General features: G+C 41.7%; 2 protein-coding genes across 5 annotated transcripts; both read right to left on the bottom strand.

The window, feature by feature from the left end:
- Positions 1-110,842: 110,842 nt before the first annotated feature.
- Positions 110,843-448,626, bottom strand: THSD7A (thrombospondin type 1 domain containing 7A). The gene is given in 31 exon segments (XM_078860548.1): positions 110,843-116,430; positions 117,124-117,211; positions 120,079-120,292; positions 121,232-121,314; positions 122,279-122,374; positions 123,896-124,069; positions 129,737-129,917; positions 138,039-138,184; positions 138,994-139,111; positions 151,019-151,134; positions 153,226-153,367; positions 160,640-160,793; positions 178,953-179,086; positions 189,965-190,143; positions 192,331-192,594; positions 196,473-196,670; positions 202,249-202,373; positions 206,847-206,976; positions 208,976-209,091; positions 217,910-218,156; positions 222,631-222,822; positions 248,718-248,966; positions 267,079-267,237; positions 268,343-268,411; positions 272,479-272,660; positions 276,858-277,121; positions 293,687-294,019; positions 294,844-295,456; positions 404,466-404,714; positions 404,717-405,931; positions 448,191-448,626. Coding segments are annotated over 30 exon segments (5,319 nt in total). The 5' UTR covers positions 404,739-405,931; positions 448,191-448,626; the 3' UTR covers positions 110,843-116,348.
- Positions 448,627-546,235: 97,609 nt separating this feature from the next.
- LOC144934586 (eukaryotic translation initiation factor 4B-like) lies at positions 546,236-576,306 on the bottom strand. 4 transcript variants are annotated; one of them, XM_078860545.1, is made up of 14 exons: positions 576,215-576,306; positions 572,000-572,134; positions 571,313-571,521; positions 567,439-567,555; positions 567,234-567,288; positions 566,898-567,053; positions 566,010-566,465; positions 564,996-565,215; positions 563,670-563,746; positions 557,903-558,068; positions 554,743-554,813; positions 551,451-551,553; positions 549,554-549,620; positions 546,236-547,202 (listed from the first exon to the last, which is right to left on the bottom strand). In XM_078860545.1, the coding sequence occupies exons 1-14, from the start codon at positions 576,225-576,227 to the stop codon at positions 547,137-547,139; spliced, it is 1,911 nt and encodes a 636-aa protein (XP_078716671.1). In that variant the 5' UTR covers positions 576,228-576,306; the 3' UTR covers positions 546,236-547,136. The 4 variants fall into 4 exon arrangements, with proteins under 4 accessions (XP_078716671.1, XP_078716669.1, XP_078716670.1 ...); XM_078860543.1 differs by having other exon boundaries at positions 576,200-576,295; XM_078860544.1 differs by having other exon boundaries at positions 563,676-563,746; positions 576,200-576,295.
- Positions 576,307-576,716: the final 410 nt, after the last annotated feature.

Genomic DNA, 576,716 nt, shown 5'->3' with positions numbered 1-576,716 from the left:
CTGGACCACACTGTACACTGTAATTCTTGAAACTTACCAAAATCTATCCACACTGCTTTTTCGTGCTCTGCAATTTATTCCAGGTGCATGCACGGAATGTATTTAGGCTTACTGGACTTCTTTTATTTGATGGCCAATATAAATAGCTAATTGTTCATGCATTTCAGGTATTCAAATTAACATATGCGTCTGCTCAGCTTCTACTGGAGCAACAAATGTTTTCTTCACATAAAACTGAATTCGTAAAAAAAAACATAAATGTTAAAACCGCACTATGAAAGGCATACCGTAGTACAGCGATGCAATGATTTTTTAATGCCACACAACTGTGTCTGCTGCGAATTCCCCAGATGCCTGGTTATATCAGACAAATGCATGCAGTGTCCTCTGAGGGATAGAAACTAATGAGGGCCCACCACGTAAAGTAGCAGTGTCAATAAGGAGAAGAGGATATCTCACAGACTCTAGAAATATATTCCAGCAAGACTCGGGATCGGTGGCTCTCAAACAATACGTCAATGGGAGGCCTTGTAAGACAAGGCTGCATAACGGCTGCCTCATCGATTGAGAAATGATGGACCTGTCATGCGTAGGCAACTGCCAGGGACCTTAAAAGTGCAATGATCCAACCTCACCTGAAATCACAACTACACCGACTTCCATGGTTGGCAGTCGTCACTTCAACGATCTGTCTGACCCCATCACCACAATTGCATACAATCGACTGTGCACCAATGCAGCTGCCTGTGGAAATGCAATTGCAGCATGAAGAATTTTGAAAGAACAATTGTACTGCACAATTCGATTTATCAAAGCTTATCTAATTTTTTATTTATATAGCGTTTTTTACCAAGGCACTGAACAAAGACATAGCTATTTTACCTAGCAACATAGTGTGGTGATATTAGATGAGTTGATGGGAAGGATAGTTGTACGTGATTATGATGATGCGTCATGGTGAGAGTGACAATGACTGGTTAATGACGAGTGAGTGAGTGTGATGAATGGGTAGAGAAGTTGGGAAGGGGGACGGTGCTAGTGATGGGGAAGGGAGGAGGAAGGGGGGAGTTTGTGTAAGCGAGGAAAAATAAGTGAGTCTTAAGGGAAGAACGAAACATAGGCAGTGAGGCTGACTGTTTGACGTGTCGAGGCAGCTTGTCCCAGTGTAAGGGGGCCAGAAGTGAGAAAGCAGGGAATCGTGATTGGGCACAAGGAGGAGGGGGAACCGACAGACAGAGACAGATGGGAATGTGAACGCAGAGGCGGGTGAAGAGCATCGAACGAAATTCTCCCAATTTTTTCGCTATGATGACCTTCATAGGAACTTGCTAAGATCACTTGACCCAAAAGTCCAAATACCGATAAAAGGCATCATTTGTAAGCATAAGTGTGCATGTGATTTTTACTTATAGGATTATAGCATGTACAAACTTTGTACAATGCACCAAGCAATGTTCTGATTAAATTGCATGCACAGTGCCAGTTCATTTTTTTTTTACATTATCATCAGATGGAAGTTCTCGAAAATATGAAAATATATCGTACGGGTCCGTGCACAGTGAAAAAGGTATCTTGAGGAATCCAGCCGGCTTTATCTTGCTGAGACAGCAATGGTGTAACAATGGCCGTCTAATGGAATTACTTACGACTTGCTGGGCTCCGCAGTTACGGGCATGCTGGGTAATGGAATGCGTTGCAGGTACAAGGGCTCATGTCCTGCTGTCGCGAATGGTACAGAAATTCGTTGCCACTTGCTTCCCGACTGTGTACGGCTTTTACAAAGATGCCACCTGCAGTGCCATCTTGGAGATAAATCACAGAGAGTAGCCTCCGAGCTCATTACATGCACAGTAATCGCACTGCAGCCTCTGTCAAATGTATGACAAAGATCTTCCATTTTAAAATCTGAGACCGGGTTGATTGGGTAGCCCAATGCCACCATTATTACATACTCTTGTGTGCTCATGCCACCCCTGACAGAAGGGCCTTCACCAAAGGGAACGCTCGAGATCTCCCCTGGAGGATATTTGGCCTACTCTTCCATGCTGGCCAAAACATCTTGGAAGAGGTGGGAGTAACCACAATGTACCCCACCACACACGGCCTGCTGATTGACCAATTGTGATGCACCCATTTATACTGCTGGGTGGAGAGAGGTGGGGAGATTTAATACATTTACCTTTTGTTTTAACCACCACGCTGGGAAATCTAACTGGCAAACTCAAGATTTGCTAGTACAATGTTCTAACAATTACACCATAGCAGCATTCATGCAAAATAATGCCCCTTTGGGAATTTCTATGAAAGAGATGTATTCTTAGCCCAATTATAGGTATGATGTTTCAATGGTATATTGTAGATTGTAATCAGAAAAGCAATTAACATATTCATAGCAAACAGTATAATGAATACACAACACCTTATACTGTATGAACACAACTTAATTATACGTGTTAAACAGTTATTAGGCAAAAGGATTTATTATTTTGACACGTTATATTCTCTGTGTTTTTTCCCATTATGGGTGTATAAATAAATATTGTAAATTTGTCTTCACCCATTTGGCCTAAAATTGTTGACAAACTTAAGTACAATAACATATAAGTCAATCAGTGTATAATGGTTTTACAAACAGCTACGCATTATACATCTGAGTTGTTCTATTTTATTGGTTCGGCTTCATTTATCACATAAAAAACAATACTAGCAAGATTACTCAGAGTGTCTAGTGTAAATGTATTGGTGCAGCCCTGCAATGTTTTGACCATTCTTGAAGAAGGGCCTCCACTTGAGGAAGTCCTAGTGGAAGCCCCTCTATGGGACATTAGGCCTACTCTTCCATGTTGGCAAGAAGGCTTGACAGAGGTGGGAGTACCCACACCGTAACCCACCATACATGACCCATCGACCGACTAATGGGGGTGTACTCATTTATACTGCTGGGTGGGCAAAGGTGGTGAGGTTTAATAAACTTTCCACCGTTGAACCGCCAAGGCAGGTGATTGAACTGGTGATCTCTGGATTGCAAGTCCAGTGGACTAACCATTACACCATCGCGGAAGCTTACACCAAGGCGGCATCCATTATTATATCATGATACAGGAGTATATGATGTCTATATGATAGTATGTAGATTCCATAATTTTATTTCATCCTTATAATGTCCCACTATGATGTTGGCGACAAACATTTTTTGAAATTTGAGAATATCATTTCTGATGTTTTCTAAAATTCAGGTGTCGTTAAGTTTTTATGCTTCGGTGAAGTGTTGTTCGATATTTATAAAAAAAAATATTTATATATACAAAGTATAAGGAATATGTTGTACAATGGATATGTTGCCAACATTTGAGCTGCACAGTTCAAGCAGTTGTCTAATTAGAATTGTTTAATAATGGTAGAGATCTTGACGGACGCCCAGTATATTAACAATGTCCAATGCAAGATGTGTTATCAGATCCATAAATGATGAGAAACCCCATTGTAACAATGGCCATGTGTTTTTACGTATCTTTGTGTCTTGTTTAAAAGCAATATGTTGGCCAATTAAGCATATTATAGTTCAGTGAGTTCCACCAATCGTTTCGTGTGTCTGTCTATGTGCGTGTCAGAGATGCCCTATTATCAGTGTAAAACAGCAATAGCAACCAACACTTATTGGCAAATGTAAACCTTACTTGGTGAATAATCTGAAAAAAGTCCACTGAAGATAATTGCAGAAAATTGAAGAAACCATATTTTAAAAAAATGTAATACACAAACACTACAAAGTATTGCATTGCAGCCATTCTGGGATAAGGAAATGTATATTTTATTGGAACAATTCAACACTTTAATGAGCATATACAGTGTATTCTCTTGTTAACCATGATACGTGAAAGACATGTGGAAATATTCATACATTATTTGTTAGACGCCACAAAGGAGTTAATTTTTGATTTGCCTGCCATGCAGAACAGCGTGCTCATTTTTAGGCATTTTTTTTACGCCACCAAATCTCGTTTCCTTCCCCAAGGCTAATCCTCCAAACAACTGGCGAGACTCAAACTCACCATCTGTTCTATTAGCGATAATGCTCTGCCGATCTAGCCAGCGTAATGACACGCTTTGCCTGCAGCCTTCCAGTAATTCCAGACTTATTTCCCCTTCTTTGGACATTTAAAACACCGGGGTATTGTCCTAAAGACATTGTGGGTCACAAAGTCAGCCCGCGAAAATAAAATTGGGCAATGCGTTGCATACGGGCATGCATAATGAAAACGTTTTGTCAGAATTACTAAATATTAAAAATAAATCGTAAAAACGTTATGTGGGACAAACAAATGGATTCTAATATGGCATACCTCATGAAGCTTAATTAGCAAGACATTATATTATTGGGTCTTTAGATAAAGTAAAATTATTTTATTTGAACCTATCTACGTGACTTTACCGAAAGACCAAAGAATATGAATTCCTGCAGTCACGAAAGCTTTAAGTCAAGATTTAGCAAGACATTCATGAACAATCCCGTTATATTCTTATTCTTGGTTCTTTCGGTAAAGTCACGTAGAAGGGAAATAATAAAATAACACTAATATAAAACAATAAAAATTCTCACGACGTTTCGACTGCAACACAAGCAATCATCATCAGGTGTGAAATCCACAGAAAGAAAATTTGAAAAAAGTGGCGGTTTTTCCTAACGTCAGCACCATAGACAGCGATTTGGCAGTTTGCCAGATGGACGAGTCCATCTATGTTCGAAAAAGAGGAGGGGGGAGCAGAAAATGGAATGCGGTCTGAAAGTCACCGTAAGCGTGAACACAATCAATTAAGACCCGAAATCGTTGATTAAATCCTTCCAATGATTGCCAAGCCAGAATCCATCTTCTCGGTTAAAATTGTCTCTGTGTTTGTATATGTGAATAGCCTCATGAACGAACCTCTCATGGTAGCCAGATGGCTTGCAAAGAACCTCTGTCTTCCCGTTGTTCATGAATGATTATTTATATCAAAAGTGAATACTCTAATCTTCAAAAAAATAATTCATAAAAACAACACAATAAGTCTAGATGTGGTGGTGCATTGCTGGCATCCAGCAGCTTAGAGGCAGTGGATGAAGACAGCATGAGTCCATCTTGGGCATATAACACCCTCCCTCTCGGACAATTAATTAGTAAAGCAAGTGGAATAGTATTTCTATAATAATAATGATAATACATTTCACTTAACAACGTGCACTGTATTCACTCTCTCTGGAAGAGAGAGAACGATTCGGAGGCAGGAACCACATGTTTGTATTTTCTCAGGACACTTTTTATTCCTCCTCACAAAATAAAAAATAAATTACCAAATACGCTGAACCAGAACCCTCCTACAAATTCGAATTAAATCTCAGAGATATTTCCATGGGTAATTACAGAGATACAACAAAGTTACAAATATTGTATGCAAGGGGACCAGTGGTGCAGTGGTTCGTGCATTGCACTATGGAACCCAGTGACCTGAGATAGATGTCTTGGCCATGGCTAACGTCAGCACCAAATGACGGTTCCACCTGAAGACGGAAAGCTTGTGTTGCCTCCGAAACGTCGTGATTTTTATTTTATTTTACTTTTATTAATTTTAATTATAATTTTATACCTACGTGACTTTACCGAAAAAAACCTAAGAATATGAATCCTTGCAGTCACGAAAGCTTCAAATCTAGAACCAAATGCTATCTGAATATATCTTGGGCCCCTCCTCCTTATACAACTCACACTGTGCAGCATGCCAAAATACCGCCCCACTACCAACATAGCATTTGGTGGCCTTCATCCAGCAGTACTATTACTATTATACAGGGTGGTCCAGATGTCTTGTGACCGCCATTTAATTGTTTTTTTTAAAGTAAGGTTTATTTTATACATATTCTTTGATTCTTTCGGTAAAGTCACGTAGATAGAAAAAAATATTTTAATAAATTAAGTGACTAAAAATAGTACAAATAATAGAATAAAAAACAGAAAAACACTAATGTAGACTGTAGCCTGGTTCTTAATCGGAGTGAGTATACTGGCAGTCTATAATGTAGACTGTAGCCTGGTTATTAAGTTTGGTGAGTGTACTGGTAGTTTATAATTCGTTTTTTTGTTTTTATTATTTTATTATTTATAATTTTTATTCACTTTTTTTTCTGCCGACGTGACTTTACTGAAAGAACCAAAGGATATTAATTCCTGCAGTCACGAAAGATTTAAATCGAAATTTATTTTCATTATACAATGAATATGCAAAGAGAAAAATGTTAGTGGTCAATTAATTGTGGGTCACAAGACATCTGGAACACCCGCTATATTACATGCCCTATATATGTTTGTGTACGGCCCGCTGTTTCAACATGAACAATGCACAAAGGCTCGGACATTGTTCAGTCACAATCCAGAGGCATCAGATTCCATTTATGGTTAAGACTGTTGGAACCTTGAGCAAATGTCTTCATCTCACATGTCAATGAGCAATAAAAAGGGAGTCACTACATTGTCAATTGGTTGGTTAAAAGCAGTGGAATGAGAGTGTTGGTACCATATTGCAGCCTCTTCCAGCCCATCTGGTCAACAAATAAATGATGGTTAATCATGTTTTGTACAGTGACGTTACCACAATTATTATGGTGTATTATATATGCACACGCTAAGTTGCATGCATATGCATTTCGTTATACATATTATAATATGTAAGCGAATTTCCCTATTCTCCTCCTCTGGGGGAAAGCACTTATAGATGCATAAAATACAACACGAACAAAATAAATATCCTAAAAACACACCTATTGATAATTGGTTACCATTGTCTACACTTACCAGCAAACACTTTGGTAAAATGAGAAAATGCAATAAAAATTATGCCTCGAATAAAACGTCCATTCAAACTACATATTTATTGTTTTTTTTTATCAAAGCAAGTGGAAATATTTCAGTGTAAGTGGCCATGCAAACATGGATAGTGATAAAGGATTTAGTCTAAGCGGCAGTTACTTTGATGACACTTCACACTACTAAATGCAATTGATATGCTTAATACGCTTATATTTTCCCTATACATTTCCATGCGACGATTTCACTGAGCAAAACAATGGTGTGCCAGCAGAGCAGTAAACGCATCAAAAGTAACTTCTGCAGCCAGAAATGTAAAAAGCAAAAGAGCACGTAAAATAACTTTAAACGCTTTCTATTGCCGGGCTATTACGGAAACCGCCCGTCTGTGCATTTGTGCACTTTTTCCTGTTATATTATACACTGTAGTGCTTTATAGTGACTCACTGGGTTGGAGCACCCTAGACGTAGCAATTCCTGAGCAATCATGCACCACTCAGCAACAGATTAACACTCACGGTCAAATTATTCCTGGAAAGAAAGCACGAACAATCAAATACGGTTTTTTTTGTGTGAATAATTTTGACCGTTATAGCACACTTTTTGCCAGCACACATTGGGGCTGTATTCATCCAGCCAAATTTGACGTTTGCAAGTCAGCTGCATTTAACAGTTGGTTGTACAATCACAATTGTCGCAATTCCATCCCTCACACCCATGCGTGTGACCTCTAAAGGAGAAGTGTTTAGTTTAGTTTCATTCCAACTGCTGGTTCACATTGCAGTGTATGTATCCAATGTGTATGTGTATGGTCCAGTTTATGGGATTTGTGTATGGACAGTAATGACAGCGAATGTCACTGCATTTAGTGGGCATGGACAGTAGCTGCTGCACCACTGTAGCAGTCATGTTGCTGCAGTGAGGCATCGTGGTGTGCCAGCTTGAGGAAGATTCTGGCTTTGACTGGAAGGTGCACTGCGAGCAGTAGGTAGAGCATGACACGTCCCATTTGTGCTCTTGCTCAGTTCCCGTTTTGTCACTGTGTGATGTTGTGGTTTGTAAAACGTCGTGGTGGCTTTATTTTTTGTTTCCAATTGATTTTATAAAAGGTTTGTAATTGTATTTGCACCATTGCTAATATGTTCAGAATTCCGGCTGGACCCTTACACCTGCACATGTTATTGTTTGTGTGCCCATCGCAAATTTTTCAGCAACCTTTATACATCGACATATTTGTAGTGGCACGTGTGATTGCTTTGCATGAGCTACAACTTGTTCAACTTAAATGTGTCCAGATATGATCAACCTTGTGATTGGGGTCAAAATTATTCATGGTACTAGAAGCCTCTCAAATACTTTAGATCCTAAGACATAATATATTTGGTAAATAGGTCGCATGCAATATCAGGTTTGATTGGATTTGGGTTTAATGAGATTTTTGCAACAGAAGAAAATCAGAATCAGTTTCAATGTGATAATTGGATCTGATGATCGGATCAACAGAGCATAGATCATATAACTCCATCAACATTGGGTGAATTTCTGATCAGACCACGCCTGATCAGCAGAGTGAAAAATACAAATGAATTAATACGTATCTGTGAAACATTATTTGTCTTAGAATGTGGACATTAAAAGTAGTTCCCAACAGCCATGGACAACGTATTGCAGTGCATTTACTTTTCCTTGTTGAAGTAAAAGGTGGTAGGTTTGAACCAGTGTGGGTGATGTTTATCATTTTATTTAATTAGCAGTAAAATAACATTAATTTCTTGCAATGAAAATGAAGTAATATTGTTTCTGGATTCACATGTTGATTACAATAATACAAAACGTGTTTTTTTCAGTTCTTCAAAAACTAACTATCCACAGTTTGAATTCGAACCTGGGACCTCTGTTTGTACTTATAACCTCAACCCTGAAAGCTATTCACCAGGTCACAATAGCAATGGATGTCAGGGAATATTGTTTACATAAAATCCGGTCTATACCGATCATATTTTGCCGCTAAGAATATGGTACTGAGGAATCGTAGATAAGATTCGATTCGGGATAGGATTCGAGTTGCAGTCGCCTAACGAATGCAGTGAGGTCCCCTTGTAACTAAACTGTGCACCCCTCGGAAACAATGGGAGTAGTGGTGTGAAAAATAATCACGTGACAATTGTAGGTACGTCATTTAAAATGTGTCCTTAATAACAACAACAAAAAACATAACTGTTTCTCAGTTACATCATACAATAATACATGACTAAATATGACAAATGTATGATTAATTGTAAATTCATGAAATAGACATTACGACAATACTCATGCAAATAGCGAATTTCAATACACATGTATTTTAAGGGCACTTTACACCTATCGTGTTTTTATCTATCGTCTCAGCATCTCATTGCTCTTGCCAGGCTTTATCACCACACACGTGCTAGCCTTGCTCGACACCAAGATGAATGACTTATTTTCTAGACTGTCAGGCATGAATGCAGCAAAATAGGCAAGTATAATTTCAACCTCGTTCTACTCGTATTACCAATACAGTAGAGTGACAAAACATAATGGGTTGATATGAGCCAGAGTGATGCGATATGTAAATTGTAAATGCAGTCGTTAGAATTAAAAATAATTATATGAACGCGATCGAGGGAATTATTTGAAACAGGCAGTTTATAGTTTGTCTGTGCTAAGAGGAAAAAAACCTGCATGCACATGTGCCATGCCTCATTAGGTGGCTCATTTATTCCCTACGTTTCCTGCTGCACATTGAAGAAGGTCGACATGGTGGTAATCAATTAAAAAAACGGGTGTTCCTACTAATCGGATCAGACCACTTGGCATAACAACATCAGTTGGTTAGTGAAGAGAGAGAGCGCAAGGAACTCCTATTGTGAATGTGTATAAGTCAGGTTGCATATTCAAACATATAAGTCTGTGCTGAAATTCTGTGAATGAGCATTCTGCAAAGAAAATGCAAAGATCTTCTCTAAACAAGTAGCTTATGGGTGTGTGATCATGCCAATTTCACTGAACTGCTGCAAATTGTGTCTCGGAGGCCCTACTTACACAACATGTGCATTTTGTTTCCAGCTCTGCGACTGCAATCACGCGACATTTAGAGGAGCATATTTGCGACTTACACGCCTGTTTTTAGCACTAATGTCTGTAGGGGAGGTGTTGAATTCACCACATCTATTCATTTCTCATCTATGAAACAAATTTTCACCTCCATTAATTTATTTTTAATCTCACCTTTCTCATAGTACGATGGAAATAATTTTAATCAGCATGCACTTAATGTGTCCCTGGGGGGGTCTAAAGTTTAAACATTGCTGGAGTTTAAAAAGTATTGGTTTAAATTTGACTAAGTTGCTAAAATAAGTTTCATTGCAATTATCATAATAATTTTAGGCCAACATCTAAAATATTACATTTTGGCCAGCTGATACACGAATCCATTTCATTCCTTGTGACAACACACCAGCATACATGAACAAATTAACAAGACACACTGCCACTATAGTCCAGTCATTCTACCCCTGTTTAACATTTGAATTTTAATCCGCTGCTATATTCTTACACGTTAATATGTCGCGCCAGTAAATAAATAAAAATAAACATTCACACGAAATTATATCTGTGGCCTGAAGCCAAGTGGCGTGGTGCTATAGCAACAAATTAGCTTTAAATTTCACACAGCCGGAGCAAGCTGCTACACGAGTGTAGCTGCCAAGTACACATAAGGGAGAGAGCATCAAAGGGAGGTCCCTTTGATGCTCCAGAGAACTCTGCGCTGGAATTCTCTTGGTAAGGTCAAAGGGATTCTGAAATTTCCAATTAACTAAAACACCTCGCTTTTCTTTTACTGTGCATGGGCACATGCCATAGGTGCAAGCAAGCGTACAGTCAATAATTGTTTTATGAAGTATGTTTGCACATTATAGATTTAAAACGGGATTTGGAAAGAAAAAAATTCTTACGGGCAACAATTAGATTGCCTAATTTATACAGTATATATATAGGATGGTAGGGTCCCACTTAGAAAATTGGTATGGGGGGCGGGGGGGGGAATAGAGTTTGAGATGTGTAAGAAATAAAATATAAATGCTGAAAATTGTGCACCTTCATCGTAAAAAGGTTCCCATTAGCCGTAATGGGGCGTTTGCCCACTCGAGCTAATTTGTTCCTTCTCGCTGTGAATTGTGCCTGCGATTCACTGCAGGAATCTCGCTCCCATAGGCCTGATCATGCAATCACTTCATTACAAGGCAGGGTTTTCTCCGGCATTGCAAACTACACACACTGCACTTATCCCATGCAACATAATGGACTATCGCGGGTGTGCGTACGATTGATTATTTTAAGGGGTCGCAGCTTAAGAAAATTATAGATTGCGTGCGCAAATAAGTGTTTACGGTCATATTTTGCACTTGGCGCGGATATCAAAAGGTGCCATTTTTATTTCGACCAAACGGGCTGCAAGCTATGTTGATGCCATCAATAAGTAAACCAGTACTTTGGCTAAACATTAGTCGATATTGATCTTGTGATATTCCATGCTGTGAAAGGAGCTGTGTGCACATGTCAATCATCTCATACCGTATATATTCACATATTGTAGAGCTGTGAATGGGGCTAGGAGAAATTAAGTGAACATTAACATTTTAAATGGTTATCTTGTGAAGAGTGAAACAGTGGTGCAATGGCTATAGCACAATAAGCTCTGAACCTGGCGATCCGAGTTAAATTTCTGGGCATGGCTAGTCTCAGTGGTGAGTAATAGTTCGAAACCATTCCTTGACCCTTCAACAACTCATCCTGACAAGCGTGGTGAAATCTCGTTTAAAACACCCCCAAAACATACATGGTATGGCTAAGGCCTTCATCCAGCAGTAGATTGACAAATGGCTGTCAAAAAATAATTCGTGTTTATGCTGAAACACTCAGTTCATTACACTTGGGAACCTGAGTTAATAAAGTGTAACTGCATTTCTATAAAACGGGAATTTCAGTGGAGCGGGCTCTGCTCTGAAATAAATATTTGTCTCCGAAGCCATTCAGTCAATTCGTGTTCGTCCAGTTATATAGCCCAAGGTATATTACACTGAAGTACTAAAGAGTAAAAACTAATTTTGATAATATCTTGCAAAAAGTATCCATTAGAAAAGTTAGAAAATAGGATCTTGAAACTGGCAAAACTAGATAGCGATTTTTTTCCTATGATAATTTCAAAATAACATTTCCAAAATACTATTTATAGATAAACTAGAAATGTGCACCCCTTTCATCCTCAACATACTTTTATTTACCATTCTTGAAGCTATGTCTATCTTGTGTTGCATGTGAATCTCTAATGCTGGTTCATTGCTTTCAGTCTTTTGTGTCATGGGAATCTAAATTAGACCTACACACGTCAAGTTATTCACGCTGCTTCCCTTTCGGTTATCTCATGAACCAAGTACCTTCTCTATAATTCCATTACTCAAGTTGCGTTATCCAGTGTATGCGATTGCTTAGAAGTCAAATTCCCCACAACAAGTCAATTTAATGTATTACTTTTGAGGATCAAACACCAGGCTTCGGTATTTCTTTGTTCGTACACAACTACTTTGTGTAATTTTTAGCTTTTGCATTACATTTTCTTGTCAGTTACAATTTTTACAAGGCATGTCAAGGATTTTTGCAATATGCTTCGGTTAAACGCATTTTATAAAGGCAGATTGGGTATGTGGCCTTGTTAATAGAGTTATGTTTTAAAAAAAACACACTCCTGACATCTCCGAGTTTTTCCTCTCGCAATAAACTGTTGTTCTAATCTACTTCATTGTTTTATAAAGCTGCAGAACAAAGCTCATTCCAACACTGGAACAGAAGGTTTAGATTTTCTCACATCAAGAAAAATTGCTGACAAGTGTGTTAAGATAATTACTCAAGGTAGGGCACTTGACACTGAGCACATTTCAAGGTTGAGCAACTTTCGTCTTTTACTAAAACTACATGACATACGCATATTGAGTGAGCTAAGGTAACGTCAGGAGCTATATATGAATAAGCATAACAAACATGACCTTTCCAGTAGGTTCAGACAGTTACAAATAATCACTTTAGACTCGAATATCTGTTACAAATGTATAGAACCGGTAATGGTATCCCGTTAAATTCTAGTAACTGCGCAGATTGGCACGCGCAAATGTTCCAACCGTACGGAGCTCATCAATCACCACGTGGTACGGTCCAATAGACACACACAGCGGTAGATTTGTGTCTTGTTCGACATTTCGACCATCATCAGGCACGCTCAATCCACTGCTGGATGAAGGACTCCCCAACCCCCTGTCAACGCTTATTCTGCTCTACCCTCTTAATGGTCGTACCACCAGGCACATTGCCTCCTTCGGCTACCACTCCATCATTATTCTCGACCACTGACCATCGTCCTTTAGCAATGTGTTCTTCCCAAGCCTACTTACTTGTGTCAACCGTTTGAATGATGCCATTAACTATGTTGGCGGTGTACAGAACGAGAAAAAAGATGCTGGAAGGTGACACTGACGGCTGCTCTGTGCTTCCAGTGTTCAGAGGCCTGCTTAAGGCGCGGCTCCGGCAAGAGCACGCATACCACACACATGTCGGTGATGTGCACGTTTTCTTCGAACGCTGGGGAGCCGGAAAAGCCCTCTGTACTAGCGTGGACGGCACCCTCGTGTTCACCTTCTGAAGCGGCGCTTGTCACAGTGGCGTACGCGATGACCACCACAACCACCACCACAACCACCACCACGTGACTTTTCTTTCGTGTTGTGCGCGGTGCTTTGAGCGCCACAGCTCGTGGATTTGTAGCGTTAAGTTTCATTTGTTTGCTGGTGACTGTTTATTTCATATCGAAATCGCCTCCAGTGCTTTTGCTGCTGGCGGCAATAAAAGTTGTTAAACAGTCAAAGTCTGTCTCTCAATAAACAAGCATGCATCTCTCCATGCTTCTCTGTACACTGTCATCGCAGATGATGCATTTTGATTATAAAAAATAATAATAATGATTTATTCCCATTTCATTACCAATTTCCAAAGACACTCAAAGTTGCTTTCGTCAGTCTCTTAATTTTGTAATTTTGATTGTGGACTGCTTACTCGTACAGTACTCGGTTGTGTTTTCGTTGTTTTTTTCTGAAATATATATCCAGTTTTGAGTGAACTTGTTATACATAGCCTCTGGTTTACTCGGAATTATCCTGGGCCCTACTACGCAACCTTTAGTTTGCTGCACCATTGAAATACGTGCAGTAAACCATGCTTTTTTAAACTAGTCTTTGCACGAGATTATTGGTAATACAAAGAAAAAACTATTTCAGCAACGGTACTCAATAGTTTTACACGTGTTTTTTTCATTTCTCAAATCAAACGCAATTTCCAAATACAAGAAACTTATATAAATATACTCATTATATAAACATACTTAAAATAGAGGTTTAAATGTGCCCCACGCTTACTAAATGTACATTTTATGAACACACACACACATACACGTGTGCTGTATAAAACGTGTACATATTATGCATTTTGTTGGCATGTAAGAAGATGCTGATATATTTTTTTAAGCACTTACATAGTTTGCGGTGGATGACCAATTGGGCCACAACATGCCCCACGACAGTATACCATTCGCCAAGAGCATCGAGGGATATTTAATGTCCTCAAGCAGATGGGACAGATGGCTTGAAGTCCTCTCCAAAGGAATGGTTTGTATGTTCTTGCACGCTACACCCACCGCACTGTGCTGGAATGCCAACATTTAGTGCACGTACATTTCGGAAACAAATCTCAATTGGAAAAAAAAATCAGTTTCACCTTGTTAGACCAGAAATGGTATTAAAAAACGTTATTATGTAACAAAAAAAATAGTTAAGTTCAACAAATCTAATTACATGCCATATGTAGTTAAAATAGTTATTGACTTCAATCTTGCTGTTTCTTAGAAACTTGGGAAAATTGAAAACCTATGTCATAGCAAAGCATATGATGTTGACTTTACATTAAAGTTCAAAAGCTTCAAGAGTTCTATTTTGGATCCTTCTTATCTAACAACCGTGACACATTCCACTATTTTGTTAATATTATGAAGATATTTTATCCAATGTCATCACTGCTATTCGTTTTGTTTTGCTAAACAATGCAGTCTCATGAACGACAATGTGTTGGCAAAGACACATCCCTACATATGGATACTTTTCCATGCATACTTATTGGACACAATAATTTCGTGCAGCATATTATTTCCGTAAGTTTATAACCAGAGTTCGAGAGATTTGCCAATCTGTCAATTTTAGAATATGGTGTTATTAATCGCAGCGTAACTTTTACATAATAGTAAATCTTATACTAGTTATTCTTACAGACACAAAACAGGTGCGGAGTGGTGGCAAAGTGGTTGGTGCACTGCGCTAAAAGCACCCAGTAAACTCTGGCTAATATTTGTGGCAAGTGATATCTCAAACATTCATGGTCCCCACTTCACCAATTAACACCAACCAGCATGTTTAAGTGAGGTTAAACAAAGGGCTGTAAATTAGTTTGAATGTTATATTATAAATATGTATTTAATGACAAATACATTGGCGGTTTTGGGGGGATTTCTTGTGACATCATGGCCCCGAGAAGTATTCTCCTCCTGGGCTACATCCCTCGGATGGAGGATCTGAAAGTGGGTAGTCACACCAATTACCCCTTAAGAGACAGTGGCCATGGAAGCTGCGACTACATCTGGTTTACGGATGATGGATTACATCTCGCCTATGACCAAATTACCCACGACGTATCCCATCTCATTTAGATCTAGGAAGTCTAAGCTGCATTAAGCCTCGATAGTTTTTGAATGGGTCACTGCCATGCATAAAACAAGTGTCATAAGCTGCAGTATGGCTACATTGTCAGCAGAGAGCAGTGCAGCAAATACATTGTAAATTAATGCTCTGTCTATGCTCCCACTGACGAGCATGGTGAAGTATAGCCAAATTATCCCCATGGCCTTCACAGCGTGAAATCAGCGCAGATCACGAAGTCCTCCAAGAATAATTAATCTCCTGGAAGCAGCTGATGAAGCTATCAACAGACTGGATTTTGGGAAATGCCTTTCGCCAAAATTGAACTCTATGGGATTCGTCACAGAGGAAACAAATCATATTTTATCAAGTGGCTATATCCTTCGTGAAAAGTTAACAACCTCTAATGCTTCGATGCCACGAGTTTTATGAAAAAGACACTCCTTTTCCCACTGTGGAAGTTGATGTAAACACACCTCCATGTCCGTACTCTCATCATCACCGTTCATTATTTATCTATCATTATTATAACCATTATCACTGCTGCCATCATCATCTTCTTCTTCGACATCGGTCCAGGGCAGATCTCGTATGCACATCGGCATGTTTGCAGTTGCCTGCGAGACCGGTGTTGTCTAATTGGTCAGATCGAAACGTCAATGGATCGAGCGTGCCACGAACTCTTCTCTGACCGCACACCACCCTACTTGTGTTTGTTTTCGTGGAACAGGGCTCCAGCTATTCCACACAACAACAAAATAACTGCGAAAAATACTGATGCCAAGAATTGGCCAGAATTAATCTGGAATAATGTGCGGAATCAAGCGGTATATGAATCAGGCCTTTGGTCTCTTCAGGGGCTAGTGTTGGCCCAGTTTTACAATGCTCAACTTTCCTCACTCACTGGTTTTCATTCCTCTATTTAACCTAAAAACAATCCCTTCACTCGTATAAAATTGGTGGAGTTACATCGTACTTAAGGTCCGAGGACAAATTTATTCTACCAGGATTAGGGTTTAACATGCGCATGCAATCTTGATTCATCGTTTTTAGAACGAGTTGCAAATGAGGAGCATGGCATTGTTCTTTTCATTCGTATTACCATTCTCAAAGCCTCTTGAGGAATGATCGAGCAGACCAGCGTCTAATAGAATGATCTCATGGATATACACTCACTGCTCCTTCTTGAGAAGTCCCCACACAGAATCTCCAGCAAAATCTTTACGAGAATAATTATATATACCTGGTGGAATCCAAGAGCAAGATGGGCCTCTCATCTGGATTGTCTCTGTTGTGCTCTCTCAATTTAAAATTATCCACGGTGTATATTTCACAAATGCATGAAGGGCCAAATTTAGACCCAATTTGGACCCAGACTGTCTCATATGCTCACACTCAATTTAGCAACCAAATAAAACACATTTCTTGCTCATACCTAGATGTGCATACTATTTATCCGTCCTTTATTCGATACTTTAATCTCGTATTTTTTGCATAGGCCGTTCCGACCTCGTTGTTGGATCTTCTACCTCCAGTAGTAAAGATCAGAAACTGCTCCTTATGATTTCTTGTTGTCAGGCTTACGATATTCCATAAATGCAAAAGGAACGTAATATACCAAAGTTTAATGTGTGGCAGCTCGAGAACATTTGGGAACCTCTATCCGAGGGAAAATTAGCATTACATTTTTTACCTGATGACCTTATTTAAAGTTCTAATAAGGTACCCCCAGAACAATGGATTATTGTTCTTTCTTTCCCATTGGTACTGAAACTGTTAGTTAAGCAGGCGTTTTAGGACTATTCCTTCTTAAATACGTAACTTTCAAGTCCAATAGCACAGGTTTTTATTGGTGGGTGTAACATTTCTGAATGAAGTCTTACTTCTTCTGCCATTGACTTCATTCTGCATTGTGAATTGGAGCAAGCCGATGTTTTTTTTGTTTTTCATAGCAGGATGTGATAAAAACTGGGTTGAATATTCTTCACGTTTTCCATCTCTGTATGTCACGTTTAAATATATACGAATCCAACATTGGCACTTGTTCATAGACAAGACAAAACCAGGAACAATAGTTAAGAAAAACCCCAACAATGATGAATATAACTAGTTACTCAGAAAACTGTGTAGGTAGCAATATACATTACCAAAACAATGCATTAGGTACCGCAGTAACAAAGAAGGAAGAATATTTATTAATCATGTTTACACAGTAAAGTCTTAGTCTCAAGACTCTCCTTCAGGAGGGTCTTTTCACACTTTTCACAGTCGGGGGTGATGTTGATGTGCAATCCCAATTGAGTAGATTGCAGGTAATTCGTTCAGCATTGGAATAATTGACCAATACCAGTTATATTGTAAACTTTTGTTTAAGCTGTGGAAGGAAACCCGGGAACTCAGGAAACCCATGCAGAGCAGAAGGACATACAAACTCCACACCAGTAGGCGTCCGAGCTGGGAATCAAACGCAGTTCTTTTCGACACGAGGCACGAGTGTTACCATTGTGGCACCCTGATGCCAAGATGGATGATGGCACCTTATTCGAATGAGATGCAGTTTCTCGATGGATCTGCTATCAATAAGGAATGTACGCAATATGTTAAGCTTTAAATGCACAACGTATTGAGATATCCATAAAACTGTATTTGACATTGCTCATTGGCATTACAACGAACCAACCTTTCACGATGCCAACATTTGTGAAATAAATTTGCACCCAAGACACCGTTACATTTCATAATGCAAGTCAAGCCAAGTATTGTATAATTTACCGCGTTCAATTGCACTGGATTTGTATTTACGTTTGTGAAGTGGGTGTTTCTGCGCTGCAGTAATTGAATGTGTTGTGTGAAGTGCTTAAGAGATTATGCGCATTAGGAATGGCAAAACTTTTTTTTCCCTTCACCCAATGCCAATATCCGAGGTCAACGAAGGCGGTAATTATGGAGAGTGAGCGAAAGTATGTAATTAGAAATCAGAGGCACAGCAAACATGAGTGTTGGCAGACAGCTGCTCCACTGGAGGCTACGTTCGCTTCCTTTTTAAACGAAAGTTTGAAAACATTTGACTATTTATCAGCAGGGAGTGCAGAAAATGTCACAACACAAAAAGGCATTTGGATCCACATCCTGTCAACATGGGATATTCAACCCATGCCGCCTCTCTACGTGTTTTAACATTCCATGTTGATATCCAAGCCCTATTTGTTTTTAATTCACAAGCTGATTTGGTACATTGAACACAATCGTTGTAATGCCGATACATGCAGGATATGTTCAAAAGTGTCATTACAAATAGACACGCATGAGGCTGCTAAGAGCTTCAACAGCCTAAACAGTCCATTGGAATGCATAAGTTTTTGCGGATGTGCCGTGTGTATATGTGTCTCTCTCTGATGTGTTACTGCGTGTTATCCGTTGTAATATCCGACGTTTTACAAAGTGTGAAAACTTCACTTACTGAAGAAGCTCCCAGCACATAGAGTGCAACATCTGACATTGCACCGAACATGCGGCACCAACCTGAAACACCAAGGACACACACACACACAAACATCGGGGATCTGTAAACTTGTTTCCGGCTTTAAATGTTCCCCTTTGTCTTCAAGACACAATGCGAAATAAGTCAAAAAAAAATTTCTCACCAAAATAAATTGAAAGTCAAAGGGTTGAAGTGGCTTCACTTTGCCGGGGGGGGACTAACTGGGAGGGCAACGTCTTATCTGCAGTACACGCTGCACATCAAGGACGACCAAATAACACCACACTCCTATCTGTCCTGTCGTATGCAAAGATTACAGCATCGATTGCGGGTTTGGGAGCCCTGTGACCCCCTCAAGTCCGACCCGCCGAGTCTGATCGGAGCATTCCCCCCTCTGGCGTCTCCAGTTACCTCTTTATCTGGAGCAAAACAAGAGCGCCGGTGGCGTCAACACAACGCGCAGCCTTTAATGAGGTCTGAAGTGTCACCCTCGTCATGTAGGAGAAGACGAATAATGAGATGTTTGACTCCTGCCTTGGGTAAGAAGGGCAGCGAGGTTGTGCGGGAGGTGATACACATTTATTTTTTAAAACTTTTACTCATTTAATATTTATCACAATACTATTTCTCATATATATACACACACAAACACACACCAACAACTACCACGTGTGCGTGTGTGTATGCGGGCTTGCTTGCCTGTGTACTTGTGTGTGTACGTATGTTATTTCTCTTTTTCAATGACGATTTGATATAGTGAACAAAACAAAAGATGTTTTTGAAGTGGGCAGCAGCATACAGAAATAAAGTAAAAATGTGTTTAAACACACGAGGCTTCTGAGCACAAATCAACCGTAGTGCCAAAGTGTCGATCCTCAGGGCCATGTCCTCCTTAACCCTTTTGAAAAACATTTACAATCTGTCACATTCACATATTAACGTTTCAGCTCTCACCGCTGCTAAAACCCGTCACCATCTCCACTTAATCTGATGCTTAACAAAATCCGACTTTGAGATCCTAAAAGCTGGAATCACAAACCACTCTATATAGCCACTTGTGACAACAAAAAAACACCCCTAAACAGAGTTTGATTTTCCAACAGCTTACGATGTGAAATTTGCCTTTGCTTGAGTCGGTATTTTTTTTAAAGCTTTCCCAAAAAGCTTCCGAGGCCGCGATGTTTTGGGGGGTGGGGGGGGTTTGATCACAGTCCACGGTGGTAAAGTATTTGCCACTGGCTAGAATGTTCTTGGCATGTCCACTGCGTTTCCGACGATAATTAATCTTCCCGAGGGGGGTGAAGGCGTTGAGAGTCGGAGTGGGGCAGGGGCAGGTGTTGAGTGGGGGGGGATGAAAGCGGCTTGCGCTTAGTAGGGGTTGGGGTGGTTTTCGATGTAAAGCTTTCGTGACTGCAGGGATTCATCTTCTTGGTTCTTTCGGTAAAGTCACGTAGAAGGGAAATAATAAAAATAAAACATAATAAAAAAATTATCATGACGTTTCGGCCACAACGCAAGCAGCCGTCCTCAGGTGAAGACCAGGTCTGTCGGGGAGACAGCATCTGAATGAAACAGCACCGTGCTTGGAGCGTATATTTAATCTGGATTGGAAGGGGGGGAAAGGGCGCCTTGACAAAAGAATTTGCATATCAAGAGGAATTTAGCATATTTATGGGAAATGCAGGTATGTGATTAGTACTACTTATGCCCGTACATTATGCAGGATTAGCAGCATCAAAGGGAGGGGATATGGGAAATGCAGGTATGTGATTAGTACTACTTATGCCCGTGCATTATGCAGGATTAGCAGCATCAAAAGGAGGGGGTAGGGCTAGCATTAATAAAGGGAAGGAGTGTTAATATAATGTAGCTGCAGTAACTAAAACCACCACGTAAACAACTAAAGCATAAACTACATAGTATCATCAGTATACTATATATACTCTACAATAAGCTGAGTTACTAACAGTAAGTAATACATTACAATTCTACGTCGTAAAAAATATAATATGCTTCCATCTAAACTTTATTCTCTTACATCACACGAGTCTACATCATACTAACGTTAAATTATATACTGTATTGCTATTGCTATAAACCATTGTAATATTACACTATGTATTATTCTACCCACCATAATGTATATCACACTGCTGTATATGGTACAGTGTATAATAACAAATAGTATACAATTTATATGCTTAATACAATGTACAAAGTAATATATAGTATCGTAATTGTATAGTGAAGGATGTAGAGTGGAGTTTGTCTGGTGCCAGGATGTAGAGTGGAGTTTGTCTGGTGCCAGGATGTAGAGTGGAGTTTGTCTGGTGCCAGGATGTAGAGTGGAGTTTGTCTGGTGCCAGGATGTAGAGTGGAGTTTGTCTGGTGCCAGGATGTAGAGTGGAGTTTGTCTGGTGCCAGGATGTAGAGTGGAGTTTGTCTGGTGCCAGGATGTTGAATGGAGTTGGTGTGGTTTATAGCAATACAGTATATAATTTAATGTTGGGTTTGGCTATGGCAGTATATAGTACGGTGTAGACTCATGTGATGTAAGAGAATAAAGTTTAGATGGAAGCATATTATATTTTTTACGACGTAGAATTGCAATGTATTACTTACTGTTAGTAACTCAGCTTATTGTAGAGTATATTTAGTATACTGATGATACTATGTAGTTTATACTTTAGTTGTTTATGTGGTGGTTTTAGTTATTGCAGCTACATACCATTAACACTCCTTCCCTTTATTAATGCTACCCCTATCCCCTCCTTTTGATGCTGCTAATCCTGCATAATGCACGGGCATAAGTAGTACTAATCACATACCTGCATTTCCCATTTCCCCTCCCTTTGATGCTGCTAATCCTGCATAATGCACGGGCATAAGTAGTACTAATCACATACCTGCATTTCCCATAAATATGCTCAATTCCTCTTGAAATGCAAATTCTTTTGTCAAGGCGCCCTTTCCCCCCCTTCCAACCCAGATTAAATATAAGCTCCAAGCATGGTGCTGTTTCATTCAGACGCTGTCTCCCCGACAGACCTGGTCTTCACCTGAGGACGGCTGCTTGCGTTGTGGCCGTAACGTCGTGAGAATTATTTTATTATGTTTTATTTTTATGATATTATTATTTCCATTCTACGTGACTTTACCGAAAGAACCAAGAAGACGCTTTATTCATATAGAATACTCTCAAATTGGGCGTTTAGGCTGTCGACGACTCCGTCCTCCATAACCTCTTCGTCCCAGTCATCTTGGTCGATGGCGAACTCATCAACAACCTGATCAAGTTCGTCATTGCCATCATCCTTGGACGGACGACAAGCAATAAGATCCTGCGCCGCTCCAGCCCAGTTAGACGGAACCTTCAGGCAGCCGGCCGTGATCCATGAGCGCAAGCACATGGACTTTATGAAGATCGTCGTTGACAGCGACTGGCGAACGCATGTGAACTCCCGCCCGGCTCCGCTATTCACACGTTCACAGGGAGTTGACGTCGCCGGCGCTCCCAAGTAGTCGCAGGCCATCTTGTAGTGGGCGGGGAGCAGCTCTTTGCGGAGAAACCACCACTGCATTACGTCAATGAAGGCGCTGGCGGTCGTGACGCCCATGCTCAGAAAATGATCGACTTCATCGCCGTCGTCTATGGAGTTGCCGACGTTGCTTAACAGGGTGCTGAACAGCGACCGCTCCTCCATATGGGCAGCAACTGCCGTCGGCAAGATCGTGAGCACGTCCGAGTAGCGATGCTGCAGGACAGAGCGGATTGTGGCTTTCAGTGTAGCCAGCTCGTCTTGGTCTGTTGCTTTCGGCAGCTGTAGATTCAAGTAGGATGTCACAATGGCGGGTTCCTGAACCAGTAGGTGGCGGTACCGCACCAGTTCGGCCTTCATCCCCGTCGCAGTCAAGGGCTCATCGATCGCTCTAAGGGCGGCTTCACCATGATCGCAATGACGGACGAGGTGCTCCATCGTCACCGGCATGAGATCCAATGTCGAATTGTGGTCAGCCGACAACGAGGCCATGACCTGGCGCGGCATTCGCAGGAATGCTGTCACGCCCTCGATGTTTGCCCACTGCAGTTCAGATAAAGCACTGACACCGATCACATCCTGGAAACGCGCCATGATAATGTCCAATGGGACACGCTTCTTGATGGCGTCGTCGCCCATGTCAAACGTCGAATGCCACCTGGTCGGCGAGTCCTGGTGCGTCGGCTCCTTGCTGGCGAGCTTGGCGATCTCAGCCTCGCAGCGGTACGACTGCCGGACGACCTTGCTGCACCTGATATTGACGAGCGCCTTGCGCAGTTCGGCATTTGTTGACTTGATCAGTTTTAGAACTTGGACGACACCGATCTGGACGGAATGATCCGCACATCGAATATGGTGGCAAGCCCGCAACTGCTCATATCCGGCGTCCACGTTGACCAGGGCGAACAACGTCTTGACAGCACTGTTCGCATCGGAGCCATTGTCGCTGGTGACAGCGAGCAGCTTGGTTGAGATATTGTGCCCGAGGCTTTGGAGGTGCTCAAACAGAGCGGCCCCAATTATTCGCCCTACCCTTACCCTACCGGGTAATTCTTCTGAGCTACCTTTACCCTACACTTTACCTTACCCCTTGGCATGTCAAAACCTTTACCCTTTACCCTTTTACCCGGTAATAAAGGTAATTTACCTTGCCTTGCCGAGGCCTACTCTCAATGGCGTGTGTCTTCCTTTTTTTCTTCCCCCGTCTCGCTGCACCTGTGCACGTGTGTGTGTGTAAGAAAGGGCAAGGGAGATTGCAGTAGGAAGACGGACAGAGATAGAGAGAGGGAGACACGTTAAATTCTACTGCTGACGATGCTGAAATGCTCTGCGGAAAGGAGCAGCCAAGATAAGACTATCGGAGGTTATACAACGTGCAGTATTACAGCAAAAGACGAAAACATATAGCCACTAATTTAAGTGCATGCAAAAGCAATGTTTGTGAAGGTGACTTATTCCCGCTAAGCAGATGGCCGAGTGCATATGGTCGAATAAAATGGAAAGAAAAGTGGGACACGCAAAGCCACCACAAGCGATATGAAGTGTCACCTGAGATTCCCAATCGGTGCCGAGCACTAATTGAGAGAGAAAGAAAAAGGCAAGACAACGATAAGCCAAGTAATACAATTACTTCGTGATGCTCAAATAAATACGTACTGATTTGCCATCGTCAGCGAAATGAAAACAGCAATAGTAAAGAATTACATGAAGCTTTAATTTATCGTCAAATATAACTGAATATTTGCTTTAAAATGTGTGTTGCACTGTGGTGGTACAAATGGTAACGCATTCGCACAATTGGAAGATTCAGTGTGAAAAGAATGTACAATTTAATTTGTCCTCAACAAATTATACAAAAAACCCATACATTTGCACTTAAACATAAGACTGGATTTTAAACCATGCAACACATATAGTTCAGTCATAAAGAAAATATTAGAGGCATATAAAATGTATATTACATTCTCTTTGGTTCTTTCGGTAAAGTCACGTAGGTATAAAATATAAAATAAATTACGACGCTTCGATTGCAACACAAGCAATCATCATCAGGTGTGAAAACTACAGCAATAATGTTTTATTACATTGTATAAAACGATAAGCACTTAATATACTGTAATATATTTGTTCTAATTAACTACGAAAATGAACCCATTCTCTCAGTGGATAGCACACTGTACTACGATCCCATCAGTGGTCAGTAATATCTAAACTGGATCTGGACCCTCTCCCCTTTCACCACGTGCACATGGTCAACACGCGTTAATGTAAGTGTAGTGACATATATTGAGTCACTACGGCGTTTAGCAGCAGTTACTGACAGAAGAGTTGAACTGTGCGTGTGAGAGCCTCTCTCTGGCACCAGAATATGTATGGCATGGAAGGGGGCCCGAGGGGGCATAGTTCTGGTGACTGTCAGAGAGAGGGAAGTTGAGGACTTGACAGTCTAGGTGAACTCGAGAGGGCACGTGACCAGGACAGGATAATGAGGGGGGCCAAAAGGTGCCGAGAGGGACACGTTATGTATGGCCCAGAACCTTCTGGTAGGATCCAGAAGGGGGCGTGGCCGAGGGCAGAGCCAGGCCACACTTAGGGGCATAAAAGGGAGGTCCCAATAGCCGATCAGGGCTGTCTGTTGGAATGGAACCCGTCGGTGCTACGTCTCTTCGATCCTCGGTCTTCAGTTGTTACGCTCGGCATCGTGGGTCAGACAGTGTGTTACTGACGACCCGGTTATGTAGTTACCCTGTTGTGGTCTAGTTACCCCGTTGTGGTCTAGATAACATGTTGTACATTTATGTAGTTACCCTGTTAGGGTGTGAGAATAAACGTGTTACCTCTAAGTCCAAGTGTGTGCCTCTGTGGAACCCACTACATAAGTGTCACAGTGTCACCCACCGCTCTTGTCAATTCCAGAGATGAACCGGATGAGAGTTCTCAAGGTTATCATCTCACCAGAGGTTTTCGGCCGAACAGCTAAGGACAAGACGATCGCCCTAAATTAATGCTACGTTTGTAATGTATTTTGAACGTGCCTGCTCTGTTCTAAGTATCCACCTTTTACAGATGGCCTGAATTTGAGCTGGGGAACTGCAGGCGATGGAGGCCATGAATACGCTTGTCGGGTTGGCTCTGATGGAGGCCTGTGAGGAGTTGTACATATCAGAATTGTTTCAGGTGAGAATTGCATCACGTGAGAATACTATTCTTCAGCATGCTGGTAGCACTTTATTGCGGGTCAGCAGACCTTTGACACTGATCAGAATCTACCATTCCTGTACGGTACTTACATTTCCAGAATAGCTTGGCCCTCGATAGAGCAAAGCAAAATTGCCATTGCTACATACAATTTGTGTACGTTGCTGTCAATGTCAGATTGAAAACAGGCAAGTGTAAAACCAATTGGGAGCGCGATCCTCTGATTTAGATGAAAACCTGAAGCTGCTTTGGCAATAAAGGAGGGGTAGCAACCCTGCAATTTTGACACAGCCCTGAAGTTGACATCAAGCATGGCCCTAAAAATTATTGTAGGACAAAAGAGGGCAAAACGCGTGTGAATCTCATAAATGCGTGAGTGAACTGCAATGCAATGCACGCTGCCACTTGCCTCATCGCACATAAGCAAACGTATGATGGCATGACAATGACTATATGTGATAAGCTGCACTGGTTGCCAGTTCAGTAGAAGATCTATACCAAGCCGTGCATGCTCATCCACAAACGTTCACATCAAAATCTGCACCATCCTATCTGCCTGATGCTCACGCAATTTTGCCTGCGCCAGCCACCATCTGCTCCAGTCAGTAGCACACGGTGACCTCTGATCATCCCACGTACAGAGACATCAAGATATGCCAACCACAGTTTTGTGGCGTCTGGCCCACCCACCCACTTACCAGAGGTGGGACAAAGTCATTGTTATGCAAGTCCAAGTCGAGTCGCAAGTCATCAAATTCATGACTCGAGTCTGACTCGAGTCCAAGTCACATGACTCGAGTCCACATCTCATAGGTGGGACAAAGTCATTGTTATGCAAGTCCAAGTCGAGTCGCAAGTCATCAAATTCATGACTCGAGTCTGACTCGAGTCCAAGTCACATGACTCGAGTCCACACCTCTGCCACTTACCCACTCACTCACTCAGTCGTTCACCCACACTCACTCACCCACTCATCCAGCAACTGGCCTATCTCCCCCTCACACACATTAGTGGTGTTTGGCCCATATAAACGTGGAACTCACTGACGATCACGGTCATGATCTGTCTCCCAAATACTGAACACCTTTGCAGTAAACTGAAAGTGGCGAAATATTCTGTAACGCTCACAAGGCATAATCATAGCGCCTTTGTGACAACGTCTGTTCCATACCAAATTGTACAAATACGAAATTAACTTATTTTCTAATTGTTTTATTTTCTTTTAAGGCATACAGGGTGCAAAATGCCATCTTGGCAGGACAATTCCCAAAATACAAATTGTGCAAGTGTGCGAAAAGACTGCAACGCAGAGGCAGGGCACGTGGAAGGTGCCTTGGTCCAAGTGGGCATACGCGCGTGGATTGCATAAACACGCAGGTGAACTGCAATGAAGCATCCAATCAGCACGCAGCGTTTTTGTGAGAAAGGTTGCCAAAACACGTGGCTTGCAAGCATATGCGGGCTGGCCCCAACAAGGTGGATAGATATATTCGATGAGAAAACTCTGTGGTAATAAGGGCAGAATGAATGTGAATTTTTTTAACAAATGAGCCTAAAGGTGTTCAGTCTTCTGGTAACTTATGATGTAGACATTAGCTTACTTGTTTTTGTTGTCATACTTTGCATTGCCGCTTGCCTCTTCCGAGTTGCAAGTCTAACTCATTACTTATATGGTGCATACATTTTAATTTGATGCTTTCACGGCCATAAATGTTCCTCTTACCTCGTGGAGCTATTACCTTTGATAAATTAAACAAGTATTCGCTCTTGATGTTTGGATTGCATACGCTGGGCTCAATGCAATAAAGACCATGACGAGACTGACGCGATTCCGTCAGTGGAGACATTTGGCGATTCCTGACTGCACCATCTCTTGCAGGGAGAGGGAGCTCCTTGGAAAGAGAGCGCCAACTCCGAGTGACTCTGCACACTCGCTATAATCACATTGTAATCTGTAAGACCTATGGAGTAGAGTTGGGCTATCCTAGTATTTAAGCAATCGATTACTCTACCGATTATCTGGTTAATTACTTGACCAATTGGATAACGTGTGCCGCTGGAAGGGAGGCGATGGTGCCGTGATTGGTGGCGTCATCGGGACCAAGTTATCGATTTCACGTTGCCAATCAACTCATCGACTATCCTCCCAGCTGCACTACGGAGCTTTGAATGCACCTACACCATGCATATATCACATCGAACTGCAAGTGCCTAATGTGCATGTATGTAACTATCATTTTTATTTGTTTTGATGACATCTGGCTGGTAGTGTATCCAAAGCCACATAAGTTATTATTTGGTATTGGTCAGGATAATAGTGAGACAGTGTACACTCTTCGTATGAGTCGGTATAGGGCATGATAATCACACATAATGGAATTTATTTATTGGAAGGTACAACGCAGTGTAATATAGTGTAGGATGCTGCACTGCACCTTGTGGCTATAACAGCAGAAAATGTATATGGTGCCGAAGATAACTTCCAACATCAAACATAATTTCAAGTAATTATCTCATCCTTGTAATAATCTTCATCATCAACTTCATCAATCATGAGGATGATCATCATTGCTACTATAATTGTTGTAATAATAATCAGCGTCCAATTATTATTATAAACATTGCAACCATCATCCACTTCTTCATCATCATTGCATTTATCCATAATCATCATTTTCATCATCATTTTAATCTTCGTCATCAACCTGCAGATTCTGAAATTGGAATCCATTCTGCAATGCTATACTGTATCCCATCATATGGATGCAGTTTGCTTTTTCTCTCCTACATGCTGACCTCTCTGTGAGCAGTGAGGATGCCCACTTTGGTGAGACATCTCAGGTGTCAGTGAATTGCAGTGGCAATCGCAGAAATTGATGACCATTATCTCCATCATAACAAACCATCGACAGTGGTGCAAAAGCGTGCATAATTGGAAGGATCGTGACCCTATGGATATTAGGAGTTGTGGATAACACGATCAAGGGTTATAATCAGTATAAGTGGTGCGCTGCTGTATATCTATACGAGTAACAAATAATTATAACGCACTTTGCCATGTTACTTTGACCTCTATTCTCTACCATATGGCTGGCATGAATGGCATTAGTTTCTAAAAATGTAATCAGACAAAATATAAAATTGTTTCCAACTTGCCACAATTACACGGTCTCATTTCGTTAAAGATGGTGCAAATTCATTTTAAATGCCCACGTGCGGAAGGCATGCCATTTTAAATGGCATGATATTTAATTTACACTACAAGACCTTTTTTGTTCTTATCAAGAAAAAAGTTTCATCCCATGAAACCTGAAAGATAATTATTTAAACACATTTCATACCTAAAATGTACCATGGATAGTAAACTGTACTCGATGTAAATGTACGAGACCCATTAGGTGCACACTTATATTTTTGGCATTTATAACATGAGCTATTGCTACCAGCATGTCACTGAATAGGTTATAGAGACCAACACTGCGAGCGACGCCTTTGACAAGTATTTCAAAAACGGCCCTGGGTAATGAACAAAGGAGGACAGGGGGCTGCTTTATCCACTCACAGCAATTGTTAAAGACTCTGGATCCTCCAAATGACACTAATGGAATCAGAGAACGCCACGTGTGCCCACAAGGGAATATTGAGTGGCTCGAGATTCTGTGTTCGTCACCTAGATAGTGTTTACATGGTCACCGGTTTGATTTCCCACAGCTGCCTGCTAATTCTGGCTAATATGGACTCTGATGTGTTTCGAATGGGCCATCACCTGGCTTTAAATAAAGACTAATGAAATGTTATATACCCAGTTCCAAATATTCCACTTCCTATGCATAAAGGTATTATGTACCACATACATGGTTGCATGTGTGGTTGTAATGACATCACGAACTGGTTTTGAGAAAGTCAAATTTGGTCTGTCTTTAATCGTTCTTGGCTGAAAAGCTGTTAAACAAGGTTGTCACATAGAAATATAGACATATAAAATATCCCGGACCAGGAAAAAACCATTAAATGCATCACACTTGCTACACCATAGATAAAAACTGGGAGACACTCCCCCACAATTTAGCCATATTTAAACTGTCCAGATCTCAAATGATAGCCTTAATAATGCTTCCTCAATAAAACCCTTTACAATGCAGCAGCTGCCCACATATAGATGTCTCAAGTTACAAATGAAAGCATTTTCCCTTGCATATTAGTTACATTGACATACCGTTCTATGATTACCTGCAGTATTCCTTGCAAGCATCTTGTAAAATGTATACGAGTAATAATCCTTTTGAAATATTTCTTCCAATTCAAAGACTGGCAGTTGTATCATTATTTTGGCAATACTTTAATTTTGATATTGTTACTAAATGGTGTGTGAAGGTTTGTATGGCATGATACATTGCATTAAATTTGACACTTTTTTGCATATCGTACAATGTTAATGTCGAGACTAGGCATGTAATGAGGCATTGATTCACCATCTACACTTGTGAGACATACATAAAATTATGCATGTAAGAATTATTTCTATGTATATAATAAAATTAACTGGATTATATACAATCCACTTCCTCTGTAACATTCGAGATTCTGCATGTCCCACCATAGCTAAAACTATCAATTCACAATTAAAATAATGAGCCTGAATATTGTCAATTTATTAGATCACCCGGGACGTGAATCATTGCGTGTCTAGTATATATATACACACAACATGGGATCACATCGCTAGATATTGTATCGTTGTGGAGGATGCACACCATGAGTGGAGATGATCCATTGCTTTGAGGGCTGGAGTCCTGAACAGTGGAGTGGAAACCACGGATCCTGGGAGGCAGAGGGGCTGCAGAGGTCTGGAGCGACCAGATGTGGCCAGAAGGCAGACTAATTGTACAAACAACATGCTGGCAGGCTAGTTTCATGTATGCATATACATACATTGAAATCCCTTGTGCTTTCAAATATAATTTTGAATGTCCATAAACTTTTGATAAATATACAGCATACGAAGGTTAACTCACGACTGCAAGGAAGTTACAGGTAAGCATTTTGCGTTCTTTTTTAACAACGGTTTCTCATAAAGAAAATACGAGGTTTGGAGTTTTAGTGTCTCAACTTGTGCTCATAACCAAGTGAAATAAATACATACCCAACTTTTAAAAGGCATCCATTTATTAAGAATTCAAAGTAATTATTCCGACTCAACAAACGCGAGGTGACGACACAAATAATAGCTAATAATAGCTAAACATAATAAAATTAAATTATTTAATTGTATTTATTTAATTTTATTATGTTTTATTTTTATTATTTTATTACTTCCCTTCTACGTGACTTTACCGAAAGAACCAAGAAGATGAATCCCTGCAGTCACGAAAGCTTTAAATCGAAAAATAATATCATCATTTTATCATTGTCTTACAAGAATGGAGGGAAAATTATCTCCTTGCTTCTTTTTAACTACGGCATTTGCAATGCACCTATTTGAAACATGTTCAACCTTTGAGTTCATAATATTTATGCATTTCATTGTTTTTGAACTGTGGGTATATACATTTTCTGACACTTGGTTCTTTCGGTAAAGTCACGTAGAAGGGAAGTAATAAAATAATAAAAATAAAACATAATAAAATTAAATAAATACAATTAAATAATTTAATTGGTTCTTTCGGTAAAGTCACGTAGAAGGGAAGTAATAAAATAATAAAAATAAAACATAATAAAATTAAATAAATACAATTAAATAATTTAATTTTATTATGTTTTATTTTTATTATTTTATTACTTCCCTTCTACGTGACTTTACCGAAAGAACCAAGAAGATGATATTATTGTAATGGCCACACATGGATTTTTACGTCTTATTTGTGTCAGGTCAGAATGCCCCACACTAATACATAAATGAGAAGTTTAAGATTTAAAATGGCTCTCGGAGTGCATTAAAATATTGTGCCATATCTTGTAGCAGTCAATTCCGCTATTGATTTCCCACTCTTGAGGCATGGTTATTTCTACCGAATGTAAAAAATCAGAGCAAGTCTTAAAATATATTTCTGAATATGCTCTGTGTTATAGGCACGTATGATGTAAATTAATACTGGAATTGCATATATGGATGCATATATTGTTTTAAGTGTATTGTCAAGTAGGATTTTCATTAAACAGATTTCAAAATACTGTAAATATGTTGGCAATTTAACTAACACAATAGTTTATTATAAAATGTCTGTATGTATTTTATCTGTCAGTGTATACGAATTCCCTTTTGTAAAAAGTGAGCATTGTTATTGGATAGACAAATCAATTTACAAGTGGGATATGTTTGATGATAAAACATATGTATTAAATTTTTCTTAGTAACTTCACCTAAAACACGTTCCTTCGGAGTGGGCAGGTAGGAACTTGGTTGGACAGCGCATTCGTGCACGACAGAAAGCTCGCGGTCACGTGATGCACTTCAACCAATCCGGGAGCGTATATGTTTGGGAGGGGCTATGCACGACAAACAAATAATCCCTGGTGGGCAGTGTGGAACTGTTGTTCCTATCTGTAAAATGTCATTATTTCAAATGCCCTGTATCGGATAGTATTATTATTATTTAGAACAAATTACAAATATTAACCACGTGATTTTAACCACATCCAACAACTTTAATAACGCGGTACAATTTGGATTTAAATATGACCACATGTCAAGATGGTGTACAGAAACAGTGCACATATTTGGTCTATATAGAAGAGGGGGCAGGCAAGTCAGTCTTAGGCCGAGGAAAATCATCTTGAGCCTGGATTTGAACAGGGACAGGGAATCTACAGCACAGATGGCTGGTGGAAAGGAGAATGTAACCTTTTTTCAGAAATTGTTGACTGCTGGAGACCAGAGTGAGTGAAGAATACGATGACAGGAGAGAGGTATGGAGGGATGAGTCCATGCAGGAGTATTTGGAGATGAGGAGTGCGATCTTAAAACTAATACGAGATTGGATTTAGATCCAGTGGGGAACTTGGACTATCGGGGTGATGTAGTCTCATTTGCTGGTGCGGATTAGAAGTCTGACAGCAGAATTTTGGATCACCACCAGTTTGCAGATGAGGGATTGGAGGAGATCATAGATGAGAGAGTTGCAATAATTGAATCGGAATGGAATGAAGCTGTGGATGAGGATCTCAGTGACGGTTGGGACAAGGAACAGAGAGCAGTTTTAGTTGAGTGGAAACTGAATTTTGCTTGATCAATAAAAGCACGTTTAGGTGTTTTGAGGGAGTTAAGTGTGCGTTTCTTCAAGATGACAGTGAGAGCATCAGTCATGAGAGCTTCAGGAATGATATCGAATAATACAGTTCTAGATTTTAAGCTTTCGTGACTGCAAGGATTCATACTCTTGGGTTTTTTATATAAACGTCACGTAGGTAAAAAAATATAATAATAATAAAATAATAATAACTTAAAATAACTCAATTAAAATCACGACGTTTTGGAGGCAACACAATTCTCTGTCTTCAGGTGGGACTGTCACAGCTAAATTTATTGTATCAAATGAAGAGAAATCCAGTACTCTTAGGTTTTTTTTTGGTAAAGTCACGTAGTTAAAAATAAATAAGAAAAATAAATAATAAAAATTCTAGAAATAATAATAGAAATAAAATAATAAATCACGACGTTTCGGAGGCAACACAAGTCTCCAGTCTCCTCCGAAACGTCGTGATTAATTATTTTATTTCTATTATTATTTCTATTATTTGTTTGTATTTTTTATTTTTAACTACGTGACTTTACCGAAAAAAAAATCTTAAGAGTATGAATCCTTGCAGTCACGAAAGCTTGCCAGATAGAAGGGTAAAAAAACAATTATCATATTTTTTACTGGCAAATGAGGTTCCAATGGTGTAAATTCCACTTTGTTGTTATTTGGAGATCTGCATATGGTAGTGGTTGTCAAACTCGTCCCTCTATGCTTCCCCTGGGTGCATATTTTCATGTTTAGCAATGTTTCCATTCAAATGTAAATGAGTTAATAATGCATTGCATGCATCAGTTGATTTATAAAATATCGCGTATTGAAGGGCAATAATCTCATTCTAAACCTCATAAAATGGAAAAGCGTGAAAAAAATAATGGAGTCTTTACAATGTAAGGTGTCAAATGGCACTTGCTTAAAATAAATCATCTGGCTTGGAGACGTACAGTATCCAGTAGGACATATGCATTGCAAAGTCTACCATTTGTGAACAAATTTTTTTTTATTGTAACCGTGAGTAAATTATAAAAAAAAATTCGAAGGAAAATCTTCACTTAATTGCACTGACCAGTTTAGTGAAGTATCGTCACACAACCCTCACAACTGACACAGCCATTGGGAGGTCTTCATTTAGCAGTGATTGGCAAATGGCGATAAGTTATCATTATCAATATTATTGTTCTTAATAGTGAGTTCAAGTGACACAATACTTGAATCAGAAGTTTAATAATATCAGATCGAGCCATATTGCTATGCATTTTGAACTTATACGCACCATATGAGGCCATCAGAGGTGCAACATATTGATAATTAATCCTGCAGTAACATTTTAATTACCTTATTATTGTTTTAGGTAATTCATAGGGGTGATCTATTCTTAACATTACGAAAACACCACTTACAAACATAAAACTAAAATACATTCCTAAAAAAAAAAAATATGGAAAAATATATACCACATTGCAGCTAAATAAATAACTGTAAAATACTACGGTACAACAATAAACTATTTAGAATTTCTCAAAAACATAATCTCGGAGACCAGAATAATAAAACACACCACCGCAAGCCCCGAGGAGTTATTCACTATTTTATGTGGTCTCTCCCTCATCTGTGCTGCAAACTGTAAAGCAACTGCTCGTCCAGTTGCTATTAAACCCACGAGGGGTGGACAGGCTGTCACTTGTTGTGAACATCTCCCGGAAGAAAATGATTACACGTGACGAGCATGCCTGCGTCGGTGAGGCCAGGACACCAATGCCACTGTCTTTGTCGAGCACTGGGGAGCGAGCCACTCGATTGGTTCCGGCACCCCCCCCCGGCTGGGAGTTCATTTCGTCGTGACTCAAGCGCCTGATAATCATCTGTCACGATAGCTTTACCTTCCACTACATTACACGCCACTCCTTGGAATGCCACTGGAGCGTGGGGTAAAACAGGATTTTTGTGAAGCCCATCTGCACGACACAGAACTGTGTTTGATTTACAGATGGAGTGGAACTCAGAATGTAAAGATTAATTGTACGGTGCCACTACTTTTTGTTTTTAAACCCTAAGCGTACAAAATTAAAAACGCATTGACTTAAGTAATGTACACGGTGTGATGATGTCAGTTGAATACATTACACTAACACATTTGTTCTCGCAACTTCATCATCATCATCATAGGCCCCAATAAATCTACTGATGATGTAGGCCACCCTGAGCTGTGGCCGGGAAAACACCAAGCACCTGCACATGAACTCATTTCATCGCTCCATTTCCTTCGTGGTCATCCACTTGGATGCATTATCCCCTGGCTGCCACTCCATTGTGACATGTGACCATCGGTCATCATCCTTTCTAACGAGATGTCCTGCCCAAGCCCAGATATCAATAGACTGATGTCTTTATCCTGTGTATGTTTAACACGTAGGCTTTCACGACCAATATAAAAAAACGATATTATGGGTTATCTTGTGTATGTTGAAAAAGAATAAGAAGAGGCTTCACCCTTTCTGGCAATAAAACAGGTGTTAAGATGTTCAAACACCACATAGATACCGATTGCAAGGTATTACGTCTGCATTAACCACACATACTTGTGGCAAAACATTCAAACAAACATCCTCTGATAATATATGCATTGTTTCAAAGACAATTTATTTGGCGTTTGAACATGTTAACGCCTGTTCTATTGCCAGAACTAGTAAAGCCTATTCATATTTTGTCATCGTTTTGATACTGGCACATTTTTTACAGAGATGTAACTGTGTAGTCTACGTGTCCCCTCTGTCTCTCAATGGCATGCCAACCATGCATCTCTCCATGAATATTTTTCACAGTTTCTGGTGAATTGTTTATTTGACTCTCCATGTTTCTGGTCCATGTCAGAGCTGATAGAATGCATTGCCTAAACATTTATTTTTTCTTTTCGATCAGCTTTCCAAAACCGGTTCTCATATGCCGAAACGTCATCATTTGAATTATTGTCAGTTTCACACCCTGCTGTGTTTTTCAGTTGTGTCCCGCCAATTATTGAGAACTTATTTTATATGATAATTGTTTTACTCACATCTATACCCAGCCCAACTTTCCAGCCACATTTGTTATGTTATTTTCAAACTCTGAAGTGCTTTCCCGTTGGGTGTTACCCTTGAATATTTATGCATTTGTTTATCCAAACCAATTTTAAAAAAATATCCTATGTCATTGTAAATAACTTTTCTGCAATAAAAAAAACAAGATTCATGTTTGCCCACTGAAGATAACATGATAAAGGCCTCAATGTTCATAAATAAATTAGAACTACCCTATTCTACTTAACAAACGCGAAATATTGCATTCAGTTGCCATCCCAATATGTACAAAGTCGTACTGTGTATTAGCGTTGCAGTCAATAGGTTTCATGCTGCATTAAAATTATATAGGCTCTTAACATTGATTTAGCTACCCATTCAAATGGACAATTCGATTAGCCTATTTTGTTAATGTCACTCTCATGTTTGTGCTTACTATACATCATATATATCCACTGACACTCTACATATATGCTTCCCTGTCTGGTGTTTTTTTAAAAGGGACCGCTATAACATGCATCAGTCTCACTTGTCTTGAAAAAAAACAATGACCGAAGTGTTATTCCCATTCAAATATTTCAGATACACGCCGAGACATCTGCAATCTTCACACGAGCTACACTATACTTACTTTGCAAAGCCCACATCTGCTGCCGGTACAAAGGCAGGCTCATAACGAAGCAATTTTACTGGTAGGAACCTCCTGGTTACACCAGCCCACAGGGGATTATTGTGTCCGTCGTGCAGGGAGGGGCTGGGTGGGGAGGGGCTGGTCACCCCGTGGTGCCCTTATAAAACTCAACGTTTAACCTACTCACGCCGGCTTGTGCCCGCCCTCACAGTCGGGCATATTTGCGGAATACACCACGCCGCCGTTGACCCTGGCCATTGACCGAGCAACCCAACGTTCCTACCAGCTCCCTCCCCGCAGGACAATGTGCTATATCACTGTTGTTCCTGTGCTGAATTGAACATTCCACAAAGTAAAGACGCCTGCAGGTTACAATGCGCATGTATAACAAAGTTTCACACCATACATGGGTTTTACGCCCACTTTGGTTATGCACCAACTCTCGTAGCAAACATTGAAACACACAGTGAATCTCCATTTGTACATACGTGCTTGCATTCCAATTTAATAATTGAAGCTTTTAAATGTACATTATTTTGCACATGCAGGATATACAGCTGTTCAAATAATTTTCAATTAAATGTCCCTCATTGCATTCTAGTGTGGCACCATTACATTGAATTAGTACAAAACGATCAACCCTCTTGCTATATTATTCATGTTAGTCTTGCCTCTTGACATTTATTTTGCAGTCAAAATTCACAATAATGTCAAAACCATTTCCCCCGTTCAGATTTGTCGAGGTAAATACACAATACGAAGAAGGTGCATCTCAAAATGTTACGTTATAACGGGGAAAACGCTAATTGTTATACCTATATATATTTATACTTACCCAGGAAGGCCTCACTGAATCTCAAATCTTTCTCAGGAGGTGTTTGCCAAGGTACCCAGTAGGGAGCAGTGAGTGATATTTGCTTTCCCTCGAGTACTTTACAAGAAATATGTTCCAATTTGGCCAATTTGGACCACGAACCCAGCACACAGGGCCTACTCTTTTCAAATAACGTCACAGGATATTTCAGATCCACTGTGGAGCAGATGGCTAATATTGTTAGGGTCACTATGCGTGCAGTATAAACCATGGTGGCTATGGGGCTCCAACCGCTCGGAAACAGCGCTTACGACTGGCCCATTGCACGACTCCTGATAAATGTAACTATGCCCGGTGATCCATTATATTTTGGATGTGTCATACTGCTTTTTGTAATTGAAATTAATTCAAACTGTACAAACATTGTCCTATATATAATCTAGCATTTAAAAATATTATTTCTAACATTAATGCTTAAAAATACAATCCTCTATATGTTCCCACAAATTTATTATCCTTCGGTTTACGACTTAAAAAAAAGAACATTAGCAAAAAAACGTAATGTGAAAACGGAGCTGTTGATTTAGAATGGGTTCATAATATGTTTTGGTTTATTAAACATAAATGCCACAATTAAAATGCAAGCAAGATAAGTGAGGAACAAAACCCATAAACACACACACACATGCGCACAAGTCCCTTAAGCGCCCATCACCCACAATGAGAGGGCATCGTTTAAAATCACTTGCCACTCACGACTAGGGAATCAAAAGTGAGATCCACTGAACACATTTGAAAGTGCAGATCAGTGCTGGGTTTCACTTTCAAAAAGCAATCTCGCAGATGGGAACATTTGAGTGCGCCGTCTCTATGGACACCAAGTTCTAATATCACAAATAACAAACATTACCTAGGAGCCAATGTTCAATTTCTAAATATGATGTCCGTGTGCTTAACAGGTAGGTAGCAAGTAGATGTACGTATGAAACACTCAAATGGAGAGGGCACGGAGTTTGCATACGTATATCCTGTGACATGACATACAAAAACTTTGGAATTTCACATACTGCTTGTTTACCAACAGCATGTGTTCCCTTTCCTGCACAGGGTGTGGATTTTTTTTTTGTAAAGCAGCGTCAATTGTCAACAGGATACATTTTGGTCCCTCGCTGTGCTCTGTGGGTGGGGGCTTCTCAGCCGGCAACGGGGGAACAGCAGCTGGTATTTAGTGGTATTTGGAAGAGCACTAAAGCCCAGTTCCAACGAAATGTAAAAATGTCACCCCACTCCTCCCACGCCTGCAGCGAACCAAATTTATGGATTTAATTCATGCATCCACGCGGTGCTTTTGTTCCCATTCTATTGTCAAGAAATGTTTGTTTTTGAGCAGCTTCAGAAGGGGTTTTTTGTACGTTCTCTTTCAGATTGATATAATTCGGCTTTTAGTCAAACTTGAGCACAACATGATTCCAAATGGTAGCACTTCCTTATTTTATCTTTTGAAATATGTTTTATTCTGGTATTAAAATGTGTGAAAGAAGTTCCAAATCCATACAAACTTGCTGTACAATACTGTACCCACAAAATAGCTTTTATCTAAAATGAATTTGCATTGAAACTTACCCTTTAAAGTGTTAACAAAGTGTGAAGTGTTAGATGTGTTTAAAAAACACAAACATCCATCAAATCTGTGCCAAATACATTTAATATAATTAATATTCATGAACACCACCTTCATTGATAGGAATTATTTTTTGTGGTCGAAACATTTATAATAAAAGTAGAAATTATTTTTGTTTATGCAGCCTTTGTGAGTAATCAACCATTTTAAAATAACTATTGTATTCCATTAAATTATACGATTTTACATGATAAAAATAAACAAGCAATGTGAAGATAAATTAAATTATATCATGTACAGCTATACTGACACATTTTACGTGCAATGTCTTTTAATTTCAGTAAATAATATCAGCAGCAGCAGCCATTACCTACCTACTGGAGTATGAATGCCACCCCACAATGAAACGAGACACGTGCACACAGCAACATTCACAAACCATGTGGCTTCTGCGCAAGAGCCAATCCATCACTCCATCTCCACCGTGGACGTGTCCGCCTCTGGCAAGTCCTCTCTCCTTTCACTGTCATTCTGTCACCAGTTCTAACTATCGACCCTTCGAAGCCTTCCAGTAATATCACGACCCAAGCCCACTAAATTTCCATCAGTCAATATGTTATCTATAATTTGCACTTGTTCTTCAATCTACGCGTTTCTATTTCTGTCTCTCCGGATAATTCCCGCGATGCTTTTTCGCGAAGTTTTCAGCCTTTTAATTTGTCAGTAAATCATAAATCTTCGTCAGTTTCTTCATCCATGTCATAGCAAATAATATGTACTGAATGACACTTCCTCTGAAGACACATTTGACTGTTTCTTTTAAAAAATCTAGTTCACTATTTTATTTCCAGTCTACCTTCAACAGTTGCCCCAAATGTACACATTCACTTGTTTCCCAGGTGTCCTTCCAAGGATTTAGTTTTGTTTAATGATCTTGTACATGACTTGTTTTGCTCTTAGTTATCTTAGTCCAACTAAGCAGCCTTTATTTGTAAAGTGTTTCAATCATTTTCGGACAAACCAAGGTCTTCATTAAAAGACGTTTATATTATCAAAAATGTGTTAAAAGTACATCTGCTACACTGAGATTGCATAAAGAAAGTAACAGAATACAAATCAGAAGATGATTTAGGCAAGGAGATACTCTCATCAGGGCTATGCACAGTGACATAAGGATAGACTTTTTCCCAAAATAGGAGAAATAAAGACATAATGGATGGAGATAGTATTAACCATCTCAGAATTGCTGATGACAGCCATGACAACCAACAGAAAAAAATAATCTACAGTGAAGAGATAAACCGTATAAAATTTAGCATTAAAACCGTTAAAACTAATGTGCTTAAGTGTCACAACACATTTCTAAAGGACCGTGGGGGTCAATGTGTAACTTCAAATAGAATTTACCACGGTGTAGAAAAAAAATAAACTTAAAATATAACATCCTAAAATAACAAACCGCCAGAGTTCCGTGGAGATTTGCCATCGGGAGGACCTTTTGAGTGAGATGCTCCTCGGCTGTCAGACTCAATCCCGTTTTATTAGCCACGGGAAGATAAAATGGCTGGAGAGCGAAATTTGTGTAACACGCTGGAGTGATGCATTTGCTGTATAATTTAATTTCGAAGCCAGCCGAGCGCGTTTTCTCATATGGTTGCTCTCGCGCTGCATGGCTCGGCGTATGGGAGCGCCCCTCCAAAATGCCATTTCATTATGCAAAACAGCCACGCATTTTTACTGCTGCCTTATCAGCCGCTCAGTTCGCAAGCACTGCCACAATATTTCACGTTTTTTTTTATAGGCAGAAAAGTGTGGTAATTTAGGGCTGCATTTATAAGCGCATTTAATGTACACGATGCCAGAATAGTAGCTGTTAAAGCCACCTTCATCTGACCTTTGTTGTCAATAGGCTGACAGTCCTTTGGCTTTGGAGAGTCAAATAAAAAATGGTATACACCATTGTCATGGGATTTAGTGTATTGATTTTACAGCTTCCTTCCTGCCAAAGTGCTTGTAACACATGAATGGAGGTAGGCACTGTAAAACATCCATCTTTGCTTGACCAGTTCAATACTGCAAAAGCGCATATAGATATTTCCCATTTTAATTTGGCGTTCATATTTAGCACAGTTTACGGTCAATTGTTACACTGCACATCATATGAATTGTGTACAGTGAATCAATGTCCAGATATATCTATGAAGGACACACTGTGCACTGATAAAACTGCCCTTGCAATAAGCATACAGTATAGCCTCTTGAAGCTGGAACATTTAGGGGAAAACCCCTTTAGGTGATGGAGGATGCCTGGTACACTACAAATAACTACACAAGTATATTGGAAAAAGTTACATTATGTATGATGAACTTCTTTCGCACCATACGTAGCCAACCATGTTATTACATTTACATGTAATTAATTCCCAACATCCAATTATAAACATTAATACAGTAACAGGCAAACAATTGCAAAGTAATATTCATGATGGTGGTCCTTCATGGCGATGCCGACTCATGTAAAACTGCAGTGATGTTTGACTGCACTACGAATACATACATCTGTACTCCTTCACAATTAGTGGAGAAAACCCGAACCATTCCTGGGCTCCTCCTAGGTCATCTCAGTCGTAAATGAGTACCTGGCGCAGCATGAACACATCAGCATTGGGGAGACAAAGGCAGCAGAGTGTGGTGTTAGCCACACCAAGCCCTCGTGCGCCATGATGGTCTTCGTTAGGTGTTCGTAAACAGCACTCAACCCAACAGTCTGCGACGTTACACCCGGGATATTTGTTTGTCTTTGTTAGTAACAATCCTATTAATGTACTCGATTAAAAGTATTGTTTTCTTACTGCTGTAACACTAATCTCAAGAAAGATGTATTTTATTTATATAAAGGAGTACAATTATTTACGAGTATAATCCTAGTTTGAATATTTTCTAGACCTCCAAGTTTTGATCGCTTTCAAAATGCATTGCCTTGATCCTATTGTATAATTCCAGATACAATATTTACGAACTGAATACATTGTGACCGTGCCTACTGTCAAGCAACAAGCATGTGTCTCTAAGTTCAAGTTTACTTTGTTTACCTCCCAGGTAAGAGCTCGCAAGGAATGGATAAGTTTCACTAGCAAGACATCTGGGGCTTAAATTTGCCCCAAATGGCATGTCATTTTCAAACTTGGCAAATGTGGACCCTGATGCCAGCACACAATGATCTACAAAGATGGTAACTGCATCACGCACTTTCATTTGCACTTCTGTGGCCGTCTGAAACGCTCTTCCTTCTGATATTAGGAAGCCACTGGAGCTATGCACTTTGAAATCTAGATTGAAAACGCATTTCTTTAGAACTGCTTTTTGTGTTTGGTTTGCTGTCCCACCCCCTCCTCCAATGAGTATGGTTGGCTACGTACATACATTAATTTTCTGTACTGCCTTCTGGCAAGCCAGGATATGGCACCTCGACGTTCACAGGAAGGAAGTTTCACTACATTTCTGGGGATGTTTGCACACAACGTTGATATACAGTGTTTTTTTTCTGGAATATTTTTACTGGTTTTCCCTGGATGTTTCTGTTGCAAAACGTCACTTTAAGATGTTCTTTTTTCATTATTTGTTTGTTGCGGTTGCACCAGAGCCAAGAGCCTCATGGCTCACAGGGCTATACCTAATAAATGAAACTGAAAAACTCTCGCCTCCACAGTTCTGTATTACAGGTACACACCACCAGAGCCCAGAAATATTACGTGTATATTCATCAAGTATTTTATGGTATTGCCCACATTTTACCTCATCAACCTCTCCTGCACACAACCAAGCAAACATCAGTGCTCTGATGTTTGCTTGGTTGTGCAGAAAACGCATTTCTGCCTTCGATACGTGAATAAAGCACCTTGTTCGTTCTATCCGTGAAACCGAAATCTACTTTTATCATCGCATTCATTGATTCAGGATGTCAATTGCTTCTGTTGCATAAAGCCCAGCAGGCCTTTGACACACAAACACATTTAGATCACTTGCACCTCAAGTGCCCAAACCCTCGCGCCTCTCAGTCGAGTCACCCCCCACCCACACCTCAGTGTCTGAGCAGGGCCAGGTATGGAACCTGAACACGCTAAACAGGAACTAAATGGTAAAAGGTGCAGCCCTGCAAGGGACTGTCTCACTCCACTGCTGGCTGAAGGGCCTCTGCTAGATGTAGCTTTAGAGAGCCAATGTAGAGGTTATTTGGCCTACTTTTCCACAAGGTGCGCAGACATCCCTGAAAGGGGTGGGGATTACCAATGTTTACCCCACCACGTGTAAACTGCCGATCTACGAACTCTGGTGAGTAGTGCTGCGAGATTATCATTATTTCTTAGTCTGAAAGCAGGAATCTATTTGTGTCACTATTTGTTTTTTTCCCAGGTAAAGCACACCGAGCTATTGACACATTTTTCAGAGGTGGCCTGACCACACATGATAGCTAATTGAAGTGACTTCTTATATCGTCATAACACGTGGGAATATATAATAGCAGGCATATCATTTAAAAACACACGTTTCTTAACGTAGAGGGAAATACCAGAGGACCCTAACAGGAAAATCCATGCACCACGGGGAGAAAAATGCAAAATCCAAATATACAGGCATCAGGTTTGGGATCGAACCTATGAACCTCCCGTACTACCAGGCGAGAGATAAAACATCTTACCACCAAGGGACCGAGTTGGAATAGGAATCCTCATGGAAGAATAAATTAATCGTGGGAGTGGGCTGCATGGTAGACAGGAAAATCCATGGGGTCTGGCTCTTGCCTCAGCTATACATGACACAACTAAATGAATATCTTTATATGAACGTGGGGCAAGTAACATGTATCTGGGTACAGTATATGGTATATCTGCTTAGCTCCATGCATCCTGGCCAACCATGGGTGTGGATAATGACAGTGCAAGGAATGTCCGCCATTAGGCCATCCAGGCCCGACGGGCATTTCGCTATTACTTGAACATCACGCTATAATCAGCGGAGAATTGGGCCAGTTTCACACACGAGGTATCGGTAATGCATTTCAATGGCAATTATTAGCCAGAATCACCATTCTCACCAGCTCGAGCCAGCAATGGCCATCTAGGCTAAACCAAGTCGGAGCGTAACCAAGCTAAATTGACAAAATAATTGCATTAGAATCTCGCTATTTTGCACGCATCTTCAATGGTAGAATTTATGATGGAATCCCAATCAACTTACAAGCACGGACATCACCCGTAGAAGAAGAATAATTCCAACAAAAATCATCGATGGATTTACAGTAAGGTAAAACGGTTCCTACAAGAATCAATCGCCCCGCAGTACACATTGTTAATTTTAAGTGCAGCGTATTAACTAATGGGCAATTGAAGACGTACAGCAGGTGGTTAATTGCTCAAGACGATGCGCTGATGCCATCAATAGCCTGCCTATGAGGAATGCAGTGGGACGACACATTTGTGCACAATGAGTCTGCTCGAGGAAAGGAGTCAAAACCAGAAAATGTAGCATTGCGTGGTACAACTTAATCACACATCTGATCCTTATTAGTCACGAGACTTAGCTTGTTCTGCCCGTCCCAGGACGGAAGCTGTAATATTTACGAAAAAATTGTCCAGAGTATAATTGTATCTTGTGTAGATTTAATGGCAGTGAATCTTGCACGAAAGTATGTCAAACACTTCACTGCATTTCACTGTAGCACTGTATTAATGTCAGTGTTCAAATTCACCGCTCTGATACTTTATTCCCTTCTGCTTTCGGTCGCTGGGGTTGAAATACATTTGATTTGGATACAATATCTGGAAAATCACCGAGAAATAAATACACCAAATCCACTTTGTTGCTGCGTATAATTATTTAATAGATTCACTTTCAATAAAGAAACGTCAAACTTAAAGCGAATTTGCAAAAATATATATTTCCGCTCGACCTTCTGCGTGAGTGTAAATATCGCCCGCTCATGAATATTAATGATGGGGGTGCGGCATGTGGAGTGACGTCACGTGCGTTACACACAAACAGACATTATTGGCTCATTATAGTAGTGATGCCCCACACATAAACCACAACCAGACAAACACATTCCTGCGGAGGGAGCTGGTAGGAACGTTGGGTTGCTCGGTCAATGGCCAGGGTCAACGGCGGCGTGGTGTATTCTGCAAATATGCCCGACTGTGAGAGGGCGGGCACAAGCTGGCTTGAGTAGGTTAAACGTAGAGTTTTATAAGGGCACCACGGGGTGACCAGCCCCTCCCCACCCACCCCCCACCCAGCCCCTCCCTCCCCACCCAGCCCTTCCCCACCCTCCCCTCCCCACCCAGCCCCTCTCCACCCAGCCCCTCCCCACTCAGCCCCACCCCTTCCATTTTTGGATACACGACGGACGGACGGACACAATAATCCCCTGTGGGCTGATGTAACCAGGAGGTTCCTACCAGTAACAAATCATTGGCAGACGTGGATCTATACGAGACTGTGTATAACTCTGGGTTTCCCAAAACTCCAGTGTGATCGCGACCCACCATGCCATGTCCTTCCACGTTTACCAATTTATAAATACAGTCCATTCCACATCAACTCAATCCCTGCTGCACGCGCGCCCGATGGTCAATGAACACGTCCCACGTGATGTGCCGAGTAATTAACTTTGCCCGCGTTAATCGACCCAATTCAAATTTAGATGAAGATCTCTCAGTGTGCGCGCGTGTGCGCGTGTGCTCCGTGTGAAGCGGATAGTCACGTGGGGCATGTTTAACAATCATCGGGCGCGTGCAGCGTGGGCCGATTTTTTTTATTTAAACGGGGCGTAAACTGATAAACACGGAAACATGTAAGCATGGTGGGTGGGCCGCGAGGAGTTTACGAAACCCTGGCCTGAGCCGTTAGTTGCAGCAAGGAGATTGGCCGTCAGGTTGGACACCCTCGCAAAAGAGATGCTCCATCCTGGAGGGATTTGTTCTGTTAATTAAAAAAGACGGTGCGCAGACTGCACATTTGTTTAAGAGCATTTGATAAACAATATTCTGCAGTTTCAAGGACAATGCATATATTATCATAGTGTGGGTTTTTTTTGTTTGCATTTGACTGCAGGTATTGTGGTTAATGCAGACATGAATCCTTGTAAAAAGGTTTCAGTTTTGTTGCCAGAAAAAAGCGGAAAACCCTATTATTATAATATTCTGCATGTGCTATGCATTGTCCAGATTTTATTTTAAAGCTTTACTTGAGGACTGCATAGCGCTCACAGGTGTTCGTGTATCGAATTCTCCATCCTCACCAGCAAACGCCATGCAAGCCATTTCATTTTACCATCATATCAATAGTACGTCGAACATCATGACACACGCCCATACGCAATATTGAATGATACAGTGTATACATATTTATAATATACAATACTGAAAGTGTAATTGTGCTCATGCACTACATGTGATCTACCAACAAATGCCTATAAGGTACAATGTTTCCCATGAGTCTGTTAGTAAAGGGCACGAAAACGGTGCCACTTTCAAAGTGTTATTATAAGTAACTCTTCAAGCCATGGACCACAAGAAACGCAAAACAGTTATTGTGAACACAAACCACAGAGACCAGTCAGCCTTGGGGCTAATCAACTTGCTGACATTTAAGCCACTAATAGGCACATTAACATTTACATCACTAAAGTGCTCTTTATATTAGGTATGAAACTAAAAAAAAATTATTGTAGGTGATTTATTATACATATGCATTGCAAGAACAAAATGAAAAGCAATTACTTTTTTATGTTTTCAGGATTGGCACAGGATCTGGCATGACCAGCCTTATCAAATGCCACATTTTAATAAACATGAGGTTTAGTGTATACGTTTTAAAAACCTTGTTTTACTGTTGTTAGCTATTAAGTTAATTTATTGCATCGTACACAAGTGATGTAAATATATACGACAATCACAAGCCACTTCAAAAAAAAAACTCGCCCACCACACGTCAGCCATCCAATTCGACATTATATATTTAAAAAATCTTACAATGAGTGATGCAAAACGCAAAGCTGCTTCGTGTAAGAACTGTCCACCTCGAAAATTACTGCCCATTGTCTACAAATCTCCCGACGGGCTTGTCCCATACATTTGCGGGTATCGCGCAAAGTGGGTCGGGGCAAAAGGACAAGCGTATTACCGGTGGAGGAATTGGAGTTTGAAAAATGGATGTCAGACCCGAGGGTCTGGCATTGGGCTCTTAGTCAGATTTAGAAATTGCATGGTGTCCCAGTGTAAATCAGCACCTGTTCCGAAGTGGCTGTCAATGCAGTGCCCCCGTTTCTTCTGGGCCCATCAACCCCTCGGGTCTGATTACTCACTGTCAGCGATGTGTCCTTCCGTTGAAATAAATAAATATCTACGACCGAAATACAATGCACACATTTCAGAGCTTTTGAAATTAGAAACGGAGCGGGGGAAATACATAAAACTAAGTGTGTTAGTGCGAGCCCCCATTGGATATGTCGAAGTACAGGTCCATAAACCCTGCTCATGTTATAAAACTAAAATGGAAAAAATAAATGTTGATACATTTGTAGTTTTTATATATATACACCGCTATCCGATTAGCGCGGTTTCTACGTACGGTGCGAAAGAAGTTCAACACACATATAATAAAATACTGTATACAACTCATTGAAAACAGTTAACAATTAAGCGTAATCGATGTGAAATTATACAAGTTTCCCCATGAAGCTTATTTAGCAATGTACAACAATTATCCTAAATTTAAAGCAGTGTACTATCACGGTTTGATTAGATAAGGTACTGTCGAACGTAAGTGTGTTTTAATCATCTGCCACACTATAATACTCAAGGGTATCTCTATTTGCAGAGCAAGTACATCAAAGCATGCTGCAGCAAGGTTTTATGCAAACACAAATAAAACACAACACTATAAAGACATACAGAGCAATCATATATTGTAATCACAGACTGTATTCTGCACACATTCACCATACACATTTTCAATACAGAATTACGAGCAATAATACAAGAAATACATTACTGCATTCTGCATTAACGGTGTTACACGATTATATTTTCAATATAATTCTGCAAGTGCATGGATTTGGAATTCGTATAATACACAATGTACTTTTGTATTTGTATATGCAAGTTAAAGCTCATGTGTTAACACCACATGGCTAAGAATGCTCTGGGCTATGGCCTTACTCGACTGGATCAAGATGCAATTACAGTGGCATCCCCCCTCCCATCATCCCAGTACAAATTCATCTTTCCCCAATCAAATTATCTCTCACCACAGGAGGCCTTTTCATTACCAATTACTGCTAGTGACAGGACATTCAAAAAAGGGGATGTGGGATTACTGAGGATCAAAACAAAGCAGAGGGACCTGGCACCATCACATTAGTAGAATGCAGCAAGCAAAAGGATTCTATTAAAGTGTTTTGGCATGCAAAATGTAAAATGCCTTCAAGCATGAATTTTTAAAGGCTCATTCATAAACACCTTCAGCTGTGTATTTATTGTTTTAGAAGTGTGCATCCTTCCTGCAAAAGGCCTATATATTTATTTCAGTGATGACCAGCCAAACAATCAGATTTTAATTCAGCAGGGAAGAAAGTGGCCCTTTCTAATCCCAGCTGTCGGCACAGGGTGTATCTCACTACTGTGGCTGATGGACTCTGACATGGCATCAGCTCTGACAGGGCGATCTAACTCCTGTCATCGTACATCAAGCGCAGAGCCCCAGAAGGACCCTAGTGCAATTTGTACCCACCAACCAAAGATGACGTACACTCATTTCCATTGTCCGTCACACAAGCCGCAAAAACCTGCACATTTTTCACTTGTCTAAAAGCCAACAAAATAATTTCATTGGTATTGTTTATCTTCAAATCTTCCCCTGCTCCTCTCCACAAAACCAATATTTATGGAATGTTCAAATGAAAGTGACATTGCCAAGTGTTTTCCTTCAGCTGTTTACATATTTCAAACTATATGGGATCATACAATCTGCAATGCCATGTGAAGGAAACATATGCAGAATAACAAAAGGCAGCAGGTAATGGAGTGTTTGAATACAGCCCAAGAAATTAAATGAAAGCCAAGATTTAGGGTTCCTGGCCAATCCATTTCCCGTGCAAAGACTGGAAATAAGCTGTCAGATCCACTTTTCCCCACTTAGCCATTTCCAGTCACACGTCAGTAGCAAGCGCGCGCACACACACACACACATTTCTCCAGAAGATGTACATTCGCACACCAAGGCTTAGGACACACACACAGGCATGTGCACAAATACACTGCTGCACACATACACGCGCACAAATTATACCACCTCCACAGCTACTGCACTTGGTAATAATAGAGCCCAGAGTCAAACCCCTGTGACCCAAACCGAGCAGAAAGACTGGAACAGCTTGTGGGACAGTTGAGTTTTCTGCGCACGTCCATTAAAAAAACATTTCATCTGTAGAAACAAGTTGTTGCGGAAAAGAATACGTCTATGTAATAAAACGCTTAAGATATTAAAAGTAGAACTGCGTACACTGTACACAGTGCGATACATATTTGATTTAAAGTCTATATATGCAACCACTTATATGTATATCTTCAGGTATTTATTAAATGCTATATATATGAATATTACAAATTCAATGAAAGTGTGTAGATTGTGCAGTCATTCACTGCAGAATACTGTTCTGCAATTTCCCAAAAGATCAGTTTATTGCTTTTGGTCATTATCAAATCAATAGCCATAGCTGCAAATTAATGTAGATCAATAAAATGGTAACCAGAGTCAAATATATTATATATAGCTTTTAATGCATTCTTTTTAATTTAGTGAAAGTTCATAGTTCATGAAACATGAAAACATGAAATTGATTATGTATAAATTATTTTGTCGACATTTTAATTGATATTGACACATTGATGCATAAATGGGCTAAACGTATAAAACATACAGTATATATCAGCTTGACTATTTTTTCAAATGCCATAAAATATTACGAAACATTACATTGCTTTATTAGGAATAACTTTGATATTCGATTATTGGCCAAACTCACAATTCTACAAATATGCACTTGCATGCAGAGATATGCAGATGAGCATGTCCGTATGCACAATACCAATTATATTTCGATAGCTCACCTGCTGCTTTCATAATGTGATACATGGAATTTAATAACTTCAAGGGCTTGAAGAAACAGGCATGCTGCAATGCTAACAAAAAATAGTTTATTCCTCTTGACTTCATGATCAGTAAATCTCCAATAACAATGACAGGCACAGAATTTACAAGAGCCCCATTAGACCAATTTATAATTCCATGGAGAGAATATAATAACATTTCTTGCACCTCCTGAAATGCATTACCAGCTGAAGAAAAAAACAACATTACGCCACAAACAATGTCATTTTTTTTTACCACAGCATGAAATCCAGAAAGACAACACGAGCCCTTTAAGGGGGAATGCATTTTTAGAGATTAGATGTTTCTGAAATTGGTTTATTTCTGTAAGTCAATTATAAAGTAAGAGGGAAAAGAGCATTTTCAGAGGCTCATTGGAATGGGCCGAGTATAAAGCCACCACCTGTGACTCTGTGATTAAGTCAGACGGAAGACGCCTCTTAGTTTGGCAGGAGGGGGGTGCACACGATAAGGCTTTGCTTTGCACCATGCCGGCTCAGAGTGATGCTGGCTTGTGTCGAGAAGACCTAACAGCATTCACAATTGTAAGAAGTAAAAAAATTGCCTCTGGTGTGGACCAATCAGTTTCAAAGACAACGAATATACTGTTAGAGCATGTCCTTTGTTTGTATTTTCACCACGAGTATATGTGGTTAATGCAGATGTAATGTAGTAACTCCACGGGAGACGACTTCACGGGTAACACACTCTTTATTTTATCAAACTTGGTTACAGGTGACTAACACCTACTTTATATCTCGGGTGACAAACACCCACTTAGCTGCTTGGCGACTAACGCCCACTGAGCTACTCGGATGACCAACATCCACTTAGTACTCGGGTGACAAACACCCACTTAGCTACTTGGCGACTAACGCCCACTGAGCTACTCGGATGACCAACATCCACTTAGCTACTCGGCGACTAACGCCACTGGGCTACTCGGATGACCAACATCCACTTAGTACTCGGGTGACAAACACCCACTTAGCTACTTGGCGACTAACGCCCACTGAGCTACTCGGATGACCAACATCCACTTAGCTACTCGGCGACTAACGCCACTGAGCTACTCGGATGACCAACATCCACTTAGCTACTCGGCGACTAACGCCACTGAGCTACTCGGATGACCAACATCCACTTAGCTACTCGGCGACTAACGCCACTGAGCTACTCGGCTCCGTCTTCGGGTCTTCAACTGGGTAACTCTCCCCGAGTGCTCTCGCGCGTCCCCCTTTATACCCCACCTGCGGACGTCGCTGCGAGCACCCACTTATTCGACCAATCGCCGGGCGCTGGCTACGATCCTCTTTTCCCACATCTCATCGTGCCTCACCACTCACTCCGCGCCGCCCCGTCATCTGTCACTCCCGGCGCGCGCGTCCACACCACGCCCACAACGCGTGCCCAACCCCGCACCCCGCGCCGCCCCGTGATCCATCACTGTCACAGTCGGCGCACGTCAATACCACCACTACATCACCCCCTACCACATAGCTCGCAGCCGCCCCGGCTGCTATAAAAATATACAACCCCCCCTGTGTGCCCCGTAACACAACACAACAACAAGAACAACAACTAAGCTAACAACACAACACGACGCGAACACTAACATCCGCAACCCTCAACCAATGCCACCGCGACAATAGAACAATATATACAAACCGGCGAGTGACAATAGCAATGTGTATGCAAAAAAAATAAATGGAAAAATGTTTTTTTTTTCTTTCGACTCGTGCAGTGTCCCCTTTTCTTCCGAGCGTCCCTACAACGGGACATTACCCCGGCAGAGGGGAACACCGGGCGAGCTCGGTGTAGAGCAAAAAAACCGTCTTCATGAAAATTGTTGAGACCTAGCCCGAGTCCGCCTTGCCGGTCCGTCGTACGGCACCAGACGCGGTTGAACGTCCGGTGGTGCCGGCGGTTCAGGAAGACATCGGCCAGGCATCGAGGACTCGTGCGTGCCCCGGGGTTCAGGCTCTCGACGGTCAGCAGCCGTCAAGCCCGAGGCACCTGGGGGTGGGTCAGGTGGAGACACGTGAGGAGCAGCCTGCGACACCTCCCTCCCCGAGTCGACGGTCACATCACACGCCCGGTCGTCACGGCACAGAACGGGGTCACACGGTGCCGCATAGGGCTTCAGTCGGGAGGGGTGCACATACCAACGGCGTTTCCCCCATTTAATCTGTATACTCTGGGGTCGTGCAACCCGCACAATTTCCACCGGTCCCCTCCAAGGTCTCAACAACTTGGGGGACGTAGCCAACGGTGCATGTGGACAATGCAGCCAGGCCTTATCGCCTGGTTTCCAATCATGCGTATGCACCCTCCGCTCATGCAATTTCTCGTTTGCAATTTGCCGCGACCGCGAATTCAACCTTGCCGCCTCCCGCGCTTCAGTCAATTTGGCGATATTAAATTTGATGTGGTCTGCCAATTTAGATTTTGCACGTGGCTGGGAAATCCCCAGTTGGACGTCCATGGCCGGATCGGCCTCCCGCCCATACATAAGAAAAAATGGGGAAAACCCCGTCGCCGCATGAGGGGCCATTCGATAGGCCGCGAGTACCCCCGGCACCTGTAAGTCCCAATCAACCTGATCGTCGCAGACCTGTTGGCACAACATAGACGTAATCGTCCTGTTCAGACGCTCAACCATCCCGTCAGTCTGCGGGTGGTAGGGGGAAGTACGCACTTTCTTTGTACCCAACAGGTCGCACACCTCGCGCAACAAAACGCTCGAAAAATTCTTCCCTTGATCCGTCAGCAAGCGTTCGGGGGCGCCCTTGTCCAACACATAACCCTGGACAAAGGCGTCCGCCACCGCCGCAGCCGACTGGTTGGCGAGCGGCCATGCCATAGGCCATCGGGTGAAGTATTCCACGCCAACCAGCAGGAACCTATTTCCCCTTGGTGTAACCGGAAAGGGCCCCAAGATGTCCAACGCTACCAATTCGTTTATACGCGAAACCTGAATGGATTGCAGCGGTGGATTAGCTGCCAATGGTGGCGGTTTCCTTTTTGCGCACCCTACGCATCCCTTAAGAATATTCGCCACGTCGTTACCCATCCCCGGCCAATAATAGTCTCGCTGGATTAGGGCGAGCGTTTTGTGAAAACCCAGATGCATGAGCCGTTCATGAGCTGCCAGAACAACCCTACCCCGCATAGCAACAGGCACAACGAGCACGTGACGCCGGGACATGTTGTCCCACCTCATCAAAAGGCCCTGTCTGCACACCCAGGAACCGACCCGCGCCTCCCCTTCTTCGGGAGCGCCAACTTTCCGACGCAGCGTAAGTAGGGAGCTGTCGGACATCTGGAGGCGGCCCCACTCAATGAGGGGCAACGACAACAGCGAATCCCTCCCCGTGGGGGCGTCCTCTCCCGGGGTGTCAGTGGCGGCGAGCGCAACTCCCGGGGTGCCGGCGACCGGGGGTTTGCACCGCGCTGATCCCAACAAACATGTGCAGTCCGTGCACGGCGGCAACCGCGACAAGGCGTCCGCGTTTGAGTGCCGCAACCCCTTGCGGTAAATCGTCGTGAATTGGTAGTCTTGAAGGACCTCCAACCATCGGGACAATTGGCCCGATGGCTGTGCCACGCGCATAGCGTATTGTAGAGCCGCATGGTCCGTCCGGACCGTAAAATGACGGCCGTAAAGATACGGCCTGAATTGCTGTGTAAAAAACACGATGGCTAACAATTCACGACGAGTTACGCAATAGCGTTGTTCTGCGGGGGAAAGAACCCTACTACCGTAGGCGACCACCCGTTCAACCCCCCCGACCACCTGTGAGAGCACCCCCCCGATACCCGTATTGCTGGCGTCCGTGTCAAGCAAAAACGGTTGTGTGAAATCGGGGTAACACAAGGGGGGAGCCTGCACCAAAGCGTCACGGAGGGAGCAGAACGCAGCCTCCTCTTCCGCCCCCCAGTGAAACCTCACACCCTTAGCCGTCAAAGCGTGCAGGGGCTTGGCTATGGTGGCAAATTGCTTGACAAAACGACGGTAATAGGAGGCAAAACCAATGAAACTACGAACCTCCGTGACCGAGGTTGGCGTTGGCCATGAGCTGACGCAATGCGTCTTAGCAGGGTCCGTCGAGATCCCTGAACGACTCACGATATGGCCCAAATACCTGACCGATTCCCGAAGCAGAAAACATATAGCCGGTTTAAATTTAAGCTTAGCGGAACGCATCCTGAGGAACACCGCTCTCAGTCGCTGGAGGTGCTCCTCGAAAGTCCGACTAAAGACGATAATATCGTCAAGATAAATCAAACAGGTATCCCATTGGAGCCCCGACAAAACCAATTCCATGAGTCTCTGGAACGTGGCGGGAGCGGAATGTAAGCCCATGGGCAAACGGTTGAATTCAAATAGGCCCCCAGGTGTCCGGAAAGCAGTTTTAGGTTTAGACTCGTTATCGAGTGGCAATTGCCAAAATCCAGAAAGCAGATCGAGTGTGGAAAAAAACTGCGCTCCCGCCAAGGCATCCAGCGACTCATCCATCCTGGGGAGCGGATACGCATCCGCCATCGAGATTTTGTTTAAGCGGCGGAAATCGACACAAAACCGCAAGGACCCGTCCTGTTTCTTTACTAGGACAATAGGAGCACCCCACGGACTAGAAGAGGGCGAAATGATATCTGCCGCCAACATATCATTAACCGCCGATTGCACATGTTCCTTCTCGGCCGGGCTGAGCCGGAAGGGATTCTGACGAATAGGGGCCGCGTCCCCTGTAGCTATGTGGTGGCGCAACAGGTCAGTGCAGCCGATATCGTACTTATGTTTGCTGAACACGTCAGCAAACTCGATGAGCAAACCCCTCAATGCTCCCAATTGCACCCCGGACAAGTTAGCAGAACCCGCACACAGCGAGTCCAACCACTCAGTCCCCTCATCACTTTGAGGATGCGACTTGACAGTGAAATCTGCTTGAGCCACGAGCCGTTCCTCAACGGGTAGCGGCGCGGCGTGAGCCAGCACCGTTCCCTGCGCAATTACGGCCGGCCGCGACCCCGTATTCAGGACCATTACGAACGGCTCACTGTCCCCTCTCACCATGGTTTGAGCAACCGCTAAGTCGAGGCCCTTACTGGCTCTGTTTGACGGCCCCAACAGCACCCCCTGTGCCTCCGCACCCACCTCGAGTGGCTTCCTGAACCGAAGGGGTACTAACATTTGCGATCCCGGGGGCACCCGTACAGTGTGAGTCGCCAGCGCCTGCACCGTCGCACAAACCGTGCGCACTTTGGTAGGGCTCGACAAGAAGGCAACCCGCCGACCTGACGGAAGCTCTATGCAGGCCTGATCTATAAGAATTTTGATGGGCATTTTTGACAAAAAGTCCGTACCTAGCAAACAGGGAACGGCCAGCGACGATGATACAAAAATAGGGCCCGCTAATTTAATGTCACCAATGCAAATAGTCGCCCGAATCTGGCCGATGATCCCCAGGGATCCCCCATTCGCCGCATAAAATGGCACGTCTACCGGCAGAAGGGGTCTACTTTGGACGGGAAGAATGTTATAAATAAGGTCCGAGATGATGGTGGCCGACGCACCCGTGTCAACAAGCACCCGGACCTCAACCCCGTCAATGAACCCCGTTACCACGGACGACCCGGCCGACGCAGCCACGATCCTGTGGGCCAATTCGGACCACTCGACTGCTTGCGGGCCGCGTACGGACCCCCCTCGCCGAATTGAACCCCCGGCACCCAGCCGCGAACCCCCCACCGCGAAGCGGCGACCCGAATGTGCCGTGTTTGTGGACCGAACGTGTGAGGTGCCGCGACTTGCCGGGTTTTGTTGGGATGACTTGTGGCCCTGGTCGTCGTCCCGACGTGGTCCTGCGGCGCGCTGACGCGGGGCCCGGCACCCGGCTGCGACGTGACCCCGAAGGCCGCAGTTGTAGCAGACGACGGACGTCGTAGGTTTCGGTTGCTCCAGCTTGCGGGGCGAACGTGTGGGCGAACGACCTCCCGTTCTCCACTCCCCCGGACGCGATGCAGCGAAGGCCTGCTCCTGCACCGCAGCTGGCTGAGGTTCGGCGATCGTGGCGGCCAGTGCCGCGTTCCCCGGCCATTTGCAGACGACCCCCGGCTTGCGTTTGAGGACCTCGTACGCGTGAATGCTCGTGGCGATCGCCAGGGAGCAGATCTCCATCTCGTCTGCCACGTTGATGGGGACCCCCAACTCGTGGGCCAACACCAGCAGCTGCTCCGTCACCATGACGTCCTTCCCCTCCTTATCCATGCGGGGAAAAGCTGCGTCCGCCAAGGCGAGTAGTGCCGTGCGGTAGGCTAGCGTCGTTTCCCCAGCCACCTTCCGCCGATCGTAGAACTGGTGGCGACACGTGGAGGGCGGCCCGAACACCTTCGCCATCAGGTGTAGTGCGGCCTGGAGCGTAGAGCGGGACGACCTTGCAGCAGATGTGAAGGCTGCAAGCGCGTCGTCGTCAAGCATCGCTGGCAACGCACACAGGGCAGTGGTGTCGGACCACCCCGACATCTCCTGATGAGCGAGGAACCTTCGTTGGAAGGCTCCCCAGTCGCCCCCATCCGCCTTGAACGCCGACAGCGCGGGCAATCTTTGCTGGAGGACCCGATCGTCGTCGACGTCGGAGAGATTTTCCCGCGCTCCGCTGGAGTTGTGTAAAATGTCGGCTCGGTTGTCAGGCGCAAAATGGAGGGCTCCGGCGCGCGCTGATGACGTGGGCTGCGCTGCGCGGAGGTGTCCGGCCACGTGGCGTCCGTCTTTCCCGCCAATCAATGGCGGCCCCTCAAAAACGGCGGGAACTTCCAGACTTTTGGCGCGAAGCGCCTTTTGGCGGGATCCCGCCAGCCTCGCTCCTTCCTCCAACCCCGCAGCCGTTTTCCCGCCCGCTGGAACGGAGATCTCGGCCAAGATTGCAGCGGCGGCGAGCAGCAACTCCGCCAACCGGGAGTGTGCGTCTTGGAGGCTGGTGTCGGAGGCAAGCAGAGCGTCGGCCATCACCGCGAGGTGCTGCATCGGCGGCCACTCCTCGTCCTCTCCTCCCGAGGTTGGTGTCCCCGGTACGCCGTCGTCATCCCGACCTCGCTCGTGGGTACGGGTAGTCTTCCTTGTGTCCATACTTCTTGAAGACAGGTTTACTTCTGACGCCAGTTGTAATGTAGTAACTCCACGGGAGACGACTTCACGGGTAACACACTCTTTATTTTATCAAACTTGGTTACAGGTGACTAACACCTACTTTATATCTCGGGTGACAAACACCCACTTAGCTGCTTGGCGACTAACGCCCACTGAGCTACTCGGATGACCAACATCCACTTAGTACTCGGGTGACAAACACCCACTTAGCTACTTGGTGACTAACGCCCACTGAGCTACTCGGATGACCAACATCCACTTAGCTACTCGGCGACTAACGCCACTGGGCTACTCGGATGACCAACATCCACTTAGTACTCGGGTGACAAACACCCACTTAGCTACTTGGCGACTAACGCCCACTGAGCTACTCGGATGACCAACATCCACTTAGCTACTCGGCGACTAACGCCACTGAGCTACTCGGATGACCAACATCCACTTAGCTACTCGGCGACTAACGCCACTGAGCTACTCGGATGACCAACATCCACTTAGCTACTCGGCGACTAACGCCACTGAGCTACTCGGTTCCGTCTTCGGGTCTTCAACTGGGTAACTCTCCCCGAGTGCTCTCGCGCGTCCCCCTTTATACCCCACCTGCGGACGTCGCTGCGAGCACCCACTTATTCGACCAATCGCCGGGCGCTGGCTACGATCCTCTTTTCCCACATCTCATCGTGCCTCACCACTCACTCCGCGCCGCCCCGTCATCTGTCACTCCCGGCGCGCGCGTCCACACCACGCCCACAACGCGTGCCCAACCCCGCACCCCGCGCCGCCCCGTGATCCATCACTGTCACAGTCGGCGCACGTCAATACCACCACTACACAGACATGATTCCTTGCAAAAGGTTTCAGTTTGGCGTTTTAACATCTTAACACCTGTTTTATTGCCAGAAAGGGGAAAACCTATTCTTGTAAGAAGTTGTATTACAATATTTTAAACAGCACGTGGAAGGGAGAAGTAAAGACAATTTTAGAGGAAAACGCAGTCATTCACTTGTAACAAAAACTTTTTTCCAATAATATTTTCTTCATGATGTATGTTGTGCTTGATTACAAGGACGCATACATCTGTTAAGTATTCATATTTTAAAGTATTCATATTTACATTCGTGGCCATGAAAACATATTTACCATAAAACTACTCGGCTTCAGGTGTTTGCTGCTTTTTCATTTTGTAAATATAAACAGCATTCAAATATATCATTGTAAATGTTTACACAACAGTTGTGTGTTATTTCTGCATAACAAATGTGATATACGCCGTCTTCTTGCAGACAAAATACAACAACAAAAATATTTTACAAAAAATGTTTCACCACTGAATATTATCTATTCAATTTGCAGCTACCTACTGCTCTTAAATATTAGGTCATGAAACACCAACGTAGCCCTTTTAAACACCAGCGTAATTGCAAGTAGGGATGAACCACTTAATTGTCTACCAATTTATACATTTTCTAGGAAATTATGCAATGCTGTAAACATCTGCCTGGCCCTCAAATTCTAATCCTGATCCACAATAAAACAACAATACCTTCAGATGCATGCCTTAATGGCGATTGCTAAAATGTTACGAAACAACGATTACACTTTTTTGTTGTTGTCGGTAATGCAAATGTAACGTTATATTCCGCTGTGCGCTTTAATAATGAAATGACGGCACATTGACAGCCATGCCGGTCAGTGTGGATTGGTGATGGGGACACTGAGGACCATTTCCAATATTGCTCACTACCAGTGCTGTTTGTAGCGAGGAATCGAACTCTGATCGCCCTTCATTAGCAAGGTGCGAATCACTGCTGTCCCACTCCATGCATCGTTTTGCTTTGAAAACAAGTATAACATATGTCACATGCTTGTGTAAATAAACAAAAAAAACTGTCAAACAAATCATAACGTAGCGTTTTGTCTCTTTGAATATACGATTGTTTACGGACAGTGTTATCTCTGAAAAGAAGCTCATAATTTATAGACAAATAATTCTCCGAGATTGTAGTGAGGTTTTACGTAATATTGTCTTCTCAACGTTTGCCCTCTGGCAAAGCGGATGATAGATCGGTTACAGATTGAGGTGGTGTTGGCACTTTTAGCTGGGATTGCCCCAGTTTTGGTCTCTCTCTCTCTCCTGTTGGTTTTGTATTCACTCAACTAGGACAATGAGATTTCCTAGATTAATGCATAGGCACAACCACAGTGAATAGAGTGGTTTTACATCTAAAAAGTGACGGAACGACAGAAGAACATTTGTGTTTTCGACTGAACTTTAATAGGTCAGCAGGTGTTAACTGGAGTAGATCATCGAATCACATTACAAGTGGCTGAAGCAAATAACATTGAAGGTTATTATTGTTCATCGTATTTTACCATGACCCAATTCTCGGGTTTCCAAATGCCAAAGCAAAAACGACAGCCTTGCACTTTTCGTGACGAAAATGTCCTTTCAAAGTATACATTTCTCATTTAATCTAAACTGTAAAATTACATTTGCCTCAACACTGAAAAGTTCGCCGCATCCACACTTCATTAAAGCGTACTAATTAACATTGTACACGTATAATTCATTAAAATAACCAGCAAGGCGATCGTGTTTATTAAATAAATAATTCCAAATTCGAATTCGTTGCCACACGGACTGCATTGTGTACCTCCCATCTTTGCTTGCAGATCGGGGAAACCAAAAATAGCGAACCGTTTTGCAACCAGTGGCGGTGCTAGACCATTCAGGGTCCTCAGCAGATATGATTTTGAAGGGCCTCCTCTTAATGTATCAACTCCGAGATGACAGAAGCGATACCGACGAGAGATGTAGACGTGAGATACGATAATGTAGACAAAAGAGCTGTTTGGGAAACAATCTACAGATAAGAGATGAATTTGCTTTCACGTTCGTATATTTTGTTGTTTACCAATATTTGATAATGTTTTATATATCTGATACACTCCAATTTTTTATTAATCTGAAACATCTTGAGCTTTTTTGGGGGACCAAAGCTTTTGATCGGTTTGCTCGTGCCTAGCACCACGACTACATGCAACAATGGGGCCCGTACAACACGTTTGTGATGAGAATGCTCAAGTGAGACGACTTCAAGCTCTGGGTGCGATTCAAACGTCTAACCCGAGTGACGGACTACGCTTTAAAAAAATGTAAACATGCACAAACATAAATAAAACATGAGATACAGTACAATGCACTTAGGCAATTCATAAATACATATATTCTATTGAACCAATCTAGATTTAAACCCCTCAACGTATAAAATTATATCGAGTATAATGCATCATTATAAGTGCACAAATACATGTTGTAAACACCACGTAGAAGTAAAGCACTCTAGCCGAATAGTCAAACTCAACACTAAATGTTTGTATGTATAACTTTTTTCGCACCGCACATAGCCAGCCATGCTAATCAGAGGTGCGGACACTACAGAGCGGAATGCTACACAGCATGGAAGGAAGCCATGCCCCATGCATCAGAGCAGCAAGCTTGGCATGGATATTCAGAATGTTACTCCGAGGACTATGAAGAGATGCAGCATTTTCAAAAGGCAAATGCATGTCTGGTTTGATCCTGGTAACTCAACACTGAAACAAATCTGTAGCGAAAGAGATGTTGCGGACATAAATGCAACAGGTGCATATTTAATAGTTAAAATTGTATTTATTGTCCACTCTACTCGCTGTCTGTCGGTGTTTTATGATTATCGCTTCAATAGGACAAATTACCACAGCAATTCTAATGATCACTGTTTGACTACATTAACTTATCTATCATAAAATTATATATATCTGTAAATGAACACGCAATAAACACTTTGAAAACACACTTAATCTCACGGCATGTATTTATTACCGTCCAATTTGGTGCACATTGGGGATTTCTACAATCAAATCCACTTGTTAAACAAGCGAGCGAAACAGTCGCCAATGCTGTTTTGCTCGATTCAACAGTGTCAATGAGCCACAATATATCTGCCCATCATTGGGTCTTCCCACTTTCTGTACATGCCCCGGATGAATGATCAATACTTGGAACGTGTTTTTTTTTTCCTGAAAAGAGTGAAAATTAGATTTGTGCAAACCCATCGTATGCACCTTACCCCGAGGACCCAACTCATGGAACATCTGCCTTGACCTTTCATGTGCACCCCAATCTTTGGAGCTCGACTCCAAAAGGAAAAAAAAAACCCTATCGGACTCGCCGTGCAGGGGGAGCCAATCGAGAAAGCTGCAGAGGTCAAGGCATGTTTGTTCCGTCACTGTCCCCAATGCAGTACCCTACGACTACAACCCGCTGACAATTGTTTTTTTTTAAAGGCAACATGGTCCAACATCCTTATCTATAGATTTGCTCGACTTACAATGACAGATGCAGACAGATGACACGAAATGCTATTGGATACCCGACACGGGCCATGTGGGATGCCCAGTATTTCAGTACCAGATTACATTGCATTAATCCTTAAGGTTTTGCACAAATTCCATGCATTACACGTCCTGCTCCCGCAAAATCTTCACATTTATCAATGTTGGCTGGTGTCACGCAGAGAGGCATTATTGATGATGAAATGATCCCAGCATATGTCCCCACAGGCGTGACATTCAGCAGGGCTTCTAAAACACAATATGCCACAATCAAAATATGGATTTATTCTTTCACTTTTATTTGTAAAGGACAGTCCTTGCACACTTGTACTTTGCAATGCTTTCAAATAACTATTATACTACTGTATATATATAAAGGATGTATAGCCCTTTGGTCAAGCCACCGCCGAATGAAGGCTTTCCTCATGCTGTGCCGGTCACGAGGGTTGTTTGACCCTACACCGCTGTACCGGTGGGCATGGATTGGCCAAGGGAGGATACAAAACTGGGTCAGCGATCGCTCGCCAACGGTGCGTGTTAAACTCTGGTCATCGGGTCCAGTACAGTGAGGTGACCATTTTGGCACCACTCGCCCTGCCCCCTTATTGTGTTTTTTGTCCTATACTCTTGTTTAAAATGGGAAGCTTTTGATGCAATGGTACTCTATGCATGCGGAGGATATTTTTTGCCCAAATATGGATACTGTCCATAACATGTTTTTTAGGGTTAGATCACGTAAATATATAAATGTGTCGTTAAACCCGCCACCACCAGGGTTGTCACGTAAACATTGGCACGTTTTGTTAACGTGACAACCCTTACTAGTTGGCTGTGTCGGGTGGTGGCGGGTTTTAATGACACATTTATATATTTACGCCATCGAACCCAAAAAACCTCTATTATGGATGATATTGGTCGCGAAAGCCTACCTATTAAACTGTGGATACTGTGTTTGAATTCTAATGTTACTCGTTCCTTGGGCTCAGCTAGGACATGAAAGATAAGAGAACCGACCTTTATTAGGTGGTGCTTAAACATGTTTCTTCCGGAATTGCTTTGCAGTTTTCATAATTTAAAATATTATTCGAGGTTATGCAACCAAACCCACCCACCCATCCAAACAAAGTGACACATTTATAAACTTACATTACAATGGGCTCTTTATGAATACCAACCAATTTTCTTAAACTAGATCAAATTCATCAGAACGTTTTGGGGCAGAGCTTTGAAAAATCAATTGATTACAGCTTCTGTTTAAAATAGCGTATTTAAGGAACTTGTGTACTACAGTTTCCAAGGCATTAAAAGACGAGGTCAATACTAAAACCACAGCAGAGACACATTTGCAGTCATCAAGAGTTAAACAATTCCGCCTTCACACGTTTAAATCTAATCTCAATGAATTGTCTACACTCCCTTAGGCGCATCTATTTGTCTCACAGCATGACAAAATATGAAGTGGAGTCTTGCACACTGATAAAGCTGCCGAGGTATTCCCATTATGGTTTGTATAATCGATGTATACTAAAATATTTATCTAAAAGCAATCCATGGGACAGCACACCACAACAGCCAGGTTCTTCTTTCTACCTCTTGGAACATCCTGCCTGGGAGGCTAATTGTCGAGCTGCTACATGCACTGCCATTGTGCAACATAACACAGGTGATTAGGAGGCATTTGAGAAATCTGCGCTTTATACATCCAGCGAAGTGAGATTAACGCAGTCATTGGGAATGATATATTTTTTTCTTTCAGTTATTTCCGTTTTACACCCTCTAAGGCAACAACGATCTCATGAGATGGCAGGCTCGTTTACATAGCTCCAGAACACCATATCTTAGTCACAGAGTGAAAATATTGTGCAATGTTCTCCCACATGCACGTTTCAATGCCTTGTATTATTACATCATTACAGAATTGTTGCTATTGCATGTGGTCTATTCCCAAAAATAGTATTGCTAGTCCCCGACTAGCAATACTATTCTCTTCTTTGTTTAACTATACTGTATCAACACAATGAGGCTTTTTGTTTGGGCTGTAAAATGTATGTGTGTATGTATGTTTAACTTCTTTCACACCGTACGTAGCCAATTGTTGGAATCGGAAGTGCGGGATAATTAACAGTGTTTTAATTTACAAAGGCATCAAGAGTGTCAATACATTGAATTCAGTCGCATTTACATGCAGTGTTATTACTTGCTGGACATGTCGAATTAATGATTGGTCCCAACACTCTTAATGTGAATAAGTTACATGTGTAAACACACGTAAGTAGCCAAATGAGCACCTCTTGTATAGATTTCAGCTATTGACTACAGATCCAACTTATCTTGATAAATATGTCCAGCCATCCAGTAACTTCCCACAAAGTGACCAAGTGGTCTCACACTGTGCTCAATTACTACTACATTTTAAAGAGATTGGTTCATTGGCTCTAACAGGGTATAGGATATCAATCAAGTTAGAGTAGAGCTCAGCTTAGCAAGAATACATCAGGTGTGATTTATTTCGACGATAATTTCAAAGTCTAGACCGAGCTCATCATACGAATATAAATATAGTAGAATATAAAAATTAACAAAAAACGGTGTGTAAGATGGTGTTTATAAAACAAAATTATTGTTACATTATCTATCTAGGAAATCCTCACTTAAAGTCAATACTTTTTTTTATTAGGAAGTTTGTTTGGCTAATTATAATATTTTTATATTTATTTTTTATTGAGGCAATGTGCAGGCCCGTTACATCACGTTATGACGCACACACACACACCACACCGTCAGCATAAGCGAACCGATTATGAAAAGCAGGGAAAAAACGATGGCGATCGGACTCGCTACCCCACACATTTGGCCAATTATTTCAACAGGTGTTTTTCAAAATAAACGTTTTTGGGTTAGATCGCGTTATATATGATTGTGTCGTAACCCTCCACCACCCGACACGGCCAATCGGCAAAAAAGTGCCACGTTGACAAAAGACAAATAGGTCACTACTTTAGCCCACCGGTGTGTTGAAGAGTGAATCCACAACATTTACCATTTTTGAGTACGACGTTTCGCTGGTAATTACATCCAGCATCATCGGGCAATTTGCTGATTGGCCGTGTCGGGTGGTGGAGGGTTACGACACATTTATAAATAACGCGATCTAACCCAAAAACGTTAATTATGAATAATATTGGTTGCGAAAGCCTACGTGTTAAACTAACAAGTGTTTTCCTGCATTTGAGAGGAATCAGAGTACCAAAGTGATGGGATATTATTTTTAAAAGTTGCATAGATGGGTTCACAAGTTTAATTGCTGAAGTGCATTTCGAAGTCCAGCTTGCAGCCCAGTAGATTTTTTTTAAGTTTCACAAACCTACATAATCCAAGCTCTCTCACCTCCATGGCACCAGTTTTACAGGTGCTCACGGCCGCGCCTGTAAAAGGGAATTGGTTTGTAACCAAGTCAGGTGACATGCCAATTGTTAACGGATGAATGCATTTACACCTGTACACCACCCGTGATTTTACTCGAGCTATTTTAAACATCACCTGCCATGGTGCTATCGATAGAGAAACCATTGGACACAAATGCAAACAGAAAATGACAGGATTTATGAAGGATCACAGAATGTCTTCTTCTTGGTTCTTTCGGTAAAGTCACGTAGAAGGGAAATAATAAAATAATTCTCACGACGTTTCGGCCACAACGCAAGCAGCCGTCCTGAGGTGAAGAACAGGTCTGTCGGAAAGACAGTGTCTGAATGAACACCACCAGGCTTGGCAGCGTATATTTAAGCTGGGTTGGAGGGGGAAGAGCGCCTTGACAAAGGAATTTGCATATCAAGAGGAATTTAGCATATTTATCGGAAATGCAGATATGGGATTAGTCACTACTTGTGGAATGCGTAGGAGGTGGCCAGGGGGTTTCAAAGTCATATTATGCCTGTGCATTATGCAGGATTAGCAGCATCAAAGGGAGGGAAAAAGATCACAGAATGGCAGATGTAATTGGCCGACAAGCAGCAAAACTTCAGTGTCACTGCAGGACATGGCTGCTTCTGTAAACAAAAAAAACTGTGTCATATCTATTAGCAGACCTGTGTGCAATCCTGACAAGCAGAAAACCACTATCATAGTACTACATCTGCCGTAACACCATGGTCTTGTTTATGTTCAACTGAATATTGCAGACACCTCCATAATTTTGAGGAAGAGCTACTGCCGTAAAGCAGAATATATTCATAGTTTATATATTTTATATATATCTATATATATCTATATATATCTATATATATAAAACCCCTGTGTCAATTCACTGCTGGAGGAGGGCTTCAGCATGCCGTGTGGGTCATGGGTATTATTTGATCATACTTCACACTGCTTAGTGTGGGTCGGTGAAGAGGGGAAATTACAGGACACGACATGATTACTGGATGTTGCACTGCCCTCTCTTTGCAGCACAGCACTGCAGCTGCCGATGGCGAACTGTGAGTGCGTGGTGGTTACCCAGCCAAGCAACGATTCGGGCTCAACGCTGCCAAGTTTTGGACATCGGGCCCATTCAGGGTTATTTGTTCGAAAGCATTTTCATAATCCTGCATAGGTTAAACATTTTGTTTTAGTATTATAAGAGAATGACAATGCACTATTAAAGTAGTATATATGTGTGTGTAGTTTTAATGGACCTGTCGCAGCATAGAGGTAGGAGTTAATGGAGAGTGTGTAGGTCTGGTTGTAGATTTTCCTTTTTTTACTTTATAAACTTCTACTGCTTTTTAGCAGACCAAAACATTATTAATGTTTTGTTCACAAAGCAGCAATGTCCCGCATAGCTTTTAACAGACTGTAGGGGCAAGTGCTGTAAGCGAATACCTATGAAGGTCGGCATTGCACACGAGAGGGTAGGTTTGCCAACACCACTCACGGCTGCCTTTGTCTCCCCAGTGCGGATGTAGACACCGCACCAGCTACTCGTTTAAGCCCAGGACTGGTTCAGATCAACGTCACCTGGTGTTGGCCGTGAGCAAGACTTGAACTCAGGTCTCTGGGTTCGTAGCACAGCACGCAAACCACTACACGACCGCTCCAAACATACGTGTGAAGACATGCTTGCAGTTCATCATTTCCCTTTAGCATCAAGCACAAAGTGTTTTAATAGGCTGTTGTCTCGGTTGGGGGTTGTTGTATTTGGATCTGAATAAATACACTTTCTATTCCTGCCTGTATTAATAGAAATAACCTCCAACAAAATATGTATAAATAACAATTCCTGTGCCAACTGCATATGTATATTGTAATATAGTGTGTACATTTATATCTGGGGGTAACTGTAAAAAAAGAAATACGTTTGCGTCTGTATCGCATTTTAATAACTTAAAATAAAAAAAATGCCCACAACCTAAGGAACATGCAAATCACCAGAGATTAGATTAATTTATGAAGAGGTGATACATGTAACAAACGATGCACGCATTTTTTTTTAAACCAAAAAAATGATAAACTTTACACGAGCTTTATTGATGTTGGGTCCTGCTCGAAAAGTTAAGGATGGCTGAAAAAGCTTTATCTGAAGAGGTCACAATTCAGGATGTCACTGCGAGAGTTTTATGTGCAGGTCACAGCCACTGATTTGTGGAATTACTGGCCTACGGCTACGTGAAATCCTATTCATAATCTCCAAAAATCAATTTCTCCTTGGGTGAGGCGAGCTCATCATTTTGCCCTAAGCTGCACATTGATGGCTGGGCTTTTTTTTGTAGCAGTTAGTGCTGGTGGAGACAAATTCTTACCGAATGAGTGAGGGATACAGACGCTAAATATACAGCTGTTGCTTCAGATTTAAAAGGTGACTTCTGAACTTACATTTGAAAAACATTGATTTCGGAAAGCCATATTACGAGATCAAAAAGTCAGATTTAATCCAGGATTTGATAGAAAATTACTTGGAAAAAACAGGGCATTATGAGTGAAGCAATTTTCTTTTGTCTATTCAGCCTAAGGGTATACACTGGAACATTGGATTACTCATGTTAAAAACTAATGTATAATTCTAAGATGAACCAATGGATTGACCAAGACTTCCATTTTCTGTGTAATATCGGCTTTAACTTATTAAAGCCTCCCCAACTGTTATATTCATATTTAAAAATCATTGTTCTCGATTCAAAATCCATTTGTGGGTACATGTACTGGCAGTGTTGTTTAACTGGTATATATATAAGAATGTTTATTACTGCATTTTACTAACATATGGAACATATGGCTGGATTAGAAGGCATGCGAGTGCAAAAAAATACATTTTAAAATATAATAACTGTTCTTAGAGGCGGATGTTTTTTTGAATTAAATGAGATCGGATTTAAACATTCCATCTTGACGAGGTACCTTCCACAAGGTACATTGAGAGACAAATTCAATGTTTTTTAAAGTGCATAGATTGAGTGATGGTGCAGTTGATAGGCACACTGCAATCTGAACCCAATGGCCCTTGTTTGATACCTGGTCACGGTTGACATCCAAATTGCTGACGACAATAGGAGTTAAATAGAGGAAATGTTGGAAGAAACTTAATAAAGAAAGCTGCAAAGTTGTGGCTCAGGGTAAATAAAAGCAAAAAACAAATAATGTGCAACAAGATCACAAAACAATTGCAGATATCGGTCAGAGAGACGCAACTACAAGATAAAGCGTAATATGTATACCGAGGAGATATGCAAATGATCAAGTTGTTTAGTTTAATTTGTATATTTTTATATTTGGTAGCAACAGCTTGTACCAAGGTAGCTACAACAAACAGTTATGACGGTTAATTTAACCTGTAAGTACAAACGAACGATTTATTTATGATATTGTGAAAAGGTGCCTTTCAATGACGATTAACAGTCGTATGTTTAAGAACCATCATATGTATTATTGCTAGATCTGAGCGTAGCACACTGACCTTCCCTAGATGATAATGAACAAAGAAAATTAACTTAATTAATTGCATTTGCTTCATCAGAAAAAGGGGTCAAAAAAATGTCAAGTGAGCGTCGCTTAATAGATTATATGAGGCTGTCAAAGTGTGAATACGTAACACAATGCTATGAAAGCAGCCTCAACATAGCACTTAAATATTTTACTATCATACATTAAATAATAATGGCAAGTAAAACAGCAATGAAGTTTTCACAATGCATGAGCTTAGACTAATCACATAAATACAATAAGCCATTGCATTTTTCTCAAAGGAGACACAAACTCAAATCACTTGGATGCGATCACACTTTTTAAACTAATCTTGCCATACCCTAGTTTCAATAGTTTAACTGCATGCTTGAAAAAAAAATAGACTGATCACATTTAATCCTGTTCAGAGTTAAACCATTTTTACAAAGGTTAACTACTATCTGATCAAGTTTCCAGCTTCACACTTGAGGTGCCAAGGACTGGCAAGAGCCCCTTAGTTTTATATTGCAAACTTTCATCAGATCGAAGTGGTTGCCCTTGTTACAGCAGCGTGTCAACTCTCGTTAGGCGGGCAAGCGGAGCAGGTCGGTCCACGCTGTCCGATCCACTCTAGGCTGACGAGCCCCGGCTTGGAGGGTGATTAATGGCCAGTGCCGTTAATTAATAGGGCTGTCAGAGTTAGTGCTGTGCACGACACTTATTGCATCGCACGGAGCCCACCGCACGGCGTGTGTGTGTGTGCATGCACGCCATGCTCTACCCTCGATACCGAGATACTTAATCACAGCAAATAGCCGCCTGGAGTATTGGACCATAGCCAGGGGCAATATACTGGCCTATACTTGCTGATTGCGTTTCTTAATTTACAGTACAAGGCTGTTTAATCAATGAATACCTTCGTTTTATGAAATGCTCGCTATTTTCGTGGTTGTGCAGAATTGGATTAATTTCCTGTAAACAACATAATCATTGTCTTTTTTTTCTCCCACCAAGATAACTTTCTAAGATTAAATATTAAAACTGTGTGCCAAAAAGGTTGCCGAATTAAGTTATGATTAACATAGGTAACAGTAGAAAATTATGTTATCAAGTTAACACTTTAACTTGCAACATATTGGCAAGTCTATTTTTTCCACAGAGGACTGTTTTAGCTGTGTGTCAGTGTCGAGTTACCCTGTGATCTCCCCCACTATTTGGCAATGAGAGCTTTTAACTCCTACAATCACATGGGAACCTGTTATAAATGGGTCCGCAATTTAATCTTTGGGTACTATTAATATTGGCCACGTTGTGCGCTCTAGTTTCCTGCAGTGCCTGAACAACATTATTAATATGGCACTTACAGACCACTTATATGGATCTAAGTTTTCCTGAGTGTGTTGGAGTGGAATTAGATATTACTGTACTACCACAGGCTCTGACATATTTGTTTGTCAATGAGAATGCATTCCCTCGGCAAGAAAACAACAATCGCCGCCACATCCTTAATTACTCTGAAGTTTCAGTTTTGGGAATATTCACTTAAGCCTCTACCTGCTACAAACATTTCTTAAATTATTTTTCAAATGAATGCACCCCCCGCACAGTGAAATTGCTTTTTATATATTTAAAATTACATTGGCGTTAGTTATGCGTTGATTTATTAACATGTTTGCCCTTTGGGTATGTCATTTCTGGTGAGACCATTTGTAGAGTTTTACAATGTATTGCCAGTAAGTCAGTAGATTTAGCGATTTATAGCTTGCAGCCTTGTAAATGTAATAACATTTTACAGATTAATTTTACATCTAAAATGTGTGCAAGTATATGAAGGCACTTCATAAGGTCCAACACAATTTATCTGACATCTAACCAGTAATCAATACCAGCAGTCACAATTTTGTACAGTGGAATGAGAAAGCAGTGTAGACACATTTTTATATATTCACAAACACATCAACGGAAATATTTTAAACGGGAGATTGGAAGAGCGACAGTGTTTTCAGCACATAACTGCAACGAGCACCGTCGTATTCGGCTCAATGCCCTTGCATTATGAATGTGCTTGCAAGAACATTGAGCGTACATCATTAGACGTTTGAACAATAAAACATGTCACAATTTGGTCGACCTTTTCTGCTCATGTACAATACAACCTGCATGGAAGTTGAATAGCGTAATGGGTTGGTGGAATATATCTCTGGTGTTTGCAAAAGTGATGCATGATACATGGGAGGAGAGATAGTTCAGTGGTTAGCACATTGCCACTATGAACCCAGCGCCCTGAGATCAATTCTTGGCCATGGCTAACATAAGTGGCAAGTTATATTTTGACCAGTCCTGGGCCCACATTTTACCAAACCACACTGACCAGTGTAGTGAAGTATTGTCAAACAACGTCATTGTCCAGCATGGTATGGGAAGCGCTTCATCCAGCGGTGGATTACAATGTGCTGTAAATTATCATTACGTACATTCTACTTGTTACATCAGCAGCATGTGTACAATGCATACTTGTAAATAATGTATGCAAACATTGCATAGATGCTTACATACAAATGCATATGGGAAAACATACAGAGACGGAAGGTAAAAAGTACTAAAAGGTAAGCCTAGCGCATGGCTTGAAATAGCAAACGAGGTGGCTTTAAGAGTAACACGAGAGACTGCACAGCTTGTGCCAGAGAAGCAGGATTGTTTTTTGTCTACCAACAATGCAAACGCATTACGAGAAAAAGCCACGTTTGGTTTGTTGATTGAGAACGTTCTGGTCATTGTTCTCATGTAAGCAAAGTCCTCGTGACAATGATGTAATAAAAAAAGGGATTGCCCTTTGATCGCACTGGTCGTTGATAACAACTCCCTGTTGTAGTAGCATTGGCTGCAGTCAAGAGATATTGCACTACACTCGCTGCTGCAGGCGACGCCAAGCTTATGTGTTCTTGCCTTGGGCCGGGTCTCAGCCTCGTAACAAGCAGAACAGAATGTCATGGTTTATTTAGTGTCCCCCTCGGTATTAAATAAAAAGTCTTAGTTTGATCACGTCGGACTGCAAGCTTGCCATCACAACCGCGGGTAGTGTTATCATTACTCAGTTTTTTGTTTCTGTGCGTTGCAAAATGAGTGTCCGTTGCCGACGATTTTTGGGTGAATTGCACTACGCTGATGCAGGATCCCCGTCAGAATATTTTTTAAATTTTAAAACACTTTGTAAATGCTCTGCTGTGTAGCCATTGATTGAATATACACATTGCATGCAATAACCATCTTACATGAAAGAGACAGTTTATCACTGGAACCTGCATACCATTTATTATACCCACAAACATTGTAGATTTGTCACTCAACTCCCTGCAAGTTGTATTCCATTTTCAAAATATACTGCATTTGAATAATTATTTTTGTCACATTTAAAATATAATACTGTAGTCATAATTAGATGTTTGCATTACAATATATATTGCTTCTATTTTTTTACATTTACATTAGTAATGAGAACATGTGAAATTGTATGTGTGTAGAACTTCTTTTTGCACCGTACGTGGCCAACCGTGCAATTTCTCGTGCTATAATGGTCCCCAACTCAACAAAGTGTTAAGCTGCAGGGGCACGGGCCTGCTGTGTGGCAAGGGATGGTTGGGAAGTCCACGGCAGAGCAAGGGTGGGGGCTCGGGCCCATGCTGGGCAGACGTACACGGGCTTCTCTACTTACGAACATTCGACTTACGAACTTTCAGAGATACGAAAAAACCTGTCCGTATGTTCAGTTGCCTGTTTGGACCGAGAGTCGTAAGTTCAACCACTGTGCAATAGATGGCGGTGGTGGCATCTACATCTGCAGAACATGAAGAACCAGTGGCAACTACATCTACAGGAGATTATACAAGTTTTAAAGCCATTCCCTTATATTTAGTCTGCATGCCGTACAACATTTTTTGGAATCGACAGGAGTAAAGTTGGATTTATGAAACAAATCGACTTCCGAAAAATATCTGGAACCTAAGTCGTTCGTAAGTAGAGGAGTCCCTGTAATAAGATGAGGTGGGCTGTGATCGGCTGGTGGGAGCATGCCAGGTGCTGGAGCGAGGACAGCATGGAGGCAATTATCAAACAGCACATGTGCAGGGCGAAGACCCCGGGGGCCACCCCAGGGCACGCCGGCGGAACTATGTCGCTCGGCTGGCCTGGGAACGCCTGGGAATTCCCTAGGAAGATCTAGAGTCTGTCTCTAGGGAAAGGGAGGTCTGGACTGCCCGACTCAGCATGCTGCCGCCGCGACCCTCACCAGGACAAGCGGATTGAGAATCGAACGGACAAACATGTGCGGGTGGACTTGATTATAGAAAACTCTAGCAATGTTTAGGCAATGCAAAGGGAGGGGGGGGTTATGTGGGAAGAACCAACAACTGTAGTCGACCACACACACACAGAGGAGCTTGGGGTGCATTCAGGTCCTGTTAAAAGCCACGGATAATATCTATGCCCCTTACTTGACCGCGGTCATCCTTGATTCCCCTTCATCCTGCCCGACTGCCCTTTGATCTCACCCGTTACAAGGACATGTCTGGACATGACTTTGCCAAGTCGGTTCAATTATCCTCCTCGTGTTGTGATCTCTCCTCTCTCTCACTCCCCTGTCTCCTCATCGTACAGCTACACAAGTCGGAGGCACTGTTACACGACTACAATAAAACCCTGGCCTGCAACACACGCTGATTTTAATGCACCATTATGCGAGCCTGTATGCATGCATACTAAACGCATTGGTTTCATTTTGTCCAGGCTGTATGCACTAACTTTGAAAAATGCGGGTAATCAAACAGTAAACCCTTATGGTCCCCTCGAGTTTATACATTGGTAAAGTGGTCCACACAGCCCATCACCAGCATTAGTATATGCTATATACACTTACATTAGGCATACATAATCGGTTTTCAGTACAATAATGAAGTAAAATACTCAAATGGCAAACATTACATTGAATTTAAATTAAATGGGGGAACAAGAGTAGAGCATACCATGAGATGCTTTTGTTTTATTTATTGTGACCTCCAATGTTTGTATGTAGCCAATTGTAACGCTCCGATCTGAGTGAGCTAGTCCCACAATAATATTTGACAGCTCATTGTCAATCCTAGATTTGAAGCTTTCGTGACTGCAAGGATTCACACTCTTAGGTTTTTCGGTAAAGTCACGTAGGTAAAAAATAAATAGAAAATTATGTAATTTAAAAAATAATAGAAATATCCGTTCCTGCACGAAGACCTCCCCCACATCGCTGCAGTCATGCAGGTTTCTTGACCATACTTTACCACGTTGGTGAGTGCGGTTTAGCGAAGGTGGGAAGGGGGGTGGGGTACATGAACACGTTCACGTAAATTACTCGCCACTAATGTTGGCCGCGTCACTCGGGGTCACCGTGCAGTGGTGCTCGCCACTGTGTTTGAGCCGATTTGACATAATGTTCGAAACATTCGTCTTAAATACTGCTATATCACAACAAGAGCCTGGCACCATGCTAAAGAGCAAATATTACGGGTCACTGGGTATTCTCATATTCATCAATTGTCCGCCCTCGCCCCCACCTCCCTTTTTCTGTAAATGTCCAAACAGTGGTGGCGCGTCAAGAAAGCACTTTAAAGTGTGCACCTCAGAGGCATTCCAGTAGTCCAGGTGGTCGCTTGCTCATCTCATGGGAGGAATGCACTTCAACCAGGAAACCTATTCTCCACTCGCATAGCTCTGCGATAAAAAAACAAATGCACCTCGATTCCCAGAACGAAAGTCATGTCCATTTCTGGCATCTGATGTAAAGCGTTGCTGAACCTTTGTGTTCAGGGTAACCAAAAAAATCTCCCAAAAGTGTGTGTGTATGTGTTTGCAAGATGTGTATTAAATATGAATATAGCGCATCTCCGGATGGAAAATAAACATTTTATTCTTCATCGTGATTTCTTCTCAAGTTACTGGTTAAAGCATGAATCAAGTATGATCCCCAGATATTTTGACAGCCTCCTCTTATCAGGTGCAGCACAAACCCTCGTTTTCATACTAAATATTCTAAGCTTTACCCACAAATGCATTCCCTTTGTCTCAATGGCGTTATCTGGAAGACTGCAAATAATGAAGTCTAAATTGGAAGAAAAGATGAATTAATGGCACAGGTGTCATATTGAAGCTGGCTGAAAATCTATACAGGTCGCGCTGATGTGGCGCACTGATTATGGGAACAATAAAAAGTGATTATGAGGAGGAATTTCTCTTCAGCCAATGACAAGTGCTGCCTTTCCAACGCGCAGGCACACGCTTTGTAATTTGTACCGATGTATAAAATAAGTATTTCATCAAGGTAAGATTGCTACTTTTAAAATGTCACTAAAACAAAGGTAAAGATTCGTAAAAAAAAAAAATCGCGCCCTTGGAGGTAATGTTTCCCCGTGTGTGAAGGGCAAGGTTTACTTTGAACAACTGTTATGCTATATGCCCGAGGCAACTGCATGCAACATATTTTTAGAAAACGAGATAAAAGAGAAGCAGGGGAAATATTAAACATTCGTGCTAAAATTAGAACGTCATATACATCCCGTACACTACGTTTAAAAATGTTTTGCTGCGCAGATACAAAAATGTGTCCTCTTATTGTGTCATGGTTACTATCTTCTAACAACGACAAACAACGTTTCCACTCACTGACTTGAACAAGTCTTCAATTGTATTTGTGTCGAAAATATACACGAAGCGTCGAGCATGCACAGTCACACGAGCAAAACAAATCCAGGTAAGGGCAACGAACCGCTGGCATGTCTACCTGTGACACGTGATTGCAGTGTTATACAGCACATCAAAAGCAGATTCGGGAGCCAAGTCTCCACCGTTACTCCAAAGAATTCCATTATCGCTTATAATTATCACAACTCCCCATCCTGTCTTATCAGCCGGATGCATGCTGGTCTTGGGAGGGGATAAAAGGTGACCCCTTCGCACACCATTTGTATGCAACTGGTCGCTAAAACACAACTTCATTGATCAGTTTGCATCAAATAACCTTCGTTGATCAACGATGTTTTTTTTTTGCAAAACCAAAAACGAAGTGAGAAAATGAAAGCTCTAAACCAAAATGAGCCACACCACTATGCTAATCTTGCCGTCCACTTGTTTAAGGGATTTGTTTACACCCCAGTAATAAAAAAATACATCTCTGTGCCGTATTATTATTCAAAGGTTTTTGTTTATCTGTATGCTAGTCTGTGCACGGCACTCAAGTAAAAATTACTCGTAATAAATGCACATTTACTTCCACTAGTTTCGAATAAAAAACCAATACATTTAGTTAAGTCTTTAAAAAAAACATGTTTTTTGTAGTAAATGCAACGCAAAAGAGCTGGGGTTTTTTTTTGCCCTCCCTCCCCGCGACAGTTCACCATAATTGTGCTGAAAATGTATTCCAATAGAGTACTGTGTCCACAGTAATAATTCAGCAGATCTAATAAAGCCATTTTGAGCTTTGCTAGCAGAGTTGAAGCCACAACCGCCTGTTTATACAGGGGCGGCGAGGGTCGTGACAGCAATTTTCCCAGCAGTGCTCGTATCCTGAGGATTATCATGATCGTGCTCCTCAGCTATATTTGTTCACGTGCGTGCAAGTGTGAGTGAGGTGACTGGGGGTGACATTTCACTGATATTTTTTTAGCTCTTTTTTTTTCCTAAAGCGTCATGCGCGTCAGTGAATGTTTGCCGTGCATTTCATTATTTTAATTAAGTTAATTTAATTTCAATTGAATTCCATTTTTTGGGGGACGTTTTGAAATGCATATATTTGTAGATTGAAACGCTAGGATTACACAAGTTGTTTATGTTAATTATTTTGGTACGTTACACACGTCTCTTAGATTTAATCAATTTTCAGATTACAGTGTATGGTAATACAGTTTCCGCACGCAAACTGCCAGACATGCACACATTGATGTGTGCACGCAAAAAACGCACATGTTGTTATAATATATATTTTTACATATTATTTCCATGTGTACTGTTATTTACATGTTATATTGTATATATGTTGTGTTTTTATTTAAAGTATGTGTTCCATACAGATGAAATAATAACCATAAACATGAATTCTTCAAAAATCACATCTTGGCCCCTTATGCAGTAGTTCTACAACACGAGAAAATGATGTGCCTTGCCATGACTGTTTTAGTGTTAAATAAAACTCGTATTTTGTTATTATATTGACGATCAATGTATGACAGTCCCACACCACATTAACATGTCAGTGAACACTTTGAACAGAACATCCAAAAAGGTGATAAAAAGTCATTTATATTCAGTCTGCACTCAATCTCTAATAATGCATCATCATTACCACTCATTATATTATATGGTACTTTTAAGTGTTGTTGAAAATCTAGCCAGGTGGATCATTGGTAGAGTGGATCGCAAGTGGACGGCTGCGAGTTCATATCATGGTTGGGGTTGACTCAAGGGTCAATAAATAACTTCCATTTTGTGGGGAAGTCAGTGGTTTTCCTATGGACAGACTCACTCCCACCATTATAATGTGGAATTCCACCTCAGGCTCAGGATTTTCATCACCGAGATTTTTGACATGTATTATTTTGTTTTCCACAAAAGGGCTATTTAAACAGCAACTAGGGGGAGAAATATGAATAAGTACATATAGGGAAGTTTTTAAAAAGGCAGACCGAGATCAAAATATTGAAATAAAGAGAGAGAGAGATGAGAGCAGCAACTTAATAATGCTCAGCAACATGTCAATGTGTCAAAAGAAGAAAGGTTTTAATCAATGTGTATTACACTTGCTGTGACATGGATCAGAATCCAGGGACATTTATGAAGAAGATAGGGCTAGAAATTATTAATGCACAAAGAGGCATGGAGACGTGCACACTTAGGATTACTCTGAGAGACAATAAGAGGCATGCGTGGGATTACAGAACATAAGCAGGTTAAAGACGATCTTTACTGTTAATAAAAGTGGGCTTGTGCAAGACACGCCGCTAGAATAGATGACGGCCGACGGTTGAAAATAATGATTTAGTGGCAGCAAAAGGAAGGAATGCCTCCGAGGTCATGTCTGCCCCGGAGATGGAGTGATGAGAAATCAGCTCGTTTGCAGGTGCTTAGTGGATTTATACATCACAGAATCCTGAGAGGTTGGTAGCAGCCCAGGCATACTTAATCCAGCAATACTAGATTAATTATGGCTGATGATATAAACATTTTAGGCTGTCACTTTCAAATTGAGTTGATCAAAGGTCATTCAGTCTGAGATATTATAATACTACTGCATTAGTATTAGCCACTCTTGAAAAATTATCATCGTGTATCTATTTACATTTTACTCACTGAAAATGATTGATCATTTGAGTGGATTTGAGCTCCACTGCGCGTGTGGCCCCTGAGAATGTATGTCAATGGTACTGCAACAGAACACCAAGCACACTTAGAACATATATTGCGAACTGGATAATTGGTTAGAAAAAAAACGGGCCATCTTCTGGCAAGAAACTGCCCATATGCCCTATTCCACAGAGGCATTTGCCCTAAAGCAGAATGTGCCAAATCGTGTAGCGCCACGATTCGTTGATGCCTCGTAGCAACTGTAAGTGGCCAGGTGCAAACCAATGAGTGGTTTTACCGTCTTATAACAAGGCTTTGTATGCTTACTTGAATATCTGCATTATATTTTCAAATGCGATTTAAAAGTAAGAAATGTATGCCAAGCAGTTATATAAATTGTACAGTCACTGACATTTGTTTTCCTAAGTATTAAGTGCTATTTCACATGCATCTCATTTTTTTTTACTTTCACTCAGAGACAGTAATATCCATCCTTAAGATTATTAATAATATAATTATTTCAATTCATGAATTGCCATTAAAGTATAGTTTTCAGGACGCTATTAAGCTTGTTGCTCCAGAAAGCCACACTATCTCAAGAGGGTCCTTCCAAGTTCAGTCAGGAGTGATGTTGCTGTGTGATGTTGCTTTGTGTAATTTCAAATGAGTAATTTGCAGGTTATTTTTTCAGAATCGGGATGTTTAGCTCATACCAGTTATGCGTATTATTTATTTTTGCTTTTGGAGGAAATCAGGGAATCCAGAGGAAACCCAAACAGAATTTGGAGACAACATACAAATTCCACACAGAAAAGGGGTTCGAGTCAGGAATCAAACCCAGGCCCTTCTTGCTTTGAGGCACAAGCACTACCAATGCACCACCCTGCAACCCTATAGAGACCAATTAACTTAACCAGAACCAATTTACTCAACCTGAACATTGCACACCATTCTAACATGAATTCGTTATTCATGACAATGAGAACAAACCAATATTTCTTTGTATTTACATCATGCAGATGTTTAATTGAATGTATAATATTACAAAATTCTGAAAGTGGGATTCAAATCAAGGGAAAAAAACAGTTAACATTTTGGTGGACTCTCAGCACATTGCTTCACAGTTTTAGCAGTGTCTGTGTGGTAAAAAAGGAGTTGTATATGTTGGGTGGAGATGTTTATCCTACTACTTTCTGGATCTCCAGGAAGTGGCTTGACTTTCGCTGCTGGAGCCTTTCGCATTGTCACAATATCCTAAGAATGAATAACAAAGTCTGGTGTGCCTTAGGCAAACTCACAGTTCTTAAATACGGTAGTGTTGAAGCACTCAGTTATTTTTTTATAGACCATTTATTATAATTTTCCAGTGATTGTGCTATAATGTGCATACGTGTTGGCTTTCTGTTCGATGCATCACAGGCTATTCGCGATGTGGCGCCATAGTGTGGTAGATCCCCCTTATTTATTGCCATCGTGTGAAATTGTGATTTTTTTGATCACAACAACTTTGGAAAATACGTGTTAGCAATACTCTTATATAAGCGCACAACTTTATCTATCGGTGATGGACGCTGCACTTTCCGTCGTTTTCATGCAGGGGGCGCTGCAAACCTACGCGCCCCCTGCATGAATGACGGAGGCGCAGGGACAGACGTTCGATTTCGTTGGAATCGATCTGCAGATGGCGGTCTTCTCGCACGACCAGCTCTATGTCGCCTTATCTCGATACCGCAATCCCAAAACAGGTGAAAGTCCGCATCGAACCGAACCCCCAGCAAGGCCATCTACTGAACGACGAGAGAAAATTCACACAAAATGTAATTTTCAATGAAGTCTTCTAGATGTAAAATGATAAGCTTTTAATGAAGAAATACAATTGTCTTATTCAAAACATAATACAATTCAAAGATGTTTCATTTTAAAACTTCAAAATGGAGCATCGGGTGCTTGCGTGAATGTGTCGTTCGTGTGCGATTTTTTTCGTGACTTTCCTGGACGAAGGCCATAAATGGTTGTGAGGGGCGCCATAGGTGCCCCCGAACAACCCCTAGTTTCAAAATATTGAGCGTCACGAAACACATTCCTGCGGAGGGAGCTGGTAGGAACGTTGGGTTGCTCGATCAATGGCCAGGGTCAACGGCGGCGTGGTGTATTCCGCAAATATGGCCGAGGGCGGGCATAGGCCGGCGTGAGTAGGTTAAACGTTGAGTTTTATAAGGGCACCACGGGGTGACCAGCCCCTCCCCACCCAGCCCCACCCCTCCCACCCCCCACCCAGCCCCACCCTCCCCATCCAGCCCCTCTCCACCCGCCCTTCCCCACCCAACCCCTCCCTACCATCCCCTCCCCACCCAGCCCCTTCCTACCCACCAAGCTCCTCCCTCCCCACCCAGCCCCTCCCTGCATGACGGACACAAAAATCCCGTGGGCTAGTGTAACCAGGAGGTTCCTGCCAGTATAATATTCAGAAATCTCAATATACGAGGTATGGATGTGGGAGATTTAGATATATACACCACACACTGCATATGTGAAATCTCCAAAAGAATGTTTAATGTATAATAATTTCCATTATACATTAAACAAAAAAAATCAAACACTTGTCACGAAACACCCGTCCCTTAATCGACTCGCGTGTGCCTCAGTGTTCCCCATCGGGATTCCACGCGATCCGCACTCATAGTAACACCGTCATGCAGAGCCCCCTTTGCCGCTGCGCTATGGAGAGTGACAAAGTGTCCCTCGTGGCTCTCACTTGCGCCTTCTCATGTTCCATCACTCTAATGCAACGCAAGTCACTACAGCGGAGACTGAGAAATGTGGACCCTATAAAGGCAACGGTTCTGTATAATGGCCTGTTTAACTAACGTGGCATTGGCAGCATGGTGTGTAGTGTGCTGCTGCACTCTAGTGCATGAATGGCACCGATGGCTAGCAGCTACCACGCTCCAACATTCGTATACCTCGATTTAAAGCTTTCGTGACTGCAGGGATTCATCTTCTTGGTTCTTTCGGTAAAGTCACGTAGAAAGGAAATATTAAAATAATAATAAAAAACATAATAAAATACAATTCTCACGACGTTTCGGCCACAACGAGGACAGCTGCTTGCGTTGTGGCCGAGACGTCATGATAATTGTATTTTATTATGTTTAATTTGTATTATTTTATTATTTCCCTTCTACGTGACTTTACCAAAATAACCAAGAAGATTCGTATACCTGTATGCACAAATGCTTAATGTACAAGGTGCTGTATAATGGTGGATGCGTACCATCACATGTACAGATGGAAAGCCAACAGATGTGCCAATGAAATGACTAATACACATGCAACAATTATTTAATACATTTGTTTTTGTGCACTTCTTATAGCATGGGGAAATCACGAAGGTGCTTTGTTTCAAATATGGATATGGTCAGCCAGTAGGGAGCGATGTTGATCTGCAATCCCAATTGAGTAGGCATGTAAAGTCAGTGCAACAATGTATCAAATAATAATTGGGCAAATTGATAGGAAAAGCATACAGGACAACTCATCATTGAATAGTCCTCATGCAATTTTGGGTATGCATGAACAATTATTACGTAATTCAACACCAGCTTTGTATTCATAGTAATAAATTTCAGCTCTGTCAATCCACTGCAGGATGAAAGACTCACCATGCTGTGTCGGTCACGGTAGTTAACTGATACTTCACAACAAGGGTTCATTGTTAGCCATGGCCAGGAATCAAGCACAGGTTGATAGGTTGGTTCACAGTGCAGTACGATAAACACTACACCACCGCTGGTCCACTTCATAGTTCTTAAATCACGTTATTTTTCAAAGCGTAGTGCAACCCCTTACATCAATGTACTCAATATTTTGTACGAGCAAAGACAAAAAAACAGCACAAACTTTAAAAACATGTTTAATTTTAGGTTAGTGAAATAAATAATTTCGGGAGCTTATTCTTAAAATTGTTTTAACTACCCAGTGCACTTTAACTTTACTAAACAGCCAAAAGCAAATTGCTAAAATCAAGTCAACGTGGGTTATGCATCAAAAGCCTTAATTTATTTTGGTTGAATATGCCCCCAGAACTGTAAGCACCTAAACTCAAATCTCCAGAATCGGCTTTTCTACATTGAGAGCAGTAAAAGACAGATCGTATAATCAAAGCCAAAAGCCCCAAATACAATTCGGATTTCACGCAAGGGTAATTAAAGATATTATCTGCGAAAGTGTGGTATGTACATCTCTATTATTTCTAAAGATGCATATGCAATGCTGCTCAAGTGCAACAACTCAATGCCGTTTTAATATATGCAATTACAAAACACAAATTTGGCGTAACTTTTGAGGAAAGAAAGAAGAAAATGAAAAAATACACCAAAGCATGTTTTCCTGCGTGTATGTCATACAATATAGGTCTTCTGGGGGGGGGTTTGTGGGGGAGAGAGAGATGCAGCATAACATTTTGAAATATTGCTGCAAGCTACATCTGCCAAGCCCGATGCATTTACTGCCATCCGGCAGGGTGAATCATCTTGGGACTCTGTGGCACTTCAATTTTAAGGCCAACGGCTTGGCAGATTTACGGAGGTTCCACGAATACTCTAGGCTGCAGGCGGCTTGCCGTGAGGCACAAACTTTTCCCCACACCACATCTCCCTGCCTGGTTGTATGTCATTCCTTGGTGGCACCCAAATTTCAGACAGAACTCGAGTGCACAGATGCAAGGTCAACAGATCTGCCAACCGCAAAGAAGAAGGAAAAAAAAGTGAAGGCTCTTTTCCGACATAAATCTGTAGTAGTTATATTGAAATAGCTTCCCTCTTGTCCTTTATGCCATCCCCACAGGAAGTTCAAACACAGGGCACTTATCTTCTAAGTAAAAAAAATGTATTGCTGTACCAATTTAAAAAGAGACAAAGGCTGCGTGTAGACAATTGCCAGGTTTTACTTTTACAAAAAATCCAATGTTACAATTTTGAACCACATTTTAAAGGCGCTATATGTCAACATAAACAGATTTGAGATAAAGCTTCATTTCGTTTTGTATACAATTCAGCTATGTATTTGGCTCCAAGTAATGTTTATATAAATTTGCTTAAACATGGAGAATACCAAGGCAATAATGTCGAATGTTACTCTGCATATGCTCAAAACCTCTACGAGACCACATTTCCCAGCCTTGGCTCCCTGTTGAAGTGTATTATTGTGTTTTGTGCAAAAAGCCTGTATACCTGCACTACATAACTGTATAGTGCATTTATTTTTATTATTATTTCGAATGAAATGGATCTCCCCATTCATTTTCATTACAATGGAATTAATAAAAATTTCTTAAATTAAGGACTGAAAATGTACCTCTATTGTATCAAGCGCACACTACAAATGTGCCATGCATTATTGGCAACGTTCAGTAGATTTGAGAGGATCTGAACTTAGTCAGTTTGAAGTTATTCCAAAAAGTAATAAGTTCCATAACATACAGATGTCATATTAGCTATCACCATCATGCTGCATGAACCCTCTCGTCCAATGGGGCTACTTTACGTTAGTAAATTCACATCCTCACATTTTTAGATGCATTATAAAAAATAAATCACAAATACATGCCCCACAGTAATATCACAAACTAATTACCAAGAAATTTCACTTAATTATATTAGGTGTACTCTCTAAAAGCATATGCATGTGAATTCAGCATGTATACGAATGAGTACATTAACTGTGCCCTCCCATGGTCAGTCAACTGCCTGTAATAATCGTCATGAAATGCGAGACCACTGAGTACGCATGAATAGACCTGGAACTTGCGAGTTCTTTTGAACTCCATTCAAGCTGTTCACAGGCTTCAGTCGGGGTTGAATTCGCATTGCTTAAGGCTAAGCGCATGGGTCCAAAAGGACTTTGATGACGAGGGATGTTACCGAGGGTCCCGATGAATGATAAGGTGACCGTTTTCCTCGATTCGCACGACTTGCCGGAAGATTACAGCGGATAGGGTGTTGGGGTCGACTTGAAGAAGGTTCCATTGATACTCCACATTGCAGTGTTCAGTCGGACATTAACAAGTCGAGTGTGTCTATTTCTGGCCCATACTGGGGCAGTATTCTGCTACAGAGTACAACAAAGGCCATCGTTGATGTCCGTTGCACTGGTGCTGATTCTCCCCAGCTTGTGCTCGCCGGTTTCTGGACCAGATTCAGATGAACCCCTTGTTTTGGTCTTGGCTGCTACCTTTTTCACTTGGTCATGGAGGTTAGCACATAGTCCAGCTTCACTCCAAGATAGGTTGGAGTGGGGTCGTGTCGTACAATGTCGCCACAGAAGGTCACTTTCAGAGTGTGCTTGTGATGAAATGCAGTCTGTTTTTTATGGGAATTTGCCTTGAGCATCCATTTCCGGCAATATTCCCCCAATGGTGTGGAGGTCTTTGTTCAGTGTGGATTCGATGTCGTTGAAAGTTGCTGCTTATATTGGGCAGGACACTTGCAGTCTGGTATTGTTTGGTTAGCAGCACCCAGATGTCGTAGTATGGCCCAGGCACGGAAGCTCGGGTGTGTGAAGTCCAGGCCTTCAACACTAAATTCACCGGCGATGTCTGGCCGAGTCTGAAGACTCTAGAAGGGCCTTTCCAATCTGTGGGCTGCTTGCCTGTTTGTACAATCAGAGCAGGTGCCGAGTCTCTTTTGTCCAGCAGGGAGTGGATTCTTTCCGTAAGCCTTGGGGAATGCTCTTCTTGACAGCTGCAGTAAGGAGGCGAACAAACGATAACATTCTGGTGTTGCGGGAATTTGACTCGCCACTCTTTCTACAGCCTAATTATTCGTGGTCCCAGTCAGCTTTAACCAGGTTCTACCTTGGTAATCGTTTTGACAAAATCACGGGGATTTTAATGCGGATGTGGGTGATGATGGCCCGTTGACTTTTGGGGAGCTTGGGAATATTTTGCGGGATGCGTGAAGTGCGCTTCCACTTTGATCTTTGGATACAATAGTGAGGTCCGGGTTGTATTTGCGTTTCCAGCAAGCAGAGTGGAAAGTTTGTTGAGGTTTCGGATGGAAAAAATCAAGTGCTGGTTTGGGCTTGAAACCAAAACCCCAAAAGCCCAAACCCTAAAGCCAAAACCCTAAAGCCCAAACCCTGAAGTCCAAACTTAACAGAGTGGGCCGCATGAAGGCTGCCATACTTTCATTTAAGCAAAGTGGTGGCACAAAGATTACTGCAAATGCACCATAAACCCAGTCATCGCTTTCCAATTCCCAGCCATGGCTCCCATCAGTGGCAAGTAATACTTGAAATGGTCCTCGCTGCCATTACTTCACCAATCCACACCATCTACCATAGTGAAGTGTAGTCAAGCAACACGTACGGATAACATGGGGTTGGAGAGGCCTTCATGCAGCAGTTGATTTAAAGGGGCTGTAAAAAATTAACCCGTAAAAACAACAGGGTTTTCACTATAATTCCTTTATATGCGTGGCATCGGTTTTATTTTATTATTCATTTCTGTTTTTCTTGAGTAAGAGTATCATTTTTATCACATTGGTATTTTAAATTAAATATAAGGAAAGTCGTATATAAGGATTATACGATTTTCAGTTTTTGTATGATTGTTTATATTGTACATTTTTGTTGCTTTCTTGAATAATTTTCTGTGTTTAGGAAAAATATATGATTGTTAGTGAAAAATTTTTTTTCCTAAAAAGTAGAAAATTTTGGAATATTTTTTTTCAGGAAAATAAATTGTCACGCACAACGAGTCTGTGTGCAAAATGTCAGCTCGATTGGATCACGGGAAGTGGGTTAAAAAACGACCAAAAGATTTGCACGGCCGTAAGCGCACAAGCAAGCAAGTGAACTTAATATAAAGTATTTAACAAAGGGCTTTACTCTTTCTGGCATAAACACAGGTGTTAATATGATCAAACATTAATTAGACACCTATTACAAAAAGGCATCAAGTTTGCATTAACCACATACTTTTGGAAAGAAAAGCAAACAAATACATAATAGCTGATATTTGACCATCTTAACACCTGTAGATATGCCAGAACATGTAAAGCCTTTTTTCATTCAATATATTAATACTGGTGAAAAGGTCCCATGAAGATAACTGCTCAACCCGAGCTCATAATGAATTGGTATTTGCATTGGCCTTGTGCTATTCACCTTTTAGTGGCCTTTGGCCCGAGCACTGATGAGGCAAAGCCACGAAAGAGACATTCTCGGGTATAGGCCAATCGGTTCCAAGGAAATATAATCAAAGTATATTTGTTTACATTATTCTTTTTTTACCACAAGTAATGTGTGGCTAATGCAACCTTGGTGCGTTGTTACAGATGTCCATTTGGTGCATGTTCTCATCTGTACTCATGCCAGATAGAGTAAAGCCTGTCATAATTCAATATCTTGATACTTACAAAGCATCCCAATATACATAGGGCTGTACAATTTTATTTTGTATTAAGAGCCACTCTAACAGTCACAACCAACATAAATATGCAGGCTGTCCATAAAAGAACATATCCAATAATTATAATTATGCAGAATTTGAGTAAATTCAATAATATTATGAACACATTTGGTGCTGTGACGTTCGTCAATTGGCTTTCATTCACATTAATACTCGAAATGTTCACCATGCCAACATCTTGGATGTGTTGTTGAAGATCAGCGATTTTTTTTGGCATAAGCTTTCTTTCACAATCACATCCTTCAAGCGTTTACTTCAGACGACTGCTGTAACGTATGATACCTTTACAAATCATCATGATGCTGTATAACTGATGCATGCACGCCATCAAGTGTTATAATCATTACGTATGCCCAGCAGAGGGCAGACGTCTCCTAGTGAATTAGACTGGCATGCCACTTTTTGCTTGAGTCAACGCAGATACAGCATGCAGTGACTTTTCAGGAATATAGGGGATGGTTATTAGACAGACTCTGAATCACTCATGCATTACTGGAAAACATGCCTCTGTGACAGAAATGGTTACGACTGTTTAAATGTATATCACCTAGACCAGAGGATGCCAACCACTGTTTGAGACTAGGCTCTAACGAAAGCTGTCTCTTGTGTGGACCAATCAGTTTCAAAGACAATGCACATACTGTCAGAGCATGTTTGGTTAATGCAGACATGATTCCTTGCAAAAGGTTTCAGTTTAGTATGTTAACATCTTAACACCTGTTTTATTGGCAGAAAGAGTAAAACCTATTATATATGCACAATAATATCGCTGAACAAGAGGGACTCACCTGGGAAAAACCCCCAAATATACCCTTGGGAAATTACGGAGGGTGGTCCGGGAACAAAACTCTGAAATGAGATGAGCGAGAGCATGAGGGAGCGCTTTTAAAAAGTTTAAATTGATCATGAAAAACAACATAAATTGGGTCAAAAAAGCCGTTTTGAAACTGTGCATACTACCATGCCATGGACGTAAAACATGCACGTGACAGAACATGGAACACAAAGATGAAATCTGGGAATTAAAATGAGAAATAATGGGGAACACTTTGATTGAAAAACATATGCAAATTAGACATAATTTTGCCGATTACAATAAACTGAGCTTGAGCAGGACCCATCACTTGAAGGGGATGAGAGAAGATGGCAAAACATATGGTGGTGGAATGACAGCCACAGGAGGGGAACACAGACAAGAGGATAACCACCACGGAGATTAGATCAGCGCATGCGACGGAATGAAATGGAGTGACATTGCAGGGCCGTAATAAACGGTGATCATGGAGGAAGGCCTTTATCCAGTACGAAAGGGTAGAACATGACCGATGAAAACGATCAAAATGGTGACAAAATAGACGAAGGCAGGATCTTTAACCTACCAAAACAGGAAGCACTTCGAGGTTAAGATGTATCCTTTTTGTTTAGTTCATGAAAGTGCAGAACTTTTAAAAAACGTCTTCCTTTAAAGACATGCCGTACAATATACATCAATGTTGTTATGGACTCACGCAACAGAGAGATCAACGAAGGCGCTACTTGCTGTTTTAAAAAGAGACTGTCAAATACAGCAGCCCTGTTGTAAAATTGTTGCTGCAATTCTTGAGCCATTGATGCCACCTAGTGGCTGAACGTGAACGCGAGTCGATTCGCAGATTTGGAAATATGAACGAATAAGGGGCCGTCCGTAAATGACGTCACGCACCTAGGGGGGGGGGGATCAGACATTTGTGACGATGTGTGACGTCACATAAAAATGCGCAACTTTAAATAAATACAGACAACACGTTGTACTTAAATAAATAGACTGTTTAATAAATGGTTTTTTTCCTACAACAGAGTGCAGCGCCACATTAAATACGCACTACAATGACAATAGTTTAAAGCGATTTGAAGCATTTTTTATTGGGGGGGGGCAGAGATTTGTGACGTCATATTTAAGGGGGGTCTGACTTTGTGACGCCGTGTGACGAGGGGGGGGGGTCAAAAATCGTTCAAAATCGCGTGACGTTATTTATGGGCGGCCCCTTAACAATAATTATCGATGCAATAAACGTGTTTAATAAACTTGTACACAAACATAAAATGAGAACAATGCATTGTCTAGCACGACATAACCATCACTGAGTAATGGTTTGTTTCTAGATTAAAAATTTAAACGATTAAAATAGTGTTACAACATATATGTTGGTGGGGTTTAAGGAGTTTCAAACGTCAGTCTAAACGACTACCCATGTTTCACTTTCACCATTCAGGTTCATAATGGACGATGCTGTGAACCACAAACAGACTGGTGGAGCATAAGAACAGGAGTGTTTAAGCCCCTAGCCAAACGTTCCACGTTTCATTACCATCATCAGCCATGATCTGTTTCCTGTTGCGATGGTCACAGTCCATCTCGCTCCCGCACGGACCGATCTCAGCGTCATCTCTACCAGATTATTGTTTTCTTGGGAGTGTTCTTTCCTTTGGTTGCCATTCCATCAAGTCGTGACCATCAGCTTATCATCCCTTCTTGTGATGGATCCGGCACAGTCAACAAGAGGTCCCCCTAATTTGTACGAGTTATCCGACCAATGGGCTCCCTCTTATGGTCTCAGTGTAACTACCAACACGTGCTTCTTAACGTACTTTTCAGATGTTGGTCCACGTTCTCTGTCCGAGTACACGATTACCGTACATTCCATGTCATGGCAGGTGATATGCACCGATTTAATTATTAAGCATTGAAAAATGTATTTAACAGTATCAATACATGGATTCTTTCAAGTGTGAGTGTTTCGGATTTACTGCTACTAAAGCACTTTACTAAACACTGTTCCAACAGGACTACCATTAATACGCATCATTATAAATTATAAGTCCTAAGAAGCAGGGAGGTGCGGTCAGAGAAGGCAGGGGAGGCAGACCCTCACCTGTCATACTCCAATGAAAATAGCGGTTACGAAAAGCGTGCGAATCTGGCTCTGACACGAGCCAGTGCCTACCCAGCCATTGACCTCAACGCACGTCACTGCTAAGAAGTAATGTACGCAGTGGGTTCCATCCCACCCCCCACATCGGAATATACAATTCAGCAGATTTGGCTCACCCATTTCAAAACCCATTTCTTCCTCCCTTTTGTTTCATTCCGCACACTCTGCAGACTCATGCACACAGGGTTTTTTCATTTTTTTGTATAAATGATCCAATCGATTCGGCGTCAACATTTTCTGTGAAAATATACCAAATGATCTACAATGCTTGCAGGAATAACCGTTTCCCGAATGTGTCTGCAGTCCCATATCTTGCCCAGGTTTGTAAGAATGGTTTCCAATCTTAAGAATTGTATGACATTTTTTTCTCATCTCTTGCAGTTTCACAAACCCCTCATGCATGGACAAATAGGGCAATATCGGTCATCACCAACCAAATGCATTTTAAATGTGACAGTAATGCATGCATGTGTATTTTATAACGGTCAATACATCTTGTAATTACAGATAGTGAAGATTATGCTTTTGTAAACTGTTAAAATATTATATTATTTTGGTATTTCGGTAAAGTCACGTAGATAGATAATAAAATAATTAAAAATAAAAATAAAGTGAATAAAAATAATAAAAATATCACGACGTTTCGATCGCAACAAGCAATCGTCAGCACGTGAAAGAAAATTGTTAAAATATTAACGTGGTAGTCGATCATTCGGTTGCAAGTGGTGGGATACAGTGTGGCATGTATTGCCAGCATGGGAAAATATACCATTATCCTCCAGAGGGGGTCTCCATGGCTCTACTCAACTAGTTTAAACAATAACACTTTTGTATTTTACCAGGTAAGGCTCACTAAACTATAGATCTCGTATTCAGAAGAGACCTGGCCGCAAATGATAACTCAAAAGGAGGTGGCTTGTTACGTGGAAATGTATAGCAGCCAAATACTCTAAACGCATGCTTCTAAATGTGTAGAGAAAAAGCGGAGGCACGGACAAAAATTCACGTGACCACGGGGAGAACATGCAAACTTCAAATATGCAAACTCCAAATATGCAGGTGTCAGGGTCGGGATCGGGATCGAACCCACGACCTCCTGTATACCGGGCGAGGTAGTTAACATCTCGCCACCGCAGCACCTCCTGGTGCAGGAACCTTTGACTAACGGTAACACAAACAAATACCTCTACCTAACAAATTCACATACCACACACGCGCGTTATGAGCATGTTTTTACTCACAACGTAAATAGTAATATGTATATGCAACATGCATATGTCGTGTAATTCTTATTATCCGCACATCCAGCCATTCACACCATTAGAGCAAGTTAACATCCAACATCAAAACCGTCCTGATATTTTTTAAACGTGTTTTGTTTGACACTGGATAAACACAATGGAAGATTAAAGCAGCCGAGTTTTCCATTGATGGTCAAAAAACAAAAATCACAGGGATACACCGTGGCACACTCTATAGCAATGGTGATAATCTAACGGGAGGCCATAGCCGTGACATCACCACAGGGCAAAGGTTGTTAACAGAAAGCACACATCATATTACGCTTGATCGCACACTCAAACTGGAAAAGTTCGCCAAGGTTCGATGACTGCAAATGTATGGTTGTATGGTCCCCCCCCCCCGTGCTCACTGGATCTCTGACAGTTGTTCTGAAATGCCAGTGCCAAGATGTTATATAGAATACCATGTCATAGCAGGTTGACACAGCACAACGCCGAAGCAGAGGTGCTCCAGATTTAAACCTCGAGGAATTGTTTCGATATTTGCGTGTTCTTCTGTTGTCGGTATGGAAATAGACTACTCTTTGGTTCTTTCGGTAAATTTACGTAGAAGGAAAAGAAATTAAATAATAGAATACGACGTTTCGATTGCAACACAAGCAATCGTCATCAGGTAGAACCAAATTTGAGAGGAAAGACAAAACACAGACACGGAGACACACAGACAGAGGGAGACACACAAGCAGAGAGCGACAACACAGAGGCACACAGAGACCCAATGCCTCTGTGTCGTGGCCATAAATTAGAGAGAGAGGGGGGGGGCAGAGAGAGAGAAAGGTGAGTCTGCCGGAGCAGAGAAATTAGTATGTCAATGAGAGAGCTGTGTGGAAATCCACGTGACTTTACCGAAAGAACCAAAGAGTAATTCTTGCAGTCACGAAAGCTTAAAATCAAGTTTTATGGCAATAGTTGTCAAGACGAAAAAAAATGAATGCATAAACGATCATCCCGTAACATTCGTGTAACAGGTGTACATTACTTAAACATTATCCCCCACCTGTGGAGATATGCTTCACAACAATACATTATATTGTAGATCTTTTGGAAATCCACAGCTGGATGAAAGTCTCTTTCAGTCATGGGGATTTTTTGACTGGTCAGTAAGGGTTGAAGAGAGAGACCCGGAACAGTTTCATACATCACCTCGCCCCTGAAGTTTGCCATATCCAGGAATTTAACTCCAACCACTGAGTTCATAGCACAGTGCACGGAGCGCTATGCCATCATTCCACTCCCTTATAATACTTGCACGGCATGCCAAGAACACACAAACAAAGACAAGTGTATAGAAACACGACAGTACTTTAACCGCTTTAGATACGCAGCACTATCTGACAATACAGAATCACAAAAGACAAATACGTAGCATCAAACTTGCATGGCGAAATACACTATTGTGCTGTAAAATGTCTGTTCGGAATGTGTCATTGCATTATGTATCGATTCCCGTTATTAAATATCGGTTATTAAATAGCAGTCGGCTTTGATTAATGTCAGTCTACGTTAAATTATCACTCATCACCTAGGAGTTAACTTACGGAACCATATGCTTTGCTGCCAGCCTCCAGGCTACCACCTGAGGAGCACGAACAGATCATGTGATCGAAATAAAAAATACATATTGTAAGTAAAGCGTTATGCAGACTACCATCATGCAAGAGATAAATTAGCAAAAGCAGGAGTTACTCAAGAATAACACTATGTAACACATTTTTTGTTCCTGGGTAGTAAGTGTTATTTCGTAATTGCTTATGCCTAAAAAGTATAGAAAATGCCTATTAATCTCCACAATCTTTGCTTTTGTGACCAGGACAGTGATATTTTGAAATGTACCTGTTTTCAATGAGAAAACTGGCGAAATTGTGTCTTTTCGTTCACATAAAGTCAGAAAAAACCCCAACATGAATAAAAATTAACATGTATTTATACTAAAGTAATACAAAAATTACTACTGAATATTTAGACGCCAAGGCGCACTACCACGGCGGGACTGGCCACAGTGGACCGAGTTCTCTGTGGGGAGGAACAACGTCAAGTGGGAGCCACTGGTGGACCCCCGGAAGGTGCCGATGCTACCACTGCGCATCAAATTGGGCCTTATGAAACAATTTGTCAGAGCTGTAGATAAGGAGTCGGCAGCCTTCAAGTAGCTTCAAGACTTCTTTCCTCAGATGTCTGAGGCAAAGGTCAGAGCCGGTGTCTTCGTCGGACCACAGATAAAGAAGATCCTGGAGTGCAATTAATTCCCCAAGAAGCTCACTAGTAAGGAGAAAGCGGCTTGGGACAGCTTTGTCGCTGTGGTTCGTGCTTCCTGGGCAATCACAAGGTCGAAAACTATGTAGAGCTGGTTGAGACTCTGGTGAAAGTATAAGGTAAACAAATCACTTAAAATATATTTTAACTGCTTTATCTTACCAGGTAAAGCCCACTGAGTTATCAACTTGTTTTTTAGAAAGGATTTGGTTAAAAGTTATCCTTCAACAAAGTGGCTGTCCAAATTTATAGCAGCGAAATAATCTAAATGCATGTTTGCAAATGTGGAGGGAAAACCCGGAAGATCCAGAGAAGAAATCCACTTGACCACGGGTATAACATGCAAACTCCAAATATGCAGGCGTCAGGTTCAGAATCGAACCCCCGATCTCCTGCGTACGTGGCGAGGAAGACAACATCACACTGCCGTGGTGCCCCTTTAATAAATCAAGCATATAAGTTCACATTGCATCAGTATATGAATGTCCACGCTTGGGGAAGGCCAGTAAAGCAACAGCACAAACAGTCCCAGACGACAACAAGACGACGACACGCATTTCCTCAATAAAAAGTGCACATCGATACATTGTAAGGATCAAATTTACAAATGACATTTGCAAATATGGCTGTATCCAGCACTACTGCCGCCTTGATGCCTTGCAATTGGTGTCTATTCTTGTATTACATATTAACACCTGGTTTTATGCCAGAAATTGTACAACCGTTTAATAATTCAATATCTTGATTTTGGCGACAGAGTCCCAAAGTTAAACACAATATCCACCATATAGCCGAGGTTGTATACCTCTCATTCAGTCACTCAAACCATTTTGGAAGCCCACATTATCATCAAAACGTTGTTATTTGCAACTCGTCTTTGCAGAAACTTGACTTTCAACTGTGAGGAAATGGAATAATACACATTGTGATGACCCTGATATAGCACGGAACATTCAGCTCCACTTTCCTTGCACTCCGCCGAAATATCCTGACTTGCCCTCGCTACTCTACCCATCAAGCGACCACTTGAACACGCACAGGAACGGTTAATACAAGACCCTGGTGTTTTATGTAATAAACATTATACTTTAAAAGTACAATTCTTTAACTACACAGTGTATAGTGATGCAAGGCTACTACGTACGCATGTTGAATTTCTTCTGCGCCGAATGTAGCCAACCTTGTTATTCGGAGGTGTTCTCCCTGGTCAGCTGCTCTCTCCACTGCTGGCTGGATATTGGGTAAAGCTGCTTGTGGCTGGAGACCTGATGCCTGTGGTTCTTCCAAGCGTCTGCATTCTGCGTTGGAGAGCGTTGTTTGGATGTAACATCTGGGCTGGGTTGGGCTTGCTTAATTGATTAATGTCTAGTGAGAATTAAGTCCTACATCTGTTTGGAACAATGCAGTCCATTATTGTCATTATTGTATTTTTTTATTCTGCATACGTTTGTAATTAAAGTACCACTCAGTGCACGTGGTTCCACTGCTAATTAATTACTCACAAATGACTTCACCATCTTCCCTCCCACACTCAAACGTGTGGTCCCCATCCTCCACACTGCGCATTTTGAAAATCTTATCTCGAGTGCTGTGGGGTTTTTTTTATTGTAGCCTTTGTGTTAATTGTGCCACGTAATATAAAATTGAAGACACAGGTTAATTCTATCATAAATTGTGCGTTGTAATAGCTGCCAAATCGCCCTCTAATATCGCTCAGAAGGGCTGGTGTAGCTAAGCATCAGTATATAATGATATATTGATGCTTACCATTTTGCCCAGGAGCGGACAACTCAATCCACTTTACTTGTTAATCTATGATTCAATGATTAATGCACATCACTCACACTACCTCATGGTACTTGTTACGATAGTATAGAAAGTGCACGACACAATCCACTTCCTATACATCAGAAATATGATTTCTCCAACATTTAAAATACATATACGCTATGTCCTTAGATCATAAAGGAATACATATCAAAATAGGAATACAATGAAACAATTTAAAAAGGAAATGTAAAAAGAACAAAAAATTATGATCATTCATACATGCTTAGGTGTTGATTTACTGGAGACAATGTGTTAAATTCAAGGTTGATAAATATTTACACGTTTAAATATCATTATCCATTCAGTTAAATGACCATGCATATATTCACAAGTCTTCAAAAATAAATTGTCTCTAATATGGATAAAATATTAATCATGTTTCACTGGTGTCCTACAAGTTCACTCCGGGATATCCCATAATTAAGACACCAAAGCCCACCATGCGCACGATTTTTTAAATCAACATCATTGATATTGTGAAAATAAATTAGGGTTGAAAGCATCTCTGTTCTCCAGATATAACAAGATTTATAAAGCCTACGTGTTAAACTATAACACTGTTGTTTGATGTATAATTTCCTGTATGAATCGATAGTTTGCATTTATCTTTCATGAACAAAGTAATTATGTTGGCTTACCCTGACCTTGACTTAGCTAATACCGACAATATCTTTCAAAATATTTCACACAGAGTACTTCATTATAATGCCATCCCTCTGGTTTCACCGTTCCCATTAAAGATTGCATTAGAAAACAAGGATATAAGAATAGGTTTTACCGTTTCTGGCAAAAATAACAGGTGTTAAGATGTTAAAACACCAAACTGAAACATTTTGCAAAGAATCATGTCTGCATTAACCACATAAACTTGTGGTGAACATGCAAACAAAAAAATGTTAAATGAATCAATGAATTATCACACCTCCAATATACAAGAATAAACAAACTCTTCTTACATGTATCCGTGCTATTGGGGAATCATTTAAGGTGGATCGTGGTATTAATTTCGGTATATCTGTGATTACTTATTTAAAGATAAGCACGGCTAAATGAAGAATTTGCAGCCAATTCCAGATGACTCCTCCTATGTCTAGATATTACTTTTCAGATGTTATTATCCGTTTACTTTAAGACATTAGGATGCATGTGCTGCCTCTTCCGGGCGACTCATTTTTTTATCCTCAGACAATTGAGAACAATGGGATGCATTGTGTACTTCAAGGAGTTCTAGATTTGAAGCTTTCGTGACTGCAAGGATTCATATTCTTAGGTTTTTTCGGTAAAGTCACGTAGGTCGTCTCGAGAAGCTGTGACTTCTTGTCTCGATAGGTGGAATTCCTTCCCGTAGAGGGTATTAATTCTAGATTCACGAAAGCTTCAAATCTATAATTAATGCCCTCTACGGGGAGGAATTCCACCTATCGAGACAAGAAGTCACAGCTTCTCGAGACGACCTACGTGACTTTACCGAAAAAAAACTAAGAATACTTCAAGGAGACTCGTCAGCCAAATTAGCGCGGGTAATAGGGAGGAGTCGATGTCGAGAATGGAATTTTCCCAAGATCGATGCAGGGGGGCGTGGATAATACAAGGAGCGGATAATAGGGGCAGGGCGAAGAGGAATTTTATAGTACAAGGGTGGTGCAGATGTCTCGTGACACCTCCCCCACTCCTAATTAATTTACCCCTAACATGTTTTTCCTTTGCATATTAAATTTCTGTTTTGAAATAAACCTTACTTTAAAAAAATATAGTTTTAGAGAATTAAATTGGGGTTCACAATACGTCTGAAGGTCAACTCGAGTATTGTTAACGCAAACGTGGTTTGTATCACACAACACTAACTTTATAATTCGTTTTCATTTCATATATCAGCATGCGACATTGTTAGAGTATCATGTAATATTGGTTATTGTAATATATTTCAAATTAAACTTGCTATCGCTGTTCTCCAGTGTCGAGCATTGTTCAATGTATTGAAGTGCTCTTATTGTGAGGCGAGAAAAGGGAGGTTGCTTACATTTCACCGAGAGATGATTAAGTGGCGTAATGGAAGTCCACTGCAGAACTTTTTCCCCCAAGTTGTGCAAGTCTCCGTCATATTGCTCAACTTGCACGTTCCATATTCTTAGGTTTTTTCGGTAAAGTCACGTAGGTAAAAAAAAGGAAAAAAAAATCACGACGTTTCGGAGGCAACACAAGCTTCCGTCTTCAGGTGGAACCGTCACAGCCACGACAGCTGTATCAAGTGGCTGTGACGGTTCCACCTGAAGACGGAAGCTTGTGTTGTCTCCGAAACGTCGTGATTTTTATTTTATTTTACTTTTTTTTTACCTACGTGACTTTACCGATAAAACCTAAGAATATGAATCCTTGCAGTCACGAAAGCTTCGAATCTAGAATTATTGCACGTTCCAGTGAGAGCCGTTTCACGACCAGCTATCTCCCTTCATGGCTCATATCCATTAATCCAAGGGACACTCGTGTTACCCTCATCAGCACTCTTTAACAACCCCCCCATGTTATTTAATTGTGACGACAGGGGATTTAATGTTTAATAGGTTCAACTAACGCATTAAATTGTGTTCCTTCATTTGCACGTTCTTACGTGTTTTTTTATGTATGCGTATCTGTATAAACCCACAGGACTGCATCGTTCACATCGTCAGCATATCAAACAGCCAACAAACCTACCAACACATTCTCCCCAAGCCATTTCAGCTTAAAGTATGAAATAATTTCCCCACAAAAGTTTTATTTTTCACGTTTAAAAGTTCTACATTTTAAATAGATTTTTCAACACGAAAAATGTCTAAAGTTATTGCTATTCTCACTCCATTTCATTATCGTCAAAATGTGGAAATATATGCTACTGACATCCGATAGAGCACAGTAGAGTACTTTTGTCCGTTCCAAAGGGCATATGAAGCACAGTACAATCCAGGACAAAACCATTATATTTTCATAACTCCACCATGTGAGGAATTCTTCCATCGGAACTGACAAGAACCGCTTCTGTGCTTTTAAAATCAAGCTTAAAACGTTCACTTTGAACGTTTATAGTCAACACAGTCGGTGTTTTAGGCAATCGCGTTTTCTTTATTGCATTCGACTCCAAGGAAATTGTTGTAACTGGTCTCAGCTGTTATACATGCCTAATTTATTTACGTGGCTTCTCTCTCTCTCTCTTGTTTCACTTCGCATACATTCGTTTTACACTAATCGGGGTGGCGTTCAACTCAGTCATAGGTTGGTGAGCAAAGGCCAAATGCGTCATGTGACACTCATGCTTGGCTTCTTTTGAGTGTGCAACTCTTGTTCACGTGTAGCTATATATTTCATGCATCAAGCCGCCCGTTGTAAAGCCATGACTTCGGTCACCTGCTCGAAAGGAGCTTGCTATGCTGAGCCGATCTCCACGAGGTTGCTGCCGTCAGCGTGATGTCCCAGTGCAGTAAAACGAGCAGCGTTTGACCGATGTTGGTTGACGTTGGGCCAACGCGTTGCGTTAGTTCCGAATTTGTATCTTCGCGGGCAGTTTATGAAAGATCCATACGTTCTTCAGAGAATACTAGGCATATTACTGGAGGTCATTCATGCTGCCTTTAGCGAACGAATTCCCAAAATGCCGATATTGAATGCTCGAAATCAATTACAGCCGAGGGGGTCTTGCCCATATTCCCACAAGCATCGGGAGGCAGGCGAAGCATCCCTTGAAATATTTCTCAACTGCTCTCTGGCCAAGGATGTCGAGGGAGAACATGTTCGCAGCTTCGGCCCTTCGTCTGGATTTCAACGTTCTTACCCGCCCCGACTGGATATATGTGAAAAAGATCTTCATCGCTCATCGGATTCCTCCGGTATAAATAAATATTCTGATTCTGAACCGGGGCCGCAGCTCACCGTGCTCAGACCCTTGCCTTTCCTGCACCTCCGATGAACACGGTCGCCTACGTACGGTGCAAAAGAGGTTCATACGTACAACTGTGCTCGAACTTCCCACGGACGCACGTCTACGCGTGTGGGTTATAATCGTTTGAAAATGCTGAGCCCGAATCAACTCCCGTGTCAAGTTGTGAACCACTGAGTCAGAGTGACACAATTGGCTTTCTCTGTGTGCCACTAATGGTGCGCAGTGCGTGCACGATGCATGCTTCGCGCGCGCGCGCGCCACCACTCACAGCGTGCGACCGTGCAATGTTCACTGGGTTCTCACAGATGGAAGTGCTTGTCAGAGTGCGCGCCTTAGAAACAGGCACAACCCTGCGGAATGTCCCATTTTGCCGCACAATTGCTATTTTTTTGTTCCCTAAAAGGGAGCAGCACGAGTCTGTCGTGTGTCTCGCTCCGCAGCGATACCGGGTGCCGTTATGATTATGTTGCTTTGCTCACCTTACTTCTTGCTGCTCATAGTTGCTCTGCATTGGCCCTACAGAGTCGTCATCCTCGTCGTCGTTCGGCTCCTGGGTGCGGCTTGACGCACAAATATCGCAAAGTGCGGACGAATGTTGCCCACGGTTCCTCGAACCGCGCGATACGATGAGCGGAAATTCTGAGCTGTCCACGTTGTCTGAGCCGCATCAAGTTTCAACTCTGGCTCGGCAAGCAGATTGTCGGAGTATCTTCTTGGTTCTTTCGGTAAAGTCACGTTGAAGGGAAGTAATAAAATAATAAAAATAAAACATAATAAAATAATTCTCACGACGTTTCGGCCACAACGCAAGCAGCCGTCCTCAGGTGAAGACCAGGTCTGTCGGGGAGACAGCGTCTGAATGTTGTCTCCCCGACAGACCTGGTCTTCACCTGAGGACGGCTGCTTGCGTTGTGGCCGAAACGTCGTGAGAATAATTTTATTATGTTTTCTTTTTATTATTTTATTACTTCCCTTCTACGTGACTTTACCGAAAGAACCAAGAAGATGAATCCCTGCAGTCACGAAAGCTTTAAATAAAAATTGTCGGAGTACTTGTGTATGTATGCACGCCGAACTTCTCACGCGCCGAACGTAGCCAACTTCACTCTGCACACAGGATGATCCGGCAACATAATTGCAAGGGTATCGCCAAACCTTCAGCTAAAACTTTCAGCTCTGACGGGCGGCAAAGTTCAACGGTGTAGTCCACAGTTGCTGTCATTTGGACATTGATCACGTTTGTCGAATGGAGAACAATGAGGGTGCGGGGTTCAGATGTGTGTTTCATCATCACGACAACATCCTCGTAATTCACCTTTAATGGAAGCTCATTTGAAGCAAAATAACGAATCATGTCACGTGTGGTTGAACCGTACACAGTGAACAGAACTGTGCACGTCTGCTAATCATCAGAAATATTGTTTGCTTCGAAAAAACAAATGCAGCCTTTCCCTGTACACCTCCCAAGTATGCATTCTTCAATATGGCCCAATGTTGCGGTCGTCAAACATATTCCTTCCCAATCTAGTTGGTATTTAAACTGGCGAGGCAGGCACACTGCGTTGATCACCATATTTGACTTTTAAAAAACAACTGCTGACACTGCTGGTTCACCTGGGACGCCACGGTGGTGAGATGTTTACTACCTTGCCTGGTATACAGGGAGTCGTAGGTTCGATCCCGGTCCTAACGCTTGTATATTTGGAGTTTGCATATTCTTCCCGTGGTCGTGTGGATTGTTCTCTGGGTCCTCCGGGTTTTCCCCATACATTTAGAATCAACGTGCATTTAGAGTATTTGGGCTGCTATAACTTTCCACACGATGTGCCACTTTTGTTCAGCTATCATTTGTGGCAAGGTCGCTTCTGAAAAATAGCTATATAGCCCAATGGGCCTTAACTGGTAAAATGAAAAAAAAAACATAGTTCAGTTTAGTGCGAGTAGAATATAAATGCTTTCAAAGTAGCAGCGCCGTGGTGCAGCCCAATCGATAGCAATTTATTCTGCTTGTAGTGTTTGTCCCCACGCTGCACTCCGTTACCCAGCGAAATGCAGCTGCACGTTGCAGATGGGTCCTGGTTGTTCACATTGTCCCCAGTATTATGTTTCCATGCGAGGATCGAAACACTAATCAATGACTCTTAACAACTTGTCGAGCTCTTGTGGCTAAATCAACTGCATTACAGCGGTACACATGGAGACAGCCTTACAAACTGCATCCATTACCTCCGCCGTAAGGTTAAGTTCAACTTCTGAGGCGTGATTGCCTCAGCATGCGTCAATATGCAAATGCGCCACATTTGCCGATGCCGCCGTACTCCACGTTAATGGCATAACGTATCTGTGGACAAGTCAAACAGCGGAACGTTGCAAACTGTGTATCGATAGCAAGTTAACATGCCGAATGGGTGGTACGGCTCGCATTCATGAATCGGTTGGCTTATTGACAGATTGTTTAAATCACTGACATAACACCCACCCTCCCCCCCCATTCATATGGATACGCTTATGATTTGCAATGAACTTTTCACGGAGGTGACCTCAGCTTCTTGGTCACGAGGATTCATTTGACAAAAGCCAGCGTAGGGCGAGCCTGAGCTCTGGCCATAACGGCAACCATGATCACATTTAATCCGCTTAGTTGATAAATAAAGTAAACCTCCCCTTGACTCTGAGGTCACTCTCATCAATATTCTTGACAGTTTGAGGATTTAAAGGATATAACTTTTTAAGTAGACGCGCTTACATCTTTAACAATGGCCCAGTGGGTTTTATACATTGATTGCTGCATGCCTAAGCTGTTAAACATGGCCTGCAAGCATCTAATGAATTCCTGCAGTCGGCTTATAAAACACAAAACCTACCGCTGGCAAGGGGAAAGTGCACAAGCAGAATATAGTGATATATCCAAAATAGGTTCAAGCATTTATGTTCGTGTTTCCATGGCTGTAATGGATATAATAACAATTCGTTTATCATGGTCCAATCCGGTCCGTTGCTGTACGAAGGCCTCCCCATGCCAATTATGGATGACGATTTGATGCGAGGAATCAATTCTTCTTTAACACCGGTGAATGTTGCAGTCTCCTGAGGCTGCAGGGGTCACAGGAATCCATTACAGCATTTACAAAAAAAAATCCATTATTGCTCACGGGATTCGATGCATGTATGTGAGCTTAAAGATTCAATATTATTCGATGAATTAATTTATCGTTGCAGCCTAAAAAAGAATACTCTACTCATAAAAACGATACATCTTTTAAAAAAAGATGCAACAATGCACTGAAAATAAGATGTTATACGAAATAAAATACAACACGATCTTATTGCCGATGTTTGCAACAACTCTTTCAAGCGACAATATACATCGCTTACAGTATTCACAAAATAATGTTACGTCTAATTGCGCATGCTATTTTGAGGTACAATTACGTTGTACATTCTCGTGCGGTGTATGTAGCCCATGCCCCAGGTTGCTGAGCCACTCTTGTCCGATCCGTCGGAGGTATTGCACAACCATGAGCCAAGAATTTCATCACAGCAGTCACGTCCGTGCATGCTCAATGGTGGAGGCTTTCCTTACTGGCAGTCTTTTTAAATTGGAAGCTGTAATGACACTACATTTACAGAGGGTGATGTGCGGCTCGTGCACGTCGGTGCTATCCTGTGTGTTCTTGAGATGTTGTGATTGCATAGTTAATATCATGAAACCATCCGTAGTATTATAATATATCACATTGCACGATTTCCTTAGCCTACAGCTTAATGTTTGACGTATTGATCGGACACCACAGTTGAATACGTATGTATATTGGACAACGGAGCCAACCGCCATAAATACAATCTGGGGTGCGGGAATCAGGAGTGCACGATCGTTATTCTTCCACCAGATGGTGCAGTGGGTGCAGTGAAATGCTCTGCAGCATTGCACCTTTCGCAACAGATCACAAATTCAATGCAGTACTATACACAGACGGACATTCAGCAATGCCGGACACATAATATATCCCTTTTATTATTTTATTGTATTTTGTTCTCTGGTGTTGTACAGCATCTTAACATGCCTTTATATTTAGACACTTTTTAATAAAAACAATGTTTATATTATATAATGTATGTTGAACTTCTTTCGCACCGTACGCAGCCAACCATACTCAACGGTGGTGTGGAGGCTAAATAAAATGTTTTCTGCCTTGGCTTACAATCATCATTATTATTGGCCATTATCTCTCCACTGCTGACTGAAGTGCATACCCCAATGTTTCACCAAGCTGAAATCCATCTGGCATGTACACGGCACGCCAATTCCATCGCTTTGCCTCCGTGGTGGATATCCTCTGAGACGTGTTCCCTCACTCTCCCTGTGCTGCCATGAGGCGTACAGCTGCACTTGGGAAGCCGGAGGTCTTCTTGTCCCACTTGCAAATGACACACTGACTCAACGTCTGAAATAATAAACGGGGGACGTGTGGCACTTCCGTTTTGCCCACTCTCATGACATCCGACACAAAATATCCTGTGAGACTTTGGGATAGAAGTTTTAACTTTTAATAATGTCCGTGAACTGAACTGCAGCGATATGATATTGTTAAATGTATAACAACTACTGGCTACTGTCCTGAGCCTACTGTTCCATGCATTACTGTGTATTTAAAGGTTCCGTCATAATCAGTATTTAGGTCACCTTGTCAAAGGGAGAAAATGCAGACTCAAAAAGACCGTGATTTTTGGCAAAAAAAAAAATGTGTAGGTGTGTTGTAGCCATTATCGAAAACGTCGTCGGTATCCAAAACCCCCACGTCATCAACAACGGCGGCACATCGGCTGCCACTCTGTCGTTCGTGTTGACCACCAGTCACCATCTCTTCAAGCGACGTGTCCTACCCAATCACGCACCTCTAATTATCACGGTTGACCATGCACGGTGCGAAATAAGTTCAACATACATACAAGCCCACTTACTTTTTTGATGGTAGGGCTTTTGTCTCCCTCGTCTGGTGAAGCAGGAGGTCATGGGTTCTGTTTATTTGGAGTTTTCTCTGGGTCCTACGGGTTTGTTCTCCGCATTTAGCAACATACGTTTTAAATTATTTGGCTGCTACTATGAATTCCCACATAGCATAACAAGCCACCACGATGAGCTCTCGTCACGTATGGCCAGGTCGCCTTTTGATAAGCGCTAATAATTTAGTGGGCTTTACCCGGTGAATTAAAGGCGTGTTGTCGCATCCAAGTGATCTTCTCATCACATTTCTTCACCTTTGTTCCATTTTCCTTTACAGGTATGCGTATGATCCACATGGCAAAGCAAGATAACACAATTATTAAAATATGTATTCTTTAAGCACATTCATTACGGCCAATCAGTTGTTCCAAAAGCACTCCAATCTACTCTTGTCCGCCCTCCTCAGTAAACATGTTTTTATCTTGTTCTGCCTTTAAAAACTGCCCTAGGTGTACGTGGTCTGATGTGCATTCCAGCTGTGCCTCTCCAACATATCTTGAATAGTTTAAGAGATTTCTCGCACATTACTTACTCCTTTGCTCATGCTAATGTTGAGCCTCACTTTGCAGCTTTCAAGATTACGTTCCTCAATCATTTCCTACACAGTCCGGTAGTTTGTTTGCATTGGTTGTTATAATCACTGCGGCAGGTAAATATAAATAAGGGGAGTCAGGCAAGGCGATACGCCCGCATTATTCACAGCAACATCAGAATATGATTTACAAAAATTGGATTGGCCTCCATACGCGATTCCAATCGTAGATCAGCGGCCGTTTCTCAACCCACTGGCAAGGAAGCATCCCACGCTCCGTCAGTCATGGGGGGTGGGGTGGGTGTTTGACCAAACCTCGCCATGGGTTTGGTGAAGAGGGCTGGGTAAGGGCTGGTTAAGATATCGCTCGACACCGATGACAGACGCGGTCGGGAATCTAATGCAGGTCGCCGGCGTCATAGCGCAGTGCAGTGCACGAGCACTATGCAGTGCCCCATTGCTGCAACCTCGCTGCAATCAATAGGCATGTTTAAATCTTGTTCGATCAATGGGTGTGGGCATCAGTCAGTGATAAGATTTAGAATCTCGCACAGCAAAGAGTGCACGTGGAATTATGCATGTTAAATATACATTACAATGAAATACCATTTGTATGTATGTGTCTAAATGTGACTCATAAGTGGGGGGAACCACTACACCTACTGGTCCATTGTATACATGTTAAGTGAAATGTATAATTCATAGTAAAAAAAAACTCAATATACAAGTATGTTCTATGCACATTTTAAAGGTACATTGCATTGTTGTGAGCTATTTTTGAACACTGGATGACAGCACCACCTTGCTAGAGCTGCATTACAATACAGTGGAAGCTTGGTATAAAGCAGACCTTGTATAAGCATAGTTCTGATGTAAGCAACGCATCTAAAGGCAAAATGCAACTTCTGATACAAACACATTCTGGCCCTAAACACAGCCAGCCTTTTTCCCAATGAGTGTACATATATACAGATTATACTAATTGCATCCACATACAGTTTAATTACCCCACTTTTAATTACACGATTCTCTCGCTACTCATTATTTCTTTTTATCCATTATCTTCGTTGCTGCTCCCTTCCATCGCTCTCGTTGTCGCCAGTTTTGCCGTCTCTCAGTGCCATGTCCTTCCGAAGTAGTCTACTGCCCTTCTGCGCATAGATGAATAGGCCTGCAGCATATGCAATTAAACTATGAAAGCTGCAAAAAGCATGCAACAGGGCAGCCTTATATTGTATTGACTGCCAGCAGAAAAAAACATTCTGCTGAGATGCGTTTGTCTCATTCCTGGTTTGGCGGGGGGTCTTACAAACACTTTGCATAAATGTATTGTTTCCGTCAAGTTACTGTTTATTTTTGTTTGTTTAAAAAGGCAACTTTTCGTTGAGTAATTCATTTGCGCTTTATGAAATAACTTTCGCGAAGGGTATAATTTAAACGGTACTATATTGGGGGAAACACGAATCTTCGGCAACATATTGTAAATAATTTATTTGCTGTGTGTGATGAACTTAACGACATTTCCCCTCTCTTTGTCCTATTAGCAGCAGAGTTGTAGACAAGATTCATATCACCTTTGTAACATATTCTTAGCATATTTTAATGAAGTCAAGGAAAGTGGCTGTAGGGCATTTTTGTTGCACATGAGGAAAATGTGCTTATTAGCCTGGGCAAGACTAAATAGCCCAGAGTTGTAAAGATTAAGTTAATAGCGATGGCTTTTTTTATCCATTACCTGGGTCCATAGTGGCCTATTATTTTCAGTATATTCGGACTCTGGATTTATTTTTAAATCCCCGTTCAAGAGCCTCCCCCCATCTGGCAGTGGATAACACGAGTGTGCATATGTCATTTCAGCAGTGGGTAAGTTCATTTAAGACTGAAACTCTACAGGGAGAGTTGCAGAAAAACAGATATCCTCTTCTCTCGTTGCCATTTAAATCAGGATTCTGTGTCCACCACAAGATGTTAAACTGTGACACACAATGCTCGTTAAAATTTTATTTTAATATCAGGAAACATAAGGAAGAAGGGAATGCCATTTGGTAAGACAAAATTGAAAATCAAAATAAGTTTTTTTGGGTTCGATCGTGGAGGTATAAATGTGTCGTGAACCCGCCACCATCCGACACAGCCAATGAATAAGGTTTGCCACGTAAACAAAACGTGCCAATTAATTGCTACTCCAGCCCACCGGTGTGTTGGAGAGTACATCCACAACATTTACAATTTGAGTACGATGTATCGATGGTAATTACATGCAGCGTCATTGGTCGATTTTGCCAGAATTGTTTACGTGACAAACCTTACTAATTGTCTGTGTCGGGTGGTGGCGGGTGAACGACACATTTATACTAATGCGATCTAACCACCAAAAAACCGAAGGCTACGTGTCCAAAAGTGAAAATGTCTGCATTTCCGGAATTCGATGCAAAAATATAAATTGAATCAATTGGCATTCCACATAATGTTATGACATTGCTTTGTGCAGATGATTGATGTCTTGTCTGTGGTTGTGACATTTGCAACACCTGCCGAATGGGTTCACAGCCGCCCGGCAAGGGGCAATAAAATATACAGCGTGACGTACGAACGTGAATTAATCAATACATGTTTTCAGACAACATAACAGGACTGTCTCTAGGGTTTGCACGGGGCTGTTGGCCAATGTCTCACGCACAACGCGAAAAAAAATCAGCTTGCGTAGTTGAGCACAGCAAATATGCGGTGTATAATTATCATATTTCATGCTAGACCTACTTGTAAAATGTGCCTAAATGCACGAATTGTGTTTAGAGAGTGTAAAAGAGCGGTCAAAATGATTGAGGCATTATAATATCTCGAAATGACCTAACATTTGGCTTGTTTTTTTAAGCATCATTTACGTCTCAATTCTTAACCTTGAAATTTGAATCTTAATCACAGATAATATAGAGGTATAAACAAGACATTTACAGTTCTTGGTCAATACACTGCTGAATGATGGCCTCCCCATGCCGTGTTTTCATAGGGGTTGTTTGGCGATACTTTGCCATGCTGAGCAGTGCGGGTTGAAAATGTGCTGCAGGTCTAGCTCGTATATCACCACTGATGGCTGCCTTGACTCAGAATCAAACTGAGATTGCCAAGGTCAAAGGGCACTCCGCTGACCACTGCACCACTGTCCCACCCCAATATGCAGTTATTCTTGCAATGTTAATTGCATTAAAATATTTACACGATGTTTTATGAGCGGCATTCTCTTTAGAGTAATGCCTCATTCTCATTTGTTTTACTACCCCCATACATGTTTGTTACGTCAGTGTTTGCATGCACATGCATGTGCCAGAGGCAGTTAGCGCTCTGCAACAGATGTGCCTTGTGGCTTCAAGTAATATGTAACGTGCAAACAAGCTCCCGGGCAGCGCAATATACGCTGAGCTCTCCGTCTCTGTATACAAACATGTACGTACGATGTTTAAATTAATCTTGTGCATTTCGTGGTCTTGCCGTACAAACGTAGTGTATAACCATTCAGCGGTGTTCTCGGATGCTTGGGCTGCAGGATTAAATAGTAGCAACAGGCAAGTGACATCGTCATGCACAGTATGTGACAAAGCTCAACAACGCTTCGTGAGCGGTCAACAAACGTTGGATTGTGTCTCAGTAAAGAGCCCAATAGCACATTGGGCTTTAGTTAAAATAGACACGTGTGTAAGAATCGTGGAAACGCTCTTAGTATTGAAGAGCAACCCAAGAGATTTTTGGCGGCCTAAATGGGAAATGAGGAAGAAATCTCCAGCTACCGATGAATGGTGTCCACCACCACCAATAAACACAAAGCCTTTCCCACAAGACAGTTTGTCAAATTGTATCATAAATCTGAGTCCCTCTTTATATATATCTACAAATGCTATTTGTTGCCACTTTATTGAGCAAACACAAGTCAAAAAACTGGTGAAAGGCTATTCATTCACTCCAGTGCGTGGCATAACTCATTGGTTGCGCACGGGCACAGGGCACCCACTGTGGCCACAGATTTTGATGACGATTAATACTCACATAGCTCACCCAATACAGAGTACAAAGCTGCATCTAAAAAGTAGCCATCTGAACGTTTTTTTCTACGCATTATAATGCTCCATCCTAAATCGTTAGACAAAACTAACTTGTTTCAAGGGTAAATACGAAAAAAACAGATCCTTAAATAAAAGACCCTCAGCATATCCTACCCAATGGGCCATGGTATTATGGATGTCTACTTTCTCATTGGCGAAACTGATGATGTTAAATCACTAGGTGCTAGATATGGACTGTGAGGTGATTTAAGCAGCACAGTCCATGACCAATGTTTTTAAATTGCGGTGGAGCGGTATAATAATTATCAAGCATCAATGTCTATCTTGCTAATGGCGTCAATTCTGAATGCATTCAACGCACAAACTACTGTGCAATATAATGTACACATGGCACAGCCAACGCGAGTGTGGATTACTGTACTTGAAAGTGCACATGGATTTGGAACGAATGGCATTTATAAAGGTGACCAGGGGGCTTAGAAGCTTAATGCAATATGCCAAGAATATAGAGTCAGCATGACTGCCGTCCTGAGATTTAATCTTTGTGATGAGGTTGACCATGGACAAATTAACGTGAAAATGTATAGTATAATCAATCTAGATGGGCTTTTTATATAAAGTGAATGTAATGATCTGGACTATCACCAATTACAGCACAATACAAGCACGTGACACAACTTCAATATTGGGGACAGTGAGTATATATTTTTAAGATCATGTATAACTCAATGAAGATAGCTGGCCATCTTACTCATAAAACATAATATAATTTAATCCAGTGGGTACTCTTGCACATGGTAAGGTTCACTTGACAATAACTGCAAATGTAATCAGAAAAATTCTGTAATGCAGTTTCTGAACAGAACTTTGCATTGCTTGGGTCGCCTCAATTGTGAGAATGTGGTGTTAAGTGAAAAGTATTCAACATTTTTTTAATTGGTTTGTGTTGGTATATTGGTAAAGGTGATTTCGCACTGAACAAATATCTAAAATAACAGTTTAAATAAAGCTGCCGCTGAATGCTCAACATTTGGGTGACTGGCATTCTTGATTAAATAGCTGCCCTTTTGGAAGTGAAAAAGGCGAATCGGACAAAATGTTGGGATCTTAACTATCTATTTTACTTACATGGTAAAGCCCACTGAGCTATTATCTCTTTTTAAGAAGCGACCTGGCCACAAATTATAGATCAACAAAGTGGCTTATATCATGTGGAAACGTATAGCAGCCAAATAAAGACGTTTTCAAATGTTGAGAGAAAAACCAGAAGACACGGATCAAAATCCACGTGACCACGGGGAGAACATGCAAACTCCAAATATACAGGTGTCAGGGTTGGGACGGAACCCACGACCTCCTGTATACCAGGTGAGGGAGATAACATCTTGCCACCGTGGTTTTATCTTCCTTTTCTCTCAGTCACATAAAATACCCAGTTATTACACGCTTTATTTAACTCACTGTCTGTTGTTGTCGTATCCTCAAATCTTGTAACTCAATTTTAATCCACTTCCCAATGCGGTATCGACTGCAAACTTGGTATACTTATGTCATACTGATGACAATACTATATTCTATCATAACAAATAAAAAAACAATCTATTTTAAAACATTCTTTTATGCGCTTTTCATTAACTCACTGTCTGTTGTTGTTGTTGTATCCTCAAATCGTGTAACTAAATTTTAACCCACTTCCCAATGTCGTATCGACTGCAAACTTGGTATACGTATGTCATACTGATGACAATACTAAATTATATCATTAAAAATTAAATATTTTTAAACATTCTTTTTCATATGTTATGTTTCGGCTTGGGTCTAATTGTCCACGCTCAACTGACGTTGGCTGTACATCACCACGGTCCCTTACGTTATGGCAAGCTTCGGGGCCACTTCCTGGAGTCGTGGAGTTCTGCCATTACTCGTACGGTACATTTCATTAAAGCGTGTTTTAAAAAAAAGTTTATTTTTAAATATTATTTATTTTTGTTGAACCTGATATCTTATTGTCAGGTGCAATTGTACATAAAGTGTTTGGAAACTATGGTTTATTTGTTTGGATGCTGTAGAGATTTGATATTGGCAGTGATGTGTAAGATGACCGATCATGTGCATACTCGAATAAAATAAGTTCCCATTGATATGCATTGTCCAGTTTCTTCTGCAGCATACTTGATTAGTTTCGGCACTGAATAATGACGCATAATTGTCTCCGAGTGCCTCCTCCACCTGCCCAGCCCATTAGTTTCCTCTTAATTGAATCAAATTACGGAAAATGGATATTTCCATCAGTCCGTAAAAATGTAAAATATACATCACACACTTTTATTGGGAAAAAAAGCTTTTACTTAAAACATTAGCCATTTGGACAATTGTTATTTTTAAACATTACCTAAGTTAACACGTCATTCATAACACAGTTAAAGTATTCACAGTACATAGCTGAACATATATAAATGAGAAGTCAATGATTTACTTTATACCATAGCCATGTCTTAAAAATACACCAATAAAGTCCCTTTCAAAACTAAATAAATACAAAACATAAACTGTTCCCTTTGTATATATGAAAATAAATGTATTGCACAAATGTTAAAATACATAAAAAATAACAATATTTAAGATTGGAACAATTATTCACACATTTAAACGTACAGCACATATAAATTAAACATGATAAAAAATATATCAACAGAATTTAGATATTTATATGGTACAGAACATGAGACCATGGATGGTAATAAAGATATAACTTCAATCAATGCATTACCAATAATCTCATGTTATATTCAGCTCCAGAGTAACAACATTCAACGTTTTTGTGGTTTACATTTTTATGAACTGTCAAACGTGGTGAATACAGTACAGTATTCTTGTGTTTTTATTGTCCGTAACGTTGCAAGAGGGCTAAATAAAAATGAATAATTTATGAACTTTCATTCTCCTTAATAGTTACAACATTTAAATGTCAGTTTCAGATTTAAAAAAATGGTTTTAGCAATATATATTTGAATCTTGCACTGCTCAGCAACCAAGATCAGAATGCAAAACATTGAGCGGTACCCGAAATATACAACAGTTGACAAAATGTAAGCAGTAATTACGACCATACTAAAAAGGTCTTGTGCATTACATGTGTAGTGGCGTAACGCGCGGGGTTAGCGAAAAGAGGGTGCAACTGAGGTCACGCAGGTGTAAGCGGGGAGACGTGGATCAGGCGCCAGAGAGGCGGCTGTAATTAGGGGGAGAAGCATGAATCGAACGGGTGCATCTGGGGACGAACAGGTGCAAAGCGTTGGAACACGGGGTAGATGCCGGAGAGGCGGGAGATGGAGACTATAAGAGAGAGCACGTGCTGGAGGCGCCGGGGAGGTGCCAGCTTAATTGGGGATGAGGACCCCTAATGAGGGAGATATAAGGGAGTGTGTGGAGTAACACGGGAAGATGGTTGGTTGGTGCTCAAGGGATGAAGACACAAGAGTCGGGGAGAAGACGCCTGGGACTTCGCCCTCCTCACCTCGTCCTCCCCAGCAGTGTTGGCTGATCCCCTGCTGGGGGCAGGGACGAGGGTGTAGATGTGAGGGAAGCAGGAGAGAGTTAGCGTAGTATTGAGTGAGAGAGTTAGCGGAGTATAGCGGGGAGTTCTGAACAAGGGTGTGTGTATTAGTGTAAGTGAAGAGCATCCACACTGGATGCGAGGTAAAATAAAGTGACACAGGAGAAAAGATAAGAGTATCCGTGTGAGTACATTACTAAACTTGGTGTTAGAAGTTGTCAAAAACCTACGTCGCCGTCATGTCAAAGAAAGCAGCTAAGAAAATAAACCTACCCGTCGACTTCTCCGATGACGAAAATGACGGAGACATCGTTCCTGCCACAGCCCCTGAAACTGCAAATTAGCTGACGGGCCCAAAGGACCTGCTGCCACCGGCGCAAGAGGGAGAGCGCGTGGCAAGCCCGGTCCGTCTGACAACGAAGGGTTGGTGGGACGTCGCTGCCCATATGGAGAGGACGCTGTCAGCGGTTACTTACCTGTTCGACAAGCTGACGGCAACTCAGGCGACGACTTTGGCGGCTGCGCTGGCGGATGCGCCGACTCTTCCCGCCATTCCACGTGCGGAAGCGGCTTCCACCATTTCAGCGACCGTGCCAGATTCTATGGCTGCTTCGCCTGCTGTGCAGCGTTCTCAGATGCGCCGGTTGCCTCCGGTCAGCGCTTTCTTTGCGCCTGGGGGCGATTGAACGGCGTTCCGCCGTCGCTTTGAGTCTGCATATCATTCGGTGGACTGGTCTACAGAAAAGGTGCTACGGGCCTTGCTGACGGCCCTCGATGATGATTCTTTGGCCGCTTTCTACTTCATCCCCGAGGCTGATCATTCTTCGTTCACCGACGCCTGCTCCGCGATGGCAGCAATCTTTGACCCCTCATCAAATATCCGTACAAAACTCCTGCTCCAGAAACAGGGGGACACTGAAATGGCCCTGGTGTTCTGCAGCCCTCTCTTGGACAAGTGGCCCACCCTCCATGGATCGAGCTGCCCTCGACTCGCTCGCCCTAGAGCGGCTCTTCGCGCTGGCAAGGGAGCTTGGCATTGTCCTTGCCATCGCAGACGATCACATCCCTCCAAGTCGCTCGAAATATACAAGCTCACCTGAGCCTAAGAGGATGGCCTGCAGCGATGGTGTGCACTGATGAAAAATGGGACTTGGAGTCCAGCGATGGCAGTTCAGCGTATGCATCCTGAACCCAAGATCAACGGCGAGGAGAATGGCGAGGAAGCTGGCCACCGATCGAGTGGACACCAGGGAGTGCCCCGCCGACTGCGCCCTCTTCGCGGGCATGCTTCAACTAAGGCCGGACGGGACACATCACCAGGAATTGCCGTCTTCGCTTCGGTGGTTCGCCCAGGCCCCCCTCAATCTCTAGTGTCAGCACCTCCTCTTCCCAAGGACCAGCAGGCGAGTCACGACGCACCATACACACGGCCGTTTTCCTCCCATCACTCATCCACATCGCACCTCGCGTCTATTCACCCTGTTACTATTCATCCCGTCACGTCGGAAGCTCGCCGTGTTGGGCCGTTGGTTGCGGGACTGCGGGACATTGAGCAGTGGTGTGCATTGGCCTATCGAGTGGTCGGTGCCGCGGCGGGTTCGTCAGATGTAATAGGCCTTATCCAGGGAGTGCAGGTCCGGGTGTTGTTCGACACAAGTGCATCGGCCACCTTCATTTCGTTACCTATTTTCCATTCATTGCCAGCGTCACCTTGGCCTCTGGAGCAGGTTGATGGGCCATGTGTAGCGGCGAATGGTGGTAGTGTTGGTGGTAGTGATGCTGGTGGTAGTAGTGGCAGTGCTAGTAGCTGTGTACACGTGGTGGTGCGTATACGACCAACTCTGGCTGCTGGTGGTGGTGGCCGCTGAACCTGGACTTGGAGTTCAACCAGAGTGCGGGGAAACTTGAAACTGACAACTCTGTGGACTCACATCAAGTGAAACGCAAGAGATCTAAGGGAATGACAGCGTAGCCACTGACGCCGCTGAACCTGGACCTGGAAAGTTACGTTTAACCCGAGAGTTATGACAGTTACGTTCCCACATGACTCGCCGTCAGTACACCGTTCGCCATGGAAGGGACATCGTTCCTGGTCCAGTTCTGGCCCTTCTCCTCCTTCGGCCGTGCTGGACCTGTTTCCCGGGGACGGGCCGGCCGCAGGAACCCACTCCCGGAGAATTACGTTCCGTTGAGGAATATAGGATTGACGGCGCCACGGACCGCTGCGCCATTCTATCCTTGGCGGAACAGACTGCACTTTTACACTCCCAAGAATTATTATTATTGTTGTACTCTTTTTTTTCTCTTCTTCTCATGGTTCTTGTTGTTACCTGTGTCACGGGTTCACGCGTTACTAGAGTTGTATATGAGGTCAGCCGGGATGGCTGGGTTTTTTCATCACGGGGGAGGGGGGGGTGATGTGTAACGCGGGGGGGTTAGCGAAGAGAGGGTGCAACTGAGGTCACGCAGGTGTAAGCGGGAAGATGTGGATCAGCCGCCAGAGAGGTGGCAGCAATTAGGGGGAGAAGCATGAATCGAGCGGGTGCATCTGGGGACGAGCAGGTGAAAAGCGTTGGAATACAGGGTAGACGCCGGAGAGGCGGGAGATGGAAACGATAAGAGAGAGCACGTGCTGGAGGCGCCGAGGAGGCACCAGCTTAACTGGGGGTAAGTGAGGACCCCTAATGAAGAGGGAGATATAAGAGAGTGTGAGGAGCAACATGGGAAGTTGGTTGGTTGGTACTCAAGGGATGAAGACACAAGAGTTGGGGAAAAGACGCCTGGGACTTCGCCCTCCTCACCTCGTCCTCCCCAGCAGTGTTGGTTGATCCCCTGCTGGGGGCGGGGACGAGGGTGGAGGTGTGAGGGAAGCAGGAGAGAGTTAACGGAGTATTTAGTGAGAGAGTTAGCAGAGTATAGAGTGAGAGAGTTAGCGGAGTATAGCGGGGAGTTCGGAACAAGGGTGTGTGTGTGTTAGTGTAAGTGAGAAGCATCCACACTGGATGTGAGGTAAAATAAAGTGACACAGGAGAAAAGCTAAGAGTGTCCGTGTGAGTACATCACTACACATGTAACAGTGTCATATGGTGCTCTTAAGGCAATGCCCAACCCTTCACATTGCGACAATGGCAAATATGTATGCATCAGAGACACAGAAACAATATATCCATGGCAGCCAATAGAATACAATGACGACAACGACACCCTTTTCTATGGAGCCCAGCAGAATAAATGTGCAGCACAGGACTATGATGAGACGAAGCATTAACCGTCATACAGTACTTGATGTGTTTCCAGATTGTTTGTTGTAGTCCTGTGTGCACTCTCTCGCTGCAGATGGGCAGCATTGTAAAGAGCTCCGAGAGGACGTTTGTGACTGTCAAACCAAGACTGCACTAACGTAGTGCAATAAGCTGACCATTTTCACCATTTTGTATTGTCTGTAAATAGTCCTCGGTTGAGATCTGTGTTGAACATTTGAGACTATCCTGCATTTGCAGTTAATTAGTTGACATTGGAAAGCTGGCCTTCTGCTCATCCAAGGCTGGCATATCACTAGGGATTAACTGAAACTGTGAACAGAGCAATTAAATGGAAATGAGGCAGTCAAACCTGACAAAGTACGTCTGCTTCAAGTGTTCTGGAAACAAGAGTCCATCTTTAAAGTCTCATTATAAAATGCAAGCAGAATCTGCAAAGATAATTAAGGTTTGTGGCAGCTCATATTCTGTTATTGGTTTTTCTGACTTATTTTATGGATTTTTCTACAGCTAAGAATGCAGCCTTCAGCCATTTAATGCTGATTTAAACACAACTGGATTTTGAGTTACGACAGCCTTTGTCTCAATCACATGTATTTTTCATCTTCTTTGAGAATATCAAATAATCTTCTTCCCGTCGGGGTCTGCTTACCATAATTTTACACATGGCTTTAGTCCTTTCTCTTGTTTGTAGTAAAATAGAGGATGAAAAATAATCCCACTGACAAGAAAAGACAGAACACACACTTGTCACACCACTTCACCAGGATGCTGCAGGATCGGCAGTTTCTTTTCATGACGTCTGAAGAATGAGATCCGTTGAAGGCCCTTAAAGTTGTGCCAGGTGACAGAGGTCTTCACTTCCGAGTCATCCCAGCAGAATTTTCAGCTGCCAAATCCCTTAATTGTATCTTTATCCAGCGACTACAATCTGCTGTCCCTGAAGACACCATGGCTAAAGGTCTGCATCCCCATCGTATGCCAGGGGCAGAGGCTTCCTCTTTGGAACACGCCGCATTTGTCGTTTGGGTCTTTTGCTATCAACAGAGCAACACAAATGCATTAATAAGGGAGTCATACAAGCCGGTTTGCAACATGAATTATAAATGCTCACCATCGATATGAATCACTCAAAATTAATTTGCTGTACCTTGCAGCAGTGTGTGCAACAACTATAAACTTACGCAAATCATGAAAACAATCAAAATCAAGGCAATTTCCCCATGGTATGAGACCTTGAAATTGTATATATATTATTTAAAGTGCATTTTATACAGATTAGGCATATCGAGAAGAGGCATAGCATCATTATACATCTAAATAAGTGTTTAAAATATAATTCTAGTATTTACTGCGTTGGGGGTTATAAATTTAATTCCATGACCAATGGTGGGTGTTTATTTTTTCTGGGAAAACACTACGGTATCTCCATCATATGTGAACATTTTTATATTAAAATGCACCGTGCATTGTACACAAACACGTCATGCTGAATTCTGACCACTATATGTCTGAGTTTGGCTATGAGTAACTTGGTATAAGCAGCAATGTCCCTATGACGATACACGTAAAAATATTTTAGTTAAAGCTGATCTATCCATGAATACGAAATGGGGCATATATATATATACACGTATGGAAGGTAATACTACTGTAATGCTCAATGCAATGGCAGGTGTGTGCATGTGTAAATGTTTTGAGAAGTGGAAATGAAAAAGAGGACCACCCACCAGGCGAGGTAAGTCATCGAAATAATGAAAACCAGAAGCACGAGAGCCGCTGCTGTAACCCCATACACCCAAGTCCTCAACCTGCCATCTGGGAAACACAGTGGTTGGAAATTCACAATACATATTAGTTAATCAGCAAGAGTCGTGCTTTTTTTTTACGTGTGTCACACAAAGAATCGCGTAAGCAATCATTAAGGTTCATCTAGTCTCTGAGATAATTATAAAATCACTCCAGTGACCATGACATGCACCAAACCTGTGTTCCACGATATACGTAGTGCTCTATAAAGAATGACTGATCAGTAATCAATCATATATGGAAATGCCAGTATTGTAGAGGCTAGTCTAGATTAATCCACTAGAGAGAACTTGGGAGTTGAAATATTACAGTAATAAATTACTACAATTTACTCGGCCTCATCTTTCATATCATAAATTACTGTACTTTGTCAATCAGACAATTCAATTCATTGCATGACTCGTTTTTATGTGGGGTGTGTTAATCTACAATCATTGTGGATCATTAAAAGAATGCAAGAAACAAAATAAAGAAACACATACATAAAACACTATAAAAAATCTATCACTATGCTTCATTTAATAAAATATGACCTCCAATGTCTGCATTGTGGTTATCGATGTGCAGTTCAGCTTTATGGGTACATTTTAAAAATGTGTCTCTCTTAACTGGAAGACATTTTGTCAATTTAGTATATTGCATGGTAGACGTGACCTTAATGATTTGAGCACACGGGGCATTGTAGAATTTTTCTCGTTTTGAACAAAATCTTTCATAAGCAAATATTATCTTAAAATTAAGCAGCTGCATTCCAAGCGCTGTTTAAAATAGATATATGATCAGGATCCATTTTTGGGAAAATTGGAATATAGCACAAAAAATGTAGTGTTATGTTTCTACACAGATTGATTACCTCATGCATATCAGCACATCATATGAGGGTAATGTGATGCATGTTAAGGCTTGTTAGTAAATCAACTGCAGTGAAATTTTCAAATGCTCTATAAATGTACTTCAAGAGGAAAGCTGTCAGAATAGGACCGTAATTCAAAATCTGTTCAATGCAGAGAGATTAGAAAAAAATCTGTTCAATTGCCCTTTTCTCTACAACACATTGGCGAATTTGTATTTTAGTGCCCTTGTAATGGCTTCCCATATTACGGCACTATAGACGTTGTCATAATCAATGTTGTTAATATAGTACAGGCACAAATAATGCCACTTTCCAAAGCACACCAACATTTTATACTGGGCAGGATATAATTACACATTATTTAAGGTTTCAAATGCTGCAAGCACATTTTTTTTCAATGTTTAGGAGCAGCCGGGATGTGCAAAAATTTGCAATTTTTACTCTTAAAATTATTCTGAAGCAATTGGCAAGTGCATAAAAGTTCCACAGAGCTTTTGGCAATTACAAATTTTAACAAATGGGTGAAGTAAATCCCTACTTCTATTTGGAGGAATTAAAATGTGAAGGAGGAGACAATAAGTGGGAGAGCTTTCTGTCATTAGCCAACTCCGTGGGTATGAGGGCAGCAGAGCATAGTCTTGTTACCCCACCCCCTGTGAATCTCAGAAATAACACACAGCGCCGTCCTTGGGAAGCCCCACGAGCCGAACATGGATTAAGTGGCATTATTCTTTCCCATCACCACTGTATTTCAACTCTATTCTGGGATACTACAGATGGTTGAATGCATACCCCATGCCTTCCTGAAATTGTTTAGCCCAGATGGCCGTGTGTGCCAGTTTGTAGATGTCGGTAATGCACGTTATGGCTAGTTTAAATCTATTCGTGGTCTACAACTGACAGGGCTGGTAGACATGAAGAGCTGCACCAAGGAGGTAGTGGTTGAGAGGGCATACGAACTGCAGCATTCAAAGGTCAAAAATGGGTCTTTTGGCCTCGTGGTAAAAACGATGCATAATTAAAGAAAAGCATGGCTTTTTTGCAGAAACAGTAAAAAATTCCCCCCTCTGGTAGTTATTTGTAGATTTTTGTAAAGAATTTAATCAATCGCATTTTAATCAGATGGAATTCCCATTTTGAAAACGTTTTCCATACTGCTAGACGGCATTTTTTAAAAATAAATATAGGTGTTGTGGGAAATGCAATAAATCAGGTCAAGTTTAACAACATTGCTGGGTGTTTCCGGAGACCGATACATTTCAGAGTGCTGAACTGGAATTGTAATTACACCTGGCCCTCAAGTGCAATGAGCTGATATGTCAACTTATTTACAAATGACTATACACAGAGACATTGCATTATGAATTTGGTTTGGCATATTGTAAACTCTGCCATGTGATGCAACACCTCGATAACAATTGGTAAGATATACTGCTTCGTGTAGATAATGGGCAATTCATGTGTCTTTAAAAGTCATTGTGTGATCTCATCTTGCACAGGCAACTTTTAAACGTTGGGTGATGATGCATTATGTTATTGGGAGTCCTGAATGTAAATGTATTTGTCTTATGACACGAGGCTGGTAGCACGATTGTAGCTTAATTGGGAAGGCAAATATTTAAATTAAAAAGTCCAGCAGCAATGTAAACGCACATTAAGTAGCATTACCTGTGCAATCACCTGGACAAAACATATCCGCTGCCATCATAATATCATAACCTGGTCTGGATGCCTTCGTTGCTCTCATTCTAAGTGTTCACGCGCACACACTGAGTGAAATGCACGTCAAAGTGTTTCCCCAGTGAATTCAGCGCGAGGCAGTGCAAATTTGTTTTGGTGATCCTGAGCTACTGTCGCAAATAGCACTGCCGTAGCAATTAGTTATTGTCAACAATGACTCGGGACCATTGTTGAAAATTACACACGGGAGTGTATCATTTTCAACAGTGCTATGGCAGTGCTTGTTGCCCATCAAACAATCAACGCATTGAAAAGGTGAATGATAAAAACAGAAGATGTTTACCTGGCCCATAAGGCTGCAGAGTCCACGTACGCAACACCTCACTCGGCCCAGGGTCATCGGTGTTTTCCCATCCAGGCACGTGGTCCGGGGTGGCCGGCTGCCCTTCATTCGGGGGCTCCCCATCCCGGCTGGGCTGCACCTTGCTGCAGTGCTCCAGGAGACCTCGAGGAGTCATCACCTCTTGGTAACCCTCCTCACACCGGCACACGCCCCCCTGCACAAGACGGAAGACGCTTTGGACATTGGTCATTCTTGACGAAGTTCTTTTTACCCTTCCCTTTGAAGGCGTGGGGGATGATGCAACGGTTTAATGGTTAGTTACGCTGGATTTTAAATACAGAGGTTGACAGTCCGATGCGGCATGGCAGTTGACGCATTGCATACGTTTCTTAAAATCCCCCAGCAGTAAAAATAGATACACCACAGTTAGTCAAGCAGTAAGGCCGCGTGAGGTGGCATGAAATGTGGGCGCTCCCACCTCTTCCAAGATGTCTGGCCAATGTGGAAGCGTAGGCCAAATACGCCCTAGAGGGGTTCTATAGAGCTCCCCGTCGTGGATGCCATTCTTCCAGCAGTGGGAAAAGCAATATATTCTAGGGCTGCACCTTTATTCGTTTATTTTTTTACAAAATATGAGGATTTAAGAACTAAATATTGTCAGGATAAAGGTTTACCTTTGTGTTATGTCAGGCATTGGCAGACTCTTGCAACATGTCGGCAACTGGCATTTTTTTTTGAAAAACTGCACATGTATAGCTTTCTGAAATGTATCAACATATGTGGCTGATATAGCCTGGCCAAAATATCCAGTTTCAGTTTAATTATAATGATTCACAATGACCATTACAAATTAAAACTAGTCCCAAACTAAATGAAGACGTCAAAAACATTGATTTTGGGTTTTTCTCGGTCTTTTCTAGAAGTTGAATGTCATGGTCATTATCATTATCATCAGCCACTACTGCATTTGGATACATAAAAAATTCGAATATACGAAAACGTATCTGTCGAGTTAAAACAAGTGATCCTAAGCACTTATGAAAGGACAGGAATAGATACTCAAATATGTGCACTGTAATGAGAACTACTATATGGCAGTTCTATCACGTGGTTTAAGAAGACTATGTATCCAATACCCGTGATCATTCCCTACCTGAGCACAATAGGAGTTTGGCAAGAGGCAAGGAGGTTCACACACTCGCACTGACTGTGGCTGAGTCATTGGTGAGCATCCTCCTGCAACAAAAACACAATTCGACATCATTTTAATATAAGGCAAAGACTTCTGTACAGTAATGAGTATTACACACGATTGGAAATGTAAGGGCTATGCCAAATAATTTACAACCGTTTAAAGACCAATATAATGACTATAATATAATGACTGCTCAAATATGCTGGTAATGTGAACAGATGTTCCTTGTTAATTTGCACGTAATAAACCAATTAAATAATAAATGACAGGCCTTTGTTGATCCCCTGCTGGATATACACCTCGTGTCGTCGTGCCAGTAATGGGAGTTGTTTGACCATACTTCCCCACAATGGTATGGTTAGGTTAGTGACGTTGGGAAGGCCAGGGCTGGTTTAGATATCACTTGCCACTGATGCTATCCATGGCTATGAATCAATCTCAGCTCTGCGCTACCAATGCGACTCCACTCCATACAATATACCCGACGGAAGTGTTTATGGGAATGTAATTCACATTTCAATGGAGCGAAATACTGCAGCTATTCAAGGATCAATTTCAGAATGTATTTCCATTATTAAAAGGCAAAAGGGTAAAAAGGTAACGGTGCAGCCCTGCAATTGATTGCTCATGCAACTGCTGGTGGAAGGGCCTCTATTCGAGGGTATTTGGCCTTCTCTTCCACACTGGTCCGACATCTTGGAAGACCCGAGAGCGCCCACACTTTATCCCACCACGAGTGACCTGCTGATCTGCGAGCTCTGGTTTACCCATTTATGCTGCTGGGAGGATAGAGGTGGGGGGGGTGGGATGTAAGAAACTTCCATTGTTAAGGGTGATATAAATAAAGAAAGTAAGCTCTTGGAGTTGATAGAAGAGGCAGTGTTTTGGACAGCAAATGTAGCGGTTGTGATACTTTTTTTTGTGAAAGTAAAAACGACAGTGAAAGCCTAACAGTCGCTTACAGCTCCCACTGCTTGCGCGGCTGCAGAATGGACTTGTCAGTACCTGTAACGTGGACGCCGTCAGAGCGCTCGCACCACACCTGCCGCTGAGCTCCCTTCCAGGGGCTGCTTTTCCACTCATAAGTGTAGCAGCTTCCCTCTGTAGAACAAGGTAATGGAATGTCAACACAAGACCAAGAAGGCACCTAAGAGACATGAGGACCCCATAGAGTGCATTGTGCCATTACTAAAAAGAAACCCAAAAATAGCTGCATGTGCTCTCTCGTAAAAGTTCAAGTGCCTTGAGGGTGAACCTCTATTTATTATGTTTTATATTTTTATTATTTTATTACTTCCCTTCTACGTGACTTTACCGAAAGAACCAAGAAGATGAACCTCTATATTTTACTATTATGGAGTGAAAAAGACAGAAAATGTAAATTAACTATATTTGATATTCAACTGAAATTAGGTGGGAATGGCTACAGGGAGTAACTTATTTTTTTTTTATCAACATGATACGTATTATAAAGTGATCAATCCTTTAGACTGGTACAACACTAATGAATGATTTACAATACAGAAGTAGATATGATACACGTGTATGCTGAGATGTGTGTGGACCACCTTACATGACCAACTGTAACAGCTTGGAACATTTAGACTGCCTTTGAGTTCATCCAAGCTGGGTTTTTTAAAAGTTAGATTATGTGAGGAGCTCTAGATATTTGAAAAACATTGGTGGGTTATTCTCACTATTTGCGCTGGCCTGGTCATATAATCTGTATGCCCAAACACCACATGCATACGCAGCTTCGGTTTGGCTGCATAAAAGAGGCTTCATGGATATGGCATCAAAATTGACATCTGTGGAGGGTGTGTGTGAAAGATGCCACGAGGCATCTAGAAGCAACCACACACCAAAAACAACGGGAAGCAGAGAAGCAGCCGTGGCTGATCATTATTTTAATGCAGTTGGCTCACGCGCAATTGATTTCTCTAAGACTTTGTAGGCCCACTGGCTATCAACAAAGATTCGTTCATGAAGCCATCCATATATACAGACACAGACACAATTTCAACCGAGAGGATGGGTACAAACTCGGCAATCATTGGAAGGACATCATCAAACACTTTAAGTCATAACTTGTTGTATGTTTCCTTGTCACCTTCCGTGCTTCAACTTGGTGCTCTCTGACCCAGAGCACATATGCCCCGCCCACTTCGTTCTGACACCAGTACGCTTGTGCCACACCCATCTTTAAACCTTTGAAAACAGTTGCTTTCAGTGGTCTTATCCCCTTTTCCTCCTGATGACGATCGCTTGTGTTGTAATCGAAACGTAGTTTTTATTTAATTTACTTTTCTTTTTTCTATCTACGTGACGTTACCGAAAGAACCAAAGAAAACAGAGAAGCAATGTTCACAACAATGAGCAGAGCATCAGGTGACTAAAACACAGCAAGTTGGCACATTGGGGAGTATGGGTAATGCATTTGCCAGTTACCTAAGTTATTTATTCCATAACATCTGGGTCTCTTCGCCGACCTCCAGCCAGAAAATACTTGCCACTGCACATGGCTTCAGAGTATATATATCATTGTACAAGTGCCATGGAGACGTAAACACAGCTTGGTTGTGAATGCTGGCTATTGCGTGGGTGTGTGAGATAAAATCGAACCGTCACAGTCGCGGGCCTCCCACGGCTGGTCAGGACAAGAGTCTTGATCTCCTCCATCCAGGGCGATGACAGCTCGGGACCGAGCTTGCACTCCAACCCCTCCCAGCGACACGCTTCCCTCGCATGTCAACTGGCATGGGCCCCACTCTGACCAGTCACTCAAACGACAGTCACCTATGGAAGGTCAAGGGGACATTTATCAAACATTTAATCATCACCATCATTAATAATGAGCATTGCCACGTCGAATTTTTTTACTCTGTGGAATACTTTCAGTTCAATTAAGGGGCATTTATACCCAGCCGAGAATTTACGTGTCAACAGAAACAAATTGAATTCACAAAGTACCATATCGTAATGAGACGGAAAATGCATAATTATATTTAAACCATTATCTCCAAAAAGTGACAACGCTCACAAATATTAAGGCGAGTTCTGCTCTTAAGAAGCTATTAAGGCAGGAATGGCACACATGGTTTGATGTATCCAGCACCATGCATGGCCACTTTTGTCTTCAAGTGTGGATATTTGTCCATGCACAAGGTAGACATTTTAGACCTGAGTCAACAATATAGACACTTCTTAATAACCTAACAGTAAACAACACGCGAAAACATGTATTAAATAACAGACTTTTGTTTTATATATGCACATACACATATCATCATTATCATTAACAATGTATAGCAAGCCTCCCAAGAAACCATTTGTTGACTGTTAACTATATTTTCCCATGTGTTTCATTGGGAAATGCTCTGCAAAATGAAACTATTGATTAGCATAATGACGAGAAAGTGTGCCAACACAAATTTGAAAAGAGACACTTGCAAATGTGCACACTACCCTGTACCACTCGGCCAGAACACATGCTGCATTACTGCATACATTTAAAATTCCACATGCAGTATATTAAACAGGGGAAACAAACAATAAAGTTTGCGAAAATAAGCCAATTATTCATTGTTGTTTTAATTTGCCCCATGAATACATTTTCACTGATGTCCCCTAACAAGATTGTGGCAAAAAACTTTTTGTTTAAGCCTTGTTCATAATTAACATTTTGCAATCATGCCAGGAAATTCCCTGAAGTCAGATTAACAATGTGAAATTATAAATGAAAGACATAAAAAAGTATTTCCTAAACATTATTTATTTTATCAACAGTTCAAGTAACATTTGGTTCCAATCTGCCAAATATGCTGATTTATGTAGTTATTGGAATAAAAAATCCTAATTGTATAGCCCATATTTCTCAAACTGCAGGACCTTGTGCCTCTATCTGCAAACCATTTCCCACATCTGCCATTTATTTACACCAGCTGTCACCAAGACCCTAATCCCTGCTTTCAACTATGGTGAGTAAGGGTGTTAACTACATCGCCTGGTATACAGAAGGTCGTGGGTTCGATTCCGACCCTTGCATATTTTCAGTTTGCTTGTTCTCCCCGTGGTTGCGTGGATTTTTCTCGAGGTCCAGTTTTTACCTCTACATTTAGAGTCAACATGCGTTTAGAGTATTTGGTTGCTATAAATTTCCACATGATGAGCTACTTCGTTGAGCTATCATTTGTGGCCACTGCTAAACTTCTCACCTGCATCCATAAATGGGATCACATCACCCCAATACTTTCTCCACTAACACCCTATCCATCCCAAATTAATTTCATAATCGCAATCACCAAGTTCAAGATGCTCCATGGACTCGGCTCTACCTACCTCTCCCCGTAATCTCACTCTATTCACAAACACTCAAAGACCCAGGTCAACCTTTGCCTATATAATCTGAAACACTCCTTCTCAGCTGTGTTGTGCTCTCCACTCCCTGGGCCCTGTTCAAGTACAAGCTCAAGATGTGTATTCTTCTGCCTGTGACTGATTGCCTCGGTCTAGCGCCTGTTTACCTCAGTGAACTGCTCTCACGCCGTACCTCCCCTCGCAATTTGCACTCTCTGGACTCGGGGATACTCACCATATCAACGTCAAAGAGGTGAATGCTAGGTGACCGTGCGTTCAGCTGTTATGCTCCAAGACAATGGAGGAACTCTGCTATCCACCCCCCACATCAGAAATTGTGTCGACACTTTTACATTTAATTTATAGTATTGCTATTATCAGCTTTTATTGTGTTTAGTTAAAAATGTATTCAGAATTGGGAGTTTAGATTGTTCTTGTACAGTGCGTTAGATTTCGGCATGAAAGGGGATTTACAAAATCAAGATTTTTATTACGGAACAAATATGTCCAATGTTTCCTGAAATGTGGTCAAATTTATAATCTATATATTGTATTGTACATATGAAGTTAAACGTTGCAAATAACACATCGCATGCGAAAATATTAATATTGTTTCATTAACACATCCACTGATGTCTTTTCATTTACAATGAGATAACCTATAAATCGCAATATGAATGAGAATGTAACAATGAAACCAATGGTCAGCTTTCAGCAGCTAACTTGAGGAAATTAGGATCGATTATTTTTGTCTAACTCTACGAATACACAATTTAAAAAAATGATGGTTGTGTTTACTATTCATCTAAAAACATAACTACCTCACATGAAGTAATGTTGGATAAGCGGTATGACATGTCCCAATCAAGACCACTCAACTACTTTATTTAGAGCTGCTCTTCATATTTAGTTTGTTGTCCTTCCCCCGCACGTCCGATTAGCATGGTTAGCAATGTACAGAGCAAAAGAAGTTTAACATACATTTCATACATACATAAAAGACAAAGATCCCCATATAATCTTAACAGACTGTTGGAGCAAGTGCTGTTAAACGAGCACCTACCAAGGCCGACACAGCACACGAGGCGGTGGGTAGCCAGTAATGTTCACACATCGCACCAGGTACTCATTTGAGGCTGAGTCGACCTAGGGAAGACTCAGGACCGGTTCAGATAATCATCATTGATGTTGTCCGTGAGCAGGAATCGAACCAAGTTCGTAGTGCAGCGTGCCAATTGCTGCACTACCGCTCCTATAAACGTACCACTGGTCCCACACCTCTCCCACTCCCATCACTCCTTGTCAGTTCCCTCAGCCCCTACCTCAGAACCCACATCCCCTTATTGCCCCCAGATAACTTAAGGCCACAATACACACACAGAGCGCTCCAAAGCGACCTGCTAGCCCAGAGCGCATCGCAACAGGAGCTGATGGTCTGAGGCGCTGCCTCTCTGAGCGTTTGCTCGACGTGTCAGACATGCTTCACCATCTGATTTGCAGCGAATGTCTGCCGTCTCGAAGCAACGCGACACACCCCCACCAGAATGTTTCAGCGTGCCCGTGCAATTTTGTCTACGCCGCTTAAAAAAAAAAGTGCCCTCTCCAAAACGGACCGTTCAACAAGAGCCTAAACCTCTGCCTTGCCTCGCAGCACCACGGCAGAGCTACCCTGCCCGTCGAACGCACCCTTATATGTCCGTGCCTCTGAGTCAATTGTTTTTCATATTGCGATCGAAATTGGCTCTCGATTGGTATTCATGCCATAGCCTCTGCACCTCCCTGAAATGTTTTTTTTTTGTTTTACATCCCCCCCAACCGCGCGAACACTGCCGATGGGTTGAACACTGCTGAATCGCTGGTTCATAATAAAATATTATATTATTTTATTATCTTTTATTTGTATTATTTTATTATTTCCCTTCTACGTGACTTTACCGAAAGAACCAAGAAGATGAATCCCTGCAGTCACGAAAGCTTTAAATCATTATGTTGTAGTTATGCACAATATTTTCATCGTCATCAGCCACAATCAATGCACTGCTAAATGATGGCTTAAATTTTCATGTAAAACATAACATACTCTACGGTAGTTTTATATCCAGTAAAATCATATGAAGTGCTATCAAACTGTTCAGAATTGCTGTACGTGCCATTGCTTCCAATGTGTTTTAAATATTAAGGAATGTTATATGAGCTTGTTAATAAAAAATCTAATTGTGCATGCAATTAATATCAGAAGGCCACTATTTGTCTACAGACAATGTGTAAAACGTCTTTCATATTTACGTGCAAACTTGAGATGTTTTACGGTGCAAAAGGTAATTAGTCAATTAATAGTTGCTGATGAATAAAAAATCGAATGTAGCATACATATTGCACAAATTACAAAACCCACGGCCATTCAAACAACTCCTACAGTGTCGCTGAATAAAAAATTAAGAGTCTAATTGAAATTACATTGTGATGTGACCAATACATCATGATTAATTGCGTTGTGTTTGCTGGCATATGACGTGCAGACTTTGTTTAGCAGGAACAGGGTCAGTTCGGGTGGGAGAATGGATAGTCACGGACATGTTTTCCTCGACATATTTTCCGAGGTTATGTTGCATATCTACTCAGAGCTAATTAACTTCAAATCAAATATTAAAAATCAATGGCTCTGACACAAGTTGAGGTGCAGGGTCGGTGACCACAACTTCAAATGATGCATAACACTTGACCATACACAATCATAAGACATCATGTGCATCTCCTAATGAGGTTTGTAATTACCCAGAAAGGATATATTTAAAAAAACAGGATCAACAAGGACAGGGGAAGGACAGTTTGGGGAGAAAGAAAAATGTATGTTTTAAAGTTACGTGCATTTTCTTTTTGCATATTAGCTAGTGACTTTCCATCGCATTTGGCAAAGGGATATTATTTTTGCAAGGAGATAACATTTTTGAAAAGTTAAAGTACACAATTGTTTTATCGCCATTATCATCAATCATAACACTAATGCTTCAAAACACATTTTGCACACTATTATACTTGAACCAGAGATATGGCTTTAAATGGCCAAAAAGCTTAAACCCAACCACGAAGTATAAAGCCTCGCAAAACAAACATTCCTCTGGATCTAAATCACAGACAAGCTTATTTTTAAATCCTTTATATTAAGTTCACTTGCTTGCTTGCTTGCGCGCTTACGACCGTGCCAAATCTTTCGGTCGTTTTTTAACCCACTTCCCGTGATCCAATCGAGTTGACATTTTGCACACAGACTCGTTGTACGTGACAATTTATTTTCGTGAAATTTTTTTTCCATAACTTTACACTTTTTAGGAATTTTTTTTAAATTTAATTACCAATTGCTTAATGGTGGCAGGCAATCATCTGACCCATAGGTGGCAGCCATCTCAAGCCAGAGGACGAGAGGAGGACTCTAGCCGCCACGCATATGTAATACCGTTGAGGACTCTTGGACACCCGGGGTTGAGGTACACATTTATTCCGCAACAGTTGTCACAACCGCGGACATACAATACTGGAGGGGGTATTGGCCCCCTCACCCGGCTAGCTGGGAATACACTGCTAGCTATCTCTGACCTACCTCCTAGTCCTCCACTAACGGGCTAGGGGAGGCTGTCTGGCGCGACACTGGTAAGTCGGGCTACGGTACCCGGAGTCCCAGAGCACTAGCTCTGGTTCTCGGGACCACGCCGCTGGCTCGGTCCTGCGCGGCCCTGACAAGGGCGGCGCCCCAGTGGAGTCCAGGGCTCTAGCTAGACGATCTTCGGTCTTCACTGGTTTAGCTTTAACATTCTCCCCCGAGCCCTCTGACACATCCCCCTTTATACTCAACCCCCGCTGAGGGGTGGGGCCCCGGGCTGCCTGGTGCGGACGTCGTTGAGAGCACCCCCCCCCGTGCACTCACGTAGCCCCGCCCACTGTGTTTGTTTCCCATAAGCTGCCATGCATAACGGCTCTCTCTCTAACACCCCTACACATATAAAGGATTTAGAGTGAAAAACTTTGTTTTTACGGGTTAATTTTTTTTCTTCGCAAGTTCGCAAGGCATCTTTCCATTCGACTCGTATGTTTGGAGGAAATAATTCCAACCTGGACAGGGGACGCTGCAGGGCACTCGCAAGGCTGGTTGCTCATCAGCACCCAGCACAGGCTCCGCTTCTGCACAGAGCTCCTCCTCCACCGCATTCCCAACGCCTGCGTCCTGCTCCGTGCCGTTGTGAACCAGGCACGTGAGGTTCCTCTCCCGCGTGCCCTCTCCACAGTCGCCACCCTAGCGACACGAGGACGGGGAACACGGTCACCAGTGCATTGCGGATAAACGATAAAATGCGGCGAGCGGCAGAGGGTTTAGTCCGCCGGGTGTTTCGTTAGCGGTTGGTCTGTAAGCGGCATCACCGGAGTCAAACAGTGGTAGAATCGTAGCTTCAACAGTTTGCAGGCGTAATCGAATGGGAAAACAATGTTTGTTTCTACATAAAAATCCTATTTTTCATTTGATTTTCTTCGATATGTGATCAATATGGGGTTGTATGCATGTATGTTGAACTTATTTTGCAGCGTATGCAGCCAACCATGCTAATCGGAGGTGCAAAAAAGAGTTTAGAGATAAGCAGAGAAGTGAGGGACAGCACGAGAGAAGGAAGGGGCACGGTTGAGTGTACAGGGGAGGCGATGGAAGTATTTTCATGCAAGAGAGGAGGATTATCCTGCAAGGTGGGAGGGATGAGAAGGCAGTGGTGAGGGATGGCATCACGGAAAAGATTGAGAGCGTTTGCAGTAGTGCTGGAATTATAGATGAGGCACGAGGATGCAGTAGGGATGTATGTGTGTGCAGAAGGGAGTGATTATAGCGAATGGAAGACAAACATACACTTGCTTTATAGGGGTTTGAGAGTACAGATGGAAGGGATAAAACAAAGGTAATAAGAGAGAAAGGAAACGTGCCAGAAAGGTCGAGTTACCCATGTGCCAAATGAAAATAGCCAATAAAAATGAAACACCAGAACAACATGGAAACAGAGACAAAAATAGATAGGGGAGGCATTTGTGTTGTGCAGGATGTTGGAGGAGATATTTATATCAGGAGAATGCAATTGTGAAGGGAGCAATATAAAGTATAGAGGTATGGGTGTGATGCAAGAAGAAGAGATTGACAAGTCACGGAGGAAAGTGTGTATACTCTAAAGGTCGATGGCATTAAATTAGCACTAATGAAAGATTCATATGTCAGTCTGCAATTCCTTTGCCTTGAAAGCCTGAGCTAGTTTTTACTTTGCTGGTTAAAGTAGGTGGACTGCACAGGATAGAATGCTTTGCAAGCAACATGCAACCACAAAAGCTGCCCCATTTTGCAGAGAAGTGAAGTATAATAGATAGGGCTTTTCTCTGCTGCTCTTGCATAGTTTAACCTATTGCTCTATTTCCTTTGAATGATAGGTAATATCATTTTAAAGATTTCCAACGGGTAACAAACATCTTATTCTAATTCCCATGTTTACTTCTTCAGCTGATATACACGGAAAAATGTTTCGTTATTCTTAGACCAAAGTGGATATTCATAAATTATCCATGCAAGGTGCAGGCAATTATGATTGTGGCACGATGAATATCAAACCATGAAATCTTTTAACATTTTAGAGATGTATGTTTGGTCCAACAAAGCAATGTGCATTTGTTTAACATATCGACGTGCTTGCATTATCAGAAGAGCAAACGCTTGACGATACCCATTGAGAAGGTTATCAATCTTATGGTCAATAAAAAAAAATACAGCTGTGTATCAATCCATGGCTGGAAGAAGACCTCCCCATGCAGTGTTGTTCATGGGAGTTCAATTCTGGTCCAGTGCGGATTGGTGAAGATGTCATTCCCAGGTCTGGCTCAAATATCGCTCGCCACTGATGTAAACCTTGACCAGGTGTCAAACTCAGGCTGCTGGGTTCACGGAGCAATGCATGAAGCACTGCACCACTGCTCCATCACTACGGTATACAGGCATGTTTAATTAATGGGCATGGGTAAGAGTGAGAGTGATGAGATTGTATATCTTAAACAGAAAAGAATAACGCATTGATCAATGTGGGTGATAGATACATTTCCAATACAATGCAATGTTTTATTGTATATTTTTTTACAGAATCTCTAAATACCATACACGGTGGGCTGATGCACTAGGAGAACAGATGATGACTGGGATAGGGGCAGGAGGGAGACATGGGGGAATGGTATTGGACACCCCTAGTAACTAGTGTCTGTGTGTCTCTTGCTTCATAAATATCTCCCTGACCGTTCGTCTACCGATGCATTGATCTAATTATTTATTCACCTTTTAGAATATTGTACACACGTTTTCAGCAATTTAGCGATTTGAAGAGTACCTTTGGGTTTAAATTGCTTTTAACAGGTGGTTAATTTGGCACACGGTGACCTTGGTGGCAATGTCGTAGGGTGATTAAGAGTTGAACGCAGATAAGGCATCAAGCTGTCTCCTCTCAAGGGCGGGACACTTTGCAATCTTCACTCTCCCTCTACTACAGAGCCTCGTTTTTACTGTCACACGCACACACAGCAGTGTTTAGTGTGGGCCAGCAAGCGGCATGCTGATTTACAAAGCTGTGAGTGGACTGAGTTAAAGTGACTCAAGGTGTAAATGTTTCGGCTGTATATGGCAAATCCACAGAAGGTTTGCAGGTCTTTAGCACCTTTAATAGTTTGAGTCAATGTGCAGTGCGCACAGGTATTTTTTTGTACACGTCAATATCTTCAATTACACAGAATGCTTGGCAGACATGGAAAATGCTGATGAGTGTTAAGATGAGCTGAATCACAATAGACATAGAATATATACGGTGCATATCGGGCCACATGACAACTTGGGTGGTGGAGGGGTTATGTATGTGCACGCATAGTCAAGCCGTGGTTTGTAAATGTGTTTGGATAAAATATGATCGTGCATACAAATTAATAATACGCAGCACTGATATCAGCTGTGTATTATTCAAATACTGTAAATAATTAATTTGCGGATTCACGTTCCTGATCATAATATGTGCTGAAAACACATTTATCTGTACCATTTGGAGCATTAATCTCATCGCATGGTGTGTTTTTTTTTAGCTCAATCAAATCTGTAAAGGACGAGAAAAAGCGATCATCACAGAGGAATAGCACAGGATGTAAAATGCATTAATGTCACTACTGCATGTCAGTAGGTCTCATTTTCTCTCATTCATTTGTATGGTGAGGCAAGAGAAGCACAATGCACTCCTTCAGCAACATCTGACGGTTTTTGCATAATAGACAAAGGCGTTGTAGCTCTTCACGCGCTTTTAGCTGCAGTGGAATACATTGTTTTCCCACAAGTACAACACAATTATCCAGATTCCGCGAATGCTCTTCCAAGGAAATGAAACAAAAAACACCCCTACGCTAAAAGCAAGCCGTGCTGTTTAGAGGAAAATTGAGTTTTGCGTGAAGTGGGAGTAAGGCACTAACATACACCATGACACTGTATTGGCAAACTCTATTCCTATCTATTTTTTTTATGAAGGGTGGCCACCAAAAGTTCAACAATATCGCATCACTTTCTATTCTCAAAACACAAATGTGGGTCGAATGAATATACACACTGGGGTCGGTTTTTTTATATCATAAAGCATTCTGAAACGTTGATGTATATGCGTTTTTTATATTTACTCACTGTGGATGGTGACTCAGTGGGAGAGTGGCAGATAGACAGAGTCTAGGATTGCTGAACCTTGGAAATGCATGGCCTCATTATAGTAAATAGAGCCAGAAAGCTCTTACAGCTCATTATCGTGCCTTGACATTTTCGTGGTGGGAAGTCAGGCAGAACAGTCCACGGGGCACCCAAGAAGTGTCGTTGTGTTTCTACCAAAAATGTTTCTGTCTCTGTTGCCTGTGTTTTCACCTTCAACATGTGGGGATCGTTGAACACTGTTTAATAAAACAAAATTAATCATTATTCAACCCCTCCCACATTAATGAGAACAATGACCAAGTTAAAACAAAGTATTCAACGTTTGAGACCAGATCATTGCCCGTACGTGATATTTTGCGTTGAAGTCGCACGCAACACATTTAGACTTTTTGATAACACGGCACAAAAATAATTATTACACCGAACTATTAAGTCACTTAATTTGAATTGTAGTTGTGAACATAGATATGAAAGCTTTTGCCGTACATGTCAACCATAATATTTTGGCTTTTATTAAACCACTTTATGTGATATATTGACAATAAAAACAACCTATATGCATATTTATACACATTATTAATTTGGTGAAAGCAGAGCACAGAGGGAATTTATTTTACAGTTCATGAATACATTTAAATTGTAAATAGCATAATAAGAGTTTATTACCACCTAACATCTTTCAAAGGCATGTTGATGTGGCCTACGCATTGGCTAGTAAATTTTAACAAATTATAATGGAGATAGAGATGGACTGAGATATATTAATCTCTTTTACAGATACATTAATTCCCTGCAGGGGAAATAATGCACTTGAGATTTGGCAAGGCAGGGATACTAAATATGAAATTGTTCTAAAGCACGATTGTATCCACAATGCTGAGGTTATCGACAAATCCCCATGTTATCTAAGCGAAACATTTCCCCTCATTTGCACACCACACTGATCACTGTTTTCTTCGAACGAGTTAATCTAACGACCATGACTCTGATGCGTTTCTGAGATTTGACAATATAACTCTCCATTTAGATGTGCGCAAGCTGAGTGCTAAACTTTGCCGAGGACAATACATAAGTGTGATTATGACAGTTTAATAAGAACTGTCATATTCAGAACCCCCCTCCCCCAACCCTGCACTTGTTAAAAAACGACTCAACTTGAAGAATCCCAAGAGTTACTCTTTAAAACAGCGTAAATTGATCAATGAGGGAGCCAGCATGGTAGAACAATAACCACGATACTAATTAAGGGTTTCACAGGTTATTACAGGTGTGTGACATTAAATATAACTGGAAGAAGAAATGCCTGAAGTGACTTATTTTGATATTGCAAACGAAAAATACTAATATGATTTTAAGCAGCAGCTATCATGAAATGGAAACACATAGTTAAGAATCTTTACGGCAAACCATAACATAATTTTTACTTGTGAATACATATTTTTTACATACTTAAAACCTTTCATGCAACATAGTTTGCTTAAATGTTAAGCAAAATAGTCATTGTAATTGCATCATGTACATGAAAAAAATGCACATGTATATTAAGTTCATATTTTTATGCAAATCGGTTAGTTGATTCTTGACTTAAAGCTTTCGTTACTGCAGGAATTCATATTCTTTTAGGCTTTCGGTAAAGTTACGTAGAGCAAAAAAAAATAACAACAAAAAACTACGACGTTTCGATCGCAACACAAGCAATCGTCATTGTAGTTTTTTGTAAAAAAAAAATATTCTATATGACTTTACCGAAAGACCCAAAGAATACGAAAAGTTGATGTAATATGTTTTGTATATAGTATCTAATTTTTGTTGCCAATGGACACTGCTCCATTTTTTTCACCCATGAGCAGTGGAAAAATATGATCGTGCATACCTGGAGGCGAAATATAATATTACAAAACACAACAATGTAAGTACGTAAATAAAGAAACACTTGGAAACTAAGGGTAGTGTTGATATCATTACAAAACAATTGTAAATTATATTACACTTTTAGAAAATTTGTTTTATAAATATTTTTCATGTTTTACCGTTAAAAAAAAGAAACATTTCCCCAAAGTTAACATATTAAACAACATTTGTGGCGTAACGAAAGCATTTTGTAAAAATCTGCTGGAACAATGCCACTTCAAGATGCTTCTTTCTGGCAAGATAAAATGCCTTCTGTCAATAACACCTCCGTCTTGGGACTCAAATGGATCTCACTCAAGCATTAGCCTGCCTCATTATTCACCGCAAACTAATTAGTCAGACCGGAGGCGGTTAATTTTATCCTTTGTGAGAATGCATTCGGATACAATTAACGTCCGCCACTGCGAGTGTCTACGGCGGAGGAAATTGTTGTAAGGTCGCTGTGACCGAGACGCTCATACAAACTGACTGACAAACAGCGAAAAATGTAATTAACCAGAGCATGACTCAGAGGCCAATCAACATTTAACAACGTTAGTGCTCACGGGGTATGATCCCACTGGGCGTTTGCATTACTGATGGTTAAATTAATACCATTTCAGTGTGAATGTTGGTCACGATTTAGATACACAATTTAAAAAAAACCCTATACGTAAAATTATTGTATTTTGGAAATTTACCAACGTACAATATGTGAACATCGCTAAAGTAAAACTCTTCATGTAAAAATAGATGAACACAGAACATAATTTAAACATATAATTTATTTAAAAGCTTATTTGGAACAAATTGTGGTGAAATAAAATTTGCAATGAAACCGGAATTCATAATTTCAGAAGACAAACACAATTTTACTGTTCACATTTCAGGTCTTTCTTCGTTGCAACAAACACGGTATACTAAATAGAATGCACACGTACACGTGAAGTGCCATGTGTTGACCGCCTGGATGATATAAGACTTAATAAGATATATTTTTTTAAATACCAAAGATAAAAAACGGGAAAGGGAAGTTTTAGGCCCTTCCAGATGCCGTTATACAAAGGAGGCATACGAGTCTTTTTCTGACAAGAGTTTACTCATTTTACTATTTTGCTTGTTGTAGTACAGAGTTAGACTGATGGCCTTAATCTAAGTTGTCTTGTGGTTGTTGTTGTTGTTGTTGTTTGACTTGCATCCTACTGGGATTTTTGCACACAGCGTTGGTGTACGGTGTTTTTCTGCAATATTTTGCTGTCTTTTCTTGGTTTTTATGTTTGCACTTAGTCACATATTCACTTAAAGATGTTTTCTTGTTCATGTTTTTTGTTTGTTGCGATTGCACCCGATTCAAGAGCCGAATGGCTCACATGGCGATACTTAATAAATGAACTTGAACTTGATCTAAGATCCTCCCTGGACCATCTTTCATGAAATATATATTTCTCTCCACACACTATACAATTGTATTCCGACTGTACAATTGACATAAAGGCACTAAGCGAATAATAGTCATTTAAGGCACCGCCTACAGATTTCTACACAAACGGCAATACTCATACAATACAGCAAATTTACACAAACCAAATCGGTGAGATGCTGCAGCACTACCACTGGTGACTCTTCAATAAGCAGTGCTTACAGCCACAATGGATTGTGCAGACGAGTGGTTTGCTTGCAATCATCAAATGATGAATATGCTGCATACTTTTTACATAAAATTGGGATCCACATAAATGATTACAAATGTGATGCATGCAATGGCAATTCTGCAAAGGACACAGGATAACCTACTTTATCCCAGCTGTAACATTGACATCGAACCTAGGGTCGCAATACAACTGACCCAATAATCCAGCTTTATCAAATTTTATTTGTCAAGTGCACTGGTACCATTCACCAACTGACAATCACCAGTGTGGTGAAGTATGGTCAAACAACCCCCATGACTGACTGAATGGGAAGGCTTTTCATCAAAAAGTGCATTGACCAAGGGCTTTAATTTAGTGTTGTTATTGACGATAGAATTTATACAATTCTTAATAAACATTTTTACAAACTAGCCTTTTGCCCGTCCAAGGACGGGTGTATTGCAGTACATCTGAAACTTGCAAGCGAAAAGCAGACCACGACGTGATATTCATTGCATCAATTCGTGTGCAATTTGTAAGGGCGCGGTGACACAGACCAATTTCATTTTAAGGTTATAATCCCTTGTTCATCATGACGTCCTTTTTACTTTGATGTCTCAACAGCGTTACGGAGATCGCGTGACGCGAGGGTTCTGCCTTTGTAGTGAGGGCTGTGAGTTGACGCTGAGGAGGGGGGGAGGCGCCTCGCCCCCCACATGTGGAGTGACGTCACCCGCTAATTATTATCAATGGAAGGGGGGTGTCAATTTGAAGGACGTCACCTGTTCATGATTATTAATGAGGGGGGCTGTTCGATGTGGAGTGACGTCACGCACGGGACACACAAGACATCCTTGGCTCATTTTCGTAATAAATTTGCTCATCTGATAATGCAAACACATTGCTCTGTTAACAACTGCATTGGGACTAAACACAAACAAATGACAACGTTGCAATAATAATTGAGGAAGCATTTACACGAATCAATTCTGAATACTGTTAATAATATTTGTGATATTAAAAACCAAATATAATACACCTTATAACCTTTACCATTGTCTCCAAAGGAAATTTGTCGTTTTTACATAACCTTTCACGTAACCTTTTGACAGGTCATGATCGACACGTTTTATATGTGTGCGTGTGTTACCTCCACTTTGCATTCAGACCACACTCCAAGCTGCCAGCGGTAGCAGGGTGTGACCGCACAGGGCTTGTTCTGCTCCATCTGAAGAGGGCAAGATCTGCCCTCACCGCGTGGTTCCTGCAGAACCCTTCGACTCCTGTGCGTCCAACCTGTATCCGCACACAAATGAAAATGTTCGCAGTGGTAGGGCGCGCTGTTGTTGCTGTGTGTGATCCCAATTGGGTGATTTGCGGGTATATTTCAGCATCGGGATGTTTGGCAAATGCCATTTACATTGTGTGTTTCATAGCAAGACAACGTGATTTTCATCGAGTATGTGCCACAATTAACCACGTTTTACTGTGAGATGCATATTAATGTGATATATTTCCATTTACTTATTTCATTTAGTGTTATATTACTTAACATGCTTTAAAATATGACCAATAAACCAGATCATATATTTTACCAAAACATAGTGCAAGGAGCAAAGAGTACAGTGTGTCTTTGAAAACAAAGGTGTTAAGGCACTTACAAATAAATACATAAAGCAAATTACTGACTTATTACATGTCCCCATATTACTCTCTCAATGAGCAACAACCCACCCTTCATTTTATATATGCCATTACGCAGAATTAATTATTCATGCACACCCGAGTCTTTTTCCTTTTGTTGAAAAGCCCATATATGCTTTTACCTCAACATAATTATCCACGGTTATTACACGCTCACTAAAACACAAACACAAAAACATATTAAGACGCTCCATCTTGTCGCCGAATGAGAATTGCATTTTTTTTAAGTTATTATTATTTTTAAAAAATTCGTCATACATTTGAATGAACAGGACATTCTTATTAATGGCGTACAACGAGAGAGGTGCTGAAACGCAGGGGCTTCGCGTCACTAGACTCGCGAAGGACATTTTCCGTGCGGGTTGTGTTGTTTTTTTATGAGACCGTGATGCGTGGCGCACCATTGAGTCCACAGGTGTGGGAGCAGGAGGTCCAGGAGGACCACTCGGAGAGTTGGCAGTTGAGGGAGCACTCCACCGAGCACGGATCACCCATGCCACGGGGTCGCTCCAAGCCCAGCTGTGCAACGACACAACGAAATAACGGAGTATTCTTAGGTTGTTTCGGTAAAGTCACGTAGGTAAAAAATCTAAATTAATAAAAGTAAAATAAAAATAAAATACAGCAAGCGTGCTGTGACGGTTCCACCTGAAGACGGAAGCTTGTGTTGCCTCCGAAACGTCGTGATTTTTATTTTATTTTACTTTTATTAATTTTGATTTTTTTACCTACGTGACTTTACCGAAAAAAACCTAAGAATATGAATACTTGCAGTCACGAAAGCTTCAAATCTAGAAATAACGGAGAATTAGGGGTGCTTTACAATCTGAGTGAAAATCTACACATCGCCGTTGCTTGTGAACAAGCCCATGACAAGTGAATTGGACATAAATGTGGTTTTGGGGTATTGGACTGGTAGTACCCAGTCAGGAAACAAAGACAAGACATGTTCTGTATGAACTACACATACAACTACAGAAATAATGTCCGATGAAATATCCATAACAGTGTGCAAATTGAAAGGAGGTGGACAAACGTTGTCATCTGCAGAACAACGTATTGTATGAGTATTGCCATCAATTGAAGGTCTTTATCTCCAATTAGGCATTACATCTCATGCAGGCTTAAGTAATTGGCTAGCTTATGCCAGCTAAATTATTGCCCTATTGTTTGAACTACACAGCATAAAAACCTCACATATTTTGATCAAATACATTCACTTAAAATGGTAAATCTTATAACCATTTTTTGCATCACACCATAAATTATTAAAACCATAATCTCAGTGCAAACGTATACCTGTTCTGCTAGTGCAATCTAGTATTGGTTACTGAGATATTATGACCAATATTCTAACGTTTGTGTTCTAAACAAACTCAGTTATATTTTGCAATATATACTGATGACTAATAATGTCATTGGATCATTGGCATATGCAGAGTGGCTCAAAATACACGAAGAGGTTAGAATGCTTAGCTGGCACCACTTTAAATCCTGGATTCAATCCAGGCCACTGCTCAAGATTAAAACTATATTCTCAGGGAAGTAAATAGATGGTCAATGACTGCACACATATTACATGCAATTCTAAGTGTCATTTTGCTCAGTTCCAACTATGAGAATGAATACAATTTATCCCAAAAATCCCATGGGATATTTTGTGGGAAATTGCCTCTTACTTTGTACAGGATACAATAGCCACTTGGTTACCTCGAGGATTTTTTTGGACAAGTTTAATGGCAAATTCTTTCTGTAGTAAGTTCTGTGACACTGTTTTGCAACAGTTTTGAAAATATTATTATTTTTCCCATGACTTGATGCCGATTGCCCAATCAGAATAAAATAGATTGAAAATAGCAAAATAAATTGCATTGTGTTTTATGATTTAAATGTTTGTTCCTTTCTGCTTTCATTTTAAATTACTCTTTTGGATTAAAAGCCACCTTCAAGGATAGCAACCCCTTTTAAAGTTACCTTGTGCCAATTTAAATATATTAGAATTATCTTTTTTGGCTGATGCTTTCACATTAAAGTATTCTAAGAGAATCATTGAAATGTAAAACCAAGACAAACAGTGCATACTCATATAGATGCGCATATAAATATGGTGTATAATGTTGGAAATATTAAGACATTTGACAAGTATTCTGACAAACGTGCACGAACTAAATACGGTTCACATTATCGGAAACATTGCATGCAGTGCTGACTAACGATAAAAACAAGCTCATTAGAATGGCAGACATAAATTAGACTAAGCGAGCGACACTTATGCTTCACATTGGCGCATCCTGGTCCATTGCATGACAGCATGGAGCCCGTCTGCCACGGTGTGGGACAGTGATTTATGAAACATGATGAGCATTTTAATTGTCCATATTTTATATTAATCGCTGCGAGTTAACCATTCCATGGTCCCTATCAGTGGTGTGTGTACAATGGCTAGGTGACATCCACCCACACCCACCCCCCCCAAAAAAAAATAGATCCCCTTTTGCACAGTCATTTCATGCAATTACATTTAATGTTCGGTGCTAGTTTGCGACCAATTGATAGAGATTATGAAGAAAATAAAACAAAGCTTCAAGGCCATCTGCTTTCATAAAATAATCTTAGAGCACACACTTTAAGATGAGAAGTCCACTCCCACGCGAATTGCATCCAAAGTAATGCATATTCTCCGTGTAGGTGTTATACATCTGGTAGATCATTGAGTGATGTTGCTGCTGTCTTAGTGTAAAAAAAACCCTAAAATATCACTAATTACTTCGTAGAGCATTGTCACTGCAAGTTCTGTTGCCTCATACACAATCTAGACACACCATAAATAGCACATTCTATGAGCTATAAACAGGCTGTTGGGGGGCTCCCCTGCGCTGTTTACAAATCCCCCATGCGAAACAAATAATCTCTCACAATAAAACAAATCAACTCTTATGAAAACGTGAATTATACAGCGCTCACATTTTGTCGCCGTTAAAGCGAAATGCATGATGCGTGCTAGACATCTCCTGTCTCTTAATCCTTACATCAATCCAAAAAAGGTTGACCTTGTACAAGGGGAACCCTGACAATTATTTCCGCAATGTTTCCGCACCAAAATTATTTCGTACACGTCCCGATGTTGGCTACAGTTCTACAATACAACTGTTGCAGACAGCCCCTTACGCATGAGCTGATGATATGGTTTTGAAGCTGCTATTTTGCGCAGCGAGAGTTTGAGCCATTTTTGTTCACGCTCAATTAGGTTAAAAAACATTTGAACAGCAACAACGCATTTTGCATTGGTTGAAACGATGTTTGAAAAAACAAGGTGTTCGAAGGCAAAGGTAGATTGTGGACAGATACCAATCTCTGAAAAGTTTAATATTAATTGTCTGTCTCTCTTAATCATTGGCTTCTTGCTTGGTTCCTTGATTTTCTTCTAAATTGCAAAGCTTTTTGTAACCAATCTCAGCACAAAATAAATGTACTGTTATCCAACATAGAATGCTCTACAATGAGACAACTATCATACATTTATCATTTAACAATCCAGTATACGTACACACTATGTTCTGGCTAGTGGAGAGGCTTAGGGACAATTTCATGCATCAAACTGATATATCCGCACAAGTCTGAAACGTGCAAAAATAACAATTGTTGCCTAACTTAGAGCAAATAATCTCAAGTACATGTATACGTGTACTTTTTTTTTTAATCCAGTTAATTAGCATTTTACTCTTAAAAACTGCAAATGGAAGCAGAGCAGCAGAGTAATCTGCTGATAGCAAATAATTTAGAAGGAAATTCCACGTGACTTTGATAAAACACATTTCTGCGGAGGGAGCTGGTAGGAACGTTGGGTTGCTCGGTCAATGGCCAGGGTCAATGGCGGCGTGGTGTATTCCGCAAATATGCCCGACTGTGAGGGCAGGCACAAGCCGGCGTGAGTAGGTTAAACGTTGAGTTTTATAAGGGCACCACGGGGTGACCAGCCCCTCCCCACCCAGCCCCTCCCTCCCCACTCAGCCCCTCCCTGCACGATGGACAGACGGACACAATAATCTCCTGTGGGCTGGTGTAACCAGGAGGTTCCTACCAGTAAAAAAATATATCTTTTGATAAGTTATTCTTCACATAACTTGTCTGTAGGTTTATATAATAAAATCATCTCGAAAGTTTAAGCTGATAGCACCAATAACTCATCAAATGGAACTCAACTAAGAGTCATATTTTTAATGCAGAATGTGTTACATGGTGCAAGTCATATTTGCGACAACAACAACAAACATGTTTGTGATTATACATCATGTGTGATGTTTAAATTGTTTCAGAAAATACAACATCCATTTGCTTTTATGGAAGGTATGCAATCATTGGCATACTTTGTACATTGAATTAGGTACTGATGTCGTTGGGAAACAGCAAGTTTTGTGTAAATGTGATTTTGTAAAAAGAAAAAAAAGCTATTTAATATGACAATTACTACAATAATTATATTTAGTGTATATGAATGAAGCTAATCTTAATTACTTTTGTCTTTGTTGATTACACATAATTGTTGTGTTTTTAATGTCATCAAGGCAAACATTGAACTTCATAAGGATTGGCAAAGTAAAAAAGAAAATGTGTCTGCCGAGTTATTATCTCTACAAGGAAATTCAGCTACATTTTATATTTTAATTGTTAAATCTTCATAATTTCAAATATGAAGGTTGTAATATATTAACGAACCTCAAACGTTTCCTTGATGTGTTCAGATGATAACTGCATTGCCCTAAAGGCATTAGGATTTACACAAGCTACTTAAGGATCGCTGATTATTGCAATGAATTTAGCAGTACACATTTGTAAGTACAATATTAAACCCCCTCAAAAGTTGAAGTATGATGTTAATTCAGGCACATTACAATTTTCTGAAATATATAGTTCGGTTCGACAAAGAAACTTTAAGTATTTGCAATAGAATTATGTTCTACTTACTCTTAATTGCATCTCATGAATATGCATTGAAACACCAGGGCGTACATTTTATTCTATTCCAATACAGTCAAATTAGTAGAATAGTGAGTAAAACAACCACAGATGTTGCTACTATAATAGCCCATAAATGTGTGTAACGCGCGTGACGTCACTCCACATGCCACACCCCCGCCCCCGTCATTAATAATCAAATAATCAATTTTACACTCACGCGGAAGGTCGAGCGAAAATATTTTTTTCGCAAAGTCGCTTCAAATGTGACGTTTCTTTACAGAAAGTGATGGTCAAAAATAAATCTACGCAGCACATTTCTACATCCGTGCGTGACGTCACTGCTAAAGAGGCCCCCCCCACGCTCATTAATAATCATGAGCGGGTGGATTTTTACACTCCCCCAGGTCGAGCGGAGAAACATTTTTTACGCAAATTCGCTTAAAATTTTACGTTTCTTTACTGACATTTTATCAAATAAATTATTCTACGCAGCAACAAAGTGGTTTTGGTATCTTTATTTATTTCTTCAGCACTTGAAACAAAAGATAAGTCAAATTTTTGCTTCTAAATTATGATAAAATATATAAATGTCTCCGTGATTTTCCAGATATTGTATCGAATTCAAATGTATTACAACCCCAGCGAGTGAAAGCAGAAGAAAATAAAGTATCAGAGCAGTGATTTAGAACTAATTTAAGGTGAGTTAAATACAGTGCTACAGTGACATGAAGTTACGTGTTTTATGACATCGTTTTGTGCAAGATTCACTGCCATTAAATTTACACAAGATACAATAGTACTCTGATAAATGTTTTTGTAACTTTAATGGTTATGTTTGGTCTTTTTATAATTAAAAACTTACTTCTGACAGTATCAGCAGTCTACTTTCTTTACTCTTCGCTATCAATCGTCCATCGGGGAAGAAACATTTGTCAGTTCAAAGCTTCAGGTGAGTTCAAAGCAGTGCTAAAGTTACGTGAAGTGTTTATTCAACTTATTTTGAGACAGATATTGTTTGCTATTTTAAAATTGCCGTGCTCAAATTATTACAGCTCTGACTCGATCGTGTTGGAAGATCCTGAGGACGCATTTAATTACCCTCCAGAATTTTTCCACGATCTTCAGGAATGCCGCCACACACATTGGCACACACATTGACACACACATTGGCACACACATTGGCACACACATTGCCACACACATTGGCACACACATTGGCACTGAAGACAGTCGTTATCATCATGCTGCTGCGAAATCTGAACCCGAAGAACGGTCTTTGCAATGGAACGCGTTTGATGGTCAAATCGTTACAAGATAACTTCATCACCGCAGAGATTGTGTCGGAATGCAACCGAGGCGAAATCGTCTTCATCCCGAGAATCGACCTAGCTCCAAGTCACGTCACTCTTCCTTTCGTACTGAAACGACGACAAATTCCGATAATTCCTGCGTATGCGATGACGATCAACAAGTCGCAGGGTCAGACTTTTGAAAATGTGGGTATTTATCTCAATGAACCCGTATTTTCCCATGGACAGTTGTACGTGGCTCTGTCTAGATCTAAAAATCCTCAGCGGATCAAAGTGTTCATCAAGGATAGCCAACTGCAGGGAAAACCTTTTTTTAAGTAAAAATTTTGTATTTATGTGCAACAATTCCTAAAAATAGTACATCTTTAATATTACAGCTTCCGTCCTAGGACGGGCAAAAGGCTAGTATCCTATGTTCACATGATTAAAGGTGGATACATAGCTTTCTGCAAGCCTGTCAATGTGTACAAAGTATTCAAAATACACGGTGATCTATTTTGGAAGTACAAAAGCGATAATTGTTATTCTACCACTAAGCAAATGGCAACATGCCGGTTTCATATCGTTATGAAACGCTAGCTTGATTTTGGGGAAATAACATAACAAATATACACACTTTGGATATTTGAAAAAAGTTTGATTCACCTGTAGAACCCTGCCCATCCAGTTATTGAATAATGTCATTGTTTTAAAACTGTAAACTTGTACAGTATCAGTTATTAAAATTAAGTGTTTTAATGCCTCATTTAAATAAATTATATTTCTCGGATACCTTGTCTGTTTAAAAAACAGGCACCAAATAAAATGTTGCATTTGAGGAAACACATTACCAATCATTTACTTACTCTGGATAAAATTATAGATGCATGATGGCTGTTGTTTGCAATTAATTAGCAGTTTCAAATTACCAGTCATTGGAGTTGGTTTACCCTATTTTACCGGAATGGTCAGTGTGGGTTATTAAAGGGGATACGCGGAACTGGTTTAAATATCATTCACCACTGATGCTAGCCATGACTGGGACCCGAACTCAGGTCGTTGGTTTTACGTCATAAGTCCACAAACCACTTTGCCATCGTTCTTTCCCAATTGATTCAATGACACTATTGATGGAGACTATAATACGACTATATGTCATGCTTATATTTAAGATGATGAATTTGGTGGCGTTTAGGCACACAATAACGGTGTCACAGAAATAGTTTAATAAAGCTGATGTCTGAACGGTAATTATAGCTATCCTGCTATGGCATTAATTAGTAACTAGCTTTTTTGCCCGTCCAAGGACGGATGTATATTGCAGTAAATCTGAAATATTCAATAGAAAAATTGTTCAGCTCATGATTATTAATGAGGGGGGGGGGGTTGCCCCATGTGGAGTGACGTCACCCGCTAATGGTTATTGGGGAGGGGTGCGGCATGTGGAGTGACGTCACCCGCTCATGATTATTAATGAGGGGAGGGGTGCGGCATGTGGAGTGCACGACATTCTTGTGCGTTCGTGTAAATTTCCACTCGTGCATCAATATTAATGAAGAGGGGGGGGGGCTCTTTTGCAGTGACGTCACGCACGGATGTAGCACTGCTGCGTAGATTTATTTTTTACCGTCACTACGTCATATTTGAAGCGACTTTGCGTAATAAATTATTTAATTCAGCTCGGCCTTCCTTTGCGTTGGTGTAAAAATCCACCCGCTCATGAATATTAATGAGGGGGGTGGGGCCTCATGTGGAGTAACGTCACGCGGGTTGGTGGGCCTCGTGTGGAGTGACGTCACGCGCGGGACGGACAGACATTTCTGGGTGATTATCGGAGGTGATGGCCAAGCCTTCATGACTATATTTACTTTGCAAAACACCAGAGCACTTGAAAGGTTCACATCAGTTTGCACTTTGTTCAATTTACCTTCATGCGTCATTTAGGATCTGCTGGAAGTCAGCTTTCAACTCAGCATGGATGTTGCATTAGTTAGTCAGGCAAAATTATGAACCTTTATTAATAATGCAGCAAATTTGAAGGAGTGCAAATTAAAATTTGAATCATTATTGTAATAAGGCAAATTTAATTAAAGTTGAATTTGCATGATCAAGTTTTAATGTAATATTGAAAATGGGAATCACTATTATTACGACTTTCCACTGTGTGTGTTTAAAAAGTTTACAAATATCTAACCACTGACTTATTCACAATAGGCATATATTTATATTCTGATGTAAAACAGTACACACTAATATACATTTCTTCATGTGTAATTAAACCTGCCTGTAATCATAGCTGGGGTAAAATAATTTGTGCATTCCTACTCACAGTCTCAGTTGATAATGTTACTAATAATAAACAAGGACGATAACAACATATAACACATAAAGCAAATAAAACATGAATTACATACCGTATCAACCCATACGGCTTACCCAGGGAAATTCATGTTTTAGGTCCATACGGAGTACAGCCGTTTCAATACGGGCATTTTTTGTCTATTTGTTTGTGTTTATCACTTCTGATTGGGGTCGACAGGTATGAAATTATAACAAAATATTGTACAATATATTGTGAATTTACATGCCTGGAGCTATTCACTTGTCTTTTAGAGGTGATATCATATATACCATGTTCTCATCGAGTAATAACGTGTTTCATATTAGATTTTGTTTCAGGCCATGTAATAATCTTGCCAACTTTGTGTCGTCCAGACCTTCTACTACCTGACATTATATGAAATCGTCACGCATGCAAGTGTTTAGCGTGGCAATTATCGTATGAGCTCACGGCTAAGTTGAAGGAAATGTATCACGATGTGTAATTGCTGAACACGTAATTAATATTGTAGGCAGGTAAATATATGAATAAGATATCTAATTGCTAAATTTTATTTTGAGACTTATTCTTTAACTTACTGGTGAGCTGACACAAACATAATTGTCACGTATGCATAGACACGTGACATTTTTTTCCGCTATATCGGATGGAGGAGGGTCTTAATGAGACATTCAATCAGATAATTACATGGACGAACCATAAACTCAACTATGAATGAAAATAATTGGCTGCAAAAACCTTCGTGTTAAGTGAGCGTGCCTTTTGGAGGAGTCAGATGACATGTTGCTACGGCTTCACCAGGCTCACCTCTCATCAGCCATTTTCCATATCCGGGGTACTGCTGATGATGGGGCCTACTTGTTGAAGTGGCTGTCTTTTTGTTGTGCAGCTATACCCTCTCTCCCCCTTCTCAAGCTATCACATTGTGGAAATGTTTAAAATGTGTGTTTGATTTCACAGAGAAAACATAACGCTGGAAAGCTTTACATTCAAAGATATGCGCACCTAAACATAGATGTCAAGAATGTGATTGATACATTTGTAGCACTTCTCATAACACGACAAAAAAAATCAACCATGTGCTTCCTAATGGTGTTTAAACATCAGATTCATTGCTTGTTCAAGGACAGAAAGATGCACAACACCTGGATCCATTCGAGAGTAAATCAAGATAGAATCAGCTTTAAGAGCAATTCATTATGTGATTGTTAAACACTTTTTATACCCTTCAGTTATTTTTTTATTGTCTAACAATGCTGTAGTTTATTAGTAAGTGAATGTCAAAGTTTGAAAAAAGATAAATACATTTGAGAAATGTAGATAATGAGAATGTAGTTGCAGGCAGATTCAATTGCAATTTGTTTAAGAGCTGCTAAATACATTACAGACCATGCAACATAATTTACAAGAGCATACCATACAATAACAAAACATTATTACACAATAAAGGTATCCCAATTGTCACTTGCAAAATAAAGAATTATCCCAGTGGTCTCTCACCTGCTTAAATTAAGGATACTGAGAAGATTCCTTTTTCTGGCTAGTTGAACAATTATCTTGTTCTTGTTTGTAAGTTCACGAAGGTAAAATGTATTGTTTACTGCAGCTAATTGTTCGGCCACATGATGGCCCTTTGTGATCATCATGTGGATTTTTGCATCGGTGCCCACGTGCACCAATCTCACGTAAATATGCCCTTCCACAATGTAGAACACTTAACAAAAAATGCTCTCCCTTCCCTCCAAACAATCATTGCATTGACATGCGACACACACAGCAGTATTGTGAATATGAATAAGACGTTGTTGTTGTTGTTAAAATAGCTACGTGTCAGTCTGAAACAGTATCCAGCAATTATAAACCAGAGAGGAACACAACGAGAACCCTCAAGGGAGAATGCAGGAATATTTTGTACTTTCCTTCACCACCTGTGGTAGCATAATGACCAAAAGAGGGGGGCATACACATTCAGCTACGATGACCCTGTCATAATATCATTCGAAATGAGCAAATCTGGAGGGTGACTTGCCACTCACACAAATTGTGAACATTTCAAGTCTCCTATGATTAGGACAAGGTGATTGATTTTCACACAGCTAAGTTCCTGTCGAGGGTGAAAAGCTTACAGTTGAAACATGTGAAACATTGTTATAACGATTTGAAGCTTTCGTGACTGCAGGAATCCATACTCTTTGGTTCTTTCGGTAAAGTCACGTGGGTATAAAATAAAATAAATCACGACGTTTCGGGTGCAACACAAGCGTCGGTCATCAGGCTATCCCACCTGATGACTTTCCCACCTGATGACGGACGCTTGTGTTGCGCCCGAAACGTCGTGATTTATTTTATTTCATACCTACGCGACTTTACCGAAAGAACCAAAGAGTATTGTTATAACGTTCATCAAATTAACTTACTCTTAACATGAACAAATTTGGTAAAAATCCCAGGAAATTTTACTCCACAAATATTAAACCTTAACATCACCGTGCAAGTCACTATGTGGGTCCATTCAATTTCTCAGAATGTGTTCGTAAAAGCCAAGACAAACAAATTATTGTGTTTTCTTTATCCAGTAGCGTTGACAAGTTGGAAACAGATGATAACCAATGTGACGAATAACATACAAAGCATTCTGTCATCACTTGTTGGTGTCACCTCTTCTTGGAATATTTATTGTCATTTCAGGTTAACGTATTTTAATTATAAAGTATTCAAATGTAGGATTCCCACACAAGATTTCACGGTATAATGTTTCTCACTTTCAATTGCAACTGAAAGCTCAATGCCAAACTGTGTGTGGTATTTACATCACATTTACCGAATTGACTACTGTACCAAACTGACTGCCTCTGTGCGTGCAGAATTTCGTTTTCAAGTACGGCATTAAAAAAATGTAAGTGCATGTAATGTAAGGTATTAACAATGAATGCCTTTCAATATTCAGCAAATGGAGATGTAGATGGAACACCATTGTGGAGAATTGGCATACCCACATCCCATATGGCATGTGAATATGGAAGCTTGCTTCTATTTATCTCTTTTACAGCCATCTTCAATTTGACTCACATGTGAACAGCGATATATGGTGGTGATGTAAATCTGTAACATCAAAGGCATATCCGTGCTAAAACCAGTGACAAAGCGAAAGTGTTGACAATAAAAAGAGCAATATCTATTACTTTATTTTTTCTTCATTAAACATGCCTAGTAAAACATATATATGTGGTGGGGGTATTCCCACCTCTTCTAACACACCTTGGCAAGCATGGAAGAGTAGAGAACATACTCTACAATGCGCACATTTTTAGAGGGGGCCCACTTTTGCCATCATAAGATATCATCAGTGTGAGGGCCGCCACACATTTGACACCATTGGGGGTTTGACAGCAGCACGATGGTGATGATGGGGGTGTTGTCACGTGGTGTCTATTGTCGGGGGTCGCACGTCAGGGGCCGCCAGTGGCCCACGGGCCTTGCAGTGAAGAACACTGCTCTAAGCTCTCTGTAGTGGGAGCTCTTTTGCCACCAGTGGCGTGAGCAAGACATTCCAAGGCTCCAGCTCAAAGGTCGCAAACGGGTTTTGTTTCCTTACCCATACCCGGCCGCACCAGGGTCGCAAATGGGTACCCGTACCCGACCGGGTACGGGTAGCCAGGTATCGGGTAGGGTACGGGTATCGGGTACCCGGTTGCGACCTCTGCTCCAGCTTCAACTTAATGTATACATAAATATGTTTAAAGCATGTTGGTTCCGAAATTTATTTCCCCTGCCTATGATGCAACGTCCTGGCAACCTTGACTCTCAGGCGACGCGCACACACACACACGCACTTACGGCTTCGCAGTGCTTGAGGTCGACAGACTTGCTGTCGCTCCGCACGCAGTCCAGCATGCGAGTGCGGCTGCCCTGTCCACACACGGCGCGCTCACTCAGTTGGCAGGTGCTCCACTCTGCAGGCCACCAATGGGCAAAAACACACGCCGCGCAACGCTGTCATAATGTGTCCACGGGAGAGCTACCGTGGGTGTGTGCGCACGAAGTTGAATTCGTAGGCTATTCAGTTTCAAAGACAATGCATATATTATCAGAGCATGTTTGTTTGCACGTTCACTACAAGTACGTGTGGTTAATGTAGACTTGATTCCTTGGCAAACAGTATCTGGGTGTTTGAACATCTTAACACCTGTTTTAGTGCCAGGAAGGGTAAAGCCTATTCTTTTTTTCATACTTGAATGCGTATATTTGCGTGACTGCTTCGTGAAAATATCAATAACAGTTGTTGCTTTCGTCTATCTAGAAAAACAAATATATTGGCCAACAAACGTATATCGAAGGTGCATACCCATGGTCGTACCGCTCTTACAACTATCTTGGAACCTGATGTAATTGATTGCGAAGAAATCCAAAAGGTATTTTTAGTCCAGCTCTCTGTTTGCTCTTGCATATGTTGGTGCATAACACAATAGTAAACATGAAACTGCAGTACAAATATAATTTTTACCCTCTATTTTTCTTACAATAATATTACTTGGACTTGTATCGTCTACATGCTACATTTTGCATCAAAGTAATATTGCATAATTATTTTTAAAAGCCGAACAATGAAGGATCTAAGTTAAATATTTGAATTATGGAGATTTTAAATAATCGATTCCTCGTTGCAAAACACTCCATCCACTGAGCGGTAACTACATATGTTTGGACAAAGTTTTTCCAGAATGGAAGTTACAAAACGCAGCAGTGTATTCAAGTTGTGTGCTGATGCTGCCTAAAAAGTGTCAACTAGTTTCATGATGCAACGATGGAATTTTTGAACATTCTAGAAAACAGGGTAGATCATGATGAACTGAAATTTAAACTGTCATGGAAATCATTCAAATTTGATTTCATGCCTCAAGGGAGCATGATTACATGTCAGTACATGTACTCCGATCTGCTCCAAATCGGATTGTAAAAAGGTGCATCCGTCGTAATGGACCGTTCCACATGACAAATGACATACTGCTCCAGTATGATGATTTTCTACCTCATGTCACCATGTCTGGAACAAATGTCACTGCTGTCTTAGGCCATCAGGGCACTTGTCCAAACTTCCACAGCTCTAACCTTTGTTCGCCTGATATTAATGAGCCTCCTTAGCTCAAGGTAGGAATGCACTGGTTTAAATTTGACTTTTTTGACCATAATGAGCATGATTCTGTCCACAGTGGGGGGGGGGGGGTACGATGAAATCTTACTCATGTGCAGATGCGAGGTGGCTTTGATATATCACAGGATTGCGAGAATGTATGTATGTATGTTTAACTTCATTTACACCATACATAGCCAACCATGTTAACCGAATGTGTGGAAATGGTGGTGGCTTGGAGATGTCTTTATCCAGCAGTGGAATGAACATGGTCATTGATGATGATGAAATGTCTCGTGGAGATGATTCTTCATTGACGTATGATCTTGTAGCTCTTAAGAACTGATGTTAGAAGAAAGTAGCCTCAAACGAAATAGTAATTTTTAATTTAAAAAAGTGTTTAATTAGTCCTATTAAAATTATACCATAAGCGCAAAAAGCATTAGCTAATTCTTGTGCATGTCACCATTATCTCATTTCCCAATGCCAGTGGCGTTAGATGGGCAACTGTCAACGGATGCAGCAGGCATTGTGGTCTGCACTGCTCTTGTTAAAGCTGTAAGTGGTCAATGATGAGCATGATGGGCGCCATGATGGCGTGATGTTAACTACGTCGCCTGGTATACAGGAGGTCGTGGGTTCGATCCCGAACCTGACGCTTGTATATTTGGAGTGTGCATGTCTCTCTCGCTATGGTCGTGTGAATTTTTCTTTGGTCCTCCAGTCATTCCCTTCAGATTTAGAATCAACATGTGTTGGGAGTATTTGGCCGCTATACATTTCTTCGTGACAAGCCACTTCGTCGAGCTATCATTTGTGGCCAGGTCGCTTCTGAATTAAGAGAGCTATGCAGCCCAGTGGGTCTTCGTACCTGGTCAAATATAAAATTCGATAATAGTTCATAGTTTATTACCAGTGAGGTTATAGCGGTAGTGAAAGCAGTTTTGGTTGAGCACGCAGTGTTCGGACTCTGTGTCCTCGGGGCAAGTTTCGCCGTCGGCCGGCATGCGCTGTATGAAGCGCGAGCGAATCCGCACCGTCTCCACGTCGCACGGCTGCACTCGAGAGGACACAAAACCCATTCAGGCGGAAAAACACGCGCGTGCACACACACCACTCCGGCTCGATTTTAACATCAATGTTTTCAAAGTCACATGACCGAGTCGACTTACGTCACAATACCTTGGTGATCTCGTCGAAGAGCACAAACTGTCATGCAAACTCCGGTCATCGTCGGAGCGGCAGCGGTTTTTTGGCTAACCGTCGAACAAAGACGGTCACCGCATCGTGCGCTTTCGGATGCGCTTCTGCTGCCGTCCGGAACGCTCTTCCATCCGATATGAGGAAGCCACTGGAGCTATGCACTTGTCAATCTAATTTGAAAACTCACGTCTTTAGAACTCCTTTTTGTGTTTAGTTTGTCGTTCTTACCCCGCGCCTCCGATTAGCCCGGCTGGCTAGGTCCGATGCAAAAAATTTTGTATGTATGACATGCATACATATAAAGTGCTATTTTATTTAACATTGTTGTATATTTGTACGGTATTTGTATTTATTTAATCCATAACGCAGATATTCTGCTATGATTTTGTTTAATTTTTCCTTGCCAAATCTGTATACAGTATTTATTTTCGTAATTTTTGTGACCCAGGGCACTCTTGCAAATTAGATTATTCTGGTCTCTTCAGTTCTCACTTGGTTTAATAAAATACCCTCACTTTTACCTGCCGTCAGGAGCAATGTAACACTTGGGAGACATGCATGATTTAAACATACACATGCATTTTAGAATATGCATACATTTACAGGACAAAAATAATTATATTCGTATGGCCACATGCGGAACCTAAATGCGCATAAGGATACAAATAATGTACAAGAAGAAGTCTGTCTCCCAATGTGTAAATTAGAACAACATTTTTTTTTCAGCCATACAGGGGAGACGGAACTTCCTGTCCACGTGGGTATTCCTTACCCAGGAACCTCTACTGCAACGCACAACACACGTACACGTGGATATGCCGTCTTCAAACATTTTAATAGTATTGAAAATGTCCATAATTATGATCAACACTTTTCCTCTTTGCACAATTATCATCTGGTGACAGTTTAGAACTTTGAATGCAAAATAATAATAAAAAAATAGTCTTGCAGAGACTCACTAAATTTAATATAAAAATTACTTTCCTTCAGAATAGTTGGACTTCTGGAGAAAGTTTTGATAGAAAATCTCCATTAACAATGACATACTTTATTGCTGCTCACTGATTAGAATCAAATGGGGGAAAAGTTATATCTATCAATAAAGTTTGAATAGAAGCTGCAGGAAATGAGAAATTTCAAATATAAAATGCAATCCATAACAAGTCAGCATGACAGGATTTGCCCTTCTCCGCTGACTCATCCCACAAAGTGATGGCTGATGGCATCTTTCTCTAATGCGAAGAATCCTGCCGTAAAGTCACCCTCTTTCCATGCCGTACATTTTTTAACGTCCGGGAAATGGGCAGGATTCCTCCGAGTTAAGCAGGGCTCTTTATTGAAACCTCGCACACACCTCCGCGCTCCATTGTTGACGTGAGAGGCGAGCATTGTGATTTTAAGTAGATTAAGGAGGGAACACGCCTGAGATGAGGTGAACCACGGAGATGGAGCAACGAGATCAGCTCACGTGAAGGAGCTGAGTCGATTGTTGAGTCACGAAAATCGTGAAGGATTGTGACAATGTTGGGAGGCCTTCGCCCAACAGAGGATAGAGGATAGTTCATAATTTAGTAATTTATATTTTAATACTGAAGGGATGTTTTTTTTTACTGAGCGTGTAAGGTATATTTTAGTGTAAGACTGGTCTTCAAATGAAAGACTGTCTAGGAATATAACAAATTCCATTTGCTTGAAAAAAAAACATTTTGGAAGAAAAAATATCCATAAATGGTACATGCTGGTTTACAGCCAATAAAACTATTTAAAAAATAGTTTTTAAATTATATATATTTTTTATAGAGAATGGCAAATACAGTAATTGAAATTCCAAATGGGAGTTAAAGTTCAATTTGGGGAGGAGGGAAACAAGTAATAGTGAAGAAAATTATGCATAAATGCTAATTTTCGCAATTAGAAAAGACATTACATTAAACTTCTGGACATTATACTTTGGCAATGGACATGGTTTAAATGTCCACAGAGATTTGTTCCAGAGCATAAACTTTAACAAGAAAGTGTTTCAATGGTCGTCAAAAAAATATAGAATCTCACTTGATGTCAGGATTCAAAGTTTAAAACGTATTTTTATGGTTTTATATTTTATTGACAATCCCAATAAAGGCATTATCAATAATGGCTTTTGCGGTTATAATTAACATACACTGATACTCTACGGGAACACACTATTCATTAGTTTCAACTCAACAGAGAAAAATAGCCTTTATTGCACAAATGCAGTGATATAATTAACATAAACGTACATAGGTGTTCAGAAATTATAATTTACGTTTAGTTGTGGAAATAAGGACTACTGAAACGGAGCTAATTTTGCCTATGGCTGCTTGGTGAGCTCAGAATAATATTCACTTCAAGATGGCGAATAGATTTTCATTCTTTGTGTCTTAGGGGCCGTCCATAAATGACGTCACGCGATTTTGGACGATTTTTGACCCCCCCCCCCCTTCGTCACACGGCGTCACAAAAAGTCAGACCCCCCTCAAATATGGCGTCACAAAGCTCTGCCCCCCCCCCCCCCAAAATATATAAAACATGCTTCAAATCGCTTTAAACTATTGTCATTGTAGTGCGTATTTAATGTGGCGCTGCACTCTGATGTTGTAGGAGAAAATATTTATTAAAAAGTATATTTAATGAAGTAGAACGTGTTGTCTATATTTATTTAAAGTTGCGCATTTTGATGTGACGTCACATTTCTCAACCGCCCCCCCCATCGTCACACATCGTCACAAATGTCTGACACCCCCCCCCCCCAGGTGCGTGACGTCATTTATGGACGGCCCCTTAGGGCTTCCAGAAGAGGATTTGGGAATAAAATACATAACTCGAAACCACTGAAGAAAAAGGTAAAAAAGTGATAATGCAAAAGGACTGTGAACACAGGTCAAACGTTTTCGACAATTATCAGCCTCTGTAAGTTTAACTGGTAAAACAGCATTGGTGAATACAAAGTGTAGGTGCACTGCTTTGCAGTTTACATAATTTAATCAACAGCGTTCAGTGGTATTGTATATCATTAAATGTCCTCAATATTGGGGTCCAAATAAATTTCCATGAATGCAAATGAAAGGCGATGCAAGTGAGAAACTCAATTTCCCTACATTCTTGTGTGATTCGCTATGTTTAAATATGCTCTCTTGATGTAATATATGCATGCATGCACACACACACATGCACAGGTGGAGAATAGAATACGCGTTTATGCACGTGGAAATGTCGTTTAAAGGGGGTCACAATTCAAGCTTCAGTTCAATATTCACTGTGTAATAGATTTAAAACATGTGATGGAGCATTACCACGTGATACTATCAAAATATGAACTGCTCTATATATTCTAATGCAAGGATGAGAACTTAAAATATATGAATTGCTTCCAACATGTATTTATTTTAAAAAAAATGTATTGAAATAGAACAATCAATCATAGAACAATTGTTAAGTTAAATAAATAAAGTTATAATAATGATAAAAAATAAAACAATTCCAATAAGAAAGCCATAGGACTTTTAAAATCGCAGCCTTTGCGATTTGCTAATCGTATTGTTTCAAATTGCGATTTCGATTTGAAATCCATTAATCGTTCAGCCCCAGCTGCAGGCATCAATCTGTCAGCTCCACACAAATTGGCTCAAGTGGTGAGCATTTCTACTGCTACAAATACTGACATATGGTTCGACGTTTTCCACAACTGCCAACAACAATCGACCGTTGAAACAACAAAACCGATTGATATATTGGTTCAACTCATCAAATACCGAATTGTCACATGATGTACATATAATTTTCACAAATACGTACATACATACTTCAGATTGCCGGTGTGTGTACAGGCAAAAGACACGAGGTTGGGGGGTTGATGACATCATCGACGCCATTGCTCATTGTCGCCACATTTGGCGTGCACTGCGGTGAGCGTCCCACGTTTCAGTATTAGTCATGTTCCGTATATATAATTTTTTTCAAACAACCTCTTGATAAGCAATCGATCGATCTTATTAACTCATCAACTTTTTTTCAGCACTGTGTTCAGTGTATCGAAGAGGTCGACTACAAAGAAGCGTAACTTGCAAAACTATAAAGCGAACGGTGCCTTTGTGTGCCTATTCTAGTATGTAATATGTCCACAATTAGTGGCAAAACATATTAAGCTATTCTTTGCAGATCTGAAATTGCACACAAACGATTAAAGGGTAGTTCAACAGTGTCCATGATTTTTCATTACCAGTAATTCCTCTATCAGTGATTATAATTATACAGCTGCCTTAAAATGCATCCCTGTGCGTACAAAATAGGAGCAAAGTAGGCGTCACCAATTAATCGCAGGCATAGCTATGAGGTCTATAGGGTGTTTAAAAACTATGAACCGGATTTGAAATCGCTAAATCTCTGCAACCACGAACCGCCCATGAATGAAACTCTTACCACTTGAAAGGGCGGGGCATAGAGTTTATAATGATAACCACTAGATGCCTCTCCCAGCGCACAAACAGCCCCTAGCCTCAGTCATTCGCAAGACGCGCTGCCTCAACGTTGGATAGGTAGCACGGGACCCCAAGACTTGGCGCTACACCCTTGGCCCCCCAAGATCCCCAGACATCACATTTTCTTGTGGGGATACGTCAAAGACTGAGGTGTTTTTGTGCCACCATTAGCGACTCATCTAGATGACCTCAAAAACAGAATCACGGCAGCGGTGACTTCAGTGGAAGAAGACACTTTGAGAGGCGTTTGGGACAAATTCAACTATCGTCTCGATGTTGTCCATACAACAGGTGGAGGGCACATGGAGCATTTATAAAATGGTTACTAAAAGTTGATAACTCATTAAAACGTGTGTAACTTTTTGTGTAATTGTAATACATTGCCATCGTGAAATATACTGCTTTGAAATTGGGTCCGTCTCTTTTAAACACCCTGCATTGTTCATTTGTTGTGTACGCAGATATTGTCGTCTCCTCAGCGACAAACGAAACATTTCTAAAATCACATTTTGTTATAAGACTAGAACCGTTCATGCGTGGACCAAAAAAACATCTCAGTTGAATATCATTACAGTATAAGAATCACAACATTTTAAGTGAAATTGTTATTGACTATATTCCCACTCGAGCATTGCCACAGAATTTGTCCATGTTTAATACATCATCGAAGCAGATATGAAAACACATAGATTTCATTCAGCACAGCTGCTCACAAATTCGCATCAAATCCTGTTTTCAATAATAAAGGTGCACTCTCTGCTTGTATTGAAATCTGAATGGACATGTACAGAGTCCGACTCAAGAGTGTTCCTTCAAACATTGTCAAAACAACATCACGTATTGGCTATTCATTTTTCCAGAGTTGATGCCTGCAGGAAAAATGTTGAAGTTAGATTGAGGGGATTGACTGTGTCTGTGGATTGAGGTGATTGACAGGGTCTGGTTACCTGTGGATTGAGGTGATTGACAGGGTCAGGTTACCTGTGGATTGAGGTGATTGACGGTGTCTGTGGATTGAGGTGATTGACAGGGTCTGGTTACCTGTGGATTGAGGTAATTGACGGTGTCTGTGGATTGAGGTGATTGACAGGGTCTGGTTACCTGTGGATTGAGGTGATTGACGGTGTCTGATAACCTGTGGATTGAGGTGATTGACAGGGTCTGGTTACCTGTGGATTGAGGTGATTGACAGGGTCTGGTTACCTGTGGATTGAGGTGATTGACGGTGTCTGGTTACCTGTGGATTGAGGTGATTGACAGGGTCTGGTTACCTGTGGATTGAGGTGATTGACGGTGTCTGATAACCTGTGGATTGAGGTGATTGACAGGGTCTGGTTACCTGTGGATTGAGGTGATTGACGGTGTCTGGTTACCTGTGGATTGAGGTGATTGACAGGGTCTGGTTACCTGTGGATTGAGGTGATTGACGGTGTCTGTGGATTGAGGTGATTGACGGTGTCTGGTTACCTGTTGATTGAGGTGATTGACAGGGTCAGGTTACCTGTGGATTGAGGTGATTGACGGTGTCTGTGGATTGAGGTGATTGACGGTGTCTAATAACCTGTGGATTGAGGTGATTGACAGGGTCAGGTTACCTGTGGATTGAGGTGATTGACGGTGTCTGTGGATTGAGGTGATTGACGGTGTCTGGTTACCTGTGGATTGAGGTGATTGACGGTGTCTGGTTACCTGTGGATTGAGGTGATTGACGGTGTCTAATAACCTGTGGATTGAGGTGATTGACAGGGTCTGGTTACCTGTGGATTGAGGTGATTGATGGTGTCTGGTTACCTGTGGATTGAGGTGATTGACAGGGTCTGGTTACCTGTGGATTGAGGTGATTGACGGTGTCTGGTTACCTGTGGATTGAGGTGATTGACGGTGTCTAATAACCTGTGGATTGAGGTAATTGACAGGGTCAGGTTACCTGTGGATTGAGGTGATTGACGGTGTCTGGTTACCTGTGGATTGAGGTGATTGACGGTGTCTGTGGATTGAGGTGATTGACGGTGTCTAATAACCTGTGGATTGAGGTGATTGACAGGGTCAGGTTACCTATGGATTGAGGTGATTGACGGTGTCTGTGGATTGAGGTGATTGACGGTGTCTGGTTACCTGTGGATTGAGGTGATTGACGGTGTCTGGTTACCTGTGGATTGAGGTGATTGACGGTGTCTAATAACCTGTGGATTGAGGTGATTGACAGGGTCTGGTTACCTGTGGATTGAGGTGATTGATGGTGTCTGGTTACCTGTGGATTGAGGTGATTGACAGGGTCTGGTTACCTGTGGATTGAGGTGATTGACGGTGTCTGGTTACCTGTGGATTGAGGTGATTGACGGTGTCTAATAACCTGTGGATTGAGGTAATTGACAGGGTCAGGTTACCTGTGGATTGAGGTGATTGACGGTGTCTGGTTACCTGTGGATTGAGGTGATTGACGGTGTCTGGTTACCTGTGGATTGAGGTGATTGACAGTATCTGGTTAGCTGTGGATTGAGGTGATTGACAGGGTCAGGTTACCTGTGGATTGAGGTGATTGACGGTGTCTGGTTACCTGTGGATTGAGGTGATTGACAGGGTCAGGTTACCTGTGGATTGAGGTGATTGACAGGGTCAGGTTACCTGTGGGCACTTGGTCCAGGGTCCCCACTCCGACATGACGCACTCATTGGGGCAAGGCAGCCGACACTGCCGCACTCCCTCCAGCCGCACGTCCGTGTCACAAAGAGGGTCGTCTACAGTGTCTCCAGGCCCCTCCACTGTGTTCACGACACACCTGAGAACAAAAGTATGTTTTTTTTACTAAAGTCTAGGTTTAAAACTAATCGATGCTTTTTGCGTTTAATTTGTTGTCCTTTCCCTGCACCTCCGATTAGCACGAATGGCTACATACGGTGCGAAATAAGTTCAACATACATACAAATAGAAGTCATAAGTCTTAAAAAATCAGTTTTATCTTCCTGATCTCGTCAATGAGCATCAACCATCATGCGAACTCCGGTCATCCTCGCAGTACCGGGTTCTGGCTGGCCATTGAACAAAGATGGTCACTGCATCACGTGCTTTCAGATATGGTTTGGCGGTCGTCTGGAACACTCTTTCTTCCGAAATTAGGAAGCCACTGGAGCTATGCACTTTAAAGTCTAGATTGAAAACTAATTTCTTTAGAACAGTTGTTTATGTTTAGTTTGTTGTCCTTCCCCTGTAACTCCGATTAGCATGGTTAGCTACGTACGGTGTGAAAGAAGTTCAACATACATACATTCAGAAGCCACAAGTCTCATGTGTGTATTCTTAGGTTTTTTCGGTAAAGTCACGTAGGTAAAACATCAAAATTAATAAAAATAAAATAAAGATCACGACGTTTCGGAGGCAACACAAGTCTCCGTCATCAGGTGGGACCGTCACAGCCAGATTAGCTGCATCAAGTGAGGCAATGATTCAAGATGTAATCCCTTAAAAGCAAGTTGAGGGGGGAGGAGAGGGGGGGGAGCTCATCAGAATGTGGTAGCCAATGAATGGAACGTATCGGGAGGGAGGGGGGCGGGGCTCAAAGACGGCAAGACGTGCCAAGTACAACGCATCGGGAGGGGGAGGGGGCGGGGCCAAAAGGATGGGCGGCGGCGTGGACGCGATTGTGCGCAAGCGACTACTGCTGCACACGCCAACGCATTGGACAGAGAGGGGGGAGGGGAGGCCTGATACACATGATATAAAAGAACGAAAATGCCCATGTTTATACCAATGCTGGCTGAACAATGAAGAGAGTACTATTAAAAACTGGGGATGTTAACACTCGGTAAAGTAAAGTAAAATAGTGTCTGTCAGATAAGATGGTCAAAAAAGTGTAATTAAGTCTTTTTTGCGTGGTTGATAACATCTTTCCAATGATTACTAAGTTTGTACCCATCATCACGGTTGAAATTATGTCTGTGTTTGTATATTTGTATGGCTTCGTGTACAAACCTTTGATGGTAGCCAGGAGGTTTGCAGAGAACCTTGGTCTCGGAAAAGACAATTTCATGAGAGCCCACCGAGTTGTAGCAATGATCGGCAACAGCCGAAGAATCAGTTCTGCCGTGTTTCAGATCGGGCTACCACATTCTGATGAGCTCCCCCCCCCCTCTCCTCCCCCCTCAACTTGCTTTTAAGGGATTACATCTTGAATCATTGCCTCACTTGATGCAGCTAATCTGGCTGTGACGGTCCCACCTGATGACGGAGACTTGTGTTGCCTCCGAAACGTCGTGATCTTTATTTTATTTTATTTTTATTAATTTTGATGTTTTACCTACGTGACTTTACCGAAAAAAACCTAAGAATATGAATCCTTGCAGTCACGAAAGCTTCAAATCTAGAATCTCATGTGTGTGTTTGCACGTTTGTCGTGCAGCGGTTAGCACGCTGCGCTACGAACTCAGTGACCCCAGTTTAATTCCTGCTCACAACGAATAATAGCGGTGATTATTTTAACCGGCCCTGGGCCTTCCCTAGGTCTAATCAGCGTCAATTGAGTGCCTGATGCAATGTGTAAACATCAGCATTGGGGAGACAAAGGTGTTCGGGCGTGGAGCTGGCCCCCCACCTGACCGTATGCCATTCTGGTCTTCATAGGTGCTCACTAACAGCACTTACAACAAACGTCTGCTCAGGCTATACAGGGATCTTTGTTTTAGTCTTATGTTTACAGAGATGGTGGAAGTCGCCTTCCAAGTGACATCAGGAAGCAGAGGCGTTGTCAGTCATAACAATTAGCAGAATTTAGGGCAGCTATCAAATAAAACCAGTTGGCAAAGTTAGAAGAACATGTGGTGCATCTGCCAGTTACCCTTGTGTGTTAACCAATAACACCTGTATCCATATGAAGACCTACAATTAATGTTGTGAACCTATTCGGGCATCAGAACCATGATGACATAATTGCCACTTAGTGGTCAATGAAAGCTGTTGTATTATGAATACATTTATCTATGGACTTATGCACATCTGCATGGGTATGTGCAAGCAAAAGTAATTTTCCTCGATAAATGCTTGAATATGGCAGCTCAGATCAACTGATTAATTTTGTGGAATCATAGGTCAGATCAGCTTTGTTCAGAATTGGATTTTCAATATGATTCAGGGCATGTGATCACAATATTAAAACCCCTGAATAGCGTACTAACAGTTTCTACATATAGATAAATGCAACAAAATGTTTGCCAATAGCAGAATAAAAGGAGTTCCCATGAGGGACCGAAATTGGTGATACTATTAATTTTGTGTTTTATCTTTTTGTTTACTGCCAGGCACGATGCATTTTGGCCACACAATCACCAAATATAGTGTGTTGTGGGCTTGGAAAATATAAATAGCTGCTGTTATGTAGCAACAATAAAAAATCTGTCTTTTTGGAGATTTGTGGTACACTTCACAAGATTGGACCATTGTGTTCCCACAATATGGTCACATTAACCTGACCTTCAATGTTTAAATTAGCTACCAAAGGGCTCCACGTTTTAAAAGACTTATTTATTGCTAGTGGCAGAATGACTGTGGGTAATTTCTATATTAAAATGTATTGCAAAAAAGAACAGAAGCCATACGGCAATATCTTCACGTCACTGTTGATTCAGATAAGCAATATTGCAATGAAAATTCTCATAAAATGTCAAGTGTTCATCGGCAATGACACAGCAGAAGTGCAAACTTTTATCTCTCCAAGCTAATCAATACCACCTACCATCGTTGAAGATATATCCTTTCGGTAACACGATAGTTATATAACAAGCAGTATTTATGTATTTCAATTTTCTTAGCTGTTCTTTCGTATTTTTTGTTATTGTACTACCTGTGAAATGGTGGACTTCACCTGTAAACTTGTATTATTGTCTACTGCACATGAATAAAAAATTACCCAGTATTTCGTGGAATTTTTCATGTCAGCAAGCAGAAAGGGAAAACAAGGTAAACATTCTGGCCGAATGATAGCGCTCCAAAAATGCATTACTATGGGAACTGATATGGCTGCACCGAAACCTTGAGCAGAGGTGAATGCTTAAACCTGAGCGGCTTATGTCGCCGATAACGGCAAGACAGAATTAGATTCAATATCTGTTCACTCGGTGTGTGGAGAAGCATATGGTGTTTTCATATATATATATAAAACGTGTCAGTAAAACAAGAAAATGTAAACATATGTCACATTGAAAATGTGCAAATGATACGTGCCCCATTAGTGAGAGAGTAAACACATCTTCCGACCTGCATAGACAATAGTAAATATTTTGCCTGTTGAAAATATATTTCTATAAGTATACATTTTTCAAATTATAAGCATAATGTGATTAATGCCTTTCAAAGAGAGCATCTGCTAATGCAATGTGAATATCTCATAGGAGAGCAATATGCATGTGCGGCTTGTGACAATATCAAATTAACCATTGGCAATAATGTCCCGTTTCATGATTAAATTCCAGTAGGCTTTCTTCGTATATAATGTTGATTGAACATGTCTGCGTATTGCGTGAGTGTGCGTTTGATTCTTTTTTTGTATCCCTTCCACATGTGGCAAACAGACCATGACTGCCAAACAACACCACTGTGAGAGGTAGAAAGCACTCGTAAAGGCAATTGCGAGCACATGCATAATTAAACGCAAATTACAAAATTTAACAAGCCCTGTATGATTTTTGGTTCGGTAACAATGGGAATAAACATCATGCTTCACTCTATAGCAAGGATCTATTTCCTCTGTGGAGTTTTCTCTGATCTGCTTGGGTCACATATAAAGAAAAAAACTGCCATCTTCAATTGCGTTATACTATTAAATGTCTACTAACATCTACTCGAATGTCTAGAGGTATCCCAGTCAGTCTACATATGACAACAGAAGAGTATATATGAATCACAAAACCCCTTTAAAATGTTTTTACCCAATACATGCTAAATAAAATAATATATATCTCTTTAAACAATCGAAACAGGTTGATATTTTTTACAGAGGCTTTTCATAATCAATATAAATATTTAATACATTTATTACAAAATGATAATGATAATTTAGGGACGACTGGTAAAGCTTAAAATAAGATGTACACCTGGACAGAGAAAGAAACATAAATGTCTAAGCTATTTATTTTTAAATGCCATTTGCTGGCTAGGCACCTGATTTCAATCACATGGATCCAAGTGTTGCTTGATGTTTTAAAGACGGGGAAATCAATGCTTTCGTTAATGCCTAAATCGGTCTGTGCTCATGCCATTTGCGAGCTAACTCGGCCTTTATCTTTCAAGGCACATAAAATCCCTCATCCATTACTTGAGGAATTGCTGTCTCAAAATGATCGACCAGAAAGCAGAAGTCCACAAAGAGTTGCAATCCATACAGCTAAGTTACTGTGCTATAGGAAAACATTAACCAATGAGGCATAGTTTATTTAACAAATGTCGAACTTAAATCCAGACATTCGCAATTTGGTAATTTTCGAATTTTGAAATAATATATTTAATACTGAACAAATAACATGGTTCCCAAGTTAAAAGGGAGATATTGCACAGCACAAAATGCAAAGTATGCAGAGTGAATGGAATTGTATCAATAAAACTTTCATAATTGATGAGGCGCTTCATTAAAATACTGCTTAAGCTGAAATAATTATACTTCCAATGTAGATTTAAATTCTGGCAAACTAAACATAAAAACAGCTGTGGGACAATTTAGTAATTTTCTTCAAAGGCAATGTCATTCATTCCCAGTTGAAGAAATATCAAGACTGGCTTGAAGCTGTAAAGGTAAAAATGGTTCCACTTTGCAACATATGTGAGAATATACGTGGAGATCACCTAATTTTGCATCCTTTTAAATAAATTTAAATTCGGATTTGCGTCGTACCTTTCAACTCTTATATATTGAGTCAGAATATTAGTTTAAAACAAATGTAATCGCTGTAGGCAAACAGGAAATTGCACACAGCTACGAAGTATTATAAATTAATATCTACATCTTATTATGTTACCTTATTTAACCTAGTAACTGAAATGCATTCTGTCCTGACGTCTCTTACTTAGTTATTTGTGGACTTGAGCGATGTCCTTTTTGTCTTTATTTGACAGCGTGATGCACTAAAAAGGAGTACTTTTTTTTCTTTAAATATAAATTGTGCATGTATAAACATTAACAAAATGTGTTTGCCCTGGTGATCATTTACAAGAGGTGGTGATAATCCGGCATGTTCATTGGTCAATATAACTCCAACATTTAAAATAACTCAACATTGTACTAAAACACTGTAATAAGTATATTATATCTGTATGCTAGTTCACCCTATAAGTAGTTTCTCCAGTGACCATAATGCTTTAAAAATATCAATACCCCGTTTATAATACTTTTAATTATACAAACAACCGTTGTTCGCCAATAAGTGGAGGTGACGTCACCACGGCTATTGTTCCAGGCGAGGTGTACCTTGAAGCGTGTTCACAGGAGGTCAGCACCACCTGTGCTGCCCAATGTGCCAACTTGCTCTGCATATTAGCCACCTGGTGCGCCACATGTTGTGAGCGTCGCTACCCCTGCCCTAAATTGTTGCTGGAGGGCAACTTGCCTCCAACTTTCCAGTAGCATCTTTCAAGAACCTCCTCCATGGAGGCCGATCTTGACACCGCTGGTACTAGTCATCAGCAAGTACAATCAGCTCAACGTCCTTCTGGACCACATCAATACATCTCTTCTCCTGCCCATGTCGTACCCATTAAGCCCCATCAATCTGGCACGCGGTAACTTCGCATGCGGCTACATGACTCAGCAAACGCAGCCTAGCCTACCGGAGAAGCTCTCTGATGGAACTGTGTCTAAATCGTTCAAGGATATGCGAGCTCCTCACACAATCCAGCCTGTATGTACATTGAACTTCTTTCGCACTATTCGTAGCCAACCATGCTAATCGGAGGTGCGGGGGAGTTCTAAAAAAAAAAAATCTAGATTTAATAGTGACTTCCAAATATCAGAAGAAAAGGCGTTCCAGACGGCTAGCCAAAATCCACTGCGAAGATAACCGGAGTGAGATGGACCATAGGCAGCCCACCCTGAATGTTCCAACCTAGTACAGATATGCGTTTAAAGAGTGGGCAGAAATTACCAGATCATATGTATACATAACATGATTAACCAATAGGGAGCCATCCCTTAAACACACCCAGGCATTGAGCTTCCTATTATATCTGTACCAGATGGGAATTCCAGTGGCACATCCCTGGAAAGCTTCTTGAACTATGTGGTAAAAAAAATGTTAAATAGTGCAGGGGCCACAAGACCATCCCTGTTACACCCCCAGGGCAAGAGAAAATGGCTCTGACTCCAGGCCATGCCGCTTTACCCAGGCCTGCCCACAATTATGAAGGTCCGTAATGATTGGGAGTAGAGGTTCAGGGATTCTAAAAGAACAAATAATAACCCAGAGCCCTCGCCTATTCATGGTATCATAGGCCTTTGCATGGTCAATAAAACAGAGATTTAGGTCCTGTTGAAATGCTTGTGCCATTTTTAATGGGGACCACCAAGGCATCCTTCTAATCCTGCAGAACTATCCTTCAGATCAAGATGTTTGTAATGATGTGAAATAACGCAGTCTGCACACGAACAACCATCCTTCCTCAGGAGCAGTGGCAGCTCGTGACATTTCCACTAGGTGGGGCTTTTGTGAGTGACTTCTAAAACTATGGCGTTCTAATTAAGAAAAACTTCGTAATGTTATTGCCCTTCTCGTGAAAGTGATATAACTGTCTTATCTACCAATGCTGTTCCCATGACCCTACACAACCACTTTGAGACTACCAAAAGCCTAGAGCGTGTAGGCTGTGGACCTTGCTATGTTTGTGCCACCTCGCGTTGTGATATCGTCACTACAGCCATGGCCGCCTTTTCCCATCGCCCTGAATGGGTCTCAAACGGCGTGGCTACAAAGCTGCTAGCTAATTGCATTGAGATTAGTGTGTGCGAGGGGCTGTGGAAATACTCAACATTGTACATGTACAAAGATAAAGATTCCCCGTAGAGCCTTGACAGACTGTATGGGCAAGTGCTGTTATCGAGCACCGATGAAGGCCAGAACGGTACACGAGGGGGTGGGTGGCCAGCACCACGCCCCACCGCCTATGTCTCCCCAGCGACGATGTTTACACACCGTACCAGGTATTTATTTGAGGCCGAGCCGACCTCAGGGAGGCCCAGGACTGGTTCAGATAATCGTCACTGGTGTTGGCCGTGAGCAGGAATCGAATCCGGATCGCGGGGTTCATAACGCAGCGTGCTAACCGCTACACTATCGCTCCCTACACAGATACACAAGCAACATTTTTTTTAAAATCCTTCAGCTCAAACCATGACCAATATTTCATTGTGCTTTATTTTTTTCCTGCCAGTGGGAATAGCAAACCCATCCAAGTGGAAATTGTTATTTTACTTCAAATGTGAACGCAAGTCCAAACACAAACAAAAAATACTTCATATTGGTTGAACTAAGCCTACTTATTAATATGTACTATAAACTGGTAATTGAAAAAAAATACAGCCTCCAATATTTATCTCAAAAGTATATTTAAATATGTATACTATGCAAGAGCACACAATGGATATGATTGAAATATTGGAATGAAGAATCATGTTTTTTGTTCCTTAACAAATATTTAAGTTTTGATGACTCCAAATTAAAAAAATGTCAGTCCTTTGCACGCGCATTTACCCAAAAAATTTAAAATTCATTAAGCTTTGGCTTGAGGGTTCAAACGTGAATCTGCAATTGTCTTGCAATTTCATTCGTGGGTAAAGGTAAATTAAACCATGAAATGCCACGTTCTTAAGGGGGCATTACAAAGTGCTGTTGCTGGCACGAGTCCAGTTCCATGGACTCCTGTTTTCATGGCAGCACCAACAGTAACAGCTTGACGGACAGCTCCAGCAGCAGCAGAAGGTTCTGCTTTTGTAAGCGTGTTACATGCGCATTACACGTGTTACGCGCTTATACCCGAGCAGCTCTCGGAAGCATCCTACGCACTCGCCCGCGGAAATAAGGACAAATCCTTTTGCACATTTTTAGCGAGGGATGCTTCTTCAAGACTCCCCGGTATGACTTTTTTTTTCTCGAACACAAAATGTATTGGGTTTTGTTATCTGTATAAATAAAGACCTTAATCTGTGTGTCTCAAAAATGTCTAGGGTACTTCCCGACAAGGTAAAAAGCAGACATTTGGTATATAGGTAGCTTTTAGGACACAAACAACAAATCTGAAAATCCGGGATCTTTCATATTAAGACCCCCGTTCAAAATACAAGATCGCGGGTTTTTTCGTTTAATAGAGCGTTAAACAGCAAATGCAGTTGAAGCGAGAATCATTGTTCTACCTTTTATTTTTCTTGAGATATTTCGGTTTCAAGCAGGTTTGAAAGAAAAAAAAATACGCATTTTACGTTTAAATCTAAATAATTCGAAAACTGTAAAAGAGTTTCCCCCCATAAAGTATTACTTTCATTATTTTTTGTTCTTTCTAATAAATCGAGAACATAATCTTTAAATTGAGCGGTTTCCGATTGGTACGTCTTTAAATATAAGAGGTTTAATCAAGTCCTCAACAATTTTTGTTTTTTTTCGGAAAAATATTGTCAGGTTGAGTAAAAATATATAGTAGTTGTTAGTGTCTGATTTGAGATTTAAAAAAAATTATATCAGGTTAATTATTTAATTTATTGAAAAATGTTGCCTGGCGAAACAGGCTTCATGAACTAGTATGTAATAAATGAGTATTCACGTTCCGTCATCTTTTTAATTTAGTCATTATTAGCACCCATTCTAACTTAGGTTATTTTATGTCCTGTTGGCTTTCCGTTGTCTTTATTTTATTGTTTCAACTTAAAGCAGTTTTAATTCCAGTGTGCATGGTGTAATAGGTTGCATCACCTCCTCCAAACTTGAATTGCATATTGGCTGTGGGGACTTACCAATGTACATAAAAAGTATTGGATCGATGCGTATTGCACGTGAAACAGAAACATGGACACTGACAAAGAAAATGTAACATAGGCTCAAAAGTGAAGGATGGTGGAGATGCATGCTTGGAATGATACTGGGAGACAGTGACATGTGCGCATGGATTAGGGAACATGTGCAAGAAGAAGCGTTAAGTGGCAGCCAAAGGAGGGAATGTGCCCGAGAGGACGTGCACTGTGGAGATGGGGTGATGAGATCGGCTCGTGTGTCCGGTGCCAGGCAGACTGTTGCATCGTGAGACCGTGGGAGGTGAAAATTACATGAGGAGGGCTTCATCCAGCAGTGGATTATGACTGATGATGATGATGATTAGACTACTGATGGGCCATCTTCATGCTAAGCCCTAGGCTATGCGATGAACCAAAGTGGGCTGGGCCAGAACCCTCTTCAAAGCACTTGGGAACGCAGCACAAGATTACTGCAATCTATTTTGTGCCAGTGTTGTGCCTCACCGAATTAGATGAACAATAAAGTCATATTTTGTTCCAAAATGAGTTTATTTGGTCAACCACATTTGCTGTTTGTGGATGGTGGCCATTCCAGGCCCGCTGGCTGATGGATTTTCTTCGAGTGATTCACCTGGCATCGGCAAACAACAGAAAAGCTAAAACTCCAAAGCAGATGGACGTTTTGCTAATGTACATCGTGGCACGTAGAATGAATACCAAGATATGTGGAAGAAATAAAGACTCATGTTAAAGAGCTTAATTTCAGGTTCTGCATTCTTGTTACTCAATACTAGAAAAATAATATGTCAATTGTACTTTTAAAAGTAGCACGAATAGTGATAAAAAAATGGAAAAATTCTAAAAGATTAAATTCTATAAAACTTCCAAAAAACACCTACAGATTGTTGTTAAAACATGCATAGATATTCTAAACATAAATGCAATTTAATTTGCTTCTTATGGGAATTCTATGTTTTCTGCACTGCTGGCATATGCTTCACGTTACAAATCATCACAGACACTTGCACGGCATTGGACTTGCACGTGAGTCAACGTGGCATGTGCCAATCATGTAAACTGACAGAATAAATAGCTTCGCTGGACAGAAAACCATATCAGAGGTCTGAGGGTAGGAGCCGTATGAAATGTGTTATCTACACTGACCGTCACTGAGCAGCACCGAGAAGTATTCGGAGTCCATCATGAGCTAAAATAATAAATATTTATTCCCTCCATATGTGGAAACCTCAGCAGAATTTTCTTCCTGAAAAATGTTAATTCATTTTATACGTGGTCAACATTAAAACATGTTAAAAATACACAATAGAAATGCATACACCGGACCATTCATTCATAAATTACAAATGAAAATGCTGAGCTACACTAAAAATATAATGTATTTAATAGGAACAACCAGGGTCTTGTGTCGAATATATTAATGTCTGCACGATTGTATGTTGTGCAGAGGCCACATACAGGTCAAGACACCCTCCCCCCAGGCTAGCAATAGGTCTGTCTCACCATTTAACATAATACAGCATGGCAATTACAGCCATGTAAGAAGAGCTTTCTTCAACTAAGATCCATGATACAGAATCATATGAATGTAGGTTTTATATATATACTGTATATACATAACAAGAAAGCAACCTTAGCTGGCTCCCTACTTTGAGTGCAGCCTTTGGTTGCTCAAGCAAGGGTGTTGAAAGAGCAGAGATGACATTTGTTTCAAAAAATCAGGTCTGGAAATTAATCAACCGATTTTCATGTATTGTATGTTGAACTTCTTTCGCACCATACATAGCCAACTGTGCTGATCGATGAGGCAATACTCAAGCCAAATAACAATTCCCAGAATTGTATTGAATGTAGCATCAGGGAATGTGAGCCTGTATAATAAATCTATACATGCCTTTTTTATTACCAAACAAACTAAATATACATATTTATCAGCTAATAACTGAGATATATATTTTGTATAATACAATACAACTCTTGAGGCCTGAACTCTTTCAAAATTGTTCACTAAATTAGAGAGTAATATATCATCATGAAATACTATTAAAATGTGTTGGCCTTTTATAATGGCATTCTATTTTGTATTTAAAGCATACTATAAAAGATGAGCATTGTAAAGTCTAGGCTTAATTTATTCCCCTCCGTGTACATACAAAAGTCATCTGCTGCGTGATTCTATACTGCAACACGTAATAAACACTTTATAGATTGTCGTAATGTCGAAAGCTATCACGTGCTGCACCAAAATCACTCGATCACCCAAATGAACAAGAACTCATTTGCAAAAATAAGTCAGGATGCAACTGATTGCACTCAATAAGTCAGGATGCAACTGATTGCACTCAACTGAGGCCACTTGTTAAATCACCAATGTAGATTGTGGAAACGATTAGAGGAGGCTCCAGGGCATGCTATTCCTATACATATCCCTTTGCTTTTGATGCTTCATCAATAATTTATGTTTGATGTTTTGAATTGTTACGAATATAGTTATCGGGGGGCCAAATATTAAGTCTTATTTACAATATTTCCTTAACTTCCACTTTATCACTTGATGGATAATATGGATATACATCGTCACATCTATGGAAGCAATATCTAGTTAAATACCAGTTATATATGGTAGTGATATTCAGTTATATATAATTTCTTCTGGCAAAGCACTAAGTGTAGTTTACACTCCATGGCAGTCTGTCAAGGATTATGTGAACCTTATGGCGGTACCCCGGGGTACCATATAATATCCGTGATGCAGTCATTTTTAGTCTGTTGTTGTTTGGCGATGCGGCAATCGACTCATCTCGACGAGCTGTACACGATGCACCACTACGGTGCGTACGAGCGTTCAGGGTTTCAGCACAATCGTCTTCGCTGCGTTTCGACATCGCGGAGTAGCACTGATTTCGGATTGATTGGTACCCCAGTCGCGGGGTTAAGTACAACCCTGGAAAAAACAGTGTCCCAGAAATAAAATATTTAATTGCCTCGGCCATTTTGTATTATTTGGTACCCCGGGGTAGCGCCATAAGGATTATATATTGCTGAAAACCTAACTCCAAACAGCTCAATGTGACAAACTAATTTACAAGTATTTGGGTCCCATTTTCTGGAATATTACTCAATTTCTGGGGAATTGCTGTCAAATTATCTAATACAAGAATACATTTCTAAGGGGTCTTGTGAATCCTGATTTCAAATGTAATGATGGACATCCATTCAACTGTACAGTCATCTCTGTTGTTGTGTCTTCTATTGCAATGTTTTTTCAACGCAATTTTTTGCTGTTCTAGAAATTATGTTACCATTAGGTTTCTCTGGAATACGTATCATCATTATCAGCCATGATCTATCCACTGTTAGATGAAGACCTTCACATATATTTACTCAACCTGACAATATCGCAATGCCATAATCAAACTGATGCTGCATATGAGCTGATCTCACCACTGTATCTGCTGGGGTCATCCATTCTGGCACATTCTCCCAAGTGGCTGCCATTCCATCCGCAGTCTCTGCCATCTGCTGTAACTCCTTTTTACGGTGATTCCTGCACAAGCCCACTTCATTTCCTGAACAGTTAAAAATTATACCTAGATTCACGTTTGCTCTGCGATCTGTACGTTCCACTCTCTGTCACTCAGTGTCACAGCAGTCACTGATTTAGCACATTTTTACATGTAATCTTAATGCACATTTTCATTCCACTAAATTGAACAAAATAAATCACGGTTTGGATCAGATTTTAGACTAACAGCAATTGATCAAGCTGACCAAAACTCGCCAATGAACGATTATCTGAACAACATACTGCACCGATTGCAAGATCTAGAATGACATTTTGGAAGCAAGCACAAAACCCTTTCGTGATGCGATTCCAGCAATGTGTCCAACAGACTCCTGATCAGCGACCCCACCATCAGACCACCCGGTTTCGATCTTCCATGGCATCAATAGATGCAGCACTCAACCGGGTCTGTACAAACCACGGCAGATGCGGATACTTAATGCACAATTGGAAGATCAAAGACTCTCTTGTGTGCAGCCGTACTTGGAACACAATGTTGCACTACCCCAAATGCAAACGCTAATAATAGGCAGAATATCTCCAATTCACCAACTCCGAGACAAACAAATAAAATGGCTGAATTGCTTCAAAGTATTTTTTTTACAGTTGCTCTTCATGGCCATACTAATCACTTAAATACCACAGAATTATAGAGCGACTTATAAATACATAGGAATACATCAGAAAAAACATAGAAAATGAGAACAGAAAGACACTCAAGGTCAGTGGCGGAGGGAGCCGAGTAACGCAGGGACAAAATATCCACCCGTGTATGTACAGCAGGCCAACAGTCTACTGAGAGTCAACGCATCAGCAGAGATGCCTATGCAGTTGTTGTTAGTAGCAGCCAGTCCCGGTGGAGTTGTTAGTGACAGCCAGTCCCAGGGAAGTCTGGACAAATATGATGGGACAAAACACACAGAGCAACCATCTCAAAAACTCACCCAGCCATCACCACCACCCATCGCCACCAACCACTACTGTTAAGTAAGTATTGAATTTTTTTTTACCAACTCAGGCCCACTGAGCTGTATAGCTCTTTTTCAGAAGAGACCTGGCCATAAATAACAGCTCAACGAAGTGGCTTATCATCATGTGGAATATGTTAACAGGCAAATACTTTCAAAGCATGTTTCTAAATGTGGAGGGAAAAACCGGAGGACCCAGAGAAAAATGTATGCGACCACGGGGAAAAGACACAAACTACAAATATACAGGCGTCAGGTCTGGATCGAACCTATGACTTCCTGTATACCGTGGCGCCATAGCACCAGACACATCAGTAAGAACATCGTGGAAGAGTCCAAACATTTTTTTATGAAACAGTAGCAGGCCACACTCTAATCCCCACACCTTGATATGTTGGCAGAATAGACCCCAAAAGACTAATAATAGCAGATTCTCCCTTGGTGTAATGGGAAGCACACTGGACTTGCAATCCAGAGGTTACCGATACGGTCTCCCGGCACGGCAGTTAAAACAATGGGAACGTTTCTTGAACTTCCCCCTCCCCCTGCCTCTCTTTATCCAGCAGTATGAATGAGTATACTGCACAATGTGGGTAATCCCATACCTTCCAAAAAATCTGGCCAGCATGGAATAGAAGGCAAAACACCCTCAAGAGGGGCTCTCTTAAGCTCCCTCTAGGGGATGTCATTTCGTCAGGAGTCAATTCACCAAGTAATTAGATAATAATAAAATTGAAGAGCTAAACTTCACCTAAAAGCTACTGAACAGTGGAGAATGGTGGATGACAAGAAATGGACTGTATTTCAATGCAGTTCCCAATGATGCTGGCTTGGCAATAAGCTTGGATCAATTTATTAATTAGAACCCATTAATAACATTATGTATGCATGGAATTGGGTGTGTGGGAGATTCAATTACAGTACTTCTGATCTCTGCAAATGATATATAAATGTTACATGAAGACGAATGTAAAGGAGGAAAAAGGAGCAAAAAAAAAAGAGAAAATAAAAAACAGAAAATAATAACTGATTCGTAAATTTTGTTGTTATTTCTAAGTTAAAAAAAATCTAGATACAATTATCTGCAAGCCAAGACGTGGCAAAGTACTGTATTCTATTCTATATTAACCATTTAGTCATGTTCATTTTTTTACTTATTCACAATGTAATGTTAAAGTTATTATTGTGCCATGGGTTTAATAATTTAGCATGATTAAATGCTATGTTATGCATGACATCAAGCCATATTATGCGTTGTGCAACTGTGCAGGTATGCAATTATATATACATGCATCCTGTGTGTATTAAAACATATGATTTTAACAATTCACTTCGTTGGTGATTTGAATTGTTACATTAATGTCGACTGGTGAATTCGAGGATGTATACTTTGTTACCCCATTTTTACTTCTTGTTTTGTATTATTTATTTCATTACGGTCTCATTTGTATAGTTTTGTTAACCTCATTTGCCTAATTGTAAAATTATCATTGTATTTATATATACTTTGCACGAATAAAAGCAATATTGATTCTGACAAAGGTGACTTGATGTAGCTTCAGCCTGAATTATTTATGTTAATTGATTAATCGATGCATCATTATTTCCTTAATAAAATAAAACACTTATTTTGCACATACTATACTGACTTACACTATGTACATGCATTCCCTTAAACTTTTTCAGATAAAAAGAAGTGGGTGGTAATCATGACAGACCAATGGGGGAATGCTCAAACTTGTCATCAATCTCCACGTAATAAAACAATTAAAGTTAAATACTCCCACTTTGGTCAATATATGGCCTCACAGCTGTGAGATTCATACAAAAAAGCACAATACCCAATAAAGGAGTAATTGCAAGCGCTCTACAAGGAACGACCCCTTTAATTTACATCACAACTGAAACCACCCATGGTACACAGCAATAAACGTTAGTAGGTAACAGCAGGCTTGTATAAGGCAATACCGTTCTGCAAATTAATATTCTCCTTTGATTATTGCAACCTGTCGAAGAGATATAGTAAATGGTGAAGTGTCAATACACATGATGTGAATTAAAAAAAAATGAAAGCACAAAATTGGCTCCAATGGTATATTTTTGGCACCGTTTACACCGTCGTATGTCATGTGTTCCAGCATCCAATTCATGGGGCAAGATGACAGTTATGGAAATTCTTGGCTTTTTATAATGAGTTTAATAGAGTGAGCAATGTCAGTAGCCTTTCCAGCAATGTCAGCAGCCCCACCAACTGCTCCTTCCCATATGGGTATGGCAACACTATTTTCAATATGGCACATTGCAACAAAAACTCATCACGTATTTTCTATATGAATGCTAACAAAAATATACAGTGTTTTCTGACCCCATTATATCAAGGAACATTCTTAGTATGTTGTAAGTGTCATGATTTTCTTGTCGTTGGTAAAACCAGAGCTGCACCATGCTGATGAGACCAAAAGGTCAAAACACATGTCTGGGGAGAGCAATTCTCACCTCTAAGGTGAGAATGTGTGCATATGTGTGGATGCTCGCGAGGAAGTCACCCTCCAACAATGACAGAGGGCAATGCTCAAGACAACGAGCAGAGTGCCCAGCTGCTAAAACGCAGCAAACTGGCACAATGGGCAGGACACGTGGTGCTTCTGCCAGTCAATTTAGTCGGTTAACCCATAACCCTTGGGTCTGTTCCATGACCTCCTGCTGGCAAAAAAATGGTCCCAAAGCTATAATGGCTCAACCCGAGCTATGAATGCCTTGATATTTGCATTGCCTCTGTGCTGTTCGCCTTCCGGCGTTCCCTGGTTTTACACTGGTGAGACAATGCCATAAAGGATGTTGTCTCTGGTGCAGGCCAATCAGTGGCAAAGACAATGCATACGTAATTTTAAAGCACATTTCTTTGCATGTTTAACCACAAGCATGTGTGGTTAATGCAGACTTGATGACTCGCAATATGTGTCTGTCTGGTGCCTGAACAGCTTAACACCTCCTGTATTATTGCCGGAAAGGGTAAAGCCTATTCTTTTGTCATCAATGTGTAAAATTCCAAGGGAATGTGTTTCGGCCATTCTGACAATCTGCAAAAGTGGCCCTATCCGTTATGCAGTTTAACTTACTTCATTGCCTATGACCATTCCATGCTAAACATTCTGGATCTCATCAGATTGGAAGCTTGGAAGAGATTAGCTTTCTCAGTAATTAGGGAGGTGATCATCAGGACTTGCCAGGGTTGTGCGAGATGGCCAGGAAATTGCAATGCTGAGTGTCACCTCCGTATATGATTCGGTTTCTCAAAGTGCTGTGGTTTCTTCTTACATGCTAAATACTCATCAATGGAATCTCCTAAATATCTTAATGCAGGAGTTTTAAGATTTACTGAGGATTTACAGGGGAACACATTAGCATTAGCAGTATTGCTTCTGTTGCTTACAATACGTTCCAATCTAAATCCTCCAAGCAAAGATCGATCTATTAGGGTGATGAAACAACAACATACATTTACATTTGACAAGTAACAAAAATGTGCCTCAAAGGATTGATTTTAACATTTGGAAAAACAAATTGGTAGCAGTGCAACTGATATCTTGCTGATGAGTGTTAAAATTACGAAACAATTTCAAGATTTTTTTTTAGATGCACAATTGGCAATATATATATATCTCACAACCCCCATAAAAACATCAAAAAGGTTCAAACGAGATGGAGCCATTCGGTCCATCCAACTCATTAGGGCAGCAAACCAGAGACACGCCAGAAACTCGCGCCAACAAACACATTCCTGCGGAGGGAGCTGGTAGGAACGTTGGGTTGCTCGGTCAATGGCCAGGGTCAACGGCGGCGTGGTGTATTCCGCAAATATGCCCGACTATGAGGGCGGGCACAAGCCGGCGTGAGTAGGTTAAACGTTGAGTTTTATAAGGGCACCACGGGGTGACCAGCCCCTCCCCACCCAGCCCGACCCTCCCCTCCCCACCCAGCCCCTCCCCACCCTCCCTACCCAGCCCCTCCCCACCCTCCCCTCTCCACCCAGCCCCACCCCTCCCATTTTTGGATGCACGACGGACGGACGGACACAATAATTCCCTGTGGGCTGGTGGTACCAGGTGGTTCCTACCAGTATTATCCAAACTCTGTGGTCTGCCAGTAGCGGGTGGGGGTGTATACTTTCTATGTACGACACTTGCTGTGTATGATAAAGTAATGATTTGCACGTGTACATTTTCATATTTTGTCCTGATATATATTTACATCGTTGGAACATGAGAGGCTATATGCCAGCCTCCTCCAACAACTGGCAGCATTGCCTCTAACCCTGCTTCAACGTGTTTAATATTATATGTGACCTGTATATACATGCTATTATTTTTTATGATGTTTGTGATGCATTATGTAAAATATTAATAGACTCACCGAACTGGCCGTGTCTGTGACCCTTCTCCACAGCTGTCAGTGGCTCCGATGCGCGTCACATGGCACACAGTCCAGGGCTCAGAAATCCACACATGCTGGCCACACTCACTGTGACACGGAACAGCCTCGTACACCTGTGCACAAAAACAAAGATCCCCCCGTGTATAGCCTGAAAAGACTGTTGGGGCAAGTGCTGTTAGTGAGCACCTACGAAGACTGGCACGGTACACGAGGGTGTGGGTGGCCAGCAACACACCTGACCGCCTTTGTCTCCCCAGTGGCCATTTTTTTACACACCACACTAGATACTCATTTGAGGTTGAGTCGACCTCGGGGAGGCCCAGGACTTGTTCAGATAATCGTCACTGGTGTTGGACATGAGCGGGAATCGAACTTGGGGCGCCGGGTTCGTAGCGCAGCATGCTAACCGCTACACTACCGCTCTCCACACTACCGCTCTGTGCACACACCCCCATTCACACACACACACATGTACATACGCGCATTCAAACTCATGCACCCACACAAGCACACAAACGTGTGCATATTAATGTGACTCAGATGAACACGAGTGAATCAACACGGATCCAGACCTGCTCATTAAATGGCATCAATCTTGGACAGAATATTACACAGCATAAGAGATCACAAAAAAACGCTGTACACAGATGGGGTATGTAAATTACAACATAGTTTGTGCTATACTCATAGCCACTGGCACTAAACGCATCGCAGTTTAAAAGCGAATTAACTTTTATCCTCATGCAAATGGAATCATTTCAAAAGTGATACTGAAGTCATGCATATTACTTCCACCTTGGTCAACATCCAAGCAAGTTCATAGCAACCTAATGCATTTATAATGTTCATGAACAGACTAAAAATGAGGACAACCATGAGTTCACTTGTTCTGGGTCTACACATTTGCCTTATTGTGCAACAATAGAAGATGGTGCATTAAGTATTCAGGTGCACATTGGCTTTGAGGGACAATGCTCTTTCCTGAAAAGAATGCAGTGATACGAATTTATGGGTAACAGTATTTTCTTTAAACTGTGTTAAATTCAAAATTGCATTTTCAGTATCCATTAAAGATTGCACTGATTTTGGTAATGTACCCTTTTATGCACTTTGCATTTAGATGGCCATATTAGTTCTTTAAATTGAAATGACTATAAATACATAAAAAGAACACATTGTAGGCAACATTGACTTTAAATCATCATTAATGCATATTACGGTTTGGTGAGAAAGTATTTTCCTTATCGTTTCTTTTTGACACATTTATAACAATACTTATCCATAGGTTTGTCTGGCATAATATGCATATATAATGAATTTTAGTTATTTATGCCTGTCCAACATACCCCACATATTTATGTCGTGGTATGAACGCTGTTCGGCATCACACTAAACACTTTAGTAGTAATAAATCGTGATAGACCAATGCTCATGTCATTGACACGTGTTAATATCATGCAGCAATATTAGTGACAGTTAAAGCGCAAATAAAAAAACGCATTGGAAGATGCTGCCCTGTTTCTTGCTCCAGATACAAATGGTGAATGACGGCAATGGCATAACATCGAATTTCTGACCAAGATAATACCATATAGTATACGTAAATAGCCATTCATTACCGTTACATTTGTATAGTTTACATATATTTTCCATTTTTATACTTTCTACTCCACATCGTAATGGGATGTTTTGCTTTTTAATGCAAAATAAAACTATCACAATTCATTATGTATCGGAAAACAATCAATGTCACGATACATATTAATTTTAGCATTGTATATTTGGCATATAATTGCCGATATTTCAATTTAAAAAGAGTAGCCATGCCCGACATTGGCACTCCGAGAAAATGAAGGTCATAGTTAATGCCGCAATCATGTGTGGCCTTTGAATGAAACCTTATTGGGGAATTTGTGCTCATTGTTATACGTTGTACATCAGCACACTGGTATATGTGAGTCACTAATAATCCAGAACTGAATGGAACTTCAATCTCAAATAAATACCGCATTTATGTGTGGGGCCCTAAAAGGAGAGAACTGATGGGGTTCTAATAATACAGAAGAGGGTGGTGAATTACTGACCTGTGCCTTTGGAGTCACCGGGGTCAGCAAGCAATAAGGAAAGAAGGGAAACAAAATAAACAGAGAAGACTTGTTTAAACAACCCTACATGATTACATTTTGCACGATACATGTAACTTGCCGAGTGATGCACAACAATTTTGTATGGTGCAGTGGAAAAAAAATACAACATAAGATTTCCCAAAACCTTCACGACCATTGTACATCGTAGTAAAAAATAATAATGTAGATATACACGTAACAATCAATGAATAGTTTTTTTGTGTTTAAAGCATACAAGGCAAAGCTCGAGGCCAGAATATCATCACCGTCTCTCGAAAGCTACATCCCCAACGCCTTGTACAGGGATGCCACATCCCTGCCAGTCCAATTGAGGTGGTGATTTTTTAACCAGACGGGGAGAACAACCCGCTAAAGTCTGAAGCATTTTCTGGGCGAATATGTTCTGCCCCATCCTCTGAAAAGCCCCCCCCCCCTTCACACCCTCCCAATTCAACATTTCAACTCCACCATCAACACTCTCCAACCTCCCACCACAAGCCCTGAATTAAACTGCCATTGATTTTCCTGCCGGTCATGGCGCAATTGCACCACTCAGAAAGGGACGATTAATCACTCTGCAGGCCGGTGCTATTTATCCATGGCACTCTGTGGATTTCTGGTGCCCTGAGCCAATGCTCGGGTGGTGATGTGGTGACCTCCTAAAGGCTGTGGGGTGGATTATCATCCCAGATAGTAAAACACACAGGGCTGGCCACTGCCAGCAAGTGTTCTTTGGCATATACCACAAAACCTGATCTGATTCATACTCTTTGGTTCTTTCGGTAACGTCACGTAGGTATAAAATAAAATACATTAAATTGTCACGACGTTTCGATTGCAACACAAGCAATCATCATCAGGTGGGAAAACCTGAAATTTTCTTGCTGTGGTTTTCCCACCTGATGATGATTGCTTGTGTTGTAATCGAAACGTCGTGATTTAATTCATTTTATTTGATACCTACATGACTTTACCGAAAGAACCAAAGAGTATGGATCCCTGCAGTCACGAAAACTTCAAATCTAAACTGATCTTATTCGTTTTTTTCAGATGTGATACACTCACCACAAATACCATGTAATGTTAACTTTGTATAGAATTTATGTTGCTGGAAAATTATGTTTATACAACATTGTCTGGTGCATTGCTGTGAATAGAACACTGAATAAAATGAACAAAAAAAACTGTCCACTTTGTTGCTTTGCATGCTCTCGTAAACTTTGAGTTGCAAGCAAGTGCATGCATAGTTGGTCTACCAAATTGAGAGCAATTTGTGTAATTAATAGGTTTAAAACATCAAGAATGAAAGCACTTAGCAAGCACTAAAAGAGATCCAATTCTGTTTCAGTGTAGTATTTTTGTTAATCGCTACTGAATCACAGTATTTTACACTGAAGGTGTTGAGGGTGGTAGAAAGAAGAACCAGCGGAATCTACATCTACAGAAGATTATACAACTTTAAAGCCTTTCCCCGTGATTTGTGTACATGCCGTTCAACATGTTTGGATCAACAGGAGTAAAGTTTGACTTACAAACAAATCGACTTATGAACAGACATCTGGAACGTTCGTAAGTAAAGGAGTTCCTGGATAGTGCATTATTGTGTTCTGGCTTACAAACGGATATCAAGAATGGAATCCGTACAATGGTCGGGGACTGACCTATGCAATTGTAGAGCATTCATTGTAAAGTGGTTAGGTTGATTGAGCCGAGACAGACATATTCCATGAATATATAAAGTAGTATGATAAAGAAAACACATAATAGTTCATGTATATCTATTTGCACATTGGTATATGTAAAACTTTCAAAGTACAGTCCATTGGGTGGCTTACTACAGTTTGAATAACATCACAGTTCCAAATAATACAATACCGCTCAAATAATTTACAAGCATAAGAAATTACAAATAAGTCTCTGGCACAAGGTAAAATAACATTTGTACATTAAGTAGTATAATTTTTTTCAGGATATTCAATCTATGCATGCATGAAAATGAGTAAAATATAGATTATTTATTTCAAGTGTATAAAGCACTGACTTAAAACTTTCGTGACTGCAGGAATTCATATTCTTTGGTTCTTTCGGTAAAGTCACGTAGATAGAAAAAGAATGATAATAAAATTGAATAAAAAACAAAAAACACTAATATAGACTGTAGCCTGGTTCTTAATCTGAGTGAGTGTACTGGAGTCTATAATGTAAACTAAGTCCCCGGTGCCTCCAGCACGTGCTCTCTCTCTCATATCGTCTCCATCTCTCTCCTCTCCGGCGTCTACCCCCTGTTCCAAGCTTTGCACCTGTTCGTCCCCAGATGCACCCGCTCGATTCATGCTTCTCCCCTAATTACAGCCGCCTCTCTGGTGCCTGATCGACGTCTCCCCGCTTACACCTGTGCTACCTCAGTTGCACCCTCCCTTCGCTAACCCCTCGCGTTACGCCACTACACATACAAGACCGTTTAATATACGATAACCATCTCTGTAGGTCATCTCTGATATTAAATAATACTGTTGACGTGTGAAACTAAAGAAGAATTGCTCTGCAATCATTTGGACTCATCGTCATCGGCCATGATCAATCCACTGCTGGATGAAAGCCTCCCCAAGCCATCACCATCTCTCACGGTCATGCAGTGTAATAACTATCCAACTAGCACCTGAGCATACGAATTTACATTACATAACCTTAATGGGAGCATTAAAATAAAATGAATTATCGGTGGTAGATGTTACAAAGCAAACATTGATTTATTTAATTATCCCATTCCCTATACACTGACAGCTTAGTCAATACTATTAAAAGTACATTAATTTTAAAAGCTGTAATTCTATTCAAAACATTACACTGCTAAGTTAAAACTCTGTGAAAAATCAGTTTAAATCATTAGGATGAAATGTTAGGCTGCAGAAAGTCATTCTAGAAGAAACGCACCATCTTAATTTGCATATTGGTAAATCTGTAACTATGAATAAGCTAATGGTCTGTTTCATCAACATTTAAGTCTGTCAACCAATGGCCCTTCTGGACATCATTAATGTCGAGCAGCAAGGCAAATCATGTCCCATCATCAACCTCTCTGTGTCTCATCAGCAGGTTGTGGTCTGCTGGCTTGTCTGGTGTTATAAAAGCCTTCCATTAGCACGTTTTGTATCTCTACAGTACAGAACATTGTCCAGATCATTATGAACTACTGCTTGTATTGTGGCAATAAAAACAACGATGTTACTTAAATCATGTATTTGTACAAAATGTTATCCACTTTGGCAGAAAATAATGCATTTGTACTTTCAGAATTTGGGAGGTGGAATGGTGCCATAAAATATAGTGGCCTGAATTCGATTCCAAGCCATGGCTAACATCAGTCACGAGTGATATCTTATCTGCTCCTGGACTCCCCTTCACTAACCTGCATTGACCTACATGATAAAGTATGGTCAATCAATCCCCAACACAACAATTTTACGAAAAGATACAAGTTGTGCCAAACACATAGCCATGTCGTCTAATATGTTATTACCGATAGGCAGATAGAACAAAAGCTTTAGTGTCTTAGAAAAAACAATATTAATTGTATCTGTTTCAGCAGCCAAGATGCAATGTATCTTTGAGAAACAATCTATAGAAAAATATATCAAACTGGTTTACATTTCTTCCACTAAGGCTGCAGAAATATTTACAATTCTTGCAAACTCATACAATAAATTTACATATTTTTGAGCCTCTCCCTTGCATAGCTACAATGCATTTTATATCAACATTTTGTATTGCTTCATGCTCCACGTACATGTGCGATGATGAATGCCTGCAATGATACATTTACAGCCCCTTGTCAATCCACTGTTGGATGGAGGCCTCGCCACACCGTGTCGGAACATGAGCCACGAAGTTATCCCTCCATCAATATCGAAATGGACTCTTGTTTATATGTTTTGCAAGGATTTTTGTCAATTTATAATAGTTACATAAGCATGGCATTCTGGTGACAGGAAAAAAAACACATTGTATGTATTTCTGGGCTAAAGGTGGCATTTCTTTGATGTTCTCAGTCCACATAGCTATCCTACTTCCCATTATGACGTTTTGCAGACACACATGAACACAGATATAATTCACTTCAGCTTATGTATTCACCTTTTTATTTTTGAATGGTGTGTTTACAACTCCAAACCTAACTGATAATTTCTAAACCTGAACATTGTTCATGCTTTTAATGCATTATAGCTCTAAGAGTAATTACCTACTACTAAGATTATTAACCGACTGCTCTTTCTCCTCTGAAGAAGAGGCATTCTGTTTTGAATGTTCACCTATTCTAAATAATGTTCTATTTGGAGGCAGTATGAGTAATGAACGTGTTCAACATAATGTTTGGGTTTCAGTGGATGTCCAATGAAGTGAGCTTGTGGTCAATTTCATATCAGTTCATTTCGGGTAAGGCCAACTGAGCTAACAAGCTCTCCTTCAATGGTAAACCGGCCAAAACGACTAATGTGGTCGCATCCAGATGTACCGAGTACAGCAGGAAGACGTTATCATCCATTGTCAATGTGGTACACTAAAATGTATGGGCTGGTTAATGAAGTGTTAGATTGTTTTGATAAATCAATTTTCATTGCTAACATGGGAGAGTTCTGCAATCAGCCAGGTGTCTGCCTCATAAGTTGTAGAGTTTTCCCAAGGGTCATGTGGCCACCAACACATACTCACATATAAGCAGGACATTGACAAATACACTCAACATTGTTTACTGCATATAGACAACTACATTCAACTTGTGTATTGGATCTGCTCTGTCTGTAAGAATGATGAGTTCTAACCTGTATTCACATGTGACGATATTAGCAACATGTGTTTTTTTCCCCACGAAATTATGGTTAACACTCATTTATTTAAATGTACTATGTATTCTAAAATCTGTTCATATATGTATATATAAAGGCATATTAGTAAGAAAACATATACCTAAGTGTTAGAATACTAAGTATAAACCATTTTGGCTGGAATTCCCCATTAAAAACCTTTAATGGAACTATTACCAAGCAAAGGTCAAATAGAATTAGATTTCACAACCTTTTATAAAGCACATCCATCTCTCTGCCTTTATTGAACTTTATGTGTGTTCTTAATACTTTGACCCCAGCACTGCATGTTGTGTAGCGACCTGTTTAATAGTAACATAAAGTGCATACAACACTGTTTTCATAAAACATGAGGATTTACAAATTCACACAAAACTGTGTGTGTGAGGAAGCAAGAGAGCACATTGAATATGCACGTAGTTTTGTTCACTTTCTGACACAGCATGCGGAGGCCTACATCCATCAGTGGATTGACTTACACTGCTGTAATTTGTTATATTGGGTATATAAATTGAGTAACTATAAGGTGTGCTTTAATCATGCTAAGTTAAAAACATATTCACAGATTCAAAGGTCGTTTGCAAAATATTGCACGTACGTGAAGCATAAACCAAAAAACAAACTCAATTGCTTGAAGACAAAATGAAGTTTGCTGTAATATTTCCATTACACATACCCTAGTCTTCAACTCATTTCCTCACCTCTTATCTACAGCCTGCTCTCTTAAAGGCAGACGTCGGAGCCGACGATGCTTCATGAATTTAAACGAGGCAAGGGGACTGAACCGAGCCTATAAGCCAGCATCCACAGCCAATATGCTGGTCTTTTTTAATGCTTCCCTGGATGGCGAGGTTCACATTCAGGTAATTGAGTTTAGAGGCTGTCGCTAGGAACACCGTTTACATTGAACAAACTCTGAAAATGTTTAACGCTGCATTTCACAGTGCAAAGGCCCTGCCAATGTTAAACGGCGTATAAACCAATTGAGCACAATTAATTCACTACCTCGGTAAGAGATTGATTGTATAACGTTTGGTAGGAGAAAAAAATGCTGGGGATTTTTTTAATAAATTACATTGCACATTGTAAAGTAAATTTAATATAAGCTGCACCACAGATGTTCTCGTGATAGACACGTTCAGTAATTGAATTATGATTAGCCATGTTTCACTCTATCGTTCAGTTCATATTGATTGCATTGCCCATTCATGTATGATCAACGTCGTCATTACCCTATATTGCTAACGATGATCATGTTCGGATCTTTGCCAATCCACTGCTGAAAGAAGTACTCCCCCCCTTGCATTGTCGGCCATGGGCATTGTTTGACCGCCCTACAGAATTCTGGTCAGTGCAGGTTGGCGAGGAATTGGTTCAGATATCCCTCACCTCCAATGTTAGCCACGGCTAAGAATTTAACTCAGGTCAACTGGTTCACAGTCGGGTGCGTAAACCACTGCACTACCATTCTCCTCCACCTCGCGTTTATCTATTTTATATATTTAGAAGACCATTCGGACACACTCCCAAGACATAAATATAACACACGCTGCATTTAAAGAGACTCATGAGTCTGTAAGTACATTTTCCAAATTCACTCCTGCAGGTTTTCAGGTGGATACACATCAGTTGTGGTCAAATTACATTCTGTAAGAATATTATCGAATCAAACCATATGCTTAGAAAGTTTGGGTTTGCTGACTTTTTCTAATGAACTTGGATTTCTAATAAATCAGTTGTGTTTTTCAACGAGTATTCAAAATAACAGATGTAGCCGAAGCAGGTGATTTATGATGATACAATAATTTTTACTTGAATGTTCAAACCATTTACATATATTTGACTTGCACATTGTATTTAACGTCCATGTGACCCATGCAATGCTATATAAGGATACGAATTAAAACAAAACTCGTGCTACCATGACGAATTCAGAAATGTGTTTCAAACCATAACGAGCATAATGTAACATGAAAATTCGATTTTACCAACCTAGCACGACGGAGAATTGAAATAAAAAAACCTCAATATACACATTGGTTGTGAAAATGGGCTTTATCAAAGGAGATTGAAAATTGTCTTAATGGTATTCTATGCTTGAGTATAAGTGATTGGGGATGGTAATAATCTCAATGTGTGAGCATGAACACTTTCCAATCACTGCGCTCATACCAAATGAACCCTACAATTACTTTCCACCCTGGAGCATCTTATTGAAAATTTCAAATGGTCAAATTTTCACATTTCCTTTGGGACGAAAAAAAAAGATGCATTCCAAAGAAGTTTTACTTTTCAGGGAATGATGTACGTAATGTGATAAGGGCTATATGACCAGATAACTGTCAGTAGCTCGTTGACAATTACTATCACATGTTTCAGTTGTTCACTATCGGTATGAGCTAATAGGTAGGACAATCGTGAGCAGTATAGAACTAGATGTTTTTTTTTTAAAATTTGGTGTTAAGCTGACATTTGTATTTAACAAAAGCAGGAATAAGACATTACTGTGACTCGCGACTTATAACTGATCGGACAACCTTTATACTGACATCGTGAAAGTATCCATTTTAATTAGAAATGAAATAATTATTGGTGTCAAATTAACAGCTCATACAAATGCAGTTTAAACTAAAAAAAAGCATGCATATAGAATGTATTAAATTGCACTGCCTAATGGACGTACAGGCAGATGGTCGTCGCACCCAGCCTGCCAAAATCTTGTGATAAAGGTCATAGCACACAGTGTACATCATCACACTGTTGCACATGATAAAAAGCCCGAAACTCCTTTCACAATCCAGCGGTGCTGTAATATCGACAGCGAAGGTGACCTATTTCCTTATTGCTCTGGGGGGCTATGATGCATATTGCATTTGTGCTCTTACATTTTTTGAGCAATAATCGACATTGTTTCATATTTGATTAATGGTTTGCATACATTGTGCAATTAAAAATAAAATGTTTATGATCCTCTGCATACAAACAATAATCTATTATTGATGCATTATGTTTTAACATATAAGGTGTTTGCATGCTTACACAATAAAATAACTACACTGTTGATGACATGTACATGTACAGCACTTTGTCAATCCACTGCTGGATGAGTGCTTTAGAAGCATAGTAAAATGTAGCCACAAACGTTGCTGCAGTGCCCTCGAATGATGGCATAGCTATCCAACCACCTACAACATCTGACACTTTAAATTTAAACTTTATTGTTTTGGGCATCACCCACACAAGCGCTATTAAAGCTTCAACTTTGCTTAACTTTCGGAATTTGATTGGATCTGACATATTCCAGTTGATTTGGTCAAAGGCGCAGTGCTGGTGAAAAATACAAAATACTGTATGAAATCTTAATAGTGTTTTAATTTAGTTGAAACAACACTGTTGTGTTTTTTTTAGTATTATTAAGTACTGTACATAAAATCTCAGGCAATTTTTCGGTGTCCGTGTAGATTATTTCCCGTCATTCAATGCCTCTAGACTTTAGAGTATTTGGCTGCTATAACTGTCAACGTGATAAGCCAGTTTAACACGTAGCAGGCTTTCGCGACCAATATCATCCATAAGAGGTTTTTTGGGTTAGATCGCGCAAATATATAAATGTGTTGTTAAAACCCGCCACCACCCGACACGGCCAACTAGTAAAGGTTGTCACGTAAACAGAACATGCCAATTCGTCACTAGTACACCACACTGGTGTGTTGGAGAGCCAAGCCACAACATTTACAATCTGAGTACGACGTTTCACCAGTAATTACAACCAGCTTCATCAGGCGGCAGCCAGATTTGTGGAGAAGTCCACCTGTTTTGTTCCTTATATAGAGGCGTAGATGTGGTGATAAGCCACTTCGTTGAGTGATCATATGTGGCCAGGTTGCTTCTGAAAAAGAGCTACATAGCTCAGTGGGCCTTACCTGCGAAAATAAAATAAATGTTTAGCTTGTTTTAGATGATACACATGGAGGGCAAGTGATGTGATGGGTGAACCTCAAACCTGATTAACGTGATCCAGCTTTGGGCATGGTCGGCCTCTGTTGTAGGGTTTCTCCCGCAGCCACTTGGAGCGAACCTTCATGCCGCTCCCGCACGACTTGGTGCACCGCGACCAGCTGGACCACTCGCTGAGCTTGCAGTCCGAAGGGCACGGCACCACACACGACTCCTCCTGGTAGTCTGCACGGGTATGGTGGCGCATGCACGCGAGTGATTTTTCATGGCGTATGAAACGAAAAAGGTACTTGAGCGTCCGTTGCGTCTGTTTGGTTATTGTGCAGCATCAACACTTAACCCTGCTGCATCAACAGAAAATTCGTTTGTGATGAGTCGAAGGTAAAAGTGCAGGTCTGCAAAATATTTCGTCACTGCTAGCAGAAGGCCTCCGCTTAGGGGTATGTTGGCCTATTCTTCAATGCCGATCAAACGCCTTGGAAGAGGTGGGAGAACCAGCACTTTACCCGTGCTGCATAGGCCCTGTTCTATTGACTCAATGTGGTGGACCCATTTATTCTCCTGGGTGGCTGGGCAGATTTAAGAAACTCGCACCGTTGATTCAGCTGCCACACAGGGAGATCAAATCGGCGACCTATGGAGTGCAAGACCGGCGTACTAGAAGTTACACCACGACAGCATCCCTGTTATATATACATGTATGGGGTAAATGCAACTCATAAAGCTCCCACATGCACGTGTATATATATGCATGCACCCAAGCACACCTGTGCACAAAGAAATAAAATACATCTATTCACACACGTGTTAAAACGCCTGTAATTCATGCAACACGTGCTCGCAAATGTCACTTTAATTACACGAGGTTGACTTTGCATGGTTAGAAGTAAAATCAGATAATAATTCAATCGCTGCTAGGATGCCAAAAATTAATACATTGCATGCTTGCTCGCATTCACGTTGTCACGTAGTCAAGTTTTATTAAAGGTCATATTTTACCCCCGAAGCACTTATGAGACAATATATCTGTGATAACACCACACAGTGACGTGTTTAAAATAATGGGAAAATGAACCCTAAACAAACACATACGGTAAGTCACTGATATTGTGGGTGGGTGTTGATGGGATGAGGGGTGAAAAACAGTGCCATGGGTTGTCGCACATTACCGATTGGTGAACCATTGCGGGTTTTAAAAAGGGGAGTGGGCTATCTGCCTTATTTAAACAAATTAAAACCATTCTAGGTCAGCATGGGCTGTATGTAAAGCTGTCATGCTGTATAGATAAATATCTGATAAGATTCAATGGAAACTGACTTAGGCAAGTCTCAGGACAATATTGGATTTGGATTGATGTACCGCGGCTTGACAGTAATAAAAATGTGGTCGTGGGTGCACACGTGTGAATAGGTGTCAACTGTGGGTTATCTAAGGATTAATGAACAGGGACTTCACATGCTCCACAACAATGGCGGACATAGCATTGTGTGGTTGTGTGTTTTTGCACGTGTGTGTGTGCATTCACATGTATGTGGCTACATGGATTCATCAGTGCATGTGTAGGGCATGATATGTCTATGGACATGAGTGTTTGTGTGTATGACTGGTTATAGCGAGAATTAAAAAAAACTAAACAAGAAAATGGACAGATTCAGATAACAGGCTTTCATTAAAACACGGGGCAGATGTTTACAAAAAGACGAGCAATACTTGTTATTCCATAATTAGGTGTTGCGGTCTCAAAATGCCAGTTTAAAACAAGGTGAAAATCCCAATGAAATACTATATTCCTCCTGCCATATATGTATGTTGAACTGTACGTAGCCAACCGTGTAAATTGGAGGCGCAAGGGAAGGGCACCAAATTAAACACAAAAAGCAGTTGCAAAGAAATTCGTTTTCAACCTGGATTGAAAAGTGCATAGCTCCAGTGGCTTCCTAATATGAACATTGTTTCACAGAATAGAGTGCACAAAATTAAGCATGAACTATGATAGGAAGGTGAACGTACGTTTGTGTATACATTAAAGTAGACTTGGCATTCTAGATTTGAAGCTTTCGTGACTGCAAGGATTCCTATTCTTAGGTTTTTATCGGTAAAGTCACGTAGGTAAAAAATTTAAATTAATAAAAGGTAAAATAAAAATAAAATAAAAATAACGACGTTTCGGAGATGATACAGCTATCGTGCTGTGACTGTTCCACCTGAAGACGGAAGCATGTGTTGTCTCCGAAACGTCGTGATTTTTATTTTATTTTTATTTTACTTTTTATTAATTTTAATTTTTAGACTTGGCATCCTATGTCGGTGCGAGTACGTGGGACAAGCGCATTTGAGAGCATGAGCACAACCTTGCGTGCCCCCTGAACTGAACGCGATCGGTGCCATCTCCCGACTCTGCACGCACTCACCGGTGGTGCTGCAGAGTGCGAGGTCAGCGAGCCTGCCCTCCTGGTCGAAGCAGGCGAGCGCACGGTACGACGCGCCCTGGCCGCACTCACGCAGGTCTCCCGTCACCCGCATGCCCAGCTGCGCCTCCGCCTTTCCCTCCGGCAGGACGCAGTCGGACCAACCTCCCATGGGCTGGGGGCTGTAGTGCACGCACGGGCACGGCTGGCTCTCCAGCAGCGGGTAGAGCTGAAGGTCCCGGCAGCGTGGCTTCTTTTTGCTCTTGCCTGCCCGAACGGTCACCGGTGACGGGAGACAGAGTTCAAGCCACGAGGCCATTCTGCCGAATATCAGTTGCCAACAGGGGCAAGCCCGCAGCACGTGGGTGGCGTTTATGCGATTGTTCGTAAGGTGAGCGACGTTCAAATGGCAGATCGTAAACATTCAACGAGCGGAGGTGGCTGGAGTATCCAACCCAATTATAAAGAGATACATTCACAAATACGCGTTGTGCTTTACTGTAAACATGCAGGAATCGATGTGAAAGATTAAAATATGTTGGTGCAACAGTCACTATTTTCAGTAACCGTTTCCTTACATTGAGATTCTGTCTCATAAGTTAACGCCATAAACAAAGTGAGCTATTAACTGCTAATGTGCTGCGTGAATGTGGCCTGCAAGCCCAAAGTTAAGGCGTTATTGCAGACCACGATATTTGACCTCAGTTGGTTGTCTATCATGATGTGATAATTTGTTTAGAAAAATTATCCTCCACTACCTTCCAAGCAGCATTAGACTGTGGTAAAAAGAAAAGCATCGCATCAAACCGCTAATTTTCAACAGCTTTCATGTCCTCAAACTATTCATGGTCAAAGACATAAAACTGCCCATATGTTGTTGTTTATGCCAAGTTTCTGTCTGCTTCAAATTTAAAGCACGACAGTTAATAGAAGGACAGGTAAACACGCGTGCACAATATTCATTATGTAAGAACGCTTCCAGTTTCCGTGGTGTGATAAAATGTGAGGGACAAAGCAAGCATGCTGTCAGTGTCCATACATTATAGAATGATCCATATCGGCAGCTGGCACTGCGACAGGCAAAGTTGTCCAATGTTAAAGATATTAAAATGAACATATGCCCTTTATATTTTGCATGCATGCCAAATACTAAAAATATATGATTTAAAAGTCGTCTAGTGTGAAACGCTGGCCAATAAAAAAAAAACCCACACGAAAACAAAATCCACATGGCGAATTACACAATACCCAGGATCACGATGGAATATAACAAAACATTCTTCCAGAAATGAATATCCCTCTAAAATGAAGACATTGTCATTCATGACTCCAAACGTGTCTTATAAATATATCGCATGCATGACTGAAGGTGATGGAGATTATTTCGAAAAAGCTATTAAGACAATGCAACAATTTATGATTCGTTTGCAACATTACGGAAAAGTAATGAATAAATAATTACCACAAAGTCATTTTCCCCTAAACAGTATGTTTGTGAGCCTTCTATTTGTTTTGTTTAAATACTTCTGACAGGAAAGATAGCTAATATATTGGGCACAGTAATCATCAATGATGGTCTATCATGAGGGAACCAGACATTGATGGTTATAAATGGGAAATTATGCGTGCAGCTACATAAATAATTTTCATTTATTTCCTTCCAATATAACTGAAATATGCAAGTATCTTAAAAACATCCTCAGCCTTCCACAGCGATTACTGTAGCTAAAATTTATTGTGAACCGCTGAACATAGACTGCCAAGTGGAAACATATGAATGACAGAAAGTTAGTTTGTGATAAGTAACACCCTGAAATATTTTCCTAATCTGATGAATATTTATTCAGAGCTTTTGCACGTGGAAGTGAAATAAATATCAACTTCTAAATATCACAGTTGACTTCAAATAAACTTGCTTGGGATGACAATAAATCATAATACTCAACGGAACTCACATTACAAATTATGTATTATAAGAAATGCACATATTTTTCTTGGAAAATTTCCAAAGCTTTCGTTCATGCAATGAGACATGCCAATACTCCAATAGATTGCCTTAAATTGTTCTTTGTTTACTGCAATTTGCATAAATGTGTATTTTCGAGAGGAAATAAATTGGCTGCACGTTTTTGTTGCTGGTAAGAAATGTCAGTATAATGTAATCAAAATGACGGGTCTTTGAGAAAGTTGAACTGAAATTACAAAAGGACATATAGAGAGGACAGACACACTAAAACACATGATAGTCATTTTCTGGTGATTTAACAAAAGGATGAGCCACTGTAATATCAGGATATTAAATTCAGTTGCCTGCATCAATGTCTATATAATACGGTATTTAGATACAGCTGTCTCTTTAAGCTGAGGGTATAATTTGTACAATTTCCCACGGTGAAGATGCAAAGATCCACATTATCATATATATGGGTACATGTTTACATTTACTGCTAAAATAAATGAAACGTACATTTCTATTTTATAATAAGTTAACCATACATTTGGTATGCAATTTATTTCATATTTCATTACAAAGACAACCTACAATATGTTAGCACGTATAACCCATGTTGAACTTTCATTCATAGAGAGGCTGCCATACATTTTAATTTCTACAAACAAACTCAAGTTACGTACAACCCTTGTGTAACAAAACAAACCTCTGTCTAAAATCATGATAAAACCCCTAAATTTAATCACTTAGAACCAATAGAAGTGGGAGTGCAATGATTAGTGCTCCAAGTAGTTCAAAGATTCGTCTGGAATCAGAGTTGCCTTTAGATTCAACGATACATATTTAAAATTAAAGTGATTGTCGCAGTCTCTCGTGGCTGTAGGTGATCCCAGGAACCTATGACACACACCATATATAAATAAAAAAATAATTATATCTTACACACGTGATTCAATGCCTACAACATCAGCATAACAATAGGTTTACATTTTTTTTATTATTTATCAGTACTGTACGAATAATAAAGAGCGATAATGCAACTATAATTAAAATCGGTTAAATATTAGAAACCCGATCACAACAGAAACATATTGCAGGCCAGCAAACATTGATTGACCAAAACCCAAAGGTGTGAATAGCATGTACAACATATCTCAAGCCTTGTCCAGACCACGAGCTTAAATCAACTAAACGTGTGGCCATTGTGACATTTAAACCAAACAACTCAAGGCGTGAAGTTGGGACGGCTGCATTGTCGAGGTTAATCACTCTAAACAATCCATAGCGCCAGGACTAAATGAAGCGCCAGATTGGGCAGTTGAGACACCTGAGCAAGGTAAAAATTTTAAAAGTACATTATTCCTATGAATGAGAAAGTATTAAACAAATTGAGCAGAAAGACAATGCTGTGAGCACCAGGCATTAATGCACATTTTAAAAAAAAGGTCTTGTTTCCTGCCAACTTCTACAATATAAAAGCCACTTGCATTATGAGGCTTCCTTGGCCAGTAGCAAGATATAGTATTAGGTTTTTACCCTTTCATCTGGCACCAAAATCGACACCTTTATACAAGGGATCATGTTTGAAATAACCACAACACAAGCCTTTTGGCGTCATTTGGTCCAACACCAGTGGAGACTAGGCTCTAAGAAAAGCCGTCTCGGGTGTGGACCAATCAATTTCAAGGACAGTGCATATCATTATCAGAGTTGTCTCTTTTTGTTTGCATTTTGACTGCTTGTGTTGTGGTTATTGCAAACATGATCCCTTGTATAAAGGCGTCAGCTTTGGTGCCAGATAAAAGGGTAAAAACCTATTACTACTAAAAGCCAAGGAAGTCTCAAAAGAGCAACAATTAACGATAAATGAAACTGCAATAATACATTCTAAGGGTTTCCTAAAACATGATTCAACAATTACCAGTACCATTATTCAACTTAAGAAAAAAAACGTGCTGCATTAATGTAAATTTAGACAGAATACAAAAAAAATCACGATTCTGTGAAATACCATTATCATCCGGATAAAGTGAATACCTCACGAACAAGGTAAATGAATCCTGACAGGGATGGCGGCCAAGGCAGGTTGGCCAGGTCGAGCATGAACAAAAAAAACATCGGTACTAATTTTCACATCAGCATCAAGCGTACGTTTAAATACCATCGCAGCGAGCAAGGTACACGAGCCACTGACCGGTGGGGGCTCGCCTTCGAGAGCGGTTCAAGCCACAGCCCGGGGCAGTGCAGGGGCTCCAGCGGGACCAGGAGGTGAACACGCAGTCGTCCTGACATGCCACGCGGCATGGCTGGGTGAGCCCTGGCGCTGGCGAGGCCCAGCGGAAGCATTCCTGGGGGTCAGCCTGCCCCCCGTCCTCCCTGCGGCATGTCAGCGCTGTGGAAACCCCCCCACCCCCACCCAGGACATAGCGGACGGCATCATCATCACCGTTGTTATTGTCATTATTGTAATAATCATCGGTGTATCGTAATCATCATGAGTGTCTTCATCAAGATGCATCAATGGGCTCTCTCTCTCTCGCGAGAGAGAGAGAGGAAGATGGCACCCTTTACGCGGCCCACTCTGTTAAGTGAGAAATCACGACGAATGGCATCAACGCAGCGACCGAACACCGACCATCAATCTCCTGGTTTCCAGAGCAAAACTGAAAAAAAGGGGTTCTCAATTATAGCGATGAATAATATAATTTTCACCACTCGATATCCTTCTTCAACAGATACAAACAATTACTGGACTGGGCAGGGGTGTGCAGGCACAACTAAACAAAAAACACATTAATCATGAGCACTGCCTCACAAAGTAAACGTGTAGTCAGTTCTAGATTTGAAGTTTTCGTGACTGCCAGCATCCATACTCTTTGGTTCTTTCGGTAAAGTCACGTAGATGAAAAATAATAAAATAATTGAGTTATTTTCATTTAGTCAGCTGACGTTTCGGGTAATGGCCCTTCCTCATAGCAGAGAGATAGAGAGAGGGAGGGCCGATATATGGAATGACTAATACAGCAGACCTCCTGGCATCCTATTATCCGTGTTTTTTTTGGGAAGGAAAAAACTACGTGGAAATGATGATTTTGTATCTAAACTAATCTTATCCATGAAAAAGTCCATGGATAAAACAAAGTCAATCGACAATGGGAATAAATTCAGAAGTAATCACTGACATCAGGATTAATAGGGGTGCAGATAAAGTTATTTTCCACGGACCATTTTGGCGCCATGGATAATGAATAGGAGTTGCAGATAACAGGGACATCAGATGAATGGAGACCTAACGTGGTTGGAAATCTAAGTGTTAGTGCGTCATTCATTGTTTTTGTTGGGGCATAACGAACCTTCTCTCGAGGGTGTTTAGGCCCCATTTGGCATAGTTACAAAAACAAATAAACAGCATTACAATAATTGACACATAGGTATATATTATAATGCAATAATCAAACGTGTAAGATTATAATTTGAGTTTTTTTAAATATAAATTGTTCTGTAATGCTCCTTATTTATGGACAACATAAAAAAAATTGGCATAAAAAGTTCCATAATTAAAACTAAAATATATATTCTTGGGCTTGCTTTAAAGCTCATACTGTGTGTACATGATATAAATATTTCAGACATTCATGGTTAAAATGAGGTAAATTAATATTTCCAGGGTATTAATAAAGCAGTGTCCTGCAGAAATATTGTAATATTTAAATTATCATATTAAATGTCTTGATTAATTCAGTTCCTTGTGTGAACAATCAAGATCGTACTCTGTCTATGAAAGTTGAATAGCGTTAATCCGAAGTAATGGCATGAATGTACAGCTTCACAACCTTAAAAGTGTTATTTAACCAATCGATCTGAGACACTAATTCAAGTCTTCATCTTTTCATAGTGGTCCTTTAAGCATCTCGATAGCAGCTGCCATTACCCCCACCCCCATGTTTAACTGTGCCATAAAAAGTTTGTATTCTTGGGCCAGATGGCAGCTTAAGCATTTCACTTTGCTGGGCGATGTACTGAAATCCAATAGCATTTCATGGTGAATGTATTGCAATGAAAACGGTAACAGCGTACATGGCGAAAAAATAGGCCAATATATAAGTACATCAGCGGGGAACAGAAATGGCAGCGTGAGTCATGGGGCAAGACAGAGGGCAACTGATTCTGAGAGAGTGGAGGAACAGAGTGCAGACAGTCCTCTGAAAAGGCAGCCCCCTTTTCAATCTCTTATTGAGAAATAGTTTTGTTGTATTATTGTGTACACATTGTCTCCATACGGCAATAGAAATCTACACCTGAAAGAGGTCAAATACACAATTGCACTTCAAGAGAGGACATCACAATTGTCCTTACATCTTAACCGGTGGAGAAAATTTCCCCATATTTTTGGGAAAATAGACATTTCTAAAAACGTGCCAATTGCGTCCATCCAATATGCCACAGCTCAACACGCTCACAGAGATACTGGCACACTTCCGTCTGTGACCAACAGACCCTTTAGCAATGCGATCACACGCTGGTCCAATTCCAATGAAAATACCACCTCGGCTCATAACTCTTTCTGATTCGAATTACCAAAAAGGACATTGGGGGGCCATGCAGGTCAGGGTTTGTGGAGGTGCCCCCCCCCCATCATCATCAGGCACGTGTTTTGTTATGTTCGCCAATGCTGAATCACATTCTAAACACGGAAAACTGGCAATGCAGCGTGAGATGATGTTGAAAGTTGTGAGGATTGATCCTCGAGAAACAGGGACGCTAAAAGCCCAAAAACTTTCCAGTTTACCGTGGCTTTGTGATCGAATTGGCAGTTTATGTGGCAGATTAAACGTTTCCTGTTATAGATAGAGATGTTAATTTGACCCCCTGCATGGCCCACTGGCCAATGTGCCAGGCTTAAGGTTAAGTATTAAAGGACATTCGCGTACACAGTGAAGAGCGAAGCATGCAGAAAGATTAAAAACCTGAGTTTCTAACATCGACAGGAGTGTAGCAAAATCGTGTAATTTAATCATTCACTTTTAGTGATAGCCTTTGCATAGCGCTCAAAGCTGCTCTAAGTAAATGCATAGTATATGTATCACAATAGCACAATGATAACCATTAAAATTAAAATTACTCCTAATGTTTTATGAAAGAGTAAGACATCACATTAAAAATCAAACAATGCGTTTTCTACTAAATAAATACGCTCACACCCTCGAACTGGTAAAGCAGAGCACAATTTGTCTGAGCACTTTGCTCAAGTTTACAGGCAGAACCATAAGTATGCGACTGGCATTCAAATGACCTTCTGTAATAAACATATCTTACAACCCTATGGGAAAGAATTGTGCTTCTGATCACCTTTTGGGTATTTTTTTGCTGAAGTAGCTCTATATGGATGGTTCCATCCAGAATATAGATATGGAACCTAAAAGGGGGCTGTGTTATTATAGTCTCAAGGCACAACAATTATGGCTTGTTTTTAAATCGGGATGGACCAGCAAATCTTTTTTTTTAAGTGTAATACCGCATTTAATTCTCATCACGGTTTATTGAAAGACATTAACCGTTTCGGGGCTCAGCACATTTGTAGATGTGTAATGTCATTTTAATAATTATTATTTGCTTAATGAGGAAGAAAAATCATGCATATGCATGGCTTCTGAAATATTTCCTACACATATTTGCCGCAGGAAATGTTTCATTGGTGACGTTATTTCCAGAGCCGCACAACAAGATGATGTTTCGTGGTGCATGCCATGACATCACTCATAATGACGCATGATGTGTGACATTGCAGAATGATGCCACACGCATTGATATCATTGGCAGGGGGTGAACACATAGCATGTGACGTCACGGGGCGATGTCATGGGATGACATCACATACAATGATGCCATGGAGAACCATGTGACGTCATCGCCATGGCCGACAAGCATGAATAATTATTGCTGGTGTTTTATTGGCAAGTGCTCAGGGTACACTATGATACTGTCATACTATATTAGAAAAGTATTTGCTCACTGGCTGGCTGGCTGGTGGACAGGAGAAGGTTAGGGAGGGGAGTGAGGAAGGGAGGGAGGGATGGACGGACACATCCAAAGATCATGTGGGCTGCTCATCTTCCTGAAAACAATCTTCAGAATGAGAATAGCTCCCTGGCATGAATACACGAATTGGCATTCATTTGAGGGTGTTAAATACTCTGCTTCACAACATGAGAGTGCTGATTAAAATATGTCAACCTGTTACATAAACACACGTGTTTTTTTAAACACATTTAATCAGTTGTGTGTGTGTGTGTGACTGCTTTACGCGATAATGTGGCGGTACACATTCCTGTGATGTGGCGGCACACATTAACGTGTCGATATTTACATTCGTGAGTGATTGCCTCAACATCTGTTATGAAAGCCGGAGTAAATTATTTTCATCCTATGCCCAATGACACACAATGCGCTGAACTTAGAATGAGGGGCTTGAACTGGTGAACTTTGAATCCAGAAGCAAGTGCACTACCTCAGAGCCAACCAGCCACCTCATTGAACTCTATATGGCAATCAATCAGGATGAAAAATTGCTTGCTGCAGCTCAGTTCAATTCCCCCAGATTCACCTTTTTTCATTGACTTATACGGTGAGGATTTTGTTATGGGTTACTGAGGGGAAAAAAATCACTCTGAACCACTGTGCAATTTAGGAAGCAAGCATTGGGAATGTCATTCTGGCTCAATGCAAGCAGCGTGAGAAAGTATGACAGGAGGCAGCCGTGCAGGGTGAGGGGTCGGTTTGAACCCTGGGGGAAGAACAGCACGGCTGATGGACTGGGGAGACGGAAATCACTAACTTCCTTTAACAAAAATCTCATTTCGTTTCGAAGTAATAAAAGAATGCTGATGGATTATAATTCAGGTAAACCTGTGTGAGATTTTTTTTTCGCTATAAATTTCTGCAATTACTCAAAAGAAAGCACAAAATGTTGTCAATCAGAGTTAGTGCGAGCATAAATTGTCCTGTCCCTGCTAATAGACCCTCAAGCAGTTTGGGGAACTGCTTCACCAGGCTTGTGGATGGTTCAGTATAGGTTTCGCACGTGTGCCTCATTATATGAATGTGATACACCTCCTTGTGACCTAATTTTGAGCTCTGTATAGTCCACTTGCGTTCACACCTCAAACATGCTTCCATGTTTTATAATCCCTGTACAGTATACACCAGTGGGAGAGGTGAGGGCACTCATAGTGGTGTATGCCTGTTGCTCATTGATTGTCATACAAAAAAAACTGTGGTTCCTACAATGTGTTCTGAACCCAGTGACCTGAGTATAATTCCCGACCATGGCAAACATCAACAGTGAGTGATATCCACACTGCGTCTGGGCTTGATCCTTCATCATCTTTCACTGATGAAGCATCGTAAAAAAAAAACTTGACAGAACATATACGGGCCTTCATCCAGCAGTGGCTTGGCAAGGGCTGATAATTATTGTAATTTTTAAGAGCAACATTAAATGTGAGAAACTCAAAACATCCTGATTTTTGCTAGTAACAATAAGATCACAGAGAGAACAACAGTTTGCATGAGCGATGTGGATATCTCGATGTCGACATGTGTGTAAACGTAATAAATTAAAAGTGCAGAAGGAAACACCACAAACATCTTTCGGCTGCATCTTGAGGCATTGATCAGAATTTGTTGGCTCGAGGGGCATGTGAAATCTCACAAGATTTAAGTTAATGCTGCCCACGAACGGTTAGATTCCCCCTGAGATGTTACTTCCAAGGAGATCTAAAAACAATATATCACGTAATTTTACAGGTAAAACGAGACATTTCTGTAAAAAAAAAACAATCCCGGCAAGATGGACAAGCAAAGGCATGTCTTTAAAAAAAAGTGGTGGATAACAAGAACATACAGATTGAGACAGTGACTGATAGGCATGGAAAAAAGAGATTCATCGGTACACCGATTGTATTACGGACCTCTGATCTGGAGTCCGGGTCCGCAGCGCTCTGTGGTGCCAACGTGTGTGCCCCTTGCACCATCACCGCTGTGCCTCAGTGAATCAGGCACCAGCTGGCAGCGCCGCCACTTGTGTGTTTTCCATCTGTGCACGGAGTCGCAAGCGGCGTTAGAAAACAGGTTTAAAAAAAAAATGGGAACAAAAAGATGAGCTATGCCTTCAGGCAGGTATCCGGACAAACGTATCCATTCATTTATGGAACTATAACTGCTAAATTATACATTCTTGGCCTTTAAGTTCAAATCAATACACGTTATAATTCATCTTTCCAAGTACACTCTTTCTCGTGGTAATTACTAATTTGTTCAGTCCGTACGTACATATACTGGGTGAATGAGGTTGCCCTTTTCCTATTGTGTTTGTGTAAGACTTGTTATGTAATTTACTGAATATAATATCCCATGGTACAGTGGCGTGGCTATTGAAGGCACTGACAGTGCAACAGCACTGGGCTCCCTCGGGCTGACGGGGCCTGAGGCAACAGGCTTGTAAGGGGCCAATACCAACCACGCTTTGCCACTGCAATGGTACTTAGTGAGGAGAATGTTTCGTTAATGTGAGGCTCATTGGCAAAACATCCCATAACGAGTAGTAGTAGGTTTTTACCCTTTAAACTGGTACAAAAACTGACACCTTTATACAAGGCATCATGTTTGCAATAACCACAACACAAGCAGTCAAAATGCAAACAAAAAGAAAACAACTCTGATAATGATATGCACTGTCCTTGAAGTTGATTGGTCCACACCGAGACAGCTTTTCTTAGAGCCTAGTCTCCATTGGTGTTTGACCAGATGACGCAAAAAGGCATGACGCCTTGTATAAAGGTGTCAGTTTTTGTACCAGTTTAAAGGGTAAAACCCTACTACTATATTTTGCCACTGGTAAAGGAGGTCTCATAGTGTAGATGCGTATCCCATAACGAGTTAATAAAAACGATAAAATAACAGAACACACGGATGAGAAATATTAACCTATTCCTGAAAAAGAGGAGACTACAATATTCTAAGTCAAACTTACCACAGGAAATAATGTATATATTTGATAAATAAAAACATACTTAGAGCATTTCAGATTGTTGCAACTTAATACGTTTTCATAATAACAACATAAGTTTGATGATTATGCAGCACTGTTATTTAACTGCGCTGTATCAGAAAGCAGACAAATGGATAACTGATTCAGTCACTGTCCTGGTAGTGATAGAAAATAAGTTTGTGATTATTACGATGAGCGATCGCATGATTTCAGCAGAAAAAAGTAAATTACAAAACAAAATTGGTGATATTTATGCATTTTTATTTTTTTGACGGTGATGTGTTTGACAATGGATTTTGATTTGATTAAATTGAGCGTGTGTGTGTTTGTGCATGCTTATTTATTTGATCAACAGATGAACCGAAGCTAACAAACCATCTGGCTCCAAGCTGTCAGTACATGTTGTTCTTTAAATAAAATCGTGTATTTTACTGGTGCAACTTTAAATTCAACAGTGTCTAAATCATAGCAATTCACAAACAGAATGGGTATGAATTGTGGCCGGTTTGTAAACTGTGTATATGGTGGGATATAAAGCAATATTGAAGATAAATTTCAGGAGCCAATGCGTCAAAACAAAACTTAAATGTAGGCATTTTAACGGTTATCTTGCATTTTTGTATTCGAGCTGAAAATGGGACCTTTTATTATTGCACAGTCACTGCCTTAGGGTTTACATAAGCATTTAGACAAGGGCATGAAGCAATAAAAGGGAAATGTGGTATTTTAATATCAAAATGCAAATTTGAATGGTTATTATCTGGCCACACGTGTCAAAGATCGTTAGTGCCAATGTGTCCGTGGATCAATTTTGACATTTTTGAAGGTGATCCAATTTTTACCGATGAAGGCACATCGCAGAACCCACGTGCACACACAGTCTGCAGCTATCGCAGTTACGACTCGATGGACAATTTAAACAAGAAGATGCTGCTGACTTTGATTAAAGTCACGTTTTTGTTTGTCCTCATTGGTTTGTGTTTGTCCTCCAGGCTTGTTTCACACTTTGGGTGTCATCGTCTTGAGATCCAATTTATTTTCGAAGCTATATGAATCCATATTTATAGTAATGCATCATATTTGAAATAATTTCATAACTGTATAATACCATTGGTCTCTATTGTTTTATGTTCGATCAGCCATGATTAAAATCCAGTACATTTGCTGTATTTAGTGGGAGAATCAATGTTGAAATAAAATAAACTGCAGTATTACGTGTTTAACGTGATTGTCTGTACTTCATCCAGATTAGCACGTAAAGACAACTACACTATCGATATCTGAAAATGATTAGAAAATCAATATGCTTTAATGTTATTTTTTAACATGTTTGTTCTAACTGAAATATATTTGTCTCTGGCATAGTATTGGCAAGCGATCATCACGCCCTTACCTACGTAAAACTGATATATGATGCTAACGGCATGTAAGACAGAAGAATTCATCAAGCGCACAGCAGGGAGAAAAAAAGGTCACTGAGCAGGAAAGCACATTTAGCAAGGACGGTGTTTGTAAGTGTAATTCTACAAAATGATGGATGATCCAGGGATAACAGTGTTTTAGCTATGTATTACATTTACGTTACAAAAGGTAGTTAATATAGCCAACACACAACTTACGTGAGCCAACTTTTGCGAAATAAAGTTTTGGCTACCCTCAGCATGCCTCAGAATGAGCAAAAATGCTAAATTAATGTAAAAATTTCAATTCATAATATAGGTTTTTGGGTCAGATCGCGTTATTTATAAATGTGTCGTAACCCTCCACCACCCGACACGGCCAAACAGTAAATAAATGCGTCACGTTTTCAAAGGACAAATTAATTTACTTCTTTAGCCTACCAGTGTGCTGAAGAGAAAATCAACAGCATTTTAAAATTTGAGTAGCACGACGTTTCGCTGATAATTACAACAGCTTCATCGGGCAAGAATGGTGAAGCTCTCCTGTTGCTTCCGGTCTTAAATAGAGCAGGATCAGGGTGACGTCATCATTTAATTCAATTCAATCTGGTGCAGTGATTCGAGGCAAGGAGGGGGAGGGTATTGTAATTCTATAGATTGGTAATCATTCTATTGTTATTCATTGGTATTAACTGCTGGGTTTTGAACTTTCTCGCATTATACCTATGTTGTTCCCATATATGTCTATATACCACATGACCCAAGGACATGTTATACTGTAGAAAGAACTAGACATAACAGGAAGGTTACCTAATTCATTTAAATCTACTTTCATTATCAGCTTATGCACAGACACAGTCTCGCTTTAAAAAGTAAAAAAGAAATCCAGTAGGCATAGTAACGTTGTGTAGCCGTTGGTGACCAAGCTGAGTTCATAACTCACTGCACATGAGAACCCTTTAACGCAGCAGAGTACATGTTCATTTTATCACTTCGCCACCCTGAAGCTATGATCCAGAATATAGGGGCTGCCAGAATTGTACCTATCCCGGGTTATTAACCCTATGGACCATACAGCCACCTCAAGATGACTGTTGCACCTTACGAGTCACATGTGATGATGTTGCATTAACACGCTAACCTAAATCCATGGTCAGAGTTCAGAGAAGAAGAGACCCCCACATTTACGGGGTGTTATCAGGGTGAGTGGTAACAACACTGAGTGACATGAGCATTACACTTTAACTGCTGGGTTTTGACCTTGAGCCTTAGCATTGTAAAAAAAAAAAACTTATTGTCCAATCCTATGTGGATTGTATGTGTAAACTTTTTTCCTCTGCTTTTAAATGGAACCAATCTTGACAAGAGCTGGAATAAAATGCTGGAATTTTCGTCGGGATAAATGGTCGATGCCTATGACCACAACAATCATTGTCCAGGAATGATCCTGGATAGTACGTGGATGGATTACCACGATGTATTGCAGGTGTTACAGGGTGCTGCGCAGAGCAGTAGGTTAGGGTTAGCGCGTTGTGCTACGAATCCGACGACCCGAGTTCTATTCCTGCTCATGGCCAACACCAGTCACGATTATCTGGGCTTGTCTTGGACCTCCCCTAGGTCGACTCAACCTCAAATGAGCACTTGATGCAGTGTGTGAACATTGCCACGAGGGAGACAAAGGCGGGCGGGTGTAGTGTGAGCCACCCACCCCCTAGTGTACCGTGCCAGCCTTCATAGGTGCTGGCTAACAGCACTTTCTCCAACATTATCTTAAGGCTATACAGGGGATCTTTGTCTTTTGTTTTTTTACGGGGTTTATGCTGTGGCTGCAGAGTGCAATGCAGGGACATTAATTGCTGTATTGCACTTATATCACCCCACGTCTTTGCTCTGTGCCCTCACCAACCCAAACTGACCTGTGTGGTGAAGTATGGTCAAATAACCACATATGACCTGCGCATCTCGGGGAATGCCCTTTACCAGCACTTTATTTATAAAGGGCTGTACATGTACATGCTGTATGCCAATGGTCTATATCACAAACCATGGGTAATGTATGTATGTATGTTGAACTTCTTTCGCACAGTACGTAGCTAACCGAGCTAATGAATGTCACCTGTACTTGGGGCAGGGAGGGACATCACAGGGTCGCTCCTCATACAGAGTTTCAGGGCACTCTCGTCCGCCGTTTGCTGCTCGCTGAGCGACCATTCGATAGCGTGATTGCCTGGCAGGGAGCATCCCTTCTGCAGAGAAATTCACAATGTTTCATTCAATCTCTCGATGCATTATCTACACCAAAGGACAGCCACTGCAGGAGCAATACACGCACATATATGTTCCATTAGATAATATATTAAACGTTAAATATGTGCCAATAATCTTTAAAACATGCCATTATAGTTTATTACAGTAATGTAGTTTGCGAAGCCCTAATTAGTGAATATGTGACGATAATCTTCATGCAATTTACTGTAATCGTGCCCATATATTTCCACCGCAATCACGCCATGTAAGCCAAGTAATTTTATCAACAACCGCCTAATGTGGCAATGCAAACACCACACGTGGCTAGGCCATGGAGGTCAGTGAAAATTGCTCTTTTGGGAACGAAATCTTCCACTTCTTTCTTAACGCTTATTAAGCTTTTTTAAAGCGTTTATCTCCTGGAGTTGTAAAAACTTTTGAAATGCCAGCAAAGGTTACAGAGAACAACCTCCCATGTGTATTGTGTGAACTTAAAAGGTCTTTCCCGGGAAGTCTGTAGTCTGTTTAGATGGGTTTTTTTTTTTCTGGCGGGCGGGGGGGTAAAATCCTGAAAGCTTAAAAGGAAGCGTCATGGTGCAATGGTGTGCAGAATACAAAGAACCTTCACCAACAATCCTGCACTGCGGCTGCTTTAGAATAAATATACACGAGGTGCAAAAAAATTTAAAGATTTAATAATTACTTAAATGTACTCGACTATCGTGGATATAAACATAGACCATGTTAATTTGCATGCAATGATGAACTTTTAAACAGATAAACACAAATTTTCGCAGAAGCTATCTTGGCATCTTTAAATGGAGATGTAGATGAAGAAAACCTCGCCTCCAAGCAGACATTTATCAATAATATATGACAGAGTAGCCTCTGAGTGACCTTACCCTTTCACAGAAGGTTACTATTTCCACATTTTTCCCATTTCTTTTTGATACTCAGAATGGTAATATGAGGAGAATAAAATTTATCATTATGATAATGTCATTGTTCATATTATGCTATCAAGTGACATTGCAAATGTTTGTGGCATTTGTTAGGTATCTATTAGTTACTGTGATCTACATGCAGGAAACACCTTTTTGCAATTTGGCACAAATATATCCATGCCAGTCCAATGTAGGTGGATCCAACTTTATGCTGTGATGCACCTGTGATTTTATTTGATAATGGGTTTGTATCATTATGTCCGTAGACACAATGTATGTTGAACTTCTTTCACACCGTACGTAGCCAACCGTGCCACGTCACTCCTACATTCCATATGAGCATACGTTGAATCCCAACGTGTACACACGATGTGTGTCAATACAATAACATTAAACATTTCATTTATACAGGAACAAAATACAAATAAATCAACATTTGAATCATGATTGTTAACCCTGAGTAATGCTCAGCAATGCAGTTACCCTTTGTTCGTGGTGATATCTGGTTTGTCCCATTATTTTTCACTGAGAGACAATTTTCGCCGATAAGCATAATAATGATGTATCTGTTTTTACTTCACTCACTGCACCAGTGAGAATTTTATATTTGGTTGATCTCTTCGGCATATTCTGCCTTGATCAATCTACTGCTGAATTAAGGTCTCCCCAGGCCAATACCATATCTCATGGTCCTGTGATCTAAAGATATATCTGGCTTCTGCACACATTAATTTCATCATTTCATCTCTGCGGTGGGCATCCTGTCAACTGTACAGTATTCAAAATACCACATTACATTTAAAGAGTATACTTTTTACAGAAAATTGTACAAATAATAAACAAAAAAATAATGTTCATTTGAATAAAAATATATATTTTTGTTTAAATGTGCTTTTCTTAAACCCCACCCACATATACCATTGCTGCAAAATTAGCACAAGTGATTCATGTGCTGTCAAAATCAATGTTAAAGTTGACATTCGTATAAACATTTCCATTGTTCGGTAATGAATATTATTTCGTGTAATGGATACTGTGGGACCTGGCGTCTTACCATGCAGGCAGGTGAGAGAACAGGGAGTCCAGTCACTATAGGGTGTGACGACACAGTCCTTCCTGCACAGCACCAAGCAACGGCGTACGGGATCTGGGCGCAGGTTCTCTGGGCACCTGGGCATGGATGAGACAAAGGAAATACAGAAATGCACATTACATTGGTTATCTGGTATCTAAATTCTTGTTTGTTTATTTTCCCCAATTGATTTGTATAGTGATATTGGCGCCATATTCTATCCTGAGATGATAATCCAATGGGAAATCTGACACAGCAGAGCGCTCCCGTTTGTCGGAGAAAAATGCAGACATTTTAAAAAGGGAACTCCTACAAAAAATCTTAAAGTGGCCTCTTTTTATTAATTATAAGCTTGGGGTAAAATGCAGGAATTTAATCAACCTAAACGGCAAGCATAATTGTGCTTTATTTGTCACGCAGTTATTGGCGACCAGGCTGAAACCATCACTCTATTATGCCTGTGAACACAGCTTATTCATGGCTGGCAGCCCAGATTCAAACCCAGGTTCTCAACGGTGTTGCCTTTTCGCTCTGACATTTGAGCCACCCAGCCACGTCTGGAAAGCATGTTTAAAGAATAATGCAAATTTAATGGAAATACACAGCAAGCATCTGAGCCATTGATCTGTGCACGGGCTATGAAAATACCGTCGTTAGAAATGTTCTGTTTTGCGAGAGATAAAAGTGTGAGCCGCACAGTGTGGGATACGTGAGCCTCGTTTGAAGTGCTCGGTCTGTCACTGAAAAAATAAAGTCACCCTTCCCATAATTAAATCACATTGAGTTGTGTGCATCTGCATCGGTGGTTCTGAGGCAGTGTTGGCAATTCCAAATTCCCATGGTTGGGACAAGTTGCTCCATTTGACATCCAATGTCATCTCCGCACTGAGTGGTACTTATTGAATAGTTCTCTATCTATTGACCATACATTTGATTGCGGTTTGATTCCAACTCTTCATCGGATGAAGCGTATCAGTTGTTGCTGGCAAGCACTTGTTTCATGGTGCAGCACCGAAGGTGGTGGAGAGTGCAGTGACTATCGAGCCAGGTCACACCTGCGATGTTGAGGCAAGGTCATAACGGAAGCCCTTAACAGGTGCACTGAGCATGGGCAATTTGCATAGATGGATGGGTTGGGGATTTTTTAAATTTTATTTCGAGGAGTGTAAATAAAGTACCACTCAGTATGGAGATTGCATTCAATCTTAATTTGAAGTTTTCGTGACTGCAGGAATCCATACTCTTTGGTTCTTTCGGTAAAGTCACGTAGGTATAAAAAATAAAATAAATCACGACGTTTCGGGCGCAACACAAGCGTCCGTCATCAGGTGGGATGTCATCACGCTTTCCCACCTGATGACGGACGCTTGTGTTGCGCCCGGAACATCGTGATTTATTTTATTTTATACCTACGTGCCTTTACCGAAAGAACCAAAGAGTATGGCATTCAATGTCATATGTAGCAACTTGTTCCAACCATGGGAATTTGGAATTGCGAACACTGCCTCAGAACCCCCAATGCAGATGCACACCACTCAATGTAATTGAATTTGGAAAGGGTGACTTTATTTTTAAGCCGGCGAAACTACCAAACTTGTAAATATTTTATGTTACGGTACTTACCTTTGCTTATATTATAGACTACAGCCATGTGTATAATTTCATTACGTGGCCATATAATTAAAACACTCCAGCTGGGGACTGTGCAAACAAATGCCTTATTGCGTTAATCATGCTGGTGGCCTCTGGGAAATTAAGCAACAATATGAGCCTTTAGTTGCCTGCCAACCCACCCTGTGTCACAATATTGTCCTTGTGACAATGCAGTCAGCATTCCGTTTCTGTAAAATAAGGCACTGTATTGTGACAATTTGATCACAAGCACATTCTGCATTTTCATATTGTGCCAGACCATTGGGATACTACCTTGGTAATTTGGTGTAAAAAAACAAACTCTGTTTGAAAACCATTCAAATCCAGTGTTGTGAGTAAATGTTATATTACAAATTATCATTGGCCATCCCAAAACAATGTCTACTTATCTTAAAACACATTTTTTTATTAGAATACTTATTATAAATACATATCTGACGAAACACATGTTCTTTACAGTTTCTCAATTTGAAATAGCACTTAAAAAATAGCACCATTCTGTTATAAGAAACAAGCTTTGGTACGTGACAATATTTTGGTAATGCCTGCAGAAGCATAAAAAAAGAAATTTTGTGAGGATAGACTAAATTGGGCAATAAAAAGAACACCCTCCAAAATATGTGTCCACAATCATTCCATACACCTGCTCACACACAACAGCAGCAGCAGCAGCCCTTGAGAGACCGCACAGGTGCAAATCAGGTGTGGGAATACTCGCGTTTTCAAGAGCTTTTAAATTCTACTAGAGAAAGAGCTCACACGGACCATAATCCACCGTAGGTGAGGATATGCATTTTCATCTGCATGTTTGAGCACAGCTAAGTGAGACTTGAGAAGCTGATTATTTAAAAAACTTACGTTTTTTCGTGTATATTTGTTTTCTGCCACACACAAACCACAACAATAATATATAGTATTGCTCCCCTTTACATTAAAGGAAAATTTTACTTGCTTATGCAATATTAAATACTACCCAAATGGCTCATTATTGATGGAGCAGTAAAAAAAAATATTCAGCTGGTGAAAAGGTGAAAGGATTTTCCAGAAAACCTGTTTCCAGTGATATTTCCCTGAAAAGAAAAGTAACATTCACAGCCCGTCTGATTCCCCAGTGGCCAAATTGTGTTTGTATCTCAGCAGGAACCAACACATATATTTAAAAAAATATTATTATTATTATACAAGTGTGCATATATGACGAAGACAAAAATCTCCGTATAGCCTTAACATACTGTAGGAGCAAGTGCTGTTGGCGAGCACCTATGAAGGCTGGCACGGCGCACGAGGGAGTGGTTTGAGAGCACCATGCGTGGCCACTTTTGTCTCCTGAGTGGTGATGTTTACTACACACCGCACCAGGTACTCATTTGAGGCTGAGTCGACCTAGGGAGGGAGGGGCAGCCTAGGACCGATTCAGATAATCGTCACATGGTGTTGGCCATGAGTGAGGATTGAACACTTCTCACTTTTATTTGGCTTCCTGCACAAACGTTTTGAATATTTCACATAGCAGATATTCCAACTGTTAAAAAAATTACAACAATATATACGACTTGTTATATCGTCAATTTGTGAACAACGTTTAGCAATAAGAGCCAAGGTTACTTATATTTACTCCTGTATGATTTGTGTACGTTGCTAAAAAGCCTTGCTGGGGCTGTAATCATTCGGGGAAATGTAGCATTGCTGCCAGTGCGTAACATCGGCTGGGTAATTTTTTTTTGGTATTTAATGATATGGGTTATAAACTTTCCATCTTTTCTGATGTGCACAAGAAATCCTATTAAGATATGGCTTATTGAGCCAGTTGATTAAGATCAGCTGTGTTTTTTTCTAATAGTTTGTTTCATCTGTGTCTTTTGTAGTGTTTTATATAATTTAACCATGTATTTGAATTGTTAATGTCACTCCCATGGTCACCTATAAGGAGTCCTCTTATCTACAAAACAATGATGAATCTGTTAATAATAGAACTCCCCCTCCCCCTCTCCTTTGAAATAGCTAATAAATTACGTTTTGCTCTTGATTCATCATGCATAATTATCTGGTCTGTACCAATTCAAACGTTGCCCAGCAAGATGAAAGTGTTTCCTAAATAGCATTGGGACATTTTACATTGGAACTCGCACAGGTAAAAGTAATTCCACGTTGACCAATGCATCTCATCACGGATATTGCTTAAAGGCTGTGCTGTATGTCTCCGGCTGGCAAAGCTCTCAATCAACTTGATAAACACTTCCGGGGTGGCATCACGTTTGCACCAGCGAGCCTGCAAGCCACGAAGCCTGACCACCCCTCAGCAGAGGATTTTTTCAAAACCAACCCTTCCCCCCACCCCGTCTGCTGATATTTCCATTATGGAGTCGAATGACCACAAGAGTCTTATGGCATGAAATGAAAGTAGCTAGGAAGACTAACGTGCTCTGACAGCCTCATTTTTCATGCAATATGCTGCGCGTTCAATGTGCAGGGTTTGAGTCGGAGCCTTCTTTTCGCTTCCAGAGCCCAAAAATTCCAAACCATTATAATTAGTCTCATATATATGCCTGCATGCACCCTTACAATAGAAATCATCGCAGAATTGGTGTTTTAATATCGGAAGAGGCCACCGCATGCTGCAGTGGGTGTAAATTCTATTAATTTATCACATACAATCTTTTGCCTCATTACTTTTCAGCCTTTAAAGCAGAACATGAGGCTTTCCAGTTAATACAATTAGCGCTGATATGCATACCTTCAGAGCACGAAACAAAGATTGTTTTAAAAGTGCAGTACAAAACATTCAGAAGATAACAGCCGTTCAAAACTGGTTGCATGATATTTTAAATTTATGCAATGAATAATGTTTCTTCAATTATGATTTAAGATAAGAAAATTAACCGTATTCATTTAGGCTTGTTGATACAAGAGATAGGAGCTGAAAGAGCTATGGTGCATTCTTGAGTAAGGAAAATATGTACACAATGTAAATAGAATATGTTACAAATATGCATGATATATAGTGCAGCTCAAGTGTTTTTTGGAGTGACACTCGTGACAAAGGACATGTCCTTTGACCTTCTACTGATAATGAACCCCAGCGAGTCATGGGGGGGTTACTTCACCACATTCGTGGTTGGGGAAGTGCAGGTTTGTGAAGGTGAGGAGAACATGCCTGGGAGGATAGAAGTACAGTAGAGCAATGGAATTTGTGGCATCAAAGCATCCCCGCAGCCTAGAACACCTGTTACGTATGGTAGTTGGCCATCAAAGAGCTGAAGCGGATTCAAACCTACTTGGCTTCTGAGATCTAAAGACATCGGGTCCATGCTGGGAAATGTGATCATAGGCAATGGACATATCTAGACAACCTATATGTGTAAACAACATACACACACCATACCTACAACACCTGAAGTATATCCACACAAAGACACTGCGCGATTGAACACGTTAATTTAAAGATTATTGCAAAAAAAACGTATTATCGTGTGTGCAGACATATGCATCAATTATAAAGCATGTTATTTGTCAACTTAATGTTACTGTCCAGTTACATCCCCTCACTTTTGGCAATATAGGCTGTTGCACTCAAGATTCTAAATCACAATGGAAACAATAACTTCCATTTTAATCTGCAGAATAATCTAAACACACTTGGGAACAGGAGACGACAATGCTCAGAAGATGAAGTAATAACAGACGATGGTTGAAAACAAAATAAAAAATATAACAAGCATATATATATAAATAAAAAATTTTCACAATAGGTCACGTGGCTCCTGCCGCTGGTGAAGCGAATGTAATTTAACAGTCTGCTTCTTATCGACAATGGAAACAATATCAAAACACATGTGCACGAGCAGTACCTAAATGTAAGCGTTCAATGCATTCACACACTCAGATTAGCAATGATAGTATATATGAGGGTACAGCCCTGGGGGGAGGGGTAAAAGCTATCACTCCGCGGCGTTCTTGTGCAGCTTCAGAGCACGTGTGTTAACAGTGTAATGGTAAAATATAATCGATACATGTGAGATTGTGCTCTTTGGATTTATATGCCTCGCTGACCTGAACATTTGACACCAATCCCATACTTTGGAGAAATGATTTGACTGTAATATAACAACAATAATGTGCGCATGAGTTCAGTATATCTACACAGAATATAAACATCACCTGCACTACCATTGCACGCATACGACAATAGTAACGTATAGCATGGGGTTAATGTTTTCTACGTTAGTTTTTATTTCCTGGAAAGTATTAAGTACACATTAAAAATAAACGTTTTTTTATTAAAACATAGATATACTTCTATATATTCAAATTAAGAAAGCATGTCACTTAAAAATAATAACGTTTCTAAAGCACAAACTAACGACAACTTTCTTCGACAACATCGGTTTGATTTTGATCATATTTTTTTATAAACACATTTTATGACACTATCATCCGCTTGAGCACTGTCATGTAAAACCGGGACAAGGCCACCATAACAAACACTGCACCAAGCTAAATCTGAATATTAGGCCTCGCTTTAGCGCTCACGTTGAAAACCTGCTTTCTGAACGTGGCCATCGACATGTTCATCAATTTATTAACTTCACCCCCCCCCCCCCCAATTTGGGCCTAACTGAACCCTGCGAGCATTATGCACATGTGCAGTGACACCCCGATCATCACAATCTCCGGAATGATGTGAGAAACAAAACCTACGCTGAGCCCGGCATATCCTTGACACACACTGACCTACCAAGCCGGGTCCACAGAGGAACTCTTTGTACAATATCACAAAGGATGTCATTAAGCCTATAGTCGGATTCCACTGTTGGGGGAGATACAGTTGAAAAGCTCTGATCCTCAATCTCAGATTTCACCGTTGCTGCCATTAAGTCGAAGAGGATCAGGAAAGGGCCTCACAGATGCTATGCCGTTGGTCAGCAGGCAGCTCACCACCCTTCAGATCCTGTCTACTTTATCGAGTAGAAAAAAATGCTTTCTCCACCTCTCTGTAAAACAACCTCTCCCAATTGTTTCAACTGCTGGAAAGATGTCAGGGAACAACTTGGAAGATTGACCACGAAACAATGGTCTTCAAGATTCAGGTATAACTATGGAAATTACCCGCTTGAGGTGTTTCCTAGGTGAACCCCTCATCAGCAGATGATCCATGTACGGTTCTACGTGGACTTTCCTTCCCCTGAGGTTTGTCACCAAGTGAATCAGAACTTTTGGAGAGGCTGGTATTAACTCGTGACAGACCAAAAGGAAGGGAGTACATTGAATTTGTTGGTGATATCAGCAAACCTCGGGAAGCAACTGTGACGCCTCCCTCTAAGCATCTCCATCAAGCACCCACGAAAAGGTGCAGATTTTGACTTTGAGGACACAAGCTCATGAGCATGTTACCCTTATCTCTATTTTCCGTCTCTTTAATCACCTTCTTCAACTTCTCAGTATGGATCATTGACTGCAATGATCCATACTCTCTGGTTCTTTCGGTAAAGTCACGTAGGTATAAAACAAAATAATCAAATAATAATAAATAAATTAAATCACGACGTTTCGGAAGCAACACAAGCGTCCGTCAGTGTACTTGTAATCAGGAGGATCATATATACCCATTTGTGTACCATGTGATGTCTCCATGAGAAAAAAAATATCTATTGGGATCCTGTCCCTAAATCATCACTAGATCAACATTCACCACCTTCCCTTGGTGACCTTCTAGCCCTTGAGGAATTCAGAGTTCAAGAAGAAGAAAAACTGGAAGATAATTCTCATATTGCTCTTTTATGAGCCTTCCCCTTGGACTTTTTAATTATCCCTTTCTTAAACATGAAACGTGAATCACACAGAGATGAGATTCTGTTAGCATCCTCTGGGCCATAATTTATCTTTCTCTCGTCCATAATTGTTGCCTCAGATCAAAGCCTCAAATTGCTGGGCCTTTTACCTAGGTATGTCTGTAAGTGATCGACTTGGGCCCTCGTCAATTATTTTGGCTCCTCCTCAGCCTCGGAATCGTAATAATTGCCCTGTGAATCCCCCTCTTGAGAGGGTGACTCACCCGACCACTCATAGTCATCGTAAAATGGTCCCCTAGTTAATGCCCATCCATCTCTCATGAATGATACACCTACTCAAGATGCATAAGTAGACTGTGAGGGAACTCGGGGTAAGTGAAGCCCCCCTCTGTCGAAGGCGACTGACCTTGCGCTAGCAGAGGTAGATGGTGTTTGGCCTCCTGACTTGTAGCTGTCTGACTCGGGTGAAGCTGTGCGGCTGCTTGGAATCAATTTGGTACCTGCTGTTTTCCTGTATTTTTGCACCCGTTTTTGGCACGTAAAATGAGCCATCTGAGCTTTGCACCTGCGGCCAAACCGACTCCAGCCTCTGTTCTCCGTGTTGTGAGGCATGCTCCTTCCCTCTAAGCGCTCTCTTTTGTCGACAGTGCTGTACACATTTCAGAATCCTGGGTCTAACAACCATGCAGGAAAAACATCATCCGTGGGCATCACACGTCCTCAGAGATGTATCATAGTCTGAATAAAAGCCGGGATAAGCAACCATAGCAGGATCCAGGGCACTTGAATTTGCGAACCCTGTAGGCCATTTCCTTCAGCGAGTGGCTTCCCAAGCACCTGCAACTGATGTTGAAGAATGTGTCGAGCATTGATTGCTTGGGCACAATTTTAAATGGGAAGTCTGCCAGCGCTAACATCTTTGAAAGACTCTCACGGTATTGGAACCGCAGGAATTTCTGGTGATCGGGATCTAGAAATTTTAAAACTGACGTCACTGTGCAGGGCGGGATGTAAGGTGTCACTGAACATGCACATCATGCCCCCAGGCCGTGCGTGTGTGTTTGAGTTTGGTGTTTCTTTGTCGGGTTCTGGAGGTCGGGCTGTATCAGAAATCGAATTTCAGCAATGTGGGAATGTATACTTTCAACAGTTGATATTCTATATTTCATCTCGTGGTATTTTTTTTTATTGTTGTCAGATGTTTTCAATGAATATAATGAATAAATAAGCTCTAAATACCAAATAATAATATTGTATATTCTTTGCACACATACTTGCTCAATTATATATTTGAACGCATTACAGATACACAGATGGATTTCGCGTTTCCGCGTGCGAGGCAGAAAGACGGTGTGTGTGTGTGTGTGCATTCAAGATCCTGCAAACCCAAATGTAGCGTAAGTCACGGGTTCTGCTCAGAATGAGATTTCCCCCCCCTCCCCATTCCCCACCCCACCGATGGCTGCTGGCTCACTTCTTGGCGCTGACTTGCCCCACGTTGATGCGAACGCATATGACCTTGCGCGTCTGCACGCCAGGAGCGCAGGCCGTTTCTCCAGTCGATGCGGCCGCCCCCTCCGTTGCGTTCTGCTGCACCCCGAGGCTGGGTTCCTCGGCGCAGGGTCCCCAGGGCCCCGCCTGCCAGTGGTAAACGGTGCAGGCGTGCTCGTTGCACGGTCGCCACTCCTGGAGGCCAGGCTCGCCAGGGCAGTCCTGTCCGCCTGCGGTGTTTTGAAAATTGGCGGTCGTTAAAATAAACAAAATTAAGCTGGAAACCCAAAAAAAACCGGTGTCAATAACAACCTCTACGTGCTTTCAAGCGTCAGGTTGATGCCTGCAGCATCGAGCAAATGTGCTCTATTGGTGACGCGCATCACATTTTTTTTAAACGATCAATGCTAATGCTTCATTTGCTTAAAAGCCACGAATGCAAATGTGCCTTTGTTATGGGGGCTAATTAGTAAATCTGTCCATGAGGCTTATGTATATTTTCATTTGAATTATTTTGGAATGCATCGTAAGGCACTTAGCATATGAGCTGTTTTACATGTGAATGTTTTTTTAAAATAGATATCTGATAGCACTCATATTAATTGTGCAAATGTTGTGTGCATTAGTATTTACTTCCAATGAACCTGGATGCGATATGAAAATTGTTCAGTACAACAAATTATACTTAATTTGCAGATGACACCTACAGCTGTCAAGTCGAGCAGGTGTACAAAAACGCGTACATCAAGGTGACTATTTAGGCAATTATATAACCTGTTTAAAGAGGTGCTTTAATACAAGTATTATAAGTTATAGCAGATGTTCCGTGAGAGAGTAGCAAGCACATACTGTAATTGTACATGGCACATCAACAGTGCAACATATTTCATGCCTAAATTAAAGTTTCAGACTCAGCACAAACACATTAGACTTACTAGTCTTTTTCCATGTACTTTAGAAATATGTAATATAATTGAAGTTATATCTATGGGACCGTTTTGCCAGTATCCAACATGATCCATAATAAAGGTTTTTTGGGTTAGATCGCATAAATATATAAATGTGCCGTTAAAACCCGCCACCACCCGACACAGCCAACTAGTAAGGGTTGTCACGTAAACAGAACGTGGCCAATTCGTCACTAGTACAGCACACCGGTGTGTTGGAGAGCCAAGCCACAACATTTACACTCTGAGTACGACGCTTCGCCAGTAATTACAACTAGCTTCATCAGGCGACAGCCAGATTTGTGGAGAAGTGTAACTCGTTCCTTATACAGACGCGTCGATGTGGTGACCACGCTTCTGCGCTCTTGCGCCCTTTGAACTTGTCCTTCTTGTCTATTGTGTGTATTAAAATAGTCGTACCAACGGTAATCCCTATTGAAGTAAGCTGCCCTTTGTAGGCATGCATTTATATAATGTATTATTTGATGATTCGCTTCCACGCAGCACTAAGGCGGTAGCTATCCGAATGGTTAAAGTAATTTTTTTCTTTCAATTTCGATAAATTCTCTAAATAGTCTTGGACAGTAGTAGCTAGTTTTGCACAGAACTTCAACATTATCAAAATCAATTGAGTGTCCTTGTTGGCAAGCGTGTTCTGCTACTGCTGACAGTTGTATATGGGAGAATTTAATATTTCTCTGATGTTCTTTTAGTCTTGTGCTGATCATTCGTCCTGTTTGCCCAACATAACATTTACCACACGTGCAGTTAATCCTGTACACACCTTCTGTTGATAGCTTCGGTATTACATGTTTTTTTACCAGATATTAATTTCTGTATTTTATGTACCATGCCAAATCTGACTCGGATGTTTTATTTTTCCAAACAGCTAGCTAGTTTATCAGTTACTCCCGCAATGTACGGTATTTTGATCGTTTAAATTACTGGGTCAATTGCAATGCTCCTGTTATTTGATTTGGTTCTGGCATTCAATGCTCTGTTGATTTGTGCATCATTGTAATCGTTCATTTGCAGCGCTTCTTTAACATATTGAATTTCACTTCTCAGAATGTCACCATCTGACACTTTCTTAGCTTGAAAAGAGCATCTTTCTGTGCAGGGTGATGGTGTGACTGCATTCAGATAGGTGTCAGTATGTATTTTCTTTCGGTAAACACTGTGTGTTATTTTACTATTTCGTTGGTACGGCTATTTTAATACACACAATAGACAGGAAGGACAAGATCAAAGGGCTCGCATAATGCACATGAATAATGTACGTTGACTCAGTACTCCCCACCCCCCACTTTGCGCAAGGGCGCAGAAGCGTAGTCACCACATATACGCCTCGATATAAGGAACGAAACAGACTTCTCCACAAATCTGGCTGTCGCCTGATAATTACTGGCGAAACCTCGTACTCAGATTGTAAATGTTGTGGCTTGGCTTTCCAACACACCAGTGTGCTGTACTAGTGACAAATTGGCAAGTTCTGTTTACGTGACAACCCTTACTAGTTGGCTGTGTCGGGTGGTGGCGAGTTTTTTACGACACATGTATATATTTATGCGATCTAACCCAAAAAAACCTCTATTATGGATGATATTGGTCGCGAAAGCCTACGTATTAATCCAAAATGATGAAAAATAATTGAAGTTAATGCACTGCCATCTGCTACCCACAACATAGCCTTGCAGCCTATATCACTTGGTCTGTACAGTAGTGTCCCACACAAGCACTATCCAGGCTCAATCCTGCTTCTGACAACAGACAAGATCTGGTGCATTCTGTGTGATTTCATTTATATCCCTTTATTAATATTCTGCTTGATGAAAACCTCCCCACTCCATGTTGGTCATGGGGATTGTTGTTATTGTTATTATTATAGACAAAATAATCAACAAAACAAAATCGAGAGTACATTTTCATTTCATCTTGTGTTACGTGTAAAATGTTCCTTTGCAACATGGTTTTGTTTCCAGCATCATATCCTGTTTAGATGTTTAAAATGTCATTAGTGCAAAAATATGGCCCTGGGTGCGGGGGTTAGTTGTTATGAAGCATATTGGAGAGGCATATATGATCCCTACAGCAATTGATACTTATTTAGTCTTGATACCACAGCACAATAGCCAAGTCATTCAATGAGAGGTATTGCTATTTATGAACCCACAAACAATCACGCTGCATTCCCCAACAAAAGAAGTCACCTGTGCACATTTTAATGGCTCAGCGAGACAGGACAAAGCATGACATTATTTTCAAATTGGTATCTGTTGACAAAGAGCATGACAAATCGCGTGCTGTGGCCATGACAATTAAAGGACATATCTCTCAAAATGTAACATTTACAATGAGAGTTTTAAATAACAGCAGAGCAATTGTACGATTGTCATGTCACATTACAAAGTGGTGTCTAAAAGGGAAATAAATACTTATGATTATAATTCATCGAAGTGCCTCAAGAGATACAAATGAACAAATATTTGCTCTGTGTGTGGGGAGAGGAGTAACACAGTGGTCTCTGCACCCAGTGAGATGAGTTGAATGATTGACATCTGAACTGGTCCTGGGCCCCTTTTATGAGTCTGCACTGACGAGGAAGGTGAAATATGGTCAAACAGCGCCCCAACTAGCATTGTGTGCGGAGGCCTTGATCCAGAAATGCACAGAAAATGGATGTTTATCGCTTGATAATAATTGAAACTTATAATATCAATAGATGTAAGAATAGAAAAATATACATAACTAAAAAAAATCTCCAAATTTTTAATTGGCCCACAAATTACTTGATTTGTTAAAAACACGTAAAATATCGCCCCTTACTGGAAGACTATAACTGTCATTGAAACGTAGTGTCTTCATGATAGTATATGTACTACAACAACAGCATGGATACAAAATGTATTCACTCTAAAAATTACATTGAATACCATCTACTATGAGCATTTCCATATGTTCTTTAAAAAAACTATAAACTGTTTTACATTTAACAACACACTCATGTATATCCATAATAAAATGCATGGATATTTAATGCACACATATTTAGACAGACAGGATCACATATGCAATTTAAAGGTTCTTAGGTAATAAATCATATTTTTCACAGTTGTGTGCTATAGTCCTGCATTGGGTGCAGCTCATTAGCGCATAACCAACCGTCTTGTCCTCCCATCAATCGACACTTCATTTGTGACGTCTTTGTAAGTATTCATTATTTTCCCAATGTGTGTCAGCCACTCTGCCCACAGGGATAGTTGTTTGAAGAACCGTTTTCGCACTTATTATTGAACAGAGGGCAGAGCGCTGGGGTTTGACACTTAAAAACATGTCTTGCTGTGTAGGCTAACAACTTATTTTTTCATGAAATTAAGAGCAATGTTTGAAAAAAGGACAATTTTTATCTTCTTTCCTCACCAGTATCATTGCAGAGAAATGCATTATCCCCGTGTGCACTTGAGACGTCAAAGTCAGCCCCCCATTTTAGATTGACCCAAATGCCCTGTTAACAGTGACACAATAAAACGGTACGTCAAGTGCACTGGGGTTTTGGGAGTTTTTTCCCTAAAAGCACAAGCACATGATTACTTGAGGGCCTTAGTGATGCACACATCACCTTGTCTCTGCTTTCAAACCCTCACTGAAATGATATATTGAATCCGAGAGCTGCTCCTTTTTGCTCTAAATTAGAAAAAAAATAGCGGCGTGTGTACGGCCAAGTCGCGCCGCCTGCAGTCGCGTTAACACGACACACCGTCTCCGGAGAAGGCGAGGATGGAGCGCGTGCGCGACTGCTTGCCCTCCGCGTTCTTGCTCGAGCAGGTGTGCGAGCAGGGCGACCACATCGTCCACTCGCTCAGCACGCAGTCGCTGGGGCAGGGCACCAGGCACGACAGCTGTGTGGGGAAATCCGGGTCTCCGCACAGCTCCGGCCCTGCTTCTGTGCCTGAGCAAAGTCCAAACACACCGACGATACGAACTCTGGTGATTTCTTCAAACATTAAAGTTCGTGATGCACGCACCAAAGCCAACGGGGATGAAAGTATCCGCACCTCCGATGAGCACTGTTGGCTACGTGCGGTGCGAAAGAAGTTCAGCATACATACAGTACATGCAAGCCATTGCACACAGCTTCAACTCAAGACGATGTAGTAGTTTGTGAGATTGCATCCCTTTGCCAATCAACCACTGATTGAAAGACTCCGCATGCCGTGTCAGTCACGGGAGCTGTTGGACCAACTTCACAACGCTGGTCAGTGTGGGTTGGTAGAGGTGGGACCCAAGAGGAGTTCAAAAATCATTCACCACTGATGCTAGGTGTGGCTGGGAATCAAAGTCTGGTCGCCAGATCAACTCACCACTATGCCACCGCTCCACCTGCACACACACACGCACTCTACAAGGCGATCCATTTATAGATACCCCAACAATTTTTATGTTTTCTCAACAGATGATTAAATATTGTGAGAGCGATGGCTCCCTATCTTACAGAGCAGGGTGTTGAAATATTTAACGACTGTAGTGAGATTGGTGGGGGACATGTAGAGGCTTTGATATCAATTGATATTTTCTATAATATTTATCATCCACCAATCAAATACATGATAGTTGAAGGTTTAACACGTAGGCTTTCGCGACCAATACCATCCATAATACAGGTTTTTTTGGGTTAGATTGCGTAAATATATGGATGTGTCGTTAAACCCGCAACCACCCGCCACAGCCAATTAGTAAGGTTTGTCACGTAAACAGAACATGCCAATTCGTTACTAGTACTGGACACCGGTGTGTTGGAGAGCAAAGCCACAACATTTACAATCTGAACTATGTATGTTCGCACCATACGTAGGCAACCGTGCTAATCGGAGATTTTAGTGGGGTATCTGTAAATTAATTACCGTGTACAGGCGTCTGTGATGCCGCCGCCACGAAGCCGTTCGGCAGGCGCCCAAACCCCCGACTTCGCCACCACCAAGCAACGGAGCCAACCCCGCGTCCCCCTCACCTCACCTCACACGAACACACCCGCACGCATTCCCCCCCCCCCATAGAGCTCCGAGGGGAGGTCACCTGGCCGACCGGTTTTTATCCGAGAAACCCTTATCGGGGTTAACTCTCACGGTTTCCGGCGATCAGGGAATTGGACGACCTCCCCCGTGCTACGTTGCGCCGCGGCGCTGCGACCAGCCGTAATATGGTGTGGTCGCGGCATGGGGCATTCGGCCACCGCGGTTGAGGTGCATTTTCCCCCCACACACACCCCCACGGGTCGACGGGGCAAGCAGGGGAGGGACGGGACAGCACGAATAGCGGGACCGCAGGAGCTGTTGCGCATAGTCATGGAGGGTTGGGATAATTACGCTTGAGCGCGCAGGCACCATTGTTAGGGGAGTTAAAGGATAAGGCTATTAGTATAAATAATTGGGAGAGGGGAGGCGCGCGAGGAGCCATGCACAGCTTCCCACGACGGGCCTTTGTGATGGACACCGCCGCATGAACCTCGATGATGGGGGCCTGCGTGAGAAAAGGATTGATTGGAATTTGCGCCGTGCAGGTCGCTCATTGATTAGCGGAACAAAGGCACCGCGGAGCTGCCTGGCCCGGGCGAGGGGGGCGCGTGCCATTGTTTGGAGTTCACGCCGCGCGGACAAAGGATTAATTAGCATAGCGAAGGCGCACGGTGCGTGGGAAGGGGGTAGGGGTCCGGGAATCAGGATAAATGGGAAGCGCAAAGGGGAAATCGGACGGTTCTCTCCAGGCCAGCGGACCCGCAGCAGCTCCAGCCAGCGACCCGGACGTCCGTGCGACGTGTCGAGGTGCGCTGTTAGCACCGGGAGCAGCGAACCACCGCGGGCACCAAACAGTGAGTGGGGAGGTGAAGTAGGGTAGCGTAAGCCGATAAATAGGGAATAGGTACAGGTTTGGGTGGAATAGGCCAGCCTCGTCGACTCACTGAGTCAACATCAATTCGCAGGTAGCATATAATAAATCATTAATAGCGAAGCGTGGTCTCGCGTGATCTTGTTGAGCAGTGTGTCGCGTGGGGAGCTGCGTGTGTGTGCGTGCGACCACCCCGTGTGCGATACAGGTGCGCGATCATAACGCGAGTAGAGTTGGAGTGCGCGGAGCGGTGTGTGTGTGTGGGCGTGCGTACGTTCGCTCCGTGTGGGTTGCAGGCGCGCGATTAGGACAGGGAGGTATCGTAGTAGGGAGGGGCAGAATACTACTCGGTAATTAGCCATGCCGGCTACGCGGACCCGCGGGGGAGGGGAATCCTCGGGCGATGGTTCCCACGCCACGGGTGAGGAACATAGCAGCGGGGGGGCGATTGATGATGCTAGCCCGGCCGTTAGCATTATCGAGGGAGGGATCTCGGGGGCTAGCGACCCCCACATATTGGTGTCAGAAACGGGACGATCCCCCGCACCCCCAAGGGAAAGAGGCCCCCCAACCCAGATTAAAATCAAATGCACATTTACGGGCAAAGGAATTCCATCATGGAAATCGTTTGCCCGCAGCATCAGAGGGGCTAAAAAAGTTAATGGGTGGTCAGATGAGGAGGCGTTGCAGCAGTTAGAGTTACATTTAGATGGGCGGGCAGCTGACTTTGTGGAAGCTTTGCCCGCAAGCGCACAAACTCAGTGGGAAATAGTAATGTGCGAACTCGAACGGCGCTTCGGCGCCTATGACGAGGAGGATGCGCAGGCGGCCTTAGAGGCACGCCGTCGTCAACCCGGCGAGGATCTGCGAGATTACGCCGAGGATGTACGCATGTTGACCCAGCTCGCGTACCCAGAGTACGAGGCCAAAATAATTGAGGGCCTCGCCGCCGGTAAAATCCAACGATATTTGGCACGCACCCCGTGGTGGCAGCCAAATGTAGACGGTGCACGCCTCTCCTTTAACACCCTCGTCGAGCGCGCGCGCAAATGCGAGAAACTCTCGGGTGAGCGCGCGCAGCCTCGAGGGAGGGGACGAGAGTGCGCCGTGGCGAGCCTACTCTCCGACGAGGAGGAAGAGATCGCCATCGCAGTAAGGGGACGGGCAAGGGAGCCCCAGAGACCCAGCGAGACCACCCCAGGGTGGGTAGCCGGGTTACAGACCGGCATGGGAGATATTGCTGGCCGGGTAGACCAAATGGACGGTAAGATAACCCATGTAGGTGAGAGGGTAACCCACGTAGGTGAGAATATGACCAAACTGCAATCCTCCGTTGAGACCATCCGACCCGAAATGGGGGACCTACGCGCCACGGTAGGGGGGTTATCTGGAAGGGTGGCCCGACTAGAGGCGGAGGGTGGACAGCGGCGTAATGGGGGGGGAGGGAGTGGGCAGGGGGCCCACTACGGAGCCGCCCCCCCTCCTCGGGCATGTTATATGTGCGATCGCCGAGGGCATTTAGTGAGAGATTGTCCTGAAATCACCCGAGCTAGGCAGATGCGGGGGTTAAACTCCAACGCCCCCTAGAAAGCGGACCAACTAGGGGTGCAATCGACGCGGTCCCGATACAAATAGACGATAATGAGAATAATGGCGAGCGAGTGATCTCCACACAGGTTCCAACAACAACGCCCACGGAAACGGTGACTCCTGGCGACTGGCTACGGGAGCTGGTGGCGGGGATCACGGGGGCCACGTCGCTGGTGGAAGGGGAGGTAAACGGAGTGCGTACCCGAATTCTGCTGGACACGGGGGCGGTGGCCTCGCTCGTGAGCGCAGCGCACTGCAGCGCGATCGGGGTCGACGTGCGTCACCTGCAGGCCCCGGACCGCGCGCTGCACACGGCGAGCGGAGCCGGAATGGGGCTGCTGGGGAGAGCCACCCTAGAGGTCCGCATAGGCAGTCAGGTGTGCACCCAGGAGTTCTACGTGTCGAGTGCGTTGTGTCACGAGTGTATCGCAGGTACCGACCTCTTAGAACGGCTGGGACTCAACGTGCAACCCCGCCAGCGATGCGCCACCATGGAGAGCAACGGCGAGCGGATACCGTTCCTGGGACGAGAACCAACGCGCCCCCGCTTCGCACCTGTGGCCGCTATCCTGGCGACGGCAGTCACCATCGGCCCGCTCACCGAGATGCTGGTGCCGGTGGCAACATCCCCCACCGACCCCGCGCTCCGACCATCAGGAGAGGTAATGCTAACTCCTCACCCGGAGTTGGCAAAACGGTATGGGGTCGTGGGATCCGCCACGTTGGTAAACGCAGATGGGGACCGATTGTTTATGCGGATGTTTAACCCCCACAGTACCCCAGCGACACTGCGGCGGCGCACCCCGATAGCCACCGTACACCCCCTGCACGCACGCCACTCTAACGACTCGGTGTTCGCACTCTGGGCTGAGGACCCCGGGCGTCCTGAGGGTGACCAGGACCTGGCCTGGCGAGTCGGCCCGACTCCCCGAGCCGAGGTCGTTCCCCTGCTCGACGCGTTACATGTACCATGGGCGGATTTACCTAAGGGAGAGGCCGATCGGCTGCGCGAGTTACTGCGGGAGTATGCCGACGTATTCAGTGAACACGACTCGGACGTGGGTCGGACCGATCTTGTTAAGCACCAAATTGACACCGGTGCAGCCCGACCCATCAAACTCCCTGCGTACCGAGTGGGCGCACCCGAACGCGCCCAAATCAAAGAGGCAGTTGGGGACATGCTTCGCGATAACATAATTCAGCCCTCGGCGAGCCCCTGGTCAGCCCCAGTGGTACTAGTGACGAAAAAGGATGGGTCAACCCGGTTCTGCGTCGATTACCGTAAACTAAATGCAGTCACGCTCGGCGATGCCTTCCCCATACCCCGCATCGACGACACCTTCGACAGCCTCGCTGGAGCGCGATATTTTTCCACCCTCGATCTCGCGTCCGGGTACTGGCAGGTGGAGATGGCGGAGGAGGATCGGCCGAAAACCGCATTCACCACCCCGATGGGGCTATTCGAGTTTCGAGTACTCCCGTTCGGACTCACCAATGCGCCCGCGACGTTCCAGCGGCTGATGGAGTTGGTGATGCGGGGCTTGCAATGGGAACAGTGCCTGATTTACTTGGACGATGTGATAGTGTTCAGTAGATCTTTGTCTGAGCATTGGTCCAGGCTTCGAGAGGTGTTCCAGCGACTGCGAGCGGCTCATCTCAAGCTCAAGCCACGTAAGTGTTACATCGCACAACGCGAGGTGGGGTACCTCGGGCATCGCGTCAGCGAGGCAGGTGTGCACACCGATCCGGAGAAGGTACGCGCCGTAGTGGAGTGGCCACGGCCAAGGAATCTGACGGAGATCAGATCATTTTTGGGGCTCGCCACCTATTATCGCCGATTTGTAAAGGGATTCAGCGAGATTGCACGCCCCCTCACCCAACTCACCTCCCCTAAGCACCCCTACCAGTGGACGGGGGCCTGCCAGACGGCCTTCACCACTCTCAAAGACCACCTCACCCACGCCCCCACCCTCGCTTTCCCCGATTTTACCACCGATTTTATTTTGGACACCGACGCCTGCAGCAGCGGGCTGGGCGCGGTGTTGTCACAGGTACAGGATGGGACGGAACGAGTCATCGCGTACGCCAGCCGTACCTTGAGTGGGGCCGAGCTTAACTATTGCGTGACCCGCCAAGAGTTGTACGCCGTGATTTTCGCATGTAAGCAGTTCCGGCCGTATTTGTACGGCAGGAAATGTCGCGTACGCACTGACCATTATGCTCTGCAGTTCCTTCTTACATTCAAGGAGCCGCGGGGGCAGATGGCCCGGTGGTTGGCGCAGTTGCAGGAGTACAACCTGCAAATCGAGTATCGGGCTGGCCGGACGCATGCAAACGCGGACGCCTTGTCGAGGCGACCCACGGTGGACACCGAGACAAGGGCGGAGGAGGCCTGCCCGTGCTTCACGGGGGGACGCTGCCGGCAGGCAACGGACCCCCGAGCGGCCGCGGCCACTGACCCCCCCCCAGCGAGAGAGAGTGCAGTGTGCGCCACAGAGACCCTCGCAGGTGGCACCGATGATCCCGTCGACCGCACGGCAAGCGCGGGACCCGCGGCTCGGGACCCGATCGGACGGATCCAGGAGGACGTCGGCTGCGCCTTCCCGGGCCTGAACGACGAGCAGCTGAGACAGACCCAGCAGCGAGATCCCGATCTGGCGGCAGTGGAGGCGGCACTGCGGGAGGAAAAGAGCGCCCTACCAGGACCCTGGAGCGGTTTGTATGCCCGGTTGTGTGTGCAGAACGGAGTGGTACGGGAGTTAACCGAGGCCGGCCAGCCGGGGTGCATCTGTGTTCCTGCCCAGGTGCGACCCCAGCTGCTTCGGCTGGTGCATGACCACCCACTCGGGGGCCACGATGGGGAACGACGCACTCGAGAGACCCTGCGTCGCCAGTATCTCTGGCCCAAATTGGCACAAGACGTGGCGGCCTGGGTACAGGGCTGCCGCGCCTGTCAGCAGTGCGGGCCGAAACCGGCACGATACCAGGTACCCCTAAGGCCGTTCCGCGTCAGCCGCACGAATCAGCTGGTCGGGATTGACCTACAGGGGCCATTCCCGCGATCCCATCGAGGCAACCGATATATCCTTGTCGCAGTAGAGTATTTCACCCGCTACCCCGTGGCAGTGGCCATCCCTGATAAAACGGCCTTGGTGGTGGCCCGGGCATTCGTGGAACACTACGTACTTAAGCACGGGATCCCAGAACGAGTCCTCACCGACCAGGGTAGCGAGTTCGAGGCCGAGTTGTTCCAGGCACTGTGCCGAGAGTTCGGAATCCAGAAGGACCGAACCACAGCGTACCACCCCCAAGCGAACGGTATGGTGGAGCGCATGAATCAGACCCTAGCGGGGAAACTCAAACGTATGGCGGCCGCAAATCAACGGGATTGGGACGAACACCTCCCCTACGCCCTTTTCGCCTACGCCACCACCGTACACACGTCGACGGGACAAACCCCGTTTTTAATGATGTTCGGCCGTGAGTCTCGTTTACCCGCAGATCTGCTATTCGGCGTCCCTTCCCCCCAGCCGGAGGAGGGAAGCCGCCCCGTGGAACACCTGTTGGAGACCCTGCGAGAAGCCCGAGGCCGAGCATACCCGCAAGGGGAAGCCGCGCATCGGCGGCAGGAACAGGGCACCCGACCCCGCATGGAACCCCCCTTATTCCTGACAGGTGCTAAGGTGTGGCTACACACCCCTCGCGTCGGGGCCGGGCAGGTGGGGAAACTGACGACCTACTGGCGGGGACCCTGGACCGTGGTGCGGCAGATATCCCCCTGGACGGTACTAATCTATGGCGGGGAGAGGGATCGAGAGACGGTGGTCAACGTCCGCCGCTTAAAACCGTGGAAAGCGGCCCCGGCGAGAGAGGACCCCGTCACCCGAAGGCCCCGAAATCCCGGAGTACCCGCACCCCTCGTGTTGGGGGGCCTCGCACACTACATGGGCCCCGCCGGGCCCCCGAGACGCCCCGATCCAGTCCGGAGAAGACGCGGACGACGGCCACTAAACCCTTCCGCTGCTGAGTTTGTGCCCCAGCCCACAGGTGCCGGAGGACGGGGAGAGCCGCTGGAGTGGAGGAGGAGACCGCCGCAGGAGCTACAGAGGACGGAACCACCCGCCCCGAGGCCAGCCACCAGGTCCGGACGGATCCCCCGGACCCCGCACCGTTTCCTCGTGGGCGCGGCCCAAGCGAGGTGCTCCAGTCAACCCGGGACGGGGACTGGCACCTCGGGGGGCTATGTGATGCCGCCGCCACGAAGCCGTTCGGCAGGCGCCCAAACCCCCGACTTCGCCACCACCAAGCAACGGAGCCAACCCCGCGTCCCCCTCACCTCACCTCACACGAACACACCCGCACGCATTCCCCCCCCCCCATAGAGCTCCGAGGGGAGGTCACCTGGCCGACCGGTTTTTATCCGAGAAACCCTTATCGGGGTTAACTCTCACGGTTTCCGGCGATCAGGGAATTGGACGACCTCCCCCGTGCTACGTTGCGCCGCGGCGCTGCGACCAGCCGTAATATGGTGTGGTCGCGGCATGGGGCATTCGGCCACCGCGGTTGAGGTGCATTTTCCCCCCACACACACCCCCACGGGTCGACGGGGCAAGCAGGGGAGGGACGGGACAGCACGAATAGCGGGACCGCAGGAGCTGTTGCGCATAGTCATGGAGGGTTGGGATAATTACGCTTGAGCGCGCAGGCACCATTGTTAGGGGAGTTAAAGGATAAGGCTATTAGTATAAATAATTGGGAGAGGGGAGGCGCGCGAGGAGCCATGCACAGCTTCCCACGACGGGCCTTTGTGATGGACACCGCCGCATGAACCTCGATGATGGGGGCCTGCGTGAGAAAAGGATTGATTGGAATTTGCGCCGTGCAGGTCGCTCATTGATTAGCGGAACAAAGGCACCGCGGAGCTGCCTGGCCCGGGCGAGGGGGGCGCGTGCCATTGTTTGGAGTTCACGCCGCGCGGACAAAGGATTAATTAGCATAGCGAAGGCGCACGGTGCGTGGGAAGGGGGTAGGGGTCCGGGAATCAGGATAAATGGGAAGCGCAAAGGGGAAATCGGACGGTTCTCTCCAGGCCAGCGGACCCGCAGCAGCTCCAGCCAGCGACCCGGACGTCCGTGCGACGTGTCGAGGTGCGCTGTTAGCACCGGGAGCAGCGAACCACCGCGGGCACCAAACAGTGAGTGGGGAGGTGAAGTAGGGTAGCGTAAGCCGATAAATAGGGAATAGGTACAGGTTTGGGTGGAATAGGCCAGCCTCGTCGACTCACTGAGTCAACATCAATTCGCAGGTAGCATATAATAAATCATTAATAGCGAAGCGTGGTCTCGCGTGATCTTGTTGAGCAGTGTGTCGCGTGGGGAGCTGCGTGTGTGTGCGTGCGACCACCCCGTGTGCGATACAGGTGCGCGATCATAACGCGAGTAGAGTTGGAGTGCGCGGAGCGGTGTGTGTGTGTGGGCGTGCGTACGTTCGCTCCGTGTGGGTTGCAGGCGCGCGATTAGGACAGGGAGGTATCGTAGTAGGGAGGGGCAGAATACTACTCGGTAATTAGCCATGCCGGCTACGCGGACCCGCGGGGGAGGGGAATCCTCGGGCGATGGTTCCCACGCCACGGGTGAGGAACATAGCAGCGGGGGGGCGATTGATGATGCTAGCCCGGCCGTTAGCATTATCGAGGGAGGGATCTCGGGGGCTAGCGACCCCCACACGTCCCCTCCTCCCCCCATAGCGTGAATTCGCAGTGACACGATTACGCAAAAAATGCGTAATTAAATGTTTCTAAACAAAAACTAAAATTCAATGATAAAAATTCGAAGTGCAGAAATTATTTTTCGTCGGTTAACCAAACCGCCATCTGATGACGTCACAGTGTCGTTGCAGCGCCCAGTGTCATGGACTCTGTTTGCACCACGTGGAAGCATTCAAGAAGCTCTGAAGTTACTCCACATGAAGTAATCTTTTGTAGGAAATAGTATAATTAATTTCAATTATTATTTGTCATTAAACTACTTATTCATTTTTTTTTCTTAATGTTAGCATGTATTATTAAGTATTATATTCACGCGGATTTTGTAAATTAGGACTAAAATTATTTTTTAATTCGGTAATTTTTATTCGGTACCCACCCCCCCACCCCCCTTATAACGTGTCCTCGGGAAAATATCCTTCATACAGCGAGATTCGACTTGCGCGCTATTTTTTACGCGAGGGACGCCTGTATATCCGAATTGTAAAATTGCTGTCACAGGGCCATGTGCTGCTAATTTGCAGAATCCAAAAATTAAACTTAAATAATGCTTAAATTTTTTTTTAACAAAGTGTGTTTTAGCATAACATTTTACCCCATTCTATCATTAAATAACTTGCAGTATCGTAACATTCGAGTCACCTGTTACTCGAGTGGAGACCTATAATAACTTTATGTCTCGACTAATTAAGACCCATTTTCACCATTTAATGCTTTAATTGGCTGACTCCACCTCCACCAACTCCTAAGCGAACCAATTATAAAAAAAAACATTGGAAACGGATACTTCTAAATAGCGCCATGTTATATCAAAATGTACCGTATATACTTTCTAAGATGTCCCTTAAGACTCCACAGTAATTATAGAGGACTAGAATTGCTTTAATTTATTTTGCGGATGTGATTAAATGTCTATTCGGGCCAAGACTATTTGTGTCTGGATCACGATATGGCAAAGAAAAAGCTATATTTACATGCAATTTGCATAGATTTAGTGGCCTTTTAATAATTTATTCATCATTAAAATGCAACATAGATGACAATTTGTTCTCATTAAGTGTAATATTGAGCTGTATATATATATAATTAGCTACGTTGAGTACAGATTGGGAGATATTCTACAGATAAATAAAGTAGATGAAAGGTAACCTAAATAAGTAATTCAATACCTCTAAAATATGCATATCCATCACTACCCTCTGATTTGAATTTTACATATTACAAGGCAGGACAATAGAGCCACAGTATGGATTTATCCGAAATTGTAAAGCATGATTCCGGTAATGCAAGCACTGCCACTGACTATTTCCCATCAATTCCATACATGTCAAACGCAGCCACCTCCCCACCCTGCTAAAATCCAGGCTTCACTTGGCCATCACTAGGCCTTCCAAAATTGGAATTTAGATCTGGCTCAGGGTCCAGGCTTTCGGGCAATGTCTCTTTCCAAGCCAGTTTTACGAACAGGCAAGGTTTAAGATAGCATGCGGGAGGAAGCAGAGTGGGTGGAATATAAATTGGATGCAGTGAGAGCATGCAAGCAAAAGGCCTGAGTTCAGCTTTTGGCAAAAAATATTTTTTTAAAGGTTAAGGCAGATGAAAATATACATAGTTCCCAAGTTGTCTTGTGAGTGTGATCAACACAAAGTTTGCAATTCAGTGCATGTAATTGCAATTCAAATTCTCTTCGTTTATTTAAATTACAGTGCTGTTTTGTATACAATGAGCTGTATTGGTAGTGTATAACAACGCTTTGTAACATTACATAATAGCAAGACAGCTGTAACTGGTGAATAATATTGTATATCAAATAAAGTTGTTTCAAGGATAAATGGATTTCTGGAAGTTGTTTGAACGGTAGTGCCACATTAAAAATGCAAAACCAACTGCATTCAAATGCTGTGTAATAGTACATTTAAGAATATACATATATATTTGGAACAGCTAATTAAGTCTAAAAATATATATATATAATACATACAAATTGAAGTGCAACTAAATGCGATGTAACATGGCCAAGAGGGGGGTCGAAGTTATAATGATAAAAGCACGTATTAAGACAGGAACGGATGCTTCCAGTGCTGGGCAACATGGAATTCAATAACAATGTAAGAAGACAAGACATGCACCCGGGATTCTGCAGAGCCGAGTTCGTGGGGCCTGCTTCAGGGCACGTTAACATCCAAATGCCATTGAAGGTTACTTCAATGGCATTTGAATGGCATTTCAGAACACACGCAGGAAGTATTTCAGTTGATTTTTAGTACCATGTACGTCTGCTAAACTGTCGGTCATTGGTGTTCCAGGTTGAAATATATATATTTGTCTGAACAGGACAAGTAACAAAAACAAAATACCATTTGAGCAAAGTTTTAAAATAAATTATCTGGAAAGGTGATACTAAGGCTTACATCTATATCAATATACGAGTTCGATATGTTTACGTTCATGACATTGGTGACAAGGTAAAAAAAAAAGCTTTTCTCCCATTACAGGGATGATGTCAGACCGTAAAGAGCATTCCCTTCGGCCATATATTAGACTCAGACATCCCTGTGCACAAGTGGAAGAGTAATGAAGCTGCCCAGAGGCAGTAGCTCTTCTCAAAGATGCTTGGCCAATACTAATGTGTGGGTCACACTCCACACCTTCAACACTGCATGGCTGCCCAGACAGACCACTTTTATTCGGCATTAACATTTCAGAAATGACTTTCTCCTTGAAAATGATTTGGAAGACTTTTTTCCATACTTATATTCATTATTTTAATATAATTCACGCGGTTTTTCCCCCCAATTAACAATGTGCTATATACATACCAATTGATTGAAAATGAAATTGTAACGCCTCAATGTGCATCCGCAAGCCCTATACCATGGCAGGTAAAATATGAAAAAGGACATTCAGTTCTAACGCAGTCACTTGATCAACGCACTTAGATTCTGACATGAGTACATGCATGCTATTAATTCCCATGCTGAGCACATGCCTATTTAGCACTCTCTGAGAAGACGCACATTGAAGCACTTGCATCTTAAATTTGTAGAGGTTTTGTTGTTGCAATCATTGCCGACTGCGCTGACATCACTTGAAACCCCTTCTGGGCAGAGGTGGCAGCATTCATTTTTCACTTTGATGCCCCAGGGCTTAAACCTGGGACTGCAAGGGTGGGCTGGCTCAGTATCCTGACACAGTGTATGAAGACCCCCAAGGCATTGAGCCATATTTGTTAAGATCAAATCAAATTGTAAAAAATAATATTCACTTTAATGTTTCCCCAGAGAGTTTCTTCAATGTACCACCCATTCCAGGTAGGCCAATAACACATAACCATAGTATCTGTTACATTTTGGCGTAAATTGGAAATGAATATATGTTTAATTCTAGATTTGAAGCTTTCAAGTTTAAACATATTTGAATATATGTTTAAACTTGATTTAATAGTTGAAGCCATGGCTTTAGTTCAGTTGACTGAAATATCAAAAATTTGTGTATAGATTCTACATGAGTATTTAAATGTGTTCAGGAATGTTTCACACCAACTTTCATTTCTTAATAAAACATGTTACAAATGCAACAACCCAGTCATTTTATTTAACCATTAAGGAAACTATATATGTGTGCACTTTACACAACTTCTTAAGACAAAACGATACCAACACATGGGGCTGAATGCAATAAATACTTGCAAATTAATGCATAGAAAACACCTTACAAACTTGTAAAATGTACTCTTTATATCACACCTGATAATTCTCGCTATACTACATCTCCATTGCAACTGATATTTGTGAACGTATCGACCTGCCACAATCATACAAAAACACTTGAGAATCTAATGTGAGCGTGAGCTACATATCATAACATTTTTTCGAAGTAAGGTAATGTAATTAAGTTGTTGTACATGTAAAATATTTGCAAAGAATGTAACACAGGCACAAGTGAAGTACAGTCTAACGAGAGACTCTTTGCCACATAAAATGGCATGTCTATGTAAAACAAAAACCAGTTGCTAATCATTTACAATATTTAAAATGGAATGATAAGACGCGAAGTGAAAATAATGTTTAAAAATGTACAAAAACCGCCTGCCTTGTAAAATATTCATGCCTTGTGAGAGGACAGATTTCACGATAAAGTACTTGTGGAGAAGCACTTACAGAGGGAAAAAGGTCTATTTTCTATTTTCCCTGAGGATTTTTGTTTTGTCATCTCAGCAGTGGCTATGATGTTTGCTTGCAAAAAATGCAGGTGAGCAGCTGTCGAATCAAGAACACAAATTACGAGGAAAGTTATTTTAGGTGTTGCCTTCAGAGAACAATCAAAATAATGTAATTGGATTTTTTGCCCATTGCAAGGGCACATTTGAGTAAGCGGAACGCCATGTAACTGGTAGACACTCAAGCTTTTGCATTCTTCTCTTTTGAGATTTCATTAAAGATACTCTTTTCTCAATTGTTCGACACTGTATTTTGCAACATTTGTCCTAAACTAATACACATAAACTTAAAACTAAAACATACACTGTATACCCTGAGGGACGTACCACAATTATTGTTTTTTTTTAATGCGGAAAAAATAGCAGCATATAGACACACTTCGACACGAATGATTTACTGAAACATTGTAGTGGGTATATCATCAAATGTGTGGAACATAGATTCACCAGGGTAGTCAAAGATGGGTTATTGTAAAAGAGCGTTGCCAAACATGACGCTGTGAAACACAGCACACTAAAATTAACAACTTACGGTGTACACTTTCGTCTTGATGGCTATATTATCTTAATAGGTCACTTTTAAGATCGCTCTTATGATGTAAAGCATAGCAGACGTTTACCAGTTTGCAACTGTGTTGATGTGGCTAAAAGAGGCATGTAATGCCCATTGGGCTTATGATCCTCTTTTTTTCTTGATGCTAACAACATACAAATGAAATATTGAGTATTAAGTGGAATCTTTTATGGAGAAAAATGGCATTTGCGTCAAAAGGAAATGCATTTTAAATTCGGCAGCCTCATACACATAGCCTGCCATAGAAGTGAAGAGAGAGGTGATGTCAAGATGCCCTTGTGGATATTTTGTTTGCAAAATTCATCTTGCCCCAAAAAAATTATGTTTACGAGCTGAGCAGGAGGGAAATTAGTTTCCTCCTTTCTGTTTTTTTACTTTGGAATTGAAGAAAATGTGGATTATTACCTAAAACTCGAGCAAAGAGTCGTGCATAGCTCATGGCATTTTCGTCTATACATTTTATAATGTGTTTAACTGCTGGGCAAACAATTTATTAAATAGTGAGCCAAATTCATTTCATCAAATGGCAATGAGAAAAAGGCACCGTAGCCAATTAGTTTTCGGGGTTTTTTTTCCACCCGACATGAACCCACGGCGTTCTGCAGAGCAGGAGCACAGTCATATTTCATAAATAATTAAATGCGTGCATATGTACTCATTTGAGTAAATAGGATTTTTTTTTATTAATGCCCTAATTATACTGGACATCTCGTTTGTTACGAAGCGCAACTTGTAAACCAACCTTCCAATCTCCTAATGCCTCCACTGTAGGCAGAGTGCTTCATCGTAAAGTCCATTTGCATTGTTGAACAAACTGATTAGAAAAGTGCACAAAAATGCCACCTCATCCTTCGCTGTCTCAGGATTGTCAGTTGCCCCTTCTCGCCCTACTCACAGCATCCCGCAAGCAACAGGTCGCTCAACATCTGCTTCATGGCGCCGCGTTGCATTTTTATTGTGAGAGCCACACCTGTCGTGCTGACCGAAAAGCCAACTCGGTGGTGTGCAACTGTGCACCAACAACGGAGGCTGTAAATTAAACGTGGTCACAAGCTTGATGCATATACATAGCCTGTCAACCACATGTAAGTTTGAGATGTCAAATCTTACTGACGAGGCTTTATGCTGCTCTGCAGTTTGATGTTGTGAGATAATGTAGTTTTTAAGCAGTTGTTCAATTAAACATAGATTTCGTGTTGTGGCTGTGTGTGTTTGCGTGTATGCGCGCACGCGCATGCTCTGCATCCCACGTACGTGTTAAAGATACAGATCTGTCGTGTTTACGATGTCCGCACTGTCGCACATGAATACTTCCCATCACAAAATAATTGTTCAAATATGTGGAACGAAGCCAAACAGAGAATTAACAGGTACGTTTGTCAAACGATGATATTGAAAATGTTTAAGCATCCAAAAATGTAGATGAAAACATTTTAATTCAATGCAATATATAGTTAACATGACAAGTGCAGTTCAATTATGTTTTAACTGTATGCATTACATTACTCAAACGTATATTCAGCTGTGCAGAAGCAACGCGGGCAACTGTTCAATCATCACGCTTGTTTGGTGTAAACGTAATGTGTGTGTGTTGCTGGGCATGCAGTTGTGTACTGCGTAATAGGACATACGCTTTTTCCTTCCAGAGATTATAGCACATGCATAATTCCAAAGGTATTGCATTTTTTTAAATCGGCGTAATTAAATGAAATACAACCTTATAAAATAAGCAATGTATTGTACATGTACCCACATAATAGACTACTTTTTAGATAATTACCCTTTTTAGAGCAGAGAAAGGGGAGATGTATCACTTGAGAAACAGTTGGAGATCACACTTAATACCATGATAAGTTAAATGCCTTGAAGAATGTTGGCATATGAATAGTTTGGCATTCATGTGGAGAGTTTTGTCCCCATTAAACATTTAGTATTAAAACAACACTCAAATATGTATCAACATGTTTCTTTAAATTAAGATATGTGAGAGATTTTCAGAACCGCACGAGTGGAAAAAGCTGGTTATATGGATTACGATCAGCAGTAGAATGATACTCTTAAACCAATTGGTATGCCAAGCAAATCACCTCTGTAGTACTTTCTGAAACAATTCTGTTATTGTTATTCTGGTTTTCTAGAGGATCTAAAATGTGTGTGTCTGAAAAACACATGTACAGAGTGACATTTCAATAATCTGTAACCGACTTAAAGCTTTCGTGACTGCAGGAATTCATATTATTTGGGTCTTTCGGTAAAGTCAGGCAGATGACGAACGCTTGAGTTGTGATCGAAACGTCGTAGTTTTTTTTTGTTATTTTCTTTTAACCTATCTACGTGACTTTACCGAAAGACCCAAAGAATAATCTGTAACCGGTTATCTATGACTCCTAATTCCCACAGGATCTGGTCATTCTGTGATTCAATCTGCAGACTGGTCTTAAAATCATTGCGATAAGAAGAAGCAATTATGAATTGAGACTAACTTCTCTTATTATCAGCAGGATCCTTGGATAATATGAAGGCCGTTGATGTTGATGTGTTCAATTAATCTTATTATTATTCTGATTTCTAGAGAACTCCTCTTGAGCTCCCGCCAATGGAGGGTCTTTCCAGCAGTGGCATGAACGAGTAATTTCAGGGCTGCACCTTTATCATTCACCTTTGTGTTGATCCACAGAAAATACAGGTGATGATGATGATGCGTATGACTCTGATAAGAACGATGCTTAAAGATGATTGTCATGACTGCCTTTGTCACTACCGTAGTTACTGTCACCACTGCCGATGGCTTGGTGATGATAGCAGTGGTAAATGTTTGCCCGCGTTATCAACACCAGGCACTGCTGCTGAGCATTGAGGCAGGCACTCAGGGGAGGTCAACCGATGGTCGAGAGATGAACAGCGTACTGTTTCCGACTGATGGGATACGTCTACGTACGACTTCTTTCTCACCGTACGTAGCCAACCGTGCTAATCGCAGGTGCGGATACAGTACAAGAAGACTTCACAGATCGTGCCATTAATACAATAGTTGTGGGACGATGACGATTATTAGAATGATGATGAATGAAGTGGTTGATGTTGTTTGTAGCCACTACATTTTATTCCAACAATTAAACCTGTTGGCTATTGTAGTAGATGCTGGATATAAGCACGCCCTTGGTAACAATGCCAGCAGTGCTAATGTCAGGAGTTGGGTAATTGAAGGGTGTGTTGCAAACATCACAATTGTACCTATATAATTCGGTGGTATCCAGCTCTTACTGTATTGTAAATAACAGCTGCAGTACTGAACCATGTTCTATATTCATTCCATGGACATCAATTACTAGTTATAATGATCAACGATAAGAGGAGTTCGACTATTTCTCTAAAAATCATATGGACATCATAGTACAGGCAGGACAAGATCAAAGCAACACAATTAAAACCAGGATGTTTAAATGTTGCCTCTAGTTTCATCAAGTCTACCATCTAACATTTAACTTGAATATATATTTTTTCATGAGCAAATACACTTGTACATAAATATGTATATAGCGTGTACACTATATTAAAATGTATATTGGAGCAAGAATACTCTAGAGGCCGATATTATTTTTACAAGCCAATAAAAATATCGCGTTTGTTTTTATAAACTGAGTTAGCTTTTCACGAGGATTTGTCATCTGTTAATCCTGTTGGGTTAACGAGGATTCCAAGAGTAAAGTGTGTTACCTTTATTGCCTAGCTTGGCATTCCCGGTTGGGTATTCCTAGCTTGGTTACACTTTACCACGCAAGGACCATGCTTAGACATGTCAACGGGACTGTGGTCACCACTTGTGTAGTGATAAACCATCACACGCGTTCCCCATGGTGAGCTGACTTGAGATGTTGGCTACACCTGCTGCCCGGGTGTTTACCAGACTTTCCAATATCATTGCGGCTGCCCACAGAGTGGACAGATGATGCAGTAAACCCGACTTTGTCAAGCTGTTCTGATTGGTGTGTTGGTATTGGTGCATCTACCGTCGGCAAGAAGTTGTGCCAGGTAAGCAGTTAACAATGGCGCCTCGCATTGGGATCTATGGATGAAATGGGCCTTAAAAATGTCAATTATGAAAACATTTGCACCAGACAGTTTCGACGGTTCGTGTCTTCAGAATTTATAGAGATTGATGGGGTTTTTTGAATATGGTCAGTGATTGTGTCGCAGTGTTTGTGTCACTGTTAATACACAGTCAACTAGGTCAGCAATAAGTAAGGGTTGTCACGTAAACAAAACGTGCCAATTCGTTACTAGTTCAGCACACCGATGTGTTGGAGAGAAAACTCACAACATTTACAATTTGAGTACGAAGTTTTACCTGTAATTACAACGAGCATTATCAGGCGGATAGCCAGAATCGTGGCGAAATCCTCCTGCTTCAGTCTTAAAACACATTCCTGCGGAGGGAGCTGGTAGGAACGTTGGGTTGCTCGGTCAATGGCCAGGGTCAACGGCGGCGTGGTGTATTCCGCAAATATGCCCGACTGTGAGGGTGGGCACAAGCCGGTGTGAGTAGGTTAAACGTTGAGTTTTATAAGGGCACCAGGGGGTGACCAGCCCCTCCCTACCCAGCCCCACCCCTCCAACCCCCCACCCAGCCCCACCCTCCCCACCCAGCCCCTCCCCACCCTCCCCACCCAGCCCCTCCCCACCCTCCGCACCCAGCACCATCCTCCCCACCCAGCCCCTCCCCACCCTCCACTCCCCACCCAGCCCCTCCCCAACCAGCCCCTCCCTGCACGACGGACACAATAATCCCTTGTGGGCTGGTGTAACCAGGAGGTTGCTACCAGTATAATATTGATATATATTAAATTCTGCATTGAATGTATTGCTAAATGTAAATATAGTTTTTGCAATGACAACAATTACCATAATAGTCGAGCATGTGTAAAACTGTAATTACCCAAAGTGGATAAAACTTATAACAATGTATTCCCATAGAGGAATCAGTACATTAACATAAACAAAGCATCCTGCTAGAAGGCAACAAAAACCTCTGCTTTCGCTAACGCATATTTTTTTTAAATAATTAGCAATTAAATGTACTTCCTTGTAATGTATATTTACTTCTACAATCACTGCTTATGCATGAAGTTTAGGTTGCTAATCAACATACAAATTGTGAATTATATTTTATGCAAACACACTTGGCTTTCTATCTGTACATGATAACGTTTATAAAGTAACCGTTAACATATGTCCGTGCTGTATCATATCGTGTCATGGGCAAAATACATCTCAATAGAGTATTTAAAGAAAACTAAAATATGCAAATATAATTAAGATTTTGAATGAATTTAGAAAACGAACAGCTTTGTTTTTATTTCTCTAATATCTTCAACGTACTGTGATGTTAATTGTAAAATCAAAATGCAGTGGTCTATATTTTGAGTTTACTTACTACTCTGAAAATAACAATAATAATCGGAACACAGCTACTGTGAATACACCGCAACAGTCTGGAATCAATACTCACCTTTGGACACTGATTCTGAGTTAACATGTACGGCACATTTGTTGTTGTTTACTCAAGGGGTCTGCAAACCGGGAAGATGCCACGGAGATGGATGCCCAATGCGAGGTTGCTGGCTGGAAGACGAATACAACATTTTATTAGAGCGGTTGCTCTGTGCCTGTGGGAAACATGGCTCAAATGTGGCCCTGTGCATTGTGCCGTCCGCTTTATTAATACGATGACATCGTTACAATTACATTTTGTGGCAAGCTCGGAAAAGTATTGACAAATCACGATGTTGACAATTCACTTTAGGTCCAGAGAACAAAGTAAATATGTTTTGTTGATGTAAAAAAAAAGTGATCAATATTAAAAGTTTGAGATTGAATTTAGGAACATCTGACCTGGTTCTGATCTCACGCGCTCATCATCAACTCACTCTGACCAGTGTGCTCAAGTCAGGTCTAACGACCCCATGACCAACATGGCATGGGGATGCCTTCACGCATCAGTGGATTGACAAAGGGCTATAATGTATGTATTGTTTATCATTATATAAACAATCTCAGCTTTCTTTCACCTGAATTATTTCATTATGAACAATTTGTTTAGCCTAGATTATTCTGATCAGTACAAATAAAATATCGAACGACTGCACTAGAAAATTGCCTAGATATGTTTCACAATATCAGATACAAACATAACTAAAATAATATAAACAGCGCGATAGATCGTTTTTTTATGCTCACAACTTGCACCCCGCTTCTCCAGCTTCAGTTGCAATATGCGGATGTCTCAGGTGACAATATGACAATAGCTCTCAAAATGGCAATATCTCTCAAAATGGCAATATCTCTCAAAATGGCAATATCTCTCAAAATGACAATATGCCGATCTCAGCTCTCAAGGCAACCACCAGCCATTTCAGTCAACCACTGGCAAACCAACGTCATATTTTAGGGGTCTGCATAGTCTGCAGGCAATCTGCCACCCCACCGCGTGGCTCCGAGATCCATTTACTTCAGAACATTTTAATCTGGCTTGGCTACACAGCCGTGACTCACGCCCACTCCAGGTGCTGTATCCCTTCGCAACATGCACAATGAACTTCCTCAACTGCAATCAGATTTTATGAAATACGACCATATATTGAGCACATCCTTAGATTTGCTTTGAATCTTTTTTTAGTCATCTTCCATCGGGTATGCATTCCCTTCTGTAACCAATGCTTGTTTTGCCCAAATGTTAGTTTGCCAATTGTTAACGTTACAGTTGTGATTCTTGTTTAATATTATAAAAACGTGCTTGCAATGTCTTTATAAAATGTTTAAGCCACATCCTTTAAGTATAAAGTAGGGCATCTGGACTTGGAAATCACAAGACAAACATTCAAATTCGTAACCTGTACCCAAGCCAAATGTGCAAGTCCACTGTCATCATCCAACCAAATTGTATTTCTAGAAGCCAAAAAGACAATGTTTACAGAAACAAAATCAAAGTCATCTCAAAAGAATACAAAAAAGACAATTTCTATCCGCTAACAATGCACGGTCATTTTACTGCAGTAAAATTAATGTGTTTTTCAGAATCTTTATTTAGTTGGACTGGAGGAATGTGATGAAGCTCTTTTTCACAGACGTCCAGTTGGGGCAGGTCAGCAAATTACAACAGCAAACAATACAGAACAAAAAACGATAGCGCTGCAAAAATAGGGAAAAGATCTCGATAAATACGTAAATAAAGCATAGAAGTAAACTGTGATACTAGCTTCCCCAGGAGCCAATGTTACATTATTACATTGTAATGTAAACCTGAGGCAACTGAACTTTTTTTTAATAAAACATAATCCACCATAATTCAGTTATGTAATAAAATATACCAATGATTTTACAATATGCACAACCCCATGAGTTTAATTCGAAAACACATTTTCACGACACTTATAATCCAGACTTAATAACATTTACAGGTGTTACTGCATTACATTATGTAACACAGAAATGGCACGCAGCTACTCAAGATTGTATTCAGTTATGTACTTTAAAAGGAATATTATAGGCACAGATGTTTCCCTGAACTCAACTGCTCTCTTTGGGAGAGACTGCATGTTCATATACAGCTGCATCTCGATCCGGAATGTTTAAAACAAATCCAAAGGCAATTGCCTGGCCTTTGTTTTTGAACCCGACATTATGGAAATATTTGTTAAAATGCTATTAAGTTTAGAATAATTGATGGGAAAAGAATTGAGACAGCAGGTTGTGGAATGAATTTGCCAATCACATCACGAGCCTTCAGGTCAGCAATGTGTAATATATTTTCATCTTGATAAAGAAAATGAAGCAATGATTGTTCTGTTATTCATATACGAAACTATGCATTTTTTATATCGTATTGTGACATGTCCATGCATTTACTAATAAGATGAATGGTGCATAACAATGTACTGTTTATGCTCTAAAATAATACGAATATTGCTGCGTCGCCCCGTTTCTTCATAATAAAAATTCGTTACATTTATAAAGCACCGAAAGTAAAAAAAAAATCAATATCTAAATAATTGTATCTGTATATTTACTTAGACTGTTAACTTCATTGGATGCATATTTCCATCGCTGGAGACTCCGACCAAGTCCTTCCAAAACCACCAAAAGCGCTTTCCACCTCAACAATCATGCAGCAGATGTACACCCTTGATGGTAGCACAGTGCACTATGACCCCACTCCAAGATATTTAGGGGTTATCATGGATAGACGCCTGACCTTCCACAGCCCCACATAAAACAAATCTGTGAAAAGACCAAATAAAGAATTACCCTGCTGCAGAAACTTGCAGGAAGGACCTGGGGAGCCTCAGCTGATATGCTACCAACTGCCGCCCTCACACTCATCAACTCAATGCACTCCAGCCTGGTCCGGGAGTTCATGCACAAAATTGCTAGGTACACAATTAAATAACGCAATGTGCATCATAACCGGAACATTGAAACCGACACCAAAAACCTGGCTCCCTGTTCCGGTGAATAATATGCCACCAAGCTGCAAATGAGTTTACACATGTTTTTGCCAACGATGACCTACCCCATCAACCAAGACCTCAACAATGTAGCTCGCTGCTGACTCAAGTCCTGATCCCCCTCATGAGGTTGTGCTGTTACCATCATAGAATCTCACCCAGATCCGGAAGAATGCTGGTGAACAGTGGAACAACTCGGATATCCAGAATAAACATCTCATTCGAGACCCAGTCATCGAACCTTTTAGCTTTGACATTTCCTCCTTGAAAACAGTGGTGTAACCATCAACCACATCATCAGAAGATGCACATCTCCTTCATGAATCGGCAATTAACGACAAGCCACAGTGTGATTGTGGCCATGCAACCTAAACTATGGACCATGTAGCAAACCACTTTAGTCTGTGCTCCCTCAAAGGAGTAATCGAAAAACTGTCCAAACTCTCTCCTGTATGAATGCATGTAGAACTCCTTTTGCACCGTACATAGCCAAACGTGGTAATCTTCCTGAAGCCCTCTCATGGCTCGCAGCCATTGACATTGGCATTTAGCTCTCGAACATATTGCCATGGTACGCAAGAATAGAAACAGAAAATGTTACATTCTACAAAAATGCACACTACCGTTGTACAATTTTTGCTCCCCTTACACATTAACGTATTTGTGCATAATGAGGCCACTCCGAGGTCATGTTTGACTGCATTATTGCTGTCGTATCGTCTGTTCTTCATTGTTATGATTGCAAGCATATTATTTTGCAAATCTTCAACATGTTCCATTTAATGAAAATTTTTGAATTACCAAAAGCCTTTTCCCTGCTTATATCCTTCGACATTTTTCTTTTTTTAGCATTTTATTAACACAGGTAGTCTCTAATGAAAATAGTCTGAGGGATAAATGGAGCCAATGAAGAAATGCATGTTCCTTTATACGCATTGAGGGGGGTCAGGCACCTTTCTCTAAAAGTAAGCCATATTCATCCACTTAACATCACCGCACGTTAACCATAGCACTATTCTCACCCCTGAGCTGCCAGTGTTAATTGGAAAAACAAATGGTGACGAATCGCTTCGTAAGCACAGTTCCGATGAAAATTGTACTTCATAGGTAGAAACGGAAAAGGCACAGGTCAAGGAAAAGAGCAATGTCGGAGTTAATTCAAAAACGAATGCTCCATCTCATGCAATAGAAACTCCGGATTTACAAGTTAAGCAACCCTTAAAATTCCGTGTCTTTTTTCTGCGAGCTCCTGAGTATATTTGCATTCAGTATCGTCAGCCAAAAATGTCTCTTGCTACGATCAATATTGTTCAAAATATAATGCTAAGGTGGCAATTTAATAGTGTGGCTATTGGCAAACTCATTGGTGTGAGCAGGCCATCAGAAAACTATCATTGAAAATCTTCCATAAACTCAGGAGACATCACGTGGAGGGACCTGGGGTATATTGTTCATTATTGTTTTATTTAATATCTTGTGCTCTAGCTTACTTTATGCTCCACCTATTCCGCTGTAATCTTTTACAAACTAAGGATTGTAAATCTAAGAATTCCACGAGATCCATTCTGAAATGGAACTAATTATATGTTCTTGCCAGTGGTGCATACATATGTCATAGGTGACAATTTGCACTTGCAGAAAACGTATTCTTTGGTCACATCACAATGCTGATTTCGATGATCAAGTTAAGATTTTCAAAATCACATAAATCAAGTTCTTGATCACCTTTTTTTGTTCATAATTGCATTTTCATCCACCTTTATTTATGGCCATATATATTTTTTCTGCTATATTCATGTGTTGTCCCTGCAATGGTTAAGTTTTTTTCTATTCACATAATGATCTCCAGTGTTCTTTGCACAATTTTTCAATCATTTTCTGACGTTCATTTTCATTCCTTCGAAGCTTTCACAGAGGCTTCATTTTAGAAGAAAAACGTTTTCAAAACATGTACCAAGAGGACCCACCAAATTGAGACTACATGAAGTTCGCAGACAAATACAGATTATAAGTCAGTTGACATTTGCTTTTGCCAAGGCTATTGACAGCAATTTCAAGTAATTTTCATAAAATAATGTAAGAAGAACAAGAGCATAGCCATAAATGGACAGCTCAAAGTATGTATGCTACATTATCAACTAATTACACGACATCTATAAATAATATATGAAACATGTTCTTTTTTTAATATTTATTGATGAGACTTTTGTATAGATGGCTTTTATAGAATGCTAATAATCTTTAAATGTATTTCCTAAGCGAACACATTGTTTTTTTTTCTCAACTAGCATTATAATATATTACATTTTTAAAATGTATGCCACTTCATGGTACAAGTTACGTATGCTACATACGTTATATGTGGGGTTTGTTTTGAAATAAAACAGTGAACTCGCTATTGAGCCCCCATAATTCCTATGGCTGGGGACAGCTTCTCTATAGGACAACCCCTGTTGACTTTCCACAGAGTACTACTGATTTCATTGACCTTGTACAAATGATAGAAAGGCAGAGGAAGACAGCAACAGGGATGGCAGTAAGACCAAATCAAAGCATTTGGAGGATGCTAATGAATTGGAACAACCCAGCAAAGGAAGGAATGGAAAGCAATGCCCAAAAGTGAGAATTTACAAGCTGACAACAAACAGCTGATGGGCTGAGTGTGAACACTTGACCAAAATTTGAAATTGTAACTTTTAAATTTCGAGTTGAGGATTCTACCACCGGAATTTACAGTGTGCTTGCTTGTGTTGCAAAATGAAACTCAATATATACGTACAAAGTAGTAGCACAGTGGTTGGCACACAGTGCCTTGAGAACCTGGCAACCGGATCACAATTCCTGGTCCGGGCTAACACATCAGCAGTCAGTAATATCCAAAGCACTCCTGGGACTATCCTAGCCACCATCCTGCACTGACCAGTGTGGTGAAGTATGCCATACAATTCTAGATTTGAAGCTTTCGTGACTGCAAGGATTCATATTCTTAGGTTTTCTCGGTAAAGTCACGTAGGTAAAAAACTATCTCTCATTTACTTGATACAGCTGTCGTGGCTGTGACGGTACCACCTGAAGACAGAAGCTTGTGTTGCCTCCGAAACGTCGTGATTTTGATTTAATTTAATTAAATTTTTAATGTTTTTTACCTACGTGACTTTACCGAAAAAAACCTAAGAATATGCCATACAAGCCTCATGACCAGCATGGCATTGGGTGGTCTTTATCAAACAATAGGCTGATGAAGGGCCATAAATCATTGTTATTATGAAGTACAACCGTAAAGAATGTTCTGATTACACTGTGCACTCACCATGCCGGTCGTAGCAGACCACTCGCTGGAACTGTGTCCCAGTGCCACACTTGGTGTTGCCGGGGATGCAGATGCTGACTTCGGCTACGTGCCAGCGATGACAGCGGGCGTCCTCACAAGGGATGGACTCCACGAGGTGGGGACAGCCACCCAGGCCGGACTCGCGTGCCGACAATGAGGAGACGGAGTAAGGAGAGGAGGCGGATGTGAAAGGTGGTAACAGCACCTTTCGTTCGCGCAGCATAAAACCTGTCAGACGGAAAGAGCAGTGCAGGATGGTCAGGTGACCGACGAGAAAAACGTACGCAACATCAGCACAAATATTAACAATAAATCGATCTTTTTTCTCATTTAGGATCCAAAGTATGAAAGTGGGGTTACACTTTCAAACTAGTATTTTATCTGAAATGTACAAAAATGTAATACACTTGTGATATTCATATAACATATTTCAATGAAGCTTCGTGAATATTTACACCAAAATTAAATTGCTCAAATTAGAAATGATGCCTCAAACATCATTATATGAAAAAAATGAAGACAGAACTTAGCTGAAGAATTACAGAGCCATTCTCCTCCTATCACACATATATAAATGGTCCACAAAGATATAAGGACACCGAATGATTGGCATTTTAGAAGGTAATCGACCACAGGATCAAGCAGAATTTATTTTCAATAAAAAACAGTTTTTCTACCATTTTCCACATACACACTATTCATCAGATATTATTTTAGATAAAAAAATATCAAATAATGAATCATCATTCCTGGCTTTTATAGACGATAGCAAGTCACTTGATTAAGTGAAAACTGATGCAGTCATCCAAGCTCTTACATACCAATGCATTTTTATATATATATGTACATAAATAAAAGTTTAACTGCTACGCTGACATTGCATGAAAAAGTGACAAAATACAAATCAAAAGATGAGTGAAGCAAGCAGATAAGCACAAAACAAAGTGATCCATAGCAACATTAGAAGATATTTTCCAAAAATGATGGAGAAATGAAGCAAACGTAAATACAGAGCATATTGGCCATGTCAGATTTTCTCAAGACAAGGCCATTGTCACAAGCAATGTAAATAAGCTACATTCAATGATTGAAAACATTAACACAAATGCTGCAAGGTTAGACTCAAGATAAACGTGCACAAACAAAATCCAATATACAGCAAGTTCACAAAGCAAGATATAATCATTGTTGGAGGAAACAACTGGAAAATATATCAAAAAGTGTATATCTAGGACAGATATTTAAGGTGGATCGAAATCAAAAGGATGATGTAAAAAGTTGGATAATAGGTGGAAGTATTTTTAGAAAACTGAACTTCATAATGGAAGTCAAATCTCCGCTGTGACATATGGATCACAAACACGTATATTCATGACAAGACATTAAAATAAAAGGTGAAGTGTGCGGAGAAACATAGCGAGGCATTCACGTGTAGTGACACCAAGAGGAAGAGGAATGCAAGGATTAAAGAACGCACACGTAAAACACATCGAAAGCAGCACTCGTGCACTTGGACAGAGGAACGAGTCACTAAAAGTGACAATGGCTGCTGGTCAAGGCTAACGACAGAGTGGCAGCCAAAGGAGGAAAACATGTACGAGAGAGCACATCGATCGTTTAGATTGAGCAATGACATAATCTACTTCTAGATTTGAAGTTTTCGTGACTGCAAGGATCCATACTCTTTGGGTTTTTTCGGTAAAGTCACGTAGGTGAAAATAAAAAATAAAAATAAAAAAAATAACTAAATTTAGTTGTCTTCATTTTTATTTTATTTTCACCTACGTGACTTTACATAATCTACTCTTGCGCAAGTGCTCGGTGGACAGATCATGGCTGATGATGACGATATATTTAGGCTTCTCAGCCATTATACTGGTAGGAACCTCCTTGTTACACCAGCCCACAGGGGATTATTGTGTCCGTCCGTCCGTCGTGCATCCAAAAATGGGAGGGGTGGGGAGGGGTTGGGTGGGGAGGGGCTGGGTGGGGAGGGGAGTGACTGGGTGGGGCTGGGTGGGGAGGGGCTGGTCACCCCGTGGTGCACTCACGCCGGCTTGTGCCCGCCCTCACAGTCTGGCATATTTGCGGAATACACCACGCCACCGTTGACCCTGGCCATTGACCGAGCAACCCAACGTTCCTACCAGCTCCCTCCGCAGGAATGTGTTAATTTGAGCTAATTCACTTCTCATCAAACCATTTGCACATCCTAAACAGGCAATTGTTATACTTGCTGAGATGTATTGCTCATACAATATACCCTAATTGGTTGTCAAAGGTCAAGTTACATACTTTCAATTTGAATGAGCACAGGGAATTTAAAACAATAAAAAAGAACACAATAGGAATCATAAAATTAATAGCACGGGCTTATTTGCGAAACTTTTAAATGCTAAATGTGCCCTTTGCGTATTTCTTCAATGAAATGAAACACATTTAAAGGGGAGCAATTTAAATGGCTTTGATGCTTCATGGTGCAGTCTGATAATTGTTCATTTTTGGTCACACCTCATCACATTCCTTGTGAATGAATTGCATGGAAAGAATAGCTTTTTAACAGGTTTTGCACAAAGTCATGATTATAATAATAATGCTAAAGAAGGAAAGAAAAAAAACAAATGCAATCTTGCAAAAGCGAATAAATCCAAATTAAGGTTAGCACCTCACAGAAAAACATTGGCTATAATCACCCGCAATCGTGTTTCATTAATGTTGTTCGAAATTAGATTATCCCAGTGTACTTAGCAATTACCTGATCTCACCAATGTCCTGCACATTAAATGCAAATTATTGAAATTAAAGTCAATATTAACCTGTTAATGTTGGTTAGTGAGTTTCAGAATGTAACATTGTAATACGTACTATAATATTTTTTTATGTGTTATGTTTCCCCTTATATTCATCAAGACATCACAAAGCAAACATGTGCAAAGCCCTCATTGATAAAAGGTTTAGAAAAAAAACGATATTTGCCCAAGTGATTTATTAAACTTTAATTACATTTTTAAATAGGATTTAACTAATTACCTTTGCAAAAAAGAAAAAGAAAATGTTGCCTAAAAGTGCCGCTTTAATCCTAATACTTACAAATCACTTAAATTAGACTATTGACCACCACTTTTAGCCTCACATGGAAAAATCCATGGCCACTACATATAGCGGTATTATTGAGCTAGGCCTGTCTAATTGAGAACCAAAGCTGGCCCATTCAATCAGACTCTGCGACATTCAAACATTCAAGTAAATTTACAGGAAGGATCCTGATACCTAACCATGCCTGGCGATCAATGGCCCCCAATCGACCAGGTACACGAAATATTAGTGAGACGAGCAACATGGCTGCTGCTCCAAAAACTTTACCATTTATTGATGAGGCTGTGAATGTAGAATGACCTAACCATCGTCTTGACATCCAATAACATCGTATAAAAGTACCAACCATAGTTTTAATCCAGGAATGTGCAGGTTGAAATAGAAATGTAAAATAACGTCTCAAATTTTATCATAGATTGAACTTTGGCAGATAGGTATAAATGTCCATTTAAGACATGGAGGGACATTTTTTGTAAAATGGGTTCGTATTATTTTGCAGAAAGTTACTATTTGAATAATGCTAAATACATTAAAAAAAAATCATTGTTTAAAAGTCGTTGTCTGCATGCAAGCAATTCCATACCCTCATTATGGTTCATGCTTTTGGAACCTTGATTTGTTTGGAAGTCGATCAGCCAATTTCCTTTGAAAAAAATATCCAATTAATTCAATGTCCTTTAACACTTGTGAACTAAGGCTCTAACTCACCTACCTCTACCTAACTATGAAGATATGTCGGCAGCTTCCAATATCGAGTGGACAAGAACTCAACAAATGCCCAACTACTGCTCTGCTTGAACTCAAAGCATCATCGCCTCAGGCGAAAAGATACCATCCTACATGCTGCTGTAATAGCCCATCTTTAGAATTTACTGAGAAGATACCATCCTACATGCTGCTGTAATAGCCCATCTTTAGAACTAACTGAGAAGATACCATCCTACAGGCTGCTGTAATAGCCCATCTTTAGAACTTACTGAGAAGACACCATCCTACATGCTGCTGTAATAGCCCATCTTTAGAACTAACTGAGAAGATACCATCCTACATGCTGCTGTAATAGCCCATCTTTAGAACTAACTGAGAAGATACCATCCTACAGGCTGCTGTAATAGCCCATCTTTAGAACTTACTGAATCCCCTAAGGTTCCATATCTCTCCACCCACAATGTCTTGAATACCGTACAGCGGATGTAATTAAATGATGACTAGGTTAATGTGCACTTGTCTTAGCTCTCAATAGGCATATCACCTGCAAGCTGGACTAGTGCCACACTTTTACTGACAAGGAAATGATCACACTAACTCCGAAGCACATATCCAAAGACGAATTGCCATCAATAATTTGCTAGCTTGGCCAGTTTTCATCCATTGATTGATTACACGGTAAGGCATTAGATATACTTTTAAAATGTTACGATTAAAATTTGATATTTCTCTTGCATAATACATTTGTTACAACCTGTTCACAAATCTATTTAACACAGGCCGCTATTAAGAAGTTTAAACATTACAGTGAAAGTTACAGCTGTGATGTATCCTAAGGACTGGATAACGACCATCTCCCCTGAGTGCTTTACAAATCCTGAAGACATTAGTGGCTAACGATATCCTTGGTCTGATTATGCAAGCATTTCTGTTTACTGATGCTCCAATAAGATGTGTACGCACTGTGGCCCAAGTACAATGTTCTTATTAAGTTAAAGCTGTGGATACTCCCAAGGCTATTGAAGAAACTGCATTTAAATCAGGAGGATGTATTTGCGGTTGTTGAAAATGAATATAACAGTTAACATTACAATAATAAGAATAGGTTTTCAAACACCAAATATATATCTTTTGCAAAAACTCAAGAAAGGGGAAAACCTCTTCTTATGTTTCACACTTCGATACTGGCAAAAAAAGGTTATTGCAATAATATGACAAATTTACAGCCCTTTACATCTATTGGTGAAGTTTGTGCCAGCAACGAGTTCCAATATCACTAAACACAGTTGTGAGCTATGGCGTAGAATTAAACTCAGGTTGCCAGGTTCACAGCGCAGCATTCGAACCTGCTCACACCACCACTGTACCTGCATCAATAATGTATTTTACAAACGTTAGCGCAGTGTGGGAATGGGATTCTGAAAGCTTAAATAAGAGTAGCACTATCACTGTGTTGATCGATCTGTCCATGTGAAAATATCAGTCTTACTGGTGATGTTCGTGGTGGCTAGGAATCTAACTTGGGTACGTGCATTACCATTGTGTGCAACTGATCCACCCTCTATATTAATGGATGATCACAAATAATATTTCTGTTCCTTATTTTATCACTCACTTGACAATCACCAATGACTATACTTCTTAGCACATTGCAGGATAATGCAACATAATTGAGAGACAGGCATCTACATTTGTATATTGCAATAACATTTTAGGTGCAGACAATACATAACACAAAATAGCATGTATTCGCTATCTCCAGACGAACAAGCCATCTATTTATCTGGCTGCTGTAGCCGTGACAGTACGTGACACTTCAGTCATTAATGTTGTTCATTTCAGGAATAACAAACCGGTACAAACGCAGATGGTAGGCACACATTTTTGTTGCCAGGGGTGTTTGGCAAGCATTACCGATGCAACAGTGTCAAAAGAATAATTATTGAGAGGTTGTAATTCTGACTTGATATTTTTCAATATGCACTGACTGCAGCTGATGCACAGCCCATCACGTACAGAGTATTTTCATGTTATGGAAATTACAACATGTACATTTGAGAGAATAAGGGCATTTAAGATTTTCTACGAAATATAACCTGCTACAAATCACAAGAAGAAGTAATGCATCGTACCATTGTTTGCCTAGAGACACAGTTGCTAGTAAAGGTGTAATAAAAGACTTGACCACGTTCTCTGGCTCAGTGTCCTTTATTCGGTCCGTACTGCGTTCCCACACGGCTGTCTCTCTTATTCTCTCTGTGCTGGTTCCGATGTCACTCCAGTCCACATCAGCAGCCCCGCTGCTGTTCTTGTCGCTCTTGCAGCCCCACAGCAGCTCCGCTGCTGTACTCTCACACAGCTCCCTCGGCTGTTCCTGCTGCAGCTCTCACGGCCTCGTGCTGTCTCGCCTTCTCGTCGCTCCTGCGACTCCTGGCAGCCACCCCGCTGCTCCTCACACACAGCCTCACTGCCTATCTCTATCTGCAGCTTTACACCTCCCAGTAGCTCCCTACTGTTCCCAGGGTTGGCTCCCGCTTCTGACGGTGCCCCCTCGGCTCGTACGCCCGCGTGGCCCCACACCTTTCCATTCACACCCCGACTGCCTTCTCCTTCCGGTTTACGCGCTTAAGGACCCCCTACCTTTCACCCACGTCACCTGGCTCCGCCTCCTCGTGACGTCACATCCGGGAGGTCGCTTTCGCCCGCATTACACCACCCTCCCCCATAGAAAAAACCCAGCCGACCTCGGCTGAACAACACCAAAGCATAATGCGGTGAACCGACCTTCCCCCTTAAAGGACACTAAGCATGCAATATAACAACAAGAACAACACACAAGTAACATCGACGAACGTACGAAAGCATGCGATAAATACGACAGCAAGAACAAGAACAATAACAACATACAATCAACGAAACGTAAGCGATTTGGAACGAGTGCGGGTCGCCGGCCCGTCCCGGACGGTCGGCGGCCCACTTGTAGAACGGGGACGCGATGGAACACGAGAAATGACAGGGGGTAATTCCCCTGCTGCGATTGGAAGTCCACCGACATCTCGTGTCCCTGACGAATCAGTTTTGGTCATATTCGGCGAATGCGCCTGCAGCGGGGTCGGAAGGGTCGCCGGGCTTGAAGGTCCCGCAGCCTTGGCAGGCGCCCTCCGAGCAGGCCCACTCCTCCCCCGCGGTGTCACGGTCGGCCTGTCTGGAACAGGTACGACAGGCGCTCCAGCAAGATCAATGGACGCAGGCGGGGAAGAGTCAGAGTCAGCAGCAACAGACCCCGGCAAGGCAACATTGGGAGATGACGCATCACGTAGGGGAGCAACATATGGTTTCAACCGCGACGTATGAACAAACCAACGGCGAGAACCAAACTGAACGCGCGCCGACTGTGGATTGGGAACCTCAATGAGGCGCACAGGACCATGCCAAGGTTTGTGCAATTTAGGAGAGGTCCCCGGCCGCACCTGCGGGCAATGGAGCCAGGCCAGGTCTCCCACCTTCCAGGGGCACTCCCCCTCAGACCGCCGAGCATACCGCTCGTTCCGGGCCTGGGCTTTGGCCGTAGCCACGCGGGCGTTTTCCCGCGCCTCCGTAACCCGGCGAACCGTGTCCTGAATGTATTCAGGGAGTGGTTTACGAGGTCCCTTCACCCCAGTACCCAATTGCACATCCACCGGAGGCACGTTTTCCCGACCATACATAAGGTAAAACGGCGAATACCCTGTAGCCGCATGGGGCGTCATCCTGTACGCCGAAAGCACTCCGGGGATGTGCAGATCCCAATCTGATTGCTGTTCACTCACAGTATGGCAAAGCATGGCAGACAATGTCCTGTTCAGCCGCTCAACCATACCATCCGTCTGCGGATGGTATGGAGATGTCCGTATTTTCTTAGTCCCAAGGCCCGCGCACACTTCAGCCAATAATTTAGAAGAGAAATTTCGGCCCTGGTCCGTGAGGAGTCTCTCAGGCGCCCCCTTGTCCATAATGTACCCAAACAAAAAGGCGTCGGTGATGGCCGCGGCCGACTGATCGGGCAACGGCCAGGCCATCGGCCAACGGGAGAGATACTCGACCCCTACCAGCAAATATTTATTTCCCCTCGCCGATGGTGGGAAGGGTCCCAATATGTCCAGTGCCACCAATTCATTGACTCGAGACACCTGAATCGACTGGAGAGGCGGCACGTAAGGATGTTTAGGCGGCTTACGCCGGGCGCATTCAGGGCACGCGCGCACGTGCCCTACGACATCTGTCGCCATGCCGTGCCAAAAATAATGACGTTGTAACGTCAACAAGGTCTTCTGCACCCCTAAATGCAATAGTGTGTCACAATGGAGAGTTCTAATCAACTCAAATCGCAAGGACGTTGGTACCACCACACGCCAGCTTTCCTGGAACCTTTCTTGCCACATAAGCAGACCATCTAGGAGAGCGGTTCGCGGCCCCACAGCCGAACTCGGACTCCCCTTGTCCCTCATAGACCGCTTCCGCATGGACAACAACGACTCGTCCATCATCTGTTCCCGAATCCAGACAGACCGCGGCAGATTCAAAACCCCATCAGTCGGTCCCGGTTCCATCGGAGTATCCGACTTCCCGACGGCCAACGTGAGCGGCTGAGAGGGGTTGAGAATCGGCGAACACCTATGCGTCCCCGACGCACATTTACAAGGGGCGCGCCCTGGTAATCTGGAAAGTGCGTCAGCGTTCGCATGGCGCACTCCCTTCCGATGTTGAATTTGGAAGGAAAACTCCTGCAGCGTGTCCAACCAACGTGCCCACTGTCCCGATGGCTGGTCCATTTTAAGTGCATATTGCAAGGCCGCATGATCCGTACGCACAATAAAAGAACGACCGTAAAGGTACGGTCGAAATTGCCGTAGGAAAAAAACAACCGCCAAAAGTTCTCTACGAGTGACACAGTAGCGTGTTTCCGCAGGCGACAAGACTCGGCTACCATACGCCACGACGCGCTCTACGCCCCCTTTAGACTGTGATAATACCGCCCCAATACCTGTGTCACTCGCGTCCGTATCTAGAATGAAAGGGCGATCAAAATCGGGATAATCCAATGTCGGGGCCGTAGCCAATAGATCGCGCAGACTCCGAAAGGCCGCCTCTTCCGGCTCTCCCCAAACAAATTTCCGTCCTTTACCCGTAAGGAGATGCAAGGGCCTCGCAATCGTCGCAAACCCCGGCACAAATCTTCGGTAATACGAGGCAAATCCCAAAAACCGTCGAACATCCCCCACAGAGGCCGGAGTCGGCCAATCCCGGACACACGCCGTCTTTTCCGGATCCGTGGACACCCCCTCGGCACTCACAATGTGCCCCAAATAACGGACGGACCGTTGCAGTAGGTGGCATTTCTTTGGTTTGAATTTCAAATTGGCAGAGCGCATCCTCGTGAACACTGTCTCCAGCCGCGTTAAATGTTCCTCAAATGTGCGGCTGAACACAATAATATCGTCCAAATATATAAGACACGTCTCCCACTGCAACCCCGTCAAAACGAGCTCCATCAATCTTTGAAACGTAGCAGGGGCCGCATTCAATCCCATCGGGAGGCAGTTGAATTGAAATAACCCCTGCGGCGTACGGAATGCGGTTTTCTCCCGTGAGGACTCGTCAAGGGGAAGCTGCCAAAATCCCGAAGAGAGGTCCAGTGTGGAAAAGAACTTAGCCCCCGACAATGCGTCAAGGGAGTCGTCCATACGCGGCAGGGGGTACGCATCTGCCACCGATATCTTATTCAATTTCCGGAAATCGACACAAAATCTCAAATTGCCATCCTTTTTCTTAACCAAGACCACAGGAGCGCCCCATGGGCTGTTAGATGGCGATATAATGTCCGCAGCCAACATGTCTTCCACCGCCCCCCGAACGTGTTCTCGCTCCGCTGGACTCATCCGATGCGAATTTAACCGAATAGGGGCAGCGTCGCCCGTCTCAATGTGATGGGAAAGCAAGGATGTGCGTCCCAAATCCAAATCGTCGGAGCTGAATACATCCGAATACGTCAGCAACAATTTACGCAGCGCATCACGTTGCCCCACGGACAGGGAAGAATTTTCGTCACATAAGGTAGCGATCCAACGATTGTCCGAACTCCTTGGCTCGGAAACACCAGCGACCACTCCTCGGCGATGCGGACAATCGTGCGTCGCAAACGTCGTAGTGGCATGTGCCACAACCGTACCGGCCGGAACACGGATGTTTTCCACCCCCGCATTAAGCACCTGTAAAACCGGTAATTGATCCGGCCGGACGATGGTCTGTGCCCCAACTAACGCCAATCCCGTTGTTATCGTGGCGGATGGTGACAACAAGACCCCTAATGCTCCTAGCCGATCGGGCAGGGGCTTCCGATACCGCAAGGGTATAAGCATCTGTGAACCAGGTGGGATGTCCACAGATGCGACGGACAGCGCCTGCACCTGTACGGCCGAAGCAGGTCGCCCCCAGGGCGACGGCAGAAACGAGATTCGACGGCCCCCCGGCAATTCAATACAATTCTCATTGATTTTAATCAAAATGGGCATCTTAGCCAAAAAATCCGTGCCTAGTAAGCAAGGAACCGCCAAAGATCTCGATATTAACACAACGCCCGAAGCCGACACATCCCCTATAGATATCTTAGCATCCACCTGGCCCACAATCCCCATACTACCCCCGTTTGCAGCGACGCAAGACCCATAAACCGGACGCACAGCCCCCGGCGGAATGCCCAACAGATGGAAAATGACATCCGATATAATAGTCGCAGACGCTCCCGAGTCGACCAAAATGCGCACGTCCACACCTTGTATGGACCCCGGTACAGTGGACGAACCCGTAGCGGCCGCGACAACTCTCCGTGCCAATTTGCGCCACTGCGTAACTGAATGACAAGGCCCCGTCGATGGCCTTTCTTTAACAACAACAATAGGATCGCGCAACACAGGTGATGGGTGAGGTGTAAAGCCTTGCCGAGTGTCTGGTGCGTGCCGACATGCCTGTTTCGGAGGTTCCTTGGTCGGCTTGTCCGGTGTTGTGGGCTCCTGCTGCGGCGGACCCGGGAAGCGGGCCCAGCAATCTTTGGCGTAATGGCCCCTACGGCCGCAGCGGAAGCAATCGGCCTCGGTGCGCCGAAGCGCAGGTCCTGCGTCCCGGCGGCCCCGTCCCGATGGCGTAGCGCGCGGCCCCGGCCTTCCGCGTCCCGGCCATGGAGAGGAGGCAGCCGTCAGCTCCTGTGGACCCCGCTCATCCGGCACATAGATCGCCCTTGTGGGGTCCCACCCCATCGCGCCTCCTTCCTTGACGGGCCCACCCGTCCATGCCGCCACTTGCTTCCAGCGACGGAGATTAAACTGCGCATCCAGACACTTTGCTGCCGCCCGGGACGTGAGCTTCTCATGCCCACACACAGGCATGGGGATCCCCAGATCCCGAGACAGCTCCAGCATTTTTCCCAATATGAGGGGCTCGAGCAGATCCTGTGGCGTGTCAGGATATGCTGCCATGGCCAGCTCCAACACCGCACCCCTGAACGCCACAGGCGATTCTTCGGGTGCTCGTTGTCGTTGAGCGAATCGCCGATGCGCGTCGTCAGGTGGCTCATAGGCGTCGGCCATTTCCTCAAAAACTCCACATAACGTCTTCTTCTTATCGGCCGTTATGGAACGGAAAAATCGCACAGATTCGTCGTCCAGTAGAGTCGGCAACACTTCCAAGGCCTCCGCATCGGTCCATCTTGCTGAACGAACCGCCGCCAAAAATCGGCAGGCGAAAGCGCTCCAATCGCCCCCGATAGAGAATTCCTTAACTGTAGTAAGGTGGCGACTCCGACTCCTCTTCACGCCGTCTTCCAATGATGGTTGTTGTGGAGGTAAATTCAAAATGGCGTCGGCCCGCGGCGTGGCCAAGATGGCGGTTTGGCGCCGCGGAGCGCGCAAGATGGCGTCTTCTTGCCGCGTGGCCAATGGCGGCGGCAGGGCAGGCAACGTGGCGGCCCGTGGAGCACCTTCTCGTTCCATCGTCGTCCTTGGCGTAACGAGGTGACACAGATGCGCCAGGACGTCCTTGAGTGTCTCCAGTTGTTCTGCCACCTGTTGCCATCTTTGCTCAGCGTCCGATGTTGTTGACGGACCCGCCATCGCGCCGACATCTTCCACGCCCGTCCCCGTGCTCGCCTCAGCAGGGCTCTCCTCCACCACCCCAGCAAAATCCGTGGTCGGAGGGAATTCGTCGTCGTCGGACGAAGAAGCCGATGCTGGCGCCGGGGGAATTTTCTTCCTTACTTGCTTAGACATGCCGTTTCACTTCTGACCCCAGTGTAATAAAAGACTTGACCACGTTCTCTGGCTCAGTGTCCTTTATTCGGTCCGTACTGCGTTCCCACACGGCTGTCTCTCTTATTCTCTCTGTGCTGGTTCCGATGTCACTCCAGTCCACATCAGCAGCCCCGCTGCTGTTCTTGTCGCTCTTGCAGCCCCACAGCAGCTCCGCTGCTGTACTCTCACACAGCTCCCTCGGCTGTTCCTGCTGCAGCTCTCACGGCCTCGTGCTGTCTCGCCTTCTCGTCGCTCCTGCGACTCCTGGCAGCCACCCCGCTGCTCCTCACACACAGCCTCACTGCCTATCTCTATCTGCAGCTTTACACCTCCCAGTAGCTCCCTACTGTTCCCAGGGTTGGCTCCCGCTTCTGACGGTGCCCCCTCGGCTCGTACGCCCGCGTGGCCCCACACCTTTCCATTCACACCCCGACTGCCTTCTCCTTCCGGTTTACGCGCTTAAGGACCCCCTACCTTTCACCCACGTCACCTGGCTCCGCCTCCTCGTGACGTCACATCCGGGAGGTCGCTTTCGCCCGCATTACAAAGGTAATGCAGACATAAATTAAACGTGCTACCATACGCTTGTATTAATTCACTGGAAGAGATGTGCATAACGCAATGTATTTAGGCTATACACAACGCCGAAATGCAGATTTGAAATTAAAACCCTCTGATTCGTGCCATGCCAACAGATTACATTCTGAATAGCAATTATCCGATTTATGTTTAGGGCATCCACTTCCATTCTTTACCTTTCATTTACTTTCACTCACATTCGAAAATGTTTCCAAATCTTCTTGGTTTTTTCGGTAAAGTCACGTAGAAGGGAAATAATAAAATAAATAAAATAATACATAATAAAATGTTTTATTTTTATTCTTTTATTATTTCCCTTCTACGTGACTTTACCGAAAGAATCACGAAGATGAATCCCTGCAGTCACGAAAGCTTTAAATCTAAATGTTAGAATTGCTATTTCATACGTTTCTGGTTATCGAATGAAAATCGTATAAGGCATTTGATAACTATTTGGCAAATTTGAAGTTTATAATTGAATCGCAAACAATAAATTATTCTAAGTGCAATACAGCAGGACTCCGTTTAATGAGACTTCAACGATTCGACCCAGTGGATTGCAAACGCTTTGTAAGACTGCAAAGTGCTCTCCGTAGGAGTGGTGCAGGGCTAAAGCGGAGCTACAGGGAAATGCAGAGGTAAGAATTAGATTTTTTTATGAACATTTTGCTTGATTAGAAACGATTTTAGCATTATTTTTTTGACTTAGATATCAAGTCTAAAACATAAAGAAAACATAATTTTACATAGACCCATATGGCACATTTCCACCACGTGGTTCTTAGAAAAATGCCAATGATATATAAATCCGCAAATGTGAGGATGCCAAATTATCTTCTTGGTTCTTTCGGTAAAGTCACGTAGAAGGGAAATAATAAAATAATAAAAATAAAACATAATAAAATAATTCTCACGACGTTTTGGCCACAACGCAAGCAGCCGTCCTCGGGTGAAGACCAGGTCTGTCGGGGAGACAGCGTCTGAATGAAACACCACCACGCTTGGAGCGTATATTTAAGCTGTTTGGAAGGGGGAGAGCGCCTTGACAAAATAATCACATATCTGCATTTCCCATAAATATGCTAAATTCCTCTTGATATGCAAATTTCTTTTGTCAAGGCGCTCTCCCCCTTCCAACCCAGCTTAAATATACGCTCCAAGCATGGTGGTGTTTCATTCAGACGCTGTCTCCCCGACAGACCTGGTCTTCGCCTGAGGTCGGCTGCTTGCGTTGTGGCCGAAACGTCGTGAGAATTATTTTATTGTTTTATTTTTATTATTTTATTATTTCCCTTCTACGTGACTTTACCGAAAGAACCAAGAAGATGAATCCCTGCAGTCACGAAAGCTTTAAATCGAGATGCCAAATTACCTGCTTAATTTAACATACTGCCGTGTACACCGGATACTTTTACAATTATGTAGTGCTAAGCCAAACAACTTAGTGGTACTTAAAACAATGATAACGATCACTTCTGAACATGCGGAGTTGCACAACTACCAGGTTAAGTCAGTGCAGACATTGTATTCTGGAATCTGTATGGAAATTTGAGTGAAATTCCCTCCTAACGTGGAGTTTCTATGGGTACTCCAATTTCTTCCCACATGCAAAACAATAATAAAATGAATCTTGGGACACAGTGAAGTTTTCTTGAGGATACTACCTGAATCACATTAATCTTTCATTTTTAGCAGTAGCAACAGCAGAATCAGCAACAGGAACATAATCATAATTAACACGTTCCTTCGGAGTAGGCAGGTAGGAACTTGGTTGGACTGTGCATTTGTGCACGACAGACAAATATGCACGACAGACAGACAAATAATCCCTGGTGGGCAGTGTGGAACCTGTTGTTCCTACCTGTATCATCATCACTTTCATCTATTTTCTGTACATGCGTGCCTCCATCCATTGCTTCACACACTGCTTAGAACATCCTATCAAAGAGACCTGCACATGCCATGTCCCAAAGTGTGATTGAGGTAATCCCGCAAGGGTGGCCGGGAGTGTTTCGTCCAATGAAAGAAACTGTTTGCCATTCATATTCTTGGTTCTTTCGGTAAAGTCACGTAGAAGGGAAATAATAAAATAATATTGTATTTTCTTTTTGTGGATTTCACACCTGATGATGATTGCTTGTGTTGCAGTCGAAACGTCATGACAATTTGTATTGTTTTAAAAAATATTATTTTATTATTTCCCTTCTACGTGACTTTACCGAAAGAACCAAGAATATGAATCCCTGCAGCCACGAAAGCTTTAAATCAAAATTTGGTTGCCATTCCTTAGGCTTCACCATAAATCCACTGCAATCCCACCAACGCTAGTCCATGACACATTTGGGGGAATTAATGGTGGGGGGGGTAACCATGCGCTTTCCGGCATGAAATCAACCCATGTTGAATTGAAGTTTTCAGAATGGAGCTTAATTTTCTGCAAAAGCAGACTTTTGTTTTGCCGAAATGTGACGGAATTACGGCCAAATTAGGTACACTTCGGTAAATGCCCCGACCGAGAGCCCTGTGAACTGTGAAACATATTTTAAGTAAACCATTTCTAAGATGGATCTACGGCAGTAATAATTTTGAATAACAGCAACATTTTATTAATCTGAACTATAAATTACTAATAAGCACCAACAATGTAATTTAAGTGGCAACGATGAGTTGCAGCTACAAAGAAATAAGGGCACATTAACTGGTTGGTAGATATTTTAATGTGCTGCCCATTAATAAGCTAAAGGTCAATTTGTACATTACACACACACTTAATTTAGATTAGATTAAGTTAAGTAAACATTAGCCTAAGGTTAGTTAGCTTTTGTTTAATTTTCACACTTTCCACTTTGCCTACATAATGGACTTGTATTATTAATTAAGCATACAAGTAATTGTGTGCTTGCTTTGCAATTTTAACAAGGAGTCTAAACTGTTGTAAACATTTTAATACCTATCTATTGTTTTACTATGCCATGTGTAATTGAACCTTATCGCGGGACCGCGGGTTCCCATAACCCCCCGGCTCTCGCATAAACTGCGTTGCAACGTCATTTTACGTCTGTCGAAGGCGAACAACACGGCCATCTTTTCCTCTCGACGAGCTCTACACGATGCGTCAATCAAAGTTTCAAAGTTTTGTTTCTTCTGTGCATTCGCCCTCGCTGCTGCGCTTGGACACGACACGACAACAGAATGATCCGCGCCAGGTGTGTCGCCGCGTTTGTGTGCGCGGTGGGACAGAATCGCCAAAAATAAATTCATTAATTACGATTTTCACTTCCGTTTATTCGGGACCACGGGGTCCGCAATGAGGTTCATTTGTTGAGCCGTTATGAGTTGGGCATGTAGATGAACAGATAGAATCACTCCCCAGAAAATCATGCAATTTACCAAGCAACTGTGCAGCCCTGAAAACAACTCAGTTCATTAAGATAAAAAAAACAAGTTACTGATTCACCTGCAAATAATTTAAATTCACAAATTTCACTGAATTTACAAGTCTTAATAATCAGCTAACAAACTACACGTTACAATCCGTTTGATGGTGTTGCAATAAGAGAGTGCAGCATGTACTATACTGCAGAGGTGTGGACTCGAGTCATGTGACTTGGACTCGGGTCAGACTCGAGTCATGAATTTGATGACTTGCGACTCGACTTGGACTTGCATAACAATGACTTTGTCCCACCTATGAGATGTGGACTCGAGTCATGTGACTTGGACTCGAGTCAGACTCGAGTCATGAATTTGATGACTTGCGACTCGACTTGGACTTGCATAACAATGACTTTGTCCCACCTATGAGATGTGGACTCGAGTCATGTGACTTGGACTCGAGTCAGACTCGAGTCATGAATTTGATGACTTGCGACTCGACTTGGACTTGCATAACAATGACTTTGTCCCACCTATGAGATGTGGACTCGAGTCATGTGACTTGGACTCGAGTCAGACTCGAGTCATGAATTTGATGACTTGCGACTCGACTTGGACTTGCATAACAATGACTTTGTCCCACCTATGAGATGTGGACTCGAGTCATGTGACTTGGACTCGAGTCAGACTCGAGTCATGAATTTGATGACTTGCGACTCGACTTGGACTTGCATAACAATGACTTTGTCCCACCTATGAGATGTGGACTCGAGTCATGTGACTTGGACTCGAGTCAGACTCGAGTCATGAATTTGATGACTTGCGACTCGACTTGGACTTGCATAACAATGACTTTGTCCCACCTCTGCTATACTGTAGTGCATATCTAAAAATACACGAGGGTTTGCTTACTAATGTGGAATTGCAACAAGAGCTAATGTAATGGCGGTAGTAAAATGCATTAATCACTTGATAATAAAATAATAATTAAAGCTCTGCACACCACATTGCTTAAATGTACTGGATGTTGGATGCTATACAAATAATACTATTATATATATCCCTGAGGGTTGAGAAAGCAGCAGTAGCACTGTCAAACAGCTTGAAAATGTAGTACTGCATGATACATTAAATATGAACGTGTTTACACTTCAGTTTATTTCTTGTAAAGATATGGCAAACATTAACATACAATTAATATAATTATTTTAACAGTACTGTGGAATGTCTAAATATTGTGATCTTTTAAATGTTTAATAACTTCCTAATTGACCAGATTGCAAATCTTTAATGCACAAATGCTAGGACAGGTACAAAGACCATATTTGGCAGTTCAAAGATATTAAGGAAGAGAGCCTAGGCATTGCTATGAGTTATATAAAACGTTCCTTCACAGATGAAACAACATGGATTGGATGCTTTTTGAAAGCATTATATTGAGCAAAAAGGCTGTCAACTTGCACTCTGCATTGGGGTTTGAAATAGTGACTAAACTGACAGCAATTATTTTGTAGTGGTCTTGTTAGTGGTCTTATTATAAGGTCGTGCTAATTACATACAAAGTGCTTGCCACAAATGAACCACACTACCTTGCTGACCTTGTCAAGGAGCATAAACCATCACACGAACTTCAGTCATCCTTGCAGCGGCTTTTGGCGAATCATTAAACAAAGACGGTAAGTGCTTCGCACACTTTCAGATGCGTTTCTGCAGTCATCTGGAACGCTCTTCCTTCTGATATGAATACACCACTGGAGCTATGCACTTTTAAATTTAAAACTCATTTCTTTAGAACAGTTTTTTGTGTTTAGTTTATCTTTCCCCCACACCTATTAGCACGGTTGGCTAGGTACGGTGAGAAAGATGTTCAACAAACATACATAATTACTTTCCCATATACCTTCTGTCTTGAAAATTTTTTCATCATTGTACTAGAACGTGGTCTGAGCTCCCCTAGTGATCAATTTCCCTATTTTAGGGTTATAAGAGGGCTTAGTGAAAAGCATAGACAGAGGAAGATGTACTATGACAGATAAACTAATTTTGCTGAATTTCAGGAGGTGTCTGGAAGTATGCAAGCACCAGTGGTCTAAGACAAGTAATTAGAGCAATCCTCTCTCACTCAAACATCAACAAAGTTACCCTGTCAAATTTTTGATCACAAATTTGTACCACGTTTCGTTTTAACCCATGCTTCACCGCAATTATGTCTCGGCGAGACACGATTTTTTTGGCGGAGCACATCACAACAAATGTGTTACCTTTCTTGGACTGGGGTTCCTCGCAGCTCTCGGGGACGCAGGGCCCCCAGGCAGTCCACGCTGACACGGGACACTCGGCAGGACACGGCAGGTCACAGAGGCGGCCAACGTCCAGACTCCGCTGTGCAGGGCACACACTGCCATCCACGGGCTTGGGTGCTGCCAAAGTCATCAGACCACACAAGTGGCATTTTTGCAGGATTGTAAGTTGGGTCAATTTGTAAAGGCGGAGGGTTTGGGAATGGAATGAGCATAAGAAAAGGGACGGTGTCATTCAGACTCTGTCTTCTCGACAGACCTGTTCTCCACCTGAGGACGGCTGCTTGCGTTGTGGCCGAAACGTCGTGAGAATTATTTTATAATGTTTTATTTTTATTATTTTATTATTTCCATTCTACGTGACTTTACCGAAAGAACCAAGAAGACGGCAAGGATGTTACAGTGAAGGGAGATTAACTGAAAAGAGTGGGTGGGGGGAAGGGAGTTCAGGAGAGAGTGCAATGGGTTGGAGGGTTTATTGGGGTCAAGTGTGCAATGCTTTCAGAAAATACTTTGGAAGATTCCAAAAGTCATGCATACTATTTAAACGTTCCGATGGCCTTGACTAAGCGTTTTTCTAATTACTTTCACTAGTTATTACCATGCAAATTAGCATTTTTAGTAAAGTTTTTTTAATTTCTTGCTCTGCCATTTACTTCCATTTATTTTGAGCTCAAGAATGATGGGTATCTGTTAAATGAAATTAAAAGTTCGGGTAACTTTCATTGGCTATAACTGAATCATTATCACAGTCACATTGTACATAGTGGATTCATTAATTTAGTGAGAATATATAATTTGGAGTTGCTATTTTATTATTGCATGTCTACTATTTTTTATCCTGCAGAAACTGCATTAGAGCAGCCCTAAAACTGTGAAGTTTGACATTTCGTTCAACACTGTCACATCGGCACCTGCAGGTACTTTTCACATCACACAGGAATGGTTGACACTCATGCCATTTCGTACAATGTATTTCATGCATTATGGTCTGACCCTTATGCAGACAGAACCAACCTGCCTTCATTAACTTTCCATCCATCCACAGTGCCTCAGCCATGCGCCATTTGTCAGTTACTGTTCTGCACAAAGGGACTATTTTAATTGACATCTCATGTCGCATCGCTTGACTGAATGTCTTATTTCTTTTATTCTTATGGGTGTTTTTTTCCACCCACCCCTCAGTGTTTCCATTGAGTCCTCTTTAAACTTTAAATTGGCTCACCTGAGATCTCCAGTGGGACAGACAGCAAGGGTACAATAGTAGGCCTCCATTTTTCATTTCCAGGCAGCTCTACACAAAATGCAGCAGTGATTTTGGTTTAACACGGAAGGTGGATCCGATGGAAACTATCAAATATTTCACTGTAAAATATTGATTCAGATGCACACGAGCAACATTTGTGATAACGATGTAGTCATTTCAGCACAGGAGAAAAATGTGATTCAGAGTATATACTGTCCTCTACATTCTAAGTTTGTGATTCATAATAAAGGTTTTTGGGTTAGATCGCATAAGTATAAATGTGTTGTAACCCTCCACCACCCGACACAGCCAATTAGTAAGGTATTTGTCACGTAAACAAAATGCTAAATAGTAACTACTTCAGCCCACCGGTGTGTTGGAGAGTAAATCCACAACATTTACAATTTGAATACAACGTTTCGCTGGTAATTACATCTGGCATCATCGGGCGATTTGCCAGAAAAGTGAAGCAATCTACCTGCTTCCGGTTTTAAATAGAGCAAGACGACGTCATCACCTGAACCCAATGAGGTGCAGAGATCAAAGGCAGAGGAGAGGGGGTATTATAGTTATATAATAGGTAAGTAATTAGTTAATTAGCTTCCAGGCCGCACTAAGCCTGTAGCTGTCAGAGATGTTAAAATCATTTATATTTCTCTCAGTTTCAATGGATTCTCGAATTAGTCTTGGCCAGTCATTATTAGTTTTACACAACACGTCAACGTTATCAAAATCAATTGAGTGTCCTTGTTGGCAAGCATGTTCTGCAACTGCCGACAGTTCTGTTTGAGAATATTTAATATTTATTTGGTGTTCTTTTAATCTTACGCTGTCGCGAAAACCTACGTGTTAAACTGAATAAGTTTGTGAGTTAGTGCTGCCATCTTGACCAGACATTATGTCTTATGTTCGTTATAGTATAATAATTTCGCAATGTCCGATGTATTCTCAATATGTTAAAATCTTACTTTGATTATTATAAGATAGAATATTCTTCATTTTATTCACCAGTTACGCCCTTAGTTTTTTTTACCTGTGCTTGTGAAATACTCAAATTGTACTATCAACCATGGGTATTAATGATGGTATATAAAAAAAAAATTGGGCATTACAAATAAAAAGAACAACTCAGCTCCTATGTGGGTGATAAGTGGATGGCCACATTGCATGACTGCGAGAGATAGTGATATTTAGGGAGGCCTTCATCGAGTAGTGGATAGATCATGGCTGATGATGGTGATGATGTCTATGAACAATGATCAAGGTGGAATAAAACGATACATTCTTCACTTGTATACACTTGGAAACTTAGGTACATATCCTGACATGTACATAGAGGGAACTTGATTTCATCTATTGCTCTTTGTACCCATAGCCATCTCTGAATATTCTTGGAAAATTTTCTCAGAAATTAGATCAAAATGTTCATACCAGAGTGTGTGTATGAGCTGATGTGCCAGTTAATAGGTGCTTGCCCACAGCAATTGTACTATGCAAAGGGAATATTTTTGGATTTTGTCATGAAACAGGATATGCTTGCATGGCTTTGTGTTATACTTTGTATGGGCATTAGAATTCCATCTGATGTACAATATGTCAGGCCACAGTTTGGCATACAGACCCTCAGTAGTATCGACAAGGGGCATTTGAAAGGCAGAGTACATCAGGGGCAGATTTCAATTACAGTACAGTATATGTGAGATGCAGGACTTGAACATGGTCAATATTTAAGGACTGTATGAATGGCAAATATGTGCAAAAGAATACAATTTTGCCATGGTCATATGCAGGAGTTGTATTTATTTTTATCAACTACAATACTCACTGTAATGTATGTATATTGAAGTTCTTTCGCACCGTACGTAGCCAACCATGCTAATCGGAGGTGGATTACATATTAATGCATTACACATTTACGCACATTCTTGTTGGATTTCTGAAGTGTACATTAATATGTATATGTGGAAATATGCAGAGACACTTTAGATGACTGGAAAGAAATGTAGAGTGATGTTAGATTTTGGCAGAAGCAAATGCATGCAAGGCCTGCGATTTCTGCCTGTGCACTCTTTAACAGTCACCCCTCGTTGCTGACAGAGGTGAAGGAAAAATCAATACTCTTGCCACAAACTAGCTAAATGCCTTACATTTATCTTTTGCTTACTTGCATCAGAAAAAGTCGATGTTTTAAAGCACTGCTGGGCCAGTGGGACTTAACCCAAGAGACCCAGAATATCCCTAGATAAATATTTTTCACACAGACAAATAACCTTTGACCAATAGCAGTTAAATTAAACTGGCCAAATCCAGCACATGTCAGTTTAACCTTGTGCTGCTAATTTGGATATATGGCAGCAGTCAACCAGAAAGCTCATTCCTCACGTGCTAGAATAGCTGGAGCGTTTGAGTGATCTATTCCAATGTTATTTCGATATATTTAAGGGAACATTGATGTTGAAGAGGCTCAGCGAAGAATGGGTTATATGTGTGGCCACATATTATAGCCACCTTTTTCATGTCAGAATCAGCATCTATGCAGGTAGTCCCCGACTTACGATGGAGATGCGTTACGACGACCCCATAGTAGGTCGAAAATATCGTAAGTCGAAAATGGCCTAGCCTACCCAGGAGTCTTAAAGAATGGTGATAATTTAGCAAAACAGAGCAATTTACAGTACCGTACTGTATAAACTATATGCGTACAGTACATCCTGGCAGCGTCCCAACGTACAGTATCGTACTTCGTAGGCTGGTGCATTTGCCTGCCGCGTGAAATGTAAAATATTTTACAATTTTGTCATATCGATATCGCCATCGTAAGATCGAAATATCGTAAGTTGGACCATCGTAAGTCGGGGCCTAGCTGTATTTAGACTGCAAAAGGAGGAATCCGATGAGCTATGAAGCTCTTTCACAGATGTCCAGTATGGGCGGGCCAGCAAGTTACAACAGCAAACAATAAAATAAAATAAAAACCGACAGGAGTGAAAAATAGAGAAAATGGTAAACAAGTCACTACATTTCGATGTAATGCTTTCGTGACTGCATGGATTCATATTCTTGGTTCTTTCGGTAAAGTCACGTAGAAGGGAAATAATAAAATAATAAAAATAAAACATAATAAGATAAAATTCTCACGACGTTTCGGCCACAACGCAAGCAGCCGTCCTCAGGTGAAGAACAGGGCTGTCGGACCCAGCTTAAAAATACGCTGCCAAGCTTAGCAGTGTTCATTGGGATGCTGTCTTTCCGACAGCCCTGTTCTTCACCTGAGGATGGCTGCTTGCGTTGTGGCCGAAACGTCGTGAGAATTTGATCTTATTATGTTATATTATTATTTTATTATTTCCCTTCTACATGACTTTACCGAAAGAACAAAGAATAAGTCACTACATATAAATAAATAATGAACACATTCATTATATAAGTGCAATTTTTCAAGATTGGGCAAGGCAGCAGAAACAATAAGAAGCAGTCCCAAACGGCACCAAGAAAACACACAAGTTGTCCCTCAATAAAATGGCACATTAACGTGAAAAAAATACGGCTGTGAAAAGTGATTTCATTATTTTTTTTTATATATAATGTGACCATGTTGCAAAAAAAATCCACCGTGAAAATGTATAACTAGAATGATTATAGCAGTCAAAATTTCAGCACACCAAAGCCTTGTTTTGCATAATGTGATATTGGACAAAATGCTTATTATTCCCTCAAAAATAAATTTCAAGATCTTAAATTGAGTGCCAACTGCATTCATCATCAAAATTACCTCCTAAATTCTTGATACAGGTTACAAGTTGAGCTTATTACACTCACGTATCAGTGCATAAATAAGTCAAAGTGTGCGACTGAAAACTTTAGATAAGGTATTCACATTCCAGAAGTTTCCAGTGAGCTGTTCAAAATCGACATTCTGCCTCAGCAGATAGGGTATCTCATTTTAATATGCGCATACTGGGGTAACTCTTAGATGAGTGTGGCTTCTAGGTTAATGACAGCACGATACAATCATGCACCTTAATGCAAAGCTATTTATCCAAATGAATACCGTATAGATTATATTCCGAGCAGGCTGCCCCTCGGGGTGTTTCGGGCAGCTCCTACTAAATTACCTCCGCGTTCTCGCAAGCTCTTCAGGTAGGAGAATATGTTCTCATCGTCGAGGATGCAATAAAGGTCCCGCGTCTGAATCCCCCCACCGCACCACGCAGTCTGGTTCCCGCGTCGGCGGTCCTGCTGGCTGAGCAGTGCGTCCACTCGGCATTCGGCCCACTCGGCGCCCCTCCAACGATACCTGCGCGCCATCGCACGAAGCAGCACAATGACGTGCGTGGAGGGGACGGGGGGGGCACGAGGCCAAGGAGATCGGCATATCGGTGTGCAATGGTGTGCATTGGTCCTTGGTCCTGTCACTGAAACCAGCATAGCTGAAATGTGTCCGAAACATTTGCAAAGCGCACATTTGGTGCCGTGTGATGTAATTTGCTTATTCCCGTCCGGCCACTGTACGGAGGCTATTGGATTAATTAACTTCCGTGAGCTACTTGTTGGTAATCATCATTACATACCATCTGTTGCTGATATTTCCATGTCACTCCTTCCTGTTCTAGTGCCCCCCCCCCCCACGCACTGCTTCAAATCCACCAGTTCACCTTTTTCTCAATTATCCTCTGCCTCTGTTACCTTCTACTCACGTCGCCCTGGCTTTTGCTGTCTTCCTGTACGGTGGCATTTTCTACCTAAAATTATTATGAACCCTGACATTGTTTAAGTAGACTCAGCCGATCGTCCTTCTACTGGTCAAAAGCAGTAGTCCTATGGAGATATGGGGCCCCACCACAAATATGTGGAATTTCCCCGACAGGCTTCAGAGCCCTTATTGGAGGTGAGCACCACTCCGTTTGAGCACGGGGACACTTTGAATTTCCATGTTTACTGCTGTCGATTTTGTGTAGTCTGCTCAAAACAGTGTAATAACTATTTTATTCTGCGTTTTCTGTACATTGTTGATTTGTTTTGTTTGTTTCATTCAATTCCATTTCATGAATTCCACTGGTTGAGTGCACAGTTTATTTAAGTACTGTAATGTCTATGGTACTGTATATTTGCTCAGGCATCTGATTAATGCAATATAAGCTTTGCACCATGGTTTAAAAAATATTATTCATGCACAGAAATATTACACCAGTGCATTTGACAATACAATGTTATTAAACTGTCCCACTGAAGGCGTTTGAGCACTTGAGTCAATGGCATGGATATATAGCATTTATTAAAACTGGTATTTTAGGAAAAAATATTTCAAGACCGTATAATTTTGAGAGTATTATATATTGGTCATCTCTTTTTTTCCATCCAACATTATCAATTATATATATGTACATATATACCGTACATACTTTATTTTGATCTATTTTATTGTAAGTCTTCTGCAATAGATCAAGTGCTGGCAGACCTAATTATTAGAGACACATTATTTATATATCAAATAATCTTAAAGCACTCTAGAGTTTAGAGTTTCTCAGACTGTTGTAGACTGATGGAGTTAAAGCCAAAAGACATTTAGTGAAGGTCTTTGCAGCCTTATCAGTTTTTTAAAATATATATAACAACACTGTATCATTCCAAATGTAATTCATACACTCAGCAACAGCAGTAAATCGACTTTGTAATTTTTTGGTGCCAAGAAAAATCGCATGGGAAATGCGTGGGTAGAATGCATTGCGTTACTTTCCTCCAACCATATCGGATTCACAATAACATAATGACATCTCACATTGTTCCTCAGCCAAAATGTGATGTGTTCATCTCTACAGTACAGTGAACACTATCAACAGGACAATACTTTTGGGCTCAGTGTAAATGTTCCACAACGGGCTGCAGAAATGTAAATCCGCCCAAATTAAATGTGTGACCTTTGATTTTGTCAGTGTTAGTTTACGCCAATGTGCCTGACAACAGTTATTTTTTTCTTTTTTTCCCTTTTCGTTGACATTGTAGCAGAAATATATTTTCAAAAACATTAATTTGATAATATCCTTACATTTTATTTGAATAAATAAAATGTGGAATTTATCCAATGCAAAATGTTTTCATTAAATTATTGATGTATACGTGATCAATAGTAAAACATCTAAATCTGATAACCAGATAGTATTGTTACATTAGAGGTTTAGTATGAAAAAAGAGGCTTCAAAATAGGCCTAACATTTGATGATTGATGTAATTTTCAATATCCTGTTTTCAAAAATGTAATCTCTACACTGCTCTGGCAGGGATATAAGACTAATGGTCTTAGTTTAAGTGCTGCCCCCACCCTGCTTCCCGTGCTTATCCACGATCTTCCCACTGCGTTCGCTTTGTTACTTTATTCCCGTTCAGCTTCGTATGTGGCGCGAGGCATCCACACACCCACATTCGCCCAACTACACGTGCCACCTCTGGCCACCCCACCAGACGTACCTTGAATCAATCAACACGCACACTCGCCCACTACACATGTAACCTCTGCCTGTCCCAGCAGACGTACCCTCACTCAATCAACACGCACACTCGCCCACTACACATGCCACCTCTGCCTGCCCCAGCAGACGTACCCTCACTCAATCAACACGCACACTCGCCCACTACACATGCCACCTCTGCCTGCCCCAGCAGACGTACCCTCACTCAATCAACACGCACACTCGCCCACTACACATGCCACCTCTGCCTGCCCCAGCAGACGTACCCTCACTCAATCAACACGCACACTCGCCGAATGCCACAACCCCACAAGTCACCCAACCTCCATAATGCACACCTTCTTCTTGGTTCTTTCGGGGAGACAGCGTCTGGTCTTCACCTGAGGACGGCTGCTTGCGTTGTGGCCGAAACATCGTGAGAATTATTTTATTATGTTTTATTTTTATTATTTTATTATTTCCCTTCTACGTGACTTTACCGAAAGAACCAAGAAGATGAATCCCTGCAGTCACGAAAGCTTTAAATCGAAAAATGCACACCTTCTTGGGTGCCTCCCCCACAGCGCTCCTCAAAGCATCACCCCATCCACTGTCTCTTCTACTTAGAACTTACCACCCCCTGTGTGCAAGACACTAACTCGCTTCTTGGTGTTACTCCGTGACACTTTACCTCTCCCTCGTGTTCCCTCACCCAACCCCATCTGACCGTACGCTGTACCATTCCCCTGGGGTTTTTTTTGCAGTAAAATAATTATTGTGAAAAAAACACATATTTTTAAATAAGATGTCAAATTGCATCATTAATCATCCAGAATGGTACCGTGAGCGAGATAACATAAATACGTGTTAAATAAATAGCCATGCCTATTTACACGATATAGCTACTGGGGACATTATAATGAACAATAAATACAACAGATGCTTTACATATATACAAATTTTTGTTAATTAACTGAAACACTCTTTTTCCATCAGCAAACATAAATGACAGTATACTCTTACAAAATTTGAGTTCGAAGATCCTTATTCCTGAGACTTGTTTTATGTTACGTGTTACATTGCTAGAATAATTTAATCTATTAATGGAATTAACCTAAACTTTGAAATTATTAAAGGTATTTTTAAATATAATGATTGAAAATCACTCGTTTAAATTCAAGATACTGTTTTTAAAGGCTTCTCTGCGCTACTGTTAATGTCATTAAATACAATGCACCCACCATAGAAAATCGTATATTATTTTGTTAACGAGTCTATGCAGTCCACAGTTTGTAATTCAACTTCATTATACATTAATCCCAGTTAAGCAAACGTAAAGTGAAAATGAGTAACATATATAATCTTCAACACAAATCTGGCCATGCATTTTTTACAAATCCATTTTACATGACAAAAAACAGTTTTCGGTGATACTGCTGAGGTAGATTTGAAATGTAGTTACTTTGTGTGTAGAATACAAATTCTCTCTGTAATTGTATGCGCACACAGTGGCTCAAATCATTTTACCAAGCAGTCCCTGCTGGCCATTTAATAACTGGCTGCAGCCTTGTGTGAATAGTGTTCTTCCCAACCAATTTCATGGGTGGTAAATGGAGGTGTTAGTTAGCTTTGAAACAGCAGTTTGGCTACTGTCAACGCGAAACACAACCACTTTGCTTTCATTTGATAAATCACAGGAAAAATATTGGAAAATAACGATGATCAGTGTTATTAAATGTTGTGAATTGTAAACAAAAGGCAAAGTAACTTTGGTCAGAAATGAGCATTCGTCAGTGATCATTTCTGTTGGTTGTCATAAAACAGTAACGCAAATTCAAGATTCTATGGCATAGACCAGTCACACCAAAGGACAATCAATGTTCCCCTCCCACAAATGAGGTTGAACTTATTGACTCCAAAGTGACGATGCCACCGGATTCGAGCTGAATTAAAATCCTTGATTGCCTGCTCGCAACCCAAACTTTCTGCCACAGTTGCTGCCTGGCTAGATCGAATTAAAGCATAAATAAATTATGTGCAACATATACCGTGGGCAAGGTGGCAGCTCCCGATCACTGGCGCTGCAGGGCTCCTCTTCCTCAAGTGGCGGGCAGTCCCTCCCGCCCCCCAGGGCTACTTGCACCATGGGCCGTGTGCGAGATCGGAAGCCAGCCCCACCCATGGCGCCAGGTTCCTCCGAGCGACACGCGCGAGAGCATGGGCCCCACGCTGACCACTCGCCCACCTCGCAGGCCCGCGCCAGCACGCACGGCTCCAGGGACTCGGGCTGCCCGCCAGGGTCCCCACAGAACCTGGCAACCACCGATGAGCAGGAAGGGGGAGCAATTGGGTGTAGAGAGAGATAGAGAGGGGACAAAAACAACAGAAAACAATCAACACTACTCCCCTTTCCATTAAGCAAATGGTCGCTGGGTTAAATTAGAGAAATTAAAAGTAATTGCTTGGTAGTTACTTGTACATGCCTCCAAGGATTGATTCTGAAATAATTATATCCTTCTTGTTTATTTAAGTCTGTGGTTATTGTATACTGCGTAACAATGCCCCGTCACACAATGTAAAATATGAGGCTCGTGTTTATATGATTCTTTCTCACAAATGGTAACATTTATACGAAGATAAAACTGTACATTTATGAGAAAATGGCTGATTTCTAATTCAAGAATTTAACTCCACAGCCATTCAATTATACTCTTAACAATACTCTCAATCACCTCCTCCTTTGATGCGAGACTTTCATTTCTAAAAAACAATCTTCTCCAGCACACATACCCCCAAAACAGACCTTAATATCTAAAATCAATCTAATTCAATATTTTTTTTCATTTAAACTTGAACAATATGTTATGCTATGCTGTGCAATTGTAATTTATCTATCTAAGCCAGCGTTGGTGACCATACCCTTAAACCCAGTGGGGTTTTAAAGTATTAATAAACCCACACATATATTTCTCCTACACGTGGGACAATTTATGTCAGTAAAACGTCACATTAAATTATTCCCAAGAGTGATACTTGGGAGAAGGAAGACGACAGAGTAGAAATAACTCCTGACAGGAGCTTAACAATTTAACCCACAATGTTCAAATACAGTTATGCCATACATTTGTATTGAATGCAGTGTCCTACTTTATTTTCTCACAAGGAGTTATAATCTGTAGCAAAACTCACACCAGAATAATTTTAGTATTAAAAGTTTTGCCTCGCACCATTATTACTTTAACACGCTGCCCAAAAGGGAATTTAATATGGACACCACTTTAATTTTAAAATAATCCAGTTCGGAAAATGGTTAAATGTCAACTATTCTCTATGGGTACACAAATGAGCACCTTAACCATAGTACAGGGAGTTTGGTGTGGGATTAGTTACCGTCGATAAAATGGACAAAACATCAGTTTATACCCATAACAAATCTAAGACCACGTAACATTTTTGATGTCATAATTATCACAACAAGACGCATTCTTAGATGACATTTAAATGTACCAATCATAAATGTAATAAATACTATTATAAATATACATGTCGAGCGCAGTGGTTAGTGTGGTGAACGTTGAATTGTTGCGATTCAAGTTTGATTCCTGTCCATGGCTAACAATCAGTGGGGAGTGATGTCTGTGACCCCCTCTTCACCAACCTACAATGACCATTGTGGTGACGCATTGTTAAAAGCCTCCCAATCAACATGGAGAAGCGTTCATCTCACTGTGTACTGATAACGGAGCTGTGCATTCTTTCATTTATTGATAAATGTACGAATAAGTAATATTATGGAACTATCAAACTCACAAACCACCATGGTTAAATGATAACATCAAAGTGTATGTGCAAGATAAAAAAAAACTTCATTCTAAAACAAAGGCTAATCTATCACGTTGCTGTTTTTTATATTCTTCAATATTATGTTGATGCTATTGAATTAAGTTAACAGAATAAGTGTGAGGTGTATGAGGAAAAAAACTGCTTTTTTCAGCTAGGGGATCATGAACAAAGTGGGTAAACTCCAGACACAAATGCACAAGCCGTGCGAACATTTGAGGTCATACATAATGGACGTCTAGTGTCCTTTCCCAGGTAACAGCTTGAGAGGGATTCACAGTTACCAGAAAACATAAATGTTATTACTGTATGTGCTTTTCACAAGGACATGACAACTTTTGCCATTTTGTCACTCTGTCAATATATTACAAAATTGGGCAGGATAAACAAAGTATCTGAAATATAGCATGGTATGCAATAATTTGGTACCTTCAAACCTACATTTGAACTTGAGCTTCAAGGAAGAAATGTTGTTCAAACTGTTCATGCACATGCTAAATTTATGTGCGCGATGATTAAGCACGCAGGGCATTATGGTCCCATAAAAGTGACGCAGGAAAGCTCTCCGAGCAGTTATGAGCATCATTTATCTGCAAACCACACCCAAGGCCATTAACCTGAAGAATCATACAAGTGGCGGGTAAAGCGGAAGGGAAACCCATTTAGCTGCATTTTTACATTCCATAGCCACAAAAGTAACACGAAAAAATGGGTTCACTGGCAATGGCAGGGGAGAATATTTATATCTGGCAAAAATATATATGTATTGTATTTTGAACTTCTGTCACACCGTACGTAGCCAACCGTGCTATTTGGAGATGTGGGGGAAGGACAACAAACTAAACACAAAAATCAGTTTGAACGAAATGAGTTTTCAACCTATATTTGAAAGTGGCTTCCAAATATCGGAAGGAACAGCATTCCAGACGGCTGCAGAAGCGCATCTCAAAGCGTGCGATGCAGTGACCTTTAACCACAGTGTATGGCATCTCATGGTTGAACATCAAGCACACTGAAGGGATACAACACTGGCATTTGTAAAGCGTGTCTCAATGAATAGCAAGAGTTATTTATTTTATGCCCTGAAATTCAACGTTTGTCATTAAAACACTAAAGCCAGATTTTCGTCCTAAACAAACAATTTGACTATCAATAAACTTAAAAAAGAAAAAAAGATGTTTTCCATATGATCATTATCATATGCCAACTCCTCATTTCCTAAACACTGAGCATATAAATACTTCAAGGGGGGCATTAATCAAACATCTTTAGCAGGAACTATTTACAAACGACCCAAATGTTTAGTGCTGTTTAAAATATTAAAAAAGAAAAATTTAAACATATTAAGCTGAAAAGGTTCACAGTTCATGCCAGTCATAAATAAACACTCCAGCTGCTCTGCATTATAACATCTACTTTTGCAGGACACATTATGGCATTCACCTCCAATTTGCATCTGTGTATCTTAGATGCGCAGCTCAAATATATTAAAGAAATATAATGTACGTTTCAAAAACTAAATACTTTACACGGTAAAACCAGAGTTAATATGAAAAGTGGCAAAATGTTCTTGCACATCAGAACAATTTTTATGACTTCCAGTCTCTTAAAGTTGTAGTCTTGACATTTAGTTTTATTTGAGTGCTTCAGTTTGGCTCGAGGCGAAATGCCTTCCCATTGAGTTTGAAAATGAAGAAAATAATTGTTTATAATGCACAGCCAGCAATCGATAGTGTGTACTGAAATAAAAAAGTATACTTGAAACATGATACACTTCGTATGCTGCTTTTTTGCACAATGTCTGTAATGCATATTGTCTATGCCCGAAAGCACACTACATACTGATTTGAGTATGTGGTGTGCATAAAAGGTTCTGCTCGCATAAATGTACTTTTTTGAAGATGAACAGATGTATAACAAAAGCGCCTTCGTTTAAATGCACTTACGTCATATAAAATGCCTAGCTTAAACAGTTATTGATGCTTTTGTAAATTGATGAGTAAAATATATGAACACCATATAACAAGCAAAATGTTTTGCAATAATTTATAACATAAAGATATAACACCCAATGTACGTAAAATTTTGTTTTGCACATTTTTGTGGAATACCAGTATTATCCGGAAAGTCCATTAAATAGATTGCAGTGAATTAATGTGTCAGTGCGTGGCTTGATTTCCCATTCTGATTAAGTGGAGACCCGTTCTGCAAAAGATCTCACAGCCAAACAGCAGCCACGGAAGTTCCAAGAGAAAATGAGGCTGTGTTAGCCCAAACCACTGACAGATCCAACCATTCAGGTTCCATCTATATCACACAATACACACACAGCTCATGTGGCACAGCCAGAAATCGAGCTCAGGTCGCCAGATTAATAGTTGCAGCATTGATCGCCCTACTCCCAAATCCCCTTCTATTTGTTTTCTCCACCATATCACCTGCTAACTGTGCACTCGGCTGGGGGGTTCTGGCTGCTCAGGATGAGCATTGGTGAAATGGGTGCATTTTGCGCATATATATTGCAAAATGCATAATGGGGCTGGTTTTATGTGAAAATAGTCCGTAGAATTGCCTCATTTTATCCCATGTCAAAGGAAACTCGCAGCCCATATTTCATGAGAGATGTGTTAAATGAAACAAGGGAAAAGTGAGGATTGCACAGTATTAACAATGTACATGCATTCAGCTTGATGAAACCAAATACTATTTATATATATATGAACTCTTAACATTAATTTCACTCTCAAAAAATGTACCAAAAATGTACAAAAAGTAACAATTTATCATCGCAAAATTGGTCTTCCTGAGACTTTGCTTGCAAAATGTAACTAAAACAATTTGAAAAAATATTCACTCAAAGGTCACATGTGTTTTCAATTCTAATTCCTTCATTTAATCACGTTATAATTGCCTTGGATTACAGCTATCAGAAAAGGGTCTTCATCATAACATAGCAGCACTACTATTGTAAGTGGTATTACCACTGTAATATGTGTTAACATCTGTAAGGCAATTACTGTTATGAATTTATTATAAACATCCCAAAACGTGTCGTATTTGTGCAAAAGACTGTCTGGCACAGTTTATCCATATATAAAAAAGAAACTAGAAATATCTCCCATTAAACTGGTGTTACAATGCTCGGAACACACATCACGTGTTAATGTCATCAGAATCCGAATTAGTATTTATCCTGGGGAAATCCGATGAGCAATGAAGCTCTTTTTCACAGATGTCCAATATGAGTGGGTCAGAAGGTTAAAACAACAAACACTACAAAACACGGTCGGAGTAAAATGGTCGTGGAGGCTCTGTTATAGAATGCTGAGATATACAGCGCTGTATTCATTGGTTAGGCAGGACACATTCTTCGAAAGGATGATGGTTGCTGGTCAAGACCAACAACGAATAAACAGCCAAAGGAGGAAATGCAACTGAGGGAATGTCCACCTCAGGACAGTAGATTCATTCTTGTGTCATGAGACCAAGAGAGATGTTGACGGCTTGGAGATGCCTTCGTCTAGCAGCAGATTGATCATGGCTGACAATTACGATCTTGAAATCTACACCAATCCAAACAACAATCACATTAGCATATTCATGCTTAAGCACGAGCACTGAATTGTAAACCTACTAATGTTATTTTGATATGGAATCTGATTGACTCAGTAAAACCAAGTCATCACTGAGACTTGCATGTGACAGGCTGTTTAAATTTACCCCATCAAGGGCAATATATATTTTGATGAATTGAAACGCTGTGGAACGATTGAGTGATTAATCTACACACACTGACGGCTGGTGGTTTCACAGTATATATATATTTTTTGGTTGGGCATGGAAGCTCATCCAAGGTAAGAAAGTATTTATAAACATTGATTTGTGTAAATAATACATTACTGCACTGTACACTCAGCACTCTTGGCCTATCAATGTATAGCACCGGGGTGCCTGTTATCTAACACGTTAAAGCATTAAGAATGGAATATACTAAATTCTAACCCATGAAGGCCTAACCTCACATTAGGCTTCATTGGTTCGAATCGAAGACCCCAGGTCATCCGCATGCGCCTCGCGGAGATGAGGGCCCGCATGCCCCTGACATCGTTTCAAGTTTAGTGACTGAGAAAGTGCACGCTCGGCACGTTCCTACTTGCTGTATTAATTTAAAACCACAGCCTAATCACTTCACAGCGTGCAGGTAAGCGTGGGCCAGCCTCGGCAGCAGCAAACTCGCGTGCAATCTCTCACACTTGGTTTACCAGGGGCACAAGCACTTTTGTTTGGTTAAGAGCAACTTTTGGTAGATTGCGATCTATCTGGTGTAAAAATGTTAGTTAATGTGCAGCTTTAAAACTTTAAGTGTGTTGGTGAGAATTGTTAACATTTTTCCCAATGTATTTTTCCACTAGAGGGATCAGCATCTGCCGGTTCCAAAGGACAAGCCGCTACATTTAAACGTTCAGCAACTTTCAAGTCACGATTTTTCACATTTATTTTATACGTCTGTTTCTGACATACCGTGTTTCAGGTGCTATAAAAAAAAAGCAACTGATTGGTGTGCATAGTATTGCAATTTGTGCAACGGCAATCATTAATGCAGCCTTGAATACCATCCGCTTGGCATGTAAGTCACATACCTGTCAACACTATATCAGTGCCCTACCTTATTACAGACCAATGCAGACCTTATTGGTCATCCCCGTGACCTTATAAATCTCAACGTTCATCCTACAAAGTCCCATCACAAGCGAGAAACACAAACAAATACACACAAACATGTTTTTGCCCATATTGTAAAGGCTGTACGCCATATGGAAACTGAAAACTGAATTCCCCTGTATAAAAATACGGGTAAACCGTATGGGTTGACAGGTATGCATAGAAAAGTGGTTGATGCAAGCACCACAATTAGGCTTATTTTCTCCTGATGGTTACACTCAACACCAGGTATTCATTTAAAGGCAAGTCCATCATGCGGCATGCTGACCGCATCACCAGCATGGCTTCATTTTCTCTCACACAAACACAAAAAAAACCCTTCAAGCTGTTTGGCAGGACAAATGACGAATGGATTTAAGGGTGGAAATAAATAAATAGATTTCACTGTTATTTTTAAAACAGGTGCTCTCAAAATAATGTTGCAGAAGTATAGCATGTTTAAATTGTTCCTTTGATCACATGTTTTTTTGTTGTGTAATTATATTTCATGATGTAACAGCTATTCCAGATCCGAAAGTTGTTAATTGCAGAGTTAATTTATAGCAGACAGGTTCATGGCAAAAGCAAAACAAGTCTATATATTTTTCAGCTGCAGAGTACATGAATTGCATCTCATCTCTGTGAGCTATAGGACTACATTAAAATCTGCATTCGACCTTACAACCAAGGGTAGGTAATGATAGTTTAATTCGCTGTTGAAAAAAATATTCTACGTAGTTAATAATACTTATCTTTGGACATGTGTGTGAATCAAACTAGCTGCTCATTAAATTACTGTTTTTTTCCATGCTGATTTTTTTTTCGTACATGTTGAACTTCTTTCGCACCGTATATAGCCAACCACACGAATCAGAGAAGCGGGGCTAATGGGTTGATTGTAACACCCTAATTGCAAACCTAATACATGTGGGTTGTAATAAAGCCTATGCATAACAATCAAGATCTCAACAAACTCCATAAACACCATACCTCAGACAATCAGAGCTTATTTTGTCAAGCAAATAATATATACTGGAGGGACACGAACGAAAAAAGCAAGATACGTGCAAGGTAGTGATGGCCACGCTGATGTATAACGAGAACATAATGGTTGTCTGTCAATGTAGTGAGTGTGGTGTAGAGAAAAATGTCAGGGATTATAGACATTTCCTATTGAGCCTGTGACAACATCCCAATGCATGCTATTGGTACATGGGAAACATTAAATTTGGAAAACAAAAATCAACAATCCTGATAATATTTATACTGTCTGTTCTAGGCAATCATTCCATTCACATTTAAGAATATTCCAGGTATGGAACTTTTTTTCCAGGGCAGAAACTGGACTGCCTTGTAGTAAAATATGAGCGAGACGACTTACCCTTCATGTAAGAATTTCAAAAAATTGAATTCATGCAAAATGTCTACAAAATGTCCCTTTTTATATGCCACTGTTTTCCTGAAATTGATTGAGTGCATATACCAAGAACAAATGAAGACTTCTTACAACAACTTGTTATTTTTTCTACATTTTTATCTTGCAAGCCATCACCAATAAAAAAAAAATCTGTCAAGCATCAAAGTTCTGACAAGCTCAGACTATTTAAATAATATCTCATTTTGTACAATTATGAAGTACAGTGCAAGTTTTACACATTCACGAGATCTGCATTTAAAGAGATGAAAGTGTGTAAATAAATAAATGTAACTATACATGTAATATACTGAACAGCATTTAGATATTTTCTGATGCACATACACTCACACACAGACAACTTTTTCTTAATCTTCTTAAAAATGAATGTATGCTTTCCCGAACAACAGAAGCCACTGCAGCTGCCTATTGATGCTGTCAACTGGAGTGTGAGGATGCAAGTGATCAGCGCAGTGTCGCACGCCCACATGCAGACTGCAAGGGTGTGTGTACTTCACCCAACAACACCGTGTGCTGCGAGCCTTACCTCCAAACCCAGCAGGTGTCCTCACCCAACCCCACGTTAAATGTCCCACATCTAATGTTACTGCCAGGGACAGAATTAATGGATTCGCTATCAAATAACACATGGCCGAGTTTAATCATGCTGCTGGAAGAGAGGCACAGAGAAAAGGCAAGCAAAATAACAAGCACATTGGTCATGTATGTATTCTGTATTTTAGGGGGAATTCATGATCTAAAAAAACTGCTCAGGAGATAGGAAACCTATGCAATACTTTTGCAGAATACCATAATTTGCCATATTTAAATAGGAAAAAAACATTTTAACCGTGTATATCAGCTCTTTTAATGTATGAGAAGTAAATACTTCATGAATACATACATTTGGTGAACTAATATATTGGTTACATTTGAATTTCATGGGTACATCACGATGCAAAATATTGACAGAAGACATGCATTCATATATAGTGAATAATCACATGTTCTTAAAGGAAAAAAATATATCAATTGAGACAGGAATATCTCCACAGTTGTCATGAAATTTAAATGTAATATTTACAAGAAAAAAAAATATTAAACCAAGTAAGTAATGTCACATCGATATGCTAATTAATGAACCGTGGCAGAGTCAGTAGAATCAAGGTTGAATAATAATCCTGTGGTTTGCCCCTGAGAAACCTTGGTCAATTGCATACCTTCACGTGCAATGGCTAATGAAGAGGGAATTTACACAGTTAGCGAACAAAATGCGCTATCTATGGGTTATTTATTTAATTTATTGAATCTCAATCTCGAGAAAAGTGTGAAGGTATTTTCTCATGTAATAAAATCAAAGTTTAATAGCTTTGTTTTGCTGAGATGTGACTCACAGGATCAACTTTTATAAATATTTAATACTACTGTCGCAGACAAAATGGAAATCTAAATGCATCAGTCAGTTTGTTACTTGTTCACCAAATTATGAAAAAACATTAAAGGGCACTAATTAGCTTCCTGTCACTGCCATTGGTGATTTGATTAAAATGTAATGTGAGTAAAAAAAACATGAAAATAAATGTAGTTTTTATGCAACAAAAATATAATAACTTTCATATGCTCTCACAGTAGATGCAGAGCTCAATCTCCAAACTGGCTTTCATTTCAGGCAACACGTCTGCATGAATGAATCGTTGCTTTTCAAGCCATACATTTTTTTATCGTACAAATCGGCATTGGCTGAAAGAAAATATACATTCGCAAGCTCGATTATATTACACGCTGGCGACTTTTCTGCCACTGCTGCCGCCACCCGGCTGCTTGCGGCTGGGCCCTCCTCTCGCAAGACTCCCACTGAGCGAGCCTGGCGGTCCTGTCTTCTTGGTTCTTTCGGTAAAGTCACATAGAAGGGAAGTAATAAAATTATAATTATAAAACATAATAAAATATGTTTTATTTTATTATGTTTTATTTTTATTATTTTATTACTTCCCTTCTACGTGACTTTGCCGAAAGAACCAAGAAGATGAATCCCTGCAGTCACGAAAGCTTTAAATCGAAATCCTGGAGGTCTGGTCAAGCAATGCCTTCCCCCTCTTGCCTGAATAATGGTGGTGGCGGGGGGGGGGCATACCCGGGAATTTCTCACTTGTTTTGGATCGTTCGTCACTTGTTGCCATGCTTCGCGACATGGTTCAGCTGCAGATCTGGGTCAGTTCTTATTCTGCCCTAACATCCACATGGTCACGGAAGAGCGCCTTCATCGGCATACTCTTGCTGATGTTGGGTATCGAGCCAAACCCTGGACCAGGGATCCTCAACTTTGGATTGGTCAACGCACGCTCCATTTGTCAACAGGACAGCGCTGATCCACGATCTGACCAACGAATGTGGGCTCGCCATTGGCCATTACCAAAACATGGGTATATGACGGCTCACGGGACGTATAAAGAACGAGGTTGCACGCTATTGTACATCAACATCGTCCGCAGGAAACCTGCCAATGGCAGCGAGCATGGTGGAGGGATCGCACCGATTCACCAGATAAGTCCTGAGCGACTCATCAACAATCACGTGTTTGGAGCTGCTGCTTGTGAAAATGACGAACAGCATGCGGGGGGGGGGGGCTTACGATTGCCATCGTCTATCGACCACCACCTTCACCGCTGTCGGAATTCTTGTCCAAGCTTTCAGTTCTGCTAGACTGTGGGTCACTTGGCTCCCTACATCATCTGTAGTGACCCTGAACTGTCCCGGACTGTCTGGTTCTTGCAGAAAAAAATCAACCGTGATCTCGCCGAAATTATCGACAGTCACAGTTTGGCCCAGCACGTCAGCGGCGCAAACATTTCGCTCGGGAAATATGCTGGATCACATCTTCACATCCGCCGATGCCGTAACTGTGAACGGCGTTATCGAAGATGTGGGTATTCCATATCACAGTCTCGTGACGTGCAAAGTGGAATGATCGATTATTCGCCCACCTGTCACACAGATATCATATAGAGACTGGAAATGACTGAACCATGACGCTTTCCGTCAGAAGATCCGGTCATCATCGGCATATCTAAATCCTGCATTGACGGTCGATTAATCTTGGCTTGGATCGACAAATCTGCACGTGGGCAAAATAATGAGTGTTTCGTTTTATAGCTTGCCATATTCGTCTGAAGTGTCAGTGTGGGACATGGTAATTGACTTAGTAATAAGATACAAAAAAGAACAAAACCTAATTTCATTTAAGTCTCAGAGCGTGGCAACCCTTGGTAACAGCAAGAGACAACATCCCCACTGTGTGTTCAAAGTGCTGGCAAATTATACCCATGGAGCTGATCTGGAAAATAATCCAGTTCAGTGGAAAGTACAGCCAACTTTTATCAATGCAACCCCCACTTTCATCACCAAAACAAGTGTATTTATATATATGTAATTAGAAGTTGCATGTAATATTTGAGTCTGAAAAAAAGCATGTCTCGTTCATCGATCGAGGAAACACAGAAGTGCAGATTGGTTTGAGTGCTTTTCTTTGTACAATTCTGCCTGTAATGGTGTGAATAAATACTTCATAAACCACCTGACCTCTAAATGTGTTCATTTGAGTCACTTTTATTATACAACATAACCCATGTATTAAAATGTATTTTGGTAACAAATAAATACAACGTTAATAGTTAAATAATTGAATACAAATATTCAAAACTGTTAAAAAGCCAGAAGTATTTTGGGTCGTTACACCAACGTATTAACATTATTTTCAGCCCTATCATTTTACCTTAGGGGCCGTCCATAAATGATGTCACGCAATTTTGGACGATTTTTGACCCCCCCCCCCTCGTCACACGGCGTCACGAAAAGTCAGACCCCCCCTCAAATATGACGTCACAAAGCTCTGCCCCCCCCCCCCCTCCCAAATAAAACATGCTTCAAATCGCTTTAAACTATTGTCATTGTAGTGCGTATTTAATGTGGCGCTACACTCTGATGTTGTAGGAGAAAACATTTAGTTAAAAAGTCTATTTAATTAAGTACAACGTATTGTCGATATTTATTTAAAGTTGCGCATTTTGATGTGACGTCACATTTCTCAAACCCCCCCCCCCCCCTCGTCACACATCGTCACAAATGTCTGACCCCCCCCCCCCCCCCGAGGTGCGTGACGTCATTTATGGACGGCCCCTTGACTAAAAAATTACTATCTATAGGACCCTTTTTTCCAGTCCAGTATGATGATGATGATGAGAAAAGAAAAAGCTTTACCCATTTTGGCAGATGGCTATTTTGTATTTGAACATCATAACACCTGTATTATTGATACTGGCAAAAAAATGGTCCTATAGATATAACTGCTTAACCTGAGCTATTAATAGTTTAACGTTTGCATTATTACTGAACTGTTCACCTTTTAGTCTCGCACTGGTGAGACAAAGCCATAAAAGAGGCTGTTTCTAGTGTAGAGGAATCCGTTTCAAGAATAATACATTATCAAAGCATATGTATTTGATTGTTTTACCACATGTATGTGTTGTTAATGCAGACGTGATACGTCGTAATGGATGTCTATTTGGTGTTTGAACATCTTCACATCTGTATTTTTCGGTAAAGTCTGAAAAATAATTGGTGTACCTTCAATGTTCATTTATATAAATTACATATATAAAATATTGATGATATATTTAAAGTGTTATCCCATGGCATTCAGGGTAGATCAGATCAAATGCCATTATTCCTGGCTTTTATTGACAAGGAAAAGGCACTTGATTCAGTGGAAACTGATTGTCATGCAAACTCTTGCAAACCAAGGACTTCATAAAATATATATATAAATTATGAAATAATTATGAAATAATTTATTTCCATGAAGATGTTTTCTTCTTTTCCCCCAATTTTTTCCAATATTGTGCTTTCGGACGGAACACATCGATGCAAGAAATGATAGCATGTGGATGACACTGGTGACAGAATGGCAGCCAAAGTAATGAATGCACCCAAGAGGATGACCACTGCGGAGGTGGACAAACAAGATTAGCTCATGCGCGGGAGTGAAATGGATTGTGGCATCATAGAACAGTGAAGAAGAGCAATGGCACGGGGAAGCCTTCATGTAGAAATGCATAGAACACGGATTATGATTATGGTGACAATTATATAACAGATAATACTGGTTAGTTACGTGTATTTTTTGTTACATTTATATTGCATTCTTTCCAAAATATTGCGCAAGAAATGAAAACCATAAAAAAAATCCGTATCTTTTTTATAGCTTTGACTATAACACAAAAACCACGTACAGTACAAAGTTTAGATGGGAAGTTCAGATGCAATGCATAATTTAATGTTTCAATAAAGGGTTTTCACTGGTTGACCAATAAAGCAGCGTGCAAACAATCATTCAACTGCGCGCCCAGAGCACACAGGGGTCTCCATCATAGCCCAACAGTGATATGCCACCAGCAATGTAGCTTCTCTCTCTTGACCCCAAGGGTGAGCATGCAATAACACCAGAGCCAGTGCTTTCATTTGGTACAACATAAACCTAAAGCCAGTGTGTCTGGTACAGAACATATTTTATATCCATTATTTTCAACTTAACGATTCATTATTTTTAAGATAAATTGTTTCTCGTGACTGGGTTATAGTTCAGGTAGTAAAGCAGTAAACCGTGATTCTGGACATCGTGAGTTAAAATCCACGATTCGACTGAGCCCATCATGATGTTTACATTAAGATGATTGAACTTCAACAGATAGCTAAAATAGCAATGTCGAGGTCTGTTAGCCACGAGAAGGCTTGAGGAGAGAGTTTATGTAGTTTTGATATTGCCCCAAGCACAGACTACAGTGGTTGACTGTACAAGTCCATAGTTTGGGTTTCATGACCGCACTCACACTGTGGCTTGTCTTTCATTTTCAACTTATCAAGGAGATGTGTGCATCGGCCTGTTCATGTCCCGATGCAATTGATGTTTTACACCAGTGTTTGCGAGGAATGTCAAGACAAGAGGCGTGATTCATGGGTCCTAAATAAGTTTTTATTATGAACGTCTGAATGGTTCCATTCTGTTTGTGAGTGTCCTTTCGGATTTGGGTGAAACTCTAGGATGGTGACAGCACAAACCCATAGGGGGGATCGGGACTTGAGTCTGCAGTGTGGTACATTATTGAGGTCTTGGTTGATGGGTAGGTTATTATTAGCAATAAAACTTGTAAACCCCCTTGCTGTCTGTATAGCTCTGCTGATATTTGCTGGCAGAATGGTTATGATAAGCACTGAGAGACCAAGTTGTCAGAGGAGCTGCACGGCTTTATGACTGGGGTGAGTGAAGTTCAACCCTTACAGTGATGTACTCTTTGGCTCTTTCGGTAAAGTCCCATAGAAAGAAATTAAATTAAATAATAATGGAATACGACGTTTTGATTGCAACACAAGCAACCATCATCATGTACAAAGGAATGAGAAAACAAACATAGTAAACTTGGAATTTCAACCAAGAAAATGGGTACAATCTTAACAATAATTGGAAGAATATTATCAACCAGTTTAAGTCATAACTGCTGTGATGTTCCCATCCTACCACCTTCTGATGTTAGTTGTTATTTTCAGCTCTCCAATTTTACATTAACAGGTAAAATTAATCACACTTATACAGCCACCTTCGCGCGCTGACCTAGAGGAGGCTGCGACTCTGCGATCTTACATTGACATGCTAATCTTTCACATTAACATAGCCACCTCAGCGCGCTTGCCGTGGAGGCCGCTCACCGATCTTACATTAACATGCAAATTTTTACCTGGCAGCCCTTTAATTGGTGTAAAACCCACCACCATCGCGGTCACTGCCCACCACTTATATTAACATTAGCTGCCCTGCCCTTACTGCTGACATTTGGGCTACGCCCATTTTAAACCTTTATAAACAGTTTGTCTTTAGAAGCTAACCCCCTTTTCCTAATGACGACCGCTTGTGTTGCGATCAAAACGTCGTAATTTTTTGCTATTTTCTTTGAACCTATCTACGTGACTTTACCGAAAGACCCAAATAATATGATTGAAAACTATCCTTTTTTCAGCTCATGAATATGCGGCATTAATTATGATAATAATTTGCCTTATATAATTGCTTTCAGTCTACATACAAATTCTGCTAAAGCTTCCTATTGGTATGTTAAATTACATTGACCAAAACAATGCAGCCTTCATTGTTAAGTTCCTTAAATATGTCTTGTATTTTATTTCCATTTCCAAATGTAAAATGTTTAATACTTTCTATATTCATGTTTTGCCTTTATTTTAGCAATCAAATGTTCCGACATTGCATTATGATGTCGCTTTGAAAAGGCCTAGTGAAGGCGTATCTCCTTCCCCTCCCCCCCTATCACGTCTGTCAAACGACTTTAATGCACATAAGAATTAATACTTGTTTAATATTTATGTCCATGCGAACTGCATGGATGCCGTTTTAGTGGGCCATCAAAAAATGGGCTTACCATCAAATATTAAGGGGACCATAAAGAAATTTGTGGTACTTGGAGCACTCTGGGAATCGTGCATCATTCAGACATGTGCCAACCCATGGAAAACCACGAAGCCAAGGGAAACTTTGTGTACCCTCCTAGAACAAAGTAAAGGCCACTGGGTTTTATAAGACTTTTCATTCATTCCTGGTTGCATTGCTATGCAATAATAAAGTAAACGATAGTACCTTTAAAGGTCAAGGCTATAGGAACATTTTAAGCCAGGAGCTCTTAAATAGGCTACCAAAAAGCCACGTCAATGATTCAATATGCAGTTAGAAAACGTTTTATGAACGTGAGCACGCTTAGAGACACCTAAACACTACTCATATACATGCACCAGCTGCGTATGAGGCTATCATTACAAAGTGAGATATGATACAATTGCAATTGTCATAACAATATATGTTTTAATACACTACAATTTAGATCATAGCAAATCTCCAAATCACGTGCTGCAACAATTTAATATACTTATACGTAACTTACATTTCATTCTTAATGTATATAATATTAAATATTATGTATGCAGTATGTAATTTAGTGCAATACTCTTTGTTGAATTCGAATGACAAAATCATAACACACAATATAACAGCTAAACAATTCTGAGAATATGGTGTGAAAATTATGTGCAACCTTTTTCAAAGTTATTCCAATATCCCAAAAGTCACACTTAGATGAATGCCTTGCATTATTTCGTGAGTGGCACAATCATGGACTGTCAGTGACAGCCAAACAATGTTTTGGTGTGACCTTTCACCTTTGTACTGCCTTATTTTCATGACTGTCCTGAGGTGTGGCAGCATTCCCATGCTATGTAAAATCCAAATTGTATTGTGTAATTGTATTGTACATTTGGCACATACATCAGATGCATGCACGTGTGTGAGACTACCTCCAATTAGCAGGGAAATTCTACATTCAGTGGTGATGCCAGCCCATTGGGACCTTACTCAGAAATTAATGTTGGGTGCATCACCTGAATACAGACGTGATTTTCTGCAAAATATATATATATATTACTATATCACAATTGTGTAAATGTAATTCGGGTGATAACTAATCATCGCAACGTATTTATTTGTGTTATTCGAAATATGAGCTTTTGGTATTTTCATAAGGAAATGACGTTGCGCTGATATGTTGTGCACCCCTATTTTATTTATAAATCCTGGGCTCGTTGAGCCTCTTGGGGCCCCTAAACTTGTATTTGGTGTTGCTATTACTCAATCGAGATCACACGTAGCAATCATCGCCCCCCTCATGGAAAACTACAATGTTTGCGAAACATAACACCTCCGTGATAGCCTGCACTGTCAGAATGGCATGAATACCAAGTGTATATTATTACGACGAATATTAACATTACTAGTGATGCCCGCCGACTGGCACGGCAAGCGTAACTCACTGCAGGTCGACACGCTTGCCGTCGCGGCCCAGGCACAGCACGGAGCGGCGGTGGAATCCCAGCTGCACGTCCCACAGGCGCACGTCCTGCTTGCGCTCGCGATTTCTGCTCCGGCGCAGCTTGAGCAGCTCCCGCAAGCGAGGCGGGCTGGCCTGCTCCTGCTGAGCGGCCTCGCGCGTGCCGCGCGCGTGCAGAGGCGCGGCCGAAGGCGCCACCGCCGAAGACGACAACGCCGGGGACAGCGACGAGGGCACGCGGCGGTCGGTGTGACGCGCGGTCCTGGGCTGGGGCATGGGGCGGCACGCACTCCACGCTCCGACCTTGAGCCGGTACCTGTGGATGCGAGGACATCATCAGAAGCAGAATTTACGCTGGAGGAATCCGATGAGCTGTAAAGCTCTTTATCACGGATGTCCAGTAGGAGGTGGGTCGGAGAGCTACAACAACGAACAATACGAACACATGATGGGAGTGCAAAGTATAGGAAAGGTAAGCAAATCACCACAAACAACTTTAATTTTAGCAGGTAAAGCCCATTGAGCTATTAGCTTCTTTTCAGAAGTGACTTGGCCACAAATCGAGACATGCCTGGGATGTCAAAGTTTCTGTAAGCGCAGTTGTACCAACGTCGCATATCCGACCATCGTATGTCCGCCTTGACCAATGAGCCACCCACACGCAGCGCAGTGTGCGCGTGATGTAACGGTAATTTTTAAAAAAGATTTTGAAATATTCGACTGTTCCCATATGGTAATTTGTTCTTAATCTCGCGAGCATTCCCCTCTAAAGTACAGCAAATAATGTTTACATGTTAAAAGTGGAGCATTCATCATATTTACTGTTAGGACATGTAAGTGGGCTTGAGCAGGACACACTGCTGGAAGGGATAATGACTGGTGGTCAAGACCAATGAAGGAGCAGCAATCCAAGGAAGGAATAAACCCGACAAGATGTCCAATGAGATGAAGCAATGAAATAATTTGCTTGTGTGCAGGTGCTAAATGGATTGTTGCATTGTATGACCATGACGGCGCTACGAGGCATTAACAAGGCCATAATCCAGCAGTCGATAACGAACATGACTGATGATGATGTTATATATATATAGCCAAAGATACATGACATAATAAAAAACAATAGGAAAACAATAGACATACTGGCTTTTGATGTTCACGTCTTCTACATCAGCCGTTGGGCACACTTCCTCCACTAAGCACGGCTCGGCTTGGGACAGCTCGGGGCACTTAGTTCCTCCATACGAGGGCGGCACCAGCACGCTCCGCACGCGGTAGCGCGACCCCTCTCCGCAGGTGCCCATGCCCACTCGCTGGCACCGCGACCACGGCGCCCACTCGCTCGCCACGCAGTCGCGCGGGCAAGGCAGCACGCAGCCCTGCTCCGCGCTGGGCCGCTCGGCGAAGTACGCGCACACCTCGTCGCCGACCGCCGCCGAGCGGTTGGTCTTTTGGACGCAGCCGAACGTCCGCGTGCGCACGCCGCGCTGGCCCTCGCTGTGCTCGCATCGGCGGCTCGTCGCCGAGGGGCCGCGGCTGAGCAGGGGCCTGCAGCTGCCCCACTCGCCGGTGTCCCACTCGAAGAGGTCACGGTGCCACTCGCACACGCGGAAACAGTTGCGCTGGTTCGGCGGACGCTCCTCCAGGCGGCAGTTGCCCAGCAGCGTGGTCCAGTTCTCGGCGTGAGCGCACCACACCGCGCGGGACTGAACGCCGACGGGGCCGCACTCCTCCCCGACGCACTCGCCCCAGGGACCTGTGAGAGGCACGTTGAACAAATGGGACCGCGTGAGAACGCTTGGCGATACGGTACCGTGCTGCAGTCATTCTTATGAATACCTCTGTTCTTTGAATTAATTTGTCTTTGCTGTTTCACACGAAATTATCGACATCGTTGGATAGGTTTGCAGTTCTGAAAAATCCCCGAGCTTGCATTTCTGGAGAGCTGTAAATGAATCGGAAGGCAACATTTGAGGTAATTGTCAAGTGAAGGACAAAACGTCACCAATTCCAGCCCGGGTGAGTATTGCACTTCGTCTTCATTACATCTTCCGTACAATGCATCACATGGCAAGGCATTACTCCGTTCAGGCCCCCTGAACCCCCGTTCCATCCCTCCTTTTATTCTCTTCCCCATCCTTTTTTTTACTTTCCACAACTCCCCACCAATCCCCTTAATTTCTCCTAATGGTCTCCCAACCGACCCCTCATATCCATGTAGTTCTCCCCTGATGACCAATCCGATTTGAATGCACTCCACCTTCAATTCCGATTGTGTGCCCTACGTGGGCCCCCCCTGTAATAGCTCGCCAATGAGAGACGAGCGAGATATTAAAACTCAAACCCACAAGACCCGGGGAGCGTATATTTATTTCCTAATAGGGGTTGCCTCTGGGCATCCCTTACACAGTGTTATTAATAATAATGACTAATGTGGTGGGGGGGGGGAGGTTTATTTGTGCTTACACATCACTGCCAATACAGTTTCTTAATATTGAAATAGATTTTTTTTTAAATTGCTGAGAACTGAGACGTTAAATACTACAGAAACACAACATTTGCATATTTATAATTATTCAACAGTGAGATAAAATGTACTGTAAATACAAACTCTACTTTTATTTTAAGATATTACTACATTTCAACTGGAATATGTGTCCGTAAGATGGGTGGTTATCGGAAAATCTATTATTTTCCTAATGAATCATTAAACTATTATATACAGAGCATGATGTGTGTCTGTATAGCATCTTGATATGTGATCTCATTTAGATGCTATATCAATTTAAATTGTATGGTGTAGCATCAGCAACTGTGACATGTTTTCAGTAGATACTGGAAAGATACCAACGGCTGCCCATGAGTAATCAATTTGAGTTACTGAGTGTGTACAACAACACTAATTAGGAATTCCACCTTCCGTTAAAAGAGCTTATGCACTCTCATACTAATGACACCTGTCATAATCCATAATGATTTAGTAATCTTCGCCCCACCTTCCAAATGACGTTTGAATACAGGCACACTCGACTGAATGCAGTAAATAAGTTAATAAACGCACCACTGCAGTATATCAGCCTGCTAGGGATGTTATTAATAAATGCGAGTTGCTCCTGGCCAGCCACTCCCACATGACAGGGTGAAAATGAGCACTCATTTTGACAGTGAGTATACATCATCGGCGTACAATCCAATTAACAGCTCGGGGATTATGTTCGTAGAAGGGTGTGTAGCCTGGGATATTTGTTAAGAGTCACTGGGCGGTAGTGGGAATGAGAAGCAGCTGGATCAGCAGAAAAATCGTAAAGTGGGAGTCGCTGAGTGAAATCTAAGCCGATGATAAATTTACAGTCAGAGGCTTTCATTGGCAGGAGGCTGCATTGCGAGGTGCCCTATCTTCCACCGGGGATTGACCAAAATTTACGCCAACTGCCTCAATGGAACCCCGTGCACTATCAGCGAGGATTAATTTTCTTTGAGAACCTCTGTAAAAAAAAAACTCCAGTATATTAATTCATCACTAAAGTTAGTGTATTCACATTAATCACTCTTAAGTGGGTGGATAATAAAGTGCTCATGACATTCACTATCAGGTCATGTTGCACTGAGGAGGTGGTTTGATCCTATTAAATCAACTGCTCATATATTTGTGTATTTTTCAGAGTCCATTTGCTGTAATGTGATCATTAAAGACCTTTTTGACATCATCATTTGCAAGAATGGGCAATTATATTCTAGTGTCATAGTCAAAACTGAAAATCCCCTGCAAATAAATAAACGTTAACCCTTGCTATTACTAAAATGAACCAGGCTTTTCTCACAAACGATGTGTGGAGCTGGAATCTCACAACAGCAACCATACTATCATCCAGCTAGTTGGTGCTAGCTGGATGAAAGTCCTGCGAATTGAGGAAAACACTGGCCTTCCCATTCATCAGGACCTCGTCATTGCTTGAAGTCACACAACCCTTTAACACGTATGTGCTTAACCTGAATGCAAATTCAACCCCGATTAAGCCTGGAGAGCGAAATATAGTTCAAAGAACTCACAAACATCGATTTAAAGCATTCGTGACTGCAGGGATTCATCTTATTGGTTCTTTCGGTAAAGTCACGTAGAAGGGAAATAATAAAATAATAAAAATAAAACATAATAAAATACAAATTCTCACGACGTTTTGGCCACAACACAAGCAGCCGTCCTCAGGACGCTGTCTTTCCGACAGCTCTGTTTCTTCAGCTGAGGACGGCTGCTTGTGTTGTGGCCGAAACGTCGTGAGAATTTTTATTTTATTATGTTTTATTTTAATAAATTATTTACTTCCCTTCTACGTGACTTTACCGAAAGAACCAAGAACAACTCACAAACACATTGTGATAGACCCAACACAGAAGATCACTGGGTCTGACCTTCCACAAAGCTCATGGTCCACCTATAAATCCTATCTGCACAAACCATGGCAGATGCGGATACCTGATACACAAATGGAACGTTAAAAATTCTCCAGTGTGCGACTGTGGTCATCCAGAACAGACCGTACAATGTATAACGACGCACTGCCCAATGCACAAATGCGAAGTAGACATCGCAGCGATGATACACTCTGCTACTCCTGACGCGGTTATCTGCCCTGGCCACCTGAATGTGAAATTGCAGTTGTTGCTCTGCATCTACATCAGCAGCCATACGCAAGAAGAAGAAGAACAGGAAGATATATTACAAACAACACCTTGGTCACTGAGCGAAAGGGCCACTGCCAACAGGACTGCCATCGTTCTGTGCCAACCTTCTGAAAACAGATAAAGTTGTGCGCTCCAACTCTCTCCGCCTCGTTTAACAATCTGCTGAGAAAAGTCACCTGTGCCACAAAAGTGAAGAAAGAAACCTTTCCTTGCCTCCTGCTCAGCAATTGTCAGAGCTGCCCCACTGCGACTGGCCAGGCGTTTGAAACGCATTGTGTGCAATGTTTTTGAAATCCCACCGAAGTGCTCCGAGAAGAACATTGACCTCCTGTGAATGGTCAACAACTGTTGAGGTTTGCAAGCGTGGAAAGCGCGATCAGTCTCACTGATGCATGGATGGTTAACATCCAGATTGTATCTCCAATTACATTAAGCATTCAAAAAATACAGTTGAGGCAAAAAAAAATAGATTCTTGAATCAAGACTCCAAATCACAACTATTCACCAAATTACTGGAGTTGAAAATTGCTTGTGTACCTAATGCACAAGCCATTTAAGGCACAATGAAATATATATTCACGTAGTCTAGTGTTATGTGGAAAATCCCCTCAGACCCAGTCTGACAAAAATGGGTAAATTCGTTTTGTTCTATCTTGCGTGACATAACAATACTAACTGTACAGAGCAAGTAGGAAATTATACTTAGTATTGCACCACTGAGGCTCATATAGTAATTTCCAGACACCATAACGAGTAAAATATAATTATAATAATTTAAATCCATAACATTAACATAAAACACCAATTATACAATTTCAGTGGTGTACTGATGTGTACATGTATTTTAGTAACAATCTTTTGCGGGCCAATATAGTAAAGCCTAAATTGCTGCATGTTAATGAATAGTGGCTGATAATAGCTATACAGATTAATCGGTTTCTAGCAGTCATATTGCAAATAAGAAACAGTTCTTACCAATTGGCAAAATTATGTATAGAGATGGGTATGACAATTTTACCAAATATAGTGTCAAACAATGGTCAACACTTATCTCTTTACGGAGTGGTATTTTCAGCACGTCGTGGTATGTCCAGCACCGCTATACAAACTCCAGCCAAGTGATTGGTTATGAACTAAGCAGAAGTGCGGCGTACTCTGAATTCGGGGAAGAGTAGCCTTGTCATTACAGCAGCATGTATGGCCAGCAAGTCTTAGATTTGCACATCAACGTGAAAAGATCTGCTCATCACATGCATGCAAATCATCACGTGGTAAGCGGGCATTCCATTCTCCATTGGCTTGTTTAAAAAAAAACTGGCAGCCACATCGCAGAAAATGGCCCCTGCGAGGTTGGCTTTGTCAGTTTGTCTATGGATAAACATTGACTCGCGGTGTAATGATACTTAGCCAATATTTACCACCTAAGACATTTGTGCAAACTGTAAAGGACACTATAATTTCCTTCAAATTGTGTGTAAGCTACAATTACAATATATGGAGGGTTGTGTATCTCGGACACTAAACAAAGTGTAATTTTAAGCACTGCCTCTAAATACATTCATATTATTTCTTGTTTACTGTCATACTGCTTACTGGGATCAAATTGTACACCAATCATTTATCTTTTATCCTAAATTAGTTTACGGTTTTAGCTTCCTCTGAAAAAAACACAGTATTTTTTAATGACAAAACGTATCTCTTTACATATGCTAAATACGAACCTCACTTGAATATCCGACATTAAATGTTGACGTTCAAACAATTGTTCACGATGATAATAAAGGGGTGCAATTGACACGTATGCAAGAAAAAAATATCACAATTAACGATACTATTTTAAACTGCATCTTCAATTCTACTGACGAATTATCCCCTCATCCGATTATGGTATTCTAGTCGTGTTCTGAACACAGCAACCTGCGTTGTTAGACCCACACTCACCAGCATGGTGAAGTATAGTGAAAACAAGCCCCATTAATTATGCGGCATAGAGAGGCCTCCATTTAATAGCATTGGATTGGTTATTATTATGAAGCGTAATAAACAGATACAATTAGTATGGGACAAATATGCATCATGTATTAAAAAAAATATATAAATTCAAACATTGTATATACTATTGTACTTTTAAGTTATACCGTGAGAAGTAGAAGCACAACAATGAAAAGTGTTACATTCGCAGAACCAATAAATAAGTTGTAACCCTTGTCGGTTGCAAAATAGTTCAATGCGTGCAAGTGTAGAGGGGGTGCGAGGGGGGCACGCAGAGTAGATGTAGGGGTCACGTGGGAGGCAGGAGACCAGGCAGAGGAGTTGTAGGGGTCACGTGGGGGGCAGGGGACCAGGCAGAGGAGATGTAGGGGTCACGTGGGGGGCAGGGGACCAGGCAGAGGAGATGTAGGGGTCACGTGGGGGGCAGGTGACCAGGCAGAGGAGATGTAGGGGTCACGTGGGGGACAGGGGACCAGGCAGAGGAGATGTAGGGGTCACGTGGGGGGCAGGTGACCAGGCAGAGGAGATGTAGGGGTCACGTGGGGGGCAGGGGACCAGGCAGAGGAGATGTAGGGGTCACGTGGGGGGCAGGAGACCAGCCAGAGGAGATGTAGGGGTCACGTGGGGGACAAGGGACCAGGCAGAGGAGATGTAGGGGTCACGTGGGGGGCAGGTGACCAGGCAGAGGAGATGTAGGGGTCATGTGGGGGCAGGGGACCAGGCAGAGGAGTTGTAGGGGTCACGTGGGGGACAGGGGACTAGGCAGAGGAGATGTAGGGGTCACGTGGGGGGCAGGAGACCAGACAGAGGAGTTGTAGAGGTCACGTGGGGGGCAGGAGACCAGGCAGAGTAGATGTAGGGGTCACGTGGGGGGGCAGGGGACCAGGTAGAGGAGTTGTAGGGGTCACGTGGGGGGCAGGGGACCAGGCAGAGTAGTTGTAGGGGTCACGTGGGGGGCAGGAGACCAGACAGAGGAGATGTAGGGGCCACGTGGGGGGCAGGGGACCAGGCAGAGGAGATGTAGGGGTCACGTGGGGGGCAGGGGACCAGGCAGAGTAGTTGTAGGGGTCACGTGGGGGGCAGGAGACCAGACAGAGGAGATGTAGGGGTCACGTGGGGGGCAGGGGACCAGGCAGAGGAGTTGTAGGGGTCACGTGGGGGACAGGGGGCCAGGCAGAGGAGTTGTAGGGGTCACGTGGGGGGCAGGGGACCAGGCAGAGGAGATGTAGGGGTCACGTGGGGGGCAGGGGACCAGGCAGAGGAGATGTAGGGGTCACGTGGGGGGCAGGTGACCAGGCAGAGGAGATGTAGGGGTCACGTGGGGGACAGGGGACCAGGCAGAGGAGATGTAGGGGTCACGTGGGGGGCAGGTGACCAGGCAGAGGAGATGTAGGGGTCACGTGGGGGGCAGGGGACCAGGCAGAGGAGATGTAGGGGTCACGTGGGGGGCAGGAGACCAGCCAGAGGAGATGTAGGGGTCACGTGGGGGACAAGGGACCAGGCAGAGGAGATGTAGGGGTCACGTGGGGGGCAGGTGACCAGGCAGAGGAGATGTAGGGGTCATGTGGGGGCAGGGGACCAGGCAGAGGAGTTGTAGGGGTCACGTGGGGGACAGGGGACTAGGCAGAGGAGATGTAGGGGTCACGTGGGGGGCAGGAGACCAGACAGAGGAGTTGTAGAGGTCACGTGGGGGGCAGGAGACCAGGCAGAGTAGATGTAGGGGTCACGTGGGGGGGCAGGGGACCAGGTAGAGGAGTTGTAGGGGTCACGTGGGGGGCAGGGGACCAGGCAGAGTAGTTGTAGGGGTCACGTGGGGGGCAGGAGACCAGACAGAGGAGATGTAGGGGCCACGTGGGGGGCAGGGGACCAGGCAGAGGAGATGTAGGGGTCACGTGGGGGGCAGGGGACCAGGCAGAGTAGTTGTAGGGGTCACGTGGGGGGCAGGAGACCAGACAGAGGAGATGTAGGGGTCACGTGGGGGGCAGGGGACCAGGCAGAGGAGTTGTAGGGGTCACGTGGGGGACAGGGGGCCAGGCAGAGGAGATGTAGGGGTCACGTGGGGGACAGGAGACCAGACAGAGGAGATGTAGGGGTCACGTGGGGGACAGGGGACCAGGCAGAGGAGATGTAGGGGTCACGTGGGGGACAGGGGACCAGGTAGAGGAGATGTAGGGGTCACGTGGGGGGCAGGGGACCAGGCAGAGGAGTTGTAGGGGTCACGTGGGGGACAGGGGACCAGACAGAGGAGATGTAGGGGTCACGTGGGGGCCAGGGGACCAGGTAGAGGAGATGTAGGGGTCACGTGGGGGACAGGAGACCAGACAGAGGAGATGTAGGGGTCACGTGGGGGGCAGGGGACCAGGCAGAGGAGATGTAGGGGTCACGTGGGGGGCAGGAGACCAGACAGAAGAGATGTAGGGGTCACGTGGGGGGCAGGGGACCAGACAGAGGAGATGTAGGGGTCACGTGGGGGGCAGGAGACCAGACAGAGGAGATGTAGGGGTCACTTGGGGGACAGGAGACCATACAGAGGAGTTGTAGGGGTCACGTGGGGGGCAGGAGACCAGACAGAGGAGATGTAGGGGTCACGTGGGCGGCAGGGGACCAGACAGAGGAGATGTAGGGGTCACGTGGGGGGCAGGAGACCAGACAGAGGAGATGTAGGGGTCACGTGGGGGACAGGAGACCAGACAGAGGAGTTGTAGGGGTCACGTGGGGGGCAGGAGAGCAGACAGAGGAGATGTAGGGGTCACGTGGGGGGCAGGGGATCAGGCAGAGGAGTTGTAGGGGTCACGTGGGGGGCAGGAGACCAGACAGAGGAGATGTAGGGGTCACGTGGGGGGCAGGGGACCAGACAGAGGAGATGTAGGGGTCACGTGGGGGGCAGGGGACCAGACAGAGGAGATGTAGGGGTCACGTGGGGGGCAGGAGACCAGACAGAGGAGATGTAGGGGTCACGTGGGGGGCAAGGGACCAGGCAGAAGAGATGGAGGGGTCACGCGGGGGATGGGTGACCACGCCAAGGAAGATTGTTGAATAAAGGCACCGGGAAAAAGGCATCTTGGGGGAAATTTTCTACAAATATATTTTGCCAGGAGAAAGGAGGAGAGGAGAGAGGGTTGCGTGTCTAAAGAGTGCTCCGGGCTCTGAGAAGAAAATGCTGGGAGTCGACCACGGTCCAAGTTTTTGTGCCTGCGAGTGTTCGTGTTAATGGAACAATACAATTTCACTTGCCAGGACGACTCGTGTGGAATCCCTTTCACAAGTTACACAATCATAAAAACACTTCATGAAGTCAATAAAAACATAATTCTTTACCCTGTACGGGTTTGAGCAAATATTCTCAGCAGCTCTCCCGCTATATTTTTTCACCTGATGACGATTGCTTGTGTTGCGATCGAAACGTCATGATATTGTTATTATTTTTTATTATTTGTTCTATCTACGTGGCTTTACTGAAAGACCCAAAGAATACGAGCTTTTTTTTTACCTTAAAAAATAACCGCAAGCGCACGTGTAAAATATTTCGCGCAGTCGTGTATCGAACCTCAACCCCGTGTATTTAACCATAAAGTCGAGCTTGTAAATTTGCTACAGAAAAGTACAGTATATTGTGGCCATGAGTTAAACAATGGCCATCTTTTTCAATATTAATTCCACACTATGATGGGAAAATCGCCCGCCTGCTACAGGGTATTCCCATTATAACCAATGTTCATACTCTTAGGTTTTTTCGGTAAAGTCACGTAGGTAAAAAATAAATAATAATCAATAATAGAAAAATAATAGAAATAAAATAATAAATCACGATGTTTCGGAGGCAACACAAGCTTCCGTGTTGTCTCCGAAACGTCGTGATTTATTATTTTATTTCTATTATTTATTATTATAATTTTTTTACCTACGTGACTTTACGAAAGCTTCAAATCTAGAATTAACAATCAATGTTGTTGCGAAGGACAGCGCAAGCCACTGTAGATGGAGAGAGGATTTTCAATCGACAAATACATTGTGTAGCCTGAAGAGATAACCAAAAAATTATCTTCGAAAGTGGCTGCGCAACTCCTCCCATGCATGAGTATGACGGGCATGGCTATGGACATATGTTCCAACTGTATATGCATGCAAATATGCGCGCCATTAAGAAACCAACGGAATTCTTATACGGATTCTGCATCAAATTGCATTTTTCACACAAGCATACATTTTACATGAAGGCGTAATTGTATATAATGTCTTAATTAGCAAGCCTGTCGGTAGCTACATATATTTCGGCAGCAACTTAAAAATGCCCTCCACCTGCAGTGAGTAATGCACCCTAATGAATATAATTTACTATTTCTGTCATGTTTATATAATGCACCTTGAATAATTAATGTCTATCCCATCTATAATGCCATGTGACCTTATTCTGCCACCAGGACTGAGCTGAAAATGAGATGCTGCACTGTAGTATTATGTACTGCCCCATTGCATTCACTTATTGCTACAGTGCAAATGGTATTGTAACATGAGTGCACAGAATTATGTTTCTTGGATCGCAATCCTCAATCTTCAGTCCAATGTAAGAACTTCTTCATTTTCCTCCAAGCAAATTATAAAGGGGTTGCATGAACTAAATTTGGACCACTGATTAGACACGAAAGTATATATTTACATTTAAATGATACTGTACACTGCTTTAGATAAATATGTAGATAAGATGTTTAATTAATAATCAATGAATACATAACATCATTACAATGCAAACGTCGAACAGTTCACATATCAGCATACATTTGGCGTGTCAATTTCCTTCCAAGGAAGAGAAAAACTTTGCCAATTATTTTTTTGTTGTGAACATTAAACATTAATATCACGGACGCTTAAATAAAAGTTAAAAGCGAATCGCCTAATGCGAATTCATTACAATCAGCGTAAAGCCCTGTGAAAATGATGGCCAACTCCTGGCACAGGTTCTGACCATTAATAAAACCAATAATGCGAGGGTTGGTAGCAGCAAATGAGAATTATTTATAGAATAGTAGTTGACCCACTATATTTGGCCTGACCTCCATCAGTAGGCTATACTTCTCTGTGTGTGGCATCCTTTCCCAGCACTCACAGTGCAATGGTAAAGGTACCCAATTACAGTGAAGAGGGCTGGGTGTTGATATGGGCTGTGGTTTTGGGGGGAGGGAGCACAATTATAGAATGTAATACAGCTCTGTTCACAAAGCCAAAGAGTCAGTGGGCATGCATTTTAAATTGTGCTGGAAACCGTTTTTATTCCTTAACAATTGGGAGTTAATGGTTAGACCTATATCATCAGGGTTATCTCCACAGTTTTCTATACTTTAAAACAATACCATTGATGACTATGCTGGTTCTGATGGCCATTACTTCGCTTTTACTCGTATTTGAACATTTTGAGCCATAGAGAACGTTATAAGTCCAGGCTGTAAAATGTTTGATCTGCCAAAGCTCAGAGATGAAATTCAGTCACATCTTCAACAAAGTCGAATAGCCAAGTTTGGATACTTCCAAGATTTATTTTTACAAGCCGGGACTCTGACAGCTCATTTACGTGAAGACTGCGAAAGAACATAACACGCATGACAGTAAATGTTTCAATACAATGTAATTAAATATCCTTAATTTTACCACATGATCACAAATGCACGTGCGGTATTTTGTCATGGAAGGTGAAACATCTAGACATGTGAATCACTACGAGCAGGAGAAAGGTATGATACTAATTTATAGCCTGCCAATATACTGCTGCATTAAGGCCTAGCCCATGCTGTTAGTCACGGAGGTTGTTCTGATGATACTTCATTCTACTCACTGAGCTGCATTGGCTTCCGGTTGCTGAACAAATACATTAGAAGGTCGCAGTCATTACATACAAAGTGCTTGCCACAAAACACATTCCTCCTGCGGAGGGAGCTGGTAGGAACGTTGGGTTGCTCGGCCAATGGCCAGGGTCAACGGCGGCGTGGTGTATTCCGCAAATATGCCCGACTGTGAGGGCGGGCACAAGCCGGCGTGAGTAGGTTAAACGTTGAGTTTTATAAGGGCACCACGTGGTGACCAGCCCCTCCCCACCCAGCCCCACCCCTCCCAGCCCCACCCTTCCCAACCCCCCACCCAGCCCCACCCTCCCCACCCAGCCCCTCCCTACCAGTATTAACCAAAATACCTCGCAGATCTCGTCAAGGAGCATGAACCATCACCCAAACTCCGGCCATCCTCGCAGCAGCTTTTGGATAACCATCGAACAAAGAAGCTCACTGCATCGCGCGCGTTCAGATGCGCTTCTGCGGCCGTCTGGAACGCTCTTCCGTCTGATATTAGGGAGCCACTGGAGCACTGCAATTTTTTTTATCTAGATCTGCTTTTTCTGTTTAGTTTGTTGTCCTTTCCCCGGCACTTCCAATTGGCACGATTGGCTACGTACAGCGCGAAAGAAGTTCAACATACATACGTGCATAGTCAATATGGGATGGGGACGGCGATAGAGCCCAGAAGCTCTAACAGATATAATTCGTCATTGCTGTTAGCTGTGTGCAGTGTGTTAAAGACTGTGCCACCTCTCCACCTCCGTATATAGTTTTCATATAAACATTTTTACGTGACAATAGTATGTTTTAAGAATAGCTGTGGATTATGGCGAAAACACATTTTTTTTGTTTAAATATTCAAGAGATGAATTTGTCCTCTAATTTTGTAGCTGTCATTTATGAGAGGCCATGAGCAATTTTCAGTTTCGCTGGAAGAAAAGTGAAAGGAATAATACAAACAAAATCTCATCTATCTGCAGGGGTAGTGACACACTAATGGCAGAACAGTCAAGTACCTGAAATCTATAAGCTTTTTGTGTCATCACAGACCTCAAGTGTTATAAATGTTTGGAATGCTGCCAATTGCACAGACTGCTTGAAACTCAACAATAAAAGGACTTATTTTTTCAACACAAAGGCAAATATAAAGATCCCCCATAGCATTATAGACCACTGGGACAAGTGCTGTTGGTGGGTACCTATCAAGGCGTACATGGTGCACAAGGGGATGGTGTGGCCAGTATTCGACCCTGCCACCTATGTCTCCCCAGTTCTGATGATTAAAAACTACACCAGGTACTTATTTGCAACTAAATGAAACTAGGGGTGGCCCAGAATCGGCACAAATATCACTTGCTATCAATGTTCACCAACGCTGGGAATCACATTCAGATGACCGAGTTAATTGTGCAGTGTGCTAACCACTGTACCTATCACTCCCCACAAAACACACATGCACACAGAAAATATTGAGATTCTCGAAGCCAAATTCAAATATATTTTTATCAAAAATGGGAGGTCAAATTAGTTTATAATACTGTCAAGTGAATACGTTGGTGGAAATTATAAACACGTTTTTGTGAACATTCTACATTTGAAAGATGAAAAAATAGATTGAGGTAAAGTAAAAAACAAATTAGGTTAGGTAATTATAGGTAATGTAATGACGATGATATAGATAGTTTTATCTGTAATTATTACGACAAAAAAATTGGCTGACACATTTAACATAACAATGGGAGCTTTAACAGTGATCAGTCTTATTCCATAACTAGATTCTTTATAAAAAAAATTAGATTAAGGTGAAATGTGACTAATTCTTGAATATAAAAAACTATTTTGGTGGGATTTGTATTTAATAGCCTGCAGGGAGCAGTTTGTATGTAAGCTATTTTTTGTCATAAACAGTATCTCAGTCACGATATAAAAGCATGCCTTGAATTAGTATAATGGATTCATGATTCGAACAGAACAAGGACGAAGAATTGTATTCACACAAGAGTGAGCGAAGGTTCAAAAAATCACTTTGCTCATATCTGCTGAGGTCAAATGAGAACATTAAAGAGTAAACAGAAACTGCGTCTATGCAGTTGAATACAGTACGGACGGAAGGAAATAGAGGCCTCCGATTAAAAACTAACCGACAAAGGAAGGTTCTTGCTTGAAAGTATGACCTTTTTTAAAGAAAGATCAAATGGCATGCAAAAACAATTCTACTAAACAAAATAAGAGGAGGGGACAAAAGTGAGATGCGAGATGGCAAAGGAGCGTGCGAACATAATGAGGGGAGAGGGGGGGTGGCCAGGGTTTTCATAAACTGTGTGCCCAGTGCCCACAAATAAAACATTAATTTGCCTTGCCATATCTGTGCAGTTGATGGCATGTGCAGCTGACACCGCCCAAGGCTAATTACGAGTGAACTCTCTATATGCTGAGCCTTTGAAGAGCCCTATCTGCACACATGTGAATAAGAAGTCTTTTGCGAATAATATTTTTTACATTTCATCTGAAACAAGTCAAAAATCTTCTGGATTTACTCCGTTATTGATACCATGAGCCTGATTTACGTGGAGTTTGTTCTCACATTTTTGTATTATCCGCTGTAATTTCTGGCATTATCTGTAATATCTGCAAAAGCAATTCTGTCTAATTCAAGAGACATATTTGGTTCAAATCACTGTATGGAATGAGTGACGCCTGTATATGCAAAGAATATCTCACAGCCGGGAGATTGTCGAAAGGAATCGAAGCTGTAAATGCTGATGTCAGCACACTGATCCTGCCACCAGACGAAGCTGGCCAATCAGGCTCCATCCATCTCACACGTGAATTCACACATGCTAATGTGTGCGTGAAACTTATTTTGCCCTTCACCGTGGTGCGGAATGTCGCGTAAGGCATATGAGAGACTTAGCTCTACATTCTGCCCCCATTACTGGGCTCTGTCATAACCCCACCTTACTACAACAATGTTGGGACATGATGCAATGGTGACATGATAACTGGAGGAGTGAATGTGATTTTTCAAGAAATTAACCACATACGAATTACAAAATGTGTAATATTTCATATGTTGTGCAACAGCGGTAGTTATTCCATCACTTTGTGGCACAATGACAGCCAAAATAGCTAGATGAATTTGGCCTATGTGTTTTTAAAATTACACCCCTGCATTGCAGTTTTTCGATTGAAAAAGTTTGCAACTTTTTGGAAGTGTTGCTGCTGAATTAATGTTAAAAGTTGTCCAAATAAACATGTTTTCATAATATTATTTCAAGAACAAGCTCTTATCCAATGCAATGAAAACTGCTTAACAAGCAATGCATCGAAGTTTAAATGAATATTGCCACGAGAACATTTTACGTCACCGAATTATTGACAGGTTCCAAATCTACAATGTAACCGTGGATATTTTTGCTATTTCTAACTGTCGTATTAATTAGTATTACTATCCTTGCGTCAAGGTCACCTTGCAAAATGTCATCCAATCCACTGGGGTTTATGCTCATAAAAAAACACATTTGCAAAACACTGACACCACCTGGCATAAGTTGTTTTTTTGCGTTTTTTATGCATGGAATGCTACGTGGTCTTTAACACATTTCCAAAATGTCAGTGTAAAGCTCATCACTTTATAAAGGATGGCCGATAATGGAAGGCCGATAATGAATAAGAACCATATTCCACCTTTTTTGTTTGCTCCGTTTGATTTTGCCTTTTAAAATAAAATAAAAACGTTTTATACTTTGTTAAAAAGTGGAATGTATGGGGAAGTTAATCCCTCAATCATAAAAATAGATGTAAGATAAATATATAACGAACAGCTTGCGTTGCTGTTGCCACATGAACCCCATATCTCGGAGGACAAATGTTTCTTATATAATTATTTCCACAATTATTAATCCATTCTGGAGCTGTGCAACAGTGTATTGGGGGACTTTATGCCAGTAAATTACAGCTTGCATGCTCTGCACAAACCCTGTGTGGGATTACAGTAATCTGCATCTGTACAACCATCTGTCAACCAGTGCCATACATCCCTCCTCATTATATGGACCGCACACGCTCCCTACCACCCACACCACATCGCCAGTGCTCCATTCAATCAAAGCAAAAAATATTCCCTTCCGCGATGTCTCCCACGTACGTGTGTGTGCACGACCGTGCAACTAGTATTGAGTACTCCCCTTTGCGATTCACGCTGTCAAGCGAGTCTATTAACACAGGCATACGTGTAAGAATGTTGGACAATATACAACAATTGTGTAAAATACATTTTCAATAAGAGCATTACTCTATAATTGACATTGTAATCAAGAATAACGTAATGTAAGATGAGGCTATGTGGAAGCATAATGAGTGTTACGTGAGGAATGCTGGACCATGGTTTCCAAACACAAAAAATGTGTCAATAAAGTGTATTGTACATTCCACATCTGTTCACCTTATATAGCAATTTTGAAACAGCTCAACATCTACCCCTTAACAACTTTAACCTTATTTAACATAGATTAAAGCATTTAGGCGTTAGTTACCCTTAGATGTACTGATTGGCAAGACTTATGTTCAAGTGCTTATCTGTGATGGATTGATTAAATTGTGCATGTGATTGGCTCCCTAAACATCTATACCAGTCATCCTAAATTCTCCAAATTGACCAAGTCTTACAAAATCGTAACGATACTTAAACCCATGTACAAAAAATATTTTGCAATCATATTTCCCAATCTGGTAGGAACGTAATGCCATATCATCATTATTGAAAGTGGCCAATTGTATTTCATTAGGTAAATATATAATACACTAAAATGGTTCTAATTAAATATTACATTTTAAAAGGTGAATTTCAGATTGCATATCGATTGGAATAACCAACTTAAAGGTCACAATTTGTCGCATTAATATTAGCATATACATATATATCCAGGATAAAAAAAGTGAACATGTTTAAATAAAAAATGTAATGAACGTTTTTTTTATAGTGTACTTAAAGATTAATAACTCTACATAGACACATACAAACGTATGATCAGAAATACTATAAAACTGTAAGTTACTATTTTATCTAAAAAATAATAAAAACTCAATAACAAAGTGCTAATACTTCCAAGTGTGACACTGCACTGGTGACATTTTGATGGCATTTGCTATGCACACAACACATATTGATTTGGTAAATTCTGATTTTTTTTTATATGGTTTGTCTTGCAAGTTTGCTTTGGTGATGCATTTTTATCTGCAACTGTTTTCTGTAAAAAATAACTGGCCGAACTGAAATTGTTTTATATATTGCATATATACACATAGATAGTCCAAGGCAACTTATCTGGAGACCAATTTCCCCCGATCCTCCCACGCCCAAAATACAAAACAGTCACCACCCTTAACATTAACAAATAACAAGGCGAGGATGTGGAAATTGCTTTCAAGATAAGCTGAATAATATCTTATATATACCGTACGCATACATGTATCATATACATAATGTACGCACACGTGAACAACTGTATATATGGTTGAGTGTTAATAGGGTCATACGTAAAGTGTGCTTCCCAGTTGTCTACCTGCCAAGGGGCTCATTAGCACAACGACTATGTAAACAAGACGAACCACTGAGTCGCACGGCTGCTTCATCAAACAGAGCTGAAATCCCATTGCTTAGGTCAGCCAAGGATGGCCTCGAAGCAAATTACTACCGACGAGTATTGCGTTCCACCTCGTACCCACATCCACTCTCAACACCCACGCGCCACACTTTACAAATCAGGGCCAAGTGAGTGGGCAGATTGGGGGGGGGGGCATACCTCACGTGCTACGGGAGGCTGCGTAACGAGATTCAGTTCGCCGTGAGAAGAAAGACCCCACAGATTGCAGATTCATCAAAGCCGAAAAAAATAACACATTTTGGGGTTTCTATATTCAACCTGCGGAATCTGTGAGACACACCTGTTGTCATAATGGAGGCAACAGAGAATGCTTGTGTTTATTTTATTTTCTATGGCGCAGTCATTACTCACAGCAACTTAATCATGTGCGTGGAAGGTATTTTTTATTTTGTAAGTAACCATTTTTCATGACAGGACTGCCTTTCTAGATAACAAAACGTGGCTACGCTGCAGGATAGTTGTATTTTTTTAAAACGCAATGTCATTTAAAAGTACAAAAATATTTATATTCGGCGTTTGTGTATGCAACCTGGGAATTCTTGCCGTATTTCGGTGTCATTTGTGGTTTACGTTTCAAATTGTTAAGATAACTCTGCAACAATTCCGTTGGGTATCAAACACAGGCTTTGTGAAGTGCACAGTGATTCAAATGCAATCCAATAATAGCGAGGGCTTGTGGAGAGACGGCGGGAAATATTGATAGCAGAAAATTAGCCAAAGCGTACCAGTCATTCGCACAGATGTTGTAGTCGGTTTTTTTGGGCCGAGTGCTCCAACAGTTGAAGTGCGAACACACACTGGTCAAATGCAAAATCACATTTGGAGCCTGCTCTAAGGGCAGCAGTGTACTGTACACATTTACGTGCACTGCACGGCAATGCCCTTTTCACAAAACAACAGGTTTCTTGATGTGCACTGCCCTTTTGCCATGGAAACTGACAATCTGGGAAGCCCCCCCGAGCTAAGCAAGCTGTATTTATAAACCAGAGTAAATACATGCGTTTGTTTACAATAATGCAATGACGTAGAAATAGATATAAAATGTAAATAATTAAGACACAATATATGTTCGTGAAAGATTAATTTGTGTATGCATTTAAAGCCGTCTTAGTTCCACCGCAAGTGGGAAAATTATATCAGAACCGGTCCTGTATGCCACTCCGTGCACCAACCCGCACTGACCAACGTGAAGCATAGTTAACACCTCTGCTGGCTCGGCACGTGGTGCCTTCATCCAGCAGTGGATTTCACAAAGATTGTGGAGTTATTGTATTTATCAAACCGGCTATGCTAGGCATGGTTGAGCCCTCTTTATCCCCGCATATCAGAGGTTTAAGATAGTTCGGCATCGTCATGGATTATGGTGAACATGAGCCAGCTGAGACTCCATTGAAAAAGGTGGCCACCGTGATTTTGATCTGCTGAAAATGTGTTTAAAAGAAGCTTGCAACCGTACATTCAAATTCAACTGTCAGTCCCTCAAGGAACGGTTGTTATTTTAACTAATCTGTGTATGCCGAGCAGTCGAAGCTAATTATTACTTTGCAACTACATGTCCCAAAATCGATAATCATGTTTTAAATGTTACTTTTAGATGTGTAAGTACATATCCAAATTAGGCAGTTCCACTGCAGTATAACTGTGTTTAAATTCGCAGTGACATCAGTCCAATGTTATAAGTTATTCGTTGAAATTTTGAGCATGAGTTTGCAAGATAACTTGGGAATGAACAAGGTGCGTGCACGTTGGGTCCTCAGAATGGTGACGTGCAACATCAAGAGGGAGCGTCTGATGACTTATCATGAAAACCTTGACCCTATAAAGGCAATTGGTACGAGTTTTAGAAGTGACGTATTACCAGTGATGAGACCCGGATTTAACGCCATGGCCCTGAGTCCAAACGGCAGTCTAAACAAGTGGCCACAACAACTGCAACACTCAAAAAAACTCAAGTCAGAGCACCACTCTGGAGGCAAGATCACGTGCACCATTCTCTGGGACACTAAATGTGTGGTGCTTATTGACTTCATGCCACACAAAGAGACAATAAACGGGTCGATATTATGCGTATTTTCTCCATCGACTCATGGAAAAATGAGATACACACCCTTGCTTCTGCATGGCAGTGCAACAATTGCAAAGGCCAATAGTGTCAAGTGTCACCGCTTCAAGAAGACCTCCACATGCTGCCGATTCTCCAGGTCTGGCACCCGGTGGCTTTCACTTGTTTCCCAAACTGAAGGAGCATCTGTATGGATAGCTTTTTTGGAGATGATAATGATGAGCTGAAGGACGCTGTGCGTGAATGGACTGGAAGATAATTTATTTCTGTCGAGAATCGAAAAGCTTCCAGGAACGATATGAAAAAAGACATTGTTAATTAGGGTTACTGTTGAAAAATAAGGTGTCTCTTATACGTGTTTTGTATATATATGAGGCTCAATACTTGTTGATCCAGCCTCATGATTACATTTAATGCACCGGGGCTTCAACAAACACAATTCCAGGAATAACATAACGACCAAAAGCTACAGTCGGAATCCCAAGTCCTCCTGAAAAACACATTCCTAGCACCCTCCCATATATAGCATAAATATGCCCCTGGATCCTCCTGGTAGCAGAGTGGGGGAAAAAATGTTGGAGGCAAAATATCCTCTCATTGAAAATTACGATTGTGTGTTTCTACACCAGAAAAAACCCAACCATTAACGAGTTAAAGAACAGATCCAAGGAATCACAGGTCTTGGGCAGAGACTGAATCAACGTACAGTAATTTTTTGAACCAAAATACTTCATCATTATCATTCACGATCGCACCTCACACAAATATAAAACTCAGTCCCAAAGCGCTTACGGAATTACGAAGCATGATTGACCAGAGCGCTGCACATAGGTAGTAGAGAACACATGAACTTAAATCACAAAAGGGTTTGCGAGACAGCCAATAAACTCGTATACACTGCAGTGCATCATACAATAACGCACAGGACAACTAAAGTATAAGTGACATCGTGTGCTCCGAGACTGTACAGAATGAGCGTACGTGCAGAAATAACCCAGCTGGTCATCATCATATCGCCAGGCCTACGACCAAGTCACCTGGAATGCACCCAAACTCATTCGATCTGAGAAGCTAAGTGGGACTGAGACTGAATAGTTCTTGAGTGGGCGACTACCAATGCACAACACGTTGCTATAGACTGCAGAGGGCTACGAGGTTGTGTAGCAGAGGGCAGTGAATAAAACAAAATGTGCCACGACTCTACTGTGCATCTGTACACTCCCCACCTCCACCAGCCCACACTGTGCAGGATGATAAAATACGGTGGAATAGGGGAACCAAGAGGTACAACATGGTGGAGGCAATTCATCATAATAAAAAGAGTCGAGACTAGAACACTAACTACATTTAAGAGATATTTTGGTCTCAGGAAATAAAACTATTTTCTGCATTGTTTATTATTATTATTATCTGAGGTACTGAACGTTAGCTTCCAAGAACAATCTATTCATTTTAGAGCGAGAAAAAACAATTGCGCATAGTGTATAGTTGGAAAACGTATATGATGCGTGTGTGCATTTATCTGTGATTTATTCCTATACAATTTGAATCTGTGTTTTAATGGAAAGGTTTATGACCAACTTCCTAACACAATGCATGCATTCGTTGTTCTCTATTACATGCATGAAATGCGCCGTGCAAACTAATGAATGCTGCGATTATGTAATTATGTGTGAGAGCACGTTCTCGTCTACACAAGTTTTCACTCATAAAGTAACTTGTTAGGAGAAAAGCAAGCCTGTAACCGTGGAAACATTGCTGTAAATATGATTGTAAAACCCCTGGGACATTGTCTTAAAATTATAAGTGCGTCTTCTTTAACGAGACATGATTAAATACGTAACCTCTTAAAATTCCACAAACCTTTGTCATGTCTATTGCACATGCTGTGGGCTTACTACACAATGCGCTTTGAACTGTCAAAACATTTCCATAAAGCAAGCAGGGTAAAGTGCTGTAGGTAGATCGAGATTTAAAAACATCATGTGCTGACTCTGCAGAAGAACTGGACAATATATATGTAGCGTCGTATGAGTTTCTTTATTTTTTTTAGGTATTCACTCTTTTACATGCGTGAGTGATCTCAGAATATTAATTTAACATACTGCTAAAATATTTAGCAGTACGGTGCAGTTCTGTGTAAAGCTACGGGCTAGAACAATATGAAATCGCTCAACATCACTTCAGCGTGAGGAAAAGGGCTGACATGTGAATTGCGTGGGGCCACTTGGCTTAACTGAAGATTTCCTTCATATAATAATCAAGTGCAAGTTTGTATATCCCCTGTGCATTTTTATCCCCCCCAATACGTAGCCAAGTTCAGAATCTTATATTGCCGAATAATGTATGTTGTTCATGCCTAGGAGTCAAACCCAAGTCGAAGAAATCTGCACGCAGTACAATATCCAATAAACACCATAACTCCACTTCTAACTCTTCATGCAATCTCATATTCATGCACTCCCACTGGCAAAACGTTACCGAATGGAAGTTGAAATTACCGAGCAATAAAAGTAAAATTGGTACAATTTTAATTGCCTTGTAAAAACTGCAATTGCATAGTCCACGTGCATTATTTCAATTGAACGGTTTTAGATGTGAATATAAAATTATAAACAATATCCAAAGTTGAATGCTACACCCATCATAAACAGCCAATAAAGACATTATAAGGCATTCTATAATTATCTTGACTGCAGAAGTGCCAAGGTGAACGCTGATCATCAGCAGAAACAATCTGCAATAGAAACATCTAATAAAAAAAACAATTGATGGGTTACTCAAGTAAGCCTAATGGCATGCAATATGCACTGTAATGTAGGTCGAGGTATCAGATAATGAATTTAATAAAAACAATAAAAATGCAAAGTTATAACTACTAATATAGCCTCTCAATGTAATTTAATATTCTAAAAGACAAAATGGCAATATTGGACGCTTCATATATAATAACAATAAAAGTGAATCAGATTACGCATGATATATCTCAACCACAGAAACAAATCAACACAGTCATTCAGCATTCAGAGAACACATTCAAGTTTACAGGACGTTCACATTCGATCTATTGTTCACAGCGTCGACAAACAAACAACCAACATAGGCACGCCTTATGCTGTTCAGTGTAACACCATATTGAATGCCCTCGTGCTATCAACCCTCCAGCCTTCAAAACATCAGAGCAGCATTTGTGAAACACTGGACCTGCAGGTGCCCATTTATGGAATCCACCATTTCGTTCATACTTGCTTTTCTAAAACAACAGGTTTGAAGCCAATGTGGCCCTGCTAGTGATCCAAAATCCAAATAACAATACAGGTGATTTAGTGTAAGTGCAGCGACACCGGGGGATGTCACTGTACAGTGCCGGCCCTAGAGAGGCACGGCGTGCGGTGTAACGACATCGCGGACACCACGATGATGTGGGTGTAGTACCGGCCCTAGAGGGGCTCGGTCAGCGCTGATTGACAGCGCTGGGTGGCATCACGCTTGGCGTGCAATGCCAGCCCTAGAGGATCGGGTGTGAGAGTGCTGGCCGTCGGGAAGGGGTTACTGAAGGCCGTGCACTCTGGTTTGACCCGAGAGGACACGCGACCTGTTAGGTCTACACAGGGGCCCCAAGTGGGGAGCTAGGGGTGGTCACGTGGTCCGGGTCGAGATCCTGCTTGAGAGTTCTGGAAGGTGGGCGTGGCCAAGGGCGGAGCCAGCCACGCCGCAGTGGATAGAAGCCGGGTCCCTCAGAGGGACCGGCGTTGTTGTTCATCCTGAAGAAACCTTCGTCTACGTTCTACAGTCTCTCCAACACGTGGACCTGGACCCAAGCTGTGGTCCGGTCTGTAGTAGCTCATTACGCTGTAATTAGTGTAGTTAGCCTGGTGGTCACCACCATAGGTTGTTATTATGTTAAGGGGCAGTTACCCCGTGTGTTGGTGTTCAATAAATGTGTTGCCTCCAAGAGCACGTCTGCGACTCAGTTTAACTTACTATATAAGCATTAGGTGATTTATTGTATTCACTGGGCTTGTAACACCACATCGATCCATGAAATAAAATAAATTGTTATGTTTACAATATATACATCGAATTAAATGTGAGAACCAATTATATAATTACCAATAACGATTGGTAACAAGTGGTAACAGATGGTAAAAAACATTACCCGTAAAAACAAAGTTTTTCACTATAAATCCTTTATATGCGTGGCGGCTAGAGTCCTCTCGTCCTCTGGCTTGAGATGGCTGCCACCTATGGGTCAGATGATTGCCTGCCACCATTAAGCAATTGGTAATTAAATATAATTTATTTTTTCCTAAAAAGTGTAACATTTTGGGAAAAAAATTTCACGAAAATAAATTGTTACGCACAACGAGTCTGTGTGCAAAATGTCAGCTCGATTGGATCACGGGAAGTGGGTTAAAAAACGACCGAAAGATTTGCACTGTCGTAAGCGCGCAAGCAAACAAGCAAGTGAACTTAATATAAAGGATTTAAAAACATTCATCATCAAATCTCAGCCAAAGTCAATCCACTGCAGAATAAAGGCCTCCCAAATCTGCTGGCATATCTCATGATTTTGCGATATAATGCACCAAGCACCTGCCTGCACATGAGCTTATTTCATCGCTTCATCTCTTTGGAGCGATTAGCACGGTTGACTACGTACGGTGCGAAAAGTTAAATATACATTTTTAAAAACTGTCTCAGTGTCATTATAAGCATGCACGTCTGCATGTTTCTTTGGGACCTGTAAATTTTTGTAACTTAAAAAAAATATGTATATAATGAGGTGTAAAGAGCAATAAAGATAAATAGCAAGTCGCAATACTAGGAAGTGAGCATTAATGAGTTAGCACAAGCGACTTTGAACGATTAAGAACGGTAAAAAGTGATGACAACCAGAAAAAATGGATAATGAGCAATTTTTTCGATTTAAAGCTTCCGTGGCTGCAGGGAATCATATTCTTGGTTCTTTCGGTAATGTCACGTAGAAGGGAAATAAGAAAATAAGAAAAATAAAACATAATAAAATTCTCACGACGTTTCGGCCAGAACAGAGCTGTTCTTTCCGACAGCCCTGCTCTTCACCTCAAGACGGCTGCTTGCGTTGTGGCCAAAACGTCGTGAGAATTGTATTGTTTATTTATGTTTATTTCATTATTTCCCTTCTACGTGACTTTACCGAAAGAACCAAGAATATGATAATGAGCAAAATAGCAACGGTTGGACGCTAACGAAGCGGTAATGATTTACAAAGAGCAATAAAAAAAGCGCTGCAGGCAATAATGAGTGATGGTGAGCGGCGACGAGTGATAACACAGTGTGGCGAGTGATAGCGAGCGATTGCACGCGTCAGTGAGGCAAATTTAGCAACAACAACAACAGAAAGCGATCGAGAATGGAAGGCACCGGCACGGGACTCAGCACCGCCGCTGCAGCCGCCCTCCTCCGAGGGCAATCGCATCATCGTTGGACGCAGCGGTGCACCGTCGACTTCGCGATTCTGATTGAGCGAGCAGTAACAGGAATTTGTTGAGAACAATGTGATAAAGAAGGGTGCAACGTTTTGGCTCAAGAACAAGTGCCTCCGATGGGCACGGTCAGCTACGTACGGTGCGAAAGAAGTTCAACATACGAATACGAGCGAGGCAAAAGTAAACGTGCAAAAAGTTAGCTGAAAAAAGTGGAAGGCAAAAACTGGGAAAAAAATTGCAGAATACTGGAACCTAAGGCGATTATTGAATGTGGATTGGAATCGAGATGATCAAATGATGAGGTGAATGACAGCAGGATGAAAACTGAATGCAATCATGAAGAGCCACATATCAATGTGCTTAATCTCTTCAATGTATATTGTCACCAATGACATGGCTGACCAACATGGACAGTGATAAGGGGACGTCCATAAATGACGTCACACACCTAGGGGGGAGGGGGGGTCAGACATTTGTGACGATGTGTGACGAGGGGGGGGGTGAGAAATGTGATGTCACATCAAAATGCGAAACTTTAAATAAATATATACAACACGTTCTACAAAATTAAATATAATTTTTAATAAATGTTTTCTCCTACAACATCAGAGTGCAGCGGCACATTAAATACGCACTACAATGACAATAGTTTAAAGCGATTTGACGTCATATTTGAGGGGGGGTCTGACTTTTTGTGACGTCATTTATGGACGGCCCCTAATGCAAAATGAAAAAAAAGATAACAATGGAGATTTGCATGTTTAAAATTACATATGCGCATTGTCTACGTACGGTGTGAAAGATGTTCAACGTACATTTATTATTATACAGGAAGAGGCGCATATGAATCAAGGTACAAATGTAAATGAGAGTCATCATATTGAACGTTTATATAAGTGGCCTTGGTCAGGACTCATTGAATTCAATAATGATTTTTGATAGGAGGGGCAATAGCCAATGGACAGGACTGACCATGAAATGGGAGCCAAATAAATCCTTTATATGCATGGCGGCTAGAGTCCTCTCGTCCTCTGGCTTGAGATGGCTGCCACCTATGGGTCAGATGATTGCCTGCCATCATTAAGCAATTGGTAATTAAATATAAAAAAAAATTCCTAAAAAGTGTAAAATTTAGGAAAAAAATTGTCACGAAAATAAATTGTCACGCACAACGAGTCGGTGTGCAAAATGTCAGCTCGATTGGATCACGGGAAGTGGGTTAAAAAACGACCGAAAGATTTGCACGGTCGTAAGCGCGCAATCAAGCAAGTGAACTTAATATAAAGGATTTAAAAACGCGTCCAAGAATGTCGCCACTGTGGAGGTTCAGCAGTGACATGGACTGCGGGATCACGGGACCATGTGTGATGGTGGTGGCATGCATATGCCTTCATCCAGCAGCGCAGTGACCAGTGCCCGGGGCAAACAATACGGTACAGATGAGACAAAAATGGATTGATTCTTGACCTGTAATCGTAACAATTTATCGAACTTTCTCGGCGGAGGGAGGGAGGGGGTGAATAGGTACAGCATGTGCGTATTATTCGCATCTAATTTAATTATGCCGCTTTCGTTATTCATTCCGGTTATATGAAAGCCTTTTAGCCTGCTCTCATCTGGCCGTTATTAAATTATAACAGATATTTGTATGCTATCCGTATGCTTGTGTTTTTGAGCTACTATTTTTACACATAATACGATTTTCATTTCAAATTATATATTCATAAAGACAATAATGAGATCACCAGTTATAAATAAAAATGTATACATTTTATTTGCATTTTACAAAATGTATTACATTAGAGACGCTTTCTTATGGAGAAGCAGACTGCGTTTGAAATCATAGTTATGGTGTATACAATTGACGTGCTTACAACATTCTTTAGAATATAATAAAAACACCCCTCTCATTTTTTTTTGCCATGTGAAAACGAGAATGTTACAGCTGCATGCTAAATGGAAATGCCATTGTGTGCATACGAGAGATACGCGTGTAACGCGAAAGGCTAATGGCAATGCTGTGATGCCGAGTCAACAACTCAAAGAGCCCAAGTTCAGTTCCTGGAAGAGACAAAAGAATAATGGATCGCACCCTCAAGCACAAGGCAAAGAGACGGCCCTCACCTCAGTCACGACTGACTGCAGGGAAAGTGCATCTGCGGATCGGTGTTTGCGCTTCATTTGTTAGGCTCGTCACTGAGAATACGCAATGAGCAGAATAAAGATTGGTAATTGTTCGCGAGCACGCCTCTCTCCAGCTGTGCCAGGGAGCGATATCCAATCTGTTACTGCAACCCATTTTGAACTCCCAGAGAGCACTCCGAAGGGCTGGATTAGATACTCGTTATTAGTTACTGGGGAGGGGAGGGGGGGGGTCCTAAATTGTCTTCTTCAGAGCTGTCTCTAACAAAAGATGTGCAGGGAGGGGTGATGTAGAAAATGGTTATTTGTCTAATCACTGAAACCAAAAGCAAATCTGTGGCTAATTATTGGGAAGAATATATTGTGATGCAGACTCGAGTTGAATGTGTTTTGAACTGTCAGGAAAGTAATACATGCAATACTGCACATACACATACATTGGGGGGGTTGGGTGGGGGTTTGTCAAACAGGTTTGGTAATGTGTTATTATTTGGTTCTTTCGATAAAGTCACGTAGATAGAAAAAAAATATAATAAAAGTAACTAAAATAAAAACTACGACGTTTTGATCACAACACAAGTGATTGCAACGTCGTAGTTTTTTTTTATACTTGATTTACTTTTAATATTATTAGTTGTTATATCTACATGACTTTACAGAAAGAACCAAAGAATATTAATTCCTGCAGTCACGAACGTTTTAAATAAAAAATGCTGATATGTTCTTGAATGGACACTCAGCTACTCTACTCTCAGAGTAAAACAATTTTGTTTAAAAATTCCCTCATTAGTAAAATAAAACTTGAGTTGGACACCATATTGTTACTATCAAGCTGCCTCTATTAAACATAACAATTAACTTGAATGAATAATGTGCTGGTGGTCCTGATTATATATTTGCGTGATACAATTATGAATTCGACAATTGCGTGCTATGGCAATGCATAATGTTTGCCACAAATATATGTAAGTACTGAAAATCTATTTTTTTTAAAGAAATTACTTTTTGACATTTTGAAAACTCAGAATGTAGCATTTTTTCAAAATAAACACGAGCACTCAAACATGGTTCAACAATCCGTAAAAAAAAACTTCATGTTCCAACCAGAACAAAATGTCCATTTAGCATTACCACAAGGAGGCTTGTATCCCCATGACACAATAGACAGTGCTTGTATGAAGAGAATATGCACATATTTTCAAGGGAACATCCATTTCCGCCACTACAAACTAAAGTTTTAATTTTGGTTTGTGAGTGTGGGCTCTATGCAATGATACCTTACGAAAAAAAACTATTTTGGTACATTTGATCACGTACGTTGTTGCTGCCTCTTAGCTTCCACGGTACAAAACGATGCATACTAATTCTGCATTGTAAAGAGAAAGGCAAGTCATTTGGCAAGGCACATTAGCTACTGTTTAAATATGCATCCGTGATTATTAATGTGAAGAACAAAAAAAAAGTGTATCGTTAAACATCGTTAAATAGGATCATGGTTAACCCTATATGATCACCTATTTAACCATGAGCATAGAGATACACACATGCTGATATATACAAAATAAGCATCGTTTATTGAGCAACATGCCTGGTCACGTGTGTGGCCCTGGGTGCTGGAGTTAACATGCCTAAGTGCTGCAATGATGATTCCAGATCGAGTCAACCTTGGGTGAAGCCCATAACTGCAGCAGATGCCAATTGAAAAGTATGGATATGGATTGGAATAAAACTAATGTCACCAAGTTTGAAATGTGATCTGCTCTCTTCATGTATGCCTGCGAGCGCACACGCATACAAAGACAATATCCCTGCATGGCCCTAACAGACTGATGGGGCAGGTGCTGTTCGTGAGCGCCTATGAAGGCTGGCACGGCACACGAGGTAGTGAGTGGCCAGCACCAAGCCCAACCGCCCTTGCCGCCCCAGTGGCGATGTTAACACACTGCGCTCGGTATTCATTTGGGGCTGAGTCGACCTAGCGGAGGAGGCCCAGGACCGGTTCAGGTCGTGGTCACCGGTGTTTGCCACGAGCGAGAATCCAACCCGGGTTGCCGCGTTCGCAGCGCAGCGCGCCACCCGCTACACTCCCACTCCCCGCGCACACGTGCACACACACACACACGCGCGCAATCTGCAAGCCCTCAATCCCGTGTAGGCTGCAGCCACTGAGCTGCTTAATTAAACTTCAGCAGGAATGATTTAGCAGCACTTGACTCAATTTGGCATGCCAGCAACACACTCAGAAGTTTACAATTTAGGTCGGCATAAAGGTCACTAAACGCTTGCTTGATCAAGCCCCGTGTGTGTCGATCATTTCTTCCACAGCCCCCTTTCATATTCCTAACCTTGTTGCAAAGGGGAAAATGCATTTTGGGTGAAAATGCAACCTTATTCGGAGGCAGTGTCGATGCGATAATTTTCCCATTTCTGTAATTCACAGGCCAGCGACGTCATTGACTGCGGGTCGCATGCACCCTGGATGGGGGGGGGGGAAAGACCCGAAACTCATTGGCCACAATTTAATTTCCATGTCAATATTCAAGGAACTGTGAGAGAAATAGTTAAATATTTAACAGCATCATAAGCTAATTTAATTACAGGCCTGACTAAGTTGCTTTGTTGATGTATGGCTGCATTTGCCTATAATGTGATATAATGCGCTATAATATGTTACATGAAAAATGAAAAGAGCTGTTTTTAATTCCATGTGCACTGTTTTTGTATTCGTGACAATGCCAATATGTGGAGTAACGTATTAAAGTACGTACTGAGACAAAGCAAAAATACAATAAAGTGTTGTGAAAGCATATGTTACGTTTATATTTAGTGTAATTTTATTTTTACATACAACGCTTTGAGATACTTCAATACGAAAGACGCTTTTTGAAATAAAGGTTATTATATTTGTTAGCCCTTTGTTAATCAACTTCTGAAGGAAGACCCACCCACCCCCCAACTCTGCACCAACCATGAGTAGCGAACAAAGAAACGCATTTCAATGTATCTATCTAAATAAGTTCCATGAGTAAACAACATATCTTGTGAAAATTACAACTTTCCTCATCCACCGTGCAACACGGCTTTTTTCTCCTTTTAGACATTCAAACGGCAGCTTCATTACAAAAACATGTTCCCTTGATAACAAAGGAGCTCCTTTCAAGATGCATCAATGTGGTCGTCTTTTAAAATATATATTTTCAATAATTACAATCGTGTTAAATCAGTCACACATATATGAACCTAAACATAATGAAAAATTGAAAATGAATATAGCATCGTGCAACACACAACTCTGATACCATGACAAGGATCTTCCCTGGCTGACAACACCTTATATAAATACAAGTGTTTTCACACACACAAAAAGAGCAATCTCACAGACAGAAGTCCTGCGTTACCCTGTGAGAAAAACAATGTTTCTCCAGTGGGTGTCCAATGGGAGCATCAAGTGATAACACCTATAAGCTACAGCAGCAGTTGTGGGTTATCTTTGTTCAACCACCAAGCCGCAGCCCTAACACGGTCCCCTCTAACCCCAAACGGCAACCCGTGCCCACTCCCTGCAGGCCTCGATCGCTATACCCCGAGATGGCAGCCCCCACCAGCAGACCCATCAAACCAGCTCACCTCACACGCCGACCCTAGCAACCGCACGCAGAGCAGCAGCGGCGACGGCACTCAAATCTGTATCGACCATTCCCGTCTTCCTTGCTCCCCAACACCTGAGCATCGTGCCTCAACGAAACGCGAAAAGACACCATCTGCTACTGCGCATATCAATACGTGGATGTAGCCTTTGTTTTGTGAAACCTCATCCGTAATACGGCAGTGGGTTCTGCCCCAACGGTGTGTGTGTGGTCTTGTGTTGTTTTGAGGTCTGTAATATATACCGAAGAGTACGGTGCCACTTGAATTCTAATGGGAATCAAACAAGCACAACGTGGATCACAGCCTTCTAGATTGTACAGCTGGATCATGAAGATAAATTTCCCTACTAAACGTTCCCCCTGCTTAAGTGACCTGCTTATTTGCAACATTTGCATTGTAAACACTGGGAATATTGCAAAGCATAAAAAGAGGGGGGGGGGGGGAGAGCTGCAAATTTTCACAAATTAAGAAGTTCGGGATGATTATGCTTCGTCACGGGAGCCTCTGTTGAACTAATTGTGATCAATGAAAAATGTAATTGCTTTTTCTGGTATTGTATATGTATTATGGCACACAACATCCACAATTTTTAAATATGTTATTGCAATGGTCTTAATGTATATATAACCAGTTCATGAAATTGCATTTCATAAGCTGTAAATAACAGTTATATATAAATTGTACGTCAATGCCATAAAAAAAGCAGACATACACACACAGATTCATATGGATCCATTTGAGTAACATTGGGGAATTTAAAAGATTTTATCAAAAACAGGTATTTTTTTAGAAAACTGATTAACCTACAACTAATTTATGCACACATTGTGCAAATATCAATTCAGCCATGGTGTTAAATTACACAAGCGAGCTGAACGAGTTGCTTTGACTTTTCTCACGACATCGTTTGCAGTATGCCACTGTCTGGCTGACAAAATGACATATGCGCATATTTCAAAGTGTGACTTGTAATGTTAATTTCCCATTTTTATTTTTTTAAACAAGACTTCTCTCGTGCATATAGACATAATCCACTGGTAAGCAAGCACATAATAAGTGCTGATAAAAAATATTTTGAAGATGGAATATTATCAGTACTATCTCACTCACTATTTTATTTGTCCATATTCTAAATCCAAACATGTATTCACTTATTCTATCAGTAATAGATAAAAATGAAGCTTCGAGAAGTTCAGAGCATAATATTAACATCTCTTCATCTAAAGAACAGTTTAATTCCTGGGATATAGGATGTGTTTCCTTCGGAGGTCTACATGAAATTATTCCACTAATTTTAAGATTCGATCAATATCATGTTCCAATTTTGTCCCAAAGGGTTACGATTCTGAATAGCATTGCAAAGCATCAATATTCCTTGTTTTGCTGCATTATTATTTACCATCGATTGTGATAACGCCTTCAGTAATTTTAGTGTCATGTTCGCTGATTTGTTTTATCATTCCTTTCCTAATAATTTTCCAAAATTGTGTATAATCTTGCATTGTTTCTATCTTCGTCTGTTTTTATATTGCTCCTTTCAACATTTATTTTGTGGTTTCGGATCACTTGTTCTGTGTTTACGAAAAACAATCGATTATGAATCTGTTTACTTTTTAACCTTTTCCCCCCTCTTCCAATGCAACTGACAAGTAAAAACTAGAGATACTGGCCTTCACAATATCAAAAGGGAAAGCAAATGGCCAAGAAGGTATGCCTGAGGACAATCATGACCAGCCCATCAGCAGTAACATATTCCTGCGGAGGGAGCTGGTAGGAACGTTGGGTTGCTCGGTCAATGGCCAGGGTCAACGGCGGCGTGGTGTATTCCGCAAATATGCCCGACTGTGAGGGTGGGCACAAGCCGGCGTGAGTAGGTTAAACGTTGAGTTTTATAAGGGCACCACGGGGTGACCAGCCCTCCCCACCCAGCCGCTCCCCACCCAGCCCCTCCCCACCCAGCCCCACCCCTCCCACCTTCCACCCAGCCCCTACCCACCCAGCCCCTCCCCACCCAGCCCCACCCCTCCCACCCAGCCCCACCCTCCCCACCCGGCCCCTCCCCACCCTCCCCTCCCCACCCAGCCCCTCCCTCCCCACCCAGCCCCTCCCTGCACGACCAACACAATAATTCCCTGTGGGCTGGTGTAACCAGGAGGTTCCTAGCAGTAAAAACCATGATCTACCCACTGATGGATGAAGGCATCCTTAACAGGATGTTTCTGTTACGCGTCGTCGCTTTAAGATGTTCTGTGTTCATATTTTGTTTGTTGCGGTTGCACCCGACTTAAGAGCCACATGGCTCACAGGGCTATACCCTAATAAATGAAACTTGAAACTTGAACAAATGATGAAATCAGCCCATATATAAGGGCTAAGGGGATTGTTGATTTGTGAAACTGGAAATATCTTGGAGAGGCTTTCATCCAGCAGTAGAGATATCATGCCTGATGATCATAATGATGATCAATATACACGTAAAAAGATCTGAAGAATTCTGAGAATGCTTAATAAAATGTATGTCTGCGTATTCATTGTTTGCTTTATTGTGTAACATGCAAACCATTGCATAATGTATTTATTTGTTTCATTTAGATTTGTCATTTTGAATTTCAATTATGTATACACAAATTCACACACACATGCATATAACTGCTACAATCATTAATTAGCTTTCCCTTGTTTGTCACTACAAGGGGAGTCAGTAAATTTAGCCTTCTAGAAACACAATTTAACTTTAATGCATTTCCCAGGCACAGTTGGCAATTACAAAATGAAAGTGGCAGAGAGAAATAAATAGTAAGACCAACATTTCGACAAGGCCATCAATCAGGACTTGGCTTCAAAGAATGCGGCAATTAATTGTGCTTTAGACCAAATGTGATCAAACCCTTACATATTTGCATACCATAACCAGTAACGAAGAACCCATAAGGGTGCCTATTCTTTTCTGAAATATCATCAATTAAAATATTTCCCTAAGTGGTTTAAAAAAATTCAAAATAAGTTTAAAAAAAAACTCAATAATGATCAATGTAAGCCACCTCTCCATCATCATATCTGGAGAGCTCACCCATGCTTAACCACAGAAATTCTCACTTTATCAAACCCTTGGCAAGACTGCACACAATGGCCAAGCCGTGACGGACAAAGCTGTTCCTCAAGCTGCCTTCTTTCTCTCAGCTCACAGATGATCAATCCAGAGCCATCACCTTCTGCCTTGGCATCCTCATTAATTACTGTATATCATAAACAATAAAAAAAAACTACTTTACTGGCTTGAGGTATGAACGTTAACACAGATTTCTGGGTGATTCATTGGTGAATGTGTTGTCCAGCAGCACATGTGAATGCATGTCGGCAGCCCCAATCATTCATTATCAGGGCTTGATTTTCATCACGTCTGTACACTATTCAAATGGCGTTCAACTGCTAAAGACTACAAATATACAACATGACTATAGTTGAACCTTACGAATTACGATTGTTTAAAAACAAAATAATCAGTAAGTGTTTATTTTGGTAACACAGGTATATGTTTATATGTATTCGTAGTATCTCTTGTAACATATTTACTTCATAGTTATATAATTTGAACAGTTTTATATCAAAACATTTTTTATATTAATAATGCCAACTGGCCTTGTTACGAGGGTTGGCTACCGGCTGAGAACATTTAATTGGTAAAAGTTACATGAAATTAAAGAATGAAAGCAGAAAAGCATGAAACTTGGCATTATCAAGAGTGTTGTATTATGTTTGGAGAGCCTTTGCCAATTAAATTAAATGATCAGAATATTACATCGAGCAGCATAGTTCCTGGCCAAGTTTCATATTTTAGATGAAAGCTTGAATATTGAGGGGACTACATGTTAAGGCTAAACTCGAAATGCAAAACCATTTAGAAAAATGCTCATATACACAAGAACAGAATGTTAACATACACTATAACATATCCATTCAAAAGTATTCAAATTAATTTAAATACATTTTTGAATATGGCTTTGCCTTGTTAAATGTTATGATTGCCGTATGCATTCTAACTGATAAAAAAAAAACTAATCTAGGGTGGAGTCCTTTTGGAAAGCTGATCTTGATTGTGAAAAGTACACTGACAAATGTGCCTAAAGAAGAAAATAAAGCGTGGCTTAGATGGTGTAATGAGCTGTGGTCAAGAATAATCAAGCTGCCTTGTTATTGCCAAACTGCCGTCCACGCAGAGCTTATTTCAAAGGCTCGTACAGATGTCAATGCAAGGTGGGTAGATCTCAGCTGTAAAGCAAATATTCGAGAACATCCGATCCAAGCTTTCCCAACAATTCCATCCTTGCACGTGCACTAACGTGAAGAAGCACCACCCTTCTCAATAGTCCACAGTGATTTTAATGAACACCAGGCTTAAATGTATTCACCAACAAGTTAAAATCCTAATAAAGAGGTTACGGTCTATCAATGAACAAACGCACCTTGCATGTGCCAACGATCATTACCTTCCTGGAAAAATGGTGCGACTAAAATGTCTTTATTGCAGAAGCTGGGCACCTACTCCCATCTCATAATTATAGAATAAGCTTGATTGATAATGATAACACTATGTAACACAATTTTTGTTCATGGGTAGTAAGTGTTATTTCGTAATTGCTTATGCCTAAAAAGTATAGAAAATGTCTATTATTGCCCACTAACTTTTATTGTGTGATCAGGACAGTGATATTTAGAAATTTACCCATTTTCAATGAGAAAACGGGCGAATTTGTGTCTTTTCGTTCACATAAATTCATAAGAAGAAAAAACATATGAATCAAAATTAACATGCATTTATACTAAAGTAATCCTAAAAAAATAAAATGTTTCTCATGGTCCTCCAGTTTTTCCCTCCACATTTCGAAGCATGCATTTAGAGTATTTGGCTGCTATCAATTTACACGTGATATGCTGTTTCGTTGAGCTGTCATTTGGGGCCAGGTCGCTTCTGAAAAAGAGCTACATATTTTTTTAAAAATAGATTTGCTTCATAGTCTTGTTCCCATTAAAATTTTTGTCACCCAACGGGCACACACTTCTTGGCAAATCAACTTGTTATAGAATATTGAATGGACTCTTCCCACACATCTCCCTAGGACTGCTGATATATATATATATTTATGTGTATTCACCTTGTCATCCAAAATCAACATCTCACATGAACGACGTTGACTTGAGTTGAAGGATCAATTGGTATACCACCAATTTTGTCATAACAAACATGACGACAGACAAAAACCAAAAACGCACTGCTTGTTTAATGTGCATTTGTTCACGAATGCCACTTCTAACCATATGATACTAAACGATAAACTAAAAAAAAATTCCCATGTAAGGCCCACTGAGCAAAATTTGCTTTTTTTCCCGAACCGACCTGGCAACAAATGATAGCCCAATCAAGTGGCTTATCATCACAATTCCGGCTGTCGCCTAATAAGACATGGTTTGTAATTACCGGCAAAACATCTGACTCAAATCATAAATGTTGTGGGTTTACTCTGCAACACACCGGTGTGCTGCACTAGTAACTAATTGGCATGTTTTTTTTTTACGTGACAAACCTTACTAATTGGCTGTGTCGGGTGGTGGGGGGTTCAATGACACATTTATATTTATACAATCTAACCCAACAAAAATATATTATGGCTCATCACGTAGACATTTATAGCAGCCAAATACTCTAAACGTATATTTCTAAATGTTGAAGGCAAAACCGGAGGACCCGGAAAAAAAAAATCCGCATGCTTCAGGGTCGGGATCAAACCCACAACCTCATGTTTGCCAGGAGAGGTAGGAAACATTTCACCGTTTCTACTGCTTGAGTCTCATGATCAAAATCAGGCATGTTAAAGAACTGTCGAAGGCTTGTGAGATGTTACAGACAGCAGCACTCTGCCTTCACAACGGTGCCTGCTTTCTGCAACAACAAAAAACCAGTATAACGCTCATTATGCATTGTATTGCGGATGATCCGTGTAAAAAAATTAACCCGTACAAACAAAGTTTTTCACTATAAATCCTTTATATGCGTGGCATCGGTTTTATTTTATTATTCATTTCTGTTTTTCTTGAGTAAGAATTTCATTTTCATCACATTGGTATTTTAAATGAAATATGAAAAAAAAATTCCTAAAAAGTGGAAAATTTTGGAAAAACATTTTCACGAAAATAAATTGTCACGCACAACGAGTCTGTGTGCAAAATGTCAGCTCGATTGGATCACGGGAAGTGGGTTAAAAAACGACCGAAAGATTTGCACGGCCGTAAGCGCGCAAGCAAGCAAGTGAACTTAATATAAAGGATTTAAAAACAAAAACAATGGTTCCCTCTATTAGTCTGCGGGACTTCCAAACCAATGTTTTCCAACAGAATGTACTGTATTCACACAACCAACTCTGGCTCAGTTTCCACTTTCTGAGTCCCATCAGCAGAATCAGGCCTGCATAAACAAATGCAGTTGTATTTCCTGCTGTTAAAGGAAATAGTATTTCAGTGTTCAGATTGGGGCAGACACGTGCAGAAACAAAACAATCATGCACAGTGGATGAGTTGCTATTAACATTACCCATCATCTACCCCAGTGCATAACGCATGTTATATATGTGTGTATATAAGTAAGTGCTGTATTTTCGTAAACCTTAGCAATACTCCCGTTGACACGAAGCAGACAAGAAGAATGAAAAGCCTAATACTTATTAAAATCACAGCATTTTCTCCAATAAATATGTCAACAGCACATCTGACTCGAGTGAGTTTGTTTTAACATGCAGTGCTGTACTGTACTGCACATTCTCCACTCTATAGCCTAAATAGCTGTACATGGAAATAATATGAATATGTAATACGCCACCACGCCTACCCTCAGAACATTTGTTGTGGATTCACTCTTCAACACACCGGTGGGCTAAAGTAGTGAACTATTTGTCTTTTGTCAACGTGACACTTTTAACTGATTGGCCGTGTCGGGTGGTGGAGGGCTACGACACATTTATAAATAATAACGCGATCTAACCCAAAAACGTTTATTATGAACATTTATATTTAAACGATCTAACACAAAAAAACTCTTATGGATAATATTAGTCGTGAAAGCCTGCGTGTTAAACTGACTACACCACCACTCCGCCACCATTATACAAATATCACGTACAAAATGACTGAAAGCATTCCTAACATTAGATCAGTGTGATTTGTGAAACACAGTTACGACATTATCTTGCAAAATAGTAAGATTTGCTCTCTTACTATTTGGTATTTCGTAACAAAAAAATATCCCATTGAAAGCTTAGCTAAGCAAGCAGCATTAAAATATATTTTATTAATATCCTAATGTATCATCCTAATAACTTGTGAAGCACCTTTCACAATCAAATATCATGGCATTTCAGCCAAATGAGGTGAAGGGAACATCATGATATTAGACATTAATTACATTTAATATGAGTTATACTTCACACAAACTGCAACCATACGATCCACTTTCATTTCCACAGCATAAGCATTAAAACACTATACCAAACACTAATTTAGTAATTAATTTAATTTAAGAAAAGCTTTGCAAGATGAAGGCATACATTTTCATTCGTGTGTATACCTAATAATCAAATTATAGCCACTAGAATTAGCAGCACTGTGGCACCATTCCACATTGGCCCTCCCGCCCTTCCATACACAATAAAGTACTGCTGCCATACCTCACAACAATACAATATGAACCATATATTCACAGATATACTGTGAACATAAATTCACACGGAAGGTTTAATGAATGTGCCTTATATCCTTCAATCTGGAGGTCACAATTTTCAACTCAATTGCATTTAACCAAGTGAAACCCATAAAGATTTCGGGTTATGTTGGCCATCACTATGCTTTGGGAGTTCACAAAGTGGCATCGACTGCCACCATACTTATATGTAAAGTGCCACTTTATCCAGGACACTCAGAACAGTGCTCAAACATCCGATGACACCAGCGTGAATATGAAAATAACCTAAATTGTCAATGAAAATATCTCAACTGGAACATCACTATTATTCTCAAGTTGTATAGTTTCTTCCCAGTAACATTGATTTGGAGTAAAAGTGTAATCTCCAAATGAAATAGTTCTGCATTAAGCCTTAAAAACCAAAGGGCCCCTCGCTGATCACCCCTTCCCAAATCGAAAAGCATTAGAAAACCAAGGCATTGTGTATTTTTTGTTTATTCTGTCTAATGGAATCTGCATTAATCACCTATTGCAAGTTTGATCATGTTCTCTATCCACTTCCATGATATAACAAAAGGTTATGTCATGGAAGAGTTATTTGTAATTAAGTCACTTTGGAAAAAATATGACACAATTAGCATCGGGCTTGAGGTTAACTAACATGCATCACAATGCAACAACACTCGATGTTGATCCAAAATATAATACATTGATGCTCAGCTTTATAGATTACAAAACAGATAACATAGACATTTTTGCGATTTATATTCTCCACAAGGATGCTCATCGTTATCTTTTGTTCTTTAAATCACTTAATTTGCTTTTGAATGATTCCTATTCGAACAAGGATGGATGCGGTGCTTACCTCTCATTGGAGTCCGAATTCAGTGAAGATGCCAAATTAAATTTGTTGGGTTTGCATCTTCTTATCGTAATATCACATTTTTATCAACCTCAAATGAATGATGGACATAGTCCAGCCCTTGACAAATATTTGAACGACCAATCTTACAATTGTGAGTCATGCTAACTAGCCAACACACGACCAAAGAATATTTATTCTGCATGTAAACATTTATTGTCACCCCCTGCCACCCTACAGCCCGACGAATTGATGAATTGTCAATTTGTGGAAGGAATCTGATTCAGGAATTGATTCATTTTGAGAATTACTTACCTATATCAGCTGCCATAATAGAGGTTTTTGAAGTTAGATCGCGTATATATATAAATTTGTCGTTAAAACCCGCCACCACCCGACACAGCCAACTAGTAAGGGTTGTCACGTAAATTGAACATGCCAATTCGTCACGAGTAGAGCACCACTTAAAAATTGCAGGAGGTCTCGGTCGACCACTCAATTCACCTTTTTTCCCTCCTTCTACAAATAAAAGCACGTAACTCATACATTTTTTTTAAAAACAATATGCCTTACCTTTCTCATGCGATGGATGTGCCCGTTTTTTTGCGAAAAAACTTCTGCCAGGTCCAGATGTAATATTTGTCAGCTTTGGCCTCAGGTGAGGTTCAGCATTAATTCTGCTATTTGGACGTGAGGTCGGTAAGTGATTAAAATCCCCGACTCGCACAGCTACGTAGCGGAAAATGACATCAGAAAATGCGCCACTTTGTCTGGAAGCTCGAGATAATCTCCATTTCTCTAAATCCAAACGTTCCAATAGGGAACGTGATTTTAATTCTGACCTTAATTATTTTTGTCGCAAGAAAGCTCCAACAATCCCTCCTGTGCCCTGGTGAGAAATCAGCGGGCAGCTCGCTGATTACAAATTCAATGGCATATGGGTTACAAATCCAGTGGTTGAGTTTGGCTTCAAGTGGAAATTAATCTTCTAAATGTTTGTCGAGAGCAACAATGTGTTCTCCGAACTCGTGATTTTGTTGCTAAGAACTAGTTCATTTTCAGACAGAAAACCGTCCAATGTTGGAAATGCACTGAAGCTATATTTAGTCACGCAATTCAAATCAAGATTTAATCACGCAAGTCAAGTTTCTAGCATTTATTTTGTCTCGCACTTCCAGGCGTGTGACTACATCTGAGAGGTAAGCCAATCGCGAGGGCCAGGATTCATATTCAAAACAGCTTGTGAATTGGAATGGATGGTCGATTAGAAATATATGTAACTCCTGAACTTAGCTAAAAAAAAGCAAGTGCTTTGTTCCTCGACATCCACCGTACTTCTGTATGAAGAAGAAGAAGGTGAACATGAGTACAACCCATTTCATTGCACACTACACGAAAAATGTGAGAATTCAAAAATCATTCTTTTATTCAAATAACAGTCTTCACCTAACAATCGCAAAACGGCCTTCATTTCCACTGCCATTTTCTTGACAGCGAGTGCCTCTCAATGAACACTACAATGCACTGATATAACATTAGGTGCCACTGTGTGGATAAGAGCCTTCACCCCGCAACGTATTTCCATCACCGCTCGTGCAAACCGTCAGTACGTACTCCGACAGAACATTGCCAATCAACGACATGCTCCTCCGCAAACTCGTCTCATAACTGAATAATATGTTCTGCGGTTGTTCTCGTTGACGGCAGTGAACAACGAAACCAAATACCTTCCAGTACTTTCCCTTCCCACTCACATCTGGTGTATTCGAGAAGATTGGCAAATACCTACTGCTGTTCACACATTGCACAAAAGTGTCTTTCCCATTAGCTGCCATATCATGAATTCCGCGTGTCAATTGAAAGGGGCGCGCAAACTAAGCGCTTTGCCAGCTTCTCTCCGCACATTATAGGCAGGAGTTATTTAGCTTCCGGCAGAATAATTTCTTCCACGATCGTGTGTGGCTTCCCTGCTTTGGTGATTCGGGGCTGGCATTATGTGAGGCTTTGAGGTCCTTCACATTTACCGTAGCATCCGCAAAACAAAGTTGTTTTCCTTTGTTTCAACTCGGTGAGTTTGCACAGAAAAGAACTCAGGTTTATCTTTAAAACGCGGCATATTTTGTCTCCAAATGATGCCAGAAAGATTTCGAAGCTTCAAACTTTCGTTAGCCTGGATCGCATAGCATAACACACATTGCAGCCTTGGTTCATCTTGTTCACTAGTCCATGTTAAAGCCAAATTAATATAGCTTGAGTCATATTTTCTTACCGTTTTTCCGCCTTTCGTTGTTTTCATTTCAGATACTTCCACTTATTCTTGTGCCTCGCACACACGGACCTGCACTCAAATCCTCCGTAGATGTCCACTTTCTGTAGTTGCATGTTCAACTTCATTATTTTTATTGGTCTCATTATCATCACTGGCTTAATTTGTTGTTGATTTCTACTTCAGAGACCCCGTTTTCAGTTAGAAATACATTTCTGGAGGTTTAACCACTGCTACTTCTGCACTAACTGCACATCTAGAAAACGCACTGAATTACTGGCGAAACGTCATACACGAGTGGTAAATGTTGTGGGTTTACTCTCCAACACACCGGTGTGCTGAACTAGTTACGAATTGGCAGGTTTTATTTATGTGACAAACCTTACTCATTGGCTGTCGGGTGGTGGCAGGTTAATGACACATTTATATTTGCGCGATCTAACCCGAAAACCTCTAATATGGATAATATTGGTCGCGAAAGCCTACGTGTTAAACTGGATTCTGGTTGCAGTACTTTCCACGTGACAATGATTGTAACCGAGTCATGCGAGCTCAGAATCAGTTACGCCAAGAGAATATGTATAAGTTAACAATAATAATCTCAAATATTAGTTCTAGTAAATTGCTTATAAAACTATATATTACAGCAGTGCCCATAGTACGCTTAACCATCATCTTATTGTGTACGTAAAATCCTATACTTAATGCAGGATCTATAAACTCGCTGCCACTTCTTTTCAACGTTGTGTGCAACCTTTCCGTTGACCACCTTAATATAAATCACAGTACACGGGCGGGGGGGGGAAATATCGATGGGCCACATTTGGATAACCGCTGCATCGAAAGTGAAACTAGGATTCACATTGAGGAGCGGTTTTAATGACTGCATTACAAAAGTGCAACAATAAAAACGTCCCACAATGCACAATGAACGATTTTCCAAAGTTTGCTATGCACCCCGTTTGTTGTTGTTCGACTACAGTTGTAATGCTTGAGATTCAATACAAAACACTAATAAAAAAGCAATGGCTCATGTTTCACATGAATGGTTCTTCAATGTGACTATACATTGTTAGAAAACACTTCGGCGAGCTAAGAGCACTCTTGGGGCAAAGCTCCACAGGATATTTCCCAGCCTCAGCAGGAAGTCAGAAAATGAATGTCTTCAATGAGAGTTTCAAAAAGTAAAAATAAGTAAATAAGGGAAAACATGTGTGAACATGCTGCTAATCACTCCATTAATTGGACATCTTGATGTGAATCATGAAAATCGCTGTCACTTATGAAACCCTTTCAGAAAACACTGGAACAATTGCAAAAAAATTACACTATAATAAAAATGAAGTTTATGAACACATATCACTTGGGATTGTGTACACTGAATGTCCTGCTAGATTACCACTGGTGAGATGCTTATCAAAAATTCTGCTCCAGGCTACATATCTTTTAAAAATGAATCGGCATTACAGATTTGTGCAAGCGACATGACTTTTGACAATTGGAAGGTATAGCTGGAGGCAAGTCAGAAGAGAGAAAAAAAAAGTTCACTGAAAAAGAATGGACCATAATTACGTATTACGGATATAAGAGAAGATAGCAGCATTTACAAAACAACACGTCTTCTGATGTGAGCCCCGGAACATCTCAAATATATATGGGGATATAAGTGTGAGCCAAATTAGACAAAATAACATGTTAAGTTATTTAACAGACATTTTGAAAAAGTATTCTATGTGTTAAATAATATTAGTATATGTTTCAGAAATTATTTAAATGCAACTTGTGTTTTAACTCTGGTCGCAACACAAGTGACATCCTACCAACTGGGTGACATTTTTTTTGGGTACAATTAAGCATTGAAACTTTATATATGAAACAAAAAATGTAAGTCAACAAATATTCATATCATATACCTACATATCAATATAAAAAAGGCTTAAAAACAAACACTATTCCTAACGGTATATTGTTGAGAGAAAAAAAACACCACTAGTGATTGCAGAGGCCAGCAGTAAACAGTGGGGTATATACAGTCGCTTCAAATTTCAACCAACAAGCTCCGAGACAAGAAACAAGGCTCCTGCACAGCCGACTAGTTTGCTGAAGGGATGTGTTGTCTTGAAGAAGCACTTGGAAATGCTTTCACACTTTACACATTAACCCTTTGGAACAAAGATGAGTGCAGTGCAACAAAGCAAGGCCTCACGACTCATACAGTCTCCACATTACTGCACCGCAGTTATAATAATTATTAAACGTCGACGTAGATAATGTTAAAATGAAATGTTAATTCTTTTTGTTTTTAACATTTGTAATGACGCTAATGATTAGAGGATTTAGTTTTTTGTCTCATACATTAGTGCGCAGGATTAGGACCCGTCTCTTTCAAAAAATGAACCTTGCCTCTAAATACGTGGGCATATTACCAGCATTGATTGGTTCAAGCAGGCCTGACTCTGCTCATATGACACTGAATCTCAAAACCAGTCCAGGGCTTTTAGTACTATGTTAAACCTCACAGAAGGCCATATGGCTGATGGGTTGTGTAAACAATTACTTTTATCTTTTACTTGGAGACGCAAATATGTGAAAGAGGTCTGATTTAAGTTGTCACTGCAGTTATGATCAATGGATAAGGTCCCTTGGGATTTCATAAGGAGTTCTTTGATATCCCCTTCAAAGACAAGAGTTTAAAATATATGATTTGTCTCAGGACGTGAGGCCAACATCACTATAAATATAACATTTGGGGGAAATGGAAGAAAATTCAAATAAATCAATCAATTGCAATCCTGAAACACTTGAATGTACATATCAAGATAATGAATTGTCTTCCATGCAAACATAGAAGACAAACCAGCCAAGTTGACATTTCTTTGGAATAAAACTGACACCGGCTTCCCACACACTTCCAACTCATAAGTAATTCAAATGAATAGGGTTTGTTATTATTCTGGTGTGTGCCGGTGTGTGTACACAGGAATTTCCTGTTTGGATGTTGAGTTTGGTCACGTGACCAAGAAGTTACGATTGGACATCCTCTAAGCCATGCGGAAGGGTATCGGCCATTACACAAAATGGTGGCACAAATAGCGTCCCAGTGAAGACAGGTGCAACTATTTATTGTGGGACTTTAAGAAGCATTGTCTGTAAGTTCGTTTATGTTCTTATAATACTGGGAATGCTGTTATAATGTTAGAATGGCCGTTATAATGCTGTAAATGCCTTTATGATGCTGTTACATTGTTATGATAAATATGAGGCCTAGTTAACAATGAAGCCTGCCACTTGCCTTATTGTGAATGATACTTATAATTGAATAAGTCGAGTCAGACTTGTACCCATTTCACCTTAATTCGATCTTGAGAGCAAGGATGACGAAATATCTCATCCACAGTTCAGTGTTATGTGTAGTGCTGTACATTTAGGCTGCAGTATGGTGATTACACAATGTGCCCTTAATTAACAGTAGCTTATTCTCTTGTATAGCTATTCAGTACTAATGTAGGTGTCTGGTTCATCCAGGATCTATTGTTGAGTTTCATGTTATCTAAGACAATGTTATGATGCTGTAGTGTTCATTCATTGTATTGATATTTCCAAGTATTAACAGATGCTGTATTTGTGCTGTCTTTTTTCATCAGTTTTACCTCGTTCAATTCATTAAATACGTTTGGAGTCGGATGTTCACCCTGGCTCTGAAGGTTTATTGAATGCGAGGTTATCTACTCAGATAGTGGTGCAACGCAGCGCACAGCGAGGCCGAGACAGTTATGTAGAAATCACTATGTACCATCATCAGCCACGATCTAGCCACTGCTGATTGAAGACCTTCCCATGATGTCAGAGTATCTCTCAGGGTCTCGTAATGCAACAATCCATATAGGTCCTGCACGAAAGCTGTTTCCATTGCTCCATCCACGGTGGATGCCCTCTCCGGCATGTTCCCTCCTGTGACCGCCACTTTGGTAATCTCGACTACGAGCCATCGTGTCGTCTACCAGAGGTGTGGACTCGAGTCATGTGACTTGGACTCGAGTCAGACTCGAGTCATGAATTTGATGACTTGCGACTCGACTTGGACTTGCATAACAATGACTTTGTCCCACCTCTGTCGTCTACTGACGCATCCTACTCATGCCCGCTAAATTGTATTCACGGTCACCATGACGTCTCTAACTTGCATATGTTTTCTGGTCCACGCATTCTTCCGTCTCTCCCTCTCAGAAAAATAAACACATGTATCTCTTTTTAGCATTTGTTAAATTTTGTTTGTCAATCTCCACGTATTTATCTTATCCATATGTCATAGCAGGTAATATGTAATTATTTAAGTGTTATTCTTTCGGCTCATTGCTATGTTGCTTTGCATTGTTCAGTTTTCTAAAAGCACTCCAACCTGCCCTCGTGAAACTTTTATTTTATCATTTTAATCCAGGTCTGCCTTCAATAAACCCCTGACTGATGTGCGTTCCAATTATGTCTCAGCAGATGTCTTCAATTGTTGAACGAACTTTGCGTTAATTTTGTTTTGCTCTTATTTATCTTGAGACCAACTTTACAGAACTCAATGCCCTCGATATTTGCAAATGTAGAATTGACTTTCAATTGCCTTCACTGGCATCGAAATGGAGTAGCACAATCATCTTCATGGCTGAATGCAGCCTTCGTAGGTCTTTTTTTCCAAAGTGATGTGTTTAATGCATCACATCACACTTGCATGCAGTAGGTTACAAATGCCAACTCGTCTTGTCTAGTCGTAGCCAGTGGTGGCTCGTCATTACAGGCTGGTGAAGCCAGACCCCTAAGTAAAAAAAGTACAGCGTACAACATCCAAACAATACTATTCCGCACAATACGTGTCTACTGGACATCTGTGAAACTACCGAACAATCTGGGAAAAAGAGATTCACAGCTCATTAGCTTTCTCCAGGATAAATAAAGATTCTGAACGATAATCACCTTCATACACACCCCTCGCCACCCACGGGAGATGCTGTGCCCCACCAGTACATTTATCCACCAGCTGGAATTTATCTCGGATAACATATGCAGGAAGATTAATTGAATAATTATAATGTAATCGATGTGAATACACAACTCCTTAGGCATTGAATCGCAAATGCAATCTATGCAGCTTCCCGGGAGACCTGGACTGGAACAATTTCAGCATGGCTAAAAGTATCGCGAGCAGGAAACTTTCCACTGAGTGGGGTTTTGTTTGGTATTCAAGGGTTCTATCACACCTTTTGCCCCAGTGGAATAAATGGCACAATCCTATCGTGGGGAAATCGGTGTATATGCCGGTGTGTACTTTCTTTGGAGACGATACAGCCAGGTGTATACAAACGGGGAGACGCAAGTCTTGAGCCTGGACATGAATGGGGGCAGGGAGTCAAAAGAGCAGATGACTTTCAGAAAATAATTACAGACAACAAGGGCAACAGAAAAGGAGTGACCTCCCACTGAACTAAGGTTTACTGGGGGCTTTCTCAGCAGGCCTTGGATTTCAGAGAGAGGAGAGCGTGTGCTTTTGGGGGGTAATTCATGCAAGATCGTGAAAATTGTCAGGGTGATATTGAAGTTGATCCAGGGATCGAATGGGAGCCAGTGAATCCAAGTATGGTCACGATGGGGTCTTGTATATTGGTGCGTGCAGGTTAGGGCAGGGTTCAAGTGGACTCCTCCTCAGTAGCTCCGTGATATCGTGGTGCAATCCCCACCCATAGGTGGAGCAGACGAATTAGATTCCAGCTCTTCCGACACATGGACAAACAACAGAGGCCGTGGGAATAGTGGAATTAAACTGCGAAGCAGAATGGCTTCGCACATTGCCGACTCTCTTTGCAAGAAGCAAAATATAATTCCGCTGGCTCATAATTTGAGCTGCACATTGAACGGCAGAGAAACTAGCAAACTGGCAAAGCCACGTATCCCAATCTGCCTCACTGGCCGAGATGCACTCTGCACGAAACTGAGCATTATTCCACTGAAACAAAATGGAATAATAGCCAGAAAGTGTTCTTTAATTATACCCCTGGTCTTGTGGGTCTCGAGCACGGGTTCGTTATAGCCAGTTGCTTTTACATCCCATTTATTAATCGATCCATTTGCATTACCTGAGAATGTAAAACAAAAGATAGTGGGATTTTTGTTTTCTCATGCTGGAGCCCCAAATCACCAATTGCAAAAAATTTACCTGGGTAAAATAAAAAAGAGGTCTACCACACAGTGAGCATTGTGCAAATATCACTTTTTTTTTGTTTTGAATGCCAGTAGCCACGACTGGTGTCAACAAAGGAGCAGCGTGCAGTATGTGATTGATGGCATGAATAAGAAGTATCAACGCCAAGAGGTAAATGTATCATGAGAGTGCCACGATTCTGTCATTGAAAAATGTTACAGCTCGGTCAATTTTAACAAGCACAAAACGTAGCTAATAAATAATTAGCCGTTTTACTTATCCTCATGGTTCAACTTGTCTTGACATTAAACGCGGCTAACTGGTTCCCATAGACTCTTCAATAAATTTTGCGTAAAAGTCAATTGAAAACAAACCGCTCAAGACAACAAACAGGGTGTTGGCTTTATGGGATTGTATAAAATAGCTCCCCGCTCGTTTCTCTAGGGGTACATATATATTGGCTACAAAACATCTCTGCAGCACCATCCAGAAAATATGCTGTTTGGCAATGAGCATTTGTTGTGGCCACAATGAAAGCAATTAGGTACACAACAGTCATCATATCAGAGCACAAAGTCCTGAGTACGTGGCAGGTTCGATGTAAGAAATTGTGAAGAACTCAAAAATATATTATTTAAATCAATGTTTAGGTTTAGATTTTTTTTTTTGCACTGCATTTAAATATCGTGCCTTTTACAATTTCAACATTTTTCCATAATAATTATGGATAAGGAACCAGCTTTAATGAATGATTGACAACAGTCTTGTATGTTATCGAATATGTTCTGACATGGAATATTAAGAGACTAAAATTTTGTTGTGGTCGTCTGAGTATGACGTTTAGTTTCTATATTAATGTAAGAAACTGTTAAATAAATACATTCCAAATTTGTTTTAAGTTTTAGAACATTAATGTCGTAAGTTAAGAACAAATTATATAAGGGGGTGTTCAGTCATGCTGTGAATTGACAGATCATTTAATCACATACGATATTATGTGGTAATTTTCATGTTGAGCTATTATACACGACGTTCAAAAATTTATAATAAATAAAATATCAAATGCATCGCTTCAGTGGTGTGTACGTGAAAAACCCATTTGATCAAAACATGAACTATGTGTTTTAAATTTAAAACTTTGCTTGGCAAGGTTATGCATTCTCAAAAAACTTGTGTTGTCAAACACATTTTGCTCATTTGTTTGAATTATACCAAACACTGAAAAGTGCCATGCTGGAAGAACACAGCCTGCACTCACAGAACAACAGAACATGCCATCTTCCACGGGTGGGAAGCCAAGTATTTGATGATACATTGGACCACCCAGATTGTATTCCACACTATGTATTCCATGACAGCCTTGTATTCTACTTTTCAGAGTATATGGTGTGAATAGGGGGAGGGGGGTAAAATGTCAGCAGAATCATCATATGGATATTTTAAATCAGGAAAATACTGTTCATCCTGTACCCTAAAACTGTAGAATATACATTCAATTGTGAGGCGGTACATTAAACACACCATTGTGGTAAAGGCTCACTGAGACTGATTGCAGCGATGAAGCTGATTTTGCTACACCATTTCAATGCCAATGAATGCAATTTAAAGGCAATTATACAATTTATAATATCGAGGGCACATTGCACTGTGGTGAGATAATGCTACAATAGAAGAGTGTTTTTTTCTGCCACTTCTAAACATGTGAACACAACTTGTGAATACAACATATGGCTGAATGCTATGTTGCAGATGCTAGTGATAAATAAACGCCTAAAATGTGCAATAAACTTCGTAACCAAATAGCACGTAAACATCCACCAATTATGAAGGTGAGTTGCACGTGCTGACATCGCGACGAACAAATGTATTTTATCTCATCCTATAGCTCGTGAACATTTATAACCGAACAGGACAGTTTTCATTTCTTATTTCTCCAACATCTTCCCCATCTATCCCGGTGCCTTCCTCCCTGTAGCCAATTTGTATCGGCTTTTCCCTTTGAAGTCTCAGAAGAATTTTTTTTAAAATTTGGTGACTCATTGATTGTCAACGTTGATTTTAAGTTACATGCAGAACAAAATATATGCAAAGTGAGTTCGCATACATGAGCCGATTGATTTATCTTTATATACTTTTTATAATGAGTACGGTTATTTCAATCATATGCTACATACATAAAATGAAAGGTCTTATCAAGATAACTACCCTTCCCTTTGAATTATTTTGTACAATGCGTATTTGGCATAATCTAAAATGTTATTTGCTTTCAATATCCTCACATGTAGTCGACAGAAGGTAAAGGTGATCAACTACCTTTCATATTCTTTTCGGCTGAATGTTAACGCAAAACAACAAGAAAATCTCATTCATGTTGTCATTACAAAAGTGATTATTAGCTAACAGTGAGGATTTCTAAATATTAGGATGCGCATTTATTTGAAGATTACATACTTGAATACTGTGAAAGATACACAGTGTATGTCCAAATTATATTATTTGATCACGTCAATGCAGTTAAAATAACCCCAATAGGTGGAAAATTGTTCTTGATTAACACATGATTTTCTACAATAATCTTGCATAGGCCCCATTTCTATTTGTGCACTGGAAGAACTCTTTATGCCTTGACGATTGATTTTGCTTATCACAACTGCTGTCTGTACACAACTCCATTATCCCCTACTGAAATGTATATACATATATATATACCATCTATGCTGTATTTATTTAAAAAAACATTGCAGTGATATGCATAATGGTCTATGGTCTCAAGACTATCAGCAAGGTCATACTGGCAAAGATTTATAGCATATTAACAGTTACACGAGACGTAAATCGTTGTGAATTAAATTCAATAAAGGATGGAGTAATATTACAATGGTTCGCACAGTGCTACGAACCCAGTGACCTTAGTTGGATTCTGACAGAAGTGGCAAGTGAAACTTGAACCAGTCCTGTTTGAAATTATGGTCAAACATCTCCCACGACAAATACAATGTGCGGAAGCCTGCTTTCAGCAGTAGTATATTAACAAATGGCTGCAAAATGTTATTGTTTTTTGTTATTATAAAGGCAACACATTTTAAATGATACGCAAAAGCCTACAACTTGTTCATAACTTACACTCAGTTTTTTGGGATTTAAAATGTTCATACCGACATATTATTCCATCTTTAACACCCTAATGACATTTTTGGACATATTTTGTATGTCTAAATAGCTTAATCATTCCAAGGGCAGAAAAGAAGACTTTTTTTTACTTGGCGATTTACTGTATCGTTAAAAAAACTTTATAACTGTGCATAACGTCCACATGAACATATCAAAAATCTAAACAAAAATACCCATAGCTATTTCAACAGTTGCTACTGAGACATTCATGACTATATTTAAATCACATTTATTTTGGTCTATACAGTACAAGAAAGTCCATTAATGTACGCGCAATTAACATTGATCTGACTTTGAAATACATATCTTTAAGTGGAACCACTTTAAAGGCAATTACATTGCTGCAAAATTGATGATTATATTTTTTATGACTGGTAGAATTAACTGGATCGACATTTGAATGTATCACATTTATTCTGTTTATGTTTGCAAGCAAAAAGCAGACCGCGACGTGATATTCATTGCATCCATTCATGCCATGTGCAATTTGTAAGGGCGCGGTGACACAGACCTATTTCATTTTAAGGTTAAAATCCCTTGTTCATCATGACGTCCTTTTTACTTCGATGTCTCAACAGCGTGACGGAGATCACGTGACGTGAGGGTTCTGCCTTTGTAGTGAGGGTTGTGAGTTGACGCCGAGAAGGGGGGAGGCGATCCCCCCCCCCCCATGTAGAGTGACATCACCCGCTCATGATTATTAATGAGGGGGGTCCATTTGGAGGACGTCACCTGTTCATGATTATTAATGAGGGGGGCTGGTTGACGTGGAGTGACGTCACCCGCGTTACACACAAACAGACATTCTTGGCTCATTATGGTAGTAATACTTTTCATTTAAAAGTCCTGAGGATATACATCCACCAAGAGTCACCCTAATATTTATTGTAGAAAAACTGTTTACACCTCAGACATAGACAAGTGTTGGTTCTTTCCCATTCATTAACCATTAAAATTCACGAACAACAATCTGAGCTGATATGTGCCACCAGAAAAAAAATTATCCAAGACCCATTCTATAGGTGTCTCAGGTTTGCAGTGGAATTTCAGTGATAAAATGGCAACTGCAATGTATTCTAGTATTCGTATTCACCTCGTTCCGAATAAGCACAGGGTTGAAATGAAATTATCGTTGTGAACTTGTGATAAGATAGTATAAAATACACAGTTCTATAATCTCGTTGTTATCAACAAACAGTATATAAATCACGTGCATATGCAACCGAATTAATAGCGCAATGCTCCATTCAGTTTCTCATCCATGAATCATTAAATCCCTCCCTCATGCATACGTTAATTCATTAATTTAATAAAGAAATATTTCACCCATTCATTAACACACGCTTTACTCTTTGTACTTGCGATGCATTTTCATTTAGACGCCATGTAAAAATCCTAAAGGAACACTGCTAATTAGAAAATGTTAATGTTGTTATGCCTATGCACACACACACATATAGCTCCATTGTTAACTCACAAGGCCAACTTCAATCCATAATGTTGAACAAGCAGCAGCCCACGTTTTGGCTGTCAGCATTATTGGGTTATACAAAAAACAATCCATTCCAGAAAACATACGACTACAAACTGGACCACTAAATGAGATATGAACAGTACATTTAAGGTATATCTAAAGGGTGCTTACATTTTTTTTAAACACTTCTGAGAATTTGCAACAATACTACAGGAAACGTGCCTCCGGCCTCTGGAGACCACCTGGAGAAGATTCCAGGCACGCGTTGACAACGATGACGAACAAGTGGAGACTCTTTGACTTTTTGAAGCTATTAACATTACATTTGTTATCGTGTTACAGTGTATTATCCGTTCTCTTTCCATTAAAAACGATAATCCCATGTAAGTGTTTAAAAAAACTTGAAGCACCCTGTAACACATTCCTGCGGAGGGAGCTAGTCGGAACGTTGGGTTGCTCGGTCAATGGCCAGGGTCAATGGCGGCGTGGTGTATTCCGCAAATATGGCCGACTCTGAGGGCGGGCACAAGCCGGCGTGAGTAGGTTAAAAGTTGAGTTTTATAAGGGCACCACGGGATGACCAGCCCCTCCCCACCCAGCCCCACCCCCACCCAGCCCCTCCCCACCCTCCCCACCCAGCCCCTCCCTCCCCACCCAGCCCCTCTCTGCACGACGGATGGACGAACACAATAATCCCCTGTGGGCTGGTGTAACCAGGAGGTTTCTACTAGCATATTTATATATATGGAATGAGCGACTTCCGAGACACATCGTGTAGAGGGCTTATTCTTATTTATTCTCTCACTGGGCACAACACTGGGAAATATATATAGTCTCGACTTTAGTTACCCACAGCCGACCTCTCTAGATAGTCCCATCGCCTACATCCAACCACACGGCTGACTGACTGGTGTGACGATGACGGCGATGGGAGCCGTGCGGAGGATCTTCCATGCGGCCGGACGACGGAGAGAGATGACGGCGAGCGGCGACGCAGCCAGGACCCTGCAACAACCCTGAACCTGCGGTTCCATCCCCCTTATATACCTCTCAGCGTGGCCAGGCCCCGCCTCTGGCCACGCCCCCTTCCAGAACCTTCGAGCAAGTTCCCGGAGCTTCCTGACTAATCCCACCATTTACCTTTAACCCAGATACGCCCCCTTCTGATTGGTTGTTACATAACCTTGCCCATACCCGTGATTACCCTTCCAGGCCGACAGGTGGCATCCTCGTCATTACACATGTCACACATGATGAAGTGCGCTTCTAGGTGCTACAGATGCAGAAAATGTCATCCTCAAATCTGCACTTCCAAGCCTGAGGCCTACATGTTCTCCTTCTATAGCTTGCCGAGGAAAGTAGCAGGGTGTTATAGAAAGGTCGTCTGCATTTACAGCCCATTGTTAAACTAGTCGGGATTAGTATGTCTGAGATCCCCAACTTGCTAGTTCTGCCGCACCCAGAAGCGGACTTTGTCGCGTATCTGAAAAAAGCATCTCAAATCTCTTTTTCAACGGTTTTACTTAACTTGATTCTCCTGTTTGGCGTGGTCAAATATTGTAATCAAAATTTCGTCCACTTCCCGTTGTCCAATCAATTCCACATTTCGCACACGTACTCAGATCTGGTGACAATGCATGCCTGTATCAAAATCGGCATCGATTAATCAATTAATTCGCTACTATAAAGCAATCTACATTTTGTATGGACACCTTATTATTTACATATATATTTTTGTGGGTCAAAAACGCTGCGGTCCCTGAACTGTGGAATCGGCTCACTCAAAAACGTAGGCGCCGCGTGTCTCAGGCGCCACTGACGTACTTCTCGACCGCGAGTTAAACGAAGTTGTTAATAAAACCGTTGTTTTGTAAAAACTTTTTAAAAGGAGTTGATTTATATATAAATCTCCAACACGCTTGTGAATAGGCAACAAGCAATGTTAAAATGCCACGGAAATATCAATTTTTAAATTGCTCAATTGCATGATGTTGAATGGTCATTATAATTTTAATGAACTTGTAAATCCTAATAGATTTGAGAAAGTGATTAATAAGATAAACACTATTCGCAAGAAATAGGGCTATAGGAACTAAAGCCAGATAAATGATCCCATGATTCATCCTAATTCTTAAAATCCAATACAAGAGGTGCTTACTAAATTTTATAATGCTACTTGACATGCTGAGATGCAATTGCTTCTGCAGATGCTGTGGATTTTGGGCAAAAAAAATCCTAAATAGTGCTGTTAGGAAAAATATATATAATATACATTTTGCCAGAAAAGGAAATTGAATATGCATAGCAGCATGGGGCTGCAGAGATCTCTCCAGATGGCAGCTTTCCTTATGCGAGCTGTATTGACGATTAAAAGCAAGCAGTAACAGCGGCATAATGAATCAGTTTGACCAACTACTTGTACATCAATGCAATACAATTTGGTTTAAAGGGTGAAGCAGTGGTGCAGTATCATGTGCATTGCACGCTGAACCCAAAAACCCGAGTTCACATTCTCGAGTTCACCACGGCAAATATTTGATATTGGAAATGGTTTTGGCTCCCAATCCCCTGCTCCCTTGAACCAATCAGCTCACAGTGTGTCGTCAACCCCCCCTCCCACTGACTGGCATGGGGAGGCCTTCATCCAGCAGTGGATTGACAAAGGGATATAACATTTATATTTGTGTATTTTTGATTTGGCTTAAAAGAGAGCATATGACAATTTCTCCAGAAGAAGATTATGTACAATCAGAAATGTCACATTTAAATTCCAATAAAAATACTGTAAATAATTACCGATGGTATTATTGAATTATTTTGATAATTACTGTGTAACAAAAGTGGGAGAGATCCTTGGTCAATCGACACCTGTCGAAAGCCTCTCCACGTCATGGGGGTTGTTTGACCACCACACTTGTCATTGCAGCCTGGTGAAGGTGGGGAGCAAGGATTGGTTCAGACATTACTTGCCACTGCTTATAGCCATGGCTGGGAATTAAACATAGGTTGTCAGGTTCATAGTGCCTTATGCTAGTCACTGAGCCACTGCTCCCTGCTGCCAATACTGTAAGAGTAATATAAAGAAACGCTCTCATGGGAAAAAGGGGGAGTTTTAACCAGCCTTTGGGCATATATGAAGGAAAAAAACACAGCTGCGAGTTTTGGAACACTCTGTGCATCCACAGCAGGAGGGAGTTTAAAGTGGAAATATTCTGCTCACTGGAAAAGCTTCCCTAACATCGTGTCCCGCACAGCAGAATTCTATCAATTGTATCTCACAGCTGCCATTGACAATCATGTTGCACTGGCTGGTTCAGTGAACTATAACTGAGTAACAGAGCTATGATCTTGACACGCATAAGGTCCTCGCATGCATTTATTCCGAGAAAACGATGATTCAAATCTATTCTGCTTTGACTCTGAAAGTGGGTGATGGCGTATTGTGAGCTATGGTGGTTAGGTCATCCAGTTCACGCCATTGATGGATATACATTACAATGCAATTTAAATACATAAAGCATGTTAATAATTACGTATATCTGGACAATGCTATTAATTTTCAAATAATCATACCATTACAAAATTATGTTTTTATATTTTTATTTATTCGCATCGCTAACTTTTATCTATTTCAACGCAATACTTTGATTTGGCTTGTGGTATTTTCCACCATAAGGTTGTAGAGTCAGGATAGCAGTGATTTTGGTTTAGTGAATTTAAGTAAACATGCGTGCATTATTATAATAGTTGTAGAAGTGATGTGGCTTGATTATAAGTATTGTTTCCAAAAACTCTTTCAATGTTTCTTTGGAAATATATAACAGAATGCAAATACATGTTTCTGATTAATGTATCGCATCATCTTATCGTAAATTATTCTTACATTTGCAATAATTTGAACGTAAATACATTTCAATATCCTATCCTGTTTAACAGTTGAATAGATGTTATAGTTTTATTGGAAAAAAAATGTACACATTTAATACATTTTATACTTCTAAATGAAAACGTAAAAATTATATACACATGCTGAAATATAAACAAATCAGGGTTATACTAAATGCAAATGTTTGCTGCTCCATCAAACGAACTTTTGAAGAGATTATGTCAAAATACCTCCTTAGTCTTGCCAAAATCCTAGGATCAAGTAGTACAGTGGAGGGATGGTAGATCATGCACGTAATTCTTGACTTAAAACTTTCGTGACTGCAGGAATTCATATTCTTTGGGTCTTTCAGAAAAGTCACATAGATAGGTTCAAAGAAAATTACAAAAACTACGACATTTCGATTGCAACACAAGCGGTCGTCATCAGGTGGAGAAGAAAGAGGGGTTAGTCCAGGCCTCCTAAAACTGTAGATTCGCTATAAATAGCGCCACATATCTACAAACTAAGCCTGGCTGCGTCTACAAACTAGTGAGTGCGTGGAGTGCGCAGTTGCGTAATCCGCGGCAAGACGTACCGCATCGTTATACCGAGCATTGCAGCTGCAGCAACATGGGAGGGAAGAAAGTGGCGACGCCGTTCCAATCCTCACACACCCTTCAGTATGGGATGGAGCTCATCACGACGGAGGCCAATGGCGCGCAGTCCTGTCGTTGCTTGTTCTGTGTTCACCAAGGCCGTGATGTGGTCGAGGTGACGGGCGACTCGAGCCGCAAGCGCAAGAACCGCACCGACATCAAGTACTTCACGAAGCCGTTCCTGCCGCATCAGTACCGCCACCATCTTGAAGGGCAGCACAAGGAATCGTGGATGCTCTACCAGACGCTGTCGCCCGATGAGAAGAAGAGCTACTTCAACGGCATGGCCAAGCGCACCAACACGCTCCACAACTACATGGACCTGTCGACCGCGTCGATCGACTACGTGATCCAGAACAGCATCATTGAGACAATTATCGGGGACTTGTTCTTTCGCGATGACGACGAGGACAGCGGCGACGACAACGACGACGAGGACGCGGCTGCAGCCATCGCCAAGAAGGCCGCCAAGAAGGCCAAGGAGAAGGTCAACGCGATGAAGCTGTTCGTCAAGAAAGTGAACATCGAGACGGGGACGTATACGTACACGGCAACAATCAAGAACGAGATGCGCTTCGAGCTCGCCATGGACCACGTCGGTGTCGGCATGTCGTTCCGTCAAACGGCTGCTGCCATCGATCATGCCAGGATCCGCACCAACACGCCGAAGCTGCAGGGCATGAACGACCTCATCGTCGCACAGTCAGTCCGTGTTCTGGTGGCCGTCGGGCTGCAGATGATCGCCAGGATAATCGACGATCCATCAGTGTGGGCCTTCTCTCTGGCTGGCGACGGCAGTACTCACCGCGGCCAGTCGTTCTTCGACCTGCGCACCCGCGTTTGTTACCGCGGCTTCCTCGTCAATCTGCACCTGGTCGCGATCCCTATGTTCGAGCGTCACACTGCTCAGAACATCTTCCGCATGCTCGTCAAGTTCCTCGACGCGCTGTACCCCAACTGGCGCGCCAAGCTGATCGGCTTTTCATCGGACGGCGAGAATACGATGACTGGGCGTCATGGGGGGCTGGTGACGCTCATTGTGAAGGAGGCCAAGAACGACGTCATTCGAATCTGGTGTCCGCCTCATCAGATCGATATTGTGGTCAAGAAATCCGCCGAGTGCGTCTTCGATGGCAGCTGGGTGAAGATCGTGTACGACTTTTCGGTGTACCTCCGCGCCCAAAACAACCTGATCATCAAGATGAAGGTCAAGTGCCCCAGGAAGGCTAACCGATTGGCCAATCTCGGGAACGTGCTCAAGTTCTACAAGCAGTACCGCCGAGCATTGATCGAGTACACTACTGAGAACAACCCCGCGAAGCTGCCTACCGCCGATTGGTGGGTTCTTACCTACGCGCTCTCGCCCGCCATCGACGCCATCAATGTCACTATCGTCCAGCTCCAGAGCCAGTCACTACTCATCGCGCAGCAGGAGGAGCATATTCAGTCGCTTATCGGGTCGCTCACCGTTTTGTTCAGTGTTGAGATTGTTGATGGCGTCAACAATCATGATGAGGCGTACGTGTCGTATCATGATCAGTCGATGCGCATCGCGTCTGCCGCGATCATTGCCCACATTGAGGACCAGGGATCGTTTGCGCAGGAGAGCTACGAGGGTCTCAATGAGGTCGACAAGACAAGGATCGTCAAGGAGATCTCGATATATGCGATGACGCTGATCGCGGGTCTCAACGACGTCAAAGCAGAGCGTAACGACGCCAATCGAGCTCTCGACCAGGATGCGGCGCCCGTGATGCCCGCTCAGCTCGTGAAGATGCGTCCTGGTGTGTTCGTGAAGGACGTGCTAGCAGTGCGTCGCGTGCATGTTACGAAATTCTGGTCAGCTGTGAAGGTCGACATGGTCGAGGAGGAGCATCGCCAACTGGTCAAGCTCTACAAGGAGGACACGATCATTCACGACGCCATCAACAAGCACACCAACACGACGACATTCAACGACGCGTGGGATGTGCTGCCGAGTGGTTTCGACAACCTCCGCGCTTTCAGCGGTGGGTTGGCATCGGTGCTCGCCAACACGACGGCGGTCGAGTCGGACTTCTCGATACTCAAGTGGGAACTCGACGAGTTCCGCAGTTCTATGATGCATCTGTCCCTTGAGGGCATCTTCCAGACAAAGCAGCGTCGCCTCCTGGTGTCGTTGCTTCGTTAGCGAGCGTAAATCAATGAAACAATGGGGCTCTATAGATGATCTACATTTATTCTACAAACTAATCCTGGCGGTGTCTACAAACTAAGCTAGTCTGTATAGTTTGTAGATATGCACAGTTTTAGGAGGCCTGGGTTAGCCTCTAAAGGCAAACTGTTTATAAAGGTTTAGAATGGGCGGGGCACAAGGGCACTGGGGCAGCATGGGCGGAGGAGGAGCTTATGTTAATGTGAAGGATTAAAAACGGTGGGCCTCTGCAAGTAGGGCAGAGGTTATGTTAATGTGAGGGGTTAAAAAGCTGGTGAGCAACGGACAGTGCTAAAATGGAAACATTACAGCCAGTTACGACTTAAACTGGTGGATAACGTCCTTCCAGTGATTGCTGAGTTTGTACCCATCCTTTCGGTTGAAATTGTGTCTATGTCTGTATATATGGATGGCTTGAAAAAAAAAGGAAAATGCACATCACATTTGAAGATCCTAGCATGAGCAACCATATCTACACAAACTAAATAACAACCTTGCATTAGCACTTAACTTTGAACCTAAACTCAGTGTGCAAAGCCTATTTACTTTTTTAATTATAAGCAGATCTCAGACATATTTTCCCAAATGACTGAGACCAATATTCTGTGTTCGAGTAGAAGACCCTAACGACACGAGTGCAATATCGTACATGTATATTTTTTAATTGTTTACAGCTGAAGATTCTGTGGTCGGGTTCAACTGAAGCAATGACCACCAGACGGTTTTATATATGAACCTACAAAATGCGCAATTCGTATAGACCCATAATAAAGGTTTTTGGGTTAGGTAGCGTAAGTATAAATGTGTTGTAACCCTCCACCACCCGACACAGTCAGTAAGTTTTGTCACGTAAACAACACGCCAATTAGTTACTACTTCAGCCCACCGGTGTGTTGGAGAGTAAATCCACAACATTTCACTATTCGGCGATTTGCCAGAAGAGTGAAGCAATCTACCTGCTTCCGGTCTTAAATAGAGCAGCAGGACGACGTCATCACTGAACCCATCAGGTGTAGAGATCAGAGGCAGATGAGGGGGGGGTGGTTATTGTAATTATATAATAGACCCAATCACCGAGAATGTACCTCAAACGAGGTTCCAAGCCGGAAAGTTGCTCCATGTTCCAAAAGCTATACACTATTGTGGAGAAACTTCAGAAGCTCAGATTAAAATTCATGAAAGCGGTGCATTAATTGTAGGGAGAAAGCAAACTCCTCCCACTTCCTCTCAACCAACCGCAAAGACAAAGATCCACCGTACAGATTTAACAACCCTTTGGGGCGAGTGCTTTTAGCGGGCACTTATGAAGGCTGGTACGGCACAAGAGGGGGTGGGTGGCCAACACCACGCCCGGCCGCCTTTCTCTCCCTAGTGGCGATGGTTACACACCACACCAGGTACTCAATTGAGGCCGAGCCGATCTCGGGGAGGCCCAGGACCGGTTCAGCTAATCGTCACTGGTGTTGGCCGTGAGCGGGAATCGGACTCGGGTAGCCGGGTTTGTAGAGCGGCGCACTAACCACTGCACTACCGCTCCCCACACAACCACAGTTGCCACCCTTCACCCACAGTTCCATATCTCCCCAACTCCAAAGTAACTCCCGCTTATACCCAAACCCCTACAACAGACCTTTTTATAATGCCAAGTGTCATAAAAATTTACAGTAGGAAGTTAATTACGCTATAACCACCTGGACTGCATTTTCGGCAAATAGAGCAAACCATTAACAAAACATTAATCTTCAGCATTGAAGACAATCACTCAAGACAGAGTTCGTAGTTTTGAAGTCTAAGATATTTTGAAGTCTAAGATATTTTCCCAGAGTCTAAGGTGCATCGCCTGAGTGCACAGCTCAGCAACATTTTTCGATTTAAAGCTTTAGTGACTGCAGGGATTCATATTCTTGGTTCTTTCGGTAAAGTCACGTAGAAGGGAAATAATAAAATAAAACATATTAAAAATACTTTATTATTTCCCTTCTACGTGACTTTATCGAAAGAACCAAGAATATAGCTCAGCTACAGTAAAGTGTAAGGGGCTATATCTAAAGTAGACCGATCTTCCACAATAATATTCTACCGCACTCCTCTGATATGTGCATAATTGTACCACTGTAAGATTGGCAGTCCCATTTATAAAGTAAACCAATATACTACTGGCAGTTTGACACATAGGAGGCTTTCGCGACCAATATCATATATATAATATAGGATTTTTGGGTTAGATCGCGTAAATATAAATTTGTGTTGTTAAACCCGCCACCAGCCACAGCCAATAAGTAAGGTTTCTCACGTAAACAGAACATGCCAATTCGTCACTAGTACAGCACACCAGTGTATTGGAGAGCAAATTTACAACATTTACAATCAGATTTCTGTGTACTTGGCAAACCTTACTCATTGGCTGTGTCAGGTGTGGGCAGGTTTAACGACACATTGATATTTATGCGAGCTAACCCAAAAAAACTATATTATGGATACTACTGGCATTTTCCCATTTTGATAATAACGTAACAATGCTTATATTTGCCTGTCAACAATACAATTGAAAAAAAATGTTAACACAGATGACAGTCTTCCCTAAGTATTTATTATTTTTTCTGTATTTATTTAAATTTGGACTTAAAACTTTAGTGACTGCAGGAATTAATATTCTTGATTCTTTCGGTAAAGTCACATTGATAGAAAATAAAAATGTAAGTAATAAAATAAAAATTGAAAATGTTAATAATAAATTTAAAATAATAAAAGCAAAAAACCCACGACGTTTCGATCGCAACACAAGCGGTCTTCTCTCCGCCTGATGAAGATCGCTTGTGTTGCGATTATTATTTATATTTTATTCTTTATTTTCTATCTACGTGACTTTACCAAAAGAACGAAGAATATGTATTTATTTATCTTAATGTTTTAATTATCAGAGCTTAAAAATAGGTATATGCCATTGGTAATAAACACACCTCACCAGTAGATTTTTGTTAGCACCTCTGCCAACTACCTCACAGCTGATAATTTCTACTTTGCACACTGTGCCAATTTTGCTCTCAGACCTGACAATGGCTAAACCAAGGACAAAGACTAATTTTTAAAACAGTTGGGTGGTAAGACATTATTCTTCAATACACTTGCCAGCAAACCCATTTACACTATCAGCAGTTTTACTCTCACTGCGAATAAATAACTAACACCAGCTTTCACACACAGAAGCTACACCATACAATAAGTTCATTTTAAATGACAATTTCTATGAGATTCATTCTGATCTATATACTCCAATTTAATCAGTAATAAACTCTTCCTGCGACCTCTGCTATAACCCTGATGTAAGTCAGACCTTAAGCTACACACGAGCCATTAGCAGGCCTTCTGCATGCCATTAGTGCATTATCTACCTCCACTTTCTCATGGAAATAAAAATAATTTGAATACACAAAATGTAGCCATGTGCAAGATTTAAGCTCCTTTATTAAAGATAACATTGGCTGAATTCATATTACTCCAACATTTGCACGTAGCAGGGGTATGTTTGGCACAATTAAAAGTAAAATGGTCTCTATTAAACAGTTTTAATAGAACAGTCATTCTTTACATGCTGCAGAACTTTTAGAATAAATATAAGCGTCAACACCCGTTATCTTTACAGAGTAATGAATACTACCAAACCTGGTATATATGCGTTTAACAACAAACCAAAGGTTTCTGATTTGTTTCTGATTTTCCCATAATCATCACTACATTGTAAAGGCCATGTAGCATATCATGTACAGTACTTGTAAAATAAAGTACATTATTTTGCTCATGATATGTGCATCAAACGACATGTGTCAGATTTGCTTATGCTTTATGCAAATACGTTGAAAGAAAATGGCATGAGACTCACAAAGTGAGACTACAAAAGAGCAATATAAATGATACGATACGAGACAGAACATGTTTTCTTGTTGAATTTAATTATCAGTGACCCCGAGTTTTGGAAATCAATATAAACACATTGTGGGTTGGGAGTGACTCGTTCCATGCCTATTATCGCACTATTTCGAGAAATCAAATATAATTTCTTGTGGAAGTAGATTGTGCAGGTTCATTTACTTTGTGTTTCAACAAATGTGTGAGACTCATCATCATCATCAATCATCCCACTATACCATATCTCACGATGATGTTATGTAACAATTCATCTCACGCCTGTACGCAATCCGATTTAATCTCTCCATATTCTCGATGGACATAATCTCAGATGCAACCATACAAGCATCTACATTATGCACCATATCAACCGATGGAGAAAGTTACATTCACTTTATTAACCTACTGCCAGAATCAATATGCCAGTAGCAGAACAATAGACCCACACTGTCTCCCTCTTCATCCTGACCATGCCTTAAACATGAGATGTAAAAGGCAACACAACACCACATGAGATGCTCTCATTTCTAATTTAAAGGAGTGGAAAGCATCGAACTTCAGGGGGCACAAATTCAACAGTGGGTAGAAGCCACCAAACCAAATTTTCAACCGTGAAGTATTTGCTTTTTGAGACATAAGCCTCTATCTATGAAGGAGTGGATCTGGAATGATGGCTGGCTGGCTGGCTGCAGTAGTCTGATGACCTCCATTCGCTGAGTGAGACTCAATCTGGCTCATAAGCCGGCGGAGACAACACTAGCTTTAGATGTCGTGTGCAAGACTGCTGATCGCCAATTCGAGGGCCAACTTGTCCAACATTCTATGGGCCCACTGCTCCCAATGGAACATTTTAGGGCCGATAGGTCGGGAAGAGCAATCCCTAGCCCATCACTGCGAGATAGGGGTGGGAAAAGGGGTGTAAGTTGAGGAAGAGGGTGCTGTGAATTGGTTGGGCCCTGCAGGGCCAGCAAAAGCACCTCTAGAACAATGGTTCTCACATCTTTATGGTCCCACGGACTCTTGTCAACCCCCCAAAAATGTGCAGGCCACCATGCAGTAAAACAATGTTTTTCTTATGTCAAAATCATATCTGCAACAGTGCTACGCACCACTTCCCTAGTCCTTTTATGGATGTTTTTTTTATTTAGATGTATTCCCCTTGGTTTATTCAGGAAAGCCTCACCATGCCACGAGACTCTTTTTCAGGAGAGTTCGGTCATGTGTTTTCACGGGAGGGCGTAATAATTGCTATGCTTGGTCTCCGTCACTCTTTATTCGGGTTAACACCCGCACCCCGCTGGTCCCGACACCGGACCAGCTGCTCCTCGCGACGCGCCCTGCACGCGCTCTTCCGTCAGTCTTTTTTCGCTCATTCGCTCCGCACACCGCTGGCCAACGGTGTGCTGAAGCCTCTGCAGCCACGTGGTTGATGGCGCGGATTCCCTCCGGCCACCCAACGTGGTCCTGCTTCTTCACTCCAACAACTGACCAGGAGCCCTTCCGGGCTCCCACCTATATCCCCTTCACCACGTGACCCTGTCTCCTCCCTCACACCACGCCCTTCCAAACCTTCCAGATCTCGCCTCCCCATCGCGCCCTGCTGGCTCCGCCCCTAGGTTCCACCCCCACTCACCTCGCTTCAGATTGGACCCGAGGTGAGCGGGGATCTTCACATACGCCCCCATACTGGCTCCGCCCCCCAATACCCCGGGCCGTATGATTGGCCCAAAGGCCAGCAGCGAACCCCGCTTGCGCTCGCATTACATGCGTATTCCCAGCTGATTATTTAGCAGATAAGTTTTCCAATTTGGCACATTTGTACCATGAACTCCGGTACACAGTGGCCTACCTACTGGTATCACAGATCCTTAACATCCAATGTGAAGATGAAACTGCGTATTATTATACTTAATACACCTGCGATATTGATCAGGGCAACTGCTGGATTTGAACCGTGAGCCTTTGCAACAAGCAGCAAACGCTTGTTGCTACCTGTGGTCCACTACTCTCCACTCTCCTGCTCACATTCCAAAGCAAAAAAAAACCCAATGCTATAAACATGTCTGTGACTACACAACACAGAGATATGTCGTATATTGCAATGCCATGCTAGAAAGACAAATATCCTGAAATTATAGCTTTAGGCGCTTCGTGAACTCTACCTTTGGCCTGCTGACCTTAAAATAAATCCGATGTAAGATATCATGCTCCTGGACCATCCCTGGCAAATGTCATCAAGATTAGAGAGGTGCTCAATGACGCGGGTGGAGGCAGCGGAAGGGGTGGTGACTCAATATGTTTTGGTTTTGGTGAGGGCCATAAAAGAATCGATTTTATTGATTGATACAAATTAATATGATGCATGGTGAGCTATTAATCAATTCATGTTGCTACCTTCACATATCACTTACAAATACACATATTTAGGTTCTGCATATATGGAACTTGTGAAAATTAAAATAACATATTTAGCATTTCATTAGAGCAGATATAGTCACGAATATAATTCTGGCCATGTCTTAAATAATCATATGTTTTATTGGCACTATATTAAAAGCATCAATGCAGCAAAGCTATCATATATAATAATGGCAATGAAAGACTGCGAGCTCATATCACGGAACATTTACAATATTTTACATCGCATTTTGGGAGCAACGTGGGCTCACTGGCTCATGAGCTACACGATTGACCCAGTGACCTGGGATTGGTTCCCAGCGACCTGGGATTGGTTCCCAGCGATGGTCAACATCCACGGTAAGTGACATTTCAAACTGTCCCGCGACCCCACTTCACTTACACGAAGCTGCGCGGATCAGCACGGTGAAGTATGGTTAAACAAGCCCCACGACGTACATAATGTAGGGACGTATTCGCACGTCGGTGGATTGACAAAGGGCTGTACATTAATATTGTTATTAAACATGATTATTTTCTGATCTTGTATTATTATTTTTATATATAGAAATAATAATGTGGGTAGTGGTGGTGGCATATTGGTGTGCACACTGTATGATCAATCCGGAACCTGTGTTTGATTCCCAGCAGACAGCATTATAGTTATGATTGATATCTGGAGCCAGTCCTGACCCACATGGTGAGGAACGGATAAACAATCCACATGACCAATACAGTCCGGAGAGTCCATCATCTAGTAGTGGACTGAGAAGGGTCTACGAATTATAATTATAAATTTGACTATGAATATAAGTATTCATTGTTATCACTTAAAAATGGCACTCCTTTATTTTTATAAACAGTATATATTGTTCAAACGCCCTTGACCCCAGCCTGAGCTATGCCTGCATTGGTCTGTCTGATCTTTGTGTATCAGCCACCTTTCAGAGTGCACCGACCACCATAATGCCAGCGTGCGGCAAGGAATATTGATGGATGTATTTTTCGATTTTGCTTTGATGTCGAGATCAGAGAGGGACTGATTGGGCACCGACTTTTTTTGTCACCAATTGTGAAACTTTTGGTTTTCATCCAACAAACCCAATGGAATACATTTGTTTGTGTGGGTGGGTGGGTGGTTGTTATTTGCTCGAGCTCACTACCCATCTGCGCTGTCAACAGAGCTCTCTCCTCGAGGAGAATGAGAAAAAGCGCCATCTCATTGCCTACGCAGTGCTGTGTGAAACTTGCCGGTGTGAAACTTGCCGCCTGTAACTGCACACAAGAGCTCTGATGGCTGCCTCACCCACAATCTTTAACTTCTTTTTATCTGTGATTGTGAGATGTGGACCGTCTTACCAAAAAAAAAACTTAACCAAACAGAATCATTCAGACTGACCTGCATTGTGTTTCATCCTGGGCTTATCGAGGCTGGATCACATAGTGAGCTGACGGTTACATTGCAATGAATGACTCATGTAGCTCATATCCACAGCTACCGTTTGCCACAATCAACTTTCAATTTACTACAGACCAGGACCATCATCAACTACAGGAGTAGACTGAGATGGTTCAATTTAACCTTTAGCTAACCGACTGGCTGCGGACACCAGCGGTGTCACAAATGCCTTTGTAGTGAAGGCGAATGATGCCAATGATCACTTGCCAGGGGCTGTCATTCATTGACTAAATAAAAGTGGAGGATTGGCACACGCAAAAACAAGCAGAGGTTGCGTCGTTGTTCATTTGATACAATGATCACTGAAATTAGGAAACACGTAAGAATCACCAGCTTGCTCTTGTAACCTCATGTGAGAAAGATATCTACACTCCCAAGAGGTGGACAATGTCATGAAGCCCGCTACATATGTATTATTCCACCATGCCCATCATTTGCACAGGACATCCTTCGAGTCTTGAAAACCCATCCTCAGGCGGGTCCTGAATTTGGACAATTGGCCAATTTGAATAATGAGTGTTTGGCATGTGGTAAAAAACCGGAATGCCTGGGGAAAACCCACACATATAGGGCAATGATAAGTGTTTAATATAGCGGAGTTCATGCAAAACTGCATCTCTAAATGCTGTCCAAGACAACAGCGATCAATTAAATAAAAAATATGCATTTGGCAAGACACATATCACACCCATTCCAAGATCGGCTCAATTACAGGCCGAATTGCATTCAAAGCTCCACATAGGTAGATTCAATCCACACACATATCCAGTTAACTGAATCTATATATCTTCTAACTAGCCATTATACAGCCCCACGTCTACAAAGTCGTGGATATACCCTGGTGGTCTCCCATCAACACCCAACAAGATAAGGGTGCATTCACAGCAATGTGGTCATTTTCAGTTTTCAAAAAGCTCTCTCACCGCCTCTCCTCTGCCTTTTCATTATTTTGATCCTGGTCCACCTTGCAATGATTTCTCTGGGTATACATAATCTTGCATATTCACCCCTGGAACAACCACATGTTGGTTCGCTCATTGCACCCCCTGTTACTCTATTGTTTTACATATTTCAACCGCAAGACTAACTTGTTTTAGACGTGCAGATGTTGTTCCGGTGGAAGTGCCTCCACTAGAGGCAACTCTAGAGAGCCCTTCTCAAGGGTGTTTGGCCTACTCTTCCACGCTGACCAGATATCTTGAAAGAGGGTGGGAGTGCCCACAATTTACTGCACTCAATCTGCCGATCGACTAACTGTGGGTTCACCCATTCATTTGTTTTGACTGACATCCTGGGAGATCGAAGTTGAGTGGTGTACCTCCGGATTTTAAATCCAGTCGCGAGCCATTACACCATCATATCATTCCCCAATGTGAATTGAAAAATAACCTTTCTGACATAAAAAAAAAATATTCCAATGCCTTGATATTACTGCTTTTGACCCTTTTTCAATTTTGTACGTTTTAATTGGTTCTTAACAGTTATGCTCATTATGGCGAATGCTGAGAAGTTTCGTTACTTATTGCAGTTTGTCCTTTGCGGTACATTAAGGGCAATCGTCTATTCCCACTGCCTGCAATTTGCCTCAGTGCTGTCAAAAGTTGCGAGTTATTTATTACGTAATGGCAGACAGCAGTGGTGTGTTACGCGAAAGTTGTGAACGTTTTTTAATTAATTTCTGCTTCATTTTCTCTATTCCAGACATATGATTCGGAATCATAGTAAGTGTTATTTCGTAATTGCTTATGCCTCAAAAGTACAGAAAATAGCTCTTATTCCCCAAAAACTTTGCTTTTGTGACCATACTTTTAAGGCATAAGCCTTTAAAAAATAACACTTAGTACCCAGGAACAAAAATTGTGTTACACCGTGTAATGTTTCTAATTTAGTTACCATTCACATGAACAGTTAATGCTATTTATGTATATGAATTACACGGTTTACATTATAAACTATTACAATAAATATTTGAAATGACTAAAGTAGCATAAAAAGGATAATTAGATTAAAGTACTTCATGCAACACAAATATGCAGAGATGCTGCCTCCATGAAGCTATTCTTTGAGCAGTGCGATTCACGTTCCTTTGAGCAACTGGACAAATTAAAGTTTTTAATGTTAATAACTTTTTGGGATACTTGAATTGTTATATACACACACTGTTATTTACATCCTTAACATGCCTGTTATTTTATGTCATATTTTCAATTCATTCCTTTTTTATCTTGATTTACAAAAATAAAACAATAGGGAAATTCTGTATAGCTTATTATTTGACAATGGCTTTTGTCAAATTCTGTTTGTGTACAAACGTTCACCCTTAGGACCGCTCACCTAACAATATTTTCACGTAATATATTCTGCAGTTCGTGAAGGTTCTGCAACATTAATCTTGAAGCTAACACCAATTTTTTTAAAATCAATCAACGGTTCACAATCAGAGCTTAAATTGCATTCAATCTGTCAAGCTGACTCATTTCAACTGAAGACAAAGACCCGACGTATAGCCTGAACAAACTGTTGGGGCAAATGCTGTGAGCGAGTACCTATTAAGACTGGCACGACACACGAGGGGGTTGGTAGCCAACATGCCATGCCCGGCCACGTTTGTTTCCCCAGTGGCAATGTTGACATATTGCACCAGGTACTCATTTGAGGCTGAATCGACCTAGGGGAGGCCCAGGACCAGTTCAGATACCACCACTCCCCACAAGCCAATGCACAAAAGCAGCATGTGAATCATTTGTGAAATATTTACGACCAAAATATTTTCATGTGCGATTTAAAAAAAAGAAAAGGTTACTACTCCATGACCGGATTCATAGCCATGTATTCATAGATATAGTAATAAGGTTTGGTATGGTGGCACAGTCCTTATCGAACTGCTTTATCGACCTCGGGACCTGAGTTCTATTCTCGACTACGATTAACTTCAGTGGTGTGTGATATCTGAACCAGATCTGGATTAATTCTGTAATTTATAATTCATTATTAATCAGCCTGGGCCGACATTAACTGCACCTCAAACGTACAGCTTTACCATTAGGATTTACAGCATATACCAGTGTTCATTTGTGAGAGTACAATCAGCAACAAAAATCTCCTATTTAACTTTGCATGCAAAATCCAAAGAAAAAAACGAAGGCACTCTTGTACTGTGAGGGTTGCTGCAAAGTCGTGGCTGAAATCAAAACAAAAATGTGTTTTGCAATTGATCACACAGTGTATGCTCTGTGCCGTTATATAAAAGAGGAGTACCATTACTGTGGGACTGCTGTGCGTAATCCCATTCGGGACGTGTTTCTAATTTCATAACATACCTTACTGTCCCCAGGTGATTTGCTCGTTAGTTTCGATTCAGTTTCTCTGTTCACCAAGGTTCCTGTGCCTGATACCATTGCAATAATTGAATATTTGGTCCAACAAGGACTGCATGCTGATGTACCAGCCCTGGTGAGACACTGCCTCACCAAAACATACTTCACTTGGAATGGAACATTCTAGAAACAAACTGAGGGCACTCCAATGGGTTCTCCCTTATCTCCGGTTGTGGCCAACATTTTCATGGAAAATTTTGAGACGGACGCCATCCAGACATCCACTCTACGCCCGTCCTTGTGGAAGAGGCACGTGGATGACACGTTTGTCAGAGTATTTGGCTGCTAGATATTTCCACATGATAAGCCACTTCGTTGAGTTTGTGGCCAGGTCACTTCTGAAAAAGAGCTCTATAGCTCAGTGGGCCTTACACGGTAGAATAAAAAGAGTTTATTATTTTAGTTTTAACTTGAGATTGCTACGTGCTTTAATGGAACTGCCCGCCATGATGACGGAAACTGGCACGTTCAGACGTCGTAACCTCTGAAGAGTTGCAATGATCATGGCCCCAGACTTTGACGGGTCAAGTTGTAGGCTGTTAAGCATCAGCCAGTGTTGTAGAGGGGATTCACATTTTGAGAGCAGGTTTATTGTATGAGGACCAGAAGTTTTTAAAGGGATGTAGAGCTGAGTATCATCAGCATATTGATGTACAGATACGCCAAGACTCTATGAGTCTGGCTACTGGAGACACGTAATCTGCAAAGAAAATGGGGCTGAGAACTGATCCCTGTCGGATGCTAAACAGAGATGGGACGATATACGTTTTATGAAGCTGGAACGGTCATTCAGGTTAGATCCCTTCCAGCAAATGTCATTGTCCGTAATTTCGAAGTTTGTCTGCAGGCAGTGCTAGAGGACACAGCGTTTCGCTGGTGTCAAAAGCGGTAGAAATGTCCAGTCTGACCAGTGCTACCACCAACCCAGCATTGAAAGCCACCGGCAGGTCGTTGACAAAAGCTAACGACCGTGGTATCAGCAGAGTTCAGGGCTCGGTAAGCAGACTGGACAGGGCTGAAGTTTATCGAGACAGTTGTATGCAGTCGTAGCCATGCCTGCAAGAGCCGCTCAACTGTTTTTGGGTTTATAGAAAAGAGGCTGATAATCTGGAGGCTAATATTTAGCGAATTCGTACACCTGCCAAGATATATTTATTCTTAAGGACTGGGGGGGAGGGGGGCACTCCTTCCAAATGAACGGAGAAGTGCAAGACCTGAAAGATAAGTTCAACAGGTGTGAGAATATAATGGGCAGTTCATCTTTGTAGGCCTTCAGCAGCATGATCGGAAAGTCTTCTTTCTTCTGGGATCCCTCGTAGTCAAATATTATTACCCTCCAAGTGTCACTTGTCCATATTGTAAGGTGGGCCTGGATTGTCATGGGTCCGGAGATGGCTGAATAGGCCAATCCGTGAATCTGCAGATCTTGACACAGTGGGGGCAGGGATGGTCCATCTTGGAGCTCCCACTCGTTGTTGTCTCTCTCTCTCTGGTGTATGTTGGTCTGTGGCATGCTCTTTTCCTGGCTATCAACTCTCTTCGTTCGGCCTCAAAGTTCTGAATTCCAGTGTTGAATTTGGCCCTCCATGATGGTCTATCAAGAGCATAGATTTACCAGTTGTTTGGATCTATGTGGCTTTGCTTGAGGTGCATTTTAAGGTTGTCATGGAAACGCTTCCTTTGACATCCAGGGGCACGTGATCCATCCCTGAGTTGGGAATAGAATATTTGCTTAGGAAGCATCGAGGCATTCATCCTCACAAGGTGACCTGTGCATCTGAGTTGGTACTTCATGATGATGGCATCGATGCTGGATGAGTTGGATAGCTCTAGGACACTGATATTAGTTTTTTTTATTTTCCTGAGGCAGCGTTGATTAAACATTTCGAGAGATTGTATGTGTTTGCGATAGGTGGTCCAGGTTTCTGCACCATATAAGAGGGTTGGGATGATCACAGCATTATACACAGCCACTTTGATCTTGGTGGTAATGTGGTGGTCTTCAGAGACCATGTTCTTAAGTTTGCCAAAGGCAGTACTAGCTCGGACAATCCGATGTTGGATTTTATAATTAAGACATTGCTTTAGAGATGGCTGCCTAAGTATGGGAAACTGGTAAGGTTTTCGAGTATTGCATTGTTGGTAGTGATTGTATGGGATGGTAGGTGTCCTCCAGGAGCTTGTTGGAAAATTATCTTTGGTTTGCTGTTATTGAGTGTTAGACCCATCCTGCTGTAAGCATGTGTAAATATGTTGACAATGACCTGCAGGTCAGCTTTTGAGCAGGCACTGACTTGGGCATCATCAGCATGTTGGAATTCAACAACGGATGTGATTGATGTTTTTTGAGTTGGCTCTGAAACGGTTGATGTTGAACATGTTCCCGTCTGTCCTATATGTGATATTTATGCCTCTGGGAAGTCCTGTTCTCTGTCAGATGAAGCATTCCCACCAGGAAGATGGAGAAAAGAGTTAGTGCAATAATGCAGCCTTGCTTCACACCGGTTCTTACTTCGATTGGCTCTGAGGTTTCACCACCCGAGAGGATGATGGCCTTCGTACTGTCATGCAAAAGGCGGAGGACATTAATACATGTTGTTGGGCAGCCATATTTTAGAAGGATTCTTCATAGTGCATCACGATTAACAGAATCGAAAGCTTTAGTCAAATCTAAGGCCATGTACAATGGTAGTCTCTGCTCCTGGCACTTATCTTGGAGTTGACAGGATGAGAAGATCATGTCTGCAGTTCTCCTGCCAGGTCGAAAGCCACTCTGAGATTCAGGAAGGAGTTTTTCAGCAAGTAGTAGCAGTCTTATTCTTTGGGTTTTTTGGTAAAGTCACGTAGATAGGTTCAAATAAAATAACAAAAACTACGACGTTTCGATCACAACACAGGCCGTCGTCATCCTGATGATGACCGCTTGTGTTGCGACGTGACTTTACCAAAAGAACCAAAGAATATTAATTCCTGTAGTCACGAAAGCTTTAAGTCAAGATTTGGTAGAAGTATGTTTAGTATGATTCTTGCCAGTATTTTGCCAGTGGTAGCAAGAAGAGATATTCCTCTGTAGTTGTCACAGTCTGACTTGTCACCTTTTTTAAGATGGTGACAATGATGACATCTTTCAGTTCGTTGGGAAGGTCTTCATCATTCCAGATCCTGGCCATGAGGGAGTGCAAGTGTTCAAGTAGGTGTTGTCCTCCATGTTTGAAAATCTCAGCAGGAATCTGGTCTAGCCCACTAGCTCTGTTCTCTTTCATCTACTTGACAGCTTTAGCCACTTAAAGCATCGTTGGTTCTCCAGCTAAGTCCTCAGTGGTAGAGTGTTACGGAATCACACTGAATATAGAAGCGTCTATAACGGCATTGCTGTTAAAAAGACTGCTGAAGTGTTCCTGCCAGAGGTAGATTATTGCATTTTGTATTTGAAGATTTGTCCCATCTTTAGACTGGAGTGGTGCAAGGCCCTGTTTTGATGCTCCATATAAAACTTTGGTTGCTTTAAAAAAATTAATGTGGGTTATTGGAATCTGCAAGATGTTGTATTTCTATTGCTTTGTTTCTGACCCAGTTGTTCTTCAGTTCCCAGATTTTAGTTTGTACTTCCGATTTGGCCTCCTTATATGCTTGTTTCTGTCTAGACTGTTTGTGTTGTTGCCAGGCGATGAATGCTATCTGCTTCTGGTCAATGAGGCTTGTGATTTCCTGCTCGTTGTCATCAAACCAGTCATGGTTTTTCCTTCTTGTGTAGCCAGCTGGTTATAACTGCCGTCTTCAGTTGTTTCCAGTACTCATGAACATTTCTTGAAGCCTGGTTGGTGCGGAGTCTTTGAGCTAGTTGTTCTTTCAGTCGGGCCTGTACTGCTTGGTCTTTTAGTCTGGTTACATTGAGTCTTATACTCCATAGCTTTGGTCGGTTTACGTGTTTGTAGTCTAGTTTGAGAGTCATCACCGATCGAATTCGTCTGTGGCCAGTCCAGTAATCCTCTGCATTGATCATGGCACGAGTGATGCTAACATCTTTGCTGTCATGCTTCCTGACAATCACGTAGTCCAGTAAATGCCTCCTGGTGCCACCCTCGATCGTAAAAAGTAATCCAGAGTAGAGGTAGGTGTTGTAGCAGTATATCCAAATGGTCTCGGATTCATATAAAATTGACCTGAATCGATTGAATACTATAGGCTTAACATTGGCAATACAATTCGTCACGTCTTTGCACAATCTTTTAAAATAACAGATGTGATATTTTTGTATTGGATGTTTTTTCATGACACTACAATGTAATTATATCCACCTAGCACCGACACACATGAGTTGGTTTTATCACTTATTTTCCTCGATGGACATACTCTTAGATGTGTTCCATAAAGTGTTGGCTTGGATACACTTCCATCCAACAGTAGATAAATTATGAATGATGATCATGATGATGATGGTATTGAATGGTTGTATTAACCAGTAATAAAACCAATTCACTGAAATTCTGGTGTGAGTAGTTTTCCTCAGCTTTGTCTATTGGATTAAGGTCACTATTTGCTCTTGTGGCCTCAACAATATTGTAAAGAGTAATGTGCCAACTGCATCCTTGAATGGTGCCTTAAATTATTTATTATAAAATTAGTCCATTGGCTTGTACTCTCGTTGAATGATCTTCTGATGAACAGAATATGCATTTGTATTATTATTTTTAAACCCAAATGTACTGCTAATCACCAATAAAATCCGATTTCTAGCCCCTATTTTTTTTCCTAGATGAATATAATGGAGAACACCATTTCTAATATAGATTTTTGTGTTCAGCCATTGGTGACTAACCTGGGACCATCAAAGTCACAGCAATGGAGAACCGTTGCAGTCAGGGGAAACAACGTTTATGTGTTGCCTGTCTGCCCACAGGCTTGCACCAATAACCTCCAAGGTGCTGAATCACCGCCCTGACACAGACGTTAGCTTACTGAGCCATCAAGGCCCGTCATTTAGTGCTAATATAAGTATACCAAGTTGTATATGCGCTACATCTGAAAGATCATCCGTCCTATGCAACACATCTAGGCTTTGGGTTATGACAGCCTTGGGTGGAGTAGAGTGAATCCTGAGCAGTTTTGGCATGTTTTCAGCATCCCAAAAAATTGAAATGTCATGCACATTGTTCTGCATTACATCACTGGCCTTATGCAAGCACTTACATAAAAAAAATCACAATTCTGCTTTGCACAATAGTGCCAACATTGTTGAGGATTTGTATAATGATTTGCACACTAGAGGCTGACAAAACCTGCTTGTTGTAAAAAATATATATATATTATACAATAACAGTTTAGCTTTCTAAAGTTTGACCAAATTTGTTCTCATGCAACTATAGAATAATTTTACAATGAAACTTATATGTGAGTAAGTTAGCCATTTCAACAATGAGCATAAGGAAATGCACAAAGTATGGCAAAGATTGCTATATTTCAATCTTATTCTATCTTTACGGTGCTTAAAATGCATTTGAAACAGTACTGTCATATGGTAGATTGTCATTCGGAAGTTATACATCTTCATATAATCGTTTTTGTTCATTAGATTGTGTACTGTCCATGTGTCTGTTGAAACAACTATCGTCAAAAGTTTTTTTGCTCATTATCTGAAAATATTTAATTCGGTGCCATCGATTTGTATTTCACATCATTCTCTGTTATATATCTGGAATCATGCTGCAAGTACAAATCGTAGCCAATTGCCTTCGTAAGAGTATCTAAATTGCGAAAATATTTCTCTCCCGGTAGTTTTTTTACCGTACAGTTCTTGTGCCACGAGAATTTCCATAATGAAACGATTTCGTGCAATGCTTTTAGCTGCAATATTTATACTAAGCTCAGTGCGTTGACCTAAATTGCAGGATAGGGGTGGTGGTGGTGGGGGGGGACCCAGGCTGTGTAGTAAAGGGTTATCAGAGTTACTCAGAACTGAAATGCATAAAAGAGTGCCCTGGATTGGGGGCTTGGTTTGTTCCACTGGAAGCAACCCTGGCGCTAATCCTCCATTGACTGTTAGCGATGTGGGCCATTCCCTGACAGACTTGTTGCCATTGTTATATATATACCGACGGTACACACCACCGATTGATGGATGGACAGCCAGACGTCGAATGGGATGCCACGTGCGCATTTTCTGGGTCACGACATTCTAATGGACTCCATTTGGAACACTTTCATTCCACAATATTTTTTTCTTTCCTGAATCGTACAAAGACGTTCTGCTTTAACCCGCCTTGTCAAGGGAATGTGCAAGAATATATCACATATTTGTGGAAGGATTTGAAATGATAAATTACGCTTATAGGTTGCCCCCCCCCCCCGCCCGCCACATAAAAGAGGGCATGCCAATCCAGTGACTCCAACATGAACTATGTCCACTGCATAATTGGTTGTGTCAACTAGTATCAATGCCTGTCAGCAAATATTGCAGACCCGTGATTTAAATGCCACCTGGTCGTGTTATGGCCGATTAAAATAACGTGCTGTTTTTTCGGCTATAAAATAACGGTGCCACATATGGAGATTTAATTGCACATTTCTGAAATGTTAATAACCAACAACTCCATTACTGCATAAATAACTAAAAAGTATACATCTTCAGCATAATAAGATATTGGAAGCATGCATATTTATAACACACATACACTCTTTTATCGTTTACAAAAATAGCACGTAAATACTAGATACACTAACCCACAAAATTAATCATTTATCGATTTCGACTCAAATTACGTGGTTTTAGTGAACGCCCATTAAGTCTGGTTCAGCATAAAAAAAGGCTGCTAGAGTTCTCACCATGACCAGCCACATTTGTCTCACAAGCACGCTGATAATACATTGCACCAGCTACTCATGGAGGCTATGTTGATGTAGGGGTGAAGGGTTGAGATAATAATAACTCATGGGCAGATTTTGGAGGGGTAATGCCCCCCCCCCCCCAAAAAAAAATCTGGACACCTTACCAAATTTATTTTCAGTAGTATACAATTAAGATGAAATAAATGCATTATTAATTCACGATATGCACCCGCGATTCCTAATGCGATAATGCGAGGGACAAACTGAACCCCTCCCCACTCCCCCCCAAATATACAAGTCAAACTGTGCCTATGTGATAACCGCTTAGGTGTTGTGCACGGGTAGAAGTCGGCACTATATTTCGAGAATCATGGCACTTTTGCGCAAGGCATTATGTAATCACTTTATTCCAGATACATGTACATCAATGTTGTTTGCTTCCAGACGTTCGTGGTTTAAAAAAAACAACCTCCTTCCAATTTATAAGCAATAAATAAATGAACGCCAATTTTACTCAGAAAGAGAAAGTTATGCCAAGTCAAACGCGTAATTAAGTCTGCCTCTGGTGTAGGCCAATCCGTTTCAAAAACAATCCAAATCTTATCAGAGCATGTTTGCATGTTCACCACAAGTACGTGCGCTTAATGCAGATGTGGTTCCTTGCAAAATGTATCTCTTTGGTGTTTGAACATCTTAACACATGTTGTATTGCCATAAAGGGTTAAACCTTTTCTTATTTTTCATTTTTTTAAAAATGCAAGTTTTACATTAAATGCTCATTTACTTTCAAACTGTGTCACCTTCTTTGTTTAGGTATTTTCAGATCGCATGCTGCTCATTCCCACGAGCCACTATGACTATGTTGTCATCAGTCATTTTTCCCCCAGAAATCTGATGTGTAACATTCATGAACCTCGCATTTGACTCCCATGGTTAGTCGGCTTCTACGTATTTTTATTACTCTGTTCCCAATTATCTTTGTGAACTATTTATATACGTACAATAACATGCTGGTGGATCTGTAGCTCTTCAAGTCAGTTGTACATGTGTAGTGATGTTAAATGGATCACTACGGCGCGAAGCGCCAAGTGCCATAGAAATGGGAGCTGAGGCTAACACACCGTGCAGTACCACTCAGTGTACCACTAGGGGCATGGTTACTGGGTGCTAGCAGAAGGAAGCCAGATGAGTCCCACCGGCAGAGGAGGGGATAGCAGCCTCCGCCAGCGCCGCAGGTAATCGCCACGGAGTCGGTCACTGGGGGAGTGTGGTGGGGGCAGCTGGCGGTAGGGGGGTGGCATGTGGGGACGAGTCACCCCGGCACCGGGTTAAGCACGTGATGGGCCGGGGTGAGGAATGTGGGCCAAAGGTGAACGAGGGGATACGGGAAGAGGAGCTGAGAAACGTCTGGAGAGTTCCTGAGGGGGGCGTGGTTAAGGGTGGAGCCAGAGAGGGAACAGGCGTAAGGTGGCCTGGAACCTTAGGGAATATTCCAGAGGTAGGCGCGGCCTGGGATGGAGCCAGGCCGCGCCGAGAAGGATAAAAGGGAAGCTCCGATCGAATATCGGGGCTGTCTGATGGTGAAGTGGAACCCAAGTGCTACGTCTACGTCTCCGACATCGTGGGTCAGGCAGCACGTTGGCTGCTCTGACCCGATTATAGTTATCCCGTATGCGGTAGAGATAGGTGTATTGTAGTCTCGTGTGTAACAAGAGTGAGAGATAGGTGTATTTAGTCCCGTGTGTAACGGTGTTACATAAGGTGTAGAATAAACGTTGTTGCCTCCTAAAAAGTGTCTCTGAAATGACTTGCTACACGTGTGTTGCCATCCCAGGTGGGAGGAGAACTGGAGAACGGGTAGATGCAACAGTTCACACGAGGGAGTGAAATTCAGCACTGCCTTCTCCTGGTCACCTTGCAGCCCCATGCCGACAACTCTTCGCAATCTCTGGCTGTTACCAATCCAAATACTATCAGGTTCAATTCTGCTCAGCTTCAGATACTTCATGATACGTGTGTATGTTGAACTTCTTTTGCAGCGCACGTAGCCAGCCATGCTAATCGGAGTTACAGGAAATATGAGACATTTTCGTTTAAATAGACCCCCATGGAGAGAGTATATTTTATTCGTATGGAGAATGTATACTTTTCCTCCTTTTAATTCAATGAAAATGAAAATACGATGCCTTTACAAAAAAACAGTAGCTGCCAGCTTGTTATCAACACATTTTAATCCCCATCCTGTGGAAATGGTTTGGTCCAGAGACAGCTGCAAGACACTCTCAGTCATACTAAACACTGCCATGTCCATCAGCATCTTCCCAGTGCTAATAGAATTGGAAAGTCACCAAAAAATAGAGCTATCTTAGCATAACAATTAGCTGATTTTGTTTGCATATAGAGTGTATGCTGTATATATTCATACACACACCTACAATGCACGTGTATTATTTAATTAATCAGTCTTCTTAAAGAATCACCTTTCAGCAGATAAAAATGCCATACTGCAAGTGTCATCCTTGCTCCACTCATATCAATAATTGTTATACCTCGTTCCTGATTCACGAAATAGGAATGTTGCTATTCTGTAATATGAAAATATGCACTTACATTTTATATGTTTAAGTAAAAAATTGTTATAAAATGCATATTATTAATGAGGTTTACATTTGTATATGCTCGTTTCTGCATTTATTTGGTTGCAGATTGGTTAGATTTTACTTTACCTACTGTAAAATGAGATGGCTTGTCTCAATGAACATTTGCCTCGTCATAAAGTTACACTATGATGGTGCTGATTATGATCCTAGACAATCTACATTATGAACAATATTCTGTAATGTGCCAAACATATTGTGATCTCCATTCAACAATTAGCATGAATTTTATGAGAAGCAACATGTAAAAAATGTAATATCATTTTGTCACTTGGATCTCACAAAATGTCATAAGATTGGTTTATATATATCTCACAAACAAGTATGAAAACAGACAAATTAAAGAACACCTTCCCAAAATTCACAACCTGAAATTTGTGATAGTGTCACAAAATGGATGGCTACAATAAGCATGCCACGATATAATGCCTGGTGTCTACGATGTTTATCACGCACTTTGTCTGTCATCTTTTCTTATATTTACCTAAGAACATCTATTAATCTGCAGAAAAGACACTGAGACTAGTGGGAATTGAGGATATTAAACCAGCGTGCAGAATGTCAGTGTGCTATGATGAAAAATACCAAAATATATGAAAATGTGCAATATTTAACTCAATAGAAATATTAATTCTGCTTTAAAATGAATGAAAACACTTAACGCAAATGTCAAATGGCTCCAAACTCGCACTACAGTACTGGGTATAAAGCTGCAGCTGGCCTATGTTTCTCTAGAATTGCCAGGGGGTAGGTGACATAACCGTTATGGCCACAGATTGTTGCCGAGCTCATTAGATGGGCGCCACGGTGGAGAGACGTTAACTCCCTCGCATAGTATGCAGGGTGGTTGTGGGATCGATCCCAGCCCTGATGCTTGTATATTTAGAGTTTGCATGTTCTGCCTGTGGTCACGTGGATTTTTCTCCGGGTCCTCTGGTTTTTCCCTCCACAGTTAAAATCAACATGTGTTTAGAGTATTTGGCTGATAAAAATGTCCACATGATGAGTCACTTTTTTGAGCTTTCATTTGTGGCCAGGTCTCTTGTGAAAAAGAGCTATATAGGTCAGTGCGTCTTACCCGATAAAAAGCAAAACATAATTTAAAAAAAACATGGTACTAAATAGTATAGTATAGATGTTGGTTGTCCTGTGATGGTGGACATTTTCTGCTTGTTTGTGGAAAATCGTTGCCATATTGGCTCTGCCCTAAACCTGCCTACTTTGGGCCATTTTGTGATTCAAGCGTGAGAATTGGTGGAAAGGTTTGTGTGGAATCAGCAGCATTTGAATTGCAAAATGTGGCATGGGTCTGAGAGCTCATGGTTAAATGGCCATCATTCGACCAAGATGTGGCAGAATTACAATTAAAATAGCCGTATGAATTATGACCACGTTTCCGATCTGTATCTCATGGCAGGTAATGTATGCATGTAGACATTTGTATGCACCATACGTAGCCAACCGTGCTAATTAGAGGTGCAAGTGAAGGACAACAAGCTAAACACTAAAAGCAGTCCCAAAAAAATGAGTTTTGAATTTAGAATGGGTTTTCAGTTTTTGAAAACTTTCTTCTGAGGGACATTAATATGTTGCCTTTTATTATAAAAGATTTTTTTCAAAAGCACTCTATCCTGCTCTTACTTGCCTCTGTATTTCATTGTTTTAATCCTGATGTGCCTTATAAATATTGCATGAGGTATGCACACTCAGTTATATGCCTCCAAATATAATGTCCTTTTATCTATTAAATTAGTTGCGCATTGCTTTTATTTTGATCATATTTAGTCCTACTTTGCATCATTCTTTGTTCAGTTCTTTATTCATATCCTCTGGCTCATTATAGTTAGTAATTTCGTTATTTTTCTTTTTGACCACTTCTCCAGTCCAATTTTCAGGAAACATGTTTTTGTGTTGCTACATGAACACATGAAGCTCTTAGAAATACCGGGAGTGAATTTGTCACAAGCAGGCGTTTAGGATGGGCAATCGGACGATTTCTAGTAATTTTAGGTAATTTTGGCCATGGCAACGAGACATGCTCTCCTCTTGCAAGCAATGCTATGGGGGATCACATACACAGGTGTACATACAAGCACACTATACTGCTAGCAGCAAATGATCACTGGATTAATGGGACAGCATATTGTATGCATGTGCTATGAACTTAGAGTTGTGTGTTCAAGCCATTCGCTATCATCGGGCGATTTGCCCGATGATGCTGGATGTAATTACCAGCGAAACGTCGTACTCAAATTATAAATGTTGTGGATTTACTCTCCAAAACACCAGTGGGCTGAAGTTGTAACTAATTTGTGCGATGTTTACGTGACAAACATTACTGGCTGTGTCGGGTGGTGGGGGGTTACGACACATTTACACTTACGCGATTTAACCCAACAGCCTTTTATTATGAATAATATTGGTCGCGAAAGCCTACGTGTTAATGCATCTACATACACAGTAAAACGCATTTAGATCGTAATATTATTTGTTCACCAGAGGAGGTTGGGATACCTGAGAAGATGCAGTGGGGTTGTTTTGCCCCTTCCAGCACTCAGTTAAAGATCCCAGATGGCGGACTTTATGGAACATATTTATGAAAGGTCAGGAAATTAACGATCACCGTAGAATAATTTCCTTTCCACGATCAAATCAGTGTGCCATAAACAACCTCCCATTTATTCCAGCTCAATCAGATTAATGGCCACACAAAGTGTGTGGGGTGCAGAGGAGCAGGCAACTATTATAGACAGCATCACCTTGAAATTGTCAAGGCAATAACTTGCTTTAAGAAAGCCAACAAAAAAACCTTTACATTCGTAAAAGAACACTGCTTTAAAATCGGAAAAATGTTGGGCAATAGCCCTTCTGCGTAACTGTTAACTATGCCGCTGCCAATGCGGCATCACCAAATAATTCGCTTTACAAAAGCAGCAGCATTTTGGGGGGATAAGCACCTCGATTAAATTGATTAATTTCTAAAAAGTTGGTGGGAATGTGCGCATGCGTGCGTGGGTATATAGGTTGTGTTGCTTTACTTGCACGACCAATTCTAAAAAGAAATTGCATTTTGGTATATTAAAGGTGGTGTTTCGCTGAATACAGCTTGCTGATGCTGCAGGCGATTGTACCATTGCAATATGGAAGATTTTTTATATTAACAGACACCCAATCCATCGGTGGTATATGTCCAAATAACATTGCTTGTAACCACATTTTTGGCCATGTTGAGACTCACGAAACTGCTTGGTTTGTTTTACTGATGTCACATACAAAAATAGCATTTATCAATGCTATTTTTCTTGACTTAAAGCTTTCGTGACTGCAGCCACGAAAGCTTTAAGCCAAGATGTAACCGCCTTTACGGGGAGGGTTTCCACACAACTATTAGATCTCTTAACAAACTTCGAGACAAGAAGGCTCATCTGATCGAGTCGCTCACATTTCTGAAGAGATGCCGCGACTCTAATGCAATACCGATCGCCTTTACATTGATATCTGCTGCTGTGACATCTCCTAATGCTAAAGAAGATCCTTTCCTGTGTACGACTGCTTTGTGTTGCGATCGAAACGTGGTAGTTTTTTTGTTATTTTCTTTGAACCTATCTACGTGACGTTATCTAAAGACCCTAAGAATATAATTTTATTTTTGTATATGACATCAGTATATGACATCAGTAATTATCGTACACTCAAATATTGTAGTCGAAATGTTTTGTAAATTTCTACTTTGTTTAAAGATTATGCAATTCTATGGTGCGTGATAAAAAAAAAAAGTTACAAATATTGGAACATTTGATATTTTGTGTTCACGAGTTTTATCAGGATGCAATTAATTTATATGTTATTAATCCATATTTAATTATAGTCTAATATTATTGAATGAAATATGACATGATAAGTTGTGGCACCAGGAATAAGAATACAAAATATGGCACATGTATTAGCAAAAATAACTATTTAAAAATATGCTAATATGGACATGATAAATACCCTCATGTAATAGTTAGCTATTGAAGCAGAATATATTAATATGTATCATTTCTTTAATCTTATTATTACAATAACCATTCAAAAGCAAATTATCTTAATTACAGATCGTGGTACGGTTATATTTTTTACAATTATCATTGCTTATGTAAACAACAGTTTTAATCATTTCGCTTGTGCTTGCGAACCACGATCTGTAATTATTCATTTTCGCTTGTGCTTGCGAACCGAACTGCTGAACTATTTTGTTTGACGGAGCGATCCTCCGCGAGATGCAATGAGTCCCAGCATCCTGCATCATGCACAACGACAGTTAACCCGTTCGGCGACATTTTGCGTACATAACATCGTGTGCTGTCTGTGCTTTTGTTAATGAATTAGTTTTAATATATTTGTAACCCCTCCCCCCCTCCGCATCGTGTCTGAGGAACGTAAGACGGATATAAGTGATGGTGATGATGCATCAAATAAATGCGGCACCATTACTATGGAGATGAAACTTGATGTAGTGAAGCGGTCTTAGAAAGGCAAAACTCCAACGAGCATCGGACGTGCATTAGACATTAACCGGTGAACTATAGAAACAATAATATAAAGACAAAGCTCGAATGTAAAGGGCTCAGCGCCTATGAATTCGTCCATAATTGCGAAGCAAATGAGCTGTGTGATCAGTGAAATGGAGAAACTTTGATGATATGGCTTTGGGAGACCAGAATCAGCGTCGTTTGCCCCGAAGTCTTACGCTGATCCAGGACAAAACGAAAAGTTTGTACGAATACTTTAAGGCTAAGCTCGGTGAAAGTGGAAGTGACAGTAAAGAGTTTGTTGCAAGTCGTGGGTGGTTTAACACCGGGGACCGGTGGGGTCCGTGACCTGATAGGAACCGGGCCACTGAGCAGGAGATGAGAGCGGTGAGTCCACGCGTGGCCCGCTCATTATTTTATTATTTTTCGATTTAAAGCTTTCGTGTCTGCAGGGATTCATTTTCTTGGTTCTTTCGGTAAAGTCACGTAGAATGGTAATAATAAAATAATAAAAATAAAACATAATAAAATAATTCTCACGACGTTTCGGCCACAACGCAAGCAGCCGTCCTCAGGTGAAGAACGCTGTCTTTCTGACAGGCCTGTTCTTCACCTGAGGACGGCTGCTTGTGTTGTGGCCGAAACGTCGTGAGAATTATTTTATTATGTTTTATTTTTATTATTTTATTATTTCTATTTCATTATTGACCACTTGCGTCCACGCCTCTTTCCTGCACTGCGCACTTTTCTCAGTCACACTGTTTTGGTAAGCCCACAAGCTCTAACCCCTAGTAGCCAAAATAAGTAAAAAAAAACAACCGTCGCTGGAGAGCTTCTTTGAAAAGTGGGAAAGACCCAATGATGACTGACCCCCCCCCCTCCCCGGTCCGTGAAAAAATTGTCTTCCACGAAACCGGTCCCTGGTGCCAAAAAGGTTGTGGACCGCTGGTTTAATAGATTTAAAGGGAGGGGAAATGTGCACTACAATATTTTATTTCACTTCATAATGTGTCTCTCCTCCTAGACAATCAAGCCAGCGTCAGGACTCAAGGTAAAGGAAAAAAAAACACAGATTTTTTGTATTGAATTTGCATGCTACTTTATGTTTTATTTAGTATACAGAATGAAATTCAAATATATGATATATATGTCTCCTTATTTATGCCTTTAACAATGCTGCCTATGTTGTTGAACCATAACACATGTTATAACACTGATCGCATGCGCAATTAAACACGGTACGTGAGTGAGTTCCGACATACGAACCAATCGACTTATGAATGGGTCTCAGGAACGAAATCCGTTCGTTGTAAGTCAGGGGAAAGCCCATACTTGCCACCTTCAGCCAAACCTCTCACTTCATAACTTTTAAATAATGGATCCTATATCATTTCCTCCAGTATGTATATCACCGCCATCATCGCTGTCATCATAAGCCATGACCTATCCAGTGGTGCATGAAGGCCTTCCTAAGCCATCACCATCTCCAATCGGCTTGCGTTGCAACAATCTGCCGAGCTCTGGCACACGAGCTGCTGCTACTCCGTCACCTCCTGCCATCACTCCTTCGAGCAACATGTCCTCCCCAGGCCCACATACTTTTACCAAGTCATTATGGTGCAACTAACTCACTTTCATTATATGTATGTTGAACTTCTTTCGCACCGTACGTAGCCAAACCGTGCTAATTGGAGGCTCGAGGAGTAGGACAACAAACTGAACACAAAACGCTCTTTCTGTCTCTCTGGATATAAGCACATCTTATACAAGGACAGTACTGATATAGAGTAAGCAACAATGCTTATATTACACTGGTGGGTGGGAATGCAAAGGGCACATTCTGACACAAGCATACTTTGGGTTTAAGCGCACGTGGCCTTGCTCCCGAAGGGTGTGCTCATAATTAGCTTCCACCGTATATACACATCGCTGAATTCCAGCTTCGTGTTGATCAAGGAGGCACACGCGGTGTTACCCATGAACACAAACCCACTGAACCCCCACTACGATGTCGCCTCATGTGGACGACACGCGATGCATATATTGCACCCCGGCTTGTTTATTTTCAGTTTCTGCCCATTTTATTATGCAGCTCCACTTGCCAGTCATGACTCTGAACATGCAAGTGCATCTCATTCACCGGAGCCTTGTTCACTCGCACGGGCAAAGCACTTTAAAGTGCAAATTTTTTAACATCAGGCCTGGTGCTTAGCATATCACATTGCTCAGAGGTGTCCTTCAAATGGGTAAATATATTTTACGTGATAAGGTTTTATACTGTACACCGATTTTGGAATAAAATTTTGGCCTTTTCGGTTATGGCTCTTAATTGGATTTACTTCACCATGCTGGTCAGTATGGGTTCGTGAATACAATAACTGAATGAATACCAATAACTGTGTTTTAAAAAATAACCGTTGCATATGCTGTAAGTAGTAGGTAAAGTAGATATGAAAACTCTTAAGAAATTTTCTATTTGTAGACACATTATGAACCCAGGTTCGAAGTTCTATCAGAAAAAAATTATATTTTCTGACTAGAATTGACCTGCATAACAGGATGATGCTTGACAAAATGTGCTTTGTCTCTTTATCACGTTAATTCTTATCACGACTATGTTCTAATCAATCACTTAGCAACTGCCACCACAGCTCTGGAAATCACCTCTCAAACTGAAAGCATTACAAAAACGAATTAGCCTTACTGTCCGGATTGAAAAAAATATAAGAAATTCACAACCTTTAAATTAATATCAAGATGAATCTTTGTATTACAATGGTGATAACGTGAGTACATCAGACTAAAAAGTCAAAAGGCAAGCCAGCATTCAGCCACACTGATTGAACTGTCATTTAACTGGTATCATAACATGACACTACCAATCTCAACATGTCATGTTTTATTCTTTGTAACATGGCTGTGAGGGACACTGTTTAGATTTTTTTGTAATTTGTGACGGTTTTTAAAATGCTCAAAATCGTCACTCCCTTCCAGAGATTACATTTGACAGAATAAAAAAAAAACTCAACATACTTGGGAAGCAAAAAGGATGCAAAATCTAACAACATACAGCACGCGGGTTATCTAAACTGCAGACTAGCATCAACAAAAGCCACAAAGACAAGAGGACGCCGCACCATATTTACAATGGCACATTTGTGCTCGACCAGTATAATCACGTGGAGATTCGGTGATCGTGGGAAAAAAACGAAGCAAATGTGTTAGATCTCACGAATTCTATTGAATATTTACTTGCTCAAAAGCAAAAAACACAACAACAAAACGTCCCTGGTTCTCCATCAGGAGTAATACATTCCATCGAAGGTCACTAAGTTTCCCCCACACTCTAACATATCAACAATGGCATTGCATGGCACAATGGCAATACAAGGCACATTGCAATGGCAATGCATGGCATTGCATATCCTGGGGCGGAGCGCACACCATCCACCGGTGCCGTTGCACCAGGGGTCCTTAACAGTTGGTGGCCACTGCAGCGACACATTCTCAAACAAAACATTGTTTATGAAGATGCAGCAAAGCCAAATGGCGATCGGGGGTCACAAGCAAGTACAACATTTGATTTGTTTTGAAGATTGGGGCTGTGATACATTGCCCCCCAAACTTCAGACTTGTTTATATCAACTACGTTCATGTTGCTGTTGCATTTCAAGTGGCGCTATTCTTTGTCTTTTTCGCATCCTTTAACTGACGTGCCCCCAAAATAATATAAACTACAATGACCGTATCCTTAGAAAACATATATAATTGTGAAATGTATAAAACACAACAAATAAGGTCTTCAACGTGCAATCATTCCAAAAGTCCTTTGATGAATAATAATGACAACTGTCAATAACATTGCCTTAGCGTGGAAAATTAGGCTGGTATTTAAGGAAATGGCCCCTCCTCAGTGCACGTAGAGAAAGTTTCACTCACTTAGAGTTGGGGATTAAATATAATGTTTCTGAAGGATATATATAAACAGAACCAAGCTAAGGAAATTAAGACCCCACATAGCGTTTTGTGCAGTCAGCAGATACTGTAAATCCCAAGTCAGGCCAGAGATTACATTGACCGCTGGAGGGGTTTAGCCAAGCCAATGAAGTTAACACCCTTGCATTAAGCAAATCATTTCAGCATTGTAACATTGCAAGTGCTCCAACCCCGTTGAACGATTAGGCTTTTGATAAGATATTGTTGTGAACAGCAGTGCATCTCATGTATGTGTATGATATCAATGTGTACCCTGTCCCCCTGGGGTCTGCAGGCGAATTCCACTAGAGTGATTAGTGATGATCTTTTCCACATTTCTGGCTAAGGTACAGAATTTACAGTGCAATGCCCCTTTAGAAACATCACTGCTGATACCCGAGTGGTTGAACTGCATGTTGGTACATCTGCTTCAAACTCTAGTTAGCTGGTGCACATCTACAAGCCTCTGATTTCCATCATCCCTTGACAAAAACCTGCATGCCTAAACATAACATCTAAATCCTTAATTCGACAAATAAATATACAACAGCTATATTGTTCCATCTTACATTGTTCAAGCAAAAAAATATTTCGCAATCTAATGTGTACAAAATAAACCCACCTCCATTAATGAAGCATTGCAGAGACCCTGTTTGTGCAATCTATTCAGTTCAAGAAATATCCCTTTCCCTCATGAGTAGTCTCTTCTAAGGCAGTCCGTGCTCCATGCAGATATGGCTTTCATCCCCATAAAAACTGTGGTGCCCTCACAATCCCACCGTGACACATCACACATCACAAGTATTGACTCCCGGGCTTCCCATCATCCCTCCTGCTCATCCTCGGGGGAGATAGCCTCATTACGCTCTACAGATAGTCTTTGAAGCTCTGCAGCTTCTCAGCCATTTCCCTATGGCATAGCAATCTGCGTGGCGTGATTGGTTTGGTCAATCCCGAGTGGGACATCTGATCCTTGGCAGATTGCTTGATGGAACTGCAGGCACACAATGGCACTCCACACTCGGTGACCTTCAGCCTCCGATCGAGACCAGGCATGCGCAAGCACTTGCGCACCTTACGCTGGGATCAGCCGCATCGTGCAGCTTATCTGCATACGCAACAGCTTGCATGCTTGAAATTGCATACCCACTTTTGGCAGAGACACAGATGTCAAGCGAATCAATGGAAGATGAGTTCACCAAGCATTAATTGGGCCATGACCAGCATGCGGCGTTATATAACTTTTAATTCCTAATTTATTCTCAGCATTTTTTGCAAACTCTTGGAAGATGAAAAAAAGCGTTTTTGAAGAAATGTTTGCATTGACAGTATTTAATGGAGGCATTGACATTGCAAGGTGTGTGAAACTACACGATGGACCACTCCGTTTATTTACCACACAGTGGCAAAAGCTCCTTATTTAACTTGTGATTTGCTTCATTCGACGAAATTAAACAATGGAGAAGTGCCCAAAAGATTTTATGACAAAAAGAGAATTTAATCAAGACGACATTTTCAGCATGACGATTCCTACAGCCTTCTCTCACAAGGCAGAAGTTAATAATGGCACCAGGCATGCCTTACCGGTCTTGATAAACTTGTCACTCTTGTGGCTATATAGGCCACCTGAATTCACGCAAGAGTTTTAACGCTCCACGCTGCCGAGCGACAGCCCATTGAGCAGCGATACATTTAGTTGTGCAGGATACCCGAGCCAAGAAAATGTGAGGTCGTATTATTTACAGCTCTGCCAGGCATGTTAGCCATATAACACTGATGCACAATGTCGATTTCAATGTGAAAATTGTAATTGGGTCATTTGTCATCATACTGTGTATCTCGGGTTGGCAGCAACATAGTATGAAATTAAAATCAATCAGAAGCTGCTGAATTCATTTTTTCCCTCACAATTCACCTCCCTGGCACAAGCCCGAAATGAATAAAGCCAAGGCCGGACTTGGGTAGAATAGCACCATCAGCTAAATGTGAAAATCCCAAAATATCCCAAGGAGCCACAGTTGGTGGTGAAATAACAGTAAACTTTGTACAATGCATCAGAAAAGCCGCAAGTGACATCAAGGACAATTGATCGTGATGCTTTGAATGTGAGTGCAAAGAACAAGCCTCTGTAATATTTGCTTTTTGGGTTAAATCACGTAAATATAAATGTGTCATTAAACCCACCACCAGCCGACACAGCCAATTAGTAAGGTTCGTCACGTAAACAAAACGTGCCAATTCGTTGCTAATTGTAATTATAACGAATTACTAATTGTAATTGTAACGAATGGATACGTTTTGTTTACGTGCAAACCTTCCTGATTGGCTGTGTAGGGTGTTGGCGGGATTAACGACACATTTATATTTACGCGATCTAACTTAATAAAACCCTTTTATGGATAATATTTTTTGCGAAAGCCTTCCATGTGTTTAATAAGCCTCCTGCAGATGACAATGATTGGCACAATCTAAATCAGACTTCTCACATAAGTTGCCTTTTATGCAAAATATCATACTGTACCCTACAAGGAGACTACTATGTTCATCTTGTCATCTTGCTTGTCTTTTGCATATCTTCACTCCACAAACAAATATTTATGTTTAGAAACTTTTGGTAGAACAGGAATATGTATCGTCGGAACACAACAATAGCACTCTGGTGTAAATAATGGGCCATTATCTTTAAGCAAACTTTTATTGAGAAGTTCAATTACAAATCTGCATGGGTTCTAAATCAACAGTGCATAATCAAGCATCTAAAATAATATCAATAATTTAAGAGCAGCTTCTTAGTTGTTGACTTGACGTCTCATGGATAATCCAATTAAAATGTGAAATTGGCTTTGTATATACTCATGGTAAGTGGGATAAACATTATATGATAAAGTTATGGCTCATGACAAAGACAAAGATCCCCTGCATAGCCTTGCAAGACTGTTGGGGCAAGTGCTGTTAGCAAGCACCTGTGAAGGTCAACACCACGCCCGTCCACCTTTGTCTCCCCAGTGGCAGTTTACCAGAGGTGGGACAAAGTCATTGTTATGCAAGTCCAAGTCGAGTCGCAAGTCATCAAATTCATGACTCGAGTCTGACTCGAGTCCAAGTCACATGACTCGAGTCCACACCTCTGCAGTTTACACACCGCACCAAATACTCATCTTAGGTTGAGTCGACCATCTACCTAGGGGAGGTTCAGGACCAATTCAAATATACGCCACTGTTTTTGGCCATGAACGGGAATCAAACTCAGGTCACTGGCTTCACATGGCAGTCCGTAACCTGCTGCACATTGCACTGCATGCGTATGCACTTACGCACGCACTCGGTGCATTTAAAGACAAGATGTGTTTATGCTAACTTTCTGCCAAGGAATATTACAACAGTTCACGCATAATTCGATTTAAGTTTGGCAGCACATACCTGAATTCAACAATTATATTTAATCACTAAATGTGGCAAACAATTTGAGTCTGCATGCAATTGAATAATCTACTCTTAGAATAATTTTACAAACCTTCAAAAAAGTACGTGCAATTGTATTCAACAAAGTGATAAAAATACCCAAAGCATGCGTAAGAAAATACCCAAAACAATATTGCCTGCATTGAACGACGCTCGTATCAAATCACACCACAATAAGGAGAGAGAAAATAGCACACCATACGGGCGAATCAGTCGCATCACATCTGTAAGGTTGGAGATAAGGCGGTAATTGTGCATTGGCTGCTGAGCTTGATTGTGCGCACTAAAGAGGGATTATTGTCCCACTGTCACACACACAGAGTAAGACTTCAGTCGAAAGGAAATGATCACGCTGTGGCAGCCCGTGACAAATTGACGTGGGATCTATAACTTGTGCCGGGTGGGCTGCCTGACGGGCTTGTTGCCTTGCTGTTTGTGAAGTTTAATGTGTGAGGAGGTGTGAATAGATTGAGGTGAGATGAGTTTTTTTGATTAGCCCCCGCCCCATCCGTGAACAGCACTGACTGGCATTGCCTCACTAATCACTGTCCAATCAATGACATTGCCCAGAGACTTGCATCACAGATGTCCTCTCTCATTCAGATCAACAACAACAACACAACACAACAAACACAACCAACTCTGCTGCAAGCCCCTAGCAGTGAAACACATTATTGCTGGTTGCTCAAAATAGCAATCAAGATTATGGAACATCTAGATTTCATATTGTTCCGCGCACATTGATTCTGACTGACAGTGTTGCTGCTGCTGCTGCATTATATCCAGTGAATGAGCGACCAAACACTCACACGCGACCAAGAATGTCCTAAAATATGACACATTCTCTAGTGCATACAACAACAAAAGCACGATGGTTTTAACAATGTAACCCCGGGCTACATTGTGTGCAGCAGAGAGTAGAGCAGTGAACGATATTGTTGTATTGTATAAACTATTCTCCCACGCGTAGGCTCCCAAACCATCACCAACCCGGCAATTCCCAGTGTCGTCACGTATGTGCACAATAATGCCATGACCTACGCGGCGTGCAGATGCCCTACTACTTTTCGTATTTTTCTGCAACACCAAGTTTCAAAGTGTCCTAACGGTTAGGGTTAACAAAGCACAGACCTTTTATATGTAACCGTGATGTGTGGTGGTCAACCTACATTTACAGTCCCCTCCGTGTTAATGGAAAATACCTTCCGTCTTGAATCTGTTGTGTTTGGTCAAAGTACAAGCATGTGCTAGTGATGTGTTGGATGAGTTCACAAAAAATAAAACGTGTGCACGTGGTTGGGATATTGAGACAAGTTCACCAAAGCCTTATCCAACATATCCACTCAGTAGATCGCACAATGTTGAACTTCTTTCGCGCTACACGTCGCCAACGAGGGAATGTGTTCTATTCCATTGCGTAAGTGCTTCTCAAAGCACCACTGCTACCCAATTCAACCGACCGTATTTCATCAAAACTTTGTGCGAAACCTTTTCTTTTGCAAATTCCATCAAATGCTTCTTTGCTTTACCCATCAAGATCAAATGAAGCTGTCAAAACACAGAGGCGTCTTCCACCGCGACAGAAGACGCCTCTCGTGCAACGTTTCCCTCGCACATTCTAATTCTCTAATTGGCCTCTGTACCTCAGCCAAATGCACAGCAGGAGCTAAATGGCACGCTACTGTCTGTCTTATATAACAAAGAAGGATGTAATAGCCTTCCAAACACACCATTAAGTCCAGTCAACAATGATGCTTTGCAGATGTTCCTCTCCCTCGAGCCAACCCACCCCCCTCTCCCCAGCAACCTTTCACAATCTCAAAATAGGTTTCACTGTTTCTCCACTTGTCTTGCCTCTAGCGTCACCATTAGAATATATATATTGCAAGCATGTATTCGTTACATATCTATAACCGGTTCCCACTAATAATTAATCTTAAGGCACATTATTTGCGACATATTTTTCGTTCGGATTCCATATAATGTAGGGTAGTGGCTAGAAACGCTTAAATTGACCGCTATTGGTGGAAAAACCATCAAATGTAGCTCACGTCTCCAATGTCACTTTTGTCCTTTCCCCGCACCTCCGATTATCACGGTTGGCTACATATAATGTGAAAGAAGTTCCACGTACATACGTACGTACTTCCTTAAAGTATAAAATCAATTAATTGACAGCCTCTTCGATGAACCACCGATTGATGAAGGCCTCCCCCATGCTGTGTCGGTCGCAGGGGGATGTCTCACCATAGCAGTCTGATCAGTGCAGGTCGGTGAAGAGAGCAGTTGGGACCCAGGACCAGTTCAATGTATGACTTGCTACAGATGGTAGCCATGTATGTATGTACGTTGAACTTATTTCGCACCGTACGTATCCAACCGTGCTAATCAGAGGTACGGGGGACGGACAAAAAACCGAACACAAAAATCAGTTCTAAAGAAATTCGTTTTCAATTTAGATTTAAAATCTATATTTAAAAGTTGCGTAGCTCCAGTGATTAATAGCTCAATGTACTAACAACTATACCACTGCTCCACCCACTATGCTGTATTAACTAAGTTGCCAACCCCTACTGGACATTGTGAAAAAGAGTTTAATAGCTCATCGGATTCCTAAAGGATATGTAAATATTCTGATTCTATACTTGTTGGAAATGTTCACACAGTGGAATAAAATTGAAGTAGGTGAAGGCGCTTGGAAGATTTGTTATCAATTACAGTATTTTTCCATCAAAACAACTGAAAAAAAACACATGTTTAGGTGGAAAAAGCAACATTTACAGAACCCCGACATTGACTACGAAATGGATTGCACCACATAAGGTGCATGTGACTTTTGATATATCCATCATTTTATTGCAACAATATCAGGCAATTAATATTCAACGTGTGCACTGCTAAGATATCTTCAAACACTAACGGGTTGCTTGATCACATTTTACTTCAAAATTCAGTTTGAAAATACAGAGACGCACTAATGACCGCCACGTACACTTTGTTTTTCTCGAAGCGCCTCGCATCTTAAAACTGTCGGCACTGTTGTCAAGCAAGGGAATACAACAACACAACTACACATGAGAAAGGCGTCGATATAGTTTTAGTGCTGCTAGCCCCGAGGGTTCTGCATGGCCAGGTTGAGGACCAGACAACAGCAAACCAGTGCAGGATATGAGCCCCTAGCACCAATAAACTGAGCTCTCAAATACTACTCCTATCCATGATACCTCGGAAGCAACAACGGTGACAATCCTTATCGGTTTCTTGCAGTCCGTCACACTTGTCATCATCACTTCTGCAGAGCTGCTTTTCACACATTTGCCTGTGACGTGTATTGCTATGTGCACGCGTGTGTGTTGTGGGGAGTGGCGGTGTGGTAGTTTGCGTTCTAAGCTGTGAATCATAGTGACATGGATTTGATTATTCACGTTGAAAACTAGTTGCATGTGACAAATATCTGATGCGTTTCTGGGCCTCGCTTAAGTTAACTAGGGCTTTGTCAAACACACGCAATCCCTCGGTTTACGGACGTTCTGTTTATGAAATTTCGCTCGGACACAATTTGGCAAATTATCGACAATTTTCGATTAGCGAAATTTAATCTCTGTGCGAGCGAAATTTCACTACGGCACGTGCCATGAGCTCAAACAAGAAGCATCCGGGAGGCTGCATCATCATCATCTATCCGCGACAGCGTCACGGTATTCCTACAGTGCAACAGCGACGCCTCCACATCACATTTCTAGTCATTCCAGATCTTTTGGCGAGTTTCCTGGAGAAAAAAAAAACATTTACAGGGTGCTACGACGTTTCGAAAGCTCCAAATTAAGATTGAATTTACAGGGTGTTTGGAAGAGATGGACCCGATTTGAAATCGCTATATCTCTGCAACCACGAACCGCCCATGAATGAAACTCTTACCACTTGAAAGGGCGGGGCATAGAGAGGGCGGGGCATAGAAAGGGCGGGGCATAGAGAGGGCGGGGCATAGAAAGGGCGGGGCATAGAGAGGGCGGGGCATAGAGAGGGCGGGGCATAGCGTTTCAAATTATTACCGCGAGATGCCTCTCCCAGCGCACAAACAGCCCCTAGCCTCAGTCATTCGCGAGACGCGCTGCCTCAACGTTGGATAGGTCGCACGGGACCCCAAGACTTGGCGCTACACTCTTGGCCCCCAAGATCCCCAGACATCATCACACCCTGCGACTTTTTCTTGTGGGAATACGTCAAAGACCGTGTTTTTGTGCCACCTTTAGCCACTAATTTGGATGACCTCAAAAATAGAATCACGGCAGCGGTGACTTCAGTGGAAGAAGACACTTTGAGAGGCGTTTGGGACGAATTCAACTATCGTCTCGATGTTGTCCGTACAGCAGGTGGAGGACACATAGAGCATTTATAAAATGGTTAGTAAAACTTGATAACTCATTAAACCGTTTGTAACTTTTTGTGTAATTGTAACATGTTAACATCGTGAAATATACTGCTTTGAAATTGGGTGCACATTTTCAAAACACCCTGTATTTCTGCTTAAAATGAATTATTATTCAATCGTTTTAATATGTATGTTATTATTATTGTATTGTGAAAAATAATATAGGTGTATGATATTAGGTTAGGAGTGGAGTTGGAATGACTGTCCGAAACATAACCCACATTTCTTAAAATTAAAATAACATTTATGAGGAAAGCCATTCCGATTTACTACATTTTGTTTTACGCGTGTCTTTTGAATAACGCATCCCTTTCGTAAATCGAGGGATACCTCTGCCGGGTGTGTCGCATAAACATCAACAGTAGAGACGACAAGGCAGCAGGGCATGGTTCTGGCAACAAATACTCTATCATGTGCCATGCTCATACTGTTCTTCATTACGCATACCTTTATTAATGCACTACCTTTTTTGCCCGTCCAAGTACGAATGTATATTGCAGAAAATCTGAAATATTCAATATAAAAATTGTTCAGCTCATGATCATTAATGAGGGGGGGGGCTTGCCTCATGTGGAGTGACGTCACGCGAGGGGGGTGGGCCTCATGTGGAGTGACGTCACGCGAGGGGGGTGGGCCTCATGTGGAGTGACGTCACGCGAGTGGGGTGGGCCTCATGTGGAGTGACGTCACGCGCGGGACACATTCTTGGCTCATTATCGTAGTAATTCCCACTCAAGAGAGTGTGGTGTAATATGATGCTCATCTCTTATATGCGGTCCTCAGCCAGTGGTGGAAATTTTACATTCCGAACACAGAAGTGAGTCCATCCAGAGGGGCAACCATTTGTGACTTTCCACAAAAAGTTACTCATTTATTAACCTCAGAAAGATGAAGAGATTAGTTTATTCCAACCGGGATTTGAACTCACAAATTTACGTTTCTCAAGCAACATTCTCGAACTACCGATTGAACTTGCCTTCTGAACTCTAACTAATGCAGATACCATCACTACGGCAGCCATGGGACACAAATATACACTCGTATGTTTGAAGATGTGACTTTTAAGTAGCGGAATGAAGGCTTCTCATTTGACAGAGCAGAAAAGTGGACTGCAATCTGCTGTGTCCTTATCATCTTTGCCGCCACATAAATTGCTACCATCTATCTTAAAGAGGTCTACAAACCCACATTTAGAGGAAGTGTGGTTTCGGGGGGGTTGGGGGATGTAATATTTTTTGCATTTTAAAGCAATTTAGTTGCAAGTGCGAGGAGAAAAAAAAAATTTGTGTCACCTTATCCTTTGCAGATATCTCATTTACTGTGCACTTATCTGCTACTTCTCATCTATCTCATTCCATTAGTCGAACATTGACTGATAAATGACCCATCACATATCTAGTATGGGGCCTTGGCAAAATTATGCCTCCAAATTCAGAAAGATGTTGCTTTCAGCCATTTTAGGATCAGTGCGAGTAATGCGCGCATGACCTACTTACTTTATATGTTCACCGAGGAAATATGCTCATTTAATTGCTTTCCAAAGGGTCTTTTCATCGTTGCGAGTGACCAGTGACACTGGATGTGCTATGGATATGGTGAAAACACAGCTGAGAACTTTCCTTCCGTATAAATAATTTGTGTTTATTTTTTTCTATGAATGGCAGGTTTCATCAAGCAGGGTATTGCTCCCGTGTAAGGAAGCCCTTTGTGGTGGTCTCTGTTGGACAAGGTCATAAAAAAGCAGACGAGTCTATTGACAAATTCCTCGCGACAGCCACACAAAATGCCTGCGAGCCTGAAAATAATATCATATTCGCAATTAAGTTAGCAGAGAGGGAACTGTAGCAAATGTATGAAGTCATAAACCATCCAGAAACCCGCTATTGCTGACGACCTAATCAGGCTGAATGCGTCCGATCTCGTCAGATCTCATAAATAAATCATCTTTTTTTTGGTTCACCTTTGAGACGAGTGCTTGGATGGATGACCGTCACGGATTGTCATTCGTCATCGGCGTGGAGCTGTGAGATTGCCAGGAGATGGCAGTGTTGAGTGTTACCGCCCAAATGCGTGACATTTCTCCAGGTATGAAATAAGAATAGGTTTTACCCTTTCTGGCAACAAAACAGGTGTTAAGATGTTCAAACACCGAATAGAAGAAACCTTTTGCGAGGAATCACGTCTGCATTAACCACATGTACTTGTGGTGAACATGCAAATTTTAATGCTCTTATTTAATATTTGCATTGTCTTTGAAACTGATTGGCCTACACCAGACAGCCTTCTTATGGCCTAGTCTCACCAGTGTCAGACCAGAGAACGCCAAAAGGCGAACAGTACAAAGACAATGGCACTATCTTAACACCTGTTGTATTGCCAGAAAGGCTAAAATCTATTCTCATTTTTCATACATTGATACTGGCAAAAAAAGGTTCCCATGATTTATCCAGGTAGTTCAGATTCTCCCACATGCCATATGCTCTCCTTGACGACCCACTCGAGTCGGTTTACTGTGACGATGAAAGCATCTTGATGAGAGACATTGATTAATTTAGATTTGAGTTTCAGGACCCGTGATTAATGTTCTTATTTTAGCTTCATTCGGTGACTTCGTCACGAGCTTAAGTCGTCCTCCTTCCACCCGGTCTCCGTAGACCATGAAGACAAACAACAAATTAGGATTGGGAATGTAACTAGAGGGAAAATGTCACCAGTAACTACAGATTTAATGCTCAGATACTGCGACTTTGGACAGCCTCCTTGATATATATTTGGTGGCTTATAAAATAGCAGATTACTCAAATAAAAATCACAAAGAAAATCGTTTGCAAACAGAGTTCGGATCAGTTTATTTGTGTGTGATGGTGGAAGGAGAAATTACATTTTAACCCATTAACTGAAACCATCAAACGTGTTTATTGACTTCCTGGAAGTAACAAAGTAATTTTGGAAACCTTATTTTGTGTGAAAACTTGCACTTTCACTGATTCCGGAGTGTGTAATGGCTTTCGTCTGTAAATACATCACAGTGCTGTGATTAAAGAAAAATCCATCACAAAAAATGTATTCGCACATTTCCATTATTTATCCGCATTCAAGGAATTGTTGGAATGCAATAAATGTTGTTCATCGCAGCAAGTCCAACACAAAAAACACAATAAAAAAATGGTTTAATGAAAATGCATGGTATGTATAGCTATTTAAGGCCATAAATGTAATGTTTCACAACCAAATTGAGTATATTAATCCAAATAAATACATAAATTAAAGTATATAGTGTAGCTTTTCGACATTTTGTTGCAACTGCCATAATTTAGAAACATGCATTTAGAGTATGTGGCTGTGATACATTTACACGTGATAAGCCACTTCGTTGAACTATCATTTGTGGCCAGGTACCTTCTGAAGAAAGAGCTACATAGCTCAGTGGACCTTACCCGGTGAAATAAACAAAATAGTTTAAATAATAACCGCAGTCTGAATGTGTTAGTCAACTTGCTGAAGATGAATCTCTTCCTAGAAGCAGCTGAAAACCCCATCAATCCATATCCTGTATTATTTTATTCATTGTTGAAACATGCATTTTTAAAATATATACACTGAAATAGTATACAATATAACGACATTTTCAGTTTTCGTACTAACCTAATTGAAATCATTCAACAGTATGGTGAGGACATCATTGCTGTTTCGCATCATTTGTGATCCATTCAAAGTGCCTTTGAATGAATGACACAATAATGGTTGAAATTGGCTAGTGATATATTTTTGATGCACTCAAAAGTGTGCTCCTGCGATAACATGGATATATGTGCACAGTCGCATGATGATTAACGTTCGGTATTTCAGTTCTCAATGTGTAATATTTTACATTTTATCTATTTAACTAATTTGTAGTCAGTTTTCAATGATATACACATTGGTCAAACAAAAAATTTGACCAATATGTGTGTAGATTCACAATCCAAGGTGGTATGAAATTGTGATTTAAAGCTATCATTACATGCTTTATACAGGTGAGGTTCAGATGTCACTGGCCACTGACATTAGCTCGAGGCTAGAATTTCAGGTCGCCGGGTTCATGGTATAGTGTGCTAATCACTGCACCACCACTCTACTCACCAGTGTCTTAGCTTCATTATTAGCAACTAACTTACTACTAAAACTAAACTACTACTAATGAAACTAAACTTTTTATTTTACCAGGTAAGGCCTACTGAGCTACGTGTAGCTCTTTATCACAAGCGACCTGGCCCGGCCACAAATGGCACCTTAACTAAGTGGCTTGTCACGTGGAAATGTATAGCACCCAAATACTCTAAATACATGTTTCTAAATGTGGAGGGAAAACCCGGAGGACCTGGAGAAAAATCCAAGCGACCACGGGGAGAACATGCAAACTCCAAATATACAGGCATCAGGGTCAGGATCGAACCCACAACCTCCTGCATACCAGGCGAGTTCGCCAACATCTCGCCACCACGACACCCTGATATATATGTGTGCCTGGGTTGAGTTCTCAGAACACTCTCCAAGAAGTTCATTCACTCCTAACCCCCGATCTCTTCAACCTCCAATTGATGGGGCTCAACATACACAAAATATATCCGTTTTAAATTCCCAAAACTGACACTTAATATCCACATTATTCCGGACTGCAGGCATCCCTCACAGCAAATCCTGGCCAATTGCCCACAGTGACCCACCAAGTGATGGTTTTCTTTCATCTTTCCATATTCCCTTCCATTTTACATCATGCAGAATCATTTTCATAATTGTTTCAGCTGACCAAGTTTACATACAGGGTCTCAATATACCATTGTGGTACATTTCATTGTGACCTTTCAGATGCGCTTCTGCGGCCGTCTGGAATGCTCTTCCTTCCAACAATAGGAAGACACTGGAGCTATGCACTTTAAAATCTAGATTGAAAACTAATTTCTTAGAACTGCTTTTTGTGTTACGTTTATTGCCCTTCTCCCGCACCTGCAATTTGCACGGTTGGCTACGTATGGTGCGGAAGAAGTTCCACATAGATATATATACAGTATAAATCCAAATGCTCTTATTATGTTGTATTGATACACCTCGTATATGCCACAATTATTCCCATCATGCTTCCCAGGAATCCCTCAATGTACTTCATTCTTCTGTCTGTCGCACCAGCTGTATGCTACCGTCTACTGAAAGGCATGAGGCAGAGGTGGGCTTTAACCAGAACACTGTGGTTGCCCTTAGCCACTCATCCTTATCACAGGCTTCATGGCCTGTATTGAAATACAATACTGGTCATCAATAGTGCTCATTTGCCTATTAGAAACACGTTTCCAAAAGAGTGTGCTGTAATCAAATCTCTGCTATAATCACATGACTGATATACTGATTGTCCTCTCTCCAATAAGTTCCTTTAAGTATGCAGTGTATATATATAGTTGTTTCTTTACCAATTGCAATAAACATAACAAATGATTGTACAATTTAATTGTCATAAACAGCAATATCATTGCAAACAATTGTTCTCCGTAATGACAATTGTCCACGTGTGGCATCACCACAAGACACTACACACAGGATATTTTTCCCCCTAAAGATTACACATGCCATAAAACTGTGTAGATGATGATTATGTAGTATAGTAATTGTTTCCAAAGTAAAGGTTCCGCCCTGTAATTACTGTTCGTGCCACTGCTGGAGGAAGGGCCTCCTCCACTAGAGGGAGCTCGAGCGAGCCCCTCTACAGGGCACTTTAGCCTCTACGCTTCCATGCCGGCCAGACGTCTTGGAAGATTTGTGCCGCGGTGGCGAGATGTTAATTCCCTGGCCTGGTATGCAGGAGGGCAAGGGTTCGATCCTGACCCTGACGCCTCTATATTTGGAGTTTGCGTGTCTCTCCCCCCGTGGTCGCGTTTATTTTTTTCTCCGGATCCTCCCGTTTTTCCCCTTGCACATTTATAAACATTTGTTTAGAGCATTTGGCTTCAAAACATTTCCACGTGGTAATCCACTTCGTTGAGATATCATTTGTGTCCAGGTCGCTTCTGAACAAGAACCAGGCTTACTTGGTTAAATTTTAAAAAATGTATGGTTAGTTTGTTATGTGGGTAGACCCACACGAATCCCTGCCATACGTGACATGCCCATCGACTAACCGTGGTGTACCCATTTATATTCTGGGGTGGACAGAGGTGGGGGGGGATTTCAGAAACGTACCCAATAATTTCAATTTGCGTGCCAGCAGGCTGAACCAGTGAGCTCTGGTTTACACGTCTAGAGTGATATCACATCATAGCACCTTCCATTGCTATATGTGTACATATGTATAAAACATTGTGGTCTTCTAGGTGGTTTTGTGTATGCATATGCTATACAAGATTGCTTGTGTTACATATCACTTGTTCATTTTGTGCATTCACGAAGTTATTTATTCCTGTGGTAAAGAAATTACAGAGACCCCCTCGTTCTTGCTGACACTGCTCCACCACCTCTCTGCCTTGTCAGCCGATAACGGTAATAAGCTGAACGAGAAATAAGCAACCTTTTTCCTGTTCTTCCGGTAAACACGTTGTTTTTTATAATGGATGACGATGCCAATTTAAACCAACCATCCTCACATTTCAATCTAATGAATAGCAACTTTTTTTTCAAAGAAATTCTCAACTCCAACTCACCGCTTTTGTATAAAAATCAAAAGCATGAAGCCGGCTGCAGTACATTATGCCAAGTGATTATATACGGACTAGTGCACACAACCCAACAACAAACTCATATAATGGGGAGCACAATATTCTTTTGAAGTAGAAATCTTGGCCTGCGGTTGGAGTTCCGCAGAAAATGAAATGTCTTAACGCAAAATGAATTACATTGTAATGGGCGTGTACATAAACTCTCAAAATGTAATCAGTGTACTGTCAATACAAAAACATACTAACAGTTGTACAAACAAAACGAATGTGTAATTGACAATCCAGAGAGCCAAGTCAACTCCAATTGGTTTAACTCTTGATATGGAATATGTGACAGGTGAAAATAAGTTGATCAATTATCTTAAACAATTACGGTGATCATGTGAGAATAGCACCTATTGTGATAGTATTTGTTATGAACACATTTCCATGCCTTTGCAGATTTATTTCAAATACGATGCACTATATGGATTTATGCAATACTGTTGGTGTTGAGCGGTGGTGCAGTGGTTACGGTGCTAACACCATGAGAACCCAGAGTTGAATTCCTGGCAACAGTGGAAAATGACGAGCCAGTCCTGGGCACCCCACATTGACCAAACGGCACTGACCAGGATGGGTCATCACATCCCTCATAACTCGCATGGCATGGAGAAGCCCTCATCCAACCATGGACTGACAAAGAACTGTATTATTGTTATGGGTCTAGGCACATGCCATAAATCACATTAATCTTTGGGACAGCAGTTGTATTACCTTCTTAGTTGGTCGCCAACAAATCCCGCAAGTGCTTCAATGCAAACAAATAAAGCCGCTGTACTTGAAATAAAACAAATATTCATGAGCTGTTACCATAAAAAATGTGCTCACTAATATTTTTCACGAAAGAATAAACACCCTCAAATGATGGAACAGAGAATGTTAAGCTAGACATTATTCGTGGCAGAATGAAACATTGACAGTCACAGCACAAGCATTAACATTCAGTATGCATTCAGATATATGTGTACACCCCTAATTAAAATCCAATTAACAGCCGTGGTTGTTAATCATTTGGTTGTTAATTAGTTTTCACTAATCAACATCGGTGTACCAGTGATTGTGTAAATGCACTGCGGTATTGGATTGCCCAAACGACATTAATAGCCTGAAGAAAGTGTGCAGGAACGTATATGCATCTTCAAGAAAACCACATAAAAATTATATTTTACATTTGATATTTTGCATGTTTAATGCGAACTAAGCTACTTAATCAAACTTAACGGTTGTACAAGTGTGAATGCGGAGAAGGTTTTTTTTCACATTTAGTGGTGAAAGTGTTTTTATTGCAAACATACCAGTTATTATTGTTATTATCATTTCCAATCTACAAGTTATCACGATCCATCATGGTGGCTGACATGTCAGCAAAAGCCCTTCCATTCAATCGGACGGAGGACATGCTGGACAACTATGCTGCACATGTCCCCCCCCCACCCCCATGAATCAATCAAACGCACTAGAGGAACGCTTTAAACCACACATTTGGCAAACACCAGGTTTGGTGGGGTTGGACAGCACAGGAAATGATTGAAAGGAGAGATGTAGGAAACAGCATGTATAGTGTATTAGATCTGCCAATGGCTAAAAGCAAGAGGGATATAATGCTGCATAGGATTACGTCACTTCCGTATGTGTGTATGTTGAACTTCTGTTGCACCATACGTAGCCAACCGTGCTAATTGGAGGTGTGGGAAAGGACAACCAGCGTAACTAGCAGAAAGCGTGTCCAACCGATTGCTCATTGGATAGAAGACAAATGTAGGACTACGAGAGCTTAGCCCCGGACATATATATGTGAATATGAATACAAGTTGCATTACTTCAAAACGAATTGAAGAAATCTGCCACAAGTTTTACATCCACATGTACTACATTGAAATAGAGTGTAAAATGTGTCACTTTTAATAAGACAATTGCAACGTTGTCAGCTTACGTTGAGTGGTGAATGGTGCTGCAATCTCAAATTTTAAAGCGGGATGATTTCGCATACCTTCTTGAAACAGCTGTCAAACAACTGATGATGCATGCTCTACGCATGTAAGAGTCATTTACACTTAATCAAGTAAGCTCTGTTATTTTAACAGCTTAATAAACCAAGCTCAGGCACTTTTCACAGGACAACCTATTTTAAACGAAATCTGTGTGTGTGTGTGTTGGGGGAGTTTAATTATGTGTATATACAAGAACCTTTTTATCGTGATGCATTTCAACATATGAGATAATTTTGGTTGAGCGCACTGCCAAACTAAAATGAATTATTTGGTGATACTGCGTTCACAGCGGTGTGCAAGCACAATTATCAAGACTAAATTAACTGATGCGTGGTTTTTTTGCAGGCAAAATAATTGGGTGAGGATAAAAACTAAACACATTTGTCAATAACACTGCCCTAAAAAGAATATTTATTTATGTAAAATTTGCGATATTTCGAGCAAGGGCCCTTCTTGAAAGCAGATTATTCCAGCAATTAAGAAGAGCCATTTCCCAAAGCGTTGCCAATGATATGTTTATGTGAGTGTTCAACGAACAAAGAACAGGTTGTAAGCGAATCATGTCCCTTGTGTTTGTGTGACATATCCATCCTTTGATATTATATCTTTATATGGCTTGTCATGCAATTATACACTGCACTAAAAACTGTGCATTGCTTTAATCATTGCAGCACAACTGAGATTGTTGATGTCCGAAGTGTGTTGCGGACGAATGCAAAGTAAAAATCTTCAAACGTACGGTGTGAAAGAAGTTCAAAATACATACATACAAAAAGTTACCATTCCCATCTATTCAAGAGCTGTTTCATGCATGTATGTAGAACTTCTTTTGCACCTTACACAGCCAACCGTGTTAATCAGAGGTGCTGGATGTGGTGTGAATTTGTCGGGAAATGTTGCAGTTTTAATGTTTAAAGCATTATATGCTTTAATATAGCTTCAAGTTTCAAGCTTCAGTGATGGGTGTGTTCAATTGATATTTGTACTGTTAGTATTTAGAGGTGAACAAGGTTTCTCATATTTGAATAATGCAAATAAACTGTGCACGTTCAGCGAGCGAACATTAATAACACTATGTAACACAATTTTTGTGTTATTTCGTAATTGTTTACGCCGACAAAGTATAGAAAATGGCTATTATTCCTCAAAAACTTTGCTTTTGTGACCAGGACAGTGATATATTGAAATGTACCTATTTTCAATGAGAAAACGGGCGAATTTGTGTCTTATCATTCACATAAAGTCAGAACAAAACATATGAATCAAAATGAACATGTATTTATACTAAAGTAATACAAAAATGAAACTAAAAGGTTTGGAAGCGAGTAGTTTTCGAGATTTACGATTATGCTGTAAATCACTTTCATGAATCAGGCCCCAAATGTAGTCTCCCATCATGTTATCGTTACACTGCTCTTGGTAGCGGCGTTCAAAGTCCAGTATATCCTGGTAGAAGCGCTCGCCTTGCTCCTCCGAGTACGCTCCCATGTTCTCCGTGAATTTATCAAGATGAGTATCAAGGATATGGACTTTCAGGGACATCCTACAGCCCATTGTGCCATAGTTCTTCACCAGGGTCTCATCAACAGCTCCACATAGTTTTCGACTTTGTGATTGCCCAGGAAGCTACGAACCACTGCGACAAAGCTGTTCCAAGGCGTTTTCTCCTGACGAGTGAGCTTCTTGGGGAATTCATTGCACTCCAGGATCTTCTTTATCTGTAGTCTGACGAAGACACCGGCTTTGACCTTTGCCTCAGACAGCTTCGGGAAGAAGTCTTGACGGTATTTGAAGGATTATTCTTTGGGTCTTTTGGTCAAGCCACGTAGATAGGTTCAAAGAAAATAACAAAAGAATACAAATTATTTTCTTTGAACCTATCTACATGACTTTACCCAAAGACCCAAAGAATATTAATTCCTGCAGTCACGAAAGCTTTAAGTCAAGATTTACTTGAAGCTCTGACAAATTTTTCATGAGGCCCAATTTGATATGCAGTGGTGGCATCAGCACCTTCTGGGGGTCCACCAGTGGCTACCATTGACGTTGTTCCTCCCCACAGAGAACTCAGTCCGCTGTGGCCAGTCCCGCCTGTGGTAGTGCGCCTTGGTGTCCCTGCTGTCCCAAAGACAAAGATAGCAGGGAAACTTGGTAAAACCGCCTTGGAGACCCATCAGGAATGCCAATATTTTGAAATCCAATGACCTCCCAGCTGTTCTCATCATACTTTAAGGCATACAGCAAGGTTTTGATGCTGTTGTAATCCTTTTTGAGGTGCACCGAGTGAGTCAGGGGAAGAGACGGGTACTTGTTACCATTATGGGGCAGCATGGCTTTGAGGCTGCTGGATGAGCTGTCAATGAAAACGCGCCACTCATTCTGGTTACAGGCGATTCCGATTGCCTCGAACAGGACTGGTCACATTGTGGCAGAAGCAGAGCCCATCTTGACAGGTGAAGAAGCTGCAAAAAGGTTGGTGATGCTTCCTCTGATCTGCGACTTTCACACTTTCATCCAACACGTTCCACTGCTTGAGCCTAGACATCAAAAGCTCGGAATTGGACTTGGTGAGACCAAGATCTCTGATCAAGTCGTTGAGGTCTTTCTGGTTGGGGTAGTATGGGTTTCTCTCCTCAACTCCACGTCTGAAAGTGTCATCTGGATCTACAATGTCTTCCTCACTCTCTGACTTACTGCTCTCTTCTAAAGACGGCTGCTCTCTCTCCGGATGAGTGGGTATGGAGAGCTCATGGCAGTGTGGCACTGGGGCAATGGATGAAGGAAGGTCCAGATATGAGATAGCAGGTGCATTCTTGCCAGTCCAGCGTTTGGAAGGGTCCATCATGCAGAAGTAGCAGTTGGTTGAGTGGTCAGTGGGTTTCTGCCAAATTATTGGGATAGCGAATTTCCTGGCTCTCTTTTCCCCTCTGTACCATCCTACAAACATACATTTATTTCACCCATGACTAATGTATGAGAGATTCTCGCAAAATTTTTGAATATATTATATATTTTTTTTCAATAAAATTGAAAATTGTAAAATATCATTCAATTATAAGCTTTTACAATTTTTTTTTTACTCACCTCATTTCGCTCACAGGCGAAATGAGGTGCCCAGGGTTTGTCTTGATCCCCGACAGGCATGTCAAAATATGCCTTGTAGGCTTCACATATCTTAGAAGATGCTTCCACAGAGTTATTTTTCGCTTTTGTCTTGATAAATTGGCCGCAGACCTCGCAAAATGCGTCTGCCGGATGCTTGCAGCCTCTTGATGCCCTCTCAGAAAAATGCAAACCCCTGTATTTATACTACTATTTATATTACTGGAAAGTTCTAGAATGTTCTATAAGTTACTCCCAGTTTACTCCGCACTGAATCTATCTAGAATGTTCTGGAAAATAGGTAAATTTCAAAATATCACTGTCCCGATCACAAAAGCAAAGTTTGTGGGGAATAATAGCCATTTTCTGTACTTTTGAGGCATAAGCAATTTGGAAATAACACTTACTACCCAGGAGCAAAAAAAATGTATTACACAGTGTAATTGTATGCTTGTATAAATATGAATTTAACACTCTAGACATTATAGACACTATTCCTAGACGACTGAGCGTGTCTGAAACCAGCTATGCATAGAAGCACTTATCCAATTACAAACACTTTGACAATGTTGAGAAACCATAGTTAAGGAATTTGCTAAAGTTAATAACTCTGATTTAATTTGTGCATCAGGCGAGGCAGTTTATGGCATTACGACACCTCGGTTTGGAACCGAATCTTAAATATTCGTTTGAGTATAACCATCCTTCCCTATAATATTAAAGAAAGGTCTGCAATGAGAGGGATTGATTTTTCAGCCAACAAAAAGCAAAAAATATATACTTTCACTGGACCCAGGTTAATTTGCGTTTTCCATTTCAATTTCAAATGCATTAAATATATTTACCCTAATAGCAGTATGGATACAACCAACCAATGCCAATTCAAAATAAAATATATATTTTAAAAATCATGATATCAATAAACACTGTGCTACTGTATATTCTTCCAATTGTTATCAATGGTCACAGAGATGCAAACTACATTAAGTGTTCAAATATCACTGTTTTCTTCTTTCATTATAAAACCCCCCTTCAAACTGTACACTGGAAGCAAATATAAGCCTTAGTCCATACACAGCCCAATAATCAGAGAGATTTTGACATTTTATTCATTTTTGTTTTATTCGGCTTCACGCTTGTTCAATTGATTTTGCCAAGTTAATTTCAAACTTTAAACCTCCCCAAAAGTGGGTTTTGTTTTAAAATCAATTTAAACTGGTTCAGTTTAAGCAGTTAAATCGACTCACAATCAAATTGACTTTGCTAAATCAATGTGGCTTTGTCTTGCGGGGCATGTCCGGTTGTCATGTATTTGGCATTCCTGACATCTAAACGGCCCCAGAGCCAGCACAGTGGTGTTCTCCGTCCTCCGCGCCCAACCTCGCACCCATCTCAGCCCATCCCAACCCCGCTGTCTCCTGCTCTCAAACATAATCCATCCTGGCGACGCATTACAATTTATGTGGGCAATACAACACAAGGAATTCACACACCCTTAATCCCATTGATTGCATTTTTCATGTATGGCAAACAAAACAAGCACAACAACAACCCCATATTTATATGATGCATTATAGAGGCTGTCATTTTGAGCAATAATAACATCATTGAAATTTACTTTAAGTGGCAACATTTTCATTTTTTTTTCAAAGGCTAAAGAATTCAATTTGTGGAGTGGTGCATATCATAATTGCCAATCATTCACAATTTCATGCAACATCACATTTATATTACAGACACAAAAATGTATAACATTAAGTATGCATTACTACATTAAATCTAACATTTATATGGAATCCTGTATTCCCATCTTGTTGAAAATAATGAATTTATGGAAATATACCAAAAAAATTGTTCAAAGTACAATCAGACCAGTAATGTTTTTTTTTCTTCTGGCATTTAATTATGTTGTGCATTACTTCACTCACAATATTATAGTAAAGATATGAACTAAAAAACACATTTTAAAAACATCACAAACAAGAGATTGCTTGCTACATGACGATGGTAAAAATAGAGTTCTCCAGAGGCAAAAGTACAAAGAGTCACTCACCCGCTCGCCACACATATACATTATCCTCGGCATCGGCGGAGTCACAGAGAGCCAGGGATGCAAGAGATGTCATCATCAGCAGGAGAGGCAGAAGCAGTCGCCATCGGCTCTTCTGGGGCATGATGGAAAACACCCCAGCCCAGGACTTCACTTTGAAGGTCTCCTTTCCCGGCAGCGACAGCTGATGCACGAAGAGCTTCATGGCAGAGTTCCCCGGCTCGCTGCTCATACTTAGCAGTGAGTGGTCCGCTTTTCACAGAGGCTAAATCCCATTCAAGGCTGCAGACTGCGGAGACGGCATTCAAGCGTGAAAACTGTGGCAGGGCGTACTTTCTGAATTGAATCAGTCACGGGCAAGAAAGATCCTTTGGCTTCAGCCACTCAGCCTGCTTATGCGCCCAATGCAATGGTTGTCGTCATCTTTAGCATGCCACCCAGTGCAAACGTAGGCAGGCTTCCGTGCTTCGCTTATTGACGAGGGCACTATGAAAGGAGGCTCGCATAAATTCGTGAGGGGAGGGGAAAAAAAGTCTTATTCTGTTCTTAGGAGCAGCCTGAAACTTTCAGGTATTGGTAGATTACACATATTTTAATAGACAGAGTTCAGTCAGTTTCTCTGTATTTTAAATTCACAACAGCGAGAATACCGCCTTCTCGGGTACAGTGCACTTTGTTTAGTTTAGTTATTATGATTATTCACCTCCACCACACAATGAGAGTGTGTGTTGACTCATTATGCGGAAATGCAGAGAGCGCGCACGTCTACATTTAAAACCCCACATTAACGCGCCGCTTCAGTGAAAAACCCAGCTTGGCGCTATAGAATGCATTTGATTGCTCAGCACGTGTGCAAATCCTGGCTCTTACTGTGTGAATATTTCATCACCGGGCAACACTCAGGCAACAGTGAACAGGGATTGTTTTTTTTTTATCCGCTATTCAATGTTAGTGCAGTGGCAAAGCTTGGGGAATATATAAGGAGGAGGCCGTTATCACAGGAATATCATCCAGAAAACCTCAATGTGACATCAGTAGTTGCCCGAATTTAGGAAGATTAAAGATGGATTTGTCTTTCTGGGCCTTGCTGACATGAGGGGAAAAACCAGCATTTGTTGCCAAATCGAGTGGCACACATGCAGGAAGATAGCCCTGGGATCAGAGCCTGTGCCGTGGAAGCAGCTGAGATGCAAATGGACAGGCTCTCCCGAAATGTCAGATGAATTAGAGGGTTGACATCCTTTGTTTGAACTTCCTCACTCTCCTGAACTAGATGCTCTGAACAAATTAGATGACCATTGGGTTTCAGAGGGTCGTGCTCTCAAGCAGAGTCATTCAGCTTTTAGGAATCAGCCACCCAATGACAATTTCAAAGTCTTCCGTGCATCAATGTGACAGCTGCTGTTTGCAGAAGTGCAGGCAATTGGATTTGAAATGGATTTGCAGCCCAGATGATGCTTTGATTACTCCTGAGAAAGAGAATAACACAGAAGAGAAAATCATCATCTACAGTTATTGATTTAGAGCCATCAGGAAAGTACATTATTACAGGGTTTTTTTCCTGCAAAGATGCACAGAAAATGTATCATATCCATCACAAGCAAATGTCCCTTTGTGCTACTCCTCCAGAGACCAGAAACCTAGATTCCTAGTCCCATAATTCCTTCACTTCAATGTCTCTCCTGCACAAGCCAACACAAAACACAGTGGTCGTACCATTGCCAAAACAATATTTGAGCCAGGTGCGAATGCATGTATGTATTCACAGATTTTGCAACATGGTTAAATGGCATTACTGTACTCAATTCTACAAGTTCTTCAGACTCCTTCTGCACCACTGCTGGCAATGAAACATCCTCAAACCAAAAATGTGACATTAGAGCAGAAGCTATAGCTGTTGTACACGTTTAGAATGTGTGAGCATTTTCAGTAGATCATTTCATTCCATGTGTGAAGTTGAACCCCCTTGTGTGATGGCCCTGTAATTGCAGACCTTTTCTAAGGAGACTTCTCATAGCAATTTTCCCCACTGTTGCAAGAATCACCATCTCTGAGTGTCCCTTGTGTAACAGATAGACCTTTCAAAATATTCACGTTGAATTAAAATGGCACATCTGCCTATTCCAATCGTCAGAATTTTCCCATTGTAAAGAAAGTGTAGCGCATGAGTGGAAAGTATCGAGACGAGATGAAATATACAGCACAGGATCATCCTCAAAAGCAAACATTGAATTAATGTGTACATGTTAAATTGCTTTACTTTTGTGAGTGCATACGTGGGTATAGTGACAATGAGATTTCTTTCTGGAAGCCATTCAGTCCACCGAGTATTCTCAGATCTTCCCAACATTGCTCAAAGATAGAAATATATCGATAAAATACCCTGACACTGACACAATAAGTCCACCAAACCTCATTTAGTCCCCCACTACCTGGCCACCTACATATACATCCATGGAGACTTCTAGAGTAACAGAGGATTGCGTATAAATCAGATTCCACGAGGATTGTGTGCTCCAGCGAGAAGCAGTCGTTCAGTATTCATCGTTATTCACAAAGTTGCTCTCACAAAATGACATTTGGAACTCTACACGACAACATCGAGAGAAACAGAGAAAGATAAAGTGATGAGATAATGTGATGAGGTAATGTGATGAGATATTGTGATTAGGTAATGAGATGAGATAATGTGATGAGGTAATGTGATGAGGTAATGTGATGAGATAATGTGATGAGGTAATGAGATGAGGTAATGAGATGAGGTAATGAGATGAGGTAATGAGATGAGGTAACCATTACTACATTACTGCGCAGCATCATCATAATTTAAGGTAAGTTAAAATTTAAACTTGTATTCAGTGTTTTAATTTTTTGTTATTAACTTCATGATAATTACAGCAATTTTAGTTATGTTATGTTATGAAAATGTTCGTGTACTTCATAGCTTATTTATGTATTTAAGGTAATTCATTAACAATTTTTTTTTCTAAAGGCCAATATTCGTTTTCCGCAAAATTTGCTTTTCACGGGTATCTCCTGAATGTACCCTCGTGAATAGTGAGGGGATATTGTAGACACTTCCTACCAGAGGTGGGACAAAGTCATTGTTATGCAAGTCCAAGTCGAGTCGCAAGTCATCAAATTCATGACTCGAGTCTGACTCGAGTCCAAGTCACATGACTCGAGTCCACATCTCATAGGTGGGACAAAGTCATTGTTATGCAAGTCCAAGTCGAGTCGCAAGTCATCAAATTCATGACTCGAGTCTGACTCGAGTCCAAGTCACATGACTCGAGTCCACATCTCATAGGTGGGACAAAGTCATTGTTATGCAAGTCCAAGTCGAGTCGCAAGTCATCAAATTCATGACTCGAGTCCAAGTCACATGACTCGAGTCCACATCTCATAGGTGGGACAAAGTCATTGTTATGCAAGTCCAAGTCGAGTCGCAAGTCATCAAATTCATGACTCGAGTCTGACTCGAGTCCAAGTCACATGACTCGAGTCCACATCTCATAGGTGGGACAAAGTCATTGTTATGCAAGTCCAAGTCGAGTCGCAAGTCATCAAATTCATGACTCGAGTCTGACTCGAGTCCAAGTCACATGACTCGAGTCCACACCTCTGCTTCCTACACATTTGCATTTCAACCAACAGGACTTATATGGTGCTCGGGTCAATTCCTGTCACAATTGTATCAATTTTATTTAGGTTTTGCTGTATTTCGATTTAAAGCTTTCGTGACTACAGGGATTCATCTTCTTTGTTCTTTCGGTAAAGTCACGTAGAAGGGAAATAAAAAAAAAATTGTGTTTATTATGTTTTATTTTTATTACTTTATTATTTCCCTTCTACGTGACTTTACCGAAAGAACCAAAAAGATTTTGCTGTATTGTAGTGCCAAGCACATGAAAATGTTTTCAAATAAATGCCATTTCAATTCCTAGCTGTGGCTCCAGTTGGTTTGATGTGATGTTCTTCTACGTATCGAATGCATTTCTTTACACGAGTGTCCACGTAAGGAAAACATAAAAAGCCAACTAACATGCCTTTAACAGATCGTAGATTAGCATGCATTTTGTCACAATCCAAATTCATTAGCTCACTGGCTCCTGAGTACTGAAACATTTGACACATGATCAATGGCAGGCTTTTTGTTCTATGGTGGAGCATTAAAAGGCAAACAGCTACCATATGCCATGGTGCTTTCGTACAAATTGCTGTGCTATATTTCATTTTATCATACTTATTCCTGCTCTCCGGCGGAGGTGAGCAGCATATTTTGCCAGAAAGTAGATGATTACACACGAACTAAATGTCACCAATGACATAATGGAACAAATCATATTTCAAGCTGGTTTAACACTAGTGGGCTGAATTATGGCAACAGTACAGTCAAATTGCATTCATAGTCTAAACAACTTCAAGCACACTAAAACCCTCTGCTTTGTTCAGATATGTGGGTGACACCTTGGTGGTCTGGCCACACGGCAAATATTTCCTCAATGCATTTCTTAACCATCTCAACTCGCAAAACCCATCCAACCAGTTCACCATGGAAGTGGAAGCTGACCAAATTCCCATGTCTGGATATCGGGCGCGGTCGAAACGGTATAATAACACACAGCATTTACCGAAAACGAACACTGACGCCTATCTGAATGCAGAGTCATACCATCGCCCCGCAAGAAATCCTCTCGTCAAGATGCTCATACATCGGGCTAAGAAAGTGTCAGATGGTGATAGTCTGAGAAGTGAAATTAAATATGCTAAAGAAGTGCTGTAATTGAACGGTTACAATGATGCACAAATCAACAGGGCACTGAATACCAAAACCAAATCAAATAACACGAGCGTTGAAACTGACCAAGTAATTAAAACTATTAAATACCATAAATTGCGGGAGTAACTGATGAAACGAGCCAGATGTTTGGTTAGTTTCGTTGGAAAAACCAAACATCTGAGTCAGATTTGGCACGGTACATAAAATACAGAAATTCATATCTTGTAAATACTGACTTAAAGCTTTCATGACTGCAGGAGTTCATATCCTTGGGTGTTTCGGTGTTACGATCGAAACGTCGTAGTTTTTTGTTATTTTTTGTTATCTTTCTTTGAACCTATCTACGTGACTTTGCTGAAAGACCCAAGAATACAATATCCGGTACTAAAGATGTATTGCCGATGCTATCAACAGAAGGTGTGTACCGGAGTAATTGCTCTTCTGACAATGCGATATTGGGCAGACAGGACGAATGATCAGCATGTGACTAAAAGAACACCAAAGCAATATTAAATACTCCCACATATAACTCTTGGCAGTGGCAGAACATACGTGCCAACTAGGACACTAAATTAATTTTGATTATGTTGAAGTTCTGTGCAAAACTAGTTACTACTGGCCAAGACTAATAATTAGAGAATCTATTGACATTGAGAGAAATAAAATCTAATATAACCATTCGAATAACTACAGACTTAGTGGTGCTTGGAAGCGAATCATCAAATAATACATAGTTTAAATGCATGCTTATACAAGTCACTTTACTTCAATGGGGATTACCTGTGAACAGACAATAACAGGTACTGATATTTTCGTGCACACAATCGACAGGAGATACAAGAACAATGGGCTTGCATAATCTGCACGCATAATGTGCGTTGATTACCACACAAATAACTCAACTGGCAATGAATTACCATAGTCATTTATATGCATTCATTAATCACCCTCCCCCCCCCCAATTCGCTCAAGAAGGGCTCACAAGTGACGTCATCACATCTACCACTCCACAAATCTGGCTGCCACCTAATGAAGCTAGTTGTAAATTGCTGGCGAAACGTCGTACTCAAATTGTAAATGTTGTGGCTTTGCTCACCAACACACCGGTTAGTGCTGTACTACCGACGAATTGGCACGTTCTGTTTAAGTGACAAACCTTACAAGTTGGCTGTGTCGGGTGGTGGCAGGTTTTAACGACACATTTATATATTTACACGATCTAACCCAAAAAAAATATTATTGATGATATTTGTCGCGAAAGCCTACATGTTAAACTGAATAAAATAACTAGGGTATACATATTCTGCCATGTTTTTCAGCTGTGCCCCTGTAACAGATGTCTCTCAACTGTTTATTGAACTTGTTGTACATAACCTTTATTTAAATCCAATTTTCAGAAAATATATTCTCATGACGTTGTTACTAACCTGTGCGAACGTGTCACCTTTGTCCGACTCCTCTTTGAATTGCATATTGTGACTTTCGTCACAAATGCTACCGTTTGTCGTTCTGATTTGTTAAAGGTGTTCATTATTTCTGAATATGTTATTTATGAAGAACTTCATCAATTTTCAGAGTAAAATTATTTTTCATAGTCTACAAAAGGCTAGGCATGATGGTAACAGAAACTGGTATGTGTTACTAGTATTACTATTATCACAGTGGCTACAACTGATTGATTCCGTTACTTACAAACTCATCGGATGTTACACTGCTGCCTTGCTTTGCCATTGCCTTTTCACGTGAAGTTATGGAGTTGCACACAAGTGCGTCCAATTAAAACGATCAACCCCTACCATGGCACGTAAATGAATTAAAGATTAATTATCTTTTTTTGTGCATGAAACATATTGCCATAAGCACGAAGAGAATTCAAGCTTCATTAAGGTAAACTCAGAAAATAATCTTATGATTGCAGATATTTTCAGAGAACAGAGCCCTTCTAAAACTCGTCTACCCATTGAGATAGCTGAAACTACAAATATTTTATTGCAACACAATAGAGTATGATTAAAGTGGTCTAATTGCCATAATCTAATTTAATCTCACGTTTAAGTAAATAAGACATGCTGCACATCATTGATGTTTTGCTTTCATAATTTAATTTAATGCAGATTAAAATTGTAGGTTTGCATGGGTTACAAGAGGTACTACAACTGTGTAAGCACTGAATTTCAGTCCTATCCACCACAACAACGACACAACAGAAATACAATGTTAAGCGATCTCTGAAATTTATTCTGTGGAAATGTGAACCACAATCTTCTGCGCATTTTCACTACAAGCTTCCACTCAAACATACCGTTAATTAGTTTCATGGAATACTCGTACGAAAGGCAGTTTACGTAAACAATGTACGCACACAATTGTAATCTTTTTTTGTTTCAAATTAATAATCAAACAGTGGCGGGGGGTGTTTAAAAGGGTAAACACGTGCGCACCGGATGACCTATTCAATGCGGCGAGATAGCCGGTGGCCCTCTCAACACCCGAGTTTCAAAAATGCCAAGTGCCTCTGAGGGCAAAGGGCTCTAAATTATAACCCCACCGTTAAAGCTACAAACCCCCCACGCCCCCCAAACAAAAACAAACCCCCCGAGGTGACTTTACTGGGGAACCCATACACTACTTCTTGGTTCTTTCGGTAAAGTCACGTAGAAGGGAAGTAATAAAATAATAAAAATAAAACATAATAAAACAACGCTGTCGCCTCGACAGACCTCGTTTTCACCTGAGGACGGCTGCTTGCGTTGTGGCTGAAACGTCGTGAGAATTGTTTTATTATGTTTTATTTTTATTATTTTATTATTTCCCTTCTACGTGACTTTACCGAAAGAACCAAGAAGATGAATCTCTGCAGTCACGAAAGCTTTAAATAGAAATGTGTTTTTTGTTTACGGGGGGGGGGGGGGGTGCTATGCTATCCAAGGATACACATCCCGTCCCAGAGCGCCGATGGCTGAGGGCATCTGTGCAAAGGAACAGCATTCACCTGTCCCCAGAACCAGCAGGGTCCCCAGAAGCGTCCTACACATTGCATCCTTCATCCCTCCTTTGAAGAGAGACGCAGCTCTTCCGAGACATGCAATGGAGCTTCCAAAGAGGCATCACAATAACGTCTTTAAAACCAATGCCATTACGAAGTATGGCAACAATGCGTGTCATCCCGCAGAGGGTTCTTGATATAAACATAAGCCGACACGCCGAGTTGCTCACTGCAGACGGACGAGCAACGTTCGGAAGCACGCTTGGTGCAAGCGATGAAGACTTGGGTTTTGTGCGTTTTTTTATCAGATGCTCACCAATTTTAATGCAATTGAATGCATGGATCACAATCAGATGCTCACCAATTGCATTGAAATTTGATGAATGCGCTTTACAACGGCCTTGTTGTCTGACGGTAACGTTGTACATTACATTACTTGGTGTTTTGCATTCATTCCAATACACAAATTCCCCTGACGATATTGATATGCTATAGAACACCACATTTGCTTTTAAAAGCATTGAAATAGCTCTTGCATACATGTTGCTTTACCACGTATATTACAAAGCAGTTCACTAACTACAGTACTGAGCTTCTTCAAATACACGGAATGATCGCACATGAATTACATTGAATAGATAGACCTGCAAATTAAGTTTGCAATGCAAGTTAAATTAAGCAAAGCTTATGATAAAATGTGTATGCATTTTTCGATTTAAAGCTTTCGTGACTGCAGGGATTCATCTTCTTGGTTCTTTCGGTAAAGTCACGTAGAAGGGAAATAATAAAATAATAAAAATAAAACATAATAAAATAATTCTCACGACGTTTCGGCCACAACGCAAGCAGCCGTCCTCAGGTGAAGAGCAGGTCTGTTATTTTATTATTTCCCTTCTACGTGACTTTACCGAAAGAACCAAGAAGACGTGTACGCATGTTCCATCACAAACATGGATGTAAAAAATCCACAGAATTCTTCAGGCAGCCCATCTGCCATTGGGACATGCCCTAGAGAGCCAGCGAGGCAAGCGTGTTATGTCACTTGCATTAACTCAACTTTAAATAGTAGAGACGTAGGTCTCATTTAGATTCGAGCTTTGATTCGATTTCGTGCAAGCATTTTAGCACTATTGGTCCGGCGTTTCTATCTTCATTTAATTTTACTCCACATCCTACTCAGACATTTATCAATTTAAATAACTATCGATATTTAAATGCTTTATGAATGACAGCAATATTACCAAGGAAGATAACGCCAATTATAATACAATGTCTTGCACATTGTACTTTAAAGCCATCGATTGTCTTACTAAGTTGCACATTGACTTTTATAGAGATATAATATAATAATAAATACTGAATGGTTGCGAAAGCCGACGTGATAAATTACGAAAATGCAATACGTATCACACAAATGTCTGTGCATGTGTACGTTACTTCAGTTTTAGCATTTTTATTTAGTTTTGTAATTCTATAATAAAGTGAAAAAATATATATACAGTACAATGCACCTTTCATTGTTACATTCATGAATGTTATGCTGCCAATGATAATTTTATGACAATTTCACGAAAAAAAATGCCCGAAATGTGTTAATACAATTCCTTTGCCATTATTTTATGTTGAGGCCAGATGGCCACTTCTTAGATAGTGTTGTCGACTTGCTCTTAAGGGAACTGCTGAATAAATACAATGCACCTTTCATTGTTTGTGCCCATTGTGCTATTTGACTGATGCTCATTTCAGTGTGTTCATGCTAGTCTCTCATGCGAAGCCCACACACACAAACAATTGTGGTCTTCACGTTAATCTTGTTGATAGACGCAGCACAGCATCGATGCGCAAAGCTTCCTGGAGCAAAGCTATCGACAAGGGGGCGTCTGCAAAAGCTGAGCAAATCACCCACACAGAAGCCATACGGCTTCACAGATACATTCTTAATGCAGCCACAGGACCATACAACCCTATAAACTTGTCTCCATTAATCATCCAAGCAGGCCCAATGTTACATGAACCGCATACATTTGTAGGGGTGTTAGAGAGAGAGCCGTTATGCATGGCAGCTTATGGGAAACAAACACAGTGGGCGGGGCTACGTGAGTGCACGGGGGGGGGGTGCTCTCAACGACGTCCGCACCAGGCAGCCCGGGGCCCCACCCCTCAGCGGGGGTGGAGTATAAAGGGGGATGTGTCAGAGAGCTCGGGGCAGAATGTTAAAGCTAAGCCAGTGAAGACCGAAGATCGTCTAGCTAGAGCCCTGGACTCCCCTGGGACGCCGCCCTTGTCAGGGCCGCGCAGGACCGAGCCAGCGGCGTGGTCCCGAGAACCAGAGCTAGTGCTCTGGGACTCCGGGTACCGTAGCCCGACTTACCAGTGTCGGGCCAGACAGCCTCCCCTAGCCCGTTAGTGGAGGACTAGGAGGTAGGTCAGAGATAGCTAGCAGTGTATTCCCAGCTAGCCGGGTGAGGGGGCCGATACCCCCTCTAGTATTGTATGTCCACAGTTGTGACTACTTGTACGGAATAAATACGTGTGCCTCACCAACGGTGTCCAAGAGTCATCAACGGTACTTCACATTTTTAGCACCTTGTGATATTGGAGAATGATGTGCTGCAACACGCAGCTTAATCGCTAATGAAGACCCACAATAAATAATGCTTAGCACTCTATGCAAAAACATTAGGAAATTGTACGGTCAAAGGAACGTATAATTAGGTGCTAAAGAGCTGATCACTCAACTGTACTGCTGCCAATGCAAATGTTGCCATTAAGTCGGTGAAAGAAGGGCGATCTCATGATGCAACTGGTATGCTATTTCTCCTGGATAAAATAACGCCAGATCGTATTCATATTTAAACATATGGTAATAGTGTGGCTGCATGCAATGTCACAAGCAATCAGACCCCATCAGCTTGCAACTCTGACAAGAGACTCCAACCACAAGTGCGTGGTCATGCAAACGGATGCCCAGTCCATGCTACGGGGCTTGTACAGCTGATTAAGGCATCTATTGTCCACTTAATTTTCAGTTCAAATGTACCATTAGCAATCAAAGCATCTCATATAAAGGGGCAGGTCAAAGAGCACAGGCGTAAGCGATCGGACAAGTGGTACGCCATGTACATGAGCGGTGTAAAAAAATGATAGCAATTTTACAATATTCAGAAGTCAGCTCTAACTACTCAGGAAGTGGAAATATAAATTACCAGTGATTATTAAATGCATTTATCTTTTATGCAACTTGAAATGAAGCATGTCATTAATCTGTACAAACAATACAACGATAACAAGCGGTAGCCAGACATGCACATCCAATCATAATGAATCCTCAGCAATGTTCCATAACCAGGCAATAAAATGAGGTCACGTGAAGGTGCTGGGTGGATTATTACATCGTGGTATCATAATAAATGTCGACGGCTTGATCCAGCAGTGGATTGATCATAGCTGATGATGATGGCCCAAAAATAATTCCAATGTTTAGAGTTCAATTAAGAACATTGTTATCCTCTGTGCATTGTTTGCATCATGTATTGTATGATACTCTTTGGTTCTTTCGGTAAAGTCACGTAGGTAGAAAATAAAATACATTAAATCGCGACGTTTCGATTGCAACACAAGCAATCATCATCAGGTGGGAAAACCACAGCAAGAATTTTGTTTTGCTGAAGTGGGAGAGAGAGTTGCCGTGGTAAGAGGTTATATAGGTAAGAAAGGGGGGGGGAGCAAGGGGGGAGAGTGGGGGGGTGTGGGGTAGGGGGAGGGCGAGCACTGCGTGGTGTAGTAGTACCCAGCAAATATGATAGACGACAACCAATACAAATCAGTTAGGGTTTTACCTGGTTAAAATATTGTTAATTGCTGTGGTTTTCTCACCTGATGATGATTGCTTGTGTTGCAATCGAAACGTCGTGATTTAATTTATTTTCTACCCACGTGACTTTACCGAAAGAACCAAAGAGTATGGATCCCTGCAGTCACGAAAACTTAAAATCTGTATTGTACGATGTTAATACTTTAAAAAAACAATACACGTAATATCTTAAACAACTAACAAATGAAGGCTTTCCCACGTGGTGTCGGATCATGGATGTCATATGACCATACTTTGCCATATACTAGTAAGTGTGGGTTCATTGGCTTGGTTCAGGCCCAGTTCAGACATCTCTCGCCACTGATGTTAGTCATGGCAGGCAATTAAACAAGTTGCTGGGTTCACGGAGAGCATTCACAAGTACGCATGTATCCACATCATCATAAATGCGCACACACAAATAACAGCTGCAAATTGCTATTCACATATTTTGCAACTCCTATTAATTTTTGACAGATGCATTATTACGCTTTATGTTTGTTTCAAGAACTAAACAAAGGGGAAAACATGTTTGAAATATGCAACTCGACAGACGATAATAAACTGAAATAGTTCCAGTAAAGATGTTCTGGGCTATAACTTATACCAAACTAAATTGTATTATGGATACTGGCTAAGCAGGGCCTGGGCCTTGAGCTGGTTCCGAGTTTTATAATGTTGGTGAGCAACGGGGAAAGCCTCCATCTCTGCCCCTGTGGACCATCTCATGAGCAGAGCACTCCTCCAAAGTAAACATGTACTTTTTATTAATTCTAGATTTGAAGCTTTCGTGACTGCAAGGATTCATATTCTTAGGTTTTTTCGGTAAAGTCACGTAGGTAAAAACATTAAAATTAATAAAAGTAAAATAAAATAAAAATCACGACGTTTCGGAGGCAACACAAGCTTCCGTCTTCAGGTGGAACCGTCACAGCCACGACGATATTACTTGATACAGCTGTCGTGGCTGTGACGGTTTCACCTAAGGATGGAAGCTTGTGTTGCCTCCGAAACGTCGTGATTTTTATTTTATTTTACTTTTATTAATTTTAATGTTTTTACCTACGTGACTTTACCGAAAAAAACCTAAGAATACTTTTTATTAATTTAAGTATGAAATGTTAATAACACTGCCATTGTGATTGTTCACATGTAGCCTGTATAAATATGCAACAAACTGCAAGCAAAAAATATTTTCTTCTCATAACATTATAAATAAATTACAATTATACAACACTGTTATAAGCATGATCCAGGACTATTTCGCTGAGCTTATAAGAAAAGCATAGAAAGTGGGGGCATGATAGAAATGTGAACAAAAACAGAGCCATCTCATTGATGCCTCAATCATTCTTCGAAAAAAAATGAACACCAAAATAATTTGAATAATTACATATCCATGAACCTCCAGTTACGTGTTTACAAAGTATTCAGGAAGATCACAAGACGCTACATTATGGAAAATTTCGAGATCAACCCCAGTTTTTTAAAAGGTGTTTCATTCCATGGACCATGTACGATATACCACTTTCCAAAAGGAAGAGAAATTAATACCACGTATGTTCATGCCTAGCTTTTGTACACTATGAAAATACATTTGAATAGAATTTGATGTAGTAATTCAATTTTTCACCACCAAGACCTTGTATAATAATAGATAGGAATTACCAAACCCATTTTTTACGGATCGGAAGTAAAAAAAAAATCACAATATAAGCCAATTTGCAGTGACATAAAAATGTCTTCAAAAGAGTGAATTTGAGCAATAAAGGCATGAATATTTATAAGGAAAATATTAACCACCTCAAAATTCCTCTGGATTGGCAAACTGGGGTTCATGGTTCACATCTTTTTCGATTTAAAGCTTTCGTGACTGCAGGGATTCATCTTCTTGGTTCTTTCGGTAAAGTCACGTAGAGGGGAAGTAATAAAATAATAAAAATAAAACATAATAAAATTATTCTCACGACGTTTCGGCCACAACGCAAACAGCCGTCCTCAGGTGACGGACCTGGTTTTCACCTGAGGACGGCTGCTTGCGTTGTGGCCGAAACGTCGTGAGAATAATTGTATTATGTTTTATTTTTATTATTTTATTACTTCCCCTCTACGTGACTTTACCGAAAGAACCAAGAAGAGGGTTCACATCTTTTTAAAAAGGAGACCAGAGGTGGTGCTCCGACTACAGAGGAGTCACAGCTCTCAGCGTCGCAGGATAAAAGCTTTTGCCAGAGTGGTGGAGAGGAGGCTCCGCCGGTAGGTTGAGCCTCAGATTCAGGAGGAACGATGTAGAATCCGTCGTTGGTCGTGGAACAATGGACCAGCTCTTTTCCCTCTCACAGATATTCGAGGGGTCGTGGGAGTATGCTTCTGCAGTCGACCTCTGCTTTGTAGACTTGGAGAAAGAATATGATCGTATTCCCCACAATGTGTTGTGGGAGGTGCTGTGGGAGTATGACGTACTGGTGCCACGTGTGTGCACTATCTGGCCCCTCTATTCCCGGAGTGAGAGCCGTGTGTTCATGTTAGATCAAAGTAGTTCACTGTGGGTGTTGGACTCTGCCAAGAGTGCATCTTGTCTCCACTCCTGTTTGTGATTTTCATGGGCAGGATATCAAGGTGCAGCCAGGGTATAGAGAGTGTCCGGTATGGGGGCGTGGAGGTTGCGTCGCTGCTTTTTGCAGATGACGTTGTCCTCTTTGCCTCGTCAGTCTGTGATCTCGAGCGTGCACTGGAACGGTTTGATGCCGAGTGTGAAGCGGCTGGGATGTGGATCAGCACCTCCTAATCTGAGGTCATGGTTCACTCACGGGAGAGGGTGGATTGTTCTCTCCAGGTGAGGGGGGAACAGCTGCCCTTAGTGGAAGAGTTTAAGTACCTCGGAGTTTTTTTCGCGAGTGATGGTAAGTGGGAGCGGGAGATCAGCCGGCGGATTGGTGCGGCGCCCGTAGTGTTGCGGGCACTGCACCGTCCCGTGGTAGTGAAGCGGGAGCTGAGTTCTCTATCAAAGTTCTCGGTTTACAGGTCGATCTACATTCCCACCCTCACCTATGGTCATGAGCTTTGGGCAATTCCTGAAAGGATCAGATCGTGGGTACAAGAGGCTGAAATGAAGTTTCTCCGCAAGATTGCCGGGCTCACTCTCCGTGATTGGGTGAGGAGCTCGGTAAGCCGGGAGAGCCTCAGAGTCAAGCCGCTGCTCCTCCAGATCGAGAGGAACCAGTTGAAGTGGTTCGGGCACCTGGTAAGGATGCTCCCCGATAGACTTTGCCTGGAACTCTACCGAGGGCAGCACATCCCACCGGGCGAAGACCCCGGGGCCGGGGCCGGGCCCAGGATACGCTGGCGGTGGGACGATGTCGCTCGGCTGGCCTGGGAACGCCTGAGAATTCCCCCAGAAAGAGCTAGAGTCTGTCACCAGGGAAAGGGAGGTCTGGACCCGCCACTACTCAACATGCTGCAGCCGTGACCCTCACCAGGACAAGCGGATTGAGAAACGAAATTCCTGAGGATATAGCCATTATAGCAACGAATTTGAAATTAATGATAGGATATGAATAACGAACTCCATTCTTTAAAATCTGTATAGTGAGAATCAAGATAAATATCTAAATAAATAGACAAGTTTTCTTAAAAGAAAATAATTGTTGGAGGAATGGTATTGGAAAACACAACAATTGAAGGTAGATAAGGGTCAAAATCATAAAATAAATTGGTGGACGAAAACAGCTTAGAGAGCTTTGGGAAAATCTCATTTGATCTTGAAAAAGAACTTACTAATTGGCTTAAAGAAGAATGTTTTCAATAAGTGCATATTACTGGACACTAAGTACATTTGAACAAAGGATGAAAAGTATGCAAATAACCATGAATCAAAGAACATATGAAAATTAGAGACATCGTTCTAATTGTTCAGGAAAGTAAGTGGTATTTTGGGTAAGACACAATACTTGAAGGACTAACTTAATTTGGAGCTTTCGTGACTGCAGGAATTATTCTTTGGTTCTTTCGGTAAAGTCACGTATAAAGATAAAATAATAAATTAAATTATCCGACTCTCTGTTGTATTACATTACATTTCTAAGTATACTAGATTTGTGTTTCTATTTAATTTATACCTGATGATTGCTTGTGTTGCAATCGAAACGTCGTATGCTAGTATTTAATTTAATTTATTATTTTATCTTTATACGTGACTTTACCGAAAGAACCAAAGAATAACTCGAAGGACTGATGGCCGACAGATAAGACGAGTAAAGGCATGGTAGACAACGGAGAGAAAACACAGCCTCACATATTCGCAAAGATGTGCACACACGTACAAGGTGTGAACACCGATCATGCAAGAGTGAGAGCTCGACCTCAGTGATATAAATATTCAGTATTTATTTCGCCGAACACAACGCGTGGAAATGTTCCAGCCGCAGACCTCAGTTGTGGCTGCTCCACACAGTGCAAAATGCGAATTTCATCAAGTGAAAATTCTTGAGTTCCGGCACTTTCCAGAGGTACTGCAAATGTAACCATCAGTTGCCAATCACACTGAAAGTGCACGAATGGCTCCACTCTGGTATCAGTTTGAGTAATACACGAGACACGGGGAAAAGTTATTATCAGATGCAATTCTATTAAGTAAAATGTTTTAATACTTTGCTACTAACATTTGGTTTTTAAATGCCACCCCGCCTGCAAAGATATCCCGAGTAAGGTGTCCTCATCCTTTGATATTAGTTACAAGTATCTGTTCAAATATTCGCTCACATTTGAGTGCACTCTCATATAACAAACAGAAATACATCTGGCAAGCCGGAAAAAGGGGCCACGTTTTCATTCTAAACAAACAAGACTGGCATTTCACAAAACATGAATTGCATGTCTCATTAAATTCATAATCACAAGCCTCATGTCCAGACTTGGTATATTATAAACAGTGGCGCATCCATTGACATATGCTGTCAGGCTACTTTCGCAATGGAAATGTTTGGTTGAAAATAAATGAAACGTTGAAGTTGCTGAAATGACAAAAAAAAACATTTCCTAGCAACATAAATTCTCCAAGGAGCATGTCCACATCATTTACGGTACTTAAACATATTTTTACACCAATTAATAGAATACGTCACACTTAACAGCAAAACTGGCTCAGGCCCAAGTATAATTTGGGTACAGCAATTGACTTGGTGGTTTAAGATTCCAGCCCTAATGAGTGCTGGATGCCCCAGCTGTTGCATAATGAGAAAGTGCAGCAATTTACTTTGCACTTACAGAGATGGAGAGAGGGGCTTGTTTTATTGAAATAATGCAGCATTCTACAATGACGGTATGGGCCATTGGGAATTCGTCTGCATACAGGAAAACATTTCTACCGCACCGTTCTACTGTATGTCAATTAGGCTTTCATGTCATCCTATACACAATAAGTACACAGTGCACTTTATTACATACACTGTCAGATCTCAATCAGGAGTCTTAAAGCTGCAATTGGTTTTATTCTGAAGGGCACCAGTTTGTTTCTACTCAAACACAGTTTCTTGACGAATATAAGTGCTTGTAGTTCTATTGGTGTCTTAACCTCCTAAGTCACCTGCTTCCATGTCATCGACAATCAACGACACCAAAAAGATGCTTCAACGCTCCAGATACCGCGCACTGCTTTGCATGACGACAAACATAAAATGAGAAGACGTCATGTTGGCTGTTAAGAAGAGTGAGTCTGATTGGGTCGGACGCATCGCTTTGTGGAGAGAGACAATGGGCCGATGTGCGAGAGCGTCGACAGAATCGCGGCCAAAGCGGGGAAGGCGCGCACCAGAAAGGTCTCGAACATGGAGATGCGGCAGAGAGATCAGCGTACGTGCAGCAGGAGCTAGACGGATTGTGGCATCGCGGGGAATGTGTGGGATTATGATGGTGATGATGCACTGCTATGTATTTTGGGGATTGGTGCACATAAATGAAACGTCGTGGGAATTTTATTTTCAATTTTTATTTTATTTTATTATTTCCCTTCTACGTGACTTTACCGAAAGAACCAAGAATATGAATCCCTGCAGTCACGAAAGCTTTAAATCGAAAAATAAATGTATCTATTCAATGTTTCTGGAAAACCATTGTTTTGATGAATAACAGATGATTTGGAAGCTGTTGGCTAATTATAAATGCAGTTGTATGACATTCAATTGCATCGTCCATGACTGTATTGCAGCAACATTACTCAAAAGTTGAAAAGACAGCCAGCCATCATAAACTCATATTTAAAAGTAACAAGTAAAAAATGAATAAACAAACCAAATATATTTTTCTCCAAATTAAACAGTGTTTATTATTTTGTCCATCAGCCAATGAGCCTTCTGAATCAATGCTTTGCACCAACAATTCATTAAAGTGCTCAAACCCTGGAGTGTTCTGACTTTCCGAGTCTCATGACCAGATTTGGACCTGCTAACAGCTGCTGTGAAATCACACCTTAAAGACGCACTTATTTTTTCGGGCTTTATTTCTATTTCTTGAATCCTTTGTTTATGGGGTCAGATATTATTGGTGTGAGCCTGCATGTGTACGTGTTTGTGTACAGTGGCCCGTGACATCTGGATGGAAGGCGCTATAGAATTGTAAATCATTATTATTATTATTATATAATAATCAGCACAATGAGGCCCATCCAGTGCCAAACATAAAACATATACAAAACTCATAATTGATTTTATGTAAGGCCAAGTAAATTATCTGGCCAAATTGATGTTGTAAGACCCTCCACCACTCTGCCGAGCCAAACAAATGTAATTGTCATGCGCACAAGCATTTAATGCGCCAATTACTATTGTTATGGTTCACCGGTAATTTGAAGGGCAGTTCTTACACAAAATATATCAATTAGATACAATGTTTCATTTGACACTATGCCAAGAATAACATCCAGTCAAAATTATTTCCTGGATTTTATTTCAATTTCTTGGATTTTATTTCAATTTCTTGGATTTTACAACAACAAATACAGGGTTTTTTTTCTATACAGTATATATATATCATTGCTTTTTGTGTTGAACTATGGTCCAGTGGTTTAGATGGATTGCTCTTGCCAATAACATTTCACAACTTAGAAATCGATTAACAAGCCTGCTGATGAGATCGTGGAGATCTCGAAACCAATCAAGAGTTTCCTTGTCTAAATAGATGCTGCTGGATAGCAACATATATATACATATATATACATATATATACATATATATAACTGATTATGCACGATCATGGACCATTATGGTAACACGTAAATAATAAGATGACAAAATGTCTGTGCCTGCACATTAAATTATTTTTATATCCATCAGCCTGTGAACCATATATTCTGTGACAGACTAAAGCTTATCTCTTTCATTGCCTTACGAGAAACAGATACTTTCTTTGAAGGACAGCCACTATTTAATGTATGTATGCAGACACATGCAGGACCTTATGTATAATTTGTATAACCTAAACCGATGTTAGATGTTATAGAGGCTGGACTCGTACCTCATTCTGGATTGACAGACACAAGTCGGCCGGTGAGACTCGCAAAGCCTAAACAAGTCCAGAATTTGTGTACTTCAACAAATGGTGCGAGAACAAAAAAAGGTGTCCAAATATAAATATACATGAGTGACATAGAAAGACGAACTTATTGCCTGTTTGATATTGTTATTCATGATCGTCCACAATAGCGCATAATGAGTTTTGAACATTTAAAGTGATGTCGTTGGCGGTTCTATACACTGATGCATGAGGAATTATGTCTGAAAGGACAGTGAATGTCACCAATACAGGCATCACTACACTTATTTTCAAAACCTTTTATTGCATCGCCATTTGTAAACGTATTCAGTGCCTTCAAATGTGCAAGTCAATATAAACATGTAGTCATTTAAAAGAGTAGTGGACGTATGTGTTACCCAATGCAATTGAATATGTCATGTGAGTGCTGCCTAAAAATCACATTTGATAGAAAATCATGTTAAAAACAACAACAAAAATATCAACCTTTGGTCAAATCACTGCTGAATGGAGGCCTCCTGACACTATCGAACATTGGGGGTTGTTTGACCTTTCCTCAACCTGCACTCTCTGACCAGTGCAGGCTGGTGAAGAAGAAGGCCCAGGATGGGTTCAGATATTGCTCACCACTGATACTCGCGTCATGGGAGGGAATCAAACTCAGATTGCCAGATTCAGAATGCAGTGCAATAACCAGTGCACCACCGCCTCCCACCAAATAGTATTACAGTGATGGAGACCTCATTACAGACAGCACAGTTATAACGATTTTTTTCTCCCAAAGACTTGAGGCACAATCGAAATTTAAAATGTATTTTCGCTCTTTGAAATAACACGCCTATTATTTACAGCCGTCAACGCCTAGTTTGCTTGCAAAGGGTTTTGTAGAGCGTATAAATCCCTCATGTTGGGACGCTAACTGATAAATATAAATGTATAATTTGCATATACATTTTGTAATTTAAGATTTTATGTCCGTATAAAGTTTGATTGCATGATGTATTCTGAGTCAATTACAAAAAAAGATCTCAAAGTTAACAGCTACAGTACATGAATTAATACACATGCATTAATATGTGGGTTAGTTTTATCTTCTGTAGATTATGTGATCATTTGTTTTGTCCTGGGAGGTAATGCTTCTATGTTTTCCTTGTCAAATATAGTTTAACACTTATTATAAAAGCTACAAATTATAGATCACACATTTGTGAAATACACACAGCATTGATCCATTATGCCAGTTCAATATCCAACATTTCCAACGTACCATTGATCAAGTTTGTATCTCTAAAGACAAAGATCCCTGTGTAACTTTAACAGACTATTGGAGCAAGTGCTGTTAGCAAGCACCTATGAAGGCCGGAACGGCAGGCGAAGGGGTGGGTGGCCAGCACCACGCCCGGCGGCCTTTGTCTCCCTCGTGGCGATATTTACACACAGGTCCTCATTTAAAACATACACACACATACATATAGTTCCGCGCGTACATATACTTAAATATGTTCACACATAATCATTTATTAATACTGTATTGTCTTCATCTATATATATAAAAGGGAAAGTTGTGAATACGTGTGTCTGTTCGAAATGTTTAGCATACTTCCCAACATGCAACAAACTTGAAATTTGGCATGTGGGTAGCTTCCCGACTGTACACAATACAAAAGTATAAAAATAGACTTTTGTATTTTGGGGGGGGGCGGGGCGCAATAATGGATATATTTTGCACGGCCAGTGAGCGGTGACGTCACATCTGTGACGTCACATCTGTGATGTCACCCGCATGCGGCAGTGTCACGCAGTGTGCCTGCCGACGTCACGCATCCCCCCCACCCTCCGCGTCGGCCGTGTATTAATCCAAGCAAGACAAGAATCCAAGTCTCAGGCGAAGCCGGGTAGTAAAGCTAGTCCTATTATATAATTGCAGAACTGTAATAATAATCAATGCTGGCATACAAGATGCTTGGCTATTATTTTACGTCTTAGTCTATCGGTCAAGTCTAATAATAGTATTTTTTTTATCGAAAAGCCTCCCTGAGTCTCTAGACTTTTACAAGAACATCCTGCATTGGGAGGTTTGACCAATTTGCTTTGTCACATGAGTGTTTCGCATGGTGTTAGGAAATAAAGAACCCAAAAATATACACACATAACAATCCATCGTCTGTGCAGAAGGGTTCATGAGACGCATTTCCTTGACTGTCATCTCCTGGCCATCTTGCAGCTAACGAGGTTATAGAGTTTATAATCAATGTGATCCACCAATCCTTGCATCCAACGTACTGGAAAATATCGGAGTTCACAACATACACATTCTTACTACGTCTCTTTTGGTGTTATTTAGTTCTCAAGTACACTGTGGGGCACGTATGCACGTCAATTTAATGTGCCGAGTTCATCTGAGCTTAATCCACAAATAGTCTCCTGGCAACTCAAAGGATGTATTTCGTGTCATATTCTTTTTCTTGTACGTCTTTTCTCCCCAATTGTATTCCAATTGTGCTACGGCATCGTGTGATGAGGAAAACAGCATTGACATTCAGAACTCTCACAAAAACAAGTACATCACCTCATGTCAGAACGACCTCTGGAGGGTGACATGACAGAACTACACTTGAGGTCCCTTCAATTGCCACTTATCCACAGGAGGAAGTACCCTTTCTCACATGCCCTTCACCGCGTGGATGAAACATTCCAGATTCAATCACAAGCTGAATTAAATACGAAAGTTATGCATTAATTTGTGACCAGCGTGAGGAAATCAAATAATTGGACTTAAGGACCCAGTTGAATCATTGGTTGCTGCCTAGATTCAAACCCAGGTCCTCAACAGTACCGGATCAGTGCTCTGACATTGTATTGATTAATTATCTGACCCTTCCAGTTGATTGCTACTGGGGACAGACTGTGCTTTGAATATATGAGTGTTAATTGGCAGCGAATTAACACGGAGTACTGTATATAAGAACCTTACGTCCCTACCATCTCCTTCCCTCCTTTCTCTGTCACTCCTGTTTCCTCTCCCCCAACGTTGTTGTCACCTTTGACTCACCCCTCACCTTCTCCACCCACATGTCTGCTACTGCTCGCATCTGCCGCAATCATCCATTGAACATCACAAAAATCCGTCCTCCCATTCAATTTCTGCTGCCAAACTCCTGGTTCATACTCTGATCTGTACCCATCCGGACGACTGTAATGATCTTTTTCTTGGTCTCCCTTCCTCTGCTGTCACTCCACTCAAACAAATAAAAAAATGCCCCCACAACGGGGGTTCATTTCAATCTCCCCCTTAATTATCACACCTTGTGTCTTGCCTCACAGCAGATGGGGAGCGTACGTTCACAGGAAGTTCCTGTTTTTTCATGCTAATGTTGGTCACGTGACCAGGAAGTGACGATGTTAGATTTCCACTGTACCACGCGGGCGTCAGCCATTACACAGATAATCTTCTTAGGTTTTTTCGGTAAAGTCACGTAGAAAGTAAAATAAAATAAAAACAAAATTTTTTTAGTTTTTATTTTATTTTACTTTCTACGTGACTTTTACAGATAATGCTTAAGAAGCATTATCTGTAAGTTGTTTATATTCATATAATATTGGAAATGCTGTTGTAATGTTGGAATGACCGTTATAGCAATGTAAATGCCTTTATGGTGCCGTTAAGTTGTTGTAGTAAATACGAGGCCTAGTTAGTAACGAAGCCTGTGACTTTCCTTATTGTGGATGTTACTTGTGATTTAGTAGGTCGAGTCAGACTTGTGCCTATGTTGCGATCCTGAGAGTGATGACGAAGTATCTCCTCCACAGTTTAGTGTTAAGTGTAATGCTGTACATTTGGGGTGCAGTGGGATGAATACACTATGTGCCTGTATGCAACGCACCAGCTTGTGCCTTTGTCTAGTTGTTCAGGGGTAATGTGGGGGCCTGGTCCTTCCAGGATCTATTGTTATCTAAGACAATGTTCTGATGCTGTGGTGTTCATTGTGTGGGTGTTTCTGCATTATAACAGATGCTGTATCTGTGTTTTCTCACCAGTTTTACCTGTTACAATCAATAAATGACGATCGGAGTTGGACGGTCATCCTGGCTCCGAGGGTTTATTGAACACATGGTTATCTACTCGACTAGCGGTGCAGCGCACGGCGAGGCCGAGATACCTTGCATCTCCTTCTTCAACTCCACTGGCTTCCCGTTTACTATTGACGCCTTTTAAAATACCTTACACTATCTTCTTGGTTCTTTCGGTAAAGTCACGTAGAAGGGAAATAATGAAATATTAAAAATAAAACATAATAAAATACCTTACACTAAGTCTTTAAATCTTATCATGGCCTTGCCCCACAGTATCTTTCCTCTCTCATCTTCTACTATGCCCCCTTTCCTCCTCTTCGTTCGCAATCTTCTCTGTCTCTCTCCGTGCCCCCTCCTCCTCGTGCCCAATCCCATTTTCGGTCCTTCTCTCTGCTTGCACCCCTCCACTGGATTAAACTTTCCCTGTACAATGAGCAGTTCCCTCCTTAACTACCTCTTCCCTATTGCCCATCATCTTCCCTCCACCTCACCCCTCCACTCCTTCCCATCCCTCCCCAACCCTTTCGTGATCCCTAAGTACCCTCTACTGCGGTCATCAATTCATCATTCCTTGCACACCCATGCCATCTAAAACATTCTATTCTGTCACCGTTTTTTAAACTATGCCAAGCGCCTTGAGCAAAGGCGCTCTATAAATTTAAAATTAGATTAGATAACCATAACATCTCTCTACCAAAACTGCTCTTTAATTGTATATACTATTTCAACGAATGTCTGCCACTGATAATACTGCTGATATAGTCTCTTTCATATAATCATTACATAACATTTGCTTTTTAAAAATTCAGCACTTGCTTTATTTGTAGTCCGGATAGTACAACACTATGTAACACAATTTTTTTTAGTATCAATACTTTATGTGATAGAAAAGACACAAATTTGCCCGTTTTCTCATTGAAAATAGGTACATTTCTAAATATCACTGTCCTGGTCACAAAAGCAAAGTTTGTGGGGAATAATAGCCACTTTCTGTACTTTTGAGGCATAGGCAATTAGGAAATAACAATTACTACCCAGGAACAAAAAACAATGGGTTAAAATTCCTTTTTTTGAGTGTCATGATTGTTTTTTATTCATTCACATCATAGGAGTAAACTTACAAAGAACAAGTTAAACCTTAAAACATTTGCCAATAACACACCTTAGAAAAAATAGAGAGTAGGCAGATGTTTATGAAGTGACAATGGCGCTTCTTCAGAGCAAAGTTAGGGCACAAAGAGTGTAATTTATACCATGGGGCGCTGAGAAAAGTGGGGCATTTTTAGATGTGCGGCAAATTTACAGTTCTAAAATTGGCATATGAGCAGTGGAGCTTAGCTAGCTCTGTGCAGCCCAGCGTCCCACTGAGCCCACGAGGGACTCTGCAAGGGCCTACGGGCTACCCAGGACCACTATTTCGACAACTGGGACCAACAGGACTACGACTAAAATCACTGGAACTAGAACCAATGCCACTGGAACTACTACCGTGAATGCTGGGACCTCCAAGACTACCCAAACCACGGGGGGGGGAAAACACTTAGACCACTGAAAATAGCACTCAGAGCACAGGGATTTCCAAGTGATTTGATTCTCACGCACACAGATGCTTACCCACGTATAATATTGTTTTAAATTATACAGACCTTTGTCAATCTATTGTAAGATTAAGGTCTCCCCACACCATATCAACCATTCATGAGTTATTTGACCATACTTCACCACACTGGTCCATGCGGGTTGGTGAAGGTGGAGGAGCTTACGGCTAGTTTCCATATCAATCGCCACTCCTGTTACCACACGAGTTCTACGTCACATCAGGATGCAAATGATGGTCTCAGCAAATGTCTCCAGCATCTCCCAAAAAAATATCTTCCTCTCAGTCGTTCGCTTGGCCCCCATCTTTCAAGAGTTATTCAAACCTTTTGAAGGAGCTGCACTGGTTGCCAATACATAAGATAGTCCAATTCCAGGTTGCAAAGACAACCAGCCCCTCCCCACCCAGCCCCACCCCTCCCACCCAGCCCCACCCAGCCCCTCCCCACCCTCCCCACCCAGCCCCTCCCCACCCAGCCCCTCCCCACCCAGGACCTCCCCACCCTCCCCACCCAGCCCCTCCCCACCCAGCCCCTCCTCAGCCTCCCCACCCAGCCCCACCCTCCCCACCTAGCCCCACCCAGCCCTCCCTCCCCTCCCCACCCAGCCCTTCCCTCCCCACCCAGCCCCTCCCTGCACGACAGACGGACGGACACAATAATCTCCTGTGGGCTGGTGTAACCAGGAGGTTCCTACCAGTATTAACCCTGTCATGTCTCTTTAGTTTCTCCCACAGGGAGGTATACGAGTTCGAACCATATATATACATCGCGATCTTCTTCGCCCATACTTTACAAATCACAGGTTTAGATCAGATGGATGCTGCTGACGCAATAGCAACAAAATATACAAGAATCTGCCAGTTACATAATAGTGGTTGCGAGGGATGCGATGAGCGTAAGACGGGTTGAACGAAAACCCGTTGCCAGGGGTTATCCACTAAAACATGAGTTCGTGAATAACAGTAGTACAACGATATAATTAGTTAAAGAAAACGGAGAACAAAGAATACATTCGCCACCAATGTATTTAATAACTGTGGGCTGCGGTCAGGCTGACCAAGTCACACCGGAGCATGTTGCGGTTTTGTACGATTCATTGTAAATGCCAAAGGCTCCAAACGGCCAAGCGGACGCAACTTAGGAATTCAACGTCCCAGGCTATTTCACGTGGCTGCCTTGTTCTGTTATAAGGTGATGTTATCACCGTATGTGGATGTGGTTTTTTTTATTCTGTGATTGTTTGTTTTTATTTATAGTGAACAAGTAAAATATGATTCATGTACTGTATATGCTCAAACAATAAGCCGCAATTAAGAATAGGTAGACCTCATTTGTGACGAAATTTGCCAACACCTAAAGGAGGGTAAAGTGCATTACAGAATCGTAATGGGTGACTTTAATTCCACGTAGGTAAAAGGTGCAGATGAGAGGATAATAGGTAAGTTTGGCATTGGAATAACGAATGAGAGTTGAGCATCTTTAAGAGTTTGCAGCTTGCAAAGCCTTGAAAATAAAAAATAACAGTTTTTTTTAATACATAAGCTATGACGCGACCCCAGAGTTCTGCCATACGAATTGCACTTAAATATATCCAAAGAGGGAGCAAAGTTAGTTACGGGAAGAAATAAAATAATTAAAATGCAGGCCAACAGTTAGATGATTTTATAGCCCTCGTGAAACTCTGATAAAAAGATAATCCATGATGATTTAGTAGAGGACCCACCTGCGGATCCTATAGTTTTCAGCTTCACAGCGAACTAAATCCAACAATTTAAGGAGTTATTTTAGTTGCGCAACTCCATTAATCGGCAAAACAATGAATATAAATGGAGCTGAGTTTCACCGTAACCACTTTAGGCTAACTCTAAAGAAACGACACAGTCGCTCGAACGTGCAGTGGGATGAACTGCAGGAAAAGTTTGAAGAACTTAAAAGATTCAAGGATGGCTGCAAAGAAAAACAAAGATTATGCGTAACAAGTTCGCTCAACAAAATAAATATATATATATTATGTCAGATGAATAAAACTGGAAAATACAGCAAGGATTTGAAAATTGTACAGAGATCAAAATGATTAAATAAAGAGGCGGATGCGAGCCGGTTGGAGTGCTTTTTGGAAGCTGAATCTGATCGTGTGAACCAACGTGCAAAGAGAAAGTGATGAATAAATGTGCCTCACTCGCTGTGACGGATGGTTCAGAAACATGGACAATGTCAGGGAAGATGGGGAGAAAAAGGCTCAAGAGAGTGCACGGAGAGATGCATGCTTGGGATTAAACTGAGACACGGAAAGGGCAACACATAGATGACAGTACATCTGCAGATTAAATATATCATTTCGATTTAATAAAAGTAAATGTGCTTGGACAGGACACGTAGCTGCAATGGACCGTAATCTGTGGGCGAGAATAACTACGGAATCACAGCCCAAATGAGTGCTGGAGCGACGAGATCGCCTTGCGTGCAGGTGCTGCGTGGATTGTTGCATCACTGACCTGTGAAAGATTGCAGCGACTTAGGAATGCCTTGAGTGGATTGACCATGGCTGGTGATGATGACACTATGCGTGTTTGCAGCAACTTATGCATTCACATAGAGTCTCAGCTAACAAAAGACAGATTGTGTTTACAACACCAACTATCAAAAAGGCTGGCTTGCAATTAATACACTTAATCCAGTCATATACAACAACAACACTGAGTATTTGGCACCGAATGTCAACAAGGCCAAGAATGATTATTGGGGTTCTGTGCACCAGAGGAAAAAGCGTTAAATGATCACTAAGTACTCACACCTATGCATATATATTTAGAGATGATAGAGAAGGCATCTGTTTAAAGTTGCGTCAAATTACAGAATCCAGCTGAGCTAAATCAAGCTAGTAAGAGTAATCATGCTGTTTTTGCTAATTTCACAGCCGCTATATGAAGAAAAAATTACAATATTGAGTAATCTTCTTGGTTCATTCGGTAAAGTCACGTAGAAGGGAAATAATAAAAATACAACAATAAAATTATCACTACGTTTCGATTGCAACACAAGCAATCGTCATCAGGTGTGAAAACCACAGCAAGAAAATTTGATGATTATTGCTTGTGTTGCAATCGAAACGTCCTGAGAATTTTATTGTTTTATTTTTATTATTATATTTTTTCCCTTCCACGTGACTTGACCGAAAGAACCAAGAATATGAATCCCTGCAGTCACGAAAGCTTTAAATTGAAAAATTGCGTAATCTGTTTAAGCGTTGAAATAGTATTTTATACGTTTAAATTATTACGATTAGTAAAATGTACAGCTCTTTATTGTTCCACTCCGTATGTCGTATTGGTCAAGTGGGATATTTGCCCATACTGTACTTGAGTGCAGGTTGGTTAAGATGTGGTTCAGTTAGCACTTGCTACTGATGTTAGCGGTGGGCAGGAATACACCGAGGTTACCGGGTTCACACCGGAGAATGCTAACCCCTGCATCAATGCTCCAACCCTAGTTACTACAACATAATAGTGACACATTTAGGGATGCTTCCATGATGTAATGAGTACACTGGACTTAAAATCCAGAGGTTACTGGTTTGATTTTCTGGCGTGTCAGCTGAAACGTTGGAAAAGTTTCTGAAATCTCCCTGCATCTGTCCATCCGGTAGAAATGTGTGACCAGTGTGGAAGAGTAGGCCAAATACCTTATAATGAGGCTCTCTAGAGCAGAGGCATGAGCGTGTAATAGCAAGGCTTGACTTGTACCTTTTCTAGTAGTAGTTTACATTTTCACACGTAACCTGCAAAGTATGTCTCAAGGTATCACCTGTTCATGATTAATTTCCCAAAGAACTGTAGGCATCTGTCCAACGTCTGTCAGTCATTAAAACATTAAGAACTGTGCTATCTAGCCCATTACTATCATTATTAGTCCACACAACAAATAACCTTGAAAAAAATGGTTCATTAGTATCGTTTTTATAATACATGGATAATTTTTTTTTAAGAACTAATTATAGAAATAGAAAATGACATTCGGTAAGTATTCAATGTTTCTTCCTTCATTTCAGCATGTTAATTATCTTTGGAAATTTTCATTCCAACCCTAACTGTGTACACATTTATGTACAGAATTTCACATTTTTTTTTAATAAAAAAATACAAAACAACAACTGCATATATCTTGCAATATAATCAACAAGATTAATTTCATCCTTGGAGAAGCCTGATGAAAGAGTGACTGTCTGCAGAAAAACAAAGTGGGCAATTATTTTGGTCTTGGTTGAAGGTCCTTTAATATGTCATTTAAAAAGAAACTCAGAAACGGAATACAAAAAAATGCATAGCCTGTTGCAACAAAAAAGGTGTGCTGCATGTTTATTTCAACATGCTTTTAAAACGACACCAAAATGACAATGACAAACTTCAATTGCCCATACTCATGAATCACTCCCGTATATCATAATAGCGTTCTGTTATAATACATTAGCATTTCATCATTGTGTTTTAAGACATTTGTTTGCTTTAATCACATGTTTGTTGATTTATTTCTCAACCGTAATATCAGTGCTTACATATTACGGATGACCTATTTTTCTGAAGATCACACATCTGAACTGGCTTTGCGCGGTGGTACAGTGTGTAGAGGCCTCAACACAGCAGCAAATTGACAAAAGGCATTACTTACTTTAGATTTTTTTTGTTATTAAAAAATATATAATAATATTATTTTTTTTCGTATGAAATTATGTTCATGAGCCGTTATGCCAATGTCGAGGTCTACGAGATATGAGCGGGCTTCAGGAGGGAGTTTGTATAATGTTGCTATCCCTCCATTGAAGGAGCGCAGATAAGTGGTTATTATATTGTCCATAGTTTGGGTTGGATGGCCACAGTGTGATTGTGGCTTGCCTTAAATTTCCCATTCATTAATGAGATGTGCGCATCAGCCTGTTGGTGTTCTGATGTGGTTGATGGTCCACCATTGTCTTTGCGGAGGAAATGTCAAAGCCAGGAGGTGAGATATTTTGGGTCTCGATTGAGGTGTTTATTCTGGACATCCGCGTTGGTCCCACTCTGTTAGCCAGCAATATTCCTGATCTAGGTGATATTCTAGGATGGTGATAACGTGATCCCAGAAGGGGGATCGGAATTTGGGTCGGTGGTGAGACACATTGTAGAGGTCTTGGCTGTTATTTAATCATGCATGATGAAATACTATATATAGCACAATATAAAGTAATATTTCTATTGTTCTTTATATTATTTGACTGATTCTGTGAACTACAATGCATTGAAATATGGTAGTAAAAGTTGGAGAATGCTTTATATTATAAACATATTTTACGTACGGAGTTAAATATAGTATACGAGAGTGTTTTAATATTTTAATGAATATCACATAGGCAGATACACTCAGTAACATAGCCGCTGGCAACGTGTTTTTACGTGGCTGAGGATAGGATGTTTGCAGTGAGTCTCAACGACATCATAGTGATCCAAAAAAACGAATCTTGCCAGTCTGCATTGGAAACCAGTCAGAAAAAAATGTATTTAAGTCTCAGCCTCGTGCCGTTGAGTTAGTGAACCAACATGGAAAGAAAAGTGTGAAGACACATTGAAATTGCGTACACGTTACTTATCACACAGTAACTGAGTGATAGGAAGACTTCTTAATAAATGAAACTGAAAAAACTGAAAAATCTGTTATTGTAGGACTCAGGCCTGGGTAAAATATTAATATTTAAGAATGATAATTTGCAGCAGAGGTTGGCAATGGTGGTGGTGGAGTGGTTTGCACACTGCCCCATGAGCCGTTGACCTGTCGGTTCATTGTTGAATGATGACATCTCCATATCTGTCACTCATGAGAGTTGTTTGGCCATACTCCACCAGAGTGCAGCTTAGGTAGGGTAAGCCCAGGACCAGTTCAGATAGTATAGCACTGATGTTAACCATGGCCAATAACGCAACTCAAGCTGTCAATTCATAGTGCAATGCCACTGCTCTACCCTGATCCACATATTATCCTGGACTATAGGCTACACGTATATTTAGGCACCCCTAGAGGGGTTGCCATTGGGCTTACCATTACACAGCCTGCCAGCTGACGACTGTGGTTCCTTGCTCTGGCTGCAGGTTCACCAAGCCGCGATGAACGGGGCTTGTTCATAATATTCTTGGGTTTTTTCAGTAAAGTCACGTAGGTAAAAAATTAAAATTAATAAAAGTAAAATAAAAATAAAATAATCTAATGCAATAAAATAATATATTTTTATTTTTTACCGAAAAAAAACAAGAATATGAATCCTTGCAGTCACGAAAGCTTCAAATCTAGAACTTGTTCATAATGTTCCATGGCTTATTGGAGAAAGCACCAGAGAAGGCCCCTGAAGAGTCGGTCCCTGTTACAGGATAAACCTTGCACAATGATTCATTCAGGCCACCGTTGTTCATAATACGAGTGGCTTAAATTGGTGCGGATCCTTAAGACACATTACAGCTGGGACATTTCATTTCACTGGTGAGAAGCATATTTCCCTATGGGGTAGAATGCATGGAGGAAGGAGAGGCCTGACATATATTAGTTACTAGCTTATTTCAAACTAATTTGTTCTAATGTTGGTTTAACAGCAGATAATGAAGGTAAGCGGGTATTCAAAAGTCTAATGAATATAATATGATGCGCCACAGATGACCAATGCTAAAACGGAAGCTCTCATGGGCAAAAAGTCCATTCTCAGTATAGACTGCAGGTTCAGTGCATCTCCTAAACTCTGAAGCTGGCAAGAAGTGTGCGTCGTGCGAGTCTTCATTGATCCCAAGCTCGTGTTTCCCTCCCGCATATCTAATCTCTGCTACATCTCCCACATCTGCCACTTCCTTACCCCATTCACTGGTGTAACCATTATTCATGCCTTCATCACCTCATCACCTCGAGCTCCGCTGCGTCGAGGGGCCGGAGGGGGCTAATCCCCACCGCCGAAGGCTCAACATCTCTTCTAAATTATTATAGTCGAGTAAAAAAAAAATGTCGTACAATATTTAACACCGGTGGCAATTACGTATGCACGTTCAACTTTTTTTTCACCGTACGGAGGCAACCGTGCTCATCAGAGGTGCGGGGAATTAAGCGGTGGCTGTCGGTACTCTTCCCTCGTATACTTAGGGGGTGAGAGCTATAGCAGGATGGGTGATACACAAAGTCACTCATCGTATGTACTTGCTCCAAATGGTTTTTGTATCCTCACCTTTAAACAAGGTCACGCGAGAGGGTCAATCACCTCTCGCCTTGACTTCCTTTTACAGTCTCGCCAAATCCCTCCTCTCTAAAGTGAGCTAAACAATTATCTACAATGCTGCCATCACTGAAAAAAAAAAGATCAAATTACACCAACCGTCATATCCTTTACACGTGCTGTCAATCCGATGCCAAATTGGCAACAAGATCACCTTCACCATATTGAATATTTTGCATGGAGTTGACGCGGCCTGCCTCTTCCCCTCTAAATGTTGCCCTACTCCCATTGCTGTACTCTGCTTACTTCACCAAGGCCCTCCCCACAAACCCTCGACCAAGCTCCGTTCAACAGGAGGCCACTCCTCTGCTGCTTCCTCCATATTCCGGCCCTTCTCCCCCTAGGCCTCTATGTTGCTGGCTCCCTGCGCCTGATCAAGGCTTGGCTCAAGACACTTCTTTACTGTCTATGATTGCATGTCAGTCATCACGGAATTGACTCAGGTATGAATATACGGCACCTCCCTTAATATTTTTGCGGGGGGGGGGAAGATACGTTCCTGGAGAATAGCACGAATATTGATGCTTAAAGCTTATGGGAAAGTTCGGTTCGGGGCATAAACATATTACTGTAAATGTCTACCGATTTTCACGTAATGTCTTATATGTATGTAGAACTTCTTTCTCACCATAGGTAGCCAACCGTGCTAATCGGAGGTGCGGGGGGAGGACAACAAACTTAAACACAAAAAGCAGTTCTAAAGAAGTGAGTTTTCAATTTCGATCTAAAAGTTGCATGGCTCCAATGGCTTCCGAATATCGGAAGGAAGAGCGTTCCAGACGTCTGCAGAAGAGCATTTTGAGATGCAGCTCCATTTATACAATGGATAAAATAAAAATTGTATTGTACCTTGGCAGTGTACATTACTTGCATGCTGAAATGCATAGATATGCTAACATCAGGCACATATGTTGGCATGCCTTCCATCGCACCTCTGATTAGCACAGTTGGCTACGTATCACGAAGTTCAACATACGTACATGTACATGGGGTCTGTGGATACTACCATTGATTCCTTTTAGATTATTATTACTGCATTTCTGTGTGTATTGCACTGGTATATTTAATGTTTGCATGATTTGCATATGGACATAAAGTATACGCATGCTGCGATGCATTAAATGAAAACATCTACATAATGTGACATCATGAGCATGTTGCGGACAGCGCGGGTAGCAAATAATTGACTCTTTTACATTTTTATTTTTAAACAAAGGATTAAAATCAATGGCCTAATATAAGGCCATTAATGACCAGACAACATAGGAGACCATGACATGTTCAATAAAGCAGATGCCTGCCAAAAATCAATGTTAGAAAAAAACTGAATAAAAGAATATTAAATTGCCTGCATTTGAATTCTGAGCATTTTAATGTGTGTATGAATTCACAGGTACAGTATAAACCACGGCTTGACATCCACTTTTATAATAGTTTTTTTTCATTTTCACGTTAATTTATTTCCATTTATTGTCTCCATAGCCCCCGATAATCTATTTAAATGATAAATATAAAACACATTATCCTTAAAACAGTAAAATCTGTAATTTGACAGCACACAGAGCTCAGCTAATTGCTGAGCCGATTTATAAAATATGCAGCTAATTGACAGTAAATTAAAGCAACCTTTTTTTAAAATGTAAAATTATGATTAGCTGTATGCAGCATTTCAGTGCTAAGCCATACATACATTTCTGGGGTTTTTTTAAAAGTACTATACCGAAGACAAATTAGTTCTTGTTAATTTACACAAATCTAAAAATATACAGGACCCAATGTGATCCCATGTATGTGCATCACAAATTCTGTTAATAATCTATTTCACATCAAGATTCCACTTGCAATGATGCCTTACATCATCATGGGACCTCCTTTGCCAGTACCAAAATATGAGAATAGTTTTTTTCCCCTTTTTTCTGGCAACAAAACAACCTTTTACAAGGAACACACTAATAATATATGCATCGTCTTTGAAACTGATTGGTCCACACCAGAGGCAGCTTTCTTTTGAGCCTCGTCTCAAACGATGTTAGACCAGAGGACTGACATCATGTTCCATAGTCCACAAAAGAAAACCCCATTCCACAGTCATATATAGTATTACAAAATAAGCAAACTATGGACATTCGCGTGATTTAATTTAATGCATTACTCATTAACCACAGAACAGATTATTAGGTATGATGCAATGGACCAAGTCACTATATATACACAAATAGGTTGAAATGTGTTTCAAATGTGGTCGTGTCAGCAACAAGTCAGCAACCCTTACACAGTGTCACAATGTGATGTGCCATAGGCAAAAGGATAATGAAGATGTTATTGTGTTTCCTCTTTTTTCTCATGTATAATACAAAAGTAATTAAGTCAAGTCATACATGAGTCTGACCCTGCTTGTGTATGTCTATTTATGCGTGGGATCAGATCTGTAATGCAGGAGAAACAAAGGATTGTATTCTACGTTGGCTATTTCTGTCACTTCGTTGCATTTATTTCCACAGTCATTTTGTTACCTTGTAGTGTAGCACAGTAAAAACTGCACTCACCATGGAATAAATAATTTATGGAATGTAACAAAAAAAATCGTATTATTATATTTCACAAATTTAAGTCGGCTACCTGTGATAATACGGGGCATATAGGTTAACGGAATTATCCCATCCCTCCTTAGCCATCACCGGCCTCTCGGCCAGTCTACCGACAGGACTCAGCCGAAACCCGATTCCATTTAGATATGTAGATGAGCTTTTGAACAGCTTAAAGCTTTTAAGTTGGCCCATTGCTAATAGCGTGCGGGTTATTACAAAAGCAAATTGCAGGGAATATAATGTGTAGCACAGAAGCATCGACCCTAAAAGGGGCTGGAAACTATTAAAAGAAGGGGAGGCTCCAGGCCAGACAGGCAGGAGAACAAATACAACTCACGCCTTCCAGTTGGTTCAGCTCTGAGAGCACACAGCAATGAGATTGAACAGCATAGCAGGGGTCAACTTGTCACAGGGCATTTAAAAATAGCTGGTTGCAGCTCTTTTCTTTCTAGTGCCCTCATAAAACGCACGCACACACACACACATGCACAAGCAGCCTACACTTTCACAGACTGAAAGAAATGGAGCCTGTGCCAATCGTCACATAATCTTGTGCTTTCACTTGGGAATGCTATGCTGGCTGATCTTGTCCCCCGCATGAGTCCACAGCGCAAACTTATTCCCATTAGACCCTGCCTTTTACTGCAATAGTTGGCCCAATGTGAGGTACTGGCAAATATTGCTCATTGGACCAATATTTTGCCAGATAAAATTGAAACATTTTCATTTTTGAGATGCATTCGTTTGTAAAGTGTCGAAAATGAAAGCAATTTTACTTTTCATAAAATGGATATGGAATATTTATTTTGAATGAACATCGTGTTTCACTAAAGAAATTTTATCAATGCCCTTTCGTTGAAACTCAAACCATTAACCACGTTGATATTTTCCTTTCTTCATGCCATGTTTTACTTCCGTATATTACTGCATATTTTACAACTAAAGCATCCTTGTAAATCCTGTATTTAAAACACGACGTTACAAGTGTTGATAATGTATAAGCATGCCGATTTAGGTAATAAACATACAATAGCATACATGAATAACAGAAAAACTGATATTTTCCTGAAAATAACTGAAGCAATGTAAGTCTATGCATGAACATGAGCTGCATCATAGTAATCATAAACACATAAACTTCAGCAATATAACACATTCGGCACAAAATCAATATAATGTGTTTCAGTCATTCCGAGGCTTAAAAAGCCAATTATGTTTGTTTACAATGTGCCTTCACTGGGATATTATTTACCCTCCTACATGGTACAATAACATCAAAGCCTTTTCACAATAGATCCATTTCCGGGATATATTTCTAACTTTAATAGCTCGCACAAGCTTAGCCTACACTAATCCAATTTACAATGAGACTCAAAACACTGAAGAAGTTAATGAAGAAATTATACGATACTCCTGCGGTGAATCTTCGTCTGATCTCCTAATGACATAAGATGGCACAACTTCTGTACCAAGTCCTGCCAAAATCTAATTAGCGTGCACATGTGTCCATTTTTGACACCTTTACCACAAGGTGTCATTGCTCCATCTACTGCATGCATTCCACATGCAATCCTAAATATTCAGCATGATCTCCTGAGCAAGTAGCATACATTTACAAGGGGCTGTGAAAAAGCTCGTCAAATATTTAGCTTATTTCTTGGTGTAATGCCCTCTGGTGTCATAGATCGCTGCAATAAGAAAGTAAATGAGAGTTAACGTAGATTATTTTACAGGTATAATTTTTTTTGCATGTCAATTTTTTTTACAAAGAGCACGGGGGCATTTGTGCATTATACAAAACCATCAACAGTTCCAAATTAATCGTTTTCCAGCCGATACGATTGTTTCATATGTATAATGCGTTTTCTCTAAATTTACAGATTGATTTAATACATTCAAATGTCTTACATGTTTTAGACACCGGTTGTGCTTATTTTAAATATACAAATACATACAAATGACGTAGATTAAGTTCCGACATTAGATGTTGATTTTCTCCGATGTTCAGTTTCCTGGTTTGACGTGTCCATGATGCACACCTTCCTTGAACTCATCTTTGCCGACCGAAGCCTCCCGCAGTGCACCAAGTGTTATGCAACACACACGTAAACTCGTTCTTAATGAAGCATGAGAAATGGTCTTTGGACATTGCTTCAATTCCTCTAACGTGAACATCCGAACCAATTTCAATATACAGTCGCAGTCCTATGCTTAAAAAATTACGAACAATAATATACGCAAACGTTAAATTGCTAAAGATGTTCCCTCAATCCCACTCAACCTTCTTTCCAATCCATCCAAATTGTGTAAAACCGTGAATGTGCACTCAGCATGTGGTATAACCACAAGGGGGTGCGTTAGATAGACGGAAACACACACACACACTACCGTATAGCATGGGGGTTTAGGCCCACGCCTGCATATTGCACATTCGTTTGTTGTGGTAGTGATGATGCAGGCTTGCGTCTCAAGGCGCATTGCGGAAGACACGCAGGCATTCGCAAGTCTGCATGCACATGGGCACCAGGGAAGTGACAAACACGAATGATCACATGGAGAGAGAGACACAGCCACACACACAGCTGAGGCTTCAGCTGAGGCTGCTGCCAGGTCGTGGCTTCATTTTGTCAGGAAAAACTTAAGCCATCAAAAAAGCGTTTTTGCCTAAGTAAGGTGAGATCTCGGGAAGGATGGGTCACATGTGAAAAGCAGCATGTGAGAATGCTAATGGGTTTGTCGAGATTCTTGCCAGGTTCATGCAGGTCTGGGCGAAGTGGAGTCATGTAAATCATCATCATCAGCAGCCATGTTCAATCAACTGCTGGAAGAAAGCCTCCCCCAATTCGCCACCATCAATCATGATCCTCCGATGTCACGTCCACGTAAAAATCCTGCTCCACTCTAAACCACGTGATAGCTCCATCTCTTGTACAGCATCCTGAGATACGGTTGCATGCAGACTCTTTACAGTCCCCTGTTGCAATTGCATATAATGTAAGTAATTGCATTTGCTTGTCAATGCACTCACGAATCATGTGGTGCATTCAGGCCGGTTCAGTTTAAACAACAAATGGCAGAATCAATCTTTCCTCAGTGAGAAAAGCAGAGAGAGAAATGAAAAAACAAGCGGGAAAATAAAACTGTCTCGGGCTTATTTATGAAGTTTAAAAGACGGAGGACAATAAAAAGCACTTGGAAGAGAAAGGAGACAAATTCGGTTGTAAAAAATACAATTAAACAAAGTGAAGGCAACTTCTTGGTTCTTTCGGTAAAGTCACGTGGAAGGGAAATAATAAAATAATAAAAATAAAAAACGCAAGCAGCCGTCCTCAGGTTGTTCACGTTAGAGGAATTGAAGCAATGTCCAAAGACCATTTCTCATGCTTCATTAAGAACGAGTTTACGTGTCTTTTCGATTTAAAGCTTTCGTGACTGCAGGGATTCATCTTCTCTCATTCAGACGCTGTCTTTCCGACAGACCTGTTCTTCACCTGAGGACGGCTGCTTGCGTTGTGGCCGAAACGTCGTGAGAATTATTTTATTATGTTTTATTTTTATTATTTTATTATTTCCCTTCTACGTGACTTTACCGAAAGAACCAAGAAGATGAATCCCTGCAGTCATGAAAGCTTTAAATTGAAAGTGAAGGCAACCAAATGCATATTTTAATAGCAATCGACTCGTGGTCTGGAGTCAATGCAAGTGTTTGCTATTAGCTACAGTGCTTAAATTAACAGAAGAGGGGCCGTCCATAAATGACGTCACGCGATTTTGGACGATTTTTGACCCCACCCCCCTCGTCACACGGCGTCACAAAAAGTCAGACACCCCTCAAATATGACGTCACAAAGCTCTGCCCCCCCCCCCCCCCCCAAATATAAAACATGCTTCAAATCGCGTTAAACTATTGTCATTGTAGTGTGCATTTAATGTGGCGCTGCACTCTGGTGTTGTATGAGAAAATATGTATTAAAAAGTCTATTTAATTGAGTAGAACGTGTTGTCTATATTTATTTAAAGTTGCGCATTTTGATGTGACGTCATATTTCTCAACCCCCCCCCCCCCCATCGTCACACATCGTCACAAATGTCTGACCCCCCCCTAGGTGCGTGACGTCATTTATGGACGGCCCCAGAGATTCAAACAAAGCACGATGTTAACAAGATAATGGATACTTCCCGATGACGGATGGTCACTACATGAGTATGACTACAATGATTGTGTCAATGAAAAGTATGATATGCGTCATATATATGTTATAGAGCGGTAATTGTAGCGGTCCGTGCGCTGTGCTACGAACCTGACGACACGGGTTCGATTCCCGCTCACGGCCAACACCAGTGACGATTATCTGAACCGGTCCTGGGTCTCCCGTAGGTCGACTCAGCCTCAAATTGAGTATCTGGTGCGGTGTGTAAACATCGCCACGAGGGAGACAAAGGTGGCCGGACGTGATGGTGGCCACCCAAACCCTCGTGTGCCGTGTCGGCCTTACTAGGTGCTCGCAAACAGCACTTGCCCGTTAAGGCTATACGTGGGATCTTTGTCTTATAGGGATTGTGTGTGCGCGCTTCTGCACTGGTTTTGAATACAAGCATTGGTTAAGTTCAAAGAATCGGGCAGAACGATGGTACGATTTGCACGTTTCGGATTAGGTTTTTTTGCTAACCTTTGAATGTTCTCACCAGCATTACGCACAAATAAATCCACTGACTCTACGATCCGCTACTGTGGCTATATACAAGCATGTGAAATCTGGGATCCGTGCAGTTACCGGAATAAATGGCAGCTGGTGCGGATGATGAGCTGCAAACTGATCAGCCTGCAGATCAACTCCATCAGGACCAATCAATAACAGCCCCACGTGAAGATAAACACACCATTACAGCCACACACACAAATGGTCACTGCCCGGAGATCTTGGCTAATGCTTTGCATTTTCATTTCATACTCAATCTGTTTCCCCCGAGCCCAAACACTGCGGTGTCAAAGAGGGGCAATGCTGCAACATGTCCGGAAGACAAACTTGACTTCTATTTAATGAAAAATAAGAATAGGCTTCACCCTTTCTGGAAATAAAACAGGTGTTAAGATGTTCAAACACCAAATAGGCACTTTCACAAGGCATCAAGTCCGCATTATCCACACATACTTGTGGCAAAACATGCAAACATACATGCTCTTATAATATATGTGCATTGTCTTTGAAACGGATTGGCCTACACCAGAGACGGCCTTCTTTATGGCATTGTCTTACCAGACCAGAGAACGTCAAAAGGCCAGCAGTACAAATACAATGCAAGCATCAGATAACACGTATACCCCAGGTCGAACAGTTATTAAAGGGCCCATAGATGTGACTTCTATTTGTTCGTTGGAGGAGGCATGCGAGCCGAAGGAGACGTTGGCGGGCAGCTGTCCTGGTAACAGGTAATTAACAATTAATAGCTCAGCTCCTCTACCTTTCTATTCCCATGGGATGCAATGTAATGCCAGCAAAGCCTACAAAGCCTTCTGCCATGTTGCTGAATGTCACGCCTTTAACCCCGCCAAAAACAGATCCTGGGATCCCAGCGCTGTTATGGACATAATCCAGAGGCAGATTCTCACTTAATTTCCCAGGCTGTGGCTCAGCACCACAAACGGAGGTGGCTGGAGCCTTACAAAAAATATAAATATAATATATGTAATAATATAGATAATTTCGGCAACAACAAAGAAGGAACAGAATCTTAATTATTTTTTTAGCTTATTTTTTTTAAGACTTCAGATGTAAAAAATAATATCCTCAGTCAAAGGGGTTAAAATGTATCTGGACTGTCTAATCACCTGACCTAACCTTTGCCAAAAAAAACTGTTTCTGAAAATGGCTATTGGTGATACTTTGCACTTAAACGCACATTACTATATTTATTTATTTTCCTTTGTAGGTCTGATTTGTTGTTGCATATGACACTTACATCAACATCGCGACGTTTAAAGTGTTGTGTTACGGAACGACTTTGTTCTACTCATTGATTTAAATAATTCCATACTATAGTGGTAATTTGTAAATGCACATTCTAACGTTTGATTTATTTTTCTTTTCACTTCATCGATTTAAAATTCATTTTATTTATTAATAACCGACAACTCAAGCAGATTCCCCCCCCCCTTTATTTAGAGGGCATTTTAAAGAGATTCCAGCATCACCCTCTCACACTCAAGATCGCTAAACCGCTATCTTCGATATGGCTAACATTATCAGTTACAGCTATCGACCAGAGAAGCAATGAAACTCTGCACGTGCTTCACGATACCAAAAAGGGAATATAATGGACGGGGGGGGGGGGTGGAAAAGACGGAAAAATCTAGAAACAACAATGCACAACACGTAAGTATCACCCTGTCCTTTAGCGAACCTGGCTGGGAAGAAAAAAAGACTTCAAATTTACACTAAATTATCCGACTGACCTCACCAGCAGGGGCAGTAATAGAATGAGATTTGTGCAAAGTAAGCTGGCTTCATTCTAATTAGGTGTCACGGGGAATGCTTCAGTGTCCACTGCCAGATTATGGCACATCTTCGTAATTTTTTTTTAGCAAATCCAGTTCCAAAATCTCCACATTTTCCAGTTACACCTCAAAATCTCTCTTTAAATTTACACGTCTTGCAAAGCAATGGGGTGTTCAGTTAGACACGGATGTTTATGTATTCTGCATCAACAGCAGGTGGCATAATGAAATGACTCTATGCTATAAAACGTTGAATAGCAAACGTGGTGGTTCGTTTTCCCCTGATGATCATAATGGTCAGATTAGAGATCCATTTGCTGTAAAAGAGCAATGTGAAAATATATTTTGGTTACTACCTTTCATTGTGCTCGTCAAAATAAGCCGTAGGATCCTACTTAAATTTGACTTGCCATTTTGTATTTAATCGATCGGTTACAGCCAGGATATTTTTATTTGCATCTCACCCTACCACACTGGCAAAAAAAATCTCACAAAAGCACAACGGCTCTGTATAAATGTTTCTTCAACAATAAACTCCACCATGACTCCATTTGACAATGTGGAGGTCAGAGGTGTATAGGTAGCCTTGATACCATGGGTTAAAACAAATTACCCATTAATAATAGGTTCTGTAATAACGTGTTGCCACATAACAATAAGCGAGGCTTGCTACTGCATCATTATAAGCAAATAACTTGTTTTCATGTCCGTTGATCATTATTTCATCATCTACCTACAAATTCCCAAATGCAGAACTAAATTACATGTCGTTCAGCTTTGAAAAAAAAACATTTCCCCACAGAATTCTTAACGCTTAACAGTTAAGTGACCGGGGCGTTTCAAAATAATCGTGCAACGGTCCTTTTTTTTCCATTTACTGCAATTTTGCATCACGGTCAGCATGATTCATGCATCATTTGCTTAAGCGAGTTTAAGCGATCTAACTGAACCATGCATTCAAGCTGTTGCGCCTGGCGTTGGCCCTGCAGCCGCTGTAATAACCACGCTGTGCTGGAAAACCGCGTGGACCCAATTCAGTTTCCGGCAACCAACAGATGCCCCCCCCCCCCCCCATAGCTGAAGGGTGATTAGTGTCACGAGCACGCATACAAGTACCCGAGAGCCAAAGATAAGCTAATGACATTGCTCCGTAAACACACAAAAACAAGCCAACTCGTGCTGCTGCTATATGCGGGTCAAAAGGGAGGGGGGGGGGCAAAAATGATCACAAATTAAATGGGCAAACATCAAAAGCAGTATTCTCCTGTAAATGGTTCATGAGACTCGGTGACACTTAACAGCATAATTTGAGCAATATTTCGTATTGGAATGCCACCAATCTCAAAATGAGCCTTCACTACATTTGTAACGCAATGTAATTCAGGAATTGAACATATGCCAAGTAAAGATCTCCACAACAGGATTAAAAGTGTTGGCATTTGGTTGTTTAGGTTGGCATCATGGAATGTGATGAATGGCTTAAGTGATAATTGGGCCATCTATCTCGTCACTCCATCCCTACTGTGCATGTAAATGTACACCTCCTAATTACATGCAGCACACACGCCCGCAAAACACAATTTGAGGCTGTTCTGTGAACTTACGCAATTATTTGAGTAAATCGATCAACATTATCATCTCAGTGAAACGAAGCACAACTGGCTTGCAACATCTGATTTACTCACTCTGTTGTGTGTGTGTGTACGTGCGTGTGTTTTTCCATTACCCAGAATGAAATAAGGTATTCCACCAAGAGCGAAGTTGACTCAATTATACTATTTCACATATCAGTCCATTTCCACAGCTGGTCTTGTTCATAGCATTCAGCTCTTGTTGATAAAAAAAATTGCCTTCAACGCATCCGGCTATTTTCAATCTTAAACACAAATCACTTCGTGTGCGCGTGGGTACACGCGCAGTGTGTGTGGTGGATACGCAGTGCACAGCATCTATTTGCGAGTCCAAACTCTAAATGGTTGGAGTGTATTTAAATGTTTTGTCAGATATCCTAAGCTGTTTGTCGATGCTATACTTTGTCTCCATCGGACGGTGCTTTTACTACTTACTGTGCTATTTGTAAAAGCGGCTCTCTAAGCCTCCCCTAGTGCTCTTCTACAACGCAATATGTTATCCTTCCAGCACCTAATGCACACTGACAAATTAATTGCGTGCAGCCATATACCAAAGTGGTGCAACTAATGTATCCATTTAACCGTGTGCCAACACAGGTTAACATTTTCCCCATCCCCTGTTTTATTTATTTATTTAAATCTCTTGCAACGTCCCTAACAAGCTTACGCAGTAGCAGTTCAGCACTGGGGTGGTGGGAAGTGAAATTCATTTAGCAAAGAGTACGACGTGAACCGCATAGAATCTGTTCACAGACAACCTTAGCGCTTTACAAATCAACAGAAAACAACATGAGCGACCACGCAAACACATAAACACATGCACTCATCCACTTCGACGCATACACATGTTAACAACAACAACAAAACCAACAAGCTCAAAGCATCGGGCTGAATAAATAAAAAAAGCAAGACTTACATTTACTCGTCTTCTCTAACTCACAAACGAGGCTTCCTGCAGATGTGCTGCGGTTGCTCATTTCACGCCTTATAAATTGGAATGTAATAATAACAATCAAGATGCCCGTTCCGGCGCGCCGTGGCTGCGACGTCGCATCCCAACGACTGTTGCTGCTGACTGCTGCTCGCTGCACGCTGCTCCTGCTGCTTGCGAGGGACATCTGCGGAGCGCTCCCCACGCAGCCTGGTGGGAGCAGCAGCGCCGCGCAGGCATCATCGATTTGAATTGTAAATCAGGGCACGCCTGCTCCTGGAGCTGCCCGCCTATCGTGCAGCGACGGCCACGGGGGCACGGGCTGCGCTGCACTGGATTGAGATGGGGCTTTGGTTGGGGCAGGAACGGCCTTGGGGGTGAGTTGGCCAGTGGCTGGCCTCAGATGTGGTTGAGCTGCGAACAACCGTTTGCTTAACGAAGGGGGGGGGGGGTAGTTGAATTGGACTGGGAAAGGCTGTTCAAGGAATGGATTATTGGGGTTTTTGGGGGGGTGAATTGTTGGATGTTATTAAGGCCTTGGGAGCAGAGCTGGCGTCGCGTGGGCAGAATTGGGCAGAATCCATGTGTATGTAGTAGGTTCAACTGAGTCACAGACGTTAACTTTGGAGGCAACACATTTATTAACACCAACACACGGGGTAACTGCCCCTCAACGGAATAACAACCTATGGTGGTGACCACCAGGCTAACTACACTAATCACACCGTAACTAGATACAAAGGACCAGACCCCAGCTCGGGTCCCGGTCCACGTGTTGGAGACTCTGTAGGACGTAGAACGTAGACGAAGGTTTCTTCAGGATGAACAATAGCACCGCTGCCTCTGGGGGACCCGGCTTATATCCTCTGCGGCATGGCTGGCTGCGCCCTCGGCCACGACCACCTTCCAGAATCCTCGAGCAGGATCTCGACCCGGACCACGTGACCACCCCTAGCCCCCACTTGGGGCCCCTGTGTAGACCTAACCGGCCACATGACCTCTGGGGTCAACCAGAGTGCCACGGCCCTTAGTAACCCCATCTCCATGGCCGGAACTCCCACACCCTATCCTGTAGGGGTCGGCACTGCACGCCGAGCGTGGTGCAAACCCAGCGCTGTCGATCAGCGCTCACCGAGTCCATCTGGGACCAGTACTACATCAACATCATCGTGGTGCCCGCGATGTCGTTACACCGCACACCGTGCCTCTCTAGGGCCGGCACTGTACAGTGACATCCTGTGATCTCACTACACACATATATACACTCTACATGGGCATTTTCGTTATCTTCTATCATGTGCACCAACAGGTACGTGTGCACAGGCATGTCCACGTACACGTGCACCTCGTGCTCTCTTTTAGCCCCCCACCCCTCCCGATACGTTCCATTCATTGGCTACCACATTCTGATAAGCTCCCCCCCTCTCCTCCCCCTTAACTTGTATTTAAGAACTTGCATCTTGGAATTCCTGCCTCACTTGATACAGCAAATCTGGCTGTGATGGTCCCACCTGATGACGGAGACTTGTGTTGCCTCCGAAACGTCGTGATTTTTTTATTATTTTATTTTTTATTAATTTTAATTTCATTTTTTACCTACGTGACTTTACCGAAAAAACTAAGAGTATGAATCCTTGCAGTCACGAAAGCTTCAAATCTAGAAATACTCTACAGTACTTGGCAGCGTTGGATGAACGTGGTAGGTAAAGGCTGAGCTGGGCAGAGCTCAGCCGTGCAGCGCTGCCTTGACCTGGACAAAGCGCTGCATTGGAATAATTGCTCGTAGGAGTGAACTTATATGCGAACATAGATAGCGTGTGATATCACATAAAAAAAGAACAAAGGCAGAGACTCACCATGCGTCTTGTGAACAGTGTGCTTCTTTTCAGGCAATGACGGTAGCCACTTACTACGTTTTGAATTATGAGACTTCTGCAGCTCAGAGCCGTTGTGCCCTGCGCTGTACACATCTCACGCCAGACAATGGTCGTTGGCAGTGCCTGTGGGCTCCCTGTTCATGTCGCAAGGGTGCGAAACCCACACGTGCCAACTCATTAGTTCATGGGAGCTGGGGCTTGAGAGGGACAGGGGAGAAGAGAGAGAGAGCGTGTTTAATGTGTTGAGTGCGCCTGTATGTGTGTGTAACGGCACTTGCCCCAACAGTCTGCTAAGGCTATAAGGGGGATCTTTGTGTGTATGCACCGCACTATGAAGCTAAGCCACAAGAGTTTGATTCCCGCTCACGGCCAACACCGGTGACGATTATCTGAACCGGTCCTGGGCCTCCCCTAGGTCAACTCAGCCTCAAATTGAGTATCTGGTGCGGTGTGTAAACATCGCCAATGGGGAGACAAAGGCCACCCACCCCCTAGTGTGCCATGTTGGCCTTCATAGGTGCTCGCTAACAACACTTTCCCTCTCTATTGAAGTGCCTAACTTTGCACAACTGTTATGAATATTTACTTATTAGCCAAATGTTAAGAATATAATGTACTCTGTATACGTATAGCATATACCGTAATGCTGGTTGGACATTCACCTACTTTCTATTAAAAAAATTACTCTGTTATCTCTTTATCCGATACTCGCAATATAGTCACACAATGTATCCGCACACGTGCAAAGCAATAGAAGCGTATACTGAATGTTAGCTGCGCGTATAAAACACATTCCTGCGGAGGAGCTGGTAGGAACGTTGGGTTGCTCGGTCAATGGCCAGGGTCAATGGCGGCGTGGTGTATTCCGCAAATATGCCCGACTGTGAGGTTGGGCACAAGCCAGCGTGAGTACGTTAAACGTTGAGTTTTATAAGGGCACCATGGGGTGACCAGCCCTTCCCGACCCAGCCCCACCCCCCACCCAGCCCCACCCTCCCCCACCCAGCTCCACCCTCCCCACCCAGCCTCTCCCCACCCTCCCCACCCAGCCCCTCCCCACCCTCCCCTCCCCATCCAGCCCCACCCTCCCTACCCAGCCCCTCCCCACCCGCCCCTCCCCACCCAGCCCCTCCCTGCACGACGGACGGACGGACACAATAATCCCCTGTGGGCTGGTGTAACCAGGAGGTTCCTACCAGTATGAAAGCTCAATTGTCGCCTAACCCGGTAGTGGCATGACAGTGTGACTGACTCAGGGACTTGGTACGTTTTCCTTAACAGCGACTCAAGGATGTCCAAGAACCTTCGCTATTTTCAAATGAGCTGTCGTATAGATTGTATAAGAATAGCCATGTAGTGATCAACGGCAAAATAAGAATTGGATTCACCCTTTCTGGAGTAATCCCATCAGTTTCAAAGACAACGCATGTACTATCAGAGCATGTTTGTTTGCATGTTTTGCCACAAGTATGTGTGGTGAATGCAGACTTGATGCCTTGCAATATGTATCTATTTGGTGTTTAAACATCTTATTGCCAGAAAGAGTATAGCCTATTCTTATGTTTCCATCGTTTTGACACTGCCAAAAAGGTCCCATAGATATGAAGTGGATATTTAACGGGAAAATAATGAGCTTAGAATTGTTATGAGGAATATTGTAATATTATCTAGCTTATTAAAAAAAATCATAGATAACAATCATCCAATTTGAGACAAAATGGATGCTATGTCACCTGACCCAACCAAAATCAGTAGAGTGGACATTATCCCGAGCAAGTGTTTAGGAAAGGACAATTTAGACATCGCATGCTATTTTCCACAGGACTGGCACAAATCTGGCCAAGCTTAAAGCTAAACAAAAAGGTGCACTTACACATCAGACTTTAGCTCCATATTGAATCACAAAGCCAGACATATCCCCAAACACTAGATGCGCCTAGTGAATCATTACCTGATTTACATGTGAATAGAAAGTAGTTGGAAACAGAACAATGGACCGCAGGGAATTGCAAAACCAAGACGATGAGAATTGTCACCCGAAAGGGCTTATTTAACTTGTCTCCTTATCCCACAAAATCGTTATGCTATTGCCAGAGTTATTCTACAAAAAATAAAGTTACAAAGACGATACAAATGCAGAACAGATTAGCACACACGGATTCCAGAGAAGTAGATGTGTATATGAGACAAATAATAGCAACATGATGAACTTCAATCAACAACCAAAACTGAATATTGAGTAGCAGGATCAAAAAAGCCATATGGCATTCTGGTCTGCTGTAGCTAAACACCACCGCATATGCATTCATACAAAAGCTTGCACGCAATGTTCAGCAGTTTATTTCCGTTTCAGTACAAGTGGAATGTGGAATGAATGAATGCTGCTGACACATGAAATAAATATAACATAACAACACGATGGCTTTAAGTTTAAGAAATTTTAGAATTGACGTTGGCAGTTTCATATGAATTTTTTTTAATGCACGTGAGTCATGAGCAAAATAAACGTGGCAATTTTCAGCTGCTTAAGTCGCATTTTACGACAGGTAGCAATGAAAATGAATTCACCTGTCATAATTCTGTCATACATCAAAAAAACTACACTACATTGATGACTACATTTTCAGAACCAAAACACTGCCTTTATAGCATCTGGCTGACCGTCGGCAGCACTTGTTAAAAGATGTATTCTGAAATGTCCAGCCACAACAGAACAACTCTTTTTAATATATAAATGGACTACTTTTGCAAATTAGTCAAGCTGGAGAAACACAATCTGTAGAGGCAGTCAATCTTGATAATTTAGGTTAAGAGCATTGCTGTTTATCTAAGAGTTCCAATTTGATACGCGTAGCCTACAGAGCAGTGAGGTATTTCCTTTCACGTCTCTTCGCAGAGTCAACGCCTCTTACAGCAAGCATTGCCCCCTTTTGGGAATCAGAGAGCAGCACTGATTGAGCTCTGCACAACAACAGAAGGGTGCTCCCTGCTGGTCGGCCAAAGTTACTTTTATCGCAGCATGATTTACAGAACAGCCATTAACCTGCTTCGCTTCTGATATTGGACGGGAAAAGGGAAATAATGTGTTTTAGTACAGACCACCGTTCACTGCATGGTGCAATTAGAGGTTAATAGGTCTGGCGTTATGCAGCTGACACTAAATAAAACATGGAGATCGTGAGAAAAATGGAATAAAATGTCGAAGGACAACTTGACGTACACAATAGTGACCGCAAAGTAGCGAAACAGTTCTGCGATATATTGTACGATAAAATATCAATGAAAAATGTGGCCTCCGTTTTGTAGCTTATCATTATATCGTGATTATATCATTGCGTATTAAATGTTTCCTCAATATTTTAGTTTCTGACAAAATATTAAATAATCATCTCGATAATTAAAGTGGTGATACACATCTATTATAATTATCCGTTCAATTCATGCTTTGTAAAATGTATTCTGAAGTAATTGACAGCATGACGATGACACAAACTGCAGTATTCAGATAAAACTCACACATATGAGGGAAACACACTCATAATTCCGCAAGAATGCATTACTGTACGGTCTTATCCCAACCATCTCGCAGCTAAGCAGGTTTGAAAGTTTCCATTAACGATCCACCAATCCATACCTTCAAAATTATGTCATTTAAGCACCGCGTGTGCACACTCCCGCAGGTAAGAGACTAAAACTATACAACGCACCATTTCAATTCATGGAAAAACACAGATGGCAGATATACCTAATTACTAGTTCCCAGACCAGACCTCCTCCTGCAAACTACAAAACAAGTCATTATCAAGCAATACCAAACGCAACCCACTAGGAATATAATGAGATCCCTGACGTGCTGCTTAAGGGGAAGAAAACATGTTTATCTGCCATGGCAACTTGTAAATTATGACGCAACTCTTTTGTACAAAATCACGGATTAGCCATTAAAAGTCGGTAAAATGATCTTAACATATACATGCCTCAATTATCAAGACCTATTTGGCAACGTAGTGTAAAGTAATTTAGTACAATATGGGTAAAATGCAGCACTCCGAGGTTAAGCTCTCCATCCCTGTGCTTCTCCATACTTACTGCACCTGGAAAATGTAATTGTTGTCGTTCACAACCGTATGCACTTTTAGAAACCTGCTCCTTCAGAATGATGAGTACTGAATTGCCCGATGATGCTGGATGCAATTACCAGCGAAACGTCGTACTCAAATTGTAAATGTTGTGGTTCCACGCTTCAACACACCGGTGGGCTAAAGCAGTGAACTATTTGTCTTTTGTCAACGTAACACTTTTTTTACTGATTGGCCGTGTCGGGTGGTGGAGGGTTACGACACATTTATAAATAACGCGATCTAAACCCAAAAATCGTTGATTATGAATTAGTGGCAGGTGCCATCAATATGCACCGCCGAGCATAGAGAATTACGGTCAAACAAATCCCGTGATCAACATGGCAAGGGGATGCCTTCATGCAGCAGTGGATTATCAAAGCGCTGTAAGTTATGACTATATTATTTAATACGTACTGTATTTATTTTATGTGTGCTCATAAACGCTGCTCATGGGTAGTTCACATTATTTTATTTAATGCTCACAGTTGTGTTTCAAATTGTGCGTGCTTTCATCCACATATGCAATTTAAATCAACAAATCACCTCAAGATCCATCGCAGAGTCAAAATTAGTGTAAGAGGCCATTCAAATAATATTACAGATCATCAGATAGGTGTCGTGTAAATCAATAATTACACATCTTTGTCGTATGGGCATTTTGTGTATTGATGTATTACAACAGGTTGCCGAACGAATACATTATAAGGTCGCACTCATTATCAGAGGTGTGGACTCGAGTCATGTGACTTGGACTCGAGTCAGACTCGAGTCATGAATTTGATGACTTGCGACTCGACTTGGACTTGCATAACAATGACTTTGTCCCACCTATGAGATGTGGACTCGAGTCATGTGACTTGGACTCGAGTCAGACTCGAGTCATGAATTTGATGACTTGCGACTCGACTTGGACTTGCATAACAATGACTTTGTCCCACCTATGAGATGTGGACTCGAGTCATGTGACTTGGACTCGAGTCAGACTCGAGTCATGAATTTGATGACTTGCGACTCGACTTGGACTTGCATAACAATGCCTTTGTCCCACCTATGAGATGTGGACTCGAGTCATGTGACTTGGACTCGAGTCAGACTCGAGTCATGAATTTGATGACTTGCGACTCGACTTGGACTTGCATAACAATGACTTTGTCCCACCTATGAGATGTGGACTCGAGTCATGTGACTTGGACTCGAGTCAGACTCGAGTCATGAATTTGATGACTTGCGACTCGACTTGGACTTGCATAACAATGACTTTGTCCCACCTATGAGATGTGGACTCGAGTCATGTGACTTGGACTCGAGTCAGACTCGAGTCATGAATTTGATGACTTGCGACTCGACTTGGACTTGCATAACAATGACTTTGTCCCACCTATGAGATGTGGACTCGAGTCATGTGACTTGGACTCGAGTCAGACTCGAGTCATGAATTTGATGACTTGCGACTCGACTTGGACTTGCATAACAATGACTTTGTCCCACCTATGAGATGTGGACTCGAGTCATGTGACTTGGACTCGAGTCAGACTCGAGTCATGAATTTGATGACTTGCGACTCGACTTGGACTTGCATAACAATGACTTTGTCCCACCTATGAGATGTGGACTCGAGTCATGTGACTTGGACTCGAGTCAGACTCGAGTCATGAATTTGATGACTTGCGACTCGACTTGGACTTGCATAACAATGACTTTGTCCCACCTATGAGATGTGGACTCGAGTCATGTGACTTGGACTCGAGTCAGACTCGAGTCATGAATTTGATGACTTGCGACTCGACTTGGACTTGCATAACAATGACTTTGTCCCACCTATGAGATGTGGACTCGAGTCATGTGACTTGGACTCGAGTCAGACTCGAGTCATGAATTTGATGACTTGCGACTCGACTTGGACTTGCATAACAATGACTTTGTCCCACCTATGAGATGTGGACTCGAGTCATGTGACTTGGACTCGAGTCAGACTCGAGTCATGAATTTGATGACTTGCGACTCGACTTGGACTTGCATAACAATGACTTTGTCCCACCTATGAGATGTGGACTCGAGTCATGTGACTTGGACTCGAGTCAGACTCGAGTCATGAATTTGATGACTTGCGACTCGACTTGGACTTGCATAACAATGACTTTGTCCCACCTATGAGATGTGGACTCGAGTCATGTGACTTGGACTCGAGTCAGACTCGAGTCATGAATTTGATGACTTGCGACTCGACTTGGACTTGCATAACAATGACTTTGTCCCACCTATGAGATGTGGACTCGAGTCATGTGACTTGGACTCGAGTCAGACTCGAGTCATGAATTTGATGACTTGCGACTCGACTTGGACTTGCATAACAATGACTTTGTCCCACCTATGAGATGTGGACTCGAGTCATGTGACTTGGACTCGAGTCAGACTCGAGTCATGAATTTGATGACTTGCGACTCGACTTGGACTTGCATAACAATGACTTTGTCCCACCTCTGCTCATTATACACAAAGTGCTCGCCACAAATGAATCACAATACCTTGCTGATCTCGTCAAGGAACAAAGACCATCACGCGAATTCCATTCATCCTCGCAGCAGCCGCTTTTGGCTCACCTTCGACAAAAGACGGTCACCGCATCACACGCTCGAAGGATGCGCCTCTGTGGCAGTTTGGCAAGCACTTTCGATATTAGGCAGCCTCTGGAGCCACGCACTTTTAGATCGTCTACATTACAAACAAAATGTCTTTGGAACTGCTTCGCGTGTTCAGTTTGTTGTCCTTCCGCACACCTCTAAATTGCACGGTTGGCTGCATACGGTGCGAAAGAAGTGCAATATACATAGGTAATGTGGCCAGTGCATGTGTTCCCTGAACCCCCTACAGCCCAATCAGGTCACTCACAAATGTGGGTGGCCTGACAGTTTCACAATGCCTGGTCGATTGCATTGGTCATGCATAAAACCAATAATTTGTTTACAATGGGAATGTGGAGGTTCGTACTTTTTGTTGGCAATTATTCACTTTTTGGGGAAGAACATGGAGCATGCACAACATTAAGAGGGACATGTATTCATTAACTACCCTTTGACGAAATCTGAGGGACTGTGTGTTGTGTTGCTGTGGTCTGGGACTTGTTGTTGTTTTGCTGCCTAAGCTTGCATTTATTGTTGAACAAAATCGGCGAACATTTATATACTTTAGCAATTTGTACTTAAATGTTTTATTTGTATTGATTCATTTTGAGTGCCTTGTTTACCTTTACTTTGCAGCACTTCTATCGGTTTCTGTATTTTTGTTGTAACCTTCTGACCTACCCCTACTGGATATCTGTAAAAAATAAAAATTACTTCATAGCCCATCGGATTCCTCCTGCAGTCGAAATATTTTTATTCTCCAACTATGAGCTTGTGGAAGAAAATTTTAGTTTTTTTAGTAAATGTAATTATAAACGTGTTGGCAGTGTAGCATAAATGTAGAGAAATAATATAATGTTAAGTACAGAATATTGTCAATCCTTTGTTGGATACAGTATTTCCCAAACTATACCAGTCATGGGTTTTTTTTGTACCATATTTTTGTACCATATTTTTTATGCAATATTTTTGGTACCATACTTTTCGTACCATTTTTTTTGTACCATTTTTTTCGTACCATATTTCCCCACGCTAGTCGGTGCATGTTGGTAAAGAGGGAACCCACGATCGGGTCAGATAGTACTTGCCACTGATGTTATACCAAACCCAGGTTGGTGGGTTCATTTCACAATATGCTATTCACTGTACCAAAGTAAATACTTATTAAATGTTGAAATTAAAAAAATATATATTAAGCAGTATATTTTATTTCAATAGATGTGTTCAGATTAGAATGTTTCACAGTTATTAGTGTAAATACAACTAAAATTGCAAATGAGCCATTAAGGTTGTAAAATATTGAAGTCCTTAGTTCCACAAACCAGTGCTGTATTAAACCACTTGGAAAAAATGTGGTAGAAATATTACCACAATTATGTTCTGGAAATAGAGGGATACTTACCCATACACACTGCACCAATATGCATATTAACATTTGGATATTTATTGCACGAATTAATTATTATTTTCAACATAGCTGTACTATCCAAATTCCCCATTAGTGCTGTATTGTGCAATTTCCATTTTCATGATGCAGAAACATAATAACCATAATTAAATTATACTAAATACCCATACATGTGCTTAAAAAACGTGAGCTGTTGCATATATAAACATGCCAAACTGGGCAATTACCTGTCTCCACAAAGGAGACAATTAAACTGATATGTGTACAACTGGTGTGCTCATGGAAACAATGGTTCTCAGATCTGAAAAGGAGGGATGAATCAATCTTGTACGGGATTTTGAAATTCCCTGTGCGATGTTTGTCTGGCCAATAGAGACAGCGAGGGGCTTCACTGACTACACTTATGCTGTGTTAAAGTGTGATTATCAACGTTAAATGGAACATCTAGACTTCAATTAAGTGGATTCTGAAATAAACAAATAGCCCAGAAATAAGCATTCCATTTAAAATGAAATATATTGACCACACATGGTATGTAAAAAGACGAGTGTCATTAAATATACAATATAACTCCAAAATGTAATGATCTAGGGAACGTTGTGGCTTGATTCCAATGTTTTGGAACTATTGACCAAAATTCATGGTTGGTATGTAATTTGAAAGAAGATTTGTATTATTTAATTTGAAGATCACCAATATGTATGTATCTATATTGAACCTCTTTTGCATCATATGTAGCCAACCTTGGTAATCGGAGGTGCGAATTATTACGCTTTAAATTAATTCTTCATGGCAGTAGAATCTAGTTTTAATAAGATATCATGAACAAAGCCGATGAATTGAGATGGGATAAAAAAAAACTTCACTTATCTGTCTGCATATGTCAGAACTATTTAAATGGAAATGCTTTCACAATTCCTAAGTAACACATCAATTTATAGTCATTGGCATACCAGTATTGAGCATTCTTCGTTTAATTTCCTTGCCTTATCATGCCCTATATTTATTACAAGTTAAACATCACGTTATCACTCTTTCAAAATATAAATTAAAGTGTTTTACATACATGCACACTGTCAGATGCAGTACCCATTGTCAACAGCCGGTAACATCAAAACAGCGATTCCTGCCAAGGGACAACACCAAGTCTTGACCACAATTTTGTCAAATATCATCTAATTTTTATTCATAAAATAATGTAGTGATGCTTTGTATTGTTTTTTTTTGCGTTTTTAACCAGTTAACTTAATTTAATTATTCATGTAACATGTAAAGCATGTACCGATACACGATGTTTGTATCGTGACCTTTGTGAACATGATTGTAACTATGATCTGTAACGTGTTACATTAGTCCTGTTGCAGAACGGCCATAAAATGGAACCAAACAGCTTATTGGGCCATTCCTTGCAGAGATAAATGAAATCTATCTCTCAGTCTATGATGATAACTACATGCCTTCAAAATGTCTACATGCCTTCAAAATGTCTCATATTTTGCTCCTTTCGATCTAAATATAAATGAATCTTACAAACACATTTTTTTGTATGTTGAATTTAAATAATTTGCTCTAAATTTCGATTTTGAAAATCACGTTTTTGTAAGATAAATATGGGAACGTTTATAAAATACCAGGGTTCAAAGGTCTACTAACTGAACCTTAAAAACCGAGGTGCCATACGATACATGGATATCCAAACGACAGAAAGAGCGAGATAAATGTGCATCCCTGGCGAGTAAGATTTGAATTGACATTTGGCATTCCACTGATAATACCTGCTGCACCTATTGCAACACAGCCCAGCTTACTCGTGTGCGTTCCCCCAAGGACTACATTGGCACCACAATGTGTGTGAGGCTGTGGACGAGCAGTATAAGACGAGGAGGAATCGGCTTCTGATAGATTTGTTTACAAATGGTGTCCGAGAAGTAATTTAAGAGAGCACGCTTGCAGTTACATTTTTACAAATAAAAACAGACAGAATGCACACTACCGCGTCTCCCCCCCCCCCCCCAGGCCTATAAACACCCAACCATGCGCACATTGTACGATGACAACTATAAGTAATTGCTATTGTTGATCTTTGGTGTAAATGTACTCCTGTGTTGTCCACTCATTGACGCTGACAGTCTCAACCATTGGACGAGTGAGTGTGATTTCGCGAATTATTTGGAAATTAGCACCCCCGAGTGAAACTTAAACATTGGACGACACGGCAACAGATTGATCGGCACCAGGCGGGTCGCGGCGTTGATGTGCGCGGTGGGTACGGAGTCGCCAAAAACAAACTCACTAATTACGATTTTCACTTCCGTTTATTCGGGACCCCGCTGTCCCGCCATGAGGTTCATATGTGCGGCAACCATGATCTTAATGAATACTCTTCCACATTATCAAGCATATCCCAGAAGCCTCGTTCAAGCCAAAATGCTGCTTGTCGCATTGCGTTCTTCTGTTTGTGCTGGGGTTTTTGTTGTGGTTGTTATTTCTGCTCAACCATTGCCAGAACAAAGTCTGGTATTCAAGGTTTTCCCCAGGGGCGGTTTCTTCATTAGGGCGATTGGGCGACGCACCACCAATGTCATTCAACCACAGAGTCACGCTAGCCGTCACTGTGCCTCTGGATATAGTCCAATCAGCGTCATGTCACGTTCTGTGGAGTACCGCCTCTTTTTGGGCGATTTCCCTCCGGCTGAGAATCGCTCCGAGTGGTCCCATAGACTTACATTCAAAGATGTTTTTTTTCGAACGGGGGGCGCTGCATGGCTTCCGGGAGGGTTCGCACTAACGTGCTTACGTCATCATACGTAAGCACGTTTCATCCAACAAAATTATTTGTCGCCAACTAGTGGAATCTTTAATAAAATAAACATGAGTGGATTGTATTAATAGTGAGTATAGAAACAAACAAGATGTATTGTAAGAGTCACTTTATTTTTCATTAATATTAAAAAAGTGAAGTTGCCTTTACATGCTTAAGCTGTTAATTCATCCTTTGAATGGGTGGACCTTATCCTTATCAATCATCCAGACATTTGCCCCCCCTGAGAGATTTTGCAGGAGCCGCCACTGGTTTTCCCAGAATATATATAATGGAAATAATGTGACTAAATTTTAAGATGATCAGATAACCTTAATTTCAAATGCACAGAGTGGTCGCGAATCATCATTGGACAATACATAGTACCATATACAGTACAATATACAATCATACTAATGAACACAGACAAACAGAGTGCATCGTTGCAAAATAGCCAAACACTGCAGTTATTCAACATGGTTTAAAGTAAGAATCTAATTAAAGTGACTTAATTGAAACAGTTTAAGCAAACTGTGTTTTGGAAATAATTGTTTTAATTATGGCAAGTGTTCATCAGGCTCACAGTGGTGGCAATTTAAATGTTTATGGCAATAAAATCACAATATGTTTACACCTTTCAATCAAACTTGTTTAATAATAAATAAATAAATGCATTTGATTCGTACTCAGTATGGAAGAAAGCAGTAATGTAAGATGGCAGTTTCAGACAATTCCAGTCACGTAATGGCTTTGTACAGAACCTTTTTTTGGCACTGCTTTGAATCTACTAGTCAGAATCAGAATATTGCTTCATGCTGGAGGAATCCGATGAACTATACGGCTCTTTATCACAGTTCCCAGTAGGGGCAGGTCAGAGTGTTACTACAACAACAAACAATACAAAACCACGATCGGAGTGCAAAGTATTAAAAAGAAAAGGTAAGCAAATCACAATGTTTTTAAAAGTAAACTAAACTATTTTTGTATTTTACCAGGCAAAGCCCATTCAGGCAAGCTATTAGCTTATCTTTCAGAAGCGACCTGGCCACAAATGACAAGTGTCTTGCTGCAGGTGGTAAGTGGAATTCAGCTGCCTCCGCTTTAATTTCAAATCCCACAGTAGTTTTTATTCTTAGAATGAGTGCTGTCGGCTTCTGTAACATCTGCTTGAAAGGACACTACCGTTGGCGGTACGAGGCTTGCAGTGTGTGCAGATTTCGCATTGACCGTGCTGGTTGCGTTTCTCGCCGAGTTTTACCCCCTCACCTCTCCCTCGCTGTCAGCACAAATTGACACACCTGCCTGACCGTTCGCCGCAGCTGTACCCCCATAATATAAAAAATAAATAAAATATAAAAAGCCAGCTAAGTGTGGCCTCTGTGTGAACTGTGTGTTTGCCATATGTAGTGGACACCCTCTTAACGACCACCCCTGTTCCTGACTAATCGCTTCACGACGGGCCTCCATAGAGCCCAATATGTAGTATATAGTGTAGTGTATAGTGCAGTGTATATTAGCAGAGGTGTGGACTCGAGTCATGTGACTTGGACTCGAGTCAGACTCGAGTCATGAATTTGATGACTTGCGACTCGACTTGGACTTGCATAACAATGACTTTGTCCCACCTCTGTATATTAGTGTATAGTAATGTAGTGTATAGTAGTGTAGTGTATACTAGTGTAGAATGGAACTCCTCTTAACACCACCCCTGTTAACAACTAATTGCTTAACGACGGGCCTCTATTGAGCCCAATATGTAGTGTATAGTAGTGTAGCGTAAAATGGTGTAGAGTAGAACCCCTCTTAACGGCCACCCATGTTCACGGCTAATCGCTTAATGACAGGCCTCTATAGAGCCCAACTTGTTCGCTTACCGACCATTCCCCTGTTAACGATGGGCTGTTATTGGTACAGTAAATATTAATTAATGCATTTGTAGTGTCAACGATTCAGAGACAGAGTTTATAGGAGGCACCTTCTTTATTAAACATATCAATGGTCTCGTCCACACACTCTCCACTGTAGCTTAGCCTAGCCTGCACACAACACTGACGGCGCTGACTGAAATAGTCAAATGCTATCGTCCGTAGCGCAATATCTAGCGGAGACGTTTAGCGACGACGGTGACGAGACGACAGCAACGACGAGACGAGTCCACTCCCAGAGCCGGCAGCCTCGAGCTCCCGCTCTTTGGCTTCTTTTATGCTCCCAGCGTGGCCTGGCTCCGCCCTGACCGCGCCTCCCTTCTCGAACCCGCTAGCAGGTTCCAGGGGCCTCCAGATGGGGTCTTCCGTGACCCTTGCCCCAGTTCCTCCGCTCTGCCAACACACCGTGTACGCCCCACCGGCGTGTGTGCTGTGTCTGTTCACCACAGTTGCCACTGCTGTCCACCAGCCGGCGCTATTACACTACACATTTATTAACCATGTTTATTTTAATATTATGTGCTTATAATATTGTTAGGATCTTTATGTATTAATATCCATTGTTTAAATATAATCAAGTACGTTTTGGGAGAAAAATGGTAACTTTGGGTGCTATTGGAACGAATTAAACCTTTCACATGTATTTGCTATCCTCACTGAATGACTAAATCGCTTAACGACTGGTTTCGTGGAAATAATTACCATCGTTAAAAGGAGCTATACTTGTGGTAGCAAACATCCATTCTAGTATGAACCAGCTTAACGGCTGGCTATTGCCACCAGTACGGTACATGTTGCTGTCGAGAAAAGGCAACTACTGGCAGCCGGACATATCACTTGCTATAAGCTGCGCTGTGAAAAAAAAGGAAGGCATTTTCAGAATGTGAAGTAGCGAGCAGGGGGTGGCAGTTTAAGGATGTTTATACTCGCCAACACACTGTGTGCGCACAGCAGTCACATTGACCATTTAACTGCCGAAGCTAACACGGCACCTTGCAGGTTGCGCTGCGATTTTGGCCAACAACAGCGCGGATCAATGCATGTTGTGTGTACAAAGGGCTTGTTGGTGGTGGTGGTAATCAGCTGCCAAGCTTACGGAGAACACTCAAGTTCATTCCCTTAAAGGAATCCCAGTTTTGGTTTGAGGTTTGTAAATGGGTCCTTAATTTGGTTGATGGTACCGGGTACACGTAATGCAACAATCTGGATAAGTGGGTCGCCCCTACTACTCTTGTTTGGTGTAGACATTGGATTTATTACTTCATATCTCTTCTGTGCCGAGGGGGGGGGGGGTATGCGTGTTTGTCTTTTTAGAAGTCATTACGGACATTGAGAGCTATATAGTCATACATAAAAGTGGAACTTGTGACCTCACTTGCAGAGCCACACTGCAACCAGCAATGCTATCATTGCCCACTTGCGAAAGAACATATGCTTGTCTCGTAAATAATAAAAACTAAAAAAGCGGTGCTCATGTCGGCATAAGTGTGCCAAATTAACCGAAACATTTCACACCCGATTTGATGACTGAGTGACCAGACGCGAGCATCGTCTAGAGGTGCTCACGTTATACGAATGAGAGCCTATTATAGCACTTTCAACTCATTTACGTTTTGTGTATGTTAATAGTTAAGTTGGTCCCGTGAGTCACTCGAGGATCCTAAACGCATTACAATATCAAGATTAATCCGTCCTTGTTCCGAATCGCGACCGAGGATCATGGCAATGCATCGCATCATGAGGGCGACGAATCATTCCAGACCTAATCGTGATCAATGTTGTACGTGTATATATGCAGTATACAGAAAAAATGTTAATGCAGCGCTGTTGTACATACTGCACAAATATGTGACCACTCCTGGGAGCCACTTTCATTATGCAGTTCATGACATGGCAAGTAATGTTTACGTGCTATATCGGCTAGTATATATGCACACAGTGAACTGCACATAACCATTGTAAATAAAACTGCTTCTTCAATGATCACGCAGATATTTACACTCAAAAATAATGTTTATTCTATTTCAACATACGTGTCATTATACCTTTAACCGGATTATGATTATTCTATGGTATTGTGGTTTCCATAGATTTGACAATGACCTGAATTGAACAGATACAAACTGATACTGGTAGGAACCATTTGCCAATGCAATGAGTACAAAGGCAAACGTGTGGCACTGCACTTTCTTGCTCTTGCCACTGCTGGCGGAAACGGCTTCCACGAGAGAGACAGCTGTGGAGGGCGTTTGGCCAGATGTCTTAGAATAAGCGGGGATAACCCCAATGCTGCTCTATGGTAACACAAATCCCACATTCTGAAACCTGGGCCCAGTATGGTATGGGACTCGCATTCAATCAACATGTACGCACGTATGTATGTTGAACTTATTTTCAAATGATATCTTTTTTTTTAATACAATCAACAACATATGAATGTTATACTGCATTTTACAAAAACACTTTTAATCCTGATTTCGATTTATTTTTTTACGTTATCAGCATCACGAATGTGAGAGAGTCACCATGTGGATTGATCGTTTTGAGTCACATCACCACCCATGCAGCAGCCATTCATTGTTAAAGATGGGTCAATGCCCAACCATACACATCTTCTTGTGCCCTGGAAACCCTAAGGATGCCTCTGCAGAGGCAACGTGATTGCATTTTCATACGTTGAAGTCCTTCCGTTCTTTTGAATGACGTTTACATGTTTATAAATTTATGGTGCAGATTTATAATGCAGTTGAGTGGAAAATAAAAAAAATATATCATGGTGTATAGATAGCTGTCAAAACATCAATAGAGGTCACGGACACGAAGTGAGTGAGATCGTTATATAAACAAACCTTACAATAAAAAAATACTTCAATACATTGGAAAATAAACCCATATTATTGTATTTAATACATTTATTGGCAACGGTTACGCATTTATATAACGTCGGAGGTCGATTAATTTTAGCTGTAGGTGGACTATAATATGCAGCTTTTTGTCGTGAACTTTCAGAATTATAAAAAGAAATGTATTATGAAATAACCCCGCATCGGTCTTCTCTCAGAGACTCTTCAGCCTAATTTGCCATTATAGTCATGGGGCTGATGGCTCGATTCTCCCGTATTTGTGTGTCATCTTCACACTGAAGAGATATTGAAGGCGCATTCGCAGGGCGCCTTTTCCTTAAGAGGTCACGCAACCAGACCAGCCGCTGAGGGGGTTAGATCCAAAGGGGCAATGCATGTTTTCGGAGCAAACCACACCTACGCTTTTCCAAACACATCAATGAAAGAAAAAGCTTTTATCCAGCAGTTTTAATTAGAAATGCACATTGTCAGCCTAATGTGTGTTGTGTCAAATCGTTACAAGCATTTGTGCATGCAATTATGTGGTGGCTTCAATTGGAGCTTTCGTGACTGCGGGAATTACTCTTTCGTTCATTCGGTGAAGTCACGTAGAAAGAAAAAATAAATTGAATAATAGCATACGACGTTTCGATTGCAGCACAAGCAATCGTCATCAAATTTAGCAATCTTTGGAAGAACGTAATCAACCAGGTAGGGTGTTGACTGTTACGTTAGCCGACTCTCCGTGTTGTATTGCATTATATTTCTAAGTTTACTAGGTTTCTTTTCTCTTTCATTTGTACCTGATGATGATTGCTTGTGTTGCAATCGAAACGTCGTATGCTATTATTTAATATATTTTTTCTTTCTACGTGACTTTACCGAAAGAACCAAAGAGTATGTGGTGGCTGTCAAGTCTTTTGTGTCTAGACTGACGTGAAGGTGGAAATATACGCCTAAAATACTGCGTTAAAACCATTATAACTGTCAAGATAAATGATATGTTATAAATGGTTACACGTTTTCATAACTAATGCTTATACTGTAATTGCATTGATGTGGTACTGTATGTGGGATTGTACTACTTTATCGATGTACAGAGGCATTGCCAGTTTGCCAATTTCAGTTTAGTTTGGGATTCTACAGATTGGTCTTGGGTTGATTTGTCGTATAATATATAGTTTGAAATTTATTTTTTTAACCAAGTGAGCAACGAAGTAAATAAATCATGACAAAACACTATCACACGAGGAATTGATAATGTTACAAACATAAATCGATGTTAAATTTTAAAATATATATATACTGCATGTCATACTGCATAGACATGTGACGTAAGTACAGGAACCGATGATGCTATAAAAACAATAAAAATATGGCCAAATCATACATACCTATGCTTAACAAAAGTCTACCTTCTGTCATACACATGGCCCTTAAAAATTGTGAACATGGAGAGTAATATCATGTTTCTTTCCAATAGACATCTTAATGGTGAATAACATAAAAAGAGCCAAGCAAATACTTGATATAAATAAGTGAAAATTCATAAAGAAGTAAAATGGGATAATATATGACACTTTCTGTCCATAATAACAGTACATTGTTGCGAACCGCACATACTCTGGACATGCTAAAAGTATGCACCTACAACCAAACTGAGATCATTAATCAGCTAAAAACCTCCTTGACACAAATGGCACTCGCATTTCCAACTTTTTTCTATCCAGCATTGATCTCTGCAAACGCTTAGCCTTTGCTTTACTTCCAACTGCATCTGCAGCATGATATTAATCGGTAAACAAAGCACTAGAAAATAATAAAAGGCTGCGTGAGCATTGGGCTTTTTCCGACGGCATGAAGGGCTATATGTGTTCTAAAGAGGATGTGGAAATGGCTTATGCACTCAGCACCCGCGGATGTGTGTAGTACTGAAATGTCATCTCACGCAAGTAAGGTCATAACTAACATGAGACTACGATTTAATTTTCTGGATAACAAATCCAAACAAGTTGTCCTGCCTTCCTCATTCTTCCCCGCCATTACTATCACCAAAAAAAGGTCTCCTGAAAATGAAGATTTTTTTTTTAGGTTATCATATTTTCATGTTTTTCAGATACCACCTTAAAACTATGCTCCAAAGTGATTGAGGCCTGGAGCAAAGAACCTCATATCACATCTCACTCGGGCTCTCCCATCTCCCTTCTGTACCTCTGACAAATGGTAGCAGAGGGTCACTCATTCTCGTGATATGATGATGCAATTTCAGAAATACGAGGAGTTATTCTTGAAGATATATTTCACTGATCATCACTGTTAGTCTAAAGAGTTTTCAAATTTATGAGAATCTGTTTGAAAAGAAAAAGAAATAACCTTTCCCTCTTTTTGCATAGGCAGGTTGTACTTCATAGATTTATTTCTACGAAAAGTTACATTTTCAAAGGATTTTTCATCCTCGGGTAAAACATTATAATTGAGCTCACAGACTGGGCAGAGGTTGCTATTAATGCTTTTAAAGTCCTGAATGTGAGACGATGATTGGTTCACCATTCATGAGACATTTTAATAATTACCCCAAAAATACTGCACATGTCATGTTTATAAATAAAACTCATCTGTTACATACCCCTAAAGAATAAATATAATGTATAATCTGACTGCTTTAGCATTCTTTGCGTGTCACAAAAAAAACAATAGAAGTTTATTGAAACCTGGATATTTAATTATATTAAACTTCCGGCGTTCATTTATCCTGATCTGGCAAATGTCCCTTGGCCTTGGGCAAATCGTAGCTAAAGGTCACCCAGACTGTTTCCTTGGGTCTTTTGGGAGATGTAGGGACACAGTTTATCCCAGTTTAACACGTAGCAGGCTTTCGCGACCAATATCACCCATAATATTGTTCTTTTGGGTTAGATCGCATAAATATAAATGTGTCGTTAAACCCGCCACCACCCGACACAGCCAATTAGTACGTTTTGTCACGTAAACAGAACATGCCAATTCGTCACAAGTGTTGGAGAGCAAATCCACAACATTTGCAATCTGAGTATGAAGTTTCGCCAGTAATTACAACTCGCTTCATCAGCCGACAGACAGATTTGTGGAGAAATTCTCCAGTTTATCCCACCCACTGTCCACCTAAGGGGGCCAGCAGTGAAGGGATTGTTGTGGTGGGAGCATCAGCCACATTCAGCTTTTGTGATGTTTTTTTGTTTAGAAAACTGCCAGGCCACTGGCCCCAATCCTACCGAACTGTTTACTCCCCCCAGGCAGTTGGCCTTAGCTACAGCACGCAAACAAAATAAAGCTCGCATGTCGGCACGAACGGTGAGCCCCATTACAAAAATCTATACGGCCTAGACAATAGCACACACACACAACAGACAATTTAGGCCAATTGGACACCAAGGTATTGTGAAATTCATGGAATAAGAAGTAATATTATTTGCTCTATGAATAAGTTATGTGAAATGGAATGTCCTTATTTGGTCACGCGAGGTGGCCAATGCCCTCACTCCCACACACATGCACACACGCATGGTCAATTGCAATACATACTACAATAAGTACTTTGGAAATCATTTATAAATGATGCATCGTATATTTATAGATTGTGGGCAGTGGTGTGTGCGGCAGATAAGACGTATAGCAGGAACAACCCTGCTGCCATTGGCAAACTCACCGTGATGCGTGTGGCGGCGCAACCCATGCAGAACGCGTACGTGGGTGCATGTGCACCTGCGACAGCCTTGGTGTGACTGCAGCAACAGCAATGGTGCGTCTTGGGTCCAAACATTATGTATCCAGGGCAGAACACATAAATGCCTGGGTAGGGACGTATCCCATGGCTGTGGACTATTATACAGCCCACACACTTGCCAACGGCGCTCGGAATGCACGCGCTCGCCCGTCCCCGGTATACGATTGATCACGGTGCTTAGGATGCTGGTAGCTTTGCCTAACTGCTACACTCGAGCGCACTGCACAGATATCGTCTCACTATGGGACATTTTAGGGGAAGGGATTTGAACAGGCAGATGGCACAACCCTGACGAACTGTCACAAGCGGCGATATAGCTTGTAAAGCAAAATATATAAATATATGCACTGCGGGATATATATTTTAGCTCCAGGGTTTTAGATTTGCATTATATAATTGTGTTCATTATGCATTTAAAATATTTTCTATCTTAATGTCCAATATTCTGCTCCACAAAGACCACCGCTGTGTATGAATTATTTTACATACTGATTTATGACCAAAAATGTATACATTTTTAAATGATATTGGCACGACCAAAATACGAACATAACTCTTACATATTGTTTAACTATTCGTGTGGTATGGTCTTGGTGTACACGAAATGGTGCAGTGTGTGTACGGAAAATGCCATATCGTGTAGCCATGTATCTTCCGAAGGAAACATCTACACAGCATTTATATGCATGTAAACATGATACAGAGTCTCTGGGGTGCTCCTTGCATCTCCGTGTAAAACCAAGCCCAATGGTATTGACTTCATGCGGAGAAACTCAATAGCAGAGAGTCGGCAGTTTGTACTGTGGGAATTCCCCGCATCCTCGTATAATTACAGCATGCCACATAAGCATTCAGCATCGTACATTTTCACAAACATCCTAAGCGTTCGGTTAATTAATCAGTTTGCCATTTGGAATGCAGAAATGGGCAGGCGAATAACAATGCAATTGCGCACTTAACTTTTCAAAAACGATTGGATGCTTCTTGAACGGAACAGATTGTGCTTGGGTTGCCACCTGTCCCGGGTTTCGTATCTGTGTTCAGGTGGTAATAATTGACTCGTACTGAGACCTGGTGGCATTGTGTTGAACTTCATTACGATATAGTGTACGGTTCTGATAGACCGAGACTGACTGAGAAATATGGCTGGGTTTCACTCATTCGGATTATTTTTTTTTATGCCCATAGAATGTTAAGAGTATTTGACAATATTACGTAGGTACATACATGTTGATATATTTCATATACACACTGACAGACTATACTCTCAACAATATTATCATCTTACAATCCCCACCATCTAGGTAGCAATTTAGATATGCAGATCAGAGAGTGGTTTATTCAAAATCAGTCGGCTTAATAAGCTCTGTTGTGCATTCATTGGTGACGGAAATGTCGCTATCAAAGGCCATCCATGAAAACTTCCAATTTGGAAGGGGTGGGAGGACTGTGGTGGGAATGTTTGGGAGGTGGAGTGGCATAATTCAAACCCAGGATTTTCACCTTGCTGGCTCATTGCTCTGACACCAATAAGCCACTCAGCTGCTCTCAGTAATTCATTATGTGTTGTCCCATCTCTTACCAACTGAAAGCCATGTCAGATTCACTATAACACTGGTCAACAAAAAAAATACATTTTTTTCTGGCCTGGACTTTTGCAGCTGTTTTAGACTAATTTCAGGGTGCTGATTCCAAATCAGATCTCAGATTTGCTCTATCACAGCATTTTTATGCTATCGGCATACCCCATTTTTATTGATTTTACCCGAAATTAACTCTGTCACTTATGATTGCAAGTTGTTGCGGGTCAGTGACTGCTTTAGTGTTAAAATATGGTGCTGTATTTTTAGGATAGTGTGTTTATAATATCATTTTATGTAGATATCCACATTTATTTAATATTTTTCTTCTGCAGTTTTTATTGAAAATGCAATATTTTATATCTCAAAAACCTGTTGTGATAGACAAAAACTGATGCCAGATTTGGAATCAGCACCCCAAAATTACATTAAAACCGTTGGAATACCTTATGCCAGAAAAAGTGTGTTGACCAGTGTAATGCTTGGATGTGAGTCCAGGTTAAAGTAATTTCTGTGTAGAACAGAATAATAATTTTTCAATTTATTTTGGGGACAATTATATAGATATAGAATTGCCTATGCTTGCAATAGATGCTGTCACAGAACCTATAATAAAGTGCAGAAAAACAGCTTGATCAGGTATTTTTGTGGCTGTGGGAGTTAAACCATTGGCTTTGGCCCGGGAGTGAGCATGCTGATCACTGAGATATTCAGCCACCAGATTAATACTTTAATAATTAATACTATAAGTAATGTTCTCTTAAACCACCATCACCAGCCATGATCCACTGCTGGATGAAGGCCTCCCCAAGCTGTCATCGTATTTCATGATCCCGAGAGGCAACAATCCAAACAACCCCTGCACACCTGAAGTGATTGTATCACTCCATCTCTGTCTGCAATGGACATCGTCCCCGGCATGTTCTCTCGTTTGCCTGCCATTCCATGATTAGTCTTAACCACTGGTCATCACCCATTCTGATGATTTGGCCTACCTGAGCCCACTTACTTTTCATAAGTCAAAATTATGTCTCTAAATTGCATTTTTACTCTAACCCACGTGCCCCTCTTCATGTGTCTCCATGAACTAAAATTCCAGCATGTGTCTCTCTGCTTTTTTGTGCACTTTTAGTTATTGTCTTTCCTTGTGGATGTCAATGTTCCTGATCGATTTTTTTAGGTCAGGCAATGTAGACTGGTGTTAACGTTCTTGTTTAGGATGTTGATTTTAATTATTAGGTTTTTCTTCCAAAAAACCTCCACACCCGCCCTTCCCCTTACATTTTTTACGTCGATCCACCTTCCATAACTGCCGGTAAGTAAACTGACTCTGATGTGTGAAACATATTGTGTGGTAAACATATACATACGTTTTAGTGTGCCAGTTGAAATGTGAGTTTGTTATTCTCAAGATTGTGCCTCCTGGTTTGATTAATTTGCCTCTTAAAGTGGAGCACTGTAAATCGAAAGAAAAATCCCTCAATATTTATCGCTTGTTCAACGAAGTTGGAAAAATGCGTGACAGTCAATATATGTAGAGTCATAGCAGAGGCACTGGCGCAGAGAAGACCCCGTAAACATAAGCAGCTTTGAAGAACATTCTCAGCTGTTGACTTTTGCATTGAGTGGAGGGTGCGATCCCAGAAAATTTAAGCTTCACTTTGACATATGCAGCACATTGAGTGGCACCCTAATATATATAAACATTACATATTTCGTGCAAAATTACTCATCAGATTAGGCCACACTATGCATTTAACCGCATATTTGAATTATCCACGTTATAAATCAAAGGATGTGGTATTTAACATGTACACACCCACATGTGTGCATACTGATCGGGGACATTTTACCAATTTATCTTAACAAAAAAACCACTAAAAATTACGTGTGTTCTCTCGTATGAGCAAGTGTCCAATCTGTGCTCTTAGTCAAGGGCGTTAACCTCAATTATATAAATTGTTGAAATAGGCAATTGAAAAACCACTGCCATCACGTTGCCACTCTGCGGTTGGAATTTTGATATATCCCTTCCGTGGGACACTGCCGTGTGCAGGACGCTGCCAGTGCTCTATATGTAAATGCACTGGTACAAGAAGCAGAGACCAGACAGCCATGCATTGCAGCAGTACGTTGTGCAGGGTTAGCCACTCCCCCCGTTGGACTGGATTACGTTCAGAATGTTCTCATAGAGCGACACCGAGAAGGATCAAGTACCGTTTTGTTCAATTTCTGTCCAGGCATTTCCAAGTGTGCATATTAAGCATCCATCAGCGGGACTTATGGTTTCATTACCGGCCGTTCGCGACCTTCCGTATCCTTTCCCACCAGGGCTTCGAACAACCCAGCCATAACCTTACAGTTCCTTCTTACCCTTCATCGTATTTATCCCAAAACATAATTTTCCCGACCTCACATAATCAGGCTTACATTTCACGCACTTCGCCTCTATGTGAAGAGACTGCATCTGCGCGCAGTCTCTGGAGTGACATTTCCGCCTAATTCCACATAATCAGATCCAAAGTCAGTCAAACATAGCAGGGTTAACGCCCAAAGGATTTGTCTATCCCGTAATGCAATTTTATTGGTTACATGGCCCATAAATGAAGATATACATGAGTCTAACCCAGTGAACGCTTGGTTGAGCTTTTGCATGTAAGATTTTCCCGTACATCCAGCGGTAACTGGACACACTGCAGAAAAGTGAACTGGAAAATCGCCAGTGGTCGGGTGATGTGTACTTGTATATTGTCCTACACGTGCGGTTTGGTTGGAATTCAAGAGTAAAGCAAACTCCTTTTGCTGTGACGGCTCCCCAATTGCAGTACATCGTATGAAGTGCTGACTCCTACCTTTCACAACACGTTAGTGGCACAGGATTATACACGGTCACACGAACACACAGGCTCAATTTACTTTTAGCTCCCACCCCCATATAAAATAGAAATATGACTGTTAGATTATATTTAGAATAACATGCAATGTCAGAATTCTGTATGACATTATCACCCATTGCATCACAATACAACACCTATGGAAAACAAGGTATGGATGGCTGTGTCTGTATTCATATGCAGCGGTATAGCATGAGAATGATGCACAATGCACATTGCAATTGAAATTCCAATGTAAAAGAACACTGAAGGTACGAATAAACACAAACTTGATTGGAAAATAATGTAATACTCACAAGAAATGTAAGTTACAACTCGTTTCAAATAATTAACAGGCAGGGTAAAAAAAATGTAGCAATAAAAATCATTATTTTCATACGCAACTTTGTTATTCGATACTAAATTGCTTCAGTTGCACGGTTAACAGCCGGCATGTAAATAACTAATTAAACATTTTCTTTGGTTCTTTCGGTAAAGTCACGTAGATAGAAAATAATAAAATAAAAATAATGCAATTTAATTAAAACCAAAAAATCACCACGTTTCAATCGCAACACAAGCGGTCGTCATCAGGCGGAGAGAAGGGGGGGGGGCAAGCCTCCAACTGCAACTGTTTAGAAAGGCTTGAAATGGGTGCAGCCCAAGTGTCAGAAGGAGTGGGGACAGGTGCCGTGGGGCAGCGTGAATTAACGAGCCAAAGCTGTGAGTGGGCGGGGCACAAGAGCTGTGGAGTCAGCCCTGAGCGGCGCAGTCAAAGTGTGTCAGCAGCATGGGCGGGGCAGGCAATGCTAATGCAGGAGAAGACAAAGGGGGGAGAGAGAGGGGGCAGGGCTATGGGGAGAGAGGGCGCAGAGATAGGGGAAGAGAGAGGGTGCAGATACAGGGGGGAGAGAGAGGGGGCAGATATAGGTGGAGAGAGAGGGGGAGAGACAGGGGGGAGAGAGAGGGGGCAGATATAGGGGAGATAGAAAGGGAGGGGGGGGAGATAGGGGGTAGTGATAGGGGAGAAAGAGGAGGTAGAGATGGGGGGAGAGATGGGGGGCATTGCACGTCGCTCCACACATCCACACTGCTGACGGTGGAGGTTGACAAGAAAATACAAATCAAGTCATGACCCAACGTGGTTAATGACATCTTTTCTATGATTGCTGAGTTATAACCGTCTTCTCCGTTGAAATTGTGTCTGTGTCTATACATGTGGATGGCTTCATGAACGAATTTCTGTTGATAGCCAGTGGGCTTGCAAAGTACCATCGTTTTCGAGAAATTAATTTCGTGTAAGCCAGCCGCATTAAAGTAATGATCAACTACGGCAGAAGTATTGGTCCTACCGTGTTTCAAATCTGCCTTATGTTCACGAACACGGTCCGAGACATGTCGCTTAGTTTCCCCAATGTAACTGCTGCCGCAGATACAGCTTAGTTTGTAGACACCGGGATATTGCATGTCAGGAATCTTGTCCTTCACAGATGGGATCAGATTACCAGTCTGATGTGACTTTACCAAAATAACCAACGAATATGAATTCCTGCAGTCACGGAAGTTTAAAATCAAAATTGTACTAATTAAACATGTTATTTTGGAAATGGTTATTCTATATCAAACCGTGGCGTTACTTATTAAGTCGCTCTGACAGAAATACAGGTTTCAAAAGGGCTCATACGCTCGAAAGCTTCTCATTTATTACGATTAATAAAGGAGTGTCCAATATCCAGGCTCATGAGCAACCATAATGATCGGCAAAGAGACATCTGAAGAATAGTAATTACTACATGCAGTCCTCCCGAACAACATTACATGCGCACAATAACAGCTCGCCAAATGGTATGCAATATATGTACATCAAGGAAACTTATAGCCAATTATATATGGCCTTCATAATAAGACTGTGGCTTGCATGGGTATTTAAGTAGATAAGTAGGAAAATGTCCATGAATTCCATTGCACTTGCATCTGCATTCATACTGTAATTACATGTCAACCCCCAGTGGTTTAATAGAGAAATACACATTATTTTATTTTATACCTACGTGACTTTACCGAAAGAACCAAAGAGTAGAGAAATACCCATTCAAGGCTTTGACTTCATGTCCTTGACTCGCGGTGTATACAAGTTATTTTGATTGCTGAGTAATATTTTTTAAATTTCGATTTAAAGCTTTCGTGACTGCAGGAATTCATCTTCTTGGTTTTTTCGGCAAAGTCACGTAGAAGGGAAGTAATAAAATAATAAAAATAAAACATAATAAAACAATTCTCACGACGTTTCGGCCACGGCTGCTTGCGTTGTGGCCGAAACGTCGTGAGAATTGTTTATTATGTTTTATTTTTATTATTTTATTACTTCCCTTCTACGTGACTTTACCGAAAAAACCAAGAAGATAACATTTTTTACTTCCGTGTTGAATACATTGGCATAATTTTCTCCTAAACGGATGCGAGTTGAGCCCACGTTGTGCTTAGTTTCCCTTCAGCAGAGCGAGGTGCCAGCCCTGCTATTGTTTGTTAGCGTCACTTCTGACATACGAACCTCCACTGGAGAGCCCCTCTTGAGGCCATTTTGGCCTTTTGCTCCATGCTGCCCAGACGGGCTGGACGAAGTAGGAGGAGTCTCCACACTTCGCCCGTTTAAACTGCTGGGTGGACAGAGACGGAGTGGGGTTTTAAGAAACTTGCACCGCTATTTCAACTGCCACGCTTAGGAAATCGAACTGGCAGAACTCTGGATTGCAAGTCCAGTGTGCTAGCCGATATAACGGCAACCACCATTCGCCACTAATTGGCGGTGACGTCACCACGACGCTTGTGTCAGGCTAGGTGCACGTTGAGGCCACGTGAAGTGTCGAACGCTCGCTGGCAGGAGGTCACGGGGCAGACCCAGGTGCCACGGGTCGACTGACTGAGATGACTTGGCTGATGCACCAGCTGTGCCAACTTGCTAACCGATGCACCACGGCAGTGTCGCCTCCAACAATGTTGCATGCCATTTAAATGTGCAGTGTGTTAATGATTGTGATCAAATCATTTAAATAGTCAAACGCATTCAAATATAAAACCAGTACCACATGTGCTAGCTGCTCTATTATTGTCGCTTCACCTAAAATTGGAGCATATGTTCTAATTAAAAAAAAACCAGCACACCCGGTATTACGATCAAGGCTGTTGGAACTTTTGTGTGCTTCTGTGTTCCTCACATTTGAAGCGCACTTACGCCATAATGCAGGCCCTCTTAACGCCCAGACATTCGTGCTGCAATGAAATAATTAATACTTTAAATAACAAACTGCAAGACATTTGATTACCAAAACTCTTTACATCTCACTTTCATCTCAACTATACTGCTCATGCTGCCACTCCGTTTCCTAACCACTTCACCAACAATTATCTTGCTTTCAATTGAAAGGTGGTTATTTTATTGCTGCCCTTTTCACCACCCTAAGTGTCTCGATCTCATTCTCAGCCTATCAATTCCATTGTACATTACTCTTGAACAAACACTGCAAACACACAGTTGCAATATACATTTTTTTCCATTACCCCTACCTCCCAACAAATTTAGCCTTCTCCCCCTTATAAGTTGAATTTCACAACTCAAGATGAGGCTCCACAGTGGAAGGATGATTTTTGCTGTACTATGGGTGTGAGCCCAATCTTCCTGACATTCATCAATGGGGAGGCGCTAAACTCATAAATAAAATATCAGGAACATCCCAGGTTCGAGGTGCCCTGTTGTAAAACGAATTGGAGATAAGCGCTGATACTCTAATGAGGATCGTTTATCTTGCGCCGTCACCACCCTAGAGCTACAAAAGTGGCAGGGGTGCAGGAGTGGGACATGAGCGGCAATGGGCCACTGGCCCACTGTGCAGTCTTGAGTGCCCGAGCAATCGCTGCTCACAGCCTACCTGCAATCGCCATGGTGGCGGGATGTTAGCTACCTGGTATACAGAATGTCGTGGGTTCGGTCTCGATCCCGACCCTGACGCCTGTATATTGGTTGTTTGCACGTTCTTTCCGTGGTCGCGTGGATTTGTCTCCGGTTCCTCCGGCTGCTATACATTTCCACGTGATCGGCCACTTCGTTGAGGTATCATTTGTGGCTGCTTCTGAAAAAAAGCCAAGTAGCTCAGTGGGCCTTGCTTGGCAAAATAAAAAAAAATGTTAATAGGGCGACATCACACGAACATTTCATTCTGTATGAAACGCAGCCACCCCAATTCATTTTCAGTAGCTTAAGGACATTAAATGATAATAGGCTCTGGGGAGCGGTAGCAGTGGTTTGCATATTGCACGATGAATCGAGTTGCCCGAGTCTAATTCCTGGCAATTGTTACACCAGTGGATAGTGAAAAGCACGTTACAAAATAATTATTGATTGAATGATAGCAGCTCTCTGATGTGCTTTTGGGTTATGCATATGACCCCACCCCCCACACCACTCACTCCCTACTCCATCCTGCATCAACCTGCACTGACCAGTGTGGTGAAGTACTGTATGGTTAGTACATTCCCATGACCGACAAGGCGTAAGAGGGCCTTTTATCCAGAAGTGGCTTTACAAAAGGAAAAAAAAAACAGTATAATTATTTAAATGTATTCATAGCTTCAATGATGGAGCGAGAAAAAAATATACGAATCCCAACGGTAACTTAGTAAAAGCACTTGAAAGACAGGATCGCATGTTGTGTAAATATTTCACCGTTTTAATTCTTAAATGCATTACAGCCTCTGGCGATTGTCATGTTAATGCATGTTTAAAACATAACCCCCACTATAATGCATGTGCAACCTGTCTGCAGTGTCTTGTTCTCTGCTGGTATAAAACATGAAACACATCATGAACACCCTTTTCACCAAAGCCATTTTAATTCATAAATAAAACGCACACATTTTTTTTACGTGAAAAATTATCTTATTTGGACACAATATAGTACGCTAACACAGTAGTGTGTTAACCGTGTAAGTAAGCCTTCGTGCAGTATACGACATGTATTGTTACACACCTGTCAATTCATATGGTGTAGCGGTGTTCTTGTACAGGGAAATTCAGTTTTCAGGTCCGTACTGCGTACAGTCGTTTCAATACGGCCAAAAACGTGTTTTTGTCTATTTGTTTGTGTTTCTCCCTTGCGATGAGACTTTGTAGGATGAACGTTGAGATTTATAAGGGAACGGGGTGACCAATGAGGTCTGATTTGGTCTGTAATCAGGTAGGCACTGACAAGGGGTTGACAGGTATGCGGCTAAAACCCGTACATACACCATGACAGATAGGTGAGGTCTGCTTGCATTTGACCAATTCACTCGGAATTTACCCATTCTCTTCAAATCCGCACCACCGATTAGCACGGTTGTGCTACGTACGGTGCGAAAGAAGTTCAACACGTACATGTCTCCGAAGCTAAACAGGTTCGAGCCTGTGAAGCGCTGGGATGGGCAACCAGCATGTAATGGACATGTCTTATAGGCTGCTGCAAGCTGCTGAATGGAACTGGTGAGGAATCACCCCCAGTGAGGAGCATCTGGCTACAATTGCAAATGTCTCACATGGTGAAGCCTGAACAGACTGAGAGTGGGTTTTGCAAGATGCAACTCTATCATTTAATCATGGGGGGGGGGCGGGGGGGAAATTGGGGGGGGGGGGGTATTCGACATAACCGACTAATGCGCTTAGTCAGGAGATGTCCTGCAGCATCACAATGCGCGCGTCAAAATTTGGCAATGCCAACACCAGAAGCGGTGGCCTGTGCTGAATATTGGGGAAAGACTCTTCGAGGTTGAATCTGAGACACGACGAAGAAGACGAAGATATGCTGCTACGGAGATATTTTATGGAAAGTAGAGGGCAGCGCAGCAACAAACTTTGTTGTCCTGTACTATGACTCCGCACCTTCACAAACCTGCACTGATCAGTGTGGTGAAAATATTATCAAATAACCCTTGAGACCCGCGTGACGTGGGAAGGCCATCGTCCTCCTGTAAATTGACAAAGGGCTATACATTTACCAAGTCTTTTGTTGTTTGTACGTTATAAATGCTTACACAATGTATCATATTTTTTACCCCAACACAACAGACCATCCATTAACTGCTTGACATGTGTCAAGCTCAAGTTTTAGACCTTGAAGCTTAACATTTAGGTAATTCTCTGCGTTGAGCTCTGCACGTACAACAGCCAAGTGTAATATTATTTTTTTGTATTTCAGCCACGAGAGCTTAAAGTGCAGGAAACCCAAAGTTAAGGCATGTACGACCGATAATGACATTGCAGAACAAATATGCAGTAATGAGTATGTCTTTCTTGTAGTACAATGACTTAGACTGCCATTTGTTGTATCGCCTAGCTGTGCCTGTTGATATACATTGGAGGGCACATGGGCAATGGTTAATGGATAATGTATGGAATTAATTACCAATCGTGCGGAACCTGCAATCCAACCAGAGTCTCATATAATGACCGAGACTGCGTACAATTCATTTAGCCTGACAAGAAGCTCGTTATACAAGGGGAAGAGGTGACACGCGCTTTACTCTGTGTGGATAAATTGACACATTATTGTCTCGGACATATGGCCAAGCATAAATTATGTTATTGAATGAAAGTTACCAAATGTCTACAAATGACCTCGTGACATTTTGCCGGCCATGAATTACTGGTACTGCCACGAATGTAATTATAAATTTCACATTCTGTTTATATTCTGTTGAGTTCCCCAGAGCAATGATCTTTCCAATGTTATTACGACATTTTATTCAGACCCCACATGACCATGTTTAGGCATTGATAAACTGCCCTGGGAGGAGTGTTTTCAAATCCCATTTTGACACATAAACGAAGCATCAGTTGGTGAATGTTATACTATTTTTTTGTACGGTATTGTCTCTTTTTTAAGATCCGAATGCATGTAGGGTAGGTGTCCTTAATGCCTCTTGTAATGTATCCAACATATGCATATTTATGGTATACCCAAACGCTGATCTCTCATTTATGGAATTGCTAACACCCATGACCCTGCATTTCTAGTAAGATGTACAATGTTCAAAGAAACACGGCATGTTCCAACACGCTTTAATTACGAACGGGATGGTCGATGAGTTCTTGGGCACTGATCAATTCTACCGCAAAGATGGGCTCATGGAACACACATTACTTAGAGAAGAGAGTGGCAATTTAATGTATATTCGTAAATTAAACACGTCCGATGTGATATTTTGTTTAATTTACATACTTTAGCCACAATGCTGTTATTTTACCGTGACAAAATAATCTGCTTGAATGAGACCACAATGTTTTACCCCTAAATTTTAAGAATGTATTGATTACACTTTCCCATTTAGCTTCAGATGTCAACTCACAGAATGCAGAGCATATTTAATCGGTGATGTATTTTACACGCAACTAAGCTGAATGTCAAGGACTTTAAAGTCCCACTCATGTCATGGCATTGTAGTAGTATGACTTAACTAATTCCTTTTTAGTTAAATAGTAAATGTAGTGGTCATACATTTCCACTGCTGCTGTCAGGCTCACACAAAACCTCATCCAGCACCACCAACAGCTCTCACCACCAACCGATCTCAAAACCAACAGCTCTCACTACCAACAGATCTCACCACCAACAGCTTTCATCACCAACAGCTTTCACCACCAACAGCAAGCCCTCAGTGCCCATGGATTTACACGAACAGATAGATATGCGTGGAATAGTTCAGTAGAAATACGTATCTCTACACTATGTAACGCAATTTTTGTTCCTGGGGAGTAAGTGTTATTTCGTAATTGCTTATACCTAAAAAGTATAGAAAATGGCTATTATTCCCCACAAACTTTGCTTTTGTGACCAGGACAGTGATATTTTAAAATTTGCCTATTTTCAATGAGAAAACGGGCGAATTTGTGTCTTGTCGTTCACATGAAGTCAGAAAAAAATATATATGAATCAAAATTAACATGTATTAATACTTAAGTAGAATAAAAATTACTACAAAAGATTTAGAATTGAGTAGTTTTTCTAGATTTATGATTATACTGTGAATCACTTTCACGAATCAGCCCCCAAATGTAGTCTTCTATCATGTCCTCGCTATACTGTCCTTGGTAGCGGCATTCAAAGTCCAGTATATCCTGGTGGAAGCACTCGCCTTGCTCCTCCGAGTACGCTTCCATGTTTTCCTTGAATTTATCAAGATGAGCATCAAGGATATGGACTTTGAGGGACATCCTACAGCTCAATTTAGCCGTAGTTCCTCACCAGAGTCTCAACCACCTCTACATTGGACTTGGTGAGACCAAAATCTCTGATCAAGTCGTTGAGGTCTTTTTGGTAGGGGTAGTATGGGTTTCTCTCCACACCTCCACCTCTGAAATTGTCATCTGGATCTACAACGTCTTCCTCACTCTCTGACTTGTTGCTCTCTTCTAAAGACGGCTGCTCTCTCTCCAGAGGAGTGGGTATGGGGAGCTCATGGCAGTGGGGCACCAGGAAGATGGATGAAAGAAGGTCTGGATACGTGATAGCAGGTGTATTCTTGCCAGTCCAGCGTTTGGAAGGGTCCACCATGCAGAAGTAGCAGTTGCTGAGTGGTCAGTGGGTTCTCGCCAAATTATTGGGAACGCGAATTTCATGGCTCTCTTTTCCCCTCTGTACTAACCTATAAAAATAATTTTATTTAACCCATGACAAATGTATAAGAGATTTTCGCAACATTTTTCATAAATGATATATATTTTTTATAACATTGAAAATTGTAAAATAAAATGTAACTTTTACAATTTCACATTTTGTCCAAATTTTATAACATCAAATTCCGAGCAACAATTGTCCATCTTACCTTCTAGAGTTGTTTTGCATTTCTCGCAGGTGAAATGAGGTGCCCAGCGTTTGTCTTGATCCCCGACAGGCATGCCGAAATATGCCTTGTAGGCCTCACACATCTTAGCAGATGCTTCCGCAGAGTATTTTTTTGCTCTTGTCTTGATAAATTGGCCGCAGACATAGCAAATGCGTCTGCTGGATGCTTGCAGCCTCTTAATGCCATCTCAGAAAAATGCAGATATGTATCCACTTAGGCAGCTGGAACTAAACTGAACTGGTGGGCTTTAAGGCCCCTATATTTACTACTATTTATATTACTGGACAGTTCTAAAATGTTCTAGAAGTTACTCCAAGTTTACTCAGCACTGACTCTATCTGGAATGTTCTGGAAAATAGGTTAAATTTCAAAATATCACTGTCCTGATCACAAAAGCAAAGTTTGTGGGGAATAATAGCTATTTTCTGTACTTTTGAGGAATAAGCAATTTGAAAATAACACTTACTACCCAAGAACAGAAAAAATGGTTGTTACACAGTGTTATGATTAATATGTTCTGATGCCTCCTTGCTCACGCTCTTTTAAATAATTTCAATAATTAGCTACCAATTGCCTTGTTGGCTTACAATAGTACATTTGATGTATTAATGAGAAGAGGCTTTCTCTGTACCGTATTATAAAAAAGATGACAAGTTGTGTTCATTTAAAGCCTATTACTTTTGACAGATAATAATTCAAACATGACACAAAATGAAACTGACAGTTGTTCAATTTCATTAGCTGGACATGTGTTATAAATACAAGTTACTTCAATAAATCACGGAAGAGTTGCAGTGGTTAGTTAGCACATCGTATTACATGCTTGTCACCCAGAGTTCGATTGTCAGCAACGGCTTGCATCTGTAGCGAGAAATTTCTAAACCGGTCCTGGTCATCGTCTATTCACCAACTTATACTGACCAACGTGGTGAAGTATGGTCAAACAATCCCATGGTCGAAACAACTTCTGAAGTCCTTCATTCAGCAGCGATAGGCAGATGGTTGCAAACTAATCCTTTGTTGCATTATCAAAAAGGCACGTTTCTACAATGTTGTGGTTGAATATTTGGAGATGTCATTTGATGTTGTTGTGAATTATGTTGCTTTATGTTGCATGTAACATTGTAATCTTACAAGTTAACAAAAGCACGTATATACATTATGCGTACATATGTAAGAAATGTTGCATAACTACACAGTGCATTCATCTGGTTCATTTCCAATGCTGTATTATCATTAACTCATGCATACGTAACGAAGAAGTGTGACAAACCCTCACAGGGATCATACTCTTCATTTGAAGCGAAGCTGTCTCTATACAACTCTCCAGCTTATCAGCTGGGACTGTAACAGAGGCTTGGGGAAACGTGATAAGTGAATTTAATCTGCTGAAGCAGAACGAGGTTACAAAAAACCAGCAGTTGAGCATGTGAATGCACGCGTACTTGCATCTGTGCAGGTCCTCGGCAATGTGTTTGTGTATTTATGGCAGCGCTGTTACATTTTCAATAATTGGTCGTGGCCCGTATGCTATCTTGTAAATTCAACCTAATGTGTCAATAAAATACCGACACAAGGCATTAAATTCCGCACAAAAGCGGTCTCAACCGGGAAATACGCACACCGCCGCTCGAAATGTAATTTGAATACGGTAACTGCAACGGCACATCCATGCAAGCCTATCTCAAGTTTTCAACCGGTCAGTGAGTCATGCTTGGGTCCTGTTGCTCTCAAGCCTCGTGGTTTTATATTCGCCGTCACCGAGCTCCTCCAAGGGAGCAAGCCTCTTGCCCCTCGCTCTAGGAGGCCTTTTGATTGAATGCGTTTGGCCTCCTCTTTGTGCCGCGTGACCTCGATACCACCCCACCCTCCAACTCTCACACAGCCACAGTCACTTGGAAATCAAGCTGGCCTTATCCGTGGACCACTCTCACACAGCCACAGTCACTTGGCTACAGGGTTTGGTTGGTACATGTTGTTTATGTCGTTTATTGTGAAATTTCGGTCACAGTTCCTATGATCACTGTTACATTGCTTATGGCTTCATTTTGGTGATTTCGAAAAGTTTTTTTCGTTTGCCCATGTTTGTTTGTTGTAGTACGGAGTTAGAATGATGGCTTTAATCTAAGTTGTCTTGTGCTTGTTGTTGTTGTTTGACTTGCATCCCACTGGGATTTTTGCACAGCGTTGGTGTACGATGCTTTTTTCTGGAAGACTTTGCAGTTTTTTTCCTGGATTTTTTCTGTTTGCGCATAGTCACTTTAAGATGTTTTTTTGTTCAGGTTTTAGTTTTTTGTTTGTTACGGTTGCACCCGATTCAAGAACCGAATGGCTCACAGGGCTATACCAAATAAATGAAACTGAAACTAAAATCTCTGGACCACTCTCACACAGCCCCAGTCACTTGGCAACCAAGCTGGCACATTCAGATAAGCCCCTCCCCCCCCTTAACTTGTGTTAAAGAGCTTGACTGTTGGAATTTTGCCTCACTTGAGACAGTAAATCTAACGGTCCCACCTGATGACGGAGACTTGTGTTGCCTCCGAAACGTCGTGATTTATTATTTTATTTCTATTATTTTTTCAAATACGTTATTTATTATAAAATGTTTTACCTACGTGATTTTACCGAAACACCTAAGAGTATGAATCCTTGCAGTCACGAAAGCTTCAAATCTAGAACCAAGTTGGCCTCATCCCTGGACCTGTGAACAAGGTAAAAGATATAGTAATAGGTTTTTACCCTTTCAACCGGTACAAAAACTGACACCTTTATACAAGGCATCATGTTTGCAATAACCACAACACAAGCAGTCAAAATGCAAACAAAAAGAAACAACTCTGATAATGATATGCACTGTCCTTGAAGTTGATTGGTCCACACCCGAGACAGCTTTTCTTAGAGCCTAGTCTCCATTGGTGTTGGACAGATGACGCCTTTTGGTGTCATCTGGTCCAATGGATCGGTTGGCAATTTAATCGACGCAACGATTAACCCACAAATTACGATTAACCCCGGTATTTTTTTTATGTTTGTTTATTATGGATCGAACAGAGCGGGGAATCGATACAATTGATCCCAGTTAACGATCCGCGATGTCCAAAGGCATACTCACTTTCTTCCATATATGGGGGGGGGGTGGGCAAATCTCTGATGGGTGATTTTGGTCGGGTGTAAATTTGTATCGCTCTAATTGCGCAGCGCAACTCACGATGATGCGGGCAAAAAAGGGGGCAGGTTGGCCATATCTCGGTTGATGGAGGAGTACGGCGAGAGCCTTTGGACAAGTGGGGCGAAGGCCAGTCAGTGATTGCGGATGGAGTGGCTGTGTAAAGATCATGGGAAGGGGGGGGTAAGACTGCCAACTATTCGTGTGTCCCAGTTGAGTCTCCCAGATAATTTGTTGTCGTTTTATACTAAACAGGCACTCACCTGACTTTCGTCATCAAACACTTGGCAATGACCCACTACCTCAATCATAGTTTTCATCTACTTCCATCAAAGGTCATAGGCCATAACATGGGTCATCTGCGCCACCATGGGACCAGGCTTCTGCTCGTGAAAATGAGCCCTTGCTCTTATTTAATGAAATACTCAGCTAAAAAAACTGACAGTCGGACAAAAGCAGTTTGCTGGATTAGGCCTTAGCCAAGAGGGCGGTCAATGTCATACCTTTATCCAGTGCAGCTTCTATGAATGTTATCATCAAGACTGCATATTCTGCAGCACATGATGTCAGCCAGTCTTCTACAACGCATGCTGATATTTGTATGGACCATGTAGCAATTGATTTGTGGCTTCGTGAGCAAAGGGATTACAAAAGATGAAACATCGGATATGTGTGTGTGAGATTAATATGTAAAGGTCGCAGGGGTTGAAGTTGAAAACCAATGCGTCGAATAATCATCAGCAGCCTTTCTGTTTATCAGTGAAGAAAGGTCTCGTTAATCACATATGCAGTGTACAGCACTCTCGTCCACACATAGATCACAACGTTACATCTTTGAAGGCCATGCATGATTTTTCACTGCACAATAGCCGCATCATCAACCCTAACAATATGAAAGACTGACCACAGTTCTGTAATGTTACTGAGTGAACAATGCAGCGGCATATTTGTTTTGCTGCCGTTTTCAAACCTGCATTGTGTAATGGTTGTTACAAAAAAAATCCACAATATAACTTTTCAACATTTAGAGGTGCGTGTACGAAAATAATGTTGACAGTAAGTGAATTGGCTGGAATAAATGCTGAAGCAGTAGTTCATGGACAGTACATTGCTAGAATAAATTATGTAACAGCTTTCTACATGTCACATTTAATTTCCGTCATGCATGCAACCTAATGTATAGGTATCATACTAAATGTACACTACACCGATTTGTGTTCTTCTTCCCTGATTATATGTTCATAGGATAATAAACGTACAGGCCAAACCAAGTGAAACGAGATTGTGACGAAGTGAACTTGACTACGTAGCACTCTATGCTGGAATACTGCAGAAGAGGGCACTGCATTGATGCTTTGAAGAATCTTGCGGAGCTCTGAGGGCCCGAGTAGCTCTACTGGGAAGTGGAAACCTCACACCAGCCAGATACTCAGTGGGAGACGAGACAAATTGTGCTCCCTTTACCAGTCCACACTGACCAGCATGGCAAAGTATGGTCAGACCCCCCACCCCCCCGCTCGTTAATTGCACATGAACCACAGCGACAGCCCCTAGTCCCACGCAGCTATAAATCCAACAGTCGTGGTATCAGCAGGGAAGGGGCCGTCCATAAATGACGTCACGCACCTAGGGGGGGGGGGGGGAGTCAGACATTTGTGACGATGTGTGACGAGAGGGGGGGGGTTGAGAAATGTGACGTCACATCAAAATTCGCAACTTTTAATAAATATCGACAACACGTTCTACTTAATTAAATAGATTTTTTTATAAATGTTTTCTCCTACAACATCAGAGTGCAGCGCCACATTAAAAACGCACTACAATGACAATAGTTTAAAGCGATTTGAAGCATGCTTTATTTTTTTTGGAGGGGGGGGTGCAGAGCTTTGTGACGTCATATTTGAGGGGGGGGGGGTCTGACTTTTTGTGACGCCGTGTGACGAAGGGGGGGGGTAAAAAATCGTCCAAAATCGCGTGACGTCATTTATGGACGGCCCCGAAGATGAAGTTGGCAGAGACTGCTAATAATCACTGGGTTCAAAGCGGACACAATTCTGGACTTAAACGTAAAAATTCGTGAACTTTGTCTGGGTGATTTCGATTTAAAGCTTTCGTGACTGCAGGGATTCATCTTCTTGGTTCTTTCGGTAAAGTCACGTGACTTTACTTTACCGAAAGAACCAAGAAGATTTGTCTGGGGGTTTTGCATATTTTTAAACTGGAGACGCGACTGGAGACACGACTCGCTGGAAAGAGATTTGAAAATATAATTTTGGACCGGTGATGTGAGAAGAAAAATGGGGAGAGCTGAACACATTAACACGCCGGTAATGCTTTCTATTACGGAGGCAGAGTTTACGTGGATTATGCGGAAAGGCAACGGCAGAATATGTGCACCTCGGATGATTCTTCAAGGCCGATTGTGATCAAAGTGAAGAAATAAGGAGGCCGCGGAGAGCGGGCGGGCGTGCGGGCGGGAGTGCTTTTGGAAAAAAAAATATTTCTGATCATGAAAAGGCAACATACCCGATGCGCCCGAGGAAGAAAAGCGTCCAATCAGTGCGTATTACCTCCGTTGATACAAGGATAAAAAAAAACACGGACACTGTCAAAAGAAACATCTTGAGAATGCAAAAAGGGGGGAGGGTTGCACAGAGATCTGCGTGCTTCAAATTACAGAGAAATGGAAAAGCACACAGATCAGGGAACAAACACAACTTAAGAGACATCCTGTTGACGGGGCCGCGTGGAATGGCGATTCATACATCCAACACTGTTGACATTCATTAAAAGGATATACGGTACAATACAGTACACTCATGCAGTACAGGCAATGCATCAACATGGACACCACGACTCTATGCATCAACGTGGAGTCGTGGTGTACAAATTCACCAGGGCCACCACCCCAAAGCAGGTGAATAACGTGTCGCTAACCAGGGTTGTTATGCAATTCAAGAATCAATAATTTTAATACACACAGGACACGAATGTAATGGGCCTCTAGTGGCTGCATGTGGCCCATGAACCCATGCATCGCATACGAACCGCAAACTATTGATTGTTACACGTGCGATTCGATCGGTGTTATGTGGACTCCAATAATCAATATAAATCGATGACTTGACGCATCATTACATACCCCTAAAGGAACAGTGAATATGTGTGCGGCGAATGTTTTTCGACTGTGTTTCTGGACACCACCAAAGTGTCGCCAAAGCGGTGGTGTGCTCTCATGGCATTAAGTGCGCTGACCCTTGATACGAGGTCTATGAAGGTATTTTGTTAAAACGGCTAAATCCTGCCATGGCTGCACAAACCCGTGTGACCATTTAACAGCATCCATTTAGCCTTCCGATCTTACCTTTCACTCAGCCACATACAGCATTCATTGGAACGTGCTTGTTGTCCTTACAATTTACAAACAGTAGGTTTAAAAAAATAAGAATGGTTTGGCCTTTGTATGTGAACACCGGCGTACATCCATCAAGAGCGATTTTGGTAACAATGTGCATGCATATACTAAGATGCCCCACGTGATGACCCCGTTCCTTTACATTTCGGAGTTACCGTTGAACGCAGGCTGTTTTGGCGTTATCATTATTGTCACTGCTATTCGACGGCTTTGTATGTACGCATGTGCGTTGAGCTTCTTTCGCACCGTATGTAGCCGGTCGTGCTAACAGGAGATGGGGAATCGCCAACTGGAGAGAAAAGATAGACCACACATTGACTGAATCCACGAAAATCGTTTTTATTTTCACCTGTTAACAATGTATATAATTATCATTCATTTTATTGACTATGTAATTGCATAGATACTCTTAGTTATTTCGGTAAAGTCACGTAGGTAAAAAATGAAATTAAAATTAATAAAAATAAAATAAAAATCACGACGTTTCAGAGGCAACACAAGTCTCCGTCATCAGGTGGGACCGTCACAGCCAGATTTGCTGCATCAAGTGAGGCAGGGATTCAAGATGCAAGCTCTTAAAGAGCTTTAAGAGCTTGCATCTTGAAAGCTTCAAATCTAGAAACGTCGTAATTTTTATTTTATTTTTTATAAATTTTTATTTCATTTTTTACCTACGTGACTTTACCGAAAGAACTAAGAGTATGAATCCTTGCAGTCACAACAGCTTCAAATCTAGAATTAATTGCATAGACTATTATTATAAAGCTTTTTTTCGGAACTATTTTTGACTATTGTTGCCACCGTCTAATCTGTGGGGCAACGTCCTTTGCTGTTTTGTAGTTGCTTGAGGCCACCACATTTCTGGAATACTCAACTACGAATCGAAATGATCTGGAAAGACCCCCCTGTCACACGCATCGACCGTGGGCTGATGTTGGCAATAATTCTGAAGGGTCTTTTTCCCGTAGGCCTTTCGCGACCAATATTATCCATAATAGAGGTTTTTGGGTTAGATCGCGTAAATTTAAATATTAATGTGTCGTTAAATTGTAAAGGTTGTGGGTTTACTCTCCAACACACAGGTGTGCTGTACTAGTGAAGAGGGGTCGGGGAATGGTTCAAGCACTTCTTTATCTCTCCAACGCACAGCAACACCCGTCCAGGACCAACCCCGAACACACGTCCCACAGCCCCTTTTAACCCCTCCATCTCCGCCCTCGCTCCCAATACATATTCACGGCTGGGTGCCCTTTGACCCCTGACCCCCGTCCCGCACATTCCTGCGCGTGTGATTGGTGCGTGTTATCGTGAGAGGGGAGATGTCGTGTCTGCATGGTGCGTGTGCGTGAGGGTGGCTCGCAGATCCCTTAGACTAGTAACGAATTGCCATGTTTTGTTAACGTGTTAAACCTTGCTAATTTGCAATCTCCGGTGGTGGCGGGTTTAACGACACGGGGTTCATAATCAACGTTTTTGGGTTTAGATCGCGTTATTTATAAATGTGTCGTAACCCTCCACCACCCGACACAGCCAAACAGCAAAAAAAGTGTCACGTTGACAAAAGACAAATAGTTCACTGCTTTAGCCCACCGGTGTGTTGAAGTGTGAAACCACAACATTTACAATTGTGTTGAAGCGTGAAACCACAACACACCGGTGGGCTAAAGCAGTGACCTATTTGTCTTTTGTCAACGTCACACTTTTTTTGCTGATTGGCCGTGTCGGGTGGTGGAGGGTTACGACACATTTCTAAATAACGCGATCTAAACCAAAAAACGTTGATTATTAATAATATTGGTCGCGAAAGTTTACGTGTTAAACTGACGACACGGGGTCTTTCCCCATCAAGATTTGCTTAAATCAACAGTCGAGCTCCTGTTGCAAAGGCCAGGTGTGCGGCCATTAGTTTTGGTGAATGAGCAAGGACGTGCGACCAACACTCCCGCAATGTACGGCGCGTGTGTGTGTGCGCCACTCGTGTCTCCAAGACAGCAAAGCACGACATTTCAGCCTTTTGAAGAAGGCCGCATAACCCTTGTATCGCGATTCAATGTTGAGCCATTCCACGACAAAAAATGTTTACGTCATGGGACCTCCTTTGCCAGTACCAAAATATGATAATAGGGTTTTCCCCTTTTTTCTGGCAACAAAACAGGTGTTAAGATGTTTAAACACTAAACTGAAACATTTTGCAAGGAATCATGTCTGCATTAACCACAATGATTGTGGTAAGCATGCAAACAAAAAACATACTCTGATAATATATGCATTGTCCTGGAAGCTGATTGGTCCAAAGGCACCCTTTGGCATCATCTGGTCTAACACCGTTTGAGACGAGGCTCAAAAGAAAGCTGTCTCTGGTGTGGAATAATCAGTGCATATATTATCAGAGTATGTTTTTTGTTTGCATTCTGACCACAATCATACTCTGATAATATATGCACTGTCTTTGAAACTGATTGGCCCACACCAGAGACAGCTTTCTTTTGAGCCTCGTCTCAAACGCTGTCTCTGGTGTGTACCAATCAGCTTCAAGGACAATGCATATATTATCAGAGTATGTTTTTTGTTTGCATTCTGACCACAAGCATTGTAGTTAATGCAGACATGATTCCTTGTAAAAGGTTTCAGTTTGGTGTTTTAACATCGTAACGCCTGTTTTGTTGGCAGAAACAAGGGGGAAAACCTATTATAAAAAAATAGTTTTTCAATAATTCCTCCGCTCCGTGCTTTTAATGGTATCACCATCCTTGGCCGCATTATAACCAGACTTAATTAAGTAAGAATGGGACAAAAGTTTTCATACCACGTACAGAAGATATTAAAAGCGAACACTTACATTTTCACATATTGTAAAAGTTTCAGGTCTGAGTGAAATGGAAATATATTCAGATAGTTTGCATATGAATGCTTGCATAGGATGGTGTGAAGCACCATGATGTTGAGAACTATTTACAATTTCATGCCATATATTTTATGTTTGACAAATGACATTTCTTGCTATTGTCCAGTATAATGCATATCATCTAAGTCCTAAGCCACCTGCAACACTTTAATCAGCATTTCCCCAATAGAGACGTGTGTGTGTGTAAATATTACCCAATAGAATTTTATCAAACTAAATAATCCTTAATAAACATGAAAGGAGTCCCATGTAAACAAACCCCCTGTTGAAGTTTGTGTCCATGTTGTAAATGTTGCATCAACAATCCATCTTGATACCTAAAAACATTAATAATAAAGGTTTTTAGGTTAGATCGCGTCAGTATAGATTAGGGCTGAACGATTAATCGATTTCAAATCGAAATCACTATTTGAAACAATGGGATTAGCAAATCGTAAAGGCTGCGATTTTTTGCGATTTGAAAGTCCTATTTTTTTCTTATTACAATTGTTTTATTTTTAATCATTATTACTTTATTTATTTAGCTTAACAATTGTTCTATGTTTGATTGTTCTATTGCAATTAAAACATTTTAATAAATACATGTTGGAAGCAATTCATATATTTTAAGTGCTCATCCTTACATTAGAATATATAGAGTCGTTCATATTTTGATGGTATCATGTGGCAATGCTCCATCACATGTTTTAAATCTATTACACAGTGAATATTGAACTGAAGCTTGACTTTAAAAAAATGTAATCGCAATATCTGTCAGCAAAATCGCAATTAGATATTTTCCCAAATCGTTCAGACCGAGTATAAATGTGTCGTAACCCTCCACCACCCAACACATCCAGTAAGGGTTGTCACGTAAACAACGCGCTAATTAGTTACGACTACAGCACACCGGTGTGTTGGAGAGTAAATCCACAACATTTACAATTTGAGTAGTACGACATTTCGCTGGTAATTACATCCAGCATCATCGGGCGATTTGCCAGAATATTGAAGCCATCCACCTGCTTCCGGTCTTAAATCGAGCAGCAGGACAACGTCATCACTGAACCCATCAGTTGCAGAAATCAGAGGCGGAGGAAGGGGGGGGGTGTTGTAATTTATATAATAGATTTGTAATAATTTAATTAGTATGTGTTTCCTCTATAATTAGGTCGTGAAAGCCTACATTTGTGGATGAGTTACGGTCTAGCACAAGGGCGAAGTGGATCACGCAGATTTGTGAAACCCCCAAACCTTTTGGGTAGTGAGCTGGCCAGGATATCTGATTTAAGCAAGTGGGTTATTGAACCCCATCTTTTGGGACCTTTAAGTGGTATTCAGTCATGTTGTGTGTGGGTTTTCCCCGGGTATTCCGTTTGTTTTCCCCACACACAACATTCCGATAAAAGTATTGGCCAAATATCCAAATGCAATCCCCCTGAATAAAATGTCTGAGAGTTGTCGAGGCTTTACTGGATATATTACATTTCTGCTTTTGTGATTCCGTATTTTTATTCTATATATCTAAATGCATCGCATATTTGTGAACCCTTTACATACTTTACTATATTCTTTGGGTCTTTCGGTAAAGCCACGTGGATAGAAAATAATAATAAAAATGATAACATTTGTATTTTTATTAAAAATAAAAACATTTTTATTATTTTTATATCTACGTGGCTTTACCGAAAGACCTAAAGAATATGAATTCCTGCAGTCACGAAAGCTTTAAGTCAAGATTTATACTTTACTATACATATTTGTTGACCTCTAGATTGCAACGAGATCTTTTTCAGAATTAGCTTTGGTCACGACTGTCACCGTCTTACCACTGCAGTGGATAATCAGGATTGGCAATCATGCACACACAAGATCTCTCTTGCTGTAGATTTTTTTTTATTTTCAAGTTAAACATGGGAGTAATGATAGACAGACACCATTTGATACATCTAATTATTTTACCATGACGAGAATTATATTAGTGTATATAGCACCATAACTATTTCTACAGTGCCATAACATGGGAACGCATTATAATGATAATGACGAAAACTGATTTTAACAAGTCAAAAGCAGTATGGCTTGAAACACTGTCATTCAGAAATCTAGAAATAGGTGACTGCAGTGGGGAAACACTCTATACAATATATTTGCCCGCTCTGTCAATATCAGGCTGCGCCCTATCAATACAATAACTTCCATTTTGCAGAGGGAATTTACGTCGCTGATTGTTATGCATTGCTCATATTTGTACTACTATCGGTTGCACAGCCGTCGTTCAACATCACAATTGCAAACACCATTCAATACCAGCGGGATGAAAACAAGTGTACTCTGAAAACCAACACATGTCGAGGTGTTTTTGTGCAGCATCTAGGAATATCTCCTGCCTGAGCAGACCTAGCCTGCCAAATATGTGTGGACGCTGCACCACTCTGAACTCCGCATGCACGGGGACGGACGGACGGGGGGGGGGGCTTGAGAATCATGACACCAAATGCAGCTGTGCCTAATGCATTACTGCCACGGTTATGATTCATAGGAAGCACATTTTCGTGTAGGTGGCCTTGGTTTGTTTTCTAACGGAGCGAGATGTTGCACGATCTATAATGGATGACCACACGGTACTTTCAGATCAGTTTGCCGTGCCATGCAGGAAAAAAAACTATACTTTTCCGGCACGCAAAAAAAGATTCACGTTCAGATTAAACCCAGCATTTAATTGATCACGTAAGGCACCAAGACATTTGAAACAATGAGCTTAATTGGGTGGAGATCCCATTATACCCCGCGGCACTTAGATTCATCAGAACATTAGCGTCACGTGTATATTTATACTTGAGAGAACTGATGTCCAGCTGTCAAGTATAACAAGGTTGCAAAGACAGAGCTGTCTGAGATTACAACTGACAAACATCTTCACAACAGTAGCCCTACGTTAAGGATCAATGTTAAGCTGGGAACCACCAAGACTGGCCACTAACTCACATTGCTCTCTGTTCAGTGAACTGGCCCGTTCGTGGGAGTGCTAAAATATATAACAGCGGTTGTGCACTTATTTTGGATTGCTTCAAAGTGGCTTTCGTTGCGTAATGATAACCAATAATGTTTAAAGTGTCATAATTTACAGCCCTTTGGTAATCCACTGCTGGAAGAAGTCTCCTCTCTTCACGCTAATCATGGAGGTTGTTTGACCATACTTCATCGTATTTGTCAATGTGGTTTGGTGGATAGAGCACCGAGAGGAAATTCAGATATCTCTGGCTCACTGACGTTAGCCATGGATAGGAATCAAACTCAGCAAACCATGTTCACACCAATCATTGAATCGCTGCATCACTGATTCACCCTGTCATGGTAAACACATTTCTAATATGACTTTCAGCCCACACATCCTTCGGATGTGACCATCCATCCGTCTATCCCTTTATCCCTCCAGCCAGCATAATTTTTTTTCTAATATAGTACAATAACCTTTAGTTTAACTCAATTTATAGACATTACTGAATTGTTAACGTATTCATACGATTTTCAGAACTGAGAATACAATTCTACCCGGTATATGATTGTGTATATATAGCAATATACCACATTCATGAGTATTCATACTGTACATTATACATAAAGACCCCTGCTCTCACGCTTGATTCACGATGAAATTGAGTGCAGGTAATTTAAAAGTGTTTATCCAGAAAAATTAAAATCAGCGGTGAATTTTCATTTTGTTAGTATAAAATGTTTAACTCAGGTCTATGTCCCATTCTGTTAAATAATTTTAGAAGCATGAACATGCATGTCAGTGCTGTATTTTGACTTTGCACAGTGCTTAAATATTACTTTTAAAACTTTCGTGTAATAGGGATATCACGCGTGATTTTTTTTTTAAGTGAGTGCTCAAAATATGTGGTAATACATCTTTTTTTATATATATATAAAAAAAAATACTTTAAATACGATTTACTCTTTGAGATTTGAGCAATGACATTGGCACACGACACTTTACACGTGTGAGTTGCGTCACACAGTTATTTAACATTCAGTTTATAGAAGCTGATGCCTGTTGGTAATTCATTGCCCAAAATACCATATGGTGGAGGGAAGCAATCTATCAAGAGCATGCAAATTGGCAGACTGGTGAACGTCCTGGAAACAGAAAAAAAATCACCAGTTTAGTTTCAACCGGCTGGATAAGCATTATTAGTGAGCCCCGATTCAGGTTGACACAGCAAACAAAGGGTCAGATGGCACAATTTCCAGACTTCCTTGTTCCCCCATTGCTGATATTTACACACAGCACAAGTTGCTGGTTTGACCTGTGTGAGGGTAGGTTAAATCGTAGGCACTAAGTATGTGTCCCAAATTTCAGTTAAATTAGAAAAATCTGAAAATCTGGCCTAGGTTTACACATTTGGATGATCCAAAAATGGGATGTCATGATCCAAAAACGTGATATTATTTCCGAGATTCAATGGCATTTTACGTGATTCTTTACTTCAATTGTTAAAATTCAACAAAAAAAAATGTATTTGAAGTACGTTTTATCTGTAAATTTTGTACTGTTGCAATTTTTCATAACATCAATTATATAACTAATATAAAAATTATTAAACTTAGCGCGAAAATAATGGTAGTTATTAAAATGTGAAAGATTAAATCCTAAGTTACGAATTAATATATATTAAAATTGGGCCTAAAGATTAAAATAAATTATATAAAATGTTAAACTTGAAACTCATTGGCAATAGGCATCAATTGCTACCCATGTTGTGCAAAGACATTGAACATACTCTTTAGTTCTTTCCGAAAGAACCAAAGAGTATGGACCTTTGCAGTCACGAAAACTTCAAATCCAGAATGGACACTACATTTCCAGGATCATCGTAAAGTGAGCTAACAAGCAACTGCTGCATGTATGAACATACTAACATGCAGTGCATTTCTTACATTCATGGGAGCGGATGGTGGTGCAAGTGGTTCGCGTCCTGAACTATGAACTCGGTCACCTGAGTTTGATTCCCAGCCATGGTTAACATCAGTGGCAAGTGGTATGTGACCCAGTCCTGGCTGCCCCCTACACCACCCTGCACTGAGTCTTTGCGGTGAAGTATGGTCAAACAACCTTCACAACTGACACCACGTGAATGGGGAGGCGTTCGTCCACCAGTAGTTTGACCAAGTGCCGGAAATACTGTAATACAAATTCATTATTATTGTATTCGTGTCATTCTGCACGAAGCATTATACGTATCCTGTTAAATGTGTGCATAGGTTTGCAATATATTCTTTATGACTGCTTTTTTTATAATTGGTGTCACTGTGAAAACATAGAACAATGGACATCACAGACATTCGTGACCTCATAAAGCCACGAGGTGTCCGAGTCGTCTGTATTTTTGCAAAGGTTAATCAGGTCTGGTTGTGTCGGTGTGATATCTGAGACAACTCCTTGTGCCCATTAGGCACGTGCTCTCTACCAGTGGCTGTGTAATCGCATTGTTTATGCCGATAGGTCCGACTCACAGCAGCGAAAGGAGAGTGGGTACCTCTTTAACGGCCACATGCATCAATGTAATGTGATGTTCAAGGGAATGCGTTGCAGCTAATGGTGCTTTAATTTCGTGAGGTTTGGTGAACAGGCTGTAAATTGGTGCACCACAGAACACTTAGGTGCAGTGAGTTGCACATTTCCGAAAGGTACGGTTTGTACTTTAAAGCAAGTAGACCAAGACTGTCTAGAGATTATGCGTGAAACATTCCATACATACGTACGTATATCATGTATATTACAATACACAATCATGTGTCTAAATATACTGATCTTAATTTTGTGGTCACATGACAACAGGAGAGTACATTTTTCACGTGTGAAGTTTTACTCATGGCTGAAATTTCTATTTTTTGTTTGCCTTTGTTGGAGATCAAACTCAATTCCCTAGGGTATACAGATATAGAGTAAGACCCATGTACACCATTGTAAATAGCATCGCCACCTTGGCTTTGAAACAAATGAAACTATGCATTGTTTGAGCCGAAACTTTGGCCTGTATGTATACATATCTGATTTTATGATTTAATAATATATGTATATGCATGGACATTAGATTACAGTATCACAGAAATTGAAATAGTTCAAGTTACATTTTAGCTTCGATTTCAAATTACTTGATGATCAATTTCATGAAAAAAGAATGGGCATGAGACAATCTACATATCATTAAATTAACAAAAACGTCATGTAATTTGTCTTGTAATGATGAGCATACATGCTGTCATGTGATGTGAGCATGTTAAATATCAAATACCGTACATCATAAGTTGGATTTCTATTCTATTCTATTTCGCATTTATATAGCGACCTTTCCAGAGCTCGGGGTGAGCATCTACATCATGATGTAAGCATCTTCATCATGGGACCCGCGAGCTCTCATTACTCTGATAGTGCATTGTCTTTGGGCTGTACGCCTTTTGGCGTCCTCTGGTCTAACACTGATTGAGACGAGGCTCAAAAGAAAGCTGTCTCTGGTGTGGACCAATCAGTTTCAAGGACAATGCATATATTATCATAGTATGTTTTTTTTTGCATTCTGATCACAAGCATTGTGGTTAGTGCAGACATGATTCCTTGTAAAAAGGTTTCAATTTGGTGTTTTAACATCTTAACACCTTTTTTGTTTCCAGAAAAAAGGGGATAACCCTATTATCATATTTTGGAACTGGCAAAGAAGGTCCCATGATGTGTCAGTATATTAGTACATATCACACTACCCTTTCAATAACCCACACAACAATACTTGCGTTAACATAACCCATTTTAACGGTGGTGGAATTTATTAATGAATCCCTTACCTAATTATCCTTAGATTTAAGGTTACAATGTTACAAGCACATGCGGAGAAGACAAGAGAACGAGACTCGGGATTCCTGCAAAGCTGGCACCGGTGGTTGGCTGAGATTGCAGACTGAGAGGAGGTCCAGGGACCGTGAGTGCGGCTGAGAGATTCTTGGTTGTTAATCTGAGCGGCTCCCGGTGATTAAAGTGCATTCTCAAGTAGAGCAAATTTATGGTCTCACCCCAGTCACTATTAACTGCTCAAAACCCATTTTGTCAAAAAATGCACTTTATTTAGCAAGATGGTAGCGCTGAGTATTGAAAACATTAATTTTGGTTTGATAACCATGCAACAAATGCCCCTATAGCAGTACAGAATTGCTATTGCACTGATGTGCAAACGTCTTGAAATTGACATTCTATCCGATGACATGATCACAAATGCTAAATGTAAGTATTGTATAGGGGGGCAGAGAGAGAGAGAAGTATATTACAACAACCAAGATCACCACACATCCATTGTTTCTATATTTTACTTACTAGCCTTCATTGGCATCGCTATTATAATTAGCATGGTATGCACATCACATCGTCTGATGACCTGTAAAGAAAATAGGTCAGTAATATTTAAGGCTTCATTTTACTGGAGCTTTCTGAGACTGAGCTCTGGAAGATTAAGCCATGAGAAATTAAGCCCCGGTTATACCCCTTCTTATGATGAAGTGTTTTAAGTAATGTTTGGAACTCTCTCTCTCTCTGCAATGTTAATTGTGATAATTACAATAATTAGCACGCAATATTATTCCTGCATATATGAATGATAACGGAGGAACGTATCTCATCCTTGAAGATGTCTAAGCAACAGCTGGATAGGCAGATGGCAAAACCAGGCACTCGTGGGCAGGACCAGCAGCTAGGATAAGCATGCAAAAGCTAGCGGTAGCAAGCACAAGCAAGGCAGCAATGGATAACAACAGCAAGCAGCAATGGGTAATCGCAGTCGAAGAACATGTATCAATAACAAAGGGCAGTCAAAAGCAAAAGCAGCAGCAGATGCAATACCAAAACCTGTGTGGTAGTAGAGCTTTCAAACGTGTCTTCATTACCAGCCTTAAAAGTTATGACTGACAAATAGCTCCTTCCCCGAATTAATCACCTGCAAAGAAACTCTCGTTTTCTATCTCGCAAATTTTATGTATTCTGATCAAATGAAATCCGGACTCATGTTTGTGTTTTCCAAAAAAAACACATGTCTTCCAGACAAATTAAAAATGTGCCTCCGAAATTCACAATGCAGTGTACATGTAAATTGTGTAATAAATCCAGCCGAATATACATACACACACTCTTACTGTACTGTACACTCTTGAAAGCGTGGTACATTTTATGTGGGCTATTCCATATTGACTTATTTATCCTGTCTAATACCGTGTACTTTGTATTTGCACTAATAGGGTATTCGTCACAAATTAATTCATTACAACTCTTTTTTTATCTTTGCAATACTCTAACAGGAGGGCTATAGTAAAATACGAGAACAAAAAAAATCAACCCCAAGCCTTACATTTGGTTACTATTGGTCAGGTTTTGGTGTTGTGACTTTAATAAAAGTGAAAAGCATAGCAGTATGAATCACTGCTCTCAGATATTGGCTGTAAATCAATTGCAGCCGCACATAATACACCATTAGTTGATTATGTGTGGAAAGATACTTTTTTTTTTCCTTTTCTTGTATATTTGAATTCACAACTATAGTAAGCAACAATATCCCCACAGTATTGCCTTCAATAATACTTAAGGGTTGAATTATTGTAGAGGGGCAGTTGTCAACTTCGACATCAGTAAAATGCATCTCTGCAGCAGGTCAAGCCATATATATATACAAGCACACTGCTGCTTGGTCACCCATCTTATTCTTCGTTTGTTTTACAAGCGACTTGAATGACGTTCAATAGAAAAGGGAGCGATTTTAAGTTGAAGTAACGATTCTAGCAGCACAGTGTTTTACACGGCTATGACATGGATATATGGGTGCATTAGGCAATGGGCTCTTCTGCCCGCACAAACGTTGGAAAACATCACACATCGCTGACAATTTGGAACACGGCAAGTAATATACACATTACGATCATTATCTTGGAAATTCATTTCATTGCGCCTTTTATCAACACATACATTTCTTCAAGCATCTGCCGGGCGCTCTGGATAAACAGAACGGAGGTCACTCCATCCTTGACGCAGTTGAAAGGAAAATGAACATGAAACATAGAGGCTTTTTTTTTGCTTCGTTGGATTGTCTCGCTGTCAGTTTGATGGTTGATCCCAGTCTCCATCATACTGCGTGCGTACACACATACATACAAACAGACACCAGACTCTGCCAACATTTTGTCATTACGTTTTTATTTCTAATCAATATTTTTTCTCTTGTAGTTTACGACCTGGGTGGAGCGGTGGGACAAGTGGGTCGCGCAGTGTGCCATGGGACTGGTGATCTGAGCTTGATTCCCAGCCATGGCCAGCATCAGTGGCGAATGATATCCTAACCTATCCTGGTCTTCCCCTTGAACTCGTACTGACCAACAAGTAGGGTCAAACAACGCCCATGACTCACGTGGTATTTGCAAGCCTTCGTCCAGCAGTTGGTTCCCAAAGGTGTACATGTATTGTGTAGTTGGTTTATTCTCATTAAATCACTATCTACTTCAAGCAGCAGACATTTGCTAGTATTTCCAGATGGCAAATGAGACGTTTTATTTGGTAGTCAGGCAATGCACCCATGTGCTCTGGACACCTGCTCTGAGGCATGCCTACATAATAGAGCATGGATATCGTTCATGGCTTGACCTATATATGCCCTAACTTCCTCCACCTCACTCTCGCCTTCTCTGTTCTGTATATCCCAATGTATCTAGATTCGTCTGTTACTATCTGCTTTTCTATTCCTCTGTCCCCTCTTCTACCTCAACCTCCATCTGTATGTCTCTCCTCCCTCTGGTGGATCGCACCCACTTCCCACCACCCCCCCCCCTATCTCTCTCCCAGTTTCTCTCACCTCTCACCCTCGCTCTCATTCCCATCTCTCCATTCGCATCTCAATCTCTCTTGCTTCCTCTCTAATCCTCCCTCCCACTGCTCGTCAATTTCACTCGCTCTCCTCTTTTCATTTTGCTCTCTATCTCTCTTTCCTCTCCGTTTCACGCCCTTTCACTCTCTCCCTGCCCCTCCCCTCACCGTTCCATTCCAGCTCTGCCTCCTCCATCTCCTTCCTATATTTCCCTCCCACACCTCCCTCCTCTACCTCTCTCCCCAGTTCGCTGACGTGCGTGGCGACGTCACTAACGCACGTGTGCATTCGCACACCAGCCAGCGAGGCAGACAGGAATCCAGACAGAAATCCAGCCAGCAAAACTTAGAATAGAATATGAAATTATTGATAATATAGATGGTCCGATGGCTCAGAATTAGGGAAAAGGACAAAAAAATGTATGAATATATGGAATCAACTATTAGCTGCATCATCATTTTAAACCATTATCTATCACCTTCCATAAAGACCCTTTCAAACTGTCACCATTACAAGCATTTTTTCTTTAATAAGAGTTTTTTTCAGTCAATACAAAATGCATGCAGTGGCTTTTGCGTGTCATTTTAAGCATAACGTTTTCATAAAAAAATTTTTCACAGTTTAATGTCTCCAGTGAGGTCTGTTTTGAGTTTTCCTTTCCGGGAAACGTTAACAAACTAAATTGCAGAAGGGATGTTATTTTTCTAAAGAGCTATTCATCAGAGCTATCGACAGGAACATTACTTCGAGAGCACCACTGTCCTCGGATATTTTATGTTCACTCAAATTTGTCAAATCCATGACAATTGTTTTATATGTCGGCCATTTGTTAGCAGTTAGAATGGATGGGGAACAAGCTGCAATCACATATATTTTAATATGCCAATTATTACACTTATTTCGGCACTCATATATACGCTTATGACTGCGTACACAATATACATGAAAATGACACATTTCAAAATAGCACTAATGTGTGTGTGTGTGTGCTGTTAACGCTTTGTTCTCAACAATTTTCTGAGCGGCTTTTGCAAAAGCGATTTAAATTGAAGACGCGCATTGACATTGAGTGGGACACGTCGCCGTAGTGTGACTGTACATACAATGTGAACAGACACCGCATGGCAGCACGGAAAATTATCTTAAAGAACATTAGAGAATGCAGCGCTTAACTCCAAACGATGGTTTAATTTGGCATGCAGCCGCTCTAAATGTTAATATCTCCGACATACATTTTATGAATGTCAAATTGCGTTGAGAATTAAGGGACACTTATTTTTAGCAAAGGACACTTGTTAAAATAAACCGCTTCGGCGGTGGATGATGTCCAGACGTGCATTAGGTTTGCTCATTCTAAGACGTTTGATTGCCCAAGGACATCCCATTTTAGCTCCGCATGACCCCTGCCCTTGCAAACGCATACTTATTACCATTCTTCAGTGTCCTGAAATTACCGTCCGCAGACAAGTGCACATACGCGCGCGCCCACACACACACACACAAGCGCGCGGTACACGACTGTCACGTTCCATTGGTATCATCGCAGATACTCCGTAATGTTTTTTGAGTTCACCGTGTCTAATATCGTATAAGTATATTTTTTGTTTTTGTTCCTAGCTCCGTGCAAAGCTGTCATCGTTCCACTTAAGAAAATTGCGTGGTTATGAGTTGTGGCTGAACTGTGCCCTCTGCTCGACCACAGCATATCTGGCTTTCAAGTTCGCTCTGTGCCCGCGTCACATGCACAAGAGTGTGACACGTCACGTGCACAGGGGTGTGACGCGTCACGTGCACAGGGGTGTGACTCGTCACGTGCACAAGGGTGCGACACGTCACGTGCACAGGGGTGCGACGCGTCACGTGTACAAGGGTGTGACTCGTCACGCGCACAAGGGTGTGACTCATCACGCGCACAGGGGTGTGACTCGTCACGTGCACAAGGGTGTGACTCGTCACGTGCACAAGGGTGCGACACGTCACGTGCACAAGGGTGTGACTCGTCACGTGCACAAAGGTGTGATGCGTCACGTGCACAAAGGTGTGACGCGTCACGTGCACAGGGGTGTGACGCGTCACGTACACAAGGGTGTGACACGTCACGTGCACAAGGGTGCGACTCGTCACGTGCACAGGGGTGTGACGCGTGCAGCGAGAGTCCCATTGAACCGCGCGCTTGGGCGCGTGCTAGCGCCGGAGCAGTGAAATCCCGCGTCGCGCAGGTGGAACGAACCTCGACTTAATAAGCCATCGTGTCACAAATGTCCAGTATTTTTCCATCTCCCTTAAATATTTTAAACTATCCCTCATATCAACACCCTGCCATAGACCATAAAACACATTTGCCTTCACAGAGACCCGTAAATCTTTTTTTTTGTAGAATATCGCATACAATATTTCCTCTCTGCAGTTAAGTCGCTGCGTTTTTCTAGGATACATTTAATGAGGCCAAAGCCTGCCCCCACACCCCACCCGAGTACTGAAAGGCTTAACGCAAATTCCCCCAAAAAAATCCGTAGGTCGCGAATCTTCACAATTTTCGATTCCCCACAGGATTTACGGCACAGGGATTGCGTAAATGTCTGCAAGGATGTTACGAATGATACACCGAGCAAGCCCGTAAGTTCGCCTGTACTCTCTGACACGGCTGCGTGGAAGGAGACACCCGCCTTGTTTGTCGTTGTTGTTTCAGCAATTACGTGTGTGTGTGTTCTCTGTGGTTGTTGGTGTTGTTACGTGTCTGTAGTTGTGTTTGTAGTTGTGTTTGTAGTTGTGTGTGTTTGTTTTCTCTGTGGCTGTTGGTGTTTGTAGTTGTGTGTGTTTTTTAAAAGTATTTTATTAACAAACCAATTCAGGTACACACAGGGGATATGAAAGGGGGTTAACACCAGCACAAACAGTACAATGGAAACTTGTCTAAAGGTTGTAGTGGTTTGAGCAGTTCTGTGTGTGTTTGTCTTCTCTGTGGTTGTTGTGTTTGTAGTTGTGTTTGGAGCGGTTGTATTCGCGTGTGTCGCTGTGTTTGAGTGGTGCTGGTGTGATGATTGTGCTTTGAGTGGTTTGCGGTTGTTTGAGCGCTTGCTGTGATCGACGTTTGTGGTTGGAGCGGTTGTTGTAGGCTGTGGTTGTGTGTGTGGTGTTTGATTGTTGTTGAAAGCATAATGTAGTGCATGGTTTCTGCCAAGGCCGTAATTATATTATACATTGGGGGGGACACATCCCCCCCAATATTCAAATATGCTCAAAATGTCCCCCCCAATATATTGCTATAAAATAGATTTCTGTTTATATGATTGTGGTTATGGTTGTACTTTATTAATCCCGAATCTCTGCCATTACATACAATGAAACAAGAAAAGGTAACAAAGAAAAAACAGACCAATGGAACACAATGCACTATTAGACATTATTGTAAAAAATAAATAAAAAGTCCATCCTATGTTAATTTTAGAACTTTCGTGACTGCAGGAATTATTATTTGGTTCTTTCGGTTAAGTCACGTCTAAAGATAAAATAATAAATTAAATTAAATAATAGAATACGACGTTTCGATTGCAACACAAGCAATCATCATCAGGTATAATGAAATAGCGACATAAAATCTAACCAGAAAACTATAAACAGACATATTAGCAGACAGATATCACCAAGATACATAGCGAGAGCAACACAGGTAACAGAGAGAGGTGATCGTCTCTGTGGGGTGGCCTTAAATAGACAGAGGAGGGCGGACGCAGAGAGAGAGAGGGGGGTTAGAGAAAAAATTAGCATATCAATGAGTGGACAACAAAACGTGGTGCTGCAAGTGCGATGACACGGCAAGCAAGCCTGAAAATCAGGAGAAGGACACACTAAAATTAAATAACCTAGTAAAATATCGAAATGTAATGTAATACAACACAGAGGGTCGGTCAACACACAATTAACGCATAGCCTGGTTGATTACGTATTTCAAAGATTGCTAAGTTAGAATTTAAGTGTGAACATTCCAAAGAGAGGACACAGGCAGAGAGAGGTTTTAAACTTATCTTCTTTTTTCTCGATATTTTACTAGGTTATTTATACATGATGATGATTGCTTGTGTTGCAATCGAAACGTCGTATTCTATTATTTAATTTAATTTATTATTTTATCTTTAGACGTGACTTAACCGAAAGAACCAAATAATAATCCATCCTATGTGTTAGTGCATTTTTTTTATATTTTAGGCAGGAAATTCGTTTTAAAATTTAGATTTTTTTTTCTGGGGGGGGGGGACCCCAGACCCCATGGAAAATGTGGTCCCCCCCAATGTTGACTCCATGGCTACGGCCTTGGTTTCTGCTGTTGGGGCAGTTGTGTGTGGTTGAGTACTTGTCGTGTTTGCTTGTACTTGGACAGTTTGCTGTGGTTGAGAGGCGGTCGCGGTATACGGTTGCATTTGGAGTAATTGTTGATGAATGGTTGTGTTTTCTTTCAGCCGTTGTTTATGTAACGTGGTTGCTGAGCCCTTGTTGTGTATTCTTTTGGTTGCTTGAGAGCGGCTGTGATGCTTTATCTGTGGCTGTTTGAGTGGTTTATGTTTGTGGTGGAGTGGTTGTTGTTGTTAGAATTATTTCTCACGATGGAATAAACACAATATCAGCATTGGCATCCGTTTTAAACATGGTTAACATTTTTCTTCTTGGTTCTTTCGACGTTTCGGCCACAACGCAAGCAGCCGTCCTCAGGTGAAGAACAGGTCTGTCGAGACTCTGTCTTCTCGGCGTTGTGGCCGAAACGTCGTGAGAATTATTTTATTATGTTTTATTTTTATTATTTTATTATTTCCATTCTACGTGACTTTACCGAAAGAACCGAGAAGATGAATCCCTGCAGTCACGAAAGCTTTAAATCGAAATGGTTAACATTATGTATAGCGATATAATAACTAATGTAACTTAACAGCATTGCTGCGCTTTTCCTCTGCAATGCATCACTCCTTGATTGCTTTGACTCGCGCTGAACGCTGGGTTAATTTCACGGAGGTGGTATACCCGCATCATGAACGAGGGCTCTCAGCTCATCACGCGCCAAGTTCTGCTCCCTGAGAAGACGGCAAAGTGGAGCTGCTGCTGCTGCTGCTGCATCCGTGGAAATTGGCGCCAACATCGCCAATTGCAGTCGATTGGCAACGGCTGCCCCGTGCATCATCTTCGTGCGTGAAGGAGATGCGAACTTCGCCTTTCTCGCTACAAAAATTTCGTAGCGTATGCAAATCGCTCCCTGCTTAGATTTACGCAATGTTTTTTTTCTGTACCAAACAACCTTTTTTTATTTTAAAGGACGTGCACTTGAAACCTCCTGGATAAACTTTGTTTTGTCCATAGCTTGGATTAATTTAACAAAAATGTTTTATTTATTTTCAGAATTGTGATAAGTAAATATTTGACATCCCCGTGTTTATCGTGAAAAATTAATATTTGGCAATATTATAGATTAATGACGATTATGACAACAACCACAGTCGAGATTTTGATGCCATGAATTGTTCCTTTATGTGGCCACATTTTTTTTTAAAGTGCTCGTTCTATTTATAATCAATTATGTCCCAAAATTGCCTATTTGTACGTGCGTTGAACTTATTTCGCACCCAACGTAGCCAACCGTGCTAATCGGCGGCGCGGGGGGGGTGGGGGGAAAGGACAACAAAATAAACAGAAACAAGCAGTGGCATATACAAACAAAATACACACCAACCTGAAATATTTCCATACCTTTACCATATGAATAACATGCCAACACGATTATACAGCGTGTAGAACAATAACTCTTGCCTATAGCAGCCTTAATTTTGTAAATGATGAAAAGTCGTGCATTCAAAATGCTCACCCTGTTTGCTAAATGCCATTAGCTGTGTGCTGCATTCTAATTAGATGAATAGGTGTACTTTGCAAATCTGACTGCCATTAGCTGTGTAATTACACTGAACTTTCAGGTCAGAAGTGCTTTTGTAAGTTGTTACGAACAGACTAAAAATAATAATTATAATAGCCTTGAACAACGACTGTGCATAATTGATCATTACTGTAATTTTCATTTGTTTATGGACAAATTGATTCCGGTCTTTTTTATTAATTCTTATTGATAAATATTGTTTTGTGCAGGGTTAGCATGCGCACCTTTGTAAAAAGATTACATTATGTAAATGGCACAGCTAGATAAACGTGGGGAGGCATGCGATCACGACATTTACACCGCGCGCATGAATTATTGCTCATCCCGATTGGGGATTCGTTTGAACTTTTGAGGTGATCTTCCCTGTTCAATATAAAATATGCCCATACATTCACAATTATAAGAAGTAAAATAAACATTTACCCAAAAATTAACATTTCACTCATTCTGTTCCCAGCAAGATTGGGGCGGTAAGTTAAAATAAATACATTTTTAAAACCTGTCCTTGGGAATTAATCACTGATCCGAAAATAATTTCAGATCGTGCAATTTACCACCGTCATAAAAAGTTTTGATATTCAAAGAAAAATATATAAACAATTTGAAACTAATTACCCAATGATTGTCCATTCTCTTTTTTAAATCTACTTATTATCCTTGCAATATTACTTCGTAACCTTTTGGTCGTATGATTGAAATACGGATTTTTTTTTTTGGCAATGTTTTCATCGTGTCGCGTACCTTTTATAAGTCTTAAGTTTAAACAAAACACGGAGCTCTGCGTTGTCTTTCCTTGGCGTCGAACCTTGCAGCCTCGTCTTGTCTCGAGACAGCACATTGACAACATTTTTCACCGACCTTATACATCATCACACACATTATTCATTAAAATGCATAGCTATACAATAAAACACACCCAATAGTATATACACTTATACATTACACAATAAGCCACCTGCATGAGGCCTAGTCTTGCTTCGAGGCACACACACACACAATGTAGGCATACACATGCAGCAGGTTAACACGACAACATCAGAGTCCCACGTTATACAATATGAAATACATTAACACACTTGCTTATACGTCATACACATACATTACAGACACTCATCCGTATACAAACGTATGTAGTTAAATAAACACCTTAACATACACTCAAACATAACATGTGCTTCAGCACGTGCACTGTGACACATTAAAGCACACGTTGACATATACTTACACACTGCAACGTATATATACTTTCAAGTAAAATCTTATACATATTCATACTTGCACTTACGCATTAAAACACACGTGAACAGACGTTTACATTAGCACACACACACGTCAACATCAAAGCACGCCTGCCAATTAACACACGCACGTGCATGTTAAGACACTTATCGATAGTGTTTATATTTCACTGCTCTACCACGAAATAACGGCGAATTTATCGCTTCGCAGTGGAAATTGGTCACAACCAGAAGTCACTGAAATCGTTGTGTCTACTAACCCTAAATGTGTCGATATGTAGGCCCCACTGATCATGCTCATCGCCGTGCCTCACATCTGGTGTGCCTTCTTCATGACGAAACGCGTCGTCTCGGGCACCGTTCGACGATCTGACCCATCCCTGCGCTGAACTCCAACTCGCGTCGCTCAAGCTGTCGACCCGATGACCCTTCGACACGAGGGACGTGCACAAGGGGCTATTCGGACCACAACCTCTGGTCATTTCGTCATCCATCAAGATGACGAAATGACCAGAGGTTTGCACCACGCTCGGGACGAACACGCATCCCACTTGCTACTGCTACTGGGTGAGGGTGTGGAATGGAACCCGGGTCCGGACGGCCTTTTACCACCACCGCTCTGCTCAGCCATCCGCACGGTGCCCTGCGACAGCCATTGATCTGCAGGCTCCTCAACATTCGCTCGGCGGTTCCACGATTGGTTGGTTACGTGCGTACGATGCGAAAGAAGTTCAACATACGTTTGTACATGCGACCCGATCGATAGCAACAACCTGGACCTGTAAATTTCGATTTAAAGCTTCTTTCGTGACTGCAGGGATTCATCTTCTTGGTTCTTTCGGTAAAGTCACGTAGAAGGGAAGTAATAAAATAATAAAAATAAAACACAAAAAATATATATAATAATATAATATTATAATATACTATTATTTTATTGTGTTTTATTTTTATTATTTTATTACTTCCCTTCTACGTGACTTTACCGAAAGAACCAAGAAGATGAACCTGGACCTGCTCGCCCTCGCACAGACCCTGGATCCGACAAGAATTGCACCACGCGCCCAGCCTCCTCCACCATGCGTGCACACACAGGACTGGGAAAGAGGTTTTGCGGAGGTGGAATTGTGGTGATTCATTGCTCCGATTTTATAACGTCGTAATTCAGCCATCAAGCGCGACATCAGTGCCATTCGAAACTCAGCGAGCCAAATGCACGTTCGGAAAGGAACGTATCAACGTGATGTGCATTTATCGACCATCACCACCACCACAGGCAAACTCGCTGTTTTTCAATGATTTAGCCAACCTGTGATGAAACCAAGATGCTAGCTGGCCATGCTGTGCTCCCCGGCGAATGCAATTGTCCTGGGACCGGTTATACACTCGTTGACGAACAGCCGCACGAATTCCTAACTGGATTGAACTATCGTCAACATGCACATAAAGTGGACGTGTCGAGATAGCACGTCCGAAGTCAAAAACGTTGGCTTTATTAATCAGCCGTACGAATTGCATTATCGGGAATGAAATCAAGGTCATTTGCTGGTGGTATTCACACTGGCAGTATCTCGCACCAACGAAAAAAGTTTTCGCTATCGTGGTCTTTGAGTTCAAGAAGCTGATTCGACAGCTGTCAACTCGTTATCGGCGACAGGCGTTGATGATTGCATGCTGCAGCCACAATTGTACTGAACTCGGCTAAATGTTTCACCTAAAATGAACTTTTTTATTTAATTTTACCAGGTAAGACCCACTGAGCTATATAGATCTTTTTTCACAAGCGACCTGGCCACACGCAATGATAACTCAACGAAGTGGCTTATCACGTGGAAATGCAAAACAGCCAAATACTCGAAACGCATGTTTCTAAGTGTGGAGGGGAAAACCAGAGGACCCGGAGAAAAATCCACGCGATCACGAAGAATACACGCAAACTCCAAATATACAGGCTTCAGGATCGGGTTTGAACCCACGACGTCCTGCATACCAAGCGAGATAGTTAACATCTCGCCGCCTCAGCACCTCCCCCCACAACCCAACCCCATTGGGGCACACCAGAAAATATTCCATGACAAATTAAGCAATCGAAATAACCTTTATAAATGTCAGGGATCACCCATATTTATATATTTAAAGTTTTCCTATTTTTCGTAAAACTACTTTGTTATTTCAAATGATGCATGGATAATTATGATAATTCAATTGTGCGAGGTGTAAAACGCAATACCGTTTTTCACTCAGTATTAGTTGTCTCTAAATATGAATCACAAACGAATGCGACAACACCAATTACATGTGCACTAAATAGTGCTTGCAGAGTGTATCAGTTTAGGCCACCACAGGATTCAGTAAACACTAGCCTCGTGTTTTAGTTTCCTTTCACACCATTAAGAACGTACGTTGACTGAATTCTAACACCATATTGTGAAAATTCATCAGAACAAGAAACTATTCTGCACCCTGTTATTGGGCACTTGGCTGTTGGTTGCACAGCGCATGTAAAATATTTATATACAAAGAATTTACTTAACGTAAAGCAGCACTGGCAAGTGTTCTGCAATGCATATTTCGAGTTCACATTAATTCTTTAAATTCGTACATCAAATTTTTTAAGAACATTCACACTTAATTTTTTACTAATCAATTCTTCTATAGCATATTCACATATCCTATCATTTTTGGTCATAAGAAAGCAGTTGTTGGGTCTATATAAAGCACTGCATATATATAAAACCGTATGCTTTTTCACCCCATTGCTGCATCTGTTATGAAATATGTTTCAGATAATTGCGTTCGTGAAAAATCGTCCTGTGAATGATAATTTTGTGATTATTAACTGCGCAGTTTATTACAGCGATGGTGCTTAAGGGGACTGTGAATTGGAGTGTTTCTCGCCAGATAATGATGCCAAAGATTTGTAGGCAAGGTTTCCCGTGTTAGAGGTAGAGATGGCCTCAGAGCAATGATTTTCAAACGTTAAACAAAGTCAAATGCACTCCGAATTATCCGTTGGTCCCATCACTCAATCTCGCTGGACTTTTAAAATTTACGATGCACCCTTAAGGTGGGAGATTTGACATATAACACATATCTCACAATCATAAGCCTCATTCAGGAGTCGAGTCGACAAATAATGCCTCTAACGTCAATACAATTATAACATGAGTAGTGTTTTTTATATTAAAAGATCATGATCCCAAATACAATATTTATATAAGTTTCACCGCTGGCTCTGGGTTTGAGTAATGAGGCAAACAATATAAACAAAGTGAAATTGAGATGCCAGGGATATTTCCGATGCTTTATTTTGCAACGTTAAAATAATAATTACCACATGCACAAAAAAAACAAAACTCTTTGACAAACTTTCTCATCAAATAATTTTTATTTACCATCTCACCAGGACACATGATAACCACTCAGCTACTGCAGCCATACAAAAACCAATAACCGTGCATAACTGTGACACATAACCTCGCTATATCACATTGCTCCCCCCAAAGACAAACAACGCCCCGTAAACATTAACAGACTGTTGGGACAAGTGCTGTTAGCGAGCACATACGAAGACCTGCACGGCACACGAGGGAGTGGGTGGCCGGCCAGCACCACGTCCAGCCGCCTTTGTCTCCCTAGTGGCTATATTTACACATTACACCAGGTACTCGTTTAAGGCTGAGTCGACCTAGGGGAGGCCCAGGACCGGTTCAAATAATCGTCACTGGTGTTGGCCGTGAGCGGAACTCGGGTCACCGGGGTTCGTATCGCAGCGTGCTCACAGCTACACTACCGCTCCCCCACACACACAGACGCGCAGAGCTGCTTGAGTGATACAACCGAACGGACATCCGCCTCCTGTGCTAGGGATCCGTCTCGACACTCAGCGGCTTCATGCGTTTGCCGCAGATCATCCAAAAGCACGACAGCATTGTTTTGGTTATTAGCGGCAATTACAGAGCGCAACGCCTTTTTAAAGCAAGCCGACCATGAAAACAGTCCTGGCGAGCGCAATAACACGCATGACTTGCTTGCAACGAAGATGCCCCCCCCCTCACTGTCTCGGGACGAGCACCCGTGATGGATTAAACGAGAGAATATAAATGTCCCGCTCTGTGCAAGCCGGCGACGTGCTGAGCATGCAATGGCGAGGTGGAGCGCAAACACACAAGCGCTGCGGTTGGAGTTCGCTGCGTTGCTGTGGCTGCAAGCGCCGACCATTCCAAGTGGTCTATGCCGCGCTATAAAGAATAAATGTTCATGTTAACGGCAGGCACAGGCCAGCTGCCCAGAACACCGGAACAGACACATGGGGGTGGGTGCATGATGGGACCCAGTTAGAGCGTAACGAGTCGGGCCAACGCGTAATATATGCTCCCGATTTTGAATTGTCAAGGCTGCCCGACTCCCGTTTTCATTACACGGCTTTATTAAATGACCACACGTGTGGAACTTGGGCAGATGAGAACAGCCGTAAAGTGTTGCCGCGCAGGACGTGGGTTGGTTTCTTTAATGTCTCTTTTTAATTAGCTTTTGCCTTTATGGCCTTGATATATCAAAAGCGCAAACCACTATCAGTGCCATGATTTTGGCTGCCGGAATGCGGCTATAAAGCAAACATGATTGTGGCAGCAGATTTAATTGAAAGGACAATTCTTATCGTGGGAATACCTTTTTTTTAAACATGCATTTTTTTTTACCGATAAGAATTGTTTTGGTAAAAAAAATTCTACCGTAAGAAAATAAACTATATATTTTTATTATAACGAATACTTCAATTAAACCTGGGTGACACCGAGAGGAGGCAAGCGGCTTCGTCGTTTTACGGAATGCTGCGTGGCCGTCCCTCTTGCACCACCGCAGCGACAGCTCTGGTCCTCGTGTGTCCAGGGGCCTCACAGTCATCTCGCCGAAGATCACAAACCCAGTCGGGCGGATCTTAGGGTCGTCCAAGAGGAGAAGATTTTGACGCTGAATTATTCTTCAGGAGTTGATCTGAATATGCCTTAAGTGGATGGCTATAGTGCATGGCGAAAATGGTCCTGAAATAGCGACAATAAATGCCATATTTCATCTACTTTCGCAAGTCTTTATAACTTTACTCAACTCAAGAATGGTGTTAGTTCCTATATATTACACCTTATATGGTGCTGCGTATTATATATGCCTATGTATATTAAAACATGTCTCATTCTTATGCAGAAAGGCATAACATCTGCTGTATTCGATGTTGGTCTTCTTCTTCTTTCGTGTAGCTGATGTATGCAAAGCAACAACTACAATTTCACATTCAGGTGGTCAAGCCATACGACCGCATCAGGAGCAGCGGATTGTATCATCGCCAGGGCCGGATTAAGATTTTGTAGGCCCCTGGGCTCCAGGTTACCTGCGAGGCCCCCAGTAATATTTTCAAAAAGTAAACTAAGTTAAAGAAAAATCGAATTTATTGTTACAAGGCTAACAACAAATAAAATTCAGCATTCACAAATTAAATAACTTGTCACTTAATCTCTGGAGGCCCTCCAGCTGGCGGAGGCCGCTGAGCTGCAGCCACTAAAGCCCCCACGCCTTAATCTGGCCCCGATCATCGCTGTGATGTCTCCTTCGAATTTGTGCATTGGGCCTTGCGTCGTTATACGTTGCACAGTCTGTTCTGGATGACCACAGTTGTACATTTGAGAGTTTTTTTTATTTTCCATTTGTCCATCAGGTATCGATGTTGGTTATGCACAGCCATAAATATATCTGAGCTATAGATGGAGATGTTGTATTTCTCTGCTCTATTATAATTGAGGAAACTGGTGAATTGTGGACATACACCGAGATGACCTTAACACCTGACATTGCAGCGTAACCGAACTGCATGAGGAGTTTGAGGGCCATGCTGCTGAAATTAAGTCACATTGAGTGTTACACTTTATCTCCCTCCGAGAATGAAGTGTTTCTATGTCTAGCCCACATTAATGCAATGCATATTAATGATTTGTTTTGGAGAGGGCATGCAGCCACTTCAATTCAAAACATGTTTTATTTTTTAATTTCAAGGAAAGATCATGGTACAAAACCTCACATACCAGGAATGTACTCCCAATTTCAGATTCATCAGAAAAATCAGGATTAGATAGAGCATTTCGTCCGAATTTTATATATGTTATTTAAAAAATTTAGTGACATCCATAATGTAATTTCGCTTCCACTGTGCTTTCCCGACAAAAAAATGTGCGACGTGCTGTCAAGTGACGTAATATTCATCAGTACAAAGAACCATTACATTTTTAACGTTAGATGGATGATCAGAAAATTTGAATAATAACAAAAAGAGGAAATGTTCCTTAAATATACAAAAAATTGAGTTTTTTAAATCTGAAACTCATCTCTATTATCCCTACCACATACTAAAACTGTGCATTTCCAACAAGGCTCGTGAATTCCACTCACGTTTACGTGGGCAAGGGGAAACAGCAGAATGCAAGTCAGCAGCATTTAGGGTGCTGACATGAATCAAGATTTACAGCGCCTATAGTTCACAAAGGTTCCATAACCCAACAAGATAAGGGGTTGCAGCAGCTGGTGATTCTTACAAGTGACCCTCTTATACCATTTGAGCAGAGCTTATTGTGTCCATAGGCCTCGCCTTTTACGTTGCTGGGCTCTGGATTTGACATTTTACACGTTTTTTTATTAATCAGCTTAGATCAGAGAGGAAAATTAAAAGAAATAACAATGAAAGCGTCGTTATTGAATTTACATTCGCTATTGAACATACGTTGAATATACGTGTGCTCAATTATTATGGTGATCTCAACCAAGTGTCACCTAGCATCTGCACATGAACTGATTCCATCGCTCCATCTCCACATTCATCAGGTGCCTCTCAGTTCTTTATCTTGACCATCGGACAACCATCCCTTCCAGCGATGTGTCCAGCCCAAGTACCACTTTCTTGTATTAACAGTTTGAATGATATTATGAGTATCATTGGCATAATTAAACTTGACTCATGTAAGGACAGTGTGTGAATTTGGAAAGGTTTGCGGAGTATAAACTATACTGTGGAATTTTGGAACAAAAATATACAGATTTGACAGTGGAAATAATGGGCACATTTTTTGAAATCGGCTTTTGTCTTATCGATCAGTATAAATTGGTCCCACCACAGTTAGTCAATTGGCAGGTCACGTGCAGTGGGCTAAAGTGTGGGTACTACCATATCTTCCAAGATGTCTCGTCGGCGTGGAAGAGGAGACCAAAATGCTCTCTCTCTCGATAAGGCCCTTGAACCAGCAGTGGCACGAGCAGCAAATTGTAGTGTCGCAATATACAGTATATTGTACATACTGTAGCGATATTTTTTCTGCGTATGTATCTTTCCTGGTGTCTGCTGAAAGTGTGAATGTCAAATTGTCTCGGATTGAGAATCTCAATCAATATAGACTCAGCAGTAGTTCTAAAACCTGGGGTGCACGCAGCCCCTCGACGTGCGAAGAGATGCCTTTTCTGGGGGTGCAAGACACGGCCAGATTTTTTTAGAAGGTAAATAATCGAAAATACTAATTAAGCACGGGGCCATAAATACAACTTACTTTGTTTCATAAAACGTATTTATTAACATTTCCATTTTTTTTTTACGATTGAGATTGAGTCTGCAGTAAAAGTTTAGGAACCACTGAGATAGAGGGCTGTGGTTATTCATTTGTATGATATCATAGGAAACAGCTTTTCAAATCCCAGCTCCAGGAATTAACGCTCAGGGGAGGCCCAGAAACTGCATGAAGTGTGCTGACAAACGCAAACACAAATAGCGTTCCTGAGATTTAACCGTGCAAAGGCAACCTCCGCACAACTTTACTTTCAAATGCACGTATTGCATTGTGCTTTTGTTCAGATCAATAATGCGATAGATAAGGTGCAGACGGAAACATGGAGATTCAAGGATGGGGAATTAAAGTGTCAAATTAAGACCAAACAACAAAACACAGTACCAGTACATTTACAATTGTATTGCATTTCTGATTAATTAAATTTATGACAGTTTGTTAGATCCACATGCAAACACCTGAAAATGTTATTTTCAAATATACGGAAATATTTCATTGTATGAAAATGTAATATTACCAATTACCTTTTCATGTTAGAATGACAAGCTGACGTTTTATTAATCAGTACTGCGGTAGAAATTTCTAGAAAAGTCAATTGCTCTCACAATGGAGGCACATCAGCTGTGCCATTCTTTACACTGTTGCGTCGCTTTCCAATTGGAATCATTTTTTCTCACAGTGACTGACAGGCTCGGTGCATGCTCACGAAGTCACGCTTAACAAAGTCTGTTTTCCTGCCAATGGGATTTAAAAATCACCAACTAGGCCCTGGGGAAAGGGGGACGCATGCAGAATTCTATATCGGTCAGTGTTAGACTAAGCCACACTTATTTCACGTGGCATTGCACACGGACGAACATCTCGCTCTGAATGGAAAGGCCGCACCTGGCGGCGCTGTAGAAACAAAAGGTAGGGACACTTGAAATATTATGAATTGCGATTTCTATGTCATGAAATAATAATCTTCTTTTGTGTACATGTCTTGTACAATGCTTTCTACAACGTCATGTCCTCGGCAGGCTGCAATTTCAACTCGATACCTCATTATTTTTTTCTGTCAATAAATCAAGCTTGACAAAAATTGTGATTTTTTTTTTTAAAGAGAGATACTGTACCACAATTTCTTTCAATATCAAGTTATCAAATTATTGGCAATTTACCACAACCCAGTATGACCCACTGCTTATACATTTGGAAATACACGAACCAAACCGTATATATTATTATTAGGCATTGCAACATTGGGCTAATTTGGAAACGTACACACATCCGAATCAGCTCTAGTCCTGTGTTACAACTTTAATACGGATTTATACATCTTAGCATTTTTGACATACAGTATATGTAAGAGCATAAAGTATTATTACAGTGCTATCCTTTAGGGTGGAGGTGGCACAGTTATTGGAATGCATTACAATTCTTGCCCATGGCTGACACCAATGACGAATGATATCTGAACCAGGCAAGACACCGCCTTCTCCTGGCCAGTGTGGTGAAATATGATAATAAAAAAACCATGACCAACACGGCATGTGGAGGCATTCACCCAACAAAGGGCTGGACATTGTATTTTTTTTATGTACGATGCATATAATTGTTTTATCATACTTGCGTTCATCCGTCAAAATGACAAATTTCATAACACGGTTTGAAAAGATCTGCGAATGTTCACCATGTTTCCAATATTACTGTGCAGTGTTTGAGTTTGCACGTGGTTATAAATAAAGGAGTTCCCCCCCCCCACACCGCCCCCTCATTTTATATTACACTTCATATCACATTTAGAACTTAGCTCAATCTCACAAGAGAGAATGTATCCATTTCATGGTCAAAAATAAATTAGTTTTGCCGGCTTCCTTTGGTGACGATTCCCGACCGTAACCGTGCATGCGCGATGATTACTCTGGTCACAGTTTGCTCACCCCCCTTGTGCTACTCTCGCTTCTCAACTTTAAAGCAGAATGATGGACACACGCATATTAAAACATCAATTGTGGTATGATGACGGTGGTGGTGGTGGTGGTAATGGTGGCGATGAAAACATCTTTCAATAAATCAATAGCGGTATGATTTTGATACATATAGTATATTGTAATTCATCCGTCCTCGATTGTTGTCTTTTAGCAAGCAATAAACCCCGAGCAATCACTCCGTTAAAAGTTTTTTTTTTGCTCACTCTCAGGTCAGGTCACGTCCTCTCGTGAAACAAATTTGGAGAGAGATTTGTTGGGGAGTAAATGTTTTGCTGTGCAATGTTCAATGACAAACAAAGGAACAACACTGCCCTCTTTGTCATTCGACTGCTGGGGTAACGCCTCGCCACGCTGCGTCATGTTGTCGGGATTATTAGACCATTCTTCACCGCGCTCGCCAGTGTGGCCCGGTGAAGGGGGGTTGGGGGAGACCCAGATACAGATTCACATTTGGTGGTGGCAGATTTCTTTACCCGATAGCAGGTTAGCCAAAGTGGCAACGTCACTGGCTCAGCATATGGACGTACCACTCCAGCAGTCGAATACACGTGATTTGATGTGTCAGTGTCACATCCAATCACCCGACTGCTAGGCACTGGCTTGCCCACGTAGACATATTTACACCTCGTCTCCGGGGTTGTGTAGCGGTCCTCTCTATTACGCGTACGTGCAATAAAGGCGACAACGCTGTTCGTCGTTAGCACGTTTTGGGTGCATTCACGTGCGCACGCTCTGGAACGAATTCGTGATCTCGAATGTCAGTGATGCGCAAGTGCATTCATGGCTGGTCATTGCTGACACCCGTTCGTTCTTTCTTTCTTTTTTTGAGAGGCATAACAAGCGTGTCAACGAAGCAAGGCTCGCATTTGTGGCGAAGCAACGCGTCCCTCATACTAGGACACAAAATCAATGCCGGAGCCCACGATCGAGTTTAATGCTTTGTGCTCAGCGGACAGGCTAATTACAGCCAACCCAAGACACGGGAGTCACACGAGGCTAGTTGTGAGCCAAGGCTTCCTGATATTCATTTGCACACTACACTGGGGGCCCTAGCGGAGACATCAGCAGGGAGATGTTACCGGAGTTCCGTAGGATTTTGAGGGAGTAACATGTAACGGAAAATGTTGCATCTTGTCATTTAAAACGTTGGTTCTACAGAAATAAAATAAAAAAAATCCCAAACTCATACCCTTGGGCCTTCAAGTAATGAATATTCTTAATTCAAGCACAAAATCTGTAATGATGCATTGTGCACGCACCTGTTAAGAAGCAAAAATGAGAAGCTGGACCAACTCATATCAAAGTGAGAAGACTGAGGTTGAAGACAAATGTTTGATGTGTAGCATCAAACGCTTGATTAGTAGAGGAGAATTCTGTCCGTATAAAATTACGAACATCTGCAGCTTCTCATTGAAAAGCATTGCGGCAGTAATTACATAGCAGAGCACATTGCTAATGTCTGGGGAGGAGGATAGGATCACCGAGCCTCTTCCCAGTAGATTGAATGAACACATCACCCTGAAGGACAGGTAAAGTTCTCAACAGCACCTACACCTCGTGGCGTTTATGGACTCAATATAGCAAGCTAAAGTCTGAGGCTAAGTGTGACATGGAGCTGAGTGGCAATTCCCGTCTGTCTCAGCGGTTGGTGGTTTCCTACCGTTCGAGTAAAAGAGGTCTGGAGTGAGAGTGAATGAAAACGGGAAGAGTTTGGCACGTTTATCAATCAATGCCTGTTTCACCAGCTCAGAAATCACTGAGATATCAAATCACTATGGAGAGGTTGACCCAGCCAGTGATGTGAGAGTGACGGCCACAATGGTTCCAAGAAAACAAAACAAAACAAAAAAAACAGCATCAATGGAATCAAACGAGGATTTGTTTTTCCGTGACTTGACCTCTGCCATTCACCACTGACCTTTACCCATTCTCTGTGTACTCCTACACAGTGACCTTGTGCCTCTGTGGAGATGTGCACAATAGGGTTTAACGTGTTTGCTGTGTTTTTTTAATCAAGGGAGCTGGAGTTTGGAATGTTATTGGAGGCATTTTTTATATATGTGTGTGTGTGTATATACAAAGGTGCTCATGTGGATGCAATTTATTCTTTGTTATTGCTCTCCAATACGCTGGCTGGCTATGTGGCATCCTTTACAGTAGTGCTTCATGTCACGTGGAATGGGCCAGAATGCTGTTCCAAAAATGGGCACTCTCCCTTCATGTCACCTTAATTTGTTTCCATCATATTTCATACATTTGTTGCTAGGATTGTCGAAATATAGGGTACAACATAATAAGATAAGTATGGCTAGGCATACTTTGTACGCTGGCAAAATTGCCTTTTGGCAATGCTCCCTAACCCCAGGCAGTGGCACAGCGTAGCGTTCCATAAAATATTGAGGGGGAAATTAAGCCCTTGGTTCACGCCGTTCTCGTGATGACAATTCCACAGACATCGTTCTGCCTATAAGGCGGTTGATATCTCCATCGCAAACAAACGGAAACGTTTACATTCAGTGTTGTTCTCTTTGTAAAACATTTTTTTTCTTACCGAAAAAAAACATAATTTCAAAATAATCTGTTGACTCTTATTATAACCTTCAAGTTAACAACTTCAACAGAGGACCTTTACTTAGAATCATGTCACATCTATAACGAGTAAACTACATATGAACATGAAACATGAGAATTACACGTGCAATTACAGTATTTATTTGAACACAATTGTTCAGTTTTTTTATTAATATCTCTAACACGTGTGTGCTATACACTATAAATAAAGTAATTCCTTTTTTTAATCAGTGTTCCATCTCTGTTGATAATCAATTATACAAACGTTCATTGTTATTCCTAACTCAGGATCAAAATCTGTATTTCTCCTCGAGGAATACGATGAGCTTATGAATCTCTTTTTTCACAAATGTCCAGTAGAGGCGGGTCAGCAGGTTACAACAACTGCACATGCATTTGCTGTGTGTTTCAACCCTCTGCAAACCTCACAATGTAGAAATCTGACCAGAATGAACATTGACAATCTTGTTGTTGTTCAACTTTGTGCAGAGAATAAGCTCTCGTGATGACTTTACGATCGCCTCTCTTACCCAGATGTGTCCAACTCCATCACTCGGGTGTCTTCACACCAATCGACAGCACATCTTCACAACAGCCACCTTTCTACATAGTCTGACTCCAAGGTATCTCGTGGCACTGAACTTGCCAGGCGCTGCCTGATATGTCCCACGGTACTCCACTCAACCGTGATGATCGGGGGTCCAAGCTCGTGTTTTATTAGCTTGGACATGTGGGCTTTACCTGCTACGAAAAAAATAGTTTAGTTTGTAGATTTATTTAAGTAATTTATTTACCTTTCTCAAACTTTGCACTCCCATCGTGTTCTGTATTGACGTTATGAACTACCACGACTGGACATCTGTGAAAAAAGAGCTGTATAGGTCATCGGGTTCCTCCAGTATAAAACAATATTCAGATTCTGATGCTTGAAATCACCCATCCACCCTGTCCATCCCTTGCAAATAAAAATGTATTATCACAAAAAAAACATTGCTAGGGCAATGCAGGTTTCCCTCACTTCATGCGGGAAATGCTTTCCCTAATAAGGGCACACAAAGCGAGACAACTGCCTGCCGAGTAGCGCACACAGTACACACACAGTACACACACAGTACACACAGTACACACACACACAGTACACACAGTACACACACAGTGCACACACAGTACACACAGTACACAGTACACACACAGTACACACACACACAGTACACACACAGTACACACACAGTACACACAGTACACACACACAGTACACACACAGTACACACACAGTACACACACACACAGTACACACAGTACACACACAGTACACACACACAGTACACACACAGTGCACACACAGTACACACAGTACACAGTACACACACAGTACACACACACACAGTACACACACAGTACACACACAGTACACACAGTACACACACACACAGTACACACAGTACACACACAGTACACACACACAGTACACACTGTATACACACAGTACACACACACACAGTACACACACAGTGCACACACACTACACACAGTACACAGTACACACAGTACACACACAGTACACACACAGTACACACACACACAGTACACACAGTACACACACAGTACACACACACAGTACACACACAGTGCACACACAGTACACACACACACAGTACACACACAGTACACACACAGTACACACACACACAGTACACACACAGTACACACACACAGTACACACACAATGCACACACAGTACACACACACAGTACACACAGTACACACACAGTACACACACACAGTACACACACAGTACACACACACAGTACACACACAGTACACACACACACAGTACACACACAGAACACACACAGTGCACACACAGTACACACACACAGTACACACAGTACACACACAGTACACACACACAGTACACACACAGTACACACACACAGTACACACAGTACACACACAGTACACACACACACAGTACACACAGTACACAGTACACACACAGTACACACACACAGTACACACACAGTGCACAAACAGAATTCTGAAACATGTCCGACCGTCTAGTCGGACTACCGCGAATTTTGGGTAGAAAATAGGTTAACTCAGGAAAATGAATGAATCTTGGTACGTTATCTACACGTATACAAAACATCATTGCAATAAAACATTTGAATGTAAGAAGGTCTCACACATAGTTTCGCGTAATTTCCCTCATGTCACAAACATGAAAGCATTCACAATTAAATTATAGCGGTGCCTGCATTCGTATCAGGTGGACTTTATCTTGCTGTTGCTTGAGAATGGGGTGATGGTCAACGTTAAAACATTCACCGTTAACCTGGAGAGCCTGGTTTTGGGAATTAGCCACGTTGCAGTCTGTTAGACGCTGGCTGACCAAGCACTCCCTGTGCTGGGTTCATTGAGCAGCGAGAAACCCCTCTGCTGCCAAACTTGCTGGGAAATGCATACAAATGGGGAATGTTTAAATTAAGATAGGGCTTTGCTCGCACACAACGTTTATATTCACAGCCATGCCCGTCGGGTATCGAAAAGCCTAAATGGCTCAGGGCAGAGCTCAGTGTTTATAAATCACGGCGGTTCATTGTTTCTCAGGTCGCGTTCAGCCTCTCTCGAGGTGTGGGCCAGCACATGACAACACGTCGTTCTATATAACTGCCTCTCAACAGTTGCGTGCACATTTATGTAGTCGCACGGGCTGAACTGAAGACCAAATTGAATTAGGAAGTCATTGGATTGGGGTGAGAAAAATCGAGTGAAGAACCACTTGAGGTTACCTGCACGCTGATGATTTCCCGTGCGTGTGTGCCCCGCTGTAATATGAGGGCACTCTTATTTAATGCAACTTAAGTGTCGCCTGAAGGTCGCTTATAACTATGACAGCAGAACATAGATTGAGCACAGAGCTTTCACTGAGAACGTACACTCTTGTAAAGCTGGACTCCGCTGCTTAACCGCAACACAGCATCCACTGTAAATAAATGAGAGCGAAAAAACAACTTCCACTTCGTTCCTCGAAATAAAATTGGAACTGCGTTTTATTCTCGGCCTAAATGGAATTCTGGACTTTCGTGAAGCAGCAGCATTTGTTTAGGCATGCACACTCTGGATCTGTGGCAGCATTAAAATATTTACTTTTGAGAAAATAATACGAACATCACAACAATTTCAACACTGGGCCATTATTTGGTCAAATATTAAATGGATCAGCAACAGTCGTGGTTATTTTTGCATATGTATCTACTAAATTAAAATTTAACTTCGCCCCATTTACTTAAAAATATATACATATATTTTTTCATAATTATTAATTGTGCGACGTTTTGCAAATTAAAATTTGCAAACAACGCTCATGGGTCCAGAGGCATAAATAGCAGTTAGTGATAAGGAAGCTGACACATGCCCATGCTTACTACTGTCCTGAGGGAATATTTTGGCCACAAGCCACCAACAGAGCAGAGTTACTGCTATTATCATCAACGTGTCAGGGCACGGAGCACCAACATTCCCTGCATTACGCAGGCCATGGTCAAATAATATGCGCTGACCCCTCTATGTTTCCACAAAACATCAATACCGTAAACGTTACAGGGTAAACGTGTTTGAATATGCACTTACAGTGGTAGCCCTGTTATACCAATGTGCAACGTTCCAATTACGTATCTGGCTGGCTAGGTTTTTCTCATCGGAAAATGATGGTATATGGGATGGATTCACTTGGATATCATTTTTAGCAATTTCAAATGATAGCGACTGTCGTCTATGAAAGATATATAACAGGATCTACTTCCTTTTAATCCTCAACAGCATGAAAGAAGCCGCAGGGTCAGAGAGCGTGAATTTAAGAAAGGAAGATGCTGTAAGACCGGATATGTTTCTGAAATAAGCATGCCCTAAAGTAATGGGGTTGCACGGAAACAGTTCTATGCAATAATTCATTTTAGGTAACCATTAAAATTCATTTTTAGATACAACCAATATCCACAGATTATTGTGATTTGTTTCTCCAACATTTCCCATTTTACTCTCGAAAATTGTTTCGCATTTTTTTTTGTCAAAAATGATCTGAAGGTGATGTGAAGATACTTGAATTCACATGAAAATGGATTGCCAAATATTGAGCTTTTTACATGAATTTGAAGAATAATTTTTCAATTCACTATAAAACGTTTATTGCGTTATAATATTATCTAAATTCAGGGTCGTAGTGATTAGCGCTTTCCGCTATGAATCTGGAAAACCTAAATTAACTTCCCAGTCACGGCTTACATGAGTGGAGAGTAAGTAGTTGTTTGAAAATGTCCTGTACAATCACTTTTATCCACCCTCGACCGACCGGCGTGGTGAAGTAGGGTCAAATAATTCTGATGAGCAAATGTTGCGGTGCCAAACTTTAATTCCAGCTACATTTAACAACACACAGCGATGTGCATTGCATGGACAGAATGCAAATGTATCTAAATGAAACTCATCATATTGTATAACGAGGAAAATAAGCATCAGACTCTACTGACTAGACGCATGCTGAAGCCAACCAAAAAACATTTGTGTCTGCTTATTGCTTGTGTGGAAACAGTTGTTCTGCTCTACAACTCCCACAGTCGACAGCTACTTCCTGTTGACCGTATGTTTGTACACTCTACGTGGAACTTCTTTCGCTCCGTACGTAGCCAACCGCGCTAATTGGAGGTGCGGGGGGATGACAACAAATTAAACACAGAAAAAAGTTCCAAAGGAATTATTTTTCAATCTAGATTTAAAAGTTGCATAGCTCCAGTGGCTTCCTAATGTCGGACCGAAGAGCGTTCCAGACGGCCGCAAGATCAACATCACCGCCATCAACATCACCACCATCAACATCACCACCACCATCACCATCATCACCACCATCATGTATGTTTGTTGAACTTATTTCGCACCGTACGTAGCCAACCGTGCTAATCGGAGGTGAGGAATGATGTTTGCGTTCTCGCAATGTTGTAAACGTGTTTACATCTTTAAACATGTTAACAACATGCACATAGCTTTAAATTTAGACTCCCATATACTGAGAAAATTAGTATGCACAGTGGGTAAACTCACAAAATCAATCAGGTGCACTTCACATTAAATATAGAGGAGAGACCTGAATAACTCAAGACGACAAACATTACATGGTTTCGTTTTAGGGGTCTAGTATTGATAGATCCTTGAAGACAAACAGTACGATTACATCCCAAGGCGAGCTCGATGATGCCGTATTTCAGAGCAGACACCACCACCAAGTGTCGAATTCAGAGGCCACCGTGTTGCTGTTTCTCACTTCGAAGGCAATGCCTGTTATTACGTGCGTATGTATGTTGAACTTATTTTGCACCGTCCGTAGCCCACCATGCTAATTGGAGGTGCGAGGAAAGGACAACAAACTAAACAGAAAAAGCCGTTCTAAAGAAATTAGTTTTCAATCTATATTTGAAAGTGCATAGCTCCAGTGGCTTCCAAATATCCGAAGGAAGAGCGTTCCAGACGGCCGCAGAAGCGCATCAGAAGGCGTGCCATGCGGTGACCGTCTTTGCTCGATGGCCAGACAAAAGCCGCTACTGCGAGGATGACCAGAGTTGGCGTAATGGTTGATGTTCCTTTACGAGATCAGCAAGGTGTTGTGGTTCATTTGTGGCAAGCACTTTGTATGCAGATGTGTTTGTTCGAAATGCAAAAAGAGATGTTTAAAAAAAAAATTAAATTGGAGAGGGGGCCACAGTGGCTCAGAGGTCAGAGCGTTGAGGGCGGTACCACTGAGACCTGGGTCCGACATCGGACAGCTGTTCGTGACTAAACTAAGTTGTCACCTGTAGTGCGTTGTTGGTCTATGCCAAGCCACCCCATGACTTCACAAAATACATCAATGTAAAGGTTATTCTGCGCTTAGCAACGGAACATTTGAGCCATACGCTCCAAGAGCAGAGAGCGGGAGCTCAGGGCCAGATGGTTCCCCCATTCCTACTGAATCTGCCGTGAAGGTTCGCGTGGTTGGAGGTCGGGGGTGGGAAGGGGACGGGGGCGTTCGAGGTACCACCCCACGGATAGACGCGGGGTAATCACTGCTCTGCAGGATTCGTATCGATGATAAGTTCGTTTTGACGCGTGTAGGTTATTTTTATTTGATTAACAAAAACGTGCTTTGTACGCTTCCCACACCCCACACGCCACATCCCTTTTCCCCTTCACTCTGTCCCTTCTCCCTTGCCCTTCTCTTCCCCATACACAAGAAAGTCCGCGGTCTCGCTCGCAGTCTCTACGTAAGTGGGGCAGTAAGCCCAGTCCCCCCTCTCCCCTAACCCATGAGCTCATTGTGCGGGTTTCTGTGCCCCCTTCCCTTGATATTGCTCGCGTTCTCTCCCGGGCTCTTGTCGAATTAAAACAAATTAATTGTCCCGCGCTCAATTTGGCTCCACGGATTCGTTTGTCGCACGACAAAACGTGGCAGAGTGGGAGGGAAAGTGCTGCCCCCTGGTGTGGTATAAGAGGTCACTTGAAAATATTTCAGATGCGGTCCTTGTGGAATCTCCCTCCCGAGAACCGTTCTCTGACATCGGGCGATGCACCGCGCTGGGAGAGCCTCGGACGCAACACTTCCATTCCACGGCGAGACGTGGACAGCGCAGTCAAGGAAAACCTTTGGGGGGAAGAGAAATGAAACCGTTACCCCAGAGCTTTGATGACAATATCACTTCTGAATGTTACGCTTTATTTAACACATTGAATTAAAGGACCGGTTAGAGTGCATTAATGCAGGTATTGAAGATGCCAATTATGTCGTCAGGTTAACCCTCGGGACTCTTGCTCGCATGAGTCCTGGATTAGGATGTTTTCCCAAATCCATTGATGAGTGATTGGTATGCGGGAGGAAACCGGAGTACGTACTTGGAGAAAAATCACCACGCATACGGGGGGAGTAAAACTTAACGCTGCGTTGTCTGGATGTATGTGGCCATTATAAAGATAATATTTATTGGTGTTGATATTAAAAACACATTCCTGCGGAGGGAGCTGGTAGGAACGTTGGGTTTCTCGGTCAATGGCCAAGGCCAACGGCGGCGTGGTGTATTCCGCAAATATACCCGACTGTGAGGGCGGGCACAAGCCGGCGTGAGTAGGTTAAACGTTGAGTTTTATAAGGGCACCACGGGGTGACCAGCCCCTCCCCACCCAGCCCCATCCCACTCACCCCCCACCCAGCCCCACCCCACCCAGCCCCTCCCCACCCTCCCCACCCAGCCCCTCCCCACCCAGCCCCTCCCCACCCTCCCCTCCCCACCCAGCCCCTCCCCACTCTCCCCTCCCCACCCAGCCCCTCCCTCCCCACCGAGCCCCTCCCTGCCTGACGGACGGACACAATAATCCCCTGTGGGCTGGTGTAACCAGGAGGTTCCTACCAGTATAATTATTATGATGTTTGCAAGTACCGTTGTACAATGCCGTGGCTGATAATTCTCGTCTGCTGATGAGGGATATTGTGAACTGTATACTTGTGACAATTCCTAGAACAATTGTACCGGCTATCACATTGCCACATTTACATATTCAGAGTACAAAAAAAAACTTGTAATGGCAGACAGATGAACAACAGGACAACTTGTGGAATCAGTGTCATTCAAAGCGGAACAACATCAACAACAAAAATGTGCTGACCAAGTGAAATCTCGCTGTGCATTCTCAATTCGGTCGTGAAAAATACAGCATCCAAATCTCGATTGACTCGGTGGCCTTTCTAAATGCCCATTTGTGGGCAAAGTCAAACTTGAAATGTTGCGAGACGCTCAATGGCCGTGCTTGCAATTGTCTGAAATTGGAGCTAAAAACGCTTTAGACCATGGCGCACTAAATTGTTCTTTATATAGCAACAGCAGCTTGCGGGATTTTTTTTTCTTCCACAGCACGCCTTGACTCCTGGGCTACCGGCTGTAGCCTCTGTGTTATCTGATATTCTCCATGCCAACTGAGCTGTCGTGCTTTTCCAAGCATGTACAAATGCGGCTTTGATGAAACGACGTTTCTATTTATCTAAGCTCATTCCATTGTGTAGCCAAAAGTGCTCTCCGTGCAGTTTAATTTGAAACTTTTTTTTCTTGCCAATTCGCGGCGGACAAACCGTGCATATTACTGAATTGCAAATGTCACGTTACAGGTCACTTAGTGGTGAAAATAAAGATGCTAATTGGGAGGAAAGACGCCAGCCAGGGTTGGAAAATTCCACGGCAAAATCCCACGTGATAGCAATTGGTGGTGTCAGCAGTGGTTACACTTGACTAACGACTGTTGCCTGCATTCACACTGTTAAATAACCAGCGCTGCCTCAGGACACTGACCGAGGAGAGAAAATCACTGGCCAAATGCAAGGGTGAGCGTGGAGATATTGAAATATCCTGTGTCAATAATGACCACTCTGGTGACGCTTTTATTTTTTATCCCCGACATTGTCTGGCATGAAGTTGCGCCTCCTAAAATGTGGCGTGCCCGTGATTTATCACCGCGCACGGGCGAGGAATTTTCACAACCCTTTAATCTAATACTCACCGCGATAGTCGCGGCAATAAAGCACTAATGGGAAAGCAAAGTGTCCGTTTCAAAAATTCAATAAAGAAGGCGCGGGGCCGAGATGCATTGTGACGTCACGCGCAGGTGCATGCGCGTCACGTGACTCGTGCCTGGGGGTGGGGTGGGTGGACGGCGACGATGAATACGAAATCTCAATAATGGCGGCTGTCGTCACGGTCGTGATGTATTTCTTGAAAATTGGACATTCAGACCAGCACCACGATCAGTACAGAATATCATTACGCTCGCCGACTCGCTCGACTTTTCTCCCAGGAACAGTCGAGCGACCAGTCTCGCGCTTGGCAAAAGAAAATGACTTGGTCCAGATCACACACTGGCTTCCTTTTGCTGTGTATGGACATTTCTACACACACACTGAATATTTACGTTACATTGCCCCTATCCTCCATTTACTGCAAATAGGATGATAATTATGATATTTCAAGTAGTACAGGTTGTTTTGAAATTATGGACCCAATTTCAAAGCAGTATATTTCACGATGGCAACATGTTACAATTACACAAAAAGTTACAAACGGTTTAATGAGTTATCGAGTTTTACTAACCATTTTATAAATTCTCTATGTGTCCTCCACCTGCTGTACGGACAACATCGAGACGATAGTTGAATTCGTCCCAAACGCCTCTCAAAGTGTCTTCTTCCACTGAAGTCACCGCTGCCGTGATTCTGTTTTTGAGGTCATCCAGATGAGTCGCTGATGGTGGCACAAAAACAACACGGTCTTTGACGTATCCCCACAAGAAAAAGTCGCAGGGTGTGGTGATGTCTGGGGATCTTGGGGGCCAAGAGTGTAGCGCCAAGTCTTGGTGTCCCGTGCGACCTATCCAACGTTGAGGCAGCGCGTCTTGTGAATGACCGAGGCTAGGGGCTGTTTGTGCGCTGGAAGAGGCATCTAGCAGTAATCATTTGAAACTCGATGCCCCGCCCTCTCTATGCCCCGCCCTCTCTATGCCCCGCCCTCTCTATGCCCCGCCCTTCCAAGTGGTAAGAGTTTCATTCATGGGCGGTTCGTGGTTGCAGAGATATAGCGATTTCAAATCGGGTCCATCTTTTTTAAACACCCTGTATTTTGAGCCTCTTCAGATGTCTCTCCAATTAAATGATGAATTAACAAACAATAGTCGGGTGGATCGGAATTGTTCTATTCATACATTAAAGTACACCGCTACAGTGGGCTTTGTTACCCACCCACCCTCTCTTTTAGACGAATGTGAATGACGCACAGCTTACCTGATTGTGCAATTAATAAGTTATAAAAGAGACACGTGCGCATTCACGCATGCGATACGATGATGCAATCGCGCAGTATGCACTCCGAATTTCAACATCACAGGCGTGGTCAAGGAGTATGAGGAGGTACCCGGTCATAAAGCCACGGTTATCATATGTGTATTTATTGACACTATTAAAAAGAAGTGTGCTGCAATGCACAGAGATAAAGCAGTTGACAAGGTCACGGCTCAGTTGGTAGGGCAGCAGGGCTTCTGCTGCTGATACGGAAAGTTCAGATCCTGGCCAAGGACAACCCAGCCTCGTAAACTTTATTATCCATCATTTCTCCTTCAGGGTCAGTGGAATGGGCAACACCTGGCGAGGCCCCAACGCTTGGTGGGAAGTTATGTTTTGGCGATACTGGTCCCCCCGCATCAAGACGAATTCCACCCAGAGGTGAAGATACACAACAGGCCAGTGTGCGTATGTGGAACTTCTTTCGCATCGTACGTAGCCAACCGTGCTAATCGGAGGTGCGTCAGAGAGGGCTGAAGGGGGCTGAGCCCCCCACCCAAACCCACCTCCCTTACTCGGTGATGACCACACTATCGTGCTCAGACAGTGCACAGTGTTTGCCAGTCTATTTTATCTGGGGTTACAAAAATCAATATGCGTTTTTTTATTTACAAGACAGCGGCAGGAGGGAAGCAGTTTTGTTTTCTTTCACAAAGTCATGTTGCAGTGGATAGAGACAAATATGGAAAATTATTCCTTGGCTTATATATATTCATTTTAAACTGTGGTTAATGCCTCAGTCCACTATTTACTGTCATGAAATAACAAATGTTTTAAAACGCATTCAATATCGTGTATATATTTATTCTTATGGTTAAATTGACTGTGTGCTTGGCCAGTATTTGACCAAGAGGAATAGTCCATCTTTGGCATTTACGCTACAACAGAAGGCAGGGCCGTCCAGAGGTACCTGGAGGCACTGCGCTTCAGGCCTCGCGCAAATTCCACATGGGACTCCATCATTATTCATTCTTGGGCCCTCTTTTGTTTGAGTCTTGGAGAAGATTCCCCCTTCTTGCCCCCCTTTGCGCAGCCGTAACACGAGGAGCCCCAGAATTGTCACAATAAAAAACATGTTTTGAGAGCTCTTGCATATTAAGAGCATACACTCATAAACATGCACGCATCCAGAAACAAATACACACATAGACCACAGAACATCGATTTTTTCTTATATATATACATTTATTTTTTTATTTAACCATCAATAAACACAGAGAGAGGCAGAGGGTAGCGAGTATATAACAAAGTAACAACACTTTTACAGCCGTTAAATGGTTAACGTGCAAAAAATCTGGACATTATATGCTTATTAACTGCAGCGAATGTGGACGTATTTAAAAATGAAACGATATTTCCTGATTTGCCATCCTGACCAATTGGGTTTTGCCCAGAGTGATACAAATATAGTCTAGTTAACATTACACCCCAGTGCTGGATTAAGCTAGTGTGGGGCCAGTAGCATATGTTACAAAGGGGCCCTAAATAAATAAATAAACACATACATATTAAAACACACATTTTTAACTTGCATAGTAAAGTCATTGTATTTTTTCATTTTCTATACAGCCAGATAATACGACAAATCGATAACCTTAATCACCCAGTCGTTCATAACACATTCCTGCGGAGGGAGCTGGTAGGAACGTTGGGTTTCTCGGTCAATGGCCAGGGTCAACGGCGGCGTGGTGTATTCCGCAAATATGCCCGACTGTGAGGGCGGGCACAAGCCGGCGTGAGTAGGTTAAACGTTGAATTTTATAAGGGCACCACGGTGTGACCAGCCCCTCCCCACCCAGCCCCACCCCTCCCACCCCCTACCCAGCCCCACTCTCCCCACCCAGCCCTCCCCACCCTCCCCTCCCCTCCCCACCCAGCCCCTCCCTCCCCACCCAGCCCCTCCCTGCACGACAGACACAATAATCCCTTGTGGGCTGGTGTAACCAGGAGGTTCCTACCAGTAAAAGTTGAAGGCAGTATAGTACTATAGTAATAGAGCAAGTGCAGAATAACTGAACCGGAATTGATACCTTGAAAGCATTTCGCGCGGGGCCATTGAAAGTGCGGGGCCCGTAGCATATGTAGCTACTTTTGCTACTAGGATAATCCAGCACTGATGACACCTGGTGAAGCTGTTCTGCTGCCATCAATTTGGCACCGGTGCAAAGGGCAACGGTCACTCTGCATCTATTTCATTCATCTCATAGCACTAAGCGCGAGACAATTTAATTCCACATATATGCTACGTGCTGTGTCTCTAATGGCTTCGTTAAAAAAAGGTATCGGCCACAGCTTGCCTTCGCTCAAGCCATCATAACTGACCGATGCAAAGATAAAATAAACTGCTGCTGTTGCTACCGTGTGTCAAACTACACATTGCGGAATCTTGTTTTCCCAGTGAACTGTTTTCAAAATGTGAAGATCTGCAGAGGATTTGTTCATAGTGTATGCCAATTCTCTCGCGTGTTTTGCCACGTGGTAGGAATCCGGAAAGCCTGGAGAAACCCCACAGAAACAGGTGGGTTTTCACAATGCTTCCCACACGCACATCACACCAAATACAATGTTTACAGCGGCGTCCATTCGTTTGTAGTATATTCAGACTAAAAACGTATTTACTGCATTATAAGGGCATTTATTGTTTGACACAAATACGGCGAGTTCATGAAGCTATCATCCGTTATGAAGTCACATAGTTGATCCGTGTCAATGTCGAGGAAGTCTCCAGAGGACCGCTCCTGTGAGTCGACCTGCCCTGTGCAGATTCACGTTTTCCCAGTTGATAAAAAAAACCCTGTAGAGGAGCGGTACTCAGAGTGTGGGTCGCGGGACCATCAGCGAATGGTCCCCGACGGTCCTCGTGGTGGTCTCCGGTGCTGTGATGCAAATGCAGGCTGATCGGGACAATAACGACCATTTACTGGCAAATGAGGTTCCAATGGTGTAAATGCTTACCCCGAGCTCTCATACTCTGATGGTGCATTGTCATTGAGTTGTGCGCCTTTTGGCGTCATCTGGTCCAACACCATGTGAGACTAGGCTCTAAGGAAATCTGTCTCGGGTGTGGACCAATCAACTTCAAGGACAGTGCATATCAGAGTTATGTTTTTTTGTTTGCATTATGACTGCAGGTATTGTGGTCTATGCAAACATGACTCCTTGTAAAAAAGGTGTCAGTTTTGTTGCCAGATAGAAGGGTAAAAAAACCAGTTATCAATAACGACCATGTTTGTACCTTTTGTTTCGGACATGAATTAATATTTTACTCGTGATACTCAACCTTAAAAATTAATTTTGATTTGAAGCGTTTGTGACTGCAGGAATCCATACTCTGTGGTTCTTTTGGTAAAGTCACGTAGGTAGAAAAAATAACCGTCTTCAGGTGAGAGAGAGAGAAAGATACAGTAGCTTTCTCTCTCTCTCACCTGAAGACGGTCGCTTGTGTTACGATCGAAACGTCGTGATCTATAATTTTTTCTACCTACGTGACTTTACTTAAAAATGAAGTTAGGTAGACGATCCTGATGAACTACCATAACCCCAAAGATATAAATTGAACACAAACCGTATAGCTGCGGTTATTTTTTTTATATTTCCGTAATATGAATCGTTTTGTATCACTGGCATTTAGAGAGAGAAGTGAATCATTGTTTTGTCACCGGGAGCGGGATGGGGGGGAGCTGGGTGGTCCGCGGGCCTAAACAAGTTTGAGAAACAACAGCCGCAGAGGACTCGTTGAAAGTGTGAGACAGAGAGACAGGGAGAGAGCCGTAGAGACTCTGCGTGGACTTACCTGTAAACGCGTAACACGAGAAACACACGTAAAAAAGGCAACTCCTGCACGCGAGAGCAATCGATGGAATTCAGTAGAAGAAATATTGAAACAATGTAGAGCCGACCTATCGATGCATTACCCTCCACGTGGAGAGATCGACTCCGTTTCCAAGTACAGAATCTGACCGAGAGACAAGTGAAAGCAGGCCTTGTGGGTTACCAGCGATGCAACTTCATCACCCAATCAGCAGATGTAGTTAGTAGTCGATCCATAAGCGCAGGGAGAAAGCTGGTGTGAACAGAGAGAGTGTGGGTACTGTCCCTTAAGGTCTTCAGTAGTCCAGAACCAATCCACTGATTTAAATCATTATAATGCCATTTATAACGCGCCAGATTTTGCAGAAAAGTCAACAACTCGGAGGCACTGATCCAAGCTCAGGGCTGCTCGAAAGCCCTGGTCAACACAGATAGAGAGAGAGGGGCCTTGAGATGTTTCCTAAAATTCCGAGTGCATTTGATCTAAGCGGGTGTGCAAAGGAGGATGGAGACGTTCCACACCGAGTCGGGCGACAGCAAGACAACGGACGTGAGGCTGTAACACAGCCGCCAAGCTAGAAGTTAATAATGTACACATGGACAAAGAAATATGGACTGCATCAGTTCTGCGGGGTTTTACATCAATATATTAATGAAGGTATGTCCGTTGACCTGCAGTGTTTGCGCGCGCGTGCTTCAGCGGCGAATAAAAAGCGCAAGTATTTGTCGTGTATTATTAACACATTATCTATCCAGTGCGTCACTAGGCTTGTTTAAACGTTTTTCGAAACATGTATGCGTGTTTTATAGAAGGGTCCGCATAATGGCATGTTTTAGCGCTGTCGGCTCCGTAAAAATGTTGCCAATTGTCTTGTCCTGCACTCCACTGCGATTTCGGAGTAAACAGAAAAGTTAATTTAAAAATAAAATATATAATTGCAGAACATTATACGTAGAAATCAGAAATATAAAACATTGCTCACCATATCATAACATATATACATCTCCATTAATAAAGGTCCCTTAATATTAAATCTCAAATTTGAGTATTTTTTTTCTTTGTTGTGCTCCTAATTACTGCGACGTAATTGCATACAAAAACACACAATTACTTGTCGCTATAGCTACACACAAAAGAACCCGGAATGTGCCCGGTATCATTAGATCCCAGAAGCTGAGCAGGTTTAAACCTGGCTAGAGCATGGATAAGTGACCGCACACAGCTGTTGTTTATAGGCTGTGGATGGAAATGTTCAGTGCAGAAATATCCATTGTTGTACAAACTTTATTTTTCGTGACGGCATCACAACTTTTAAACACTAAAATACAAGATTCATATGGATGTCTTCTGCTGTGAAAAGCTGATTTATTGTTGTGTTTTTTTCTAAGTCATACATCCTGTGCGTGGTAAATGTTTGGAAAATGCACAAGACAAAGAGAGGCAGTCATTTTCCTATGCAGCCACAATCATCCATCCTTTATTTTGTAGTTGTCTTATCACCCTGAACCATTCAATTATCTAAATCCACCTACATTTATTGGAATCTAGCATTTTATTACAACATGCATATATGATGTACGGCTGGCTACGTATGATGCGAAAAAAGTTCAACATGCATGCATGCATGCATAAAACATTTTTTCTTTCTTATAAAAAAGAATACAACATGAATTGCCTCTTTACACACTTTTCATCTTACAGGGATGATTGTATCAATAATCACTCCCACACCACTCAATGAGAATCCCATTATCAATTCCATATTGCTTGGTCCCCGACTGAACATACGCAAAAACATTGCAAGAAAAGCAACGGCATTGATATTATTCCTGCCCTTGCCCGTGCATTTTATATATATGGAAACAAACAGTAATAATACATATGGGTGTGAGATGCTATAAAGAAAAAAACAATGCATTTCTGGTCTCCATAATATAACGTTACATACAGAATATGCAGAATATTGTACTGTTTTTTTCTTCCTATGAGCGTATTGCTAATGCCCGCATCCGTGGATGGTCACTACCCGAAGCAACCGTGGCCGCTGTACATTCGTTCATGGTGATATCGTGTTTCTGTGTTTCTGTTCATACAAAACATACAAAACTGACATTTTTTTTCTTCCGTGGCATCTCGCGATTCGAATACGAAAACGCAGGACGCCGCTTATCAACAGCGTCCAGACTCCGTGTGAGCACTCGCTTGGAATGAGTGAGTCCTGCGTCGAGGGAGAGAAATCACAGATGTTGGAGATGCAAGAGGAAAGGAGCTTGGAAGTAAATTTGAAAACATTAATCCCGTGAACTTTTTTCTTCTTTTTTTTTTAATATCACTATTTGGACGAACATATCAGGCTTGCAGCACGGAGTGAATTTACAATCCTATCCAATTCGCTGCGACTGAGTGATTGCTCGTGAAGCCGTTGCAATGAGACACCTCCGCTTAAATATACGGCGCACACAATGCGGCAGGGTTACGTAAGTTATGCACGGGTTGCAGGCAATAGCGTGGCGCAGACCGAGAGCAATTTCAATGCCCTTTAATATTGTTTCCTTTGGAAAAAAAATCAAAAACAAGCTCAAATGCACACGGCGGAGACTCGGAAATCGTTTTTTTTAGTCGGCAATCGATTTAAAAAAAAATGTTGGCAACAAGAGAGCACGGCTTTAGCGAGACTTCATATTGGCCGAGGTTTACCGGCTCTCGCTTCCAGTGGTGGCACGCACGACGGGAATACTGAAGAGCGGAGACCTACACTAATGTGGGTGTATCAAAATGTTCGTTGTTCGAGGAACCTGGAATGTGAGCGAGTGTTTTCTTTTTGTCACCGTACCATTTTTTTTATCTCAATGATCTGAATATTCGCGAATGTATCTGGATTTGTAGTTTTTTCTTCTTCTTGAAAAGCATGAAGCTTTTCAGTGTCCCTCTCAGATCAAAATCAGCCGTACATATGCATTCTGTGAGGCCGTTACCCCAGGTTGGACTCAGAATGAAACTGGCATTCAGTGAAGGCCTCTCTTAGAGATGCTACCATCCTTTACATAACCAACTGAACCGGAATCAATTTGTGTATAAACCTACAGTCGGGCATGTCTTGGGGGCATGCAGTTTATATACGATGCACACACAGTGTTGATATGACATGTACCAGAGAGCGCTTTTGGGGTATAGATATTGCGCAAGCTTACCCGGTTGAGATCTGTTGCAAATTGAATTGTGCATCTGCATAATGTAGACTGTTATTTAGTTTCTATTCAAAATCAATTACTGAACCTGCATCATCTGACAAAAAGCTGACCACTAATCCATAGTCACAACCAGATTAGAATGTTGCCGAGTCTGCGCCTGGGTCAAATCAACAGTGTATGTATGTTGAACTTCTTTCGCACCGTATGTCGCCAACCACACTAATCGGAGGTGCCGAGGGAAGGACAACAAACTAAACACAAAAATCAGTTCAGTGTTTGATTATAGGGGTCGTCAAATATGACCCCACACTAAAGAATGGCCCACAGCAGGTGATGTCACAGGACGACTTTGAAGACCTCTGCACGTGAAGTCCGATCCACACTGGAGCCACTCAACTTTTCCATGGACCCTGCTTTAGTAGATCTGTTCATCGCATGTCAAGTCATCATCAGCCACGTTCTATCCGCTGATTGATGACGGCCTCCCCGCGTCACCATCGTCCACCATGGTCCTTTGATACCACAACACATATCGCTCCTGTGTGTGAGCTGATCTCATCGTTCCATCTCCACTGTGGTCGTGCTCTCTTGCTTCCTTCGGCTGCGATTCTGTCACGAGTCTCGTCCCGTCCGATATATCTCGTTGCTGAGATGAGTCCTGCCCAAGCCTTTTCTTAACGGTCCATGTGATTTTTTTGTTGATGATGATTGCTTGTTTTTCAGTCGAAACGTCGTGAGAATTTTTATTGTTTTATATTTATATTATTTTATTATTTCCCTTCTACGTGACTTTACCGAAAGAACCAAGAATATGGGTGCATGTGATGTCTCAAATTTGCATTCATTGTCTTATTTACGTGTTCCCCTTCCTTGTTGGCATGCATTCTTGTTGTTTATGTAACTTGTATACTTCTGTTTGCTGTAACTTGCGAATAATTTACAAAAAACACAATATATTCTCATTTGCACCGTGCTACGCGCGTATCATGAGTTTAAGGAATTTATTTTAATCGATTCACCAATGTATAGTTACATGCCGAGTGACACGGCCGAAACCATGAACGCGCTTCTCTCACAAGCCTGCTTTCATCAGGGATGGCTGTGCAGATTTTAACCATTGGTGTAAGCTCGTTGCTCTGATTCCTGAGGCACCTGGCTAAAGTTTTTATTTCTCAAAGCCTCGTCTCTGTATGCTAATGTGGTGATTTAATATTATTCTGGGTGTTACTACATTTCACGTATATAAAAAAAAACCCAAATGCCTTGGTGAATGTTTTAATATATTTTCTCCAAACTTTTAACCCTCTTGTATAAATGTGGATATAAAACACATTCCGTGGTAGTGTCAGCTGCCACATATAAAATATAGCTTCATTATACTTTAGAGTAATATGGCAGTTTGGTACACATACACGAAAAATTGACGTCAGGTAGCCCTCCATTTATATCTGTGTCGAGTGCAGGAACATAGCACACGCACGCACACACAATGGCAAAGGGGAAGTGGAGTGGAGCATTGGCGAGGGGTTAGCAACACTGCGCTTTGAACCCGCTTACCTGAGTTCGATTCCGGGCCGTGGCGATCCGAAGTGGCAGGTGATTTATGAACCCCCCCCCACCCTTCGCAGCCGAGAATGATGAAGTATGGTCAAACAACCCCCCCCCCCGCCACGGCCAATCAGTGGAAGGGAAGCCTTAAAGCAGCAGTGGATTGACAGAATGACCGTAAATTATTATCGATGTTACGATGAAAAATACAGCTACAGTAATGTCATAAGCAGATGAGAGTCATTGGATTACCAAACTCCATTCGTAATGACTCCCAATTAAAAAAGAAATGGTTAACTTGTAAATGTAGATCATGGTGGGTGAGGATTACCTTGGGAAATCTTGATGTAGGCGATTAAAAATTGCAGCTGATGTTTAATGCGTGTTCAATACTTCCTGAAAACAATCTAATGCAATACCGTACTCAAAATGTAATTTTAAAACATAAAAAAATATGTGCGTACGAGCCCCACGCGACAACCGCATGTGACCGAAACCCGTGGCGAGATGTTAACTACCTCACCTGGTATACATGAGGTCGTGAGTTCGTCCCCGACCGTGACACCTGTATATTTGGAGTCTGCATGTTCTCCCCGTGGTCGCGTTGAATTTTCGCATAAACATGTGTTTAGAGTATTTGGCTGCTTAAATGTCAACATAATAAGCCGCTTCGTTGAGTGATCATTTGTGGCCAGGTCGCTTCTGGAAAAGAGCTACATAGCTCAGTGGGCCTTACCTGGTAAAAAAAATAGTGAATAGTAGTATAGTTTAACACGTAGGCTTTCGCGACCGATATCATCCATAAGAGGTTTTTTTCGGGTTAGATCACGTAAATATGTGTCGTTAAAACCCGCCGCCACCCGACACAGCCAACTAGTAAGGGTTGTCACGTAAACAGAACATGCCAAACGTCGTACTCAGATTGTAAATGTTGTGGCTTGGCTCTCCAACACACCGGTGTACTATACTAGTGACGAATTGGCACGTTTTGTTTACGTGTCACTCCTAACTAGTTGGCTGTGCCCGGGTGGTGGTGGGTTTCAACGACACATTTATATATTTACGCGACCTAACCCCCCAAAAAACTCTATTATGAATAGTAGTATAGTTTGTAGTCATTTGTTAAATCTGTAAAATCCCAAAGCACTGAAAACACCGCCCAAACCTCCCCGACCTGTGGTAACAAACCCCGCAATCTCACTGTGCAGAGGGTCTCAAAAAGTGCAGGAAGTGCCATCCCTCCCTGTACATGGTGGCAGTTCGGTGTTAGCATGATAGCCCTGCCAAGACGGAACTCGCCAGAGGCTTCGCGATCCAGCCAATAGCGCGTGACAACGGTCCCATGGGCAGTCAATTGTAGCCGCTGTTATTGCATTTCTAAAAGTTTACCAACAGCTGTTTGGAGACAAGCTGTGTGGAAAATCCCACGTAGAAGGAGCACTTAAACGTGTCGGCAAATCAGTTTATTGATAATCACATCAAAACAGAAGTGACACACGCGAATCTACAAAGTTATATGTATGTATGTCGAACTGCAGGGGAAGGACAACAACATAAACATAAAAATCATTTCTAAAGAAATTAGTTTTCAGTCTAGATTTGAAAGTGCATAGCGCCAATGGCTTCCTAATATCGGAAAGGAGAGCATTCCAGACGGACGCAGAAGCGCATCTGAAAGTGTGCGTGGCAGTGATTGCCTTTGTTCGATGGCCAGCCAAAAGCCCGTGCGAGGACGACCGGAGTTCGCGTCATGGTTTATGAGCCTTGAGGAGATAAGCAAGGTATTGTGGTTCATTTGTGGAAAGCACTTTGTGTGTAATGAGTGTGACTTTGAAACAGCCAGCCGCAGACACCTCTTAAGAGGAAATTTAACTAAATGCAGATGGGATCAAATTGGAGAACATTTGAGTGGTAGAAAACTCATTAAACTTTAAAGTACTTAAATTAAGTAACGACGTTTCCAGAAATGTAAAGATAAAGGGGCATAGCAGAATGTGGAAAGCCTGCCATTTCCACAATTGTGAAAGGTTTGGTACGAAATGAATATTGTACTAAACATTGTGTATGTGGCAGAATCATGGACAAGAGCAAAAGTGAAAAGCTTTTAGTGGAAATGAGGCTTCTGAGGAATACGGTGGGAAAACAAGTTACAGATACAGAATATGGTTTATCAAGAGCTTGGAGTGGAGAAACTCGAGCCAAATTGGAATGGACAAGATTGGACGCAATAGATGGACGGGCAAACATCACCAAGATGGGGTTTGTGAAATGAGAACAGGGAACACACCTAGAGGAAGGCCATAGAATAGATGGAAGTTGTAAGAAGGTAATTGAACGAGAATACACCATAGATATTCCACAAGAGACACACATGGAAATGGGTGGAGGAACAAGATGATGGAGAGTGGTAAATGAAAGATTGGTAAAAACACGAGGCAACTGCAACTGCAAATGGAAGGATTTAAATTTGCTCTAAAAAGTCGGCCGCGAGCAGTGTTACGACTAACAAACGAACCTCCCTACCCCAGCCTAGCAAAAAGCAAGTCCACAAAATGAACAAACTCAAAGTTACGATGTATGCGCAAGATGCATCAATGCACGAGTTCTGAGCGCGTAACCCTGTTGGGTGAAGCAATAAATAAAGGACCGCTTTGGTGCACGTGTTGCAGAGGTAGTTCAAAAGTGGGATAGTGGGTTTGGCCAAGCCATTTGCGTGCGTATTTGCCACTTGTTGCAGAGGTTCACGAGTTAACGCCCAGCGGCTGCCCCGTTTAACATCGTGGATGTATATTCTTGGTTCTTGAAATGAATATGAATTCCTGCAGTCACGAAAGCTTTAAGTCAAGATCGTGGATGTATTTGTGGGGGCCGACTTCCACCCCACCGCCCTCGCTAGGCAAGTGAGGCACGACGTCCCGCCCCTTCCACTCCCTCCTCCACCGCGTCAGTCGGCCGCCGCCGGGCCCCCCCCCCCCGACTGAGTGACCGGGCCCCCCGCGCTAGCGCCCTCTCTGAGGGACATAGCTGAACCGCTGGCTTACCACCGCACAGAGTTAATCCCCCGCACCCGCGCACACCACGGCTGACGCAGCGGACAGTGGCACACTTGCTCCCACACCTGCGAGCGATGATCTCAACGAGCGCTCGTGCTGCGGCTCCGCCCTCACTCTCGCCACGCGTCCGCCCACGCAGCCGCTCCACACAGGAATCACAGACACCCCACCGATGCTCTGTACTAACTTTTTTTCGCGGCGAAAAGCCTGCCCTGCCTGAAGGGAATATCCTACGAGCAGAGCCTAGCATATGGCTACCCAAGTCCCCAAATGCTCACACGCCCTATCACGTACCTCGCGGCTGTACTCACGGCATCGCAAGGACGCTGCGAGAGTCGGAGTGAAGAGGATGAAAAAAACCTTGCCCATCACTGCCTCGTAGCAGCACTCACTGATATCACACGGATGCTGCGAGCGGCTCGAGAAGGCAGGACGGCAGGGTGGTGGATCTTGACGGCCCAGATGTTGAGGAAAGATCTCGCCTCAACGGTTTCAGGCTCCCCTTTTTATGCCCCCTTACTTAAAATATCCAGAGTTACGTTATCCCACGCGGCCAATCGTGCGCCTACCTGTGATTCTCACTCGTTTCCCTTCCCTTACACGAAGCGTTGCGACGGTTACTTCTGCGACCTCTTGTCTATGCACCCGTACTCATTGATTTCTGACTCAACCTGTTTAATCTGGAAGGACGTCCGGCTGGCGAGTACACACCCTGCTAGCGTGTATTCGGTCTGGGGCCAGGGGAGGTCGTGGCACTGCGATCCCCTGACCTCATGGTCTGCTCTGCTCGCTTAATATTTCACCCCAGCCCCCTCCCCGATGTCGTGTTTGACTCATTGCGGCTGGCCCGGTGAACCTTTGTGAGCCCATACAACATTAAGCCAACTCAGGAGCACCGCAATGTGACTTGTCCTGCAAGGGTCGGCCAATCTCCTGGCACCGGGAAACCGGGGGACTTTCATCCTAGGGACCCTTCGGATGAAAACCCGTTGTGCCAGGCAATACCCCGCCAGGACACTACGTGTGTGCGCTGCGTGTGTGTGCTCAGTGTGGGGCCAGGGGGGAGTCGCGGCACTTGCGGAGTTGCTCCGAGGCCGTGGCACCACATATTCGCTCTCCCTCAGAGTGGACGTTAAATGATCTCCGTAAAGCTATTCCTAAAAGAGTAGGCCATCTGTGCCAGTGGTCCAAATTGGATACTACTCGCACGTGACCGAATTTAATAAAAGCCACGAAAGCAAAATAAGCCAACGAAACACAGTACCGCCGGTTGTGACAGCCTAAGATTGGCACAAGTAACAAATGTCCAGATTCTTCTATTTTATGAAGCACACTAAAACGAGTGTTTCGATTGTACTGAATGTGGATGACCTGCAGCAACTAGCAGGCGATGCCGTCTTCCAAACTGGCTAGCCGCTCGCGGGTGACTATATGAAATGAGCGGTTTTGTGGCATACACGGACTGTCTGGCGTTAAGTGTACAGGGTGGTTCAACTGTCTTGTGACCTCCCCCCCCCCATTATTTTCCCCTTTGTTAATTTGTTTTCACACCCATTGGCATGTAAAAAAAAATATTACGTTTTAGCAAAGGCCGTAATTATAATATTCAAATATGCCCCCAATATTGCTATAAAATAGGTTTCTGTTTATATGATTGTGGGTATGGTTGTACTTTATTAATCCCGAATCTCTGCCATTACATACAATTAAACAAAAGGTAAAAAAAAGAAAAAACAGAGCAATGTAATACAATACACTATTAGACATTGTAAAACATAAATAAAAGTCCATCCTATGTGTTCGAGAATTTTTTATATTTTAGGCAGGAAATTCGTTTTCAAATTATTATTTTTTTTATGGGGGGGACCCCCTGGAAGATTTGGTCCCCCCCAATGTTGACTCCATGGCTACGGCCTTGCGTTTTAGAGAATTAAATGTGGGGGCACAATACATCTAGACCACCCTGTATATGGTGGTCTGCTGCGTTTGGTATTGTACAATCTACGTGGACTAAACATGGATACTTAAAAAAAAACACTTTAAAAAAGTATGTATATGGAGGGTCCTGTCCATCATACTTAAAATTTTGTAAAAGCACAAACGCTTGGTGTTTTCTCATGTTTGCGATGTTAAATTCACGTCAACACTTGCAATCTTCACACGCCACATGTTGCCTACTTACTCGGATGCCATTTTGTTGGTGGGTACCCATCTGACACCTAGTGGTTAAAAACAATCCTTTATATAAGGAATGTAACCACAGTTCAAACTGTTAATTCTTTAATATTTAAGTTCATGAACACCCCGTGCATGCGTATATATTTGGAATTGCTCACAGTTACCATTTAAGTTCATTGCGAGTGTACCACACATCACTACACGAGCAGAATGTTTATAAATCCACGTACACGTGACACAAAATTAAGTTACCCAGCGGCATGTTGTTTGATTCCGTATTGATATGTCGGTGTTCTGGTATACTGAAAAAAAAGATGCCAAAATGTATTTTAAGTGTCCTTTAGGGTTCAAGAATAAGGGAATACAGCAATTTGTAGAACACACGATTAAACAGCGTGGCCACAATGCTCAATCCCAAAAGATTAGGGCAAACACCTCTGTGGTGGATTTCCCGAGGCCGAGCATATCAAATGTATGAAGCTTATCGACAGCAACTGTGCTTTAAACGCAGCCACTGCTATCGCCTCTTGGCAGCTATGTGAATGTTCAGCTTGAATGTGTTGACATTCCTTTAAAAATACAAGTTTAACACTGCACTTATTTTGGGCTCAATAATCCCGAGTGTTACTCCATCCAGCAAGTTTTTAAGTACAAATTCCTTCTGGCTGTCAAGCAAGCTACACCATTTAGGTTCAAGGAAACAAGTTTGTTTCCACACACAGGGAATGAGCACAACTTGAGCTTGCGGTGGTCGTTCATGAAACGAATGGTGCAAAGTGTTTTGCGCTGCACAACACACAAGCTCCGCGCAGCATGAACCATGATGGTTCGTTCACATACTCCATGAAATGTTTTGCACGCCATTGTTCCGTCTATTTTATGGCAGCTTTCCCACCCACTGCCCGACCAAAACATTCACCCCCCGCAAATCATCCTGCACCCCCCTCAGCATTGTTAGCATTCACTCGTACACAAACTCACTTCGTTTAAGCACGCCACATTTCCAAATTGTAGAAGCAGTTTATTTTTTGAAGTTGCATCCTAACAGGGGGGGGCCAATAAATTTCGAAACTATTTCGTTTGAGGTTGAGAACTTAGAAGAGAATGCAGCGTAACCAATACAGCTGTCGAGCGATATTTTTGTAAGGCAGGGCTTTTAATTCCTAAACACACTACCGTGACAGACCAAAAAAGCACGTCAAAAGCAGCATTGTTTAAAAGCGACTTTATGCGATTACGTTTTTCCTACTGGAAATTGCCACTGAAATAAAGTCTATTTAAAATGGGTGAATGACGGTTAAAATGCAGTAGAACCTCATCACAACGCCATTGTGAAATTAGTACATTTTCACCACACCAAGTGTCTTAATTTACATAATTTGCTAATCAGGGTGGCGAGAAAACATATTCACAATGAATAAGATGCTTACTGATTCCATAATGAAGCTCTACTGTAACCTCAATTACAGTGCTTAAAGCATCTTCAAAACCAGTTGCTATGTTTAAAATCCACTGCTTCTTAGCACTGTAGCCAAAAACCCACTGTTCAAGTTAATCAAATTATAAAGTCCATGCAAACCTTCAAATTCCATTCCATTTGCATTCATATCATCCATCATTTAATGCCAGAATTTTAAAGCCACTGTATATTATTCGAATATAATCTCAATACAGCTGCAGCACTTTCAAGCTACTTGTTTTTTTTAATAACTATAACTACCTGTACTCACATTGAATAATAAAGCATGGAGTCAGAAGCAGTCTCCAAGCGATGTGCAGCAATGAATTGGCTTGCCCTGACTGTTCATTTATTGTTTCTCGATTTTTCTCTTTTTCCTTTTTCTCTTTTTTTAAATTTTCCCCCTGTTATATTTGGCCATTTAAATGTTGGCGCAAAAAACTCCAGCTCTCAATCTTCGTCTTCATCCTCTCCTTCTACCGTCAGAGCTGCAAACTTACTAGTTGATGAGAAAACCTGTGAAAAAATATTTAAAAAAAGATTAAGAGTCAAGGAATAAAAACAAAAAATTATGGCTCATTTTGGTTCAGACCACGTCTTTTCACAATCGTAAAGAGTAAATATTTTAAGTATCGCGTTGCTGCTTCAGGGAATGTATGGAATAGCAATTAAAAATAGCTTTTTTTGTCAGAGGGCAAAAATATTTCGAACATTTGGATGAATGGCCTTAAGGAAATAGAAACATTCAAAGCTTATTTTTATCATGGTAGCCAGTGATAAAGGGCAAAATGTTTCAAGTATAATAAAATCACCGACTAAATGTTGACTGAAATAACTATGAATATTTACCAGTTACAACAGATCACATCCCATTTCAAAACCAACACAAAAGATGAATGCCTTCCACCACTCCGCTCTGAAAAATGTGGCGAGCAGGCAAATTATGAATGATGTCGGGGACTTGGTTCTCATTTTGGGGAAAGATTTTCATCACCCACGGTTAAATGAAAAAGCATCACTATTCCTACAAATGTTTTTTTCCTAAAAGTGTGGAAGATGCATTTTAGTAAAACGCTGGATAAGGCCTTAGACTTTTGCTTTTACAATGCATTTTTGCTCAAGTCTGACAAAAAAATCCATTGTAAAATAGGACACAATATTACAATTTTTCTCCAACACATGGACAAAAATGACTATCTGAAGCAAACAAAAAAAGGTATAGATATAGATGATGCACTTGGAATACGTTAAAAGTATTTTGAGCAGTCACGTGGCAAAAATTACAAGTTTACATTTTGACCATTGCTGAAACTCCCTTGCCAAGCCATTTGTGCTGTCGAATCTGCTCCCAGTTCAAGTAAAGTGGCAACACCATTTTCATCTTTCTTTGACTGACCGTCATCTCTCCTCTCTATAAAAAAATACGGTGACTGTTCTGTAAAGCTTCTTCCGATGCAAACGCTGTACAAGTCCAAAATATATTAGTAATAACTTAATGTTCAATTGAAAAGTTACAAAATATGCTAAATCCACCAGAATTTAAATATAATACGCAGTTTAAAAAGGTCATTTAATCCCCGAATTTCTCCAGCGAATTAATCAAATTCAGTCAAAACAAAAACTTACTTTTTTAAATAAAACCCCAAGTTAAATATTGTGAATCCAGAAAAGCTTTGAAATTCCAATAAACTCTGTAAAAACACAGTAATGTATCTTAATAGCGTTGCTGATTAATGATCGCCATATGTTACCCAAGGGGAAAAAATGCAACTTATACACTAGCTCATTACTTGTTTTTTGGCAGAGAAAAAACCATTATTGTAGCCAGCCTGCAACAGGGGGTGAAAAAAGGTTTGCTGCTGGCCACCTATTTCACATTTTATGCCAATTTTTTTCTCTCCCATAAAGTGCCGAGCTGGAATGTCAGCTCACTGGATGCTAAATGAGCACGGAGGCAAGCGTGCGTGGTTATTTTCATTACGCGGGTGTACGCTGCACTCTGGCATGGGGGAGCAGTAGTATGGCAGCGGTAAGCGATCCGCGCTGCGAACCCCGCGACCTGAGTTTTAGTCACACTCCAGTGACGATTAACGGAACCAGTCCTAGACCTTCCCTAGGTCGACTTGGCCTCAAATGAGTACCTGGTGCGGTGTGTTAAATCATCACCACTGGGGAGAAAAGGACAGTCGGGCATGGTGCTGGCCACCCACCCCCTCCGTGTTACTGCATCAGCCTTCATAGGTACTTGCTAATAGCACTTGCCCCAACAGTCTGTTAAGACTATACGGGGAATCTTTGTCTCGCATGCTAGTGATGCTTCACATGGGCCACAAAAGATGTATGCAACTATTATCATCGCCTGTATTCTATCAACACTCAAGCCATAATGGTCCTCTGTGCCTGAAATGTTCAGGTCACTTTTGAACATTTTATGATGACTAGAGTTGCTTTGTGATCTTATACCCTTTCTGTAGAGGATAACAGATTGTGGCAGATGTGCCCACTTGGCAAACTGACATGAATAACAAAAAAGGCCAAAAAAATTATTCTAACACAACCTACCGAGCATCTAGAATACAAGCTCCGTTGAGACTCAGCCTACATTAACCTTTCGATTATTTTTTTTGAATGTCAACTTCCGTAAACCATTCGTCTTGCTGGCTTATGTCTTGACATAAGAAAGGTTGTCCAATGAATTGAGTCCTTTGCCAACACCTTTTTCCACACACTGGATAGGATTCCACAGGCATAAGCCTTAAAAGCAGACACACGCACACCAATCCGTGCTGCACTTGCGGGTCAAAATTAAGCGTGCACAATAAGTAAAACCCAGCAATGCCCTGATAAGTCATTATCCATCTGCTTACAGGAGGCTGTGGCTCCTCATACTTGCGAGGTTCCGGTTTATCACGGTCCTTGCGAGCTTCTTTACGGCTGAAACACAGTGGTTGGGGAAAAAACCAAATTACTTAATTAGATCATGTTACACAGTTCTTCCTTCAGCGCATACAATCACTGTTAAGGCAATGGGGGGGAAGTGAAGAGCAAAAAGTGAGAAAACGATAAAACTGACAACTTTCATCCTTATGAAAAAGTACAATCTTAATTTTCAACGTGACCTCTTTACGTAGAGGCTTATTTTTGCACACCAATTAATTATGAAAGATAATTTCGCCAAAGACAAAGCGAAAACAACATGCATTTTCATGCATTCATTTACTTGCATTAACCGAATAACATTTAGTAATTTACTTACTGGAACGAAGAATTTGGCTTCATTCACCATTTTATAAATGTTGAGCAAAAGAAACATGCTGAATTCATTCTAGCAAATCATCCCAACCAATAAAGTCAGAAGATGCAATTAGCTTCAACCCAACAGCACAGCTTTGAGCAAGTGCCATCAAGACTGTCGGTCTGAAATCTTGAAAAAAGCCAGGAAACGCAAGCACTTTTTTCTGAGTAAACTCTGCATTGCCAAAACGAGTAGCACTGACAAGTTGTCAATGATACTTCATTGTTGCAGTTTCTACCGCATGCATTGATTTCTGATGAGAATTGTGCTGCCTCTGACGAGCAAGTGCACAGGCCATTTAGAACAGAAAACTAAACAGCGCTATTCCATGATGTAAGGGAATTTAGCAGACCATTTGATGTGGGATTCTAACACAAATCAAGCAAGGTTTTTTTTCAGTTTCTCGATTGTGAAAAAAACATGGGTTTTTTTTTAGTTAAAACCTCATGTGCCCATTTACTTTATAAAATTGCTAGGCCATGTGGTGAGCATATAGAAAAAATCCCACCCTCACCATTGGATGGTCTTAAAACTGTTATTTTCTGCACATAATTTAAAGAAAAATCCAGACATTAAGAAAAAAACGTCTGCAGATATTTTAACACACCCAACACGTGGCAGTGCTGTTACAAATTGCAAAATGTTAAGTGCTAGGCCATTTCCACATTTGTGAAGGGTGAAGATATATACAACAATTTAAAACCAAATAAGTTCAAATGTCAAACACTTCAGTGTAAGTCGTGATTTATAAATTACATGAAACAGTTTATGGATACATTTAAAGTGCCCATCAAAAAACCCTTAGTCAATGGATAATACAATACAGTAAAAAAATGAAAATTCCAGTTTGGTTGTATTCAACTGTGATTGTGAAATAGTCACACTTTCAATTCTTTGCTCAATAAATATAGCACGTTCAAAAAGAGATGTCTCGACTTGCCCACCTGCACAGCTGGACTCCACCCTGGAGCCTATCATCTCGATGCAAGTTGTGATGCCGACACAAATGAGCACATGTTGCATAATTGAGGTTTCCCTCTCCAGCAACAATGCCAGGAATATAAAACATTCATGCAACACAATGTGTGAAAACACTTCTCAGCATGATATAGAATGGATAAACATAGCACGTACAAAGTTTGATTACTGATTCATATGTAATTATACGCACATACGTTATCCAAGGACGATTTCCTAGATGTGGCACTACAATGTAGCCACGTAATACAGCGCTCGAAGAGAATTTCAAGTTACCATTAATTAGTAACAATATAACGGTACTTTTAAAATGTTAAGCACATCCATTCTTGAGGAGCTCTCAACAGCACAGTATTTTGTAACTATTTATTTGCATGAAAAGCCAATGAGCAGTTGTTTGCTCGAAGCAAAAAGTCAATGCCGACATTGAGCTAGTGGGGAAGGGGGGGGGCACTGTGGCTGGGAACAATTTCTTCCGGAGGCCAGCCTACCCATCAGCTGGTGGCGCATCTTTTTTGCCCCAGGCATTGTTCTCCGGTGGAGGAGCACCTGCAGAGGCCGCCCTCCCACTCCCCTTCTTGTCATCATCTCCATCTGGTCAAGACAAAAAGGTGTTTTGGCACAAAACAGAGGGGGGGCTGAAGCTTCCGCTCTCCACAAAACTGCACGAATGCTTGAAATAATGTAGTGCTTTGTCAACAACATGCTGAACAAAGACCTGCCACTCCCATGCCGGTCATGTGAGTTGTTTGACCATACTTCAATTTGCTGGTCAATGCAGGTTCGCGAAGGGAGGGCAAGGACTGGTTTAGGATCGACTTGCCACTGAAGTTGAATTAATCGTGGCCAAGTATAGAAGTCATGAAGCCCAGCGCATAGCATAGTGTGCAAACCACTGCGCCATGGAAAAAGTAATATAAAGAGCAATTCAAGTTTTACAATGTTTGCTTTAATAAAAAAAATCTTGATTTTAGTGTTGGTATCATTCTACTTTTAAGAAATTTTCATTTCAATCCAAGAATTTGGATTTAAAAATACCAACCAACAGCACTCACATTATTAACATTTATGGCCTGAAATTTGGTAATGCAACGTTTGCTACGAGTGCGCAATTTTTTGCACAAAGCGGAGCCGATTTTCATTCACAGTTAACATCACATTCATCACTGCACATATAATATGCTGACACTCATTTGCCCAAGTGTATCACACATTCATGGATAACTATTTTCTGTTGCCAAGTATCACTGCAACTTTTGGCGATGGTATTTTTCCAACCGAGGCGTTTTTTTTTACGTGAAGAAATATTAACTGAATAAATTCATCACATTCACGTACTTCTGGAGTAAATTCAACTATTTATTTTCTTCAGATAAATGTCTTTCTTTTCTGGGATGCAGAGCTATAAATGGCATTAGTCTATTTTTAAGTCCTTTAAAAACAATTTACACGAATGGCAATGTTCTAACGGAACAAGGCGCGTCACAATCAATTACAAACATTTTGCACATTCCTTTTGACCCAATCAATTATGTGCCACCGTTTCTGATGTAACAAATGCCAGGGAGCACATGCAAGAGACAGGTGCGCAATTCAAGGCGTTAATAAGTAGATCAATCGATGCGCTGTAATGTATTTATCAGGTGTAAAAATAAGACTCAGATTACCCTGTGGATCCATAGCAGCGAAGATATAATTACTTGATTTTTATTCCTCTGAATAAATTTGTTATTTAAAATATATATCTAAAATGGAGTGTGACTTAACATTTTATACATTTTATTATGAAAGCATGAAGATAATTAAAATCACAAGACGCTTACAGAGTTCTTTAACTTCTAAAATTCTAATTACAGTTTAAATTGCCAAGATCGTGGCGATATCTTTTTGTTACAAATTTGTATCATAACCGAAACTATTTAAGCAAATAGGTTTGTTAGTGTATTGTGGTGCTTCAGAAAAAAATACTACGGATGATAGAAATCAGCTTTTATGATCAAAAGACAGAAATTCTAAAAATATGTTGGTCATCACAGATTCTCCTTTGCATGGTGATAAAAGTACATTACTACCACATGCTGGGGGCTGTAGGGTCAGCCACTAACTTACGATGCAGTCAAGATCAGGGGGCAGCAGCTGAAAAATTGTGCGTGCAAGTCCCACAAGTCTGTTTGTGTTTCAGTGGGCAAAATAAGGAAACATTGTGGGTCCCGAGAACAAAGCTTCAGGTAAATTCGACTTAATACATCAATGATTACACCGATGCGTGTGCAAGATTTAGCAAAAGTAACAGAAAAAAATACATTTTATTTATCACCTAGTGCTGAGACACTGAATTGTATAGCTGGACTTAACACAAGAGGCAACACTGTTGCTGTGATGAAGGCAATATACGCAACTTTTTGTCATTATTTATTTAGCCACTTAACAAAATGACCAGAGATATGACATTACCAGAGGCAACGTTTAAAAACAACCCACGGAAACCGTTCAATATTCAAGAGTGGGGGAAAAAAACATTCATTTCACACTTGACTTAAACAGTGGGATATGGGCTCTCTCCCTCTCTCAATGCTGTTCTCTCGCTTTGACTGCACGACACAGAGTACTTGCCCAGCAGGCAATGTGTTCTGCTCTCAAGCACCCTACAGGGCCACCTTCTGGAAGACAAACGTGCGAGACGCTGTGATCTTCCCTGATCGAGTGGGAACACAGTGAACTGCAACGGCAGGCACTAAAGCCAACACAAATGCTTTCCACGTTGTTGTGACTAAGTCCCAGGTGTTTGCTCGAGGGAGCTTGCATATACGTTTAGGACAGGAGCAACGCCTGCCTTTGAAACGACCCACGTCAGCACCTGTTTATTGCTACACGCCAATGCACAATCTATGGGGGGGGAACTAGACTGTTCAAGGTCGACCCAGCTTGGTCAACATTCTTGAGAAAGTTTCACAAGGTAGCCACTATACAAGTCTATCTTGACAGTGGCTTTGTAAATGTTTTTTTATTAATGTAAAACAGCATTGTCGTAAAATAAAATGTGTTACCATCCATTTACAAGTGTGGAGACTAGGTTCTTCTAAACAGTGCCAATATGCAGATACCTCATGCAGCAATGATGAGAGATGACCGAGACAATGCATCCTTTTACCTGCACCACTCAAGTGGCGTTCACTTTTATGCTCAAGGCTTAATCGATCGCTCGCCTGGCCCACAAAACCTGGGTTCCCTCGCATTATAGATTTCATTTTTAATAAGTCAAGGTTATGGCCATGGTCATCCAGTAGTGGATTGACCATGGCTGACTGGATGACACTGCAAGTGGTATTCTTACCCCAGAGAAGATCTACACTGTTTGTTACAAGGTACTTTTCAACCCGACTGTTTTGCTGTTTAACAGGGTTGCTGTACTTCATAACAATTCAGCTGTACTCGGCAAACTATTCGCACTACATGACACCATGTCGCTTGAATGCACCTGCATAAAAGGTGCTTAGTGCTTGTAAATTGATCACTGCTGGGGCTTTTGCACGACACCTACAGGGATTAACACACAACATGCATTCTCGAGAGGACAGAAAAAGAGCACACATAGCTAATGGGGGTGTAACGAACGATAGTGGACGAGCAGTGTCTAAGCGTTTAAATACTGGAGCCTCAGAAAGCCCCCCTGCGAATTCACTTATTTTTTACAAGTTCTTCATATTAATTTTTATTCATATTTTCATACAAATCACACCCCTTTAGGCTAAGCAGGGGATCATTGCCTTTTAATAACATTACCTTTTGAAGAGGTACTGCTGCCACCACTTTCTTCCTTGCTTGTTGGACTTTTGGGTGGAACGTTGCCTTTACTGCAGATCCAAAGAGCAAGACATGAGGAAGGAATTAACAGTGTAATTCATAATCATATAAAATAAGCTGGCACAACTATTAGGATTTAAAAGCAGAACATATTTTACGCATTAAAATACGTATTTTTCGTAAAATTATTCATATGCTTTAAAAATAGGATTCAGTAAAGTCTTACCTTAATCCTGGTTTTACAAAGTAGTATCATCCTGGCTCCGAGTCATAATTAGTGAACTCGTTCCTCTGCAGCAGCACAGAACCCAGACTCTCCCTCATATTAATTAATATTCCAAATTTTCAGAGGTATTCCTTCCATATCAGGGGGGAAGAGGGAGGAGCCACCCATGCCACGCCCCTACGAGCGGAATGGGCGGTCCCCAAACCCCCCCCCCCCCCCGTGACCTCCTTTCTATCCTCTGTTCAATGACTATGCTATCAAAGCCAATTTAGAGGACGTTGACTATCATCCACGAGCGAACAACACCTTAGAGGTCGACAGGACATGACTTAGAACTCAGCGGGGTAGGTGGGTGTGGAGCTGGGATAATACTACTTGGTAAAACCAGGATTACGTTAAGCCTTTACTGAAATTCTAGTTTAATACCTCAGTTGTATCATCCCAGCTCTGAGTCGTCGTACTTGGCGAGCCGGTACAGAACCATCTGACACTGGAGGTGGGTAAATTCAGGACTGCCCACTCTTACCAGTAATCCCTTACTGGACCCGCAGATGACAGTGCAGCCCTACCGAAACGTCAATCCTGAGAGGAAGACACGTCAAGGCGGTAATGGCGTGCAAACTTAAGTTGTGTTGCTCCACACCGCTGCTCTCCAAATCTCATCCAGAGACCCGCCTGCCCTGCCGGCCCAGAACGCTGCCACACCCATGATAAGAGTTCGGTTTAACATCAGTTGATAATAGCTGCCCCTTACACCTGTATGTCTCTGGAATGGAGGCCGTCCCCCACCAGACATTTCGATCTCTGAAGCACCTCTGCTGATGGCGCCCAGACTAGGGTACCAGTCAGCAGTTTGGTAGACTCTCAGCATTGCTGAGAGGCCGAATGGTAGCACTTTGAAGTGATAAAGGTTCCCCGGTACAGTGAACCTGAGGAATCTGTGGTCCTTGCCATGCACTACCACATGCAGGTATGCATCCGTGAGGTCTATGGAGGCTAGACAATCGTCCGAGTGATGGATGTCACAGACTCCATCTTGAAACGATGGTTCTTCAAGAATGTTTTGAGGCTTCATAAGTCCATTTTAACCCAGAAGCCCTGAGGAGACGTTGGGACCATAAAGAATTGCGAGTAAAACCCGCAGCCCCCGATGAGAAGTCGGAACCACATCTATCGCCCCTACTTCCAAAATCCATGCCACGTCGGTTTTGAGAGCCTCCTCCATTACCAGACGACAGGATGGTTGCGACTCCACAAAGATGTCTCGTGGTGATTGAGATATTAACTTGTATCCACATCTTATCATGCAATGCGCCAATGCATCCCTGGTCGACCGGGACCACTCGTTCCAGAGCCACCTGAGACGACCCCCCGTGCGCTGTGCGGGAGTCCCCCGTGTGGGAAGATCGCTGATCACTTGGGCTCACTTGGGAGTCAGCCGCGGAGGGCTGCCTCCCACGCATGCGCTCCCGCCGCGGCAACGCTGTCAGCCGCCTCGCGATGCAACGCCACGATTGACTCGCATTGCTATTGCTGGCGGAAGTCGCCCACGTGAATGCGTTATTTGATCACGAAAGCACTGGTTCCCTGGGACCTCCTTCCAGGCTCTCTTTGTACTCTTTATCATGTTCTACTCGTGGATGACAAGCAAGGGCCATTATATATTGACTTTGATAGAGTCATTGAACTGAAGAGAATGGGCAGGAGGTCACATGTGCAAAGGGTGTGGGGACCACGCATTCCGCCCCGCGGGGGAGCGGCATGGGCGGCTCCTACCTCCACCCCCTGCCCGTTTGCATGGAGGGAACGCCTCCGAAAATGTTAAATATTAACTAATATGAGTGAGAGTATGGGTACTGTGCTGCCAGAAGAATGAGATCACATAGTACTATTTGGCGAGGATGATATAACAGTGATAATAACAATTAGCCAATTATAACAGTTTAGTTCATGACAGCACTGCAATATGCATAGAAAATAAAAATTATTCTCCCACCTCAAGAGTGAATGTACAAGAAAAATGTAGTTGTCCTGAACTCCACCGGGATTTACCGCGTAATGAGCAAGTGCAGAGTGCCCATAATAGTCAATATTACACAGTGACGGCACTGACTCCTAACGCTGATGAAAGTCACGCAAGAGCAATGAATCAGATCAGGGAGGAAATAAAAAAAAAAAAATTAAGCCGTAAATTAAGGTGCGGGGCTCTGGTGGATGAAACCCGTGCAAAGGATAGACAAGGTGTTGGGATCCAGCTTCCTTCATTGATTTACTGCTTCGAGACAGTTTTGAGTTGGGCTCGTAAAGCGACCACCGCAGCATCTGGCCTCATTACGTTTAACATCGAAACGGGCAACATGCGCCGGTGTGACAAATCACGCTAAACCCTAACCATTTCCAAGCCGACAAACACTGCCACATGAAGTGAGCACGGTCTGGATAATTTTTTATAGTACAGAACCGATGTGTGCTGGTAGGTAGATGAGGGTTTTTTTTTTAGATCCTTTACGAAAGCAAAACATGTTTAAACATCTGTTTAACTTGGGAAGGAGGCCAAATACTTACAATGGCACCCTTTAGATGACCTCTACAAGAGCAATATACCCGAGTTCTTCCCAGTATACTGTGCATTGGTTTGAATTTAAGGTCTGTTCTTATTAATTTGTGCTTCCTTGCCACTGCATACATTACACAATCCCATGCGAGTTACACAGAAATGAGATCTGGACTCATTTTGACTTGAGATAATTCATGCTTATAGCTAACATAAAACACTAAATCGGTATAGGTTAGACTTACATTTTAAGCTTGTAAAATATAAGGAGGCCTAACTCAAATAGGAAGAAGCGTGTTCTGGTGAACGTGATCATGAAGAATATGGTAATAATTGCCTACAAGACAGTGTGGCAGGACCTGAAATCTCCATCAGAGCCCGGAGAACGCAGAGGATTGGCACCACGAGCCCAGGCATTCTCCTTGGGTGGAGGCGCTGCCTGTGTCTTTGGCGGTGTGACTTCACGAGCGTGTTCGCTCTGGCCGCCCTCCCTAGGCTCGCTTCCACTGTCCTCCCGGTCATCAGCTGGAACACAAAGCGTTGGCACAATAAGCACACATTTCATGCTGATGTAATTCAGCGCCAGCCCATCAAAAGAGGCAGGCAGCAGGAGTGGGGGCTTTGTTTGCGCACTCCCACCCAAAGACAAGGACATTCAAACTCCGTGCCACAAATGGAACAATACTCCTTAGCACTGCACATGCTGGCAAGCATCAAAGTCAGCTGGGTCATTCGGATAATCAAACAAAGGCATGATAGCAATGGACACTGCTTCGAGAAAGCGGCTCCAGTGATTATCAAATGTTCTTGTGTACACGTTTTACGTCATTCGACGTAAATATATGCACACCTGTTTCTTATTATTCTTTATCCCAATAAGTAATTTGGCAAACAAAACAAAATAAAAAAAATTCCATGGAACTGCAAGTCAGGCTACTCACTGCTATTCATCGAAAGACACTTCACACATTTTAATGAAAACTTACAAAATAACAACAATGCTCAACACAGCTTACCAATAGCGATGACCAGATAATTTTTTGAAATGTCACATTTTATATGGATGTGATTAGTAAGCACGAGTTAAAGGGCACGGGTGCAGTCGTTAGAACGTATGCACGCTGGATTTAATCACGTCCGCCAAACAAGTGTGCACATTTGCATGTTTCGGCCGCGCTCATTTCTAAGTGCAGTAAAATCACCAAACGAAATGGTGGCTTCCCTTAATGAACTGGCTGGATATTTTTTTCTGCAGTGCTTTAGAAGTCTGGGTTGGCGATGCTTTCAAGCTTCACCATGGACAGACGCACAAGGGAGATGAAGGAACTGGATAAAGAATGAGAAATGCTCTATCTCACCTGTTCTTTGAAGTTGCCCATTATAAAGGAAAAAAGCAAACAAGCGCATCATTTTAATTGGGGCTCCCTGAAGTATTCATTACCATTCAGTGTTCACAGCAGCTAATTAAGGAATGACTGTGGTTCAGAACTTGCTTTAATGCTTTTAATATAGCAGCATTGCTACTCTCAAACATGACAGCCTGTTTTCATGAAACGCAAACAAAACTTTAAAAATACAACATAGTATTCAGGTTAAATTTAATTATATTTTAATTCGTGTAAAATGAAGGTCTAAAGGAAATTCTTAGTCTGTTTACAATATATTTCTTGACAATACAGAACAGAGCATTGGAGGAACCGTCTGGACCCCAGACATTCTTACTTAATGGTCGAGCCAGCCAGTTACTGAAGCAACCTCGTCAGTACAAAGAGGACACACACACAAACCGTAAACACCTAAAAAAGTATTTTACACTGAACAGCTAATGCTGCAGCCCAGAGGGCAGTGTAGCACTGACTGCTAATGTTCGCCCAACAAATGCCAACAAGAACCTCCCAGATTTCTTGGTCTTATGAAAGTGGAGGTTTTGGCCAGTACAGCATACCAAAAAAACATCCTTGTAAAGAAAAAAAAATGAGACGTGCCAAAAATGCTTTAGGGCATCAGATGGCATTGGGTTAACATTTTTAATCTCATTCACATTGAAAAGCAGCATTGGGAAAACATTTTGGTACATGGTACCAATTCTCAGAAGTCATCAAAAGCAATTTTCAGTTTTTTTTCCAATTTATTGGTAAAAATAGACTCTATGGAATGTTAATTCCTTGGACACTCCTCCGCTATAACTGTTGCTGGTCTGCACTGCTCATTAAAGTATTTTCCATCCAAACCAATAGATAGGGAAGGTCGATCTTCAAAAATCATGCTAATTTGGTATCCCAGCAGGGTTTACAAAAACATAACAGCTTTAGTTTTGACAAGATGCGCCACCATGACAGAGACCAGTGTCCTCTAAGCCAATCTGATAACATTCTTAATCTGCTTAAAACCAGACTGGCTAAGGGGAAAAAGCAAGGCTCCCATTTGCTCCTCAAATACCCACTGATTTTTTTTACATAATAACCACAATCATGCCTTTTGTTCTGGTAGAGCCAAACAGAGTGCCTTCATTATCTCCGTTCTTCAAAATATGAAATTGGAGCAGCAACATAATGGCTTACGGATATAACTAACAAACATCTACTGTGTAGTGAAGATAAATGAAAGCATGTGCAATTTGTTGCATTCATCCTATTCACACAAAAACAGAATAACAATGCTAATGCTGCACATGTTTTTTTAAGATCCCATAGTCATCCCTCTGTTTACACTCTGATTTTTAGGGCCCCTTATAATATATGGACAAGACACAATGGGATGGAGCAGTGGTAGGAAAGTGGTTTGCGCACTGTGTTATGAACCCAATCACCCAAATTCAGTTATATATCAACCACAGCGAACTACCTGCACTCGCAAACATGGTTTAGTATTATCCAACAACCCCCATGAACTGACATGGTTTGGAAATGCCTTCATCCAGCAGTAGACTGACAATGGAATGTAGATTAATCATTTTACAATGTACATACTACATAAAAGGACATTCTGGTTACAGGGAGTACAATTAGTACAACGCAGCAGTTTACACAATTAACAGGCATATTTTCAACAACCGTGACGATGTACATAAACAGAACGCAACTTGCAATGGTCTTTGAGTGTTTGCTGTTCAATTCAAAGCTTGGGTTGCTTTGCTGAGGAATGAGCAGAGCATCATCCAGTGGATATGCCATAATCCCATCATTATATAATACTGCTGTATAGAAAAAAAAACTTGGAACACCTTCACCATTCTGCCACCTGGGCCAAAATAAACAAAACACTCAGCTGGGTATGTGGCAAAATATTTGAAATGAAAAACTATAAAAAAAAACACAATGCATCTTTTGCTTTGCTATTTCTACACTTGGCTTCTCTGACACATTGTGCTAATCAAAACGTGTTATTTTTAGCAACGTATAGTATTGCAATTAATTAACGTAGGATGCCACTGATTTGTATAGCCTTTTAATTGAGTTGTGCATTTGGAATATCCATTGCCAGGAGAGAAACAAGTGCTCACTGGCATAAGAAGTTCTACTGCACGTTGCTGAAAATATCAATTGTGTAAGTTTTTGCATAAGTTGAATTGTGAGTTTACTTTTCTAAGTCAGGAGTGATATTTCCTTTCAACTCTGCTTTTCATGAGATGGAGAATGGTCCACGGAAGAGGAAATAACAGAAATACTTTTGAATCCTCTTCAAATTACCTATTATTCAGAAGAGGTGCTGCACTTTCGCACATATATTGCTAAAAAAAGATGTCGCACGGCTATAAAATAAAATTAATGTATTCTCATGGAGGGAATTAAAAGTGAAAAACATTTAATAACATTGTTTTATTGACAATGTATGATACCTGTGGTGAAACCATCAGATCACTATACTTGAAATAATATAATCATGGTAATTGTCCAGATTAGAACCTAAGATATCAAGTCATGCCATATTTAGTCACGAATGTAACACTACAAGTTAGGAATAATGTATTTTGATGAATACCCAATTTCACACCAATATCCTTGCCTGTGCAATGTCATCACAATGAAATAAAATTAATTTGGATATAAAAATGTATAATTGTACTAACCATTTCTAAAGCACCAACAATTTTGCAGTTGGGATGCCAGTCCCAGTAACATATTCCAAATGAGACTTACGAGTAATGCCCTTATTATCCTTGCCAGATTGTATCCATTAGCAAAGCTCCAGTAATGAAGGCAACAGAATTCAGGGCATTTTCTGCCATCAAAGACCCTTGCCCTTTTCCTCCACAAGTAATACTACAATTAACAGAATTGGAAAAAGCACAAATCAATAATTCAATGATCTTAATTCCCTGTCTGTGATGAAATGTAATTGCTATTGTAATTTTCAGCAAGTGAGTAATTAAAACTAGGGCACCTTTAAACACCGGCTGCATTAATAAGCTCACCCATTCGAGTGGCAGCTTAGCACAGTGCAACGGGAATTCTCACCAGTTGCTCACGATTAGACGGTTCACACACTCGCATATCGCTGCAACAACTGGTTAGATCAAAGCATTCCCAGCGACAGGGGCCATTGAGTCGGGAGGTATTTTGTAGTGGGAATTCTAAACATCCATGTGCTTTGTAAGGCAAGTTGCCTTCAGCATATCTGAAAACTCAAGTAGTAAGACTCGGGCAACAAGAAACTGGTGAATAAGATACCATTTTTTCTCCTCTATCTATTTCTCTTGTTCATAACCAGTGCAAATAGCAAGTGATCAATGGGATGGAAAAAATCATTACATTTACAGCACCAAACATCTATGTGAGAGGCATACATTTCGTAAGACTGATTTAAATTTGCGCAGTGTTCCAAACATAACCACATTTAATTTTGGGTCAATTACTAAAGTTCCAACACGGCGTTAATGATAAATTTAAAAAACTATGTCATGTGTTTTCAAGCCTTGTCATCTACACTCCAGTTTTCTTTGCAGATACGCACATATTTACCACCCCTCTTTAAAGTCTCCAAGTCATAATTGGTGCTGCTCCTAATTGGTAAAGCTTCAAGGTCCTTAATACATGTTAAAATGTGCATACTCATTAGGATTGTCCTTTAAACTCATATTTTTACATTTAAAATAAATATTCGTAATCCCAAAGTAAGCTCTACCCAGGCCCAATAATTTAGGAAGTTATTCAGAGCTGAAAATAACATTTTACAGCATTTTGTCAATCCACTGTTGGATGAAGTCCTCCCCCATGCTGCACCATTCATGGAGGTTGTCTGACCACACCCCACTTTGCTGTTGGTGAACAAAGAGGCAGCAGGACTAAGTCAGATACCAAATGCGACTGATGTTAGCCAAGGCCATGTATCACGGCCGAGTTCATCGTGCAATTCGTTAACCACTGTGCCACCACATTCCACTTCATTCACAGTTAAGCCAATTGAAAGATAATTTAAAAACACACAATTAAAACATTATGCTACCCATTTTAGTTTTAAATACTAAAGGTAGAGAGAAGCCAACAGCTTGAGAGAAATGGGCAGTGAAAAAGAACCGTCATTGGATGTCGGCGTGCTTATGTAAAAAACCAACGAAGATTGTCGCAGGAATGCCAGAATAATTTATTTGATTCACCAAATCTACCATGCAGTGATTTTAAAGCTCCATTTCAGACATCATCTGTGATGTCATCAACTACTCTACAAAAAAAGCCCATAAAATATAGCCGATGCACGAGTGAGGTTACAGTTGTCATTGCAGGTAAGATTATGGACTTTATCTCTCTTCTGCCATGTAGACAAGAACCCCACCTAACCACAGGAGGAACACCATGATCATGTCCTGAGGCATGCATGTGCTCATGCAGAAGACGCAACACCTCGAGACCTAAGAGTTTGACATTTTGGCTTATCCATTATTTTACCATTGCTGTCGGTGATGTTAAGTGACTGGGCAAAAGCACAGTCAATCCATCTTGCAGACAAGCAATTTTTTTTTTCCACCCGCAGGCAAAATGTACCAAAGGCAAACCCACGGGGGAGGTGGGGCAGGGCGCCAATAGAATCACAGCATTTTTTGCAGGCAGAGACGCCACTCGGTCTTTAACCTCAACAAAAGCATGCGCGCCACAGACTGATGTCGGTGTGTAAAGTTTTGTTTGTTACCGTCACCTTCTCTTCTTTCTTCTTCTCTTGGTCTGGGTTCAGACCTCTCCTCCCGGTCAGTGTGCCAACTCGACTGCCTGCAATAGACACATGCAGTGATTTTTTTTTTTCTTTTGAGGATTAATAATGCTCACATTTATCTGGTGGCGAGAAGTTACTATTAAAATAAATAACAAACGATTGCATGAATGGTCAAATCTCATCACTGCAGATATTTCAATTTCTACTGAAGCTAAGCCGCACAACAGCAAGAGAACATGGTAATGCAATTATACAATCAATAAGCCTCATAACGTTAGAGCCATTAAATAGGAAGATGGGAACAAGGACAGATAGGAATACAGTAATCTGCCAAAGTCAACAAATATACAGTTAGACTTTCTATAATGCATACTACGGCTATATAAACATAAAATCCATGCAGCCCACGGCAGAACTTAAAACAGCCTTTCATTACCATGGCGATTCCAGATTATTATTCAGGACCACTCGCCAATGCACGCCCACACGTGGGTGGAGAGATGAAGGCCTCTCTCATTTACATCTCCTTGACTGGTTTCCAATCAGTGCACAGGTGACCTTTACTGATCGATTCCACAGCAAGATCAGACGAGTACTCAACTGCTTGCTCAACTCATTGCATACACACACACACCACTCTGGCAACAACCACCACCACCACCGGCTCCATTCAAATGAGTATTTTTGTTGTTCAAACTGTAAGGGGAATAAATATTATACCATTACCACATGGATATGATGAATTTCAAATACAAATAAAAAACATTGTTAAACTGAACCCGAGCAAAAAAAATAGTGCATCTCACCTCTGTAAATCAAAGTGATTCAAGTGCAGTGAGTTAATTCTCAGCCTAGTCACCAATGATTTCACAAAATAGAGTATTTGCCATTTCATTTAATACAACCTCATATAGGTGTCTGGTTTTTATCCGTATTACATAAATGAATGATAAACGTGATGACTTAAGACTCTGCAAAGCATGGAGGTGCAATGCCCAGCATTCCAAAGAAAGCCTATCTCTATACTCGACAGGAAAAATAAAGAAATTACCAAACATCCATGCAGGACCCTCCTAAAAGTTTAATAAGATTCAGCCAAAGCCTTCATGGGTATTAAGTTTATGTCACACAAGAAGTACTTCTGCGGTGTCTTACGAGTTCATTCTCCAATGCAACGAGCACTTAAGTGAGTGCGCAGCATTGCCAAGAATGGGCTATTCACAGCCTCCAAATGCCACAATTGGAATGTGTTTGGTGTGGAGCCAAAAAATAGAACGAGCAGAACCCGCCACCGCCATTCCTCACCTGTCAGCACCGCGTGGGCGATCTCCCCGCTCCTGCTCACGCAGAAGTTTGGCCTCCACCTCGCGCTCACGAGCTGTTGTGTCCACGGGACGTGCCGCCCCAAAGATGGAAGCCGCTCGGCTGACGGGTTCACTCGAGCCGGCTGCAGCCGGGGCCTTCGTCACCTCTTCCTTGGGTGCTGTGCGTGGCTGCAACACCAGCCTGGGGCGCTGGACAGGCCCTGCGATACATTTCCGCCGAGACCAAATGTCAACATCGCATGCCAAGAGCATCAACACGGTCTCAATCGACCCCCCGCACTGCCACAAATAACAAACACAGCGTAGTCGTCACCACTTCAACAATGTGGTAATAACCATTGTTAGATGGCCACAACAACAAATGACAATTCTTTCTGCCAAACTAGAACCTTCACCACCATTATACAAGGGGGTTTTGGCAAAGAGGCTAGGCCCAAACTCAGCCCAATGGGGTCTAGCCTTGGAAATTATTCAATAAGTAGACGAGCTGGCATTTTATTCCGGTTAATTCTCCAAAGGGCACTGACATGAAACAAAACACAAATTGATATATTGTGAAACATGTAATGGGGACATCTTATGTTTAGATGCATTATCAGTTATGAAGTACTGATTACATTCCCTCAATTGCTCTTCTGTCTGCTCCTTTATATTCCCTCATTGCTATCCTGCTCAATTTCCACACCAACTCCAGAGTCCTTAATATGCTGGCTCACAGTAGCGAACCCTCTCTAGACCATCCCTTCAGTCTTCACCCTGGTGCAAACATGTTCATAAATGTTCTTCCAATGTGGGGTTTCCCGCTTCTCTTACGACATGTCCCAGTCATAAATTAAATTATATTTCGGCCAACATGGGTAACACTCTTGCCTCCTTCCTCATCTCCACATTTCTGAAAGTCCCTTATTCACTCCAAAAACAAAAGTTTTGCAAGCACGTAACCGATTTAAAGGAAAAATTATCAGGTGTTGTGTGTTTGCGGATGTGCCTCTACCTGAATCTCCCCGTCTTTCTTCGTCCTTGCGCTCATAGCGATCTTCATTGCGCCTGTCCCCAGAGCTGTCTCGGCCGCCAAAGCCAAAGCCCCTGCGCTCCCTGGGAGGGCCATCTCGATCAAAGCCTCTATCGCGGTCAAAGCCCCGGTCTCTGGGGGGGCCATCTCGGTCACTGCCTCTGTCTCGAGGACCATCAAAGGCACCGCCGCCACTGCCGCCGCCGCCACCTTTATCGCGCGACTCCCTATCGAAGCCCCAGCTGGCACTGTCCGAAGGACGATCGTAGTTTCGTCGAGGCCCGAAAGCTCCACCTTCCCGGTCACCACCTCGGTCACCGCCTCGGTCACCGCCTCGGTCACCGCCTCGGTCACCGCCTCGGTCACCGCCTCGGTCACCACCTCGATCGCCGCCTCGATCGCCGCCCCGTTCGCCTCCCCGTCGCTCATCTCGGCCCCCTGAGAAGCAGCGCAAAGCCCACATTGTAACCATGAGACATACATTTCACTAAAATGTCACAACGTTTTTACGTTTAATTAGAGACTAATCTCCTAAAATTGGGGTTAAGCACAATGCCAAAAAGCTGCACTCTTCTTACAAATGCAGGTGGCTTAAAAAAAACACACAAAGTATATTTCATGTTGTAAATCGTGGCTCTTAATTACAAATGTGTTTGTAATGTAACTATAATATAAATCTGTGTTGGTAACCTCAAGTTGAGCTATCAATCGACAAGTTTAGGACAAGTAGAAACCAGAGAGAAAGAGTTTTGAGACTTTACGAATCAGATTATGTATTTGTACTGGAGGAATCCGATGATGATAAAGCTCTTTTTCACAGATGTCCAGTCGAATACACAAGGATTGTGGGGGGGATGGAATTGCTCATACATTCCGAGTAGCTGTCACGGCCTCTGCGTGGGCCTGCTTCCTCCTCCTCGCCAGGCGTCTTCACACGCCAGTCGGATGAGTCTGTTTTGCCAGAGTCCCGTGCCCAGTCTCTGTCGCGGTCACGTCCTCCACCAAATCCTGATCTCTCTTCACGATCTGGACATAAAACAAATGCCAGGGTTACTGCTTCCGTCTATTGGGCTATCAAAGCCCCAGTAACCTGCAAATACCATATCACAATAAACAGCAGGTCCAGATATTGGTGCAAAAAATGGATAGAAGGCGTGTAAGGAGGCTTGTCTTTTTCCGCTGTTCACCAGATTGAATGCTTCGTACCTTTATCCTGTACATGATCTGCCAAATCCACGCGAATTTTCCTATTGAGTAAACTCTGTAAAAGAAAACAGTGATGCGAGTTTAAAAAGTCATGTATTGGTAAAAATAGGCAAATATAAGCATGCAGCATGTGGAGGGCAAAATGCAACTCCATTTGTAATTTCAGGAATAAAATTAAAAAAAATGTGTTTGCAGTTGCACACACCTCCTCATTGAGAGCCAGTCCAGAAAGAAGTGAATCTATATCATCAAACTCAGCATATCCAAACCCCTTCAGCCGATCAGGGTTGAGCGCATCTCGTGGCAGTCGGACAGAACTGATCTGCAGTGGAGAGGAATTACATGTATTAGACAAAGTATTACACAGGCTTTCTTAAATACCCAAAAGCACAAAAGGGTATCTTTCAATGGTAACAATGAACGTTTATTGTCTAGACAAACAAGTGTCACGCATTCCAAAACATAACGGGACAGCATAGTCATCTTTAATAAATATAAAAACGCACATTTCAGATGTAATTCATATTTTCATCTACATGAAATGACTGCATTTTGCATATGAAAATCATAAGTGGAGGTTTGGCTGGTTAAATATGCAAGGTCAGAGCCAGTTTATAAAACAAATCATGAACTAAAATGTACTGTAGGCAATCCAGACCCTCGTTTTTGCAGCAGTTTTGACCAGCGAAAATATGCTTAGCATAGTTCCGTAACAGCTGTGCATGGCCAGCAATCATGAAGACACAAACTCTTAATTTAGAGCAAGTTAATGTAATTAAACAGATTTGACTGTCACAATGGTCCTTTGTGGTAAATGTAGATTGATATTAAATGTGAATAGAAACTACCAGGCAATGTGCTTGTTTACAAATGATTTCTGCAGTGTATAATCAGAGGTATGACACTGAATTTGAATTAAGAAACCCTACACCCTGAAGAAAATGTAATAACCACTTGGTCACCCTGCTGCCCTGTTTATGTAAATATCTCCTGTGCTTTATATTTATCAAACATGTTTTCCAACCATGTTCCATGAGAAGCAAATCTACAGACAATGCACCCAGCAAATGGAATGCTAATGCTGAAAAAATGCTCTTAACATTCACTGCTTGTTATGTTGAGTTGACAACTAAATTTAAATTCCAAAATAATCAATAGGTGCAATACATCGATCAGAAATATATTACAGGGAAGTCATTATTCACCAAGCCTGTCATAGAGTATCTGCAATTTCACACGATATCATACCATGTCTCTTACTCAACAGAATTGTACTTGCATATTTTTTTTTATTCCACACTGAACTTGGTGCCAATTTACACGAGATAAGACATTTGTTTGGAATTTACCTTGATAAATACATGCATGAACTTGTTGATCAAAGCTAACGCTTAAAATAATGTTTTTCGTGAAGGTGGGCTGTTTGTGGAAAAAGTAAATCATATTGTCTCACTAACACAGCCAACGTTGCTCGTTTTCCTCAGTGGTTTTCGTTTTTCTTACATGAACATGCTAATCTCTCACAATACAATGGCCACCTCCACAGCTTCGCCGTCGTGGAGGTAGCTCAGCTCTACAATCTAACATTTACATGCAAATTTCATTTATAGCCCTTCCCACTTTGCTTATGACCCTTGGGCTACACCCATCTCAAACCTTTATAACATCCTGCCTCAGTAGCTCGCCCGCTATATTTTTTCACGTGATGATGATTGCTTGTGTTGCGATCGAAACGTCGTGACATTTTTATTATTTTTCTATCTACGTGGCTTTACCGAAAAACCCAAAGAATATTAATTTCTACAGTCACGAAAAGCTTTAAGTCACGAAAAAGTAAATATTCAACAAAGGACGACCCTCAACCGCCACCTTGTGGATAAAAAGCATTCTGCCACTAAAATAAAGGTGAATTAAGAATACGTGTAACACAGGTTTTGGTAAAAAATATATACTTTAAAATAATGCAAAATCTAAAATATTTAAATGTGCTTTACAATGAAAAGTCAAAACCTGTTTGTTGAAACAATAAAAGTAAACAAGGCGTTATATTTAAATAGTTTATGCAAGTGCTTCAAAATGTCTGAATATTAGTGCATCTCCTCCAAAAAAGTTGCTTCTTCATTCATATGATTATTGATATTGTGCTTTTTCACCCAGCATTCAAATACTGAAAATATTTTTCCAACTTCCTTTATGAATGTATATTCTTTGGTTCTTTCGGTAAAGTTTAACACGTACGCTTTAGTGACCAATATCATCCATAAGAGGTTTTTGGGTTAGATCTTTCAGTAAAGTCACGGAGATAGAAAAAAAATAATAAAGTGAATAAAAATGAAAAAATAACAACCATGATGTTTCGATCGCAAGACAAGCGGTCGTCATCAGTAAAAGGGGATTAGCCTCTAAAGGAAAACTGTTAATAAAGGTTTAAAATGGGCGTAGCCCAAGTGTCAGCAGCATGAGCAGGGAAGCTAATGTTAATGTAAGTGATGGACAACGGCGGCGTTGGTGGTGGGTTTCCACCAATTAAAGGGCTGCCAGGTAAAGGTTTAACATGGGCGTAGCTCAGTTGTAGCAGCATCGGCGGGGCAGCTGTTAATGTTTTTGACAGTGGAGGTTGCTGCTAGACGTGATGGTAGTAGTGGGTAATGATCCCTCATTACCCACTACAGGTGGTGGGCTTCCACCAATAAAGTGCGACTGCTAGTGGTGATGGTAGTAGTGGGCAGTGATGGTCCTGGTGGTGGGCTTCCACCAATTGAAGGGCTGCCAGGTCTAAAATGGAAACATTACAACCATTTATTACTAGAACTGGTTGATAACGTCCCTATCTTCTCGGTGGAAATTGTGTCTATGTCTGTATATATGGATGGCTTCATGAACGAATCTTTGTTGATAGCCAGTGGGTTTGCAAAGTACCTTCGTCTTCAAGAAATACATTTCGTGTGAGCCAGCCGCATTAAAATAATGATCAGCAACGGTAGAAGCATTGGTCCTACCGTGTTTCAAATCTGCCTTATGTTCACGAACACGGTCCGAGACATGTCGCTTCGTTCCCCAATGTGCACAGCATTTGAGAAGTTTATTTTTTGTTCTCTCCACTTTATTGTTAGGGCAGGGGTCGGCAACCTGCGGCTCCGGGACCGCATGCGGCTTTTTAAGGACTGCTTCATGATGTTATTTAAAAAGGACCATCTCGTATTCACGTACATTGCGGTTTCTGAAATATTGAGTTTTTTTACACGCTTCAAAAAAATTGCTCGATATTGTTTTGGTTGCTGACCCATGTGTTAGCGTATTAAGTACATGATCAAAAGTTCCTTGCTATGTACTTACAAGTACTCATTTTTATTGACATTCCAAGGACAGAAAAACCATTTCAGTAAAAGCTTTAGTGTTAAAACATGACAAGGTTGAAATAAATGTGAAGTGCTCAGAATAGTGCTGAAAATAATGCAGTGTGGCTTTTAAAAAGCCAACAGAAATGGGGTGGTTCTGACATGTAACCAAAAGACATGCACTTTTTATATTCTTCCACAGGAAAGCATGCATTCATTTAATTTACCAGTCATGTAAAGTACTCCGTGCACATGATTAAATGAGACAAGATCACTTCAGCCACCAACCACATGGCAAGAAAAAACCTTCCACCATTCGTAAGACATCCCATTCTTTAAACTACTGTATTAATTACATTTTATTATCTTGGTAGTTCCTACATTGTAAGTTTCAATAAATATGAATCCGAGTCTTTTACCACTCTCCCACGTATTATGTATTAAAATTGAACTTCTTTCGCACTAAATCGGAGGTGCAGTGGAAGCACAAACTAAGCACAAAAAGCAATTCTAAAGAAATTTGTTTTCTATATAGGTTTAAAAGTGCATAGCACCAGTGGCTTCCTAATATCGGAAGAGCGTCCCAGACGGGCGCAGAAGCGCATCTGAAAGTGCGCAATGCAGTGGCCGTCTTTGTTTGACGGCTATCCAAAAGTTGCTGCGAGGATGACCGGAGTTCACATGATGGTCTAAATGAGAATTAGTACTGCAAAGCCAATAGCACATGTTTAAGGCTCATACCTTGAGTCCTTTGAAGAAGTCAAAAATTGACTCCTCCGTGACATCGTATGGAAGGTTTCCCAGGAAAGCGGTGTACGGTGGTTTGCTGGGCAGTCGGCTAGTATCAATTCCAGCCCCGCGGGCAGCACGTGGAGCCGTGGGGAGCTGGGAGCGGTCAATTACAGGCCGCCGATTTGGAGAGTTGTCCCCAGAGGGCCACACCGGGGAATCTGAGGATCACCGTCATTAAAATACAAAGTGTTAATTTGCACCAGTACAAACGGTGGAGTTGGTCATTTTTTTAATTCTGTGGTTATTAGTTTCAGTTCTTAAATGTTTATTGAATACAGTTGCTGCTGCTCCTTTTGTTATTTTAGTAGTCTGAATGTAATATGTTAATATTCCAACAACATAATGCCAGTTACGTTAACTGTGGAGTTTCTCCCTGTACGTTTGCATCCAACAACCAGCTGCAGTGTCAGCAGGCAGCTACCGGACCGGATCTGCATCACTGCGAGTACTATGCACCGCAAAATACTTTTTTATAAGCAAATAATGTCAGAGCTAAAATCCTTGCTGTTCGAGTTGAGAAAGTATTAATTGCCATTTTGTCACCAAACATTTTCAGCTACAAATACATTATAAAATCATGCAAAAGGAAATGTCGCAACTGTACATATTCAATGCAGTGTGGAAGAAAACACTCACCATCTGTTTCATAGTCCTCGGTGGCATCAGCCCAGCTGACGGGAGCCCTGACCATGGCAGGGGCTGGTGCGCCCCCCTCTGCCAGGAAGTCATTGAGACTCACCGTCTTACCCTTGGTCTTCAGCTTTTTCTTGCCTAAAAGGTGCCACAGGTGTGTACAATTAGATTCCAGCAATACACAAATAAACTAAGGGTTTCTTACAGCAAGGACCACACATACAATAATGTATTGTCAGAAATGTCATGCAATACCAAAAACATGTTATGGTAATGGATAGAATAAGCTATCCCGTGTGAATTTAAATATACAATGTATTGTATGCAATATTCATCAAGTCTTTCACCCCGTTCAAACACCATTTACAAAAAGGTTAGTTGTAAATGGATAGATCTACATTCAATACTATTAACACTGTTGAACTTCTTTCGCATCATACTAGATAAGTACTAATTGAAGGTACAGGGGAAGGACAACAAACAACACACAAAAATAAAGCAGAGCTATTTATAAAAAATTCTAAATATGACCCAAAAATTATTGTACATTTTTATTGTGAATCCCAGGACAGTATGCCGTCAGGGAACAACACATGGTCAGTGTGCTAATTTTACCAAATAAAATATTTACTATTTACCCTACAGACAGCTCCTTGATATTTTCTTTTGACTTAAAATTTTGAGCTAATATTGTGCAAACCCTGGGTGAGTTTTTCACACTCAAACAAACATTGTGCAATCTCACTAGTAAAAAACAACCCCTAATTGTTAATCTTATCTATAACAATTCTCTAAAGTCATCTTTGTCCCACCATGAACCAGATTTGACTGTTTCCTCTATCATATGCATAATATGCAATTCCTGCATTTGAATGGAGGAATGTGGCAAGGTGAACCATGTTCGAGCTCTCCATTGAATTGAGGGTTACAACCAATTTACAACATAATGGATAGTTTGGGAAGCTAAGCATTGAAATAATAATTTAAACCCATGGGAACACGTGAACAATGATGGCGATTAGACATCCCTGCATCACGCCGATTTTTGAAATTTTATTTGGCACAATGTTCTTAAATAACAAATTCCAAAATGAAAGCAATACGTAATATATGGTAGCATCTGGGCGTAATAATGGGGATGACTCGTATATAACAAGTGATTATGGCCAGTCCTTTATACCACTGCTGGATGAAGACCTTCACCCTTCGCCAGTCATGAGGATCGACTGACCATACTTCACCACGTTGGTTATTATGAGTTGATAAAAGAGGGGGAGCCATCGACCACGTTGAGCTATCACTCACTACTCATGATAGCCGTGGCCAGAAATCCAACTCCGGTGGCCGGATACATAGCAAAAACCACCAACCGCTGCACTAAGGAGCAACCCTAACAGCTCGTGTCTAAATTCATCATTCATAAAGCAACCCATTGCTGAATGAAAACCTCCCCAAGCCAGCACCATCTCTTATAAGCCTGCCATGTAATAGTCCACTCACACCTGCACACTAGATTTTATATCACTCCATCTCCTCAATTGAAACCGTCTTGAATGCATTCAATTCCTTAGCTGCCACTACATCACTTTTATTGACCACAAGCCATATTCTTCTTACGAAATTTAACGTTCAAGCCCACTAAAGTTTGAATGGCATTAACCTGTTCATGTTCCCTCATACATGTGTTCCTGTCTCAGTAGAATTCCAAGAATGCCGACCTCTATGCTTGTATGCACATTTCATCCAAATAGTTTTGTCAATTACTATGTTCGAAGCCATGCCATATCAAATGGTACACAATTATTAAAAACGTGAATTTTAGACATGTTACTTTTGACTATCTAGTGCAACTTTTCAAATGCACAAGCTGCTCATCTCTTGATTTCACCATTTTACTTTGTATCCACAAATCTGTCCTAGGTTGTCTCTACGGCAGATACTGTATTTCCAATTGTTTAGCGAACTTAGTGTAAATGACCTTTGATTCAGCCTTTGTTTCAATTAATTTTTTTCCAAAATTTCCTCCAGTTAATTCCCACTGAATGTTATGACCATGTCAGAAAATATCAGAAGGTTAATGTTTTCTGCATTTATGTTAATGCATATTTCACCAATCCAGTTTTTTTACTATCTTGTCACGATGATTAATTGTATCCACTCCAATTTAAATGTGTATTTTTGTACTTCATGAAATGTTAGTGGCACTTCAATTTTTGTTAAATGTTTTTTGTTATTTGGCTTTGTTTGCAAGAGCTTGGACAACGGCATAAACTTTAATAAAAAACATACTTTGTTCTTATCCTGTTTAAAATTAATGATCAGCAGCCATAATGGGATGGTAACATGGCCTAGGGGAGTAGTACGTTTCACACATGCTCCAGAGGGTTCACAGTTTGAATTCAGCGACTGTCCTGGTTATTACTGCAGGAATATAAACCAACATATGGACATTGTCTGCTTCAGTGTATGTCAATCAGAATGTATTTATATTGGAATCTGATTAGCTATAAAGCTCCTTCCTGAAACAAAATTCGCAAAGATTATGTAATTGTGTGCTGTCATGGTCCAAATTTTGAAGGCTCCATTCGTAATGAGGCTTCCCTCAGTACACAGAAAAATGCGCATCCCCATAGTGCTGGTTAGGATTGTCGTACACGACTGAGTTACATATATTGCAAATATACAGGTACTTACAAATGTATGGACCTGCGGTGGATTTAAAAAATGTGCAATTATAAGGCTATTCATGAGGTAGAAGGAAAATGAGACGTCCACTGGACAATTATTCATATTTTTTTCACTTTGGCTCGTTATGTTTAGGATGCTGGTCAATATCAAGTGTATGGGGTTAATATGAACGGTCTTCATGTTAAACCATGATCTAGCCACTGCTGGAAGCACGCATCCACGACCACGTGGCATTACTATCCAGAAATGCAAAACTCAATCGAGATCTTACGCTCGCCACTCCGTCGTAGGTTTCGATCACTGGCCATAATCCCTTCTCAAGGAGTCCTGCCCAAGCCCATTTTAAAGTCAATATAATCAGAAACGTATTGCAAAATGAAACAAACGCAGACAAGCGCGCAAAACACGGAGGTTGAATGCTTGGAAGCACACTCAACCAGCACTCATGAGTCAACGTGTATAGTCCAGTGCGTAAAATTTAATCAGGATTAATAAATGCTAAAAACGTAGGTCCAGAAGGCTCATGGGCTGATTCACGAAAAATACCGTCGGGAAATCTAGTCTCATTGTATAAACATGACGCTCAACTGTGGGTCGTGAAGCCCACTCAATTCACCCTTTGTACCATCTGGTATGTACTCAGAGTTTGACTTGTCCTTTCACAGTACAAACATCGACGTTGACACGCACGATACAAAACATATCGTGAGCTACAACAATAGACGTTTAAACCTAATGCATACGCCCCAAAGACCAGCTTGCTACTTGCTGCAGTGAACACGCGTCCACCATAGGGGGGCCATGCGTCTAGGCCCTCTAAACTAGCGGTCGCTGTAGGGACATCCTGCGAGCAGCTTGCAGCCCCGAAATCATTCCCGGGGACTGCAGCGGGTCGCCACTACCATCACCACCCTTCCCTCCTCGTTATTTCTGCTCCGTGTCTACCGAGGGCCTTTAGCCACGCACGGGAACCATGGGGCAGGCGGGCGGGCGGGGGAGGGAACGAGAGACCATGTGGGTGAGGCCTGGGGCCTGTGCGGCCGAGCCATTACATTCCCCGCAGCGCATCGGCGACCGCGCCATCCCATTGGTTGCCGCCGCTCACGGCGAGGGGGCGCGCAGCCAATCGGGTGAGCGGGAGCGCGGCGAGGAACCAATCACGAGCGCGGATCCGCGGCGACGGCGTCTTATCCGCGCTACGGAATACGATCGCGCGGGCGGGCGGGTTAACGCGGCGTTCGTTCGCGTTCACAGAGAATGGAGGGGGGTGGCGGGGGGGTGGAAGAGGTTTGAGGCAGCGAAGGGCGAGGGAAGGAAAAAGAAGCCGACGCGATAAATGCCCGAGCGGACTCGCGACATTTAAAAGTCTTGACGCAACTCTCCCCTCCCCCTCCCCAAAAAAAACGACATCGCGAGCGGTAACACGAACGCTCGCAGACAATGAAGCCCACACACCGCCCCGGTGGTTGTTTCTCTCTCTCTCATCACAAGAACTGCGCGGTTGCCGTTACACACCGCAGCCTTCCCCACCTGCAGCGGCCATTCCGAAGTCACGTGAGGACGAGGAGCCAATCGGACGTCGGGCGGCTCCCGGGACCGAGTGATGCGCGCGCGCGGTTGGGGTGGGGGGGGAGGAGGAGCTCGGGGGGGGTGTGGGCGGGGCGTGAGCACGTGACGGGTGACGTCATGGCCTACCGCGGGCTTTTATTGGGAGTCCGGTTGCCACCGGAAGAGGAGGATCCCCATCCGCGTCAATGGGAGGTGCCCGCGTCCCGTATTCTCTGGATTAGGAGGCACTCCCGTAGGGTGAAGGTGCAGCCCTGCAATTGCCTGCTCACGGCCACTGCTGGCGGAAATGCCGAGGATCTCGCGTCCCGTATTCTCTGGATTAGGAGGCATTGCCGTAGGGTAAAGGTGCAGCCCTGCAATTGCCTGTTGACGGCCACTGCTGGCGGAAGGGCCGATGATCTCGCGTCCCGTATTCTCTGGATTAAGAGGCACTGCCGTAGGGTAAAGGTACAGCCATGCAATT

This window comes from Lampetra fluviatilis, chromosome 10, assembly GCF_964198595.1.
Source record: "Lampetra fluviatilis chromosome 10, kcLamFluv1.1, whole genome shotgun sequence".
NCBI classification, from domain to species: Eukaryota; Metazoa; Chordata; class Hyperoartia; order Petromyzontiformes; family Petromyzontidae; genus Lampetra; species Lampetra fluviatilis.
This window is presented reverse-complemented; position numbering and strand designations above follow the sequence as displayed.

Coding starts and splice junctions, on each gene's coding strand:
- LOC144934586 (XM_078860543.1), bottom strand. CDS start 576,227: ATGGCCGCTGCAGGTGGGGAAGGCTGCG. Junction 567,556..571,312: donor ACTTCTTCAAAGGACTCAAG/GTATGAGCCTTA, acceptor TCTCCACTGCAG/ATCAGTTCTGTCCGACTGCC. Junction 567,054..567,233: donor AGATCATGTACAGGATAAAG/GTACGAAGCATT, acceptor TTTTATGTCCAG/ATCGTGAAGAGAGATCAGGA.